We start from the raw sequence: 422,700 nt of genomic DNA, 5'->3' as shown, positions 1-422,700 counted from the left end.
GATATTTACAGGCCACCAAAAACCCTAGAACAGGACCTGGCTGTACAGAAAAGTCTGAGTTCTTTTGGAGGTCATTTACTAAATGAATCCAGAGCTACATTGTACAAGGTGCCCTAAAGCTGCTTAATGACACAAAAGGATCTAGAATTAATTATTAATAGGTACTGAGGGGAAAGGGAAGCCATTCAAACCCATCCTGTTTTAACAGAACAGGTACCACTCCAGCGCTCCAGTATCCTAGCTACCGGAGGAAGTGTCTCTGATAATGTGGAGGTCAGGCTCTACTTCATTATACAGAGAGCAGAACACCGAGTGAAATCCCACAGGGAAATATTTATTGAGAATTGTCTCTTCTACAGGATTGCTGCAGTCAAAACATAAATGGGTTCTCGAGCCAGTCAATATACAAGGAGTGACTCTTTTCTCAGCCACTTTCTTCTAGTACCTTCACTTTACATGTAAAGCGAGTATCTCAACAGCATATTTTTCTTAAATTCTGTTTCAGCCACCTTAAGCACATACCATGTGGAGTTCTTACAGGACCTTTGCTATATCCAGACAAGAAACTACAAGGGAGAAAATGCACAGCTTTCAATATTGCTAGGTAAAAGTGATAAATAAGCCAAAACAGCATCACACCCAGTGGCTACAAGAAAAGCCAGATTAATCCATTTTAAAACAGTATTTTCCAGCAATCAACCCTAGGGAACGCAACGAAACAGTGGTCAAGCACCTCTGGGGAGCACCACCTCAGTTTTCATGAAACATTCAGGTTACTGAAGTTTCACATAAGGTTACAGATTTTAGAGCATAGGTCCAGTAAAGTCTCAAATGTCCCTGTATCTTCCACATCACCATGCTCTTTTTATAAAAGTGAAAAATGGGGAAACATTTATGATTGAGATGGAGGTCACAATGCAGAACCAATAAAACACATCTGCTTTAATTTAACTGCAGTCTGCTAGCTTATAGTCTCCTTCAGCTTGACCTGTAACAAACCATGTAGACTGAAGGAGTAAGGGTTTCCTTCCTTCAATACCTGCACTTTTATCTGATTTTTTGAAAGAGCTATGCAACTTCAGCTCTCATTGAGATGAGCAGAACCTACAAATACCCAGTATTTGCTTCAAATGCAGCCAATCAATTCTCGAATGGACAACATAAGACTTCTTGTCCATCTGGAAGTCCCTGGCCAGACTGCATTCCTCTTCTATACACTCCTCTATGAGGAGCATACCAGAAGGAAAAAGAAGAGCTAATATGTTAAAAATCTGCCACTGGCCTCTAAGTGTGCACACAGGAGCTGGTCAAGATGTGCCCTTTCATGGTCAGAAGGAATGGTACAGTGCTTAAGGATACTTGGTAGATGCACACTCAATTTACAGAGTCCACCTAGCTCAGAAAAATACATCTTCCATGCTACTAGCTCCAAGACAAAATACTGCAATGCAGCAAATTTTTACAACATGCTCCCAGGGTATGCCAGAATGGAAATCCAGGAACAGGGCGCTCAGCTGGAGAGAAACACCGAACAATGCACTGCACAGATCACAACGCACTGCGTTAGATGGCAACATGAAAGAGTATCTTAATAGGACAGCATGTGGCTTCTTCAGCTAGAACTGCTGCATTCTGAGGAAGCAGCAGCAATGTTCTGGATGACCCCATTATGTCTTGTTTTCTTTTAATATGTCTCTTGATAAACCATCAAGGAAAACATTTTCAAGTCTAAAGAATGCAAGAGCCTGGCATTTGCACTGCAAGGAGGTTTCCTGTGGAAGACAGCTTGCTGAACAGGTACAGCAGTAAGAAGGAGTGTATCAGTGGCATTTGCATGTCATCAGTGGGGATTTATTGGGGCATAAGCTGCATTGCAACTGAAGAGTGAACTGATGTCATTTTAGTCTGCAGAGGGTGCTGAATACTCCACAGCAGCAACACGTGTAACTGCATTCACAACCATCTATTCTGAATTGCACCAAACCTGCCTTTCCAGGACTCCTGTCGGTTATGCTGCTGTATACTTGCATTGATTGCCTTTTACTGAGATGAGTGACCAAAACAAAGACAGGAAAGCTTGACAGCCTGTATCCCAGAGTGATCTGTACAGCCACAAGCAGCTCTTCTACCTTCCCTCCCCATGAAAGGCAAAGCTTCCTATGAGATATACAGCAGTCAGCATTTGAAAGGCAAAACTGCGATTATCCTGTCTGGGGAGCTCCTAAGCTGCTGCTGTTCACTAGCAGTAGAAATAGCCGTGCACTTGCTAGTCGTGCAGATGTGAGTTTGCCTTGGGAGGGAGAGGGAGGGAGCAGCCCTCCCTTTGGTGCTTCCTGGTGCAGCACGTGCTCCACATTGCGCGAGAAGAGCAACTGCAGCCATCCTCTCCATCCTCCAACATCCCAGCCACTACCCAACCCTAAAGACCATTTTTTTTTAACCTGCACCAAGGACTGCTATACAGCAAGAGAAAGGGGAATTTCTTTTGAAATGGCTGCAGTAAGAACCTATCACTTTTCACCCCAACACCCATATTGTTTCCCTCACTAATGCTTAGGCCCAACTAGTTACTGCTGTACTGCTGGTTAGCATTCAGCACCAAGTGCCAGCTGAAGTTGGTTGTATAGTTGACTGCTTAACCTCAGGTCTGAACATGGAAACCCCTCTTCTTTTAAAGTCCTACGACAGCTTTACATGACAAGGTAACAGAAAAACACTCATTTCTTGGCCTTTGACTAGGCAGCCAGGGACTCAATAGGTAAACCTACACTGTACACAACTTTAGCAAAAAATCGCGTATAAAAAAAACCTGAGACTAAGGTAAAAAGCACTGGCCGCCTCAGCAGCTCCACTGATGCCGAGGTACGGAATAGCCAGCTGTTTGGAACCAGCTCGGTGGCACATGCTGGGATCCCAGCACAACCACTGATGTTTTGGGGTAAGGAGCCGCACCCATTAGAATTTCACACCTCATTCATAAAATGTATTAACAGTTTCTATGACTGCATCTTGTGTACATTAAGAATGTGTTATTGGACTTCTGTTCCTGACAGAAAATCCTTATGCCTTACTTAGTTGACTGCCAGACTTCAAGTCTGTAGCGGACTGCTCTGAACAGAGCCTACAGCCTGTATGAGGAGCCCTTTGGATGCAGGTAATGACATTTTCCATGGGGACAGAGCAACTGCACAAAGAATGTGAGGATCAGTTTTTCAGGTATTATATTTAAGTGTACGATGAGCTGGGACTGCCTACATGTTCGTTTACACTCCAGTTCCTCACATCTCCGCTACCTAATATGCAGAAGAAGTCTTCACACAGGAGGTCTAAAAGCCTCATAGATCACGTAACAGCCTTTCTAGTAGCGTAGGCACTCTATTTCCACTACAGCTGCACCTTTGCAAGACAAGGACACCAAAAGCCAAACCATCACTGTTCTGATTGTTATGCTGTTACAGATGAAAAGGAAAATATAGAAGAGGATTTTATATCAAGAGAAGAGGGCTATTCTTATGGCTTTTTCTGAAGAGAAACCAATTCCAGGTACCAAAGCAAATTGTGGAAAATTGCAGAAGTGAAACTATCAGTAGAATCAACACCAGGGAAGAGAAGTGGCAACAGGAGAAAGCAACACTGCTCTTAAAGTGAGCAGCCTGTACTTGTTCAGGACTTGCTGTTTTAAGAGTTTTACAGTCCCTGCTCAAGACTGAGAAAGAAGTGGTTCAGCGTTCCAAAGAGAGAAACCCTCTTCTAAACTTAAAGCAACGAAAAAATCCTCTGATCAGTTACTCAGAGATCTAGTCCCTTCAGACAAAAAGAACAATTCCTAATGCGTTAGTAAGAGATGTTGGCACATCTGGAAGCTGTTTGATGCTGTCTATCCCTGTCACACTGACAGAAGCACTTGCTTGACAGCACCATATATGTCTAATGTTTTACATGAAGATTAAGGCTTCAGTGGGTCAATGAGTCATACTTGATTTTTCTTTTTTCCTTAAAGCTTATCCCCTGTTACATCAGCGAACAACTCCAGCCCCCCCCCCCCCCCCCCCAAATTAATCATTTGCTATGCCTAACTGTTATAGCTAGAGGCACCAGTTTGCCTTACTGGCAAAAACCAGAGCACGAGAGGTAAAACATACATGGCATTTGTAACATTTCTCTAAAGACTCCACTGCAAATTTGCAGCTAATCATTAAGACTTCCATACTGCCAGATATTGAGTGTGCTCTGGTCATAACCCTCTCCTTTTCTCACAAAGCCATTTATGACTGGGAGCTGCAGTCTCCTCATTTTGACAGCAATTCCATTTTGACCAATTCAGCTCATCTCAGACAGCAATATCACTCATAGCCAGAGAGGTACAAGTAGCCACCTGGAGAGGCAGAGATGAAGGTGAACCAGAGATTTACACTGCAGTAGGTTTGCCAGACAGAATTCCGGTGGAGATTCTGGCACTGTTTACACAGTGTCAGAAAGGAGTGTGCCTTTTGAAATACCTTGAAAATACTTCATAATGCAGATCAAAGTGCTCTGAGTCACAGCTTGAAATTCAATGTTTCAGGTAGCGTGGCAGACCCCTAAAAAGCAAGCATCAATCTTACACCCCTTCTGTATTTCTTGTCAGGTGGGTGTGAATCAAGAGCAACTCCATTAACAGTGGAGAATTTACACTAACACTTATTGCACTATGGGCTAGTGCTTTTAATGGAGAACAACTGCTTGCTTCCTATATAGCAACACATCTGAAAATCTGACGCATTCAAGTGGATACCTGCACAGATTAGACAAGACACCAACTTTCCCACTGATATGACGAGTGGCAAAAGTCATCTGATCCAATACCCCATTTAGTCTCTGCAGTTGTTTCTATGAATTTGTTTTTCAAGGTTTTGTCCAAGTCAAAAGGAGAGTTCATAAAAAAAGAAATACTTACATCTCTTGTTTTCCTGTCTTCTGTGACACTTTGTAATTCCCAGCATACATGTTACATAGCATGTGTGTATATATATGCATTATATAAAATATATACTTTACATACACGCTAAAGGTCTCTCTTCACATTAGTATAACACATTCTGAAGAATGCAATAGCAAACAATTTAGAATATCTAACTGATCCAGAAGGGGGTGGGGGGAGGAAAAAAAAATAAGCTACCCAAAATCCCTAGGAAAGCTTCACACTCCTTGCAGGTACCAAGAGATCCCACTTTCTTATGATCAGAGGAATAGTTAGATTTTTGCACTGCTTTGCTCCCCCTAGACATACCCCACTCTGCAGTTTCAGTGTTGGGAAGTGCTAGTTGCTCCCTTTCCACTGAGAGTAATATTAATAAATTAAAAGAGTTTCTCTGAAAGTGCTGCCTTAGTCCAGTCCATCATGCCGTGCTCTCCCACTCGCCCCGTGGCTCTGCTGAACCATTCACCACTTTCTTGACCTTCTTCATGCCTTCCATTACTCCAGAAGTCGTCACCCTAGAGAAGAAAGAAACACCATTTCAGAGAACAGAACTTCTACTATGACATCCATTTCCCCAGTATCCCAGGCTTGTGTTCCTGCACATGTCCATAACACTTCAAGTGTCTGTTTACCCAGACCTAGCAGTCTGGATGGTCTGTCTTTTCCATTGCTATGAGTTTCTCAGTGAGAACTACCACGAGGACTGGCTGATCCAGTTGCTGAGTTTCACCAAGACTGTTAATCCATTCAAGCGTTTACCAGATTCAGATCACAACGAACTACAGCATGCTTTTAAAAAAATGGCTCATGCTTATTGACCTGTATGCCCAGAGTAACCATGCCACACTGCTTTAACCTCCAGCTGCCTCCAGAAGTAATCACCCACAACCAATCCACAACACCTAAAAAAGCAAAAGTAGAAGGCTGCATAGGAGGATCAGGGCAAGAAGAAGCTATAGCATCAAAACAAATGTTTACAAGACATTTGTATCTCTATAGTGAATGCAGCTCCTTAGTTAAGGCCTCTTATCATAGTGGTGGAGATGGAGACCAAGATGGACTGCTAATAGACAAGGTCTAAACTGCGCTCAGCTTGGAAGTTTTTTCACATGAAGCCACAGCCTGCTTCAGTTTCCTACTCTAATGCTAGGGAAAGCATTAGCAGCACAGCATTAGAAAGTCTGCAACAGAATAAGCATTATCATTACTCATACTTGAGAGAAGAGAACAGGCAGGGCTGGTTAAACCGACACCAGCCAGCTTTTACTGAAGTTTGAGCAGCCTGCTTAAAAACAATTTTCCTATACAACTGAACACCCTTAGTTCTGTGCATTAAACATTTTCTTCTGCATTTGCTCTGCTTTTAATAGGTCTAGCTCATTACACAAATACACACACAGTGGACACTGTCCCAAATCAAATTTATTAGCTTAATGCACACTAAGTCCTGTTAATAGCAACACTACTCAATGAACAGCAAGATAACAGAATAGAGAGATCACCCCTTTTATACTAATCCAAGCCTAGATTTGTTATGGCAATCTGACCATTGAACTATAAAGCCTCATAATACTATTCAAACATTAGGCAGACTGATCTGTTTATCCAGCCAGAACAGCATCACTACTCTCAGAACTACCCTGGCTACCCAAAAAGCTCTTCAGCCCGGTATCGCTCTCTGTTGCTATATAAAACAGACTATCTGCATGTATAACCCATTTGTTTTCATTCTTTTGCACAATATAATTCTCTTTGCATACTAGTATTCTTTCATACAAATGTACTGCAGAGGTTATTTTGGATGCTGAAAGCCAGGTAAGAGTGCCAATAGCTCAATGCACTCACAAGGGATGCCTGGAAGCATAAAACTGTCTAGTTTGAAGATGCAGCCTCCAGTCTGTGTGTGCTTTCACCTGCTGTTTCCAATGTAAGATTACTTAATCACACTAGCTAGCAGCATCTTCCCAGCATCACTCAAGAAGAGAAATGATCTTCAGATATACTCTTCTGATAATGCCTTTAGTTCCACATCAGATATCAGCTTGTGTTCACCTACTGTAGAAATACCTCATCTAACGAAAAAACAAAACAAAACAAAAAAAAAACCCCACAACAAACAAGCCAGTATATCCAGTGACTCTCTAGTGCTGGCAGTATTGGGATGGCCAGTAGTTCAGACACAGAGTGGGTCCAGATGATCTAATGTTTAAGGTATGAGAGAAAGCAGTAGAAGAGTATAGATCAAGTAGTAACTTTATTCACTACCAAAATTAAAAGAGAAAAATAAGGAAGCAGGCTGCTTAAATGAGAAAGAAGGAAGTAGTAAACAGTAAACAGACTTGCCAGGAAGAAAACACATCAAGCTTTCTACGAGAGAAAACGTGGTAGATCTCATAAGTCTTCCCTGTTCACAGAGGTTTTCCCACTGTCACACATGACATTTTCCTAAGTAATCTAGGGAAGCATGGGCAAGATGAAAGTGTCATAAGTGGATGCATAACTAATTGGAAAAGCATATATTGAGGTGTGCTTAATGGTTTACTGTCAAAATGAAAGAACATTAAGCATTGTTCCAGAGAGGTCTGTTCTGGGTTCACTTCTGCTCAATATTTTCAGTAATTGCCCTGGTAATGGAATACAGAACTTGCTTATTAAATCTGCAGAAGATATTAAGAGCTACATATTTGAGAACTGGGCTAGAATGCAGAAAGATCCTGGCAAATTGGAGTAACAGTCTGAAAAAATACGGGACAATTCAGAAAGACAACTACAAAGTTTACTCCTCAGAAATAATTAACTTCTTAATTACAGAACAGAACAAAGGGCTAAGTATCAATTCTTGAGAGAAGATCTAAAGATTACAACAGACTACAAACCAAGAGTGAGCCACTACTGTACCAGTGAAACCACAGTCATACTGGGATACATTAACAGGTGTTTTGCATAACCCCAAAGTAGTCCTAACACTTGACTCATAGCTAGTAAGATCCCACCTGGCACGTGGTCTAGATTTTAGTACCGCACATTAGTACAACTACAAACCCATTACACATCCAGAAGAAAAGAGATCAGAGGTTACTGCAGCAGAAGGAATGATCTGCCCACAGCAGGACAGGATGAACAGCTATGTACTGAAACTGCAGTTAGTGCCCAGTAAAGTAAGGATAACAGCACTATCGAGCACTCTGCAATTCTAATTCTAGTCCTCTGAGCAGTTTCAGAACTTCAGTTCTGACCTGAAACACAGCAAGTAAACATTCCTCAGCTGCAGTTTGCTGACCAGCATTTCTAGCCCATAAATTAATGACAGCTAAAATACAATGAATCCTTCTCTGTAGAGAGACAAAATTAGTGAGAATTTTTGTTACTGTCAAAGGGGTAAAGAACCTGTCACAAATGAGGCAGAAAAGCAGTCCCTGAACACTCCATCATACAGTTGTACATGCTATGGAAATTCAGTGTTTTTGATTGTTTGCTATATACAAGGTATCAAGGAATTGCTAAATATCCAGAAGCATTTTCAGTCTTCCACAGTGGTGCCTCTTAACTGCCTTTTTTCCTCCTGTTTTATAATCCAACAGGAAACACTGGAAGGCAGAGAGCAGCCAACCTTCACGAGTTAAGTCTCTGATACTGCAAACTGGAGTGAAAACTGATCTGCTATTGAACAAAGAAGCTGATCTCAGCATGGGAAAGATGTTTTAGGTGAAGAAAATCACTTCCAACAGAGAACATCACGAATCAATCTGCCATGAAGCACGACCTGTGAGAAAGTACAGAAGAGCAACCAACCAGGACCTCGAGTCTCAGCACAGAATAGGCTGCCTCATAATGCAAAGAGAAACTCCAGATCCCAAGACATAAAGGAAACATAGGTCAGTGTCAACACATCAGTAACTATGTTGGGGCTGTTCTGAGTGTTAAGATAAACAAAAAGATTACAGTCTCCATGCGCTCAGTAAGACTTACTAAATCAAGAACAGAACCATTAATGGCTTTTCCTGTAATTCCTCCTCCAGTGCAGATATCCTCACCCTACAAGCATTTCTGAACATCATCTCAACCCAGACCGGCAGCAGAACACTTTGGTACCTGACATTTAAAGCAACACTTATTGAGCTAATGGAATAATTACTGCAGGAGTAAAAAAACCAAAACTGCTTCCTTTTCCCCTTTCCTCACTCACCCCACCTACTGTGCTGCTTATATTTTAGTGTTCAGGCCCCAGAAGTGACATTAGGGCTGGAAGCCTGGCAACCCTCTCTGCCAAGAGTGGCTGCACCTTCTCAGAGTACTTTAATCTAACAAAGTGTCAGTGATGTGCCCACATACTGACAGAACAGGCTCGAGAGGCCGCCCAGCACAGAATATACAGAAGGCCACTTTGTTGATGATGAACAGCTATTGACCCTACTTGAAAGAGAACAGACCGGTCCTTAGTTCAAGTTTAGTCATACTCTCCTCTCCACCAGGGCAATTTCTATAGAGTCTGGTATAACTGGGAAGAGGGACCTATAACAGCTGCAGATGCTTTCTCATAAGACGGAGGCTTGTTAGTGTAAAACAAACAAAAAAACACTTTGCAAACTTGTTACGAGTTACTTTCACTGATCTTAATTTATATTCTGAGAGTTGCATGAGTTGACAGAGAGAAGATTTGTACCTTATGTTGCCTTTGTCACAGACATCTAGTCTTTGGATTTTTCTTGAAATAGATTTCCACGCTGTCCTCACCAATATTCACATTTACTGCCAGACAGAACTTTGTATAGTTTGTACTCTGAAAACAGGCACGAACTAGAGAGCTGCACTTAAAACACCCTATTTTTGCTAGAAAATTTAAGCAAGCCTGAATAACAGGCTTGATGACCTCAGCTCTCCCTTCTACTGGCTCATAGAAGTGTTGAGTCTAAAGAAAATGAATGCTTCTGCAGCAAGTGTTTTAAAAAAATCTGATTTTAACAAAAACCCTCTGGGAGAGGAAAACAACCATAAAGCAAAGTGCTTTGCATTTCACCTGTAAAACACCAACTCCGAAATCAGACATAGCAGAATACCATGAAGTTTGAAATTTGCAAGCTTTTAATTTCTGCCATAGCCTCTGAAAGCAAGTAGGTATTTTATAGCATGAAAAACAAAACATACACTCAAACAATTGTTAGTCAGGATGCCATCAGGCACTTAGTCATTGCTCAAATAAGCCTTGATATTTTTCCCCCACAACAACAACATTTAATATTTATAAAAGCAAAAATAGGACCAGCAAGACCAAGTCAACAAGAAATTTAAAACACTAACTGCAACGCTTCACCTATCACAGAATGTGTATATGCCACGCTTTTCAAATATGTGTAAGCTTAACCTCCCTGATGCAGCTAGGGAAGGGAGAACAGGACTCTTCCACAAATTACCCCCTGCCAAGTGTCTAAATGGAGTAAAACTGATGGTGAATCAGATGAGAAGAATCCCAGCAAGGCTATGGGGAACAACCCACAAGGCACAACAACGGAAGCTCCCAAGGCAAAGCACAAAACGCCTTACTAGGAAAAAAGCTCACAAGGAATTCTGATCCTCAAGTTTCAAGAAAGGTCCTTTTGCTATGGCAAGATGTAAATCACTTAATTCATTACGCTTTCTCTGGGTTATTCCTAGCAGATTCTCTTAAATTTAGCAGCTTCTCCAGCATAGTGAATTCACCACATCTGAAAGTTGCCAGATTAACAGCCCTAAAAAACTACACAAGTAAGAATTCATTGAGTATACAATGCAAAGTTGAAATGCACTCTGCTAGGCAATCTCCTAAGGAGAAAAGCTCACTTTGTACAATCACAAATCCTGCTACATCTTCTAGTTCAGAGAGTGCCTTCCTTATGTGAATGTTTGTTTACCAGCACCCAAACTGAAACCAACTTCCTACATAAACCATCTAAACACCTTTAAGTGATAGCGAGTTTAAAGTCATTGCCTACTAGTTGAATTCAACTTGTGACAACAACAGATTAGTTTACGGACCCAAAACAAACAAATAAAAATCAAGCACTTGGAAAGAAGTTCTTTGTTTCTAAAGACACTTCTCAGAATTAAACTCCTCGCATAACACTTCAGGCTGGATTCTACCTCATAAACCTCCTTGTAGCAATTCCCCAATAAGCTCTATTTCCTGAGCGATAAGGTTAGCAAATAAACACATTCTGCTTTTTTTTTTTTTTTCAAATGAAAATTGGAATGTTGACTTGTCTTACCCAAAACTGGGTAAGAAAAGTGACTTGCCGGATTGGAAGCAAACTCTTAGGAAGAGATTTCTGAGCCTGTACATGAATTGCAATTATGCATGAAATACATAACTGCTAAAGAGATTAGGTTAGCTCTGTTCCTATTAAGGCAATCGAGTCTGTGATAATTAAAACTGTATTCAATACTTCCAGCATGCTGAACTTCTTATGGCAGCTTCCATTACAGAAAGTGAGTAGCATTTCTGAACCTAAGTCCTCAGAAAAAGAATCATTGAAAAGAAAAGGACGGGGGGGTGGGTAGAGTCCCACTTTATAACCTCTCCAGACTAACTCAGCTCTTACTGCTTGTGGTACCTTATTGCTTAGCAGCAAGGAGTGGAACAGTGAGTAGGATTAGTAAGAGTTTGTCTCCTCAGCTCAACATTCCTTAAGATAGTTTCTGCAAAGCTACAAGCTCAGCTTCAAGGGGGAAGGGACCTTACACTGCACTCCAGCTGTTCTGCAGGTGAACCAAGCAGTGCTTGGTGGCTGCAGAGAAACATACACCTGTACAAAAGTCGCATTATGCCAACAGGAACCCCCAAAAGCTCTTACCACTGATCACACAGAAAACACCAGCGAGAAGTGCAGCAACCCAGGCCAGCTCATCTCAGTCTTCTCATTGGAGATTAAACAACTCTACATCCACTGGAATTAGGGATTGCCCAGGAACTGTCTGAAGTTATTTCTCATTCTGGGTGACAGCTTGAGACAGTGGGCTAGCTTTTAAAACCCTCTTCAGCCAGCCTCAAACCCCTTCTCTACGTAAGCATCAAGAAACAATCAGATATAAAAAGGGGCAGAGTGCCTTACTGTGATTCTTGCAACATAAGGCAATTTCCCACAAAAACACAGCTGACACCACACTGCATGAGTCCTGCTGTTACCCCTGACAGTCAGAGCCTTAAGGGTAGCCAGCATGTATCATTAGCATGATGAACCAATAAGCAAGCACACAGCAGATCAAGAGTAGCATAAGGATGCCTATATTCACCCTCTGATCAAGTCCACAAGATTCCAGCAAAAACAATGGTGAAGTACTGACCTTCATGTGCTGCTCACATTTAAAAGGTCTGTTTTTAAAACAGAGCTCACTAGAACATTTATATTCCATAGACTGTTATGTTGTTTTGGGTGGTGTGGGTTTTTTTTTGTTTTGTGGGGTTCTTTTTGTTTTTTTTAAAAGCATGAGGACTTACTTTCAGGCATGCCAAACATACAGCACTAACGACAATTTGTAAGACTTGCTGATCATCAATGCCATAGATTAAACAGAGAAGCTGCTTAACTTGGCACTTCCATGGGCATCTTCTTGCCCTGCGAAACGCTTCATCAGCTTATTCCACACTACTGCAATACCCAGCTCAGGTTTTCCTATGCATATCACAAGCCTCTGGTTGCTTAACAGATGCCTCGATCTTTAAACATGATAGCAGATCTTAATCTTTTTGGAAGAAAGACTTCTTAGAGACATGAAGTAAGCTGTTTTTAAGCATTACTTTTCTCAAAGCAAGTGAAGAGGTAAAAAAAGTGTGTGCGCGGTAGGGTGCTCTTACACAGCTTCCATCTCCAAATCATCCTCATCATCTTGAGAGAGCTGTAGATAAGGGTTGTCTGATGCTGGACGGAACTTGTACCCGGTGAGGACAAAGAACACGAGTGTGGCCATTTCATCTAGCAACTGCAAGTAAAAACACAAAATTGAAGTTTATTCTTGTAATCCTTCACTGTCATAAAGCATTTCTCATTCATAAGGTTCAAGATTTAATGGCCAATAAGCCTGTACCATGGCAGAAAGGAACAAAGCAATTCCCATCCTGTTATCATTAATCCCAGGCTAAAGGCTGTCAAAGCCCTTTGTTCTTTCAGCTTTCCCTGTCGCTTCAAATACAGTTACAATTCTAGCCATCATTCCAGTGCTTTTAAATAACTACGGCAAGGCTTGGCTTTTAAGTGAGGAAAAAAATATATACATCCCTAAATTTTTTGGTACTTCCAACAGTTAATGTATTCCAAAGACTCCCTGCACAGTTACTTGGATTATACATTAAGAAACCAAGTATTTAAAAGTCACTAGGCAAAAAGGCCTGTAAATGGAAAAGCAAAAGCCTATTTCACTGGCTCCCTGGGGCCTCAGTTACACAGGGCAAACCTGACTAATTTTTTTCTCCTTTGTATGTTCTTGATTAATCTCCTTCAGACATTTTTAAATTGAAAGACTAAAAATCAATAATGCAATTACTTTCAGACATCTCATGTATAATCCAGCAGCCTTGCTGGACAAACATGAAACTAAAAATATATTCCTACCACCCTATGGGCATTAGTGCTAAAAATCAGGAGGAGCCAGGGCACAGCATTGCACTTTCAGAAGTTCTATTACAACACGTAGAAAAAATTATGGAAATTTTTTTGTGCAGTTACACTTAAAGATTAAAGAGGGATTAAAGTTCAAGGGTGGACGTATTTTTCTTTACTGGCAAATACCTGGTACAGCCATTTCCACTGGAATGGAACAGCAATCTTTATGAGAATTGCAATGATCCGTGTGAAGTAAATGTAACACACAATCTGTGGGAGGGAAAAGGACAAAGCATGAGCAAGATCAATAGCATCATCCTCGTAGAGCCTCTTTTTCTAGAGAAATAGCTCAAACAATTCCCAGACAACTCATTATGTGAGATTAGCCTTATTATACTTCTTGATAAACATGGAAGATCTAGACCAAGAGCTCTGCTGCTTGTTGAACATCCAAATGACTCAAGCTATTACTAATATTTAAAGTGCTTTCCTGCTCTGAGTTAAGTATTGGGATTTTATAGAACTCGAGAATCAGGATTGTAATTTATTACTCTAACCACTTAGATTCTGAAATGAGGCTGCTGGAAACCATTAAGGTGGCTATGCTCTCTTGGGAAGCATGCTCACAGCTCCCACTGACTTCATCAGAAGCTGCATGCCTGCATCTCAAGGCACCATTTGATCCCAAGTTTAATTTTTAGCAAGTTTCTAATATGTTATTCAAGCCCGTCAATTCAGGTGGCAGCTCAAGCTGTCTCCAGAGGAAATTAGTAAGCATTACAAATAGTTGAAACCAATTTAAGGACAGCCAGAAGGATGCAACCACCGGGTATAGAAGGGAAGTTACTTTGAGAATTGTAAGCCAGTTGACCAAGATACCACAGTACAGCACTACCACTGAACTAGTCACATCTCCACTCCATCCAGCAACTACAGCAGCTTCCAACAACTAATCCATCAAAATGCTTGAAAGGCTTGAGTGCTCTGTATACATATTATACAAATACACAACTTTCTTACTTACCATAACATAGTAATGCCTGAAAAGCTTCAGCTTGGCTAGGTTAATGGCAGCTGCTAAGAGAATACAAAAGTTCATTGAGAAATTTGTTAAAATGACACAGTTTCTTTTGATGCTTGTCTACAACGTAGACAAGTGGTCAGAATTAGAACTCAAGTAATCCCAAGTCAGAAGCTTTGTCCCACAAACTGCTGGATGCTCTGAGAAATGCCAGTCTGGCTTATTTTCACAGTGGACAATTCCTAGACTGGTGCGAATTCCCTCTTAAAAGGCAACTCAATGAGATCACCTTTATGCTAGGTTTTACATGCATACACTCTGCAATAGAGAACTTCTATCTAATGCTTATCTGGATATAGCCAACTACATACTGTTGCCTCACTCCTGCCACAAGCCCTGGCACTTCACTTTACCTCAGTCATTCAGAGCAACTAAAGATGCAGAACAGATCAGGAAGTACTCAACAGAAGACAGCAATTTTCTAGGAGGTAATCAGGGCTCAGAGAACTATTGTTCCTTGTTGAACAGCAGCAGAAGTATTCTAGCACCTAAGCTGCGTCCCCTATCATTCATGCCTCAGTCATAATTTACAAGTGAAATGGGAAAGCATACTAAACAGTTCTTATGGCAAATGCATGCATTTGAGTCAGACTATGTAAGCTAAGGCCCCAGGCTAACCTGCACTTATTGGACAGATTACATCAGCTCTTGAGGAACACAGCATATACTGATGGGAATGAACAGAGGTCAACAACAGATGGAACAGCTGTCAACTCTGGTTTGAGAGTCAGGTTTTATAGGTGCAGCAGGATTACAAATGTGGACCCCTGGTGTTTTTGTGACAACAGGAGAGGCAAGGAGTCCAAGATATGTTGACAACATACAGAGATGCAATATTTAGACCCAGTGAACACAAGTTGTCAGTCAGACAACCCTGGCACACAGTTACCGGTATTCCCTCCAAACCCTCCTTATGTTTTTATCATGTGTAGAAGTGCAACACATTGTGCTTAGGTTTACCTGCACTCCGTCAAAAAAAACACCCACTACAAAAAGCAGATCTGTAAAAGGCTCTGTATTTTCACATGCGATCTTCCAGGTTCCCAACAGTGCAAAACATAGTATTATGCATCAGGACAAGGAGGGCTAACAGCTACAAGATGCTTCATTTCCTGTGACAACAACATTGAAACTTTTCCTATGAAAAGGCAATGTCAAATGCACCACTTGCAAGAAAAATTGTGCTACAGATTCCCACCGCATAAGTTACAGCAAATAGAAATACCACGGTTATAAACTTACTTTGTGTTATCTAAAGATCAAGAGAGCAACTTCCCCAAACTTACAGCAGTTCCCATGGATCACAGAAGGTAAGCTACGGACACCATGAAGTAGATTAAACCCTCCTCCAGTGGACACAACATAACAGCACCTGACTAACACAAGACATAACTGACAGGTAGATAGAAGTAAATAGTTAAGAGTGGTTTTGATTTAGGAATGGGTAGAGGCTTCTACACTTTCTCATCAAATGGTTTGTTTAACCTCTGACAGAGTACATTGCACATCAGTAAGAGAAAGAAGCGCCAGAGCCCAAGAGGAAAAAAAAGACAGCCTTTTCTGTGAAAGAACCCCAAATGTGTGTGTGAGTGCACGCTTATGTCTGTAAATCTTACAGCACAAGCAATACGTCAGAGCAACATCGGGTCTTAATTCTGAGAGGGTACTACCTTTTCGACTGCTATATGAAACACTAAATATAGAATAGCGTCTGCTATGCAGTGCAGAGTTCTGGACTCCAGAAAACACTGCCCAAGCTTTAGTCTTGCGTTTGTGGAGTACCAGCAGTCAAGTTCAAAGAGCTCTTTACTGGGCAACAGATGCCAAGACCTGTTATTGCAAGAACAATAATCTAACCGAAACTTTAGTAGTTAAGCCAGCTCCAAGACATTGGTTTAGCTACTTCTCCCTCATTTTCCCACCTCCCAGAAGCTAGTTTCTCATACTTAAAAAGCAGAAACTTATGGATTTTCATGGGTCTAATCTATCAGACAACTCAATGTTGAAAGTTTTTCATAATGTAGTTGGAGAAAGACTAAAGCATGTAAATATGCAAGATGAATTCATTAGATCTTGAAGCAGAAAAAGCAATGTTGTCTTATTTAAAGAGCAACTACACACAATGTGATCACAAAGATCCTGTGAATTACCATATACACGATTGTACATAGAAGGATCTATTTTAAACTGAATGCATTCATTTTCTGAAGAACGACCACCAACTGGTGCAGTAACAGGCCATGAAGATTCCCAGGCTTTGTAGTTAAAGGAGCACCAACTCAACAGCTATGATTCAAACTGCCAGTCCACCAGTGCTTTACAGCCAACAACTAAGTGAACTGGAGAGTCATTTCTTTCTGATTCATGCAGTGCATAGGAGGAAACGATAGTGAAGCCAAAGATCTGGCTGCCAAATGAAGTGCCACAATGCCACCTCTCAGCTGACTGAGCACAGCTCAGAAATCTCACCTACTCATCAGGCTAATCAATACAGAAGAGTCATAGGTTGGCAAATCTGCACCTAGGTATCTCGAATGGCTCAGCGTGGAGGAGGAAGAGGGACAGAAAAACACCAAGTAGAAAGACTGAAGAGCCAATTCCAGAAGCTGGCTTACTCAGTTACCTCAGCTAGGTGCCCTCCTCTACCTGGCTCAGCTTCAGCAATACTTGACCCCACTGTCAGACATAAGCATCAGTACTAACATGCATCTACAAAATTCTGTTTCTCTAAACACCTCAAAGTTACAGCACACAGTTCTGGGGAGAGTCTAAAATCATCATTGCTTGGCATCAGCAGCTCATGACTTACCTTTTTACAGGCTGAACGTGCCCCAAACTGCAACGGTGGAGTCTTGTTATGTTGGACACTTTAAAACTTAGGCTCACCTAGCCTGGCAGTTCAGACAGCAATGCTCACAAGGGGAGAGGCTAGGCCAGCAGCTGTCATTTACAACTTGAATCACTTGCAGACTCAATCTGTAGAGCTGTGATAACACAGCAGCAATCACAGCATGTAGTAAAGGCTGGGTAAATTTGTTGTGCATATGATAACCCCTCTTCAAAGAATCAGCACTTAACTGTAGGGTAGAAAGAAGAGTAGAGACTCTCTACACCGAAGGTTTCACAAACAAATGCTTACTTGTGCTCCACCAGAGCACCTCCTGTGCTCACAGGGTAATTAAAAAGATAAAAAGCCATCTTCTGAGGAAGGTTCGATTCCTTGATTTGTAATAAAATTTATACCTTGTCTCTCTCAGTTGTTTTCTTCATCACCATTTACTTAAACAGCCTGTACTTGCAACAGCCTGACCTGCATTAATCAAAACATGGCATACCACAAAGTTTTGGGAGTCAGTTTTTTTCAGATTGTCGACTACGCCAATTTAAAATGCTGAGACAGCTTAGAAGATGGGTAAAAAGAAGGTCAGACCACCAACTACATTCCTGCCCAGCAGGAGACAGTAGTTTTTTGATGGATAAGTCTGACCTTTTTAGAATATATATGTAATAACAATAAGAGGACTGCAGCTGAGGGCCCAGAGCGCCCAAATCCAGCCAATACAGTATGTAAGGACAAACCATAATACATCTAGAGTGAACACCCTAAAATACAACTAAAATATTCCAGCAGTGCATTGCTTGCTATACTGACTGGTACATTTGAGATGCAAACCTTGCCATTACCAAATAATATATGGAAGTTTTCAAAAAAACCTTTAAGAATGAAGACACATGTAGATTTAGACCTCAAAAGGCAACTACAAGAGTAGCCCCAAAAAGCATAGCCTATAATCTCTACAACACTCTTAAAAGCATTCCTGTGCCATAAAGAAGAGGCCAAGCCAAGAGATAAAGCAACTCTCTTACTCTGTGCAAGTAGGTTCTCACACCTTCTCATGTGCAAGAGGATGCCAGACTGCTTAACCCTGAATCTTCTGAAACACATCAGCCATTTGGCACAGAAGTTCCCCATCACAGTCAAAAGAAATTCTTAACTGCAAAATTATCAATAGCAGTTGCTATGTCAACTCTGTATAGCTATCTGGGATACCTAGAAGCAACACACGGGAACATAATAGGCCTCCTTCATTTATCAATTTGCATCTTCCCAGTGCAATCTATTGAGGTCTAGATACTTAAATCACTAAGCTTTATCTCAAGGTCTGAGATGTCCATGTACTGCTGGGAGCACTTTTACCCCCGCACTACTTCCTCCTCCTCACTGCAGAGCTGCAGAGGTGTTTTAGCACCTGTCTCCACAGAGCCATCACCTCCAGCATCTGCTGAGCTCAGCTACACAGAGGGTGTTTCTGCACCACACAGGACTGGCCTCTTTGCTCACAGCGTTTTCATGGTGCAGAAGTGGGGAAGACACTGAATACAGAGAATGATTTTTCCTGACATGGGGGCAAATATGAAAACATTAATCATTTGCCCACTGCACAGTACACAGAGAATGTTGCCTGGGAGCTACCCGCTGCAATGTATTTCCCCTAATACTGCTGTCAACTGTGACACGCTGCAGTGCTTCAAGAGAATCACTAACTGTTTGTGAGCCAGCTACACCAAGTTTCACATCCTTCCTCATATACATAGAGATATGGGCAGAACAAGAACTGTGGTGGTACTTCCAGCTTTCTATTCCTCCCTGAAGCAATAGATGACATTATACATAAGAGGAGGTTACTTGACTTGAGAGGTACAGTGACCAGGAACCTGAGTTTCAAACAAAAAATAAGTTTACTAAACCATATTCCTTCTCCTCCTTTTCTCATGACACCTTTAGACCAGATTTAGCAATCTTCCAACCAAACACTTCTATCTCAGTTTGCAAGGCTGATTTTCTTAAATCTGTAAGCAAGACATTTGTAATGCAGATCTAGAAACAGACGGACAACACGTTCCTATCTGAAAGGAGATATAGTGACAGACCAGAAGTGCAGCTAGGTACTTGCTTAAGTCTGAAGGTGGCAAGTTGAAAAAAAAGAAAAACAAGAACCTCACGCCTTTTAAAATGGGACATTTACACCCATTGCTGTGCAGGACAAGAAGCCTGTATAGGTCAGAGATTTTACTTATGCTAAACATCACCTTCAAAGAAAAGGCAAACAATCAAGCAGACCAAACACATGCCTCCTCTTCACTAGCAATCCATAATACCTGTGCATGTAAGGTCTTCCTGGATAAGTTATGGCTTTAGGTCCATCCCTCTAGCTTTCCCACTTTAGAAAATCATCTAAAATCAAGTTTAAATGAACATTAGCTAGTGACTCCAGATCACTGATACCTTTAACAAGCCTTTTGAATAACCACACATAACCAGTTCAAGAGCCTACAGCAAGCACAGCTACAACAGAGATTAAAAGACTAGCAGCCAGGCCAGCCTATTACTTCATTTCTATTCTAGTCAGTCTGCACTCATGGCTGCACTTAACCCAGCGGGGTGCTGGCTAACAGACAGGTTGTGAAGTAGCTGAAAGAGAACAAGACAGATAGACAGTCAGGAAACACCACCAGGATACTGAGCTGTAAAGTCCTGGAGCTGATAGGTCTGAAGGACACAAGAAAGCCATTTTCCTTGGTCTTCCTCACCAGTGAGGAGGTCATCAGAAGATGCAGTGCCAGGAAAAACTGCTACTGAATTTATAGTATATAATTCCCCAGGACACCCTATAAGTTAATGAAGTCTGTGTGAGAGAAATAGAAAAGCAGCCTCTGAGGTAATAACAGACAATAAATCCTGGCAAGCAATAGGCACTCTGACCAGGACTGTGTGTGTAGATGCAAGATTCAGGCAGCTCTAATCACAGGGCAGGCAGTGCAGCAATTAAACTGCATGTGAAAGGATCCACCAGCTTTCACCACTTAAAGAGAAAACCACTGTCATTTGTGGGGGAAAGATAAATGCTGGCAAACTTAAGAGCTTCTGCTAGTTGTATTGTCCTTGTGAAAAGGTAAGACATTGAGCAGCACCTACTGCAGAATAGGACCTCCAAAAGAAGTCCGCAGAATTAAGAGCATATGGCTCCAGTCAAAACTATCCATTTATAAACCAGCATAAGTGATTTTACCTTATCACAGTGCAAACCAAATCATCTTCAGTTTTCTCAACCAGGCACACTAGTAGGGTGACACCATCAGGCAACTTTCTGCTTCTGTTATCACATTCTTGTTTGCTTACTCTTCATGGGCTCCTATCAGCAGCCTCTAAATACCTTAGGAACATTTTATCTGACAAGCTAACCCCATCTTTGTGGCTGTCCTGGCCACAATTTGATGCCAGTCTACACGCAGTTTTCCCTGGAACACTTATTTTCCTTAGCTATTCTTTTATTACTAGTGCAGCATAAGGTTGCTGCAAAGTCCCTCCCCTCAACACACAATTATTGAACTCGCAGGATCTCCACACTCAAGCAAGTGCACCATTATCCATGCAAAAACAGAGGACTAGGGAACAGTCCTAGAGACAAATATATATAAGTGACTAGCTATAGAGATATGCCCATTTCTTCTCAGACCACCTTTTTCTTTTACCACCGTTATACACTACAATACGTCCTTCAGCATGGAGGGCAGCAGCATGCTTGGGTTTACCCAGATCTGGATTCTGCCCGTCACAACAAACAGTGGACAGACAAAGCACCTTTAATGTTGAACATCCTTGACACTGGCAACCTTACTTTTCTCCTTCAGTCAGTATGCTTTGAAATTAAGCAGACTCCATAGCACCACCTTGTGATAAGAACTGTCAAGTGCAAGGCTATATAGTTACCTTAAGGTCGCAGAGATCCAGTGGTTTTCTGTGTTAGTTGTGTGCACTAGCCACTGAATTCTCAGCCCTGGGAAGAGGCACAGAACCCATTGCCACACAGCAGCTCTACCTTAGTTACATGAAGACTGACCCATTTGTATTGTAGTCGCACACGGTGGCTTTAACCAAGAATCAGGCCTTACGTATGTGGAATCCTCAGTTTGGAGGAAAGGGACCCTGCTTCAAAGAAGCTTCAAGTTTAAGCAGACACTGTGACAGTAAGTGTAAACATACTCCAGGATAGCAGAGGTGGACAAAGTAAAACAAATTAATCAGTGAAAGCCACTGGTTCACTATAAGCATGTTGATCAGAAAACTATCAGTAAGAACATTCATACTAGATTACCAAAAGTAACCTCTTTTACATAAGTAATACTTAACTTTTTTCCAGTCTTAAAGCTCAGAAATGTTGGGCTCATCTTTAACTATTGTTCAGTTTTACAGCTGGGAAAGAGACCTAATCTGTGGTCTGCACAGAGCTGAGCTCTGTACCCAACCTTACACTTCATCCAATACATCAGAGGGGTAACCTGCACTAAAATGAAAGTGTCTCACCAAAAGCCAAGAAATGGCTGGAATAAATATCTAGACCTAAGAGGCCATCTCCAGGAAGGAGAGACAAAAGTTAAAGGATAAGACTAGGTTTGAACAGACAGGATGAGCCAACAAAGGACCTTCTCCAGATAAAGCTTTCAAGAACAGTCAGCCATCAAATGACAGAATACTAAAAAGGCTGCTCGCTTGCAAAGAAGTCAGTGCTACACATCATGGATTGAACCTGCAGCCAACTGCAAACCAACAGCTGATGAACTATTTCATAAGTGAGAGGACGAAGCAGAAAAGCAGACACTACAGAAGCTGTATTTGGCTTGACTTTCCACCCATCGTGTCATTTTCACTGCTACATTAAACAACTCACTGGTACACAAGCAATCCCTTAAGCTGCTGTACAAACATACAAGCTGAGGAGCGTGTGCCAATTCATGTTTTGTTTCATAATAAGGCTTAATTCCCTCCTTCCTGGCAGGGACAGATTTCTGAAGAAATCTAAATAAGGTGGTCAGGTTTGACTAGTAAATAGCAATTCTGGAATTCATTTCTGGTTCTGCTTCTGAATGTTTGAGTCTGAGAACAGAAGCAAAGTTGTCAGATGATTTGCTCTAGGTGTCAAGTCTAGCTCAAGAGTATTGAGAGCTGTGCAAGTACCAGAGATTGTTTTCTATGTATGATTTACAACAGTCAAGACAATGCATGAAAAGGGTCATTTTCCAAGAACCACTCATACAAGCCCACTCAGGAAAATAAGCAATGTGACAATAATATAGCATAGATTTATAATTTTAGTTTACATATTTTAAATCAATATAATGTGTTTGAAATTTTGGCAACATTTCATATCATGTAGCATAAGACAGCACAGAAAGTTAGATTACTTGCCTTTTCCATCTGTTGCTGAAGCCTCCTGTAAGTGTCTTATTGACCTGAAAAACAAAAAAGGGGTAGATTAACTATAATTTTAGCACTCCCTTTTCACTGCAAGCCTCTAGAATTCTGACAGTTTTGTTAGCTTGTTGTGCTTGAGTTTTGTTCTTAATTAAATGTGTTTAGCACTGCATATATATCACCCCCATCTCGTCAAGTCAGGCAGTTAGTTCAAGTATCTGCAAGTGTGACTGAAAAAGCAGAGTGCTAAAGCCTACTTCAGCCTACAGAAAGCTCTGTGGGAGGGAGGGAGCAGAGTGAAAAACTGGGGCATTTTCCAGCATGATTTCTCCTAGTTCAAGTAAGCTGAGCTACTATTCAAAGTTCTGCCAAGCATTTGGCATCTTACTGCTCTTTTAAGCTCTTTTCATTTAAATAGTTGATTACAGCTTAGACAGCTACATAGGCAGCTTATGTAACAGAGGCAACCCTGCAGGAATGGATTTTTTAGGGCCAAGTCTTAGTCACCTTGCTCACATGAGTCATGCCACCAGCTGCAGCAAGATGATCCAGATGAAAAAGGGTCAGGATTTATGTCCTAGGCTCAACTGCCAGTTTATGCAGGTATCCTGACAATGCAGGAACACCGGTTGCACACTATAAACAGTTATAGGACAGTTTGCTCACATGCATTTGTCCTTCAGATACAGTTGCTTTCTGGAAGGCAAGTCTGCACCAGCTTATCACTAGACAGGACATACAGGGCATTACACAGTAAGAACTGTCACCATAACAGCACCTTTATCACAGGAAAGAAAAGGCTCTATATAATGAAAATTAGTATTCCTGTAGTTATTTATCATACCCAAATGTTCTCAGTCTCAGAAGAGCTGCAGTGTTTTCATGGGAATGAAGGAAGAGGCAAGTAGGTACTGTCACGCAAATGTCTTGGAAGACAGTTCACAACCTTGGCAGAAGGTCACTAAGGCTTTGTGTAGTTTGGTCTTCACACAGAGGACAAACGGGAAGGCCAGTTCAGCTGAACCTACACTACTGAGCCAAGCTGAAGCTCACTGCTATCTACTGAGCAATATATACATTTCTATATACATATACACACATACATAAACAGATATAACTATATACTAAATATAATACACCACAATGCAATATATGCAAATATGATATATAGTAAATGTGAATTTATAAAATACATATTGCTGTATTTTTATATATTTGTATGAGTGTATATATACACACACATAATGCAAATATATAAATACATATATATGCATTATGAAACAGTTCCATGCTAGAGTGATGACATGTTTACTAGATACACATTTATATTCCCTCTGCATTACAGAAAAAATGAGATACTGAAAGAAAAATAAGAATATCCTGGTTTTATGAACTACAGTAGCCAGAAGCTCCTTTATTGCCTCCTTTAAATCCAGCTGTTTATCTAATTAAGACTAAAAATGAATTTAGAAGATAAATGTTCTGACTAACTGGCAAGAACTAACAATAGCATTTATCAGAGTTATCTGTGTTTTTAGTGGAGTTTTATATAACCAACATTTTTGGTTGCTGAGTGGAAGGAAGGGGCAGGGAAGTGTTCCCTCTGGGATTATTTCTTCTAACAGTCAAGTAAACATGCAGCTACTCTGGTTGAAGGCAGCACTGGTCACAGACAGCACTACTGTTTTAGCACTTAGTAGCTAAGTTTCCAGATTCATTCAGCAAAGCAAAACCCCTGTTCTCAATGCAAGAGATTCAGCACTTCTGAAAAATTCCAATTTCCAAAAGCAGCTATAGTCTGTTTGCACTGCCTTGTCCACACTTTAAGGCACCCACTCTAACTTATCAATTCCATATCTGGTTTTTCGGTTCCGTTTCCACTTTCAAAGGTTTAGATTTTTTTCCCTATATTGCTCCACTGATAGTCCTCAACCTTAATTTGCCAGAAGCCTCTCAGCTAGAGAGGATAACCAAGTTCAGCATTTGTATGCTTTTAGCCTTTATTGCCCCCTTTAGCACCCTAACAGAATCAATAAGCACCACTGAGTGATGAAAAAGGATAGAAAAACAGGTTATTTCTCAGAAACCATCACACGGTTTCCTACCAGCCTTGATGAAACTTGCACCTAAGCACAAAGGTTTGATGCCCATTATTAGTTCTCTATATAGTTTTTGACTGAAGATGACAGCCTGCTCATTTCCAAATGAGCTGTCTTCCACAACTCAGGATTAAAAAAAAAGGGGTTAAGGCTAATACATTTTAAGAGATTAATGGAATACTTAACTCTACAAAGCACTGAGATTTTCTTTGTTTTGGCAGTTCCTTCGCCTCTAACTAGCAGCCAATACCTCTCAGTTCAGGAACAGCCCTAGCCATCAGGGCTCAGCAACCATGCATCACATACAGCGACTCACCATACCACTGGAAACAGAATGGCTCCACAACATAGCAAGTCTACCAGGAAAAGGATTTCTTTCCACAGTCCATATTCAGTTGTTCCCTCTTCTGTTGACTCTATGATAATGTATGCCACATTTGCCAGTACCTACAGGACAAGAGGTGTTCAATGGTTCCAGAAGCTTTCCAAGAAGAGACTAGATATGGGCTGCCAATTCAGCAAAAGCTGCCTCATACTTGCAAGAGCCCATTCAGTAACATCAGTAATAATTCTGCATCTCTATGTCAAAATTACATGTTCAGCAACATCTTCACAGGATTTACAGAAGAAATTGATTGGAATTTATTTCTGCTGACATTAAAAAAAGTATTCCTTTCTGTTGTATACTATGCTGAATCTACTGGAGCAGTAGAGATAAAAGGAACAAAACCTATTCATTAAAATACAGAAACAGGACTTTGCATATACACAGATAGTAAACAGACTAAGCACATTATTCTAAATTGAGCAAATAATTCAGTTCAGTCATTGACAGTGTTCTCTGTACTCCACACCCCAGTTCTATAAGGACCCCAAACACTAAGTATATACTTCTGTTTTTGCAGGTGGGGAAGAGACTCCATTGTGAAAGGCAGAAATTCTGTTCCATGTACAACAGCAAATACAAGTGCTGTCGTCCTATTTACTTCAGGTCCTGATCATTTGAACATCCTGGGAATATTTCCCTCAGACCCAACGAACCTGCAAGTCTGTCCTCCCCTTTCTTTAAGCCCACTGAGCAAGCATTACAGAAGTGACAACTTTCATCTAATGTCTCTGCTTAGTACCTTAGGACTATTTTGCAGCTCAAGTTTTGCCTCAGCATGAATATAACTACCTTACAGCTACTTGTTGATTTGCTGACACTATTTGATCACTATTATCACATACTCAATATGGGGAGAAGAGTAGGATAGTTATACAAGTAGCTTCTGGCCCTTTCACTGCTCCCCAAGAAATTCTAATTTAACTTATGCAGTAAAGGCTAACTGATAGGTTTAAGAAAGCAGTAATCACATGGTATATTGTTTCCGGTTCACTGCTTTTACAGTTTCCACAAGCTGTTCTCCTGTAAGATAGCAAGTATTGACACAAGTTGGTCCTCACCTGAAGCGGGATGACAATCATGAAAATTTTTTTGTCTTTATCTGAAAGGATGTGCTTGATGAAAGCCCAGCCTGTGCCAATGAGGGCAATAGTAATGAACAGAAGAGCACCCTTCAGTCTGAAAGAGAAGCAGATACCACAGTGAAAGACTTATTTTGTCATACTCCTTCCTCTGCCCAGGTCATCTAAAGCCACTAACCTAAACAACTGCACTGCAGTCCACAACTCTAAGGAGCGCCTATCCTACGACAGTGAAGCAGATGTACTCGCTTACAACTGTGTATCACAGCAATATTAGATTTCATTCACAACTGTCAATACATGCAATCTTTTCCTGGGGGAGTCATCCATTTACCACAATGAAAGGGAGAAAACACTGGCAGCTGCACCCTCTCACCATTCACACTATAAACAAATCAGATACTTGAATATTAGCATGAACAAAGAAAAGCAAAGCTTCTCCTTTTACTCCTCCACCCACATAAGTATCAATTGTCTGCAGCTGCCCTCTAAGTAGAGCTTTCCCCTCTACACCACAGGGCTGATTGTTGTCTTGTCACTCAGACCACAGTGCCAAAGAATCAGCAATTTCCCAGTTTTGGGGGGGGGGGGGGGGGAGGGGGAATAAATTCAGTTTCATTCTTTGAATCTATCAAAACACTATTTTGACATACTTACAGGTGAGTGATGTAATAGACAACAGCCCAGCCTTCAATAGGAAATCCCTGAGAAGAAATGTAGTGATAGTCGATCTGGAAGCAGAAAATAAGTGTTGCACCTTATAAAAGCTTTTTGTGAGCATCCTACCCATTACTATACCATTTCAAGTTTCAGTCTCCATCAGTACATATGAACTCAGCTCTGTTACATCTCAATACTTCCTCCCAACCTATTCTAATTTTGTTTAGCAGCAATGAAGTAGTTTCCATTTGTTTTATTTCCAAAGTGTTAGTGAATGTATCTTTTATACAATCTACACCCTTCCCACACAGCTCCCACACTAAACTATAGTTGATCACCTGCATTCAACTTTATTCATATCAACCTTATTCATTCATTTTTCAAACTCACTTGCATTAGGTGACTAGAGGCTTTCTAGTTTTACCTTCACTGGAAGCCAGATTCAAAAATATTAACTACCTCATGTTTGCAGCCATTATCCCAGCATGAACTTGATGGCAGAGATCATGGTTGGCATGAACATGGCAGGATTAAATGCTTGCCGTTTTATCATATGAGATCTTTCCAGTAGAAAGGCAGAGTCAATACAATTCAGTAGAGACTTTGGGTATTGAACATGTTAAAGCTCATAATGTCAGGTCTGTTTCAGTATGGCATATGTCATCTAAGGTAATGGCCTTGAATTTCAGAAGCAGACATTCATCAAGGTCTCTATTTACTAGTACTTACCATAAGCCACGTAGCTGCAGCAGCACCATAACTCAAGTCTTCAGGTCAGCCTCAGATGGCTGAAGCATTAGAGTTCATGGAACTCATTCAACCCTCACATATATGCTTGCTGCCACACCACTTCAGGCCATGCTTTCACTTGTATTTCAGAATGTGAATTTGTATCTGAGTTGGAATTTGCTGATGAAAACTGAATCATTTCCACCGAACACCTGCAGTTCAGTACCAAAGCTTCAATGGGAAAGATACTACACACACACACTCCTGCTATGATACAGATTTCTCTATAACAGCATGCCCTAAATTCCACTTTTCTACTTTCCAGTTGAGCAACTTGAGACAAGGAATATATACATACCGCATGGAACACTAAGGACAGAGATTTTGTGAAAGGAAGGGCTGCCATTAGCCAATGAATCTTAAACACATCATTTCTGGGAAGAAGAAAAAAAGTATCAACTAAGAGCCAGCAGGAAAATATCTTAATTTCACAAGGGTATTTCTTTATCATCTGCAAATGCCAAACAGTAACTCCCAGGCTGAGCTAACTATTGGAGGAAAGGGATTTTCTTTACTGAATGCTGCAGCCTGAATTTTTGCAACATTCTGAACATTTCAATGAGATGTTCTACAAGACTTAACACTTGCATTAGCTAAAAACAGCAATTCATAAGAATATCCTATACATTTAGATCATAACTGCTTTTAGAAAACTTACAGACATAATTCAAACAGGTAACATTTTTCCCAAATCACTATACCAGGCCACCAACCCAACTTCAGACTGCCATATAACCAGATCTCAAAGCAAACTCCAGACTAAGTCAGAAGTAAAGTTAAAATGGAATCCCAGGAGTTTCTGGCTTCTGATGCTATGTTTTTAAACTATTAAAAAAGCACAGTTTTCAGTTAGAAATTCCTACTGCTTTTAACTATAATCATTTTTTATGACTCCCCACTGCTATAAGCTACACTCCCCCATAGGAATTTGACTAAGTTTTCCTTGTTACTTTGTGCTACTTTCAAACAACGTTTTCCTCTTGTCATTGATTACAGGAGTTCCCTGTTCACTTTTCTTCACAATATATTCAAATATGTACACCACAATTTCTTTAACATTAGACTTGCTAACTTTGTAAAAATGGTCTGCAAAAATGATATTGATGGAAGTAATTGTTTAACTAGAAACTGTATGGATTAGACATACAAGATTGAAGCAGATTTGGAGTTTCAAGTAATTTAGTCTGACAGTGAATTGTACACAATAAAAGAAGGACAAAGAAATCTAATGAACTAGGTTCACACTTTTACTCATACAGAAGTAGTTTGTTTACCTGCGTTTACGAAGTATGTGGATCCACACAGTCCCAGACAGGAAAAAGAAGAGAGCCATAGAAATGTAAAGTTTTGGCAGTGGGATCTCGCCCGCTGACAGGTAGCTTTCAGGATTCTTTTCCGTAATTTCTATCTGAATATTAAAAATGTTACATGTACAGTTGAAAAAAATATTTTGCTAAAGCATTGAGTTAACAATTACAGTTCACAATCAAATTCACTCTTAAAGTTAACTTTCCTGAAGCTGTATCTTAGGAGACTCTTAAAAAAAGCAGTTTTTCATCCTGAAGAATCTCAAAACATTTTGCAAGTTACTCCTACAACAATAATTTCCTGGAAAAGCAGAAGAGGACAGAGGTTCCTTCTGGTACTTGAAGTATGGCACATAATTTAGAAAGCCAAAGTGATTTTTCCCAAATAACAGTTGGTCTGTATACTGAACTTCAGAATTTGCCCACATTTGATTCAGAAATATCTACGACCTTGCATAAACAAGCAGGTTTTTTTATCGCAGTCCTGATTTTTGATGTGGAGAGAACCTACATAGCTGCCAGTACTCACTCTCAGGTTTACTACAGTGGATTTCTTCACTTGTCAAAAGAAAGGAAGCACTCTGCTGCAAGCCTATTACCCTGTGACTCAAAAGACAGACGCTTTATCTAACATTTCATTTATGCCCCTAAACTGCTTGGTTATATGTGCTGAAACTTCATTAAAACAATCTATCAAGATCAACTTTCAGCAATGAAACAATTCTTTAGATAAAACCAAGCAGGCTAGTTATCCAGGTTCTCTTTTCTTTCCTCTTTCTTCAATGGGTCACAGCAACAAAACAGCAAACAAAACAAACTTAGCCTTTTCAATAGACAACCATGGGGAGCAGCTTTACAATAGTTTAGGCCGAAGTAAGCCAGGGCTGCAAAATTCTACTCCCTACACATTCCCTCACCTTTCCTTTGCACTAGCATCAGCACAACCATGTAACAAGCAGTTCAGGTGGCTGAAAGTTACCTTGGTCAATGAGAAATTCATTTCAGAATAGCTCACTACCCAGCAGCATGAATGCTGGTATGAGCACAGGGAAGTGAAAATGAAAGCTGTTCTAATATTCTGTGGCTTAAGATGGCATAGGACTAAACCCTTGGACTCCTCTCAAGCTGCTTCAAAAAAGATAGCATGCATGCTATAACACACAGCTTTTAAAAGGCTGCATTTAACACTGTACAAACGCATCTTAAATTAGACCAGAAAAATCAATGACAATGAATTCATGAAGACCAATAATTTAGAATGAAGCAGCAGGCTGAATATCAGCAATTATGTAAAGGAAAAAAAGTGTTTATTATAAGAGCAGCAAAACACAAGCAGCTGTTTAAGATCCAACCTCATTACAGCATGAAGTCACAACTGTGTAGACTGAAGCCGGCCTACATGTAGGCTTCAAATTTCCACACATTTTTCTAAAACTAGGATTTTAATTCTTCTTACTGTAGTTGCTTCCTTCAGAAATGCCACTACAGAGATTAAATGCACCGCTCAGTCGTTTCCCACTCCATATAGACTCATCTACAGTGTGTTCTGTATACAAGCTGGAATTGAAAACAAATGAGCTAATTATACTTTAGAAGTTATACTCACATCAAGACTAAATAGCTGTTGATCATTAGTCTGCCCATCACTGCCAACACATTTATGGAAATACAGGCTGTAGAGACCTTCTTGGTTATCAGCACTGATGTTGAAAAAAAACTGAAAATAAGGAACAGGAAAATCAGTATTTTATCATTCACAAGGGATTTACCTTGATAAGAAGCTATCTCCACTGGAGCATGAAGTCAGTCATTTTGTGTCAGCTGGTTCCTTTCAGCAACAATATTGTTATGAGGCTACCAGCAGGTATGCTGGTATATCTCAACATTTCAGACACAGGGCCATCACACCTAATTCTGATCGCGCAAGCTGATGATCCAAGACCTTTAGGCATCGGTGTTTTAATTACTTCACCACAGACAAAAGATAACAAGAAGTGTCCTATATTTAATGTGGTGAAGCATAAAATTTTTATCATAATACTTGCCCTAAAACATAAGCAGCTATTCTGCTCCTTCCCCAACTATACAAACATTCAGAGCCATGTGAACTCTCATGTGACACAAAACACATCCAAAATACGTTTGCTTTTTGTTAACCAAATATCCCAACTGAACCAGCATGCTGAAGTAAGGCATTAATCTGGTTACATACAGAAGAGAATCACCCTTTAAGTGAATCATCAGTTCAGGCTACAGCTATTTGTTGTTAGAATTCTGTATACACTAGTTGCACTACAGTAAACTTTAGTATGCTAAAGTCACAGATTATGATGTTTGGTGGGACTGCGCCATACAACAGGCGATCTAAAACAGCCCCTGCACTTTATAAGGAATGAGCTTTCTAGCATTTATCCTCACAAGAGTCCATCTGAAAAGCTTACTGAACTATCAAAGACACATCTGTAATAAGAAAGCAGGGATTACAGTAGGGAGCAGCAGACTTCTACTTTCCAGTAAGCACTACAGTGAGGGAACTGTCTGTACACGTTGAGACTAGACATTGACAGAAATCATACCTGAAATGAAAAAGTTCCTCTGTCATTGTGGACAGGATGTGCTTGTTCTACTATACTCTGGAAAAAGGAGAAGACAAACTTTTAGAATTTTAAGCAGGTAATACTATATTTGGCCACATCATCCAGACAACCAAAACTATCCTATATGTTTACAGTGGAGGTGAGAGCAAGGAGTGGCATGGCCACTTCCTGGCCATGATTACATCAGAATATTCCCCCAGGCTTTCTGAAAGAGAAAAGCAGATAGTTTCTCTTACCTGAGAGGATGTTGTACTTCGTTTGGACTTCTTATCTAGAGATAAAAGCATTCATGGCACATTTAGAGTGTTTGTGCTTAGACATTCTCACAGACTACTAGCTTTTGTACATTAGTAATACCTTCCCCAAGCCCTCCTACTCTTGTCTGCGTGGCAGTTTCCTAGATAATCATTAACAGCAGTTCTTCCCCAATCCCTCCTAACTCTCCCAGGACTCTTCCCTTAACTACATTTGAGGATTAATTCGGAATGAATGCTAGAATGGGCTTCCCTATTACTATACTTTCTACAAATCCTTATCCAAGAAATCTTTCCCTCCCGTTCAACCACAATACATACAACACAAAAACAACAATAAATATAGTATACCAGATGCAGGCTACCACTGTTTCAGTCTACAGCTACATGATTTTTAATGTTATTATTGAGAAATGTTAATCTGCACATTAATACATGGCCTGACAAACACATGGAAGCCCTTGGAAAGGATAAAAGTTAGCTCTTTACTAGGCAAGGCCCCAGTAATTAAAAAAAAAAAAAAAAAAAGAAAGGTGACCTGCTCAGTCAAGATCTGTTCTGAACTTGAAGAATTTAGGTTGATGGATAGACTTTGTTTGGGCAGCACATCAAATTCACAGCCTCACTTCAACAAACCCTATAAGAATCTTTCTAGACATAAGGTCATTCCATCCTACCAAGATGCAAAAGTTCAAGATTTAAGCTTTGCTTTTGGCTCTTGTATGTCAGCACACTCAACGTGAATGCTACGCTTCCTAATGCATGAAAAAGCAGATCAATGCTGCCAGATTTGCAAATCAATTATCTTCAGTGACAGCCAGCTTTAGCTCTTGTTAGAACAGCTGTACAAAATGAGGAAAGCATACTCTATTTTCCCTTATGTCAAAGCTTGCGAAAAAGACACAGCAAGACAGATGTAGCAGTCTGATCTGAAGTGGGGTTTGATACATTTCTGAACTCTTCGAGGAAGGGATAACATGAACTGTTTAGAGCTAACTCCATCAGAGCAAAGACTATCAAATTGTTTCCTCTGCTGGTCTGGAAGCCAAAGATACATGCCTCCACAAAAGGTTACTGGTATAGTTGCTCTTCCCTCCCCATGACTTCTAAGCAACAGACTGGATTTTGACTCTCTTCAGATAGGGAAGACCAGACTCAGAAATGTTGAATGAAAAGGACCTGTACAGGCCTCTAATCCAGCCTCCCACTCAAAGCAGGACTACTGTCAATACTAGATCAGGCTGGTCCCAGCTTTGTTTAGCCAAGTGTTTAAAACCTTCAAAGGTGGAGATTCTACAACTTCCATATGTGACCTGCTACAGTGCTGTAATAACCACCTAGGAATGAGTTTTTTCCTAACATCCTGAGTTGCCCAAAACTTAACAAGGTGGCAACAGCTACAAGTTGCAGCTTGGCACTACCAGAGAGGGCTTGGCTCCACTGCCCTTCTAACTCTCCTTTTGAGTAGTTGTAGGCCGCTATAAAATTTCCCCTTAGCCTTCTTTTCATCAGAAAAAAGACAACCAGCTATCTCAACGCCTCCTCATAGATCATACTGTAGGCCTCTGACCATCTTGTTAGGCCTTCACTGAATGAGCAGAACTGGATATACGCATGGCATTTCACTGAATATGAGAGACTAGCCCAAAAAGTAACTCTGTGCACAGGTATACACAAGACTGCATGTCAAACTGTAGCGTAAAGGGACCCTGGAATCTGACCACAGCACACTTGGATACACATCAACCAGAAATAGCAGTGAGAGAACATACATGTCAGGTTTAGCAGGCTTACCTCTGCTGGCTGGATTTTTTTCGGCCTCAGCAGAAGTTTTGCTAGAATCACTGCTTTGTTCGGAAGGTTTTGGAGTCTTGGTAATCAAGGCAGTAACATTTTCCTCAGACATGAATGAAATTTTAGGTAACAGGGCAGCAGCTTCTGCAGAGAATCGCACTTTCACACTAAATGAACAAAGTTTTTGAACAAAAAGAAAGCAAATCAACATTTCTAAAGAGGCTATCTGTCATAGTCCACAAATCATCAGTAAAGGAAAAACCAACTTCTTATCAAAAATACTATCTTAGAGGGGGAAAAAAAAGAAGCTGCTAGGGAAAAAAGTTTGAGCATTTCCACTCTTGAGTGCCATTAAGACAGATATCCTGCGAGATCTGTTAGATCAGTGTAAGAACTAAGAGGTCTCCAGGGGGTGATTTCAACTCTGGAATTAGGAGCTCAACTTTTTCCATTGCCCACACAGGAAAGTTAAATGTAAACAGTGCAAGTATTACCCTGCTTAGTCTTCAAAACAATACAACTGAGTGTCTTGACTTGCTCTTTTACCAACGAGAACAGGAAAAGCACCAGACCATGACTTACAGCAGCCTGGTATTCAACTGACCACTGTAGAAGTGACACTACACAATTATGTCAAACACGTGCAAAGCCAAAGAAAAATAAGTTTCTTCACCTTCGATAACTAGGGACATTGTTTTCACTCAAACATAATTAAAGTTGTTCTTGTAAGAGGAAACAATACAGCCTTCAAGGTACTTCCATAAAAGAAGTAACCCAAGACAACGAATCAAACGGCATGTTCACAATAAGAGCTGCAAACACAACCTGGGTCTTCAAGTTCATGTCTCCAGCAGTAATTGTTAGGGCATGACTCATGTCCTGTGTCCCCTTACCCCTCCAACATACAAGGATTCTTGAACCACTTTATATCCCAGATTTTCTTTCACTGTCATCTTTACCCTACTCTCACATAACCTATTAAGAATAAGACTACATGCACAGCAGCTTTCCAAGCTCCTAAAGAAGCCCCATGAATCTTAAACTTCAACTACAGAAATAACCTAAAAATACTGTACATTTACTCACACTTCATTTTTGAAGTCCAGAAGTAAGATTACAACTGAAACATCTTGCTCTGGTTTCTTTTTCAAGATACAGTAATCCACTTCTTCATCCTGGCAACATAATCAAAACATTTTTTGAGTGCCCTCCTGTTAATAAGAAATGAGACATGCTTGTTTCCTGGTAGAGGTTACTGTTCTTAGTCTAGCAAGCTGTAAAACTGAATCATCCTTAAAAAACTGCCCATTTACAGCCCTTTTTTACTTCCTACCATTCCTGGAGGAAGGCAGACTACAAGATGTCTCCAGTTTAGCAAAGAAAAGTCCATATGCCTTATTCTTACCAGGTAAGTGGAGAACCCATCATTCCTTGTTCGATCCAAACTGAACCCCACCTAAAAGAGAAATTAAGATGAATCTATCAAATTAAAACAGCTCAGGTCCTCCCAATACCAGAAGTCAAGCCATCATTGAAAGAGCTGAAGATACTGCTCTTGAAATAAATAAACTTATGTTTAAGGCAGAATCCAGGTATTTGTCTCATTACTTAATCAGACAGAGAACATTATTCCAATGCAAAAAAGTTGCTGCTTTGTCCATATCAACTAAGAATAAAAAAGTATATATATATTTTTGGCTCAAACCCAAACTAATCCAGAGCTCAGCTCAGACCAGTCCAGTCCAGGTCCCTCCTGGCACTGGTCCCTTGTTACTCTGTTATTTTATTTCTTTTCCTAATCTTTTTGCTTGAGGAAAATACTGAATACTTTTAGTAATAAAAGAGATAGAAATATGCATAGAAATAAGAACACAGATCTGTTTTTTTACCCTGTATTTCAATATCTCTATTAAAATTGCTAATATAATGTGCTATATACTCAATGTGAAAGTTCTCTGAAAATTCAGAGGACAGTCACTGTACTGGGAACCTGTTAAAATAATGGTTACAAATTGTATTGGAACATAACAGGACAAGAGTGTGATCAACCCATGTCAGAGGACTGTTTAGGCAACCTATGTTTAATACAGGTTATATATACACAGACTCCTCAGGCGACTTCAGTAGAGGATCTGATAAATTAAAGATTCTCCTTAAAATAGAACAGGTAGCACCCAAGGATAAATCTGACAATATACATATCTTAGCAAATGGCTAACAATGGGAAACAAAGCCAACGGCAGCACCAGTTAAGAGCTAACACCTCAAATAAGTCAAAGCAGCCACTGCAAAGGCAATTTTACAGGAAGCTTACTACAGCCTTCAGGCTTATGAATTAACTTACTGCTGAGCTACTCTTTTCATCAGAGCCCGCAGGTGGCTTCAGTGAAAGATTGCTGACATTGACTTTCATGAAACCATCCTTGAAGAAGCCAAAGGTATTCAGGTGCACTTTCTGCCTCACATCATCCTAAGAGAAAGAAAACAGTTTACAACAGTTACACAGACAGTCATCTGCAGCAGCAATTAAGGAGGAAGGGGGGAATAACACAGATAAGTGTTTTGAGTGAATACTTAAGTGTCAATCTGAGCCCCCCCAAGAGCAAGTTTCTTTAAAATACCATCAGACACATCCAACTACTTCACAGGAAGCAATCAACTCTTCCAATAAGTTGGACAAGAATTTTAAACAAACATGTCTTTGTTAATTACGTGGCTATACTCCTGACAGACATGAAAGGAAAAAGTCTGAAGGAAGTAAAACTTCTGGCACCACTGATTAAACAGAATATTGCTACAAAAAAAGAGGAAACTAGATGAATCCAGATAGCCACTCTGAACCCTAGCTACTGTCACTGTGACAGACTGAAGAGGAAATAGTTGACTACAATGCACTTACCTAACTGAGAGCTGGGTTTTGGCTAGGAGAGTAATAAATATCACAGTGTATTATCATCCCGTGAGATCTCATATTTTAGGCAGGGTCAATGCTTGGATTGTTAAGCACCTAACACACTGGAAAACTGTGCACAGTGTGGAAGAGAAATTCCTTATGTAGCCTGTTTCCTCCAAAGGATTTTGAGCAAGGCCTTTACTTACCACTTGAGCACACTCTTGTAAATAGGATAAATAAAGAATATGGTGTGTATATACAGGGACAAACAATCCCAAGGCACCTTCAGAGCTTCGGTTAGTTTGTCTGTAACATCAGAAATCCGGCTCCCTCACCTACTCCCCGTTTTAGCTGTGGTATAATTTCCCTCTTCTCAGATGAGAACGCTGTAGAAATCGATCCCTTTTCCTACCTTGCACAGCTGATAAATAATCAAGTACACTGAGCTTTTAGAAAAACAAACAAACAAAAAAACCCACCTGCCGCACAGGTCATGAGGGACCTCACATGAAAAGCACTGAAGGTTACACACAGAGCTGCCACATCAGATGAGGAAAGGTCATACACTTGTTACTTGGCATTTGTACAATCAATAACTAGGTACACAGTTGGGCCCTCAATTCTACAGGACCATTAATTGGAAGAAAAGGAGCAGAACAACAAAAATTAAAAAGCATGTTTAAAACCCAATTTAAAGCACTTTTATAAGTCACTAAAACTTGTTTCCTCCATTTCTCACGTGTTGTAGGTGAAAAAGACAGATTTCTTCCTCCACCAGAAAGAATACACTGAATATGAGCAGTGTAAAGTTTCTGTCAAGTATCATAGTTTTTCTAAAGGAAAAGATATTTGGATTGCAAAATACTCTAAGCAGAGAACTTCTAAGAGAGAACTGCTAAACACAATCAGACTATTCTGGACCAGGTACTGGAAGACTGAACTAATAATTCCAGAAGTTTAGTAAGTTGCACCTTCTCTTCCCTCATCCCCAGTATTAATTTTGATATCTCTCCATCGAATGTTCCCTACACATAAATATCAGACCTGAACAGTAAAACACTAATCCTGACACAACTCACCTGTAGTCTAGCTGTAATAAGAGATAGTCCTAATAGAATTAAGTTAACCTTGCAAATAACCAGATGGTTCCCTTAATGTTCAGAGGAGAAAAAAAAGTTAGTGACACGTGGCTCACAGCAGATGCTTTGTTTAACAGAGTATTATAGCTGCGCTCTCCTTGGGTTCTGGGTCATTTACATCCTCGAAACAAGAGTCCATCTGGTTCATTTAGCAGTGCTATCAATATAATTTCTCATTCAAACAGAGAATTAATACCAGCTCTTCAAATATTACAGCAGGTATATATTAATCACATCTGGACAAATAAGCATCTGCCTGGCTGATGGAGGCTGTGGGGATTTAGTGCTATCCAGCCATCTAGAGAGTTTTACACCTTGTAAACATAACCAGAGACAGCTGCTAACTCAAAGTACTTGCAAAAGCTATACAGTTCAATTCGAGTTCATTTACTCCACTGGTTCACTAATATGCTCCCCACCAAAAGATATTCAATACACCATGCACATGCTTTCCTCCCTGGTTTTATCTCAGCTTTAAGCTCTTAGAGTTTACAGATTTAGTTCACAAATCCTTCAGCTTTACATGATCCCACACACAGCCGCTAGTTGCGGACAAGCAACACCACACCCTCCACATATTGACAGCTTAAAGACATTGGCGTACTAATAATTTTGTCTCACTCTCACAAGAGGTTTAACAGGTTTGAAACATCTAGCTATCGTTTATAATCACTCAGCTTCTCACTTCAAAAGAATGTGATCTACATTTACAACGAAGGTGTGAACCAGTACAAGCAGAAATACTTAAGTGTCTGAGTTGTTAGCATATGCTGAATTTTAACTTATGTAGGATGCATTCAACAGTTAAGCCTGTCTCTGTAAGAACAAGTGATCTGGGACTCATCACTAACAGGTTACATTCAGACCCATACAGGAAGCAGTCAGCCATTTTCCATAAAAATCTTCCCTGATTCTTTCACTCCTTTAGGATGAAAAGCGATCCCACACTATCTGAATGAGATTAAAATAAAGTAGTATCTCAGATCCATAATCCAGGGTGGGCAGAGAAATCACCTTCTTTTTAGCCAAGACCAAGACATTTCAGCCAAGATCCAATTGCGATCGTGCTGTCAGTACTGTGAAAGCTTTAACTGATAACACTTATTACATGGAGTGAGTTTTCTGCATACTAGAAACAAGCCAGGATTTTATGATGTATTTGTGTAAGCCCTGTATAAATGATTTCAAAAGTCTTTCAAATTTGAGCAATTGAAGCCTGAGACCTACCAACATAAGAAGGCCAGAAGTATTTATGAGCAGAAACAAAACACAATACATAACTGAAAAATAACATCCTCCAAATAATAATTTAACATGAGATGGCAATCTTGGCAATGTCACAAAATAAGAGGTCTTACTTATCCCTCTTGGAAGCCAGTGAGTAACAAGATAACAGACTTCAATCAGAAGCTAACACCACAAACCGCTACACAGCTTTGTCAGCTGGATCGTTCCTCTTGATAGATCACTGGAAATCTGCAAGTTCAACTACTCACTAGCATTAAACTTAACCACTTGCCTGAGAAAGGCCTCATTTAGACCAACTTCCCCATTCTCTGAAGCAGTTTGTCCCTGCAATTATGCAAAACATAAGGCCCCAATATTGTATCATTCAGCTGTTAAGACATAACAAAGTCACTGCTTGGTTAAGCAACTCCTGCCCATGCAGGGCAAGGCACTGGTGTTACCAAGCAGTTCAATAACATAACAGTGAAACAGTTCACAGCACAGGAAAATCCAAAATGCTCAGCAAGCCTAAAGATCATAATCAGAATCAGCATACTCTCTATTTTGTTAAAAGAAACATTCCAAATGTCAGTTACTTCTGAAAACCTCTGAAATTACCGTGAGTCTTGTAAAATTTCAGGTTTTTTAGAGTCTTATTTATTTAAAGATACCAAATTCAATTAATGAAGCTGATAACACAGGCTAACCAGGGAAAGAGTCTCCCTCAATGACATGTTAGTCTAACAGCAAGATTCAACAATATCATTTTTCCCCCTTGGAGAAAATAAATCATTTTCCATGTTTATTAAAACATACAAGGAAGTTATTTTTTAGAACAGGAAGCCACCCAGATTTTGGCTTGCTTTTGACAAGAGAAAAAGTTTCACCTTAGCACGTTAGTTACAAAGACTCAAGAACAAGGCTTTTCTAACCAACTTAAACAATAACAGCTTGTTTGAAGAAGCCTAATATCAAACATTCACTCAAAGCCGAGGCCTTTAGCTTGGCACAGCGTCAAAGCGTAGTTACAAACAAGGAGCCAATAGCAAGAACACTGGAACGGAGATTTCCTTGTGAAAGGGTATGGTTGTTGGAGCCTGATGTTTACACAAATGCCATAAACCAGCAGATGAAGTAGAGACAGAGAGACTGCACCCAGACAATTAAGCTCGTGTTTATACAGGAGGTTGACAAAGGCATTAAGCACTTCTGCTTTCTTCAGTGTTTGTTAAGTCAGTGCTGTAATTCACACAAGATACTTGCAAAACTAAATCCATACCCTAATTCCACCAATTACAAAAATGGGCAGACTAGATTTAGCAATTAATTTAGGTAATTAAGAGATACCATGACAGGAACTAGAAGCCTTGTTCACTGCTGAGAACATTTGCTCAAGGCCAGTGGGAAAGGTGGTTTTTTTGGTTTTTTGTTTGTTTGTGTTTTTTAAATGGAAGAGAGAGGTATCGCCCCAGGAGAAATTCTTCCAGCACTCAACTGTTGGTTGCAAATTCCTCAAAACAATAATGTAACTAGCACAAGTCTCTTAATTTGTTGCTTCAGAGAAAAATTTTCTTTTGCTGAAGCAGAACAATGTTCATGCAGCTGCACATTAGGCAACTACATACTCTAGAAACTTCCCTAGAGATAAATCACAAGTGTTTTCTTGTTGGTCACTGTATTCCAGAGGCTGAAGAGGGGCTCCTGGAAAGTTTTTGCACTCTCCCTAAACTGCTAGAAAGACACATACAACTTAATTTCTGGTGTTTCTATTGACAAAATAGCTCGCATCAGTGACAACAAAAACCAAATTAACGCACCTTACGCTAAAGGTTGACAGAGTGCTTCATGAACTAGACAGAAATCCTTGAAAAGCATCACCCCAAAGGACTCAGTTTCTCCATCATATAACCAGGTGCAGTTTTTCATCAAAAGCACAACAGGCAGCAGCAGCCCAGACTTGCAGGTCTTTGCCAACATCTGCACCACTACACATCAAGCACGCCAAATAACCACTCTTCTTCAAACATAGATACAACACCACCACACTCAAGGTACAGCCAGAGGTCTATTAAATTTTAATAGAGAACTGTCAACATCAGTATCTTCCTCTGCCTCTAACGATCATTTGATTACCACAAAGAAAGTACTTCAGTAAAAGGAGTCATCGCGTCCTTCAGAGCTGCATGACCAGCATCAGGACAGAAAGATAACTGCAGGACGCAGAGTCAAAGCAAGCCCAAACCCACCCAGAAGCCTCCCCGCCCTCCCCAGCGAGCGCCGCACCCTCCTCGTCGCGCAGAGCTCGCCCTCTCATTAGCGCCAGGGCGGGAAGGAGCTGCGCCCTCCAACCGCTGCGTTTTTGAGGGCCCTCCGCACTTTTTCCTCAGGACTAAGAGACAAAAGGCCACAAAAGCGGGGGACAGGGGTAACGGGAGAAGCAGAACCGAACGGCGGGGCGGGCGGAGGGGCAGGGCTCAACGCGCAGCAGGGGGAGCCAGGCCCCAGAGGGAGGCGGCAGGTGAAGCCGGAGGGCCGGGCCCGGCCTCGCCACAACCGGCCCAGGGTGGGGGGAAGGCCCGCCCTACGGGGGGGGCCGAGGCGGCGGGGCCGGGGGCGGTGCAGGCCTTACTTTGAGGGTGAGGTGATGGACGCGGGCGGCGGCGCGGCCCGCCCAGAGCAGCGCCAGCCCCAGCACGGCCGCGGCCCGCCACAGCGGAACGCGGACGCCGCGGGCCGCCATGTTTATTCCAGCATCAGCATCCTCTTCCCGCCTCACTTCCGGGGTCAGGGGGTGGGGGCACGTGACCCAGGCGGGGGGCGGGGCCTGCCCTGTCACCGCCGGTTTGGACCTGTCACCGCCGGTTTGGGACTTGTCACGGCCGGTTTGGACCTGTCACCGCCGGTTCGGACCTGTCAGCGCTGATTCGGGGCCTCCCAGCCCGTTTCTCCCCTCCAGGGCCCCACCTGATGCTGGGCTCTGCTGCAGTGGGCTGCCCCCACAGTCTACTCTGGGGAGGCCCTGTCACCTCAGGGGGGGCCAGGGCCATGGTGGCCACTCTCCCCTTCCCCGCTCACACCCCCGGGGTGGCCCTCAGTGTCCCTGCTCACCCAGGCCCCCCAGCCTCCCTCCTCGCAAGGGGACACCCCTCTATAGACCCCCCCCAAGCCTCCACCAGGCTGCCCTTTGTGGAGGCTCCAGCGAGGCCCCGATCCCGTTGGAGGCACTCGCGGGGCTGGTCCGGTCCCAGCCGAGGGCCACAGCTCTGCCCTCTTTAGTCTTTTGCCAGGCAACTTCTGCTGTTTTGTAGGTAGGTCTGGGTTTGTCGCGTCTAGCTCAGCGGTGGATAGGCCGGCCCATTTGGGCTTCTTGCCGGGAGCTTTGGTGAGGGCGGATGCGTGAGAGTCAGGTAGTCCACGTAACTGAAGAAATCGCACCTTTCTGTTTAAAGCTGGCTTTGTAATACTAATTTTAAATACGATCACAAAAAAATGTCATAAAATGAAAGAGTTTTTTGCTTCCTTACTAGAATGGTTTTGAAACTATTGAATTGTTTGAAAACTATTTGCAACTGGTAACTATAGTCCCCTTTAAAATTAAAGGATAAACAAATTGAGCCTGCTTTCAGTAACTTCTTTGTTGCTCAAACTGAGGGTAACACAAGAAGCAAACGGGGCATGAACAGGGGCAATTAAAATTTTTTTAAGCTAAGACATTGCTAAACGATTTTTGAAATAATTTGCAATTTCTTCTTTATGGGAAGCTGCCAATGTAAATAAATGTAATTCTTCCTGTCCTGTAGGACATGTCAGCTCTTGAAACTCAGGGATTCTGATTTTCCCCTTTAGTGTACGGAGTCGCAACTGTGCAAGTTTCTCCGTATAGATCCTAGTGAACAGCTAGATTGGAATGGGTGAGTAGTAAAATGGAAGAGAGGGTGAATAGGTAGAGAAAAATCGATAGTCTTGACCTTTATAATAGAAAAATGCAAAATGTCACGTCTTTGTACAGAGATGTTCTCTCTTACAGTTTCGATTCCCCCTTTTCCTTTGATACATTTGATAAAGACAGAAATCTTGCCATCACCCCAAGAAACCTGGACTGATATCAGAAAATGTCTGGAAGCAACAAAAACGTAACGTGGGTTTTTCTAATAGGATTTTGTCACCAGGTAATAACTTCTAGCGGCCGCTAGATGTCCTTTCAGCATCAAGCCTTGCACTGAACTTATCTTCATTGCACAGATTGTATGAAGTCTATATAATTATGAACATCACATAATCCATTTTGAAAAGATGTCTCTGATCCAGATATTTTCTTGCAATTAATATTTTTCATGTTGTAATTAGCATAATTCCTGCGCACAGACCAGCCTGGGAGCCCCTGCAGGCTTATGACTCCTGTGGAATAGTTGCTTGCAAACACAGCAGCAGTGTAGGTTTTCATGCCTTGCTCCACTGCTAAGTTTCAGTCCCACTTTAATGGACTACTTTAGTGGTCAAATAGCCTGAGGCTTTCTCCTATAACTTGGGGGATTGGCTCAGTTGAAGAGCTTCTCTGGGTCTGAACATGCTTGCTAGTAATGATCAGGAGCTTTATGCCACAGACTAGAAACTGTCTGAAGACTGACAGCAAGGGTCAGCCAAGAGCCTAGCTCATCAGGCAAGGTCATGGGGATGAGACAGGTCCAAGGCTGAACTAAGAAGTCAGCCCACAGATCAGGGTCAGGCCTGCTGAAAGCAGCCAGGATCAGACACAGTCTAGTGATTACCAGGCAGCTCTGTAGCAATGAGGAAGGTCTAGCATCTTCTTAGGAAGTCAGTCTGTAGATCAGAGTCCAGATCAACAGGGTCTACAGCTACAACTGAGCCAGAGCATAGTGCTCTTATAGCATAGTACAAACAAGGACTTAGGGCTCAGGCCTGAGCTTAAATGGGGCTTCTGGGCCCATGAGCAGAGGGTGTGGGTGGAGGCTCCGGGTGAGGCTGGTCAGGGGCATTAAAGCCTATTAGCACCTTCAGGGCCCTGACAGGGCATATCAGGAGAGTGAAGGTTCCCTGCTGTGTATGTGAATGACCGGGGTGGTATCATAACAGCAGAAAGGAAGCAGCTGTAATGGTGATAACCTTAGGGAAAGGTGTGTTCTCTTCCTTTCCTAGTGCTGTTTCAGTCCCACGGTATGAGAGGTTACTAGTAAAGCCTGTGTTCCTTGTCTTGGACATGGATAATCTGGGCAGAATTCTAAAGTTAAAAGGGAAGCAGCTGTAAGGGTGATGACCCCAGGGGAAAGGTGTGTCCTCTTCCTCTGGTATCCTGGAAGTGGGAAATGCTTGTAGGGGTTTTGAAAGTTTGGATTTTTTTTGGCCTTGTATACTGAGTAAGCTAGCCCAGAGAAAAAGAGATTAGATTGAACTATTATTCAGAGATTTATCTTACTTTTGCTGGCTGCTAAATTATTTAGAAAGCATTCTATCTGGTTGTCATCATGTGGGGGAATCAACAAGATTGGATTGGAGTCTCCTAAACAAAATTCTGATCTTCTAGAAAGGGAATTGCTTCTATTTGGGTTTAGGGTCTACCCCTGGGACTGCTCTGAGTGGTAACCACAGAAGAGATAAGCAGAGAATTTATGGGAATAAGCACGCACCTAGGTAACAGATCCAAATGGTCCTGTGCTCATTGCAGTTGAGGGAAAACTCCTGCTACCTTCTGTTTTGCTCTGATTTGGAGTCTGAAAATTAAGTAACAGAGTGACAGATAATCTATTTCATAAGTGCCATTTTGAACTGCTCTTTTGGGGCTAGGACCTACTGAGACTTCCAGCTTTATATTTCAGCATAAAAGGCTCACAATGCTCCCATCATTGTTAATTATATTTGTAATTAGCAACTCACTAAGCAACAGGCCCTGCTGGTTTTGGCATTGTACAAATGAAAGTAATAATGTAGGTGGCAGTCACTGTCTTAGTTTCAGGCTAAGTAATAAAGACATAGTGAAAAGTCTCTTTCCAGAAATATTTGGATTTTATTTGGTTTGTGTCTTGAAAAATAGTAAGGCCTGACTACACAAATTTTAATAGCTTCCTTTTTTTTTTTTTTTTTTTTTTTTTTGATGGCTGATTCTAATGTGCCATCATCCTTGCATTTCTGGTCTTTATCTTTCTATAACTAGTTAAGTGTTTTTTATCTTCTTTCAGTGTGGACAGGTTTCGCTGCCCATGCTGGTGTAACAGGTTTGCCTTGTTCCCCTCCCAGCTCTTTGTACAAAAGGAAATTCCAGAGCAAATTTGCCTCAGATGATACTGTGTTTTGTCTCCATATCTTCTTTTATTCAAGTATTTATGGATTAAGTTCTCAAAATGTTCCAGTACCACCATGTTGTCTGGTTTTGCAATGAGTTCTGGATGGACCTAAGTCTAAGGACAGTGGGCTTTGGCATCGCTTCTCTGAGAGTCTGTGGAGGTATAAGGCCTTGGAAGATTGTGGTTGCGCTTAAGGCAGCATGGCAGGCTCGAATATTTAAACATGTTGGCAACAGCAGGCTGGAGTACCGCACAAAAATGGACTGAACAATGTGTCTTTAAATTGTTTTGAAGTCAGTCCTTAAAGGTAATAACTTTCAAGGATAAACAAAAGCCTCCTTTCAAAGGCAACTGTGTGAGGAGCAGCATTCTACTCTTATGTTCAAATCATTTGAACTAAGTAGGATAAAAATAAATGCAGTTCAGTAATTAACATAACATTTGCCTTCACTGTTGTTCAAAATGTTGGGGTCGCTTCCTAAGTCAAGTCTCTTCTCGTTCTTTCTCATGTAGGTTTATATCTAAGCGTTAGGGAGTGAAAGGAGAACTGCCTTAATCTAAAGTTTAAATCTAAGAGCTGACCAGCTGCTACAGCAGGGGCTGTCTTCTGACCTCACAAGGTTCCCAGCCCTCCATGAGTAGATAGTTTTGTTCCTCAGGTGAATAATTTTTTTTTCCTATTGTAAATCTTTCATGAACAGATGCAGCAATAAATATAAGATAGTAATCTAAAGCCCTTTTTACATTTCTGGTAGCCGAAAAGCAGGAATGTAAAATCAGATTAAGTGACGCAGCTCAAATAAATGCTGTTACAGAGGAAGACGAGCACAGAATAAATCTTACATCTCTGGCAAGGAAATGAACCATTTTCTGCAAGGCCCACATAATTGCTACAATATCCCACATCGATATAAAGACAGATAATTTGATTATTTTTCTGCGTGCTTGTTGACTGCATGGGTGACAAATGGTGGATTTAACATTCCTGGATTTGGGTTATTTTCTAGCTTGAAGGACTAATGAGATTCCTGCAGTCAGTTTTAAGGGTGCATTGGGTTTTTTTTCCCTCTCCACTTGGGCAGTTGCCTCCCTCTAAATGGTCAAAACATGAACATTTGCTTAAAAAAAATAGTAACAGTATTAAAAAACCGAACACAGTGTGAGAGAGCGGTAAGGGAAGGGGGAGGCCGGGCAGCGGGAGGGGCTGGCCGGGGGGAGCCGCCGCTCCTGGTGCGCGGCCCCGCCAGCCCCGGGCTGCGCGGCCCCGCCGCGCCTGCGCAGTGCGCGCCCTCCCCCCTCCCCGGCCCCGGGCCGCGCCTGCGCAGTGCGCGGGAGCTGTCAAGCGCCCCCCTCCACCCTGCCTCTCCGCGCGGCGCTGCTCGGGCCATTTTGCGGCGCGATGAGGCGGGAGCGGCGGTGAGCAGCGCCCGGCCCCGTCGCGCTGCGCCGCGCTCCGCACCGCCCCGCCCCGCGGGGGCCCGACTCGGCACTGCCTGCGCGGGGAGCGAAGGGGAAGGAAGCCCGGCCGCTCGCAGGGGAGAGCGAGAGGAAAAGAGCGAGACCCCGCCGCCCGCCGTCCCCTCAGCGCCGGCCCTCGGCGGCGCTGCGGGAGCCATGAGCTGGGGCACGGAGCTGTGGGTGAGTGGAGCGAGCGCGCGCGGGGGCCGCGCTGAGGGGGCGCAGCCGTTGCGGCCGTTGCCGCGGAGCGCCGCGCCCGCCCCGTGTCATAACGGTCCGCGCGGCGGGGCGGCGGCGGCGGCACCGCGGGAAGGCGCCCGCCGCCCCCGGGGCCGCTGCCCTGGCGGCGCGGCGCGGCGCGGCGAGGGGGGCTCTCGGCGGCGGCTGCCCTTCCCAGAAAGTTTTACGTGCGGCGGCTGCGGGGAGTCCTCCCCCGAGGTTTATTTATTTGCTTCGGTGAAATAAATACGGAGCCGCGCACGCACAAAGAGTTGCAATTCCAGACCGGAGAGAGGCTTTCGGGCAGCGGCTGTTGTGCGTGTGGCTTCGGCAGGAGGCTGGAGGAGAGGCTCCGAGGTGGATTTATGTACAAGGGGTCCAATTTCAGGAGAGGGAGCTGCAGGGAAGGAAAGCCATATGATAAAATTTCCTTTCACTGCTGTTTTTTTCCCCACGCTTCTTTTGTAGGAAGGACGTTTTTATTAGTTTTCTGTTGTGTGTAAATAAATACGTTTTCAAGGTGAAGAGGGTCTAAATGTGTAGGCTCCTTGGTCGTTTGTGAAGTGAACCTGGAAAATGGGAAGTAAAAATGTGTTTGGTTTACACTGAAACGTTACTGTAAAATACCTAACTATTTAAAGGGATGAGAAGTAGAACGATAGTAGTAATTTTTAAATGGTCCCTTGCTAATCTGAGAAAACCAGGGTAGGCAGGTAGAAGTCCTAAAAGGCAAAAGGGAAATACATATTCAATCACAAAGAGGACGTGATGCAGCCATGTTTGGCAGCATGATGGTGGAGCATGGAGCAAAACCTATTATTGAGGGCTTGTAATAACAGATTGGAAACTGCACGTGGCCAATAAATTAAGGGGGGGGGCTTAAAATTCTTCAGACAAATCTGTGATTTGGGGGAAAGAGGGAAACAAATAGTGTTTTGAATGGGGAAGTCAAAAACGAGTGATGGAGTGTCATCTGGATTGCAAGGTACTGCAGAATTTCAGTCCTATATTCAGGTATTTAGAACTGGTATTCAGTGTAATTTAAGATGTAAACATATCTAAGCTTTTAAGCTGTCTCAGTATAAAAATGGTTATTTTAGGTGTGCTAATTGCTTTCTTTCCTGGACATGTTACTGGCCTGTTCTGGCAAACAGTTAAGCAAGCATCCCATTTTGGTGTGACATTGTACTCATGTTATAGCTAGAGTTGGTGAGAACTGGAGAGTAAATTAGGGAGCAAATGCTGGATGTTCCAGAGAAAGAGAGATTATATATATTGTTAAAGTATTGCAGTGATGCTATGTTGATTCATCAGTATTTAAACACCTCTACACACCTCTATTGCATGGAAATCTTTATGGGAAAATCTGCTATTGCCTTCTTTTTCTGTGTCTTGGTTGCTTGGAAGGGGGGAGATTAAGTAATCTGAATGGAATTAAAGTAATGACTGTGAGTTTTATTAGACTTTTTAATAGAAAAATAAGTTCTGAATTCTCAAAAAGGACTTAATACTGAGATGATTTTGCACAAAAACAAATGGGCAGAGTAGTGCTTATAAATAGACATTTCTATTCTATGTAATCTGTGCAGGTGTCTCTGTAGTCATATATTTGTATTCTGTAACAGTTATGAGCTGCTTTTGTAACAGTTTCTTTTTTCAGAGGTTTGGTTGGTGAAATACTGCCTTTAGTGTCTTCAGCAGAACCAGAATGCCATTTTTCATGTCTTCAATGTACTTTGAAAAGTGTAGCAGGTTACCAGGGAAAAGGATTGAGCATCCAGATTGAGTGATTCTAGATGCAAAATTGGTAGGAGTTGCATTATTTTAAATTGGGCAGAGCTTCAAAAATGCATTAGTTTCCAGTGCCCTGGGTATCTAGGCCAAAACACTGATTTTTCTCTCCCTTCACAGGGAAAGAAACCACACAAACAAACTGTATTTAATATATGTCACTGCTGTTCATTAATGATAGTGTTCTTTAAACAAAATTAAGCTTATATTTACCTCAAAACTTCTTTAAGTAGTCAGGGTATGGACATTTAAAAGCAGGAATTGTAAAGGACAAATACTTATTTTACAGTGTTGCTGATAAATGATTTTATGCAAGCATTTGATGGATTGAAAGTGGAGGCAGTAACAAGTGGTTCCAGCTGTAGTTTAGAAACTTGAAATCTACTGGGCAGGTTAGCATTGCTTGTGCTGGTCTACCAGACTGGGTACATGCTTGTGGTTCACCCCTTTAAAGTTAACAAAGGAAATGTAAAATCGAGCTTGTTCTTTAAAGCATATAGAACATTAATGCACATGGATTTATGTAGAATTTCTGCTCATTCCTGCAAAAAAAAGCCGATCGCTGAAAGCCTCGCACTTCAGAAGAAATAAAATCTCTTCGGCACTATGTAAGCTATTCCAAAGTCGGATCTTCAGCCGTGTGCTATGATGTGAGCATATTCTGTTCCTCTGCTTTGCAAATCTCAAGTTCCTATTGAGATTTTACTAGAGTCACAACTTCCATTCTGAGTTTCATCTGACGATTAGCCCTGTGAGTGTAAATGGACCCAAACCACTAAATGTATTGGAGATACTTTTGCTGCATTTATGTCCCGTATCAGGTTAAATGCTCAGGATAATGAGATCATCTGGGGCCTCTAAGCAATCCAGTGTTACAGAGCAAAACCTGAAGGTCTCGTGTAACCATCTGTTTGCGAGGTTCCTGTATGTTATGTAAGTATGTAAGGGTTACACAGGGTAGCAGTGGCTGCTCTGTGTGCTGTGCTGTTGGTGCAGTCTGCCTAGCCCCTGCAAAAGTCTCTTTGCCTACTGTGCTTGAAACATGCTGGAGGGAGAAGTGGTGAATGAAGGACAAAGTAGTCATAGGACCCACCTGCTTTGTTTTTCACCCTGATTCAAGAGTAGCTGTCATCTGTAGGGGCTAACAGGTAGGATACTATCTTAGATACTTATTTCATATTTGATTCTTGAAATTGGTAATAATATGCTGCTTGAAATTGATAGTTTTCTAAATGCTTCTATTAATGTAAGTGATAGGTAAAGATTAGGTATACCAGTATACAGACCCCACTCATAACTTTGGTTAACTATCCTTTTGGGACAAGAGGCTATAGAAGCATCTCCTTGACCTTTTCCTCTATTGGATAATGAGGAAAAACATGGGTATAAGTATGACACATCCAACTGATGTGAATGGTCCTTCAGCTAGTAAAACATTAGTATGTTTTCATGGACTTCCTGCCAGTATCATTTAGTGTGGAATCAAGCCCTTGAATAGTAAGTGGGAGGAACTGCATAGCAAACTAAGCTGAAACTAACCTCAGCGCTTCAGTCCTTGTCTCTTGAATGGAAAAGGCTGTGGCTGTGTAGTTGGTATATTGAAGGGAATGAGCTTTCTTGGTGATGACTTTTGGTACTTTGTGTAGTTTGAGGGAGCTACATATACATTTGTGGTTAAGTGGTCCCTCTTTCTCTGTGGAAAAACCTCTCGCTCTCCAGGAAATCACTGTTGCACAGCGTTTACAAGTGCAGTCAGTAAGGAGATTAAATGTGGGGAGATTCATCTTTTTGTTATGAATGTTTCAGAGGTGCAGATGCTGTGGGTTTTTTGTTTGTTTTGTTTTTTTAACTCTGAAGAAGAGGTCAAGAGTTGGGGTGGGGGGAGAAACATGATTTAATCAAAATCTCCTCTGAGCTTTGTAAAAGGCTGGACGTCTGCTACCAGCTGTCCTTTCAGCCCGTTTAGAAGGTGAGTATTCTGTATTTGTAAAGGACTTAATCTGCCACCTTAAGCAAAGGGCACAGCTGGCTAGCTCTTCACATGACTGATATTTTGAAGGCTGTGCCTTGTGTTTGAAGAGTGTTCAGAGATGCTTTAGTATGAAAAATGCAATTTGTGGGTATGTTTATATTGTTATATGAAGTTCACTTCCACTTATAAATGTGAGTTGTTTCTAAACCATGAAAAGTTTAGAGGATATTTTCAGCGTTAGTAATTTCTTAATTCACAGCATTAAAACAAATGGGATTCTTGTAAGAGCGTGTTCTGTTCACTATGCACTCATTGTCAGACAATGAAACGTTGTTACAACTGAGAACTCCAAGGCCCACTTCCTATCTGTAACTGATATTGTTTCCTCTTTCAGTACTTAGGTCTGTATTTCATCAACAGAATTTGCCTTTAAGCAGCTGTAATCTTAAATTTCCTAAATTTGCTTGAATGTACTGTTGTTCTTTAATAATACTCAAAATGTATGGGTATTACATATAGTGATGACTCGCATTCTGAAACTGTCTGGAGTACATAGGTGGTTTTGACCTTAATGGTCTTACATAGTGTTGTTGCCTGGGCGCTGTAGACAAAAGTGATCTTCAAGGAAAGCTCTGTTCTTGTCAGCTTGTTCCCTATAAGAGGATCTACAGAGCTGGATCTAGGTTTGATGTATTGATTCTTTTCTTAAGCCAACATCTACTTTTATTGTGTGCACCACTGTAGTTCATTACATAAAATTAAAATTTTGTTTTGTTCTCTCCCCTGATCCGCACACTCATGTAGACACACATGCATGCAGTTTTTGTTTTGAGGTGTTACCTGTTGTGTTCCATGAGTGAAAGGAGAAGAAACTGATTTCTGATGGGATAAGGACACAGATTAGAAGTATTCAATCTTAACTCTGATTATGAGTGGTGAGAGGGTTTTCTTTATATAAGGTGATGGGCCTAATCTTGAAAAGATGATTGGATGAACTGTTTGCAACCTAGAAAATCCTTGTCTAAGTGGTGTCAAATGCTCTTCGAAAAAGTGAGTTTTAACACAAATTGACTCTAAATTGTTATGACCTACCTGGCATCATTCGGACAACTCTTAGAGGCAGGATTTTGCATCCCTGACTCCTTTCCCTCTGCATTTAGTAGAATCTTGTTTTCTATTTAGTACATGTTAAAATTTTTGTGTGTTTCAAAGGGATTGTAATTTCACCCACAAAAGTATACTCCTAGAATAAGGTACCTGAAAAACAAATACAGTGAGAGGTTGAAAAAAATTGAGGTCAGGATTAGATGCATCATATTTATAATTTTGGCTTTCTTGTTTACTCTAAGGCTCTTTGTAAAAGTCATATACATAGTGCCAGAGATGTGCACTTCAAACCTAAATAAATTTTTCATTACCTAAGTACTCTGCATAGTTATTTAGATAGTTTTGAGGTGGCAAAAACATATGACGCTAACATCTTGCTCTTATTCCGCAGTGGATCACGCACTGTTTTAAGTGGTCAACCTGTATATGACATTACTACTGAGTGATAGTGTATTATTTATAGAAATGATGAATCATTATACAGTATCTTAATTCTGCAGTGCACACCTTCATGTATTTGCCCAGCTCAGGGTGGTATTTCAGGCTGCAGCAGCAAGTATCTGTGTGTTTTAGAATTTATGCTAAGGAAAAGGACTATGACAGCATTAAAGCAGTTGACTTTTAGAAAAGACATGTCGTGTGGGAACTCCCCTGCTGCTCTCAGGAGTGGGAGCTGGGCTGTAAGAGAACCAGGTTATGTGTGTGAGTCCCCTGGATACACCCCCTTGGTAATTCCAGACACTGAGTAGAAAGATTCCCTTCTTGTTTCTAAAGGAGTTGCTGGGTCTTTAATGTATGAATGTCTGAGCAATTTCATTTACTGGTCTGCTTTGCTGTTAAGAAAGAGGATTTCTATAATACTGTCACTGGCCTATTCTTGTATTTTCTACCTATTCATTAAAGAACAGGGGATTTACGATCTTTCAGCATGAGTCAAGACTGCAGAATACTTTTTCCCTTTTCAGTCACAAACTCTTCCCATTTGTATTGTGGCTGCCCAAGATCCCCTGCTTTCGTGAACTGTGTGGGAAGGCAGTCAAACATGAGATGATGTTTTTTTGGACTCTTTGCAGCTCATTAGTGTTACTCATGTTGTGAAACATTCTTTTAAAACAGAATTTCAGAAGCCATACTCCATGTGAAGAGCAGCAGCCATTTCTGCACTGCAGCTTAACCACCTGCTTTACATTATTGTCTTTGTTGATTGCTAGAAAGGTAACCTGCTAAAGAATTTTTGGAAATTCACTTTCAACCTATTTGAAATAATGTTTGTCAGATTGGTTGTACATTATATCTAATCCAGCTATCAATCCAGCCCTCTGTTGAGACTTTTATTAGCATTCATATAAATATTTAAAAAATAACTTCCCCCTTCAAACATAGCCTTTTGCTTTTCAGATGAAATTTCTCCTACTTCCTCCTTCCTCCCTCAAACTCTGCTTTTCTATTTTGTACGTTAATTTTTGATTGATTAATGAGGTAGTTATATTGGCAAAAGTCAAGGAGCTGTTGTCTCTCAACATATTGCAATCATTGTTATTTTCAAACAATGGTTTTTGCTCTAAAGTGCAAAAAGTGAAATAGTACTATGTATGTTGTGCCTATATGCTATACAGGTATATGTAGTATATGACAGGATTAGTCTTTCTGTTTCTCAAGCAGGTATATCGGGGTGATTTGGATCCCTTTGGGATTTTGCATGAGTGCTTTTCTTCTGTGTTGTTTGGATAGTCTTATTAACCTGGTTGATATCTTCTTTTGATTAAGCTTATTAAGAATGATTTGTTGGCATTTTTCAAAGGTTTCTCTTTGGGTCCAGCAATGAAAAAATCTAGATGGGAGTTTAGATTATTTACAGTATGGAGTGGTGTAGTTAAAATGGTCATCCGGACAGTCTGTAATCTTGAGGATTATTACTATTGTTGCGGAAGGAACATGGTGGTGGTGGGGTTATATTAAATGTGTGCCATTTGGACATCTCTGCCTAGTATTTGTCAAGTGTTTCTGCTTTGTAACTAAAAGGAAAGTTTTAAAGCATAAGAATTTACATGATAGGAATGTAAAAGGGAGTTTTTTCCAGTGTTTCCATACTGTATTAAGATAAAGTTGAATTCTCCCCTTACTTAAGAGTGGTGCAGGCACGAGTGCTGCTAATAGCATTAAAGAATCTGAATGGGAAAGGTGGTTTGTAGTGTTTACACTTGCTCTTCTCTGAGCAACAGGTGCAGTTTCTCTGATATAAATTATTCATTTTATAATTTGAAAATTTTACTTGCATTGCACTGAGTCTGTGGATATACAGATAAGAGTGCTGTCTATATGACAGGTGAATGGTAGTCTTTTTCATGGAAATATTGAGAATACTGCTTTTTATTAACTGAACTCTTGGATATTTTGTTGCTCAGCTCCCATCAACTCTGAGAAATAGCTTATTGGGTGCCTTGGATGGTTTTCTCAGTCACAGCCTGTATTCTAGGCAGAGCTGGTAGTTCTATTCATTGTGAAGGTCATTTAACACTTTCTGTTGAAGTTTCTTATTTTCTATAGCTGAATATTTTTTTCCAAGCTGCTCAGGCTGCAGTTTTTCTTTTTGTGTGCACACCTCACATCTTTTGTATTTCAGTTAGTCAGGATTATTCAGCTGTTATTGTGTGCAAGACACTGTTCTTGATAGATGCTGATGCCTCTCTTCTTGGAAAGCTGTAGCGCTCCCAGTGACTGGAGCAAGCTTCTGAAATTTGGCAGGCAATGGCTCTTGAACAGGGATGCGCCTTTTGCCGTTCCTGAGAAAATCTGCCCAAATTAGGCAAACTTATAAGCTTTTGGAAAAATATCACTTTGCACATACTTGGTGGAGATGTTAGTGCTGACATCTTTGGAAGTTCCAGTGTGTGCGCTGAGGGCGTATCAGCCTTGGAAGTTTTTGTGTGGGACCAGGCTACGTAGTCACCCACGGATTAATTGAACATGCTTCAGTCCAGTCCTTGCAAGAGTGAAGCCAGACTTTCCATATAATTGCTGCTTGAGGCCAGGGTGGAGTCGGGCAACTCTTGTGCTGTCACAGATGACTTTACTGGCATCCAGCTATGTGGAGGAGGAAGCTGGTTAGAGCACATTGGTGCAGAAGTAGGATCAGGGCTATGTGAGGGAGGAGTGCTACAGGTCAAAGACTTGGGAGAAAGTGGGCTACGGGGAAGAAGAAGAGGGAGTCAAAAGCATGGCTGCACTGAGTCATGCTAAAGGTCCATCTAGCCGATTATGTTTCTATGACAGTGGCCAACAAGAGAAGAGTATAGGAACTGAGCAAACTACGAGTGGTTCTTCTCCTGCTATGTGTACCCAAAGGTGACAAACCGGAGAGGAGGTGCTGGGAGCAGATAGGAAACTAGCTGTTTCAGGAGTCTGAGCATGGTGGGAAAGGAGGAGTAGAGCTCAGACTAGAATCTAATTGCAGAGATGTGGAGCTGGTTGTCTAGAATCCATTCCTGATATTGGAGTGACGTGCCAAGAATGATCAGAGTGGGGAGTCATTTGAGGAGAGACAACTGGCATTAGCAAGGGGTATGGTCCTGATAGTGAACTCGGGGAAGGTGAGAGAACTGGGACTAACTGAGCAAAGGAAACTGTGGAAATGAGTTCAGGAAGAGAAAGGGAGTTTAGGCCAAAAAGTCAGGGAACCAGTAACGAGGAGACAGCGTAGCTGGAAGACTGTGGGGAGAGCGGGAATGGATTCTGGGCAGGGCAGAAGAGTTGGGTGAGACTGCGACTTGCTGGCAGACAGGATGAGCGGTAGCATTAGGGCATTAGGAGTGTCGAGTCAATACGATGGGATCGGGAGGCAGTGCAGTGGGTGCACAAAGGGAAGGAAGCATGGGGCAAAGGATGAAGATTAGATAAGAAACAGGAAAGAGACAAATAGTGAAGGGACCTAGTTGTCCTTTTGCATGCTTGGCTTTGTAGCCTTTCTATTTTTATGTAGCTCTCTCTCTCTCTGTAATATTTAAGTAGAGTTGATTTACTGGTTTGAGTATATGCACATTGATTTCTGTGGTTGCAATTTGCATCTTTACTCACCGTGGAAGAATATTTGACCAAATGCCAAAATGAGAACTTTATCCAGAAGCATGTGCACTGCTGTTTTACATCCACTCATTCTATGCACAAAGCTTTGAGGAATTGTCTAGCAAATAGATTTAAAATGCACTTAGATAGTATTTTTCAGTCTGCATTATATTTTCACATATGCAAAAAGCTGCTTTAACACATTTATCTTGTATTTATAGAAAGAAAATGATTGGCATGCAGCAGCAAGTGAAAGAAAGTGTGTGTTTGATGAAACAAAAGTTAAATGAGGAAGGGAAATATTTCATACCCCCATGAGGGCTGTTGATCTGTCACATTTGGGGCTTATAGGAGTGGCGTTTACATTAAAGAATGTGTAACTATGACTTTGCTGTAGTGAAAGGAAAACTGGCAGTGGATGAACCGAGAGCTGTGATACAGCACTGCATAAATGTCTTTTCACCTATCCTGCCTGTCTCTTGCAAGTATAACAGTCTGAGATACTCTTGCTCGTGTGTTGTTATGGGAAAGGCCTGAAGAGAAGGGTTAGAGGAAAGGGCTTTGTGTATGCTGGTCAACAACCTTTATTTCCTTACAGCTCTGTTTAAAAGGTGAGACACATTTGTGTTTCATGGAGAGTTGTTTCTGGCATATGTTCTTAACATACTGTTATAGCTGGGAAACTGTAGCAAAGCTTTACTTCAGTTTTTGGTGTGTGAAAAATTCTAAGCAAACACTTCAGTAATGCATTTATTGGTTGGTAATTTCGTTGCTGCTTTGCTCAAAGCTGCTGTCATCAGAAGGTCAAGAAGACCTAAGATCCTTTTGGAGAACAGTCTACTTGCAATGATCCAGCTGTTGGACACATAGAGAAGAGATTACTGTTCCATGCTTTACCTGAACACCAAAATCATAAATGGCCAAATGCACCAGCCTACCCTTTAGGTAATGAGAGTGCACATCACATGATATGTATGACTTGGTTCCTATTTAAATCAGTGCCCCAGGGATTTACAGCCTTATTTTTGGAAGGGGGGGGATAAGGTTAGAACCTAGCTATTTAAAGACAAAATAATGTTGCTGCGGCTGTGTGGCTGCATGAGGCTTGTGAGATGCAAAGTAGTAGCCCAGCAAACAATCCTGGAAGGGCAGAAGCTTGCATCTGTTCCTGGTACAGCACAGTAGGAATTATGAGCACCAACTATGACTCATCTGGATGACCCTGGGCTGTTTTCCTTTTCCCATTCTGGCTTTTGCTCTGATTTTTGTCTGCCTTATCCTAATACTTTTCAACAACTTTATACATAAGAGAACCTCTTTTCTAGAGGTTCAGTATAATTGGTATGAAACTGTTTTTGAAATAGGAAAGTCATACTGGTTGGAAGAGGACAACTTTCTGCAAGAGGCATGCTGTTGTGAAACATGCACCTAATTTAGGCGTTTTTGGAGAGTGGTTCTGAGTATTTGTTGATGATCTCTGAAGATACTTTGTCCTGAATAGAAAGCTCAGAGGTAGTGACAACATTTAACGTTTGTAGGAGTCTGTTGAATTGATCTGGCTAACAAGCCTTGTCTGCGCTGTGCTTTGCAACATAAAATATTTTATTTGGTTATTAGCAGTCTAGTTGAAATACTTTATGGTTAGGAACAATGTGACAAAGCAGTGCATTCTGTTCACACAAAGATCGGAGGACTTTTTGTGATATACTTTTTTTTTTAATGCATATGGACATAGAAATTTACATCGACTTGAATGTTAAATCTGGTGTTGGCTTGGTGTAAGGTATCTTTGTGGTTTGTTTGTGGGTTAACCTCTGGGAACAAAGCCTGGAATATTGACAGGGTAGTAAAAAGCTTGAGAAGAATCCATGCTTCTGGAAGAGTTGAGCAAGTTAAAAAATCAAAGTAGGGGAAATTCAGAATGTTATTTTAAAATTAGAATACAAGAATTAAGTGCTTTCCCTCCCCTCCCCCCCTTTGTTCATTGTAATGTGTTCTGTTTGGAAGTTGCTGGTCAGTGGAGCAACATGGATTTCCCTCTGGGGGCAAGTCATTCATCTAACCTTCTCAGCTGGGGGTGGGATTGATTCCTTAATCAGAATAGCAACAATCCATCCTGAAGCTTCCTCAAGGTATTAGGGTTAAATTAAACAGTCTGGGACTACTGTGTAAGCCCTAATGCACTTTGAGAGGCTTTCTCGGATAAGGAGAATTTTAAAAATAATCAGAAAATAAACCCAAAACAAAGAAAGAAGCCATAGGCACAAATCACCCTTACAGATGGAGACTAATACATCTTCTTTGTGTGTTGCAGTGCTTAATGCTCAGATTCTCTAAGGGAAGAAAAGAAGAAATGTATGAACTACATAGTTCTATTCATGGCATTGCATTAATAACTTGTTTTCCATCCTTTGTATGTGTGTTCCATTTCCAAAAATAGATGGGGACACAAATACTAGATTTGCAGAATTAAGCTTCTTGAAAAGCCTGGAAATACACTTTTTTTTTTTTTTTTTTTTTTTTTTTGAACAGTTGCTACTATAGAAGTCTAGGCTCCTATGCATGCTGTATTATGACTTAATTTTGCAAAATTTTAAGGTTGTGTCTGCTTGTGTGCGTTTGAAGTCTATAATTATGGATGAGTCTCACGAGGATAAAAATGTTATAGTTGCATTCAGCTTTTCTGGAAATCCTTTCATTAACTTCAGTGAGGAATGAAACAATATGGCTGAGTTGTATTCTATATATTAAGTGTTCATATGCAAGAACTAACTATAATATTCAAGTAACCTTATTGGATATGCGTACTGATCATTATGAATATCACTCATATACACAAGTACTCAAAAAAAGGGAGGGGTGTGACTATGTGCTGTTTCTTCTGTCTTGTTCTTTGGTCTTAGCCACTTTGCCTCATTCCACCTCATTCTGCACAAACCAGGTAAGCAGTATTTTTTCCATCTCACAGTATGTTGGGATTCTTTCCATAAAAGACCAAATATATCCAAAAGGCCTGAGGACTTTATGAAAGTTGAAATAGTTGAGGGTGACTCTTACTAATAGTGTCTGTAAAGACATACTTAATGTCCCTGCTGGAAATTGGCAGATGCTTCACCTTGAAGAGATACGTACATGCTTGTCTTCTGTTGACCTCTGGTTTTGGAGGTGCTCTGCTGAAGTATTCTAACATAACAAACTCCTTTGGCCCTATGGGTTCATGGCCCACCAGTTTATGGTGGGTGAAATTCCAGCCATATAGGGCTGGAACTCAGTTGAAACTTCATTTTAGGAAAAGATAGGTTTAAACTTTAGAGTTTGTGGAAAAATAGGCTCTTTCTTGGTTGAGGGCAACAGCAGTTTCAAGTCAACCTTTGGACCAGATGTATAGGTTTCCAAAGGCTATTTTAAGTGGCAGGTGCTGTCACTATGGCAATTTGAGAGCACTGAATGGACCTCATTGTCCTTGCTGTGGGAGGGTATGCTCTTGTCAAGTTATGAGAAATTCCCTTTCTTTCCCTTGCCCTCTGTATGCATAGGTAGACATGCATTTGTTTTCCTCTTTTTCCTCTCCCTTGTATCAATCTGGTTCAAGGGGCAAGCTCTCTTTCTCTGCTTGGCAAATAAAGCATCTGGTAGATTCAAGTCAATATCCTCTTTCATATTTTTTGGATGATTCAACTGTTCATTAAGCAAATGGTCTATCTCTGGGTTATAAAATAGTTGGGGAGTCATGGGACATTCAGGGAACTGTGCCCAGATGCTCCGGTTGCTGTACGAAGATCAGTAACTCTAATCCATGCAAGGCAAAGGTTGGACAGGAGGTTCCTGTTTATTCTTCTTCAGACAAGGGCTTTTTTTCCTGTGTTCAGAGTGCTCTCTAAACCAACAAAGTTGCAGCAAAATATAGTGGATGAAAGCTGAAGTAAGTGAAGCACAGATAAGAGGAAGAGTGAAAGGGGAAGAGGAGGAAGGCAGACTTTTTAATAGTGAATTGAAATGGATTACCAAGGAACTGATAGACTTTCTGTCACGGAACTGTGTATCAAGGCTGGATTCTCTAGGTCTGCTATAAACTCTGGAGATCTTTGGCCCTGTTGTGCCACAAGTCACATGGATTTGCTGTAGCTGTCACCCTTTGGCTATGGGCCTTTCCTTTCACAAAGCTTACAAAGATTGGAGTTGCCATTGGTCGGTGGTCCCGCAGAGGAGTTTAATATGCGGGTGACCGCTTTGAATGGCTGGTGATATTGCTAAATGCTTGTGATAGTGACTTGATTCATTCTGCCCATGATCGATGCTCTTATTTCTTGAAATGGCTTTCTAGGTAAGCATTTCTGAGATGAGTGTTCTGAAGACTCGCATTTTGTCTTGTATGTTTATGTCTTGGAACATTTGATTTTAAAATTGGTAAACCATGTGTTTTTCTTCAGCCTAAAAAGAAAAGCACAGTGGAATAGGAATAATAAACGTGGAAAGAAGCACTCAAAGACACAAAAAAATATATTTACCTTTTGGGATTTTACCTGTAGTGAATCTTAACTATTATTATTATTTGAAATAATTTTCATTTTAGAGAGAAGATAAAATTATGGTATTTGTATTTACTTTCCCACAACTGTCGCTTCTAATATGAAGCCCTTATGATAAGCACCAAAATAGCTTTGTTTCACAAAACATTTGCGCTTCTGTAGAATGATTCTCAGAATATTTCCCTTTACTATTGTATCTGTTATTTTAGAAATGGCTTGTATTTTGTACCGTGGTTCAGTTAAAGCACACTTATAAAAGGGGTCTGGAACTTGCTCTTTAGCCCTTATTCCTGTGAGTAATTTCAATTATTTGAGGGCAGATAAGAGGTAAAGGGCTGAGCTTTTTGTTTAGAGACTGTGCACTTATTTTGTCTGTTTGCATTGTGGGTCTTTGGCTGTGGGTTTTTGTTTTGTTTGTGTTTTTTGAGGTTAAGCATGATGAACTAAATTTCTAATTAATTTGGTAATGCTGACTCTGCTCTCTGAACATCTGTCACTGTTTGCATCAATATCTGCGCAAGGCAGGGCAATGTTCAGAACCTTCAGCCTGATTTCAAGCATGTTCTTCCAAAGCATTCGTGTGTGCTGTGTCCTCGCTAAGAAACTGTTCTCCTCCAGTTCTGTGTGTAGATGCCTTACATTTCAGTCTTGAACTCTGGGAGAACAGCTCTTCTTTTTCTGGAGTTCTGCAGCAGGACCAGTTGTTTGTTAATATCCCATCATCTTCCATTGTTGTCCCCCCTGCTTATGTTTTTTTTGCCTTCCATCAGCAGATTATTTATACTCAAAGGCATTGTTCTTTTTTGCATGTCTTTTGCATTACTCAAAAGGTTAACTCAAGTCATCGCGTACTCTAGAATTTGAAGGTTATGTTTCCAAAAATGCCAACAAAGTGTAGCACAATGACCTCTTGCAGGCTTGAGGCCCCAGTCAGGAAATGTCATGTTTGACTAAGGAAGCTTCCTAAAGATTGATTGAATATTGCAAATGCCATAGAAGTAGAAATAATTTCTTTGAATCTAAGGCTGCAGAGCGTTGGTAGGAGACTTGTTACTATTAACTTGCCTCAGTCTGCTGTTGGATCATTTTGGGGAGACTTATGCAGGAATTGCTGAGGTTTCTGTTTTATCATGTACTTGTAATGACGGTGAAATCCCTGTGAGCAAGAAACCACATGTATTTCTCCTCAGAAAACATCCAGTAGTTTTAATGATGGTTCTGCAGAAAAGCAATGATGAAAACAATTGCTTTAGGCTCCTCTGATACTTTCAGTTTTTATCTGTTGGGTTTAAACAGATAAATGTGTTTCATAGACAAAGATGTTTCTGTTGACATGGATTAAATGGAGATTTTTTAAGAGACTTCATGAGTTCATGTTATGGGGCTGTCTCATTGCAATCAGCTGTTTGAATTTAATGTTAATTTTCAGGAAATGTTATTTTAGCGAATACTTTTTTTTTTTTAAGACAAATTTTTCGCATGTCCCTCCTGGCAAGAGACTGTATTTAGAAAGTACTCAGAATACTTTTGGAAGTATAGCAATGTAAATAGGAATTGTCCTCAGCTTATATATGTGAAATAATAAAAGAACAACCCCCTGACTTACTCCTCTTAATGGTAAGTTTTATTGTGAAATACATATGAGGTCTGATTTCCTTCCTTCTTTTTCCACCTCTATTATGTTTCAAAGTAAAATTATTAGAACTCGCAGAGAAGCTGAATTTTCTGTTACTTCAGTTTTCAGATACATGATTGGAGGACAAAATTAAGACAGGAGTAAAATATCTTAAAGAGCTAAATTCACGTAGTGCTGCAGGTATTGTTGTGTGAGGGAGGTGGGTGGCACGCTGTATCAAGTGAACGCTAGAAATAAGTGAGTGCTTTTCAAAATTACTTTTAAGTTTATGCTTTATGTTTAACTTAAAAACAAGTGACAAGCAGTTATGTGCTCCTCCAACAACTAGTACATAAAGATGGAAACAAAAGTGGGAATGGAAGGCCTCAAGATTTTTTTTTGAAGTGAGAGTGTTGCAAATTGTCACTGTTGTTTTTCTGTTGCTGATTTGTGGTTTGGAGTATTTTAATGTAATGGAAAGACTAAAAAGGTGATTTTTTTTTTCTTTTTGTCCAGGTTTTGTTTGTTGAAGTTAACTATCATATTCAAAGTCAGATACCTCTTATGCAAGAGATGAGAACACTTTGCCTTTGATACCTTCTGCTATGATGCTAAATATTCTAATACAACCTTATTGCCATAGTAAATGAATTTGAAGTGCATTTAGCAAGACTTTTGAGCAGTGCCTCTCAGTGTAATTTACAGGATGTCAATGCTTGTAGCATTTAGACATCTGTTTTAATAACTGCATTGCTGAAACAGGCTTTATTTTACTGTTAAAATTGGGCTCTCCCTGCCATACATTCACGTGCAAACTTGTAGAAGTGTGTTTGCTTGTATTGCCTAGCTCAGTGGTGCTCAGCCTTTTGTCCCAGGTGGGTCACATGGACAAGGCATTTGAGTATGCTGTGTTCCCATCCCTTCCTTAACATGTCACTGGAATTGCATAGTGCTCATGACAACTACCAGCAGTTCTCTCTACTTCATGAATGCATTTCTGGTCAGGCAATGACATTGCATGTTGCAGATCTGGCCACTTCATAGGATGTGTACCCACCACATGGTCAGAAAGCAGGCATGCAAAGAGCTGAATGATGTGGTGGGACATGCATGCCACCACTGTGATAGTAAGTGATATGCATGTTTACTGTGTTCCTGTGGCAGGCACTTGTCTTCTGTTGAGTGTGCCTTTATTCGGATTGTGCAAGTGATGCACTTCTTGTCATGACAGAAGATAGCGATGGGACTTCCAACGTAATAGGGGTGTCATGGAGAAGCCATGGAGCAGATTTTTTGTTCTTGTTTGGATCCTGCCTGCAGGTCAGGCATTCTTGCTATAGCCTCCAGGACTCAACTTTTTCTTAGCTGTTAAATGTGCTTTGTGCAGGAGAACTTGCCGAAGGGTTGTGCTGTTCCAGGAGTCCCACTTCCTTTTGTTATGAACCTGGGAGCTGTTGTCATAGTAGCTGTGGCTGGAGATCCCATTTTTGTTGTGCTAGACAACTGAGCCCTATTTTACAGACTGTGTGATCTGAGTTAAAGACAAGCAAGACTGGAAGGATGCAACGCATTTCACACAGATACGGAACTGGTACACAGGTCTCAGACCTCTCATCCATCTCATAACTCTTCCAGTGTGGGGAAAAATAATACTATGCTCTTGCAAATACATTTGTTAAAAAGTTCTTGCTTGTTGTAACATCCTAAGCTTGTAAATAGTTGTTGTACTGAGTCAAAGTTACAATAAAACGGATACCCTCTGTTTTAATTTTTATCTTCCTAAAATGAAAATCAATATAGTATGCTGATAGATACCCCAAACAGCTTCTCTTTAGCAGAATGGCTGCATTACTTAATGTTATTAAAAGCATTTCAAAGAATTATTTATCCAATATATTAATTCATTCCCTTCAGATAAATAACTATTGGAAAAAATGAAATATAACATCAGTATGTAACGGCACCTGCCTAAAACCCTCCAGGTCTAGACTTTCAAAGTTGTGTGGGTGATATTCTCACATCCCAGATAGAGGATAGAATATGTTATTTTTGTTTGTTTTGTTTTTTTTCATTTAAGGAGTTAATTACATGCTCCTTAAAGGCATAATTGTGGGATACCCTACACGACCATGCTCAGAAATAATGGATTGTAGGAAACGGCTTCATTGCTTTTCATAGGCTGTTGCATTGTGAATACACTTTTGGACATTACCAGAAAGCCAGTTTGTTTCCTGTGCAGGTGAATGGGATGAGCTGAGCTCCACCTTTCAGTGCTCAGGCTCCTGTAGTTGAACCAAATGTGCACAGGTAATACTGAAAATGGGCTGTTGTTTTTCTGTCCTTCAGGAAAGGGTTAGTCCAAGTGACTGAAATCTTACTCTGCTCATGACACGTGTTTCCTGTTCTGCTTCTGGAACAGTGCAGCTACAAGGTGACCCAAATTTATGCTTCTCTTGCAAGGTGCCAGTCTACTCTTGAGCTATTTGCAGCATTTTTACAAGTGAACTGGCTGTATTCATCATTATTGCCATGTTATCAGCTGCTTGTTTTGAATAGCAGGCTTATGGAGAAGTGAATTTGTAACAGATTTGCACATAATTTGTGGGCACTGTTCGTTCCAAATAGACTTTTAGAGAACCCATTACTTTCTGGAAGTAAAGTGAACATTTGTTAGGTTTTCTCCCACAATACTGGTTGGGAAAGAGCAGCGCTGTGCTTGCCATCCTTTCTGATACATTATGGCTTGTTATTGCTATGTCAGGAAAACACAAATAGCACATTATAGTGTAGGCATTCCCTCTGTGTGTGTGTGTGTGTGGTTTTTTTTGTGTGTGTGTGATAGTCTTCTACTTGATCTTACTGGAACGTGAGAAGAGTGGAAGCCAGCATTGTGTAGCTGTGTAGTTTTATTCATGAAATTTCAGCGCATGTACTTTGTGCGCAGCAACAGGTACAAGTGGTGATGCTGTGGTGCTGACTCTTTCTATGGCATTGTCTTAGCGAAACACTTCACTAATAAGTATTTCTGTAGAACATGATGTGCTGTGATACTGACTGAAAACTTGATCAGCAGCTCTCCCATTCCTTTTATTATGAAGCTTTTATTAACATTGAACCGTAGTTCATGTTATTACTTTAATAACATCATGGTTTATGTGGTGGTCTTTGCTTTTGTTTGTCTTTAAGAGAGAATGCTTTTTTATCATTGTCCCCGTAATCAGTCCAAAGTACAGCAAGCTGCTTTATGCTTGAGAAACTGTAGCACCCTTTCAGAAAACGTCTGTGGCGCCTCGGATTTTTTCAGCCTGCTAACACATTCAGAACACAGGACAAGCGGCTTAAGATCTGAATGAGATTGTTCACCAAATGAGTTGGTGCAGCATATTAATTTGCTAGCACTTCTAAATGCCTTCAGTGTTACAAGAGTCTGCAATGTCACTAAAATACCAAGAGCTTTGTTAGTTCTAAACTCCTTAAAAGAGAGTTTTAAATTCTTGTCTGCCTGCTGTAGCCTTGCCAGCTTTATAAAGAATTTCAAGATCTGTGTTTGAAAAAATGTTGTGCATCCCATGCTTAGCAAAGTTAGTAAGAATCTTTTCCTGGGAGTTTTAGTGGCCTTGGAGTTTAACTATGCTCTAGATTTTATTGTGTAGCTTGTTATTATATGAGGCTCCTATTAATGCTTTTTACCTAAATGCCAATGGCATTACATTGCAATGGTATTACATTTATTGTGTGTTTTTAATATGTATTTAATCTCAGTGGACCGTCTAGGATTCATGTTGAAAACACAGTTCTCTTCATGGTTAGGTTGACTAATACAACATCATTTTAGTGAGACTGAATACAAACAATGTGATGTTTTAATATGCACTTTCCATTGCTCCATCTGGTATTTTAGATTTGTAAATTGGTATTTAAATGCCAGAGTGGATCTGATACGAAGCTAAATCATTTTTCCTCTTTGTGTATTAAACCAAAAGAATTTGAAAACAATACTCTATCTGGCAGCTCTTGGAGAGGAGGGATATGAACAGATTTTTCAAACTTCAGAAAGCTTTAAACTTTTTAGAAGGGTGGGGGTTTTTTTTTTTTTGGTCTTAAGATGGATGTTTTTATTGAGAGATTGAGCCCAGACATTTCAGTGAAAGCTGTCTAGATGGGTAAAGCATTATTTTATTATCCGTTATTATCTGTTGCATCAGAACGTCGGTCCAAGTTTTATGAACCAGTAGCAATGACAGTCTGTTCAAAATTAGGAAGTGAATGTAAAGCTGTTGCAGCTGTATATACATTGATGTTTAGGAATGGCACTTAAAAACAAACAAAAAACCAAAAAAACTTAGTGCTGTCCCTTATTTCGGTGATACTGGACTTAGGCCAATGTGCAGTACTAGGAGATGAGACGGGGGAAAGAAATGGTCAGACTGGTGAGACAGAAATATGTGGCTTTTACTATGAGCTCTGATAAGCACTGTCTTAAATTTTTTTTTTCTTTCATGTCTGTCTAAAAACTAGATTAATAATAAAAAAAGGCTGTTTACTGATGTCATTCCCACTGGTATTGTGAAGATGCACATTTATTCAAGCATTGCAGAGGCATCGAGTCTGTATCACAGTATCATTATTGTTGTTATACCATGTATTTATAAAATATTCACATGGTTTGTTTTGGAACCTGAGAACACAAGATTATTGCAGGAAATGCAACAATAGCAAGCAAACTGAATTATTTTGCTCAGCTAGACTTGCCTGTCTAGAATATGAGCAGAATATCCCTGCAGAGGGAAGCAGTCCTTATCTGAAGGCTGAAAGGATGTTGTATGGCTTGCTTAGGATGGTGAAACTTCTTTTATTCCCAGTCCTAAGGTTCCCAAGTCCTTCTGTACTGGTCACAAGAGAATTTCATTGTTGGTTTGCTCCCATAAAACTTCCTGGCTATTGTACTTTGAGAGGTTGGAGGTAATGCAGAGAGCCAAGCTAGGCAGCTTTTATAGTTAGTAGATGTCCTACTTACTTTCTACAAACTGTAGTTTTGTTTTATCTTTTCATTAACATACTGAACTGGAACTTTGTTTAGACTCAGTGTGGCCTTTCTAGAGGATCTCTGTGTGACAGTCAGCAAACCGCTCTCTCTCTCTCGCTGTGCTGTGGTTCCCCACTTCTGCTCAGTTTGTCTAACGAGTAGTCCCTACTCTCAAGTAGAGCAATGAGGTAGGGAATCCTTGCCTCAGAGTAGGGAACGTTTTTATTAGTAGGCAGCCCTTTCACACGAAGGGGGCCACTGTTTAGACCTGGAGTATCTTTGCTGCTGCTGTCACTTGCTTCAAATGGGTTGGTGGGCATTTCAGACTTACGGATGGTAGAGGTAATTGCATTGTAAAACTCTGTAGTTCTGTATCAACGTCATGTTTATAGTATGGAAACCATTTCTTTCTTCCTCCCATTTTACAAAGCTCAGTGACACATGATCTTTTTATTATGTTTGGATGGTTAGTGTAATGGAGTTTACCTTCTTTTTAGACGCTTATAACTTTCTCATGTCTCTTAGAGAATCTCAGCTAGTGTTGAATGAGTAGCTCAGATGGCTCAGTCGTAATCCACAGAACATCGTGGCTTGGCTGTATGAATGCTATTCTATTGACTCCATTGCAAACGTGAAATGTGCGTGGGAGAACTTTCTTTTGTATTCTACCATGTAGTTTAATTGTTTGTTTGGTAATTTGCCTCAGATTAAATTATTCGTTGTCACTGCTGAACAAATGCTTTGTGTACTTCTGGTGGGTCAGCATTTTGTACGGTATTTCCCCTTCTATATTCCACCTACTTTGACGCATTCATTTATTCTTGCTGGGATCTTATTATTGAGAGCTGAGAGGGGCTTCTGTTGAAGGGGAAGGAAAAAAAAGCTTTATGCAGTGGTTATTTGATTAAGGGAAATGCGATTACTCTCCTCAGATTTAAACTTTAACATGAGTTCACATTAGAATTAGTGGAAGTTGTGCCAAAGTACCTGAGGACAAACTGGATAGAAACAGAACAGAACTAAGCATCTAAGAATGAGTATATGGTCTCGTAATTACCACAAAAGAAAAGATGCTGGCACTGACGTTATCGGGGAGCCTTTATTTGACAGCAGTATATTCTTTGACACGCAGATGGATGTTTCCAGGCTCTGGCAAGAGATGTCAATGGTAAATCTGCAGATTAGTTTCTGTTTGACGATATTTTAGTTTGTTACTCACAAAGTAAGTAAAGACAAAAGGCCTTGCTGTAAGAAGTACTGCGGAGCTGTGCGAATCCAGCACAAGAAAGTTAGTCCCTTTTCTGAAGAATGTATCAGTTAAGCTGAGATGAGAAATGATAATACAGGTAACAGGAAAATACTTAACAAAATGTTAGCTGAATGTCTTGGTTGCCGTTTTTATAGCTGTAGAGAGGATTGAGTCATATTGAATTAAAAAAAAAGCTGTGTGGCAAGCCCCAGTAGGGGGATTTAAGAAATAGTCTTTCTTTAACTCTTTGCTTATTTTCTGCTTCTGGCCTGATTCCAAAATTCACCCTTTTTTTTCTTTTTCATTTTTTTCTTTTTTCCCCTATGCTGCTTGGCCTCCTATAGAGCAGATAAGTGGATAATACTGAGTTATGAAATGCTTTTTTGAATAGGCTTTGATAAGAAATTTTGAAGAGATCAACTTTGTGCGTAAAATTTAAGTTGGAATTATGCCTATGTTTGCAGACATTCAAAATGCTATGTACTTGGAATTCCTTTCTTGCAAAAAGGGACACTGTCTGTCTACTTATTGCATTAGATTTCCTGAATCATTCATGTGTCTGATTTAAAAAAAAAAAAAAAAAAAAAGGGGGGGGGGAGGGGGGGGAGAGGAGCCTGAGAAGTCTCCTGTTTGAGGAGCATCCTAGTTCTTGGATCGGAACAGAAGCACCAAATCTAATTTCTGGTTTATAAACAGAACGTAGTGGCAGACAGAAATACTTCAGGCATAGCAGTAATCTTACTTGGTCCTGAGTGTGAAGTGGCCCTTTAAAAATCCAGGACTGTATTTGTGATGTCATGGTATTTAAGATACTAAATTCTTTTTTGAACCCCATGTGCAAAGGAATACTTTATGAGCTGTTAGTTCCATTTTAATTTGGGGGCAGGGGGAAGCTTGAGAGATTTGCACTTTTGATTTGAACTTTAGGGAAGGGCTGTGGACACACATGATGAGGTGGGGGAATCTTACTTTTTTGATTCTAGGTATTGCCATTGCTCCAATTTAAACAGAAATAAAAATGCAGAAAGTGTTTAATGATCTAGGAGGCAGTCTTCTGCTAAGCAAAATCATAGCGTTAATTTTACAACGTTTTTATTTTCCAGCCTTGTGCGTAAACATTCTGTAAGGCCATCCTGCCACAGCGGAGGTTGGTAGTCTGTCCTCAGACCACTTGACAACCAAAGAAGGTGGCAAAGTTGAGTCAAAGGAGTAAGGGCTGCTCTCTCTTATTTAAAACACACAAGAAATAACTTCCCCCAAAACAAAGCACTTTGGTGCATTAGCAGCTATATAGGAAAAATAACTCAGCATGTGTGATTCTCTGACAGGTGATTTATTTAATGGAGATTATTGGAAAATATGAGGCATAGCTTGTTAGACCTTTAATTTCTTTTTAAATGTAGCCTGCATGCATTACAATTAAAGAGAGATCAAGGACTTTATTTTGTAAGGTTTAACATGATCACCGATTTTTTTTTAGATTTTTTTTTTATATATATATATATATATACACATACACACATATATATACACACACATATATATGACTGAAAATATGAAATCTATTTATATAGAAATAAAAATAAGTGTATGTAGTCCAAATATAACTCATCTAAAGACAGTGGATGGAATGGAGTTGAAATTCAGGCATTCTTAAACTCCAGCTCTATGCTTAGAGCAGCCTTCATATTTGAAAAGGTTTTATACCAGATTATTAACAAAATCATCTACTTTGACGATACATAGAACCATTTAGATATTATACATGATGTATCCAGTATGACACTGGTTCACCAAGAAGTTGGACAAAAAGCCAGTTTGCCCAGAATGTGTTACCACAAATGACTACATTTTGAAGTGTTATTCTTGTGGATAGTTATATTGCACTATTGTAACACAGTATGATGTTGTATAAGAGGCAGAATCGGTTTTTTGGTGTCTTCTAAATCAGTAGGCTTGTTTCTTTTTCCTATTCTACTTATTCGTGCAATAAGCAGGAATTCTGTACAGTTCATTCTTAATTAGTACACAGTTGCCCAAAGGGGAAACTGTGTGGGCAAGAGATCTTGTTGATCTTTGTTTTAACAGCTGGTATTATTAAGGGAGAGCTTCACAGGATGGAAAAAAAGAGGATGAAAATCAGTCAACGCTTAGTCCAAATACATAGCTAGGCACCAAAAGATTTACTGGGAGTTGGTTCGAAAATTGTATTTGTTCAGATTATTTCGGAACAGAAGAATGGCTGTGTATTAAATCAGGGAAGTGGGATGGTGCTGGGCAGCAGTGAAAAGTTGCAACACTGTCAACTGAAAAAATCTTAGTGGAACAACAACAACATATATTTAGCATTGTTACCATGCCGCAACTCCTGCGGGAGGCAGCTCGGATGTTGAGCTCTGTTTCTGTTCATGATTTATGCCATCCTGGCAGCAGTGTGATACACACCAGAATCTGCTCGTTTTCAAAGCTCTTGTTTATAACACGCAGAGCAGAACAGTGAATACCTCTAGGTCATTGCAGTTTTCAGTCTGCTGCTCTGGATACTGTCAGTAAAAACTGAATCTCTTCCCTGCTCCTATTCCCCCAGGATGAGCGGAGGAAGAGGCTAGCATTGTTTTTTGTTCTGTTTTATTTCTTTGTTTTTTAAATGAGCTTTGTGGGTGTCATTAATACTAATGAGAGAGATGCAGGGATCCTCCCCTTGGGGCCCAGTAGGTCTCACCAGTTATCAGCCTTTGCTTAGCTAATGACTATGAGGAAAATTATCTGGATTTTTAAGGTCTAGATTCTGCTTTCTGTTTATCCCCATGTCTATTAGGAATAAGTCCATTTAAGTCAGTGGAATTGTGCTAATATCAAAGGGAGAAGCCGCATCTGCGTGTTTGTCTTCAGTTTAAATAACTGAACATAGGTAGGAAAAGATCGAAATGCAGTTATTTAATCAGAATAGTTGGTATTTCTGACCTTACTTCTGGCATTAGTTGAGGTTTCCTTATTTTCATCATTAAGAGCTTTCTAATATCCTTCACTTCTGAGTTGTAGTTTGCACATTATAATGTACTTTAAAACAAAACCCCATCCCATTCTGGGATTTCTTGTGTGAATTTTATAAGCAGAATTGTATGCTTGAAAAGGAGTGTTCACTTCTGAATAGTCTGCTTCTGACACATGGTTCTCATTGCGGTGAAGTCATGCAGTGCCTCAAACCTCAAAACGTATAAACTTATTTCAGCAAAATGAATCGCTGCTGCAGCATAGGGATCTATGAAAAGTATCTTTTGGATATTGCAAACAATGTTTTGTAAGCCTTACCTTTTCTTTCAGGAAAATACAATGTTCCTTCTCAACGGTGTGACGTTTTGACATCTAAGATGTGCATTTCCTCATGTAAGAGATGTGTGCAACTTTCTTTGAAGCATCTACCACTGATACCAAGAGGTGACTTGTGTGATGTCTGTGACACCTCTGAACAACCTTTTCAGGAAATCATTGGTCTGAATGAAAATGAACCACCACCCATAAATCCATCTAGTGTAGCGCATTATACGTTCACCCACACGTGTCAGCCAGGGTGTGTAACCAGCATTGTTTTACATCAGAACCTTCTCTGTTACAAGAAGGCTGGGCTTCCCGCTAGTCTTGTGCATGCACAAGGACAGCCTGTTTGTCCAAAACTGTCTAGTATCCTTTGATTCAGTTGCTGTTTCTTTTAGTCACCTATTGCTCATCAGCTCTGTCCTGTTCCACTTCAGGTATTCACTTCCTCCTGCCTTCCCACTCGCCAGAATTAATCACTCCCCTGGGTTGTCTCACCTCTCATAGTGCCTACTGAAAGCCACGGCAGTAGCAGCGACCACATCCCCTCTCAGATGGCAGGTTTCGCACCTTCCTTCCTGGCTGCTGCGTTAGCATTGTTACTTGCCCAGTTGCTATGGAGGGACCACAAGTTCTGCTTCACCACATCCTTTGCAGGATATGTCAGGTTAAGGGGGAGGAGAAGGCTCAGTTTGATTCCAGGATGGCAGAGGGTTTGGGGTCTAATATGAGTTGGGCTATGGTGGGGAAGGCTGTGTTTGCTGTTGTGGTAAGAGCAGCCCCGGAGCATGGATGAAGCTGCTGCCGGCGTGCTGCACCTGCCCCTGCCTCGCACGGCTGCTGCAGTGGGACAGGTTCTGCCCGCACCCGCTGCCCAGCAGCAGGCGTGCGTGACTCAGGCGCCTGGCTGCTGCAGGAAGCGGTACAGCTCATGGTTTGAGCTTTCAAGCGAGAGCTAAACACCCCGTGTGTGTGCGCGTGAAAACCTGGCAGCTGATGACACTGGTTGTACTCACACAGGGAAGCTTCCGCCTGTGAACCAAGAGTGTCAGGTTTGCAAGGCTCCCATAATAGGTGCCAAAGGGGGTCACAAATGCCAATGATTGGGCTGTGCTCCCAGTGACCTGTCAGGCAGGCGGAGGTGTCCTGTTGCCGAACTGAGATACCCTGTGCTGTTTCTGTGGGAGTCGCTCTCCCTCTCTTCCCCCCTTTCAGAACGTGGTCTCTCTCATTTTGCAGTACTGTTTCTTGTCAGGAGCTCTGCAACCCGCCTCTGGGTTTTAGGGACTGTTTTGAATTGCCTTCTCTAACGAGGTTGTAAGCTGCACTAGCATAAAGACGAGCTCAGCATTTTCATTAGTGGGTGATGGATGTGTGTGGCTTTTCTGTAGGTGGGAGAACAACTGGCCTCGCTCAGCATGTCTGCAAATCTCGTTCTGGTCTCCTAAAGCTGCCCTCTGAGCTGTATGCTCCGGCTGCTTTTTTTTCCGGAGTACTTGTTGTTTGTCATGAGTGGAGTTTCTGTCAGGACAGGGTTAGGGTATGGCCAAAACCTGCGTGTGAGATAGCACTTCTGCTTAATTGGCAGGAGGGGTCACCCTTGAGTTTGTAGATGGTGGCTTTTTGGGTGGGGATGAGTGTATTTGGTCTCGAGCAATTAAGCAGGGTTGGTCTGTGTGCTGCACTTTGCCATGCAAAATAAGACTGGGGCAGCATTATTTTAAATCCAAATTAAAATTGACGTAAATATTAGAGAACTTGGTTTGCTTTACAGCTTCAGCAAAGTGCTAAAAAGAGAAGGACTTCAAGGTTGAAATGTAGCTCAAACTGCTTAATTCCTAATGTTTATTGGAATAAGTAGGACAACTAGAAGTGAGTTTATCTAGTGCAATAAAAGATAATTCGATGCTTCATTGTAGCTCTTGGAGTATCTGTGCATCTAAATTTTGTTGTATCCTGCTAGCACTAAAGTCCCAGACTTAACTGAGCCTGTGAAGAATTATCATCTTGATAATTCTTTCTTTTTTTTTTAATGTGAAGTTGTTAAACTACAGAATTTAAAAGAGAAAGAAAACTAGAATTTAAACACTGTAATGTGTTTTTGATTTTCACTTGAATTATTTTTTTTTCCTGGGGAAATGGGTGAGAGAGTTTAAAAGGGGGGGGGATTGAGGGAGGAAGGTATGAAACAGGTGAAAATTAATATTTAATTCCCCTATCCTAAACTATTTTTAGGAGGTTGGATAAACAAGTTCTTTTCAGAGGAAAGAGAATGAAATTCCCTACAGTGAGACAGTAGAATATCCTCAAATATGCTTAACCTTTAGTAAACACAGGTCTTTCATAGTATTGCTGCATTAAAAATGCAGAAGGATTATACTAAATATAAAGGCTTTGTTCTTTTGCTATTAGCATATGAATTTGCAGCATACTATCTTCCCTGCTTGTGTCTGTACTAACATGCTTAATTCCCTACTCCTGTGCTGCTACCTGTGAAAGCAGCAGCAAGAATGACAGTTTAGCCTGGTTACTGATATATTACCGTCTGCCACCTGCATCTGATCTGAGCAGGTTTGCACAGATGACATAACTATTAAAATTCCAGCAGTTCTGGCAGTGTCCCAGAACCTAACGTTTTGTTCACAGTAGAAACCAAATTGCAATTGCAGAACTTCTGGCCTAGCTGTATGGTGAAGTTTGGCTCCAAGTCGTTAGCCTTTCTGTTTGAGTGATGCTTACCAAACACAAAGAGCACAGCAGCGCATCAGCGAGCGCTGTCTCACTACAGAGAGCCTGAAACTATAACTGAAGCCCACCACCTTTGTTTTAGTGGATATTAATGCTGAAGCCTACTGGTGACAAATTAAGGTCCTATCCATCACAGGATTTGTAGGAGTCTTGAGTTGAACTATTTCACAATAGATGAAAGCATTCTTGAAAGAATAAGCAGTATCTTTCTGAGCTCGTCTTCAAAAACCAAATGAATTACATTCTCTCTTTTTCCTTATTGCTCAGTAATTGGTTGTACTTCATGTTATGTGGCTTAGAAGTAGGAAGAAAGCTTTCTTTTGATAGCTAACTTCTTCCCAAAATGCTTTGCTTCCTTCGCTGGGGAATGTGATTTCAGCAGAACAGTGGAGAAGTGAGAGAATTTGACAGTTTTAAGTAACGGCTACAATAAAATGAGTAAAAAACAAATAGGCATGGCTATTTCCATTCTGAATATTGCCAGTGTAGAGAGCTTGCAGTAGAGTTTTAGAAGGAATGCATGCATGTGAAGTTGTGTGGGCCGTGGTAAAAATACTGGGAGAGAATTAATGGAAATAGAATGGAAGTTAGAAACGCAGGCTGCTTTAGGGATGAAGCTTTCAAAGCCCTCCGGGTATTTGCATGTCCGGGTCCCACTCGAGGTGATGACTGAAGTTCTTTCTTCTTTTGAGCTTCATTTTTTAATACCCGCTTAAGAATGTGTTAAGCAGTGCACAAGTGCGAATGCACGGGGGGGTGGGGGGGTTGTTTTGTTTCCAAAGTGCTTGCAGTCAGAAGCTCTGGTTTTCCACCCACACATGGGTCAGTTTACGTATTTGGTCTCCCCCATGGTTTGGGGAAGGCAGGAAGTGTTTGCGCTGGCTTAGCAGAGCTGTCACAGGGAAGCCAGGGCGATCTGAGGAAGAGGAGTACGTTACAGCTCTGAGCAGTTTAGTTATGTGCACATCATGATTGTCAATCAAAAGTCTACTTCTCCTTTTAATAAGCTGTTGATAGCACAACGAGTGAGTCAGTGCAAAGACTTGGAAGCAGGAAGTGCTGAGGTTTGGCAGACTGGAGGACCAAATGATATAGACAATAACATGAAGGCTGTGGTGGGAGCTTGCTCTGATACAGGGCTCAGTTGTCAGTGCAGTATTAACTCAAGAGAGTTTCTGTGTGTAAGCCAGCCTCTGATTCAGAGGCAAGTAGAGAAAGACTTCAGTGTTTCTGTTTTAAAGAAAATAAGTGCGAGGTGACCTTCCCCCCCACCTCCGCCATCCCCACACACCTACCGTGGGGTCTGGTGGGAGTGTTCTCCCCAAACACTGCGTCATGCTTCCTGCCTTGTTTTCTTGCTCTTCTCAAAGAAACGTAAAAGCCTTGTGGAATTTGTTTTCTAATGCCATTCCTAACTGGAGGGATGAGGAGGCTGCACAGACAGAGGAGAATGTGTAGACTGAGATCCAAAGCTGAGACAGCAGTTCTTGAAGGTACCTGAGCCAGCTTCCAGCTGGTGCCTGACCCTGTGTGGCTGTAATGGCACGCTTTACCTGCTGAATGTGCATCCAGCCTTTGGCAAGGATGGGGCACTTTGTGCTGCTGTGATTAGACTGCTCCTGATTTCAGAGCAAGCTCCTTTGGAGCTAGGACAGATAAATCTTCAAGCTACACTTTCTTTTTTGTAAGGTAGATGCATCCCTAGCCATCAGCTTCTTACTGGTGTTCAGTGGGACATTGATACTTTATTGGTCTTTGTTTTTGAAAATCCTCAGTTTGAGTACCAAAAGCTTGTTGTACTCAGTGCTGCAAGTGCTTAGGTTAACCATGTTGCTAACTGATTTACCTGCTAGTGTTGCCCTCTTCATGATTTCTTTTCTGCTGGGATGAATAGCAATTAAGAAATTGTTTTGAGCTATGAAATGATTCTGGAGTTCAGTGAAAATTTAAATGAAACAGTACTGGAATATAGGGGTTTTGAAGAACTTCAGTCAGTTTTCTAGTAGACTGTTTTTAAGAAATTTTGGATGCACGGAACAGTCTGTTGGGCAAAAAGATGAAAGTGCCATTGTTTGGGCAACTAAAACTAGACCAAATTGCTACAGAAAAGCCAACTTGTTTGTTTAACTTTTCAGATTCTGAATGGTAACACGTGTCCACCATGAACTTTGCTGGAAATATTAAAGTCATTTAAAAAAATCTTTAAAATGTTGATTGCTTCAAGGTATTGTTGTGACCTGCTCTTCAAGTCTCTCTCTCGCGCGCGCGCTCGTGCTCTCTCTCTCTCTCTTTTTTTTTTTTTTTTTTTTAAACAAGCTCAGTTTCTGTATTTATTGTGTGTACCACAGACTCTGGGATTGCATGATTTTAAAGGTTATATTTTTCGATCAAAGTGTTCTGTACTCTTTTGTCCCATGCCTCGTTAGCTTTAATGTACAGCCTTTGCCTACCTTCAGCTCTGAAATTTGGGTGTGTAAGTGTTAGGGTCCTCTGGCTGCAGTGTCTTTCTCTTGGAATCCCATGCTCAGCAAGCAAAGGTGTTCCCGGTTTTACTGACCTTTTTTTATTTTTTTTTCCACAGTGCATCCATAAGAAACACAAAAAAGAGAACTGAAAACAGAGCACTGACCCCAATATAAAAACATCACTCTGGGGCGTTGGCTGTTTAGTGAAATGGCACTCTGGACAAAACTGTTCAATGCTCAGAAAGCGGCAGAAACTCCTATATTTAGCAAAAACTACAGGAAGGAGCTAAATTTCAACTCCACTTTGTGATAGTGGAGGTCAGTGCTTGCGTTTTATTTAGTTGAGGTTCTTCTGGTTACAGCTAAGTGCAGGACAAGTGTCTTTGTTCACTTTTATAAATAGAAAGTTAGCATCTTCTCATGGTTAGTCTGTCGGACAGCTGCACCACTGTGTATTCACCTCCACACTGCGCATCATGGAGTTTCCTTTCTCCAAACTTGACTTTGTCAGGCCGCTGAAGCAGCCTGGCAGACTGATCTATGGGATAACGGATCAAACTGAGTCAGCCACCTGGGGCCATTTTCAGGTTTTTTTCATATTCTGATCTAAATAATGCTCTGAAAATAGAGGCTGGGTGGTGGTGAAAGAGGTTTGTACTTTTAGAGATTTTTGTTTAACAAATAGAACCATAGATGAGCCATCATCAAGACTGCTTTTTAAGGGTAAACCTGCTCTATCTTTCTGTACAGTCAGCACAATTTTAATTCTTTCAAAGGGCAAAATCTCCTTGAAAGGCATTCAACCCTAATGGGGAAACTCTGACCTCTGTGCTTTGGATACGGTTACAGTAAGATGCTAAGTGACTTTCTTGCTGTTAGTATGGTGTATCTGATAAAGGTGGTGTAACTTGCTTAGAGGAATGAAGGGAGTTGATTTTCCCTGAGACTTTCCTTAACAAAATCGGGGTGGGTGGACGTGTGCATACATGTAAATGGGGGTAATTGGTTGCCTGGTGGGGTATTTATTTTATATGCATATGTTTATGTGAAATAATATAGATTGTGGAAGGGAAGGTTTTGGATTAGCTATGAGTCCTCTTTATCAGAAACCTTAAAAAAGGCCATCTGTGCACTGCTTTCTTGACGCCAGCACAATCTGAGAGATTTAGGGGTGGTATATTTGAAACTGAGAGCAAAAGGTGACTCTTTGTGCTGGAATTGTACTACGGACAGCACGTTGTGTTTCTTCATGACCTGAATCGTCTGGGAAGAGGAGGGATCTGTGATGTTACCGTGTCATCTTTGTATTCTCCCCAGCTGTGAAATTGTCTGAAATAAAGGTTTGTCTATATGCAAATACATACTGGCTTAGTGCACATCTTCCCTTTCTGCTGAATACATACATCCTCTTTTTGTCTGAAAGGTATTACTTTGGTTTAAGGGTGACTTATTTTGCTGGACGTCAGGATTTTATTCGGCGTACTTCAAATCTTTTCCAGTTGGCCTTAACTGTTTTTTTTTCTTAGTTCCTGGCGCATGGGTCTTAGCAGTTCTTTACTATTTCTGTAACTTTATGCTATTGCCCTTTTGCTGTACTCCCCCCAATGCCTCTTTAGTTGACTAAAGCAAACTTCATTTAAACTGAAGCCTAGTCTGGTTTTGCTGAAGCAAGCTTGCAGATGCACAAACCCTCTGTGTCCTATTCCTCTCACTCTGCCTGTTTAACTAGCTTCTTGGTAGAGTGCTGCAAATTTTCCTTCAGTGTGGTTCTGATTTCTTCCCACTGAAGTACAGCTAGAACAGTTTCATTAGCAAGTAGCAGCTTCTGTATGCGTGATTATTGTGTCATATGCTGGTAGGATCTCTCCTGATAGCAATCTAATGTACATTCGGAGACAGATCTGTTATAATGCACAAAGTGGTATTTGCTTAGAAGCAACAGATTCATGTACTAGGCTTTGTAGTAGTCTCTGTATTTCTGTTCTGTGAATTTAAGGAAGTGGGTTTATACTGGTTTGATGGTATTTGATGATAGCTCTACAAACTGAAAGTCACAGCACCAATTCTTTGGCCAGTGGAAAGAAGCATCGCTTCTGTCAGAAGCTGTAGTTACAGCAGCTAAGCATCTGCCCGAATCTATTGCTGTGTACAGATTTTGGAAGATGTTGTAAATCTAACCTTTGTACTGCAGATGTACAAAGCTATATTTAACTTTCCACGTGAAACAAGTATTCAGTATATCACAATTTAGCATGCATTTTGAATACTGTAGAAAAGTTAACTTTGGCAATGCTGTATGGTATAGATGAGTGTGGAATTTGAGTACTGTTGAAGTAACTAAATTGAAAAAAGTAAGATAATCTTAAGTTTGCTCTACAGATACTAATAAGCAGTTGGCTTGGATAATCAGGATTTTAGGGTTGCTTAATTTCTCTTGGCATTTGGAAATCCCAGACTGACTTGTGGAATGCTCTTGACTGAAGAAGATTTTAGTGAAAGCATGTGTGACTGTTTTTGAGGGCAGCAATATTTTGAAGAACAAAGTAGCATCTGTATATAAATGGAGATAGACAAGAAGACTTACTGTAAACATAGCTAACATCATTTTTTGTGATATCATTTGTTAGCATGTTTTCTATTTTAGAAACAAACATGAGGCTGTAGGGGAAAGTAAATTCTGTTCTGTGGAAAGATGTTTAGCTGTTCTAAATGGTATTCTAAGGCATGATGCTGACAAGTCTTAAGTGTAAATCTCTTTTTTTCAGCCTAAAATCAGAATTAAGTAGGAATAGACCTCAAATTCATGGAATTTATATTATCTCTTCAGAATAAAATAAAATGCTGGTGAGAGTTTCCATTTCTTATCCTCTGTTTAAGTATGTCTTTATATTAGAAATATTGCATTCCGTGGAATTGCCAGGATTTCTGAAATGAAATTGGTTCAGAAATGAGGAATGAAGAATGTTGCTGAATTGGTCTCATATTAAAAGATAGACTTCAGTTGATTAAAAAAAACTATGCTTCAAAAAGGTCTAACTGTAATAATGGAAAATATTAGTAGCGCGTTCTTTATGGTGATGTGCACTTTGGAAATTTTTTAAAGTTATCTCTAAGCTCAGTGAGACTAAACTATTTTTTTGATTCATTGCAGGACCAGTTTGACAACTTAGAAAAACACACGCAATGGGGTATTGATGTTCTGGAAAAATACATCAAGTTTGTAAAAGAAAGAACAGAGATTGAACTCAGCTATGCAAAACAGCTTAGGTAAGTTGAACTATATAGTTCATGACTTTGAGTTGTATCTGTTAAGTCTCTAAATCTATTCAGGCCCATCTGTAAGCTCACCATTTCTTTGATGGCAGTTCATTTGGTTTATAAAGATTGCTTCTAGCTGGAGAACAAATCATATGCTTTGTAAAAGAAACCTATTTAGGTGACTGAGTAGCATACTAGGGCTTATTCATGATTTACTCGTGGTTAATGGCTAAGGTTTTGAGTTTTTTTCCATTATAATTTTTTTCCATGAAATGGGGACTGCACAAAGGAGCCAGGGGGTTTAGGAATTCAGCAGAACATCTAACAGCAAATTATCATTAAAGTTTAGGGTTTGCATTCATGAGAGAGGTTCTTGTTGTATGGGTGCTGGAGAAACTGCAGGTCAAAAAGTCAGTCTCTGCCCTTGGAAACTTAATATAATTAGCCAGACTGGAGCATATGATTTGATTTTTTTGACAGCTGTGCAATCTTGCTACTGTTCTTGTGATGTATCTACTGAACAGAACAGAGATCCTGTGTATTTATCTCAAGTAGCTAAATGACTGGAAATTCCTGATAGGTATTTTCAGCTTTTCTGGTTGGACCATCAAGCTGGAGGTAAGAATACAAATAACGTGATCCAGATGCAGAAAATGAATGACCGCAGGTCAGATGTGGTGTAAATGGGGAAGGAGGCGGAGGGAAGAGGAGCTAAGAACACTTTCACAACGGGCAGCTCCTGCCCTGCTTTCCCAAGTAGGGTGGAAGAAATGGGGCCTGAGCAGGGGTTAGGAGAGGCTGCAATACGCAGTCGTGCTGCTGTGGAGAGAGGCCGTGGTGCAATACGGCTGGCAGTTGCTAGTTCCATGGTGATAAGGCAGAAGTGATGGAGGAGGGAATGGATGGTAACTGGGGAGCAGAGTGCAGGGCTAAAGCTTCCTAGCCCCTCCTGTACCTTTTTCCACTTGATTGTGATACACAGAACTTCTCACTTCTTCCCAGTATTTGCAGAGATCGAGACTTGATATTCTGGCTGATATCTATATATCTATACACAATGTCCATGGAGGGGGAAAAAACAATCGGACAATTTTTGATGCTTGTGTTAGAGTTGCTTTTGAGATGCACAATGACCTATTATTTACAAAGAGCTGGTATGTTGCTAAAACTCTTCTTTTATGTTTGTGTGCTTTCTCAGGGGAATGCCCCAAGGATTCCCCAGGGGTTTCTGCTATAGAGAAGCAGGAAATAGAAGATGAGTTGTATAGGAACAAATCACTCACATCCTATGGCAATGAGATCAAATTACAGAGGCAGAGTGAACTGAAATAGTTTGAGTGGATTGGGAAACTCCAGCAGAGTATCTGTGATTTGGTCTATCTAATGAGGAAACATATCTTAGACCCACTGAATTTATTGAGATGATGGATTTTAAGTGTGAAGAGTTAATTAAGGAAGAACAAAAAAATATTTAAGGAAAGTGGGAGACAGTCACCAGATACAGGAAGGTATCCTGAGACTCCGAACTGCTGAGTTCTGTTCCTTGTTCTGTACCAGACTTCCAAAACGAACTTGGTCAATTTGCTGCTTCTTATTGTGTTTTAATTCTCCATGCATAGTTGCATTTCTCCCCTCAACCTTTGGTATGATTTGAGGATGAATGCATTCATCCCTGAGGAGCCCTTTGATACAATGGCATTTGGAGCCATGTAAGAACTTAGAGATGTAAAAGAAAAAACAAAAATGTAGACCTGTCAAATATTGAGATAAAACAATCCTGGCCATTTTAAAAATAAATAAATAAAGGCATGTGCTTTTAATATATCTTCACCTGTCTGTGGCAAACCTTTCTTATTTATATCACATCTATTTAGTGTGAAAGGACTGCGGCATATCATAACATGTACACATACCACAAAAAGGGACAAGCTAGTACAAGATACTCTGGTGAATTTAACTCAAATTTTTATTTTTAGTGCAAGAAAAAGTGCTGAACTTTGGTTTCTTCTGTGAAATTCATGTTTTCTGTTTGGTGTCTGGGCTCCCTAGCTAGCTATTCTTCATACCTGACTACCAATATCCCAGCTTGCTCGTATATTGGAGCCTGACTGGCTTCTGTTTTAAAATGTTTCTTTCCTTTGTCTTTATAATTCTGCAGATATTTATGGAAGACTTTTGTTTGCATCTAAGTATTTTCAGGATACATCAGATATATTTGGTTATACAAGTGGAAAAAATTCCCAGTGTCACCTCTTCATGCAGTGTGCATGTACTATTCAAGTCCTGCTTGTACCATTTACAGTTAGTCCTGATTTGATAGCCCAGTTCAAATTTGTCATGATTGTTTTCTTACAAATGGTTTTATAATGGTCAACTCACTAAACTAGATTGGGAAGGAAGGGATGCAGAAACTATGATACAATGTTCATTTGTTTCTGCATTTTGTTTTGACCTTCAGTTGGACCTTGATGTGTTGGATGCTGTGTTTGGAGTGCTGAAGTGGTGTTGCATTGCCCTCCTCCCCTAATCACTTCTTACTTTATAGCATGCAAACTCTGAGTGTCAGCAGGCCAGCGTGTCAAAAGCCTGGCCTAATACGAGGCTGACTGATAGCCTTGACAAAGGAGTTTTAAAAAGCGCTTAAGATACCAGGATAATCCGAGAATCAAGAATCTCTGATTGATAATAAACTTTGAAAGAGAGAAAGGGAGAGATACAAAAGAAGTGGAAATGAGAGAGCAGAGGAAACAAGCTGGAAAGGCAGAAAAAATGATGCAGAGCAAAAGGCAAATAGAAATGTGAATCAGAAACAGACAGGTGCAGCGGCTAGCACAGAATCTTCTCAGAACTGCTCTTTTATTCCTTGTCTTTACTCTTATGCATTAGTTGCCTCTTTGTTAGCTTTTAGATTTGGAGGTGTCATGGCTTCATGAGCTTGCACCTGGGAAGTGCCAGTGTTCTGGTCCTGATACTGCATAGTTGAATGCCTGTCTTAAATATAGGAGAGTCTTATTGGCTCTTACTGGATTCAGTATCACTTCTGTGTTTGTGTGTGTGTATCCTGGTTAAAACCCTACTTTTTTTTTATTTTAGGTTAAAAATAAAAGTTGGGGAAAAAAATCTGAAGAACCCAAATACATGTGTTTTATATATACATTATAAAGTAGATAGAGAATCAAATATGTTTAATCCAGTTGCTAATTCTTGTCATATATTTTCTGAATGCTTTTTCTGTGAAAGCATACTGTTTGCTGGGGGGCTTTTTGCCTCAACCCAGAGACGTCTCTATACTTCAGAGGCTCACAAGACTAGAGTAGTTGTGCATGTCAGGATTAATTGGGCAGCACGTTATTGGCAATGCACGGAGATGTGCATTTTTGTGTGTGTGTGTGTGTGTGTGTGTGTGTGTGAAAATGTCTTATTAGTTTAGTCTTTTTGTGCTTTTTCTTTTCTCCTCCTTTCTTTCCTCTTTAGCAGGTACGTGCAGGCATTCCTATGGTGTATCAAGAAGGCCATGAAACTTAACTTGATCATTCAGAACAGTTTCCAGAATTATTGCCACACTGATGCTCTTTGGTTGAAACTGCTGCTTGTAGAACAAGAGAAGTTCGTCGTTTCAGAGCATCCTCTTTTCAGAGGATGGAATGGAAATGCTTATTTGGAGGCATTCTAGTAGGGATAAATGATAAGAAACACATACCTGTCTTTGCAAATTTGCCAGGATTTTGGCTAGAACTCTGCTTGGGCAGATGCTTCTTACTTCCCTTGCAAGAATAAAAGGAATAGGAAAGATGAGACTAGAGGCCCTGCTGTCTTCCTGTTAGCCCTAAAACCAATATGCAATAGGAAGTGACTTATATTTCTAAAAAAAAACAAAAAAACCAAAAAAACAGTTTATTTTCAAGTGGCCATGTTCTGGGAATCCTCTGAAGAGTTCTGTGTGGACAGATCAATGAAACTTCATAGCACTTCAGATCAATTCCACTGATTTCACTTGTATGTTTTTCTTAATGATTAAAACAGCCTTGTAAAGCTAAAATAAATGGTTTCCATTTCACAGCAGTGCAGCAGAGGGGCTAGTTGGCTGCAGGAAGGCAGAGAGTAGTAGGGCTGAGTTCAGAGTGTGGGAGATCCTGGTATCGCAGCACAGAAGAGGTCTGTGCTCATTTTGCCAGTTATTTCAGTGTCCCTCTTTCTCCCTTTCCTGTTTTCTTGCATGCTCGTAAGCACCATGCAGAATATTGTGAGCTTACTTACTAGCAGCCTGAAAGAGATTGCAATAGAATTATTCTGATTTCAGAGGTATTGTTCATAAACCCTGCCACAGATATATCAATAGTCTTGTCATCTATATGTCCAATATAATTTGTTTTATCATTACTGCATAGACACCACTGTTAATAAAGCGGCCTTGCTCTTGAATATATGTAGTGTGTATATATATTCAATATATATATTCAATATATATAATATATATATATAAAAGCCTTAATTTATGAACTGTTCAGCTTCAGAATCTGTTACTCTATTGCAGTTAGACTGAAGCACAGTGGGGCCTGGTGCTCTGGGTGCTACTACAACATAAATCAAAACCTAATCATACTGAAGAATCATACTTCTGACGAGGTATCTAGTCACTGCAAATAAAACTGAAACCCCACAGTATTTGAAAGTATGTGCATGCAAGGACTGTCCAGTTATTTTAAGGGAGATCTTAATTTTTATTTATATGTATATTTTTATTTTTAGGAACCTTTCAAAGAAATATCAGCCCAAAAAGAACTCCAAAGAAGAGGAAGAATACAGGTACGTTCATGATCTACTGCTAGGTGAGCATACCTTAATGGAGGAAGGGGGAAAGGCTGGGTCACCAACTAGGATTTGAGTTGTAAACCAAAGGCTCTGTAAATGATAATTAGTAAGGATGTAAAAGAAATCATACATGCAGAAGTGGGCTTGTAAGGTAGATATTAAGGAACAGATTTTCAAAGAAGTTTGGATTTGGTCTGTTAACCACTCAGTTTTCTTTAAATGTCAGGGTTGCTAGATGCATTGGGTTTTTTTAGGTACCTTTAAAAATTTCCAGCCAGACTAGATGATCCTGATTCTTTGAAGTGAATGACCAGACTCTAATTAGCTTCAGCAGAAACACTTGTTAATTCTAACATAAAACTTGAGCATTCTGTGTAAGTATTAAATTACTCAAATGGACCGACAGCACAGACTAGCAACTTGCTAGAGGAATAATGTTATGACACCTCAGGAGAAATTGCTGATTCCTGAAGAACGAGGTGAAGGGACATGGTTGCACTTCCAGAATCCTGGAATTGGTTGCCACATGACTTGCTGCCGTTGGGGGATATTGTATTGCCTCAGCTATCTGCCATTGACTTAAGTTTTCAGAGTGCATCTCCCTGGGGGAGATGGCTAATGTAGTGCTTGCAGATAGTGACAGCAGTGTCAAAGCACAGCTCCTTCACTGACTGATACTAGGGAAATGCATGCAGAGGGTGATGGATCACATGTCATAAAGAACGTACCTGCCCCTGATGAGCTGTCTTTAGAACAGGTTTTTAGAGGAGAAGCCTTCCGAAGGACAGTCCCTTAGCCAGAGTTGTAACCTTTTCCTTAGAGCACTCTGACTTTAAAGTTACTCAGCTTCAGTGTTTGGTAATGCATCAGCTTGGAAGAAGGTGCTGTAGAAGATTCCAACTCTGGAGCCTTATATTGCAGGAGGCTGCTCTGTATCTTTAGAGACTGGCAGCACACTTGAGCCCTTCACCCTAATATTTAAAATACTTCAAAAGAGTTTGGATTTGGATCCAACTGTGTGATTATATTAGCTTAGATTTTTAGGTCAGACCCCCCAGCTGCTGTGTACAGCTATTCTAGTGATTTGTATCAACTAAGATAAAAATTAGCTTTTTTTTTCTTTTTAATTTATTTTTAGTAACATTATTTGGAATCAGCTATTTATGTCATTGTTTCCTAAAACATTGCCACTTACACAAGGAAGCTTATACATTACAGGGATATGGGTCCAAATAAAGACCATTGTGAGAATGGTTATTTAGGAAGAATATCCTACCAGCACATACGCCTGGCATTTTGGTCTGCACCTGGTATTAGGAAAAAATCTCCCTTTAGGTATTTATGCTATAAATGGGTATTTTGAGTTCACTGCAGTCTTTTTTTGACACATCTGTCGTTGCTGGAAAAAGGATATTGGAGTTAAATGGTCCATGTGATGTAGCACAGCAGATCCTGTGTATCCTTTGCCCTTTTAAATATATTGTTCACCTTGTATTTTCCATAATGCCTCTAAATAATGGCTGGTGGTTTGTCATGTGACCTTTGGGTACCTTGGAACACTGTATACATTTAGATTGTCTAAAAATGATGCATTTTCAAGATTATTGTTCAATCTGTACTTCAGTGGCTTTTATCCCATATTTTTTGCAGCTGGAGATTTCTCTTGAGGCAGCATAACTTGACTATGAATGCGACTGCTTATATTGGATTATATTTTTGGTCTTGTCTCTTGGTTTCTTTTTTCTGTCTTGCTGTTCTCTGATGACTTCGTCCATCCCCACTCATACTGCTCTTTATTTGCTCTACATCTCTCTGCTTTTGCTTTGCTTTCTCTGCCTTAGGTGCTGCTAATGGTGCAAGCTGCTACCATCTAATATTAATGTTTTTTCTAATATATGCAAGAGCAGTGCTTCAGAGCTGCTCTCTTCCAACTGACCAGCACAACAAGCTGTCCTGGGGTATTTAAATGCAATTCTTTTGGGTCAGTGCTGTGTATGCCAGTAACATAATCTACTGTCTTTGAAATTGTGTGCACAGATGTTCATTTCTTCCTCTTAATCTCCAACACAACATTCCATGTATTATTATTTTATATGGAAAATAATCTTGCCATGGAAGATACTAAAATACATGGATTGACAATGAACACCCAGCTAACATATCGTATCTTTTTGAAAACTTGTATCACTAAATTGTAGCTAATCTAAATCCCAAGTAACACTTTAAAAAGTTTTCTTCTCTGTGCTATACTAGCCAAATGCTGTTTTGGGTTGTGAGAGGGTGTGGTGGTTGTTTTTTTTTTTTTGTTTTTTTTTTTTTAGATCAGGGCGTACTGACTGTGGGCTGAACTGCAGGTCTTGAAAGAGTGCAACTGGAAAATATTTGGTGAATAGAGTTTAGAATAGTGAAGTCCCAGAGCTGTGCTGATAAAACACCTGGCACTCTAAAACTGTGGTATTTTAGTAGCCAATATCAAACTGTGTCTGTATCAAGATTAATTTATCAGAGAACTGTCAGTGCATGAGGTAGGTTTCCTTCTAGGAGATTCCTTCAAGTCAATGTATGCTAATCCATGTTCAGTCTCATGCAGCAATACTAAATGCTTAAGAAGGATGCAACATCCCTTTGCAGTGTGCATGTCCTGCAAACAAAGAGATTAAAAGCAAAATGTGTTTTTGTCCTCTGCAGGTACACATCAACTAGAGCCTTCCTAGCTACTTTAAATGAAATGAATGACTATGCCGGACAGCATGAAGTCATTTCAGAGAACATGACCTCTCTCATCACTGGGGAGTTAACGCGCTATGTGCAGGAGCTGAAACAAGAGAGGAAATCGGTAATTGATTGTTTTCTATTACTGATAATTAATTCCTATTTAAGACAGATAATCAGTGATAGGGGAGTTCAATGTTATGCAGATTTAGTGTGCAGTTGATAAACGCAAGCTTTGCTAATGAACCGAGCATTGAGAAAATGGGTTACATGTTCTGGCCAAGTCACCAAACCATTTGAATCATATGTTATAAAATCAGACAGCGATGCCTTCGGAGAATGCCTGCTAAATAAGGACAGAGACCCATCTGTGCTCAAGGCTCTGTTAGCCAAAAGCTCGTTTAGGGAAGAGTCCGGTGTTACTGTGTAGAGCATGAAATAAACAGAAAAGCTCTATTTCTGAAATGTTTTGAAAGAATTATTAGGAACTTGAACCACATTTTTCTACTTTTCAGCCAGATGTGGTCAACAAAATTGTCAAAAAATATTTCTAATGAGAAATATGGGGTCCTTCTGCTTTTGCAGTGGCGAGGTATCTGTTTTTCAACCTGTTATCCTCCAAGACTGCTAGAATTCAGAGGTTTATGCTAGCATTCTATTTTAGGTAGCGGTTTATGAACTCATGTGCCTGGTATGGTATGTGTTCAAAGCTGGTTAACTTACATGTCACCAGCTCTGAAAGGCATATAGTTGAAACATGATCCTTCCCTGCCTTGAACCTTTTTATCCCTGGAATGAGTGGGCATAAAATAGACTTCAGATGTTACTGGCCCAAATACTCATAACTGGGATATAAATGACTAAGCAAAGTGCAACAAGGGAAGGGGGAGTCAGGCTGTTGTATTTCATTTCCAGACGGCAGCCAAACCGTTGGTCTGTTATGGTCTGGCATGATCCATTTCCATGTTGGAAAGTGCGAAGTTCTCTTGCTCAGTTCAGCAGAACTTATGGATTTAGGTGTAGTCCCACTAAATGTTAAACAAGTGTTAAAGTGGTGTGCAGGACCAGAGTCCTGAAAAAGTACCATCTTTTGCTAAGTATAGTGGTAGTAGGATAGCAAGTCTGTCAGCAGGAGAATTAATTTCATTTGCAGAGTGGCATGTAATCTTTTAGGGACACTATGTTTGGGCAGCAGCATGGAAGGCTGTTTTACATATAGCTCTGAGGAATATTTTCTCAACCATTTCCATGACCTTTTATTCAGCATGGACTCTGTAGCATTGCTGTCTGCCTGTTCTAATCTTATGGTAGGCACAATCATAAGGGTTTTGCTAATGATTGAAAAGAGAGGAAAGGACAGGGCAAAAGGAACAGGAAGAAAAGACTCTGGAAAGCCAAAAAAAGAAAAAAAAGGCATTCTAATGCAGCATTCTTCTGTCACTTGTAATGTTTTATTTGCAATTGTGAGGGTATATAAACCCATATCAGTTAAAGCCCATGAAGTGTTTGAAACATCTATTAGACATTTAGAGTAAAATGAAGAGGGACTTGGTATCTTTCTTGTAAAGAATGTGAGCAGTAACTACATCAGGGTTTTTTGTTGCTGTTTGTGGACTTTTGTAGTAAATATGGCTCATGTAAATATCTAATGGATAAATGACAAGCAAATTATTTTAATATCAGGTGAGTGAGACCCAATACAGAACAAGCTTCAAATAACATATGGACTCTGTGGATAGTAGCCAGTGACGAGGGAACAGAAGAAGAAGAAAAAAAGTGAACTTACCTGCTGTTCCTGATAACTTAGCCTTTAACAGAAGACAGTTGTCAGTCATGGTGGTTGGTTTTGTGGTGTAACTTGAATATAAACGACATATACTGTGAATCATTGTCTGATTCCCATGGATTTCTCATCTGTGAGCAAGTGGTGTTGAAAAGAAAACTACTTTTGCCTTCAGGCATTTTTTGTACATAGTCTCTCTCACTTCATACTGTAAAACACAGAATGCATCGATCGTGCTGAGATCTACAGGAGGGGAAGGTGGTTGTTGTGCAAATATCACAGAGGTTTGATGGTCTGGCAAAACCTCTCATGTTACAATACCAATTTTGCAGGCAGAGGGCTCCTGCTCACTGCTTGGTATGTAATCAGCTGTTACGCTAGAAGTTGCTATCAGCTATAAGAAAAAACAATCATACTTGGGACTCGGGCCACAGGTAGGAATGGGGAGACCCACATTGTTGTCCACAGACTCTTCTATCATCTGGATTAAGTCATTCAGGTGTCTTAATACCTTTAAAGTGATACAAACTTACAGTTGTTTCAGTATGACTGAGACAGATAGGGACTCTTGCTCTTTTTGTCATAATTCTCCACCTGGGAGATAGGAATGATATACAGAGGTGTCATAAATGTGTAAAAGGTGTACTTGGCATGATGGCAGAAAGTAGTCAGGCAAATCTTATCAGTTTTCAGAGGTTCTGTTTCCAACAGGAACTTCTTTGAGATTCAGCAGGGATCATGCATTTAATAGAGGGCATGGGAGATGAGGGTAGTGATCTTTAAACACGTGGACTTTGCATGACTGCATTACTCCATTTCCATGGCCATTTAGCTCTATTGATTAAAGTGGAATTACACCAGCAGATAGGAGTCACAAATAATCATACTTTCTTGTTTTCCCCCTTGACCAATACAAACCATAAGCCTGTAAGTAGGCAACACAGAACCTACTTACTAGTTTGTATCAAATCTTACATTGGTTCTATGCTGGGTAAAATTCATCTTGTATCCCGTTTTCAGGTACGTTGGGTTTGTCTGAGTACTGTGGGAGGTGTAATTGATGGCTGCCTGTATAACGTTTTCCATATATGATAGTTGCTAATGCTGATAATATGGGAGGAAGCAGCTAATCGAAATCTGGCAGGACAGTCTGGAGGTTGGACAAGTGGGACAGTTTGCAAATTCACAACAGTTTCGCACTGCTGTTGAAAAGACAGATATCTCCTTTTCTCTCTGGTGTGGTTTGGAGCTGGAGAGTTCTGGGTTGCCTTTATGCTATGACAGATCACATGCTTTGTTGCATGATGATGTTTTGATCATCAGAGGGCTGTAAGAAAAATCACTCAAAGACTATTTTTGTGAAACTTAAATATCTGTAGCAGCAAAGGTCAATCAGTGCTCCCAGTTTTATCATGTTGTGCATCCCTCTTCCATAGGATTGTCCACCTGGATATTTACACTGTTACACATGGTTTTTTGCCCTTGCAGGGACTCTGGAGCTATGCATACATCCTGCTTGTTTTTCATGTGCAGGGTATGAGCGTGTAGGAAGGAGAACTCCTTGCACTGTTTCACTTCTTCCCAGATGTCCAGTGAAGTGAAACTCATCATAATACAGGTGCCTCACTTTCACTTCTTGCATTCTCTTGGTTTTAGTGCGTCTGTGCCCTCATGTGAGTAATCCTCATCTTCAACCAGGATCTTGATAGCTGCCTCAATGACCTTTTGGTCCTGTGCTACATGTAAAGGTCATGTCCCATCTACCTTCCTCTTGAGGCTGTTGAGGCCAGGTATGCATGACTGAATTCCAGCTGACTGTGGCAAGACCTCCATCACCAAACACAAATAATGTTGTTGTGAAAGACTGTTTTGGAATGGAAAAAAAGGAAGTGTTTATTATCAAAGTTTTCCAAACATTTTTGGATAGGAAACTAATAGCAAGATCCAGGCCAGCTGAAAAGTACAATGTGAACTTTAATTTGTTAGCAGGGTTAAAGTTTAAAGCACTGGAATTAACATCATTTTTTCCCCATTTTTGAAGGCCTTGAACTATGAAGTCCTTTAAGTTGACTCCTGTTTGTTTATTGAAAGATGGATTCTCATCATGGAAACAAAATGTAGTTTTGTAGTTGTAGCTTACACTTTCTGTCAATTAAGCTGAACGTTGCACCGCACAGCAACAACCTGTTGGCAGAGATGAAATGGAAGTTATCTTATTCAGTATTTTATATACCCGATGCTGGTCTTAATACATGTGTGTGGGTGTACCCATATGTTAGCACTACATGAAAATATCTAAAAAGTGGAAGCTATCTAAAGAATTATCTAGTATTTCTTTGCCTGTTGCGGCATCAGCTCTACATCTTCTAGTTTTCTTATCACTGCAAGACTTGTACAGAATTGTCACAGATATCATCTTTATGGAGGGTGGAGGCATTTGGTTTTGATGGCATCTCATGGTTTTGGATCAGTGGAAAAGAAGCTTGTTGGCAAGATCTGGAAGGCAGTGTTTACTAGGAACTAGAAGAACTAGAGGCCAGTACTGTTTTCCTTTTTTCCAGTTCTTGCTGAAGGATTTAAAAACCAAAACATCATCTCTTCTTCCTATGCTAGCTTTTAGTATTCACACTGGATCACCCTTTGAGAAGCCCATGGATTTGATCTCTTGCAATACTTCAGCACAGCTGAGTGCACAGCTTTTAAGGACATGATTAGTCCCATAGAAAGGATTTGAGGGTGGGGGACACACTCTCCAAATAAACTGGCATACTTGTATTTGAGCTCACAGAATCCATTGCCAGCCCTTCTGGCCTGCTGCCCTGAAGCCAGATGGTTCAGCAGAACCTCTCAAAGAGCGGGCCAGCCTCGCGGACTCCTGCCAGTCTCCCTGTAGCTTTGCTCCTGCAGAGTTGTTCAGCTGTGCTGTAGAAAGGCAGTGTTGCGCTGCTGGAGAATAAGAGCACAATGCATAGTTAGAAGAAATTACTCAGTTCTGAGTTAAGATTTCCAGCAAGATTTCTGTATAAGGACTTAAGCTGTCATATGTAGCATGAAACAGCATGTTGTCATAAATATTGCTGCCACAAAGTCTCTTTTAGCTGTATGCTCGTTTTCTTTTACCGTTCCTGTTGGCCTATCTCCCAGTAGGCATGAGCAGCTAGTTCCGTTTGTCCTGTGCAACTGATCTAGTCTTTGTCTGAAGCCTGAGAAACTTTGGTCTTAGTGGTCTGTAACTGTGATTCCTTTGAAATGTGTCACTTCAGGAGGAGACAATTCTGGTCCAATTAACATCAATTTAGATTAGATACTCATACATTCTGTGTCAGGGTAGACCTAGCTGATGGTTGCATATTACAAAGAGTAATACTTGCTTTGAAGATGGCCCAGGAGAATGGGGTTATACCACAATATTAAGAATAAAAGTGTGCAAATATAGTCAAGTATTTCATGTCACTGTTCACAGGACTGTCTTGCTTATGCTACTGTTATAAACGAGAGAGATAAGACCTCGAGCATATTGCTATTCTTGGAAACAAAGATCTCTTCTCTAGAGGCAGTTTCCTGTCTTTGCAGGTCAGAAGAAAAACATTCAACAAGGCTTATTGCAAAATTTAAACAAACTGAGAAAATTAAGGAAAAATAGTAGTGTTCTCTAATTTCAGTCTCTGTATATGCTTTAATCACTGGTCATTATTTTAGGAATCACTTGTAACAACAGAGTTTAGATTGAAGGAGGAATTGCTACGTTAACAGTACTAAACTCCACCGACTATTGATATAAACTGAGACTGCCAGTTATAAGTCAAAGGCAAGTGGTCTTTCAGTGTGACCTAGTTTGAACGCAGAAAACGAGGAAAAAAAGAAAATGAAGAGGCTTTGTTCTATATCTCTTTTGAAAATTCATAAATAGAATGTAGTGAAATGAACCATGTGCTGTGCATATAAATTAACAAAGATTATTTTTTGTCTACTTCTAATATAAACAGACTGTAGATACACAAATCTTAAATTTAATCCATGGGGTCAGTTGCTATTTACTTCCCTAGGAAAAGCAAGGCTGCTTTGTTATAGCCTTTCATAAGTAAAATGTTTCATGTGGTCAGTTTTTGATATGGCATAAGCATCGCTGTTGTCTTGCTGGTGTTCTGTGTGACTCGGGCAATCCTTTCACTTAAAATTGGACAGCAGTTTCTCAGCAAAATCATAGGATTGTAATATCCTTCACAAGATACTTTTAGCTGCATCTTGCTTTTCTACTAATGCGCTCAAAAGGTCAGCAAGAAGCCAAGAGGCATCTTCTACCAAGCTTTTGTTGTCAGCTCTTGTGAATAGTGTGGGTATTTTGTATACCAAGGAAGTTTAGCAAAAATATCCCACTGCTCCTTATTGTAATAGTGTTGGCAGTGACAGGCACTGTATTGTAGGTAAGTCACTAGCTGCTCCCAGCATTTCGATCGCCATGGGTGAAATCTGAGCCCAGCAAAAGTCAATGAGAGTTTTGTCTTTGATTGCGCTGCAGCCAGGATTTCTCCACAGCTGTTACAAACCCAGTCAGTATGGCAATGAAAAGAGCACACCAATTCATATGATTTGATTTAGAAATAAAAAGGAATTAAGCATACAGTGTGCCTTTACATGGGTTCCCTGTTCCTTCTAAAACTCTTCCTCCTTTACTTCAAATCAGTACTGTAACTGAGTATTTCTTGGGCTAAGAGGTTTTTAAAAAATATTCTTTATATTCTGAAAAGTTGATTAATCCACAGTCTTTTCATATGAGCAACTTAGTGTGCTGAAAATCTCTCAAGTCTCCATAACTCTTGTGAGATCACCCAAAACTTAAGATTATTGGGCCCTACCCTGTGAGCTCAGTCATGGATGGAGACATCCAGTGAAAATGTGGCCAAATATGGATGGTTGAGAGCACCCTGCAGCATCTTAGTTATACTGTGTTTTAACGCACAGAAAAGGAGGACAGCAGTGGTGATGCAGCCAGTATGGTCTGGTTTTGGATAATGTTATGTTTTAAGCTATTTAGTAGGTCTAATGCTAGGATAAATTACTTTTCAGAGAAATCTTAAAGTTGGTTTGCTGATTGCTTATTATATTTAGATGCCCTAAGTATAGATTAAAAGGGGATTTGGAGAAACAGAGCAATGAACATTCATAATAATAAAACTTCAGCGTGTACAGAATTTACCTGCTTGTGGTTCTTCATGTGAGCTGAGGTTGTAGCACGGGCCTCATAGCATCTGAAAATTGTGCCCTTCGGGGGAAGTCAATGGTTTTAGAACACTTTCCTTGTTATGTGTTTGTTTTGTATTTTCTCCTGTTAAAGGACTCTGTTTTTCATAGTCTGTTTCACTGTTTGGGGTTTTTTTGTTGTTGTTTGTTTGTTTCTTTAAATCTGTAGCAGAGCTAAGAACATGAATTTTTGGCATTGCTTTGATTGGGGTGGGTACAGAAGAAAGGAGTCTGGAGGAAATCGTGGTCCATAAACCACCACCCCACTGTTGCAGATGTCTTTCTGGCATGTATGAAGTGTGATGCATTAATTTGGTGTCTTGCTTGTAATCTGAGCATTTTTAAATAGAAAGCCTGATTAGGGTGCAGTTTGAGCGTTCAGTTTGGAAAGAAAGGCAATATTCTTTATCAACTGCTCTAAGCACATCACTGTGACTGTGCTGCTGAAATGTGTATGGCTGATTAGGGACGGTAGTTTTCCATATGACTTACTAAATCGTTTGTCATGTTCCAATTTTCTGAATCACCAAGTGTAGATTAACCAATTAATGTTTTATTTGATTAGAAAAGAAATCTTTAAATTAGAACTTCTATTTTGAAACCTCATGAAGGGAAAATTGATCTTAAAGTTATTTTTGTTAAATACTGAAACAAAGAGCAGGAAGACTTTCGCTGCATCAGAAGATTTTTAAAGTCTGTTAAAGGAAGTGAGTTTGCAGAAGTTGAAGATAGTACAGGGTTTGAGGAAACTGGAGGCTTCCTGTATGACTTTAAGCAGATCACTTAATTTTACTGTCTTGATTCTCTTATCTATAAAATGGGGGTATTAAAGAAACATAGGTAGCTGGAAGGTACTAGCTACTATCACTTAGATGCTTTATTTAAAAATGAATTTTTGGAAGATAGAAATTGTTCTTTGAGGATAAAGGATTTGCAGAAATAGAAGTATGCTCAATACGTACTATGATTATTATCACATGTGGCTGGCTGTCTCGTAGTGAGGATGTATATGTGATAACAAAAATAATTTTGGGTTCTAAACATATTTAGAAAATAGTTGAACTAAAACCTGTATTTCAGTGAAATCCTAAAAACTTGATGCACCTGTATTCATCAGACTGTCACTCCACATCATAAGACATTTTCCTCAGTTTTACTCTTTGATAATCCTCAATAATGCCCATTTTACATCTTCTTGTTCCATTCCTGCAAAGGAGCTTCTCCAAAAAGTAGCAAAATCTGAAAAGAATGCAGGCTTACTGCTTCTTTCCCGTGTAATTTAAGCAGTTTGTAGAGGTTAGTTTGCAGAGAAGGTAAATTTGGAAATAGAATGAATGGCTTATGCAAGATTAAAACTACATCATTGATTAGCTTGAAATGGTTTGAAAATATGAACTCAAGCTAGTTCTGTTATCTGGTGTGCTTTTGACTTCAGGTTTATCATCCTGCCCAGGGAAGATAAATTTAACAGTTGTGTTCTGTTAAATTAACCTGGCATTGGGGGGGGGGGGGGGGGGGAAGTGTCTGCCTGTCCCCAAGGTTTATGGATCATTGACAGGGCTAGGTTTCAAGCAGGCCAGCTGTTCCCAAATCGAGTCGCTCCATACTCTCCAGTGAAGTCGGAGACAGAACAGGGAAGCACGCAAAGGATGATAAAGGCTGGAGGCAGGATGTGCAGTCTGAAGACAGCCAAGTAATTTTACTTGCAGCTTCACTGTTAAAAACTTCCACATATTCCATGCTCATTAGCAAAATGTTTAAAAATGCAGTGTTAAATTGCAGTTGTTCTTTGGGACTGTTTTCATTGCTGCTCTAGACTCTTTTCCTAAACTCTTAATTACAAAGGCAAGCCTGAAATTAGGAGTATTTCAAAGCCCTTTAGCAAGGAAGATGCAGTAGCTCAGTCACACACAGACTTTAAAGGAAATGAGAATTTACAAAAGGAACCAAATTCCACCTAGAGTTCCCCCCCTGCCAAAACAATTTTACAGTTACGTATTTTTTTATGTCACAGTGTGGTGAATGAGTTTTTGGAGGAGCCTAGGATGGTGGGGAGAGGGCTGGAGTGCACAAGTATCACCAGAGTTAATGGCAAAGGATGGCTCAGTAGCACTGCCAGCCTTTCAGCTGTGTTGCCTTTTATGGCCTGGCTGCTTCACATTCAGTGTTTCCAATAGGTAGGAGAATGGCAGGCAGATCTGAGTGCTCCACATACCCATAACTATAAGCATTACTGACATCGTGCCTTTCTTCTGTGCTTCAAGAATTTTTACTTGAAGATAAACACAATCCACAAAAGCTGTAGCGTGCCCCTACGTTCGGCAGTAGGTAAGCGTCCCTGCTTGCAGAGTTGGGACTACAGGCGGTAGTAGCCGGAGCGCTCAGAATGATATGCTGCTCTTCCGCTCATGCAGCTAAGCTGGAGGTTATCATGATTTTAAGGCAATAGAAGTCTGTGGGACATTGCATGAGATGGAATTATGGTTTTCAGCCTGTGAAAGTGTACTTCTCGTATGTGCTAGGGCTGGCTTGTCTGCTGGAGTCAGAAAGGCAGCTAGGAAATGTCAGTAGCATGTTTACTCAAGAATCCTGTCTCTCTGGCATAGGCAAATACCAGTTGCTTTAGCGGAAGATGCAGGGAACCCAGTAGCAGCCAACTGAAGTGCTTGCAGGCACTTCTAACCTTGGCAGTTTGTGGCAGGCTACTGTTCTGAAGTTAAAGCTTTTTTAAATATAACAAACTGATACCATGTTGCATAAAATATATATAATGGTTGATGATGCATGGGCCTGAGGATGTATTAATTTTGGTGAGTTGTAGTGGGACTATTGGGCCATATGAGACCTAAAGCTTTCAAGTTTACTCTGAAACTGTACTTGAATAAAACATCCTGCTGGCCAGTAAATAATATAGCGGAAAGGCCTCTGTCTCTCTCTTCCTATTAGTGGTTTTTCTGTATTATTTATTTTGAAAGATGTTTTGTAGGGACAGCAACCTGTTCTAGCAGTCAGTTGGGGACTACATTAGAATTCATGATCTCTGTTTACAGCTGTGTTATTGACTCTCTCAGTGATCTTGAACAAATCGCCTCTCTTCAGGAAAAGCGAGGCATATAGAAGATAGAGGGAATAATATCTAAAGCGTATTAGATTCTTAGACGAAGAGTATCATGTAAGGGCTAGAAGTGGTTATTTAAACTGACTGACTAAAAGATTCTGGCTGCAAAAGGCAACTGTGCAGTGCTCACATAAGAAGTTCCTATGTTTTAAAGAACATTATCATTTAATACGTAGCTGACATTTCAGAACTTCTGTAGCACCTTCATGCATGCATGTGCACGTGCATGCACACACCCAAACGTATGGGAGCGGAAGGTATCTAGGGGGATGCAAAGTATTAAACACCTCTCAAAAGCAACAAACAGCCAGCTTCACAAATGCAGCCAGTAACTAGAAAGAAGAGATTTTCGTGTTGAGACTGAATGAAAATCAGGGCAAACATCAGTTGCTAGAATATGTCAGTCACTGGCATCTTGGTAAATTCCATGTAGAGAGAAATTTTAATTCAGCCCTAGTGTTCAGTCAGTAACCAAAGAGATCCTCTTCAGATAGAAGTACTTAAGATTTCATAGTATAGGAAACCAATAATTACGAGTTACAGTGAACAATACAAGGTAGAATTGCTAAAGGGATTAATTAGACTTTGTCTAAATAACTGCTATAATTGATGCAAATATACATCTGCAGCCTGCTGAGACATTAGATAGTCATTGTACACCTGCTCAATTTTCCAGAGCTGCAGAACACAGCTGTCAGAATTTCTGTTTTTTCTCTAGAGCTCCTTGAACATAATTGGCTGTCTGTTCTTTTGTTGTTCAAAATGTTTTCTTTTTCTTTTCTTTTCTTTTTCTAAACAGCACTTCCATGATGGCCGAAAGGCACAACAGCATATTGAAACTTGCTGGAAACAACTTGAAGCAGTAAGTGGAAACTTCTGAGAAGTGAATTTAAGCCATTTTTATACTGTTTTCATAGACATGGTTCCAAACATGACATTTGAAAAAAGAGGGTGTATGAATAAAAGCTCTGAAAACTGAAGAAACATGATATTTAAAACCCTGCTGTCTTAAATACACTGGGAGGCACGAGAGAGTCTGATTTAATGGTACATTTGGCTTTCCACAGGATCTGTGTGTATCATGAGTAGCATTTCATTTGATATGACTTGAAAAGTGTGTTAAGCGTTCCTGGAAATGCAGAGTCCCTAAGATCCTGTTTAGATGTTCCGCCATAAGCTGAATAGCTTCCGACTACATGAATAACGAATAGGACCATCTCTTGATTGAGGTGCTGTTCCTCAAAAGTAAATTCATCAGATTTTGGACCTCAGCATTCATTGCATCAACATGTGAGAAATGTGGAGAAGAGGATAAGGAAAGGAGACAGTAGTAACTAAAAGTCCTACTCATATATGTGTGCATCTTAATAGCTTGCTTGTTGTGTATTCTAAAATTGAGAGAGTTAAATGTAGGAAAGGAGTGATTTGGTAGACTAGCGCAGAAGAGGTGTTTGTGTTAATAGGGAAAACATGGAAATACCAATGATGTTGCATGAAGATTGGAGCAGAAATGTATTTATGGCAGCTTTGTTTTTGCAGTTCTTTAATATGAAAATACATGCCAATGTCAACAAGCTAGTCCTAAAATCTTACAATAGTTAAAGCAGATCAGTTTAGAGGCAGGGTTGCCCTTTAGGCCGATTTTCAAATCGTGTTCCTTTCTCATAGCAAAGGCTTCTATTTTTCTTTTTCAGAGTAAAAGGCGGTTTGAACGCGATTGCAAAGAAGCTGATAGAGCGCAGCAGTATTTTGAGAAAATGGATGCTGACATCAATGTTACAAAAGCAGATGTTGAAAAGGTAAGCCAGAGTGAGGGGAGACTATTTGTAAACGTGGATGTGGTAGGATCAATTCCTCAATCCTGCTGGTAGTACGAACCCTCTGAGGCTTAATGCCTTGCTTAAGTCAATTCATAGGCAGATGAAAAAAGTGATATCTCTGCAGGGACCTGCATTTGCATAAAAATTGTAAACAGATACAGTCAGATTTCTTCAGTGTAATGGTATCTCAGTTTAACATAGCTGACATGGCTCCAAAAACATTTATGCAAAATCAGTTTTAACTAAAAGCCCAGATTCTGTGACAGATAAGCTTTTGAGGATTCCCTGAAGACAACAGGTGCTTGCAGTTACCCACACGTTGTGTGATTCGGGTAGAACCAGACTTCATGCGTCATTGAGCAACACTTCAGACATCCTGATGTCACTAGTTGCAGTGGAATATTGCCAGGATGGCTGTTCTGATGCTAGGTTTACAGCAGGACAGCTTTTCATGTTGTGGAGAATACTGGAATTCTTGTTTGTCACAGATGACACGTAGCTTTATTTTTATTTCACATTTGCTGTCTGGTTGCAGAGCTGTTTGTGGCTTTTGTACATTGACCCGCAATTCAGCAAAGCTTCTGAGCTGATACTTAACTTTTAAACATACATTTAAATGTTTAAATGCTGTTTAATGTTTTCTCTCTTTAGTTTGATTCAGGATTGGATGTGCAGAAGGATGCACAGTGTTTAAACATCTAAGTCCAGAGATGCCCCTGTACTTTAAGAAAGCAGTGGGGAGGGAGAAGGCATGTTTAAATTGCTTCCGTTCTTGGTGTTCCACATCTGCTCAGAAGATGCAATGTGGTATTTCTGATCAAGATTGTTGCAATGTATAGGGATAGTTTTGTCTTCCATGAAAGTTTGATTCATATAGGTAGAAAATAGTCGGGACATTTGAGCAGGTCAAAACATGGTATTATATGCACATTTTAATGTGTACCCTGAAATAGCATAGAATTTAGCGCCTGTGGAAAATCAGACCAGAAGCACTCTCTCCATTTTACTCTTTGCTGAAGTTAAATTCTTGTCTCCTCTTGTGTAAAGTTCAGACCGTAGCGTCAGAGGCACTACTATTTTATATGAAGATCTCTAGCATTGATATCTCTGAGTTTACAAGGGATTTCTTTAATTGGGGGGGGGGGGGGAGGGGAATAAGGAGGGGAGCTCAAGTTTAAATATACCAAACCTTTTGCTGCAGGGGCAGGAAGGGAAACTAAATTATACATAAGGAATGACTTATAGCCCAAAATTTCCTTTGTAACATGCAGTTTCTGCTCTTCAAAAAGTCCACTTCATTCCACACTCAGTTAATTCAATCCTGGTAAACTATCAGGTACAAATTTTCCTTAGATCTGTGCAATCTTAAAATGTTTCTAGTAGGCTGAGCATCATGGAAGTTGGGCAGCAGGTAGCATCAAGGATGCATATTAGAAGTAAGGACAGTAAATGAAAAACAAGCTCAGAAAATTTCCTCAGAAGTGTTATTGAGTATCAAAGAAAAGATTACCCCTGTCATCTTATCTTTTGCTTGGCTCTTCATTGTAAATTCAACATAAAGGTTTAATTCTGTATCACCTTCTGGGTTTGCCAGGGTACTTTACAGGTAAACATGTATACAGTGATGTTGAAAATGTAATGCCACATGCACTCTTTCTACCAGAGAAAGATCATCTCTGTTTTATCTCTATAAAGTGATTCTCTTAGTTCCACATCTGTTTCTAATGCTGGCTTTTTTTGCCCGGAGTGAAAGGCTACATAATGGTTATGTATCAGATAATGTTAGGTAAATTCCAGTAGGCAATCTTTGCCCTTACGCTTTTTTCCTGTAGAATAGAGCAGAGGGACTTCCCTTCTGAATTTCCTTAGCTTTGTGTTGTGTGTATTTGTAAATTATTTATTGCAAAATAGGCTTGATGGCATCTTGAAGGCCAAGAAAAAGAGTCTGCTAAGGCAGTGATACGTGTTGGCTAATCTCTGGAGAAGGCATTAGTCAACTTCCCAGTTATGCTGTCAGCTGGTGGGGTAGCTGGAGAAGGAAAAGGTTATCAAAACGAGTGGAATGTGAAATAATATTACTGAACAGAGAGAACAGTGTTTTCTAAGCGTATGTGTTAAACTGGGTTCATCCATGTCAGGCTGTGAATAATACCCTTTCTTTGCTTCCCCTTGCCCATGTGACTGGGACTGCTGTTACATAACTCCCAAGTGCAAAATAGGATATTGTTTAACCAAGCACTGCTGTTTGGGGCAGCTCTCGCCGACTTGCTCCAGGGAGGTGCAGAGACTGCTCAGCTTCAGATAAAGCAAGATGATGACTTTTTCTTTCTTCCTCCTGTTGCAGTGCCTCTGATTTCGCTTGCCCCTTATGGCTTGGTTGCTGCAGTCTTGCTCCCAAAAACCCTTCTGGCCAGGAAAGCAGACAATTTGACTGTTCAGAGCCAGTGCCATTCACTTGTTGGCTGAGCAAGGTGTTTTTCAAGCAATGTGATCAGCTGCCCTCATTTCTTGGGCGTGAGTTTGACACTTTGGCTACTTTAGCTTGTACCTGCAAATATGAGAAGACACTAGAGCTTTTTTTTCCATCACGCATTACAAAGTGATGGCATTAGAATTCTGCAGTGATCATAAGGACAGGTATCTGTCTATATAAAACTGCAGCTCCCTTATGTACCTAATACTTTGAGACAGGAAAACCATATGAGGCTCTGAACTGCTAGCACTGCTGTCTTTCAACCATAGTAGCCTTTGAGAAGTGCAGCAGAAAATTCTGTGATAGAGCCACCACTTACCAGCACTTAAAATGGCCTTGCCGAAGGGATAGCTCTTGGCATTACGGTTTGCTAGGATTAAGTAACCAGAACAGTGGTAGAGAAGCAAATTAAGAGTTACTTTCCTACTTGTTTCTTCAGGTTCCAGGACTGTTTAACAAAGGGATGGTGAAAGGCCTCAGGTTCGTGCTTAAAGGCAGGGCTGGATGGGCAGTACAGGTGTTCTGCACCAAGGTCCAAACTGCTTATGCAGGACCAGCTCAGGTTTGATGCATGCAGGGTATATGCCATCTCTGCCCCTTCTATGGCTATTGCGGGTTTGTTCATCTTTTCAGCCAGCCAGTTTGGTAGTTGATATAAAAGATAGCGGGGTATTTAGCTTTGCTTACTCCCATCTCCTTTTTTGGTGTTGGTTATACAGAGCAAAAGGCTGTGTTCAGATCTTGGTGATGGTCACAGTCTTTATGCAGAAATCAAAAAAGGGGAGTAGATTTAGGACCCTTGAGCTCCTCTTCCCGTGTTTGCACTGAGTCTTTAAATTACAAGCCGCTGACATCCGCAGCGAGGATGTGCAAGTGTGAACGCACAGTGCGGGTTGGCACAAACGTTTTGTCAGCTCAGTTTAGCAGAGAGAGTAGAAAACCGTGTTGCAAAAAGATGTATTGTGAAAGTACATAAACTAAGTAAACTGTGTAACATGTTGATGCTAGCAGTGGGAAAGCTTATAGGTATCACTGCAGGCTTTAGCTTCCTTTGGATGGGGGTGGGATGTATGCTTTTAAAGGAGTTCTGTTTCAAAAACCACAGTGGAGTTGCTTTAATTTTTTGACCATTTGGGGAAACAGTCTCTGTCACCAGTGTAGAGGCAGTGTACATATAAGGAAGCACTCTATTGTTTGTTCCTTCTCTTTAGAGCTGCAATCAGTAAAAAGCTGACATCTTTATGGGATAATGTGGTACCCCGTGGGTCCGTGCAGACTTCATGTAATAAAAAAAAATAACCTGTTTTTTCTAAAGGTTTATTTTCAAAGTACGTTTTACAGAATCTGCTCTTAAAGAGGAAGTGGTTGAGGCCGACCATGTGAGGGGATGAGTGCTTTTGCTGCTTTTGATTTGCATAGCAATTGAGGGGGAGGATGACACTTTGCAGGAGATATTCAGTATCGGGCAGGGTCTGCCCATTTGCTGATGAGTAGCACAGCCATGTGTCGGGGTCCTGGATAATAATTGTTTTGCCAGAAAATAACATTCACTTCAGCTTTGATCAGCATAAACTGGGCTGTGCGTGAGTTCCTAGCACCGCAATTCTGAAGTCAGGGCTAATCGTCTAGTTTTTGTTCCTGTTGTGTTAGGAGGATTCCACCTCAAGTGGTTTTGAGATTAATGTAAATGTTTTGTGGATTTAGGAGGTAGCAAAAGACCTGAAGTGCAAACTTGACCTTAACTCTCACCTAGTAAGAAGCTCCTGACTTTGCTATAAACTTGTGTGGTTTGTTTTATTTTTTTTTCCTGGAGTATCTTGTTTTGTTTTTGTTTTGTTTCAACTGGTTTGTATTCAGCAAGTCTCTGACCCGCACCCCAAAAGGTTGAGTTTGTTTTAAGATTTTATTCATATCCTGTGATGTGCTGACATCTCTTCTGGTGCTGTGGGATTTTCCTGTTCAATTTGCTTCCTTACGTTCTTATAGCTGCTTGAGCTTTTAGAAGTCAGCTGTCAGTTTGAAATCAAACTTGCTCCAAAATATGGAGTTATTGCACCATTCCTTTTTTTGAAAATGTTGCTGCTGCTTTCCTCTTTTCTTTTTCTCATACTATGTCATATCTGAAAGCAGAGGAAAAAACTTTATGGTTTTATTCCTGTGCTGCCTCTGAGACATTTAGGAGTTTATTAATAAGCACAAGTTAAGAGGTACTTGCTTTTTTTTTCTTTTCTTTTTTTCTTTTAATGGAGAAACTAAGGCAGATGGAAGTAATTTCAAGTTTATTGAAAACTGTAGGAATTTTCCCCTTTGCTCTCTGTGACTTTCAGATAAGGTTATGCCTGCCTTGTCCAAGACTTTGAGTCCCAGAGTGGTATAATATTTGCATAAAGCTGTAAAACCTCATGAAATAGTATCACTATGACATTAATTTTCTAGTTGGTAAATGTAAGTAGAAAAAGATACTGACGCTTGACATCTGAGGCATCATTCTCTTCTCTTTTCCTGACCCCACATTCCCTGGGTGCTCGTCATCAATTTTAATGCAACATAAAGAGTCTGCATCTCCCCCCTTGCCTATAGAAGACACGTCCACTTACGTAGCATTGGGCAGCCATGAGCTGAATCACTGGCACGGTCTTATTGAACGTAAGTGTAGAAATACTGTTCCTTAGTTTCTTGGAATAAGCTGATCTTCCTGCCTTTGCAAATGGAGTTATGCTGTCAAGTGTTACAAGTATTCTCCCAGCCTGTAGGTTGCTGCTGCCCTGCAGGACACAAATCTTTTCATTAAGAATTTACACATCCTTACAATGAAGGATACCCTGAGCTGTTTTTACACCAGAGAAATCTCTGATCTGTGCTTTAATGCTGTCCTTCATACACCATTTACAGTATATTTTGTCAGAATAGCAGACAGGTTGTGGTACAGCAAGGTGCATTGTGCATCGCTGAAACCTTTCAGGCAAACCATAGAGGAACATCTTCAGCTCAGAGCCAAATTATTGCAGTGTACGTCACTGAGGTTTTGATCAATTAAGACTGTCAGCAGTAAACTGCAGCATAGCCAGAGATTTCGGGTGCCTTCCTTCTGTGCATCAGAACTGCTTGATGGGCCTAATTTTTCAGGAGACAAGAGTTATCTGCCCTGTGATAATTGTCCCTCCTTCTCCAGCCCAACTCAGTGCGTACTGGCATATTGGATTTCGCAGAAAATGTACTGCTATGCGAAGATGGTGTTAGAAGCTGGAGAAGCTCCACAGTATTTTTGTCATTAATATGGTGAATATTCTTTCACCTATTACAGTGAATAATTCCAGAGGCTTTGCTTCTCCTTGCCTGCTGTGGTTTTATGAAAGTGCATTAGCAATGTCTCGGTGAGATCTGCAGGCTAGGTAAAGAAGGCTCAGTCCAGCACATAGTCCAAGAGAGCCTGGCCTCTGCGTTTCTTATTTGAGAGGTAGATGTTGCATGAGATTTTCCCCATGTTCTCTGCAGAGTGAGTTTTGCATGCATTGATTAGGCAGCTGCTTTTCTTTCACTGTGCGGATGGATCTGGCTAAACCCTTCTACGGCTCTGCTTGTGACGTGGGCCAAATTTCCCATCAATTCAAGTGCAGTCTTGTCTTGGTAACGTCATTTAAGGCCATTACATTTGCCCTAACATGATTTTTATGGGTTATGCAGCCATCTGATGATCTCCTTTTGGAACTGCTTCCTTCCTAATGGGCAGTGTAGTATGTGAATGCAGGGAGTCCCTCAGGACAGTCATTTGCATTTCTGGAATAGTAAGCCTTGTTCGCAGCTCTCCATTAGTGACACGCAGTGATGATACAGCAGCTGTTTTCCTTTAGACTTGTGACTAATGTATGAGTTTTGATTTCCAGTAAATAAAGAGTTAATGACTGTAGCAGGGGTAGCAGGATAATTTAATATTATGTATCCTGTGCAGATACTGTGTTTGGTGTTAAGTGATCAAGGAACGCAAGTATCAGTCAGCTTTAGTATAAGATAAGGGAAATCCATCCAAACTTGCATTTCATCTTAGCAGTGCTCTCCAGTAATGCCCTACATAGCAATTTGACTGAGAGTTTCGTAGAAACGCAGCCTTATTGGGAGGGGGATTACTCTGTGGAGCAGACATGTTAGGGAAGGAAAGGGAGTGCTTCTGAATTAAGGAGCAACTGTAGTTGAATCAAAAGTGTAATATAAGAAGCATTCTTAGGTAATGCAAAGCAAATTCGTTTATGCTTAGATGCTTGGAAAACTAGTTTGTAGTCATTCTTACTCTGTCAAAATATTAGAATAGTTTATTCTACCTATGTAAGAACTAAGTGGAAATGAAGCAAAGACATCAGGATTTACCTTATTTTCTGTACGCTGTTCAGTGTAACAGTGAATGTATTGTAGCTATAACATTAGGCTTTAAGGCTAGCAAATGCATATCACCAGCTGTCTTCAGCCCTGACTATGCATTGTGCATTGCCTATATTTGTAAAATCTTCCCCCGAGGAAGATGATTAGAACTGTGTCCAGTATTCCAAGTATGAACTAAGCGATCTGTTATGCAGTCTTGGAATAACTTCCATTATTTATATTCAATACTTAGGTTTATGCAGTACAAAAATTAATTTGCTTATGTTAGTACAACTAAACAGTTCTCGAGAAATCATTTAAACTTTATCAGCCTCTGTCCCAGATACTTCTCTTCTTGTCCATTCCTCCATTCTTACTTCCTCTATTCCACTTATCCTTCCCTCACTGTGCCAGCACCCCTTTCTTTAGCAATAACTCAGACTTTCATCAGCTATCCTGAAGGAAGTGGATTTTTCCAAACTGCAGGCTGGCTACTGCACGTAAGCAAGGATTTCCCTGTCGGCAGTTTGGTTACCAAGGCAATTTGCGTATTTAATCTTTGTGGCATTAGAACTGCTGTGCAAGAAGACAAACGTCTGATTTCAGGGCATAATTAATTCATTAGGGCCTTAAAACAGCATTTTTGAGTGGTGGTACTTTTCTGGTGTATGCCACTGTGGCCCTTGCTGCTGTTCGTATTTCTTATGTAATGGTGGTCCTCTTACATAACCTTTAGACTGCTGAACATTCTGCAAACAAAATTGACAAGATAAATTGGACATGATGGAAAAGAAATATCTATGCCCTTGCTTTATACATGGGAAATGAAGCACTCAGAAATTTGTGCAAGGGAGTCTGTGGCAGAACTGAGATCTAAAGCCAGGCATCCTAAGTCTGGGGCTGGCTCACTTAAAAGTTCAAGTTAACCGGCAGCTGTCAGACTCCGTTAACCAGCTAGCAACTGCGTTTGTAATCATGCCACAGAACTGGCTGGATGACTACAGGACTGACACAGTTAGGTGAGTCCTTGTTGCAAAATATTTATTTATTTATTTTAAATAGTGCAGATAGAACCAGAACAGCTTGAGCTGGGCTAGGGTCTTGCAGAGTGTCTTACTGTGCTGCTCTCCCAGCTCTATAAATTTGGTCTGCCTTTCTCATTAGAGCTTTAGTGATGTTTTATTACTCTAGTATTTCGCTTGTTAGTGTGCACTTCTATAATCTGTCAGAATTACGTGGAATGCTAGTGCAATAGATAACATTTCCTGAGGTTTGATCATGAAGGTTTTCCATTCCCTGTCAGCTGTTTGCTCATTTGTATATTATATTCAGCCAAGGAATTTCAGGAATACACAGACTGTCAGATTTTTTTTTCCATCCCTTCTAGTGTTGAAAGTAATGATCTTTAATTTTCCTCTCTCTCTTTTCTTTTTTTTTTCCTCGCCTGTTCTTTTGCATTCCCTCATTCTACCTCCTCGCTTTTCTCGCTTTCAGGAAAACGAATTGTGAATCCTTTTTTTTGCTTGCTAGCTCAGAGAGATCAGACTGATTATTGCAAAATAGTAAACAATGGAGCTTGATTTGGAGGCTATGTAAATCAGAGCCTGAAATCCTGGCCCTGTTTTGAAGTCCATGGCACAATTCCCACTATTCTTAATGCTGCCAGTGTTGCTGCTACCAGGAGGCGCCCCGCTGCCTTTGGTGATAATGCCTGCTCGTGGCAGAGAGCAGCGATGTGAGAGTGTCTGTGTAGGCAGGACCAGAGGCTGCGGCTGAAAAAATCTGGGAGCAATTGAAAGCATTCCTGAAATTGGTGAAGTGTTTCTGAGTCTGCCTTTATCATTAACTTATTTTGAAAGATGTGGGTGTTTTTTTTTTGGGGGGGGGGGTGGTGTTTTTTTGTGTTTACATTTTAGTCTGATCTTGGGTTTACCAAAGACGTGTCTATTCTGGCAGGCAGTGGCCTGGCAGTGATCTATCTCATGTGCTGTCCAAGTGTTGTTATTTTTTAAGAGGAGGGGGCAGGGAGAAGAGAAGAAAGCAAGCTTCACCAAAGTTTCGTCTGGAAACTGCCACTCTGGGTAAGAGTAACTGCTGAGAAGCTGAACTGTTCCACTCAGTGTGGGTCAGCTGAATAGTAGCCAAAGCTTTTTTTCTGCCCTTTTCAGTTATTCATATCACTCCCACCCCAACAGCCTTGAGGAGCTGCATTTTTTGTCTGTGTAAACCCAAAAGACAGTGTGTCTATTGACCCTGCTGCTGTTTCTGGAATGTGTTTTAGAAAATTGTTCTCAGCAAAAAAAAATCCTTCATTCTTTATCGTTACTGCAGGATGAAATGGCAGAAACTGTACCTCTCCTCCTGCCTCCCCAAATCTCTCCTATACTTCACCAGTTTTCTTTCACATAAACCTAACTTTGGGGGGAGAAAGTGTAAGCAAGTAACACAGTACAAGAATTTATTTTCTAATTCTGTGAAGCATCATGTTCTGCATGGCAATGTGCTAGCGTTTTCTCACTCCTCCAAGGTTGGCAATGCCAGTCATAAATGTGTGAATATCCTCTTTCTCTAATTTGTGAACTTTTCCTTTTATGAGCTCTGGTCAAAGGCAAAGTGACTAGTTTTGATTTCAGGTCAGTATATAAGGCTTTTATAGTACCGTATGTTTGCAAGGACTGTTGAGAACTTTTCTTATTAATAATTCTTCTATCACGTTCTCTCACATGCAGTGACTATCCCTGCAAAGTTGCATCGTGTTGCCAAACTGCCAAATTTTTCAAGCATTTGTTTTACAAGTGACAAGTAGGTTCAGACTAAATATGAAATTTGAAAGTGAACTGCCTTTATTATTCTTCTTCCCCCAAATCCCGTGAATGTATATGCTGTTTTCTGATTTTTCATGATGCAGAAAGGTAACCTTATCCTTTCCCCCTTTAAAAGGGGGAGCAGATGTTGCATTACAAGTACCTAGTTTTGACATCTCCCTTACAACTGAGAGAAATCTGGCGGTCTGCAAAAGATCTGGATTGTGCTTTCACATGTGGCGCTGGAAACCCAAGCGCTTGCTCAGCCATCCCTGCCCGCTTAAAAGGAGAGAGCATGTTGACTGAAAGCTGCATGACAGTATTGTCCTCCCGTATCTGAAGTCATGGTCTAGTTCTCTAGAACTATTCTGAAGCCTTGCCTCCAGAAAATACCATTCAGATCAAATATTTGAAGGTTAATCCCAAGAAGCCTGAAAAATACCCTCACTGGAGCCATCTGTGTGCAGTAAAGAGCAGTAAAGAAGACAAAATTGTATTTGGTGTTTATTTTCTGTGAAGCTCAACTATAAATTGTTCCTAAAATATTCTGTTCCCTCCATAAAGCACCTGTGACTCCGTGCAGCTCCAGGCCGCTGCATCCGTTACTCTCCATGTTGAAACTTAAGGTCGCCATCTCATTTTTATCATTCTGTGCTTCCAACAGAGCACAGGAGCCTAGCTATAAAATAAATTCTGTTACTCTAACATCATCACTTTTAGTATTAAGTGACACATTCAATGAAGTAATAAAAAAAAAATTCCAGGCTTTTTTTATATTTTTATTTTAAGATCAAACTATCTCACTGGAAAAACATTTAAGCTGTTTCAAGCTTGCCAAATGCATAAAATGGCCAGGAGAAACAAAACATCACTGGGGCTCTCATGCAAAAATTCTTGTTTTTTGGAACGTACCCAACTTTACTTACTCATCTGCTGTCGTCTTTTATTTGGGGCCAGTTGAGATAGTTTTGGAAACTGAGAGTCTTCTCCTGTATACATTTAGCTCCGAGTCACTTTGCTCATATCCAGCTAATGAGCTTGCTCTTGAGAATGAACTCTGATGGCTTAATGTTTGCAGGACCCGGCTCGAAATGCGCAATAATGGATTTCTTGTTTTTCTGTTTCAACAATAGAGTTGAGGGACAAATTCCTGAGTTGCACTATTAAAAAAAGACAGCTGGTATAAGTGGGCTTGGGCCTTCTATAGAAGTCAGCTCAAACAATGGGTTGCTCTTAGGTAGCCGAAGAGAATGGGCCTCACAAATGAATATTGATCTGTAGCAGCTGGGTCCTGAGGAAGGGGCTGGGAGACAACCGTACATTACTCTTACAGCTGTCAGACTTTCCATGGCTGACTTTGTTTTGCTGGTATATTTGTTTGTTGTACAAGGCTGTATTGTTTTCCACTCATATTCAATGTAGCTCATACGACTGTGTGGATGAGAAAATTTAATAAATTATGTAGCGCTCGGGCACAACAAAAATGATACAGCTTCTTGGAATTTCATTGCTGCAGGTAAATTTTCTGAGGTTTTGTATGTTCCCTTTACAAGAGTTAGTGGTCAGTTAAAAATTCCATTTGATGCTACTGTTTCATCTCCTCTTAGGCACCCTGTACCCAGAATTTTCTCACTGTACTTGAATTACTCTTTTTGTAAAAAGAATATGAAGGGGATCTACAAAGCTCCTACAGCTGACTGTGCTTGCGAAAGCAATAGCTGAATTGAGGTGAAAGAAGTTTAGGTGAGATGTGTGAGCTGGGCAAATGGGAGGGAAACCTACTTCTTTGAGGTTTGAAGTCTTCTGGCAGAATTTGCTACCTTCCAGTTATGGTTACTAAAATGTTCCATGATTTGGTATTTCAAGGATTTATTGTCAGGAAACTATTGTCTGCTTGGAACAGTTCAAATGATAACTCAATTCTGAACCATTTTTAATGGTAGCCCCCTCCTTAGAATATGTTAACATCGTTTGTTGAACTACTTTCCCTGAAACACCCAAGCATGCTTTAAATGGTTTTTAAAGCAGTCTTTCCTTCCCCTTTCTTAAAGGGATTATTCTGGAATTGAGGGAGTGATTGAAACATAGTGTTCAAGAAATATTGTCAGCACTGGTCCAGGGTTAGGTAGACAGTGGTAGCTGAGGAGACTTTATGGCTGCCTGAAAAACTAGTGCGAACAGGAGGGTTTAGATTTACAAGGCCAAATCCCAGGCCCACTTGAGTCAATGACAAAGCTCCCACCGACTTCCCTGGAGCAAGCGTTTGGTCCACAGCCCTGGAACAGGCTCTGCTGGGACAGGTGGGAGTGTGGAAGGTGGAGGAAGGGCCACACAAGTGCAAAATGAGCCTGGCCGGATGCAAACTCCAAGCAAGTGGGAGAGAGCGCTTCAGCAAGTGAACGTGGGGTGGGGAACGAAGGCATGTGAGTGCAGGAAGCTGTGCAGAAAAGAAAGAGAAGGAAGAGCTTCTGTCTGAAGGCCAACAGTAAAGGAGGAGAAGGCAGCTAAAATAAACAGATGGGATAGCAAAGAAGTAATATTGGGCAGTGAAACAGATGACAAGGCCTTAGGAAGAAGAATTGTAAAGAGAGAGATCTGAAAATATAAAAGGGTCACTCAGGGACAGGTTGTTCCAGGGAAAGAAGTGAGGTTAATTGCCCACTGCTCTGCTATGTTAAGCTGGGTAGCAAAGCAAATCTTCTGCGTGGGTAAAAGTAGGAAGGGAGTTATATCTTGGCTGCTACTCAGGCTCCCCTTTCCTTGTGCAGTTTGTGCCCGCCCTATTCAGGGAAGTATAGATACAGGAACTTTTGCAGAGAGCACTGTGGGAGCATGAATTCAAGTGTTCTGTCTTGGTGATGTGGTTTAAAAAAAAAAAAAAAAAAAAAAAAAAAAAAAAAAAAAAAAAAAAAGGAAATGAGACAAAAGCAACCTCCTTGTCCTTCTCCCCTCCCCTTTCCCCAAAAGATACTGCTAACCGACAGGCAAGTAGTTCATTAGAAAAAAAGTGGGTGCCATCCAATGAGGCATTAAGTGGAACAAGAAGAGAGTGTCCATAAACGTACAGAAAAAGTTTGTGCCCCTAAGCGGGCTGCTAGTGGTGTAATATTTTTTTAGTGTTTTACATGCAGTAGGAAGAGAGGTGGGTTCGTGGAATGCAAAATGGCTCATGGAAATAACACATTGTTACAAAAGCAAAGATCAGTCGCTCCACGCATAATGTGAGATGTGCTAGTTGGGGAAGTGGGCTGTTTTCTGTCACAGATCTAGCAGAAAGACTTACTCTTTGTTTAATACAGATGGCAAATGACAAGAGATGTTCATTCTGAGGGCACATCTAAGCAGTGAGAACTGTTACTTAGGCAAACTAGGAACACAAGTTTTCCATATGCCATGCTTTCACTGATTTAACTGAAAATTCTGAATTTTAAAGGCGGACATATATGCCAGTTTAACAGAGGGCAAAGCCATGCCACGTTTGACAGAAGAATGAGGACCGAAGTCCTGCAGCACACGCTGTATCCTTAAGCTTGAAGCAGATGAAATACATTACAGGAAATAGCAAAAATCAAAAATGGAAGTGTTCAGAGCCCCATATGCTAATGTTTCTGTACTGCTTGTTGGCAAGGATAGCAACACTAGGAGCAATGCAATGCAATTTATTTCCATATAATACAAATTCTAAATTTCTTTTGGCATTTCTTTAGGCAAGACAGCAAGCCCAACTGCGACATCAAATGGCAGAAGACAGCAAGGCAGAATATTCTTCCACTCTACAGAAGTTCAACAGTGAGCAGCATGATCATTACTACACACACATACCAAATATATTCCAGGTGAGGGCCTTTGGCACTAATCTAGAGTAGGCTGTATTCCTCTTGTGATAAGAGAGGGATATATTGCACATTGGTTCAGTTCTATGACCCTGTCTTTTACTGTGTCAGTTTTGTCTCTCTTAGCAAATTTTATTTGCAATTTACAAATCCAAGAGCTGGAGAGCTTGGTGTGATAAATTGTCTCCATCTCTTTACTGATCACTTGGTATCTAGTTTATGTATGACATGGGATTATCATGACAAATTACAGTAGTCTTTTTTGGAGTTGCTCACAGTCTTGTTCTATTAAACCCTTGTGTCTGTGCAGCTGAGGATGAGAGCATTATTTGCACTGTTGGGGAAGAAGTCAGCTGGGTATCCTTACATTTGTAAAGCCTCACAGTCCTTTCTAACCTTTTTTCAAACCAGACTTCACAGATGTTTAGATTTAAATCGCAATAACTCTGTGATAGTGAATGTCAGGGCTTAAGTAAGTTTGCTGATTATGTTTTAGGATGCTCAGGACAGACTGTAGAAAAAGAACAAAATAGCCATCAGACTTATACTGACTGAAGATCTGAGTTTGTGCTTGAACAAAGAAAGAGTAATGTAGTGGAACATAGGTCCTAAATGACTGTTCCATTGTAATGGGTCATAAGAACCAAGAAGTGGAAAATATAACCTCTCCAAGAGAGAAATTGTCACATGTTTATCATCTGATCAGAAATAACTGATATTTGCATAGCAAATAGACATTTTCTTATTCATAACTTCAACTTTTTAGTTAAATATGTGTCTAATTATTCACTTCACTATCTTTCAAACCAGAGTTTTGAGATAAATTATTCCTGGCATCACATACAGACTTCTTGCAATATTTTTGTATTTAATACTAAATCTGATGAGCACTCTGATTTGTAGGTAAGCATGCCTAGAAGTTCTGCAGAAGCATCCTTTTCACTACCAGTCCATGAGAAAGCTCCAGTATTTTAAGTGTTGAAATAATGGTTGCTTTTTAGAAAATTGTGTCTGTTGTTTCCTTTAATTGTAGCATTTTTTGTTTTTGTTGGCTTATGGGTCAGTCAAGGTTATGCAGATTTTTTTTTTTTTTAATTTGACAACTTTCCATCAGATTCCTTCAGGCTAACGTGAAACAGGCAGTTCTTGTTCATGCCCTTCTGTACCCTGTTATAATCTATCATAATAGTGTTATGCCACATCCACTTTCCCTGTGTTCTAAACCACAAGTCTGTGAAATAGATACTGGAGATCACAGCACTGAATCTAGTGACCGACAGGGAGTGTATGTTGAGGAGGTTTGGCGTAAATAATACATGATGTGTAGGACTACCTACAAAGCAAGAATTCTCTTCTTGGAGGGATGTCAAGTTTTTTGATTGTTTGGATTCTCTATTGGAATGAAAATGAGATCTTTCAGAACATGTCACAGAACATGAGAAAGCATTCAACTTTCCAGGAATTACATTGAAAGCCTTAGGAGCCATCCTTACAAAAGTCTACGGCTGGGTTTTTGGCAAATCAGCATTTTCTAACTTTGAAAGTTAATTGAAAAATTCCTAGTTACAGTAACACAGAGAATACTTTTAGAATAACATTTTGATGTTTGAGGGAACAACATAAATTGCTGCTTTCATGAGAGCAGCTGTCCTAGTTTAGCTGTTCTTAAAAATGTATTTAAATCATAAATTTAAAAGGAGCTGGTATATGCTGGGGAGAGAAATTGATTGAAACTGTGAAGTGACTTTTGATACTTGATCAAAATCAAATGTAATGTTCTAGAAAATACAAGAAATGGAAGAAAGAAGAATCGTGAGGATAGGTGAATCCATGAAAACTTTTGCAGAGGTCGACCGCCAAGTGATCCCCATCATTGGGAAGTGTCTGGATGAAATAACAAAGGCAGCAGAATCAATTGATCACAAGAATGTAAGTGTTGCATTGTTTGAATTGTTGATTGCCGTCTTTACTACTGATCGCTTTGTACGGAGACTTAAATCCTGGGTCCAGGCCACAGTGTGAGGGCTCTGTAATTGTAGAACTAAAACAAGGAGCAGGTTCTTGTCCCAAGTTGCTTTATGTCTCATGCAGTGTTAGGATATGCTCAGATTATTTCCCAAATCTAGTTAACATGCAGAAATGCATCTATTGCTATACTGTTTTTGTCTTTCAAAATATTTTGAGAAATATTCTCTCCTTTTGGTAGGATTACTACTTTTTGAGATACTTACATATTACTGAAAAATAGGCTTCTTTCTAGGATAAGGAAAATGGTGGACGTCATTCTAGATATCTAATCACCACCAATTCTTATACAGATGGGTTTTCTTTATAATGGTCAGACAATTAAATGTTGCAGAAACATCTTTATTTCAGCTCTTTATTATAAGGTAATAATGGAAGTACTTACAATGTTGGTTACATAAATAATTGAATACAAGTTTGGCAAAATTTGCTACTTCACTGTAAATTCTTTCTTTGAAGATTTGAGACTTACTGAACATTACTGTAGGAGTTTTCTTTTTTTAAAAAAAAAAAAAAAGACTTATTGGCTGATAAAGAGTTTCCTGATGTACAGTCAACACAAGGGCAAATATGTTTTCTATTCAGTTTTTCAAAATTATCTGCTCCCTTCGTAAATGAAGCCTCTGTATGCTCTTTCAGCCCTTCTCATGGATCACATTAGTGCTTCAAATACAAACAGCATGTGTCTTGCTGGCTGTTTGAATTTCCCATACATCTTTTTCACTGGAATTCTTTCTGTGCTATTCATTTCCCAGAGCCTGGAGACAGCAGTTAATCGGTGGCGTAAGCCTTAGGCTGAGGTTTTGAAATGAATCCACTACTTTCTGTTCAGCAGTTGCTCTTGCACAGAGCAGGGCACGGGAATGGGAAACCAAGGAATATGAAAGTAACTGTTTCTTTTGGGGATGGGAGAAGGGGGACATGAGACACTGAAATCCATGTTAGAACAACGTACCCCTTTGGGTACAATTCTTGGCGCTGCATGTTGAAAATCATGTTAGGGTGAGATTCATACCTAGGCCTACGCTCTACTCAAAACCTTTATGGAGGCCTTCAGAAACACCCAAGGTTTAAGCTACATTTTCGAATGAAGGTGGATTTTACATTCAAGTTGGTCCTTTTCCCTTCTTGCAGATATGTCAAATTGATGGTTTGTGTGCACAGGTAATATTAGGCCAAGATGGTTTTGAGCATCAGTAACGACTAAGGGATATAATGTAAACACCATGCTAACAAAAATGCATTTAACAGCTTGTCCTATCTGAACAATTAGGAGTTTAGCATATTCTGTCTGGAAAAGACTTACGACCACAAAGGGTTCTTTTTTCTTAAATATGATCAAGGATTTTTCATCTACTGGAACAGTGGTTGCTAGCCTATTTGTTTCCTGTAGAAGTAATATGCCTATTTCTGCCCTTTTGCAGATCCTGCTGCTTTGTAGGAGTGGCCATAGATGCACACTGTAGCACCTGCGATGCAGCAATTTATCACCTTCTCTATTTCCAGATCATATCCTACTTTATCCAGTGATGCAGCTTGTCCCATCTCACCTCTTAAAATTTTAAGAAGCAAGTTTTGGTACTCTCAGGCTAACAGGAGAGTTTCTCCTTCTGAAAGGATTCAAGTTGAAGGTTGTCTCCTTTACTCATCTTTTTCAAGCCTGGAAAAATTTGGATAGGAAAGTCTAACTAGATCTGAGCTGTAGTCCACTTTGAATATGAGGTCATATTCCAGGAAAGCTGAATGCAAGGACAGCTGGTGATAATATAGCTAGCACAACAGTGAGTAAAACCAAGAGCCTGCTGAGCAGGAAACACTTTGTGTGAAACTCTGGGCCCACACAGACGTGTGTTTCCCAGCTGGGCAATCTCCAGGATATGGTAATCGTAACAACACTACTACAGTATCACCAAACTTGAAATGTATGAGTTACCTTACAAACCATGAAACTAATATAAGGCAGCGATGCATTTGAAGTTCTTTCTTTGCTCTTGACTGGTGTTCTTTGTTTTTATTTTCGCTTTTTCTACCCAGAAAAATCACATTCAGAATTAATGAAGAAGGGGAATGGTAAATGAAAGCTCCGCTCCTTATGCGTTAACTCCAGTTCAGAATCCAGAGCTTTAGAGGGAATAACAAATACAGGAGATGTATTGGTCAGAAAGAAAATAATTACAGAGAAAGCTCTAGTTCTAGCACTTTACCACTTTACCTTGCGTTCGGAGCTATGAGTCAACTCTAGCTGGAGGGATGTAAAAACCTAAGTTCTGCAACGTTTCTCACTGCCAGTAAAACATTGCCAGCGGATGGTAAGGGATTACTGTTTAAAAACAAACAAACAAACAAAAACCAACAAAAACCAAAAGCAGTGCTTTGCGCTTCATCTGGGCATTTCTGAGCCTTTTGACATTCCGTTTCCAGCTTCATGTAGTTGAGCTTTGTACTGCATCCATGGACTTCAATGATTTATAGCATCGGAACTGTGTAGTACAATAGCAAGTAAGCATGAAGTTATATAGTTGCATTAAAGCTTTGGAAGTGCAGGCTGCTAACAACAGGCCTCTTTCCGACTGCCAACTCTGTGTTCCCTCCCTCTATTGGTGCTACCAAGAACTTGGAAATCACTTCTTTCCAGGGCCCCTATTTCACTGGATGTTGTTAGAACCAAAATGATAAATGGAATAGCTTAATATTTTGCAATATTTAAGCTACAAAGAGGATAAAGTCTTGCCTCATGCCCAACTTGCAAAACAGCCAAACTTTTAGGCTTAGCTACTCCATTTGCAACTGCTTAAATAGGATTGCTTTATGCCCTCTCTGAAGCATGTGGAACTCCCACTAATACCAGTGGAAGCTGTCAGAATTTAGCTGGGAGTACTGGTTAGCTCTGTGTTTCTAATACACCAATAAATATGCTGCTTTTCCATCTCCTCTTTCTAACAACTTGGGCAAAGCAGAGGTCATATTTCAAGGGTAAGCTGTAGTGACTGCTAAGTGAACCAATGCAGAATTTGCTTCTGAAAGCTCTAGCAGCAGATAGAACTAATTTGTTATGGACTTCAAAGTTCCCGTTATGACATTATCTCTTTCTGATAATGCATAACCAGTGCATGCTTGTTATTTTTAGGCCCATTGTAGTGGAAGGATGTTTTGACTAAATGGAAAGAACACCGTACAATTAAAAGAGGAAAAAAGAAAGGCTCTAAGCATAGGATAAAATACCAGTAGAGTATTTAATGTAACCTTGTATTTATTTATAATCTCTTTTCTCCTCCTTCTTGGCCTTGTTTTCATGATTATTATTAAAAATCTCTTCAAATGTTTAGAATTAAGGAAGTTTTAATGTCAAACTAGGATGAAATAATCGAAAGTGGTGCAATTCCCTTAGAAGTTGTTCATGAGTCTTACAGTGTACCTGATAAATTAAGCCTTGATATCCTCAATCTGCTTCACAATCCCCTGGGTGCTTTTACAAAACTTTTCCTGTGTCCGTTTTGCTTAATTGAGCCTGGCCTCTGGATATGTTTATAATCTCACTCAACTCTTCATGAGTGCTATTTTACCTACGGGCACAATCAATCTTTCAAAGCAGCGAGTTCACCCTTTTTCTCTGAACAGGATGGTAGTGGTCTTCTCTAGAGGCTCATGAGATACCTACGTGTTGTAGCACAATTTCTCTAATGATCTTCAAGTGAAAACTGTTAAAACAGTATAATCTTAAAAAGCTCCCCCCTCCCAGGAAGTCAAATAAGTTGTGTGTTAAAATTTTTTTTTCTGGGGCCATTAGATTTAAATGCATTTTCTGAGCTGAAGTCTGAGTCTGAACTATGTATAATTAATTGTGTTTGTAGATCTCATTAGGAAAAATTATATATTGCTCTTGTTTTCATTGATAATCTGCCAAAAAAAGAGCAAAACCACTGCATGTAGTGTATGGCTGACTTGCTTCTAGTGCTCCTAATAAAACCACAAAGGTAAGTGACTTTAATTACAGAACGGTTGGAGTTGGAAGGGACCTCTGGAGATTACCTGGTCCAACCCCGCTGCTCAAACAGGGTCAGCTAGAGCAGGTTGCCCAGGACTGAGCGCAGTTGGGTTTTGAGTATCTCCAAGGATGGAGACTCCACAGCCTCTCTGGGCAACCTGTTCCAATGTTCAGCACCTCACAGTGAAGAAGTGTTTTCTTGTGTTCGGATGGAATTGCCTGTGCTTCAGTTTGTGCCCGTTGTCTCTTGTCCAGTCACTGGGCACCACTGAGACGAGTCTGGCCTTATTCCTCTCTACATCCTCCCATCAGATATTTATAAACATTGATAAGATCCCCCTGAGCCTTCTCTTTTCAAGACTGAACACTCCCAGCTTTCTCAGCTGATCCTCATAGGAGAGATGTTCCAGTCCCTTGGTCATCATCGTGGCCCCTATGACAGTGTAGAGTTACTAAGCACTACCTGCACCAAGGGGACTGGCTACTTGTGTGATCTTGGATTGCTCCAATTGTGAGTTTGAGTTCACAAGATAAACTGCTGTCATTTACTATAGCTGAGTTCACAAGCACTGACTTCTTGACTTACGGCAATGTGAGTACTCAGGAGCGTCTTAGTACTGGAATATTTATTGGGGCTTTCCAGTAGCTTGCTTACAGCTGTTAGACATGCCGAACAATTCTACACCTCAAAGTTTTGTTATCAGTCTCTTAATTTATCTATTTAGTTACTGAAGTGTGATTTCTTTTCTAATAAAATAAAAATAATCTCTTAGTCACTTTCACTAGTAAACATCAAAAAGCCTTTAAAAGGTGATTATATAATAACATTGATATTTGTGTGGAAAACCAAAACAAAGGGAAACAAAATCACTATGTTGTTGTCAGATGACAACTCAGTGGAAGACTGGAATGAGGAGACCTGAGTTTACCTTTCTTCGGTATCATCTCCAGATAACTGTAATGACTCATCCTCTGATGATGGTTATGTACTTTTTACATGCTTAGAGTTTAGTCCTCTGGCACTTTAATTATTGGTATTTTAAGTAATAATTGGTCTCAGTGATACCTTTGCAAAATGGCCTAGGGTTTCAAACAGGAATAATGGACTATTTGAGAACAAAGCTCACCTGCTTCATTTTGATAGAAGATTTTATTTAGAGATGTATTATGAAACTGAAATTGCAGCCATATTCGCTCCCAATTGCAATATATTCTGACATAAGTTGGAGGCTTTGTTCTATTTGGGGGCGTTGTTTGTTGTTCTGTTTTAATTGCATTCATCACTGTAGGATCTGGGAGTATTAAGCTCTACACAGTGGAGTGGTTTGTTTCAGTAAGATGATACGCTCTGAATATTTTTTAAAGTACATCATGGTAGTGAAAACAGGTCCAAAAAAAGTGCCTTGAACTTGGAGCAGAAGGTGGAGAGTTTTGTCTTGATTCTGAGCTCTGGAAGGCTGTTCATTCCCCAGGGTGAGACTGCTCTCTGAAAAGGTTGTTTCCAGCACAAGTGAGCATTATCATCCTGGTGCTGTACTCTTATGCCACCAGTCTGGTGACAGCCTTCATTTAAAATGTTTACACTTATACTGGGTCTCTCCCATTTTAGGATTCACAGTTGGTAATAGAAGCCTTTAAATCAGGGTTCGAGCCTCCAGGAGATATTGACTTTGAGGACTTCACTCAGCCCATGAAGCGGACTGTCTCTGAATCCAGCCTTTCAAATTCCAGAGGGGATGGGAAATCTGAGCCGAAGTTTGGTGGCAAATCCAAGGGCAAGTTATGGCCATTCATCAAGAAAAATAAGGTACTGACTTGTAAACTTCAGCTTGGTGCTAGTATACTTATAGTCGATAACTTCTGCCTTGTTTAGTAATCCTGGCAATTGCAATTTTTTTTAAAGAGAATTTTAGTTTCAGAAAGTTAATAACTGTCTTAATATGGTGTTTTGTTGTAGTCTTTGATTACTTAAGGATTTTTTTATATACCTTAAAATTCTTTTTTCTGTACGATTTCTTTAATTATGTTGCCGTTTGTATATTTATTTACCTTTAGTTGTCATGTCTTTGCCATGGTCCATTTCTGTTCCTAACTTGGGGAAGGAATTTTATACCACTTACATAGTGCCGTGTGTGCTAACTAACATTGTTACTTTTGGGCAGCTTTAACGTGGCATTCCTGTCTCGACACTTCTAAAACTCTCCTTGGCTTTTCATTTGCATTGTCTTTTCAGTCTGTGCAGTGGGTTCAGCACTTGGGTGGCTGGGAACGAGGAATTGTTGTGATTCATTCTTATTTTAGCGTAACTAACTAAGCGTAACTAACTAAGCAGTTGACTTTTTCAAAAAGAAACGTATTAACTTGTGTGTCCATTTTTTTGACCATTTCATTGTCATATTTTACACCATAATGCATGGCAGCATTTACCTGGGGTTACCAGAATGTATCAGGATGACTGCACTAAATCTGTTCTCAGTAACACTGATGGAAGCCTAGAGTAGCTTCACTGTTTTAATCTCCCCCGTGTTGCTCTGACCCTTATCAAGCTGCTTGCACTAATCGGAGCGAGTACGAAAATCTACCTGATCAAAGTGGGTCATTCTGTTGGGCTTATATGAGAGAACTCATCTCTCTGGTGCTTACATCAGTGTAGCCAGAAGCAAACACCAGGGCTAACAACTCCTGAGCAAATTCATAGAATAATCTGAAGTTTGATGCACGTTACAGAGGTATGATTTGAAAGCAGGAAGGAATGTGGTTTGTTGTTTTCCAGATAATAGAAACGCTACTGGGCACTAAGGTACCTTCCTTATCTGATCCATTTAAATTCAGGTATTTGAAAGCTCTATCCATATGCATTATTCTGAGCCGTCCACAGAGCAAGGACAGGGCAATTTATGGGGATAGTGCTGCATGGAAAAGTCTGCATGAGCTTCCTGTCAAAATACTTCGTGTTACTCTTCTGTTGCATCATTTACTAAAAATTCCCATTTATCACGTTCTTCATTTAACACGACTCTTAAATACTGCTTTCCTCCCTCTTTTGAACCATGGCCTTTAATATTTAATTATTTGTTTAATTGTTTTTTTTCTGGATTTCAAATATTGTTTTTGATGCTTATTTTCGTTTTGTGTTTTATCTTTTTATTTTGGTTTTTATTCTGTCACTTCTCCATCTCTTATACGTAGCTTATGTCCCTTTTAACATCCCCCCATCAGCCCCCTCCTCCTCCCCCTGCCTCTGCCTCACCCTCTGCTGTTCCCAACGGCCCCCAGTCTCCCAAGCAGCAAAAGGAACCCCTCTCCCATCGCTTCAACGAGTTCATGACCTCCAAACCTAAAATCCACTGCTTCAGGAGCCTAAAGCGCGGGGTAAGTTCTCCTCTGGATACCTCTCTCTCTCTTTCTCTTTTCTTTCTTTCTTGCGCTTTTATTGCACGTTCTGTTATGTAAAAACTTGTTTTGTTTTGTGAATGAACCCATTGTGTTTTACCATAACATGCAGACAAATCCAAGGAATCCCAAAGAATAAAGTCATTTGTAGTCAAAAGCACCACGATGAAACCACAAAAAATACACTTCCTGATTGAAATTCCTTATTCTTTTTGAGGGGGAAGGTTGTCCAAAGTATGGATGGAGTAGCTCAACATTAAGTAATACTCATGTGAAAAATCACAAAGATAAATTAAGTCATTAATTTAGTAGCCCTGCATTTATCTGCAGCAGAGTTGGTTTGGGGGAGCGCCATTGAGAGGTTTATTACGGTCATGATGTTGCATGTTTCCTCCCTTACTGTGAGAAGCCTTCTTCTCTGCAGGGTGGATTCAGCTCAGTATCTGTGTCAAAAGGAGGAGAGTAAATTAGGAGGAGTTCTAGGAAATAATCCTTCTGACTTCAGTTGGGGCAGGTTCAGGCACTTCACTGAAAAGATCTGATGTCTCTTGCTGTAGCAGCGGGAACAGCACTTCCCTGTATTTTGTGGTTGAGGATGCTTCTGCGTAGAATTTCTGGCTGCGACTCAGCCGTACAGACAGTGCTCAAGGGCTGGAGTGTTTGCTTGTTCAGCAAGTCTGACTCCTAAGATAAAACAGGTGAGACATGAAACCTGAAATGATTTTAGCAGGCAATAAAGTAGCTTTAGCTTATAGGGTATGGATTTCCTTAAATTCAGTTCCCTAGTGTCACCAACTTGACTGTGTTGATTTAATGTTCTCTGCATCTTCTTAGATATATTGATTACAGTTGGCTCTGAACGTTTGGGGCTGATACTTCCCAAGGGCCTCAACTGCATCCTGGAGAGTGACGTTTTCAGTAAGATGAGAAGGTTTGACTTGATTCCAGACTAAGTGTATATGCACACACATCCTGATGTTTGCAGGGCTTAACTCCAAATTACCAGTTAGTCACACACCTATGGAAAAAGAAATACATAGCAGCAGCTAACGGACCGCGGAGAAGAGGACATGAGATAGCAGCTGTACAATCCTTATTTGAGTCAGCAGTCCTGATTCGCATGTTTTCGGTGGCTTCCTTTTGGGACTTGAGGCTCTGTTAGTGAGCGACATTAAGGTGTTCGTGTTGAAGTAAGTTAAATTAGACCACCATTAGTGGTCTTTGTATGTTGTAGCCGTTAAGTAACTAACAGCTGAGATGGAACTTTTCTTTCCTCAAAGAACAGTTTTTCTTCCAACAAGCTTGCACATAGCGCTGAGAAGTTGCTAGTGTAGTATGGCTTTGCCTCCTAGGTTAGGATCTGTAGAATTATTTTCTTTTATAAAAATTATACCAAGCAGACACAACCGTTCAATATTTAAAATATTTTTTAGAGCAGGCTGTAATGACAAGGAACTAACTACTTTAAAAAGCCCAAACTCTGCTCCAGGGACTGCACTGACATTTAGGCTCAGAGGCTGGAGTTACATAAAAGCAGAGATGATTTCACTAGGGAACTTCAGTGTTGGTTAGCTACAGAGAACTGAGAACAATGCTGTAAACAGTATTTCAATTGTATCATCTGGTTACAGAAAGTGTGTTAAGAAAATAAGCATTTTTCTTACATAAGAATTTCCAGTTCTTTCCTAGGGAATTGCCATTTAATGGGCATGTGATTCAGACTGGAATCCAAAGAATCGCATTTCTGGTGCTTTTTGATGGGGAAGCCGAAAGAGTCTAAGCTGTCATAAGGTGTAGTCCGTAAATATGCCTCCTTCCCCCCCGCTCAGTTGCACAGTTTGGCTCACAGCATCTTTTCAGTGGCTCTTAAGGAGGAAAGCAGTCTTTCAGTTCTGCTTCTTTAGCAGCAGATTTGGAGGATGTGCTACTTGTGGGTCTCTTGAAGGTGTTACGGTGGGTTGGCTTCTGCAAGGCTTCTTCATACTGAGTTGCAATGAGGCGCTTGGCAGAGGGAAGGCACTGCTGAAGGGGCGAGCCTGTACTGCCGTCTAATGCTCCAAGAGTGCCGCTCACTGAACAGAGTGCTTGAAACAGTGCTGAATGTTTTTAACTCAATCTAAAAATATTTATACTAGTTTATAGTTCTCTAGGCACTTCACAAGTGTGTATTTCAAATGTACAAATTCTTATTTAGTGAATATTTGGCTGTATAAGCAATTATGACTAATTGCTTTTAATATTGCCTGAAGATGGGCCATTCTATTATGTATTACTTATCGGAGAAGTCTAAGCAAGCCTTTTGTAAGGTTTTCTCACCTCCTCATATAAATTTGTTTACTAATACTGCATACCATATTGTTTTTAACTGGTTTGTGTGAAAGGTGAAATAATGAGAACGGTCTTCTATAGTTTTCTCTGGAATCCCCTCTAATTTCTGCTGACACATTCATTAAAATGCAAAAGGAAAGGCTCTTGCTAAATCTTCATTTAAACCTTTCCCTATGTTCTTTTTCTATTTCGTTTCCTTCCCCTGTTAGCCAGCAGGATGTTTGTATGTAAATAGTTTTCCTGCCTGAGTCATCCAGCAGAGTTGGAAGCCAGCGTTCAGATTATCACATCTTTTTCCAGAGGGGCAAATTCAGGCCATTTAGTTCATCTAGAAATGCAGAGTAGGAGAGGCTGCTAAGCTCTGGCAGCTTGCTCAGTCTGTTTTGAGAACTTGGAAAGTTCACGTTTCATAGGTCCTCGGTGGCCAGAGCTAATGGGGGAAACGCTGTGGTTTGTGTTATACAAAGGGTCAGACTGAAAGGTCATGAAAGTGCCTTATGGCCTTAAAAAAAACAAAATGATAAATTAAAAATTCTAACCAGGCCAAAAAAAGTTTAAGAAAAAAGAAAAGAAATCCTGCAGTTTGTCAGATGACAAATAAGTGGCAAGCATTAGTTTCAGCTGATATAGTCTGATATGGCCCCCTGCATATAAATTACAGCAAGGTAACACTGTTAATTCTGCTCTTACCGTATCAGTTTCATTTACAAGACTTCTAGTTCAAGTCCTCTCTATTCCACTTTCCCCTTGCAAAATCCAAAAGAATATGAATTTTGCACTTGAGGATGAGTTATAATGTTTCAAATACTGGATTGCGATTTTACCAAAGAAATTAGGCAGGAGGAAGTAGGGAGAAGCTCTCTAGCAGAGGAACATTTGATCTGTGCAGATTCACGTAAGTGTGAAGCAACTGTTGGAAAGGAAATGTGGGGAGCCAGCAGGACGGTACAGTGTAATGGATATTTGGCTCTGCACGCTGAAGAATTTCATTTGATCTGAATATTGTCTCTGCACCGCTGCTTTTGTTCAGAGACAAAAAATCCTGCTCCAGCCAGATACCTTGCTGCGAAAATGGCCAGAAGAGATTTTAAATATTATTGTAGATTATGCAATGGAATTGTCCAGAGGCAGATCCTTCCTAGCTTCACTGATGAACTGAGCTGTTAATGCCAGCTAAAGTCAGTGTAACAGTTTATTTCACTGCAAACTGGATCACACTCCTTTTCTGCAGTAGTTTCCAAGGGAGAAGTGCATGAAAAAGAACTACTTAATGTGAACAAGGCTATTAGATAACAAGACCTTAACAGGATAAAATCAACAGGAGCAGAACTGCACATTGTACTTGATCCTTGAAACATAAGCGAGTGAATAGATTCCCATACAATTCCTCCACAAAACCTTTGCGATCAAAACGTGCCTGGATAGGCAGTATGTTTTAGTAATTTCCATATGAAGTTTTGGTTTAGTGTGTTATGTTGTGTTTGGAAAGAGATTACTAAATTTAAAAAAGCAGAAAGATCACTGGTAGCTGTTAAAAATTAATTTTATAATTACTAATGATATGTCCTGTGCCCAGTCTGGTTTTAATTTTGCTTCCAAACCAAAAATCCCATGAATCTTATTTTTGTAGAAGGAAACAGATGCCTGAACAATTAATTTACAACAGATGCAAGGTTAAAGTAGAAGAGCCAATATGAATATCAATGGTCAATGCCAATATGAAATCCTAGTCAATTTAAAAAAAAAAAAAAAATTAAGGTGCTGACTCTTGTCAGTGTCTATGGTTTTCTAATCACATTTTCCTATTTTCTTCAAGTTTTCTTTTTTCTAGCCCCAGCAGCAGCAGAAATGTCCATTTATAGAGACTACTGCAGAACTGTTCTAGCACTTATCATACCTCAAAACTAGAAAAGGAGGTGAAGAAAGTGTTTGTTGCACATAATTTTTGGGAGTGCTGTTTCTAATAACTCTTCAGAAGGACAGTATAAAAAAGAAATAAATCAACTTATCTCTTTAGGGAAGTTAAAGCCAGAAGAGTACAAAAAATGAGGAACCGCTTACATAAGTCATAACTTCATTTGTGCTTGCTCTGCTTTTTCTAATTCCATTTAGATGACAAAGAAAACTCAGTACTCTGCTACTTGATATTAATTTTGTGTTCTTTTGTTTTATTGCTATAGTGGCAATAACATCAGCACCTTTTTTTTAAAGAGCCGTACTTCTACATGAAAAAATCCAGGGGTAGAACTTACTCCTTTGAATTACGTTGTGTGACTTTACGCAGACCTGCTTTGCCTCTCTCAACTCAGCCTGGGCTGCGATTAGGCAGAAAGAAGATGGGTTTGGGAGCTGGGACGCAGCTACTACTGTCATTAACCAGGTTCTAACCTCTGGGCCATTCTGTGGCACCCAGCGGAGGGATTTTTGTGGTTTCCTTTCTAGTGGAAATTGTTGACTTCATTACAATGTAAAACTTTATCTCCATTGCACCAGTTAATGTTTCTCTTACCATCTTGCCTTGCCTCTGTGACATGCCGTGTTCCCTCTTCCCTGGACGTGTAACTCTTGGTCTGCCTGAGTGACTCGTACTTTGTTCGTCTGTGATCGCGCAGCATCAGCAAACAAAAAACAACCTCTCTTATTCGCTCTGTTCCCTGGCCATGGGAATACTTGTTCTTTTAATATATATAAATATATCTATGCCAAGACCAGGGATTTCTGGAGGGTTGGGGTGGTTAAAGCCTTGGCTTATGCCAGCCTGGATGAAGATGTTTTCTGATCTGGTGTGTTTAAGCTAGCCTTTAAAAACATGGCATTTAGTTATTTTTCTTGTGAAAGTACTAACCTCCCTGAACGCTCACCTAGTTGCTAGCAAGTTTCCCCTTTGCACTTAAAGGCTTGTTAAACACCAAGCTATCTTTTGCTGTAGAAGCAGTAAACGCAGAGATACCTTGCTCGTCTCCACTGTAACGGATGTGTTTTCTCTTGCTGACTCGCCAGCAGACACAGTCTTTGTATTTTCACAAAGAACTCATGAAGAGGACTTTAGGGACCCCCACGTGTGCCATTGAGGCTAGGGAGTACGTTGTAAGTCTGTGTATGGTGTGATCAGCCCATACCGTTGCTGCACAGTCGCTAACCCCACTTACAACGCCCTCGGAGTGTGCTGTGGAAGCGTGCTTTGTAAAAGATGAAAGGAAAACTGCGAATTGGTGAGAGGCAAGTTGCAGCTCACTGCGTGATGTGCAGGAGAGATTTATCTGCTAGTCCCAGAAATGCTGAAATTGGCACGGTTAATGCTTGGACCTGGGAAATTCAGACTCCAGTGTGGAACCTGCTGAAAGTGCCCTTGGCTGTGTAGCAAGGGTAACAGTGCAGAAATCCTCAGTAACTGCTCTGTTCTGGTATGCTCTTTCTAAATTAATTGGAATCATAGGCTGACCCAACTTCTGCTTTTGCAGCAAAGTTGCTCTCTGTAAAAAGTACTGCAGGTGGGTTCCATGCATTTATTCTAAATTATTTGTGTGGGTTTTTTTTATGAATATGGTCTTGACCATCGTTAACCAAACCTCCTAATTTACGGCAGTGAATGACACATGGAGCATTTTGTGCCCTCATGGTAGAGCGCTGTGGTGCTTTCTGAAGATTCCCTGAACTTTCTGTAATGCTGATAGTTCATGGAATCAAGATTTATGACTTCTAAATCTAATATTTGGAGAAAGCAGAATATAGAGGAGATTGCTACAGGACCACTCGGAAAGAAATTTACCTCTTGTCCATGTGGAAGCCTCGGGGCTTATTTTCAATCCCGTCCTCAGTAAGTGAGGTTAGTGTCTGTGACTGTCCAATAACACATGGACTTGCTGGCTTTCATGCTCTCTCATGTGTTATTGAAGCTTGTGGCTCTTAGGCTCTACATTCCTTCCCTGCAAGACTAAGCTAGACTTGATTTAAATTGACAGCTTGAAAGAGATTTGCTCATTTTATAGAAATGGAATTACTTGATTGTTCGGGGGGAGGAGGGGGGAAATGCTGCTGTTCTCCCAGGAGCTGAGCAAGTTTCTAGCTGTGAAAACCCATCAGAATTGGCAAAAGTAGTTATTTAGTGAATGTTTAATGCAGATGTATTTTCAGTCTGCTTATATTTGTGTATAGAAATTGAATTACTGACATATAAAATTATCAATACACTTGAGAAACTGAAAACTGTGAATACAACTTATTTCAGCATTTCGTTGTTTTCAATCTATGATCTGCGCTATTTGTACTGGTTATAACAATCCCTGATGTACTATTTGGATGGAAATGCTATTAATAAGTTTTTTATTTTTATCATACCTAACATAAGAATTTGGCAATGCGGTGTCTGTAAACCCTTCGAAATTTGCTGAATTTACAGCAAAAGAATAGTCTCAATGCAGATGGTTCTTTGCAGTAGTGTAGTGGCTTTAGAGTGAGTAGTGTTTAGAAAGTAGCGCATGTAGCATACATCTGTGCCTTTTATAGAGTGCTTTTGTAGGTAAATATTTTTTCTGCACCGTGAGTGTTGTCTGTATAAACGTACAAGAATCTTACTTTGTGCTGGTCATGTCTCTGCTAAAGTTCACAGGAGTGCTAAAGCAACTTTGCAAATAAAGGCTGCCTAGACCAAATTCCTCCAGCAACATGTTTTAGCTCATTCTTTCCTCTTCTTGGATGATTATTCCTCTCTCAAAAATTGATTTTTTTGTTTGTTTGTTCAGTGGGCTCTTAGCTGAGAGAGATGATTTGTCTATTGCACTGTGGTTGTTACTGTATATTTATTTACTAATGGGCTGAACCTCAGAGGGAAGCTGAATTGCTGTATTGTCACAGAATGGATCACTTCAAATGGAATATTTCACTATTTATTTTATAGCCATATTTTTTCATTCGATGGTTGTCCTATATTATTGTATAAATTCTGCTGAGTAATGATAATGCTTATATTTGGAAATTTTCATACTACTAAAACCTATTATCAGACACCTTGATGGAGCTACCTTTATTTTAAATCTAATCCTACAGAACTGTGCTTTGGCTAAAAATAGAGCATCAGGAAGTGTGAGATCACCATATCTGGGAGCTGTTCATGTTAAAATTGCAGCAAAATCTTGAATGGAAAGATGTGCAGAAGTCTGACAACACAAATTATTGCCTACAGTGAGAGGTGTTTTCTAACTTTCATTTTTTGTTCGTCTGTAGCACAGAGCAAATCCAGTTATGCATTTACAAGTTCATTGCATAGGCTGAGCATTTCACAGTTATCCCCAAAGAGATGGCAACACAGCCGCAGCGCAGATTGCTGGAGGAGGAGGCAGGTTGCAGTTTTGATTCTCCCGTTAGAAACTGGTTTCATGTCTTGAACAGCAGTTAACTTAGGCTGCTTGGCACGCAACAGAAAGGCACTGTGATGCTGTTAGTCTCCCTGTCTCTTGGAAAACCTCCTGAATTGCAGCTGTCACAGTGGTTTGCAACACTGGAAGAGGGTTTAGGTAAGTTAGGTGGTCAGCTGCCCACGCGCATTTGTTCACCTGTCAGTTTGAGCACTGCTGAGGGCTGCATGTGTAAGGGATGTAGGACAGAGGCAAACCATGCTGGTGTGCAAGAATTTTTTTTTATTATTTTTATTATTTTTTAACATACGCCTCCCTTCTTACAGTGTCCTACTTTCCCAGAGTAGCTAGAAGATAGTGCTTTGGCTCTGTACCAGGAAATGTGGTAACCTGTAAAGAACTCGGTCATGTATATCATTTAAGGAGCAGCGTAGGATGCTGTCACAGAATCAGTTGGATATAAAGAGAAAAGAGGAGTGGTTTTCCTCCTTTGTCCTGACATTGTCTGACCGCATAGCAAAAGGAAGTTTGATTCAATGAGTATTTCCTTATGAACCCTTCAAGAACATGAAACATCCGAAGTAACTACCCAGAGAACATTGTACACAGTGCTCATGGACAGTTTGGGGACGTCGTCCTTTGGACATAGGCCTGAGAGCTAGGGTCTGTCTCCATGAAGTCACTGGAGATCCCATAGTGCCCTCTGCAGCAGGAGTCCAAGTGTAGTACCTTACCTCTTTGCTAAATTCTGGCTAGGTATTATTGCATCCTTATCCTAAGACCTTGCATAATGTGACTAATACTCGTGACTGCATTTCAGCACATTTTTGGTCTTGAGTGACTTGCATATATTTGCAAGTCCTGAGTTATTTTTTTTCCCTCCTGCATCAAAGATGTTACCTTAATAAGAGAAGCACTGTTATCATAGCAGCTGTAAATAAATCAACCCAGGCCACATATTTACCTGCAGTACCGAAGCACGTATGTAGAGGTTCAAGGCTTTTTCTTTTCTGCTTCCACCAAGGAAATGGCAGCTGATTGCTGATGTTGGCCCATCTTGTGAACTTTTGCACAGATCTGTTAGTGTTACCCATTTTGCGTTCCAGCAGCAAGGGGGATGTATGTCATTTTATTGTAACATCGGTCTGAAAAAGTTCCTCTTCTACTGATGCACTGTTGTTTTTTTCTCTTTTTTTTTTTCCTCCTGTATCTCTCCAATTTTTACATGAAGCTTTCTCTCAAGCTGGTAAGCACATTTACGGCATGCATGTCCTGTCTTTTAATCACGATTTTCTGTGTGTTTTAATGTGCACTGTGCCACATGTGACATGACACTGAAATTAATTGTTAAATTTGTTTCTTCTTTGTGTTTTGCTTTTTTTGATATTTACCAGATAACTCTGAATACACAGGTCTGGAGTCTAATAGAGGTGATCAGAATTCAATCTTTCTAATAAGCTGCTAAAACATTAACTCTAATATAGTTTAGTTTTTATTTTTATAATCTAGGGCTATGAAAATGTAGAAAAACAATATCAAGTAATTCCGCTACTGTATGAAGTATATATTAAAGCATTTAAAAACTAAAGGTCTCGTGTGTTTGTGGGACCATTTAGAGAGAGAAATGCAAGTCTTTTGTGTAACTGAAAATAGCTGCAAAGTTGTTTTCCATGTCCAGGTATTACTGGAAGTTGGCATCGTTATCGCCTACATTTTACAGCCCTATGTAGTCCTCCAAAATAACTAATAATTATATTAAAAGTTCTGTAAACCTTAACCAAGAAGGTTAACTCAGTCTGATTTGAATTTGCCAATGATGATGTATGTATGAATCCTAAATTCTATCTTGGATGCAGCTGGGAGGTATCTTGAGCTACGGTAAGAAAATACGCTACTGAGTTGGAAAGGGAAGGGGTGAACATATTTGGGGAAGCAAATTACGTGCTGAACTTTACACTCGAGGTACTGTGCTGCTTGAGTAGAGATATTCCACACGTTGATATGTTTGTGATAGCTCATCTGTGTTCCTTTGCCCTAACTGATTCCCATCACCAGAAGAATGTGACTATTGCTGACCCACTTCACGCAAGCATGCAAGAGGCGCAAGTGACTGATTGCCATTTCAAGAGCTTCAGAGAATCAGCAGTAGCTCAGTAATTGCATTAGCTTGAAAGTTATCTTTGTCCTTGTTAGTCAGTGCCTTTGGGGCCTCTCTCCCTGTTGTTTCTCTGCTGACACGTACGTTGATCCTGGGTACACAGTTCTGGACCTGTCCTGTTCATAGCAGCTTATTCTGAGACTACGTCTTGCCACTAAAGCTACCTAAGGTAGCTCTGATGCGGTGCTGTGGATGTTTCAGGCCCTGCTGTTGCACTGTGCAACACAGTGACTTGCTCAAGCTGCCTTAGCAATATTGCTGCTTAATGAAGGCCTGCGGTAGGCCTGAGGATTAAGGTTGTAGAAATCTCCAGCTTACTTGCAACTTGCTTTTCTGGCTGTTACCAAGCCACTGGCCCACTAGCCTAAAGTGTTTATACCAAGGATTTCCATTTGCTGTTTTCCTGGCCACAATGCTAGTGTGTTATGCGCTGAGTCAAGCCTTCACATGTAGGAATACATCCTCCCAAATAAATGGCTGACCTGGCCTTTCCCCCAAAATTTCACAAATCCAAAAGATGTGCAGAGAGCTGAGACCTGTGAGTGCCTCAGGAGGAAGAAATTGTCTTGCTGGTAACCTTTTATTGGCTCCTAGCTGCAAAAGAGCCAAAACTAGAGCTGATAAAGCACTCTCTCTCTTTATGTAGCTTCAGCCCAGAAGCTATTCCAGATGTGTCCAGTTTTTTCACATGGTCCTTCATTTTGTGACCGCAGTTTACAGTTTGCATCCTAAATCCCAGTACTTTCATGTGAGGATATCTAGTGAACAGTCTCTGCTGTTCCTAAGACAGCACATCAAAAATATCACAGATTCCCTCCTGCTGCCCTGTAGAGCGTTTTTAGGAAAATACAGGCAACCTTCACTACTCGAGAGGAAGTCCCTGGGGTGTTTTGCTTGAGAGCATGAACTGTACCCAGCATGTGCAAGAAGAGCTCCTTGACTCCTCCTTTTGGAGGAGGAACTGTAGCCTCTGTTATGACAGGAAATTATTGAGCATGGAATAAAACCTCAGTGAGATCACCTTTAGTCTCAGGCATGCCTTTCTATGCAATATTAATGCTTTGGTCTGAAGCATTGTGAAGAAAGATATAGAACTTAGTGCAGGCTTAGGCTTTTGAATGAACTGGAGTTGCAGAATCAAAACTGAGTTTGGAGAAAGCTTTTCCAAGTTTTGACTACATCTGTCATGTTCAGCAGAGATATAACTGGGGCAATACCCCTAGCATCTCTGTCTCCGTCGGTTAGAATCAGAAAAGAATGTGTTATATAGTCTTTCTTGTAACTACTTATTTGGATTCAGCTTTGTAGATAGAGAAATGTTTTACCTTAAAAAGATATGTGTGGTTTTAATGTGTATATTATCTGTAAAATATGTTTAATTTTTCTAATGCCTAACATGATATGGGAGTTAGTATCAAGCAGAATATTATCGTCCTTAAAGAATGAGTTAAAATAGAGCTTACCTGTACCATGTGCAGCTAGTAATACAGGCAGTAATTCAAAAGTGTTAGGACTTTGTGCCTAAAGTTTTAGAATGCGAGTGTGATTGATTTAGTTATTTCCCTCATTTTTCTTAAATTTGCATTCTTGTTATCTTATGAAATGGAATTAAGTGTACTACTATGCAAAAAAACAAGCCTTGGCTAGATGCACTTGCTGTCTTTTAATGCAAATCAATATGGCAGCAATTTCAATTTGCCCATTCTCCTGCCTTTTTGAAATTGCTAGGCTAGAGGAAGAGACGATGACCTGTCTGTAGTTACCCTCCATTCCCTTGACACCTGCATGCTTTATCTCTAAGCTGCATGTTCTGCGAATGCAGAAGAAAGTGCACTGTCTTGGGGGTGCGTTTGGTGGAGAGTTGGAGGAGTCTGATGGATAACTTTTTGTAGCAAAGTGTCCACTAAATCACACTCCTCCGAGAAAGATACTCAGCATTTTAGTAAGGTGAGCATTGCAGTTTTGATCACAAGTTTTCAGAAAGCTGCTGGGCCACTGAATTTGGTCACCTGGCTTTGTGTTTGTTCCCCTTCTTTCTCCCATATGCCAATATCCCCTCTTAGAAATGACACACAGAAGGAGCAGAAACCAAAACAAGAAAAATCTATACAAATTTGGGATTATATATGTGGATTTGATGTTTTTATGGTGAAGCTAATTACCCTTGAAATGTCTTCAGCATAACCCACCAAAACCATCCTTCTTGTTTTCTTGCCAGCCAAATATAGGTGGTACTTTGAAGAAAATAGTATAGATGTGTTGTATGTCTCCGTCTGCTATACAAGGCTGGAGCAATCAGGAAGAGGCAGGGTGGTTTGAAGACAGAAAGGGGGGTTTAGTTCGAGCAGAATCCCACAAGGGTAACCATTGTAGTCCTGAAAACTTTTCTTCAGTTATGATTTCAAATGGACTGATTCTGTGGCTTTGATAGCACTCCTGGTTTTATGCTAGTGTAAGGGAGAGGAGAGGCTGAGAGACGTTGGCATGGGGCATGGACCCTGGAAAGTGTGCAACATGCTTTTTTTAAATTGCAGAGGCCCAGAGGAAGCACTTCCATTACGCAAGTGTGTTCAGGAGAGTCGGACATTAAAGTAACTGTATTGGACCAACACCTACAACCGCTGTATTGGCGGAGCAGGCTGTGCTCTGACTATGCAGGGCGAGTCTGTGATTAATAGTGCACATGTGAAGCACGGCTGACACAGGAGTAAAAGCAGCAACTGCTTTTATGGCATTGTTGCCTGCAGCAGAGCTGGGAAAAGTATGAAAGACTGGTTCCTGATGTTAAATAAGGATAGAAATAGATCCTCAGCTTTGCCGTTGAGTTCTGGCATTCTTTAGTTAGTGGTCTCTCGTTATCCGTTTGTTGTGGAAGTGGGATGTGGTCCTGGGATTACTTCTAAAGCATCTAGTTTCCAAACCATTCTGGGACTGAGTGCTCTCAAGACAAACGATGACAATGCTTCAGACCATAGTGATTTTGCACATATTTTTCTGTGAGCTGTTTTCAAAATGTAGTTCTGACCAGTTCTTTCAGGCTCTAATTTTTCCTCTTTTTTTCCTCCATTCCACTCTGTGCAGGGAGCAGGGCCAGAAGATTTCAGCAATCTCCCACCTGAGCAAAGAAGAAAGAAACTTCAGCAAAAAGTTGATGAACTAAACAAAGACATTCAGAAGGAGATGGATCAAAGGTAAGCCAACCCCCTATGATGAAGAATGAAAAAGGTAGTCTTATTTAGGAGAACGGGAACAACTAAAATACAAGAAAGATCAAGTACAGACAAGGTTCTAGGTTTGTTTGAGGTATTGTTCTGAGGAGAGAAGATGCGGGGTACTATATGAGTAAAAACATCCAGTGTGCTCCGCAACTCCAGTTCTGATGTCAGTTATTTAATTTGGGCTGATGTAGGGGTCAGAGCTGGAGGAGGAGTTGGCTTTCTGCTTATTCCACTCTCCCCCCTGGGTATAATGCATATCCTGTCTTTGCAATTGTGGGATGAGAAGATCCTTGTATAAAGATGGCAATGATAGAACTGAAGCAACTGGAGATGGTTTTTCCTTCTTTCTGGAGCTGCTTTCTTGGACCTTTGAAGGACACTAGCCATTTAATCGCGAGTCAGACAAGGATCAGTGTAGATGCACTAGATAGGCTTCTTGATGTGAGCAGCTCCTGAGGTTTTTGAAGAAAGTACAGGATCTAAATACTCTCAGTCAAGGTGTAATCATAAACCTCTCAGCACTAAACAGATCGCTTATTAATGTGACAGGCAAAACTGGGTGTGGGTAGATCCCAGTGAGAGAGATTATTATGAGCATAACAGCATCATCAGAAGTGCTGACTGAACGGTACATGTCTTAGGGCTCTCTGATCTGTAGCACATGTTTCCTGGAAGCAGAAGAGATGATGAGTCCTATACTCTTGTGGATGTGTTTTTTGCGAGGCTTCATTTATCACTGTGATTGAGAACAAGGCCCTTTTAGCTACACACTTTTTATTGATTCTGGCAGCCTGTATTTGCTGCTTCCAGTGTTTGTTCACATTTTGGCTCCTGCAGTTACGTTAAAGATTCAGCATGTTGTGTTTGCAAGAGACGGAACTTTTCCTTCCTGAAGGATTTCAGCACTTAGCCACTCAGCCTCTCTCTGATACTAATCTGTCCCTGAACATTGCTGATATTTTGTGTTTGTACAGATGTGCCTAAATTTTCTGCTCGTTTGCTTTGCAAATACCTGCTTATTTTGGTCTGATAACCCAAATTTTCTTCTTCATATTTTACATCATGAATAAGAAAGGAAGACAGCACATAGATGTATTACTTTTGTTTACATGTGCCTCTTTTTACTGTGGTACCTTATATTTGTCTCTATACGGATTTTCCTTTATGCTCTTTATTGATTCTGAGGTAACCTACTGTTGAAATCTGGTACAAAATCAGAGCAGAATGAGGTTATTTTAAATAAACATAGCATATAATTGAGTAAGGAATTAGCATCAGCAGTTAAATATAGAGTTTAAAAAAATCATGACTCATATATTTGAAATATTGTCCCTTAGGGCTCCAACCGCAGAGCGGTCTCACTTCCTTGCCATCCACACTTTTTTCCCCAGTTTCTCTTCACACAAAGCAAAAGCAGGCACAGGACTGCAGTTGTCAAGAGTTTGGTGGGAAACTTTAAAGTATAAAGAGCATTAACTTGAGTCATGGGACTAGCACACACACACACACACCCCCCCCCAATGCCTAGAGAAAAGCTGAATGTTTCTGTCAGAAATACAGGAAATCAGCTCATAAGTCCACCCATTTCTAAGCTCCAAAATATTCATCATCATCGTGTTTTTTATTTTGTTTTTAAACTTAAGCCTCAAGCTGCCCCAGGTCAAAGGTAGCACATTGCTTCAGTGACAGCTCCACAGGCTTCCCTAACTGAGCTCCTGAAGGCATGTACTGTGTTAATGCTGGCCTTATGATACCGCATTCCTCATAGTAAGCCCTAAAATTAAAGTCTCTGAAATCCTAGGCATTTGGCATCTGAGTTGATATGAAACACAGCCCCCCAAAAACAGTCTAATAAAAATGCTGCATAACTTAACAGGATCACATTGTGCAGGGTCACATTATGTAGCTCAAGGTCCCTCTGTTGCTGCCCTGTGACAAATACAAACCATCTGGATTTAGCTTCATTTTAAGCAGTGGGAAATAAGTATCTTACAAATGATTTCCATTGCAAAAGATAAATAAAATGCAACAGGCAGGGCGAGAATTTCTAGTTAGTACTCAGTTTTTATTACTAATAGGTTCGCATCCAGTTGTTCGTCCCAGTTTCTACACTGGAATTCAGCATGGTGTGGAGAAGAATGATGCAACCATTTGTCTGTGCCCCAAAAACTGGGAAGATACTCATCTAGAAAGTTGAAGTTGTCATTCCTTGCAATGATTGCAAGATTTTCCCGCCACCTCCCCCCCACCCCAGGGTGAGCAAGTGGAAATCCTAGTACTAAATAAAATAGCATGTCAGGCTAAAAGTCAATAAATACCATGCTTTAAATTCCTTCTTTTGCCTCGCAAAAGGCCATTGTTAAGGAACTCGGTCAGTTTTCTGCTGAGATTCTTAAAGTGGGGCATTTAGAGCTTGAATCCTTTGGTCTAAATATGCTGCGGTTTGTACCAACACGGCACATCTCTGTGGCTTAACAATTCATTGGTAGGGCTCATTCTGCTGATCTCACTCACAGTGGAGAACCCCCAGCTGCTTGTGGAATAAAGAGCTCCTTTTAAGGAAGGGGTGAAGAAATTTGGCCTATGCACAGTGCGTCTCATATCACATTGTAGGTAAAGACTTCACTCTGTTTTTCATCTCGATGTATTATTCTCCTCTGGCAAGCAATTTTACCATTGCCATTTATAAATGGCTGGCTCTATACAGGACAGAAATCCCTGTCTGGATGTTGTTACCTTTGTGACAGGTAAGGCTTTAACCATAGACTAAGAAAAGGCAGTTTATTATCCTTTCACTTTCCCTCATTTAGAGAATGGGATTTGCCCCCAGCTGCATCAACATTTACATGTTTTATTTTTCATCTGTCTGTCAGAGATGCCTTAACAAAAATGAAAGATGTGTATATCAAGAACCCACAGATGGGAGATCCAGCGAGTGTGGACCACAGATTAGCAGAACTTGGACAGAACATTGAAAAGTTACGAATAGAAGTTCAGAAATTTGAGGTATGGGAAATACAGAAGAGCAAATGTACTTCTGTCATGCTGGTCTCAACAACTATGCCCTGCTTCAGCACGAAGTAGTGCAGCATATGCTTAATTGTAAATGGGTGCTTCAGTGCTTTTACAGGTAGAGGTATATGGAAGCATTTTCTTACTTTGTATGGGTGCAGCACATACTATATATGTGCTGTTTAAGCACTTGTATTAATTGAGATCTTTGAGCCTATTTGTGTAACATAGATATGCACCATCTCTTGTGATTGTCAGCCAACAACCCTGCTGTTTAATTTGCCACAGAAAGCAAATTATGCTAAGTAGAGGATGAGGAAAAAACAGTCTTCTCTGGACTGCCCAGAAGAACTTAGATGCTTATTTAATGAATAACATCACATTACAGCTGTCTGTGGAAAATATGATGAATGTTAATGAAAAGCACCATTTAAAGTCTATCAGCAATATAGCCATCAGATGAAATGTGTTTTAAGGAACAATCTGCCATTAACAGGAAGCTTCTTAGAGATGCAAAATCTCAGGAGCATAAGGAGTATTTGAAATAACTGAAGCAATTAGAAGTGTATACCATTATAATTACTCTAGAAGGATTATAAAGTTGAGGAAAGACTTCAGTAAGTTGCACTATGGACAGAAATGGATGTAGCCAATTAATTTTAGATGCTTCGTACAGTTGCTTGCTTTATTATCCATTGCTTGCTTATCCTTTTGAAAATGACTAGCTCTTTCTTTCCCCCCAGATTTAGGCCTCTTGCACTCAGCAGATTGCTGAGTTTCTGATGTTATTGAGACTACTATAAACTGCCACAGATCTTTTTATACTTTATTGTGACTAGAGCAGCAACATCAGAACAGCTGTAATTAACTGCTGCTCTTAAGTCACAGTGCTCTCAGCACCCCATGCTGAAAAAGAACCAAGTTTTTAGCAAGAGTGTGGGTTTTTTGCAAGACTGGTGTTTTTAATATGCACTTAGAATACAAAACGTATACCCTCTAACAGCTGCAATTCAAAATAAAATTTAAATGTTTACACTCTGTTTTTAGTTCCGCAGTGTGAATGTCAAATATAACACAGCAAAACAAAGGCAACATGTATCCCCTTGCAAGTCAAAACATCAGAGACATGAAACTGCTGCTTTCCCTTTGCAGGGCTGGCTGGCTGAGGTGGAGGGCAGGTTGCCCATGCGGACTGAACAGGCCCGACGACAGAGTGGACTGTATGAAGCCCAGAACTCTTCAGCAGTAAACAGCTGTGCACAGGACCGGGAGAGGTACAGTATCTGTATAGAGCTGTCCTGTTCAGACTGATGACCTGCTTTCCTTGGCTTGTTAATGACGTGTCTTCTATAAGGGAAACCGTAGCTCTGCAGCATTCAGAAGCTTATTCTGTGAGCAGACTAAAGGCAAGCACTCCATGAACTTAGTTTAGCATACTCATTTTAGTGTGTAGAAGGTACTAAGCTTAAGAGCTGCTTTTCTGAATATGATGACATGTGTAATAGCCCCCTGCACTCACTACTGTGAAGGTGAGAGAGGTGCTTTTACAGGTCTTAATGAGGAAAAACGTCTGGTCTCTCTCCTTGTGTTGTGAAAGCAGCTGCTGATAACAGCCCATTCTCAATGTGCTTTGGAATTGCAGAGCTGCTCTAGCAGTTGCTCACCTTGCCTTGAGCGTCTGGTAACCAAGTCATTGCCTTTGCTCCTGAGGCTGGTTGCTATAGTTGCTGTGTATTTTCCTCTCTTGAGCAGCCCGGATGGCAGTTACACAGAAGAGCAAAGTCAGGAGACTGAGATGAAAGTACCTGCAACAGATTTTGACGATGAATTTGATGATGAAGAACCTCTGCCCACTATAGGAACATGTAAAGCTCTATATACATTTGAAGGTATCATTCAACCTTTACTCTTACTTCATTTATTGTTCTGCTTAGTTCATCACAAGTACAACTAGGAAACACTCATTTAACCCCTGCAGTGTTTAAATAGACAAAGAAAGGGCAAGAGGCTCTGTTGCTATTCCATGTTGTAGAGGAGCACCAGGACAGTGATTTGTGCCACCTTATATGGGGACTCTGTGCAACAAGAGAATCACGAAACAGAGAATATAACTGCCTTCTGTTTTATGCATTTCATTCCCTCCATGTGTTTCATCCCATACTTACTGAAGGTACCCCTGAGAATTTTTTCACTGGGAGTGCTTGCTGGGGACAAGCTTCAAATCATGTCATCACCCAAGCACTTTGAGCTACTGTTACCAATGGGAAAATCTATTATGTTAGGTGTTTGAGTTCCACCGTGAGGAGGAGCTTTTATGTACAGATTATATAATTTAGGGGTATGGTACTCAACTGAAGATGAGTGAATAAATTCTCTTATTAATGCTACATGTGATAACTTGTAATTTTATCCTGCCTATGGTAAATAACCACTCTAGCCTTTGATCACTGCTTCCCAACAAAATAGTTGTAAAAGCTGGCAGTTGGTTACGAGGCATAGTTTGTGAAGAGAGGCTCAAGTTCATGACGTGTGAGTGCCTTCTTTCTCCTGATGGCATTGGTGTTTCTTAAGGCAGCTCTGATGTCACGATCGCATTTTTCTGGCTCTTTGAGCACATCATCTCCAGAGTCATGTGTTCTTGTTCATGCTACTAGTAACGTAACAAAAGTTGTGCCAGCAGGTTGGCAGTGTGTACTGTGAGCACCTACCCCTGCATTTGTGTTTCCCCTTTGAACCCCCCTAAACTGTGTATTACTGTGTCTTTCAGGTCAGAATGAAGGAACAATTTCTGTAGCAGAAGGAGAAATGCTCTATGTAATAGAGGAAGACAAAGGTGATGGGTGGACACGAATCCGAAGGAATGAAGATGAGGAGGGTTATGTCCCTACATCATATGTTGAAGTCTATTTGGACAAAAATGCCAAAGGTGCTATGACTTATATTTAATACTACTATTACTACTTTATTTGCTTTCAGAGATATCCAACCCTGTAACTGCTCTATGTTGCGGATAGAGCTTTTTAAAGGATTGCACAATGCCACAAAGTGCATTATTTTGTACACAGACTAATATGACTTGCTGTACTGCAAAACGTGCTTTTTATTGATCAGAGAAGAAAGGATAGTGTAAAATTAGAGGGGAAATGCAGCCTTTCCTAGAGAGTGCTTGTTCAACAGTAACTGCCATTGCACATCCACCTTAGTGCAGGAAACAAGGCCATTTTGAATATTTATGGGCTCTCTCTATATATAATCTAGGTGGTATCTTATAGCTACATCTCGGTCATATTCACAACTGTTTGTCCCAAACTGATTCAGTGGAAAGTTATATATGAAATACTTAGACTGCTGTTTTGTGTCGCAGTGTGATAGCTTTTCAGAGCCTAATGTACTCTGTGGAGACTTTGAATTGAAACTTGGTCATCATTTAGTTTGTTAGTGCATTTAGTAGGGGAAAAAGATCTTGCCAAAACCTGTCTACACAGTACTCTGTGATCCTTGATAAATCAGTGAAAAAATGACGTTAAGGAAGATTCCTTATTCTTTCCCTCCTTGACACATTTCAAAAAACGGTCTTTGGGATGTATTTGCCATTTCAGTTTAAAAACAGTTATTTCAGATGAACCACAAGTAATGGTTTTGTCTTCTGCTCATATACAATCAATGGAGACATTCTGAGCCTAGGCTCATGTATCTTCTGTTTCTCTTTGCTGCTTTTAACACCTCACAAATAAGGTGTGTTGTGTAAGCAAGTAGTGCACGTAGGGGAATCCTGGTTAGAATATATGCTAGCGTCATGAGCACCTGGTAATGTGATACACTGAGAAATCAAAAGATTTTAGTCCTTTTTGAAATCAGGATGTGTTTGAAGTTTGCTGTTAAATAGTTTATGGGTTTTTCAGTCATTTAATCCTTCAAGTTGTTGTCATCTTTCATAGATCCTAAAAATTCTTAGTGTGAAACAACCAGCCTCACCCAATTTAAAAGAAAGCTGAAGCATTCTCATTGGGGATTATGGACAATAGGAAGAGAGTAGTGAGTAGGCTTTCTCTGTGGACAATGCCATAACTTAATCAGCTTACTGTTTCTGGATTCAGTATTAAACAGTGCTGGTGCCATGTCTGTGGCAGATGAAAGCCTGGGGTCTTGTTTTATTTTGCCGTAATCCAATAGTCTTATATTTGTGTTGGCAAAGAGAGGGTCAGTTGAGATACAAAAGAGTGCAAAAAACTCCTCCATCTCGGGTCTGTTTTTATTAACCTTGGAAAGGCGGACGTGGGTTGTACATTTTGCATGCTTCATTCTCAGAACGAGGCAGAAAGCACAGAATGAGAGATCCCACTAGTCATCTCTGTGTTCTCTCCTATGGAGATTAAGTGCATTGTGTGTGACAGTAGTTGCAAGCAACATTATTGTTCTGCTGCAAAATTTGTTGGTCAGCATTGCAGGCTGCTTGAAACAGCTAAGCTAGTGTGCCATCTAAATCTACCTTAAGTAACAAGCGTGGCTTTCTTGGCCTCAGATAAGCAGCATGGTACACATCAGTGAAACGTTATCGCAAATCACCTGCTTATGAGCAGAACAGCAGATTGGATGGGAAATGAAGCAAAGCGTATCGCTGGGTGGGGTGAGAAATCCTGACACAGTGCTGTTAACTGGAACTAGCAAAACTTTATCTGTAACTCATCCTCATGGAGAGAGTACTGCAGGAGCATCACAACACCAGCCAGCAAATGATATTAGTACATTAATGGTATTATGTAAATTATAGGATTATGCTCAGTGACTGTAAACATGCAGGCTGCGCTGGGAGTGACTGCTGATACAGTTGCAGCCATTTCTGTACCAACTCTGGGGGATTTTTTCAATACTTTTAAGTTTTTTCTATTAATTTTGCTGGACTTTGGCAACAAAACCAAATGTGTGTGAGAGTATCTAATGTAAAGGGGCTATAATATTTAGTTTTTTGTTTTTAAACTCAAATCTCTTATTAAGAAGAAAAACTAGAAGAGGACTTCCCATAAGATGTCACAGTAGCAGTGTAAAGATTTGGGGAAAATGCTGCTGTGTTTAAAAGACAAATCTTGTTGCAAGTTGCAGATTTCTCATTTGATTTTAGTATATCAGTGGAAGTGTTTTTATTTAGCCTTGAATATTTAAAATCGAAACAGTGACTTTCTTGAAAATGAAACTAAGTGCTAAAGCATTTACAAGCTTTGCTAGTTCTTTCCTATTTTTGGAAATAAATTTGGGCAGCTAGTTATCTCTAAATGTTAGCTGCAATGAAATGCAAGGGCATTCACACCAACACTGAGTAAATTCATGGCTCTTCTAGCCAGCAGAATCAATATTGGCTCAGGTGTACTCGTGTGACTAAGTTGTGCCTGTGTTGCAAGCATGATGTAGCTTTGCTTGAGAAACGCGACTCTTAAACGCTTTGTGAAAGCCCCCCCTGGGAACCGCTGTGCTTTTTCAGTCAGCTAAGCCTGTGTTGTCAGGGGTTTACTGCTGCTGTACCTGAGACGGTTAGCAAAGGTAAGTCGTGTGCTGCAGTCACCCTGCTGATTGTAGTCTGCAGACCTAGCTTGGCTTGTGTAAATATTCCTGCAAATGCTTATGTAAGGGCTGTTTGCAAAGTTTACAGGGGTACCTCCAGTGAGGGGGTTTTAGGAAACCCTATCGCAAAAAGACCAGTAATGTCTATCTTGTTTTGCCTCTTTTTTTTTTTTTCCCCCAGATATGTACAAATCACTTCAGAAAATATATGAGTAGGTTTGCATAGGCCTGTTCACCTTTTATTCCGCTGGTTTGCTGCTGCAATTGTTTTAAGAGATCTGTTACAGAAGGTTTTCTTTAGAAGAGATGAATGCACGTGTCATATCTCCATCGTTGAAAGACTCTGTTAGGTACAGTTCACTCAGCTGATGCATGTATAGGTTCTCATCTTAAATTTAAATGTGCATCACTACCAGTGAAAATACTGGCCCAGTTGTATGAATTTAGTTATAAACAGCATTCTTGTCTTTCCTAATAAAAATGAGAGGCAACACAGTCAGTTCATTCTCTTTGTGACACATGCAGGAAACAACTATAAATGCTAGAAATGTAGAAGCTAAGAACTGGATTTCTTAGATACAAACTCTCATGTGTTTGGGCTTATGCCAACCTATAACTGCTAGATTATGAGGAACAAAATTTCCATGTGCACACATTGCCATAGCTTGTTGCAGGGCTTTTCTGCACCACTACCCTGCTCCCACCTGCTTGAGTATCTGATGCTCGTCTAATACTGGAACTCGCTGGACCTTCGGTTTGCTCAAGTCTGACTGTGCTGTGTTATTAGATACGGTACCTCATAATCTTCTTGGGAACAAAACTCTCTTTCAATAAGTGAAATTGTGAAATAAAGCGTGATACACAAAAGAACTTGCATAAAATAACCATCTTTATATAAACTCCCTGTTTTGCCCAACAAAAATGCCATGTTTGCTTCCACTAGAAGGACTGGCTGTTTGGGTGACCTGGCACAAATAGAGACTGTTTTGTGAAGTTCTATTTCCCGAAACAAATGTTGGAGCCGTGGGCTGCTTAGCATTGCAGCTCCTTCGCCGCTATGGGTCTGTTCCTCTCCACCCCGCGCAATTATATAAATAAATCCTTATAGATAGCTCTGTGAGTCTCAGTGTTGCAGCTCTGCTCTTTGTTTGCTGTAACCGTTACACAGAGCCTTGACTTAAATAAGTTAACCATGCTGATGCACTTTTTATCTAGGATATATCTGATTATTTAATGCTTGCCAAATGATTTAGGAGATAGTAATTATAAACTGGACTGTGGCTTTTTTTAAATCCCTTTTGTTAAATACTTGTCTTGTTTCTCCTAGTTTAAAAGAAATTGTATATAACATAACTTAAAAACTAAAGTTACTTGAATTTCAATTGTTTTTATTCTTTTTTTATATATATAAAAATGGTTTTATTGGCTGTTCTTCTACTTAACCTAACCATTTTGATAACTACTCAGTCCCTCTTATGTTGATAAGCTTTTTTGGTTACTCAACTGCCTGCATCTGGACTTATGTAGAAACTTCTGTTTTGTGCTAAAGTGTGTGAAATCTGGCCAATGTGGCTGTTCTTTTTCTATTATTATTTTTTAAAAATCATTATCTGTCAGGTCTCTCCTTATAGCTTGCTGTACCATGGTGTCGTCTTCTAATAAACATTTTATTTTCTCATTCCTGTGAGGTTTTTTAATGGGTATTCATTTAAGTTTAACTTTACTGATGCAAAGCAAGTGTCCTAGAGCTTCTTTTCACCTGGTTCCCCCACAGAGAACCACTCTTAAGTATAAATGCAATTCCTTTCTAGGAAAAATATTTTGCTGTGGCTCCATGAAAACTTTTTTTTATGTTACCATTTGGAGGATTTTTTTCTTTTGTTCTTGTTATGGGGTTATGTGGGTACAAAGGAGATCTGAAGGTTCTGCTGCTCTCCAAAATGTGAGGGGAGTTTGGATTCATATCTGATATTCCCTTTGCTACAGCAGTCTCTTTGGCCAAATCAAACTTCTGGATCCTAGCTTCATTTGGCCACGGAGAAAACTTAACCTGGGTCAAAAATCTGTGGCTACATGAATGTGACATACCATAAGTTTAGAGGCTAAGACTGCTTTCACTTACCTGTTTATTTCAGAACTTTCCTTAAGAATGAAGGGTCTTCACAGCCTCTTGCGTAATGGATAGCTACTGTGGATCCACCTGCAGAATTTCTTGTGTGTTAACTACTTATTATTCTTCAGTATCATTCATGCTCTTTGGCGCAGTCCCTTGGACACATACACTACTCCTTTGCAGGTTGAAAAGAAAAAAGCCACTTGTTTTGTCTACTGTTGCAATGTGGAAGTGCTGGCAGGGTCCTGCTCCTAGGTTTGTGTCCTTCTTGCAGGGAGGGCAGTGTTCGCAGTGATGCTCTTCTCCAATGCTGGAGGGAAGGGCTGAGGGAGAACGATTACTGTTTTGAGTGCTGGCAATTTAAGCCTGAGTTCAGGAGCTTTTCTTAATCCTTGGTAACCTGATAGATGCTCGGGTGCTGTATTTCCCTTTAACCTCCTGCAGGCAACTTACTCTTAAGGCATCCCTTTTTCCCAGGTCTCTTTCTAATCCAGTCTCTTTCTTTTTGTCTTTCTTATGTTTTAGATTCCTAAAGGTGTTTGTGCTGGTGCAAGAACCTCGGGGCGAGCTTGTCACAGAAGGAGAAACAAAATGGTCTGTTTACCCTGCAGGCAGTTAAAACATACCCATGGAAAACCAGACTCCCAGTCTTGTCTGGAGTTCCCACTTGAAAAATTCAGATCTAAATTCCATCCCAATATCATTCAGATGCTTGCTCTTTTTTATGGCATGCTACTTGTGGCTCAGATTAATGTGTCAGCCTTCCCCACTCTTCTGCCAGCTTGGCATGGCCTTTCTGTAAAACATAACCAACACTTTTCCCCAGCCAGTTCCTCCCAACACAGTCAAAGAACTGCTGGCTGCCTTTTGATGCAAAGGGTAACCAGAGAGTCCCAGGCATGTACCGGTCTATCTTCTATCCTCCCTTGTCCCTCAGTCCATCTGAATGCATGCACTGGTCCATCAGCTTTTCACGTGGTGCCTTTAGTGCTAATCTTGCAGGTAGTCTCATCAGATAGGTGGGGAGGGAGGTGCATACACGTGAAAAGCCACCCTTGGGAAAAGTGTTACAGCAGCTGGACTGGACTCTGAATTTGCGGATGTTAAATTTTATGCACATGCGTTATTCAATATTCTGCTTTCCCGAAGAGATCACTAATACTTGTCAGCCTTTATTTTTTTTAAATTTAGGCTGATGCTTATTCTGAGTATTAAATACCCATGACCTTGCTGTTTCCTGCAAGCCTTGAAGCTCATGTATGTATACTTGCTTTCCTGCTTGCTCTCTCTGCCCCTGCTTCTCTCTCTCTCTCCCTCTTTGTCCCTCCCTTCCTCTTTCTCTCACACACACACAGACACACACAGGCACACAGAGACACTAGCATTTTGGTTTGAAGCCCCATTTTGCTCGTCACAAAGACCTCCGTTTTGCTCTTGTTTCAGTCTGCATGCTCGCCCTGTTGCCTTGCCTGCGCCCACCTTCCTGAGGGCCACGTTATTTGGTGGCTCATTGTTCATAATCTCTTTGCAGATTTTTTTGTTAGTTTGTTTTTTAGCATTTCAGACCTGCCTTATCTTTTTGCATGATCTCTTGTGCGTTCTCATCAGTTAATGTTTGAATAACAGAATTTTTTTAGAAAAAGGAAAAAGAAAAAAGAACCTGCGCTCTGTTTCATTCTCCCACCTTGCCTCGGACTGGACCTCAACCCAGAAGCGAGACAGGAATTGTGACTTACTCATCAGCCATCCTGTTCTCACATGATTTTATTTGAAGCAGAAGTAGCATGATAAGTGATGCTGCACCTTATGTCATGCAGTGGAGAGAAAGCTATAATACCTCCAAATATCACATGATCTGGACCTAAACTGCCTAAAAAGGGGTTGATTATTTTTCTAAGCTTCCACGCTGTAAATGTATTGTTTTCCCTTTAGTCTTTGCCGTTGCTATTACAGTAATCCTTGTACCTGTTTGAGGCCTGTAAGAGTCAGTTGCCACTAATAGTTCCTGAGGGCCTAACTTTATTCATAGGTCAACAAATCATTTGGGGAAATTCACTTACTCTTAGGAAACTTCAGCATCTTTTGTAATATCCCCAGAATTAGGAAAATAATAATACGAAGCCACTATGGCCAGTCTCCCTAAAATGAAGCCTCTCAGGTTTAGTTTGCAGGCAGATGTATGTGTGTTGCTTTGCTGCCTGCTGTGTTTTTAGGCAGGGTCAGCATGTAAAAATGTGTCCAAGAACCATGTACTCTTCATGTTGGGGATTGCTTAGGTCTTCCTCACTCAGGATGAAGTTATTTTTGATTGAAGTTACATGTTGTGTTCATAACTTTGTCCCTTTCTCTCCATTCAAAATACCAATTTTTATTTTTGATAACAAGGGCCCTCATTCCTGCTGCTACAACTGTAGCTGTTATATTATGGTGCTTAATATCTGCAAGCATCAGTCGGCAAAAGTTTCGTTTCTATTTTTTTTTTCTTTTTTAATCTAATTGAAATGGCTCAGGAGCCTGCATTGTCAAGCAGATGATGCCAACACTGAGGCTGTTCAGCTACAGCGTTACCGGAGTCAGAAGGATCATAATCAATTGAATTACCATCCTTATCATTGCTGCTACTGTGTTTGCTTAACTGTTTAGATCCATGAGCCTCTGATAGCAGAATTGTTATCTACACTGTTGGCAACTGTAGCTTCGTACAAAAATTTGTGACATACCTGTGCAAAGGCTTTGTTGCACTGCAAAGCCAACACATGTCTATCAGGGGATCTAAATGGTTAAGCAGTTAACAGGTGTGCAAAAATCTTTTGAATATTTTTAGCTGCAGTATTTTTATTCTCTTGTGTCTGATGCACTGTTGAATCAGCAGCTGGAATAATTCATTTTCACCTATTATTGTGCCATCTATGTAAAAATTAGATAAAAGTTTGCTTTTATATATTTAATCTAGGTGGACAGTATATTATTGTCAGCCTCTGTGGAACATTTGAACAATTGCAATGTCTGTGTTGCTAAATAGTGCTTTAGAAAGAGCATTAGCTTTAGCCAAATGATTTTCTTCAAAAGAGTTTTATTAAAAGACCATGTATGGAGTTTTTATAAACTTGGTAACTAGTTCCCAAAAGCCTGGATCTTAAAACTTATTACAAGAAAAATTAGCAGCAGTCATATATTGTGGCCTATACATCTTTATTCTGCTGCCTTTATTCAGGGTAAAGAATGGGTAATTTTTGTAGAATTTACCTTTTACGAAATCTAAAGGACTAAATATGTGACTGGTTTATAAAAACTCTGCTTGAATTTACTAATCTCACCCAGAAGTGTGGACTGTACATTCTACGAAATCTCTTCCCCAGCAAAAGTCTCTAATGCCCTTTCTTAACATCTGTAAATAGAGAAGAAACATATTTACTGATACTGAAAGTTGTGTTTAATGCTGAGTATTTTTCAGACGTTCATTTAGTTTGATGCATATTGTTCTTTGTTTTTGTTTTCCTGCCTGAAGTGTCAAAAGACCTAAAAGAAGCCAAATTCTATTTTAACATGACGATGTCGAGCACTTTTTTATTTGTATATGTGTGTGTATGTGTGTTTGAGCACTGAACTTTAGATTTTGGTGGCATCTCAGTGTTGTGATTTCATTGCCAATGTACAAGGTTCTGGTGTTGCCCATTCATTTCTGGAGACAGAATTCAACCAAATAAAGTGCTTCCATTTGAAAGCGAATATTGACCTTGTAACAATGAAAGGAAAGTCATCCACATATTTAAATAAACATTTAATTCCAGAAATACAACTTCACTGGATCCTTTTGATCATCCAGAGAAGAAAAAAAGTGGTTTTGCTGTTTATTTCCCAATCAAAAAAGGCTTGTGCCTCTTGGCTGGGGCTGCTTCTCTGATTTGTTGAGGTATTATATCCATTGCTCTCCAGCAACCTTTTTGCCTTACCACAAATATTTCCAGTTGAGAATTTAGCTGTGGCTTATTGTTTTAGCCAGATACAAAATCTATAACCTGAAACTCCGCTTGGCTTCTCTCATATTCCTCAGCATTCTCCTTGAACTATGGAGTGGATTTTGGTTTCATGTCCAGCTGTAAAATTTTCAGCAAATAAGCAGAAAGAGCCAGTTCCAGTGCTGTGCTTGTGTATAGCTGCTGTTTTGTGAAGAATGATGAAAAATTCTTCCTCATACTTCCCCCCCCCCCCCCATTTCATACCTGATTTTTCGGGTAAGTGGGGTGTTAATTGGGTCTGCACTAAGAAAAATAGTGCCTTGAGTAACTATGTCCCACATACCTAGTTCCCAACAGGTCACTTTGAGATACTTGCAATTTTACGAAACTTTTACCTTTCCAGCTGGCACCGAACACAGAACAAAGTGTTTTCTGGAAGCTTTATCAAAAACAATGTAGTCATTTGAGAAGAAAGAAAAATGCATTGTTCTGGTTGTAGTTGTTGGTGTACTTGGGAAAGACAGGTGGCTCTTGGGTGTGGGGGGGTTTTTTGTTTGTTTGTTTTAAACTTCCCCACTTTAGGCCACAAGGACTGTAAGTTTGGGGAAAACAATTCCTCTTAAGACAGAGCAGTACCTTTTAATACCCATAGTGGGTGTGTTGGTTTAATCAGAAGGCTCAGCAGATTTTTTGATGCTACTTGTTTATACGTTAAATGTGTTGTGCCCATAGCAAGTAATGCATTCATGCATGTGTATGCATACACGTGTGCACACATGTATGAAATACAGTAGTATTTCCCTTCTCTGAATAATCTGTAAGTCTGGATAAGGTTATTTGCAATTTAGCTTTAATGTGCAGGGGGTGGTGAACAGTGGATGGAAGAGCTCCAAGGAAATCTTTTGCCAGGCTGCAGGTGCTAGGGGTACTGTGCACATGCTGTGCTGGAGCTGGCTGTCTTGAGCTGTGATTTATTTTCCTTTAGAGGAAGAGGGGGGGCCCAGATTGCACTCTAAATGCCTGAAGCTTGTCACAGCCCTAGAGAGGAGAATCTGAAATTAGTACTGAGGTGCTGCCCTGCTCCCTGAGCCTGTGCACATGCTTTTGAGCATTTGCACACCTGTATCCCCCTTCTCAGTCCAGGTTTGGGGAAAGGCAGATAATGAAATAGGGGAGGAATGTGCATTCCTACCCAGCACCTCGCTGGTGCAAAATGAACAAGATGGACGGAAACAGCTAAATGCAGCAGTCGGTGGGTTTCCACTGAGGGGACTGAAGCACGACAAGGGTATTGAGACAGCTCCTGTCTGCGTGTCTTACTGGCTGTGGGAGGTGTGGTGGGGGAAGGAGCCAGACAGCGCTCGAGGAAAGGGCTGTGCACGTACATAAGGCACGTGGTTCAGGGTTCGTGCAACTTGTGAACTTCCTTTGGCAACCTTAATTTTGCTTTGGTGTGTTTGTCCAGCATTAACAACACAAAATAACTGTGGCTGTGGCTGGACAAAATTTTCCTTCCTGTTTTTGGAAGAAAGAAACGGCTTACACCAAAGAGGAAGAGATCCTCAACTGGCAGATGGAGGGTTCCCTTAAAAGGTCCCTCAAATGCTGTGTCAGGAAAGCCATTGCTGTATAAAACAGCATGTCAGGGAAGTGCAGAGAAACTGGGCAGGTAGCTCAAGGAAGCACAACTTCACCACTCCATGGAGAGCAACACATCCTACTGCCTCTGCTTGGATGCAGGGCTGCAGTAGCGTGCTGGGTTTGTGGATGGTGCTGTCTGCTGCTGTATTGCACTGTGCTGCTCTGCCGATACACAAGCCTTGTAATTTAGCTCTATATTGACCTAAAATTGCTTCTCTGTCCTTAAGAGCATTAACCTAAAAATCTCTTCTTCCTCTCTCTAGCTGAGACAAAAAGTCTGACTAGCTTCTGGACAGCTGCTCCATCACCTGTTAGTCCAGTACATTGGAAATAGCCTCATCTAGGAGCCAAGAAGATTTGCAGTTGTGCAGCTCATAGTAGGTGGTACCTGAGTAATACCTGACTGTTTAATATGGACTAATGAGGCTTCATCTGAAGCAGCTATATATAGGTTTTTTTTCCTAAGGTCAGATTCTCATTTTTTTTTAACAGAACTTCAGTTGTTCTTTGCCAGCAGTAATTATCCCTGTCAGTTTGGGACAAATCAGTATTGTTTATGAAAGCAGTCTGCCAGAAAGAATGCTCAAGAGTACAGAGAAAATAAGGCTGAGACATACATGGTCCATGTCTGCATTTTTTGGAAACAATGAACAGCAGGAGGTGTCAGTCTGGCTCTAACTTTGATTTCTCTTAAACAGTATTAGCATTGCTAGCTTTAAATAGAAACAGAGCAATCAAATTAGTGATTGAAGGCTGGGAGCTGAAGCCAAGCTAAGCAATAACTAGGAAGAAAATAAAATGAGCTTTAAATACATGTCACTGAACATGTCGCAGACAGTATACAGAATGCTATTTATTTTGGTCATTCAGAAGGAGGATGGAGAGGTGCCACTGGCAGCTGTGGACTGCAGAGTAAGGCCGAGGCTGCATGGACAAGTGACCACGGATGGTAACTGTGGGGTAGGTTTACAATACGTTGCATTGCATCCCTGAAGGAAAAGCTATCTTGGCCTTCCATGGGTTGAGACATGACACACATGCATTGTAAGGTAAGAGCATAGGGGCAGGTACTGCAGAGTACTTGTCATTCTGTGCATCACAGCTTCAGTTATATCAAACTGATGCGTTCATGCGACCATAGTCTAGGCCTTGAGAATATTCAGCAGAAAAGTAGGACCTCCTGTAAACAGAACTTATGTATTGTAAACTTGCTAATACTCACAGAAGACTGGGGGGGAGGGAGAGCAAATAATACAAATAGAGTGAGGTTAGCTCAATCAGTCCAATGCATGAACAATTCTCTCATCTCCCTATTTTTGCAATCAGCAAGGGACCTGATAAAATAAGGAAAAAAGGAAGTGTTTATGCAAAAAGAACTGATCTATCTTAGCCATAAAATCTTGCTTGCAACAGCTCACACAGCTAGCTGTGTTCAGGATAGATGCTCAGAAATACCATAGCTATCTGCTATCAGAGTCAGAGAAAAGGAGCACTACAATCAGATTTCAAATCTAAAATGTAGTATGGATGCACAACAAAGCTTTGAGTGTCTAACAGGATAACAAAAAGTACAATTAGGGTTTTGCCAGTGTAATACTAAAGCTGTTTGTCTAGACACTATATAATCCAGTCCCTAGGGGAAGGGAGTTTGTTAATGTCTTCAGGAATGTTACAAACTGTTCTGCAGTTGCTGAGGTTACAGAGTTTGTTTTCTAGATGAAAGTTCTGAAGAATGACTTAAAGTTGGTAGAGTACAAGCTGTATGTTCTTATTAACTGAACTCCAGCCCTCTTTTCTGTAATATTTTGGTCTTCAGCTAATAAGGCAGTCTTACTCACCATTTGGGAGGAGAGAACCCTCCTTAACTTCTTCCGGCCCCTCAAATGTGAGCTGCCATTCATAACAGCTACCTGTTTCAGCTACTCTTGTTGTTCACACGGGCAAGAGTACAGTGGTTCCTGCAGCCTCAGGAGCAGCAGGGCCTACTGTCTGCATTGCGCCTATGAGCAAAGCTACTCTCGCATAAATGTTACTAAGGGAAGTAAACTCCTCCAACTACAAGCTACTCCATTTGCAAGTTATGTTCCTAGCAATGATGGTCATGAACAGCACATGCTTCCCAGACAACATAGGCTTCCTGAGACAGAAACTCAGCTGAAACTGTGTACCAGACCTGAGTAAATGAAACAAGATGAACAGGAAGTCTTTGTAAGACGCTGAAAGGAGCAGGTGCCCTTGTCTGGACAACTGCAGTATGATTTAGTGAAAAGCACTACTAAAGCTTGCTGCTGCTCAGAAGGATCTGTTTTGCAAGGCCACTCAGCAGCAGCAGGATGTTTGAATTTTTTTTCTTTTCATTAATGCCGTAAGTTACATGGAAGCTGTCAGACCCCTCTGGCCATGCAGACAGGCACCAGTCATGCAGTTTGTTGAATGCACATGTATTTATTGGGACACATTTCCAGCACAAAATATAACACTTAAGCACAGGAGTGTTATTACAATCTATACAGCGTCCTCTGAATGGCACAGACAACACAGACATGCAGCCATACAGGCTCTGCAGCAGAATCCAAGAAGGCTGCAGTAGCAAACAAAGACAGCTTAAAACAATGAGAAATCCCAACAGTGGCTCATTCTCTGACCTCCCCTCTGGCCTGGCTGGGTATGTACAAGCATCCAGTAAACAGGATAGTAAAATTAACATGCTGAACCATTTACAGAGACTTTTTTAAAGAAGAGTTTGCTGCAAACAGCAAACATTTGGTCTAAAAAAATCTGAAGGCCACATTTTTTATTTCAGAAACTTTTCTCCCACACCCTTTTCCACTTCCTATTTGAGAGTCAAAGAGCAGCTTTCCTCTCCCCCCTCCCTCCCTTTCTCTTCTATGGGAAGAGCACAATAAGTACATAGGAGGTCACAGCTCCATGCTGGAGTCTGGTACCAAGGCCAGACTGATGCTGAGGAATCATAAAGGTTCCAGCACCGTTATGAACATACAGTTTGGTTCTTCAGCCCAAGAGTTTGCTTAGACCCAATGGAGAAGCTACCTCTGCCTTACCAGCTTTGCCTTGCTCTCCTTCTATCAGCTCTCACTCGAGGGTTTGCAAAGTCACATGGAATTTATTATTGCCTTGCTGGCTTAAAGATTAAGCAGGGCTATTCAAAACTCTTGATGAGAAAAGTAGCATTTAGCCTTTTTCATCTTCATTCCTCTCTCCTCCACCTGTTAATCGGATGCTCCGTGGCTGCATTACTGGCAGTACATTGGGGAGCAAGTTATTTCTTTTCATTAAATGAGCCACTGTATACACAAACAAGATCGGTGTTGAGAAGCTAGAATGAGCTCAGCACATATGTGGGGGCTTGTTTGCAGAAAACAAGGCTAAGAGGCTGCTTCAACAGCCTGAGGCCTGCTCAGCTGGGCACCTTCCCCAGTGCTGAATTACTGCCCTGTCCAAAGGTGACCCATCTGACTAGGCTCTGTGCAAACAAATGCCTCAGAGGGTCCTCCTCATCCTTCACACACCCTTCTCATAAAAGGTGTGGAGACAGGTCTAGGCTTACACACAGGGTCCTTCTGAGAATGGGGTCTGGACAAGCAGCTGGGGGAATTTCATATGACCCAGAACAAGAGCCCTAAAGTCTGCATCAGAGCTGTCTTGTGTCCAGCTCTGATGAAGTCTGCCCCTCTAACAGCTTTGCCTTTAAGCTGTTCATGTACCACCCCTGGGAACTTAATACCTAGAAGGCTGCATCTGTATCTACAAAGCTGCCAGGAGTTTAGAGGAAACAGCACAGTGGGAAGCCGTTGTAAAGGAGAACTTGTCTTGCAGCTTTGTTCTCTGAAAATTTGCTGAACACATGGTATCAGATACAAGGAGGAAAGAATTCTGCAGGACTGTGAAGGTGTAGCTATGGCCAGTGGGGGGAGAAACAGCCTCTTTCAAGATTTCTTAGTTGCAACTGAAGTTGCAAGAATTAGATAAGGAGCAAAACTAGGAAGTTGTGTCAGCTGTGCACCACCAGCACAAAACTATCAGGAGACCTTGTGGCTTTAGTCAGCTTCAGATAAACAGGTTTCTCTAGTTGCAACATTGCACACTGGAAACATAAATAACATTTCATTATCTTTATACATTGGATTAAAAAAAAAAAAAAGTGCCAGAAGCAAAACCTGCAAAGGAGCAGAGAGATTCAATTCACTGGGGGCAGGCTGGGAGTGCTGACTTTGTGTAAGCAAACAAAAGGGAGAGGGGTCAAGTCAAAACATTTCCTAGTGAAGTTTGGCTGCAGCCTCCCCACCATGGCTTTATCCACTGGGGCTGCACAGATGAATTACAGAAAAATTGATTTCTCCCAGTCTTTTCCAGCACTGTCCCTATATCCAAAACCACATGAAAGGATGGTGGAGGAAACCTGCCTTCCCCAGAAGTGGTGGTGAGCACTGCACACACCTTTGAGTACCAGACAGAGGAAGAGGTTTAACTCCTCGGGATTCCCCAGCCTTTCAGCCCCACATGGACATATTCGTGCCATACCTTCCCTGCCCCATCCCGCACCGTTCACACAGCTCGGGTCTCCGCTTCAATCTTCTGCTCCCCATGTAGGTTCTCCAGTTCCTGGGCCTGGGCCACATTCTGTCTGATAGCAATTTCTGGGCCCCCTCCATATAGCGTGCTTAAATAAATCCATGTCTCCTCAGAAATCTGCCCATAATCAGCACCTGAAAAGGACAACAGCAGTAATCAGACATGCAGCCAGGGCCCCAGTGCAGGTGCTTGCTCTGTGCTGCTGCGACGCAGAAAGGCTGGTTTGTCGCAGCACAGAGGACATCCTCTCCAACCACCTCTCCCTGCTCAGGCCCATCACCAGGAAAAGCGAGGCACTGGAAGGCACGAGTGGTACCTGCAACTTGCACTGTCCAAGTCCAACCCAAACGCCCCCGACTCGGGTGGCAGCTCTGCGCCCTGCAGCTGTAGTGACAGTGGCCCTGGCCAGCCCTCTGCAGCGCCACCTGCTGCTGGCGGCCACTGAGGCTCCATCGCAGTTCAGCTGACTGCTCTGGTTCTGCTGCAGTCACATCTCCGCTCTCCGTAAGAGGAACTGAGCGGCCACAGCCCACGATACAAGGGCCTATCCGACCCTCTCTCCCATGCGCAGCACTGAACGAGCTCTGGCAGCCCAAGAGGCCTACAAAAATGCACTCAGACATATCAGCCCCAGGCAGTTTGGCTTCTGCTGCCAGAAGAGACTAAAAAAAAACCCAAAAAACAAAAACCCAAAACAAAAAAACAAACACACCTGGGAAGGACAGCTTAAAGTGGTCAAAGCACCAAGCAGGGAAAGTAGAGAACTTTGCTATGAAGGTTACAGCAAAGGAGGGAGGCAGAAATGGTTGTTCTGAGAGAGAACCAAGGTATAAACGCAATCTTTACCTGTTTAGCAGGAGAGGTCAGCATAACATAACCAGAGTTATTTCACAAGCTGAACCATAGCATATGCTGAAGTCAAGAGCAACACAAATATTGAAGGTCCATGGTGGGCAAAGGAGAAGATGGTGGAAAGGGCTTGGGGAACAGCAACAGCAACAGATGGGGGACTGCAGGTTTTACTATAGTGAGACACATCAGCAAGTGGGTCATGCAGGAGCTGCCAAATGGAGAGTTGAGATGGCTCACTCAGGGCAGTCAGCACAGAGGTTTGCAGAGAACTCCTCCTCTACAAAACCATCTTGCTGTGTTCCTGCTTCATGATGGACAGATGGATGTTTTAGCAACAAAACTTCAAAAGTCAGCAAACACAACAAGCCTCACCCTGCTTAACTTGCACGTGGCCACCTGCTTTTGTAAGTGCAATCTTGCTGTTGTCTATTGGTCCAGGAGGCTCTGTAAGAGGAGAACATGTCAGAAAATCATTCTGTTTTTCCACACTTTCCACCCATCTTCTGACCATTTGTCATAGAGGCAGCAGAGCCAGTGAAGACTGAGAAGAGGCTTTTGCTAGACTGTATAGTACTCCTATCAGAGGAATATTAAGTTCAGGGGGCTTTGTAAGTGGCTGATGCCAACGGGTGTGTGGGGAAGGCATCATTCATGAAGGAAAAAGCTCAACATTAATACCAACAGTATAAAGAATCAATACACTGCCATCAGGTATGGAGGGCTCTAGTTACAGAAAGTGGTATTAAACACAAAACCCTACAGTAAAGGAATTTCCAAACAGATAGGGAACTCTGACCTGCCAGAAAAGGCAGTAAGAACAGCAACAGTACTCAGGGGAATCTGTCTGGAGCAGTAAAGTCCAGACCCTCCAGGGCAAAGACATCCACTTCCATTACATGGGAACTGAAAAAACAAAAGGCTGACATTGTTACTGCTGATGTGGTCCCTTACTGTACTGTACATTTATGCTGTAAGAAGCTGCTCAGAAATGAGATCTGACACCCACGTGATGCACCCTGCCAAGGCTCCATTTCCACCAGATTCAGCTTATTTCCCAAGCTAGATCTCTTGTTATCTCTGCCTTGCCCTTAGGGATCTGCAGGCAGTCCAAGTGGCTGGTCACTGAATTCCACTCAGCATCAAATCATACCAATCAGGTACAATGCTCACTGAAGTGCACCCAGCAAGTAACATCCTTATTTCTATTCTGCCTCTCGCCATCGACAAGACTCCAGAGGTGTTGGGTTTCTTACCATTATCCTTCCCCTTGACAAAGGCTTCCCATTCACGGAACCACTGCATGCTAATACAGTAGATGACACTTGGAGACTCCTCTGCCTGGAAAGCCTTGTTCAGCTGGGAGAGCAGAGAAGAGAGAAAGGAGGGAAGGATTTAGTCACTGCTGAGATCAGGGGAGACCCTTCCGTTAACTGTAAGGCAGCCCTGCCATTCTTCAAACTATCCCCTGTAATCCCACTTCTTCTTCACATCCTGTTCCTGCTTACTAGAGCAGGCAAGAGACCAGGATGGTTTCAAACTTCATGACCCCATGCAGCTACACACAGCATTTTCATGTTCCAGCTGCCCCTCCCCATTCTGTTAGCACTGGGGAACCCCATGATCAATGTCCTGGCCATGCTGTAGACCGCATTCTGGAAGGCAGGGGCAAGAGTTTTCCACTAAATGTCTGTGGCAAGGTTTCCACCTCCATCCTTTGCCTTTACCTCCAGATCCTTCCCATACGAACCTTGATGAAGGTGTCGATTTCAATTCTCCTCCGTTTGGCAAGTGCTTCAATCTCCACTTGGCAAATCGAGCACACGTACAGATGGTTCACAGCAGGGCCACCCCCAAACCTGAGTCCAGGAAGAGAGGGAAGGGAATGGAGAACTGCAGCAGAATGGAAGTGTTTCCCAACCCTGAATCTTACAGAGATGGATTTTTATACTGCTCCAGGCACTGGTAAGGAGGGGTATCTGCAGCTGTTTTCTGAATGGATGAGACTGGCTTTACTCTACACAGCAAGGTCACAGCAATATTGCTCAGGAACAATGCACTGATACAGCTCATTTTGGTCTAAATTAGGAGGCTCTACCACATCCCACTTTTGCCTGTCCACGCCAAGTACCATGTACCTATAAGGTGCCATGGGAAGGCATCACGTCTTGGTCACTGCTGAGCTGGGAAAGATCCCAGGATGGCAGACTAGTCTAGTTAAACAGAACACAGTGGGAGGAGAAATGAAACAGACATCCTCACCTGTTGTAGAGGTATTCCCACACATTCTGGGGTAGAATCACCACCAAGTCATCAATGTAATGATATTTATTAGGAGGGATTCCTGTGAACGGAAGGCAAGAGAGTTAACCAGGAAACTGGTTATTGCTGGGTAAAGACACAAATAGCAAAAAGGCAGATCTTTCCCACTGAAAGCTTCCTGATTCTGGAATCTGCTTCCTCTATTGAAGGAAAACAGTCAGGAGTTCCTTAATTTTGGAGGTTTCTCAATTAGTGGCCTCCATTTCTAATGAAGTGCTTCATTTTCAAATAGAGATTTATAAACACATGAAGGCTTTCCAGCATGACAGATCAAGAAGCAGAACAGTAAAACATGTCTGATATCAGCTCTCTTCCGTAGCATGTGCTCCATTCTCCAAACAAACACTGAAGGCCAACCTTGCCGATAGGGTAACATAGATAAATGCTGCCTTATCTGCTTTCCACAGGTTTGTTTTTAAAAACAACTAGAGAAATGAAAATTGCTGTTTCCCAGCACTACACATCCCTCTGGGCCTCCAACCAGCAGGACAGTGGGGTAATTGTCTTATCTCTCCCTGACCAAGCTGGAGTTTCTGCCAGTTAGGTGGATCCTACCGCAGCATACATTGCATCGAGACTGCAGCTAGAGTGCTGGTGTTTTTCTTTTTTGGGTTTTTTTTTTCCTGCATTTGTTAATGTATCGGGCAGCAAAAGGGTGCAGCTGAAAGCTGCATGCTATTCCCAGGTCCAACAGCAGTGCCTTACCTCCATGAGAGCACAAAAAGGTGTGATTGGTAATAGGACCAGGCTCAGCAAAGGTGTTGAATTTATTGAGCCACTCTCGAGAGATGTAGAACTGGAGTAAACTGTGCTCCTTCATGCTGGCAAGGGACACAACTTTCTGACGTTCTCGCACAGCCTCTTCACTGCTTTTCCTTCAGTAGGGAAGAGAAGAGAAAATGAAGCAATCTCTGAAATTTTAGTTTTCCAAAGACATTTCCAGGTATTCTGCCACCAGCAAGGGACTGCTGCATCCGGGACACAGCTCACCTGTAGAACAGGACGTAGGCCTCTGCATTCTGTACCACAGTCTCATGGACTTCAGTGACATACTGGTCATCAAACTCGTACCACTGGCCGTTGATCACGTTCTGGCAGTAGGCTATGTAATGCCCACCTGTAACAGAGAAAATGCAACAGGGTGCAGGCAGAAGTCAGGCCTGGGATAGTGTCAGCAGCCCAGCAAGGATAAGCCATGAGCTGCTGGCAGAGAAAGAAGAAAAAGCGAGAGAGGCAGAATTCCCATTCAGGGGAGCTTTGCAGGAGTAGGGGAGCCTGGCACTGTCACCCCAATCGGCGTTCCTTGGAAAGGGCTTCTTTAATGAGCATGAACCCTGGGAAAGGGTTTGAGCCAGCCTAGCAGCAAGGCTGAAATAGCTGCAGGGGATCTGTCAAAAGCTGCTCAGCTTTAAAGGGCAGAGGCTGAGCAAGCCTGGGAATGGGAGAGTGGGCCTTACACTGCAGAGAGCCCTCTTCGTCCCAGAAGAGGTGCTGGCTAGGCCCAGAACACGCTTCTGCTCTTCTCACACTCATCTCTTTCCTAATCACCTCTGGCATATACTCCCAGGAAGGACTTACTGCCTGCTGTGCCATGATGGCAGATGACTGACAGGAGATCGTAGGTGGTGATCTGGGAGACACACTCCTTGGCTAGGAAAGGTCGCAGATCCAGCCCTTCCAAGGGGAAGGAGACATGACTGTTGATCTTGAAGGAATACATCACCTCATGCCGGAACCGTTTCAAGTGGATGCAAAGAATCTAGAAGAGCAGAGACAGAGAGCACCAAAGTGCAGCGTTGCTAATGGGTACTCTGATCCACCAGCATCTCTGTGTGTTCTCTGCTCTTTGCGAGGGTTCTTTGCCCTTTAGTCATGAATCCTGCTGGCTCATCAGCTTAGAAATCTCTTCTGGTCTACATAAAGGACTTTGCTACCAAAACAGACTGCTATTTCCATTCTACCTCTAGCGTCCTTACCTCCTCAGACAGCGGCAGCTGAGAGAGAACTAGGAAACAAGCTGCTTTTGCTCACCTCTGGTAGCCGGAGGACTTTGCAGTACTTCACTCCATTCCGCAGTCTGAGGGAGAAAGAGAAACAGCTGTGAGAAATCTCTAAAGGAAAGGGATGCCAACAGGCAAGGCCACTCTGGCAGAGTTCTTCATCCAGTCTTGCTCACTCTGAAATCCGAGACAAATCCTGAATTTCATGAGCAAGAAATTCAGGCTCTTTGCAGTATCAAATGAAGCACAGCATGAGCAGTTTGCCGTGCCTCTTCTTTCTAATACAATAGCCCCATCACTGCCAAGCCACATCTCCATTCATACCCCTCCTCTTCTTTCTTTTCCCACAGCCAGCACTTCTCCCAAGATCAGCCATATCTGAAGATCAAAACTCTAGCTTAAGGCGAGGCAGATTTTACATGCCAGTTAGCAGAAGAAATGTTCAGGCAGAAGACATAGCAAAATGTTTGACAGCTAGACAGAGAAATGACGTTGCGGAAATACAACACAATACAGATAATGCAAACTTACTTTTTACACCGTTCACAACTGTACATGTTGTCCCCTGCAGATGAAGAAAAGGGAGTCATTATGCAGTTACTCAAAGCACACAACTCCAATAACGATACACTTCCATCTAGTGTGGGGAAGCCAAGTTAAGTGGCCTTTTGGGGAAGCCAGGAGATCAAAACAAGCACTTTTCTCGATAAGCATAGGCATCAAGAGAATGCAATCAGCTAGCAGAAAAGTATACAATTGTCCATCGACACGAGTGTATACATCAAATGGCTGAAGTCCTTTAGAGCTTAAGAAATGGATGGAGAAAGTTAAGAACCTAAGGAGGTAAGGAACCACAGCACTCAAAAAAACACAGAAAAAAACAACAACAAACAACAGCCATGTCTGCTCCTGGCTGAGAACACTCACACTCAGATTCATAATGAAAAAGAAGTACCCTTGAGCAGATGGAAAAAACCTCATTTCTGCCCAGAGAAGGTGAACCACGAGGTTCTGCTACTGCCAAATCTGAGTGAAATACTGAGGCAGGCTTTCCAGGAGATTTAATCCATCTCCAGAATGCATGTGAAACATTCTTCTTCCATGATTTTTTCTTGTTTCTCACAATCAGTCACCACTGAAGCTAACTCACCCTTCAGTTCATCTGCTGCAAAAAAGGCAGCAAGACAATCCTCCAGCGTCACAACAGGACCCCAAAACCAGCTAGGGATACAGGACACCACGAATCTGCAAAGAGAGGGGATTGAGAAAAAGAATTGTACATAAACTAGCTGGACACTGGCTTACAAAATCCTAAATGGTTTAGTTTCCTTCAAGCTTGCAGGTCCTAAGTTGGCCCTCTAGCCTCATGACAGCCTCCCAGAGGTGCAGAGAAAGCAACTATTTCTCCTCAGCTGAGGTTCCTACTGGGATTGCTCAAACTGCAGAAGATTTGCGAAAATACACTGGTAATTCATCTGCTCTGGAGGGCAGATGTAAGTGAAGGATTATCAGCTGCACAAGAGGTCTCAAGGGGAATGACAGAACAAGAGGAACAACAGCAGCCGATTTATGTGAAAAAGCCAAAGCAAACCTGTGAGATACTGCCCTCATCCAAGGAATGGTTACAATTGACATTTCTGCTGTAAGCACCACTGGTTACAGATAGCTGCCTTCCAGCCATGGCAGGGCAAACCCCAGGAGAAAGCAGCCCTGCATAAGGAACACACCTCCGGATATACTCCATGATGAAAGCAATCCAGCCTTGCGAGGCATAGTTGTCACCACAGGCTCCTGTTTTAGCTGGCACGTTTTGGTAGATAGCAGAGTGCAGTTTGGCCAAGTCCTCCTTCCCTGGGATTGGAAGTGACAGGTCCTGGAATGTCTCCACTGTTGTAGAAACCTGGAAATATCCAAGAGGAAGAGGCCTGGGTTTCCTGTGCACATAATGGAGCTGGGACCTGATCTTCATCACCTTTTATCACTGCTTGGCCTTTGTCTAGGCTAGAAGCCTGAGCTGGCATTAAGAGCAGCCTATTCCGGTTAATTGTTTTTAACTGCCATCAGCAGGAAGACTTTTGACATGTTTTTTGCAGTGCACGAATCAGTTTTCTAATACAAATGTGACATTGCTAGGCCAACTCAGTAACACAGATAAGCAAAGAGGCCCCTACAGAGACAGACTATTTCTTGGCATGGTAGGTTTTTAACACCTCACCCACCACCCACCTTTTGTCATTTTAGCGAGTGTACTGCATCCCACAGTATTTGGAAATAGGAGTGCCATTTCCCAAGCAGAGATCTAAAACTACAAGATTGCACTCTTTGCTTGACGGCCACGAGGAGACTCACTCTGTCACAGGTGAGGCACTGCACCAGGCTGAGAATGGAGCCATCAAAGATGTCAGAAATCACACTGCGATAACGGAGCTCTTTCTTCTTTTTCCCAGAAGCCTGCATCTGGGCTGAAAGAGAGACAAGGAAGCCCCATCATCTAGGAGCTCTTTCCCAGTGTCCTGTCTCAGCAGTCATGCAGCCACACAAGAGCATAGGACAAGTGCTGCCCTGCATGTTCAGACATCACTTGCATGCCAACAAGATCGTGAAGCCCATTTTAAACTGACACGAGAAACCATGCTGCTTCAGATGGTACAAGGAAGGGGGAGGTAACCAACTGAACCAACACAAATAGAGCAGCTCTCAGCAGGCAGAAATTGTGTTTCTGGAAATCCCATCTCCATCCTCTTACTACATGTTTAGAAGCCTCATTCTGTCACAGAGTCCCCGCTTTTCTGAGGCCCTGCAACATTTTCTTCTAAGCTTTACACCTTACTTCCTCTCCCCCCTCACCTGCTTGCGTACTCTGCCCTTTCCTTTCTGGCATTTACCATGCGTACCCCAGGTGTCTTATGCTGGGGAAGACTCAGCCAAGAACTGGCTGAACACAGCTGTTTTGTTTAGTAACAAACCTTCTTCCTATGCACACAGAGTGCTTTTTATCAGGCCAGAACATCTGTGGCTGTGCTGACCTCAGCCAAGGGGCTAGTGCACAGTTTAAGAAATAATGGTATTATTGAACAGCTGTAGGGACAGTGGTATCAGCACGTGTCATTGTTTGCAGGCCGCGCAAGGATGGAGGATTTAGTTCTGCAATTTGCTTGGGATGGAGATACCAGTTTAACAGTAACAGAAGCCAGGCTCCATCCTGAAGCCTAACAATGCTGCCAGCACTGGATTGACATTTTTAGCCTTAATTCTATTATTGTGAGTCCAAAATGTCCAAGTGCCAGGAGACTCTCAGTAACATCATCTTACAGTCCCTAGACATGATATGAAGTACAAGTCTGGCAGACTCCACACTCCACAAAGGGACAGAGATTGTACTTGGGACTTCGTAGCTATTTTGTTAATAACAAAGCACGCGGACATAGACAAGGAAATCATTTTAGGCTCCTATATATGAGCACACCAGAACACCTGTTGTGCACACAGCTTGACTTCAGCTGCATGTTTACTGGATTCTTTGCGTAACACTATTTTAGAAAGCACTGATGTCCAGGCGAATCAGCTTTCCTTACAACTGTTAATCAAAAATCACGGTGGATTCTCTCTCTCTCCTGCAAATGAACACTTCCTCCTCCACATGCTCCCCTTTGCCTCCCAGCACATGCCAGACATCTTTGCACTACCTTTTTTGAGTACATAGGAAGGTCCAAGCCTGGCAGGACTGGAGCGAGGGGGACTGCTAGAGAGCTTGGAGTGCATCTCATGATGGACCGGACTGCAGGGGCGTGAGGAACAGCGCACGTAGGCATCATTGTCAGGCTCTGCTTGGGAAACAGGGAGGGGGGAAAAACACTGCTGAAAGTCTGTTACGCAAGCCCAGCCTATTGCAGCCAGTCTCAGCCCAGCTCCCAGCCCTGAGTTCTAGCACAAAGTCTTGCCCAGCACATACAGTTCAGTATCTATTATCTGTCCTACTTGCAGATTGGCAGATGACAGCCCCATCAGCACATGGGTAAGAATGGATACAGAGCTATACTGAACAGCTAATAATTATATATTAAAAAAAAAAAAACCACACATCATTTTTGTCACACTTGTGACTAATTAGGTTTTACAGCTTGCTCCTGTATCCTTAATCCACATAAACAGCACGGCTGTCTTCAGTGCCAGCTGGCACAGTAAGACTCTTATATAAAGAGGTGTTGAAAGATCGGATATGTTCAGTTGGAGGTGACTCCACACCTACATCTTAACTGCTGCTCTTTTCCCCAATGCAAAACGCACACAAACTGCATCTCCCTTTTCTCTGCACAAAGCCCACAGTCCAACGTTAACAAATATCTTCTTCCACTTCTCTTTCACAACCAGCATTTTCCCAGGCCAGCCTATCAGCTAAAGCAATGTACACATTTAAACCTTCTTCTTCAATTAGGAAAAGGCATTAATACAATGTCTGCAGGTTTGACCGAGGCAGCTCTTACTGCCTTCAGGTGTAGTCCTCATCCAGCCCCACTGCACTTTAGCCCAGCTAAACACCCTTCTGGCTCAGTTATGTTTTCTTACAGCAGCAGTTTTGCACAAAGGCGGAACTACTGCTAGGAATACTGAAAAGTCTTGGATGTAAAGTCTTTTTTGAAACCCATAGAAGGAGTCGTCACACTATGCATTGTTTGCCACTGCACTACAATGCTGTCCCACTGTAGGAAGACAACGTCTTCTCACAAACAACACAACCGGAAGACATTTATACCTGGCGTCCTACATGGGCTGGCAGGACAAGGAGCAGGGAGCATCTCAGGGGAGGCTCTACCATCAACTGCCATCATGGTAGTATCAACGTCTGCATCCTCATCCACCTGCTCCGAGTTGCTGCGCCGATGGCCACAGGAGAACTTTCTGTCTTTCATTCTCTCTTTCTCAGAGATACCTCTCCCTGCTTCATCCTGAATCAACAACTCCGTCTCTCCCAGGGAGCTGTTGCCCATGCCCCCAGTGGTCCGGCTTTGACCATCCCCTTCACCCCTGTCACTGCTTGAGTCACAGGAGAGGAACTCATCTTCCGAAGGACTGCGGTCACCCTCTCGCTTGTCGTCCTGGTCACTGGTATCCAAATCCCTTGTCTCAGCAACAATTGGTTCCTTTAGCTCTTCATGAAGTTGATCCATCAGGCAGCGCAGGAACTCTTGAGTGTCCTGAAAACCAGGAGCAATTCTGCATTAGTTAAGAGTCCATCCAGAAGTGGCAAAGGGGCAAAAGAACACAGAGACAGGTCCATTCACAGCCTCTTTCAATGCTGCCCACAGAAGTTAGCCACTTCTGTAACACAAGGAGACCCTTCTAAACCAGGGTACCCTGGAGATGTACCAACAAGCCTGTCTCCTTAGCAAGCACCTTTATCTCCTAATGATGAAAGGCCCAATTTTTTTCTTAACATCTTCAGCTAAAGAACACTGAAAAGCTAGAGAGCAGCTGCAGCATGCAAACCACGAGCTAATCTATCAGGGCATTACCACTGAGAAGAGGCAAGAGGACAGGAGAAACCTAATGAAGACAGCAGATTCTTATCCACAGAACAAATTTTCGTGAACACCGTCTTCTACTCATGATGATCCCTCTCTTAGAGGGGGCAGATTAAAATCTTTAATAATCAGGAATGGAACCAAAAACTAAAGACTAAACGGTGAGGGGTACAAGCTCCTAAATTTACAATACTTAGTAAAAGAGCTGATACAGTGGCAAAGGACCTGCTGGAAAGCCACCTGGTACTGTGACAACTCCAGGCAGTTAATTATGATGTTTCTGTTATTTTAGGGAAGCTTGGCTTTTAGCCTGCCCTGCCTTGCTTTTAACTTTATCTCTTTACAGCTGAGAGTTTTCCAATTCAAAGTACTTTGCATCAAAGATAAATACAGAAGTTCTTTCATTAATCATTATTTTTATCCACTGTTTTGACTTGCTATCAGCATCACGGCTTAGATGTGCTGTCTGCTGTCACTTCTTTTGTAAATTCCTAATCACAGTCTGATGTTTATGTTTTGTTCTAAAGAACAAACACTAGAGACTGCAGATAAAAAAAGCTTCAAAGAAAAAAGGATACTATCTTTAAGTAAGATTCATTTTGCTGTAATTCCCTAGGAAATGAATATAGAACACTCACATTTTTAACATTTTAGTACAGACTTATCCAGGTTTCCCAGCTCTCATAAATAAATAATACCTAACTCTGTATAGCACATGTCAATACATTTCAAAGCCCTTTATAAAGGAGGTCAGCATCATATTTTTATAGGTGAGAAAACAGACATAGAAAGATACACTGATTTGATACCAGCAAGCCAGAGGCAGGGCCTGGAAGGGAACCCAGGTCTCCTGAATCTCAAAGGGCTTTATCTGATCACTAACACTGACACAAAGCAGGGCATGACCCCGAGCACAATCTCCTGTTTCCAAACACAAGCACCACTGTTGCAGGAAGAAAAACCCCACCATCTTTGGAATAATGGAGTGGTTTTGTTGAGGCCCCACCTGCTGTGCATAGCCTCGGAACATGGGGTTGACAAGCTTAATTCCATGAGATAGACTGCTTGGAACAACATAACTCGGGCTGTTTAGATACAAAAAAAACAAAAACAAAAGTTAGTTTGTTTATCAGGCCTGAAGCCAGTTTGTGTAATATGCAACAGAACAGGGAGTGGTAACTACTTAAAGAGGGCAGAAGATAATTATGCACCTGCAAAGCCTAGGCATATATTTCTTTATTAGCTGGATGATACACGAATTAAGAGGTAGAAAACATCTCTCAGGCGTTTCAGTCTATCCTCCCAGAGAGAATCTTCCCTAGAGCACATTTCACTTAAAGCTCTGTCTGTACTTTGAATTGTCTCAGGTAATGGATTCTTTCCAGGGCAGGGTTTTGCAATCAGTTACTTGGTTGGATTTCACAGCAGCGTATGTGTCTCAAAATCTGGGTGGGCTGGCCAGGGACCAGTAAATGAGGTAAATGAAAAACAATATTAAAATGACATACTGCTTCAAAGTCTACAACCTGCTCCATAAAGACACAGTCTACTTTTGCTCTTTATCTTACTTGCCCCATATGAACGACTAACACAGAACATGCAATGCCATGTAGATAACCTGGTTTAATTTTTTTCAACTGATTACAGTTGCCTAGGCCAGCCAGATTTTCAGATTTCAACAGAGCCGCATTATCTTACGCCACCCTTTGAACTGGTCTAGAATTTGAACCAGTAGCAAACATCTCCCCAAAGGTCACATGCATTTTCCACTCTTATTTGTAATACGTCAGTGTCAGACGTGTACTTCTTTTTCCATCCAAATCCTGAATCCCTCTGCTAATCAAAAGCAGTGTCATTAAGTCCTGGTCAGTGCATGGAACATACCCAGAAATAGCCAAGAGTGTTCCCTTACCCCACCATTTTTTTCTTCCCTGTCAATAGAGAAGCCATATAAAACAAATCTCTTCCCTTCTAAAGCATTAACATTAAAAATGCATTCTTTCGATCATGGACATCAATACACCCACTCTATCACCAATAACAGGATATGGGATCTTCTAGAGATGGAAGAATCCTTGCATACCATCTATGTAGGGTTTGGAGTGACTGCCTTAGAAGATGCACTTATCACTGAAGCTCAAATTCCCTCTTTGCTGATGCCATATTCAGAACCAACAGAAGTATGGAACTTGCCCAGATTAGACAGGGATAACCACTCACCGTTTCTTATGCCAGACCTCAGACACCAACTTCTGATAACTTTTGCACAGTGCTGGTTTCTTATCAGTACGGACTAGTCCACCACACTCCAGAAAAAACTGTGTGAGAGGTGGGCTACAGGAAAAAAAAAAAAAAAAAAAAAGAGAGAGAGAAAAGAAGAAAATTCAGTGGCTAGAAATTTCTCCTCTGCTTCAATTTAAGGATTTATCAGAACTTAAATGCATGACTTTCTGAAAGCACGCTTAAAATATTTTTTAAAAAATTGGGGAAGTGATTCTAAATGCATATTTGATTCCTAACTTGTTCAAATCGAAAGGGCTGATCTGAATCTGTTCCCAGTGTACAGAAGAGATCCTAGAATTAGTTTCTCAACAGGATGTCTACAGAATATTTTAGGATATGGGCTGTTAGAATTATATCACTGGGGAAAATAAGAGATGTGGCATGCGTTCCCATGTGATAAATACATTTCTCTCACAATGGAACTATGAAGTTTTACTTCCAGTGCTTATCTAAACATGAGTCTCGTATGTAGCTGTTTGCTCAGTTTCCCACTCTAAAACTTTTATTGCCCTAAACAAACACCATACTTTTCATATTCCTTTTCTGCACCTAGCCTGGCTGATTTCTCTTTGCATGACCCATGAAGAAGATCTCAGATCAGAAGTGCCACTTCTGATGTTTAGTGAAGTCTAGTATAAAGACTCTACTGAAAGGCCCTAATGCCTACCAGTTAGAGAGAGCCTGAAGTGCTGCATTCATGTAGCAGGAGTTCCCAAGATTTTTCATTCCAGTAAGGCCTAAAGCACAAACAAGAGAGGCATGAAAGACTTTCCAGAACTGCTGCATTCTACAATCCTCCCCAAAGGAGAGGGAATTTGGCCCTTTCTAGGCAGGCTCTGCACTCTGTTCTTATTGAAACTAGGAACCTCTCAATGCAGGCCCTACAGATTGCAGAGCTACTCTCCCCAGCCTGTCATCAGCTGGGTGCAGAGTTACCTCTTGGTTTCAAATCATCATCCTCTGATTCAGATTCAGCTTCATCAGCCACTGCAATTGGAACAGCTTTCAAAGGGTGAGCAGGCAATGGAGAATCCTAGATTAAAGACACAGAAATAGAGCATCAGTGAGAGTCCTGCTCTAAAAGATGAGTTGTGAGAGATATTATCTGCATACACACATCTAGCCAGCCTTTAAAGAAAGCACACTGGGAAGAGAAGGACCAACTGCACCGTCTGCCCTTCTCACTAGTACAAGAAAGGAGTGGAAATAGTACCATTACTACAAGAGGCATCAGAAATATGCAGCAATGTCACTAGTACATGTGTTTCTAATCTGACAGCTAAAAAAATGTGATGGACCATGCAGTGAAAATAAAGAGGTGACAGCTGTTGTGGTTCCTCCCAGAAACAGACTGCCCCCTAGAAAGGGCTAGAAAAGATTAAAAAAAAAAAAAAAAAAAAAAAAAAGAACATGGATATTCAAGTAATTTGGAAGTCTTTTTGCTGTGAGATCCTATATAAGGCAAGCCTATTGATCCTCTGACTACAAGTAGACACTTTCAGTGAAAGAGCTCCTATCATAATGAAAGCCTGGACAATAGTGGAAACTTCTTGGCTAATTTTGCAACAAGTAAACAAAAACCTTGCCAAGCATTCAGGACCACTGAGCCACACTCCCCTGCCACGTCATCACGCATACCTACCGGTTCAGTGAATTTTACTGGCGGTGACTGCGTGTGCGTTGCCAGCCGCTGGTCCAAGAAAACCTCCTTTTCACAAGCGTAACACCAGACCCGGAAAGTGGTCAGATTCACAGTCAGGTTGTGCTTTTTGGCCTAAAAATTCAAAGGTGAAACATGATCTGTTGACAGCTAAACTCAAAGGGAAGCACCAAACTATCAGAATAGGACAGATTAGGATTAGGTAACAGGAAAAATCCAGCTCTGTCTGTCTCAAGATGGACAACAGAGAAATGCTCACCTGTGCATGAAGTGTGCTGTGGTCAGCAAAGGATTCCCCACAACCAACATAAGGACAACCAACCTAGTGAGAGAAAAGAACATAGGTACAACAGGCACACCAGCCTCCAAACATCCAGACATTCCCGTGTAAAATCGCATTGCTCCTTGGCACGCGATGAAATCCAGATCCTTTGATGAAAGGAGACTGGCAACTCTACAGTCATCTTGTTACCTTCTTCTTCCCTAGAAGACCTGAATTAAGCACCTTGGGTTTTTTTTCCTTCTTTTTTAAGAAGTATGCTTTGAAAAGGACTACAAGTGATATTTCCATGAATAATGAGTCTTTACAGTGTCATTAGCTAAAGTCTCTCTTGGTCTTCACATACTGAGGAATGCTCCCTGAAAGGCAGGCAGCACAAAACCTGTCAGACTCTTTGACAGCTCCAGGAAAATGTTTTGCAAAATGAGGTCCTTGGGATGGGGGGGGTGAGTCTAGTACAGGTAATATAGGTCCACTGCAGAATCTTCTACGTTAGATGTCACATGAACATCTTCAAGAAAGGAAAGGGCACTGCAACACAGAGACCTCCCCTGCTGCACTGTACTCTCTCTACTCCTGCTAAGAAAGGAAGGGAGTGGCAAGACCTGAGCAGAAAGGGATGGTGGAGGAAGGTGAACAGCAACAGAGCTACTGCCCATTCCATTCCCTTTGGAGAACAGATCACGAGTTCTGAAAAGTAGGAAGGATTGTCTACACCTATGTGGGAAGTGAAAAGGAGTCCAAAAAATTTAGCAACACACCATATTCCTGTGGTATAAAAAGTTTAGGAACCGCTGCTCTAGACCACACAGAACCTCATACAAGACTGATCTTTGCAAAACAGGGGAATCGCCATAATAATGAGTTGGGATGAACAGCAACAGCTGTTTGGGAAAGAGATAAAGACACTGGACAATCCACAGCTGCTGCTTACAGTGTTTATGGATAATAAAAAAAAAATCAAAGATATTTTCCTTCTTCTGCCTCACAGCAGCAGTTCCAGGAGTACTAGTGGACTGTATCAGTGACTGGGCAGAAAACTCACCTAAAATATATCTAACAAAAGCAACAAAATGACACTGACAAGAACTGCAACTTCTTTGGCTAAGGGAATCTGGTCTTTATATCACAAGCAAATATGGTAATTTTCAACAATAACAAGAGAGATTATAAATGTTATGATCATTAGTATCACACACGTGCTATCCTGAACTGCAACGTTACCCAACAAGCTGTACTGTCTATAACTTAGGCCCTTCTCAACTGTGCTGTTTATTATCCTTTTCAAGCTAATGATTCCTGTGAAACAACCTCTGGACACTATGCCCAGCATTTTTACTCTCACTTTTTAAGTGAATCACTTGGTAATGTTATTAAAAACCTCTCTATCATCCGTTTCAGAAGGCTGACAAATCCCCTGCTTCAGAGCGGTTGCAGTGTGCAGGAACATGGACATAGGAGATTTTCAATCCTTTACCAATTCTGCTTGCATGGGGTTCACAAGCAACCACGAAACATTTCTCTGCAGCCTCTGCTGACAGTCAGAGTGACAGGGATCAAGATAAAAACTGGCATATGTGAGTGAAGCTCTGCTATGGCCAAAAAAGGCACAGTTACACCAGACCTGAACCTGGCCTGTTTCAAACAAGATGGCATGCTGACTGTCTTCCAGGACAGCAACTCCGATTTTATTCAAGACAGCCCTTTGTCACTCCTTTCTGCCTCACTGCTCTGAGCAATGTCTTTGAGTTCTCACACCTGCAGCCTCCTGTCATAGCTGCCAGCAGAGGCAGGACCCAGCCAACCGTCAGTGCTGGGCGTTCTGTTCATTCCTACTCGGGCTACCAGAGGGAAATCACCTACGAGGAGAGAACTGTTACATCTTGGCATATTCTGACAGCATTAGTATTTAATCTAGGGAATGTTTTTCTCAGAATCCCATCAAAAACTGGTAGATATCTCTACTGTGAACCCCCCTTGGCTTCCAGATTTCTTTTTTTTTTTTTTTTTTTTTTTTTTTTAAAAAAAGTCCAACGCATTTCTATGATGTTGAGAAATTTTAAAAGAGAAGTCCCACCATATCATGCACACAAATAGCAAGTTATTTTTACCTGAAGACAAGCCCAGAGATTTGGTCCCACAGCTCCACAAGACTGGCAAGTTCCCTGCAATCATGATAAAAGAAGGTTTGTTTGTTTTTTGTTTGTTTGTTTTTAAGTAATCTAGTCCTTCAAGAGTGAGAAACTTCTCTACAAGACAGTTCTCCCCAACCTCCACCTCCGTGTTTTGTTTCTTAAAACCACACCTCCAATTAAATATACACTTTGCAGTGCGTTAGGTAAGTGACACATTTAAGCAAGATAAAATGACAGTGAGAAATACAGCAGATGGGATTGGCAAAGGCTACTTTATGGGACACATGCAAGGTATATCGCTACTGGAGGAAGACTTTCTATTTCTCACCTATGGAGACTGGCAGCATTCCCTTCCCAAAGCAAACATGCATAGCCATTCACAGAAGCTAAAAAGGAATGAAACAACAACTAGAACATCCTGTACCTTGGATTTGAGCAGCAGATCATCCCTAGTCACCTCTCCTATAGAATCCAGGTGAGGACAGATGTCTCTTGTATCCCCCATTCTCACCAAGGCACGCTTGGCAGCAGAAAGATTCTAGGACAAGGAAGGATAGTTCAGTTCAGTTACATGTCAGATTTGCTCCCACAGACTGCAAGAAGGTAAGACTGCTTCAAATATTAGTATATTAGAGATTAAGAAATCCATCTTTAAGATTCAAAGAGGTCAAAACAAATCTAAACTCGGACACAGTGAGGTCAGCTAGCACAGTTCTGACTCACTGTTGAGCGGTAGTATTATGATATCGTAGGTAAGTGAGCAAAGCATCGGCGGGGGGGAAGGAAACACATGAATAGCACTAGTAATTTCTAAAATGTGGGATGGGCGCTCAGAAATGCAGGAAGGTGCTAAATACACAGACATAACTTCAGGAGTACAGCTACCAACTCAGTTTCAGGTATGCTGTCAAGCCAAAGGGTTGGATTTGCTGCAAATGGTAAACTCACACCTCAAAATTAAAACAGCAGTACAGTGACACACTGTGCAGTCTCTTCTTAATCTCAGAATCACAGACTGTCTGGATCAAATAGCATCTTTGAATGAGGAAGAGTCCTAAAGCGATAAATAAAAACTCCCATTAGTTCATACACATTTTGCATAACTTCACTCGTCTTACATACCATGCATGCACCATACTCCATTAAGCTGAAAGTAGGCTGATAAACTAGACTTTCCCCTCTAGAAACTGGGTTTTATATCCTAGCTCAGCAGGTAGGATGTGAAAACAAATGCGGTGATCTGAACTTGCTTCCTGTTGTCAAACATTAACATGCAGCACAGAGATACAAATCTAATGAGCTTGTTTGCATGAAACTTGGATTAAAAAGTCAGAAACACCTGCAGTTCCAGACACAAGTACTTCGGCATATGGTGTCTAGGGACTCTGTATTACCTATACTATGCTGATCTGAAGACAACATTTAGTTCTTTATTATTTTTAGTGATTGATAAAGTAACATACGATTACTGTTTCAAATGAACTTGGACGAGAGAATCAGACTTAAAACATCTATAACACTGATAACTGATCTTCAATCTCTGGGGAATTTGCCAATAAATAGATAGATTTCTAATAATATGAGTCCCATAATTCTCATATCTGCATGCTTACGAGCACAATAAACACTTTCTTGGTGGTCCACGCATATATGAAAAATTGTTAACATGTCTCAGTAATGTGCAATAATAAAAGGAGACAAAAAGAGTTTATGCTTCATAAGCATAGTTAAGGGAAGCTCAGCTGTGGCAGTCAAAAAAAAAAAAAAAAGTGATATTAACAATACAGGCCAGGATCCAAAATATTACTATTGGCTGGAAACCAAGCAGATATAAAAAGCCTAAATCATTAAAGAAAAGAAGTTGAAAATTTCAGTGAACTGTAAGTTAACAACAACTCCAGCAGTGTGGTCACTGCTCTCTTTTATTTTCACATTTTGAAGACATTTGAAAGAATTTCCAGTGTTATGTGCTCTGAATCACTGACAGCAACAAAACAAACAAACAAGTCATTTCAGCAATAGTTATCATAGGAGCTGAAAAGCTTGCCTTGCACCTTGCCTTGGCAGAACACAGATCTCAAGGATAATTTTATAACAGTATTTTTCCAGCCCTCTTTGGAACTGAACAAACTAGAGTAGCGAAGCAAAACTGGAGGGGAGAGGCGTCATTGCAAGAACTAGAAAGGGCAACTGTGGTTGTAACGAGGAACTCGGTAATCTGTGAAGACATGCTTAAACTACTGAACAATTTCATGCAGCTTCACAGAGAAACCAAATCATGTCACGTAACATGTTGATTTAAAAGACAAGTGACAAAACCAGAGTATCTTTGACTAACACATAAAACTGGGACACTTTCAGGCTCTTGAGTCCCTTCATCAAAACTGCCCCCTTTTCCCAAATGCATCAGCTGGTCCAACTGAAGAAAAAAAGTAGTGCCATCTTTGCTATTTTGCCTTCCTTGATTTCTCATCCATTCCCTGGGGTCAGAGAAAGCCTAATGAACAGAATATTTTAAAATTAACTCCAGGCCCCTTAATCTTTACCAGCTTAAGCTAATGGGAACTGGTTTTGGAGCACAGTATGCTCAGTACAGTCTTGTGGATGTGGATGGTTTTACTGAATTCTATAGGACCAGTCATCTACTTAAAATTAAAAACATGCCTTAAAATTTTCCAGCACTGAATGCTGACCTTCCCACTTAGAGCTTCTCTTTTTGAATAAAACAGGAAAAAGGTCATTTTCACCTCTCAGCCCTGACTGAAAGAAGCAGAGAAGGTTCAGAAACAATTATCAAATCCCTACCTCCCGGAGACTCTGCCCGCAGAGCTTTAGCTGGAACGTACAGCTCTTAAGCTCCTGGTTTCTTGAGCAACAATTAATAATGAAAGCAGTGACAGAAAGCTTCACTTTGTTTGGCAGAACGTATTGCGCGCGATGAAAAAAGCAGTTACCTTAAAACAGGCACTCCTTCAGCCTGCCTTTCTGAAGGAGCTCTGGAAAAACAGACCAGGAACATGTCAGAACAATTCCACAGTAACTGCAACCTACTTTCAGTTGCTGAAATTGCTGCCAAAAACCAGTGTCTCTGCCCTATACGGTAACACATTTCTGGTTTTGTTTTTTTTCTTTGCTAAAAGCTGCGTGGTTTTGTTTTTTGCTTCCAGTCAGCTTTCAAGAATTTCTGATGCATGCACATTTACAAGGTACCGTGCATGGGCTAAATATTTGTATGAAAAAAAGAAAATCTTTGTACTGCTCATCCGCAAAACAATTAACGTACCTGCTCGCTCATATTGCATAACCTTCCAAGACAAATAACTATCTGCAGCTGTTACTAGCGACATCGTATATGTGAGATACCGAGGTAAGAAACATTTACTGAACTGGCCTAGGGACAACAAAGCATCGGAAAACAGGCATTTCTGATTTGCTCGACGTTTGCACCGCGTCGCGTTTGGAAACCCAGATGTTTTATTTAGAACGGACAAAGGAAACCACATTTTACTTTTGGAGGTCACAAAAAAAATGATGGTAGTAATAACAACACGGGGGGCAGCGCCCGGCCCTTCTCCGCGGCGCTGCTGCATCATCCCCGCCGCCGCCGCCGCCCCCTCCTCCGCGGGGCCCGGGGACGCGGGGCCGGGCGGGCCCCGCCGCCGCCCCCCGCCGCCCGCAGCCGCGGCCGCCACTCACCTGCGCGATGCGCCGCGCCCGGGGCTCCGCGGCGGCGCTGGGCCGCCCTTCGGGCCCGGCGGCGGCGGCGGCGGCGCCCCGAGCAGCGCGGGGAGGCGGCGGCGGCGGCGGCGCGCAGCGAGCCCGGGGGAGGGGCCGGGGGCCGGGCCGGGCGGCGGCTCCCCGCTCCGCACCGGCACCGCCGCCGCCCCCGGTGACGCTGCGAGGGGCCGCCCGAGGGGCGCCGGGGGTGGTTTGGGGCCTCCCGCCCGCCCATAGCGTTTGCCTCCCTTTAGCCCCAGGGGCGCAGCTGCGTTTCAGCCGGCGCGGTCCGAGGCGCGGGTGGCGTCGCCTTAAGCAGAGCGGCCCCGGGGCCCAGGCGGGGTCTCCCTGAAGGGAACCTGCCCCCCGTTCCCCTTCCTTCTCCCAGGCGGAGAAACACCCGCTTTGGGGACAGGATGGGTTTGGAAACCCCGAGCCGCTCGGGGTCCCGCTCCCGCGGCGGCGGCAGCCAGGCCGAGGGCAAAGCGCGGAGGGGAGCCGGGAGGGCGGCGGGGGGAGCGGCCGCCGCCGCGGAAAGCGCCGCAGCCCGCGCAGCCGAGGCCGGGGGGGGCCGAGCGACGCCTGGCCGCTCGGGCGGGAACTCACCTCTCGGGAAGCCCGTTAGCGGCGCGGGGGAGCTGCTGGGGGCGAATATCACAGTATACATGTGTGTGTGCGTAGACGTGTGTACATGTAGCTACATGGCAGAGGGGGAGGGCGCCGCTGCCCTCAGCGCCTCCGGGCAGGCGGAGGCCGCCGGCTTCGGCGCCGCCCTGTGACGCCATCGCGCGGCGCCCGGCGGGGGGGACGCGGGGATCGGGGGCAGCGCGGCGCCATGCCGGCCACGAAGTCCTTCCGCCGCCGCCGGGGGGGCTCCGAGGAGGAGGACGAGGAGGACGAGCAGGTGGCCGAGGAGGTCAGGTGGGTCGGGAACCCGCTGCGGCCGGGGGGGGGGCCGGGGGGACGCGGCGGGGGCCGGTAACATGGCGGCCGGGGCGCGCGGGCCTGCGGGGCGCCGCGGACGGGGGACGAACCCCTCCATGGCCCGCGCCCGGGCGCTGCCACCCGCGGGGCCCCCCCCGGCGGCGCCTCCAGCCAGCGCGGCTGCCTGGAGGGAGCTTGTGTCACGCCACCGTGTCGCGTCACGCCATCCTGTCACATCGTCACGTCGCATCGTTGCTCTATGCTGTCGCGTCGCATCATCGCGTCGCGATAGCTCGTCGCGTTACACCGTCCTATCACGTCGTCATGGCGCATCGTTGCCATGTGCTGTCGCGTCACATCATCGCATCGTCACCTCACGTAGCTGCGTCACGCTGTCGCGTCGCATCATCATGTTGCGCTATCATGTCATGTTACACTGTCGTATCGCATCGTCATGGCGCATTGTCACCATATGCTGTCGCATCACATCATCATGTCGTCGCCTCGCGTAGCCGTGTCATGCTGTCATGTCACACTGTCGCATCCCATCGTCGCACTGCGCTATCATATCGTGCCATTACATCATGCCATCATGTCATATTGTTGTGTCACGTCATCGCATCGCATCATCGCGCCATGTCACACCGCTGTGTCATGTCCCCTCACGGCACGTCGGAGCGGCACGCAGGCCCGCGGCACCGCCGTCCCCTGCGTCGCTGCCGGAGCCGGGCCCTTTCGCCGGGGCGCTGGCAGGGCCATGACTGAGACGTCGCGGCCACCCTCGCGACGCTCCCCCTGCCCCACGGGCGCGGAGGGGTGTCTGCATACGGAGGAGCCTTAGCCCCGCTCCAGGAGATGTGTCACAACTTTAATTTTTGTTTTCTAGCCTTTGCTTTGCTGCCAGCTGTTCCCTTCTGCCTCCTCCCTTCCTTTGAGAGGTTCCAGCCAAGAAAAAAGTTGCATTTTAGTTTGTCAACCCAATTAGTCCCAGCAACCTGAGAAGCCGTATTTTCAGGGAACGAGAGCCATCGAGAGCAGTATTCAGTCGCTGTTGACTAACACGGACTCTCCCGAGGCCTCTCTCTCTGCTTGGCACCAGCCCTCCTGCTGTCTGCACGCAATTTCTGCCCATTGCTTCTCTTGCGCTTCTGCCGTTCGGGAATTGGCACTCACTGATAGTCCTTTTTATTTTCAGAACTTTGCATTCCAAGCAAGATTTTTCTTGTTATTTTATCTCTGAAAAATATTTTATGATGCATATTTCATGGCAGATATTGAAAGTATGCATAACTAAGGGAGCTCTAAGTATCTGAAAAAAATAAGAATGCATGTAAGTCCATATAGAGAGTCTTGATACTTAATAATACAACTTTTTTCTGAGTCGCTGTTGTACTGATATATTTTGATGACCACTCAGTTTTTCTATAAAGCTTGAAAGCTTGAAAGCTGCTGCTAGTTTTGCTCTAAATCAGCTGCTTCATTAGTTCCTCCTTGCCCTGAGAAATGACTGTATTATTTTATTAGCTAATGTGAATTGTTGAAGGATTAAAAGTGTCCCACACTTATTTAATGAAATTCTTATTTAGTGACCTTCTTTATTTTACTCTGAGGAAAATACTGGCTGGAGATCTTAACAGACTAAATACAAGAACAGAAAACTTTGGCTCTTTCTTCCCATATTGGCTTCAGATTAAAGTCTTTCAGTGTTTGGATGCTTCTTTCTTCAGCTGAGGGAAGATATGCTGAAGGGACATATCCCAGTAGATGCCATGTGGTTTTTCTGATTGCTTAAATAAATGGAATTGCTTAAATAAAATCTGTCAGAAAGTATCTGTCGATCTAATCTGTAACCACAAAAGGGGACATTCATATGCAGACGTTTAGGGCAAAGTCTGTCTAGAAGTTCCTGTGTTAGTGCTGAAAATGTTGGTTCTTAATTAAACCCTAAGCATAAAGTCCTAAGCTGAATGTTTTTTTCTTCTTCAGGTTAAAACTTGAGGAAGCCAAAGAAGTTCAGAGCCTCAGAAAACGACCCAATGGGGTGAGGTAAGGGATATAGTACCAAGGAGGTGAACTTGTGTTTTGTCTGATAATGTAGTGTAACAGTAAACTTCTCTGTTATCATTTGCCTTCTTTCAGTAGAAATAGCTACATGTCCAGTAGTACCAAAAGTGTGTTCTAGGTAGAGGAGTTTCTATGTTAAAGCCTGAGGATGAAAAAGAAGGTATATTAGATACAGTCACAATGACAGTGTGCCAGTCTGGTCTATATCCCAACCATGAAGAAAAAGATTAAGGTTAGGATTTAACATGAATTGCCTTCTTATCAAATTACCACATTGCCTTGCTTGCACCCTCTAAGTTGTATCATGTCATCAGAGATTTGCTGTATTGGTCACTTCATTGTACTGTGCGTATAACAGAATGGTGAGTTTAAACTGAACTCTTCCACATCTCCTCCATCCTAAATTCCCTCTCCCCTCTCTCATCTAGTGGCATTGACTAGTGAGTTGAAATGTACACCAGCAATGAGCTCTATTCCTTATTCTGGTGACTCCCTGTAAGTCACTTAAAAATGTCCGCCTTAACTTCTTATCTCTCAGAAACAGTAATAGTTCCTCTATCCATAAAGAGGGATTAGGAAAACTGACAATTTGGTATTACTGAAGTGTTTGAGACTGTCTGATAGATTTAGAGAAGAGTCAAGAAACACAGTAGTGTTGGTTATATGTTTCCTTTTACTGAATTTTATTTACCTTCTGTATCTGGTTGACTAGTGCTGCAGCTCTGCTTGTGGGGGAGAAGTTACAAGAAGAAGCAACACTTGTGGTAAGTACTAGATTATTTTCATTACCTCAGTTTCACATAGTGATGTGAAAACATCAGTATGGTCCAGTGGATCACTGTGAGAGTCCAGTTGGGGATAGAAGTGATGTCACAACTTAAAACCTATAAGTTTTCTGTGTTTTTATCCAGACTAGCATAAAACTAGAGGAAAGCTTCAAGATTTCTCATTTCATGTTTTACAGGATGACCCATTTAAGATAAAATCTGGTGGGATGGTGGACATGAAGAAGCTGAAAGAACGGGGCAAGGACAAGTGGGTGTATATGAGCTCTGAAAATGTTTTTTGGACTAGTCACTAATCACAGCTACTAGTGAATTAACCAAATGATGTGTTGTTTCGAAGAATAATACAGCTTTACCAATTGCATTGTTATAATAATTATGTATTATATTGTGCAATTATGTTAATTATATATCGTTATTATATTATATTAATATAATGCAGCTTGGCTAGTTAACCTTATTGTAACATGTCAAATTAGTTTAAAAAACACCTGTAACTTTTCTCCATTTAGGATTAATGAAGAGGAAGACCTAAACTTGGGAACTTCCTTCTCAGCTGAAACCAACAGGCGGGATGAAGATGCTGACATGTAAGTTGTGCTGCATTGTGTCTGTGGTGTTGAATTCGAGGCTGAGTGTCCTCTCACAGGTTTGAGGATTTGGGGGTTTTTTTCTGTCCTGGATACTCAGAGTTCCCAAAACATCTTCCTCATTCCTCCAGAAACGTTTGCTGTTTCACCTTCTGGCTGCCAGACTGGAGAAGGCTGTTTCACGAACAAAGTTGGGAGGTGCCAACCAGCTAGCTAGTGTGGCCGCATTATATACCAGTGGCAGCCTTCCCTGCTGGTTGTGAAAGACCTTGGAGGATCCGATCATTTCTTGGACAGAATAGCAAATGTTTTACTTCTTGCAGTTTATATTAGCCAAGTCGTTTTGGAGAGATTATTCATTCCTCTCTCCTAGCTGCTGGGGTAGTGATGCAGCTGTGGTCAGCAGTGCTGGAACAAAATACAGAAAATGTAACTAAATACCACATGTCCCTTGTGTGCTGGTGTTCAGGATGAAGTACATTGAGACTGAGCTGAAGAAGAGGAAGGGGATTGTGGAGAATGAGGAACAGAAGGTGAAGCTTAAGAATGCCGAGGACTCTCTGTACGAGCTGCCAGAGAACATCCGCGTCTCCTCTGCCAAGAAGACTGAAGAGATGCTGTCCAACCAGATGCTGAGCGGCATTCCTGAAGTGGACCTGGGAATTGAGTATGTAGTTCACAGATCCATTAGTTATGGCCTGGATTGCCAGGAAGAGTCCTGTGACTAGAAATTGTTGATTGGCAGGGCAGTGGCACATCTGGATTCTACACCCTCAGCTCGGCCCAGTGATAGGACTGAGCCTTGTTCTCGATTAGCACAATATCTAGAACAGGGTGTTCCATGCAGTGACTAGGACTGCTCCAGTGCAGGACCGCAGCTGACTTACGGGAAGAAGCTCTTGATTTTTGTGATTGCAGTCTAGCAGCTTCTTGGAGGATCAGTTTATACCCTGCACTGAAAGAGGATATGATAAAGATTTGAGTTTCCCTTTTCCCGTTGAAACAAAGCACCTGTTTTTGTAGCACTGCCTCCTCTCTTAAAAAAAAAAAAAAAAAAAAAAAAAAAAAAAAAAAAAAAAACGCATCAAGTGCAATAGCAATGCTATTACTGTACCCAAATCTGTCCACTTAGAACAACTTCAATGCCTGCCTGCCACCCTTTGTAACTATGAATGAGTATTTTTTTCTTTGTTTTTCTTTTAGTGCAAAAATAAAAAACATCATCTCAACTGAAGAGGCCAAGGCCAAGCTGCTGGCAGAGCAACAGAACAAAAAGAAAGACAGTGAAACTTCCTTTGTTCCCACAAACATGGCTGTCAACTATGTCCAGCACAACAGATGTAAGTCTCACATAGCTCTCTTGACCCAGGTGTGACCTGCTCTTCTGCTGAAGAGAAGCAGTCAGTTGGGATGCAGTCGGATGCAGAAGAAATTAATTCATGTATCAGCACAAACAGCTGTCCGATTCCTTTTTCTGGGATGCTCATATAGACCCCATCTGGCTTGGCCTTTTTTTCCCATCCGTCAGCAAGAAAGAGAAGGATATATTACTTATGGCTTAACCTTCTGCTCTTGAACTCCCTTGACGATCTCTTGACTATGCCTCATAAATTTTAAGACTTTTTCTTTAAGTTATATCTTGAACATGTGCTGGAAATGCCTGCCTAGTCTGTGCTTATAAATGATGGTTTACAATGGAGAGAAGTCATTTTGTAGGTTGCCAAAGCAGACAGGTGGTCAAGCAAACATAGATCTTACTAGACAGGAGATGGGAATTAATTTCCTGGAGAGCCTCTCATGCCGCAGCCATCTGGAGAAAAGGCAGCCTTCTGCTGCGTCTAACCACACCTGCAGGGGTGATTTGGAGTCAGATTTGTGTGTTCCAAAGGAAATGAAGAGTCTTGCAACCACTTTTGATGAACTAGTGCTACTGAAGTTTGGTGGATCCCATCTTGCATGTATCGATTATTCACAGAAACTAATTACAAGAATGCTTGTTCTGAGGTTGTGTTGTTTCTGCTTAGTTGTAACAAATGCCATAGACGTATGTGCATTTGAATTACACTACTGAAAAACTGTAATATTCCATATCCGATGTCTTCCTTTTCTCAGTTTATCATGAGGAGCTAAATGCACCAGTGAGAAGGAATAAAGAAGAACCAAAGCCCCGTCCACTGAGAGTGGGGGATACAGAGAGGCCAGAGCCTGAGCGTAAGTTCCTAATCTGATATGTTTTTAAGTAGAGATACTGGAACTCTTCGGAGATCTTGCACAGAGTCGTGATGTAGCTCTTCTTGTCTTCTCTTAAACATGAGTGTGCTGAGATAGTGGGGAAGTGGAGCAGTCTATGTTTGAAGTCCCATGGGAGGGTCTGGCACTCAATATACACCTGCTAGGTCACACCTGAAGCCATCTGGATGGAAGATGTCTTTACAGATATCCAAGGCTGCAGTAGCACAAGGTCGGGATTGAAACATTGACAAATTTGATTGCTGAGGGTGTGATGAGAGAGCTGGAGTAGCTAGGGGTGCTGGGTTAAGGAGCATTAACTGCTAAGTGAATAACCAGATTTCACGTAACAAGCTGCTGTCGATTGTGTGGCTTTAGAGGAGTTCATAGGGGAGGTGGTAGCGCTAAGGAAACATCTCTTTTCTGTTACATATGTGAAAGGACAGGAAATAATATTTTCTTGTATTTCTTTTGAAGGGTCTCCTCCAAATCGCAAACGTCCACCCAATGAAAAAGCAACAGATGATTATCACTATGAGAAATTCAAGAAGATGAATAGGCGATACTGATGAGGAGCACGGTCTGAAGTCTTTGCAGGAGCTCTTATTTTCCATCAGCACAGGATCTTGTGTCAGTGACTCACGGAGGGGGTTGGAATCACTACCTTCACATGCTGGTGTTAACTACAAGGCTTTTCTTGTTGTGATCCTGTAGTGAATCAGTTTGCAGGTGATTGTGAGCTCTTCAGTCAGTAAAATCTTTTGTATAACTTATTTTCAGTTATAAAACTTCTTTTGTAAGAATGTGAGCTTTCTGCTGGGCATTTTTTAGTGGGAAATCAAGCTCGTTTACAGATTCTTACATGTTCTTAAAAATACAAAGAGAGCTTTTTAAAAGCAGCAATGCTGTTTGGCTTGTAAATATAAAGGGAAAGATTAAAGCCAGTTTGCTAGGATTAACCTTCTCAGAGACTTCCTGTTTGTTCCCAAGGGCTTTTGCTGTGCAGAGCGTGTAAGATAGTGCAGCAACGTGTTCAGTGCTGCTGCTCTTTGGCCCAGCTTCTGAGCGCAGACGGATGCTGGGAGAAATCTCAGCATTAGTTGTGCCTGGCCACAGCGTAGCTTGGGTCGTCTCATCTGTGTCAGGACTGACAGCAGATACTGAGCAATGGAGATTTTGTGTTTTTTATGGTGCACAGTGTTGTTCTGTGTCTTTTCCTCTCTGTAGATTTATTTCTATAGCAGTTCATTGCATTTTATTTTAGTAAAGAATAAGAAAGCTGGATCAGGTTGTAAATGTGTGAATGTGAGGAAAATCTCATTTTCAGCTGTCTTCGGATGAGGCCAGTGTGGCAGTAGGTAAAGAGGCCCGAGGCCCGTGCGAGCCGCGTGTTCCCAGAAAATGGGATGTGGGGTAACCTGAGGGCAAGATTTTGAACTTACAAATAATAAAAGTGTTTTTGAATTATCCTCAGTGGCAGTTTTGCTTTCAGGGAAGCGTGCGGATAGTTTCTTAGTGCTCGTGGTGGTGACGGCTGGGCTGCCCCCCAGGTGAAGGTGTCAGTGTGTGTTCATTGAGGAGTGAAAAGGCTTTGTGGGATAGACCCAATTTTTTCATTTAATCAAAAAAAGAAGGCAAAGCCCCAGGCTGGGTACATCCAGCACCTCTCTCCCTGCGGGTGCGTCCCCTGCGCAGGGTTCAGAGGGGATCGCCACATCCACTCGCAGCGCCTGCTGCCTTGCGAGGACAGCGCTGCCGACTGGTTCAGTGAGTTTAATGTTTGAATTTGAACAAACTGTTCAATCGGGTCAAGCCCATCGGCCTCAGCCAGCGGGCTGTGCTGCGCGGTATGCGCCAGGGTTGAGTCGCGTCATGTCGCGACTCGAAAGCGCGTCACGTGACGGCGGGGGGGGGGGGGGGAGGCGCCAACATGGCCGCCTGCCCTCAGCGCCGGCCCCACCTCTGCCCGGGCCCAAGATGGCGGCGGCGGAAGCGACGCGCGGCGGCGGAAGCGAGCGAGCGCGCGGCGGCGGCAGCGGCGGCAGCGGGGGCGGCGGGGTCCGGGCGGGGCCATGAGGCTGCGGCGGGGCGCGCTGGCGGCGGCGCTGGCGCTGCTGCTGCTGCTGGGGCCGGCGCGCGCCGTGGAGCCCATCAGCCTGGGGCTGGCGATCGCCGGCGCCGCCGCCTCGGCCCTCACCGGCTTCATCTCCTACCCGCGCCTCTACTGCTACTTCAGGGAGTGCTGCCTCCAGCGCCACGACCAGCGCGCCGCCGCCGGTGCGGGCCGAGGGGGGGACGGGGAGCTGGCTGAGGAGGCCGGGGCAGGCGGCGGCGGGGGCAGTTGGGGCCGTGTCGGGTCCCTGAGCGCAGCCGGGGAGCCCCCGGGGAGGGAGCAGCGCCCGGGAGCACCGGGCTGCCGAGGCTGCTCGGGGCGGGGAGGAGCAGCGGGCGCCGGGGGCTCCCCGCGGGATCCGCTGGGCGCGGGGTGCGGGTGCTCCAGCTTGGCCAGCCCTTTGATCCCTTCAGGGTGGCAGAGTTCGGGCTGGGGCTGGCGTTGGTACGGGGCCCTCCTTAAGGGAGACTGGAAACAGGTGGGACTAAAAACTTGTCTCTCTTCTTGTTTTTTTTTTTTTTTAATGGTGTCTTCTCTGTCCAGGTCTTCAGGAGAGCTTGGACAGAAAGCTCTTTGGGCAGCACCTAGTGAACAAGGTGATTGTAAAGGCTGTGAAGGGCTTCTTGAATAACACGAATCCCAAAAAGCCTCTCGCCCTGTCCTTGCACGGATGGACTGGAACAGGCAAGAACTTTGTCAGTAAGATAATTGCTGAAAGCATTTATAAAAAAGGCCTGAAGAGTAAATACGTCCATCAGTTTGTGGCTACGTTACATTTTCCGCATGCTGACAGCATCAGTCTGTACAAGGTAAGAATACATTGTGGAACTCGGAGCACAGTTCTGCAGCAGTAGTCGTTACAGTGATTTAGAAGTTAGGGCACAGTCAGCACTAGAAGCCTAGATGCTATTTTGCGCTGTAAAACGTAGCCTTGCCGGTTTTGCAATCCCCTAGATGGAACTGGATAAATCCTAACGTACACCAGGACTGATTTCCCATGAATGTGAAGGTGTTTTCTGCATATGTTTTGAGTCTGTCTTTAGAGAAGAATGATGTGGTTCATTTTCATTGCTGCATACTTTGTCTAGAGAGGTAGATCTAGAGATCTACCTAATGATAAGGGATATTCAGCAGGCTGCAGTGGATGGGTGATATGCTGATGGGCATTGCAAAAACAAATAATAATTTGTGACTCTGGATAACCAGCTGACAGCTGTCAAGTATGTCAGGTACCACGGATAGCTGAAGGGTGTCTGAGATGTGAGTGCACTTTTCTCCTTCATCACAGACTGGACAGATTATTTTTTCTATGTATCCATTTCCCAGCTGTGAAATGAAATTACGAAAGACTGTCCTCAGAAAGATATAGATAAAAATATTTGGAATTGTTCTGCCAGCCTGGTAGAAGTGTCAGTGCAGTACTGTAGGCATGCGGATATCATGTGGGGCAGCACATTTCAGACACGCATTTTCTGTGTTCTTGACTTCTTCCAATGTTGTTGGTAGCAGAGTTTGAGTAGCACTGTATTCCGTATTTGTCTTCAGTGTGTATATGTTGAAATGGGAATAGGATAGTCTAAAAACCTGCTTTCTGTATGGAGGAAATCTGTTTCCTCTCTTACAGCCTACTGTTGCCCTTTCCGCAACTGAGCTGTTTTCAGATAAAATGGATCCTTTTCTGCCTTTGTTATGAAGTGAATTCATTGCTTGGGGAACTTGCTGTCCGGGGCAGTAGGAGGAACCATCCCTTCTTATCTGCGGTGCAGCCCATATCGTCTTCCTGTGTTGCCTCAGTGTGGTTCAGGGATTGGTTAAACAGGCAATCTCAGAAAGTGATGAATCATTGTAAATGGCCAGAACAGTTACTACTCATTCATCTGCCAGACAGATCCCTCCCCCCCTTTTTTTCCTTACTATTTCATTATTGATCTTAAATGTAACACTTAAGCGAGAGAATCTTTAAATCATAACAAAGCATTGTCCTTCCTGAACAATGCTGTGTTTTAAAAAGGGCTTGCAATCACCTTCACTTAACTTCTGAATGATTAAAACTTAGGACTGAGAGTTTAATTCTGTTTGTACTTAGGCTAGTGACTTGCTCTATAAATGTAATTTCTCACTGGTGCTCTTCAGGTAGCAAATTTATATTATTTGTTGTTTTGACACCTAAATATGTTTAGACCGATGTGCTGCCAAAAGTAGTCAACCTGCTTGACAGGGCTTAGCTTTGTGCTGCTCTTCCTTGGTGGTACCTGTCCTTTGTCCTGGTATGCAGTCTTTCCTTTTTGCTATGTTTACAGGAATATCTTTTCCCTGAGGAGATTTCAAGCTTGCCCCATCCTGTTTCTTGGTATCTTGTATTTTGAATCATAACCGGCATGACATTTTGTTGTAGTGTTATTTATAGCTTTTAATACCTTTGGCTTCTTCACTAAAACGTGATTAAGATGGCATAATTGAAATAACTCTTCCAGTACAAAAGTCAATAAGCACAAGAACTATTTTCTGTCTTTTCAAATGAACTTTTTCAATAACTTTTATTTTTATGCCTCCCAGGACCAGTTGCAGTCATGGATTCGGGGAAATGTGAGCATCTGTCCCAGATCACTCTTCATATTTGATGAAATGGATAAAATGCATGCAGGACTCATTGATTCCATCAAACCATTTTTGGACTACTACGAGCTTCTTAATGGAGTATCTTACCGCAAAGCCATCTTCATATTCCTCAGGTAAGAAGTGGCCTCTCAGGTTTGCAGTTCTGCACGCTCAGTGCACTATAAAGCTGCCTCCAGCTACAATCTTTGTTTTTTCTTTACTTAGCAATGCAGGAGCTGAAAAAATAACAGAGGTGGCACTAGATTTCTGGAGAAAAGGAAGGACAAGAGAAGATATACAGCTCACAGATATGCAAAATGCACTGTCTGTGTCAGTCTTCAATAACAAGAACAGTGAGTAGATGTTTGGTTACTTTTGAGGTTGTAAATCTGTCTGGATTGACAGCTTCTCAGCCATTTCCAGTGTTGCACCAAGATATGTATCTCTGTTTATTGAGTGCTTCTTCCATGCTTTTGGGAGCCACCACATCTAGTATTAAGATTCTTGGAGGAGTTTGGGCTTCTGTAGAATGCTGGATGAAGTCTCTGGAGATGTCTGCCAGATCATCCCGCTAATATTAATATATAGCGGTGGATTTATCAGCTGTTGACGGTGTCCCTGTGAGCAGCAGTAGTGTAAAAAGTGTAAATCATATCTTTGTTCTTGAACAGTAGAGAGATTTATTTTCTGGGAGATAGGAGTATAAACAAAAGTGGTGCTACATTTAGTGTAAGGGCCTGTGTTTGTACAGCTGTGGTTTCTACTTGATGTGGGCTCCAGTTTTCAGCTAGTGAGAAGCCATGATGCAGGTTTGAGGCCTACAGACTGCTATCGAAATGAAACGGAGGTTAGGAACTGTGTGTGACTTGGCTACCGGCATGTTTGCTGGGTGACTCTGTTGGATTGCATATGTTGGGGGATGTCTACTCTGTGTATTTATTGACATTTTAATGCGTTGCAGGGAAAACAAGCAGAAAAAAGTCTAGACAGTAAGACTAGGTATTGCGCTAGCTGATAAATGTATGACCCATACAACATTTTATTATGGAGAAGATGGTTCCTTGCCTGCGACCCACTTAGATCACCTGTCTTGCTGAGGCTGGGAAGAGCCTTCAGGCAGCTTTTAGGAGCTGTTTATGGGGAACATTCTGACCCTGCTGTGGGGAGTGCAGTGCTTCCTGGGTTTTCTCGCATGGGATTTCTGGATGAAAAAGGATTTTAAGATAATTATGCTTTAATATTAGCAATAGAAGCAAACCTACTGTATTTTTTTTAAAAGGCTGAGTGCAAGTTCCAAAAAAGGAGCAAGGCAGGCTAGTCTGGGAAAGCTGATATGAGAGAGACAAAATCTGGGCTTCCGTAGGAGAAAGAAGTGAAGGTACAAGACCAGCAGCTGGGGAGCAATGTATTCATGGAACAGAGCTCCAAAAGATCGCATCTGCCAGTCTGTCCCAGGCTTTATGCACAAAGTACTGTGAGAATGGGCTTGTATTTGGGCTTTCTCGTCTGTCACAGGGCCCTAACTCACAAGCGAATTCTTACGATGGTTTGTAGCAGAGGGATATTGCTCCCTTTTAACCCATAGGTCTGTGTAACTAGAGCGGTACTAACAACCCTCCCTTCTCTTTCCCTTTTGTAGGTGGTTTTTGGCACAGCACCTTGATCGATAGAAATCTCATTGACTACTTTGTTCCCTTCCTGCCTCTGGAATACAAACATGTGAAAATGTGTGTCAGGGTTGAGATTGAATCACGTGGCTATGCTGTGGATGAAGACATTTTAACCAGAATAGCCGATGAGATGACCTACTTCCCCAGAGAAGAAAGAATTTATTCAGATAAAGGATGTAAAACTGTGTATGCCAAACTGGATTATTACTATGACTTCTAATGCTTTATTGCTGCAATCTGCAAAGAAGCAAATTAACTTAATCACAAAGTGGAATAACCAGGACATTTCATTTTTATGCACTTTTTTTTTTTAAAAGGGAACGTTATTTTTAACTGGTGTGTAAATAAGTGGCAGTGCATCTGCGTTTTTATTCTGTCAGTAGTCATGGCTCCCATGTGCTTTGGTCTTGTGCTGTCAAGGTAAGAAAAAACTGTTTCATGAAGGTGAGGGCTCTTTGTCTATCAGTGCCCAAGACTTGCCTCAGATTGTGTGTTGATTGTGAGAACTGTTTAGCAGACCATTGGCATGGATAGTAGGATGGAGATTATGACCTAATTTTAATTGGGTTTTGGTTCAGTGGGGGTGATCTCTAGACAATATTGAGAATCTTAATCAGAGTCACTATGTCTATGAAAGGCTTCACTGGGCTTGTGTGGGAATATTCTTGTAACCACATTAAGAGTAGGATGTATTTTCTCCTTGAACAGCTTTGCTCTGGTGAAGATGAAGGGAATTGTGTCATTAAAATGTCCACGGTCTTCTATCTAGCATTATGAAGTACCATTGTCTTTCTCAAAACTGTGCTATATATTGGCCTCCTTTGTGTAAAACAAGTTAAGAATACAAACTTCTCTTTGGTGTGAAAAGCATTCAAAAGGCAGGACTTTAATAACATTAAGTAGAAAGAGGAAGCAAGTCAAAGTCCTTGACTACCACTTTGAGTTGGGTTCTGCTTTGGTTGTTTTCTTATGGGTGAAATTGCCCTCAGTGTGCTCCGCTCGGAATGATTTTCTCGGGTAGGAAGGAAAAAAGTGTGCTGACTGCTGAGTTGGTTTCATGGAATGGGTGTAACTTAATGGGAGACGTGTGTGTGGTAAATCTTACACCAAGGAAATGGAAAAGAGGTTTCTTCTCTTCATCTAAATGTAAAACTAAAAGCTTAGCTTGCAGGGTTTTCCCTTTGTCCCTTTCTCACAATGCTAGGTGCCTTCGAGGCAGGCATGAAGACAGATCCCAAGGGCATTTGAAAAAAAAAAGGGGGGGAGGGAATGTGTCAGCTGAAGTTACTGCAAAGAGTCTGTCAGACTTGTTTCTAAATGTAAGCACTGCCGAGGCTTTTTTCATTCCAGTTTCTATTCAAAATAAACGTTTCTCACTAGAAGTGTGTTTCCTAACTACCTTCCTATGTTTATTTGCATTGTGTGATTTGATGTTAATTTTGCACAAACTTAGCATCTGCTGAGGAAGAGCTGGCTGAAATGTTGAGCTGTGCTTGAGCACAGATCTCTCCCTTTCTGGATGCAAAGGGAATAGATATGGGGAGGAGATGTGATTGTTACTGGGTGAAAGGGAGACAGGTGGCATCTGTAGTGGAAACTGTACTTCTCAAGCACTGGTGCTAACTACATTTGCATGCATTTTGCAGAGGAGGAAGACTTCAGCAGAATCTAGTTTTAGATGTACTCGTCTGAACAGTATCATAAAAATGAATTTGCCTTCTAGAGAGTAGAACATCCTGCTTGTTGTCTCTTCCTCCCACCGTGATACCACTGTCTAAATAGTAACTCTGAAAATACTGTAGTCTGAGATTTAAGCTGCACACGTTTCTAGTAGCAGCATCTTGAACTATTCTCTGCAGGAGAAAAGTGGGCCAGTAAGATGGGCAACTATCCAGTTCTGCTCTGAAGCTGTATAGTGTATTATACAGCTGTATACAGTATATTATACTGTATACAGCATATTAGCTGTATAGCTAATTAACTTATCAGTCCTAGTATTTGTCAGCAAAGGGGTGCTTTGAACTTGGTTATTTAGTGGTTTCTTTGACATAGTGATTATAGTGAATGACTTGCTATAACTGGGTAATGGAAAAATGCGGATGTGATAACAAACTTTTACTACCATCTCGTAACTTATCATCAAAAGACACAGGTCAACGAAGCAGTACTGTGGCTCTTCTAGCATTAAATACACGGTTAGTTCTGCTCTGCGTGCCACTGCAGTATCTATACTAGCAAGTATTATCCAGAGGATGTAGGAAGGATGGTCAAAGACTGAAGGCTGCCTCTCTGCTGCATCTCTTCTGTTCCTGAGAGCAGCAGACCTGGCTAGGGGCACTTCCAGCAGCTGGGTAAAAGGAATAGGTGTGCCTGAAATCACTCCAGCATTTGATCCTGCAGTTCTCTCTCCTCTTTAAACTGTATGGTTTCAAAACAGATCCCAGCTGTCTCTTCCTTGCTGTGACTGGATAACTTTGGCCATTACTGTTTAACATTTTGTTTGAAATGGGAGTGGACAGCTTCAGGGAAAATGTCAAACAAGGGAAAAGGTCTGAGCCCTAGGAAAACAGTTCATTGGCTGGGTGAGAGTAGCTGAGCTGTTGCTGAGACTGAATTTTGTTTGTTTTTGCCAAAGTCCACTACAAGCAACTGCTGCTTTAATTCAAACTTTTCTATAGGGTAGGTTCTCAGCTCTCTTGCTGTGCTCATAAATGATAAACTATAGATAAAATGCAAGCTGACCTGAACCCTTTGTAGTAAGTGCTGCTCCCTTGATAGAAAGAGGCCCTCTGCCTCTAAAGACTCATCTGTTTGACAGTAGCAGGCCAAGCACCTAAGTGGTTATGTGTGCAGAGTGGTGCAGACCCAGAGCTCAGCTTCTGGGGCAAAGTCCCAATGAATAAAACCACTTGTGGTTCTGATACCTACTCCTTAATGAATTTCTTTGTGCATTGTTAGAAACAGCACAACACGTGGTCTGTAACAACATGAACAACTAACTGCTCAGGGAGGTGTAAGCTGATGCCAAGAGCTGTAACCTTACTTGAATTAAGCTGCAATTTACACACTGGGTCTTTTTCAGTACTAGGGAGACTGCACATTCTCCAGCTAGTGGAGATATGATGAAAGCCTGTAGTCCCATCCCACCTTTCCCAGCTCAATGCAAGGCAAAGAACTGTCTTGAATACCAGCTTTCCCAACAGCACAGAAGAGAAATAGTTAAACAAGGTACCTGAGGCGTATTGGCCCAGCAGTGCCTGGCACTATGGCTAGTAACAATAAAGCAGAACACGCAGAGACATAGGTGCTTTTTTCCTATGTGCACATCTCCTGAACTGTATTTAACTACTGAAATTATCATGTTCTTGGATGACATGTCAGGTTTTAATCTGCTTATCGAGCTCTTCTTATGAAGAAATATTTAAGAATAAAGGAAGCTTAACAGAAAGCTGCAAGGTAGCCGGCTGGAAACGGCATAAAGTAGTACTTTTTGGCAGCTGATAACGACTCAAGCAAGAGAAGAAGAGTGACAAGATTTATTCCAACTGCAATACAGTACTACTATTCAGTGTTTTTAGATTGCAGAAGTATTTTGCATTCAGAGTAACTGAAACTAGTTGCAGCATTTACACCCATGAATAAGTCATTAATAGGCAAAACATTATATATCAAAAGCAACAGTCCAACATCCCAAGGTTAACAGCTAGTTAGCGTTTGGCTCTGGAGATTGCATCAGTGTGAACAGTTTGCCAACATCTGACAAACTCCACCTGAGGTTGTAAAAGAAAACTGACACTTTTAACTTAGAGGTTAACCTAAGTGTCAAGCTCTCAGCTGTAGTTTGTATTAACATTATAGTGTTGAGACCTATAAGTTCTGCATCACTTCTTAAAGCAAGCTGGAGTATAAGTGAGTTGATTCTGCAGCACAAAAATAGCCCACTCCCTCAAGTCAGTTTAAGTCATATTACTATCCTCTTGTGTAAGTGAGAGGCACTTCTATCTTGCACTAAGCTATTTGATCCACAAATGATGGATGATAAAAGAGTTAGAGCTTGCCACATCCTAAGTGGGTACCTTTCCAGGTGGGTGGAGGTTATTTTTTTCCTGGCTTCCTAAACTTTCAAATTCTAATTTCATCTTACCCCTTGGGCAAGCTGTGTTACTCACCTTGCCACACAGACCTCTAACTTTAAAAACTACTTTAAAAATACCTATCTAGTGAGGTATGGGAATGTTGCTCTGTGATCCAATTTCCCATACTCCCTTCTCTAGGAAGGGCTTTGTATTTCTATTGCTTACACTTCAGTTAAAAAAAAAAAAATACACTATTAAAAAAAAAAAAAAAAAGACCTCTGCCATGAAAGTGTCTTCCAGCAAGGTGAGAGCAGGATTACCCATTCCTGGTCTACTGGGTGCAGTTGGGAGGAACTGTTAAAGATCTGGTAGACTTCAGGCCCAGGAGCCTGCAGGCAGACTAACCTGGCAAGTTGTAACAGTCAAATCCCTCAAATAATTCCCTGTGCTCAGGGAGACTAACACCCTAGAGTTACCACACAAATGCACTTAGCCCCCTTAGTTAGAAAAATATAAAGAGAGAAAAGATCACAATTTCTTCTCCTCCAAAAGGAGCAGGGGGCAAACAATTACTTTCTCCCTTTTTCTGCTGTTTAGTAACAGACATCCCTGAGCTCATCGTGACTTTCCACATCACCAAAGGAGGAGACACGATGTGATGCGAGTCAGACATGTGCTGTAATTCTGCCCCTCTGTCCCTGAATAGCTGATTCCACCTGTATGAGCCACAATAGCATCCATCTGCTCTGAAGAGCAAGGAGTCTTCTAGCACGCCAGCTTCTTACTGGCCATGCATCAAGTATCACCCCCACAGACACTATTGTAGGCCTAAATACGCCACACCACCTTTGATTTCACTGGCCCATGAACTAGACCCTCCACATACAAGGAAGGGAGTATAGCTGCCTGGAAGAACTCCTTTGTTTTACTCCTTTGCTCTAGTCTAGACTTTTTGTGGAAGAAAAATGAAGTATTTAATAATCCCAGCACTTAGAAGAATAAAGCAGGAGAGGCTGTATCCAGCGTTATATATACTCTGCTTAGAAATTCTCAAGGGGGGGAGCAGGGGAGGCAATATTTGGATACCTGCCAGTTCCAAGATGAGCAAAGGGATTTCAAGTTTCAAAAAAATAAAAAAAATTTAAAAACCCACATGGCTCACTCTGGGATTTTCATCATACTCCTTGCAGTAGTAAAAAGCTTAAATGCAAGTATACAAATTGCAAAAATCTCTGAAAGTGCTCTGGAGAGGTGAAGGCTCATCAGCCCTCAGCCTTTGTATCTCCCATCACAGTGTCCCAATGAAAATTCAGCTTGGCCTGTACAGTCTTGCAGCCTTTATCGGAGTAGATTTTCTCCTCTTTCGGGAAGAAGGTCATCTCATCAATCACCACCTCAACAACGTTCTCATTGACAGCATGGCCACGGGATAGCATTTCAGCCCTGATGCACATCTTCACGTGCTTGTGCTCCAGGGGCAGGAAGGGGACAAAGTAGTCAATGAGGTTTCTGTCAATGAGGCTGCTGTGCCACAGGCCACCTGGAGGAATTGGGAGAAGGAAAAAGTGTGTGCATGTGTGTATATATGCATATATATATATATATATATATATGTATATAGGAAAGAGTTTCTCTAGAATCAGGCCCACATAAGGTAGGATCTGCAGGACACTGAATTCATAAAGCAGATCATGTCAACCGCTGCTCAAGGAAGCGAGGAGTGCCAGTCAGCTGCATGGAGCAGGGACTGTACCTTGCCCTTGTCACTGCTACCCTTTATACCCTTTCGTGTGCCTGCAGAGCCACTTCTGCACCAAGAACTTTCTCATGAGGCCATAGCACTGGAGCAAAGGGACTGAGGGGAATGGGCCAGGGCATCGTTGTAAAAGGTGGGGGACGCAGGAAGCAGAGCAAACTCAAAGCAGGTTGAGGTACAGATTGCAGAGATGAACCCTGCATTTAGGAAGTTAAGGAATTTCACATTTTCTGGGGAAACTGACTTACTATTCTTGTTATTGAAGACTCCTAGAGAAAGCACTGGCTCCAGGTCTTTCAGCTGAATCTCCTCCCTCTGCTTTCCATTCCTCCAGAAGTCAAGAGCCACTTTATTAATTAAATTTGCACCTGCATTGCTATTCATGAAAGAAAAAGTTACAACAGTGAATAGAGACAGACTGAGCAAGAGTTTCTTTTTAATTGGTTACATGTATCATTTATCTTCTCCAAGATGAAGAAATCACCAAAACAGAAACCCTTAACCCAAAGCTTATGGCAAGTCCCCAATTCTTATGAATTGCCATGCCATCAGTGCAACCATCCCAGAGAACTTCCCCAAAATCTGAACTCTCACATGATCTGCACTCTGGGCCAGTCTCACGAGCTCAGCACACCGCAGTTGTCCGCCATGCTGCGTCAGACTTGCTCCATCCACTATAGGCACAAGCCCTCCCGTTTAAGGGCTCGTAGTGCTCCCCTCTATGTTTATAGTCAGGGTCTTCGCTCTGGAGCGGTTCTGCTGTGCTTTGAATCATTGTCATCATATACACACAGATTTATTTCAGTACCTTGAAACAACTGGAAAAGGTGCTACAGACCTGAGGAAAATGAAGATAGCTTTCCTGTAAGACACCCCATTAACCTGCTCGTAATAATCTAAGAATGGCTTGATGGCATCAATGAGGCCCGGGTGCAATTTGTCCATCTCATCGAAAATAAAGACAGAGTGGGGACAGGCACTGACATTGCCCTGGATCCATTTCTGCAGTTGCTCCTGGAAAAAGAGGTCAAGAAACAGTGAAAAACGTTGCTTGTGGATTTACTGCAGGTTTGTATGTAACAGACCCTAAGGACTGCCTTTCAGAGGCTGGTGTCACACGCTCACTGGTTATATTCTTTTTTTCCCACCAAAGGAGGGACCCTTTCCCCTCTTTCCCCCAAAAGAGGGCCATAAACACTATGATCCCTTTAACGTGTAGCACTGAATTTACCCATGAATTCTCTTCCCACTCGCAGATGAGAGACTTTCTCAGTCTTTCTTCTCAGTGAATGGATAAAGCATGAAAACCAGAGGGAGACGTGAAGTCTTGGAGATGAGAAATGCTTTTTTCTTTTTTTAAATCGGTGTTTATTCCTACATACAAAACCCCAACCTACCAACTCATCAGACATTAAAACACAAAGACCAGGAGTCTGATTTCTGGGAATAAAGTCACTCAAAAATTGCTCGCATCAGTTACACGTCCCCATAGCTTCGTTTTAAAGCAGGGTTTCTTTCCTGCCAGCGAGCGCCACAGAAAGCGGCAGATGGCATCAGCGAGAAGGAAGCACTGGGAAAAGCCACTCTCGTTTCTGATTTCCTGGCATTTTGGGGCAGTGCTGTTTCACTTTCCGAACACCCAAGGAACCGGTTCAGCCTCCTCTGCCTCGGGAGCTTGGCACCAGCTCTGGCAACAGGTGGCCGAGCGTAAAGCCGGGGCGCTCCCAGCCTGGAGGCACTTGGTGACTTTCCGCAAGGCGGTCAGCAGTGCCCCCCCAAACCAGCGCTCCTGCACCCCCGGGGGGGCCCGTTACCTGGTAGAGCTTGACCTGGTGCTGGTGGGGGAAGTGCAGCGTGGCCAGGAAGAGGTGGACGAACTTGCTGCGCAGCCCGGCGGGGTGCAGGTGCTCGGCGATGATCTGGCTGAGGAGGTTCTTGCCGGTGCCGCCCCAGCCGTGCAGCGACAGCGCCAGCGGCTTCTTGGGGCTGCTGTTGCGGCTGAAGCCCGCCACCGCCTTCAGCACCACCTCCTTGGCCAGGTGCTGCCCGAAGAGCCGCGCGTCCAGCTGCGCCCTCAGCGCTGCGGGCAGAGCGCGAGCTCAGCGCGCCGCCGCCACCGCCGCCCGGCGCCCGTTAACGGCCACCGGCCGCCGCGCGCAGCGCCGCCCCTCCCCCCGCCGCCCCCCGCGCGGTACCGGTGGCGTTGAGGCGGTGCCCGTCGCCGGGGCAGCACTCCACGTAGCTGCAGTAGAAGCTGGGGTAGGAGAGGTAGCCGGTGAGCGCCGAGGCGGCGCCGATGGCGATGCCCACGCTGATGGGCTCCAGCGCCGCTAGCCCCGGCAGCAGCAGCCACAGCAGCGCCGGCGCCCGTGGCATGGCGGCTCCCGCGGCCCCGCCCTGCCGCCATTTTGGGGCGGGCGCCCCGCCCTGGCCCCGCCCCCGGGCACGCCCCGCGTGCCGCCGCCATCTTTGAGCGGGGCGGGGGGCGCCGGCGCCGGCCTCGCCCTCCGCTGATGACGTCGGCCGGCCGTGACGCCAAGGTGGGGGAATGACGTCAAGGGTCCGGCGTGACACTGTTATCGCGGCTGTCTGCCAGCGGTGCCTGGGGGAGCGAGGTGGTGAGGCACTGGGGAGGCCCACCGTGGGCAGGGGAGAAGAGACTGCCACGCCACAGTGCCCCCAGTCCCCTCGGAGGGAGCCGAGCCCCGTCCTTGGTGCGTTTGTGCAGGTGTTCAGGGTTCATCCCTCCCCTCCACCCCAGCAGGTCGTTCCTAGAGGACAACGGTGCTAACATGTTTCCTCATCCCGTGTCACAAGACTGTGAACCTTCTCGCTTTTTTTGACCAGCACACCAGGGAGTGACGCGGCAGCATACTGATCTGGAGCGTGCCATCGGGCACAGGGGACCGCTGCTGGTGACTGCATCAGACGGTGAGCAGACCACAGCGGGGCTGTGATTAGTGCTGAACTCTGCAACCTCCAGAAGAAATGCTACCCCAGAAAGAGCCTGCTGGATGCTTTCTTTTAAAATACCGTCCCTTGGAAATGTGGCTGTTCAAGGAGAGTCATTTCCCTGTGTGTGTGTCACAGCAGGTGGCTGTAACGGAAGGAGACTGTATAACAGTCAAGGTGAGCCAACACTGATGCCTAGCTATCGGGAGAAATGATGTTGAGATATGAAGGGTTTCTCTGCATCCTTTTGATTTACTGCTCAGAGGTAAAGGCACACAGTGTTCTCTGATGCAAACAGCTCAGGTGGTATGGGATAATTAGGTACGTCAAGGTGAAGCAGTGGTGCCTAGTAGAGAGAACACCAAACTAGGACCACTGCCTCTGACCAAGGCCTGTTGGATGTGTTGAGAAACTCAGTGTCCTCCTTTGTGCTTCAGTTTCCATACCTGTAAAGCAGGAACAGTGTTCCTGATCTCCTTAGTGATTTGTTTGAGATAGGTGGGTGAAAATCAGTATAAACCAAAGCAGATACAATTACTGAGAATGATTATTTATGAATAATCTTATTATTTAGGGCAGTGCTAGGACTTAAGGTACAAACAGTCTTGCAACAGAAGTGGGAGGTTGTACCCTTTAAAATACTTTTGTTTGGGAGTATTTCTGGGGCAAGAAGAGCAAATCTCATCACCCACATATGTTCCTCTTCTGCTTACTCTATACCATGACTGTCACATTGTCCTATGTATTTATTTAAGGGCTTTTGCATAAGACTGCCTCTGGTATGCAAGAGCCCAGATATCTTCAAGGAAGAATGTGTAGATTGGGCTTCAGGGAGGGGAAGGCAGTTATTGTTTCTTCCATCTGCTGTATTCTTGTAGCAAGAACACAAGGCATTTGGCTTTGTAATGTCTAGGTGCTCAGAGTCACTCTGGAGGCCACAGTCTTGCAGCCTTTGCTGGAGTAGAGTCTTTCTTCACTGGGGTAGTCAGTCATTGCCAAGGCAATCTCTGTCATGAGGTCTTCATCCTCGAGGTGGCCTTGCGAGCGGAGCTCCTCCCGGACACACTCTCTCACATGTTTATATTCAAGAGGTAGGAAAGGAATGAAATAGTCAATCAGGTTCTTCTGGATCAGTTGACTGCGGAAGAAACCACCTACGAGAGAGAATGGAGGGCTTTACTGTTGGGTGCTGTGGAGGCCGGTGTGTCTCTGTGCACTTCCGTGGTCACTTTACAGGAGACAGTGCACATCAGCAGTCTTGGGACCTGGGAGCCCAAAGATACTCACTGTTCAAGTTGCTGAAAATTTCCTCAGACATCAGAGACTGCAACTCCTTTAGAGGAATTTCTTCTCTTCTCTTCTGCCTTCTCCAGTGATCAAGAGCAATCTCTGTTATCTTATCTCCTCCGGCATTGCTGTGAGGAAAGAGATTCACTGGATCATTAGAGCTGTATCTTTGCCATCCTTATTGTCTGAGCAATGGTTTAAATTGTTCTGTTTGATTCTGCACTAGAATGGAGGTGGCACACTCATACAGACGGGTGTTGCTCAGAGATGGGAAGTCACAAGGACCACACTCTCTTCCAGATGAAAGCAGTGTCAGAGGGGTGAACAATCCTCCGGGACAGTGGTTTAAACTACTGAGTTTGACTTTTCAGCAGAGCAGGGGGATTGGTCATACTATCAGGTGTCACTTAAAGGCTCTTTAACAAGCTGTCACTCAGCTTGTTAATCATTGCCTTGCACTGAAATAGGTTGTGTTTGTGTTTGTAGGCCATGTGTTTGAGCACAACAGCAAGCCAAGAGGCACACCAGCCCGAAGCTCAGGGTTCGAACTCAGATCAGTCACGTGACATGGACATAGCTGGGATGACCTTCAGCAAACAGATTTTTCCAGGAATAATACATGGAGGAATTGTGCCTCCCTGATCTCTGTATGCAAGGAGCCTTCAATACGTGAGTCCTCCCCTCTCTGCATGTATGGAGCTGCCGAGCCTCCTTAGGTGAGTCCCACCCATCCTATAAAGACCTGACTGCCTAGTGCTGATGTTACAAAGCAAGATAAAACATATTTACTGACCGCTGGGGAAGCTGGTGTGTCCAGGACTTTTGGGTACCTGTCCATAACCCATTCACTTGAGGAGTGGGAATCTGTTCAGCCCTAGGACAACTCATTCTCCTTATGGTGTAGTGTAACTCAGATCTTCTGGCTGACACGATGGCTGGGCATGTTCATTGACAACATGCTGTAAAGACAGACAGCAAGGGACCCTGAGCTGCTCAGCCATGCTCGCAGCCAGCTGCAAACCTATTAGCAATTGCTTCTCCATTTGAGAACCCTGCTGATTCTGTGGAATTGTAATTCTTTTGTGGCCTTTGGATTTCCTTACTTCAGGAAGAGGAAGATTGCCTTGCCATAATAAACACCGTCAATCTCTTCACGGTAGCCAAGGAATGGCATGATAGAGTCTATCAGGCCATGTGGCATCTGATCCATTTCAGAGAAGATAAAAAGGGACCTTGGACAGGCACTGACATTCCCCCGGATCCAATTCTGCAGCCGCTCCTGTGAGAAGAGGCAAAATTATCTGGGATTTACATTCACAATTGCAGATAAATTGTTTCAAGAAAATAAGATAAAGTTGGAAATACCTTATACAGATGGACATGTGAAGCATGTGGGAAATGCAGTACTGTGCTGAAGTGGTGCACAAACCTCCTCCTTGGTATATGAAGCTGATAGAGGTTCTCTGCAATGATACTGCTGACAAATGATTTGCCCGTTCCTGTCCAGCCATGGAAGGACATCACCAGAGGCTTCTTGGGCCGTTTGGAATAAACATTTGTGCTCAGAGCTCTCAGAACTGTTTGGACAGCAAGATGCTGGCCAAAGACTTTCCGCTCCAAATCCATCTTCAAAACTAAAGGAATGAGGGGAGAAAAGAGTGAGTAAATGCCATATTATTCCTCCTCTTTTTTTGTTACTGCTGAATGACCAGCGGGGAGAACAAATATTCACTGCCTTCAGTCCATGTTGAGATTGTGAATCAGTAGAGCATCAGATTCACAAAAAGAGTCTTGATTTACTCTTGAAGGCCTTTTTGAGAACAAAGCAGTTTGCAGGAGTTAGGCAGGAATCCTGGTATTATTATAGCTACTGCCTCCTTGGGGTAGGATCGATTGTATTTGCAGAGACGTGTTCACTGCCTGTTGTAAATTGTCATTAACTGTTTTTGTGGCATCTGACATTCCTCGTATTTATAGAAAAGTGTGCTTCTGTTGCCACATTCTGTCCTCAGTATACAGAGTACTGCAACTGGTGTCTCAGTGGCTAGAATACTTCCAAGAAAACTGCCAGTTTGTAAGCAGCCAAATCCAGAGCTGGTGCTAAGTGACATATAAGTAGCTGAAGGTACACAGGTCTCCAGCAGTTGAGAGTTTGTTTTGAAATCTGCAGCCCAGCCCTGAAATGAAACATTATTTGTAGTTCCATGACAAAGGAAGGGGGCATTTCTAGATGGCAAAATCAGGAATTTATGGTTAAAAGATTGTATAACCTTTTATCAACCATTTACTAGTTCCCTGCAGGCAGGGAACTGCCCAACTTCCTCTTTCACTCAGGACTGTTTGATATTCACCCTGTTCATCCCAGGGAAAAGCAGCAGTATGTTTTGAATCTTAGAGCTACCACTAATTGCTGCTCTTCTGACATACATTACAAGCAACCACTGTTTGGGGTGTGGAATACCACTGGGGTGTCCATCTCATGAAGACGTGGGATTATTTCATTAGCTCTTAACCTTGAACTCCGCTCTAGAATTTTGCCTGCTTCTGCCAATACAAACCAAGACATCAGCAAGGAAAATGCTCCAGTGCTTCAGTGACGAATATGGTACATGATTACACGTAGGATAAGCTATTTCAGCCTTTGCCTTCTTGAGGTGCTGTGGGCAGTAACTCTTTTCTTTCCTACAAACACCCCAAAGAAGATTGACATTAAGAAGGAAGACCTCCCTTCCCAGGGAAGGACCACCAGACAGTCCCACTGATGACCTAGCTCACGATGCCCTTGCCACTGCCTTACCTGAGAAGTTTAGTGTGTCCTTCATATTGCAGCACTCCAGGAAACTGCACTTGAGCCAAGAGTAAGGGGAGAGGAGCTGCCAAGCAACAGCAGCCCCTCCCATGAAGATCGAGGTGCTTAGGGGGTCCAGAGCTAGCATCAAAGTGGGCATGAGAATAAGGAATCCGGCAGCATTCAGAAGCTTCATGGTGGGAATGGAACGCCCGCTTGGCTCAGCAGAAAAGGAAAGCAAAACAGAAAGATGCAGAATAACTTCCTGGAGTGTGTGGCTTTAGGCTGTTGAAGCAGATGGAAGCCAGTTCTCCTGTAAGCTGGGTATGTGACTGATTTAATGTCAAAAACAGAGTTATCACACTATTCCTCAAGAACAGAAATTGTCATGAACAGGGTGTTGCTGCCTCAGTAGAGAGTTTTATCAGAACGCTTCCCAGCTTTGAGGTGAACAGGACTGAAACCTCATAGCATCTTGAGCAAGGTACTAATTGGTCTGGTGATTAACCAAGAACATAGCAGTGTTTGTTCTGAGCTGAGTTCCCAGGGGGAACTGGACACCTAGCATCACAGAGCCCAAAGATTTCTGTAGAAGTGGCTGGAGCTCTGCATCTCACAGGGCTGAAGGATTCAAAAAGCTGCTGTTTAAAAACCAAGTTTTCCAAGCTGATATTTTGTTCTGATGACTTTATGGTATTCCTCCTGCCCCCAAAAATGCATTTGCAAAAGGGAAAGGACACTGAAATAGCCTTTGTTTTCTCAGTGATTTTTTTCCTCTTTTAAATAACTCTCCTTTTATTCTTAAAATCTCATTAGAAAGAACGCTGACTGCACTGTTTAGTATTCAAGACATGTTCAGGGTTTGATGTCTCCCTTGAAACAATCAGTGCCTCTGAAAGGACTTTCCGACTGCCCTGTGGTGCTCACTGCTGAGTACCCGGAAAGCCCTGTTGTTACCCACTTTGGACAGTTCTCTCTGTCAGCTGCCCTTGAGTCAGGCATGGTTTAGGGTCTTGGCCCCTTATTCCAAGGTAGTCTACCTAGATGACTAACCTGCAGTGGGGTGTCTTCAAAGCCCCCAGACTTTGGGGTGCCAAGGAGCTACATGGAGCCCCTCAGATGTGGGGCTTGCCAGGCTTTAGGCTGCAATCGCTCCCTTAGCATACACGGAGGCTGCATAGAGGCCAAAGGAAGGAATTGGCAATAGGTTTGTTATGCAGGTTTCCATTTTGCCTGAGCTCTCTCAGAACTCTATTGAAGTCAACTCAAATGTCGATGTTTTCACAAAAGTGGTTAATTTTGCTGAAAGAATGCTGGATTTTTTCCAGTCAACTCTGTTTTGTTGAGACACTGCATTTGTCTTTGCTGAACACTAGATGGGGTGTCAGCAAAAGGTTTTAGACCATAACTTACAGGGTAGAGCAACTTTCCCCAAAAAACAGAAAGTCCTGCCTGAGCAAAGTAAAAGAAAAAGGAGCACAGATCTGCAAAAAAACCAAACCGTTTGTGTTACAAAATGTGATTTTTTGGGATACCAGACGACCCAGCGCTTGTGGCTTTTCAGGCTTCATGGGGGACAAGAACTTCATGGGCAATTTCAGCAGGGGACCTGAGACCACCAGAGTCATCTTTTAGATGAAGATGGAGAGTTTGAACAAAGAAATGAGGCTATTTAGCTGTGACCTGTAGCTTCTCTTGGCTGCGCATCTGAATTAAGGGTGCAAGCAGGTTGCATCGCTCACCTCACAGACTTGAGCAGATGTTTCACCACCCGTCTGTTGAAATGGAGTTAGATCCTGTGAACTCTGAAATGGATTGTCAGCTCTGAATCTCTAGGGTAAAGTGTGCTTCTCTCTTGAAAAGGGTGAATTTGCTTCACAGTTTATGCTTCACCCCTTTCTCCTCAAACTGGGCTAGTGTGGATCCTCTTCTAACTGATGACATGAAGAGGGTGATGATATGTCTATAGTAAATTCTTCACTGTGGTTCTGTGCTGTGTCTTTCCATGAGATGCCACCAGCCTGGAAGGGATTGCATTTCCCAAAACACAGATATGAAATGCACAGCAGCATGTTAGAAACAACACAGAGAAAAAGAATTACCTCATCCATGCATAGAAAAAGGATAGGATGGGACTCATCTATAGATCTTCTCCTTTCCATATGGGAGGGAGGTAGCATTTATTTCCTATACAACAATAGGATATATGCTGCATAACAGGCACCAGCTGGGTATTTAAATAACCTTCAGCTGCAACATATAATGCTGTTATCTCATTATTCCTTACAAGTTAAATGGGTTCAAGCTGGGTCCAGACATGGATGAGATGTCTAATAGCAGTGGTGAGGTTGATACTGGTGGTAATTTCCTTGAACAGCTGTTTGGAAGCTCCAAGCGGAGCACAGACCCCTCAACACACAGTCCTCAGTTCAGTGTCTTGTCACCTGCTGTGTTGTGCTGGTAAGAGCATCAGTTCTGACCCGGACTCGCTGCCCTTTTGTGCCCTGGCCACAAAAATGGCATACGGTCATATATTCCCACTGCTGTGCCCCCCTGCCCCCCCGTTCAGCATGGGAGGAGGTGGCAGCTCAGCCTGCAGCGAGTCATCTTCAATCAGCTGCCACAGGCTGAAGTTACTGAAGATTCATAGCTGAGGGGAAAAAACTTCTAAAAGCATTCACTGTGCAAAAGTTGATTTGGGGTGTTGGTGGTTTGCAGTGTTGATCAGAAGTGGAAGTGCTGCGGTGGGAAGGTGATGGTACGGGGGAGGTAAGGATGGGGGTGAATTACAGGAAGAGGGAAGGCAGAGGATGTGGAATGGGCGTGTGGTGGTGTGAGGCGGAGGATGTGGGTGGTTTGCAGTAAGTAGGTAGGAGTGGTTGGGCTATTGTGATAGGGGAGGTGGTGGACATGGGGTGGGTGTGGTGCAAAAGGAGAGATCAGGAATGCAGAGGTAGGGCACTTAAGGCCAGGGATGTGGAGAGAAGAAAGTCCCAGATGGGAGCTTTACTTGGTCTTACTCTGATTTTGGTATGTTGAAATTTTCTGTCACCCACTCACAGATTGATTTGTTCATTGCTGGTTTAAAATCAGTGCTCTCAGGATTCGGGGCTCACAACTCCATGGCAGAGAGCCTAGAGAATTTGGGGTACATCTGGTTAGCGTGGCTCCCTGATCACGAGGCAGCATACTTAGCAGTTCTGTCCCTGAGCTGGAGATCCAAGACATCTACTGTCTCCAGCCATGGGGCAGCATGCTAGGAATCTGTGTTTCAGCTCTGCCTTGTGTCCATGGAGTGCAAAAGGTTTACAGGTAGAAATTGTAGGGTCACTGAACCAATATTTTTCCCAGAAAAAGTCTTCATTTTTGTGAGAGAATGCATAAGCTCCTCTATATTTCTAAGCACTTTATGAAAGAGGTTTGGTAATATGAGCGCCATGAGTAACAGGGATGAGATGCTGAACTGGCAAGAGCTTCTCACTGAAGGTTTCTAATTGGAGGAAAAGAAAAAGTGGAAAACTCGGTCTTTCCTATGTTCAGTTTAATTTTTACCCGAACACACCTCTGTCCATCACAGCTTCTCTCCCTGTCTTCAACTGTGTCTAGACACTCTCTAGTGTTTGGAGTTTTTCTGAGAGGACTGTGATTTATTTTTGACTTTTTGGAGGGTTTTTTTTTCCTCCTGTATGTGTGGCTTGGGTTTGTTTTCCTTTCCTGCTTTAATTTCAGCATCATCTTCCAAGCGTTCCTCATCTCTAAACACAGAGATGAGGCAGATACAGGAAAAGGCTGTCACTCTGACGTACATTGGGATCTTTTAAGGGGGGGAATTGTGGTGGGCTTTATCCAAACACAGAGCCTGGCTGCACTCTGAGGATAACACTAAGTGCTGTGGGAAGGCTCTGACTCACTGGAATGCGTCCGTTGACCTTTCTATAATGTGACAGTAGTAATAACACTGGACACCAAAATCTACGTTAATGTTGAACAAACATTGTCTAATTCTAGCAACACCCAGGGAGTCAAGAGACTGTCATCCTTCTGTCGCAGGTAGGGAAACTGAGGCTTGGAGAAGATGGAATTTCTTCTTACCATGGTATTTTATAGCAAAGGAATTAGCAACTCTTTTCTCTCTTTAAAACCCTTACTCAGGAACTTAAGCCGTGGTTTGCCTTGGGCAGGTTTAAAAATCTTTGTCTGCAGTCAGAATCACAGAGTCCCTTGTACCACTGTGCACGGCTGTGCTGTGGGAGGAGGAATCATCTGACAAGGAAAAGAGATGGTTGAACCCGGGATTTGGGTGAGGGGAAAAACATACACATATTCAAATAAATCTGCCTGGGTGAAATAATTCCTTTGATCATGTCTGATTATCTGTGCAACTTTGATGGCTTTCAGGGATGCTGTTTCTAGAAAATTGAATTGAGAAGTCCTTTCCTACAACAACCTTAAAGTCCCTTTGTCTGAGCTTGTAATGCAGTCGTAGACCAGAGTCTCATTGTGCTCTGTGCTGTACAAGCAGGATGAATAACTAACTAGTCCTAGAGACCTCATGCCTTTGGGTGCAGTGGTGACCTGGACCAGAGCTTCACCTGGTCTACACTGGTACAGCACCTGCCTACCCAGGACAGTGTACAGCAGCTGAAAGGTTTATCAGTGGTGATTTTGATGTTTGGCCACAGTGAATGCTGACAGTCTCTGCAAAGAGGGACAAATGTGATTTTTATTCAGGTAAGACGTGGTTTTCAGCAGGTGGAGCTATGCAGGTAGGGTTGATATAGAAATGAAAGGTGAGGGAGAGGAGGGGAGCCTCTCTTAAAGCCATGCTTAATCTGTGGCACCGGTGCAGGTGAGAGAAGCTGTTGGCTCACATTTCTTGCCTCCTGTGGGAACTTCCTTGAAAACTAAGATTTTTATAGATGAGTGCAAGGTGACAAGCTTACAGGTTACTTCCCTGCCCTTTGTAGGATGAGACCTGTTGCCGAAACCCGTTTGATCTTTCAGTCATACCCAGCTCAATCAAAAAATGAGATAGGAGGTGGATGGAGAAGGGCTCTCTCAGAACAAACATAAGGGGTTATTTAAGTGCCGCAGCAGGTGGACTGGCTCTGTTCCTCCTTACAGCACTGTGCTTTACCTATTGTCCTCCAGAGAAAGAACGCATGGAGGGAGGCAGTTCTCTGGCTTTGGAAAAAACAGGAAGTTTCTTTTCACCTGAACAGGAGAAGGCAGGACTGTTACGGTGAGAGGCTTTGAGGATACCGACTTTCTAAATCCATAGTTGGGTAATCTTAACAGGTGCCTATTTTTAGAATGGATTTTCATGCCATAGACGTGCTCCAAGGTCTTGGAGTTTTGGTGCCAGGAGTTAAGAGGTTCAGGTATAGCTTGGAGAAAGTTACTGATAAGAGTTTAAGTACCAGTGCTTTAAGGAGAACAGGAGTGGGAAATGGGCATGCATCTACAAGCAGCATGTGTTGTGAGAGAGAGACAGACGGACATGGTGGAAGTTGGAACCGCAAGCACGTGTGTGCATGTCTGTGTGTTAGCATGAATCCTTGTAGATTCGTGGGAATGTGTAGGCAGGAAGCAGGTGATGCTAGAAGGTCACCTGTGCCTTCCAGCCCTGTCTGCAAAGCTGAACTGGAGAAAGTGCCTACTGGAGCCTGTACCGGTACCTTTTGACATGGCCAGATTGCATTTTCTACAGCACCAGAGTTTAGGAGGCCTTTGCTGAACTCGGATTAGCTCAGATGGCTATTTTGTGTGCTGGCTTGGAGGTCTCCTGGTGCACAGCAAGGTGATGCCGCAGCTCAGGCTCTAATGGTGTTGCCCTGATCCAGGTGCGAGTAAACAATAGCCACCTTTGGACCATGCAAATCCATCCAGGTTGGTGGCTGAGGGAAGTACCCACTGGGCAGGAACTGAACAAAGCAAATCAGGGTGCGGGGCCCCCCGGGTATATTACCAGCCTGGCCTTTTCACCCCTCACTGCGCAGAGCTGGCTCTGCTGCGCAACCATAATTGCCTCTGGGTTCTGATTTCAAGATCTGCATCGTGCAAGATGAATAATGTACAAAGTGGAAGTCATAAAGCTAGTAGATGGGCTATCAGGTTGCACATGGATGCTGGGAGTTAGACTCTGTTTTGACTTGTAAGCTGAACACTCCTGGTGCAGACATCCTCTGTGTTATGGAAGTTAGGCCTGTCGGCCACCATAACAGGGCTCGACCCTAGGTTCCCGCAGAAAAGTTCAGAGTCAAATCAAAACAAATCAGATAATTTTAATCATGCGCGTGCTGTAATTACAGCTCGAGCTGGGTGCCTCTGAAGAGGGACCCTAACATAAACAAATCCTGGGTAATTATAGTCTTTTCGACTTACATTTCCCACCCCTCACGCGATAGTTAGACCAATAATAATTTTTTTGGTCTGGGGTCTCCTGCTCCTCATTGGGTCTCATCGTCATTCTGAGGCAAGCTGTTTTTCTCCTTATTCTTGTTTTTTGCAGTCTCTGATGATGGTTGTACCTCTGTTTTTGTTGGGTCTGGCGGTTGTCTCCCAAAGTCTTATTTTTCCCCATTGTTTTGGCGTCTTCCCTCTCGGAGTCGGTGACACAGGTGCGCAGACTGCGTGTGGCTCCCCTATCTTCCCAGCCTGAACGAGCTCTGAGGCACTATTTTTTATTAAACTAAGTAAAGATCCGTTACTTTTCCCACGCTCGGCCTAAGGCTTCAGCAAATCTAGCCACTCATGCTAAGCAAGTTTTATATAAGTTGTGCTAAGCAGCCATTTCTAGACAGTTTCAATTCACTATTCTTTAACAGTCTGTGGTTTAGTGATTAGATCTGGGGACTACATCTGGACTTCAGGGGTCCAGACAAATGCTGTCACCCAGCTCTGAGCAACACGGGGTAGGTCACACTTTCTGTGCTTTAGGGTCCTCACTGGTGAAATGGGGATGCGGTGAGACTTGGATTTCACCCCTCTCAATCTTGTCTTCGTTTTTTTTCATTCGTTTTTAAATTGAGCCCAGAATCTGAAACTGGAGACTGTTCCTGTTTGGCTTTGACTGGGCTCCAGTCTGGGGTTGGGATCTGCCTTATGGTTTTGTTCTCCAGGCTGGCTTTGAAGCAGCTGGAGTAGAATAGCTCTCACGTGAGCCTGTCTGATTTATGTGGCAATAGCTCTTATTGAGAGAACAAGAAATAATAGGTAAAGCCCATATTTACTTCTATCTTAAAAGTGGATTTCTGTTGCAAATAATAGCTTGGGGATGAAAATTGGGTGAAGGGGATGAAATCTAAATTTGATTAAATATGAAAACACTGTGCTTGACATGATAGGGCAGGATTGTTACAGGAAAAAGTGTTATAGGGCATGAGTAACACTGCCCTTACAAGCCACTTGCCACATCAGAGAGCCCATGACTAGTGTATTTCAGCCAACATACATAAAGTAGTGGTGTTATTAACCAGGCATCCCCATCCCATGCTTTGGGACCCTTAGGTGAAAGAGGATTTAAGTGTTCAGTAGTTTTTGAGTTGGACTAGAATCAGACGCTATGTCTGGCTTGAGATTTGCAAAAGTAAATGCCCTGCTCTTTCCCCCACCTCCTGTGGAAGAGCAGTAAATACAGGTCACTAAAATTAGTCTTGCATGGCAGCTATTCTGAGTGGCGTCTCTGTTATTCTTGCTCCTCTGGCTCCAACTCATGCCTGAATAAAGACCTCTGCCTGGTTTTAATCAGCTCTAGCAGTTGGCTTTGAGAAACAAGTAGATTCACCAGGAGAAAGTAAATATTTGCTGTTGTAACTGGTTTGTCCTCACAGGCCAAGCCTGACTGCCCTTGGAGGGTCGTGGAGGTTACAGAGCTGGGCTTTGCGCTTCTGAGCTGATCACAAGGCAAGAGAAGAGCACCAGGCGGCTTGCCAGCAAAGGCTGAAGGACAGCAATGCCTCCTCGGGCTCCTGGTTTGTTAGAAGCCTCTGAGGGGATCTGTAACCAGGGAACAACAGGCGCCAGGAGCCAGCAAACCTTGGCACCAGCAGTGAGATCTCCTGATCTGAGCTCTGTGCTGGGGTGAGAGAAAGGATGTGGTGGTTTCAGCCCTCTAGAGACTGCAGTGAGGAGGCTTCCCAGAAACGGCCCAAGGCCTGTCCATCCCTGTGGTTTGGAGGCCCTTGGCAGAGGACCGCTCGGGCGTCTCTCCTGTTTGTTGACTAGCCGTGGGGCGTGCAGCATGCGCCTTGTTGGCGGAGGTCTGGAATGTGACAACCGCGCAGCTTGGCGTCTCCTCCCTAAAGCTCCCCATCCTCCCCCAGGCTCAAGACCAAGCTTTCCAGCCCATCTCTGACCTGTGTGCTGTCTCTTCTGCCTCTGATGCTGGGGACAACTGTGAAGAAACCACCCAGGGTAACATCTCTTCGGACAAGGACTCCAATCCAGAGTGAAACCCTGAGACGACAAGCTATTGTGCAGCTGTTTCAGCTAAACAACGGAGGGCTTAAGCAGCCAGCTGGAAAAAAACCTGCTTTGTAGGGCCTGAGATGGTCCCACTGCATGTGGCCTTTTGGAGTTGACAGTCTCAGGCCCATTTTCCAAGGAGGGCAATATTCTCTACAGCCTGCCTGTGTTTATCATTACGGAAGTGTCACCCAGGGGTAAAACTCTGCCCTACCAAGGTTGGTCACCCCTTCACTGGGGATGTCACTTTGATTCCACACTAATCTTATGCAAAATGAATTCACTGAACTATTCCTGACTGCTCTCCCTTTTGCTGGTAGAAAAAGTGGCATCCTGGATTTTTCCAGGTTCTTGCTGGATTGGTTGGTTTGTTTTACTGCAAAAAAACTGAACTGAAGAATCCAGCAGCAAGTTTTAAAATCATCTATGTTTATGAGAGTTTGGGGAGGATCTTCTTGTAGGTTATGAGCATGAACTTGAGTGGCTGCAAACATACCCTTCAGTCAAAACCTACTTGAGCGCTGCAGTGCAAGGGAAAAACATCACACTGTACTGGAGCTCCTTTTTGGCTTCAGGGTGGTTCTGTAGACTGGACATTGAAGAGCTCTTAGAAACTGGCAGATGAATTGTCGTAGGAAGGCTGTCGGCACCAGCCCTGCTCCCATCCCTGCGTGGTGGGCAGTGCCCCATCAGGCACGCTGGGTGGCTTTCCCAGTCCCCTCGCTCCAGTTCCCAGGCTCTGCTGGCCACGTACAGGCTGTTCCTCCTGTGCACTGGGAGAGGCATGTCTGTGTGTGTTTCTGTGGAGGGACGAGGGCACGTTTATTGACAGCAGATCAATAAACAGTTGTTACTAGGTCTGAGTGTTGGGAAATGTGTCCCTCTGTTTTATGCAGGACCAGATGAATAGAGCGATGAGTTGTATTTAGTTATTTCACTCCTGCAGCGTCCAGCCGAAGTGCTCTGTGAGGACCTGTTAATTTATGCCTCGCATCCAAACAAATAGGTAAGTGTTATTCCCATAAGTTAGATACAGAGACAGATTCATCAGACACATTCATTCAATTATATAAGGATGCAGGGTCAGGAAGGGGCCTGAACGTGTTGGATTTTTTTTCCAGGAGATATGTTGCTTAACAGGGAGAAAAATGGACTGTGCTGTGAGTAGGAGATTGCGTGCAGGACTTTAGTTTCCAGCTATTGTTAAGATGTGTACTTGAGAGCTGGGAACCCTGTGGCTAACAGCGATTTGGAAAGACTTGAAAACGGGGAGATGGCAGTGCTCTAAAAAGACTAATGTCAGATCTGTGGTAATAGCATAACAAGAGAGAATACCATGTTGGAGGATACAGAAAGGCCCCGGAGGAAGAGAGGCGAGCTAGCCAGATCTATGGCCAGATGGCTGTAGAGTGAGTGTCCCAGGTCTGTCTTCTGTAAGAACATAGTTGGAATTCCTTCAGCTTGGGAGTAGCCCCTCTGGAGTACTAAATAACTCAGTGTGGAGTCATCCTAGACCCCTCAGTGAGGACTGGTTTGCCCGGGATGCATCAATGTTTTAAAGACAAACAAGCTATTAAGAGGCTGAAGGACAGTTGGAGAATAAGGGGTGAAATCAGTTGGGAGTCATGGTCTGGTCATCTGCTTGCTTCAGCGTTGGAGGGAAATGAGAAAGTATGACTGGAATAATCAAAAACATGGAAGAAATTGCCTTTGAAGAAATATGAAAGGGAATCAGACTGTGGTAAGGCTGAGTAAGAAGTGATTTCACAGCCATGTATCGAACAAGGAGTGGACTAAACCGAGTCAAGCAAGAACTGCTATTCTTCCTGAGCTGCTGTTTCTCTCTTCATGAAATGGGCAAGAGAGGAAGCAGATCCTGTAAGAAGATTATTATTATTATGTATTGTCATCTTAATTTATGTTTCATTGTGGAACTCATTGTCCCAGAAAGTAGTTTAATCTTAACTGTTTGGAAAGTGACTCGACACATATAATTATCAGGAGTTAGATCACCTATGACAGCAGCTTCTCAGGAAAGGGAATTAAACTTTGTGATTCAGAGCTTAAATTAATCTCTGACTTCTGAAGACTCGATGAACCAGGTTGTGTATGGGGCCAGGGAGCCTCGGTCCATCACTAATTACCGCAGGGGCTTGTACCACCTTGAAACCACAGTCAGCCTGCATCTGACATGGCTGGGCAGGCTCCCTGCTCCTCCTGAAGATCCTTTGCAACAGAGCTCAGAGGAGACAGGAATCAATGCTTCCTGCTCCCTTCCACCAGCGAATGCACACACAAGCCTTTCCTGAGGGTAGTGCTGTGTGGTGCTGTTTCCGACGCCGTTCTGTCCTGACTCTCATTGCGGGATGGCTCTAATCCTGCTAATGTGCCTGGAGCATCCCGTAGCCTCCTCTCTCTACCCCTGTGCTACAGCTGCCTTCCTACCCAGATGCTGCTTCTCCCCTGCTAATAGGGGAGCACTTCGTGTTCAGTTTTGCCTGAGTTGGCTGCGCTGTCAACAGAAACGTGTCGTGCTAGACAGATGCATTCTGTTGCTCTGTAAATATGTGTAATGAGAACATATCTCTTCACAGAGGATTGCACAGCGCAGTCATGGTTGCATAAACACAGGGCGAAGCAGATTTCTGAGCACACGTCATGGACACGCAGACATAGCCTGCAGGTCAGGAGACTGATCGAAGCATGGGGCTCAGGCAGGTTCCTAAGGAGTCTTGCTGATGGATTATTTGGATGGGGAAGAAATCTTTGAACAGCTAGTCCAAGCATCACTGCTTGTGGAGTAGCTTAGAGAGGCCTCCCTACTTCTTTGCTCCATCATTCAGGCCAAATTCTGGTGTTGACAGAATCAGGGGAATTGCTCTGGGAGGTAATATGGTCCTTCCCTTTCCTCGCTGTGGGTTTGGAAAATATGCACTGACTGTATTTAACTTCCAAATGCAATGCACACGGCACTGCACAGGGCATGTAATCCCTGCTCTGAGATCTTGATGTCCAGACATGAGCCTTTTAGCTTCATTCCCTTCTCTTTGTCTCCTGTTCCACTGTCTTGGGACATGACTCCAGCCTGGATCGTACTTTTTGGTCCCACCACTGTGAGCAAGAAGGCAGCTCAGAAGACAGAGCAATAAAAAAAACTTCCAGGCTATAGTACTGTAAATAATGAAGCTGAATTGCTCCCTGCTTTGCATGCTAACTAAGGTGAGGATGTATTTAGCATTGAATATGAGAGGGTGTTTATTATTAATGTCAGAGCCGCTACGTGGGCCGCCCTTTTTCTGGCTGCCCAGATGTGGTCAATGTAGTCAGTGCTGGTGAAGCAAGCGCAAAAGACACATTGGGTGTCTCTTAGCAAAGGGAGGAAAAAGGGAAAGTTTCAAAATGCATCTGGGTCATAACTGTGGGTTCACAAGTGACTTCATCCAAACTGTAGGAAACTTCAAACTACTGAGAAGCTCTGACTTCTCTCTGAGTCAAACCTCGTTAGTACAAGGGCCCTGTTTGCTGCTCTTGGTTAAAGGAGCAGCAGGGCCAGAGCGAGGATTGAAGGTGGTTGTGAGGCCCCAGGAGTTTGGGGTCTGCTAGTAAAGCTGCCCTTGAACAAAGCCTAGGGGAGTGCTAGACCTTAGTTTAGTGGGAGAACAGACCATCCAGCTAAGGTGATACAAAAACAGCCCCTTTATGAAGAGTAATCCAGCCAACCGGCTTTCCTCTTTGACAGGGTAACTGGGTGCATGGATGGGAGGAAAGAAAAGTGGAGGAGGAACAGGTACGATTTTAATTTTGGCTTAAGTGTTTCACGATGTCTGTCACGCAATTCGTAGTGAGCAATCTGGGAAAACACCGTAGATGAAAATCAATGAGCTGGGAGTGCAGATGTCCTTGGGTGGTTTGTGTTGGCTCACTGTCGAAGGAGGACTGCCCAGCTAGTGTCCCTTGTCTCCTGCTGGTACCTTGCTCTGAGAATGGAGAGCATTTAGCAGAGATCAGCTTGATAAGAGGTTTAGAAAACATGACCTATGAGGAAGGGTGGGAGGAATTGATCCTGTTTAGTCTAGGGGTGATTGAGGGGAGACATAGAGCTCAAGATTTTAAAAATAAGCTCTGTGTTTTGGAAACCTTTGTGGTGGGTGAAGCCCTACAGCAGGCCTTGAAGGAAGGCTGCCCTTAGAGTTGGTCTGTCCAGGATGGGGTCGCTGCTCTCAGTGAAGTGCAGCGAAACACTGACCTTTCCATTCCCTCTCGTGGTAGGTTTCCATGATGCTGAAAATGCCTTTCTATGGAGAAGGGGACTTACAATGATTTAAAATGGGCAAGCTCTGAAGCCTGCTGTTCTTCCTGGACTTCAGGGCAGGGTAAATGGCCCAGGAACTGGGAGGTACCGACCTGCCAAAAACAGTCCCTGTTCATAAGGAGGGTACTCCTTGCCACTTCTGAGGGCGAGCAGAAACCTGAGGATCAGCACAGCAGCAAATCACAGTCCTTGGTCAGGCGCTGAAGAAGAGAAAGGTTGTCTGGGTTTGTTTTCTCCTTTTCTCTCTGGAGCTGCTAATCTGCTCTTGAATGTCAGGTCTCCATAAGGCTGAGATCTGGGACTGCAGCTGCCTTCTCTTCCAGCCCTGTTAGCAAGCCAGTGGTCTTAATGCGATAAAACATTCCCCAATTCCCATTCCTTCATCGCACAGCATGTGGAGATGGGACCATGCAGTATCCTTTACCTTTGCTCTCCCTCCAGAGCATCAGACCAGGACATCTGTAATTACTTTGTAGGCTTCCAAAGGCTTGGTAAAGTTTAGAGAAGTGTTCCCTAATTTTGAAATTTTTGGCAGTAGGATTTGTTTCTCTTCCCTCCCAGCCTGGCTGGGAAACTCCCTGTTTTGGGGCAGTAGCATAAGTGAGTTTTGCTTGTTTACAGCTGATAGGATCCAGTTCTCAATGAAGAGAAACACATCACGAGTTGCTGCAGTGTGATTAAGTGAGAGAGATGCTGACTTCGCATGCCCCCCAAGCCCTCTCCTCTATGTCTCCCACCTTCGTTCCATGGCAGGAGCGGCAGCTGTGGCTCTGCTTAAAGCCAGCTTTTAAACTAGCTGGCTTGCTAGGAGAAGGCAGGGAAGAGGAGAAGCAAATTTCCTCTGCCCCTCTCCTCTAGCTGGGCTGCATCCCCGAACACACAAGTGCAGTGTAGCCAAGGAATTCTTTCCTCCAAGAGAAAGCCCATGGGTGCATCCATGTGAGGCTCAGAATAAGAAAAAATAATATGCCTCCCACATGCTCACAGCGTAATGGCCTCTCTTTCAGCAAGCGTCTCCTTGCCGGCCCACCAAAGAGGGACGTAGTGACTCCCCTGCCAGCTATGTGATTATGGCAATTTGTAAGTATGGTGCGGAGGGAAGGAGAGTAGTGCATCCTGGCTTGGCTGGGAGCAGGGCAGCAGCCTGGGGAGGCAGGAGGGACTAGTGGGTGGAGATGCAGGGAGGAGGCTGGAGGACGTGCCACTGCCTCCCTCACTTGGTCTTGGGCCTGGTTGGACCCAGGGCCAGCTGAGGAGTGGCAGCTTCCTCTGCTCCTGTTCTCTGCCTTAGACCTGGAGCCTCCACAGCCTTCCCCAGGTCTTCTCCTGCTCTGGGCACCATACACCTGGTCTTCCTGGGTACAAAGGACTAATCGGGAGAGACTAACCATATATGCCTCATTTCTGAGGCCGCTCAGGTAAATAGCTCCAGCCAGTAGAGTTGCAGGGAAAATGCTTTCAAATGCAACACAGACAAAATCTGAGTTTGCAGAGAGGCTGAACCAGCCTGTTTATTTCTGGAGATGCTGATGCTTTCGTTGTTGAGTCAGTTTGCAGGCTGTGGCCTCCTCCTGTCCTATGTGCTGCAAAGAGCCCAGGAGCCTAGGGCATGGGGATTTGCACATGGAGCAATGGGATTTCTTTCTCTCAGCAGAGGGGAAGATGGTGCATCATGGGTAGGGTTAAATGACCATCATGTTGGTGTGACCTTCTGTGCCGGCTAAAGATTGCATAGGTAGAGCACTTTTCTCTTTAATAAATAGCTGAACAACTCATGCCTTTACTTGAAAACATAGCTGCGTTTGATGAGCCAGAGCAGCGCCCGTGTTGCGCCAGGTTTCCGAGGGCTGGGCACAATACAGGGCAAGCGATCGCTGGGGCAGGGCATGTCTGCAGGCAGGTAACGAGGGCACCGGTGCTCACAGCGGCATCAGAATGAGCCAGGAATGCAGCTAAGCACTGCCTGAAGCCATGGGCTGAGCCACAGGCTTGGGGCAAGTAAAATCCCAGTTGCGTTCAGGAAAGGGCTTTGCATCTTCTCCACTAACAAGATGGAGCACATTGGAGAAGTGCCGCCCGCCTGCCTGTCTCCTCCAGGCTGGAACAGTCCCTCGGGCTCTTTACTGGCCAGGCTGCGAGATGTAATTGCTCGTTTGGGAAAACTTCTGGGAATCAGAGCTGTAATTGCCCAGGACATCTGCTGCCCTTTGAGATCAGGTTGGAGCCCAGGCCATGCCACCCTGGCCTACACATCCATACCGCATTGCCAAGGATTTATGGTGCAACCAGCCCTCTCATGTAGGTCCTGCTGCCGCTAGGAAATTCCCCTGCATAGCAATAGTGAAAAACAAAACTGCTCTGGCTGTTATAATACTTTAGTACAAGTCAGCTGGTTAAATAAATGACTTCCCATGTGGGAGTGGAGAGTGGTTTTTCTTTTTTTTCTTTTTAATTCCAGAATCCTTCCAAATATTCCTTTCAAAGCAGGATCATTATTAAGGGCTTCTATTTTTAAGTAGTTTTCTCAAGTATCTCCCAAGTATCTCTCCTTCTGCCTGCCAATGTTTAGTTCCTCTGTCAGCAAAACCCTTCATCTTCTCCCCAAAATTCCTGGGGTCATTCTAACCTGATGACTAAATCTTTAACCCTTTCAAAGCCTGACTGTGATTCTTATTAGTCACTTACACATAATTTAAAGACATACTGCTCTTAGGACCTAGTCTCATTCAAGTAATGGCTCTGTCCTAGCAGAATATGATCCTTGTAGGAGGATCAAATTGTTAACAGTAATGGCCTACTTCCACCTGAATTAATGGGATTGTTCAACATGTTCCTGGGAGCCAGCATTACCCTGCGTCAAGGAAGCCAGGAAGGTGAAGCTCTGTGGTGGAAATGTGTCTGACACCACACAAGGCGCCTAAGTTTGAGAAATCAAGTGGGATTTGGGATCCCAGGAGCGTTGCATCTGCCTTCTGCTCTGCGTCCCTATACACCTAGGTGCTGCGTCGATAGACACCAGCCCTCCCCTCTGGGGTTCAGCTCTGCATCACGGTGAAGGGGGCTGGAATACGTGAATATATGGAAGAAACAATTTCCTTCGCCCACTGCAGGTTTTTGTACGCGACGGAGCCCATACATCATACACAACACACGTGTCTGGGTCTGCCCCAAGGGCTTACGCCTAAACAAACTCTGTCGCTTGATCACTCCATTTGATTTAAATTTGTGCCAGTTGCTGGTGCAAATTGTCCAAGGATTCCTGTCAAAACTTGAATAACACTGAGGAGGACAAAGTCTGTGTGTTTCCGGCTAGCAGGAGAAGTCCTGGCCTGTCTGCAGGTGGTACCAAGCTTGCACATATTCCTGCTGCTCAGTGAGGCATGCGGGCTGCTTTGGGAGAAGACGACGGCAGAAGAAGGGAAAAAGGACTCTGTATTGAAGAGCCTCTCTGCTGGATCCTCAGCTGGTAAAAACTGGAGTGGCTCCATGGAGGGCATGATGTGTTGCTGAAGGGTCCAACTGCCTGCCCTGGCTCTAGGCTCCCAGGAGAACCAGATAAGGGGCTGCCTGAGAAAGTCTCACTCCCTGTTGCAGGGCTGCCCTGTCCCTCACATCATCAAGGCCCTTTCTGCTACGGGTTTGCTCCTTATAAACCACAGAGAGGGGAAATGGAAGCAAAAGGTGTTTGGGACGTGGCTTTGCCATGAACTGCTTCTGCTTGGCAATGGCAAAACAAGCATTTCTAGCGCACTGTTTAGCTCCAGGAAAATGTGAGTGGGACTTGGAGGTGGTCTGGTGGGGATGCAGGGCTGGGGTCCAGGGTGAATGCCCCATCCCCTACTGCAGTATTTGAATCCACGTGGCTGTGAAGCTGCTGCGTCTTCTGGTACCCCGTTCACACCCCTCCAGGGAAACAGCCCGTTGAAGGCGTTTGCTGCATGCTTGCTGAGCACCGCGTTGGGCTCTGCTGGGACTTGTTCTGCAGCCTCTCTGACTCCAGGGTGACCAGCTGTGAGTATCTCACCCTTGAAATTCAGCATTTTGGGTTTTCGGAGGCTCTCTGCACATTTGGAACCCTGTGGGGCTGAGCTGGTGCATCACGGTGACAGGAACAGCATCTTTGGGTTTGCAGCATTACCCCATGTGCGCTCTGCAGAGCAACCACAGCAAGGGGAATTCAGAGGCAAATGTAGAGACTTTGCAGATCTCTGTGCCTGGAGAAAGATTGTGTGCTTGAAGAGTTCTGGCTCTTAGCCCTGCCCTGCAGCGAAGGTTGTGGAGACTGGCAAGTTCACATGGAAGGAAGGAAGGAAGTCTGGGCTGGACGGGTACAGGAGAAGGCCTCCCTTGGCTGAGATGGCCAGAGCACGCAGCTCACATGTGAGGCTGGCCATGGCACGCAACAGTAAATGGCAGGAACAAAACCTCTTTCACAGTGCTGATCTCAGGAGAAAACGAGGCAGCCTCAAACTCACACCAGCACCCCAGACTAAAAGGCTCCCAAGCCTCCCCGGGCAGAGGGACTCCACCAGAGTCCTGTTCCTCGGGACAGACCTGTCCTTGTGCAACAGAGTCTGTAGCAACAGGACCTGAGTGCTGGTCCAGGGCTACATGTGGTGTTTCTGCTTGATTACTCTGGTCCCTCTTGGGATGGATGTGATTGATAATTTTTGCCCAATAGGCAGTTAAAAAAACTCTAAAGAACAAAACTGATCCTAGAAGAACCAACACTTCGATAGGTTGTTTTGCAAAGGACAAACCATCCTGCTCTGTAAGTTGTTTGGTTGAGAGATTTTGTGTGGTTTGAAACAACTTTTTTTTCCAAAGTGTCAGTTAATAAAAAAACTGCTCAAATCCTCAAAATGTTCATGTTCTATTCAACCTCTAAAATTTTTCATATGCTGGAAATAAGCCTCTTTCTTCTGTGTAAAGGAAACAAACCCTGAATCCAGCCCTTCAGTAGTAATAAACTTGAAGAGCTCATATCTGCTCCTGCACTGCGGGCTTGCAGGTTTGGTACTGCCAGCACTCAGGCGAGGACTGGGGAAGGAGGAGTTAAACCTTTGCATTCAAGGAGCAGCCTAGCTGCCAGCAGAGGCTTAGATCTTGCTGTTTCTTCACAAGTGTTCAAGAGCTGGAAGAAGTCAGCTGCAAATTCACATGCCACTTTCTAGACTGAGGATAAAGTCGTAGGGGATGCCACTGATTCGCCTCTTTCTTGGACGAAAGCAGCACAAACTGTATTTGGGGATGGGCAGGTTGGTTTTTATTTCTGCATGTGGGTTTGGGCTTTGCAGTTCGCTACCTGCCCGGCTGTGTTGGGAGGCAGGTCAGTGGGGGCCTCTCCTTCCGGACGGGAGATGCCCGGAGCAGCCTGGCAGAACGTATAGCCCAGGCGCGGGGGCAGCTGACAGTGGTGGTGCGGGGACGGCTCTGGCCCCTCTTCCTCGGCAGGTGGCTGTGGAGGGGAGGGCCGACCGCCTCTGCCGGAGCCGCTCAGCCGGCCGCCAGCGCTGGGCGGGACTGGGGAGCACTGGGAGGGCTGGCACAGAGGGGTGGGCTGCAGGAGCTGGGGACAGGAGCAGAGAAACCCAGGGCTGGATGCAGCATAGGTAGGTGCCTGCCTTCTTCCTAACTCTCCCTTCTTCCAATTGCTGCACAATTAATCAACTCATTAGCTGGGGGGCAAGCAGTGCCCGCACCGCTGATGGGCAACTGATGATGCTAATGATGCTCTTTGCAGCTCCGTCCTGCTGGGTGCAAACAGAAGGGGAGGTGGGGCACGGGGGTATCGTGGTGTGGGGGGGTTTAGGGAGGGCAGGAAGCTGACCTGTGGGTGGGCCGATGTTCTCTGGGCCACACGGTCGAGGGGGTTGTGTACCAGCTTGGGACATGGAGTCCCATGGAGTTGGTTGCAGTAGGCAGTGAGAAACGCAAGCAGTCTGCAGCACGGATCAGCGCGAGCATGCTGCTCTTGGTTCCTCGATTTGTTTTTCATTCACCGGGAGCTCTGCCACATCATCTGCTCCTGTCCAGCCTGAAGGGGAGTACTGGGGCCATGGGCTTTCCATGAGAAAATAGTCGTAGCTTCTGTTGTGTTTAAACATTGCCGTTCCTTCCCCCTCTCCCACAGAGCCCTCTCGTAGCTGAAGCAAGATCTCCACTGGCTGTAATTGCTACAGACGACAGAGCGTCTCCCCGTCTTCCCAAAAATGATGGAAAACAAAGTGTTTATGTCATTTCTGTTCTACAGCACAATCTTGATTTTAAAAATGTACGTTGTTGCCATCATTACGGGACAAGTAAGGCTCAGAAAGAAGGTAAGTTCCTCCAGTTTCCTTTTCCTCCCTCTCCTCTTCTGGCTTTTTCCATGGGTTTATGTTTGGCTTTTTTGCAAGTCCTTTCTGAATTTAATCCTGTAAAGGCTGACAAAGTTTACTGAAGCAGGTTGGGTTTTATTCGACTTAAGTTGAAAGCAAAACTTGTTTTATAGCTGCAGCAGATAAATATCTCGCTTTTCTTTGGCTCTTTTTGTTTGTTTCTACCATCTGTAGCTTGATGTTTATCGTTTCTGAATCCTAATCTAAATAATAATTTCAGATCTAAAATGCCATGCAGGTGAGCTGCTTCTGGAAAGAGACTCTGTTTACAGTTAATTTGCTGTGTCTGGAAGAAAAGGAGAAAAGTGAAAAAGGTTTAAGAACAAATCATTGAATTGTGAGAAAGAATTCCTGTAGCATAGCAGAAAGCTTTTGTGCTTTCAGAGGCTGAATCCGTGCATGAATGCTCCAGGAGAACACAGAGTTGTGAGAAATAAAAACAATAGCTGGAGGAAATAATTCTTGGGCACGGGGGGAAATACAGTGAGGGTTGGGAACTCTGGCTGCGGTCACTGTGCTGTGTTAATCAGACATTTTATCACCTGCAACCCAAACTGAACTCATAGCAAAACTCAGCTGTCTGCAAAAACCACTTAAAAGTATTTGAGAAGTTTCCAGCAGTATCAGTGGAGTGGGAGGGAGACATTTGTGCTCTCAGAGGTAATGCAAAGATGGATACTTTTGTGCTGTAGCATCATCACTGACTGATTTGGCTTTTCCCCTTGTGTTTCTGAATGATGCCTAGTCCTGGGACAGTCTGGGCTTGCAGCATGGTTAAAGAAAGTGCTAGGGTCTTTTCCAGGCTGCAAAGTCAACCTGTTGCGTGTAGCCAGGTCCCTGTGGAACAGCTTCTCAACATAGGTGGGGAGCTTGTATAAATAATTTTTATTTGTGAGTTTACTGGGTTTGGATCCGATTCCCCCAGGGCTTGTTTCCCTCTCTAGCTATTGCTGCAAAAAATCCAGCCAGGGAATTTTCTGTCTCATCTGGGCAAGCTAATCTGTCCCTTCTGATGATCTTTTGCATGTTGCATTCAGAATCTGCAAGCTCTGTGCTCTGTTCCAGAAGTGATCTCATGTGAAGGCTGGCAAAGTCTCCTTTAAGGGGGTTGTGCCGACAGAAGTGGACTGGGATCAGGCCTGCAAAGGAACTCCAGGCGCTCCCTTGAAGCCCCTGGTTTGGGATCTGCTCTGTGAGCAGAGAAGGGTTTTTCAGAAGATAAGGAAAACGCCTTGGGACATGCTGGGTCTAACCTCCAGGAACTTGCATTTTGCCTCTGACATATTAGTGCAATTGCACTTGTGTTTGTGAAGGATGGTGAGAAGCAGTGGCTGAAATGTCTCCTTAGGCAGGGATAAATTCCCAATGGTCTTAAAAAATGAGGGCAAAACTTCAGCCTGTAAAATTCCTGAAAACATTATAAGTTATCAGAAGAGGGAGTAGGATGTATTAGAGTGGAAACTCCCAGCTCTGGCTGCTGTTAGGGCCTCCTGCAATAAATATAATGGATGATACTATCCTGACATCTCATTAACATTTATGCAACATACAGATCGCTCATCAGCTCTGAATGCTGCAGCCAGCGAGGCCTGAGCTTAGAAACTGTATGTGCAAACCAGACGGGAACTAACGTAGATGGTTATTCCCCCAAGTATGTTGTGAATGGGCCAGCTGGACTGTGCTTCTGGTCTGGGAAAGGATCTGACCGTCTCATAAGGCACCAAAGCGATCTCTGTTGTGCCATCGGGTGTAGTGGAGGAGTTACGCCTGCAAGGGGTGCATTAACTCTGCTCTTCCCATCTGGATTAGTACTTCATGAATTATTTTTTAACTCTGCCGTTTTAAAGTTGCGTGTAAAAAATGCCCAAATCAAGCTCCTGTGCCCCGTGTTGGAAACATGTCGCCTCACAGCCCTCCTGTCTTGCAGGCATTCGCTAACCCAGAGGACGCGCTGCGCAACGGAGGCCTGCAGTACTACCGCGAGGACCCGGACGTGGAGCGATGCCGCAGGTGAGTGGCGGTGCTGGAATTCCTCCTGCGCTGTGATGCAGTGCCTCAGAGCTGCTGGCAAAGAAGCAGTGAGAAGCTGAAAGGCTCATTAGTTAAGTAATTACCTAGATGGGTTGAATGGGTGCAGCTCCAAGGCAGGACCCCATATACTGGGGCAGCTTAATGTTTAATGGGAGCATGGTGTGTGCTGAAGCAAAGAAACATGGAAGGATCCAGGTTTAGGGTCCAGTGGCCAACTCTGACATGGTTCAACCGTTCCTAGATACTGAGGCTCCCGCAGTCCCCTGGGAGCTTTGTCCCGTACCCACACCCCAGGGCTCCTTGTGCCCTGTTCTGACAGGACCCCAGATCTCCCCAATTTCTTGCACAGCTTGGACAGCACAACCAGGTCGTGACTGGGAACTGTGTGACTGGTCCCAGTGCTGTTTGGATACCTGGGAAGAGGCCGGACACAGTGGCAGTAACTTCTGCCTCGCTAATTAGGTGACTCCCTCTCTTCCCTTTCTTCAGTGGGGCTCACAGTTCCTCAGGGTTAAAACCCAGGGTGTTTGAGCCCTGGGCTTGCATTGCTGCCCCCACTCCCAAAAAAGGGGGGCCCCTGGTACTGGAGTAGGTCGCATGTGTGGGCAGGTTACGCACAGGAAATCAGGTGTGGAACAGTGCCCTGTTTGTACCAAGCCCTCAGCTGCCAGCCCTTGCTGTGGGTGGGCGACAACACTGCTCACATCTAGGTGCTTCCAAGATTTAGTTTAAAAACAGCAAGTACCACGTAATTCCTGGCCTTTTAGAGGGAGAAGGAAAGCAAATGAGCTGTCCTCTTGCTCGGAAAAATAAAATAATAATGTTGTTAATAATAATAACAGTCCACTTTTCACTAGTCAGAAGAGACAAACTCCCAAGCAAATAAATTCTTGGAGCTCCAGCAAAGTCCTGAGGAAGGCTGAGATTTGCCTTGGCTAGTCAAAGTACTCAGGGTGGGTCTTTGCCAACTTGTACACAATCCTGGTGAAGACAAATCAAAAGCCAGGTCTTTCTCCCAAAAAAGGGTGAAGTAGGCTTTTCCTTTCAGGCGTTAACAGGAAGGACGGGGGGCCACAACGTAGCTGTCGGGAGCTGCTGGGTCTGCGCAGGGTAGGAACAGAGCTGCGGATAGCGAGCAGGCAGCCGCGATGTTTCCCCCTCGCCTTTTAAGGAGGCCTCTGGCTACGTGTCGGCCCTGGAACGACAAGCTGCCTTTCCTTTCTTTCCTCCTCCCCTTTCTTCCATTTCTCCTTCCAGCCCTGTTGAACCTCTGCCGTGGCTCAGTCCTTAGGGGTTTGTGTTTGATCGTAGTGGAGTGAGCCGGGGGGTGGCTGATAGCTGCCATCTCCCAGTATAGCTGAAATCAGAAGAAAACCGTGTTCATGACCCTCATTTTGGGGGAGAAGACTGGGGTGCAGGGGGGTTTTGTGGCGTTACCTCAGGAGGCGACATGTTTCCTTGCCATGGTGCCTTTTGTGGGGGCGATGGGGGTCTGAAAGGCCTTGAGGTGACAGTTCTGGCTACCAACAGCCAGCGCGTCCGTCTCGTGCTCCAGCAGAGCTGGAGCTGGGAACAGCTAAAGTGAAATATTTACCCGCAGGTGCCCTGGCTCTGCTGACCCGGCGGTTAACCCGGGCTCTGGCGTGGGAAGGCAGGCAGTGAGGCCTCTGCGCAGGGGTTGCTGGAGCTCAGCGCACAGTTTGTTTCGTGCAACACAGTGATGGGAACCAGCTGCTGGGCCCGGAGCCTCCGCTCACGTCCTCAGGCATCGCTGAGTGCTCCCGGCACTGCTCTGCTCCTCTGGCCGGAGTCCAGTTGTGCTTGGGGGAAGAACCAGAGCGATGGGGACAGGGTCACCCAGAGCCCTCCAAAAACCTGGGCACTTGGTGTTGAAAGTTTCTGACTGAGACATCTTTGGCAAACCTTGGTCTGATGAAATTGGTGGTTCTGGCTGGGCTCTTGCCAGGGCAGATGTCTGGGCATCTCCTCCATGATGAAGTCAACTCCAGGGGGAGGAGTGGGGCTTAGGATATAATCCCCTCTCCTTTTTTTAAAGTCAATTTTCAGCCAGGTCTATTCCAGCCTGTATCTGCGCTAATGAGCTGTGACTGAGCATCATAAAACTCCACAGCCACTTTTCTTAGCTTGCACAGAAGAATAGCAAAGGCATCTTGGCCTGTAAGCAGTAAAAAGTATCTTTATTTCAGGGAAGAAATTGCTTAAAATTTTCCCTGGGCTTTGTGAACCCTTAAACATCCTGTGGCACAAGAGTCAGGAAGCAAAAGCGATTCTGATCAGGGCTTCACCTGCCCCTCTCAAACCTTCAGCGACAGTGAGAGAAAGACACAAAGCAAATCCTCATGAGTGGATGCCAGGGGCAGGTCTGTGCGGGGCAGTGCAGTGCCAGCTTCCCCGCAGCACGAGGGGACAGCTCGGGGCTGGCGGCAGCCAGGCAGGTTAGCTCAGGCCTTTCCAGGTGTGCCAGGGCAGCCGTGCCCGAAGGGGCTCCGAGAAGGCCGTAGCAAATGGACTTAGCTGCTGCTGCGTGAGATGGCTCCCTGCAGAAATCGACTCAAGCTGCTCCTTGCGTTCAGCTCCTGCCGGGCAGTGGTTTGGGGCTGGAGATGGTCTCTGCTGCAGCTTGGAGGAGGGTGAGTGACAGGGGTGACAAGGAACTGTTCGGATGCACCCAGATCCACCCCCGGCAGCCATGGCACAACGTTACAGACCTCCAGTCAAGCCAAGGGGACAGGGCTCCTTTCTGCAGGCTGGAAAGAACCTCCTGCACTGTAAGGAGACAAAAGAAGGAAAGACAAAGACACTGGGAGCATGAGGAAAGCCACACTGCTTTGGGGACCAGTTTTCACTGGGATGAAGTGGGTGATGGGCCCCCAGAGTCTCCTACCTCCCCATCCACACATATGACAGGCTGGGGACTGCTGTTGTAAAGAACCACTTTGAAGAAACACTATTGATTTTACCTTGGGAGAGGAAGGGACACAACCTGAGCAAACATCATGATCTACTCTTATTTTGGTAGCAGCGATGTGTACACATATACACTGCCAGGCAGTACCATCACTCTCAAATAGGCAGGTGTTCAACCAGAGCGCTGGCTTTGGCCCCACGTGCCCCAGGTCATTGCACAACCTGTTTCACAACTTTCACTCTCATGTCACTTTGGTGCGATTAAGTAATGCTAGCACTGCACATCGGCACAGAGGGGCCTTTGGGCCACTTCTTACCAATCTCCTTTGGATACACCTGCAAAGAGAGGCAAAACTCCTACCCTGGAAGTTTCTCCTTTGGAGAAGCTGCAGTCGGGAGGTCACCTTACCGTTGTGTAACACGTACACATCTGGGGCCATGTGCTGGCGGCTCGCGAGCCTTGAGCTTCTTGCAGCTTTGCAGGGTCTTTGTTTTGCTTTGTTTATTTAAAAACTCCAACCCTTGAGCTGTCATCCATTATGGCAAAGGCGTCTCAGACACGCAGGGCAGCTTACCGCAAGCTTTATGAGCACAGCATCCCCTCAGGAAAGACACTGGGTGTGAAATCTCACTGCTTGTGTGTGTAGAGGGAATCTAACTCCTTTGGCGAGTGTTTCCATCCCATCCAGTGGAGAGGGCTACCCACGCTCCTAGGGCTGGGCATTTTGGCTAGAAAGGATGGGGGACAGCAGGGAGGCCTGGTGGGAAAGAGCAAGCATGTCTCTCTTTTCAGGGCCCATCGCAACGACATGGAGAACATCTTTCCATTCCTCTTCCTCGGAGCCATCTACTCCTTGCTGGACCCCAGTCCCACAGTGGCCAGGATCCACTTCTTCGTCTTCTGCGTGGGGCGCATTGTCCACACCGTGGCCTACCTTCTGCGGCTCAAGGCGCCCACCCGCTCTGTGGCCTACAGCGTGGCCCAGCTGCCCTGCTTTTCCATGGCTCTGCAGATCCTCGTTGCGGCAATCCCATATTGGTAACGCTGAACAAAATTGGATGCCCAAACCTGAGTGGTGCTCTTTCAAGAGCAGGGGGCCCACTCGGCCTGCTCTCTGCTGCTGCTTCAGCACAAAGATTTCCCCAGCTGGTCCAGATGCTCTGCGTGTGCATGTCTGCGCATGCGTAGTAGTCTGCCAGCGAGGCAGCCTGCGCTACAGGGATACACCATGCAGTTCTTGATAAAATCCCGATGTCTGCATACTGCAGCTAGGCAGGAAAACCTACAGAGAGAAGGGGAAACTCTTCCTCTGGAGCTGGAAGGGGATGCTGGGGCAAGTTTCTCTCGGTCTTGCTAGGGATGGGAAGGGTGAAGGTACATGTATGGGTCTCTAGAGAAAGAGGTTTCATTGAAAGAAAGAAGGCTCACTGAGTAATTGGCCCAGCCTCATTTGAGGACTGGGAAGGGCAAGATGAGCCCTCTCCCCGTGGTCAGTAATACCCCATGGATCAGGATGGAGAAGCCACATTGGTCCCAACTGCTCTGCAAAACTCTTGGTGCAGGGGAGAGTCAACAAACACGATAGTAACAGAGGGAGGGTTATAAAACAAATCTACCTCCTCGTGCCTGGCTTTGGGGCCCTGTTTGACCTGCCTGGCAGTTTGGTTTTTAGGACAGCTTTGGTTTGCAGGGAAGTGGTGGGTGGGGGTGTGTGTGTTAGTTTTTCTATCCTTGTGAGAAGGCAAAAAGAGTCAGGGCAGGTGTCTGCCAGGAAGCGTAACATGGAAGTTTAAGTCTCAGCGGTGGTGTTGTAAAGCCATGGAAGCATTCATTGCTTCCGGTTCATCCTCTTGTCTCATGCCAAGAAACACAGCTTTGTTCCAGGAGGAGCTGGGGGAGTCTCACTGGAGGCAGGAGCCTGCCCATTACAGAAGCTGCCCAGAGGACGTGGCAGGGTTTCGGCAGGTCCCAGGAAGCAGCAGATATGGTGCTGTTTGCTGCAGCTAGAGCTGTGATCATCAGTGGTCTGCAAATGAACTGTACAAATGTATTTCTGCGTGCAGCCCTGCTCGCAGACTGCCAACAAGGGAAAGAGGCTGCTCTGACCTTTTGGTCTCAGTCTCGTTGTGGCAGGATGCAACTGTGTGATTTGCCTGAAGTAGCCAGCAGAAACGGCTTAGCCTATGGAGAGCTGTACCCACATACAAAGCTCAAGGGATCCTCCTGGGTAGATTGAGGTGCTCACACAAAACAGAGGTTTTGCAGCGTGCACACAAAGCTTACTCCCGAGAGCGATATGTGCATCCACATGCCTGTCGTGCTTGAAAATGCTTCTGGGCAGGCGAGAGATTTTTTTTCTTCTCCTGTTTGCAGCATTTCTCTGGCTGCAGAATGGCCTGTTGCTATTCAGGGAATGTGCCGTGACCGCTTTGGGGGTGTTTTCTTTCAGCTGCTTCCTGCTGTCCACTGCTGCCGAGCCGTGCGTGGCATGGATTAGTGGGTGTTTGCAGAAAGCTCTGGAAACAAGCAGAGTGGCTTTGAATGCTCTCCCAAAGCTGTACCCCCGCAGGAGGAGGAGGAGGATGCTCTGCGGTGCCGTGTGAAAGCAGCTGTGTTGGAGAACAGAGGTTGGGACCAGAATATTGCAGGATGACAAACCCTCATAAGTTCTTCTGCTGTGCAGCTGTCCTGAAGTGCTAAGAGCTGGTCCAGCAAACAGCAGCACGCAATGGAGCACCCCTTTGAAGGACAAGGCGGTAGGAAGCCTCTGTGGTTCAATGCCTCCTCCCTCCTCTGAGGGCAAGTCAGAAGGTCTTACTAAAATCACAGAGAAAAACCAGAACAAGCAGGAAATAGGTTCCCCTTCCACCTGTCCTAAGCACTAAAGCTCTTCCCTTAAGCGAGCTCTCCTCTGAGATGCTCTTATCAAGATTTCACTGTGCGCCCGTCTGCACAAACCAAGGGGTGAAACAGCAGCTCACACTGATGCTCTTGAACACTTGTCCAGCTTGGGTAGCAGCTTCTGTGCGACAACTCCTGATCGCAGGGTAGATGGGGCCTCAGACTAAACTTCTGGGTCAGGTTTGGAGCTGAGTGCTCTGCTGTCCTCCAGGGGAAGCAGGGTCCACCTTGCGTCAAAGGTAAGGAGTACTGCAGGCTCAGCAGTTTGCTTTTGGCCACTTCTCATTTACACTGTCTCAACTCAGCAGATGGCTGGATAATACCCTTTGTAACAAGCCTTTTTTGCCTCACATGGTGAACAAGGTCTCAAACCCCTGTATATTTCTCTGATGCTGCATATGCATCCTGGTGGCAGGAAGCAAATATTCCCAATAAAAACAAATTACTGTACTCTGATATATCCTTTCTTTGGGAGCAGCTGATGCAGCTGGGCAGCAGCTGGGGCCAGCCCCAGCCGTGGTGGGATGGCTCACCAGCTGCAAAGTGCTTAGCTAAAACCCACTGCAGAGCCTCGAGTGCCCCAGGACTCCCGAAAGAGTCAGCGCTTTCCTCTGGGCCCATCTGCCCTTCAGAGGAGCTCTTTTCCAGGTGTGCACAACCTTACAGGTGCACTGATCCTTTAAATTTAGCAGAGCTAGGAACTGAGACTTGCAAAGCAGCCATGGCTTGACTTTGCTTTCCAGAGTAGCAGGTTGTCACAAAGTTTGGAGTTCACCTGACTCTTTCCTGTCCCAGTTCCCTAAAAGCAGGCTGTCAGCATGAGATGTTTTTCTCTGAGGAAGTGTTCTTCCCACCTTGCCCATGCTCAGCCAGGCATTTCTTCCCTGCAGAGCCAAGATGGTGCTTGAATCCTGGAGGGCTGGAGAGGCTCAGGTAAGATGTGGTTGCTCTCCTTCCTGCGCTTGCAACTTGCAAAGGAGTCTCTCATATTTTTGAGGTCAGCAGCCCCCTCCTTTTCCTTGTAGAAACCTCTTTTTCCTGGTTTCCCCCTATTTTCTTAAAGCATTTGTGTTTGGGAGGTGCTGACCCATCTCTGTATGCATTAGCTGATTGAGATGGACAAAATGGCTCCACTTGGCAGATTTCTTTCCCTCAATGCTTTTTGCTTTCAAATAAGAAAGGAGGTGGCTTTGTGAAATGGACTCTCTCCAGTACACGTTGCTGTGTTTAGAGGTGAAGCTGGGATTGAGGTTTTGGGATGGAAAGAAAGAAGCTGGGCTACAGAAAACTCCAGCCCACAGAGGTGCCAGTTTTTTCAGCCTCCTTAAAACTCCCTGTTCAGTGCCTGGGGCTGAAGCCCTGCTCAGGGAAGCTGAGATTACATGCAAAGCTCTGCTTCCTTCTTTTATTATTAAAAAAATAAACCCTCCTGTACTGGCTGCAGGGAAAAGCTTGGGAATGTGAACTCTCCCGGCTCCAAAAAAACAAACAGAAAAAGCCCACAAGGCAAACTTCAGAGAGGCCCAACCATTGTGCTTATTTTGAAATGTTGTGGAGGTTTGTGGGAGGCAGGACAGAGCTCGACCCTTAATTAGGCTGCCTGATCAGCCCCAAGCGTTAGCAGGAGCTCTCCCAAGACAGAATCGTTGGAGTCGGCTGGCTTTCCCCATGGTACAGCTGCTGGTGGTGGTTGCATTGTGTGCAGGTGGAAGTCATGAGCTAAAAGCATCCCCTGGAAAGCTGAGGCTGGCTTGGCAGGGGTAGCCAGAAGACCTGATATCTAGGACTTGGTGAGAAGAGGAGAGATGGGTGACGGAGCTGGATATCTTTCTTCCTCCCCCAAGGAGATTGGGTTTATTCACAAGTGCATGCCAAGCTCTTCCCTGAAAAGAGCAGGATTCAAAGCAGCGAGGTGTTCCCTGCTTGCACCCCAAATCTCTTCCGGAGAGTGCCTTGGCCCAGCAGTGTTTCCATGCGCTGTGAGCAGGGCCATGCAGAGCAGCTGTTACTAGTCTGCCTTGTTCATCTGTTCTTGTGCATCTGCGTCTCAGTACACTCTATTTCCCGAATAATATAGAGCCTGGCGGAGCACCCAAATTCCTGCTCTGGCCTTTGGGCAGGGGGAGGATGTGCCTGGCATCTCTCGCAGCTCTCTCAGAGTAGGGATGGTGGTTGCATCTGCCGGTCTGCATGAGTCCTGGTGTGTGTGTTACATGTCCCAGCAACTGGTTTTCAAACTAAAATGGTAACACTGCAAAACCCACTGGAGACCACCGAGCTAGGAAGTTTGAGTGCGACGGACACTGCCTGTATGTGTCTTCCCTTCCACCCTCCCGAGCCGAAGGTCCCTGTAGTCACTGGCTCCCCACTGGCTTTTCCTCCTCCGAAACCCCTTCCCCTCCCGCTTGCTTCCAGCCAGTTCAGCACCAGGATTCTTCCTACACCTCTGTTTTGGGCTTACCCCTGCCTGTATGGCATATGGGGCTCCCCAGATCTATCCTGTTCATCCAGGCCTTTTCCCTTGTAGGACCTGGGACCAAGATCCCCTCTTGCGCATTTCCCATGGCACACCACACAGCCTTCTCTGCTCTCCAAGTATCTCCTATTTCCCCTAGCAAACATGAGGCTTTTCTACTTTGTACTGCAGGGTTTTGCCATGCAAATCCATTTATTCCTCTTCAGGAATCCGTGTGAAATGTAGGTAGAGTGAGGACCCACTCTTAGAGTATGGACATCCCAGAGGTTAGTCCCCTGGACAAAATAACAGTGTTTCCCTGCTTCTCTCCAGCCTTTACAAGGGTGAAGTTGGCACATGGAAAACTTTATCCACTGGGCTTTTCCCTACTTAGCTCTGGAGCCGGACTGTGAGATCTGCCGTGTTTGCAACGTGCCCCGCTGCCCTGGGGTGACGGAGGTGGCCTGGGGATGAAGCACCGCCAGCAGCTCCTCCAGGCTGTGGGCTCGCTCGTGGGCTCAAGCACGGGCTGTGCGCTGCCGTCCGTCCGTGTGTGCCCTCACGTCCCACGGCGCTCAGGTCAGCGCCAGTCTGCGGCTGAGCACGCAGCAGGGGTTTTCCTGGAAAAGGGAGGAGCCGGACAGAGGATCCCTGGCTCCTTGGGACGGGTGTGGAGCAGGAAGACATGATGGTCTGTGCGTCCTGGTGCTGGGGGGTCTCCAGGCGTTTGTGGCTGGTGGGATCAGGCCTGAGCTGGGGGGATCTCCCAAGCTTTGCTGGTTGGAAAGGGGGAATGAGGAAAGGTTTTTGGGGTTTTGGTTTTTTTCCCCCCTAACCCTGCTGCTACCTGCACTTCTCCCCTTCTTTGGGAGGAAAAATAGGTAAAACGGAGAGTGTGCCTGGGCCCTGCACCCTGAGTCCCCAGCGATGCCTGCATCCCCGTGAAGGCCTGCTAGAGGGACGCCAGCACCCCAAGTCCGCCAGACGCCCTGCAGACGTCCTGCTCCTCTGCGTGAGGCTGCAGCACCCTCGTGTGGCAGCGGGCCCGGCCAGGAGGGCCCAGTGCTCGGGGAGACCCATCACCCTCCTCCTGCCCACAGCCGGCCCCTTGCACGGTGCTGAGGTGTCCTTCCCCTGTGACGGCCCCATCACACCTGCATGGAATCGACCCATGGGTCGAGGAGGGTTTGGGGTGGAAAGGTAGATGCTGAGGTCTGATTCCTTGGGGAGCAGGCTGAGGAAGAGGCACAGGGCGCTCGTGTTTGCCTCTGCTCCCAGCAGCCTCCGAGGAGCAGGCAGACGCGCTGCTCTCCCGTATTCCTAGCCATGCTGCGTGTCTCCATGCAGTAATTCCTACTCGGCTTTTAACACCCACTACAAAGCGAACCTTGCCTCCTCCCTCCTTCCCAAACTATCGCGGAGCACTATACTGCTTCTTGGAGGCTTCTCTTCTGACAGGTTGCTCCCTTTTCGGGTTTGAAGCGGCTACAAGCAAAATACTAATTGCAGGGTGGAGACGCTCATAACAAATGGATCGTAGAGCTTGGGGTGACCGTCACATCCCCCAGGGCAGGAGGCACCCAGCTGCTGGTAGACAACATGTTCCCGTCATATGTGCATGTTTCCGTAGCATCTAAAAGTAGGTGGTGTCAGCAGATTCGGAGGGTCTACGGGCCTTTCCCTTGCCACCAGAGGGAGAAGGACTCAGCACAACAGTAGCGGGAAGGGAGGATGTTTTAACCGCTAGATGTCTGTATAATTCATTCTGGAGGGGAAAAACCGGGCTGGCATCCTTGTAGTTCCCTGCTAGCTGGAAAATGTGAGCTCTGTTTTGTCTCGCTGCCGTGGCAGCCGATGCTGATGACAATACGAAATTGTTTTCATTTAAAATATTGCAGGGGCAAATTTCAACTTTTCATCAGTCCAAAAGCCAAGTGCAGATATGGGGCTGTGGGGTGAGAAACAAAGAAAGGGGGTGCCAGAAAGTCCCTCCGTCAGCTGAAATTTGCCATTTGGGAGTCAGCTGTTTGAAAAGCAAATGTTGCAGGGAAGGAAACATAATTTGCAAACAATGTTCTTGCAGCCCTCCCCCCAGCCCCAAGCAGAGCCATGGTGTGTGAATGGAAACCAGCTCTCCTGCAGAGAGTTTTTGGTCAGTTCTGGTGGTGGATGAGCCCATGACAGACTGCTTTATAGGAGGAAAAAAATCCCTCTGTGCTGGAAAACCAGAGGAAGTAGCACAGCGCCTTTGAGCTCTTCTTCATTTGCAGCCTCCTCACTGCAAATCCCTCCCCTGTGGAGTGCAGACCCTGTTAGGTGAACTGCAGCTTGCTGTACCTGTCTGTCTCTCGGTTTGCAGAGCACTTAGAAGCAGTCTGTTGAGTGCCGGGAGCCTGCAGCCCATGGGCTGAAACCCACTGATCTAGCTGGAGCTGAAGTTGAAGCTTGGACAGTTCAGGCAGGAAATAAGGGACATATTTCTAGCAGTTCACGGTAATGAGTCACTGAAGCAATCTGCCCTGGGATCTGCAAACTCTTCACTTCCAAGGGACTTTTAACTCAGGGCTGGATGTCCTCCAGAGAGATGCTCTGCATTGGCCACATTCTGAGGACGTGAGGCTGCTGCTTGGGTGACATCCTCTGCCTGAGGTTAGGCACGAGGCCAGGCAAATGACCATCGTGATCTACATGTCATTTAGTAAAATAAGTAAATAAGTGGTTACAAAACATGAGCGACACGAAGCAGTTGGCAACAGTTAAGCTGCTGGTGCATGGGGACCGTGGCTCGTTGAGCCAACCAGGACGGCTTTGGGGGCCTTCCCTTCCCCACCTCAATTTTCTGGTCCTGCTTTCACAGTGCAGGACAGTGGCCTGTGATGAGGACTCTCAGGTGACTGCCAAAGACAGCAGCAGAAATGGGGCAGTAACTGGAGGCTTGGGGACTGCAGAGAGTCAGGAGCTGGTGAGAGGGAGGCAGCAGCAGCTTCTCGCCCAGGAGATCAGGTCTGTAAATCACATGTTAGGTACCCTGAGCCACACGTCATGGCTTTGAGCACCAGCACAGCTCCAAATGCTGTGCTGAGATCTTTCCCCTTTCCTTTGGCCTTGCAGTTGCCCGCTGCACCCAAGGCTGCCCGTCTGGCACTGGGAGGCCACAGAGAGCTTTGTGGCTGCAACGTGGAGATTTGTGCTCCTTTCAAGGCTTTTATAGTGTGCCAATGCCCTGGTTTTCCTCCCCTTGAACTGAAGAATGGGATGGAAAGATGTATGAAAGCGCATTGGGATGATGCCCAATGGAGTGACTAGTTCCCTCTCTCCCGAGTGCTAGATTGAAGTGGCTGTGCCAGAAATAGCACATGGGATGAAACATGATGTGTCTTGGTCGTCTCTAGGGGAGGTGGGAATGTGTCACTGTAAGGGTCCTTCTCCAACTGTGTGGTCCAACAGGGTCCACATGCCATAAAGGCCATCAGCAAGTGGCAATGTGGAGGCTGCTGTTGGGAGGCACTGGACCCCAGAAGCTCTCCAGGAGCAGAGCTCTCCTGGAAGTGTGGGAGAGGAGCTGCAGTTGTCCTGGATCTCTAGAGGGAATTTAGGATGGGTTGGGGAGGAGGAGGGTGACACAGGAGTCCTGTAAGCAATACCCAGAGGCTGGTTTGAGGGGGGTCTGCTGGCCACGTGGCCATTCAGCCTTGCAGTAGCAGCTGTGCTGGCACCCGCAGGGACAAAGCGCTACCGGGGGCTGCGTGGCTGGGATGTGGCTGAGGGGTGGAAGAGGGACGAAGCCAAATTCTCCCCGCAAATAGCTGGGAAGTGATGGAGGTGAGCTGGAGATGAGAAAATTCTTTTTAAAGTAGCTTTTGGGTTTGGTGCTGGGCTGGGCTGCTCTGGACAACAGGAACATTATCACATAGGGATGTGCTGGCTTGGGACCTCTTAGGCTCCCACCAGCAGTGAGGAGCAATGGAAAACTGAGGAAGGTATAAGAAACAAGGCAAATACAGGGTGTCCTTTCACTGCACAGACACTCCCTGCTTCTGGAAATCAGCAGGACAACAATTTTCGGCACACACAGTTGAATCTCTGCCATTTTTCACTGACACAGATCCACCCACCATTAACTTTCCAACCCTCTTTGAATCTACTTTATATCTTTGATCTCCACAACATCCTGGAGCAATGGATTTCGGCCTTTAGTGGTGCTGTGGGTTTCTACGGCTAATGTAAGGACACTTTCTGCCTAGTTTTCTCAACCTTTCCTCAAAATTCCTGCCACTCAATGCACTGTATGACAGCTGCTGAGCTCTGCAACGGCCTGATGGTCCCATTCCCCTGCAAGGAAACGGCAGCGGGGTCAGACAGTTTTTCCTCTGTGCACTTCTTCACACCTCTCGGCATTGCGGTTCCTCTGCTGCTTTATAGCTCAAGCACCAAGAGGTCCTGGAGCAATTTGCAGGCGGCGTTGGCTTTGGCTGCCCTGAACTATCTGGTGTCATCTTCACCTGGCCACCGCTTTCCTTCTGCGTTGGCCAAATGCCCTGTGCCCGCTCTGCGCTGCAGGCTTTGGCTCCCTGGGAAGCCCTCGCCAATCTAGAAGCTGATCGGTTATTCCTATCCTTCTGTTTCTTACCTTTTAACTAGTTCTTCTTGCAGAGTCTGACTTTCCTCCCTGTTTCCAGAGAGCTGGAGGATAAAACCTCCAAGGTGCCTGACTTTGGTCCCTCTTCACATACCAAGCCCAGGAGCTCGATGTCAGTCCGACTGCCTGGACGTGGCTGCAGTGACAGTGCAGGAGACCCAGCTCCTCGTTTCTCAGGTGCCTCCAGTTCCCACAGCAGGCTCAGGCCTCCACGCTGTCCGTTCACAGCTCCCCAGGCCTTGCCATAATTTTTTTAGCGGTCTCCGCCGTGAGTGCTCATTCCAGGAGGAAGAGACTCTTGCAACAGCCAGCCCGCCCTGATGTCTGTGAAGCCTCAGTCAGTGGCTGAAGATTTCCACCCCCATTTACGATGCTGGATTTGAGCTGGTAACGCAGCAGTAAAGGGCTCTGCAGCCTGCTCCAGGTCCATCCCATCTCGTCCTGTTCCCTTGCTGCTGGGACTTCACTGTATAAACTGGCCCCACAGCCTAAACCCCTCTGCTCCCAGAGACAGGGGGTGCTTAAATCCTGCTCTCGTCTTGGTGAATAGACAGTGGGGCTAAAGCCGTCTGGATGGGCCTGTGCACCGGAAAGGGGGATGCTCGGGGTGGGAATGGGGATGCTGGTCCCAGAGATGGCACGCAAAGCCAGGTGCATAGCAGCCCCCCGCGCGTGGGGCCCGTGTCAGCACAAGCTCCCTGGCCTTGTCGTGGGAGAGGCTGGGAGTCGCGTCAGGGTGAGCACGGTGCTTTCCCCCATCGCGGGAACTGGGTGGCCCGTGCAGCTGGCGTGCGGCAGGCTCCGAGCTCTGACGGTGCCTTCGCACAGGGGGATTGCAAAGGGGCAAAGCAGACTGAGCCCTCTTCCCTAACACCCCCTTCCCTCAAAAGCTTGTGCTCGTGACCCTGTAATGAAACCATACGGATCTGGCAAAGCCCTGCAATTAATGATTATGCGGGGGCCTTCGTCAGGCAGTTTTCTGCACCCCTCGAGGCAAATTTCTGTCCCCTCTGAACGTCAGCTCCGGGTCTCTGAGCCTGAAGAATGCCTGTAAATTCGGCCGCAGCAATGCGGTCCCTCTGCTCCGGTCCGGCTCGGCTGGCAGAGGCTCAGTGCAGATCCCGGCCAGGGAACAGCACCGGAGACGGGTCCTTGGGGCAGACCCTCGGGAGCAGGGACAGGAACCTCGAAGGAGCCGTATTTGCAAAGGCAGCCTGGAGCTCTCCCTCCTCTCCCCTCAAAGCCCTGCTAGAAGCCTTCCTCCAAAGCAAGGAATAGCAGTCATGGGGGGAAAGAAACCCTTGCCCGGACTCATCGCAGGCAGGAAGGTGGACAGCTTCACGGTTTTCATCTCCTTGCTAATCCTCGCCTGAGCAGTCGATCGCCCGTGCCGCTCGCGCTCGCCTGGGGCAGGTGGGGAGACCATCCCAGCCGCGGCCAGCAAGGGAAAGGCTGCAGCTGGCAAGGGAAAGGCCACGTCCCCGTCGCGTGCACAGACACATTTCTACTCAGTAAAATATTTATTCCTCCATTATTTCACAAGAGTTGTTTTTACAAAAAAACCTTACAAAAATTTCCAAAACATAGACATGCAAAAAAAAAAAAAAAAAAAAAATCCACCGTGGATCTTGTTACAAGTAATTGCAATGTACAAATGAAAAAGGAGAGGGAGCAAGCTTAGATTACAATAATCCCTCCATCCTGATATCCTTCCATGGGTGCAATTTGTGCCTCCTCTCCGTGAGGCTTTGACACTGACCGACAATCTGTGATAAGTTGCCAAGAGTATGGCAAAGGAGGGGCCCTAAGATTAGGCGTGAATGTTTTCAAATATATATATACATATAGATATTTAGTGAAGAAATATTTATTCCCTGCTTTTTTTTAGGTTTACAGAAATGGCATCTGCAAACTATTAAATGGGTTTATTTTCATTAATGCTCTCAAAGAGGCAACGACATTTATATCCCTGTGGTTTCATCTTGTATAACTGAAAAAAGAGCCTCGTGCTTTCCATGGGAATAGGAGCCCCGGCGTTCCCCTCCTCCTGCCCCAAGCGGCATTTCTCATGGAGAATGTTTTGATCTGCAGCGACTCCGGTTCTTCCCCAGCCTGGCGCATCTCGGCTGTTGCGAGGTCTCTGCGTCGCGGCTCTCTGGGGTCCTTCGTGCTCCCCTTCCCTCCCCGTTGCAGTCCGACTGGGTAAAGCCAGGAGTAACCAGCCCTGGAAACAGGGGTGAGGGGCACGGGGTGGGTATTTAAGGAGATTTTTTTTTCTACCTAGATCGGATGGGCGATGCCCGTTGCATCCCCTCTGGCCGCGGTGCTCGGAGAGGAGGCTCCGCTCCTGAGCGCGATGGGTTTGCACTCGGTGGAGCAGCAAAGCTGCCGTTGGGGGCTGCGTGTGACTGCATAGGCTTCACCCCACGGCGGAGGGGCTGCACGCTCCTCTCCCGCCTCTGCCCCGGCCCCTCGTGCTGGCGAGGTGGGAGCGGAGGTCGGGGCAGCGCGGGGCAGCACTGCTGGCAGCATCGCCCCAAGGGGCCGGGTCCCTCGGCCGCTGAAACGCACGGGTCTCTGCATCTCGGCTCGGTGAAATGGCCTCTGGTTGCGGGGTGAATTCCCTGCGCCGCGAGGGCGCCGTTTGGGTGAAGCAGAGGGTCCCGGTGTCATTGCAGCCGCCAGGTACCGCGATCAGCGGCAGCCAGAGCCCCAGTGTGGCGGGATGCTCTTGGGAGGGCTGGGGAGGACCCGGGCTCTCTCCTGGGCAGGCATACGGGTAGTCTGGGCCCTCCCAGCCTTGCGTCCTGGAGGGTGTTTATCTGCAGGAAGCAACTCAGCAGTTGCTGTATTGGCCCTCCAACTTACTGCTGCGTTCCCTGGGTCGTTCCAGCTTCCCTGGCTCATCCAAGGCCCTTGTAGGAAAGCAGGGCGGATGCCTTTTCCTTCCAGGCCACACTGGTTCGAGCCAGTAGTCTCCAAACGCTGATGCTGGGCTGGTGGCTCTTTGCAGTAAGTGAGGAAAGGCTGGTCTGGTTCCCAGCGGACTTCTTGTCCATACGGTGAAGCCTCCGTTGCTTTGGCACCCGATTGTCTTGCGCTGTTGCAGCCGCAGCAGAAGGACCAAGGATGGATGGAGGCTGAGGGCTCTTCTCTCTGCCACCAAGCCCTACGTGTGCGGGATGCAGGACTGGGTGGCGTAGATGGGGTGAGGTTGCCCATGTGGTGGGAAACTCTCTCTCGAGGGCTCTCGGTCCAGCTCTCTTTCCCTAGCATGGCTATTTTAAACCTTTCCCACCAGAGCAGGACGCCAAGGGCTCTCCCAGGCCCTGTGCTGGTCCCATGTGCCCACATCCCACCTTGCAGTCAAGAGCCCCTTCATTCAACTACGTGGTGGGGTGGGGCGAGAGGGAAACCTTTTCCTTTCTGCAAAAATAAAAAAAACCCTGTGGAGTCGCCAGCCCCAGACTCCTAAACACATCTGCGGAGCTGCCGAAGGGGAGGCTGTGCCTCCGGAAGACGAAGCCTGCTTTGCCGTTGGCACGAAGCGCTGGGAGCCGCCTACTCAGCTGAAACCAACAGCTTTTTCCAATTTTCTCTTTCCCTGGGACGGTTCAATGACCTGGGGCTCTGCAGAATCGCTGGCAAATTCATCGACTCAGAGCAACAGGGTCTGTTTGGAGCGCTATCGTGGAGCCCCCCCAGCTAGCAGGAGAGCTCACGGGCTTGGAGTGAGTCTTTCGAGATGCTCCAGCCGTCCCCACCTCTCTGGGAATGGGTAAAGCCCAACAGCATCAATCTGTGCTGACACGGGCAGCTCCTAAATGTAGCCAGTGCGGTGCGGGGGCACAGCCAAGGACGTACACTGCAGGGGTGCATCGCTGGCTCGCAGAAGTCTCTCTCCGGCATTGCAGCCTGGTGATGTACAGATAGGCAAACCCGCACGTCGGCTTTGGCCACACTATTGAGTAACGCGAGCCGGATTGCTGAACAGTCCCGGTGCAGCGACAGCCCAGAGGAAAGGGGGCTCTATACAACGGCCTCATGCAGTGTCGCGATCCTCCCACCACTGAACGCTGTCCCTGTGGGAGGAGAAGACCCAATAACTCCTTGGCTCTCTGGGCAGGATACCCAAATTGGTCAAAACCAATAGTCCAAGATCCTTCCATGTTTGGAAGCAAATTCTTGTTAACTTGGCAAGTCTGTTTATCCTCGAAGAGTGTGGGGGGTATGTGTGTGTATATATAGCCTTTATTATAAGGATGTGCGGAAAAGCAAGTTTCTAACCAAGTTTGCTCCATATGTGTCTATAATATGTGCCACTTTGGACTGGGACTGACTCTACCTTCAAAAGGGAAAAGGAGAGGAGAGGTGCTGAGACATTGGATGAGTGGCACTTGGATTGGGCGGGCGCTGGGTTCGTCCTGGACCGGCACAGGAGCTCCACACTGGTATCTTGGATGAGGGCACCAGGGGTGTTTTGCCCCAGTCAGTTCACAGTTGGCACCTGGTTCTGATGCAGGCTGAACTCTTTGGCTTTGAGGCGTAGGCTGGCAATGCTGTTGGCCATATTCACCCCTTGGGTGGGGGTCGCGGTCCCACTTGAGCTGTAGGATGGCACAGTGCTGCAAGGGGGAGAGAGGGGGGGAGGAATGAGATGCCGATGCTGCCCCTGGAGAAGCCCCAATGCCCAGGGCAGCTCTGGAGCCAAAGAGCACCATTGGCTTCACTCATTTTGGGTTGCTGGCAACCTGAGCTTTCTTGCCCTTTTCCCAGGCCGCATTGGCTGTTCTCTGTTAGTAGACATCTCCCACAAGAGCAGTCAAGGTTTTAGCATTCTTATGTCACTGACTGCATGTGGGAACCCCTCAAAAAATGTGGCAGGAGGCCCTGCCTCTAGATTTTGGATGAGATGGCTGGACACCCAAAGCTGGGAACCAAAGAAGGGACCTGTTCCACTCCTCCCGCACTGAGATGTGGGAAGGGTCAGCATGACCCTTCCAAGGGGCCAAGTGAATCCCTCAGGAGGACTGTGCCCCCGCTCTGAAATGCAGAGATGTAAGGAAAATCTGCAGTGGGAACCTCCGCAAAGCCTGTTCAGTGGTGGGCAGAGGACACACAGCTGGGGGACCAGCACTGAAACAGGTTCCAAAATCAAAGCCAGATGGGCTTCTTGGCTGACCCACGTTCATTCCTAGCTCCTCCATCTCCCTTTCAGCCCCATAAAGCTCCCTGCATCCTCACCAGCAACACAGGGCTGCGTTCCCGCAGGGAACTGTCTTTAGGCAGTTTGCCCCCAGGCCACCTGCCCTCCCTCCCATCTTCCCTGTGCGAGGCATAGCTCCCCGCGAAACCTGAACTTACCTGTATGGAGAGGTGCTGGTCCAGGAGAGATATTCTGGGGTCAGAGCGGTGGGCCGTGGGGCCATGGGCTGTTCAATGGCTGCCTCTTGGCTGTAGGATTTGAGGAGCGATGCTGATCTATTGGCCAACATTGCCCTCTCATTACGGCGAAACTTGGCCCTCCGGTTCTGAAACCAGACCTGGGAGGGGAGGGAACGTGGTTAGTGTAGCCGGACACAGAGTGCGACCATGTAGGTTGGTTTGTTGTGGCGCAGGAGCGAGCAGGGATGTCCCCGCATCCCTCCCACCGGCCCTGATTTTGCTCACACTGGTATGAGGGAGGGGACGGTCCCTGCTCTTGCGTGGAGACAAGGGGCAGAGGGTTTTGTCTTCTCCCACACAAACCTTTGCTCACCTGGACTCTCGCCTCGCTGAGGTTCACCCTTCTCGCCAGCTCCTCTCGCACGAAGGCATCGGGGTAGTGTGTCCTCTCAAAGACTCTCTCCAGAGCCTGGAGCTGGCTGCTGTTGAACGTGGTGCGGTTCCTCCTCTGTTTCTTCTTCCTCTTGGTCGCCCCACGGCTCGGGCTCAGACTCTCGCCTGGGGAAACCACAGAAGACGCAGCTTGTGAATCAGACCCATGCGCGAACCTGCCGCCCCTCTGACTCCCTGCTCCGTGCGTGCACTGCACGGCAGCCTGTGTCGCAGTCCTTGGGCTCAGCAAGGCCAGGATTGAGCCTTCCTTGAGAGGACTGCAATGGTTTGCTCAAATAACAGCAATACTACCCACCGGTATGTGTAATCTTGCGGGGAGCAGGGAGCAATGTGCATACGACCATATGGATTCTGGCTGTGAGAATCAAAACCTATTTCAGGATCTGCTGAAGTGTTAAGATCAAAATTTGCAAAAATCTAAGGGTTTTTGGTGTCTGATTAAAATCACCCTGGTGCCTGATTTTGAATACTGGTCTTCCTGGACTTGGCTGGGGCAGGGCAGCACTTGTCCTGAACTGCTGGAGTTGCTGCCCCCCATCATGGATACTTCTTCAGTGGAACATCTTGGCCTTGGCTCTTCCTAAGGGTTTAGGTCAAGCTTTCCACGGGTGGCAAAAGAAGTTGGAAACCAAAAGGCCTTTGAAATCTTGGTCTCAGCTTTCAAACTCCAGCAGCTTCTGAAATTCTGGCTGCAGCATGTCTATGCAAGGTGACACAGGACTGTAACTGGGCAGTTGCTCATGTCTTCTCTTCGTAGCTAGAAATAAATGCTACCACGTTTCTTGGAGTTCATCTTCTACAGTGTCTATTTCTGACGTTGTTGGCTCACGGAAATGTGAAGCTGAGGGTGTAGTTTGGTTTCTCAGTATTGATCTTGGGCTTTCAGCCAGTCTGAGATTAATCCCCTCTTTGTCACTAGTATTATCAGATTAGGTAAGTTTATGGAGTCTTCTTCTGAGATACCCAGTTAGTTGCCTGTAAAGCCTTCATGGGGAATACCTCTTGCTGGTTTTCTTCTGTATGGAGGTACTGCTTAATTATTCTTTCCCTTAATAAAGCATCTGGATCCAATCTGTACCTACTGGTGGGAAAGTATTTTTTGAATTTTTTGAAATGTTAATAGTTTTATGACATTGCTCTGATTCATAGCAGGGTTGTATTGGGGTTTTCTGCTCTGTATCAAAACTAGAGGCTCTGATGGCAGGAGTTATTGTTCCCTGAACATGCTGAAGCTATAAGCTATCTTGATACTTATTAAATAGATGTGCAGCATTTTCAGATGATACTTGAGCAAGTAACAAAATCTACTGGAAGGGATATTAACTCTCCTGCTTCAAGACACTAACTCTTGAGTTAGGAGGAAACTTCAGGTTCCAAGATCTTCAAGGCCAGAAAAACCTACTTGGGCCTTAATTCTGAATAACGGAAGCCATGAAAATGTTGCCAACAAGTTCTCCATCAAGTCCTTAAGGTCCATTCATGCTAGAGGGTATCACTGTCAAGGGCTGTCCCATCCTGCTATGAGCCTTGAGCAGCAGAGAGACCCAGATGCCTGCAGGCAAGTTATCTTGGGGACTAATCACCCTTCTGCCAAAAGCAGGATCCAAATTGGTACCTACTGCAGAGTTTCTTGCACCTTTCTCTGAAAAATGTGTTGCTGGCCAATGCCAATACCAGCGTCTCGGCGCCAAACACAAGCCGCTCCCGGGGATGTGGCGGCCGAAGTGGCAGAGAAGCAAGGGTTAAATTTATTTCCAGCATTGGCAGCAGACTCGTGGAAAGAGCAGATTGCTTCTCTGGCGCTGTGTTATAGCGAGGATCTGTGCCAGAGCCGGGGAGTGCTGGGTGCCTCGAACACCATGACCCATTAAGGGCCTAAGCGCCGGGCGGGGAGGAGGCGCTGGCCCACGCGGGGACCTGGCAGCCCGGCCTCGGTGCCGCCATCCGCCCCGTGCCCCGTCCATGGGCGCCCACCTGGGCGCTGCGTCATTTCAGCCATGGTGGGGCCAAGCTGCTGGGACCGCAGAGCAAGGAGAGCATCCCGGGACTGGAAGAGGTGGCTGGGAGGAAAAGCAGCTCTGTCTGGCTCCCACGGCCTCATTTCAGCTGCCGGAGCAGGGCAGAGCTCTTCCCAACCCTCCTCTTCGGTCTTCGTACCCGGGTGCTTTTGATCCTTCGTTGGCCATCGCTATCCCCCCGGGCTGGTAACGGCCGCTGCTGTTGCGGTTGGGACGTGGGCGCTCTTGGTGGGAGAAGGATGCCATGAACGGCGCCGGGTCTGAAGTACGTGTGGGTTTGAGGCTGCCCGTTCCCTGCAGACCACAGGCTGCCCTTTGCCGCGGTTCGTGCCTAAAGGCTCACAAATAAAATTCCGCGAATTCCCTCCAGCCCGGGTTTCTGCAGCTCCAAATGTTCTGCCAGTCTCTGCTTTCCAGTTGCCCCTTTTAGTTAAGCTCCTTTTTTGGTCCTGTTTTCCTTCAGCGAGCTAACGAGCTGCTGGATTAAAATACAAAAGTCAAGTCGTGGTTGTCCCTGAGCCTTCTGGGAAGCTGGGATCCAAACGGGAACCATCCACGCTGGGAAAGGCCCGCAAAATTTAATAGGGCGAGAGAGGTTTCCTGGAGGGTTTATGATCGTCCCGTAGGGCTTCATGGGGAAACTGCCGCACGGGGCTTGGTCCGGGACAGGCTATCACCAAGGGCACCTTTTGCCCCCCACCAAACTCATTTATAGGAATGATTTCAACAGAACCCTATTAAATATATAAATAAAATTTATAACCCCCATTTGGTTTCATCCCGATTTAAAATCTGGCTGTAGGACTTTTTCCATAAGCGATGGCTTCTCTCACCCACCCTAATTCGGCCGAAAGAAAGGAGGAGGCGAAAAGGTTTTCTTAAATTAACTCTCAGACCGGCTCCGTAGGACCTGGCCCCATCTCCGGCCGTATGAGATCTCCCCGAGCGGGCGAAGGCAGCGGTAAAGGGATGCGGAAGCCGACGGGGAAGGGGAGAGCCGACAGGCGTTGCGGGACCGGAGAAAGCCCGTCCTAATTGCCGGCGGCGTGCGCCTGACAGCTTTACAGCGTGCGAAGCCGAGCCGCTCGCTTCTACGAAAAGATACCTCAATACACGGAAATCGGCTTTGCAAAAATGAACGTTGCTCAGCGCTCTGGCGACGAAATGGGGAAGGGACCCAGCTCTGCGCCCGTGGGAGGCAATTGGGGAGAACCGCGGTCGTGGCAGCGTTTTGCCAGCGGAGGGATGGGAAAGCGTTTCCCCACCTGGATGGTTTTCCACGAATAAGGCTTCTTAATGGCCCAAAGTCAGAACTAGCTCGGCACCGTGTTTCTTCTGCCCCCGAAGGACCCACCTGGGGCGGCTGCAGAGAAAACCTGGCCCTGTGCGTTGGTCAGCTGTAATCCGGGGGGTTAATCTGCGGCACGGCTGGAGACTTTGGCTTGATTGTCCAACCTGGAGGTCAGAGGGGACTTCTGAAAAATTCCCCCCAGCCACCTTTTCCTTCAGCGTATTTATCTTCCACTGATTACAGCTTCCTCCGAAGGGAAGAAAAACGTAGGGGCGGGCGGGAGGGGGGAGAACATCGCTCAATACTGCAGGGTGACGCGGGGGGGTGACCGGGGGGAGCACCCAGGGCTGCCCCCACGTCTCGCGCACCGTCCCGCTGCTGCTGCCCGTCTGTCTGCGTCCCCTCGCCTGCAAACAGCAGCCGTCCCAGGGCTGCCGCGGTGGCCATCCTCCAAAAACACTTCGGCAATGTCTGCAGTGCCTCAAATCTGCCCTTCGTATAGGGACCACGCTCCGGGTTGGGCTGGAGATGACCCAGGCTGTGTTTAAGAAAAAGAAGCCTTAAATTTACCCAGTGCATTAGAAAAGATGCAAGTCTTTTTGCCCATGAGCTCTGGGGCACGGCAGGTGGCTTGGACATGGTCTGGCCCTGGGGTGCTGGAGGTGGCTTGGACACGGTCTGGTCTCCTCTGCAGCGGGTCGTGATGCCCAGCCTTGGGTGATGCCGCCTCTCCGGGGCTCACGGGCGGGCGAGGGCCATGCACCGAGTCCTGGGGGCTCGCGGCACCACATCAGGGCAGGAGCATGGATGCAACTGAGTCTGGGCTGCGCATTTGCAGGAAAACTGCCCTGTGCCGGGGGAAGCCGGGGGAGCGACTGGTCTTGCACCATTTGCAAAGGCAATGGCCCCAGCGCTGCTGGGTCAGAGCCGTGTTGACTTAGCTGAGCGTGAACCGAGCCCGCTTTTCCGGCTCTTGCCCTTTTTCTCCGTGCTTTGACTGCTCCTCTGTAGGAATCGCTCGCTGGCTGCGGCTCTTCGCCTTGCCAAGGGAGGCCCTCAGACTGGCAGGTCCCGGACGCCTCCCATGCCGTCAGCAGCCGAGTGCTGTAAATAGGTGATTTTCACTAGATTTCCACTGAGGCTCCAGATTTGACTTACGACCTCCATTAGCGAGCGATAAATGACCTCGGCGCAGCTGCGGTCCAGACCTAAGAGACGCACTGGTGTCATCTCTGATCGCAGCCACTTGCAAGGCTCGGCTCCCGGGAGGGCACCGTCACCATCTCCGAGACGCGGGTCTCCAGCCCGCATCCCGGGCAAGGCTGGTCCCGGCAGCGTGCCCATCGCCCGCGGTGCTCAGCATCCCCACGGGCATCCCGGCAGCTCCCACGGGGGCAAAGCCCTCTCCTCCCAGGGCCGGGCTCCGGCTGATGCTGCAAAATCCCCCTCCGCGTGCCGCCACGGCCCCCCCGGCCACAGGGATCACACATATCATCTCCCTTTTGCCACCACTACCCCGCGGACTCTGCAGCGAGGGAAGCGACTTCAGATCTGTCTTGCAAAAAGCCGAGGCTGCTTCCCTTCCAATGTGCTTCATTTTCCATCGCAGCCGGACCCAGAGCCCCGGTTTTCTGCCGTTAAATTATTTCACACGTTCCATTTATATGGGAGCAGTTTGCCAAAGACCTTTTAAGGTTCACATTTTTCACCCCCCTGCCCCCAGCCGAATGATCAACTCTTCTGCACGAGTTACTTCCCTTCTCCTCCCGTAACAGCGTTTTTTCTTCTTCTTCTTCTTCTTGGGTATAATTTAAGGGCTGAAATGGCCTGGAGGGAATTAGCTGTAAATTCTTCCTAAGACAAATAAATTCAGCCCTCTAAGTTTCTACGTTTTTTCAAACTGTTGAGAGACGTTTTGGGTTTGTTTTACTTGAAATAATGATCATGGCGTATCTGACCCTCAGGCTGCGGCCAGCTCTAACCAAATAAATAGCTTTTATTAATTAAGGCTTATCCTTAACAAATAAAACCCCAATTTGATCTCGGCCGGCTGAATTAGCAAAAATAAACAACTGGTTCTCCGGGCACTTGATGTGGATTTAACAAATTAACGCTGGGCCTTCATCAGGGAAGCCGCAGGGTGGCGGCGGCCTTTTACAGCCAAGAAATCCTTTGGAAAAACAATGTCTTGCGTTTCTCCCATGGCCTCGCTCGGTAAACATGTGGGCTCCCTCCGTCCCCCTCTGCTCCGGGGGGACGGGGAGCCGCGGCGCTGACGTCCCCGAGAGCTCCACGTGCAACCGTTTAACGCGGGCTCTAAATCATGCGCTCGGGGGAAGCGTTTCCCTTCGGATTAATCCGTGCTCCGGCACGGCTTTAGGGTTTGGGGTCCCCCCCGGCGGCGTTTCTCCCCCCGGCTCCGTTTCTTCCGCCGGGAAGCGTCCCGGCATCCCGCGCCGGTGGGACCCGTTTCGGGCCGGGCGACGCGCTCCCCCCCGAGCGAGCGGGGATGCTTCGCGGCCGTGCCCCCGCGCCGCTCCCCGGCGAGCAGAGCCCCGAAGGAGGCCGCGGAGGCAGGACGGAGGCTCGGGACGGGGCCTCGGCGCTGGCGGGAGAGGCCGGGGGGGTCCAAATGTGCTGAGTCCTAAGGAAACTTTCTCGGCTCGAGCGGCGCGCATGAAAAATTTAAGAGCGGGGCAAGTCTCAGCTACTGGAGAAACATTACAGCGAAATGTTTCCGAGGATGTTTCACCTCATTAATTGTGAAAAAACTGAAACGCTGACACGTTTTTACAGGCTGCCAGTTTTGCTGGGGGGAAAGTGTCTCTGTTAACCCGGAGCGGCAAAGCCGGTCCCGAGAGCGCGGCCAAGGCTGCCCCGGGGGTCGCAGCCTCCGTGGCCGTGGGGTCCCGCTCCAGGCCCCGACTCTGCACGGCGCCGAGGGAGCTTCTCGCGGTGCAGCCTCGCGAGCAGCACTGCCGGCGATGGGCAGCAGCCCGCACAGTCCCGATGCCCCCGTCCCACAAGCCGGGACAACCTGGAGAAGCGCGGGAGGGACGAGGGCTGGAGATGCCACGAGGGCTGGAGATGCCACGAGATCTGGAGATGCCACAAGGGCTGGAGACGCCGCGGATAATGCCCTGGGGCCGAAGGAGCCCCCGGCCGCTCCTGAGGTTTGCACGGGGATTAGGGCCTGATCCTGCCCTGCTTTTCCCCACAATCACCCTGTTATCCCCAGCAGGCCCCACGGAGCAGGAAAAGGCAGACGCCGTGCCGTGAATTAGCAGCGACGGGCAGAGCCCTCGGGCCGGGTCACCGCGCGGTTGTAAATCCGCAGGGCTCCGACGGCGTCTGTGGGGCCGCGGCCGTGTGCATTGGGTAAAGCCTGCAGCTTTCACGCGCCGAGCGCTCCCGCATCCCGCATCCCGCATCCCGCATCCCGCATCCCGCATCCCGCGGGGCCCCGGGCCGTGCCGAGCTCTGCCTTGGCTCCGCAGCGCGGCGGAGGGGGACGTGCGCGGCCGGGGGCGACGCGCATCCAGATGAGGCTGGGAACGGCGCTTTGGCACGGGCGGCTCCTGCGTCAGCGGAAGCGGTTAATGAATTAATTGCAGCCACGTTCCCCGCAGGAGGGGACGGAGCCGGGGGGAGGCTTTCGGGCCTCGGGAAGGGGACGGGGAGCATCTTTGGCCACGGAGCTCCAGCGCGAGCGGGCTGAGCAGCAAGAGTGATCCCCGCCCTGGGCTCTCCCGGGTGGTTGGAGGGCCAGGACAGCAGGAAGGCGCCCGCGAGTGGCAGGAGCAGTGTCACCCTCCTTGTCACCCGGCACTGGGAACAGCCGCGCCACGGGGCCCTTTGGGAGACGGGGTCCGGAGAGACCCGTCACGGGGCTCCTGGGACCCCCGGGGTCCTGGTGGTGGCCCCAGCTCGGGAACCCCAGGTGGGATCCAGCCCACGTAACCCCCCGCCATGGGTGGAAAAATGGGCTTTTCGGCCCTTTGCCAGCCCGGGGAATCGGGGACGCTGCTTGGGGACGGTCCCAAGTGCTGAATCCGTCCGCAGAGCCCGTCCTCCGCGAGCCCGGGTGCCCGGCCGGCCCCGTCCCGCAGCCTCGGCAGCGCTGCCATCATCCTCGCGCCACCACCGCCCGTAACAGCTCACGCGTTCGCCTGGCCGGGCACGCGGCACGTGCAATTAATTAACGCTAACGAGCTCCGGCACGGGGAGCAGCGCCCAGCTGCTCGCGCCAAGTCCCGCTGAACCCCCCCATCGCGTTCAGCGGCGGCTGGCCGAGGCGGCGGGCTGCCCCAGACCCCGACGGCGTCGACAGCCCGCTGCGGGTTTTGCAGGGGGTCTCGAAAAATAAAAAGCAACCGGCCCGCGGCGCATAGCAGGAGCGCGACGTGGAGGGCTGGCCCCCCGCCAGAGCCCCCTGGCACGGCAATCCCAGGTCTCCCCCCCCCCCAACGCAAAAAAAGGTGGTTTCTTGGAATTTAATAAGCAAAAGCCCAAAGCAAGCCAGCCCCAAATGGCATCTGGCTCTGAAACCCAACACCAGCCCTCCAGGTTAAAGCACAGGCCTAATTGCATTAGGGTCATTGCCAAGATGGGGGGGGGGGACGTGCTGAGCGCCAGGGCAGGCGCTGCAAACCCCCGCTGCCCCCCCAGCCGGGGCACAGCCGGGCCTTCGACCCGCGGCCGGCTCCTGCTCCCAAACCAGCTGCTCTTCTCCTTTTTGGGGGCCAAGCGGGGTTTTTCCGTGCCCGGCGGAGGTGGCAGCGAGCGGGCCGACCCCGGCGGGCATGTGGGCGCTCCGAGAGCCTCGCCGGCGACCGGGATTGTTGTCCTTCGGTCTGGTTTTCATTTGAGGTCAGTGGCCCCCTGCCAAATTTATTGTAAAACATTCATTTTAATAAGTGGCTCGTATCTTTTTTTCTTTTTTTTCACCCGGCCCGTTTAACCGTTGCCGCGGTAGGACGGTGCCTCGCGCCGGGGCGCAGGAAGGGACAGCAGCACCGTGCGCGGTGGCAGCTCCCCGGGGACCGTGGGCACCGCAGCACGTTTCCGCAGGGACGGTTTTGCTCCGAATTCCTCGTTTCGCTGCACGAGCCATGTTTGCACCGGGGTTTCTCACCCTCCCGGCCGGCGGTTTTAGGAGCTGGCGCTCAGCATCTTGCAGGATGAGGCCCCGCAGCCCCGACGACACAAGCCCGGCTATTGCAACGGCACCAGCTCGCAGCGGAAACCACGCCGGTTTTAACGTGCTGGCATGTGCGTTTGTGGGACGGCGACGGCCGGCACCTCCCGGCTGCTCTCCTGCGAATCCCGGGAGGACTTAAAACCTGATCAATAAACGCGTCATGTCCGAACAGCCACGCAAAGGGCTTTGCAGAGGGCCGGTGCTCGGTAGTTTAGTTTTGACATTTGCTTTACGTCGTATAAACCTCTAATGCTAATTGCAGCGCCTCAGTTTCTTCTAATTTAAAGGAAACCAGTTTGCTCCAAGCAGCTCAGTGAGTTGTCGCTGTTCGGGCGGTGGCGGGGGGTCTCTGGGGTTTTGGCGTGGGGTAGGGGATGCAGAGGCACAGCTCCGAAAGCATCTTGCAAAGAGAGCGGTCCCTGCGGCTTGCCTCGGCCCGGCTCAGGCCGCAGCGGGCAGCGGGAGGAGGCTCGGGGTGCTGCCGCGTTTGGGGACGGGCTGCCGGCGCAGAGGGGTGCCCCGGGCTGGGCCACAGCCTTCGGCTAGGCTCTACCCCGCGGCACCTGCCCAGTGCTGCGCGCAGTCCCCTGCGGTGCCGTGTGCCCCCCTGCAGCATCGCTGCGACCCCCCCGCTGCAATGACCTTCAATGCTCAGGGTGCAATGCAACCTCCCCATCCGACCCGCCGCAATGCCGTACGCAGCTCCGGAGCCGACGCAATTCCCTCCCGGCCCCGCGGCAATGCCCCGCACGGTGCCATCAATCCGGTGCCCTGCGTGACTCGGGGCGGGGGGGGCAACATGTCCCACCCCGGCGCGATGCCCTGCGGGATGCAGGGTGCAATGCAAGCCATCCGCTGCGGCGATGCCCCGCGCGGCTCGGGGGGCAACGCAACCCCCCGCCTGCCCCACGGCGATGCCCCGCGCGGCTCGGGGGGCAACGCAACCCCCCGCCACCAGCAGTGCCCCGCGCGGCTCGGGCCGTGCCCCGCTGCCCGGCCATGTGCGCTCCAGTCTGCTCGCGTGTGAAGGCTGCAGCCGCTCAGCTGCAGCGGCGGGGAAGGACGGCGCCTCCACACATCTGGTTCAGCGCGCGCGCCTGGCGCCGGGCTTAGCCGCAGTCTCCATCCAGAGACACACAGCCTTTAATAGCCTCATACAATTCCTCCTGATCTATCGCTGCAGCCGCAGCTGAAAAGCCGCTTTATTATACGCGCTCCAAGGGGGGGAGAGGGAGGGAATGGGGGGGGGGGGCAGGCTGGCGCTGCCGCTCTCCCGGGGATGGGGAGAGCCCGGCCCCGCGGCGAGCGGCCCCCCGGCGCCTCCGCGGCCTCGCTAAGCCTCCCGCCGAATTAACACCTCCGGCCCCCGGGGCCGCCGCGCGCCGCCGCCTGCTACGCCCCGGGATGGCGGCAGCCGCCCCCCCGCACATCCCACCGCCAGCGGGGGGGTTTGTTTGCAAAAACAACGTTTTCCCCCCCCTCCCTCTGCTGCCGGGACGGCACAGAAGCCCCCGCGAGCGCGGAGAGGGGGGTGTCGCGCCGGGGGACGGCTGCACAGCGTCACCTCCTGCCGCGCGGCCCTCGGGCGGGCGCCGGGCACGGTTCGAAGGTGAGGGTGGGGTTTGTTTTTCTTCTTTTTCTTTTTTAATTAATAGAAATTTGGGGGCATCCGGTGAAAAATGAGCTGGCTCTGCCAAGCTGCGCACACCGTCAAACGGGTGCCGGAAAACTGCTTTGCAAACCCAAGCCAGGGCTTTTCTTTCCTTTTTTTAAGCCAAAGCAGCCGCTTTCCTGCCTCCCCGGCCTCGGGGAAGGAACCGAGGCTCTGCCCTGCGCCCCGGATGCGCGACCGCCTTCTCCCTATTCCCACTTGCTTTTCCAGCTGGGAAAACACCCATCGGAGATGAAGGATGCTCGAGGGCTGCATCCGCAGCCGAGGGATGCCGGCCCGGCGCGGGTACCAGCCTGGCCCCTCGGTGCCCTCCGGCAGCGGGCTGAGCCCAGGGGCGAGCGCCCGTGCCCGGGGGGGGGGGAATCGCCCCCCGGAGCTCGGCCCCGCACCGCGGGAAGGGTTTCGGATGAGGCAGCCTCGCAGCCCTAAATCATTTCATCAGCCTCCCAGCTACGGACACACGCCCAGGCGCTCTTAAACTGCTGATTCGCGGAAATTCGCCCATCTTGGCTGCGCAGAGCCGAAATTTCATATTTTTCCTGTGAATCAGCCCCGTTCCCTGAAATAACAGCCCAAAAGGAGAGGGGAAATACTCTCGCACTGAGCTGTTCCCGCTCCACTAGACACAACAGCCCGGGGGGGACGGACAAGGTGTCCGGGTGCCCCCGCGTGCCGGGGGCTCAGCCGCGCCGCCGGGGACTGGGACCGCGTCCTTGCGCGGGGCCGCAGAGGCTCCCCGATGGCGCAGCGAAGCCCCGCGTCCCCATTGCACCCAGGTCCCCGGCGTCCCCGGGGCCAAAGCTGCAGCCGGAGGCCCCGTTTGCAGCGTTTCCCTGCTGGGAAGTGGGGTGGGAAGCAGCAGCATCCCGGCGCATGGCTCCCACCGAAAACCCAGCGCAGATCTGAGCCACGGGCCCCCTCGGTGCCCGCGTGGACCTGTGCCTGCCCCAGCTGGCTGAGCGCTTCTGCAGCCCGTCGGAGGCGATGGGAACCTGCCTGGCCCTGGCATAGCGGCACGCAGCCCCCATGCACCCAAAAATGAAGATATATATATATGTGTGTGTGTGTGTATATGTTTATACATATATATATATATATATATTTTAAAGGAGGTTTGGCATTTGCGGCTGAGGGGGCCGAGGCAACGGGCAGCAACGTGCCCCCGGGAGCAGGCTTGGCTCGGGCTGGCGGCGAGGGGGGCTGCAAGCCCGGGGGGTCCCGAATCGGGGCTGGGGGGAGCCTGGCTACGCGGCCCCGGCCGAGCACAACCAGTGGTGGGGAGGCGGGCTGGGGCGGGAGCTCGCCCCGCAGCGCAGCCGGGACGGGATTAATCGGTGCTTGCTCCATGCGCACTGACGGATGCTCCGCCGGGGACCTGCGAGCATCCATCATTAGACAAGCGCCAGGCTCGGGCATGAGCTGGAGGCGCAGTGGCTGCTCCGGGCCTGTGCCGCTGCTGCGGGTGCTGCCCCGGGTGCTGCTGCAGCAGGGACCCCATTGCTTATTTTTAGGGGGAAAAACCCCGAGACCCTCTGCTTGGATGCAGTGATGTGCATCAACCATTTCTGCACAGGGCTCGAAGCCTCGTCCCTCCCCGGGGCGCACGGCAGGTCCCGCGTTCAGCCGGGAAGCCTCCGGCAGCCCCCTCGGCACAGGGTACAGCCGATTTCCAGCACCGCTTTTGGGCTGGGAGCAGCCGGATGGAGCGTGTCCAGCTCCCGGGTGGAGCCTGATTTCACAGCCGAGGTTGCATCTGCTGCCCCCGGGCCTCCAGCCCCACCTGCCCCACGGCGCTGGCGGGGCAGCAGGATGCCGGGGCTACGGGCTTGGAGACGCGGTTATCCAGGGTGATCCCTCCGACGGCCGGATCGCTGCGCTTGCATTTACACACTGCTCCTCCCCGGCTCCCTTCACCCTTTTAATCTGCCCTCCTTTACGTAATTAAGACCAATTTGCTGTAACGTCATCTCGATCCCATCGGCGCCCTCCGAGGCGGCCTGTGCCCGAGCGGGACACGCAGCGGCTCCCGCTGAATTTGCGGCCAGCCCCAAAGCGCCCGGCGGAGCCGGCGCCCGCTCCCACCCCCGAGCAGCCCCAAAAGCAAGTTCGTTGTTTGAAAAGCCATCAGTCAAGGCCTGCTGGCCAAAATTACCCTCCTGCTTTATCATCTTGAGAACATTAAGGGCTGTTGTTAACAGATGTTTCGCGTTACACATTATTTGTTAGTCTAATGAAAGGAGGTGAACAAGCTTTCAAGACCTCAGAAGTTGCGCGGAAGGTCTGCGCGGGGCGGCTGCCGCGCGGCGCCGGGGAGGACGGAGGGGACGAGCCCGCGCCCCCCCCCCCCCTTGCGGCGCTTCCTCCGCCCGGCTCACGGGGTTTCGGCCCCGCGGCTTTCGGTACCCGCGTGTCCGTCCCCGGAGAGGATGCGCCCGCGGAGCCGGAGCCGCAGGGGTTCGTTTGCATTGCTGCTAAACGCCCTCGCCGGTGACCGGCGGGGCTCGAAACGTGCATCTGCTGCGAAAAAAAACGGTGGTGAAGAGGAAAATGAAAGAAAACGCCGAGGGCCTGTTTCACTTTAGGATGCCAATAAAAGATAACGTTACCAGTAAAAGTTCCTTCGCTGTCATCGCGCTGATGCTGAGAACGTCGCGGATGGGGAGCGAAAGGCTGGTGCTGGCAGCGGCAGGGCGCTCGCGCGGGGTTCCGCGTCTGCCCTGCTCGATTTGGGACGCTGCGTCCCGGGTCGGGCGAGGGCGGTGGGTTCGGGATCTCACGCACCCGCGCTTGCACGCGCGGAGCTTTCCTCGCCCCGTGTCCTCGTCCGTCTTCCCACCGGCTGCTTTTGGCTCCCGTTGCCCAGGTGGTTTCCTCTCCAGGTGGGATCGCTGGGAGAAACGCTTCCTCTCGCAGGATGGCTTCTCGGAGCATCCCGGGTGCCGGCTGGCTCTGTCCCCATCCCGTGTCCTCGCGGAAACAGGTGCCACCAGGAAACATCCCCCGTGGTCCAGCGGTGCCAGTGGCAGCAGGACCATGCAGGACCTCCAGCCTGGGAGGAATCAGCTTTTTGGGGTGAAAAAGGGGCTTGCAGGGATCAGTGAGCCCCCACGTCGCTCTCTCTGGACTCACATCGGCCCCGGGCCCCCGCTGAATGGCTTTGGGGCGCAGCAGGATGTGGGGAGAGGGTTTTCTCTGCTGCTTTCAAACAGCCCTGCGAGAGGGGCTGGTGCTGTGGCCGGGCAGGATTGCCCGGAGCTCCCTGCTCCTGCGCAGCACGCGGCCCCCCGCACGGCCCCAGCGCCGGGCGAAAACCTCTCCGCTGTCCCCAAAGCCGATGCGAGAAGCATGGACAAAAGCCAAGGGAAGGGGAAGGAGAATGGAAAATAACACCAAAAATACCAGATACCGTCCCAAAAAGCGGTGTGCGGCCTCACCCGCAGCATCTCCAGGTGGGCAAAGGGCAGGGTGAGGGGGCAGAGGGGGTTTCTCTGCCGAGAGGGGGGAATGTGCAGGGAATAAGACGTGAGGGCGAGAAAGCTGCTGGATGCCGCGTACAAGCAACGCGAGAGCCGCGGCAGGACCGTGGGGCGCTCCTCACCCGCGCCGGGGTCGGGCCCTCGGGGGCACTGGTGGCACCCCAGAGCGCGGCAGAAAACCAGCCTGGGGTCGACGCAGGAGCCGGGGCCGCCAAACACAGGTTCGGAGGATGCTTCCCCGGTCCCCTCGGGGTGGGGACCCCACTGCGGACAAGGCCCCAGGCCATGGGGCGAAGCGCTCACGCCGGGTCCGTGCCCCCGTCCCCGTCATCCTCCACCCCTCGGTCTCCATCACCGTCCCCCTCCCGCCGCTGCTCCCCGCGGCACCCGAGCGGGCGCCCGGCTCCTGGGGCCTCCCGGTGCCCCGGCTCCGCGGCTCCGTCTCGGGGGCGGCCCGAGTCCTCCTCGCCCCCCGCCCCCAGCGCCGGGCTGCGGAGCGGCCGGGGCCGCCGGAGCCGGGCGCGGGGCCGGGGCCGGGGCGGAGCGCGGAGCACCGGGGCCGGCGGAGCGGAGCGGAGCGGAGCGCGATGCGCGCATCCCGGCGCGGGTGGCGGCCGCGGGGCCACCCCGGGCAGGCGGATCGGTCCCGTTAAAGACGGATGGATGGGACCCGCTCCCGGCTCCCTGCGCCCCGCCTGGGCACCGCGACCGAACCGCGACCGAACCGCGATCGAACCGCGGCCGAACCGGCTCCTCCCGGCGCGGCTCTGTCCCGAGGGGGGCGCACGGACAGGGGGCCGGGTCTGTCCCCGCTGCCCCGCGTCTGTCCCGCCGGTCCCGGTCGGTCTGTGCCGGGAGAGGACCCGCTCGGTCGCGCTTCCCCCGGCCCCGCCGGCCGCCTCCGCTCCCGGGGCCCGGAAACCGCGGCGGGGAGCCCGGGGAGCCCGCGGCCGCCCCTCGCCCGGCGCCCCCGCTCCCGGCGGGGAGGCAGCCGTGCGGGGTCCCTGTCCCTCCCGGTGCAGGGTCCCTGTCCCCCCCCCCGGTGCGGGTCCCTCCGCCGCCGCCGTCGGGGCTGCCGAGGTGGCGGCGGCGCCGGTGCCTACGGGCACAACCGGAGCGCGCACCGACGGGGCGACCCCGACCCGGAGCCCGGCGGCGGGTCCGCGCCCCCTCCCTGGCCCATGGCCCCCGCCCGGCACCCAGAAGAGCCGGCGGCTCCGGCACCCTTGGGTGCAACGCGGGGGAGGGGGGGGGCGGCAAGGGCCCCCCGGTTGCTCCCTCGTCGCAGCGCTGCGGGCCGGGGTGCATCGGGGGCGCCCAACACTGCTCCCGGGCGGGTGGCACCGGGCAAACCCGCAGCTCGGCAACCGGGGGGGGGGGCCCCATCCCGCCCCAGCCCCTCCGCCACCGAGGCCCGGACGCCCCCAGCCCCGGCGCCGCCGCGGGGGATGCTCAGCCCCGCCGGGCGCTGCCCTTTGTCCGCTGTGCTCGGCGCTGCGCACAGGCCGCCGGCTCCGCAGCCGCGCAGGCCGGCCCGGGGCGGGGGGGAGCGGGGGGGCACCCAAAAGCGGGGTGCGGGGGGGGCCACCCCGCCGGGGGCTGCCTCGGGGCCGGCGGCACTCACCGTCCTGGGGCGCTGCCTCGCTGCCGCTGCTGCCTCCCGACGGCTCCGGCATGGCCTTGGCGCCGCCGGCGGGCGGGGGGCCGCCGGGGGGGGCCCCGTTCATGCCGGCCGCCACCTCCTCCAGGTCGAGGAGGTGGCTCACGCTGAAGTTTTTCCGGCTTTGGGGGTTTTCGGGCGGCTCCGGGCCGCGCACGGCGCTGGGGGCGAACGGCTTGTCCATGGCGAAGGCTGGCGCCGAGTCCATGGCTCCCCCCCCCCAGCCCGCAGCCCACCCCGAGGTGCCGGGCCGCTCCCCGGCCCCCTTCCCCACCTCCCCCCCCCCCAAATAATAATAATTAAAAAGGGGGGAAAAAAAAAAAGAAAAAAACTCTCGGCTGCCCTGCGAGCCGGGCTCCCTCCCCAGCCCCTGTTCCGCCTTGTGCTGACGTCTGGGGAAAAAAACCACGCTCCAGCCCAAACTTTCTTCCCTCGCTCTTTGCTCTGGAGCTGCTCAAACAAACGCCCCTGCTCGAGCCGAGCGGGGCGGCCCCTCGCCCCCCGGCCCGGCGACCTGCCCCCCGCCGGGGCCGAGCCGCGCACCCGCCCGGGGGGGCAGAGCGGGCGGAAAAGCCGCTTCTCTCCCTTTTCTTTCACCCCTTCCACATCCCCCCCCGGCCCGTTTAAGTGCTTCTATCAACAAGTGTAAGTGGCCGCGCCGCGGGCGGAGGGGCCGCTGCTCCCGGCCCGACGGCTGCAGGCGGCGGCGGGGCCCCCCCGGACCCCCCCCCCCGCGGCGGGGTCGCCTCCCCCGGGACGAGCCCGGCTCTCTCGCCCTAATGAGATAATTACGTCCTGCACCGCAGTTAAAAACTCCGAGGCTGCTTCCCTCGGGGTTACAAAGAAACCTCCCTAATGAAAACCAGCCACCGGGGGAGGAAAAAGGAGTTTTTCCTCTTTAAAAATTAAACATATATATATACATGGAGGAGGTGGTGGGAGGGGGGCAGAAACCGGCGGCTGGTCGCTGGTGCCCGGCTCGGGCCAGGCTCGGGGCGATGGGGCGGGGGCTCCCCGAGGCCCCAAGGCGCCGGTCCAGCCTCCCTCTGCCCCTCTATTCGGTCCCACTCCTGCACCTACTGGGCCAAATTTGGGGCCTTGGCTATGGGGAAACTGGAGTCAGCGGTAGGTTAGCCCCCCTCCTCGCCGTGTAAACCCGGGGGGGCGTCACGCCGCTTTCCCACCCCCGGACGGGCCCCTCCGGCGCGGTGCAAGGCGACGCTGCTCCCCGAGTTGATGCACCGGCGCACGTGGTTGAGCAAAGCTCGGCCCCGCAGCCGTGCCACCGTCCCTTGGGCCAGGCACGGCTTGACCCTCCATCCCACACCGCTTCCTCCGGTTCCCTCCCCGGTGCCCGCTGGCAACAGACTCTTCCCGTGGAATAACTGGGAGAACGGGAGCAACCCCGTCCCCAAGCTGCTTCATCCCACCAAACCGCCCCGCTGCGATGGACAAGTGGCCTTGGAGGCGCCTGGGTCTCCGTGGGGAGCTGCGCCCTCCGCTCGGCCCCCCGGCTTTCCCCCCCCGGCCCCCAGGTCTCCCCCGGGCCGGGGAACAAGTTGCCGCGAGCATTTTGCAGGGCGCCGCGGCCCGGCCTTCCTCCCCCAGCCTTGCTCGGCCGCGTTTATAACCCCCTTCCTCCTCCTCGCCCTTGGCCGGACCTTACTCTTGACCCGTCTGGCTTTTCCAGGGGAGACTTCTTTCGCTCCGCTCACGGCATTAAATAATTAAACGGAGGGAATAATCGTCGGCGAAACCCCCTTGGGTTCGCACTTCCTCGGCCCTGTGATTGCTGATATTTTTTCTGGGGTGAAATATGACCTTTTTTATGATCAAAGGGGATCGGAGTTCCAAAGGAAAGTCAAAAATAAAAAAAAAGGCCAAGCATTTTCTTTTTCCCGATCCTAGCGGTCTGGTAAAGTTTCTTTAGACATGCAAAGATTTACACACCTTTCTGCAGGGTGCCTTAAATTACCCTCCGACTCTTTACACATTTCCACGAGCAGAGCAAGAACAGTAAGTCATTGAGAAATTAACTGGCCTTTCAGTAATATCCCCCGTCGGCCTCTCAGAAGGAGAATGTCTAATGACTTTTTTGAAGTAGAGGTCAGGGTTTGCTTTTTTTAAATAAAACAATCTGTATTAATGCAATTTCCTTTTTAGCTGTAGGATTTGACTTTTTTTTTTTTCCTTTTCCCCAAGCATCATTTTTTTCGCTCCGCCAGCCACGCAAGGCATCCGACGCCAGACCCATTTGTTTGCAAACCCCTCGCCTGTCATTCCCAGCCCTCCTGCGCAAGGTCGTCTTTTTAGAAAAATGCGTTTTGAGCGATTCAAAGCGGACCGCGGAGCTGGCGCGGGGACGCCCGGCCACGCTTTGCACCACACGGTCGGCGGAAACCAAGCCGGAGACGTTCGCTTGGCCTAAAGCTGAGTGTGGTTGTGCCGGCCGGTTAGGCTCACGCGCGGGCTCAGCGCTGCTCTGGGCCGGAGGTGCGGTGTTTTATCAGTCCTTCGTGTTTTTTCTCGTAGAAAAATATAAAAAATTAAAACCACGGCTCTGGGTGATCTCCGTTTGTGTTTCCCGACGCGTCTTCGCTGCTGCGATCCCGGCACCGCGGCAGCTCCGTGGCTGCAGCCGGGCGCCGGTGCCCGGGCGATGCGGGGCCGGGCTGCGGGTGGGGGGGAGGCACCGCGTGCCCAGGCCTGGGGGGCTGCAGGCTGCAAGCGCAGGGGCAGCAGCCCGGCACGGCATCGCGCCGGGGCCGAGGAGGGCCGGGAGCCGAGGGCAGGGCTGCCGGGGACGGGCACCAGCCTGCGGGCCTGGCAGGGCGACGGGGTGCGGGTGGCTGCCGCGGGGCTGCCTGCAAGCGTTGCACACCCCCTGCAAGCTTTGCACGCTCCCTGCAAGTGTTGCACACCCCCTGTGAGCATTGCACACTCCCTGCAAGCGTTGTGCATCCCTGCACGGTTTGCACTCCCCCTGCAAGCTTTGCACGCTCCCTGCAAGCGTTGCACACTCCCTGCAAGCGTTGTGCACCCCCATAAGCATTGCCCTCCCCCCACAAGCATTGCACACTCCCTGCAAGCATTGCACTCCCCCTGCAAGCTTTGCACACTCCCTGCAAGCGTTGCACACCCCCTGCAAGCTTTGCACGCTCCCTGCAAGTGTTGCACACCCCCTGTGAGCATTGCACACTCCCTGCAAGCGTTGTGCATCCCTGCACGGTTTGCACTCCCCCTGCAAGCTTTGCACGCTCCCTGCAAGCGTTGCACACTCCCTGCAAGCGTTGTGCACCCCCATAAGCATTGCCCTCCCCCCACAAGCATTGCACACTCCCTGCAAGCATTGCACTCCCCCTGCAAGCTTTGCACACTCCCTGCAAGCGTTGCACACCCTCTGTAAACACTGTGCACCCCCACAAGCGTTGCAGACCCCTGCAAGCATTGCAGACCCCCGGTTGGACCGGAGGCAGCCTGGGCTTTGGGGGGGCTCAGTGCCAGGGAAGTTTTTCTTGGCCAGAGCCCCCGGTGCCCGGGCCGTCTCGCGGCTGGGCCGTAGCGGGAGGAGAGCGGTGCCCTTGCCACCCACAGCTGCAACCGTGTCCCGGGATGCTGGTCGCTGCCTCCTGCTGCCAGGGACACCGGGGCCGGGGCGAGTGGCACCGGAGCAGCCAGGGTCCCCGGGGCGCCGGGCCCGGCCGCCCCCCGCCCTCGCTTGCCTGGGAACGGCATTTCTTTATCCACGGAGCAATTCCCGTCTCTCCCGCCATCCCTCCCCATTTGCCCTGGGATCCTGCTTTCTTCCTCGGCCCCCCCGGCTCTCCCGGCTCCCCCCTGCCCCAACAGCTACTCGTGTTAATAGTCGGGGGGGTTGTAAAGCGCCCCGGCCAGGCCTCGCTGAGGGTTTTCCTCCCAGATTTCTTATTCCCTCTGTTTCTGCTTCTTTCTTTCGCTCTGTCTTTCTTTCTCCCTCTCTCTCTTTCTTTCCCTGCCAGGAATCCCGGTCCCAGATGAACCAATACTCCGCGGCTCTGCTATTTCCCTTTCCCCCCCCACCTCCTTCAACAGCGAGATGGGAAAAGAGTGAACTAAAAAAAAAAAAAGAAAGAAAGAAAGAGAGAAAAAAAATCAAAGCCGCACATATTGGATCCAGATGTGCTCACAGCCCTTTCCAGCAATTTAATTAAATTCCCCCAGACAGCCAGGAGGATTTCTTAATGATCAAATTTCCCTGGCTTTCCTCCTAAAATGCCCCTCTCCGCTCGCTCGCTGCCGCCCCGTCTCCCCGCTGCATCGCCAGCGCATTCCTCCCCCCCGCCGCCACGGGCACGGCGAGCGGGGCAGAGCCACCGCCACCGCCACCGCCACCGCCACCGCCGCCGGGCACCGAGCACGGGTGCTCCCGCACCGGGAGCCGCCGCCGCGCAGCCCCGACGCCACGGGAAGGGGCTCCCCGGCTCGGCCTCGCGGGCTGCCGGCGCAGGCGTCCCCGGTGCGGGAGGGGGTTTAGCCCCTCGGGTCCCCGCGGGCTCGACGCCTCCGGGGCGGGTTTTGATGGGTTTTTGGCACCGCTGCGGACCCCAAGGCCTCCTCTCCAGCCAGTGCGGCTGGTTGGGACGGGGATGGGGACGGGGGGGGGGCAAAGTCACCCAGTGCCTCTGCGCGGTGGGAAGCGCCGTGGCACGGAGCTGGCGAGGGAGCGAGGGAGCGAGGCTGGGAAGGAGCGATGGAAGGAGGGAGCGATGGAAGGAGGGAGCGATGGAACGAGGGAGCGATGGAACGAGGGAGCGAGGGAGCGAGGGAGTGAGGGAGCGATGGAACGATGGAACGAGGGAGCGATGGAGCGATGGAAGGAGGGAGCGAGGGAGCGAGGGAGAGATGGAACGAGGGAGCGAGGGAGCGAGGGAGCGAGGGAGCGAGGGAGCGATGGAACGAGGGAGCGAGGGTGCAGGACCTGGCACGGAGGTGTGGGCCAGCAGCACGTGGGGGCCCGCCATCATCTCCGGCCCTGGTTCCTGGCAGAGCGGAGTGGAGAGGGGGAAGGTGCGAGGGAAAGTGGTGGAGAGATGAGGAAGGGAAGGGGAAGGGAACGGGCAGGACACAGGGATGGGGACAGGGACAGGGATGGGGACAGGGAGGGTAAGAGATGGGGAAGTGGATGGGGAAGGGAAAGGACAAGGAGAGAAGAAGGAAATGGGGAAAAAAAGGCAAGGGAGAGAAGGAGAAGGGAAGGGAAAGGGAAGTGGTAGAGAAAGAGATGGGGAAGGGAAGGGATGGGGAAGGGAAAAGGGAAAGAGAAGAGATGGAGAAGGAGAGGTGGAGGGGGAAGAGATGGGGAAAAGGAAGGGGAAGGGATGGGGATGGGGAAGGAGAAGGGAGAGAAGTAGGAAAGGAAAGAAAAGAAAAAGGAGGGAAGGGAAGGGAAGGAGACGGAAGGGGAAGGTGTCATCCGGGGTCCTGCAGCCAGGGCAGTGCCAGCGCCCGGCTCGGCGGGACAGGGACGTGCTCAGAGGGACAGGGACGCGGCCCAGCCTCCGCGTGGGGCCAGGCCCGAGGGGAGGCAACTCGGCACCGTCCTGGCGAGGCGGCAGCAGCACCAGGCCCCAGGCAGCGGCCTGGCCCGCCCGCACGAATGGCCCTGAGGCAGCTTAAAGTGCGTTGCCGTGAGGTGCAGCGGCGCCGGGAGACGCACGGCGTCGGGGACAAGCGCCCTGGCACGCCCCGCCCGTGTGCGGCACGCGTGGGGGCCCGTGCGTGGGCACCGGTGGGCAGGCTGGGGCTTGTGCGGCGCGTGCGCGTGCACGTGTGTGTGTGTGCGTGTGCACACGTCTGGTGTGGGGGGGGCTGTGCCCCCCTGTGCCCCCCCCATGCACGCATCTCGTGCACGCATATCTGTGCACCCGCACGTGCACGCTGCAGCCCTGTGCACAGGCGCGCCTGCCCCTTGCGCGGGGGCGTGCACGGGCTGGGGGCGTGCACGCGCGCGCGTGCACCTTGCGAGCGCCCCGCCGCTCGCGCCGGCACGTGCGGGTACGCGCGCCCCCGGTGTGCGCACGCGCCGCGCGCGCTGGGGGGGGGGGGTAGGTGGGCGCGCACCTGCTGCGCGCGCTCCCGCCCCGCGCGCGCCCCCGCCGGCGCCGCTCGCTGCCGCCTGCTGCCCCCTGGCTGCCGCTCGGCGCCCCCTCCGAGCCACGCCCCCTCCTAGCCACGCCCCCCATCCGAGCCATGGCCCAAGCCACGCCTCCTCCCAGCCACGCCCCCTCCGAGTCACGCCCCAAGCCACGCCCCCTCCTAGCCACGCCCCCAGCCGGCACCGCTGGCTGCTTCCGCTTCCGGCGGGCGGCGGGGCCGGGGCAGGTGAGAGGCGGCGGGCGCTGGCGGGGCTGCGGCACCGGGGCGGGAGGTGTTGGACGGGACCGCGGCTCCGCTCGGCCGGGCCGCGCCGGGGAGGTAGCGGGGGGCACCGCGCGGCCGCCCTCCCTGCCCCGCGGCGGGGCCTTTTCCGCGGGAGGCGGCGCCGCGCAGGAGGTGCGATGAGTTGGGGCGGTCTCGGCTCCCCCCGGCTTGCCGCCATGGCGGGAGGCGGGGGCCCGCGGGCTTGCTCCCGTGGAGGTCCGGCGGCCTGCGGGCTTGTCCCCGTGGGGCCTGGGGACTCCGTGTGCTTGTCCCCATAGAGTGCGGGGGGGCCCAGGGGCTCCAGGCTTGCCCCCTTGGGCTCCCCGCCCCCCCCCGGGTGCTGGGGGCACTTAGGGGATACTGGGTTTGCCCGTGTGGGGGGCTGGGGGTTACGGGTCCCCTCAGCCTTGCCCCATGGGCTGTGGAGGGATTTGGGGGGGCCCTGGCTGGCCTGGATAGGGTGTGGGGGGGTTGAGGACTTGTCTCCTAAGTGGGCTGCTGCAGCTGAGCCCGGGGGCAGGCTGGGGGCAGCTGGGGGTGTGGGGCCGGTGCTGTGGGGGGGACCCGGCACACGGTGGCTCATGGCAGAGCCTTTGCCAACGTGCCGTGCCCCCACCTCGGGCTGCGCCTGGGCCGTTTCGGTCTGCAGCAGGCGCCTGGTGTTTTGTGGCCCTCCCTGCAGGAGGTGATTTGAGATGAAAACACCTTGTTGCCGGGTGGGAGGAGCTCCCCCGCTCTGGTTCTAGTTTCCTCCTAGAAACCTGTAAGAAGGGAGAGAGGCAGGCCATAGTTTTGTTTTTTTGTAAATGCAAAGACTGCAAGGAAAGCTTTTTTATTTTAAAAGGAGGGAAAGTCGTATGGAAGCCAGGTAGTGCCGGGGTTGGCCCGCCTGATTCCCCGGTGGGAGGAGACGCCTCTGCCATGCTGGAGGCCCCTGGCCGGCCGGTGCGCAGAGCAGAGCACGATGCCTTTCCTGCACGGCTTCCGCAGAATCATCTTCGAGTATCAGCCCCTGGTAGACGAGATCTTGGGGCTGCTGGCGATACCGGAGGCAGAGAGCCAGAGCACCCACGAGAGGTAACTCGGGCAGTGTTTGGGGGGCAGACACTCACTGGGTCGTTTAGTAGTCATAGCTGGAGCTCAGCGATGCAGCCGAGGCCGGATGCAGCTGGGATTGAACCCGGGTCCCTGTGGGCGGATTCTCCCGGGCACCCTGCTCTCTGCTGTTGATCTTTGGGAGCATGAGGCTGGAGCAGAGCAAACACAGGGGCCGCGCACACTCCCCAGGAACAGCCCTTTCTGCCTGAGCCACGGCAATAAAATCTGAACTGCAGTTCAGCAGCGGCCCTGACCCTGCTGTGTAACCCCACGGCCAACAGGTCAGAGACTGGGGCATGGCAAAACCTACCACCTCCTTGCAGTGTGGTGGAAGGGAGCAATACCTAGAGCTTACAAGACAAGGAGATACCAGGGCTTGTTCTTCCTGCCTGGTGCTGCTCTGACCCTTGTGACTATGTCTGAGAGGTGCACACCCGTTCGCTTGAGTAACCGGTTGTTTCTGTGTGTCTCAAGCCCTGCCTGTCTGGGCAGTGACAGGAGCCGGCTGGCTGCTGTGAGGCGAGTCTTGGAGAGGGAGACGCACTCCCCCTTTTATCAGGAAGGCGTGAGCTATGCCCTGCTGAAGGTCGCTGAGCTGGGGCTCGTCCCCGCAGCAGAAATCCTCCTGGAGTTCGGGGCCGACCTCAGTTTTGAAGGTAAGGCCAGCGGAAAGGGGGCTGCGCGTGGGTCCACTCCTGGGGCTGCCAGAAGGACCCAGCCCATGCGAGGCTGCCCTGAGCAGTGCTCATAGCTGGGACAGAAAGAGGGGTGGCTTCCAGCTGAGGCCTCAGATCCCTGCTCCTTGCTGGGAGTAGCATGGATGCGCCTTAAGGCAGCTGCTGCCCAAACCCAGCCTCAGGGAAGGGTTGGAAGATACTCCCTGTCCCAGCTGCTCTCCGGTGATGATCTGGGCTGCTGCTGTCTCTCTGACGTGCTTGCAGTCTCCCGTCGCTCTGTTTATTTTCTTGGCATCCTTTTCCTTGCTTAAGAGCTTGTGTTTGTTTTCTGTTAATGACAAAGAGGATGAGACTGCCAGGATGGGAGCCTCGGCGCCAGCTGACAAACCCTGCAGCAGCTACTGGGACAAGTGATGGGCTGTAGGGTTGGTGTTTATCACCGGGACAGTTGTTACTTGGTGGTCTCAGTGAAGTGACTGGGTGCAGACGAGACTTTGAGCAGTCAGCACTGGTGTAGCTGAAAGTCCTTCCCTGTGACTTTAGTCCCAGCAGGGGGATGGAGATGCTGCTCTGTGTCTGGTGGGGCAATGCAGGGCAACCTGTGAGCAGTGGCCACTGTCCTTCCCGACAGCCAAGGCAGAGGGGCTTCATGACATCGCCCGTGGAAGGGTGACGGCCATCGGCCAGTGGGGCAGGCGCAGGGGGCTGTGAGCTGCTTTCCTTGCGGGCTCTGCTGTGACAAGGTGACAGCATCTAGCAGTGAGTCTGTCTGCCCTGGTTTTGTTGCTGGGGCAGGGCTTAGGTGTTTTCCCGAGACATGGAGGAAGGTTTGCATCCTTGCCCTTGCCCCGTAGCCACGAGAGCAGGGCTAGAAGTACGCCTGTTCAGTCTCCTGACTGTGGCCAGGGGCTTGGGAGCCACTTCGTTGCACTGAGGGCTTTCAAGATGGGTGGAGCCATCTCAAAAGCAGGATCTGGGTTGTTTGTAACAGCCCTGCTTTCACAGCCATCTGTTTTCTCAGTGCCTCCCCTAGCTGCCCTGTTTACTGCCTTTTGAAGGATGTTAAAGCTGTTCTGGGGAAGGCACTTAGTTTTTTCTGACAATGTGTTTTTGTGTCCTCAGATCCAGTCACCTACTACACCGCTCTGCACATCGCGGTGCTCCGCAACCAGCCGGATATGGTGGAGCTCCTGGTGCACCACGCGGCTGACATCAACCGGAGGGACCGGGTATGGACTTCGCTGCCTGGGCATGTCAAATCAAGTCTGCTTGAGATTTTGCTGCAAGGCCCTGACCTGTGGGGACAGTCCCCCCTGCTCCCACCTCCAGGGCCTCACGGATGTCGCTTCCCCTTGGCATCCTCCCATAGCGCCGCGGTGACACGGCAGAGGTTTACGTAGCCTTTGGCTGAGCAAACCTGCCTCTGCCACAGAGCGATGGGTGGGAGGGGATTGGAGCAGACCAACACCTCCTCTGGACACACCAGGGAGACTTTCCATTTGTTTATTGGAGTGGTGAATTATGCTCTTGCATTGGCTGTGATGAAGCAGAGACTTACCAGAGGAGCTCACAAATCGTCTTTAATATTTATTAATCTTTTTCTCTCTCTCTCTCTCTGTGCAGATCCATGAGAGCAGTCCCCTTGATCTGGCCAGCGAGGAGCCTGAGCGGCTGCCCTGCCTCCAGCGTCTCCTTCAGCTGGGGGCCGACGTCAATGCAGCAGACAAAAACGGTCCGTGTTCCCCCTCCAGCTTCCCCAGCCCGGGTGCTCGGAGCAGGCAGCCTGTGTGGTGGGCTAGAGCAGGGCGCAGGGTCCAGGTCCCTCGCTGCTGCAAACGCTGTCTGGGCATAAACTGTTTTGGAAGTTGGGTGCAGGTTGTAAAAGCTGTGATGCTCTGTTTTCTCCTTGCGTCTTGGCTGTGTCTGGTGCAGGAGGAGGCTGAAACCCACCTCTTCCCAGGCTATTGGGAACAGCGTGTGCCCTGCACTGTGGGATGGGGCTTTGCCCCCATAGCCTTGTGGTGCCTGTGCCCACTCTGCCACAGCCTGTGTGGCCTCTGGTGCCACCACCAGCCCTGCAGCCCCATCCTTGGCCCATCTCCCCATCCTTGCAGCTGTATACCAGCACAGGGCCAGCGGGAGCCGGCCCGAAGGAGAAGGGCTGTTTCTCTCCCGTGTTTAACCATTTGGTTGGTGGGGCGGGTTGTGTTCCCTCCTGCTTTTTGGAGTGGGTGTTTCTCTTTAGCTGAAGCACTGTTTTCACTCAGCTGACTGATTGCTCCATCCCAGGAAAGACAGCGCTGTTGCATGCCTTGGCCAGCAGTGATGGTGTCCAGATCCACAACACTGAGAGCATCCGTCTCCTGCTGGAAGGAGGTGAGAGCAACCTTCTACCCTCTCAACCCATGACCCCTCCAGGCCTAGAGCCAGCTGATTCTTTGTACGGCACCTGGCACTGCCCTCCCGACTTCTTTGTTCCCGCTTGAGCAAGACTAAAGCCCAGTGGTGCCAGGGTTAGTGCTGTCCTGGCCTCCTTTGCTGTACCCTTTCCAAAGGATGCTCCAAGGACAACTCATTGCCTACAGTGTGGCTCCTTATGGTATTTCTGTGCCGCTGCGGTAGGCCGTGGGGAGGCTGCTCCTCCAGGCGAGACAGACACTGTTGTAGCTCTTGTGCTTTCCTGGGCCTCATCTCTGTTAGGAGAAGAGAGAGAGGAGGGTTCAGTGTCAGGTGGCAGAGACCAGTGACTTGGGAGGATGCTCTGTGGGGGCTGGTGCTCTGGTTTGAGATGCTTGTCCGCCAGGAAGAAGTGCTGTGGCTGTGCTCTTGCTTTCAGCTCTATGTTGGGTGTGGCTGTTGTGTGATGGGTGCACGAGGCATTCAAGTGCTGCATTTGGCACTCCTGATGGTAATGGGGGGATCTACAGCCCCCTCGGTGCCTCCCATGAATCTGTCCCTGCCTGCATTCGCAGTGTGTCCTCCTCTTTCTCCAAAATGCTGGCTATGTTCTCTGTCCAGGTGCAGATGTCAGGGCCACCACCAAAGATGGTGACACTGTCTTCACCTACATCATCTTCCTGCTGGGAGAGATGGTGTGCAGCAACACGGAGGAGGCGCAGGTGATCAATCGCTTCTGCTTTCGTGTCACCCAGCTGCTGCTGGCCCACGGCGCCGACCCCAGTGAGTGCCCAGCCCCTGAGTCCCTCACCCACCTCTGCTTCAAAAGCTTCAAACGCCACTTCCCACTGCTGCGTTTCCTGCTGGAGTCGGGCGCTGCGTACAACTGCTCCCTCCACGGCCCCTCGTGCTGGTCAGGCTTCCACATCGTCTTTGAGTGCCTCTGCTCTCACCTCAGTGTCTCTGAAGATGACAGCTTCTCCACAGACCTCATCCAGAAGGGTCAGATTCTGCTAGAGCTCATGATGGCTAGTTCACAAGCCATCCAGCTGCCCACCAACTTTGAGGTCAACACCAGCAGCTGCAGGTACCACGGGGAGAAGATCAGGACTCTCTTCTGCTCTTTGAAGCAGCTGGAGCATTCCCCCCAGGGGCTGAAACATCTCTGCCGGGTGTTTATCCGGCAGCGCCTTAAACCGTGGCCAGTGGATGTCAAAATCAAGGCCCTACCTCTTCCCGACAGGCTGAAGTGGTACCTCCTCATTGACCACACTGCTGTTGGGCATGAGGACCTCTGAGCCTGACCAGTGCCTCTCAGTCTCCCCACATCTGCAGTCGTGGTGCCTCTCCCAGGACAGCCACCAAACCCTTGCTCTGGACCAGCTTTCTCCGCAGCGAGAAGTGCTGCTGTCCCCCTGCCCACGGCTTGGCCTGCGCTGCCCCCAGTGTCCGACTCTGCTGCGTTTTGGGGATGTGCTTTCTCACGCACAAAGCTGCATGTCCTGTGGAGGCCTCGCTGCTCTGTGTGTGTCCGGGAGGCAGGCAGAGCCCTGCAGCTCCCAGGGGGTGAAGAGAGCCCCCGGGCATCAGGGGAGCTGGATGCCAGGGTAGAGGGCTGGATTTGGAGAAAAGGCCTGGTAGTCTCGCAGGCAGGACCAGCGGAGCAGTTGGGGATGGTGTGACTGGACAGGCAGCCTGTCCCTTCTCTTCCCAGCCCTGCCAGGTTTGGGATGGGTGAAGCAATGCCTTAGGTGGTGGTGGAGTCAGGAGGCACCTCGGGATGCTGAGAAAAGGGTTGTTCCCCATCCTGGAGGCTGAACAGCAGTGGGCAGAGATGCCCTGGGTCAGGCCTGGGGTAGTCTGTCCTGCAGGAGACACTGGCCTCCACGCCCTGTTTTTGTGCCTCCAGTCCTGTTGAAGGGAGTAGCCATGATGGAGGCATGTCCTGGGTGGATGTGGATGCCTTCCTCGCTCACCCTGGTGTCTGAAACCAGGAGCATGGAGGGGATGAAGGGAAGGGGGTTGGCAGTGGCAGCCTGGCTGCTCGACACCCCCTGAGTTTTTGCTGGGAGCTTCCCATTCTCCTGGCACAGAAGATGATCCACCAAGGACATCTCGGGTGATGGGCTTCAAAACAAACGGAGGAGCAGCTGTTACTTGGCTCTGTGGTACATTCCCTGTGCAAGGACGAGAAACGGGCTGCCAGCTCTGCTTAGTGCCTTGCGCCTCCCTGTTCTTTGGCCTATTGCGTGCTCCTCTGTTCCCCTGCTAACTCCTCCCAGGGCCCTGGTCTTCAATGCCTCCTTCCTGGGAACAAGAAATAGCCACAAAGTCCTTCCAACTTGCTGGGCTGCTACTGGAAGCTCCAGCCTCTGGAGCTGCACGTGGAGGTCCCATGTGCCAGCCCTGCCACAGCTGCCTGGCTCCCCTTCTAGGCATCTGGTTCCTTTTGAAGTGTCAAAGCCTGGCTGTAGAGCTGAGCCCCTTTTTTTTATTTTACTTTTTTTTTCTTTGCCATGGGGAACAGATGCAGAAGAGAATCAAGAGAGGAAAAAAATCTACTCTGAGCAGGTACAATTGTTAGCAAATAGGTCTGGGATCCATGGGTGAAGTTTGGCTGCAGAAGGTTGTTTCCCCACATTGCCCTCTGGGCAGCACTTATTTTTTTTTTTTTAACCTTCTCACACCCCATGGAGTTGGAGCTGTACATAGTGATGAATCGGTGTTTGGGGGGGGGGGGGGGGGGAAATAAGTGATCAAATACTCTCCTGGTGTCTGGAATGGAAAACGAGCAATTAAATGAGGCCTTTTATAATAGCAGCAAGGGGTTTGTTTCTTCTGTGGGAAAGGCTGGGTGGAGGAGAGCGCTCTGGGGCTGCCTGCTCCTCACCTGGCAGTCCTCTTGCAGATGTGGAGGAATTGGATGCAGCTATACATGAGCCCAGCTGGAGGGAAAGTTCGTAGTCGGGGTCTGCGCATGGGCTAGCCCACCTGACACGTGCAGTCGTGCCAGTGTTGTGTTAAGTTGGCACAAGTCAGACTTGGGCAAAATTATCTGGAGATGGCGAATGAGGAGACGGGAGTGTTCAAAGCCAGCGCCTGGCTCTCGAGATAACAGTGCTGGGTGTTGATGGGGAGCAGCTCCAGCGCCGCAGGATTCGAGCTGGCTGCCAGTGTGAGCCTGTGATAACGGCTGGAGGGTCCGAGGGCAGCTTGGAGCAGGGATTGGCAGCCGTGGCTCCTGCTCCAGGCAGTGGACGCAGTGGAACCTGCCCTGGCCCCAGTGATGTGGGGGTTTGCAGTGGCTTTGCAACGCAGCAGCCCAGCCTGCCCCTGCTGAGGGGCCTTAGCTGCTATGGACCCAACTGCCCCTGCAGGGTGGGTGGCCCCAAAATCTGCTCCTCGGGGCTGGGCCCAGGAGCTGGTTCCCCGTTAATGCCCAGAGCATGATGGCTTTCCTGCTGGGGCTGATCCAAGCATTTCAGCTGCCTGTTTGGAGGAAAGGCACGGCCTTGCCCAGGATAGTCCTGTTCCTGGAGCAGGATGCAGGGGACCTGGGCCCAGCTCTGTCTCCTATGTTGACGGCATATGTGGAAGACCTGCTCTTGGGCTCAAAGGAGAGGCCCAGGTAAAACCTGGTTTTACCTCCCCCATCCACCTTGAGGCAAATGGCAGGGATTTGTCCTTCTTGCCATACTCAAACTGTTGCTGACTTAAGCCCCCACCTGCCCGTGAGCAGCAGCAGACGGGCAGCAGTGAGTTCACGAGTGGGAAAGGATCAAACGTCCTCGCAAGGGAAGGAGAGTTCCAGCTGCTGCAGGGATGCTCCGAGCTCCTGTTCGCTAGCAGGGAGCCCTGACCGACCACAGCCAGCAACCCGCTGGTGCCCAGGGAGCACGGCTCTTGCAGGGGAGGCCCTCTTGCTCCTGGAGACATCAGGCACCCGCCTGCAGAGCCCCCGAGCGCGGCATCAAGCCAACACATTGCACCCGACAGAGCCCGCGTGCAGAAGTGCAATGGCAGGAAAATGTATTTGGCAAACATCTCTTTTCACAAACAGCAGCAACTTGGAAGACAAAGCCCCGTCCTTGCCACCAGCACCGCAAAGAATTGCAGAGTCACGACACCCTCGCTGCCGTCCGCCACCCGCGGTGAAGGCGCGGTCCTCGCCCCTCCCGGCCCCGGCAGGAACCGCCTGTGCTGGGCCCATGCTCTGAGCTGGCCCAGGAGAGACCTCCCCGCCACTGCCAGCCACCCTCATCTCATGGCAAAGGTGTAGACGTGGTAGATCTCGTCGGGGAAGTTCTCCTGGCGCTCCTCGGCCAGGAGGTGCAGCCCAGCCCGGCGGATGATCTTACGCACCACGTCCAGGTCTCGGCAGACGCTGCTGTCCACATCGTCCATGATCACCCCCTCCTGAGCCATGTTGTCCTTGATGACCACGATGCCGTTGGGCCGCAGGCCAGCACGGCACCTCTTCAGGAAGTCGGAGAGGTGGTTGTCGGTGAGGTGTCCTGCAGGGGCAGAGCAGGCGTTAGAGGGTGCTGAGTGAGCACGAGGTGACCGGGGGAAGGACCTCTATGGGGCAGGACCCCTGGGCAGCATGTTGTATACGGGGAGGCGAAGGGGAGGCTGCTGCTGGGATCCCTCCTGATTTAGGCAGCCAAACACGAGCTGTTTGTTGCTGGTGAAATCTTTAGCTTGGGGATGTCTAACTTGTGTCCCATGGGCTCTGTCCAGCTCCATCCCACCCACACCTTTGCTCTGGCCTCCAAGGGTTTTGGGGGAAAAAAGCCTAATATGCAATGCCCTCCTACTCGCCCTGTATGGGGCAGGGAGGGGGAATGCAGGTCCCGGACCCAGCCCAGTGGTGCTGCTGCCACGCTTGTCATTACAGCAGTCTTTGTGCTCTTCTCCCCCCCCAAACCCTCCCTGGTGGGCGAGGCACCAGCCCTTCGAGGGAAGCTGGACATCAGATGCACCAGTGAGGGCCCTGCAAGGTGAGTGACTCTCACCGATGACCCACTGGATCCAGATGACGTCGTAGGAGTTGGGTTCGGGGCTGAAGTCCTGGAGGCCACAGCAGAAATAGTTTCGCACCCGCCTGCCCTCCTCTCCCAGGTAGCTCCTGGCCTTGGTGAGGAAGTCCTCCGTCACATCCACCATGTCCACAGTCTTGAAGAGGGGCAGCAGCAGCCGCTTGGTGATTCGACCGATGCCTGCCCCGCAGTCCAGAGCGCGCGTTGTCCCTGTCCGGTTGGGACCATCCTGGAATGACAACCACGAGGGCCTGAATCACACCCCGTGAGATGCCCAGGGCATGTGATGGAGAAATGGGGTGACCATGTGGCCGGGGGCACGGTGGGCTGCAGCCCCACGGCCACTGCACAGCCACAGCAGGAAGGCATGGGCTCCTTGGGCTGCCTGGGTCTCAGCTGTTCCATGTCATTCATGACAAGACTCCTTTGCTGAAGCCCTGGCTGGCAGGGGGCCATTCCCTGATGGACAGGGATGGTGTTACCCGCTTGGAGCCAGGGGAACATATTGCACAGCAAAGCTCTCGCAGCATGTGGGAAATGGAGGATCCCACCTAAAGGGGAAGAGCCCAGCTCCAGGCTGGGAGGAGGACATGCCTTTGGAAGCATGACAGACCATGACCTTCAGCTCACGGACGAGCTGGAGCAGAGCCGTGCGACCTACCCGTAGAAATCTCTGCAAGAACTTCCTGGAGCTGTTGATGTCAATGCTGGAGATGTGGCCGTAGCCCCCCAGCATGCCGTCCACTGTGGCGGGCACATCCTTCCAGTACTTCTCTGCCTTGGAGTAAAACTCAAACTCGTTCTCCACCAGCTCGCTTGTCATGCTGGCCGAGGGACGCGCGCCCACACGGGACTTGCTGCTCCTTGGAGACAGGAGGGTAGGGGACAAACCGCAGGTCAGACAGGGAAGGGCCGCGCACATGATGCTCTGCGGCTCCGCCAGGCCCTGTGTGACCTGCCTGGGGCTGGACACGGATGGCAGCAAACACAGGAGCTCTGCGTGGACCTCCTGTCCGAACTGAGGGGAGTTCCTCACGAGCCCTGCAGCGGGGAAGGCATCATCCATGTCACCTGGACGGTGCCACTGTCCAGAGGGATCAGCTCTGTGAGTACCTGGGACTTCTGCCTACCTTCCCTTCCCTCCTCCCCAGGGGTATTTCAAACCCTAAAAACTTCTGAGTGAGAGCACAAAGGAACAAAGATCTCCCTCTCGAGACCTCCTGGAGACCAGCAAGCCCAGAACTCCCTCCCAGCAGAGATGCCTCAGCCAGATCAGCTATCTTGGACTCTTGCTCAGCAATATACCCAGTTTCTCTTTTTTTGGAGACTGCTCCACCATTTTACCCTATCCTGCCTCCTCTATCCCTGCCTTAAGAGCATTAACATTTTATAGATTACATGTTTATCTGTATCGACAGCCCTATCAGTCACCTCCAATTACATCTGGAGTTGCTAAAAGTTACTCTAAGCACCTACCTGAGGACTGTAAATCTCAGCCGTGACCATAAGTTAGATATTTGCAATATAATAAAGTCAAGGTATAATCAGCAATACAAGCTATAAATTCCCCCCAGACATCTCATAATTCAAACCACTGTGGATTTGATTAACTGCGCTGGGGATTAGAAACTAGATTTAAGGTGGCCAAAGGGTAAATTCAAGGACTTCAAACACCTTTACAAATAAAGAAATATATAGTGTTCGTGGCTTGAATTTACTGGCAAATATCCCATTAAACACAAAACCTTTTCTAAGCAGTTTCAGTGGCTTTCCATGGTTTTAAACAGCCCAGGGAAGGAGCGGAGGAGGAGCAGGGAAGACGGCGAAGTCTGCGAAGCTGGTTATGATGCCTCTCACCTTTAGCTCACCACTTCCAGTCCAGCTTGGCTCAGTGGTGCCCAGAGCAGGTCCGTTCTGCGATCTAGAGGAAGAAAACACAGGATCAAATCACCTTTAGTCCCGCAAGGGCCAACGAAGCGTGCCCATTACTGCAGCGGTCGCAGGCCCAGGGAGATGGAGGTGAGTGTCCCACCGCCCCGACCATGGAGGCTCCAAGCTGGGGTGGTCTGGGGACCGGGGCCGACCCTGCAGGGCCAATTCTGCCCCTCGGCTCTGCCGTGGGGCTGGCAGGTACCTGCATGGCCACGTCTAAACCTGCGGGCAGGGGGCTGGTGGGAGCCCCCGCACCGTGACACCCTGAGGCTGTCCTGCAAGCAGTGCTCCCTTCCAGGTTCTCTGGCCCCTTTTCACCTCCTGGCGCAGCGACCGGGACCGGGACATACTGCAGAGACACTGGGGACCTGGCAACTGCTGGCCACCCCCCCCCCAGGCCCCCACCTCGGGGCAGAGCTGGGCCTGCCGCAGCCGCGTCCCCTCGCAGCGGGCCGGCGGCAGCCCCACGGCCGTGCCGGATAAGCGCTATCGGGGGCCAGCAGGCAGGACGCGGCCCACTGCGGCCTTCCTCCGGGGGGGGCCAGGGGGTGACCCCAGCGCGGTGTCACTGGCAGCCGGGGGCTTCGCCTGCCTGCCGCAGCCCGGGGGGAGCACAGGCCCCTCTGCCCGGCCCCACACCCGGGGCCCTTTTGCGCGGGGGGGTCCCTAATGCCCCTGCCTGACGCAGGGGGGCTTCATGGGGCAAGGCCCAAACCGCAGCTGTTTCTCCCAGAACCCCCCGGCTTTGCCCGGGGGGGCCCCATGCGCCCAGGGCGCCACGTGCTGGGGCCGGAGCCCGATCCGCCCCCCCGGGCCATGCGGCCGGGCCCCCCGGCTCCCCTCACTGCATTACACCCCCCCCCCGCACCCTAATTTCCGACAATTCCCCGCCGCCCCCACTCGGCGCTGCCCAGGGGGTGCCCCCCCCCGGGGGGCCGCGGCCGTGGGGAGCGGGGGGGGGGCGGCCGTGGGGGGGGGGGCGCGGCCCGGGGGGCCCCGCGCCGGTTACCTCGGGTCGGGGCGGTTGGCAGCACTGTATCCACCTGGCGGTGACAGGCAGACGCGACGGCCAATCAGGCGGCGGCGCGGTGGGCGCCGCGTTCCATGGGTGCGACGCTCGCTGTGACGTCACGGTGAGGTCACTGCGGGGTGTGGGTTCCGCCCCTTTCGGTGCCCCGCGGGGGCTCCCCGGGCGGAGCGCGGCGCTGCGGGGTGCCGGGCGGACTGGGGCGTACTGGGGCAGACTGGGGGGCCACGCGGCCACCCCGGGGCCATCGCAGAGGGCAGGGAGGCCCCCAGCCAGGCCCACTGACGGGGGTGGGATTGTGCACTCTGAGTGTGCCTCCACTGGTGTCACGAGCGGCCCCGGTCTCTGCAGCCCGGGAGCCTGGTCCCAGCTGCGCCTTCCCTGCCCAGCGTCGCCCCGGCTGGAAACACCGTTTTACGAGCAAAACCCACCAAATATTAGAGATGTGAATCTGAAACTCTCTCTGTAGACGTCCTGGTGCCCGGCCCCGGCGTGCCGTCCCCGGTGCTGGCCGCGGCGGCAGGCCAGACTGCCCGGGCTCCCCGCTAACCCCTTTCGCCTCTTCCCAGGGTCTTGCCAACGGGCCGATTTCGTGAAAGAACCGGGCAGGGGGCCCTGGCAACCGCCCCCCAGGCCCACGCGCGCATGGCCACTTTTATCGATTGGGGTGCAGAATTAGCAAAGGCAGAGCGGCAGATACGATATGTCTGGGCCTTCGTCAGGGATTCGGCGTGGTGTCTTACTAAATTTTGCTGGAAAAAATTAATTCCCATTAATCCAAACACGAATACCATCCCACAGCCTAAAAATGGCCAGAAAGGCCTTAAAGAAAGGGTGATGCTGACGCTATTGTGTCGGGAGGGAGGGCTGATGGGTGTCTGCTGGTGCGCTGCCTAATTAATGTCTTTGCTGATGACCCGGAAGGGTAATAACGACCCTGAGAAAAGCGGTGAGCCGGGACGGGTGTAAGAGGGCCAGCGGCAACGCAGAGGGCCCCCAGGGAGGGACGCGGGAACCTGGTGCATCCCCCCGGGCCAAGGTCCTCGCAGCGAAACCCATGGGAAACTTGGGTCCTCGTGTCCCCATATGGGGAGTGGGCAGCCTGGGCCCCGTGGACCCCCCCAAAAAAGGCCCTAACCCCTTTTGCTGTGGGGGTAGGACCGCAAAGAGCCCACAGACGCACTGGGGATGGGCGGCCACATGGTGGGATAGACGGGCTTTGCTCCCCCCACCCAGTGCCGAGCATCCCCAGGGTCATGCAGGCACCGCGACCGTAGCAGAGGGTGCCCCAGGCATGGTGCTGCTGGGCCAGATCCTGCAGCATCCCTGCGGTGCAGCACCGGCCGCCCTGGCCATGAGGAGCACGGGGCCGGGCTGGGTACCAGCACCGCGTGTGCATGGCCAGGGGACGGTCGGGCAGCATGGCAGCGATGCGGCCGGCCTGCCCCCAGCCCCGGCCGGCTCCCTCCCGGCTTCCCTGCCTTCTCCGGGTGGAGGGGGGCCGCTTATGGGATTTGCGGGGAAGGAGGGCTGGGAGCGCTTCGGAGGCCAGGATGCAAACGCAAAATGAGCGTGAGAAGTTGCACATGCTTGTGGGGGGAGGTGTAAAAAGAAAAAAAAATACGAAAAAGGCAGGTATAAGGAAAGCGGGGGCGAGGGGCAGCTCGCTGGGGAGGGCAGGCTGCTCGCAGCGGGGCTGGGACACGGGGGCGGGTGAGCAGCAGGGCTGCTGGGGGGGGGTCCCGGGACTGCGGCAAAGGAGTTTGAAGGGCTGGAAGGGCTCGGGAGCAGGAAAAGGGGCCCGGAGCAGCCCCCGGCGGGGGCGGGACAGGGGGGGGGTCCCGAGCCGGTCCCGGCTCTGCCCCGTCCCGCCGCGGGGGGGCGCTGTTGTCCCGCCTTTGCGCCGCCGCCCCGAGCTCCGCTGCCGCCCGCCAGCGCCGGGAGCCGCGGCCGCCGCGCCCGCTGCCCGCACCCGGTACCGGCACCCGGTACCCGCCCGGCACTCAGTACCAGGTACCAGTACCTGGTACCCGCCCGGCACCCAGCACCCGGTACGGGCACCTGGTACCTGGCACCTGGTAGCCGGTGCTCACCCAGTACCGGCACCCACCCGGTATCCCCACACCCGGTACCCACCTGGCACCCGGTACCCGGTGCTCACCCGGTACCTGGCACCCTGCTTGCGCTGCCCGGCACGCACCCGGCCTCACACTCGCGCTGCTCAGCACCAGGCATCCAGCGTGCACCCACCCAGCCTGCACCACCCAGCACCCAGCCTGCACCACCCAGCACCCAGCCTGCACTCAGCCCGCATCCTTCCTGGCCCCCAGATCCTGCGCCCCCTCAGCACCCACGCTGCACCCATCCTGCACCCACCCTGCACCCCGGCCCACATGCAGCTGGTCCCGCGGGATCCCAGGTGCCTCCAGCAGCCACCAGGGCAATGGCCCCGGCCCCATCTCTTGGCAAGAGGCGAGTCAGCCCGTGCTCAGCGCGGCTGCTCCCAAACTGCAGCACCTTCGGGGAGCTGAGACCTGACACGCTCGTCACAGTTGGGCTACAAGCCTCGCTCACGCCATAGCAGGGGCGCTGGAGGTGCGGCCCCTTTCCAAAGCGCGCGGGCTGCAGCTGGGGCATTCCCTCAGTGGTGCTGGGCTTTGCTCCTGCCATGGGGCGACTCGGAAAACACGGTGGTGCTGGACTCCTGCCCCAGAGCGCGGCACAGGAGCGGCGGGGGCGATAGGGGAGGTGGAGGAGCCGGCTGGTCGCGCTCTGCGGGAGCAATTTCCATTTCTAACAGCTGGATGGGGCCGAGTCCCGGGGGAAACCCCCCCGCAAGAGCCCCAGCTCCAGGCATGCCCCCCCGCACCTTCGCAAGGGCAGCGCTGTGCGGACAGCAGCCGGAAAACGGCCTTTCCCAGCATTTTTCTGCCTCTACCTGCAGGATTTTCCAATCAAACCTGAGGAATCACAAAGCAGAGACTCTATGGCCTTGAGTACCCAAAATACAGATCTCTGGTGATGGCCCCTCAACTGAAGGCGGCTCCTCTGCCAGCGGCCGGGAAAAGCAGCTCGGCTGCAGATGTGGACTCTCTGGTGTCTAATACGGGGTTAGTCTCTCCCCTGACACCTTTCCCTCAGCAGGGCGCCGGCCCCGTCTCTTCCTTCGCCCAGACACTGATTTGCACAAAACCTGCATGAAACCGCCCAGCGCAGCCAGGCGGTACCGGGAGTTTTGGGGACCCCGGGCCGTACGACAGCGCCCGCACGCCCCGGGCAGGGCCCACAGCGGCCAGGGAGCCCGGCGACCTGGCACAGGGGCTCACAGCCCCAGGCCAAACGTGCTGCTGCTGCGTGGCGGCAGCCATGGAGATTTATGACTCCTCTGCCTCCCTCGCCTTCGGCTGCTATTCTGATTTCTGACTTTTACAATTTAAAAAAGGTTTTTTCCCCCTCTCCTTTTGATGCATTTCGTCATCTGCCAAGTTCAGGATGCAGCAAAAGCATCCGCAAGCGCAGAAAGCACGGTTTTCTTCCCATTTTGCTCTCCATAGCGCAAAGAAGTGAGGCTACACCTGGGGAGGGAACGGAGCACAGAGCAACTGCTCCAAGAGCTCAGCTGCTGCCGGGGTGGGATGGCGTGGGAGGAGGCACGTGATAAGAAGCTGGGGCCAAGCATAGACATGGCCCCGTGCGCACCAAAAAAGGCCCCAAACCAACAGCTTTCCACTTGTTGAAGCCACCAACAGCCATTGAGTCGTTCCAGTTGTCACCTGGGTTTTAAGCGGGCTGCGGCCGCTTGGCTGGAGAGCAGCCGCGTGGCACGTGAGTGGGGTCTGCACTTCACTCAGCAAACCACAACGGCTCCTGGTTTCCCTTCAAAGCGTTTCGTTTCATCCCCCCAGCAAATGCCGCCCCTTCAAACTCCCACCCGTCTGCATCGGGGCACGTCGGCTCCGGGGTGCAGAGCACGCGGGCGCCCCGGCGGCATGGGCACCATGCTGCCAGGGAAGGCAGCCGGGAGAGGCTGCTGCAGGAGGCCAGCAATCCTGTCCCCATCTCCCCACCCTCAGCCGGGCCATGGCTCGGCCGCTGGGGCCTCCCGAGCTAGTGGACACCTCAAAGGGAGGCAAGATAAAAGTGAATTTGCTGAAATTTGTCTCCTGGGTGGATCGTGACGCCTCCCCGCTGCAGCGATGGGCATCCGCTCCGGCGCGAGCCTTGGGTGCTGATGGGGAGGAAGGCTCTCCGTGACACCCTCCAGCAGCAGCTGCAGCGGTAGGTGCCGGGCAAGTGGGTGGCACTCGGCGATTCCCCGCGCCGCGAGGCAGCAAACGCCCCCGCGCCCCTTCCCCGCCGGTTTCCTCGCGCTCCTTCCTCGCGGTCGCCTCCTTTCGCGGTAATCACCACCGGCGCAATCTCGAATCAGGATTTTATTTTTCTTTTCCCCAGGTGCTTAATCACCCTTATTACCCTTTTCTGATTAATTAATTCTAATTAATTTCGCAGCAGCATTTTGGAGAGGAGGTGACCAGCGCCGCGCATGCTGCTCGGGTGCTCTGCAAGGCGAGTCCCGCGGCAGGCAGCCCTGCTCTGCCGCACCGGAGCCCGGTCCCGGGCCGCCCCTGGGTGCAGGCACTATAGTCCATGTGTACAATACAGTGGCCATGTGTGCCTAAATATATATATGGGAACCTGTATACACATTTCTACACCGTATACACTATATCTACATCGTACGTATACGTGCATCTCTTTACATACACTATATACGTGTGTATACACACATACAGATATATATATGTAGCTGTATATATACAGAAATATATATGCACCTGGTGTGCATGCTATAGGAGTGTGTGTGTGCATGAGTAGGCTGTAGCAATACCTACGTAGCGGAGTACCCGTACGCTGCATCCCAGCAGGGCAGCCGGCGCAGGGCCAGGGGAAGGCGTAGGGGAGGAAGAGGAAGGGGAGACGTGGAGGAAGCCGAACAGCAGGGAGCAAATGCAAGCTACCCCGCGTTACAAAGGCTCCCCTATTTGATTAATTGTACTTTCTGCTTGATAAATGTTACTCATGAGTATAAAATATGCAAAGCACTTAGCAAGTTCACACTGTTGAAAGAACTCAACTAACTAAATTAAAATTCCAGGATGGGAACCAAGCCGCTGCAGAGCAACTTTGCAACGCGCTGGCTGGGGAACCAACCCGCGCGGAAAGCCTGCGCCGGAGGCACGGTTCCTCGCCCAAGCGTGGTTCCCCTGCAAATAGTATCAGCACAAGTGCAGCGACGGGGAGCCGCGGAGCAGCGGCTCGGGCACAGCTTGGGCAGCCGGACCCAGCTGGACGCTGCCAGCCTTGCTGGTTTTCCACTGCGTGCCTCCCGGCATCGTGGTAATGCAATGGGAATAACGCAGCTGGGGGTGGCTATGGGCCTGCGGTGGGGCAGGAGCACTGGAGGGGGGGTCCCCAGCCACAGTGCCCCGCAGGGAGGATGCATGAGCACACTGGGGGATGCATGAGCACACTGGGGGATGCAGTGAGCACACTGGGAGGATGCATGAGCACACTGGGAGGATGCATGAGCACACTGGGGGATGCAGTGAGCACACTGGGGATGCACAGTGCACGCAGGGGATGCAGCGTGTGCACTGAGCGGTTTCCCTGGCTCCCAGCGAGCAGCGTGTGCGTCTGGGCGTCACCGGCGCGTTGCTGCTCCAGCACCGTCCCAGGTGAGCAGGGCTTGCTGGAGGAGGCTCACGAGCGGGGATGGCAGGCAGGTAGCGAGCTCCTTCAAGCTTGCATTTTAGAGGAGAAAAAAGGAGGAAAACCTGGCCTGGATCCGGCCTGACTGAACACCTGCCTCACTGGGAAGCTTTAAAAGCCTCGCGCAGGAGGTTTATGCATGCATCCCCCCCCCAAACAGCTGCCCGCAGACCCCCTCCAGGTCCCCAGCTGAGCGGGGAGGTGACACTGCCCTGCGGGGTCCCCAAGCCGCACTCAGCCCCGCTGGTGGTCCACAGCTTCCTGGAAACCTCCAGCTTGCACCTCTGTGCCCTTTCCAGTCCCTCACCCAGTGGCCCCACGGGGCAGAGCCCGTCGCGGCCCCGCTGGCGCCGGCCGAGGGGTTAAGCCGCCCCTGCGGCTCCAGCCCGCCTGCTGCAGCACAGCTGCCTGCCGCGTGACGCCGGGCTGTGCGCCGGTGCCAGCCGGGCCCTATAAATATCTCAGCCCGGCCCCACAGCTGAGCCCCGGTGCCACCCTCCATGGGGCCGCAGAGCCCGGCTGGGGTGGCAGTGGGAGCAGGCCCCCCCCCCCCCCCCGCCGGCCACCTTCGCCTCGTCCCCCCCAGGCCCCAAAGGATGCAACCCGCAGCCCTTGCCGCAGCCCCACGGGTGCCGGGGCCCCGCGTGCCATGGTTGACTGTCTGGACGCTCTTGCAGGTCTTTATGGTCAAAGCCACCGCTGGGCTGGTGGCAGTGACAGGCCAAGGCGCAGGGAGGCTCCCACCTGTGTGCCCGGGGGTCACCGCCGATCGGGGTGCTCACGCTTGCGGCACACTGTTTCCTTATGAACTTTTAAGTTTTTTTTTGTTTTAATATATTTTTTAATATGCACCTTAAAGCTACACCTCTGAGATTCTTGTTTTTGACCCAAACAGGCCTCCCCAGCCGCTTATCACTGCAGCTCCCATGCGCTTGGGCCATGCCACTGCAGTGCCGGCTGTTTTCAGCACAGCATCAACCTCTGCATCACACGAAAGGGCCAAAAACAACCCTCAAATCCTGCTTTTGCTCCCGGCCGTGCATGTCCCGGCGGCAGCAGTGGAGGTCACTCCCGGGCCTCTTCCTCTTGGCCCCGCTCTCATGCACCGAGCCGCAGCTCGCCGGCACCGGGAGCCCAGCGCGGCGGGGTCACCGCCAGCCATGGTCCAGTGTAGGGGACAGAGCAGGCAGAGTGACACGGCCAAGGAGACGGAGCAGCTCGGTGGCATGGGCTGCTGGAGCGGTGATCTGGCGCCTATGGACCAACCTGGCCGCCGCTGCGGGTAGCGACAGGTCCCAAACATTAGTTTCGAGTGAGCCAGTGCGTGTCAGCGAGGCGTTGGCATTTGCACCGTTATTAATTAATTAATACTGGTTAAACTGCAGCAAAACCCCCGTTGTGTTTCTCATTTCTCCTGCCGCCGCCTCCCAGCAGCACATCAGGCTGTGCCGGCTCCGCACCCGGCGCTTTCCCCCAACTGAGCCGGGGAGGAGGAGAAGGGCGGCAGCGAGCCCGGCGTCCCTCCCCGCACAGCTCTCCCCCTCCCTGGGGAAGGAGCCCCCGCGGGTCCCGGGGAGCCCAAACCGGCGTCGCCGCGGTTGCTGACGCCGGCAGCGGTGTAAGGGAGACGAAGGAGTTGGGACCCACCGTGCACGCGCTGGGGCTCGGGCCCCGGGGCAGCAGCCTGCTGGGTTTCGTTTCGTCCCTACGGACCTGACTCAACCCTCCGCTCCTCGAAGCCCCCCAGCTCGAAACGTGCCCCCCCGCCCACCCTCATCGCCTGCTTTCGGGGCGAGCATCCGCTGCCTCCGGGCACGTCAGACCCCCCCCCCCCCCCCCCCGGGATGAAACTTGGCCAGGGGTGAAGCAGCCCCCAGCACCCTCCAGCCAAGCGTGCAGACGGCCAGGCTCGGTTTTCCTCTCTCCCTAACAGTTTCAGCTCCTGGAGCCCTCGGCTAGGCGGAGAAAGCGGAGCCTCAGCACAGTCTGCTGCGTCTGTAGATAAAGCGCGTTGCATATAGCTCTATTGCACCTATATCTATAGCACATACAGATTATGTATATAGAAATATATCTCTATATCTATGCATGTATAGCAGCAGGGAGCAAGCGTGCGTGTGCGCCGTGAGGACGGGAGCCCCGAGCCCGGGGAGGACAGGGCAGCCTGGAAGAGCAACGCTGTTCCCAAAGCACAGTCCTGCGCCTGGCAGGTTTGATGATAGTAATAGTAAAATAACAACAGCAGTAATAGAGTTAATTAACTTTTGCTAAAGAAAACCAAAGCCCTCAGACTCATGCAGCTCTGGGAAAGCTGGGCTTAGCGGGTTGCATGACAAAACACCAAATCTTGCAAGATGTGGTGGTGCCTGGCTCAGGTGCTATTGCCACGGCTTCTTGGCTTTCAATTTTATCAAAAAGCCCAAATTTCCAGGCCACTGCGGAGCAAAGCCCGAGGACGCAGTGCCACCCTCGACCCCGTCGCGGGCCAATCATCGCTCCCGGGGGAGCCCGGCCCTGGGAGGCCGCGGCGAAGGGTCCCGCCGGCCCCGGCCGCGCTATGAGCCCGATTAAGGAGCCCCCAGCAAAGCCTCCGCTCGCTGCCCGGCCCGAGACGGGGATGGATTTTTCCCTGTCACTCCCGTTTGCTTAGCGCCGACTTCCCCAGCGCGACGCTCCGCCGGATGCCGCGGAAAGGCAGCCCCGACCCCCGACCCCTGCTCCTACCCTCCCTGCAACGATTTTTGCTATTTCCTTTCTTTTTTTTAAAGAAAGCGATCGCAAAACTGCAGCAGCCCCCCGTGGCCGGGGGGGGGGGGGTGAGGGGCCATCCTGGGACCCCGCAGTGCTGCACTCCAGGCGGGAGCGAATTTTAATGGTGCCAAGCTCTTGGGAGAGGGCCAAGGGCCAAATCCTGCACATACCCCGGGGAGGAAGGGAAAGGGGAGGGGGGAGCAGTGCCACGTAGTCAAAATTAAAATTAAAAATCAGGCACCTCCAAAGCTCCCCAGAAACAGCTGCTCCATCACCACAGCCCGGCCGCCTCGGCCCGAACCTAAAAGTACCCTGGAGCCCCGCCCCCATCCTGCTGCTTCCCTGGGGTGGATCAGACCTCCCAAAATTGCGAGGCTGGTTTAAACATGGAGAGATTAGAAAAATGAAATGTGAACGGCTTTTCTTTTTATTTTATTTTATTTTTTATTTTTACGAACTTCCTGGGTTTTGAGCTTTTGAGATCCGCATTTTCCCGCTGTGCTCTCCATCAGGGAGGGCCGGGAAAAGCCTCGTGGCCTGAGACGCCGGCAGCGTGCCGGCCGCGATCCCACGACTCCGGGAGCTGCTGCTGTAATGCCGAACCCCGCCGGCACCGCGGGAACGATGCCGGAGCCCGGGCGCTGCTGCGAGCACAGCCTGCATCCCGCATCCCGCAGGACCGAGCCCAGGTCCCAAGGCCGGACGGCGCCTTCGGGATGATGCTCCGGAGGAGCAGCCCCATCCCCGCCGCTGCCCACTCGCCCGAGCCGCGATTTCCTTTCTCTCTCGGGCTGCTTCTCTGCCTCCCTCCTCCCGCTCTCGCCGCTGCCAAGTCCGCAGGTTTCCCGCTGCGACCTTGAGCGCGAGGCTGGAGCCGCCGGGGGCTTTCTTAAAGGAGCCGTGTGGGCAGGGGGGGCAGGGAGACCCCCCCCCAGGCTGCACCCGAGCCCCGGGGGCTTGAGCCGGACAGGCTGCGCGTCCAGCCTGGCTCCGGCAGCCCAGGATGTATTAAGAGCTCCATCAGCGGGAGAGGACCGCGATCGATAAGTGCCTTCGAGGCGAGTAATAAAACTTTGCGATTATGCAGGCACCGCTCGGCGCGCGGCGGTCGAGGTGGTGGTGAATTCATAGGGATGCTCCGGGGGAGCCGCGAGCGGGGGGGGCTTAAATTAGGGAGGAAGGACCGGGGGCTGCGGCGCTGCGTGTAAGCGGGGGCTCCGCCAAGCGAAGGACCACGCTCGCCTCGACGCGCCGCGGTTGCAGAAGCAGAAGGGCTAAACGACGGCGAGGGAAGAAACTCCGCAAGTCCCGGCAGGGAGCCCTTCCGCAAGCGCCGAGCCCGGAGGAGGAGGAGGAGGGCCGGAGCGGGCGGGAGGCGGCAGGGAGGGAAGAAAGAGAGAAAAATGAGTTTTGCTGCTGCCCCAGCGGTGTGGCCATTGATCGGGTGCAGGTTAGCGCGGAGCGGTGCCGAGCGCCTCGCTCCCAGCCGCCGGCTCACAATTATTGGAAAAACCCCCGCGCCGCTGCTGCAGCGAAATTAGTTATTGATCTCTTGTCTGGGTGACGAGCGCGCGCCCGACTCGGGGCCGCTCGCCCCTCGGCCAGCCCCGCGGTGCCGCCTGCTCCGCGCGCCCGGTGCCGGGGGGTCCCGCGGCCTCCCCCCCCCGGAGGGGAGCTGCCAGGCCCAGCGGGGGGGATACCGCAGCGGGAAACCGGGCGATCGGAGGTGGGTTTTTTTGTCCGAAACGGGCTCTGCGCGTCCTGGCGCGGGGATGGCGGCTCCAGCCGCAGTGGCCCTGCACCACTGGCAGCCCCTTCCCATCGCCGGGCCCAGCCGCATCCCGGGAATGACAGGCTGCAGGATGCAGGCGGGCATCGCCCAGCTGGGGCGGGGGGATGTGTTTAGCCCCCCCCCAAGGGGAGCTCGAAGCGGGAGAGGAAGCCGAATTTCAAAGCCTTTCGCCCTCCGTGACCCCTTCGCAGCCCCCCCTCGCCCCCCTGGCCAGGCGGGGGTCCCACGGCTCCGGTTACAGCGCTGCCCCGGTGGGGTGCGACCCCCCCCCCACTTCCCGCAGGCCCCCACCGGGGAGGGAAGCAGGGAGAGGGGGGAGAGGAGCTGCAAAGCGGGAGCAGCCGCTTGGGAAGAAGTGCGTGGGGCTTGTGCGGTCCTCGCACGAGGATTCCCACCCAAAAGGCCGGAGGAGCTGGAGGAAAAGGTGAAAGGCATCCCAATTTTGGTAAAGTTGGCGGGAAGATGAAATCTCACCAGATCTTTATTATTTTCATTATTATTTTTTCCCCCATCTCTCTCAGTTTCTCGTGCCTCCTGCCTCCAGCTGGGCTAGAAATACCGCAAAACCAGCTGCTTCGCTGCAGCACGTCAGTGCGTCGAACCCAGGAAGAAACCAGGCATGAGAAATAAACGCAACCTCCACCGTCCCCCCCAGCACTGCATCCCACACCGTCGACAACGAGGGAGGCAACAGCTCCTTCCCCAAAGCGTGATGAGCGGGCCGAGTTTTGCACCGCTGCACCTGGGAGGAGGGATAAATCCTGCCCCCAAGGGTCCCAAGTCCTGCTCCACCCCGGTGCGGGCCTGGAGGAGGAGGAGGAGGAGGAGGAGGGGGAGGCAGGCACGGCACGGCACGGCGGGCGATGGCGGGCGCGCGGCAGGCCCGGCGAGGCGAGGCAACGCGAGCGGCAGCGCGGGGCGGTTGCCCAGGATGTGCGCGTCGCCGGCAGCCGCGCCGATGAACGGGCCGGGCCGCCTTCCAGCGCCGAGCCGGCTGCGCTCCTGGCAGCCGCTGCGGCCCCCCGGCTTCCTGCCGGAGGAGTGGCTTGCCGAAAGGTTACATTTGCACAATGTGCCGCTGGAAAAGCGGGGCCAGAGGTTGCAGGCGGGGGAGCCGGGCGCGCGGGCAGCACCGTCCCGCGCTGCCTGTGTAATGGAAAAAACCCTCCGGGGGACGCGCGGGGAAATATCACGTTACGCCGCCCCAGCGCGAGGCCGGGAGCGGTGGCACGGCGGGGGCGGCGGGCGGCACGGAGATGGGGACGGGGATGCACGGCCCCAAACCTCGCCGCTGCTCCGGAGCAGCCCGCACCGGGGGGAAAACCGGCTCTGCCCACCCCACCCCATCACCGCTCGCCGCAGGCCACCGAAATCCTCCCCAGCACCGTCTGGCTCCACGGCCGTGGGGTTGCACTTGCAGCGCTTGGGATCTCGTGTCCCCGCTGCCTTGGTGGGGAAAATTAAGGTTGTTTGGGGGAAATTTCCAAATCCAGCAAGGGAGAATTTCCTTCGATGGAGCCTTTGGGCTGGAACGATCATGCTCGGCGCAGCACAGCTGCATCCACGCACACGCTTCTCCCCCCCCCGCGTTTTCCCAGCCGCACTCCCCCATAAATCTGGGAATATCAGTTTGTGTCCAGGAGGTGCAGCCCCTCGTGGGACCGCTGCGCCCCGCGAGCTGCTCTCCATCCCCGTGGCATCCCCCGAAGAGCCCCAGTCCCCCAGGCCATCACCCACCTCGCACCAGGCCCCGGCGGCCGCGATGATGCGCCGGGCTGCAGCCGCAGCCGCGTCGACGTGTGAGGTCTCCCTTATCGGAGGTACCGCGACCTGCCAAATATCCCCGCTCCCTCCTTCGGGGCCACTTCCAGAGGACCCCACACACGTGGGGGCATCCAGCCCCTTCGCTCCTCCTCGCCCCCCCGGGGGTGACGGCTCCCGTTGCACCGCGAGCGGGACCCCAGGCCGCCGGCGGTGCTTTGCACGGCCACCTCCGGGGCCGCGGTGGTGCCAGCGACCGCTCGGGAGGTGCAGAGGTGCACAGGAGGCCCCAGGACCCTCCGCGGAGCGGAGGAGGAATCCTTCCCCGCCGGGCACCCTCGTGCCGTCCCTCCCAGCGCCACACAGCCTCCACCACCCGCACCTTGACGTCGACAAGATCCCGGCATTAAAAAAAATCACCTTTCTGACCCCAAACCACGGCGGGAGGGGTCGGGCCAGCGCAGGCAGCACCCACCAGCGCCCGGGGCGTCGGAGCCAGCTCGCTGCGCCGTGCGGGAGCTGACATTTTCCTTTCCGTCGCCTTCGTTTCCTTGGTTTCGAGGCTTTCCTTCCTCACTGAGCCCCTAACCACATCCTGGAGGATTCGCAGCGGCCGGGCGCTGCCGGGCTCGGAGGGGGCTCTGCCCGCGTGCGGCACCCCGCAGGGGCTGTTCCTCGGGGTTTTTGCCCCAAATTTTCAAACAATCTTGTGCCCCCCCCGGGCTGCTTTCCTGCTCCGGATCCAGCTGGGCAGCAAGCCCTGCCACGTGCCAGCCTGGCATCTCCAGCCCTGGTGCCCATCGCGCCCATTTTCGGGAGGAAAACGCTCATCCCTCGTCTTTCTTCACCCTTTTTATGGTGATGTCCTGGTTGAGCTGGGGAAAGCCCTGGCAGAAGGATACAACTCAGGGTCTACCAGCAGCTTCCCCAAGATACACCCGGGTTTGGAGAAAACGGGTGATATGTATGTGAATGCAAACCAAGGACCAGCTCAGCCCACCGGGATTTTATTCCTGCCGTTGGCCTAGGGATGACCGTCAACCAGTTGTCTCCCTTCCCTGGCTCTGGGGTTCCTCTCCCGCTTTGTCTCCCACGAGCAGCCTTTTTTTAAGCCCCGCTCTGGGGCAGGCTTGAGGCTTGCAAGCCACGGGCACCTGCCTTGTGTCGGAAAGGACCCAGGAGTCCTGGCTCGGCAGCCTGCTCGGTGCAGCCCTGCCGAGCCCCAGGGCCGGGCCGGCTCCGGGCGAACACGAGGTCCTGGCAGGGCGTCCGGGCGCTGGGAAAGAGCAGAGCGAGAGGGAGCCATCGCGGCCAGACGCAAATAAACACCCTGCATCTCCTTCTGCCACCACCAGCACCGCAGGGCAGCTGCAGAGAGCTGGCACCAAACCTCCCGAAAGCTGCGTGCGGAGGAGCCTTCCACCGAAACCGGCTCCTTGCCCGTCCTCAGCACCGGGCTCTCCCACCGAGCCGGGGCTGGGGCGATGCTCGCTCTGGCTCTCTAAGCCTCGGGGACCTTGAGGCGGAGGAGGAACCCTCCGAGGAGGAGGCTGCTGGGGTAACGCCGAGGCCTGATGGCAGCAGCCTTGCTCCAAAACGATCCGGGTGTTTGGGGGCAGGAGTCTGAGCGAAGCCTGCTGCTCCTACCCACAGAGGCCAAGCTCCGCAGAGGACCCCATCGAGACCCAGTCCTGCTAAAGACGCGTTACTGGCGGTGCAGCCACTGGGGACAGCAGGGGCGAATTTTTCACGTATCAAGCAACTCCGGTGCAGACCAGGTGTTTTGAAGAGCTCGGCTCCCAGAAAGCTTTGCCGTAACCCCCGTTGCCGGATCACGCGAATCCCGATCCCAAAGCACAGCCAAGACACCCAGCTCTTCGGGGAATAAGACCCGGCTGGAGCGCTCAAAAGCACCGATGCGCACAGCACGGTGGCTTTTGGGGACGAGCCTGTTGCACCGGGAGCTGCCGGGCCCTCGGCCTCATCCTGCATTCGCTGCCTGCCTTGAGGCAGAGCCTGTCTCAGGGACGAGGCTGTTCCCAGCCTTTTCCCAAGCAAGGTTTCCAAACGTAATAAAAATCAGCGGGTCCATGGCGCGCTCGCTCGTGGACAGCGGAGATCTGGCTGGTTGCACGATGTTGGCTTTCGTCCTCGTTTCCAGCTGCTAAATTGCATTATAGACAGTTAAAAATACATCGCATACTTTCCTAATGCGACTCTTCCGTGGTAAGCAAGCAGCACGGCCACCGCCGCGATGCCAGGCCACGGCGCGCCGGGCTGCGCGGCTGCGGGTGCCCCGGGCCACGCGGAAGCGGGGCTCCGCCGTGCCTTCCCGCAGCGTCACCGCTGTCGTGGCCGCGGGAGACCAGCCAAAGGAGCTCGCTGCCTCAGTTTCCCCAGCTGTAAAACCGGCTTTAGGGTCCTTCCTTTGCTGAGATTTGACTGGGATGGAAAACAAAGGACGTGGCAGAGCTTTATGGAAAAAGGGTCTTCCGCGCGGCATCAGGGGTTTACAGAAGTGCAGAATCAAGCCAGAAACGATCGTTACCAGCATTATTACGGAAGAGCCCAACTCCACGGGGCGCGATTGCGAGCGGTCACGCTGTGCCCCTGCAGCGACCCGCAGAGCCCGGCCGGGGCCCAGCTCACAGGCACGGGGCCGTTTCGGGGCGGCGGAGCTCAGCCCGCGGCAGCTCAGCCCTTGAGGCTCGCGGTGGGTGGGCGGCTGGAAAACCGTCTCCTCTTGGTTTGCGACGCAGCTAAGTCCCCGAGGATGCAAGGACGGGTCCCCTCGCGGCCAGGGGAAATCCTGGTCCCAGCAAGCACTCGAGCAGCGTTTAGGGGCTTGCGGCACGGGGGCTGCTCCCGAGCGGAGCCGCCAGCTCGCTCGAGGTGACGTGGCAGGGACTGCAAACCCACGGCGGGGACTGCAAACCCACGGATCAGTCACCTTCTCCCTAGCCAAGGGCTTGGGCGCGGAGGAGCCGCGACATCCCCGGAGCCCGCGGCCGCGCAGCCGCTTTGCCGGGGAGGCATCGCCGGAGTCGGCCCCAGTGCGACGGCGAGGGGCTGCCCGGGGCACCGCGACGCCAGCGCCCCGCGGTCAAGCACGCGGCACGGGGAGCGCGGAGGAGGTCCCCGGCGGACGGGAGCAGCACCCTCCTGCTGCCCGGGGTGCTGGCGGGACCGCGCCGGGGAGCCCCGTCCCCACGCCTCGAGCCAAGCTCGCGACTTCTTCCGACGACGAGCCCCGAGACAGACGCGGAGCAGCGCCCGCGTGCCCCGGTGAGGGGCTCGGCAGCCGGGGGGACGCGGCCGAGGAGCGCGGAGCCCAGCCGGGGAGAGGGCCGGGGCGAGGAAGGAGTTAACCCGCCAGCCCCCCTCGCCGTGCTTCTCTGCTAACTTTGGGAGGAAGGGAATAGCAGAAAGGTAAGAGTGGAGGAAGGAGAGAGAGGAGACAGATGAGAAAGGGAGAGAGAGAGGGAGAGCGAGGGGAAGAGGAACAGACGGCAGAGAGGGAGAGCGCGTGGGGGGGAAGATGCTGATGCTTCTCCTCTCTCTGCGAGAGACAGATAGAGGGGAGCAATAAAAAAAAAAAAAGCCAGAGACCAAGGGAACATGGGAGAGGGAGAAGGAAGGAGCCCGAGCGAGGGAGCATGTGTGAAAGTCACAGTGAGAGAAGGGGCCTCTTTGATTCCCGGTGCCTCATACCAGACAGTGTCTAGACTGCAGCAATTATTGTCAGCGCAGAACACCCAGGCATTGCCATTTCAGCTGAAAGGGAGCTTAACAAAGAGCGAGAACGAGGGGGGAAAAAAATACCCTGCCAGCAGAGAGCCGGTCTCCCTTGCAGCGCAAGGGGCTCTGCGGCGGGCCCCCCCGCCTCCCCTCGCCCCCCGCGAACGCCCGCGGCGGGGGCACGCGCCTTGCAGTGCCCTGCGGAGGAGGTTGCTGCAGAGCCAGGCGATGCCCGGCCCTGGGAAAGGGCTGCCCCCCCCCCAAAAAAAGGTCGGAGCCGGCCCAGCGGAGGGGATGCAAAACTCCCAGCGGTAACGCAGGGCACCTTCCTCCTGCTTCGGGACCCCAAGGCCCCCCGGTCCGGCAGGGAAAGCTCTTCAGCTCCGTCGGGGTTGAGGAAATGAATGGAGGTTGCTCCTGCAAAGCTGCGGCAAAAAGCATCCGCTCTCCCTGCCGCTCCCTTCCCTCCTCCGCGCTGCCTCGCTGCTGCTCCCGGGGGGGCTGCCAGGCCTCTGCCCTCCGCGGGGCTCTTCTGCCCGTGCAGGTCTGCGGCGGGGCCGGGAAAAGCTCACGCGCCCGTCGCTGCCGCCCGGGCGCTGCCGGCCCACGGGAGCAAAGCCGGCACCCAGCCGCCCCGCTGAAACCCCCGGCGGGTGCAGAACGGCTCGAGGGAGCGGCAGGGCCAAGCCGACCTCCTCCGCGGCCGGCCGGGCAGGGTGCGAAGGCGCCGGCGCCTCCGTGCATCCCCGCGGAGACCCCCGCGAGCCTGCTGGGAAAAGCAGCCCATCCCGAAAGTCGCAGGAGCACGGCTCAGGTTTAATTAGCACTGTTAATGATGAGACAGGAGGCAGGAGGGAATACCCAACGGCCGGACGTGTTTTCCTGCTCAGCGATCCCGGCGGGCGGTGGGGAGCCGGAGCGGGAGGCGGCACTGGGGGACGTTGCCCGGTGGCCTCGACGGGGGCACTGGGCCCTCAGCAAGCCCCACCTGGACCCTCAGAGCAGAGGCACCTTCTGCCGAACGGTTTTATTGCTAAAACCCCAAAACGGACCCGGCGCCCTGCCAGGACGGGATGCGGTTTGAGAGGTGCCAGATCCCTGTTGCAAACCAAAGCTGTCTCAGCTGAACCTTTTTTCATTGCCATCTATCTGTATTTGGGGAGAAAGACCTCTTCTTTGACCAGGCCTCATCATGTTTGGTAAATTGAGGACTTCTCCTTCGAGCACGTGGCACCGATGCTGTTGGGTGGATAACAGCAGTCTCAGGCACCGTCTGGCTGCTGTCGCAGACCAGAGGAGGCAACGGTGGACGTCCCATGAAGGGCTGTGACGGCAAAACACGCTGTGAGCCCCTTGCATGGTTTATTTTAACCAGCAATGGTCCTTTCGGCTGGAGACGATGCTGATCTCAGTGCAGGGCTCCCCAAGTGAGGAGGTGCAGGAGGAAAGCGCCGGCCCTCCCGTCTGCTCGCGTCCTCTCCCGCTACCGTCCCGTGGAGGGTGCCTCCCCTCCTGGCCCGCCTGGCACCAAGCTCCTCGCAAGCCATCGCGGCCTTCAGCAAACCGCCGCTGAGGATGACTCAGTGGCCCGGCCGCAGGCATCTCCTGCGGTCTGGAGACGGGGCCTCCAGCTCCCCGTTGCTCCCTGTCTAAGCCACGTACCCGGCTTGGCAGGGCTTTGCCCTGCGGCCCTGGAGCACAGGGATCCTCATTGTCAGAGACTCCGGAGCTGCTCAGAAGTGGAAACCCCCCCCCCCCCCCGGGGGGTCCCTTCGGCACTGCCAGCGCTGGAGCAGGCTTCTCCGTCCCCGGATGAATCACAGCCTGCTCTTCCCCGAACTATTGCACAACGCCATGCAAGCAGCTCTGGCACCCCTTCTGTTGGTCATGCAAGGACAAAACGATGAAGACAAGTGAGAGGAGATGAGGGAAGAGCACCGAAAGCCTTCAGAGCTTGTCACGGCCTGGGGGAGTCCACACGGACTCAGCAACTCGCAGGCCTCTCGGCCAGAGCGGGGAGCGCCGGCTCCCGGCCCGCCGTGCCCAGCCGCGGCAGCGCGGCCGGGTAAGTAGGTCAAGCCCAGGAGAGCAGCAGAAGAAAGCTCGGAGAAGGAGGATTTTTACCGAGGAAGACAAGATGTTTTATGAAAGGACCCAGGGCTTGTAAGGCTTCACGCTGATGTTCCAGCAGTGACAGGCCCTGAGTTTACAAGCAAGCGTGGGTGCTACAATAATATAAATACTCGGTGTGTAGGGGTGTTGGCAAGTTTTCACCTTGTGAGCGTGGCCAAAATGTGTTCGGCAGTCAAGGGGAGCTTTCTGCCAACCTCCGCTGACCCGGGCTGGGCCAAGAGCAACCAAGACCTGTAACGTGACCCGTCGGGGCTGCAAAGCCGCCAGCTCACGCCGCACCTCCGCGGGGCTCCCGGGTTTGGGCGAAGCATTGGTTCCCTGAAGATCTACCGGGCTTTGAAACTACCGATCCAGAGCTTTGTATCGCAGACCAAACACAACAAGGCAATGCGATGCAAACGCCACCGAGACGTCCCCGCGGCGCGGTGCCAGACTCGCGCCTAGTCCTGTTGAGGGATGAAAGGAGACCTTACCCTCTGCTCCGCGTGCTCTCCAGCAGCCCATAAATGGAGAACTTCCCTCCCTCCAGCAGCCTGGCTTGTCTTCCAGAGCAACCCGGGGAGCCTCCTTGCCCCATGGTGCCCCCCAAGCCGCCCATGGCGGGGGCGATGGAGCCACCAGCACCTGCCCCACGTCAGGGCCCCGAACCGCCCCGCGGTCCCTCTCCACGTCCCTGCGACGGCCCCGCGCGGGGGGACAGGAGGGGTCCGGGAAGCAGCCGGCTGGGGAGGGGGGGATGTGCCCCCCGGGCTGGGAGCAAACCCGGCCCCGTCCTGCGCCTCCCACCCGGGGCACGGCCGGGGGCTCCTCCGGCGGGGCCGGGACGGCAGCCTTGCCACGGCCACCGGTGCCTCCGCCGCCTCCGCAGAGCCGCGCATCGCTGCCAACCGCGTGTTTGCCTGTGCCTCCCCGCTCCCCACCCCCCCCCTTTTTTTTTTCCCTCTCCTTTTCCTTCCTTTCTTCTTCCTGGGTTAAAAATAATCAAGTTTCTGGGAAGCAGCAGCTCCTGCTGCGCCTGCCCTCGCCGGGGGGACGAGCCGGGCGCCGGGTTCGGCTCCAGCCCCTCCTCTGCACCCCCTCCTTCCCCCCCCCCCCACCGCTCGCACGCCGGCTCCGCTGCGGGGGGATTGAACCATCGCACGGCCCCGGCGGCAGAGCCGAGACCCCCCGGCCCCAAAGGCAAAACGGACTCGCTGAGAAAGCAGGTGCTCCCCCGGCCCCCCCTCCGCTCTCCTGCCTTGCCGCCGCGGCACCGGAGCGCCGGCCGGTTCAGCTTCGTGGGGGTGCAGCGGGAGACGGGAGCCTGAGCGGCACGGGAACCGGCACGGCCCCAGCACCGAGCCCTGACCGAGGTTCTCCCAGAAGGTCCATGGCAGAGGCGAGAGCTGACCCCCCCGAAGGCCCCGGCACGGCGGCGTGTTGCAGCACCTCCCTGCTCCCGGGAAAACGCTCCTTGAAATCTCCCGGCCGATGCACAAGCACTTGGAGGCTGGAAAACACATCCCCAGCCCCAAGCCTGGCCACGGGACACCGGCTCTGCTGCCGCGGCCGGGCTGCCCTAATGCCAGGGCACCAGCCATCCCGCGGGAGCGTGCTCCCTTTGCCGGCCCCGCTGCCGAGGGAGGGAAGGGCACAGGACACGGGGCAGGGCCCCAGGGAAGCCCCCCTGGGTGCTGGGATGCTCCGCAGAGCAGGCTCCAGCATACGCGTGGTGCATTGAGAAGGAGAAAGCTGGAGGAGGAAGATGTCTCCTCTCCCCAGCCTCCCTAAACGGCAGCTCTGCTGTGAAACGCGGCAGGCTGGCGCTCCGGGTTTGCTTTCGCAGCTCAGCCCGGGACTGCAGCGTCGAGCTGGGCTCCCGACGCGGCACCGCCGGCAACGACGGCTTCTGCAGCCCAAACCCTGCCGGCACCATCGTCCCCGCAGAGCCGTCGCCCCCCAGGCCGGGCGGCTGCGAGGAGCCTTGGGCGGTGGGGAGAGGTTTGGGGAGAAGGAGGGCTCAGGCACTGGCTAGGCTTTGCGCTCTTCTTCCCTGCCTCTGCCTCCGACCGGCTGTTTCAGCCCTGCAGGAAAGGAACAGAAGAAAGGACAGCATGAAGGAATAGACGGAGAGAAGAAAAGCAAGGTGCAATGATTTTTTTCCCCGCTAAAAAGGACACTGAAAGCAGCTATGCTTTGTTTTCCCACTGCTTCCCCTGGCTTTGGCTGGGTGTTCCCAAGGCACCGGCCCCTCCACACGGCTGCTGTCTCCCCCGCGGCTCCCACCCCCTTCCCCAGCCCCCTCCTCGTGCCGCCGTCCCCATCGATGGGGATCCAGCACACCCTGACCTTTCCGAGCTCCAACGGCACCAAGCAGTGTCCTTGCAAGAGCCCCCCGAGAAATGACCTGCTCCGGGGGAGACATCCACACCCAGGACCAGCCGCGGTGCCCAGCACGAGGGGTCAAGCGGATAAACCCTCAGCTCCACCAAAATGCATTAAAAACCATGGCAGGACCCCAGCGGGCAAGAATCCACGTAGTGTCGTTGGCTTTGTGGCTGTTCACCCATCAATCTTGGCATCGGCTCGCTCTTCGGGGCATGCGGAGGAATCGGAGACGTGCTGATGCCTCGAGCAAGGGGGACCCACTGTTCTCCCTCCCGTTTTACACCATTAGAAACATAAACTGAGGTCCTGGAGGCTCCCAACGCACCAAGGCTGCCCCGCACGGCTGCAGGGCACGGGGAGGGTTTGCAGAGGGGGGATGTCCCCCAGCGAGACGGGGGGACACGGTGGGAGGTGTAAACCACCTCTTCTTCTTAGGGCAATGGCTCACAGCAGCGTCACAGACCACCAGTGCTCAGCAAAGTGCTCCACTTTGTTGGGCAGGAGCCCCAAAGAATTGGCGTGAGATGCCCAACCTGCCCAGGAGGAGCACGAGCACAGCGAGGAAGGACTGAGGGACGGGAGCCGAGCTCCCCAAAGGCGCTCAGGAGCAGCCAGAGAGCTCCGCTCGCTTCCCAAGGACGCTGATGTTGCAGTCGAAATATTCCTTGCTCTTTCTCTGCTCCTTCCCCCTCGCTGCTCCCCGGCAACCTCCATGGCAGCAGAGCAATGTCCCACCAGACCCAGCACACCCGCGAGCTGGGCAGGAAGGACTGGTGCCAGCCTGCACCCGGAGCGTGCCCCCACGCCGGCCCCCACGCCGTACGGCACGGCACGGCACGCAGCATTCGTCTCCAAGGAGGGGCTGGGGCCTGCTCTAAAGAAAGGAGGAGAGTGGGGAGAGGGAAACGAGCAGCTCCGTATTACATCTTTCCAGAGGGTCTTGCATCCTAAGCTCAGGTTTTGTCTTCTGCCCTTCCCACCTCTCAGGGCACAATGTTCCCAACAGCAAAGGCGGCACGCGGGGGTTTTACGTTCATTAGCAGCAATCAACTCTGTGCTGGTTTAGCATCCGTCCAACCAAGGAGTTCAACTCAATTTCCAACCACTGACTGCACCCGGATTCACCAACCATCCCTCCACACGGGGAATTATTTTCCCCCCAAGAAGAGAAACAGAGCTACAAGGAGATGCATCCAGCAGTCGTTGCTCACACAACATGTCCAGTAGAGCTCAAAGCCAGCTCAGCTGCCTCCTTGCCATGGTCTGGGACAACAGGGAGACTCGCTGCCTCCTGCCCAAGGCCTGCAATGGTGAGACGCCCACCTGCCTTGGGGCAGAGCCCAGGACGCTCCGGCCTTCTGCAACCCCTTCTAGCCCTGTGCTCCACAAGTCTCCCATTCCCCTTCCTGCGTCCACCCCAATGACAAACAGTGTCCAGTCTTTCCCCACCCCAGATTGCCAAAGGACGTGGGTTGGGGCTTGCCTGGTTCATGGGCAAGGCTTTCCAGAGCCACTTGGATGGAGCAAACATCCACCACCACAGCGGCCTGTCCTGGACACGAGCAAGAGGATTCCACATGCCTGAGGGAAGACGCATGGTGGAGAAGACCCCATTATGCAGGTAGCTCTGACGCTGGCCCATGGACTTCCATTCATGGCTCAAATACATCTAGATTTTTTTTCTCTCTTTGAACTACTGATGGAGCTGCCCTCCGCCCCCATGCAAAGACCCCTGCAAAGATGGGGAGCAAAATCTCAAGGGCTCTAGGATGCTCCAGCTCTGCTTTTCCATCTCTCTGTGCAGGCAGGGATATCACGCTGCAGGTCAGTGAAGCACAAGGACACGCTCCCAGGGCAGAGAAAGCTCCAAAGCTTGGGAAGGAGAAATGAGAGTGCAGGACTGTAGTTCAGCCTGAGGACCAGGAGATCCTTCTAGTGACATATCTCTGGACCCAGGAGCAGACATCCACATTGCAGCAACCTCCTGAAACACCACAATTGATCCCCAGGCAATGCGATATCTCAAAGACAGGGGAAAAAATTCTTCTCCTCCTCCAATCTGCCTCCATTCCCCAGAACACATGGGCTGTCTTTTCATGGCCAACTCCAACCGTGGCATGGAGGCACCAGCTCTGGGGCTCTAAGGAGGACTTGGCACTGTGCTCCACTCACTCAGTCTCTGACATGCTTCCAAGAGCTGAGGGGGTTCATGTTTGTCTGTTTTTAGAGGAATAGTAAATTTACCAAAAATTGGGATTCAGAAAAGATGAATCATTCAGAAATTGAGGGTGAAGTTGAAAAATAGTTTGGAATGAAAAAAATATAGCATATTGGGGAGGGGAGAAGGTTTTGGAGATGTCAAACCATCTCCTTCCATCGCTCATATGATGAATTGTTTTGTTTGGGCATTTTCTATAAAAGCCTTTTTAATTCAAAACAAATCTTTTTTTTTTGCAGTTCAGAAAATGATCTCAATGTAAAAGAAGAGGTCTAAAAAAATCAGTTAAGCAACCTCCAAACTAAACAAAACAAAACATTTCAGGCCAAAGCAAACACTCTGGCTTGACCTAAAAAAAAATTTGTAGTGGTATGGGGCATTTTAGCTTTTTTTTTTTTTTTTTCATTTTGCCAGAACCTCTTGCCTAAATCCCTGCTTCAGATTGACCTGGTCCAATTTCCAGGTCCAAGATGTTCTCTTTGGGCACCAGCCAACGCTCTCCATTCATTTTCCCAGCAACGATGGCCCTCCATCAATGGACCGGATCCATCGGACTAACTATGATCTCCTCCAAGAGAGATGAACTCATTGGTTCTCCTTGCTCACAGACCTCTGAGCCTCCCCTGTTCCTCCTTCAGAGGACCCTCGCCTGACCTCGAAACCCTGGTTAATGGAGAAGACCTAAGCTGCTTCGTTCCTCCAGTGCTGGGACATCTCCAATAGTGCCACCACCAATTCGGCAATGGAGGAACCTCCTCTGGGGAAGGAAAAGGGAGTTTCTCCTCCCAAAACTCGCTTTCCATCTGGACACAGCCTCCTCCTTCCCACCACCCGGGGCCCCGATCTCTGCACCCTGCTACGTGGGCCAGGCGGTGGGCGTTAAAGCCCGAATGCCAAGCTACAATGTGAAAACGGAGGCTCACCTCCTTATCATCTCATGGCCAAGCGGGGGAAAGCGGGTCAGCACCCAGAAAAGGCAGGTTTCCACCACCGCGAGGGGAGGGTTGGGTGCAGGGGCGGGGGTTAGACAAAGAGATGCCGGGCGGCGTCTTGCAGCCCCCCGCTCCTCGCCGCAGAGTCGATCGGCGGCAGGGCCGTGCCCTCCGACCCACGGCAAAGAGGTGAAACCCCGGGAAAGTAGCAAACAAGTCGAGGCATAAACACGGCACAAACCCACGGCACTTCATTGTGGTTCGTTATCTCTGGTTAGACCGGAGACGGTGGAGCTGGCGTTGAGAAGAGCAGAAATATCAGCAATTAAAGATATGTCGTGTCAAAAAAACTCTAAACTGATTAAAGTTGAAGGCTCCGTTTTCTTCTTTTCATCAGAGAACGGAATCAAAACCTGCCTGGAAAGACGCGCTCCCCCCGTTCCCAGCGCTCCGAAGGCAGTGCCTGCATCCGTCCTGCTGTGTCCCTGCATTTTAATTACCACCTTATTAATATTCATGAGGCTAGGCACTCAAGGGGGATTGCAGTCTGTCATTCTCTCTCTCTTTCTCTCTCCCCCCACCTCTCCCTCTCTCTCTCGGCTGAATCTGTTTTTTTTCCCTTCCCAACAGTTGGCGTGCTGCAGATCCGTACGCGGCCGCGTGTGCACGCCGAACCGAAGGCGCTGCGCGTGCAAGGGGCCGCGGCGGGCAGGCTACGCGCGTCTCATCCGCGTGCCCACCACGGCCAGGTTTGCAGGGGCGGGCACGGGGGTGCCCCAACGGCGCGCGGCAGCCCAGAGACACAACTTACGAGCCGCGGGTGCCGCTCCGGTTTGGAGCGAGCATGTGTGCACGCATATGGGACTGCCGTGCATTTGGTGCGTGACGCCGGCACATAAGCGGAGACGCCCCATGTCGAAGAGGGGAGTTTGCACGCGCGCAAGCAGGCGTGCACGGAGCGCGCGCGCCCGGGCTGCAGGAGCAAGCTTGGGTACGTGCACACTCGGTCGCATCATTGCCAGCAACTGCAGTATTTCGGGGAGCTCAGGCACAGGGGCCAGCAGGCTGGCAGCTCTGCATGGCAAAGACAGTTGGACCAGGCGGACACCACCACCCTCAGCCCCTCTCCTCTCCGACACGCTCCACACCGAAGGACATGAGCCCCCACCTCGCCCGGAGACGAGCACCCCTGGGCCCCGGCTCTCCAAGCAGCCGGTGTCTGGCTGGAGTGGACCGGTGTGGCCGAGGGGCTGCTGTGCCCTTGGCGGAGCCATGGGGTGAAGTTGGATCTACTGGTCTTGGGTGCACCCAGCAAGCGGGTTGAACGTCCCAGCTCCACCCGGGGTGCTGCTGCATGGGCAAATCTGGTCTCACTTGTTCACTTCGAGCTGTGGGACGTGGACGGATCCCCCCATCACCCCACGTTGCTCGCAGCCACCAGGCGCAGAGCGGACCCATGCAACCACGGCACCACGCTCTGCAACCAAACTAAGGTCCCGACTTCCCCCAGCACCTTCCCCCTTAGCTCGCAACACCCAAAGCACCGGCAGGAGCCAAAAGAGATGTTGGGGCCGGATCCGGCAGCCCGGCGCGCTGCCTTGCCATCCCCGCCCTGGTGCCCCCCGCCCCAACCACCTGCGAGCAACCTGTCGAGAGACACTCCAACTCGGCGGCTCCCCGACGCCCCACTTGCTCAGCTCCGCAAATATTTGAATTAAGGTCCCCTGGGGAGTCGTAGTCACAGAGTAACTGATTTCTCCTCCTTCATTATATCCCTGTGTAATTTACCGAGGGACGGCGGCGTGTGCCTCCGCGAGAGCGAATTCCCAGCAGGACTCCCGCGCGCTCGCAAATCAGGCAAAGGCAAGGCATTAGAATATGAAAGGTGAGGCTGGCGCTGGGGAGAGGAACCTCGCCGAGACTCATCTCTCGCTCTCCCGGCTCCGGCAGCCCAGAATTAGGTTTTATTTCCACCCGCTGCCTTCGGCGGGTTGCGCTCCCGTGCGCGCGGCGAGGCGCCGGGCTGGCGGTGGCCCGCGGGGTGCCATCCCCGGCTCGGCGCGCGGGGAAGTGCCGTTGCACCTGCGCCCTTCTTGGCTAGAAGAAGCAGGAGAGGGTTGTCTCCCTCCTGGAGGTCCCCCAAGAGCCAGAGAGGCAAAGAGCCCAAAGGGACCTGATGCAGCAAAGGCCAGTGGGTTTCCAAGTGAAACGGTGTCGCCTGGCAAAGACCCCTGCCCTAAAAGCCAACTTCATTTCACCCAGACAAGGAGCCTGTGCCTCAGTTTCCACATCTGTAAAAGAGAATAATCGACCCTTCCACGTACCAGTTTGAGACACCCAACATTTTAGACGGTCTACAAAAGCCTACCCATATCATGGATCAGTCTGTGCTGCATCCCCGCCAAGGAGGAGCCGGAGGACAAGCTTCCCAGCGCGTTTCAGCAGAGAGGAAATAGATAAGAAATTAGGAAAAGAAAATCGAGAAAGAAATTAAATAGTCACCAAGGAAAGCAGAGGAAAGGGGGGAAAATCAAGGAATTTGGACTACGAACATGCAGCTTGGCTGCTTGGGGTTGATATTGGGTGAAACGCCCTGCGAGGAGGCTGGTCTTCAGCGGAGCCACCTCAGTCAGAGCCGAAGCCAGGGCTCTTTGCAGCCCTGCACCCATGGGTGGGGGACAGCAATCGCCCCGAGAGCAGGGGAAGCTCCCTGGGGCCGTTTGGAAATGGCAGCTGAGCAAGGGGCTCTCGCGGATCCGTGCCAAGCTGCCGCCCACAGCGCCCACGGGCTGGGTTGGAGCTGTCGCCCTCCAAACCACCCGGCTTCGGCCACCACCGGCGACGTGACATCGGAGCAAAGCACCGACCGGGCTCCGACGTTGCGAGCTCTGTGTTCCAGATCCGCTGCAAACAGCGGAGGGCAACATTTTGCTTCCTGGAAACACAGAGAAAGAAGTGTTTTTCCTGAGAGCTGCGGCTCACAGGCAACCTGGAATGGAGATTTCAGAAAACTGGGTGTTCACTCTTCCATCTCCACTGCGAAGACAAAGGCTTGGCAGACGGTGGTGGTGCTTCGCAGGGGTTTTAGCTGTGATTTTCTTTGGGAGCCGGGTATACAAACCCCTTCCTCTCATTTTCCCCTTTAGCAGTTCGAGCAAAGCGAGATCTGCCCGTCCCTAGGATGCCCCAACTTCCCAGAGCCCACGTACTGTCTCTTCACACAGGCTGACTTAGAGACCTGGGGCTGTTCAGCCTCCAACAAAGAGCTCCTTTCTCCCAAACATTCGCCAGTCATCGGAGTTAAAGAGGCTGTGCTGAAACCAAAGCAAACAAAGCCCCTGCAAAGCCAGCTCCGAATCCCCGTCCCCTCTCCAGCGCGCTCGATTCCCTGGGACGCTGTGGAGTGCTCCGGCCGCGGAGGCTGCGACGGAGGGCTGCGGCGCGTGGCACTGCCCGGCTCATGGCGGGGGGACGCGCCAGGGTGCTATTCCAGCCTCTGCCTGCTCCAACCCTGTGCGAGCTCACTGCTCGCGGTTGCACGCTTGCGTGGGACTCTGGACACGCTTCTCGCGGTGGGACAGAAGATGCTGGACCCAGTGGCGGGCAGCCCTCCGGGCGGGCACCGCGTGGTGCTGGCCCTCGTGGCACACGCCGGCATGCCCGTGCCTCGCAAACTGGGACCCCCCTCCTCGCCCGGTGCCCCCCAGCCCCCGCGGGGTATTTGCACCCTCTGCGTTCGGGGAGCCGGGTCCCACCACGGGGCGACGTTCCTTCTCCCCCCAGAGAGGAGCCAGGGGCCGGGGGGGCTCGAGCGCGGGGCCGCGGGCGCTCCGGGCGAGCAGCGTGCGATCACACGCTGCGCGCGGCCCGGGGACGGGGAGCGGGGGGGCGGGCGGCGCGAGATGAAACGGAGCAAAGTTCCCCGGGTTCGGACGCGGGGCTTGGAAAGGATTCGACGGCAGCTTGGAAGAGGAGGAGGAGAGGGCCGGGAGCGGCAGCGTTCAGCAGAAAGGAATGTCCTGATGGGACGGCAGCCTGAACGCCGGCCAGGACCCCCCCCTCCGAGGCTGTTTAAAAGCCCCGGACCTCTCCAAGCCCTTTAATTGGCGCTTTAAAAAACTTCCTTGTTCCTTGACGCGGCGAGGGTTGCGTTTCATGCCCAAAATGACTCAATTCCCCCTCTCCCCCCAATGCAAAAATCGCCTTTGAACCGTTTGCTGGAAGCCAGCTCTGCCCCCCCGCGAGCCCCGCTAGCCCCCAGCCCAGCAGCCTCCGGTGCCTGCTCTTGTTCTCCCCTAATAATCCCCATCCCAGCTGCCTCCCTCTCCCCTCGCCCTCCTCCTCCCTGCCTCTCTCGCTCCCTCTTTCTCTCTCCTCCCCCCTCCTCCCCCTTTCCATAACTCAAAAGCTTGTCAGGCTGGTTCCAGACTGCTGGCGCCAGGCTTCACTCCAGGAAAAAAATAAAGCAAAAGAGAAAGGCATGCAAGGCAAAACAGCCCCGCCACATGAACACACATCAAACCAGCCCTTTATCTCCCCGGAATGCTCTCCGCGCTGCAGAGCTCCCTACCCCGCGCCGGCACGCGCGCGCCGCGCTCGCCCACCGCCGTAGCCCTCGTGCAGCAGTGCCGGGCCGCGAGCGCGCGCGCCCCGGCGGAGCAAAGCGAGGGAGCAAATACAGCATCTATTATTTATCAGCCCATCAATTATTAAAAGCCTCGTCGCTGGGAAGGGGGGGAGAGGAGGCTGGTGCAGAGGTAGTTTTTACCCCGGCAATTCAGGCGATGGGCTCCTGCCCCGGCCCGGCTCCCCGCTGACACCCTGGGCAAGGGGGGATGCGGGAGGGGACACTGCCAATGGCATCCTTCACCCTTGTGTCCCACCCCCCCCCATCAGCGCTCGGCACGGGGTTGTTTCTTACCCCGGCCCTTCCTGCCTGCCCCAAAGCAGGGCCCCCCCCGCCAGCAAACCCCGTTATCCACCCGTGCCACGTCACCTGGAAGAGGCACAACACCACGGGTTGCCACCTCCAGCTACATCCCGAACAGGAGGAGGGGCCGATTCAGGGCTCTGGAGCCCCAAAACCTCATGTCATGGGTAGATCCAAGAGCTCATGGAGGCTGGAGGCCTCCCCCTGCGCTGCTCCTGAAGGTCCCTCTCGTGCAGGTCTCCGTGGGTGATGTCCCATGGCTCTCCACCACGTGCGTTTCAGGAGGAAACACACAGGGCCACTAAGGTTGGCCTCGCTTGCCCCAGAAGGTCAAAACCCACATCCCAAACCTGGGATCCAGCCCAGGCCATGGGAGAAAATGAGTCACGCTGGACTACACAACCTCTCCAGACGCCTTCCAGCCCTGCTTTCTCTCGGATTTGTGAGCGAACCCCAGGCCACCATCTTTGCAACGCTGTTGGCAAATGGTCCCTGCCACTGGCCGGGTGCCACCCTTCACTGCTGTGCCAGAGGACATCGCTTTGCCCATTGGCCATCGCTGCAAGCTGCTGGATGGCCACCTCATCCTTCCCTAGAGGTAGCCGCATTTCAGCAGCAGATCACACTGAAGTATCTACAGTGGGAACGTGTGATGAGGTGGGTGTGCTAAGAAGATTTTTTTGGCAGCCTTTGGGATGACTTTATTGCTCACAAGTTCGCGAGTCATGGCTGAGTAACACACTCATCGCATGTCTGAGGCGAAAAAAAAATCCCTTACCCCAGCACAAAATAAATTGCCTGGACAAAGCGTGTTTGTTTGCTTTGCTCCCCATCCTTGCTCCGGCTTTGCACAGTCGGGGGCTGCAAGGCTTCCACACGGGCTGCAGACAGCCGCTGCCTACGAGCGGCGATATTTCCACTGCTGTTTGGGAAGAGAGATTCGCAGCAGCTCCCACGAGCCGTGCACACAAGCACGAGGCCCAAGACGTCCCCGGCAAGCTCCCTCCCGAGCTGGTGGAAGGGGATACACGAGGCAGCGCAGCACCATCTGCTCTGACGGATAAACAATGGGAAACGATGTTAATCCGGGTGGCAGAATTAGGCCTACGGGACTGCAGAGTCCGGACTTTCACAGTGGAAGGTGCTACCGCAGCCTTTGAGATCCCCAAATATTTTGTTTTATTGACTCCACAAAATTTGCAGTCTCCAGCGCCAGAAACGACAGGCCGAGTACATATCCACAAGGGCCACGAGCTCTATCCCAGGATGCCACGTCCCCAGACAAGCAGCATGAACTCTCCAGAGCCGACCCAGCTGGGTCGGATAAGACCCTCTCAGATGCACCATGAGACATAAACTTCTGCGATGTGGCTGCGGATTTGGATGCTGCCATTTCTGGGTGCCAAGAGGGTGCAGAGAGCCCAGATTTCTGAGGACAGAAGCACCCGCACCTCTGGTGCCTTCCACTCCTATGAACCAGTAGCTGCTCTCAAAAAGCAACCGAAGCACTTCTAACCTGGGAGGAAACTACTGTCCTTTGCACTCATCCAGTCGCTGCAGTGGCAGATCAAATCTCTGTGACGACTCAGAGCACTCAAAAGGTATTAACTAACTAAGCCTGCGGATGCAAAGCAAGAGCATTCCTCGTTCCCAGGAAGGGAAACAAAGGCAAAGAGGGAACATGGGACTTCCCCAAGATCACTCAGAAAGTGTGCTGAAGAGCTGGGCACGGACCCCGGGACCTGCGGTTTCTCGTGTGCTGCTCCAGAGCCCTTATACCCACCCTGACCTACCGATGGGTCCATCCCAGCCTTCCTGCAGCCCTCATCTGTCCCCGTGGATGGACCCCGCAAAGCCCACACGATTTCTCCATGTCCCACCATCAGCCGCTGGAGAAGGCCAGGGCAGTCGCGGGCTTTCGGATAGCAATGACTTCATGAGCTCTCAGGACTCCTCTCCAGCCTGAAAGGAAGAGGGTCTTCTAGACTTTAACTGGGATGGAAAAGTCCTTCCCCTTGAATAAAGAAAGTTAAGAGCTGCTCTTTGCCACTTATTGGCCCAGTCCTTCCACTCCAAAAGCTTAGAATAAACCAGAATTAGTTCAAAAATGGGGGGACAACAGAAATTATTAACTCCTTTCCATTCTACGGGGTTGAAAAGGGATTCTTCTGTAAAATTTTTCAACTATGTTTTCCATCTCTTTTCAAAAAACACAGCATTTCAGAAAAACAGTGCTTATATTTGCTATTTCTTCTCCTGAAAAAGCACTTCTTAGGGACAAACACAGGGCAACTTAGAGAAGGAAAAAATTTCACTGAAGATTAAGGGGGAAAGCAGAGAGGCAGGAGAAAACCTTCATTTAGAAATGTCACAGGCGGTTTTGCGAAGAGGAGAAAAATTCCATTTTCTTGAGAATTTTTCAGAAAAAGTTTGCATGCCTTTGTTTTTAAAGGCTGGTTTTTCAGCTAAAAATAAAACTCTACATGCAAAAAAATGTCAGCTGTCCCTGGGCACAGCCGAGAGCACTTGGAGGGACGGCAGCTACCCGGGGAGGGCTGCCGCGTCTCAACAGGCAGCCGCGCGCGTCACGACGCTGCCGGCTCTCGCTGTGCGCCGGGGAAGGGTCGGAGGATGCAATCTGTCCCGCGCTTTCTTTAAACGAGCCCAGGGGTCCGGGAAGCCGGCTCCGCCGTGTCCTGAGATCGCCAGCAGCGGTGGCTGCTGTGCAGCGAGCCTGAGCTGACGGTTACCGGATCGGGGTGGCTCCCGGGCACGGGGCCGAGCAGAGCCAAGCTGCAGCCGGCGGCTGCTTGCGGGACGCGCGGGGCGGCACCGAGCCCTTCCACGAGGACGACGGCAAGAGCCGCAGCACCGAGGCAGTTGCAGCGGGGCCGCCCGCCGCGGCCCGTCCCAGCCGCATCCTTTTCCCATTTCCCTTTCATCTGGGCGGTCGGACTCCCCACCCGGCTCGCGCCCCGGTGAGGTCAGCTCCGGCTATTCTCTCCCCCATTTCCCTTCCTCCTGCCATGCACTTCCCTTCTCCCTTTGATATTTCACCTCTGCTGCGTCATTGCCCCGGTGCTGCTCGGACGCTCCAGCCCACACGGACGTGTTTTTCCTGCCTATTGTGGAAGCGCCGGGCCAGGTCGGACCCCTCGCAGGCAGGTACGGCCGCCCCGGCAGCAGCGCCCAGGCGGGCACGCTCTCCCCATGCAGCCCCGAGCCTTTGAGCTCTCGTCTGAGCCTGGGTAAAGACACCAGGAGAGCTGAAGAGCAGAAACAAAGCCGGGTCTCCCTGCACCGGAGCCCGGCTGGACCTGCGTGCCCGGCGCAGCGCGGGGCAGGACACGAGCAGAGCATCCCACCCCCCTCGGCTCCTCTCCGAGTGATTTTTTTACGTGGACGCAAGAAATAACCCCTACCTGACTTACACAGAGAATCGCTCAAATGAACTAGTATCAGCCAAAAGCTGAGCTTGCACCAGCAGCCTTGAGCAGCGCAAGACTAAGAGGAGGGGGAAACACTGTTAAAGATAACGAGCAGCTGGGAGGAAGCAAAGGCCATGTGAAACGCATTTCTGCAAGGACAGCAAATGGAGATGCCTAAATCCAGAAGTCCTTTCGCAGTGCTGTGCTTAACAAAGCCGGTCGGAGCCCGGACCTGGCCCACGTTAGGCAGAGGAGCTTTCCCCCTTCTTGGCCGCCCAACTTTCAACGTTTGCCCACAGCCCCAGGGCCAGGGCACATTCGGTTCTCAGCCGTGAGTAGGTATCGCCGTCCACGCAGAGGTTGCCACGCCAGACGATGGGGTGAGTTTTTAAGGGCGCTGAGTTACCAAGCCAGCCATCGAGAGACCTCGCTGAGTCACTGGCAAACTCCAAACGTCTCGTGTGGGGCAGGATCTCTCCTGGGCATTACCAGAGAGACATCCAAGCATCCATCCGCTAACACATTAAACAGAGATCTGCCAAAGCACTAGCAAAATCCCCAGTGGTCTTCAGGAGCGAGTTGCTTCCTGACGCTCCCAGTGAAGGAAGAGTTGAATTATATGCCAGCGAGAGCAGCTGGGCTTCTCCCCACGGTGAGTGACCACCACGCTAATACGTGATAGCAAAATGCTTCCCATTTGGGCGAACTGTCCTTTCCAATGACAAGCCACTTTGTTGAAAAAATTCCCCGTTGGCCTCTAGCACTCACTGCCTGCATTTTCCATGTGGCACAAGGCCAAAAATGTTAACAAAAGCAACGACTGAAACTGGAGCATGCATTAACTCCATGGTGGATTTCCCTTGACGTACTCCAGTGAAGAGCATCGTCGAATGCCAGCCACGGCGGGGTACGCGCCGAGAGCACCGTCGATACGAGCCCACGCAGCACGGCACGGTTTGCGCCGTGGGACTAATCCATCAGGGGCTCAGCAGCAACGGGGTCACTTCGAGTTCCCCAGATCTACGGCATCTCCAGGACGCAGCTCCAGCTCTTCGCCACCGACAACCAACGTCCACTGGAGACCTCGCGGACAAAGGCTACAGCAGAACAGTGTCAGCAAGATGAAATGCTGAGCACAGGGGCTGTTCCCTGTGGTTTTAGAGGGGAGGTGGAGGGAATCTCATGACATGAAAGCCTGGAAGAGGGGCCTGACCCCAGGTTATAGATTTTCTCCTGTTTCGATGGCAATCACTGACAAATGCTCACAAGCACATTTCTGTGGAGGAGCAAAAGCTTATTAAGAGAATAAAACCAAAGGAAAGGCTTCCCTCCTTTTCCCCCTGTGCTCTCTTGCCCATCTAACACTTTAAATCCAGGCTCAGCACAAATGGACGCCGTGCTCGCTAGCCAGACACGTCCACTGGCTGCTCCCAGAGCAAGGCACCAGCGGAGCAGGGCTTGTTGCAGCTCTTTTTGAGGAGGAAGCGGGGGCGGAGCAGGCCCCCAGCAGAACCAAAGGGACAACCCAGATCTCCAGAGTGCCTCTCAGCTGCGTCCCTGCGCCCCACACCCAGGAAGTCCTGCGCGTGCACTTGTCCATGAAGCCGTGGGACCAGAGTTCGGGGTCCAGCAGAGAGGTTTGGCCGGCCAAGGTCACATCCCACCCTGCTCTGGGGGTGCTCTGCAAACGAGATTTGCAAATGGTGCCATCCTGCTCCCTGGATGGTTCCCAGTCAAATGCAGTGTGGTGGTGGTACACTGGTACCAGTGAGACCTCAAGCAGTGCTTTGCCAAATGGCATTAAAGCTTCCCTCTGCCCTCAGACCGCATTCACCTCTGCTGCAGGAGCTGGTAACTCTGAGTCCCTCTGTGATGGACTAGGATGCCCCCAGCGCTTCCCTCCGCTGTCATTTCCAACCAATAAGCTGTCTATAATCCACACTGTCATAGACATGCTCCCGAATCATCACAGAGAGCACATCTCGCCTGAAGTCCCTATGGACATCATCTGTAGGGAGAAAAGCCTAAATGTCCTCTCCTACCCATGCCAGCCCTACTCACTTTGCAGAGCGCCCATACCACCAGGAACCCTGAGGGCTACCCACGCAGGGCAGGCCAGGGGACAGGCCAGGGGACAGGCCAGGGGACAGGTCAGGTAAAAGCAAAGAAATCCCTTTTCACACAACACTTACTGAAATGGCAGGACTCAAACGTTGCGGGACATTGCGAAGGTGCAAATTGTACCTGAAGGTTTCAGACAAGGTTGTGGAAGAGGAGGTCCAACATACAGGTACAACCTCAGGCTGCTGACGACATTTAACTGCTGATTGCCAACGACTAGGCAGGTAGATCAGTCTGTACATCTTTTCCTCTTAAGCTCTTCCTCCACTAATGGTACTAAGAAGTGTTGGCCAACATTTCCAAATCTCCTCCATTCCTCTTTCCGCTCACGTTACTCATTATAGGGTCACTGCACCTGTAACGTGGAGATCCTTCAGGAGTGAGAAAGGGGCTGACAGATGAGAGATGTAGAGAAAAATAGCGGCAATGCCTCGTGGCAGCCCCATAACCAACAGGAGAGTAGCCCAGTTCTGGATGGCGAGCAGTCTGCTGGGCCATTGCCAGAGGCAGCAAGAAGCAGGCACCATTTCTTGTTTTCAGGCTCAAACGTGGATTGTTAGAGTGAGTCACTGGGCTGTTTTGTCCCTCTCCTGGAGGCCTCACATTCATTCATTCTTTCTTTGTCATCTTTGATAACCTGAAATATTAGTCAGCTCGTCTGAAACTGCATGTTTTCACTCACCACCTCCAAAGGAAAATATGACTACAATAGGGAAGGTAAATAATAAACACAAACAGTATGGCCAGCTCAGAGCACTCAGATCTAAAGACTTCCAGGCCCTGGAAAAATCAGACCACAGCCTTTACAATAACGAGCTTTGCAAGAAAAGAGAAAGGAGACCAGTTGGCTTGTTTTTATTTCCCTGTTGGCTTTTGAGCCTTGAGGCCACTCTTACGTCACACTGCTAAGCCCTTCTCTGCAACCGTGAGGTCAGAAACCCTTAAAACAGCAAAAAACCCTGACAGTGCTCCGTAATCAAACGACTTCAAAAGCCAAGGCTCTAGGGGAAGAAGGAAAGGCTGTGAGCCGAGGTAAACCTCCAGAGCTAGCCAGACCGAGGGGAGCATCAGTGCTCCAGCAGGCAAGACACAGCACGCAGCACCCTCTCCATCCGTGGTGATGGAGAGCCGGCAAATCGGGGCCCAGGACTGCGGCCGTGAGCGCTGCCAAGCACCAGGGTGGGTCCCCGTTCCCCAGCCACGGTGCAGGGCTGTCTCTGTCTTTGAGATCAAGGAGAGACCCAGGACAGTGAAAAGACTTGTAGCACATCTCAGCCATTTCCCTCCTCTTCCAAAGGAAGCATGTTTACTGGAAGCCATTTTCTGCATAAATAGCTCTTTCCTGCTGTTCCCACAAACTCAGACTAAATCACGTCCTAGGGCCGAGGACACCAGCCTGCAGCTTCCGAGATGGAGGCACAGAGCTCAGCCTTGAGCAAGAAACCCAAGACACTCCTGAAATCCTGTCCAGAGCCCACCCTGCTTTCCCAGATGCTTCTGCTGAGGTTTTACATCCTCTCCCAGCAGTGCTCATGCCAGCTTCAAACTGCTACAACACTTCATTCTTCCTCAGCACTGTCCCTCTGGGGATCCTGAGGCACTCTGCAAGCGCGGGCCCGTCTCCCCTCCGCACCCACCCCAAACGGCACAGCCCCGAATCGCTGCTGGACACGCACGGAGCGAGGCGCAGCTCGCGCAGAGACCCACGCGGTGCACGCCAGCAGATACAGCGGTGTGCAGACCCCGAAGGACCGGCGGGCGAGGCCAAGGGCAGAAATGCAGACGGGCAGCAGACGGCAGGGCCCCCGCGCCCGGGCAGGCTGCTACCTGCTCACGAGCGATGGGAAGGGGTCCCCGCTCACCCCGGGCACGCGTGGAGAGGCCGCCCCAGCTCTCTTTGCCCTGAAGCACGAGGCCATCGAACAGCACGGCTTTGCCCTGCTCTCCTTGGAGAGGTCCCAGCTACTTAACAGCAGCCAGATCCATCAGCCCAGCAGCAGCCCAGCTCCTGCAGGACCCGATTCCCACGCGGGCTCCCCCGGAGCCCTGCCCTGCGCCCATCCGGAGACTCCTCATGGTCCCGGCAGATCCCCCTCCTCTGAAGGGCACATGCAGCACAGTTTTGGGGTCTCATGGGAAAGAAGTGGTGCTGCAGAGGGCTCGGGGAGGCGCTGAAGCCTGGTGGTGCAGCCCTCCCTTGTCCCCCTCCCTGGCACAAGACCAGGCCCAGCACAAGAGGGACTGTGCGACCTGGTTGTCCGAGACTTGAAGCTAACTCAAGCTGCTTGAGACCAGCCTGCACTACCCAGTGCACAGACAGAAATGGGGTCCCCTCTCTACCCTCCCCAGCTTTGCAGCCCAACATGGGGTCCCACCAGCCAGAAGGTAGCACCGCTGCGGCTGGCCTTGCTAGTCCCTTCCTGCGAGCTGGGCTCAAGGCTGGACCACAAAGGCCACCCCAGCCTGGCTGGGATGGGGGACTTCTCTGCAAGAAACCCCCTCAATATCCCCACGGATGTGCCCCATCCCTGCCGCCCCTGAAGGGCCATTGCCCGTCCTTCCTCCGGGGCCAGGCGGGTGCCGCTGGGGCAGAGCTTGGGGCGGGACGCAGCGGATTTGGAGACGTCCCCAGCCAAAGCCGCGGGGGAGCAAAGGCAGCTGGACCGCAGGCGTCTGGAAACGGCGGGAGGCAGCGAGCGTCCGGTCGCTCCTGCAGGACCGGGAGACCTTGGCCTCGCACGAAAGCCGTCGCGAGAGGCCCGGGAGCCCCGAACCCCCGCTCCGAGGGGCGCCGCGAGCCCCCCGCGCAGGGGGAGGACAACCCACCGCGGGCAGGCGCCGGCCGGGCCAGGGGCCGCCAAGCCGAGAGGAGCCGGCGGGGAGCCTCCGGGCCGCCTCGGCTCCACCAGCGAGCGGGAAGCCGGGAGGGGGAAGGAAGCCGGCGGCGGCTCTTTCGAAACGCCGGCAGCCGGGCCGGGGGCCGCGGTGCCCGGTGCAGCCCCGCGCGGTGCAGAGCGGTGCGGAGCAGAGCGGAGCGGGGGGCTGCGTGCTGCTCGCCGCCGCTTGGAAGCGGATACAAAGGCTGGGCTCGCCAGCCCGCGCTAATGGTCGACCTCTCCGTTGTCCTCGATGCATGCCTGTCCCAGTTACAGCAGCTGGTTGCTACAGCAACTGAGCTCTGACTAATCATTTGCGCAATGACCTTTTTTCCCCCCAGAGAGAGGGAGGGAGGGAGATGGAGGGAAGGAAGGGAGGGGAGGAGAGGCAAAGCGAGCCGAGGTTAGAAATAAAAGCAGCCAGGGAGAGCGCGGTTTGGGGGGATACAAGAATTGGGGTGGGGGGGATGCACACGGCGGGGGGGGGGACGAGGAAACCCAGCGCCGGAGATTTTCCAGGTGGCAGGTGATTGCGTCCACGTGGGAGGAACAGGCCCCCCCCATCTCTGCTCAATCAACCATTGATGAGAAAGGAGGGGGTCCCAGGCAGCTGCCACCAGGCCAAGGGGCTCACTGGGACCGTCCCCACGGGCACGGGGGGCGGGGGGAGCAAAACGCGCCCCAAGCCTCCTCCGTCCCACCCAGCGCCTTCCCCAGAGCGGCCGAAGCTGCACCCGGGCCGAGCGGAGCTAAACCCCCGCGTCAGCACTGCACCGGGGCAGCGCGGCCGGACTCTGCTGCAGCGCGAGACTGAGGCCGGGAGGAAATCTGACCCCACGCCCATCGACCTCGATGGCGTTACTGGGAGCGGTTCACTCCCGGCTCTGCTGACTGCAGCTGAATTAGACCAGGTCAAGTCTGGCTCCATCTCCAGAACAGAGTAAATAATGCAAAAGCCGCCTCCTGCGCCGATCCGAGGAGCACACGCGAGATCACCGCTTCCTGAGCTGGGAGGAGAAAACAGATTGAGAGGCTGCACGTGCTCTTCCTCCTCGGGCTGGTTGGCACTTTGTCAGGAAACAGAAGCTGGTAAAACCAAAAAAGCAGTGGCGAGCAGGTGCTCACCAAGGGGTGGATGGTTGTACCACCAGCCGTGAGTTTTCATGGCAAAAGGATTTGGGCTTTTACCCAATGGGATCAGAAAACTGCCACATCTGACCTCGACCAACCACAAAGAGCGAAGTCAGCCAACACAGGCAAAAATAGAGATCCCTGGTGACCAATAGCAGCAAACTAGAGAGATTCATAGAGGAATGGGTTGGCCATTTGGAAAAGGAAGAGAGCTTGAAGAAAACCAAATACTTTTGTGGACAGATATGCCACCAAAGAGAAAAAAGCCTGACAAATTCTGCTGCATTATGAAGAGAAGAGAAGAGAAGAGAAGAGAAGAGAAGAGAAGAGAAGAGAAGAGAAGAGAAGAGAAGAGAAGAGAAGAGAAGAGAAGAGAAGAGAAGAGAAGAGAAGAGAAGAGAAGAGAAGAGAAGAGAAGAGAAGAGAAGAGAAGAGAAGAGAAGAGAAGGGGTGGTATGAATCATGAGCAAAATATGAGAAGAATGAGCTATATCCTGAATGGTGCTGAATGTGCAACACTCCTTCCCACATGCAACTCCTTTCCTTAAAGCAGCTCAAACAAAGTCCTTGATCTAAACATGTCCAAAACTTTGGGACCTGGATCCAGAGCCAACCCTCCCCTTTCAGGTTACCATGCTTTTCTGTGCCCATCAGAAAAACGTGAAGGACTGGACATTACTAGCAGGCATTCATCAGCTAGCTTGCACAACTAGAAAATGTAAAGTGAGATGTGCTAAATCATCTGCTATTTAGTTAGGCACATAAAGGAAAGGCCAGGTTTGGAGGAACAGCCTGCACACAGTGTGCTCCCAACATATTTGCCTTATCAGCAGGACTTGGCACCTACAGAAATTCCTGCTGCAGCACCTGATCCCAAACTTGGAGGAATCAATAGGGCACCTTCCAGGAGGGTTTGTACCGAGCCCGCACTGGTGCCGACGCTCCGCGGTGCATTGCAGGCAGACACGGCTTGCTCTGCTTGAGCTTGAGCAGATCAAAGCCATGTCAAGCCCAAGGTAATAAGTGCTGCTGAACAGCGAGATACGTTAACTCAGGCTTGGCACCACACGGACACGGTCACGTGGCTTTCGGGTCAGAGCTGGCTCCGGGCCCGCGGCTTGGGGTGCGGACGGCCCGAGCTCGCGCCTGCCTCCCGTCCACCTTGTAGACATACCCGGGGCTGGAGCGAGACGAAAACGCAGCGTGCAGAAATAAGAGCCCTTTCCACCTCTTCTCCGTTAAATCATTCTGCAGCTTGCAGAGCTCTACCAAGGACAATTATTTCCAGCATGTGCCGTGCATGAATGCTGCAACTGAGACGGGGCTGGAGTTTCATCATAGCCCGGCTTTGTGTGTATAGCGAAGAAGGGGGGCGGAAAAAAAAAAGGAACTTGGAACTCAAGGCCCCCACGGCCTCACCCTGATCCCGAGGAGGCTCCGCTCTGCTCTTGCTCAACCCGACACTGAGAATGAGGAAGTGGAGGAGACAGGGCGGGGGAGGCGGAGGAACGGTCAAGCTGAAGACAAACAGCCTCCGAGCCGCGCTGCTCGGAAAGCTCCTCGAGCAAGAGGGCACGGGAGCAAAGAGCGGTCCGCGTCCACGCCGGGAGCCCGTGCTGGAGACGGGCTGCAGGGAAACCCGAGGGCGTCCAGGCTCACGGGGGAACTGCAGTCGTCACCCCAACGTTGGCTCTGGAGTCTGATAACCTGAGCCCAGATCTTAAAGGAGATCTCCCGCACCGAGGTCTGCAAAGCCCCAACGCGCTCGCTGCCCGGATCTGGCTTCCCCAACCCGAGGCCGGTGAGGGCAGAGCACAGCCCTCCCGCGCCCGCCCTGCCCGGGTGCCCCGCGGAGCAGAGCCGGCGTTGGCGGCAGAGCTGTGCTGAGCCAGCGCAGCCGGTCAGCCCTCCACCGCGCTCGCTCGCACGCAGCTCTTAGCACAGCCAGCAGCTCGCTAACTCGCCTCGGCGCTCTTAAATAGCAGGAGCCGGAGTACCACGGTCATTGCAAACAGGAGTTAGCATAAAAAATTAAAGCCCCAGCCGGGTGCGAGACGTTCCAGGCGGCTGCGCGTTTCTGCTGCCGGCCTTCTTCCCGCCCCGCCATCAGCACCTCGCCTTGCCGAGGAACCGTCCCATCTTACCTGCCCTCGTCCCTCACGCTGCCGGCCGGCCGTCGCCTTCCCCATCCCATCTTTCTGATCCACGCACACAGGCTGGTCTCTCCTCCTCCTCCTCTTGTCCTGGGGGAGGAAGAATTCAAGCTGAACTGAGCCGTGCAGCACAGATGGTGATAGCCCAATAGCCCCGCGTTGATGTTCCCCTGCTAACTTTCCATTCCGCCTCGGTAGGTCAATAAATAGGTACCCTGATTTAATGCCTCTTATAGCAAACAATGTCATAGCAAAGACTTAAGGGACTTGCCTGAGGCCAAGAAGGACAAAGAGTCAGACAGAGGAGTTGGTTGGACCCAGTTATTTAAATTTTTTTTTACAAAGATCAACTTTATGTGCATGCAGACCCCACTGTGGACTGCTTGGGATGGTCAGAGAACTGCAAGTGATGACTTCGAGCAGTCCCCACGGTGTAGCAGGCCACCCAGCCCCAGGCATGCTGCCATGGGGCAGCCAAATGTCTGACATTGCCACGGACCACGTGCTTGCCCTGGCAGGCGGTCACGGCATTGCCACCCTGCTCGCAACCATCCGATCACGCTCCCCCATTGCCGGCACGCTCCGAGAGCCCGGCTAAAGCAACACGCACGCAAGGGCGACCATTGGGTCTCCTTCTACATGACGCGTGCTCTTGTTTCAGCGTGGGTCGCGTTAGCCACGGGGAAGAACACAACCTCTGTGGAAAGCAACGGACACGTTAGGTGGGGGGGCTGCAGGAGTTTTGATCTGTTTGCAAGCCCACCTTGGATCCCCCAGCATAAGGGCATGCGCGTGGAAGGTCCCTAAAGGGGCTCAGGTTACCGTAACTCAGAGGAAGAGCAGAAGGGATGGCCCGTAAGGCAAACCCCACGTACAAGCAACAACACAGGCGACAGCAGGAACCAAGACACCAAGCCTTAGATAGCTGCTGCTGGTCAGCTCGATGGCACGAGTCCCAGCGGTTCAAGCTCATGGTTGTGCACGGGAACGGGGCCGGAGTAGCTTGTGGGGTGCCGTAACCCAGCCGACACGTGTCAGCACCAGCTGCCCCCACCCCAGGACCCTGCGGGAGCAGGGCTCTAGGCAGCAGGGAAACCAAGGTCCCCCGGGTCCCCCCCAGCTCAGGACAAGCAGGACAGGAAGGGCTGTCACCGGGGTCAATGAAACCTATCCCGAGGGAAAGGGTTTGCTGTTTACGGAGAAGTTTTGCTTCCCCCTCCCCCCCAAAAAGCCGCTCCCATCTCTAATACCACAAATCCCAAGGGTGGGAGGACTGGGCCGGCCCTTCAGGAGAAGCGGGCATTGGGACCAAACCCCCAAAGGGACATTCGGGAGAGCGCGAGCCTAGCAAAGCGCTGGGGGGAGGAAACCAGCAACCCAGGGTGGAAACCCAGAGCTTCCCTTCCGCGAGCCCATCCCAGCGTGGGAGCAGGGCTGAGGAGGCCGTGGCACATCTGCCCGGGCCAGACGGTGACAGCTTTTAGCCAGAAGCAGGATCCGACAGAGGAGATGTCGTGGAAACACGGGCCAGCACTGGGACCAAGAGCAAGTGGCAATTCCAGGAGGTTTACACCCGGGCTGCCTTCGATCCCGGCGGCATTTTGCACTGAGAGCATCCCTGGGAGAGAAGATGTGCTGCCAAAACCCAAGCGCTCTGGCTGCCCGGATTTCGAAGGGGAAGGCGGGGTGTTTGCATTGCCAACTTGGTCGGGCAACTGGAAAAACCCAGACCGGAGAAGCCAGCTCCCCCCACCCCATCACCACCCCCAAAACACATCCGGCTCCGGCGCAGGGAGATGCCGGACTGGCACACGGGAGGGGGATCGCTTTTCCGCACCGGGAGGAAGGGGACACCGGGACACGCAGCGGGGGCTCGGGAGCTGGCAGTGGGGCCGAGGGAAGAGCGGCCACGCGGGGAGGGGGCGCGGGTGCCGCTCGCACGTCGCTGGTCCGGAGCACAAACCGGGCTCGAGGGGCTCCCGCGCCTCCAAACTGCCCCGGCCTCCCCGGCGGGCGCAGCCGCCATCCGGCAGGACGCACGAGCGGCGAGCCCCGCTTAGCAACGGCAGAGCACGGCATTTAAATAAATAAATACAATCTGCTTGGGGAGGGGGGGAAGGAATAAAGCTCGTCCAGCTCCTCCTCCCCTCCCAGCAACCTGTGTGCTATGCAAATGTATGCAAATGAGACATCGAAGGGAAGGCGGGGGGAACGAAACTAGCTCTCTAAACCAGCGCGGTTTTAGATGGGGAAGCGTTGGAGGCAGCTTGCTGGAAAGTTCAGGCAGAAATAGCTCTGCCATAAGAGGGACTAGCAAGGATGACTTGAGGGTACGTGTCCCAAAACGCCTTTGGCAGGGGAATCGGCTCCTGCGACGCTGCGCCAGGACGCAGCAGCAGGGCAACGCAGCCCCACGCCTCCCTCTCGTCACCCCATTTCACTCACCCAGCTTGAAGCACCACCAAAATCGCCCCTTCCCTCCACCCAGGGTCGGAAACAAAGCAGAAAACTTGCATCGCTGCTGGTTGTGATTCCCGTGGTGCGCAGGGGAACGGCAAAACCCGCCGCAGCGCGTGCAGGCGGGAGCGCAGCGACTTTGTGGCCGCAGTGCTAGGCGCAGCCCAACGCGGTGGTCTCCGAGCCCGGCCGGACCGAGCTTTCCCTCTCCGGGGTGGGCGCTTTCCCCAGGGATTGCTTCAAGAGTGACATATTAATTACACGAAGAATGGGTTCATATGAATTCTAACTCATTTGTTCCAGGCAATTTATCCACCCAAATATCGCCTCGTTCGGTAACATTTTCTCAGAGGGTTTCTGCAGAGAAGCAGGTGAGAGCTGGAAAGTCTAAAGGCTTTGGGTGTAAACACCATTTGCCTGAGCAATGCTGCTCACGTTGATAGTCGATGCCTGAGCGTTTTTGTTCAAAAACAGGAGGGTTTTTTGTGTTAAACTCTCTCTGCTCGAGCAGACATGACTGCAGCAGTATCCCCTTTCCCTCCTCCTGAAAGGGCACGGGGGTTTTACAGAAACAGCTCAGATGCTCCGAGCTCGGTGGGAAGTTTCTAACGAGCTGCCACCATTGCGGATGGCCCCGGCGGCCCTGCTTGAGCCAGCGCGACTCCCGGCAGCCCGCGGTCAGCAAGGCGCTCGCTCCCGCTTCAGCCCTTTCGACACCCGCCCCGGAGCCCTGGGGAGCCGCGAGGGGACGATGAGGGTAAGCGTGGCATCGCCCACGTGCCGCAAGACTGGCCGGTGGACACGGGGCTCTGCTTCCAACCCCACCCTTGGCCACGTGCAGGAGGAGGGTATTTCCAAAGGGCACCGCAAAGGACCTGCTCCCCGTCCACGCGAGATGACCGTCCCCTACGACCGCATCTCCAGCGCTGCTGCTGCCATTCGCAACCGCCGCTTCCCCCAGAGAAAAATCACGGCACCCGCCGCTGAGACGCCTTTCAGCCCGGCGCTGCTCGGCCGTCGCCCGTTGGGTTGCAGCGACGGGGGGTTATCAGGCTACGTCCAGCCCCACACGTCACCCCCAAACCTTACGCTTGCAGCCGCTACCTGTGACCCCCTGGCAGACGCTGCTGCTTCCTGGACCACGTGCTCCGAACGGAGGTTCGTTGCCGATGCTGCCTGCTTGGCTGCAGCGTCTTGCAGTCTGGCACCAGTCTGCTGTTTTCGCTCGACAACGCAGATACCTCTATGCCAACCTCGCCGGTTATCCCCACGCCACAAACCCAGTGCTTGACTTAACCTGGTCCATAACATAGGGACAAGTTTCAGCAAATTTCTTTCTCCCTTGTATTTATTTGAGACTAGAACAAAGCATTTGTCCCTTCTCCATATTTTTCTGTCTTTTCATCCACCCTTTTTTACCATATTTCCCTGACGCCTCTTCAGGAGCTGCTCCAGGACCAGGGGTCTCGCAAGCACGGCATTCAGTGCACGTCCAGAACGGCGTCACACAAACCTTCGCACCACACAACAGCCCGTTCCAACAGGGTTTGGTGACTCTAACCTAAAAACACAGCTTTCCTCGGACCATCCCAAAGAGAAAGGTCCCACGATGCATGCTGTGAGGCGTCCTTGAGTCCCACATCCAAGGGGATTTCTGGGATGCAGGTTTTCTAGCCGCAGCCCAGGGAAGGGACAAACCCAGTAATTCCCACGCAAGCGAGATGTCAGTGCAGGGGGATGGCGAGCGGGCTGCCAGACTGGCCAAGAGCACTGTAAACAGATTAAACCCACCGCAGCCAGCCTAAAAGCCAGAGTTGTCCTCCCATCGCCAGGCTTTCTCCTCCAACCCTGCGCTGCTGTCCCCCGCCTCGGTGGCCTTGTCCATGCACGGACCTGGCATGGCTGGGCCACCGCCAACATCTCTGTCACCACACCAGGGCTGGAGAGACACCCAAGACACCAAAACAGGGCAAGGGAGGGGGTGACAAACGAGGGGGTCGACAAACGAGGGGGGCTTTCGGCTGCTTCCCTTGCAGCTCCGGGTGCCAAGCGCGGCGCTGGCACAAGAGGGGCCACGGAGGCCGTGCGAGGCAGCGAGGCCGGGAGCGGGCTGGTAAATGGGGACCAGCTGCTGCTCATTCGACCCCTTCCCGGGTCGGTCGCGTCTCCGCAAGACCCCTCCGGCTCCCGCTCCCGTCGGGGAGCTGCTCATTTCTGCTCCTACCCGCACGGCAACGCTCCCCCCGGGCTGCGCGGCACGGGGGAGACCTGCTGCAGCACACGCGGGCTCGGGGCGGCCTTCGCATCAAATCACCTCACCCTAAAAATAGCCCCCGGTCCTAAAAATATCCCTCTGGCCTCGCGGGCAGTTATATGCGAAGGGTGGTGTTGGAGGGTGGGAATTATCTCCCTTTCTCTTAGAGGCTAAAAGCAGCCCTGCAAACCCGTGGAAATAAATGGTGCAAACTAGCTGGGATTTCACGTTCTGTGATTAAGGACTGAGGCAGTTTTTCCCCTCCCCGGGCTGATAGAGCACGCAGCGGATGAGGACAGCTTTTTGCGTGCTGCCAGCAGCTGTGATATGCGCCTCTGCCGTCACCAAGCCGAGAGATTATTCTCTGGATCTCCCAGGCTGTTTATCAGGAACACTCGCTGCTGCAGCCGCTAAACCAGCTTAAATAGCAAAATTAAAAAAAAAAAAATCACTTCGCTAACCTCGAAAGGAGAGAGATGCAGGAAGGGGAGGTAGAAGCACCTGGGAGGCAAGTCAGGTGCTTAACAGAAGAGCCACGTTCCCAGCTCGGGGCGCACGGCGAAGCGGCCTCGCTGCACCCGCCTGCAAGCGGGCAGCTGCCAGCCTCGGGCGGGCGCGTGGCTGGGAAGCCCAGCGGGAATATCGAGCAGGACAAAGTCAGCCGAGCCTACGCCGGCCCTTCTCCCCGCCATCACGGGACAGTGCAAGCAGCGGCAGTGATTTCATGCCGCGTTTGGGGCATCCCGGGTGCTGCACCCCAAGGCAGAGCCGTAGAGCAATCCCCCTCCTCGCCGCGCTGGGACGGGGCAGGGAGCAGCACACATCAGGGCTAAGCCACCAGCGCAGTCCCCGATCCAGACTCACGGGAAGCACAGCCACGAGGTCTCATTTCCTTGGGCATGCCGAGCCTTTGAAGATCACACAGCAGCTAAGCACAAGGCAGGCTTTCAAGCAGCCAGCGCTGTGTAGCAGTGGGCCTGGGACTCCCCGGGGAGCAGCAGCTGTAGGTCCGGGCTGCTGGGTCAGATTCTGCCTCCGAGCTGCACGAGGGTGGAGGAGGAGCAGCTCTTTCGGCATCACGGAGAGCAGGAACGCACTCTCCCATGGGACGTTAATTAGTGCGTGGATCTGAGCTTGGAGCACGACCTGCCCGCCCCGAGCTGATGGGGTGCTCGCTGGTCTCGGGAAGACGTGGGTCATCCCAGCACGTGCCCCTGCTCCGCTTCCCCTCTCAACTTCTCCCGCTCTGCTGGAGATGGTCACGTCTCTTGGTGTCATGGGCATGACACCCATGAGAGCCCTGTTTGGATGGACCAATCCCTGCCCTGGTTTGGAGGCAGAGCTGGATCCTCCAAACATCCCACAGATCCCCCTGAAAGAGCGCAGGGCTAGCGAGACCCTTCCCGGGGTTTTCCAGCAGGCAGGGAACACACCAGCCACTTGCGTGAAAGGTTAAGACCACTTTCCAATTAGAGAGGCAGGAGCCACCGCAATAAAGCTCTTCTGAGGGGATATTAATCAGGGCATCTTCCTCTCACGGAAATGCAAATCAGCAGAATGGAAACCTGAGTGATTAGAGCCATCAGCAAACAATGCAGGGCCTTCGATCGGAGCTCCCCGCCCGGCGATTTACCAGCACACGAGGGTGGAGGAAAGCTGCCTTCCCCCAGGCACCGGGGACCCAGGCCCGGGTGCACACGCCAAGCCCCTGTCACCAACCTTATTCGAGTCTGGCAGTTTTATGTTCTCCCCTAGAAGGACAGGGAAACCACGGGATCCAGCGGGAATGTTTAGCATCAAATTTTCAGGTCAACGTTGCAAACGCCGAGGCAGTGCTACCAGTTGGAGAAAGCCAGCCCCAAGCCTTCCCGCTGGCTGCAGCCTTTCTGGTCTCTCCTCTTGCCTCCTCCCAGGAGGAGGGGAGCGGGACGAGCTGCCCCACGGCCACCTCCCACATTGTCCCATCGCATTCCCCAGCGCTGCTCCCTGCCCTCGCGCGTGGGATGGGCTCGTCGGCGGGACGTTGCGTGGACCGAGGGGCAGCGGCCACCGAGGGGAGGCTGGAGGGACCCAAGCAGAGTGCAGGGACACGGGTTGGGGACTTGGCAGAAGAGATGGTGAGGAGGGGAGCAAGGAGGGCAGCGGTGGTGAAGCAGAATGGAAGGAAGGGTAGAAGGAGAGATGAGGGAGAGCAAGCGGAAGAGGAGAGCCGAGAGCGAGCGGGGTTGCAGGAGATGTGCAAGGAAGGATGGGAGAAGACAGCGCGAGGGAAGGAGGCAGGATGGAGCAGCCAGCGGTAGCTTGTTCCTGGGTTTTCTCTGGCACTACAGTCTCCAAGGCCCCCTCGGGAGCCGGCGGGTGTGTGCTCTCCCGCGTGCCGTCCCGGGGAGGGTAGGCCATGATGCCGAGGCAGGGGGCAAAGGCGAAAGCAAGGCAAAAAGGGGCCGAAGCACGGGTCGAGGCGCGGGGCCAGGCAGAGCACCTCCCTTCCCCGGCGCGGGGAAGCGCCAAGTCCGGAGACGGCCCTTCTCCTCGCGGCAGGAGGCATTAGATCCAGCTGAGCTGCTTCAACGCAGCATGCATGTAAATCAGCCGGACAGGCAGAGAGGAGAAAAACAAGGGGGATGAGATAAGAGGATAGAGAGAGAGGCAAGGGGAGGAGGAAGAGGAAAGAGAAAAGGGGAGGGAAGGAGAGGAGCAGGTGTGGAGAGAAAGAGAAGCAACGAGAGGGCAAAGGGAGAAACGGAGAGGGAGGAGGAAGAGGGCTGGGAAAGCAGGAGAGCAGCGGGAGGGCAGGGAGATGGGCTGGGGTAGGTTTCTGCACCGCACGGTCCTCCCCAGCGCATGCTGGGCACAGGCAGCCGTGCGTAGGGACTCCCGTCATCCCTGCGCGGGGTGCATGGTGTGCACAGCCAGGCCGTGACACAGCCCAGGCTGGGGCAGCTGCGGGTGTCAAAACCCCGTTCCTGCACCCACACCTGCAAATTCCCAGGGCACCCACAGCTCCGAGTCACTGCGTCCAGGTGCACCAGCCCTGCGGCCAACGGAGCTGAGCTTCCCTCGTTACGCGATGCTGCAGGTAATTACTGATGCCCCGCTAATGCCAAATTCCCCATGCCTTTTCCTATGGATTCTGCCCTCCCCATTAACCCAAATCCACAGTGCCAGGCTCGCAGACCCACAGTTTTCTTTCCCTTAGTGCTCATCCCTGCACTGCTGGCTTGTGTCTGGGCAATAGTGGGACATGCTCGGGTCCCCTGCAGAGGCCAGGCTGGGTCCTGCCTGTGCTGGGGGCAGTCGCCTGCCACCTCCCACAGCAGCAAGCTCAGCACGGATGCCAGGGATGCTATTTTGTCAGAGGACCCATCTTTCTGACTGGACTTAAAGCCCTGGTCTTAAAGCTTTTGGGATCAATGAGCATTATGAAGCGACTTTTTGGCCATGAGGGGGATTTTGGCACCCAGTCTGACAACCACACAGGTAGCCAGAGTCTGTGATCCTAAAACCCCCCCACCTGGAAATGTGATTCTCTTGTATCACCTGTCCTGAAACCTGATGTGCATTTAGTATGGAAGACATGCTGGATACCACCTTGGACATGACTGCATTTTGGGGATGAAATGACATAGACACATCCCTCATCTAAATCAGGAATATCTTGCAAAACACAATAAATAATTCCTAATAAATATTGATTTGGCATGGTCCCTTTCAACCAGGCAACTCATAGGCAAAATGGTATTACTCTAAAACCCCATGCAGACAATCAGCAGCTCCATGAGAACTTCTCACAACGGGGCAGGACACAAGGATCTCCTGACATCAATGTGCACTAAGCAACCAATGCTGATGCAAATGCCACATACTGTAATCATGACATCACCTTTAATTACATAACTAATGAGAATGTGACCACATGCAGAGTCCTAACATCACCAGCAGCGCTGGAAAAAGGTACAGAGTAGGATGATCAAAAAATGAAACCATGGGAAGAAGACTTCAGCCAGGAAAACAAGTAGCTAAAGAGGCATATTTGTGGCCTTGAGAAGTTGAGCCAAGATTGATTGTTCACTGCGTCTCCCAATAAAAGAATTAGGAGATATCCAATAACATTAAGAGGAAGCAGGTTCAAAAGAAACAAGAGGAGATGGTTCTTCACATGGTATATGGTTAAGCAGTGGAAGTCCTTGCTGCAGGGCCCTGGGGATGATTAAAGTTTACATGTTTACAAAAATCAACTAGACAAATTCATGGGAAATCCATTGAGGGCTGTTAAAGACAAAACACCACGCTGGCTCGGGGAGTCCCTGAGCTGCTGCTGGCGCCAGGCTGGGAGGAGGGCAAGGAAGGCGTCACGACACGGTTGCCCCAGGGCCACTGCTGGCCGTCGCTGGGATGGTGCAGGGGCTGGCCGGCCCTTCACTGCCGCCCCACACGGCAACTCCAGTCTTTACGTGCGTGTGGGCACAGGCTGGATCCAAAGCCCGCTAAGGCTGCAGATGTCCTCTCTCAGCCAGGGTGCCGACATCGACCCCATGCAATCCTGAAATCCCAGCAGCCCAGTGTACTGGCAGCCCAACTCCAGAAGGTACTAAACCCCCCAGGTTGCAAAGGCCATAAGAGCAGGACTACTCCTTGCTAACTGAAAATTCACCCATTAATGTTACCATTTTAACGCAATATGGAGTCACCCTTAGCATCATTCAGTCCAGCCCCGGGTTACCCCAACGTCACTCTGCCAAATGCCGTGTCCCGGGGCCCCACCAAGCACCAGGCCAGACACACAGGTCTGTCCCTCAGAAGAGCGGCCGCACGCTCCCCCGAGCGCAGCACCCCTTACGCACGCGAAGGCAGACGCGCAGAGTCCCTGCACGTAGCAATACCAATTAAACCAAACTACAGCGCAGAGGGGCCTGGCAGAGCTGCATTTATCAGCCTGCCTGGAAGGGGCTCGAGCAAGCTGTCCCCCTGGCTGACGGATTAGACAGCAGACAATTAGGTTTCAGACACACACACACAAGCACACGCAAGCACACGCGCGCACACAAATCCTTTTCTCCATCCATCTGCAAGGCCAAGGCGGCTGAGCGCAGCTGTGCGGCTGTCCGGTGCTTCTGAAGCTGCGTGCAGCTGAATAAGAAAGAGCCCCCACGCCTCGGCTTTCAGCGGCCGCTCGCAAAATGAGCGAGAGGTCCCCAAAGAGATGACACAATTGCAATGGAAATGATTAACCCTTGGCTGGCTGGTTTCTCTTCCTCCTTCCCGCTCCATGCCGCGCAACCCGCGGCAGCCAGGCTGGTGGCACACTCCCGCTCTTTGGGTTTCAAGGACGAAGCCGGACCAACGTAGGACTCAGCTAACTGAGCCGTCACGGGCAACGAGCAGCCTCATGCATCTCTGCTCCAATGTAACCTGGGCTCTTTTGGAGCCTGGATCGTTTTAGACACATCCCTTCACTGCTATCAGATTCGGGAAGGTGTCTCGCTCTCCACACCACTTCTGCAGATGTCCCACCGATAGCATCCCCTCTCGGCATTACAGCCAGCGAGGTGCTTGTCGACACCAGAAACTACAATTGCCACCTTCAAATCCTAGACAAAATAAAAGCCAATGTTACTCCCCGGATTGTCCCTTTTGAGAGCTATTCAGAACAATAATTCCATACTGGAAAAATTAATTGAAACATTAAATGGACAAGATAGAAATGGAACAACTGGGACAGCTTCTAAAAGGCAAAGCATGCATGCTCGCTCTGGGAGAAGATTTCTGATGGAATCAACAAAACAATGGATAAAGGAAAATCAGCAGATATAATTTATTGGGATTGTCCTAAAGCCTTTCATAAAATCCCACATGAGACACTCTTAAGCAAACCAAGCGTTATTGGGTGAGATGTAAAATATTGTCAGGGAGCAGGAAGCAGCTAAGTGATAGAAAACAGCGAGTGGGAGTAAGTGGTTAATACCCCTACCTGGAAAGAGGTTAGAAAAAAGAAGGTGTCCTAAGGACAGCCACCAGATCTGGCATTTTGAGCCCATTTGCTGAGCATCCAGACCAACGAGGTGGCAGGACCAGGTCGCAGGAGGCGGCTGAGGTTCACGAGGGGCTCCAGAGAGTCCCCGTCTGAGGGGTGAGAAGGCAACGCAACAGCAGGGCAATGGCAGCACGACAGGGCGCAGGGGGACGTGGACAGGCAGGCACGAGCCCTCGCGCCCCGCGGCGAAGGGCAGGGGTGCGCAGCCTTGCTCCAAGCCCCACTACTGCCGGCACTGGCAGGAGGAAGAAGCTGCTGGGGCACTTCTCCCACCGCAGCCCATCGCCCACACGTACCCTGCGCGCAGACCCTCCAGGGAGGGCTGGGACTGGCCAAGGGCTCCCAGCGGTGGATCTCCCCCGCTTTGGCAGTTGCACAGCCTCACCCCCCAGGAGAGTCAGCAGAGAGACTCGCATGAATCACCCAGCCCAGTTTAGGCATCTACCTCCGGATGGATGAATCATGCCCCGGCCGTTTCACTCCACCAGCCGTACTGGAAGTCTGGATGTGCAGCTCTGAGTGGAGAGCTGCAGGTAGGGGAGGTGGATTCCCACCCCCAAAGTCCCCAGGAGGGTGACACTTTAGGAATACCAAGGCCTTCACAAAACAGCCCCAAAGTCGATCACTCCTTCCTCGCTTCCTACAGTCAGACAGTCTGTCCCAAAACAGCCCATCCTCCCATCCAGGCAGGGTACCGGGGCCATAAGCAATCCTCCTTCCCTCCCTCCACCACTCGCAGATACTTGAGTGAAGATAAGCTGAACATGACACCAAGAAGGACCATGTCAGCCCCTGGCCTTGCTCCTCACAGTCGCAAGCCTTGATCTCCCCGTGTCCTTTCAAGACGTCTTTCAACTGTCCATCCAGAAAGGAGAAAGCTCAAACACAAAAGCTCACATCTCAACATCCTGCACTGGGTGCGTGATAACCTGGGGAGGGAGGATCCTCCTGAAACACCATCCTCAGCAGCACAAAAAGCATTTTAAAAACAATACACAGTGTTTTAATTTTTCTTTTAATTAGTTTATAAAGACAGGGAAATCAGATCAGAACAGCCCATCTTAGATGCATGGTACCCATCCCACAAAGGCTTTTTCATACATGTTTCATACATTTTTCATACATTTGTGCCTTCCACCAGGCAGAAACACAGCCAGCTCGAGGAACGCACAAGCCCAGGTAGAAATGACCACAGAAGTAATTCAGCCCATCCCTGAAATCCATACAAGCAATTCCTTGAGGTATATTTTCACTAAATATACCAAGAGATATAAGCCATAGTGTTACAAGATGCATCATCTGCTGAGGTAAGAAGAAACTCCCCAGATGTGCTGGGGAATGTCCAAGGGTTTGTCAAGGAAGTTCCCTGCTCTCCTTGAACCTTGACGTTCAGCAGCAGTACGATACCAGTGGAGATGAGAATGGACCTGGTCTGCCAGCGCATATCGTAGAGGAATTTAGGATCGCCTGGGGGTTGCCGCGTCTGATGCCTGCAAGGCTTCCTTGCCTGCCCCATGGGGCTGCCCCACTGCCTCGTCCCTCCCTTTGCCAGAAAGCAGCTCCTCAGTTCTCACCCTAAATTATTCCTGGGCAGTTTATAGCCATTTGGTCTCATCTGTGTGAAATGGCTCCCCTTCCACCCTAGTGCTCTATGTCCCGTGGTCCAATTGCTTTGCAAAGCCAAGCCTCAAGACTCTCAGGAGACAGGGCATCCACCACTGCTCTGCAGGGACTTTCCCATCATCACCCACTCGCTCCTTAGGACTTACCAAGAACCTGTATGTTTTCCCACTCTAGCACTGAGCATGGCATCAGGGAGAATTTTCTGATAACTATGCTAAATTTTCCTCTCTTTATTTCATCTCATTACCCATGGCTATATCCCTTAGACCACTCTAAATAATTACTCAACCGGGCATTTATGACCTTCAGATATTTGTCCAGCCCTGGTTTAAGCGAACTTTTAGCCAAGCTATGCTTAATATTTAGACCACACAGAAACGTTCATTTTCAAAACGGTAGAGTGGGACAGAAATAAGTGACTTCCCAAGCAGGGGGGGAGCACAGAGAGCACCTGCAGACGGGTGGCTTTGTGTCCTCAGCTCCTGCTACTCTTTCCTCTCTGAAGAGAAAAAAAAAAAAAAAAAAAAAAAAAAAAACCTTCCTCTGGAGATATCCTCCCCCTCCAAGCAACGTGTCTCCAAGAGCAGAGAAAGAACGGAGGAAGCAGAAATGGCCGGAGAGCAGGAATGCAGCCAAAATCAGAGCGCTCACTGCAGCAGCAGCTCGAGCAGTCGGCGGCAGCGTGCCCGAGCCATCACAGAGACGCTGCAATCCCCCGCCAGCACCGCGCTGCTTGGGGCGCCGGCCACGGACAGACCGAGGGACGAGGACAGAGACAGGACAGTCATGGGGCACGGCTAATGCATCAGGTCTGCTCTCTACGCGGCACCTTTCCGCCCAGCGCCGAGCGCGACACGCGAGCTCGCCACCCCGACTCATCTCTCAATCTCGGGCAGCTTTCTGCTTCCTCAGCGTTATGCAGTTTTCACACTAAAAACCCCAATTGCTTGGCAATCCCCCCACTCATGCCTCCCCCCTCCTCATCCCCGCAGGCCTCCAGGAGAAGGTGACCCACTGTGGTGCCCAAATCCCCCCAGGGAGGTGACCCCTTTTAGAGAGATTGCTCTGGGCCGCGGGGCGGCAAGGGCAGCTCTGGGGCTAGGGCAAGGGAACGAAGCCATCGCTGCTGTCGGGCGATGCACAAGGAGCCGGACGGCCACGTGGCCTCGCCTCTGTGCTTCCAGCTGCATCTAAAGATATCGCGGCACCTCCTTCACAAGCAAGAGCTGGGCTGTCTGAAAAAGCTGCTGGAAATTACAGGGAAGGGAGCAAGCGCCCCAGAAGCTTGTAAGAGGAGCCAGCCCCCAAAATAACTGTGCGAGAGCCCAGAAGGCCTGACTGCTCTCCTCCGTGCCAGGAGGGTCATCATCACTGGTGCACGGGTAGGTGCGCGGTGGCAAGCTGTGCGGGGATGCACCGCGTGGCACTCGCTCTCTAGGGAAACGCTAGCCGCAGCCTGGGCACACGTGCAAATCTCCACCTCTGCCCACGCGAGGTGGCACCTTTATATACGAAGTGCACGCCTGCACATGCATGCCCGTTCCTTGCGCAGTGCGTGCATCACACCCACGCGATCCCCCAGCCATGCCCGTCCCCACGACGTACAAGCACACACACAGCTTCCCCCCACAGCAGAGCCGTGTGTCACACACATGCGCACGAGGTGCACGTCCACCTTTCCACTCCGGCGACCGAGGCAGAGCAGGACAGTCTGGGCTCTTATTATGCCTGGTGGGTGCAAATGGAAACGAGCAAAAATTAGGTCCTTATTATCAGCTGCCCCAGGAGGCTCTAGACGACAGCCTTCATCCCAACACCCAGCCACGAGTGTTGGGTGTCTGGCAGCGGGTGAACTCCACCAGGGTCAGGCGGGCGATTACAGCCCACGGAGCGGTCGATCGACTCAGCCTGCTGCGAGGTGATGGTCAGGGCCACAGCGAGGGATGGCAAGGCTGGCAACAATAATGGAGATTTACTGCTCTGAGCCCTATTAACTGGGCCATCTGGATACCAAGCGTCAGCGCGAGTTATTAGAGACCACAGGCTGATGTTGTAAACGGGCACAAAGGCAGGGAGAAGCTGGAAACACTGTAATAGTTGCTTCCAGCTCAGGAAGAAGGTAAGAGAAAACCTCCTGGAGCAAAATCCCCACAAGTGGTAGGAGAAAGGGAAACGCATGTGCACGCACTGCACAAACGCTTGCAAAGACTTGTGCCAACAAACGCTCGTGTACATGGAGCTACCAAGACACAAGCACATCTGCACTAGCTCAGGCAGCCTGGTACGCACTCATACAAATACACCCAGGCACAGCACTGGCGTTTGCTGCCCAGGCGACAAAGGAAAAGAGGGGAGAGGGAAATGGAGAAGGAAAAGAAAGTGGCCAGAGCTCCACATCTGCAGCGCTGCCAGCTCCAGGCTTTCACATGTCCTTATCGAACTCGACACGAAGTTACGAGGGTGGTCTGAAAACAATGAGGCGTCTGAAGCATGCCGTTTGGGGTGGTTATAACGTGCCTTCTGCTTTTTGATCTTTTAAGAGGTCACGTTTTCCCTTATTCCTTTCTCTGCAGCCATGAGAGCTAGAAAGACTACCTTCACTTTTGTAAGCCAGGACCTTCACATGACCACCAGCCTCCCTGACCTGGGCCTTTAAGGGAAATGTTCGCTATTGATAAAGCGATGGAAATTGGTGGGTGATGCTGCTTGGTGAGGAAACGCCCCTGGGACTTTGCACAAGGACATACTCTTCTTCCTTCTTGCGTCCAGCGCAGACCTCTGCCAGGCCAACATTACCAGCCAGGTCTCACTTCCTTTGCGACGAGCTTTGCCACAACGGTTACTCCCAATTTATACCCTGCAAGAGGCCCAAGTTTGACTCATGGAGGGGAAATGACTCACTGTGGTTACAAAGCATCACTTTGCCAAAAAGGAAAACAGCCCAGTGCATGAAACAAAACCTCCTTCCTCCCTTAAAACCGGGCATCACCTTCCAGGAGATGACAGATGAACCAGCCGGCCCCACTCACAGGAGCGAGGTAACAAAACCCGTGTTGCACCAGCCACGCTGGAAGCTTCTCAACTCAGACAGAGTCGACAGGCCCCATCATGCAGTGAGCGGTCCAAGGCTCCCGGCACAGCCAACTCGCCCGTCTCGCTCCGACACACAAGGCTCCCCGACCAGGAGAAAGCGCTAACTCGGGCTGCGGAGGTCCGTGGGTGGCTCCGAGCCTTGCGGGAAGGGCAGGAGGCAGGGCCTTGCCGGCCACCCCCTTCTCCCCCACCTTGCAAGATCTCCGTTACCACCCGTTTGGCGGTGAAGGGGACACCCAGCGTCAATCAGCTTTTTGGAGAAGACGTAGAAGAGAGTTTCCACCAAACCCACCGTAGCCCCAGAGCTTTTCCAGGCCCCGGCATCTCCACGTACTATCTCCTGTCCTTAAACATCCCCGGGACCCTAGCCTGGATCTGTCCCAGCCCTCCAAGGGCCACCTGCCCCCAAGCCGTCCGCCCCCAGGGAGCCGACCGGGCCGCGTCCAGCCCCGCGGAGCAGCCCTCGCTCGCTCCACCAGCGCCACCACCCCCAAGCCAAAGGCCCGAATCGCGCTCAAAGAGCAGCGATGGCCGGGTGGGGGAGGGAGAAAAAACAAAACAAAACAAAACAAAACAGGAGGGAAAATGTCGGGGCGGGCAGCAGACGGGCGGGCGCGGGGCGGCCTGGCCGGGGTCCGCACGGCAGCGGGCGCCGGGGGCGGCGGGGGCCGCGCGCGCCGCAGGCCTCAGCCCAGCGCCAGGCTATTTTGTGCCGTTTCCTGCGCCTCGCCGCCGCGTCGCCATGGCAACGCCGCTCGCTCAAGGAGGTTCGCGGCCCGGCTCCGCGCTCGCTGCGCTTTTCCTCCCTCCCTCCCTCCCCTCCTCCTCCTCTCGCCCCGATTTTCTGCTCTTTCTCTCCCCGCGCTCGCTCGCAGTTCGCACCCCCTTTTCCCGGCCCCAGGGGAGGCTCCCGGCCTCCTGCGGGGCCGAGCAGAGGTTTAGGGGGCCGCTCATGCAGAACCGAGGCCACCGGCGCCCGCTGTCTGCCTCGGAGCGGGTGCTGCCGGCGACGGGCAGCGTTTGCCAGCTGGGTCCCCTCAGCCATGACCAGAAAAGGGGGAGACCTGGGGGAGTCTGCCGCCCCTGGGACCTGCTCCCTGGGCAACTGGGCTTGGCTCTGCCAGGAGCGAGCTGCTCTCCCAGGGCGGTGGCGGTGCCTCCATCTCCACCTCCCAGGGACGGGGCTCCACGGTGAGGCCGGGGGCAAAGCCAGCGCTGGGCTGGTCTCCGAAGAGCTCCTCCGTCCTTCGAGAAACTCCCCGCGCTGCCCGGGGTCGCCCTGGCTCGGGGCACCGGAGGTGCTTCGGGGACAGGAGACGCGGGACAGGCTGGGAAGGGGGACAGCCGGGATGGGACTGTCCTGGGACTCATCTCTGCTGGGTTGAGAACCACTTCCCAAGACATAAAAGGCCATTTCAGAGAGGACCGCGAGCAGCTGTTTTCCATATCCAGCAGGGGAAAGACAAGTAGATTCAGGTTAGGTATTAGGAGATGGTCCTAGGTAAAGAGTGCAGAAACACAGGGGCAGATGTGGACAGTGACGGACTCTCTCCGAAGCAGGCAAGTTGGACAAATGCTTGTCCAGACTTAACTCATCCTCTGAGCAGAGTACGTCAGTCTCCAGAGGTCCTTTCCAGCCTTATTTTCTAGGACCAACAACTAAAGAACGCTAAATTTCTGATGAAGAAAGTAGCTGAGCCAGAACCATGGGTGACTCAGTGTTTAATATCCTCAGTTCAACAGAGAGGGAGAGAGATGCAGGGAGACCAAAATGGTGATGGAGGCAGCAGAGAAGCTGGAAGGAGAGGAAGAAGTGAGAAAGACCTTCCTGCCTCTGGCTCCAACAGCACGTCCAGGCATGACGGCAGAGCCAGCCACAGGGAAGAGGAGGCGTGTGAGAGCATCCTCCAGGGTTAGATACCTTCTTCCCACTTAATATCACGACTTTCCTTTTGCCCTAAGAAAGCCCCAGCTTTAAACATCAAGGATAAGTCTCTGGCCCCCTGAAAGTCAGCAGCCCAATTTGGAGGAGACCAGGTTTGCCTCCATAGTATCATCTTGTCTTTCTCACCCAGTGTCCTGCCAAGCCTGGGGCTCACGCGTCCCTGCAGCCTGCCCAGCACCAGGCACCATTAACTCATCCCGCCCGCCCAGCTCTCTGCCAGGGCGGAGGAGCCCCTCTGGTTTCTCTTGCATTGTTTTTTTGTGCCTTCCAAAGAGCTGTGGTTGGAAATCAGAGGCTGGGTTAATCTGACCTTGTCATACATATCAGATGTGCAGCAGAAACAGCCCTCCAGTAAACGTTACCACGACATTTGGGGATTTTTTTTTTCTTTCTTTTTTATAGCAGACATCTGCAGTGGGAGAAGAGGGATGGAGGAGAAAGGAATCAAAAGGAACAGGAATTCTTCCAACAGTCAAATCCCACCAACTCGAAGCTCCCCACCCCCAAGTCCCAACTTGCTCAAGGTCAGACTGAAACCGCAACGGAGAGGAGCAACCTAAAGGAGCGCAGGGCTGAGGACTGCTCAGCCCGGCCCTCTGGCATACACCTATTCCCCACCGGCATCTGCTCCAGGCTCAAGGTTTCCTTATGTGCAGAATCGCCCTGACTTATCTTACGGTGCAATCCTGCAACTGCTGCAGACGCTTGCTCTGGATGCCAAGCTTCTTTCAGTGTGGTTTAAGTCAATTAGGAGCAGGTTGAAGCTGAAGTGAATTAAAGCATTCGACCCAAAATACGAGTGCCTGCCTGGAGGAAAGGGGAGGGGAAGGCAGCTCTGCACCACTTTTAGCTAATCCAGTGCAATTCAACCAATATAAATCTGAAAACAGACAAGGCAGCATCCTTTTTCCCTCCTCCTCTCTGTTCTCACTTTCCCCCCCTTCTTTCCCTCATCCTTCCCCCGTCCCCTCCCTGAAGACTTTCTCCTGCTGTTCATCTCTCTTCCCTGCTTTCTCAGCCCCTCTTTCCTTGCCCACATGAGCAAGGGGGCTGGGAGGCAGTCGGAGATCAAACTCCCGGTAGCGCAAAGGCGTTGGATCTGCAGCAAGCTCCAGACAGCTCTGGAGCAAGGGCGGAAAGGAGCAGGATTGGGAAGAGCTGGCTGTTTCCAGGTGTGAGCGGAGGAACCGCTTGCAGCACAGAAAGCTCAAGCACCTGAGATGGCAGGAGAGAGCGTTTCCTCTGCAGCGCTTGCTGCCAGATCAGGCCCACGTCCAGCCAAGCTCTGCTCATATCCAGCCCTCTCCCTGGACCCAGGCCAGGGCAGGGAGACCTGGCGTGCCCAAGCAGCCCTTCTGGTGGCACACGTAGGGTTTAAGCAAGCACTAAGAGGGAGACATTGTATAGCAGCAGGCATCCTGAGCGGCTGGAGCACCACCGCTCGCGAGATGCTCACCTGCTTCTGGACTCTGCTGTCGCCTGCCATAGGGGAACATCGCACAGCTTTCTATGGCCCAGTTTTTAAAAGGTGTTGAGCAATCTAAGGGCTTTTATTAATGCAGGAAGATACATTAACATGGATGCCACAAGGTATTTTCAAGGTTTAAAAGCATCTAAAATACCACCTCCTATTCCTCAAAATAAATAAATAAATAAAAATTAAAAGCCCTTAAACTCTCAGATTGAAACCTGGAAATAAAAACAGCAACACCTCATTTCTCCCAGACCTCATCTAGCTATTCAGATGTCAGCCCCCCTGGAACAAGGATTGCTGCTCACCAGGCACCCGCAGAGCGGGCTCCTGCTCGGCCCCACGCTGACACCCTCCACCCGACGGCAGAGCGCTCGGCGCTCCTGCGCGCACCGGGAGCCCAGGAGGCAGCTCCAGCTGCCATTTAGCAGCTCCCTTCGGAGAGGGGGAAGAGTACAGAGAGGATTAAGCAGCTCTGTGCCTGGGCTCTTGGACCATATGGAGTTTCTTTGATGATTCAGAATAGCTGCGTTCCTCCCCTGGAGCTGCGAGTAGGCTTTGCCCCAGGAAAACAGGGGGGAGAGGAGGAAGAGAGCAACCCTGTCCCACGGCGCTGGGGCTGTTTGTATGCGACACTCACACCTCTGGCCAGCTCCCTGCAGTAACAGGGCTCCCAAGCCCTGCGCGAAGGTGCCTGCCCTGCTCTGGCTGCTGCCAGCCCTGAGGAAATGGGACTCGCACGTCACACAAACAACCTACGCTAGGAAAACACCATCATATCAGAACTCAATACATCCCGCTGCAAGCCGCAAGCTGAGCTACAAAATCCTCGTCCCTGGGTGCTCTCTGCAAAGGAGCAAAAGCACCACGTCTTTCCAGAGATCTGTGCTCCAGGAGGACTCTGAAGTTAGTCCCCATGGTACATGGCATTGGCTGCTGCCAGCAGAAAAAGGAGGAATTGCTGGGGAAGGACAGAACAGACACGATGCCGGCACAGTTATTTGGAAAAGCTGCCCAAGACATGGGCTTTCCAGACAAACTTGGGGATGCCACTCACTCCTCATCAACGCAGATGAAACGGGAGGGCCTGGGAGACATCTTGTGCTCCCTCTTTGGGTTTATACCCAGATAACTAGACCACAAGACTCCGTGTCTGCAGCCCATGGTGCCCACGGCATCCTCCGATCTGCAGCTGCAGCCTTTTAGTCTCTGTCAGCACCAACCACAGCAGCGCGAACCAAGACTCGGAAGCTGCCCCCCTCTGAACCTGCTGCACTCGTAAATGATGCGACTCCAGAAAGGAACGCAGCGTGGACCCTCTCCCCATGGAGTGCATCCCTCCCCTCTCCACCTCCCCTCCAGCCCCTTCGGCGCTGAGCACACCCCTCTGCTCGCAGAAAGGCTGCCTGCACACGTCCAACGGAGACGCGCTCCCGCCGGCATCGCCCGGAGGGGAGGGCTGGGAGCCGCCCGCAAATCGCCGTAGCTACGGAAGAAGAGGGTGCGTTCCCCCAGGCTGCTGCACAAATCCGGGGTCAAAATCAGCCTTGGGAGCAAGCACACACCCCACCTCCACCCCCACCAGCTGACTTCAGGGTACCACCTGCAAAGACCGTGATACTGATGGAAACGGCACAACGCCAAGCAGAGAGCTGTTGTCTGCGGGGATTCACAGCACGACAAGCACCCAGTCATCCCCTCGTGGGCTCCCTGCTCCAGCGGGTTCAGGAGACACTGGGATTGATACAGCCATCCTGAGACTCGGGCGCAAGGCTTGAGGAAGCTCCAGCAGACCCCGTGGCCATCCCTGCTTGCTAATTAGACTATATTCCACACTCGCACAGAAAGCATCCTTCAGCTGCTACTTCCCTCCTGTCCTGGGAGCAATGACAAGAATTTAATAGATTTTGAGGAAACACGACAAAGATATACAGTAACTATCTACCTCTGCTGAGTGGTTTTAAAAAAAAAAATACAAAGCAGGGAATGACTGAAATACAAAAAGACAACGAGGAGTGACCTGAAACTGAGATGTGCTCCGGGTTAAAGGGGAAGGCTGGACACGTGGGACAGGAAGCCAGATTCAGTTCCTGGCTCTGACACCAACTTCCTCTGTGACCTTGGACAAGTTCCAGGGGCACCAGATTTTCAGGCACTTTCTGTTCCAGCGTGGGCCCAGGCTGACCCACGCAGAGCCTGGCCTGGCAGGCAGGAGGGGGAGGCTGCTGGAAAGTCTCAGCCTAGGTCGGTGCCTCAATCCCTCACCCTGCTGAAATGGCATCAGCTAATGCTGCCTTTCTACCATCCCATCTCTAGCTGATTTGGCAGAGGCACTTGGGGAGGAAGGAGATGTCTTGCATTTGTACCACTCCCTGGAAGCTGGAAGAAAGTCACTCTCCTCCAGAACAGCTTGGCGGGTTCCAGGAAAAGTAGCGATGAAGGCAATTCTCCTTAGAAACCAAACAAAAGCTTTGGGTGTTTGTGCAGAGCCAGATAGGACAGCAGATTCACGAGTCCCATGCCACTGGGGGAGGTCAGACACGTCACTTAGGCATGGTTAAAAAAACAACAAACCTTCTAGGTTAAAACCCAGCGAGGCTTGAGAGGGATCTGGAGGGAGCTTTGATTTCTGACTGATGCTCCGGGGTGGCCCCTCTGCCCGCAGGGCTGCCCGGAGCCTGAAACTGCCCTGGAAGGGGCAGCATTCGTGCTCCAAAATGCCGGGGCAGATGCAAGGAGTGCGGGAAAAGCAGCAGCAGTAGCACCCCTGGGTCCCCGTGCTGCCCGCCGAGCTCTGATGGGTGCACGCTGAACCAGGCTGCCCTGTCCTCTGTTTTACTGCCCCGGCAGTCGCACAGCCATCAATCAGCGCAGCTTTTCGGAGAACCTTTGGGGCAGAGCAGCAGGGCGAGCCAGCCCCTGATCCTGCCGCATCAGCTCGGACACCCACGGCCCCGACAGCAGCAATGAGGAGGAATGGAAAAATACAGAAAGGCCCTCAATAAAGCCTCCTCGTAAAAGGGCTCACGCCACATTTTGGACCCCGTTTTCCACCTTTGGTCCCCTGTCTTGACAGCTGCACAGAGTATCCACAGGGAGAGAGCAGACCCGAGCTGCAAACTTTAAAAAAAAAGAAAAAAGAGAGCGGGAGAGAGAGAGTGTCTGACTACAGCCCTAAGGGCTGTCACAACAGATAAAACCTCAGCCAGGCTTCGCAGTTTGAGCTCCTGCACGCTAATGCACAGCAGAGCTAAAAATACCAACGTGTGGAAAAGCAGAGGCTGCTGTTGCTGTGCTCAGAGCCGATCGCGGGCTCCAGCTTCGCGGCAAGGCCCGGCGAGCCAGATGTGTGGCTGCAGAGGGGACCGCAACGCCGGGCACCGGCGCTGGAGAGGTCTCCCCCAAAAAACCCAGCAGCGAGGCTCGCTCTGCCCGCGCCGGGCGGCCGTGCCCATCAGAGACCCAACTCGCGGGAAGGGCTGGGTTTGTGCTGATGTGAAATAAAATATCTGGGCCAGGCGCTTTCGCTCTGCGGGCAAGGCAGGCTGGCAGCGCAGGAAGGAGCCGCGGAGCGTGGGGAGAGGGGCCGACGAGCTGAGAAAGGGCAGGATAAAGCAAAGGGAGCCCTCGGCGTTTCTGGCTTGGTTTGAGGCACTGAAGCATGAGACCATTTCCCAGCGGTGGGCCGGGTGCCCCCTCTCCTCCCGCACGCGGGAGCTGGCCCTCAGCTATGCCGCGAGCCTGAGGTGAGGAGGGACGGTGCAAGGAGGGACGGTGCAAGGAGGCTTTTTGAGACCACAAAGAGGCAGGACGGACCCAGGGCCCGATTCCTAGGACTGCAAAACCTGTGCCCCCACGATAATCCCTTTTGCAAGACGGGAATGAACTCATGCCCCCATTGCGGTGCGACCCCCTGGTTTACCCAGCAGCCTTCTCTGCAGCCATCGTTACCCTATCTGAGGCCCGGGAACGGGAACATACTTAACCATGCACTTAAATTCAAGCACACACTTAAAGTCTATTTTCTTCAATGGAACTGAAGCACATGCTTGAGGGTTAGCACATGATTATCTGCTTTCAGCAAAGGTCAGTCTTCTGAACCGGCACCTCCGGGGTGCACGCTCAGGGCCTCATCCTCCCAAACCCGGAGAGGTCACTCGGGTGTCCGGAAGCCGTTACATCCCCCCTCCCTTCCCCTTACCGCAAATTTAGACAAAACCCACTGCTCTTGGGGATGATCATCCTTCAAGACACTGAATAACAGCAGGCATCAAGCAATCATCGCTTTGTGTGGTAGGTTTGCATTGTCCCCAGCAGACACTGAGAAGAGCAACAGCCTGTCCAAAGCCACCAGCTCTGCACAGACAACCGAGAAGCACATCCGCAGCCTGGAGGTCGACTGGTCTCCATGCAAACACACAGCTTACAGGATGTTGGTCTAGTTTTGGAAACCATTGCAATGATGGAGGCTCGGGTGGTCTCCTTCCACTCGGAGACAGGACGACAGACTACTTTTCATGTGCTAGGCATACTCCCACCCTGTCCCACAAGTGCTATGGACACAACTGGCTCAGGGTCACTTGGCCCCGAGACCCAAAGCCTGAACTCTACCGTAAGACACCAAAGACAGAGCCTCTGGTGCTCATCTCCTGGCTAACACAGCCCACGCTGCCATCCTGCGCCTCACAGGGCTCAAATCCTGGCATGAACATCAAAGTCACAGCCCAGGGTCATCCTCTCCACCAACACCTCCAGTTCAGTCCTGTGTTACACCTTCCGCACTGGCACCGACCCGCTTGCACAGAGCGCAGCAGCCCGGTTACCCCATGCTTCACCCAGTTTCTTTTCTACTCACAATAACATCCAAGCACTGCTGCAAAGTCTCTGTGGATCTGTTTCAAGGTGCATTATCAGCACATTTGGCATTTGAATCATGCTTAAGACATGCTCTCCTGCAAAAGGCCGATTTATCTTGCAAGCAAACCCCCGGCCTCAGAGGCTGCACTTTCCAGCAGGCAGCAGTGGTGCCAACGCAGCCTTTGGGCAGAGCCGAGTCCTGCTAAGCCTAACATGCAGCATCAGCATCGCTGATGCCTTATGCCCTGACGATCCTTTGGAGAAAAGGGGGGAGGAGGGGTTAAAATTGCAAGGAAAAACATTCCCAGATTCAGTGAATTTTGCAGAGTAGAAGAGCAAAACGCAATCATCCAGGGGCACCCCCTCACCATGGTCCGACGGGGAGAAACCCTCCCCTGGGCGTCAGGCAGAGAGGAGGGCCGGCGAAACACAGCCCGTGGCCCTAAAGGGATTAACACCCCTGCTATTGCCCCGCGGTTACCCCCCCGGGTAGGGCCGCAGAAGGGGGATCTCCGCGGGAAGAGCTGCCGGATTGACAGCCTGGCCCCAGCCCAGCCGGGCGGCACCACCTCCACGAGTTTCTCTGAGCCCAAACTGGTTATTTTCACCGTACCAGAGCAATCCATTATACCAGGTCGGTTCCTGAATAACAACTATTATTCTGATTAATTAATGTTTCCACAGTACATTGAGGAAATTAAAAAGGGGGGGGGGGAAATCAAGGTGCCTCATAAACCCAGAGGACAGTCATGACACCATGCAGGAAAAGAAAGAGGATTTTATAGTAAATACATCATCAGTATTTATAGATTAGCCCAAGAGGATCCCCCCACAAAAACTGCAAATTGACCCAGCTACATATTAACCAGCCTCACTTGCACATGACTGAGTGGGAAAACTCCTCCTTTGACCCATGCAGACGCAGCACTATCCAGCCAAACCGAGCATCAGTCACCCCTTTATAATTTGTTCTACAGCAGGACAAACTCCCAAAGCATCAAAACCCAGTTTGTTTGTTTGTTTTTAAATCAAATAGACAGTTGCCAGCCAGTCAGCCCAGCCCCACACTTTCAGCATTTCAAGGATTTTCCCAGCCTTTTTCCTTTGCGGTGCACAAGCATATTCATATTACATCTCCGCTACATACATATCTTACACATCACCACCCGATTATAACCCAGAGTTGGCAAATATCACAACATTATCACAAGGTGTTGTGAAACCTATTGACTTCCATAAAGCCTCAGCTCCCAGAGTCACGAGAACATGGAGGAAATCTCAGCTTTCATTAACAACAAAAAATCCCAGCCCCCATGGTTAGAGGAAAAACGTTCAAAACATGAGTTGAGGTGCTCCTAGACACTCAGAAACTAGAAAGCAAATAGAAGTCAAGATTTTATCACACAAATTTTACACCAAATTTTCAGTCTGGGGGCAGTGACTAGCATTACAATCACTTCTTATTTGCTTACATTTGAGGAGGCGAAGAGGATCATTCCCAACAGGTCAGCATTCATCACCAGGACCATTTTTCCCCATGGAGTCAGGATTACAGGAGCTCCAGCTCTTTCAAAAATCTGGATGTCCACTGAGAAGTCTAAGCAGCAGCTCATGCCATCTGAGAACCTGCTGCGTGGCAGCTCCCCTTGCCCAGGGAGATGAGACGCCCAAGGGGCCCTCCCCACGGCAACTGTGAACAACCAAGCAGGACCCCCACTGCGATACTTTCCACACTTCCCAAGATGCAGCCCTGATTCCCCACCTCTTTGACTCAGAAGACCATTGCTAGCCCTCAGCATCTCCACTGGATCACCATGTAGCTTCAGCATCAAGCTGTTAATTGAAAACCCTCTAGAGGCAATAGTGCATCAGCTGCGGTCACTTAAGAAGGTCTCACGCACCATCAGCACTCTGTAGGAACCACTTTGCAAAAGGGATGGCTCAACACCTTGTTAATAGGATATGGAAATTTCCACCTCAAGATCTCAAAGCTGCCCAGGCCAGTGCCTGAAAGCACTTCCCCACTTCTGGGAGGTTGATGCTCCAAGTGATCCTGTGTTAACCCTTTATTAGGCTGTTTTCCTTCCTTACCTGCCCACTTCTAAATGGATTGTAAGATATGTGAAACCAGGAGCATCTTAGGTACTTATTCAGCACCCAAATCCGGTGGGCTCCGCCCTGCCTGCAGCCTCAAAGTGCTGCTCTAGCAACTGTAACTGATAACAAGACTAGTTTCCCATGAATATGTTATCAGACTCATCACCATCAACCTGTCCTTGTTGGTCTTCCCAATAGAGGGTTCAAGAAACAAAAGGGCTACCAGGAGTCCAGAGAGCACTTCAGACTTTCATACCTAACAATGTTGCCTCCATCAGGGTCAGCTCCACAAACTGGCGTAGGGAGACTGCCCCACAGCACTCCCTTTCCTGGGCTTCGGGGTAAGCCAGGAGGAGATGGACACCAAACACCCTGGCCAGGTTTCTGAGAGCATACACACTTGCAGGCCATCAGTGGGTTAATGAGGACCTGGCAAATAGCCTTCCAGGGAGGTCTGATCTGTATTGCATGTAGCTATGGACCTCTCCCCATCCACCCTCAGCACCTCCATTTAGGGAGACTTCAAGACCTGGGATTGGAGCAGCTCCTTGGGCCGTGTTTGCAGAGGAGAATCAGATAGTACATTCCCCAGGCTCTTTTTTTGCCAGAGCCAAACTCACACCAAAATATTCCCCTATGGAGAAGGGACCTGCGAAGTTTGTCTGCCCGGGTGTGAGATACCCAATAGTGATTCTAGCAAGGGCCATAAGGCGGGAAGGACAAATGGTCCCAGGAAAACCCATCAGCAGGGGACACCCAGGGCCATCAAGCTGAGCAAACGGAGCAACGGGAGCTGGCTCCGCAGCAGCTACCCAGGCTGGGCTGGCTCCACAGCTGGCGTAACTCAGCACGCATCGGCTCCCACCTTCTCCTGGCGTAAATCCGAGTCACTCACAGGCATCTGTACACCGCTGTAACTCCCTCCCTCTCAAAGCCTGGTGGCAAGAGCAGCTATACGGCACGGAAAATTTAAAAGAAGCTAAAATCTTCAGATGTAAGATGTGCAAACTGGCGTGTCTCCGCCAGCATCTCCTCTGCCTCGCGCTCAGCCGCCTTGGTGGCCGGTGCAGCCCGGGAGAGGCCCAGGGCCCCGGCGTGCTGCGTGGCAGCGCCCGGCGCTCTCCCTCGAGCCACAGCCGCTCGACACCAACCCCTCTTACTGTCCACTAAGAAAACTCAGGGCTCGTTCTCCATCTTGCAGCAGCCCAACCTCGTCCGCGCCGGGGGACCGACGTAGCCCTCTCTGTCTCTGCACCCCATCTCCAGCCTCACACCTGAGCCCTGGAAACCCGGAGCTGCTGCAGAGAGATGCGTGCGGCTGCCAGGGCAAAACACAGGGCGTTGGGAAACTCGAAAACCCCCAAACTTGCCTCGGTCCAAACTCCTAACGTTGCTCCTGCACGCAGGACCAGGGAGGCGCGCTGCCCCAGCGCCTGGCCGCCCGCCCCTTGCACACTGCTGTCACGAATTTAGCAGGCCTCTCCGCCAGCACCGGCCTCTTGAAATTCTGCACGCTAATAAAATCGTAACTAATTTACATCCAAGATGGGGAGTGAGTGGCAGCTGTTGCTATAGCAACCCTCTCCCGAGCCCTGGCTCCCGGCTGCCGCGCAGCTCCGAGATGGAGAGATTCGAAGCCGGCTCCCCCGGTTTGGGCTGGCCCCGGCCCTGACGGCAGGGGACACCCGGAGCGCCCGACCAGCCCCGCGCGGTGCCCACCAGTCTCCCAGCACCGGTGAAACCCAGCACCACTGCCCCAAGGTCCCACTGCAGCGGGGAGACGGGGTGCGCTGGTGGTGGCCATGAGCCAGCCCGGGGTGTCCTGGCCTCTTCTGGGCTCTGCTTTTCACACCCTCTGTCCCTAAAGGTCTTCCCTGTCCCAAGAGCATTTAATCACCAGCTCCTGGAGTCAGGGGGCTACGCAAGAACCCCTGCTCTCATGTAGAAAAATAAATAAATAAAAAGGACAACAAAGCCAAATTGCTCACTGAGCCACACGGCTTTGGGGAAATGCTGGAAAACCTGAGCCCTAATCTCAGCAACAGAAGGAAAACTTGCAATTTGTTCAACATTTAATGCGGTTAATTTTTTTCTTAGGTTGGACTGATGATTATTCAGTGCCTATAGAGGGTTTTAACAGTTCAGATTGATAACAGCACCTTCCCCAAGACCTTCCTTGGCTTCGATCAGACTGGGTCCTGGTTTATAGAAGGAGCTCAGCTCCTAGCACGAAACCTGGAGCGGTCGCCAGGGCTCCACTGTTCCCCGACAGCACACAGAGACATCACATCTCCATGGTGAAGCATTCAGCTATGAGCTGCTTTAGCAGAAAAGCAATCAGAGGACATCGTTGCCACCAGCCAGCCAGCATGAGGAAGAAAAGAAAGCAAACCCCCCGTTTTGGTAAAGCAAACAGTGGACACACTCGGCCTGACTGCATCACCTCCAGCCTTCACGCCGGAGCTGGGTAGCTGTGCCGTCAAGGACGCTGCACCCTGACCTGTGCAGACGGCGCCTGGATGCAGATCTGCTCGCGGCAGTGCATGGGAGACTCAGTGAATAAATGTATCTCATCCCTGGGGCCAGATCCTGCTCTCAGTTTCAGCTGGGTAAAGCTGGAGGGATTCAGTTCTTGAATTCGTACAGCTGTTCAGCTGGTGTAAGGGAGGGGGCAAGTGTAGGCATCTTGGATACATGCGGGGGGGAATGCACTTCCTCCCCCATGGACCTACTCCTCGGGGCTTCCCAGGACCAGGATCTGGTCCAAAGCACACGTACTCCTGGACTGACCATATTTTCCCTTGGCCAAGACATCAAGGGGATATGAAGGTTGCTCTGCAGGGACATTTCCCTCGTCTCATACTTAGGTGCCACGCCACGTGAGCACCACAAGTCCAGGATCCCGGCTGTGAGGGCTCCTGGCCCCATCACCTTGTCCCCAGTGAAAGACATCCTTGGCATGCTTCGGGATCTATTTATTCCGCGCTCCAGACCTCAGCTGCCTGCTCCGTCACACAGGGAAAAACTGACTCAGACCTTCCCAAGATAAGGAGACCACATCTGCAGCCCAGCTCCCCAGGAATGCAATCAAAATAGCGACCGACCGGGAGGCAAGGCGAGGGAAGGAGGGGGGCAGAATTTTTCACTGCTGACTCCGACCCCCTGATGGACTGTTGCTATGGAAAGACTGCGGCGAGCAGACCCAGCTGGGGTCCTGCTGAAGGATTTTCCCTGCTTGGCCTGCGGCTAGGATGGGGGGAAGGCGGGGAGCGCGGGGAAACACTGTGGAAGAGCCTGCATCCGGCTGCGACAGGGCTCCCCCGTTACCAGGTGTGGAGCTCACCTCCCTCTTGGCTGGAGCATCCCGAGACATTTTTGCAATCCAGCACCAGGCTCAGCTGCTGCTCAGCAGCGTTTGAAGCCTGGCGCAGGAGCAGGGCTAATAAACCCAGTTACTTATTAATGACAGAGGGACCAGGGCAGGGACAGAGAGCCGGTAACCTAAACGCTGGCCTGTCTTCTTCCGAGATTGTAAGGTCTCTGGGACAAGGCACACTGCCTAGGACAGGGCGCAGCCGCCTGCACCCCGGCGATGCCCTCGCGGTACCCTGTGAGCCCGCGCCAGGGAGCTGCCAGCCGCCGGGTCACCCTGGCACTGACAGCCCCGGCATGGCCAGCCGGAGGTGGACACCCTCGGTGTCAGCACGTCCAGCTCCTCTCGCCTCCACCCTGCTTTCAAATCCTCCATTTCTGCAGGAAGAAATAGGACAGCGATTTCTCTCTTGTGGGGAGAAACAATACAGAAGCAGAACAAGTCGCCTTCCAGGCTGCATGAGCAGGCTGACATTTGGGGGAAAAATCTGTACAACTTTTACTGTTAGAAAAACATTCAGTGACAGCACCGGGTTAAGCTCTGCACAGCAGAAAACCACTCAGCTCCCACGGCACATCTTTTCCGTGCAAGCTGCAGCCCAAGGGATCATTCGAGGGTGGGATTCGTCCTGCGAGGACCACCAGGGACATGCGTGGGGCTGCTCTGCCCCTCCCAAGTCCTCCCTGCTCCCTGCCCACCCTGTGCACCTACAGCCCCGTGACGTATCTCCTGCTAGGCAGCCTCTTAAACGGTGGAGCTGAGCGTTGGCACGAACGTTTATGGGGACCCCGCGTTCGTGGCTACCTGCCCGGGACCGGACCTGACACCGGTGCCGCCCAGCACAGGCGAAACGCTCGAGCAGGAACGTACCCCGGGGCAGCCCCCCATCACAAGGCTGGAGGCAGAAGGAAAACATGCTTGTTGATTGGGTTTGGTGCAGTCGTGAGCAATAGCTATGATACGGGGATCACACCAGGGAGAGCTTCCTCCCAGCCCACCAGGGCCACCTCTACTGTGTCCACTGGCCGTGGTTGCAGGTTGCACTGACTTGGATGCTGCATGACCATTTCTTGCCTCTGGTGCGTTGAGATATGATGGAAAAGGCCAGAGCTCGGCGCTACCTACTTATACCAGAGCTTGGAATCGGTTACTGCAAAATCTGCTGCCAGCAGCAAGCACCCAAAGGAGTCGTCACCCCTCCTGCTATCTCGCGGGGAGCTGGCAGGAGGGGATGGACAGCTGCTTTTCCATAATCATTTCTCCACCGCTGACGACATTCTGGAGCTAATTTTCAGAAGACACCTTGGGAAGAAGAATGCATTTACAACAGCCAAAGCAACAGGAAGAGCATCTCCTTCCAGAGACCAAAGATGCAAAGCAAAATAAAATGTTGCTTTTTGTTAACCCTTGCTTATACCTAAGCAAGCAAAAGTTGCTGGTCAAATCCTGCCCTTGTTCACAGTGCTGTAGCTTTGCTGACTGTCTCAGCAAGAGGAAGGGAAAGCAACCGCCTCTTCAGAGACATTTCTGATCCAAAATCTTCCCTTAAGGAGAGATCCTGCCCCAGGCTGAAGCCAACATAGGTTTCACTGCTGATTTCACTGGGAACAGTCAGACCAAGGTGGAAGGAGAGAAAAGGATCGTAAGGAAACCACGGGCTGTCTGGGCTTCCCCTGGCAACGCAAGGGCAGGAGTGACCCAGGTTTGCCCAAGGCACTGTGCAAGGTCCCCTGGGTGCAGATCCCCACCCTGGTTTAGGGACGGCTCCAAAAAGCGCCCCAGGCGCCGGGGGCAGCGGGGAGCTCGAGAAGGTGAGAGGGACGGAGGAGGGGGAACACCACCTGCTTATCGATCTGGCGATATGAAAAGGGTTTTTCTTCTGGTTCCCGAGCTGGAGATGGGAACCTATTGGATAAAAACCTCAGCTCTCCCGCTGCCCTGCTTTCAGCCACTCCAGGCTGCTGTTTAATTAGATGAGCATTAGCAGAAAGGCAGCTGGGCAGCCGGGGAGGGGCCTGGTTCTCTGTGCCCCGTCTGTCCATCCTCGGAGGCCGTGCTCACCGCCGCAGCAGCCTTCGGTCCCCTCCCAGCCCCCCGAACGCCCGCGCGGCTGCCCGAAGGCGCTGGGAGCCAGCGAGCAGTGCAAGCGGGTGATGTGTGGAGCCGTGCCAGCTCGGGGACGGGCACAGAGCGGTCGCTCCGGTCCCCGCCGCAGCCCCCAGCCCCTCGCCCAAACCGTCGGCAGCTCCGCAAGCCGCCTTTGCCCAGGCTGCCTGGGTTAAAGGCAGCCCCGAGAGGCCGAGCGGGGACCCCTCCGTGCTGCCTGAGCCATTTGTTGCTCTCATTACTATTAACCCCTTCCACCCAAACCGTCAGCAGCCACACGTGAAGCCCGGCCACAGGACAGGGCTGGTTTCGCGCTGATATTATTTTGGAGCTGTTCCTCTTGCACCAGCTTTAGGTTGCTTCAGTACCAGCCTGGCCCTGACCAGCCGTGCGGGGTGCCAAGAAGGCTTAAGTGTGGAGCCGACATTTTTCCTGCCTGCCTCCTATCTGGGAGAAATTGCAACAAAGTCACGACGGATTTGCAGCTATTTTCACACTCCTTTTCCCAGATTAACACATGGATCCACTTTCTGCTCAGCCCTCCTAGAGCACATTGTTTTGTCTCTGTCGCAACCTTCCACTCCGGCATCCCAGAGCTTTCCAGCGCCCCACTGATGGGCATGGGATATGAACAGGAACAGAGGCGCTCGCTTTAATTAGCGTGCACTTCCTAATTGGGCTGCAAGCTCCCCAGCAAGTGAGCTAGTGTTTTATCTTCCTTTTACGAACCTGGGAGCGAGGAGGCAGAAGGAAGGCTGAGGGACATAAGACTGAGGTTGGTCAGCAAGAAGGTGGCAGAGCAATGGGGAGACCCCACGAGTCCCCTGCCCGTCCCCTGCGCTGACCCCAGCAGTGACATTACCTAGCAAAAGCTCGCCAACGCACAGAATATTTGCACAGAATAAAGGAAAAATCCCAGATTCCCCACTTGCATAAATCAGCCTCTCTCCCTTCCTATCAATGGAGCGACACAGATTCAAGGAAACTGGGTTAGATCCGTATCTGTGTTGGGACGCAACACTCGCAGGTTAAACAAAGTTCCCCTGGCTGTCAGACTGACGCCAAATCACACCGAGCAGAGGATCCTGCTGAGATGGGGCTTTTTGTCGAGGTTTTACCAGGGACGCGGGGTAAGCTATCATTACACGTTGTAAAATAAACTTTCCAACAAAACCAGGATGCAGCTGTTTCAGCCGCTTTCAGCATAAGGCGTTATCTGCGAAACAGATAACTCGGCTCAGCCTCACCTACCGCTCCACAACCAGCTCCTCCGTGGCAGCGTCAGCGCTCGGCTGGCTGCTCTCAGCACATCCGTAATGCATCCGTGCCGGAGCAAACTTCTGCCCGCTGGTTGCAAGGGGGGAAGCCAGAGGCAAGGGCCCTTCCAGTCCCCTTCCCCTGCAGCGCTCCAGCCCGGCTGGTCCCGGCCGGCTGCGGTGGGAGCAGGATGGCACGGCCCCGCTTTCCCTCCCTGCCGCTGCTTCTCTGTCCCGACCTCACCAGTCACCCCCAGACCCTCGGCAGGGTGAGGGGCTGCAAGCCCCGGTGGAGGCGGCTGGGTGAAGGGATGAGGGAGCAGAGCCCTGACTCCCATTTTGCCCTCGGTCTCCCCGTTTCGCTGCCGGCCCCTGGGAAGGGATGCTTTCACCCTGCCTCTGCCCGGGGAGCCGCGTTAGCCGGGACAGGCCTGAGCCGCCACGGGGAGCGCCAGGCCCTGGTCTGGGACCTCATGGGGTCTGAGGACACTAGCAGCAGCCCCGCTCCCCGCGGCCACGCTGTGCCTGCAGAGCCCCCCCCAGCCGCGCGCGCAAGCACCGCAAAGCCCAGGCACCCGGAGCGGCCTGGGGCGCTGCCCGCACCTCCGTGCAAACGACCCACACGGATCCAGGCAGCCGCCCGCCCGCACGGAGAGCGCCGCAGGCACCAACGTCACCCTCCGGCTCGCAGCATGACTCACAACGGTTGCCATGAAGAAGTCAACATTTGCGAGCAGCTACCCTGCGGAGCAATGAGGAGCTCCCTCAGCTATTTCCTCCGCGGGCTCTCTGGGGGAGCGGAGCCAGCCGCGCGCCCCCGGGGCCGCTAATGCCGGCCGCTAGCAGCACGGCGTGCACGTGCCGCCCGCCCCGGCCGGCACGCCCTCCGAAGGAGATGTTCAAAGGCGAGAAGGGAGCCGGCACCCAACTTCCATTGCATTTCCTTTCCTTTTAGCTCCTTTACACTTGCAGCTTCAAAGCTCCGCGCGCCGCGGCAGCTCCGTGCCGAGCAATCAATGCCGGCGGGGAAGCAGCGCCTGCCCGGCCTGCACGAACGCCCGCTGACCCCGCCGGGAGCGGAGGCCCAGGACGAGCAAACCCCAGCGCGCGCCCAGGCCGTCCCCACGCGCTGCCGCGGAGGGGCTGGGGGCGGCTGCTGCCACAGCGCTGGGCGAAGCCCCGCGCCGGGGAGCGAGGGGGTAATTACGAGCCGGGGAGCAGCTGATTCCAGCCCTCGCTGACCCCAGCCTGGAGAGCTCTCCCGATCGATCACAAAGATGCTCTTTCATTTTCCTCCGGCGTTTCGCTGACGGATGGAAAAATCGATGCCCTGCAGAGGAGTCTGGAGGGGAGGCGGAGAAAGGGGGAGAGCGTGAGAGCAGGGGAAGGAGGGAGGGCGAAGGACGGCAGAGCGGGGGGACGGGGCGAGAGGAGCGAGCTCCCAGACAGGGGTGGGAACACGGGGGGGCTCGAGGTGTCCGTAGCCGCCTCCTGCCCCTGCTCCACAGCTGAGTTTGGGATCTTTCCCCTGCCCGGAGAACCATGCGCACAGCAAGGCCTCCCTCAGCCGCCAGACCTGCTGCCAGGGCACCGCCTGCTCCATGCCGGGGCCCTCGGCCGGGCTGGTGCCCCCCCGCTGCGCGCAGCTTCGGCAGAGCCGACGGACGCCCCAAATCTGCGCCGGGGGCCGAACCCATCTCCCCCCAACAGGCATGCTGCCGGTTTCCATGGAAACGCCTCCCTGTTTCCCGTACGGAGGCAACCCCGAAACCCTCAGCCAGGTCCACAAGGATTTTGGGTGTGAGCTCCGTGTTGGCTTGCTTTCCACTCGGATTGCTCTGCTGAAACACCCCAGCTCCGACCCCCTATACACCTGCGGGCCCAGCACCGCCTCGGGTCCCATCCTGCCCGCGCCCCGCGGCAGGGCTCCCCGGGCCGGGCCGAACCAGCGGGCACCGGCACCTGGGTCCTGACGGATGCCGCGATCCCGGCACCGTGCTAAAAGGAGACTCTGCCCCGAGGGATTTCATCGGAAAGATGAAGCCGAGACCCGCACAGCTCGTGTAGCTTCAGGCTCTGGGCTCCAGGGCCTCGCTGGGAGCCGCCGGCACTCAGGCCCGGCGCGCGGGCCTGGAGCAAGGGAAAAGGCGCCCGGGCCTCTCCCGGGCCGGGGCAGGCCGGCTCTGCTCCGCCGGGCGCACACCAAGCGGCAGTGGACTCAAAGCGTTGGGGTTTTCCAGCGTTTTCTTCCCCACGTCCTATTAATAATTAACGTCGCAGCAACGAGAGTGGCTTTTCAGAGCCTCGGCCGCCGCGGGCTGCGGCACAGGCCTTCTTCCAGGAGCAAAGGTTTCTCCGTTACCGCTGGAAACGGGCAACACTGGGTCTCGGCCGGAGGCGCCGGAGAGGCCGTTGGGGCCCGTGCGCTCCCGCCCGGCCGCGGCGGCTCCGTAATGGCTCGGGAACGCGGCCGCGCCGCCAATCCCCGCGCTGTTACCACAGAAACAACCTTTACCCCTCGGAGGCTTCAAAGGGGGCTTTTGTGTGTGTGTGTGTGTGTGTGTGTGTGTGTGTGTGTGTGTGTGTGTTTCTGCGTTGCTTTTCCCCCCTCCCCAGGCCGGGGCGCGTGTGCCGGCCAGGTCGCTCTCCTTCCCAGGAAATGCCGGGCACCGGGCGCGGATCGCGTGCGGCCGGATGGGGCAGAGGCACCGCGAGCACGCGGGGCGGCTGCAAGGCTGCCGGGCGCTTCGGAAAGGGAAACAGGCAGCCGAGGAGCGGCAGAGAAAGGCAGCCGTGGTGCTTGCTAATCAGAATACGTATTTATATGGGGAGAGCTTAAAAACCCTATTTTGCATCGTTGCAATAAATTATTCATCTGCCTGTTTCTCCCCGCCCGCCTCGGCTGCTGGGAGCCGTGAAGGGGGCCGAGGCGGGGGCCGGCGCGTCCCCCGCGGGGCGTGGAGGGGTTGGGGAGGGAAGGAGGGACACGGCCAGGTCGTAAACGGTGACCGGAGCGCCCCGAGCCCGGCGCCGGCCAGGGAACGGCCACGAGGAGGTCGGGGGAGGCGGGCGCTGGGAGCGCGTGGCCGCAGGTGCCCGGGGGCCTCCGGACCAGCCACGTCAGGAATGACGCTGCTGCTTTCGCCCCGTGCGCCGGTTTTGGAAGGAGCCCTCTGACTGCCGCGCGCTCAGGTTTTGTTTCAGCAAAGGCAGCAGTTTCCATCAGGCTGGTGGATGCCCTGCAACGTCCTTCTCGGGCGGTGGGGACACGCGGCTCTGGCAAGGCACCAGGCTGCCCTGTCCGAGCAGGAGCTCTCTCTCCACGTCCCCTGCTCCACCAGCATCTCCTCGCACCCGCTGCGCACAGGCACCCGAGTGAAGGCAGCCAGACGGGTCCTATCCCTCCTGCTACGCCCGCCGAGAAGGCACAGGTCCTGACGCTCACGCATTCCCACGCGGGGCCGAGCAGGCTGCCGAGCACCCCACTGCCTGCTGACGCACCGCTTCCAGGAGCCGCGCTCACCTTCGTGTTCCCCTTACACACGCGCGTGCACACGAGCACACACAACACCCCGCTGCAAAGCTCGCAGCAGGTTGCCAGCAGGGACCTTGAGCAGCGCCTATCAAAGCAGCTCCACGCTCAGAGGCTGTCGTGACCCTTCTAGGGGTAGCAAAATTTATGTACTCTGGTCACTCTTGCACATCCCAGTGCACTGATTGCAGCCGCCATCATCTCCCCCAACGTACAAGGTCTGAAAAGAGCCACCACGCATGAAGCAGAGGGCTGTGGAGCAGAGGTTTGCCATGGTTATTTCCAGGCTTGCTGCAATTGCGCTTGCCAGAATTGCTGCAACAGAGATGAAAAGCAAGAAGAGAAAAAGAGCTGAGCCTGGCAGAGCAAGCCACAAGCGAGCCTAGCTGAAGGCTTCCAGCACATGGAACGGGAGGCAAGAGGGCTGCAGAGGATGAAAAATGCTCATCCGGATCACCCTGCTGCCCTCGACTCCCCTTCAGCCGTCCCTGACGGAGGCTCGTCCGACCTGCCTCTCCAGCGACTCCCAGCCTCCCAGACAGCCTCCTCTGGTGCTTCAACCGCGAGATATCTGAACATCAAACCTAAATCTTCCTTGCGCTATGGTTCAAGCCCATAATTCCTTGTCCTACCCACAGTAGGACACAGAGAATAGTTTATTCCTATCCTGCTTGCAGCAACCACTGACATATTTTTGAAGGCTGTTATCACATTTCACCTTCAGTCTTAGACCTTTTCATGAAAGATGAAACGGAAATAGAGGTTTGCAATGGGGAGGAAGGTCAGAATAACATAGAGGGTTTCTGGATCACATGGGGAAACCAGGAAACCCAGGAAAAGGCAGGGAGCGAAGGAACGGATAACAAGCAGCACATAACACTGCAAAGACCTTAAGTGGCAATGGACAAGTTCAGGATACAAGGAGAGATGCTGGAGACAGACCAACGGAGAGGAAAAGTAATGAAAAGAGGGTTGTAGTGACATGGTTCAGAGCACAGAGACAAAATGGGTCCCGGCTTCCTATTCAACATGATATGGCAATGCCAGAAAGCAGTTGCAGCTTATCTACAAGCGGAGGAGAGGCGCTACCTGGCCTTGGTTTTGCTATGACTGTTACTCCTGGCAGGTAACATGCCCCCTCGGTTGTAGGTGCCGTCCAGCCGCACTGGTGAGGTGCACCAGAGGACCACGGAGATGCCACCAGCACCAGTGTGCTCATCCTTCCTCTACGTGGCTGCACGTGTCAGAAGCACCTCCAAGAAAGGGATCGTCTAATCTGATAGCGGAGAGGGTAGAGGATAACACCGTGGGCACGGATATCGGGAAGAGAAAACAAAGGCGAAACTGCAGCAGGCATCTGCTACAGACCCCCAGGACTCGAGGAGAGAGAGAAAGAACAAAAAGATTCCTGAACCGACTATCAAAGCGCGCGCAAACACAGGATACTTGTACTCAGGGGGCACTTTAACCACCCAGACATCTGTTGGGCGACAAACACATCAAAACCTAGTCAAAATGGTTTCTTAGTTATGTAGAGGACAATTTACAGATGAAGGAAGTAGAAAGGCTCCATGAATCTACTCGCCAATAAAAAGAGACTGTTAAAAAAAGCAGCTGTAACGGGGGAAGTTTGGAGGCAGTGATCACAAGCTACACAGATTCATCAGAGCAAGGACACAGCAACGCAGGATATTTACTTCCCAGCAAACGCAGTGCACGGGGGACTAAGGGACATACCGCAGCCGAGAGCACCAGCCGTAGCCGCTCACGGCACCTCTGCGCCTTGCCCAGGTGCCCAGGCCCCAGCTGCATCCGGGACGCGGCAGTCGATAAGGGGCAGAATGAGCCTCCCGAATCGGATGGAAAGGAAAGAGAAACAGAAGGAACAGTCCTTTGCATCAGAGACGAGGTGGGTGACGGTGAGTTTTACAGACCGGAGCCACAGCGCAGGGTCTGCGCCCTGCCGGGCTGTGCCACCGCTTTGGCTCCTGCCTTTCCCACTGCAGACGCGGGGGCATAGCCACAACATCGCGTGGAAAGCAGTTTCACAACATCCAGAGCTACCAAGATGCAAAAACACTATTGCAAAACTTGGAGAAGCAAAAGTAAACACATCTGACAAGTTTGTACTGCAAGAGAGGGGTTTCCCCCTGCGCACAGCGGCTGCAAGCACCACTTTGGCTTCTAGGGAGGAAAGAAAGCAGCATGTTGGGGGGGCTGGCTATAAATTCTTGGAGGAGGTTGGAAAAGCTCTGACTTCAGCCATATTATCAGCGCTCCACGCAGAGCCCCAGTGTTCAACGCAGCAGCAGGCTGTCCACAGCCACCGCACGGCTGGCGCAGGGAGCAGGACGACGGCACGCGGCCTCCAGCTCTCCCGCGCCGCAGCCTGCGTCCCCACGCACGTGCCTGGCCATCCACAGGAGCGCGGTGAATGAAGGCCCAAACTAGCCAGGTTTTCAAGGTACCTTATGCTTAAAGATGAAAATAGAAAATGCCACCAGGTGCCTAAAAGATGCCGGCAAATCTGACCCTTCGGCATTAAGGGGACTGAAATTTCATGGAACGTCGGTGCAAGTGAAGCGGCTGGGATGCACTCGCTGAACCTCAGTTTCCTCCCCAGGATCCTCTGGGCAATGAAGGGAAAACATCCCCCCCCCGCTTCCCACGCCAAAAGCCAGGACCTCCTCAGGCTTCACGGTCACCTCCAAGCAGATGCAGAAACTGGAGACTTCAGCTTTGAACAATGCAACTTAGAAAAACGCCATCACTTGGGGACAGGAAAAGCTACCCTTCTTTTGGACACGTTTCCAAAGGTGGTTCCCACATTTTGGCTTCAGCTGGAGCACACAATTTCCCATTTTACTTATGCAAACAGAGCTCTGGATATGTGAGTGTCCAAGTTTCACAGGTGCCAATTTTGAAGTGCTTTGGAAAAATACAGCTATTAAAAACGGAAGGAAAAGAAAATAGCAACAGCCAAACACTGCCCCTTTTCAGGGAACAACTCTGGACACCTTGTCCATTATTTACTGAAAAAAAGCCAACATTGCTTTCCAGGACTGAAACCCTGATTTCAGTTACAACACAAAGGCTGAATATTTCCACTATCACAAGATTATTGCCGGTGCCGGGATTTTTCCCTAACCTCCAGCTAAAATCCTCTGAGCTGACGCTCTGAAAATGGAACGGCATACGAAATATGCTCTCTGACTCTCAGGGTGGGAGCCCCCCCCCTTCCTCCAATAAACAATTTTGCATATATTTAAACCTCTCTCCTCTGGTTTCCCAACTCCTCCCGCCTCCACCCTCCCCAGCAAAGAAATTACAAAAATCCGTCATTTCTCTCTTTTTCCCTTGCACCTCCATCTATCAGCGTTTCAAAGGCAGTCTCCTCAAATGCGGAGCGAAGCAGGAGATGGGCAGCAGTAATGGGAATGTGCTCCTGACTGTGCAAACCCACACAGAGAGTGAGGACAGGAGAGACTGCATTTGCATACATATTAAACAAGAGCAGTAAAAAATGCAGACGTGCAAACCATTTGGACATGGCTCGCCTCGGCGATGCGCCCTGCAAGGGAATCAATCTTCTGCCTTCTTAAAGGGAAAAACCTGTTACGGAGCGAAAAGCAAAGCCAGAAAGACGTCCGCTTGCAAACACGGTCAAGGTTTCGAGACAATCCAAACTTCTGCCTTCGCTCGCAAAGACCTGCTGTGCAAAGGTTGTCACGTAGGAGGGCGAGACCCTGCCTGGAGTTTCCATCTCCAGCTGTTGTCCCTGCCCTGGCAAGCCAGACTGGACCTTTGGTCCTCCTCCAAACATTGCGGGTGCCAAGGGAAGGAGAGTTTGCAGGACCCAGCTACCCCACCCCGAGCCTACAGCACAACTCCCTGCTTGACTTGAAGCAAGATCTTCCCACCTCTGCATGCCCCGGCCAAGCCCTCAGGCGAGGACAGCAGACCTCCCTGAAACAACCTCAGCCGGGCTGAGGATCTGCAGGAAATCCATGCAGGAAATAAGTTACATCTGGATGTGCTGAAGAAACCCATCCTCTGCATCCCATCTCGGTACCGTCATACATTGAAAAAGAGAGTGCCGAGTGCCATGGCCTTGAGTATGACCTTGGTTACAGCAAGCTCTAGAAAGCAAGGCACTGAGCCTGGACACACTGACCGGCTCCTGGAAACAGCTTTGATCCAAAGTCACTGGGAATCTCTCTGCTGGCCTGATGGAGCTTTGCATCTGCCCTGCCACACACCAAGTGACTGTACTGTACAGGTCACGACACAGCACTGCACACGCACGCGCCAATCCCGGAGGTTTTGTTGATCTTTTCACAAGCAGCTCCCAAGCCCACGATGAGCTGGAAGGACCCAGCCCAGCTTCACCTCCGCTCATTCCAATGTCCTGGTTAAGGAGGTACCCAAGGCAGGACATCACAACCAAGTAACTGCAATAGGGCTTATGGAGTAGATCATTCCCAGGTGCCTGCGAGGGTGTGGATCTAATGAGGCAAATCATGCAGGCAAACCTACTGATTTCAAAGTCTTCAGGTTCAGATGCATAAAAAGTGCAAAATCAGTAACTTTTATATTGCCACTCAAGGAACCACAAAGATAAAAGCAATATGCTGGGAGTGAAGATGCCATGAATATTTCTCATCTGCGCTTATAAGGGATATTTGAGACCAACGGCTTGATTCTGCATTAGCCTTGTTCAAATGAGATAATTTACATTCGGTGCCGGCTAAAAACAGGCTGTCAACATATTTACTTATGTTAGGTTTCACTTCCCAACCACGGCAATAAAAAAATACTAGGTGCACATGGAGAGCGAAGGTGAGCAGAGGCTACGCACTGTAGGAGCAGGTGGGAATGGCGAGGGTGGAGTCCAGTTCAGACACTTTGGCACACTCCAAGCCGGCAAAGGTGTGAAGCTCCTGCTGGGAGGGAGAACAGGACTCAGCAGCAACTGCTGTTTTGCATCACTTCCTCCCAGCAATGTTCCTCTGGAAAGCCAGGAGCTTGCCAGACTCTGCTGTCCATCCCCGAAGGTCCCCAGGGTACAGACAGATGAGTAGAAATACCTTCCGCTCAAGCACCATGTCTTGCTCCTACAGGCACCACCTCCTCTGACCCAACCGCACCTCCGAGCCAGGTTTGGGCCCCTCCATTCCTGTGGGAAACGCTGTCTGGAGCCTCACTTCTCCTCCCCTTCCCAGCTACCCTCTGCTGTGGCCAGATCTAATCTAGCTGCCTGCTTATAGGTAGCTGACTCACACCCACCTGCCTCTGCACCTATAGCCCAAAGGACCTGAAAGGTGAAAACCCTGCCAGCACCTGCCCGGCGCTCAGCACACCTTCCCCACTGCCACCCAGAAATACTGCTGCCTCGGCCACCAAGGCAACGATAGTGCAGCAGCTTTTAACGGTCTTCTGCTTCCCTTCCAACCTCCAGCCCCTCCAAACAAGGTGGTCTCTGAGCAAAACAGCAAACAAAACACGCTTCTCAGTAGCGCTTGCCAGGGTGGATTCTCTGGTGCCTCATAAGGGTTGAGTTCACATGTGGTAATGGTGCTTTAGAGTCTTTCCTCTTTACCCACCCACCCATTTTCACAAGACTTGCGGGAGCGATCCGAGAGCCTCCCCTTCAGCCAAACATAATCCAAACTCGTCGCTGGGTGAAAAATGGGGGGAGGCGGGAACAAACGGAGAGAGAGAAAGACACGTACGCACACATGCACGGACTGGATCACAGGGGCCCTACTCCCTTAAAAAAAAAAAAGAAAAAAGAACAAGAAAGAACACAGTGGCCATGTGCAGAAGCGGAGCTCTCTGCTCGTACGCTGCACAGTCCCGTCCCCTCCTCCTCGTCTGCTGGGGATTTACAGACACTGATGGGCTGCGGAGGGTTTCTCCAGCCACACATGAGTGTTTATACAGCACCCTGCACAAGAGTGACTCCTTCCCAACAGCAAGTGACAACATATAAATATTTAGCGCTGCTAATTACACTTTGACTCAACTTTTGCAATAACAATGCTCCCATGAAAGGGCAGCGAGGAGGATCTCAAAGAGGGAACCCGGGGGTTTCCACCCAGAAACACAACCCCAGCCTCGTCAGAGAAACAGGAAGGCAAAAGAAAGCGGAGCTCAACAAAAAAAGCAAAGCAACTTATTCAAAAGTTGTCATTTGGCAAGTGTAAATATATTAGCGATTATGTTGATATTAGGCTCATATCAAAGGAGGTTAATTTGATAATTGTCCATGCAGAGAAGGAAAAGAAACCAATCAAGACTATCGCCACTGGCATCTGAAAAGCCTCTCTTGGTTAAATCAATTTCCTTTTAAAACTTAATTTAAATTAATAAGAAAACTATGGTGTAGCCATAATCCGAAAACAAAACCCCCCACATTTATTCCCTTTTTGACTGATCTTATTTTGGCACCAGTCGGACAGCCTAGAGCACTCAAAGGCCAACGACTTTATTTGTCAGTTTGGGGTAGATTAAGGGACAGTAGAAAAATGGAAATTCTTTTGCTGAGAAACATGTCCATTAACTTCCCCGGCGATGCAGCAGGTCACATCCCGTAGCGGTGGGTGCCAGCAGAAGAGCCAGCAAGGCCTGCCAGGTCCTCCTGCAGGACCCATGTCCCAGCAGTAGTCACAGATGTCAAACTCACCCCGCAAATAGCCCCAAATAACATTTTTAGAGAGGCTCCGTTATCTGAGACTACAAAATTAGCACCATACAACATCCTCGGTCTGCAAGACGGTCCCTGCCAACATCAGTGGCAGCGTTGCACGAAGATCAAAGGCAAAACGCAGTCCTTGCGCAACAACAAACATTTTGGGTGGTGGAAGAGCGCACGGGGAGCGCGGCGAAGCCGGCAGCAATCCACTCCCCGGTCGGAGGAACCTCAAAAAGCTCCAGAGTGAAAGCTTATTCCTGCCATTTGCCTAAATTAGGCAACCTGTAAACACAGTTCTTCAGGAATAGCCAAAAGTAATTTATGTGAAAATTTAGCAATGAAAGTGTTGCCCTTCTGCCAAGGAGTTAACAGCCCTGAGAGCAGATCAGAGGGCTCACGTGTGCCGCCGGGTTTCTCCCAGTGACACCGTGTTCCCGTCTGGGACGAGTTTCTTTGTTCGCTTTCCCCAGTAACATAAGAGATACAAATTTTTGTTGCAGGGATAACTCCAGGCGACCTGCAGCTACCTTCGAGGCTCCTCGCTGTGTTTCAGCTTGAACACTGCTGCTGTTGCTGCAGTTTTCCAGCTCCCGGCTGCGTCGGCAGTGACCCCTCTCCCTGCCCGGGGAAGCAGGAGCCCTGGCAAAACACGGCTTCCCGCACGCCGGGGACCTGCCGGCTGCTTTAACCCCACGGGGGCAGCCGCAGCCCTTCGCCACCCTCCGATCCCCAGCCCCGGCGCTGCAAAGGCAAAGCCACCTCGGGTGGTGACGAAACCTCGGGCCAGCGCAAGGACGTGCCCAGAGACGTCCCCCCGCGCAAGAGCGTCTCGGGCAGGTGAAGCGCTGGAGCCCGGCGAAGGCCGGGGAAGCAGGCGCCGAAGCTGGGCGCCTCAGCCCCTCTCCCACGGCGGGTTTTGCCCTCTCGGCAGGTCGCTGGAGCTCAGCCCCATCGCTCGGCGCTGGAGCGAGGGGCCGGGAGGCCGTGCCGGGAAGGCAGCGTGCTCTCGCAGGCTCCCCAGCGAGGCTGGGCGCTGGCGGGCCTCCTCCCCCGGCCGGCTCCGCATTGCACGCATTCCTGCGAGCCTCAGGGCCCGGCGGCCCCGGAAGGGGAACGCTGCAGCCCGCGGCGGCTCCCAGGCGGGGGGCGAGGAAGCCTTAACCCCTTCCCCGCTTCGGCACAGCGCGCCCCTGCTCCCCGAGAGGCTGAGGGCGGTGGGAGAGGGCAACCCGCCCAAAGGCCAAGCATCCCGACTCCGCATCCCCCCTTCCCCTAAGTAATCCTCCTAAATAATCCCTGGGAACGCGGCCCTCCCCTTCCCCGGGCCTGGCAGGGAGGCAGGGAACCATCCTCCCCCCGACCAAAAGCCGTCCCGCGGGGCTGCCCCCGGCCCCTCTCCCAGCCCCGTTTCTCTGACGCTCCCCAAAGGCAGCCGGGCTCTGCCGTCCCGCGCGAGGCCTCGCGCCAGCTCCGCAGCCGGCGTGTCCGTCCCCGAGAGCCGGCGGTGCGGGGCCGGGAGCAGGGACCCGCACACCTCTCCTCCTCCAAAGAGCAGCAACCGGGTGTCCCCCGACCCCGGGTGAACGACCTAAAAACACCCCGGGCAGGGCCGTGCCACCCGCTTGGAAATCGGCTTGGTCCGAGCAGCGTCCAGCTACGGTTGCAACAGGTTTTTGGTCCCGAAAAAACACATTTATGGATCAAGCATGGAAGAAAACACTTTTTTTTTTCTCCTTCTTTTTGGTTAAGTGGAAAAATTGGACAAAGTCCTTCGCAGATGGAAGAGGAGGGCGCAGGGCACCGGGTGCAAGCCGGCCCCGGGGCCGCGGCACCCTCCCGGCCGCGATCGCCTCGCCGACACCGAGACACGGTTCTGCTTGGTTTCCTCCCGGGTTAGTGCAGCCGGAGCAGGCCCGACAGGACTGACCGCATAACACAGCGCGAGGGGAAGGCGGATTTGCCGTTTAAAAAGAAACACACGCATGAAAGCTTCAGTTCCAAAGTTGCCTCCAAATTTAGGTCTTCTAAAATTAAGATTTTGTATTTTTATAAAACAGAATTAGACCTCTCATAATAAATTAATAATCAAAGGCCCAGAGAAATGTTTCCGTAAACTATTTTTTAATTCCGAAGGAAACCATTTGTTCAAAAGAAGCGCGTGTTCCCCCGCAGAGCCGGCGCTCCAGTAATTGCAGCGTGGTGGTAGAAAACGGGGCTGTAGAGCACAAATAACTTTCGACTACTCTAAACAACCCCGAAGCCGAGCAATCTATTTCAACGTCCAAACGGAGATAGCCCAGTGACAGGGCCCATAGAAAATGCTAAGGTGCATAGTTAAAAGGGGAGGGGAGAAACGAAAACAAACAGTAAAAATAGTACAAATTCCTTCAGATACTATTTGCAACAAAAGACGAAAGCTGGGATTTTCATCTTCTTTCCACCATCTCTACCATGGTGAAGCTCAGAGACCAGAGACACGAGGGTTTCAGCACACCAGGCACCCTTCGTGCGAGGGACCCACGGCTATAAAACAAACACTGAATTACTGGAGCATAGTGTTCCTTCTAAAAAAAAAAAATCAAAGAAAAATAAAGGCACCCTCTCCCCAGCTGGTATCAGCCAGCACAAGCCCATGAAGAACAGGGGAAGGAAAGGCCAAACCCTGATCTCTCAAGTCTTTTGTACTTCAGCCTCACTTGTATACACCAATATCACATTACAAATGTGTAAGTCGCTGCATTAATGGCAAGCTGCCACCGGCATAAATATATTCATATCTGGACAAAAGATCTGTCCGCAAGTCAGGACCTTCATTAAAAATGAGTTTGCAAGCACTTCCCCTCATTCTTTTGGTTCATTTCTACAAAAACAAAATGTATCGTTGTGTCAGAGCTGCAAGGACGCCCAGCACAAGACTGGACCAAGGGCTTGGTGCTCCAGCCCCGGCGAGCTGCACGCTCACAGCGCTCCCGGCTTTCCCAGGCTTGCCTAGGCACGGATTTGGGGCTGAGGCGTTAGATCCTGTTAGCTAGCCTGATCCAACAACCAGTACATCTAGACTGCGGCGGCAGTCAGGCGATGGGCAGAGCACAGCGCGGGGACACAAAGCCCCGGGGAGAAGCTGGGGACGCGCTGCGTGGGACGGCGCAGGCTGGGCTGCACCACGCCGTGGGGGTGGTGGGAGCTCGGAGGAGCAGGCTTAGAAAGCGAGTAGCCACAGCCATGAAGAATAAAACCATCAGAGCTATTTACACGCAAAGATGCAGATAGGGCGTCTTGCTCAGGAGGTTTCTGACATTGTTGGAGACGACCTTCCCTTCGAGACTGCCCATCAGCACATTTCTTACATGCACTCCCTCACTGTCTCCCTGCTCTTGCGGGCAAAGAGCTAGTTAAACCCGGTCTTAACCAACATGGCCAGTCCTTCATGCTCTGCTACCAAGACCAGATCAAGCTAATTTAAAACTAGTTCAGGTAGATATGGGCACACCACACTGCACACTGTATTGCTGAGATCGAGTTTACAGCATGGCATTTTAAAGCCAACCGAAATGTGCCTCAAACCACCACGCCACGAAGGGCAGCGGTTCAGCAGCTGCGCCCCAGGCGGTCCAGGCAGGCATGCATGAACGGCCGTGGAGACAGCGGGGTGGCAGCTTCTCCACTGTCCCTCCGCACCCTGGGGCGCTCTCTGGTAGTTGTGCTCCAGGGACAATTCCCCCTGGACTTCACAAGCAGTCCACAAAAGTAGGAACCCGGGAAGGAGGTGACAAAGTAGTGGTAGAGCCTGTGGGAACAAGCAGCCTGTTAGGACAGACAGACAAGTGGCAGTGACAAACCACTCCTTGTGCACGCCAGGCAAAGCCACGCTAGAGAACGTGGTGGCTATTCTTGCTGCAGGCTCCTCTCTTTCCACGAGCTATTTCAGAGTCCCTTCTCCTCTTCCAAAATATCTGACCATGTTAAATTCTGCCTTGTGCTGCTGTAAAGAAGGGAAGGGCTCTGGCTTTCTGCTTACTGATGAGGACCCAGCATCCAAAAAAAGAGCAAGGATCCAAGGCAGACAGAATTTGCAGGGAGAGGCCATAGTTTTTATCAGGCCAACTGACAGAGCCAGAAAAACAACAGACTGAATTTGGGGCACAACTGGCTTTCTTCAACAACTGTCTATGCTGCATGCAGGAGATGCCTGCAGTCAACTCAGGGTGCAGCCTAGGAAAAAACTGGAACACCCTGTCTTAAAAACACTGCTGGCTGAAGGGCTGGAAAAAATAATGAGTTCAAACAGGAAGGCATCTAAGAGGGGGATTTCCAAAAAGGTGGAGAAGAAACCATCAAAGCAAGATTTCCAAAGTGCTCATTGCGTGGGGTGCTCTCTGGGCAGGAAAAGTTTTCCAGGATCTGGCTCCAGGACAGCTTCAAGACTACAATACCGTGAATGTGTGAAGCTGCATCAGTCCCCACAGGGGTGGATTTGGGAGAAAGGAGCTCCAAGTCCCATTTCTAGTAGAGGTCCAGCTAGGCAGGTACTTTAGCTGGAGTTGGGAACAAAACATGGTGGCAGATCTGAGCCTAATGTTTCTTTTATGCCACTCTCTCATTGTAAAGAAGCCACGAAGCAGAACATCCTTTAAGTGGATGCACATCTACTTTAACTCTTTTTCAGCAACCGGATAGGCATGAAAGGGACTCTGGGCCAGGAAGAGTCAAATCTCACGTGTCTATTGCTTTTGACCCAAAACAGCCCTTCTGGCCTGCTTTTGTGCCCCTGATCACCACAACTCGTTCCTCCACCTCGCAACAGCCAGGCAGAAGGACTCTGCCTTCATTTGGCAGAGAGAGACCTGGCCCAATACATTTCCCATCCTAGGTCCTGGTCTTGCAATGGCTTTTGGAGAAGCATGGCTTCCTCACCCCAATACCGTCATCTGCTAGAAGCAGATAGAAATTAAAAGACAAAAAGCAGGGCAGCTGGGAAGAGGGGAAGCAAGCCAACAAAAAGGGGAGGCTGTTTATACATAAGCAAGACAAACCTGTGAGTTTCATATGACTTTGACCTATCAAGCCACAAAAATAGCCCCAGCTGGGATCATAAGAGGAGCCAGGTCTTGTCCGAGAAGGCCGTCAAACCCAAGGTAATTTCAAGTTCATTAAGGATTAGGGCCAGAGCGGCAGAGAAATCAGCGGCGTTTCCAGGAGCGCACAGAGGCCGTGCTCCAGCAGCACAGCGATGAGGACCGCCAGGTCCAGACTTTGGGCATTACCCCAGGTCATTGCTGGAGCTCACAGGCACCGTCCACATCAGATTCACCCCATGCACCAGGCTCTGCGGAGTCTCTGGCAGCACTTCCTTGGAGGTCAGGCGCCGGACATTTAATGTCCAGCCAGAGGGATGAAGGTCCCTTCATTCGCTGAGAGGGCATGCAGAAGAGGATGGTTGTTCCCTAATGACAATCACAATGCAGTGGTCTCACCCAGAAGACTGTTCCCTCTCACAACTAAGGTACATCCTAGGCTGTCACTGAATTCACAGGTCTCACAGTCTCTAACACACTTGTCCTCTAACTGCCCAATGAAGCAAGCCAGCACTTATCTGTGTTTCACAGATGGGTCACTGGAGGCACAGAGAGACAAAGACTCAGCTTCTCATTGCCTAAACTTCACTCAAAGCACCAGGCTTGGGGACTACTTGGCATTCAGGGACTTGAACTTGATCCCAAGGTCACCCAGAGCAAAGAATCAACCCAAAATCCCAGAATCCCAAGAGCCAGGCCCCTAGCTGCCCTTGCCCCATCCAGCCAGCTGAGGTTGCTCTCCTAGGTTTCATCCCAGCTTTCACACTCTGGACCATCTCAGAGGAGCAGCTTGTGCTGCTCACAGAACAAAATTCAGCCTTTGATGCCATTGGCACTTCCTCCATTAGTTGCTTTGAAGATTAGGGACAGAGCCTTAAATTGGTTCCAGCAGCTGATGGGAAGCCAATGGAGCAGCTTGAATTCCTGTTGGCCTAGCCCTTCAGGGAGGTGAGTGGTCATGCTCTGCACCAGCTGGCCCCACTGCACAGTTTCTACTTTCAGCTTCTGCTACAGGTCACAGAAATCCTGGCAGGCTGAGTCAAGCGATAGGATCAAAATAGTGGACAAACTCCCCCCATCCCAGCTAGAGGAGAAAAGGAGCACTTTTGGAAACAGGCATTGCCTGGTCATCACAGCTAGAGAAGAAGCCAGCAAAATCCTCCTGCTCCAAACCACCCCCACGGATCAAGGCAGCATGCTGACAACAGAAGGAAGGGTGTCACCATTGGCTTCCAAGCCTCTCATTTTCCAGCCTGCTTCCCTTCCATCTTCAGCTTGACTTGGCTGTTCATACTCACATCTCCCAGGACTCCTCAGTGTAGTAGCAGCTCTACTAGTTGTGCCAGGTGGGAGAGAGAAACACAAGCCCATGGCATCTCCCTCACCCCTCTTGGTGGCAAGGTCCCCTCTGCTCCCAGCACCACGCATCCCTAGACTCCTGGGGCCCTACACAGACGATGGGCAGCAGCAAGAGAGCAAGGTCTCCTGTGGGCAAGAAGGTAGCGTGAACGCTGGGAGCATCAGGAGCCTTGGTGAGAGCCCAGGGTAGCAGCACACAGGCATGTTTTTAGTTCAGCTTCTGCTTCTCCTGCAGCCACTGCTGTATGTGCGATTTTCACTGGAGCAGCTTTGCACCCACTGTGTCAGGCACCGCACACCCACAAACACGCACACCCGCAGGGACCCCCTTTGCTCTCAGCGGTACCATCTCAGTATTGAACACAGCACCAAGCTACGCGCATACAGCTTGAGCTGTAGCTGCTCGCAAAACATCCCCGCCCTACCCTGGCCCTCCCAGCTGGGAGCAACAAATCAGCACAGCTGGATTCCACCTGCACCCACCACCCCACCCCGCAGCACCCACCAGGGCAGCTCCTTTTGCCCAAATTCCTTCAACCACTTCAGAGACTGCAGAGTCAAAGGATGCCAAGAATGGAGGGACATGGACCACAAAAAGCCACAGCTCCTCTCCCCAGCCAAGTTCAACCCCCCCCAAACGACGGAGGAGATCCACACATGACAAACTTGCTTCCAAAGCATCTCCCTCCACCGGGAGCCAGGGTGCAGGGGCAGAAAGACACTTCATGCCGTTAAGTGACATGCACCAAAGTAACATGTGGCACAGTCACAGCCACTCCATTAATTTAAGTTAATTTCCTGCAGTTCTGTCTTAGTTTTCCAGCAGATTCAGGACTTAAAGGTTAAAGCGTAACCTTGTCTCAGTAGCTTGCTATTCGCTCCATGCAAATGTCTACCTACAGCCTGGTAATTACATGCATTTCCAAAGAGCCAATCCGCCGTCAGCCTGACAGATACTGATCTTCCCGTTTTATTTTTAGCTCTGTGCTTCCCCCTCTAGATGCAAAAAAAAATTCTGTTTGTTCCATCTTTGCTGCAGCCTCTTTTCTCGCCGGCGCTCCAGCGAGCTCCTGTCTCGGGCAGGCTGGAGCAGGGAGCAGCGCTGGGCGCAGACTGCAAAGCCGGGCTCCCGGCGCAGTCCTCCGCGGCTCCCCACGCGAGGCGGAAGCGGGTGGCCACCGCGGGAACGTGTCACCTCTAGCAGAGGGGGGTGTTTAAATGGGGACCTCAAGGGGGAAAGGAGAGGCTACGCACCCCCTCCGCGCACGCGTGCGCGTGCGGTGCAGGGGAACTGGCGGCTTTCTCTTCAGGACGTCTCCAGCACGCTCACGTTCAGCCGTTCTCTGCAGAGGGAAAAGGGGCCAAATCGGGTAGAACTCAGCCACATGCTACAGGCTCTGCAAGTGCAGGATTTGTCCCCTCGCAGGGCTCGGCGGCTTCCCCGGTTGGCCTCTTCCCTCGGAAGAGGAGGCAATGCTGGGAGAGAGGGCGACGAGGGCCACGTGAGGCTTCCAGCCCCTCAAACGGGCACACGTGAGACTGAGCATCTGTGGTGTCCGCCGAGGCCACCCCGCAGCCCTCCACGCCAGGCGAGGAGCCCGGCTCGGCCACCCCGCTCCCTCCCCGTGCTGGCTGCACGCCTCCGGCGCAGCTCTCCCGAGGCGGGAGCAGCGAAAGCAGCGGGAAACGGGCAGAGGAGCTCGCAGGAGAGGGGTAAAGCGCAGAAACCTGATGGAGGAGAGACGAGTCACTGGAAATTTGTATCCTCCAGAAGTTTAGCGCAATCTGGCAGCCCCCTACCAAAGATAAGCCTGAAAGGCTGGCTATAAATCATGCGGCTTGGAAGAAATAAGGATCAGGTTCTTCTTATTTGCCTTTCCTTTTGGAAGGCGTCTTGGAGCGGGGATGGGTTGGGCTTTAAGGGTGAGGTCTGCATGCCTCTCTCTCTCTCAAATGCATTTTTTTACATTTAAACCAGAACAGATTCACACGAACTTTAGTCACACGATGGGAAAAGACGACAGGCGCTGAGCCTCACGAGTGACGTGCTAAGGAAGGGCTGGCTGCCGGCGGGACCGCGCGGCCGGCCAAGCTCCCCGTGGGGCGACGCTGGCTGCAGGGCATGGGACCGGCACCGGGGCCATCGCTGGCCGTGTCCCCGGAGCAGGGGACGGGGAGGCAGGCGAGGGCAGAGAAGGGGGTCGGCGGTGGGAGTTAAAAGTGTTTGCACAGCGCGGAGAGAGGAAAGCTGGGTGCAGGGAAGCCGCATAATAAAAGGCATGAGAGCAAGCTGAAGAGGGAGGGAAAAGGCGACCGAGGAGCCAGGAGAGGACGAAGCCGAAGGAAGGTTTGAGGGAGCTGGTTGAAGGGTCTCTCCAGCGCTACGGACACCTCTGCAGCAGGACCTGCCGACCCCTGCACCGGCAGCCCCAGCCCCTACCCCGTGGGAAGCCGCAATCGTTTCTCATACCTGCAAATAAAGAATTGCCTTTCTCGTTATACTTCCAGGGATCCTCCCCCTTACACCACCACCTCCCAAAAAAAAACAAACAAAAAAAACCAAAAAAAACAAGAAATTATCCCTAAAAGGTTTTCCATTCCCAAGGGATCTCTTTCTCCTTCCCGAAATTTTGTACCAAACAAACGAACACCCAACGCTCAGAGAAGCACATCCAGCAGCCTTCAAACATTTTCAACAAGTGGCTTTAGGCAGTTAACGGGAGCAATGTTTCTGCCGAGATCTGGGCTCCCCTGTCCCAGTTTTCCCCTCCCACAGCTTGCAATTTAAAGGCCGATGTAACGCAGAAGCAGGGAAGCAGAAGCCACCCCAGTAACTTCAGTGGGCACATGAAGACAGCACAGAGAGAGCGGGGAAGAGAGCAATTACCCCCATTACAGAGCCAAGAGAGCCGAGGAACAGAGCTTTAGCTATTTACTTAACAGCCCACAAGCTACGAATCAAACTCAGATCCCAAATCCCCATCTTTCTGCACAAAACAAACCAAACAAGCAAAACCCAAACAACCTTCCTCCCATTTCAGAGGAGCTAGGGAACTCCAGGAGAGCTTGTCCTGGGCAGGTAGGACAGCAGGACCAGGCCCTGAGCCTTGCTGAGCCGCGCAGCTATGCCGCTCTCGCACGTCACCCTCCTCTGCCTCTCCAGACCCCGCGCAGAGCCCAGCACAGATGCACATAGGGGCTGAGCCCAAAAAAACAAGTCCACTGATGCCAACAGGTTTAGCCAAAGGGATTTGGGGCAAGCAATGAGAAAATGCCGGTGTAAACCCACCCCTTCACTACATTCCTGCAAAACATCTTTAAACCTCAGCTTTACGTAATGGTGTTTTAAACAATTCCAGCCTGGCACTGCCAGCTCTTTATTTGAAAGCCTCTTTACTGCTGCTGGTTCAGTTGTGTTTTTACCCGCTATTCAGGTTCATTCATTCTCCTTTGTTCAATTCAACCACATGGTTTCTACCTTGGTTTGAAATTTTACAGGCTGGGTACCCCCAAGCCTCTTTCCTTGCATTTGCAACCTTCTACAAAGAACAGCGAGAGCCTCTGATGTTCTTCGTTAACTAAAGCCTGCGCCCAGGACTTTGGCTGTACACTCTCACCACAGACACCCACGCAAAGGAGGCTGCAGAAGCCAGGGCCTTCGCATTTTTAACCTCTCCTCCTGATCTTATCCCTCAGGCTCTATGTCGTTATGGTGCTTTTCTCCAACTCCCTTCCCAACAGGTCTTCACATGAATGTCACTACAGCCCCCAGGCTTGGGCGCTAGCAAACAGCATGATGAGCACGAGCAAGAGGGAAAGAAACAGGGCGCTGTCTCCAGTGTTGTCTGACATGTGGCCTCAGCATGTGTTGGTCCAAAAATATCAAAGAATAGAACTTGCACTTATGCAAGACATACACAACAGAAGGTTTTAGCCCTTCTGTGATGACCATCGTTGGCGTCAGAGAAGTCGAGGAACTGGGCCTTCCCCGAAGCCACCTTGACCGGTGCTTACACTGTACTCCCTAGTCTGTGATGCCATTTTTCCAAAGTCCTTCAGCTTTTCAGCTGTTTTGCAAGAAGCTCTTTCCTTCTGGATCTCTGTCACAGGAGGTATCCACTACCGTTTTCCAGATCACATGGTTATTTCGGCCTCCTTAGATCTAACCTTCCCAGCTCTTCTCCGCATTTCTTTCCTCCCTGGCATTTGCAGCTTCTCCATCTTTCTGCTTCCAATGAACACATTCACATGACCAGGGAGAGGGCTGTAAACAGAGACTTGGACTCTGCTGAGCAAAGTCCTTCCATGATGGAGGACGTGGCCTGCTAAATGAAACGGGGCCTGCAATCAGCGTCTTGGACAAGTGCTGGATGCCTCCCTGTCACTCAGGCTATGCCTGTTCATCCAGATCTTTCATTTACCGAATCTCACTGTGATGTTTCTACCCACGTCTGCTTACATTTCCAGCGAGATGCCAGGAGACACTGTACAAATTGCTTGGGTAAAACTGGCTATAGAGCGTTACGACCATCAGGCTCCCCGGGCTACCCATACCAACCAAGAAGCCATCACGCTTGCTGTGACTTGCTCTTTCCAGCCAGCCCCGCTAACTGCTCTTGGCCCTGTCACCTCCTAGGGCACCGATCCAGACACCGCAGAAGCAATGTTTTAACTTGAGGTGCTAGGACCCGTTTAAATACCAGTTCCCTCCCCAGTGCCAGCCCCACTCCTTTGCTAGAGACTCGCATTGTGTGACCAGATAGAAATGCCACATCAGACTACTTTTCTCCATCAAAGACTCGTGCCACGCTCCGTTTGCCGCCTTCCCCTGGGCCTTCGGATCCCGGCTCCCGTTTCGCAGCTCCCCAAAACACGCACCTCCAGCCCAGGCGCGACATGAGCCATCTCCCCGACCCGCTGACAAGCCTTCCCGGAGCCAGAGACGTGGAGGCAACGGGAATCTTTCCACTGACTGCAGCAGCCTCTGGCTTCGCTCCAATATTCCACTTGGCCTGTCTATTCCCTTACGGGTTGCTTTTCTATTTTGGAGCCCATGATTGTATCTGACAAGGTCTCCTAATTGTCTCCACTGATTTTACTAGAGACCAATTTTAAAAGCAGCTCAGTAACTTAGTCACTTCAATATCATTGCTGAATTCAGTTCCCTCATTTATTAATGGGCCTACGTTTGCTCTTTTTCCCCTGATATGTTTGCAAAATCCCTTTTTATATCTCCTAACCCCTTTGGCTAACATTAACAAGCAAAAACTCAGTAATATTTGATATTATATGTGTATAAATAAAAGCAGGAAAAGATCTTATTCACTCCTGTTATAGCTACTAAAGTAGGCCTAGGGCTCTGGAATAGCAGCTTTACTGCATATGTTAGATATCTCCATTACTTTATTAATGCACAGAGCATTGGAATTTTATTGGACCGTTTGGATTATTTACCTTATAAAGTAACATGGGCATCGCAAAACACGGGAAGGGGGTATCCAGTACCTCCTGCTCGAGTCTGCACCTCCGCAAGAGGAGTGTACATCCAAAAAACAGTAAAAAACAGAACAAAACCCATGTGCAAAACGATCTTACTTTCCTTTATGAGAGGTGGGGAGGAAGGGGGAAGGAGAGGAGAAGAGCAGTTATCTTGGCAGCGATGCGACTGCAAATTTTTGCCCACAAGGAACTGGTGCGGGCAACGTGCAAACAGCAATCCGGGTCTGCTTCCCGACCAGCACAACGGTCGCCAAGGGTGAACCACCGCTCACGGGGCCAGAAGAGGGTCTGGGCTCCCACTTCCTCGCGACCCAAACCCAGAGGTATTGGGGGGCGGGGGGCAGTTTCGCAGGGGTGATTCCCCATTTCAGTATTATCATTGACTTTTCAAACATGCTTGAAAATATGCATTAAACTGTCAGCAAAACTGTAATCATCAGAACCAGTTAGCAAAGCCAGCAAAAAACAACACTTCCAAAAATCCAAGGAGGACTTTAAAAGGAATTAAAATGAGCTGCACCAGGCAAGTCAGCCCTGATGAAAGAGGTCAGATTCCTAACTCTGCAGGCTGGACTTTTATTTATCTTCCTTTAAATCACTGCCTCAGAGACCCCACAACCTGGGCACCCAGAGACCTGCTCCGCTTCCCTCCGGAGATGGGAAGGCCTGTGAAACACAGAAGATCTCTAGGAAGAGCTGCTCAAGGGACCAGTCCCCAAACCTCGGCTCGAGAGCTCCCTCGGGCCCCTCAGGCCTGGGTGCAAAGCGGGTCCCAAGGGAGCAAGGTAAAACCAGCGTAGTGGAGCGCATTTTGGAGCTCTGGGACATCTGTTTTGGATGCACCAGGCAGACGTTCACAGCATTTGCCCTTCTGATTTAAAGCCAAGGAAAAGAGAAAAAAGACAGAGCTATATGCAGGAGAACAGAGCAGCACTCGAGCTCCGCGGGAGTCGCCAAGCCGGCTCCTGGCCTGCGCGGACAACGCTGGGCCCGCGGCCCGAGCGGCTGCCGCCCTTCGCCTCCCACGAGCCGTCGCGATGGCAATCCGTCACCCGATTTATCTTCTTCCTTCCCCTCCTTCCTCCGAGGATGCCACCCTCCCACGCGCTGCTGCCACCGGAGCAGGGCGGCGAGAGAGGGAAAGCCGAGGGGAAGCCAATGCCCGGCACGCGGGACCCGGTTTCCCCCTCGTTTCCCATCCGCAGTCAGACGGAGCTGGGGGAGAAGGGTCAAGTCCTGCCGGGGTGAAGCCCCCCGCGCCACGGGAATGGGCGGTTTGGGGCAAATGCTGCAGCCCGGCCAGGAGGGCTGGGCAGCCGCCGTCGAAGCGCCGGGCTCGGAGCTGCTCCATGAACATGGCAAGAGGCGGCTCTGCACCCGCAGCGCTCGCTGCCTTGACCCCCGTCTCCCCTGGCAAGGCTGAGGTGACGGGTGGCAACGCCGGACCTGGCTTCACCTCTGCAAACACCTCCCTCCCACCATTTCAGGGCGCAGGATGCCGTTTCGGGGCGCAGGACGGCGGCAGCCCAGCTCTCTCCCTTCCTGGCCATCACCAGCCTGCACATGACCCTCAGCCACGCTCCTCTCTTTAAATGCAAAAACATCTCCCCCCACCCACCCGTTTGCAAACCCACCAGCCCGCGCCGGGGCTGCGATCCTCCCCTTTGCTCGGGCTGCGGTTTCGGGCAGCAGAGCACCTGCAGCCCCGGCACGGCGCACGGCAGGCAGCCGCCGCGAGCGAGGGCGGCAGAGCAGCTCCCCTTGCAAAGTCTGTCCTGTGCTGTCTAATAACACAAGGTGTCATTGTATACCCAAATCAGTGCCTGGAGCTTTATTTATAACAACTGAAACACAAAACCCAGCAGGCCAGAAACGGCAACGGGAGCGCGCGCGCGGCAAGAGCAGGGAAGCAGCCGGGCTACAGCTCCCTATTTAGCAGGATTTGCCCTGAGATTTTAATGCTGGATTGAGGTTGGGGGGAAACGTGGGGGGCCACGGGAGGAGGAAAGAGAGATGAAAGGGAGGGAAGCGCGAGCAGGCAGCGCGCCGATGGCTCCGTGGCTGCCGCAGGGCGACGACACCATCTCCACGGCAGAGCCCCGCGTGGATCCGCGGGGGTGCTTTGCTCTCAGCCCCCTCCAGCCAGCAAAGGGAGGAAAGCAGAAGCTCCAGTTCCCCTGAGACTAGCTGTTTTTTACAGCTACACTTTCTAAAGGGCCATTCGGGGCTTTTTAGCCATCTTCTCATCCCAGGAGGAGCGTTGCAGCTCCACAGTTGGCTCCGGCGGACTCCCTCTTGCACGGGAATAGGCTTTGCAAAAGCTCTGCAAACTTGGCAGGAGCGACCCCAAAAAGACCCGCTCCGCTGCGACGCAGCACTGAGGGCCGGCCCGACCCGCTCCTGTGCCAGGCGGAGCGTCCCGGACTCCGGCTGAGCTCGGTGGGAGCGGAGGCGGCTCGGCACCGAGAGGTCCCAGCCCTGCACTTACAGCACGGGGAGATGTGCTCTCGCTGGGGGGGTCCAGATGTTATCAGCCCTGCTGCCACCCCCGGCAGCTTGTTCATGGGCTCCCTTGCGCCGGAGGCTCCGGCTGCCGGCGCGGCATCGGTGGAGCTGCTCCCGCCCGTGGCTCCCGGGCAAAGGCTGGCAGCTTTGCCGAAACTCCCTTTTCCCCAGCAGCCGAAAGGAAGCTGCTGCCAGACTTTGTACCGAAGCGGCCGAGGTGGGAGCATTCATGCCCCGTTCTTCTGACTCACTGTGGAGGTGGGAGGCAGCGGCGGGGAGGGACATAATAAACAGCTGGAGGGGGAAAAGGGGGAGGTAACGTCTTAGGGAGTTGCAACTAGGGATGCTGCTGGTGTTAACCTCCCCTGCAGACAGATATTTAAATCTCCAGGTGCAAAAGCCACTGAAAGTTCAGGCTGAGTCAGAGCTCCAACATTTGACCCATTAACAGGCAACAGAAAGGGCCCATTAAGAGACAAAGCTGCATCCCCTCCTACGGAGGGTCTCTCTTGCCCTGAAAGCCCCTTTGGTCGAGCTCTGCCTCTGCTCAAGGCAGCGGGAGCCAGGCTGTGCTCCTTACGGACAGAGCAGAGCCGAACGACAAAAGTGAGCTCACGATCAGCAGGGAAAAAGGCTCCCATCAACCTTGAATGGGACTTTAAAATCTCCCTTTCCTCCCACTCTGTCCCAGTATCGGTCTCATGTTTTCTGACTCTTCATTTGGAAGGGGAAGACGAAACACCACCAAAGCCACAACGCGCGTGGGGAAGCAGTTTCCCGTTCCTCCGCTCGCCAGCCCACCGACAGCACCTAGCCCACCGCCGTCCCGCCTGCACGAGCCACCTCCGCTCGGCCCCACGGAGCCCACCCGCAGGAGCCGTCTGCAAAACCCTGCCCAGGAAAGGCGAGACTAACATCTGTGCAACGAGCGTGCCAGGACTCAGGCGTTCCCAGCGCAGTTAAACGACCGTGCCTCCAAATCTGCCTGCGCATTTAGCCGCATATGGAGCTACAAAACAAACGCTCGCCCTGTCTCAGACCCCGGCTTCATCCCCAGCACTCTCAGTCCCTGCAAATGAGGTGCACGCCGCGGAGCCGGGCCCAAGCCCCGTCCCTTAAAGCTTTGGGAGCGTGACAGCAGGAGGAACAGCAAGACCCGGGCCCCATGGAGACCTGTGGGCGTAAGGAAGCAAAATGTCTACAAAGGCCCAGAAAGTACAGGGTTTCACCCATCTAAGAAGCTGCAGCCACTCAGGAAATAAAACCACTGCCGTCTCCAAGCAGAGGAAATAGGGAAGGAAGATACTGGAGTTCCCCGTCTCTTCCACCGCACATGGCTCTTTGCAAGGGCAGAGCCAGTGGGGAACAACGGGAGAAGACGCAGGGTGACTCCAGCCACGTCCCTGGCCTCCGGGATCTGCGTATCGCAGCACAGGGCAAACGGCTCCTGCTCACCCAGACGTGACCCGGAGGCCAGCCCCAAACCTGGCCTCAGAATGACGTCCCCTCGAAGGCTGCATGACGACCTGCTTCCCCCCCCCCCCAGCAAAACTCGTTCAGTCGTTCTCAGAGGTGGACTTCCATCTGCAAAGACAGTTTCATCAAGATGAGAAGGAGAGCGTTCATGGGGAACAGCAGGACTTTTCCTGGGAAGGTCGGTGTCCCAGAGGATGGAGTTCGTCAAAGCTGCACATGGGCAGGCAGATAGCCTTCAGGGCAAACCGCACATCAGTCCCAAATCGAGAGTCAAGGGGTTGAAATTTGGGTTCCCTCAGCCCACACGAGTGCTAGATACACTGTCACTGGTTATTCCAGGATGAGGCTTGGAAAGCCTGGCCTCCATTTGGAAGGAGAGGAAATTTCTGACTGTTTCTTTCAGGAGGTTTTGTCCTATACAGTAGGAGGGCAGGATTTTTTCTTCTTTTAAGATTTTTCTGGAGAGAAAGACATCTCTGCTTGCTTTCCCTGAGCTCCCCATTCCAGTCTCAGATCCCACTAGGATAAATCACAAGACAAAGCCGCACCTTTCCCGAGCAGCAAACAAGTTTTTTCTCCATTTTCCCTTCCTGAGGAGACTGGGCTGTTTCCCTCTCAGGAAAGCGGGCGGTAAAAAGGCAGATCCCCATCTTTCCTCACAGAGCAGAAGCCACTCGCTCACTGCAAAGCGTCACCCTGGGAGTCCCCAACATCAGCGCGAGCGCGCAGGGTCAGGATCCACCTCCGTGCACAGCTGTTTCCCAGGCTGTGGTTTCACACACTACCTGCATCTGCTAGAAGACACTGTGCGATCCAGAGGGCGTTTCCTCCCCAGGACAATTAGGTCGTGTTAGAACCACGACCTCAAGGAATGGGATTAATTACAGCGATGTTGAGCATGACTTTGTCCACAGGGACAAGTCATATTTGACATCCCCGCCAGCTGGTCACAGGGCTGGAGGATGAGCTAAACCTGAACGGTCCCTCCCTGTGCCGGTTTATTGGCAAAAGTTGTCCGGCACGTTCAGGTTTTGGGGGAGAACAGCCTGCATGAAAGCCTCAGCCAGCAAGACCTGACTCCAGAGCATCCCGCCGGATAAGAGCTGTGCCGCAGTGTCACGCTGACATGGGCAGTTAGAAGCAATGGCCAGGGAGAAAGCCAGGTACTTCCATCAAGCAACGACCAAGTTCTGTGGAGCATCCAAGCCGGGCATGACTTGAACTGTTGTTTCAACACAGAGGTCAAGGGGAGTCCTTAGAGAAAGGCAAGAGGACTCGCACACGAAAGACCATGTTCCTCAGCCTGATCTACATGTTTTAGCTAGCATGCAAAAACCTCATATTATTTCTCACCTACCGATGGGTCCCAGCCATGGGGGCACTTACCCAGCGTCACAGACAGCCCTACGGGCTGCAACAAGAGGTTTCCCCTCCCCAAAGGGCCAACCCCCTTCACAGCCAGCCTGCCTGCACAGCCCTCTCCCAGGGCTACCCACCGCCTCCCTCGGTGCGAGGCTCTGCCTCAAAAAGTCTAAAAGAGTTACAACCCCCCCAAGCCAATCTTTGAGGCCAAAAAGGGTTTTGAAGAGAAGGGGAAGGGTGAGGGTAGGGAAAGAATCTGAAGTTGCATCACTTGGAAATACCCAAGTGCTTTGGAGATGTACGTACATGTTCAGCTTCCTACTTTTCTCCAGGAAACTACTTGGGAACAGCAAAATCACCCCAAAAGAAGCCCAATGACATCTGCCTGCAGTGAGTAGAAACATCCTTGAATTTAACCCAAACTAGCTTACGTGCAAAATATTCCTTTCCTTGGAGCTAAGGAGCTTGGGGGGTTGGACCTCCAGGCAGATGAGTGGGGTAAGAGAGGTTTGAAATATAAATCAGTCAAGTGTTTTTGCCCTTTGGCTGGTCTCAAATCCCATCCAGAGACGTTCTCGATGGTATTTCAAACATATCTAGGAACACGAACTAAAACTGGGTTTCGTTTTCTTCAACAGAAGTGACCATGACGCCTTCATGACAAGGAAAATAAATCGGAGGGGGGAAAAGTCTTATTTGCAATAAAAGTTTTGTTCTTTCGGAAAACCAGGCCACTTTCCAAGCAGCTTTCATGTAGACAGAACAACTGCAACCGGCTCCGGGAGAGGTTGCTCCTGCTGCCACCCGCACAGGCGCACTGAAATCCAGGGAAAGCGTGGGGATAGCATTTCAGGTCGCCTGATCCTGCACACGAAACGTGAGGTGCCTCTGGGGAGGCCGGTTTCGACATCAAGTCAGGCCACGTCTCTTACGGGGAGCAGTCTGGGTCTGGCCCAGCTGATGAGACATGAGCCACGGGCCAGGACCGGCTCCGGCACTTCTCGCCCGGGCGCAGGGGAGCAAAAGGATCTGCTCTGCTAACGCTCCCCCCGTGACGGGCCTGGTCTCCGGGGGCTCCGCTCTGCACGGTGTAAGCGGGGAGGGGAAACATGAAAACTACGGTCCTGATGCTCCATTTCCAAGGGCCACCTCGAGCCACCGACCCAGACTGGGAGCGGCCCAGCGTTACGTCTGCAGCAGGCTCCTCGCTAAAGCCGTTGCCTCTCCCCGAAGCATCCCCGAGCCCCTGCTCCCACGCATGCCCTGGCGAGCTGCCCGAGCCTCCGCCGCACGCCTTCCTCGCGGGTGCACGCGACGGCGAGCGCGGCGGGGAGGCCAGGTGGCTCGGGTGTGCGTGCCAGGCAGCTCCCGCCTCACCTGCAGCGACTTGTCGAGGGGGAGCCGCATCTGCCCTTGCTTGTCTCCTTTAATCTGCCTGGGGAGAAGGGAGAAAAGGGAACGGGAACGGTAAACACGGCTCAGGCAGCTGCAAGTCCCAGCAACCGCTGGGCTGAGCAGGTGATTCAGAGCGCTGGGGGCCTCCAGACGCCCGTCCTTCGCCTCCCGCCGACAGCTCCAGCGGGACGGCCGGTGATGACGGGGGCCCGGGAACCGCCGGGCTGGAGGGACCCAGGAGTGCCATCCCGGATCTGTCTGCCACCGTGCAAGGTGCTGCACGAACCCTGCGATCCCACCCAAAGGACACGCGACCCAAGAGGAGCGAGCGGGGCAGAGCGTCGGATCATGCCCACTGCACTGAAGTGTTCAGCACGGCGACAGACCACTGCGGCACCCCTCAGGCACCTCCGCGGCGAAGCCCCTGCAGAAACACAGCTAGACTATTGCAGCGGCTCCCGGGGCATCCTCAGCGTTACTGTTCTGCAGGGCCACGCTACCCTCCACCAGCCTCTCTGCCCCATGGCCTGGCTTTGCCACCAACCTGTCCCAGCGCCAACCGTTTCCCCAGACAGAAAAGGGTGACTGTCATCAGCCTGATGGAGACTGTCACTTCTGCCTTTGCATCCATCAGCCTTTGCATGACCCAAAGCAAATCACCGTGAATGATCACGGTGCCCTCAAAGGTGGCCGAGACCTTTCGGTCCACGGCCGGATGACGTTTCACGCCAACTCGGCACAGGCGTGGGTCCTTGCACAGCGCTGTCACAGACGTGACACAATTTGATCATCACCACCAAACCCTCAGCGAGGACGTGGGAACACCCAGCGCAGACTAAGCCCTGACAAGTCCAGCCCGGGATTTGTACAGGCTCCCACGCGTGGTGGACAGGCTCAGGACCACGGGCGCTTGGTCCTCGTCCAGCCGCAGAGACGGATGCTGCAATGCCTGCTGGGGGCAGGGAGCCTTTCCCACCGCAACCAGGCTGCTGAAGGAGAAGCCCAGACTTTCCTGAGACCTGCTAAGGAGCCCAGCTAACCAGGCGGGGATTTTGCATGGGCGAATCGGGTCCCAGCCCAGCGAGAAGCCCCGGCGTGGGGCAGGAACGCGAGCGGCGACGGGAGAGCGTGGGCCGGGCGAGAGGACAGGGCGGACGGGCAGGGCAGGCGAACGATCTGATCAAAACTAGGCCACGGCTTCAGAGAAGTCACGCAACGTCTCCCGAGGTGCCGCCACCGCCGCTGCCTCTCCTCCCCGTACCGAGGGCGAGCAGCCGGCCCGGCCCCGCGGGGCGCGGAGCAGGAGCCAGTCCGACTGGCTCTCCCTCGCCTAGGAGCCTTCCCGCCCGGAAAGCGCGGGGAGCCCTGTGCTCCCAGGTGCCTCCCAAGCAGGTCAGGACGAAGGCCCTTCGTCTCCCAAGCTTTTGGCCTCATTATTTTCATTCCTGTCCCCACACCCTGCCCATGACAGCAGGGATAAAGATGCCTGTTGCAGCAGACGTGTTCCTGCGGCGCTTCCCGGTCTGCCAGGAGCTCAGAGGCGACAAAGCAGCCGCGCCGGAAAGGGCTTCCCAAGTCCTGCACCCCGTATCGAAAGGTTGAATTTGATTTCACAAGCACCGTTCATATTTGGGGGAGGGCAGCAGAGGGGATGGGGCAGCAGAGGGTCCCTGACTGCAAACGCTGGACCCAGTCGGCTGCACCCCGTGCACGGCTGCGCCGGGCAGGGAGCTCAGCCCCGGCGTCCTCCCGTGGGACACGGGCAGGGACACAGCAGCGAGGCCAGCGACGGGTGCAAAACTCTCCCAGCAATGCCCAGTCGATTCCCTGCATGGGGCAAGGCTAAACACACCTCAAACTTTTGGCCTAGCCACCTGGAAGGGAATATATGTGAACGGGGAAGAAAGGTGCATGTGTGTAGGGAGGGAAACACCCGGATGAACCACCCCAGAGGAAGGCAGCAAGGCGAGGGCAGGCATGGTCAGGCCCCATCAGTTAAAACTTCCCTGGGTTCAGGTTTCTTGAACTGACAGTGAGAGATGCTACAACAAACGTCACCTCCGTGCGAGCATCAGAACCGCAATTTCCTCATCGTCCACCCCCCCACACGCACTTTTTAGTCTTTTCTGAAGCCTGTTCAGGGGACAACCTGTTGGGGGCAACCCCGGCACCCAGCACACGCTGGGTTTTTCTCCTTGCGCTCCCTCTCTCCTGCTCTCCTCCGTTCTTTGTCTTGCGCTCTGTCGCTCTCGCACACACACACACATCCACACCGACTCCCTGTCAAGTTCCTGGCTGATCCAGAGGGAGACGTCGGTCCTGCCAGCTCCAGCATCCAACTGCTCTTCCCGGGCCCGGGAGCTGCCGTAACCATGGAAACCGGAGGCAACGCGCAGGCTCAGCGCGCTGCGGGGGACGCGGGGACGATGCTCCGGCGCACGCGCAGGTGGGGACCCGCCGGGGCACCACCAAACCACCACCCCACGTGGCCTCGGATGGGGACGGCCACGAAGCGGAGGGGACGCCGATCGAGGCTTTCCGCCCCCAAATCCCGCCAGCCCGCGGGGCGGCTCGCGGCCGGGCCAGGCAGCGCTTCGCTTCCGCACTGGCTAGCGGGCAGCTCAGCTGCGGGCGCGATTCGCGGGGAGCTCGGCGAGGCAGTCGGCAGGATGCCGCCGCAAAGCTCTCTCGTGCTCTGCCCTGCGTTTTATCCGCAGCCAGGATGGGCACCCGCCGGCGTGAGAAGTAATCAGTCCTTAATCCTTCGATTCTCTTTGCAACGTGCACGTAAACAGGCCAAATCCCACCCGGCTGCGCTGGGGAGCGTCCTCGCGTTGTCACCGGCAGCAACCCACACGCCTCCGAGGGCGAGATTCGGACCGGCACAGTCAGTTAATGAGCCGATCCAGGCACTGAATTAATTTTGCGCAGCTCCCAACGCAGGCCTTACCCCCGCTTTCGGCAGCGCGGCTCCGCGCGGGCTCCAGCCCAGCCCAGCTCTTCGGCACCTTGCGTCGAGCCCGCGGACGCGTGCACGGATGGCACCGCGCGAGGGGCCCGGCTCTCCGTCACCGGGCACAGCAGATGCTCTGCGTCTGCAGGAGCCAGACAGCATCCGTCTCGGTGCCAGGAGAACGGCTCGGCGGGCGGTTGGAGAGGGAGGAAGGGGGAGAGGCGATCTGCAGACACCCCCGCTCACCGCACCGGCTGGGAAGTGGCTCTGGAAGCCGGGCCGGAGGCTTGGATCAGCAACTGGGACGGCGCACGGAGACAGGCGAACACCCACCGCGGGGACGGCCGGGCGGCCTCGCCAGCCGGGGCCCCCAAAGCGAGCAGCCCTCGAAGCCCAACGTGCCGCAGTTAACGCATCCCTCTGGCCTTTCCCCCACCGTGGACAAGGCTGCGCCGGCAGCCGTGGGCATCCTGCACCCCTGCCCGCTCGCGGGGCTCCGAGTTTGCCGGGAAGCGTAAGGAGGGCGTCGGGGGGGGGTGGGGGGAATAAAAATACCAGCCCTTCCTTTCTTTAAAAAAACCCAAAACAAATAAAAATAAGTTCACTCAGCTGCCAGCCCCTTCCCTCGTTTCCTGCCCCCTCAACTCGGGGCCGTAAACACCGCAGAGAAAACCCCGCGTGCAAACAAGCCGCGGCCTCCGGACAAAGAGGCGCAGCCTCCGGACGGCCACCGCGCTCCTATTTTTGGCTGCAGCCCGGCCGGGGTGGAACAAGCGCGCTTCAGCTGTCCTGCCGCCGCGGCCCGCCGCCGGCCGAGCCTCGCCCGGCTCCGGCCCTCAATGGCCCCATTGTTCGGGGCCGGGAGCTCAGCTGCGCCGGCCCGGCCGGCTCCCCGGCATCCGGCAGCGTACGGGGCCCGCGGCGGGACGCCGGCCCCCCGACCGGGCTCTGCTCCCCGCCGCGGCGGGGCGAGATGCGTGTTGTGCTCCGATTCCCTCAACGGGGTGTGGGGGGTATTTTGGGGTTTGGGTTTCTTGGAGGGGGAGCCCGGTGAAAGGAGACACTTCGCAGTCTCTCACCACCGGAAAATCTCTCGGCTTCCCCGGCCGCGGCTTGTTCCCCCGCGCCGAACTCGGAGCCGCGGTAATCGCACCGCGCAGACGGCCCCCGGCATCGCTGGACCGCGCGCCTTGCAGACAGCCCGGGACGGATCCGAGCACGCGCCGGCGTCAAGGCGGCCGCACTTCAGCGGGTCGCAGATCTGCAGGAGACGGGGCACCGCGGAGGCGCTCGAGGAAGGGCCAGCCTTCCCGAGGCTCGGCACGCCGCCAGCTCCGCTCGCCCGAAAATCGGAGCCCTCGAGCGAAAGCGCCGAGCGGCTCTGGCACCCTCCGCCCAGCCAGCAACTCCCAGGGCTCTGCCTGACACGCACGCACCTCCACTGGGAGCCGAAATTTTCCAAAAGGAAGGTCAGTGTCGACATTTCTTTTTCAACTCCCAGGAGTTTCCTCCTGAAAGATACAGGTTAAGGGCTGCAAAAAATCCCTTTGCAGTGCAGCCTGAGGGCAGCGTCCTCAGCAAGCTCCAAATGCCACCCGAGGAAAAAGGGTAAAGAAATAGGTCCAAACAGCAGCCCAAGCCTCTTCCAAGCCATCGTTCTTTCCAGGCCAGAAGAGGTAAAAACGCCTTGGGAACAGCAGTGGGACGTCCCTCCGAACACCACCGCGATGTGCCGGCGGGTCCGAGGGACCGCGTCCTCTGCTCCCGTCGCAAGCAGTTGCGGCAGAATCCCACCACGGCCGCTCGTGCCGCTTTAGCCACCGCGGCCGGGCGATTCTCCGCCAACCCCAGCACAACCCAGCAGCGCCCAGGGAGAATTAGGGTTGCCCACATCGAAAACAAGCCCGTATCAAACCCGCGGAGCCGGGCCCAGGCAGCCGTATCACCACGTGCTGGCTGAACCGGCGGCTGATGCCTATCGATACAAGACGTGCCTTCTTTCTGCACAGCTCATTTCTCGCTCCTGGAAGAGAATAGCTTTCCTGGCAGTAGCGGTATCCCACGCGCAGGAACAGCTTGCTGTCTGTACTCGAAGCAGTGAAGTAGCAAAGTAGCCCAGTGCAGACAAGCCCTGCTTTACTTATGGCTTTAAACACCGTTTCCAGCGTAAGTAACGGTTGCGCTGGTGCAAGGCTGGGCAGACCAGAGCAGGCATCAGTCCTCTGGGCTTTTTGGGTTGTCTCTCAAACACATGCATACAACTGCCCATGGGGGCAGGGAGGCCCAGACTGTGCTGATTTATTGGAGGACATACGACTGTAAACGCACTCCCCCTCCTAGTAACTCTGCCGCTCTTCAAACGCAGCATCGGCAGCTCTGCTATGCACACGGATTCTCTCCTACTCCTCAATCCCAAATGGACGCAGCCAAGCATTCCCCAGACCAGCTACCTCCAACACTTGGGTCCCCAAAACAAGCAAAAGGGGCAAGCACGTAATTCTTCCTCGCAGCATGTCCCCCGTCCACCCTCAGGAGAGAAGATGACCCATTATCGCAGCATAACGAAGGCTGCATAGTCCTCTCCCTCCCACCACATTCTTCTTGCAACCTAAGACAAAAATCTTTTCATTCCCTTAATGTTTGTTCCACTCTTTGGAAGAGTCTCCAGTGATCGACTAAAGGAAAAAGCCAAGCACAACTCTAACTGGACCATCTCCTTCATAGACTTTCCTTGTACGATTTCTCCTGCACAGGCCCAGTACCTCCCTGTGCCACATATGCCCATCAGTATCTGTCATGGAGATCCCTTAGCAACTGGTTCCTTCCCTTGTATTGACCTCTTTTATCTTCTTAGGCTGCCAGTCACCCGCCTCTCGACTCACAGCGAAGGACCTAGCAAAACAGCCACATGCAGATCAAGATCTCGGAGAGCCCCCAATGCGCCTTGCAAACTCAAGAGATGCTTTTGCGCAGCAGGTTTCGTGGGCTGGCCTCCCCCAAGCCCTTCTGGAGACGCTACAGGAACAGAGCACGATCCTGCCAAAACCTCCTGGTTGTGCCTGCCTCTGAAAACCACAGCTCAGGGCGCGCGGGCCGTCCCAAAGGGCTTTGTTCACTGCTGCCGAATCCGAGTATTCAGGAAACAGAGCTTCTAGCAGCAGCGCAGCGCTGGATGATACTACGTGTGTGTCGTCTTCAAGCGATTTGCCCTGGTAGTCTGGAACCAACGTCACATCCAGCAGCCAGTCGGACGCAGGGAGAACCCCGTGCCAGATCTCTGGGCTGATAGCGCCAGAAGATGATTCACCAAAGAAGTATTCCACCCAGGGTCTCCCTGTCCAGAGGGAATACCCGGTGATCTGATCTCTCAGACACTATATTTTATTCAGCATTTAACACTGGCAAAACACTTGATAGGACCCACAGGAATTTCTGCATCTGCTAATCCACTGCCTCTTCTCTCTGGTCCTCTCCAAGTTTTCATTGTTGCCTTGGATTTGACTTCGGCCTGCTTCTTTTAAGGTATGAGGCTGATATGATCACACTGTGTCTCCCCAGAACTTATAAACCTACTGACCCATTTCCAGCCAAGTTTATCGGGGCAGGTGGAGACCTCAGAGATAACGTTCCTGCGGTCACAGACATTACGGGAGAGGCTGGAGTGCAAACTCTCTGCTCAGACATCGCAGTATACACACAGAGCAACACACTGACTTTCCCCAATCACAAGGGAACAAAAAAGAACAGGCTGCAAAACTGGAGATCGTGGTTTAATACCCTACTGCTAGACAAAGCCAAAGGAACCAGGCTTTGCAAGCGCCAACCCTGGCAAAGCAGCACATTCAAAGCTGTTCATCTACAAGGTCAGAAGTGAGATGAGACCTGACGTGTCATCCCACCCACCTCAAACCTGCCAGTCCGTGCAGTTAGTCCCCCGAAGCACTGGGCTTCGGGCATGGGCTGCAGGAGCTGCTCCGGAGCCGGCCGCACTGCACCAGCCGCAGCTCTCCCAGCGCAGCCCCCGCAGCACCACGGCAATCACACCGCAGGTGCGCACCCCCCCACAGCCTGCCTCCCCCAAACCTCTGCTCACCACCACACACTCCCAGCCACTGCCAAATGGAAAAAGAGCAAGAACTACAGTGCAAGCAAGCTGCAAGGAAAGAGCAGGAGAGATGAAGGACACTGAAAACATCCCAGGTTTCTGCAAAAGAGGGGCAAAATTCCCAAAGGATATTAGGACAGGAATTGCATCCCATGCTACAGAACAGGTTTCCTGCCAACACAGCCAGATTCAAGACCAGCAAGCTTATGCGTATTGACAACCACCCCCAAAACAGGCATCCTGGAGATGTAACATCCCTGAGGAACATCAGCACGTCCTTCCCTTTATAGCATGCTTCTTGCTGTGCCCAATCTCCCCACTGCTTTAGAAGACAGCAGAAATGATTTCAGGTATCAACTTGATATACCAAGGGCTGAAAAGAAAAAAATCCTTCTTTGTAGGAAGCCTGTAGAAGCCCTGAAGCATGGGATTAACGATGCAAGATCACCCCAGCAAATTCTTCTCCCTCCTTACTTCATCCAGCCACTAGCCTGCATGTTAGCCTATATAGGCAGCCCCTGTAATCAGCCCTCTCTCAGGAAAAAGATGGGGAAGGGGCACAGGCTCACCCTGAGTCTCCTGGCCTGCAGGGATGGTACCTGGCCCACGCCCCATCCCAGACACCAGAACAACTTGCCACCAGTCTGTAACTGGACATCCTGCTTCATTAGGGACGAGCCGTCTGCTCGCAGGCTCACGCAGGCTTGCCCAGCTGGCTGCCCAATTTACTCTGCCTGCCCCAACTCAGGGATATGAATCTATGTCAGACAATCTGAAGTTATTATCTGATTAGCCTATGTGATATGGCAGTGCCTGATTCAATACCCATTGAAATCAAAGGCCCCTTGATCTCATCAGGCACTAAATCAAGGCCTGGTTCTCTCCAGCCGAGCACAACCATCCCGTCTTCACCAGTTACTCTAGCAGCCTAGGCCACCACTACATAATTAGAGGGCATAATGCTGGGTTTAACCCAATGCACCAACATGTCTTTTCTTATCAACTGTGAATTTCCTCTTGCTTTGGACTTCCAGTCCAGAGGGAGTTAATAAGTGCTATTGAAAGCTTCTGTAACCACTAGCATCTAAGGATCTCAAAGCACTACAGAGACACCAGTGAGTTATGTTAGCAACTCTCCTAGGAGAGTTTGAGCCAGGTTTAATAGAAGGCAGAAACAGAAGCACTGGGAGATTAAATTGGGTCTATCCCAAAATGTCCCTGGGTCCAATTATCATCTTGCTTTCACTGCAGACGCAAGTCAGAAGTAACTACACCGAGTCAGAGCTGGAAAGAGAGAGCAGAAATCTGGCCCGTTGCATACAAGCTGCAATTTGAGATGCTATTTATTTTTCTTTTGCTCATTCAGGAGCAGAGCTGCCAGTGTTAGCAGACACGTCAATTCTTGGCTCCATGGGATCCAGGCTGAAAGACAACATCGGTGAAGGGAAGAGCAAACCGGAAACCACTCCGCATTGGATAAACAAGTCAAGGATCGTTTTGGAGGACCTAACATTTCTACCTGGCATATTCTGGAGTGAAAGGGGACGTGGAGACCACAGCCTGTCCGACCCCTGGTGACACGGTCCTCAGTTTGGTCCTTTGCAAAATGCATTTGAGGCAGTGGGAAGACACCCTCCAGGACCCGGCCAAACGTTACCAGGCCTTGATGTGCGCCTGATCCCGAGAAGCCCGTAGGGTCGTAATGGGGGGTTTAAAGCAAGACCCAGAGCTCCCCTCCAACAACATCCCCTTGTCCTTCTCTCCTGGGCTGTCCCTTGAGCAGGGGCTGGGAGGCAGCACAGGGAGGGAGCGCTCCCTGCCACGGGCACAGGAGTTTCACCACTTACTGCCCCACAAACAGGAGCCAAGAATATAGAAACTGTTGCACGAGCAGGAAGGAGAGCCACAGGGCTGGCAGGGGTATGGTCTCCCTCCCTAGAGCAGTCGCTTCCCACCCCACTCTGCTGAGAGCTGGAAAATCCCCTTGCAAAAAAAAAAAAAAAAAATTAAATTAAATTAAATGAAACCCCACGGTTGGGGGGGGGGGGGGAGGGAGAAAAATCCGGCATTAAACAAACGCAGCACGTTTGGCCGAGTCCTGCTGGACGGCAGCGCGGCTGAGCAGCAGGAACAGCAAACAGTGGCGTTCACAGCAACAGCGCCGGGAGCCGTGGGGCGGGCGCTTTATAGGCCAAAAAGTGGCTTTATAAAAACGGATCTTTAAATATTTGCTCCGACGCATCTTCTGAGTCACATCTGCTTTGGCAGTTAAACGCTCGCAGTCCTCGCGCCTGGCCCCTGCAGCCACCCGAGGAGAGCGGGCTCCGGCACGGGAGCGAGCCCCTGCCCCGGGAACGGCCCAGGCTCCCACGGGCAGCGCGGGCTGGCAACGCCGAAGCCCTTCGGCCTCAGGGACCCCACGTAAGGGACAACCAGTTTCAGCTCTCGGCTGCACGGTGGGATTTGCGGCTCCAGGAGATAAAGTCCCCGTGCGAAAGATGGAGGGCTGAGGCTAGGCACGCCGCCGCGGAGCAGAGACTGAACCCCAGATCTCCAAACACAACATGGACGTGTCCACTACAAAGCCACCCCTTCCTCCCCAGCCCGTAGAAGAAACGAATACGAAAACCGCAGTTATTCCCTTCCCACCTCTCCAAGAGGAACGGTATCTGCCGTTAGCTAGATTCACCAAATCTGCTCATTTCAGCGATCCTGTTCAGTAATGACGGAAACATCAGTGTCTGAACAAGCTGCTCCAGAATTAAGGCTCCCTGCAGAACTGGAGGACGTCTAGTTTAACAAGCAGCATCGCTGTGACTCACAAGAGCCACCACAGCCGTCTGCCTCGGGGTCGGCAGCCAGGACACAGCTACGGCCGCTCACGGCCCTGGGGAAGGTGCGTGCCGGGTCCCAAAGCACGGCAGGGAAGAGCAGGTCCTGCACGGCAAGTTTGGCACGACCAAACTAAAACCAGCACGGCAAGAAGGAACACGAGAAGAACAAATTCATCCCAGTGCCAAACGATGCCAAGAGGAGCCCAGACTTCCCAAAGTCCTGCTAAAACCAGCTGTTCTTTGGAGCAGGTCTCACCAGCTGCAGACAAGGCAGGAGGAGCCCTCGGCTTCGCTGGGCAGGAGAATTTCAGCCTGAGCACCCAGAAGATGCACGAGGGGAGCTTCCCCCCGCCTCCCTCCGGTCCTCCCCCTGAACGGGGCTGTCGCCTGCCTCGCACGTGGCAGGTTAGCGCAGGGGCCGGGCTGCGAAGCCCAGAGCAGCTGTGACTCACTGCCGCTCCGCGCGGCATCGCGCTCCCTGGAAACGTCAAGCAGCATCTCGGCTCTCCCTCCTGCCCCTCGGCTCTGCCGCAGCCCGGCAGCAGCGCGGAGGGGTTCCCTTTGCTCTCTTTCCCTCCTAGATAAGGAGATGGTGGCAGGAGGTGGAAGAAACATGGGTGAAGATCCTCTCCTTGCTTGAAAGCTCCTCAAGAGGAAGACAACTTTCAGAAAGGTTTGCAAGCACACAGTGCCTTTCCATGGACCACAGGCGCAGCCGGCACCACGAGCCGCTCAGCACGGGCAGCAGCCCCGGGCCTGGAAAGGGCGCGTCACCGTGGGAGGGAAGCACACAGCACGGCAGCAGGGCTCGTGCATCAGACATCGCCGCTGATGCGTTAGCAAAGGCTTTTTGCCGGGCTTCACACCCCTGACCTCCACCCGTGTCCGTGCTCGGGGCCTCTGCTCCTCCCCAGCACACAGACTCCCCCAGCCCTTTCGCAAACGCAGCAGTCGCCGGCACCAGACAGTCCCAGGACATCCCTGCTTGCTCCCGAGTAGGATTTGGGGGTGACCGGAGACCCTCTCTCCCCACAGCCCCCTCAGCTCCTGCTGGGATTTGCCTGTGTCCAGAGCTTGGGAATTTGCCTGCACCAGGCTGGGAAGAGGCACCTGGCCAAGCCCTCGCGGAGAGCAGTGGGGCAGCGCAGCCAGGCAGGTTACAGCCTCCTCCCAGGAGCAGCTCGGCACCACGCGGGGAGCAAAGGAGCCTAATTCAGGTGCAACTTGTCGGCGGAAAACAGCTCGAGCCTGCCCTGGCTTCCCGTGACCAAGCCCTTGCGCGAGCCCGAGTTCCAGCGTTTCTGCAACTCCTTCGCTCCAGGAGAAGAAAACAGCTGCAGCAAGCTGGATTCCCGACCGCGCTGCTGCAGGGCCTCCGTTTCCCAACCACCGCCTTTCTCCGGCCGAGAAACGCCGGCTGGCCCTCCCCGCGCAGCTCCCAGCCTCGCTGCGTGCGGCTCACCCGCACGGAGCTCCCTTCCCTCCCCGGCCCCCCTGCTGCCTCCCCAGCCCCCTGGGCCAAACACACTCATTTGCCTATGAAGAGCCTGAAGGTGCATCTGCAGCCCAGGGGAGCAGGATCAGGCTGCTTCATTTCCTGCTCTTCACCTCCTCCAGCTCTTCACCCAAGCACAAGAGCCTTCTCCTGCGCGCCCCGCGCTGCCTCAGCAGCCTCCGTCTCCCCGGCTCCGAGAAAAGCATCTCCTCTCCCTCCCTTTGCACTTGATCTGCTGAGCAGCTTGGGAGCAGCCTGCATGAAAGGTACTGACAAAATAAAGTTGGATTGTACTGCATTATTGAAAAAGTGACCTCCAGTGGTCAATAAAGCCTTTGCCCACCGTTTCCAGGCAGTGGTGCCTGTTGTCAGGCTTCGTCTCGGTTCAGCAGGACGCCGGTTCGTCTCTCCCAGTCCCGGCTCCCACGGGTGACTCGTTATCACTCAGAGGCTGCACTTTGGTAACGAGGAGCTCAAAGCACTTTAATGCACGGATGCAATCATGAATGCAAACAGGCTGCAGGCAAGAGAGCAACGCAGCAGCAGTCTGTTCCCCCCATCTCCATCCTCACAGCTACTGGCGCTAGGCAAAAGCACTAGATCTGATAAAAGAAGTTGGCAGAAGGCACAGTCCTAGGAGGAGGCGTTTTTAGGGTTTACTGCAAACCTTAAGCCACCCTGCATGGGGAAAGGGAGGGGGAATTCAAGGGACACCATTCCCCGTGTCTCAGCAGCACCGAGCTCAGCGTCTGGCCTGGGAGAGGGCTGAGCTACCCAGCACAGGTAGCACGCCCGTCGCCCTCGAAGACGCCCTGGTACAGGAACACACGTCCCCTCCGCTGCGCTGCCACGTTCCCACTCCTTTCACATTTGCTTTCCATGAACAATTGCACAATCAGCTTCTTCCTCCCTCCCCCTAACCCCAGCTGCAGAAAGCAGATCTGTCCTAGACGTGTAAGAAACCACCGGAGGGGGTAGACCCTGGCGTGGGGGGAGCAGCCTCCGTGCCGGAGCCCAAAGCGCAACTGCTTCGGGGCAGAGCGGAGCTGGTTTCCCTTCGAGTCACGCGTGGGCGCCCAGCGACACGCACGCACACGCAGCCGCCGCGCTCCTCGGAGGAGCACGCGTGGGAGACGGCGACGGCCTGCTTGCAAGATCAGCAGTTCCCGCACACGCGGCAGCCCGGAGGCTTGCTGGCGAGCTCGGGTGCTCCCGCGCTTGCGGCTCCATCCCCTCTTCCTTCCCCCTCTCCTTTCACGGCCTCGGCAAGATGAACGGCCTCACCTTGCCGTCCCCCTCGCGCTGGGCACGAGGCCAGCTGGGAACTTTGGGTGAGGCTTTTTTCCCCTCTTGGGTTTAGTTTCAGGTAGGATCCCAGCTGCAATAAGCTGAACCTCCTCAGGACATTAGGAGAGGACAGAGAAGGACCAGCCTTCCCCAGAGAAGCAGAGGGTGGGCCCTAAAGCAGCTCAGCTTTCAAGGATCCCCCTTCCTCTATACGTCTCAGTGCCATCAAAGCAAGGGACACCTCAGTCCCTCCCGCTTTGACCATGAGAGCAGCAGCTGCCCTCCCCTCCAGGTCCTTCACCATCTCAGGATCGTACTGTTCAGGGACAACGTCCTCCCACCTTGTCCACGATCTGGCAAGTGCCCCAACGCCTACACAGGCCAGGCCAGGCTGGGGAGAGCTCCCCAGGCCTTGGCAGACACTTGTGACCAGAGCTGGAGCCTTTGCAGTGTCACCTCTGCTTCCCAACAGGGAAATCTGTACAGGGCAGACAACAAGCTTCGCAGACACATTGCGGAGGGGGTCACCAGGCAGCGGGGTCTGGGAAATGTGGGCAGTGAGAAGTACGGGGAGAAGGGGCTAAATAAGCAGCTTCTTCCCCAGGGGGGCTGGTTTAGGCAGCATGAAAGATTAATGGTCTCAGGGATGCAAGGGGAGGTGGAGGAGAAGAATCTTCTCCCATGGATGCAGGTGCACATGCCTCAAAACTCGTAAGCATGGTCAGGACCAGGGCTGTGGCCGTGGGCAGAATCTAGCACAAAGGGCAAGGAGATAACCAACAAAATGATGCGCTCCTAAATTTCGTGACTGTCGTGCGTCATCTCCCACCTTTACCCCCACACCCTACACCCAGAGCTGTGCAAGGCTAATTTCCAAGAACGGCTGTCTTGGAAGAGACCCCTTCCATTTCAACCCATCTGCCAAGCGCAGGCAGCCTTCCCCAAATCAGCTCCCCTCTTGTGCGACGTGCCAGCGGCACGGACCGGGCTCCTCTCCACCGAAAGTAATGCACCCGTGGCACAGAGACAGCAGTTGCCTACGTACCACCTGCAAAGCTGCCTCCCGTCGCATGGAAACGTGCAGAGCGCTGGTATTTAACAGCAGGATCCCAGCAGGTTTATTGCACCCCGTCGGCGGAACAGCCGCATCCCTCCCCCTGTTATTCCGTGGCTCATAGCCCTGGGATCGAGAGCGAGGACAAAGCTCTCCGGTCCCCTCTGGTAGGCAGCCCCGCAGCTCTCTCCTTCAGGTGGGCACTCACACAGCCCTCGCAGGCAGCGACTGGTAAGCAGCATCCTTCCCAAGAGGGTAGGAGCAAGGAGCTCCGGCTGAAACAGGGGTTTCGGTGCTGCTCTCTAGAACTCGGCATCCGGCACGGCTGCGACGCCAAGGGCGGGACGTCTTCTGAGGCCAGAGGTTGCTCTGTTTTGCAGCCTGAAGGGTTGCAAGTTCTCGAAAGAGAAGTGGTCCGTGACATTCCCAGGGGAAAAGTCACGAGCCAGCTGAGTGCAGGCCAAAGCTCTGCCTGCAGCTGCAACAAGATGGCAGGGCCTTGTGATGGCCAGCAAGCAGGGAAGACGAAGGGACCAGAGCTTTTGGGGTGATGCTAGAGCAGTGTTCCAGCTACCCCCAGACTACACAGCACCTCTCTACAACGGACGGGTAGTTCACTTCACCGAGTGCAGACCACCTAGATGCAAAGCTCTGCACAGTCCTGACACCACTGCGATGGACGATGGCCCTTTGTCCTCCTGACAAGAAAGAGACATCAGCAGCTCTTTTCAACTCCAGGAGCTGCCCGCGACACCCCACAGAGCTAACTTTATAGAGCTGACACAGAAAGGCGGCTGTCTTGAGCTGCTGCAAGTTCCTGTTGGGGCATCTCAGGCCAGGTAGTCACCTGGTCACAGATTCCCCTCCTCCTGCACGAGCTGCCAGCATTCAGCACCTTCTCCCGGTAGCTATTGAGCCCTTCTGGACCTCAGACACCTTATACAGGCTGGAGAGAGCTATATAGACCTGCCTGGTGGCCACTGGCAGCCTCGTTCTTGGAGAGGCAGGACCATGAGACAAGTGTTTATAACCTCAGCCCCAGTCCTTAGGTCTCTCTGGAGTCGAGCAGGCAGAGCACCTTCCACTGAACCCTCCTGCCCTCTCCTTTCTAGATCCCAAAGGAGGTGCAGGTTACGCGTGGTCAGAGCAGGCTCTGGCAATGGCCCCCTTCCCCTCCCTCCCCACAGGACGGGGTAAAGGATGGTCTTGGGGACTGGAATTTCACTCTTTGCATGTTCTCACGGCAAAGGGAGGACAAGCAGGACCAAGCACTGCTTTGCACGGCTGCTGCCGTAGCTGGCCTTGCCCCAGGCTCTGGCAGGGCCTGGGCAGATCCTCCCTGGCTGGCAGGCCATGTCTGGCTGCCTTCAGCCACACAAAATGACCATTTCTCTTCAGAAAGATGAGGCATGCTGTACTTTAGGTGTGAGTCAAGTCAGGGGTTTGGGATGCCAAAGGCAGCTGGCTTCAAATCCTTGAAGTTTTGACTTCAAACCTGCAGTCTAACGCCAAGGCCCATGGCTGGATGGATCACGAGGGACCATCACAGGGTGGGATCCCGGGGCTGTCTTTCCAGGTCTCGTTTGGAGCTGCACCAGCATTTCCACTGGCACACAGGGATCACGTCCAACACTCATGTCCACCGCTCCATCCCTGGCGGATCAGGTCTACCAGGTGAACCTGGGCACAAGTTACTGCTCAGCAGCTTCACAAGCTTTAAATAGTAATAATAACGAAAAGTCGCAGCCTGCCACCTCAGATCAAGCTCCGTTTTGGATCTCCAAGCCCCAGCCAGGAGTGCTAAACCAGACAGGCAGGACCAGAAAACGTTCCCATCCTACCTCTGCAAAGAAGAGCCTCGGCTCCACGCCCTTGCAGTCTGCCCCTGGGGTATCCGTCTGGCAGGCGGAGCGAGGCTTTGTTGTTTAAGACAGCCTAATCCTCCAAACCTTGAATCAGTGGAGCCAGATCCTGCCTCTCTGATTCGCACGAGGTAGCCCCCCTACCCCGTGCAGGATTAGCCCCCCCAGCTTCTGCGGAGCTGCCCACGGCGCAAGGCATTGCTCGGGGACGTAGGAGGATGCTGAAGCCGGGCCCCAAGACGTCAGGCTGCCGGCGCGGGAGCGAGGGGCGATGCCGAGCGCACGTGCGGAGCGGGAGTGACACCCCCAGCCGCGACCAGGAGACCAGCTCCCATCAGGGTCGGGGAGCTGGGAGAAACTGGGCTCCGGGCCCTTCCTGGGGGACGTGGCTGGGCAGGGCGAACGACCGCGTGGGGCGAAACAGGGGACGCGATACCAGCCCGTCACTTGCCAAGCAACCAAGCGCGAGCCGCGGTAGCTGCTCCCCTTTTCCGCTTCCCTCCTGCCTCTGCAAACCCCTCTCAACTTTGCCTTGCAAGCGAGGCTCAACCCCAAAACAGGCTGCAGCCAGCGGCAGGGCTGTACCTGCACGTGGGGGTGAGTCAGAGCCGGCCAGGCAGATAGACACGCACAAAACCCTCCCCCATGGCCCCTTTTAACTTCTGCCTCCTTGACACATCCCCACCAGCAGTTTAGAGAGGCTTTTTTTTTTTCCCCCCTCCCTTTTTTTCTTTTCTGGCCTTTTTTGTCTTCAGTCCTCCGAGTGGGTGGGGAAAATCCCGGGTGTCAAACTTCAAAAGGGAAACCCGAGTTCGCATCCCGTTCACGCCGACCTGGCAGCCTCACCGCGGGCTTCTGCGAGCACCCGCACCCAGGGCCCGCGGCCCCGCGCGGCCGGAGAGCCCCGAGCCGGCCGGGAGGCTCCCGCGGGACCCGCCGAGCCGAGCGGCTGTCGAGACCTGCATTTGCAGAGGATGCAAAAACACCCGCTGCCTCCCCTCCCTGCGGCCGGTTTCGGTTGGGGACCTCGGTTTCTCCGTCCATCCGTCCACCCGCAGCTCGGCGCTCGGAGTTTTTCGGCTGAGCCAGAGACAGGAGGAGAGTCTGGATGTGAAGCACAGTGGATGGAGGGCAGTGGGGTTTGGGCCCCCAGGCAAAGAGGCCAGGCGGTCCCCAATACGTGCAACGGGGCCAGCGTGCGCCAAAACCCACGCAGAGGCCAGGGCACTGCCCTCGGTGCCGCACCGTCCCCACTGCCCGTTCGGGGGGCTTGTGGGACTGGGATTCAGCCCGCCATCAACAAGCCCTAAGCCAAAAGCAGAGCTCCTGGAAAGCAGCTTAGTGAGGAGAGAAAACCCATCATCTCCCTTCCCTGCTCAGCAGCACATGGCTGTTAGCAGCTTTGTGCACAACGTAGCCCTGCCACCAGCCCCAGGGGCCATCTCGGTGGCACTGCACATGCCTAGGATGCTTCACAGCAAGGATTTTGCTTTATGCATTCGTGTTTGACCCTTGGCTCAGCTAATATCTGCCAGAGACTGTGCCCAGCCGGGCAGAGAGCAGAGACCGGACTCTTCCTCACCAAGCCAAACAAAAAGCATGGCGCAGACCTGCACAGAGGCGCAAGACGTGCTCCATGTTGTACAACCAAAAACCAGACTGTGCCATAGCCTGAGGAGGTGGCCTCTCCTCCACAAGAGCTTCATTGGGGAGCAACAGCTGGACAAAGCCGTCCACACCAAGCCCCTCGGCCCCAGCAAAGGCTGGATGCTCTCTGCACACAACACAGCCGACACGGGGACAACAGAGCTGCCAGCCTCAGCCTCTCATCGTTCCCACCTACAACAGCCCCATCCCACACAAGTCGCCCTCTTTGCATCTTTTCTGCCTTTTCGGATTAGGAGAACTGGGCACTTTGGACCTGGTGCTTTCATAACAAGCCTCGTTTCTCTCCCCAGTTCCCTGCCACAAAGAAAACCAGGCACACAGACAGGAGGAGGTCTGGCATCTATTTGATTCTCTATCCTCCTCCTGAATTGTGAGTTTAAACCTGCTCACAGTTACTTCAGTTCTGGTTTGAGTGGCATGTGAGACCCTCATGCTTTGCGGGAGACCAGCTCCCCGCGCAGAAGAGCTGGCAGGAGCCAGTGCTGCAGATTAAGGGCAAGGACGGTCCGGGGAGGAAGGTCTAGAAACCCCCCGCCGGGAGGAAAACGGGCAGACTGGAGGAGGAGAGCAGGGGCCTGTGAACATGCAACAGGAGCCCCATGTCTAGACGGGTAACGGATCCAGTCTCTGCCTGGAGTGAAGAGAAACGCCACGGTTACGCACACGGCACTTGCTGGAAGGGGACGAGCAGGAGCGAGGGCATCAGCCATGGCAGCTCTGACGCCCAAGTCAACCCACGCGATCCCTCGCAGCCCGCCTCGGCCAGCCACCGCCTTGCACGTTGCTCCCAGCCCCAGATCCCACGCTTTCTCCTGCAAGTTGAGCGTGTAACGCCCAGAACCGGGCAAGCGCGAGTGGCCCCGACAGCAGCACGCGCAGAGACCCGAGCAGACGAGGGAGGTTAACGCGAGCCCTGAGCTTGCGAGGGGGTTTGAATCCAGCAAAATCAGAGGGAAGTGGACAAATTCAGGCGGCGCAGAGGTGCTTCCCTCGCCTCGCGCTCAGCTGTCCCTCGACCGCCACAGTCCTCCCAGATGTTAGTCCTGCTCTCCCCTTTGCAAGCAGTGTCCAGAGAAGGAGCAGGCGAGCACCGCGAGGGAGGCACCTCGCTCGGGGACACGGGGCCGCGGCAGAGCCCTGCTCTCCGGCAGCTCTGCTCCAGCAAGGCGCTTGCATCCGCCGCACCCCACCAGCGAGAAACGAGCAGGCAGGCTTTCCCACGCGTCCCGCGGGGACCAGGCAGGATATGATAAACATTCAACCCACGCCTAACCCAGAGGAAACCCTGGTTTTTGCCCTTCTGTCCCCTGCAGTAAGTGGGGACCCCACAGCACCCCAAGGTGCGGACGGAGGGATGCCTTCGACAGCACCCTACAGCGATGGAACAAGCCGCTGCTGCAGGACTGCCAGGACAAACCTTGATTTTAAGGAACAGTTCAAAGAGGGATGTCCTCGCACCGAGGTAGCCAAATAGCACCTACATGTCCTACCATGAGCCCTTGTTGAGGAGGGGCAGGGCAGAAGGTCCCTGGCATCTCCCCAGGGCTGAAGATGCCACCAGCAAGCACTTCAGCCCACCCTGTGCCCCTTCCCTGGGGGTGTCTGCTGCCGGACCTGGGCAGGAGGCCAGGAGCGGAGGGAAGGGGGCTGCCGTTCCCCCAGCCCGCGAGCCAAGGGCAAAGCACGTGAGTAGGCGCTGGCTTGGATTTCCAAGCCCTGCAGCGGCACAGCTGCTCCTGCCTGTCCCTCTCCCCGCAAAGCGTCCCAGAGATTGGGTTTCCAGGGCTGCTACATCCAGGTGAGCCTCCTTGGCCCTGGCCAAAGTGCCCCTCTCCGCAGGCACGCCGTGGAGACGCCAGGCCAGCCCTCCAGCGGGTGAACGCGGCAGCAGCCCCAGCAGCCTCGGGCCAACACGTTAGCGGAGGACGCCGGGGCGTCTCGCCTCCCGCGAGCACAGGAGATGTGAGCGCTGCGCTGGGCAGGGACTCACCCCGGCAGAAACTAGATCTGGGCCGCTCCAGAACCAAAAATAACCTGCCAGCTGCCCGGGAAGAGACGAGAGCCAAGCGCGCACAGATCACGGACGTGTCAGGAGGGGAGTCATCTGCACCCATCTTCAAGGATAACGAGGGGAGTATGTTTTTGGTGCAATCCAAGGGATAGCAGCAGAGCAGCAGCACAAAACAGCCTCAGATCGTGGGCAGCAAAGCAGCAGACGGCAAATACCCCCCGGGCCCTGTCCTCCATCTGGGGAAGGGCTGCCGTGCCTCGGAGCTGCAGAGAGCCTGCTGCAGCTGCACCAAGGAGCAGAGGCCCCCGCGCCATCCCTCCTCTCCTCTCCTCTCCCCGCGAGGCAGCAGCAAGCACAGCTGGGAGCCCGGAGAAGGAGCACACTCGCGCTCCGGAGGAGGATGTTCTCCCACCCCACCACCGCTCCACATCTGCCGTCCCTGGGCCAGATTCTGGCACCTCCTGGAGAGCGGGGCTCCAGCGGCGATGCTCAGCCTCGGCCGCAGACAGCCGCGGACAAACGCGGCGGAGGCTCCTACGCCCTGCACGGCCCAGGGCTGCGCTCGAGATCTGAGTGCACCAAAGTGGCCTGAGCCTGCCCTGACGGCGGCTGAGTTGGGGGTTACAAATGAAGCAGCTCCAGGTTTCCTTCGGGGAGCTGGAGCAGAGAGGTTACAGGGCAGGAAATCCTGGGTACCAGTCGTGAAGCGGAGGCAGGATGGCTTCTGCAAACAGTTCTCCTTAATAAACAGGAGTCCAAATCCACCATCCTTCCTCTCCCAGAGCAGAGCTGCTGGGGCCTCAGAGCAGCCTGCGGCAGCAGAGCCGGGCAGGATCAGCAGTCACCCCGAAACACCCTCCCCGCCTGAACCGAGGTGACTGGTGCTCAGAGCAGCTGGAGGAGAAGCAGGAATAAAGATCCAGATGTGCAAAGCAAATAAACCAAATAAGGAGGCAGCCAGGGTCTGGTCACATCTCCTGCCAGCATCCTGCCAGAGGTCTCGGTGCAGTCACAGCTCACCTTCTCAAAGAGCAGCGAAATCCCCGACCCTCAGGGCTTTCAGAGGAGGTGAGGACAGAGCTCTTCTTCCTCTGGGTTAGCTGCGACGTGCTCCCAGGGCACAGCATGGGGGCAATGGGGGCAGAGCATCCAGAGGCGCCTTTGGGGTGACTGCACCACTAACCCCCTCACAGACCCCACCAACGACAGCCCTTTGAGCAGACGCAAGGTTGTCTCAGCCTGCACACGTCCCACCAACGAAGCCTCAGAGAACGGCACGCTCGTGCATCCAAAGCCTTGGCTGTCAGCGCTGGAAGAGACCCCGTACAGTCCCTTCCCGAGAATTTCTGGTGCTCCGTCACTCAAGGACACTTTTCCTGGGATATGTTCCCAGGCCACTGGCAAGGCCACAGTCCCATCTTGGTATTTACTTCTCCATATCAGAAAATATGATTCTCCAGTTTCCACAGTTACATGCTGATCGCTACCAGGACAGAGCTGTAGGGTTAAACTGAGGTCCTGAAGCAGCAGGTGAAGCTTCTGCATCAACCAGCCCGTTTCTTTACTGATCTTCCCTGGATCTTACATTTTACCTGCTTCTTCCTGCCAGCGAGGCAACCGCAGCCTGCCTGCCTGCTTCAGGGCCTGTCATCTCCGAGCAGGTCAGCGCCTGCCCTCAAATCCAGGCGAGGAACGGAAAGACCTGGCACGAGCCATCCCTCGGGGTCCCTCGCGGAGCCCCTGCTCGGTCAGACGAGGCGGCACTGCCGTCCCGCAGGCACCGGGGAGGCACCGGCCTTGCTCATCCCCAAACACCGTTAGGGCAGCCTGAGGGAGGGCGTTTGCAGGACGCACCCGTGGAAACGCTCTATAAAAAGGGGCCAAGCCCTCGGCGGGTACGAGCCGACCTCAGCGCGGAGCCGCGGTGGAGCTGATCCCACGGGCAGGGCAGGAGCACTTCCACCGGACTCGGGAGGGGAGCTGCCACGAGCAAGGCGAGGGCGCAGCGTTGCGGGATGCCGGCGCTCCCGTTCGCCCGCTGCCTCCCGGGACGCAGGGTTGCGCGCGGGGATCGGGACTGGTCCCGCTTCCCTGGAGCCAGCCTCCCCGGGCAGGAGGGGACAAGCAGGGAGCTCAGCACTCCCAGAGCCACCATCCTCCTCCCCGCTCCGGCGGCGGGAGGAGACAGCAGCACCCAGCAAGTCTCGGCCTCCCAGCACCCTCGCAGCGCAGCCCGTGCCAGGACACGATCCTCCACTTCCCGCCCCCCTCGGCATCGCTACGCACGCAGGGAAGGAGCAGCTCTGCTTCCCGGCCCCGGGGCAATGGCAGCCTGGGAAGGAGGGAGCAGATCCCTCCTGACTTCCCAGCCTCCAGGCAGGGGCAGAGCCTCCCTCCTGCCTCCTTGGCTCCTGGTGCTGCAAAAGCCGAGGAAGAAAATGCCGCATGGTGCCCTCACTCCTGCACTGGTCACGGAGCTGTGGCTTCCCGGGGCGGCTCCATCCAGGGTTTTCCTGCCCTCTTGCTGGCAGGGATGAAGCTGCTTCTCCACCCAACATACCCCGGCTCTGCTCGCTGTATTTTAGCAGGAAAACCACAATGCAGGTTTGGACCAGTGTCTAGTTCCCATCCATGAAGTCTTCTGGGTTTTAGAGCCTGTCAGCACTCGCTCTGCCCAACTAACCTTACCGGCATGGGGAAAACCCTTAACTCTGCCCTCCAACGCGTTACCCTGGGATGCCGGCATCTTCAGGAGGGCACAGCCTCAAGGCACCCACCTAGCATTAGGGCCCTGCTGTCCCACGTGAGGGTCAAACCCTAAGCATCTGAAGGACTGACCGGTAGCTCAGCTGCAAAAAGAAAGCAGAAGCTCCATGTTGGTGCTCAGCACTGTCTAACTACCTTCTATTTCATTTCACTAGTTCCCCGATTCCAAGCAAGCCGCCAATACCTTGGGAAACCCAAGCTAGAGAGACTTCGGATTTATTTTTGAGAGCTTAACATCCATTAGGCCCTTAAAAAAACGTATGCCCTTAAGCATCTCCACAGTGGCTGCTGAACACCCATTAAAAAAATTTCATCCATTGCTTAAGCCTGACAAGTCTCACCTCCGAGAGACACCCGCAAAGACCTCGCGGTACTCTCGCCTTGAGCCCTGGGCTCCTAAGACCTGACCGTAGCGCAAACAGCCCTGAGAAAGAGGTTGTCCCCCCACGAAAGCAAGGCACCAGAGGTGAGGTTATATCCCGGAGCAACCACAATGTGCCGACTTTGCCGCAGACAACTGTGGCAGGACAGCTTGATGTGTCGGTTGGAAACGCAATTAACTCCGATGCGCTAAGGGATAAGGGAAGAACCAAGGTTCCTATGGATGCAGTTGCTCGGCTCTTAATTCCTCTAGCAACGCTAGCCTAGCGATGCTCGCCAGGTTTCATTTCTGGCCGGAGGCTTGCCGTTTCCAGAGCGGGAGAAGTCCCCCCAGCCTCAGGAAGGCCCGCGCGCGTGGGAAAGTCAGGCCAGCGCGCAGAGCAGCACGGCGCCAGGAGCTGCCTGCAAACAGCTTTACCCCCAGCGCTCCCAACCCGCAGCTCCCGCCACGGCCGCCGCCGGCTGCGTTTTGCCCTCGCGGGCTTTTGCCGGAGCGGGAAGGGTCCGGGCTCCGGCGGGGAGCAGGACGCACGTGCCGGAGAGCAGGGCTGTGTCAGAAGCGATCGGCGCGGGGAGGCGGAGGGGAGCGCAGCGCAGCAGCCCCGGCACGGCCCTCCTCCGCGGCACCCGCTGCAGCCCAACCATCATAACACGTTAGGCAGCCGCGAGGCGGCTGGTACAAGGCTCCCGAAGAGCAGAGAAGGGATGAGACGCAAAACGAAACAAGCAGCTAAGCTAGACAGGCCTGCAGGGACGCTTCCTTGTGCCCCCCCAACCCTGGACAGCTTCATCAGGGTCCCCATGCAGCCCACGAGCCCCCCCAGACTCTGCATCAAGGGTCCTTCCACTGCCCTCAGCGGGCCTGGGAGGCCACAGCCCCCCGGCTCATCCTCTCCAGCCACCCAAGTCCCAGGGCAGCTGGGTCCCGGCACCCACAGATCCTGGCTTCGATGCAGCCTCTGCAGGGCTTCAGGCCACGGTGTCATCCGCGCAGCAGCAGGTTTCTGCACCCCAACGAACAGCTCCTCTGCCCTGGGTGGTAACTTCACCCACCTAACCCTGACTCGCAGCAAGACAAGCCGCTCTGCTTACTGCCGGCCGGGCAGCGGCAGGCTCCGGGCTGGGCACCAGGCTGGAAACAGCACGGATGAGAGGCTGAATTCCCAGCAAGGGCCAGTTTGAGCCCAGTTCCAGACAGGAACAGACGTGCCCGATACTCCCTCCAACACCTGCACCCAGGAGGAAGAGAGGATTGAACGCAGCCCCTAGACAGGCAAGCAGCCAAGCCCCTGGGCTGCGAGGAGGCTGAGCGGCACCCAACGACCCAAAAAAGACTCAGCCGAAAGCACAGGGCTCACCCCTGCCACCCCAACCCTTCCCTTCAGGTCCCCGGGAGCCCAGGGGCGAGCAGCAGCGTGTGACCGCGGGCAGCAGAGGCAGGTCTGGAGCATCTGCCCCGAGCATCACCCTGCGCCAGCTGGCTCAGCGGGCGCTCGCTCCCCGCAGCGCCAGAGCCCTCCCCGCCAGTTGCGTTTCGGTGGTTATTCCTGCTTTTCCAGTCAGCGACGTTCCCGTGCCGCGCTCCGGCGGCCCCTCTCCAGCTCGTTTGCCTGGCAGAGGGATTTTACCCCCCTTCGCTGAGGCCCGGAGGGGCGCCGAGACGAGGGCGGCAAGGAAAGGGCAGCGCGATCCTGAGCCGTCGGACAAAGCGCCCCTCGGACCCCCCCGGCATCACGCTCCCCGCGCAGGGTTGCTCGCCCAGCTGCACCCCGGCACAGCCTGCTCCCGCTGGCAGCCCCAGCTCCCCCCCCCGCGCCATCGGCGAGCCCCTGGCAACACGAGCGCTTGCCCCGCGCCCAAGCCAGCCCCGGCTGCTCCATCGCAGGCAGGAGCTGCCAAGGGCTGGATGCTTAGCTGTCATCTCCCTCCAGGTTTGCACAAGCTGGCTAGAGGTAGCTGCTGGCAAGGCGCCAGGCAAATCTCGGTTGCTTTGATGTGGGTGTCTAGCTGGGCCCACGCCAGGGCCAGGCCAGGGTGTTCGGCTGCAGGCACCGTGTGCCAGACTGCATTATGCCGGGGGAAGAAATCTCCAGGTCACGGCCGTGCCACCGTGGCAGGAGAAATCTGCATCACTGCCCACGCCGTCGCTGCTGTGCTTCGCGCGAGAGCTCCTTAGCTGCAGGGCTCGCGAGCCAGCGCTTCCCAGAAGCTAGGACGTCTCCCTGGCGCTGGTTTGCCTGGGCCTGGAGAGGGCCGGCTCGCTCGTCCCCCGCCTCGCAGCAGCACCGGGCTCTGGGGGACGGAGCCCCGGGAGGAGGATGCTCGGGAGGGGATGCAGGACCCGCGCGGCCCCGCGGCTCTCCGGCCCCCAGGCCCGCCGATGCCCAGGCGCCGAAGGAGTTACGGAGCGCCGGCGAGCTCGTTAATAACAAAGGCCATGCTAGCGATTTTTATCTTTAAAAAGCCCACGGCCCAGGTTGCGCGGCTCCGCTAGGGAGCTCGCTCGGGCACAGCCACTGCTCCTTTAAGGTATTTAACAACAAAGTGGGTGAACACGCTGGCTCCTCCCCGAGACTGTACATTCCCTCCGGGTCCCCCCGCCCCAGCCACGAGTGACAGCGGGGACCCCCGCGCCGGGGCCGGACTACCAGTCCCGGCATGCCCCGAGCCCCCGCGGGGGTCTGCCTCCCTGCCGGGGCTTGTAGTCCTCGAGCGACCGTCCTGCTCCCGCGGGCATCGCCAGGCGCACGCCGCCTCCCCGGCGAAACGGCCGCTGCTCTGGGAAGGCTGCGATTTCCATCACGGGCAGGCAGCGATTAACCGTTTCGGAGCCCCGTCTCGGCTGGCAGCACTAATTGCACACGCGCCGGGTCGCGCGGAGGAAGGGGACCCCCACCACGGCTGGGGCCGGGCGTCCAAGGGGCCCCTCGCGCCGTCGCTGCTGGGTCCTGGCATTGAGATCCCACCTGAGCTCCGGCTCTAACGTGGCCTTTGCTCCAGCCAGCCTCCCATCTCCCAGCCGCGAGGAACGGGGAAGGACCTGCTCTTTCGGTCACTGTCAGCGCCAAGCACCGCAGCCTGGCACGGGGGAAAGCGCCCCGCTGGAGACGGGCAATTCCTATCGCCGGAGTCACCCAAGGCCCCTCGGAGCCAGCCGCCGCCCGCGCCGTGAGACGGGCCCTGCCCTGCACAGAGGAGCATCTAAAAACCACAAGGCAGCATAGGCGGGAGGGGAAACCGAGGCAGAGAGACACTATCAGCCCTAGATCCCAGGCCCTCCGGTCACCGTACAACAGCCCGCTCCCGTTCTCCTCGAAGAGCCCGCTGCTCCCATCACCGGCAGGAGCCCGGCTGCAAGTGCCACTCGGTCCCCAACAAGTCCCCTCCTGCTGCTGCTGGGAAGCTGCGAAAGGGACCTGCAGGTATCATCCCTCTTCCACGACAGACTTCCCAGGTGGGATAAGGACTGTGCTCAGCTATAACATGGGTTCAGACCAAACACAAGGATCAACCTTCAGCTAAGCAACATTAAAGACGTTAGAGTATTTGACCAGGCAATTAAATGAGGTCGTTATCAGACACTACAGCCCAGTGAAGAGCCCTGGTTGCCTGGGGCATCCCATCCCTCCGCGGAAGCAACGCTCAGGGGCTGCAGCAGCGAGTCCTCGAAGCAGCTCCCGGGAGCTCAGAGCACGTGGCCATCCATCACCGACTGGGCGCAGCACCCAGCACGGACTGGCTTTCTCCAAGGAGATGGCGGTCACAGCCACGGCCTCCAACAAAACCCGCTCCGAGACCCTGCTGCCAAATGCGGCAAGTGACTTGGGGGCTTTTCCTGGCTTCTCCCAGGGACAACCCACCTGAGTGCCGCAACGCCAGCACGGGGAGGGATCCCGGCTGCTCAGTCCGCAGCCAGACCATGGAGACAGAAGCACATTCCCAAGGTGGGGATGGAGCTCAAAGCCAGTCTGTAGCCTGACGGCAGCCTGTCCATACCATCCAAGGGATTTTTATTACTGTCCCTAACGCAAGAGCCACCACAGCTCAAAGCCACCGCCCCCTCCCCGTGGTGACCCCACAAGCCAGCAGATGAGGGATCTCTGCCGACCACCCTGCAGCCCTGAGGCTCTGGCTTCTCCATGTGAGAGCTAGCTCTGAGCACGGCCAGGTTCCAGGGAAACTGGGGAAACTGAACTTCACCCTAGAAGCCAGCTCAATTCTTCCCCTTTCTGGAGAAGGGCCCCTCTGTGGTTCTGGTGGCTTTCTGGGGCAGCTGGAGAGGAGAAGGACGCAAAAGCCCGTTGATACCGCTCTGCTACCTGATTTACAGGTACCGTTTACATGGGTAAGCAGATGTGTTAAAGGGAGCTGAATGCCAAACACCCTCCGTACGGAGCCGGATGGTTCCTCTCAACTTCTTCCATTTGCCAGCACTTTCTTGCAGGGCCTCCCCAAACCAAAGGGCTGGTAGTCCCATAGCTGCAATTTCATTCTTCCCTCTCGCACCCCACAGAAATGTCACAACAGGAGGTTAGCACAGAGAAAGCACTGCATGCCTGAGGGACAAAGCCCCACCGCACAGGCACAGTCCCCAAAGGACACAAACAACAGCTGGTAGGAATTTGCCTTTCTCTGACAGCGCTTCAGATCGCATGCAAGTCACTTTGGAGCACAGCGGAGGCTGCGGGTACTTCGACCTCTGCAACGGCAGCAGAAACTCTTAGGGAAGACGCGGGGATGCTGCCGACGCAAGGCCCCCTGCAAGCCCCCCCCGGGGAGCTGCTTCGCCCAGGGTAGCGGCGGAGCTCCCGGCATCCCCCTGCCCCAGCAAGGGCGAGCACCGTCCCCTTCGGGGAGCTGCGACGAGCTCCGGGGGACAGCAGGGTCCTGGGGAGCAGCCGGTCCAGGGTGCAAAACACCAGCTCCCTGGAGGTGGGAGGACACCAGCTTCATCCCCCCTTCCCAGAAAGGCAGCTCTAAACATGCAGCCCCCGACCGTCCTGCCAGGTTCCTCTAGCAAGGAACAGATCTGCTAACGCAGACGGGCTCGTGGCCACAGCCGGTGGCAAAAGGGGGCACGGGCTGAAAAACAGCAGCGCAGGCAGAGGCCCCCTTCTCCGCTGGGTCACATCACCAATTCGGCCAGCGTCTGCCCGCTCACAGTGGGACAAGAGACCAGCCATGAGATCGTGGTAGCCACCACCTCCTCAGTCCACCCCCCAGGATTAGTCGAAGGAGAGAGGCAAGAGTGATGCAATTCCCCGCCACGGAGACCTCCCGGCACTTTGGTAGGAGCGTCGGGAAGCCCCGGGGGTGCTTGCAGGCACCGGGAGCCTCACAGGTACAGCCCCCACCTCGGGACACAGCGATGGGTGGCTTCAGCGCGACAGAAATCAAGGAAACGAGCCAGTGAAGTTAGGTCGGTACGGACAAGCTCAAAGCCCTGAACGCTTCATCACACGACGCCACTGGTGCTTGGGGGGCATTACACAGCTCCCCAGTTAACAGCAAGAATAAAATGGGTGATTTTTTGATCTCTCTTCCTCCCTCTTTTCTCCAGGGTTTGCTATGAACTGTCTGACCGTGGACAAAGCTGACTCGCGGACAGAGCTGGAGCTGCAAGAAAGAGCTAACGGCGAAGCGGGGCGACGGCCTTGCCCGCGGCAGGCTCCAGCGACGCGGACGGATGTGCCGCGGCCCGCGGAGCCGACGGGACAAGGCGGCGGCGGGCAGCCCCACTCCCAGAGCCCAGCCTGCAGCCTTGTTCTGGCTTGTTTCCCCACTAGCTTGGGTGCCTGGCTTGTAATGAGGGAGCCTGAAAAGCAGGCTCCTTCCCAGACGCGCCTGGCACCCGCGGCTCAAGCTCGCAGACGCGTCTCCAGAGTCGAGTCCCAGGTGCACCCAAAAAACTCGTGTTTCGACTAATTCTCAAATGCCTCCGCTTCCTCGTCTGGAAAAGCTGCGCAAGGCCAGGCGGAGGACTCGGAGGCTCAAGGGGAAATTGCTGTTTAGCAGCTCGTCTAATTGCTCTGGAATTGCAATATCGAGCAGTAAATTCACTGTGTTCGCTGCTCTGGGTGGCAAAGCGCACGGGGCAGCGCCCGGTTTCTGCCCGCCGCAGCGCCGCGTTTCAGCGGGAAGGAAAGGAGGGGGTTAAGGAAGGAGAGCATTGCCAGTTGGAAGTGCTACCTAAAAAGGGTTTCTCCTGCTAGCTGAAGCAAAATGGTTTCTCTTGCCAGCTTGTTTACTCTGCAGCTGAGCGCAGCGTGCCGCCAGGTTTGCTGCCGGAGCCGCCGCCGGATCGACGAGGCCGGACCCTGGCACCGGCAAACCAGCGGGGCTGAGCCTGCTGCAAAACATCTGCGCCGTCCGCAGCCCGGGGCCAGCCCCACCGCTCCGGCACCAGGAGCCGGCGGCATTTGCACGGAGGAAGGTGCAGCTCCTCCAGGAGCCAGGCAGCAAATCCCGGCCCCACCGCCGGGCCCATCCGCCTTTCCTTCGGGGGAGCGATGGTACCCGCCGTTTAACGGCCAGTCAAAAGCTGCAGTTACATTTAACCAAGATGGTTTCAGACTATCTGGTATCAGCCAGATTCCTGTCTCCGGGAGACTGGGGACTTCACAGGCCAAAGCGGAGCACAGGCCGTCCCAGCCGCAGGATTGAAGCCGCCGCGTCTGCAAACCAAACGCTCGCGCCGGGAGGAGCAGCAGCCCGCGGCCCCGCCGCCAGCTAGAGGATCAGGCCCGCGTTGTGTAGACATTGTATTAATTACCCAGAGTGTAAATCAGATTAGGGTTTTAATTCCATCTCTGTCTCCTACTGTGCTCTTGGGTTTGCGGTGCCATGAAGCTTCTCCGGCAGCCACAGCAGAGGGCACTTCTCTGGCAGCCCGAGACGGCGGCACCTTCTCCCGAGTTGGGATCGCCCCACGGTGCCCAAACGGCCCCGAGGACATGCCACCCCCCGCGAGGCCCCCAGCACCCGCGCTGGCCCCCGCACCCCGATTAACCCAGTGCTGCTGCAGTGGCCGGCTCCGCACGCTGCAAGCCCGAGCGGGAGCTCAGGGACGCGGCTCGAGGTGGATGATGCACGCCGAGGCGGTGTTTTGTGGCCGGCAACGTCCGCGCGGCTCCACGCCACCCCGAGGTATCTCTGCAGCCCAGCGCCGGGTGTCACCTCCCCGGGGTGCCACCTCCAACCGCAGCACAACCACCGCCCTGGGAAGAGCGACCCGCAGCCAGGAAGAGCTGCAAGGGCGGGAGATGGGGAGGAGGGGAAGGAGGCGGTGGTATCCCCCATCTCAGGTGCTGCCCGTACCCACAGCCGCCCTATGGACAGGACTGCCATTATTTTCCATTTTACGGATGAGGAAACCAGGTCAAGAGGATCCCCCAAGAGCCTGGGAAGGCACAGCGGTTTGCATGGCTGAGGACGGGCTATGAAGCTGCTCCACAAGCAAAGGAGGACCTAGGCCAGCCTGGCTCCTGGGGGGCAACGAGCCGCCCCGGCCCAGCTGGCACCCCCAGGGCCCTCCCGCAGGGAGAAGACCCTCCATAGCACCAGGCTCGCTCTGGTTTCCTTGGGTGAAAGCCCTCACAGCAGGGGCGGTGGAGGACGCGGAGGGGCTGAGCCAGCAGAGCTCTGCCGGGCCGGGGAGCAGGCACAGGAAGGAAGCAGAGCTCGCACCGGCAGCAATCCCACGGGAACGTCGCCCACATCCCACACCCCTGCGCTGGGCATAGCAAACGGGGCAGGTGCAGGGGCCATTTCACCCCACCGCATCCTGCGCAAAGCCCAGCTCCTGGCGAGGGGAGGCCCCAGCCCTCTGAGGTTGGCGAGCCCGGGGACAGTGCCGCTGACCACCGGGGCTCCCGGCCGCACCGGCAAGGAGCGAGGGCTCCGTCTGCTCCCCGCCGGCCTCGTAGCCGGCTGCAGGCACCAGGCTGGCTGTAGTCACCGCTGAGGCATGCGCTCCAACACGAGCGTTTCCTCCAAAGCACGCACGTTCTCCGCTGGCCGCTCTACCCGACGCGGGTGCCTTCCCGCAGCCGAAATAACACTCCTTTCTCTTCTACCTCCCGCTTTTTATTGCGATCTCAGCGGCAGCAGCTTTGCAGCCCCCCCATGCAAGAAAGGCGCTCGCTCTCTCCGGGAGGCTGCAGACCAGCAGCGCCCAGGCCCGCAGGGTGTAAATCCAACGTCCCCCCCGCCAGCACGGTGCTGCCGCAGCTCTTACCTGCCCGCCGAGAGCTGCTCCTGCGCCGGCATCGCCGCTCCTCGGGTGCACGGCGGCATCCCTCGATGCACAGGGCCCTCAACACCCCGTCCCCCGAGGCTCAGGGTCCCCCTAACCCTGTGCATCCCGCAAGGGCCTGGCCAGAGCCCCCTCCCGCAGCAGGGCACCCCGCTGCGCCGCAGGTTCGAGGCTGCTGGGAGCCCGTTGTTGGCGACAGCCGGTGCACAGCCCTGCTCCCACGTTGGGGAGGAAACAGGTGGGGCTGGAGCCCGTTATTAGCTATCAGTGATGCAGGGCCCTGCTCCCGCGTGGGGGGAGCAGGTGGGGTGGGAGCTCGTTATTAGCAGCAGCTGATGCACAGCCCTGCTCCCGCGTCGGGGGAACCTCTGCAGACCGGGGGGCGCAGCCGGGCGCAGGTGAGGCTGGAGGAGAAGGGGGGAACCTGCCTGGGGGGGCACAGGGGGACTGGGGAGGGGGGACCTGCCTGGGGGGCACCGGAGGGGAGCTGCTGCCGAGCTGGGGGGCTCCCAGCACCACCTCCAGCCCCCTGTGCAGCGGGGCAGGGACACCCCCGGCAGAGCAGGGCCCACATCCAACTGCAGCACCCACGGGGGGGCTCCCAGGGGTTATTGGGGTGCCCCAGGCCCGATGCCCCTGGGGGGGCGGTTGGGGGTGCCCCCGGTCGCGGGGGGGGGCAGTTGGGGGGCAGAGGCATACTACAGTCATGGTGCTACTGGGGGGGTGACCCCAAAGAGCGGTAGCGGTGTTGGGGTGACACGGTCCGGGGGGGATCCGTGGGGCGGGGGGAGCCGTTGCCCCCGGGGGAGGTGGCAGGGAGAGGCGGGCTGCACGGAGCCGCCTCCCGCTCACCTGGGCGAGGGGGAGCGGCGCCAGAAGGGAGGATCCCCCCGCCGCCGCCGCCCACCATCCGCCACCCCCCCACACCTTTGCAACCGGGCCCCCATTGCACGGCCCGCGGGGCCTTGCAAAACCCGCTCCTTCCCCTCGCACCGCCCGCCGCCACCGCCGCCCTCCCGCGAAGCGACCGCCGCCGCCGCGCGCCTGGCGGCGTTTGAACGGCACAAAGGACCCGCCTTCCCGCTATTGGCCGCCGCGCCCGCCCGTCACGCCGCCCGCCGCCGCCCCGTTGGCCGCCCGCGCCGGGGGGGCGGGGCGGGGCCGGCGCGGCGCTATAAAAGGCGGGGGCTGGGCGGGCGGGCGCTCAGTGCCGCTGCACGCCAGGTACCGGCCGCCGGGAGGGGAGGGGGGGGGAGTGGGAGGGGCGGTGCAGGAGGGGGCGGGCGCGCGCGGGGGGCGGTGCGCGCGCGCGGGGCGGGCGGAGGGGGCGGCGCGCGGGCGGGCGGGAGCGCGCGGCGCTGGTGGCGGTGGCTGCACGCGCCGTGCCTGCACCGAGCGCAGCGGCAGCAGCGACGAGCAGCAGCAGCAGCCGCCGCCGCCGGGGCGCACGGCGATGCCCGCGCTGCTCCGCGCGCCGACCGCCCCCTGAAGACACCCCTCTATTTTCTCCCCCTCCAGCAACCTCGAGCTCTTCCCCCCCCTCCCCCTTCCCCCCCTCTTTTTCCCCCTCCCCTGCCTCTTTTATCCCCCTTCCCGCAACCCTCTCCGCCCTCCCCGGCTGGCGTGTGGATGCGGCCCGGGGTGTCTGGCTGCGCGGGTGGCGAGAGCAGATGCTGAGGGGCCGGAGGAGGATGGAGTGCACCCTCGATGCGCAGAGTTTGATCAGTATTTCCCTGCGGAAGATCCACAGCTCCCGCACGCAGCGAGGCGGCATCAAGCTCCACAAGAACCTGCTCGTCTCCTATGTGCTCCGCAACGCCCGGCAGCTCTACCTGAGCGAGCGCTACGCCGAGCTCTACCGCCGCCAGCAGCACTACCCCGACGGCGCCGCGCTGCTCGCCGGGCCCGCCGCCTGCCCGCCGCCCGCCGCCGCCCCGCCGGAGCTGCTGCCGCTGCCCGCCGACGCGCCGGACCGCGAGGCGCGGAGCTGCGCGGCCGCGCGGGGCGGCGCGGAGCTGCTGGAGGGGCCCGTGTGCGCGGCGCCCCCGGAGCTGCAGCGAGCGCCCTGCAGGGACTCGTCGCCCGCCTTCTACCGGGGCGCCGGGCCCGGCGGCGGCGGCGCGGCCCCGGGGCTGCTCTACGCCGCCGGCTGCGACTTCGCGGGCGGCGGGGCGCCGCACTGTAGCAGCCGCACCACCGTGCTGGACTTGGACACGCACGTCGTGACCACGGTGGAGAACGGGTACCTGCACCAGGACTGCTGCTCGCAGTGCCCCTGCTGCTGCCAGCCCGCCCCGGCGCCCGCCTCCCCGCCGCCCGCGCCCGGCGCCAAGCGCAAGTATTACCCGGGGCAGGAGGAAGAGGAGGGGGTGGAGGAAGGGGAGCCGGGGGGAGGCGGGGTGGCGGGCGGCCCCCCCTTCGCCCCGTGCACCAAGCGCGCCCGCTTCGAGGAGTACAGCGCCGAGCACCCGCAGGACTCTTCCAACATCTCCAACTTGATCTCCATCTTCGGCTCCGGTTTCACGGGGCTGGTGAGCCGGCAGCAGGCGGACTCGGAGCAGCCCCTCAACGGGCAGCTGTGCAGCAAGCAGGCGCTGGCGAGCCTCGGAGCCTGGACTCGGGCCATCGTCGCGTTTTAGAGAGGGGCGCGGAGGAGCGGGCGCGATGCGGGGCTCCGGGGGGCACCCCGAGACAAAGGCGGGGGGGGCTGGGGCGGCGGGGGGGGGGGGCGGCGGGGCGGCGGGAGGGCAGAGCCACGCTAGTGTTTTATAAATTGTACAATAAAGAAAAAAAAATCTAAGATCTTGGGACTTTATTTTTGCAGAGATGAGAAAGAAAAAAAAACACGCGAAAGGAAAAAAAAAAAAAAAAAAAGCACCCCCCCCCACCACCCCCCCAGGCACCTATTTAAATAATCCTCTTTGTGTCCGCCCGGGGGTCGCTTTGCTGCGGGGCTCCCGGGGCCGGAGCCGCCACGTGAGAGCCGGGCCCGGCCCGGCGGCAGCAGCCCGGGACACCCAGGGCCCGCCCGGCCCCCTCCGCCTCCAGGGGCTTTTTTCCCCCCTTCCCGGAGCTGCTGAAGCGGGATCCCTCCGTGCCCCCCTTCCCCAGCTCGGCTCCGGTTCTGGGGGTGCGGGCAGCGCGCAGCCCTTCCCGGCTGCCTTTTGTGCGTTTCTTTAGGGAAACCAACAAAAAAACCCAGGCGCAAAGGAAAACGGAGCAACTTTGCTCCGCGGAGAAACGTGCGCGATGTGACTTCGCCTCCCCGCCGCTTGTGCCGGGTGACACCGCGGGGGCAAAGCCGCCCCCCCCCCCCCCCCAGGGGCAGCGGCCGGGCCGGCGGCAGCGGCGGGCAGGGGGGAGCCGCCCGCACCCGCCGCAGGTACCCGCGTCCCCGCTCGCCTCCCGGAGCCTCACTCCGTCCTCCTCTCCCCCCCCCCCTTTTTTTTTTTAAGTTCAACTGTTCTGGTTTCAGCCTTCCAAAATCATAAAACCAGCATTGTCCGCTCTTGTGAAGAGATCTGTCTCCCTTAGAGCCTTTTCTTTTTTTTTTTTAATTAAGGAAAAACCTTTTGTTGTAAAAAGGTGGGTTTTCTGGTCCCCCCCCCTTGTTTTTTTTTGCAGCCTGCCCACTCCCAACTTCACGGTATCAGCACTATGTGTAACTGAGGATGCTTTGCCAAACGGTCTGTTGGGTTTTCTTTTTCCTTTTTTTTCCCTTTGTTTGTAAGCCTGTATTTTTGTGCATATGAATTGTATATCACCGGGTAAAACTGTTCAGATTTGTTTAAATTTATAACCTTAATAAAAAGTCGATTATAAAGTTGGCGTGCCCTCGCTTTTCTTGTCATTGCAGCCAGCAGAAGCCCCTCGGCCGAGCCGCCGCTTTCTCTCCGCGCCGAGGATTTGCAGAGCCGGGATGACCCCGCTCCCCCCTCCCCAGCCCGGGCCCGACCCCCCCCCCCGCACAACGCCTTTGTCCGCGCCCCCGGGGTCCGGCCGGCCCGTTTCCCCGCTCCCGGAGGCCCGAGGTCCCGGCGGGCGGCGGCGAACAAAAGGCTCCAGCTGCGCTCGGAGGTGCCGGGCCGCGCTCCCAGGTGGGACGGGACGGGACGGCCCCGGCCCCGGCCCCCGCCCCCGCCCGCTCCCCCGGGACGCCGCGCCCGGCCCGGCCGCTACCTGCGCGCTCGCCCCGCGGCCCCCGATGCGCTCGGGAAGTTTTTTTTTTTCCCTTTTTTTTTTTTTTTTTTTTTTAAAGTTCGAGTTTGTTATCACTGCTCTGTGCCACTTGGTGGTGCGTGTTGGGTTTTTTTTTTTTTTTGTCTTTTTTTTTTCCTTCCTCCTCCTTTAAACCAAATGAATGAATGCAATGAAGGCTCCTGACCCACCTACAGGCTGAGCCCAGAACGGGAGAAATTTTTTTCTTTTTTCTTTTTCTTTTTTTTTTTTAAATCCCGTGCAAAAAAGCTCGCAGTTTTTCAGCGCTCGGCGCTAACCCGACAGCTGGTGCTGCTCCTCTCCGCACCCCCCCAGCATCTCCAGCTCCCTCCGCCTAGACCGACACGCAAACAAACAAACAAACAAACAAAAGCCTCCCCGGCCCTCCCGTGCGCGCATCACCGGGGAAACGCAACCTTCCCCTCTCCCAGGCAGAAGCGGCCAAAAAAAAAAAATGATTGATTTGGGGGGGGGGGGGGCGCGCGTTATAGCGGGGCGGCAGCACCACCGCGCGCCTCGCAACACGCCCGCTACAGCCCGCCGCGCTCTTGCGAGCCGGGCGCGCGGGGACGCGCTGCCTCCTCCGCAGTGCTGCACCGCCCTGGCCGGGCTGCGAGCCGGGCCGAGCCGAGCTGAGCCGAGCCGAACCGGGCCGGGCCGAACCGGGCTGCACCGAGCCGGGCCGGGCTGCACCCCGCGCCCGCCGCCGCGCCGCTGCCCACGGCGCCCCCTAGCGCCCGCCGCGGGGACCGCAGCGCCGGGGCGCGGGGACCGCAGCGCCGGGGCGCGGGGCGCTGCGGGGCGGCCCCGGTCCTGGGAGCACCGCTGCCTCCCCCCGGCTGGGGCTGGCTGAGGGCGGGGCACAGCCTGCACTGCGAGGTGCCCTTCGCCCTGTGGGGTGACACCTCCTTTGGGGGGCCACCACCGCCTCCCCCCGAAACCACGTCCCTACCGCGCTGCCCTGCTGCGGCGGGGGTCCGTGAACAGCGCCTGGCGCCGCCGGCCCCTCACCGGACCCCCACACAAGCGGGCCAGGCCCCCGGCAGGCCAGCTCCCACCAGCACTGGGGGCAGCCGGGCCTCAGCTCGGGGGAATAAAAGACCAAAATAACAACAAAAAAAAAAAACTACAAAAATCATGCCCCGGCCCCCGGGAGGAGCTGGCCTCCCTGGCACCCGCCGCTCTCCCGCGGGAGGCCTCCGGCCCCCCCTCTCCAAACAGAGGGTCCACCCCCCCCGGACCCCGCCGGCACGTCCCCCTGGCCTCCCGGGTCTCCGGCAGCAGGATGCACAGAGCCGGGGGCTCCCGCGCGCAGCAGGCTGGGAAACCGCCGCTGCACGCGGTCGTGGATCTCCCGCCCCCTCGACGGCCATCGCGCCCTGCTCTGCGCTCAGCCCCACTGCAGCTCGGGGCGGCCGCGCGGCCTCCCTCCGGGTGCCGGGGGGGGGAAAAAGGGGCATTTTGCAGAGCGCCCTTTCCCGGCGGCTCACCCCCATGCGCCCTCCGGCCCAGCAGCACCCGCGGGCCCTGCAGCACGGTCGCGTGGGCCCCAGGACCGCTCGGGCCCGTCACCGCACCCAGCACTCGCTTTAATCCGGTTGCAGGCGTGCGCTCAGCAGGGTCCGCGGGCTGCTCGGACACCGCGGGTCCGCCGGACCTCGGTTTCTGGGGAGAAGGGGACCATCCCCCGGAGAGCCCCCGTCCTGCATCCCAGCACCCCTCGCTCCAGATCCAGCCTTCTCCCGGGGGCACCAGCCCTGCCTGCAGCTCAGGGCCAAAGTTTCCTGCGGAGAGCCGCGGGATCCGACGTCGGCAGAGGCACCTCTGCAGCGAAAGCAAGCGCGCGGCAAGGGTGCACGATGGGGACACGAGTACCGATCCCCGGCACTGAGCGACGCGGGAAGATCCCGCAGCTCCGCGGAGCCGCAGAGCCTCGGCCGCTCTCGGCGGCGCGGTTATTTATTTATTTTCGCCCTCCCGTACGTGACATTTCTCTTTTTAAGACGGCAGCGGCAGCAGCCCCGTCGCACAGTCTCGCTCCCGCGAGCGAGCGGAGCCTGGAAAGCGGCGTCTCATCTGCATATTCATGCGCACCTGATAAATTAATCATGATGCCGGGAGCGCTCGGCCTGGAAGGAGGCGACGGGGGCGGCTGCGCCCCCAGCCCCAGCCCCCTCCCCGGCTCGCGGGCGCTCCCCTCGCCCGCGCGTCCTGTCCCGTCCCGTCCCGTCCCTCGGGCAGCTCGCCTGAGCCCCGCGGGCCGGCAGAGGGGCCGGCAGCGAGACGCCCCGGCCCCAGCGCCCGCCTGATTGCGGCAGCTTCGAGTTTGGCTGGAGCAAAACCGCAGCGCCGGCAAGAGGAGGGGAGCCGAGGGGGCAGCGGCTGCCGGAGCGGGGAACGCCGCTGCCCGTCCTTGGGAAACGCGGAGCGACAAACAGCGCCCGGACCCAGCCGCGGCCTCCCCGTCCCCGCGTGAAACGCCCACCGCCGGTGCGGTCGAGTCCGGGCGGCCTCCTCCGCGTCCCTTTGGTCTCGGGGACGGCCACGCTGTGCCCAGCGGAGAGGTCACCTCGGGGCCGGCCGGCCGTGCTGCCGCGCAACGTTGCGGGAAACCCCTCTGGAGCAGGGGGGCCGCCCCGGGTCCTCCTGAGCCCCACGCGCCGTCGCTCCGGCTGGGAGAGCGGCGCTTGCCGGTTCCCGCACAGGGTCTCTCCGCGGACCCCGAGCCAGGTCGCTCCCCTCCCGCCTCCCCAGGCCGCGTGTGAGCGAACAAAAAAACGTGTTTTGGGATCCGCACGTGCCGGCAGACGCGTGAACCGCTCCCGCGCGGAGGCACCAGCACGAGAGCTGCGGGGACACGGCGGCCCGGTCAAGAGGCCGCTCGGGTTAGCGGGGCGTTTAGTGTGTTAGGTTTGGTCCTGGGATGGGCAATTAGCGTCGGGGCGGTAATTACTCACATTTGGCCTTTCTATATCCTGCTCATAGGCTGATGATTAATGCTGCTCCCTGAGCTAAGCCCGCGCTAACGGCGCTGTGGAAGCCAACGGGAGGCTGCGGCGCGGCAAAAGCTGTTTTCTGTTATATCTAATGGCACAAAGAGTTCGGCAGAAGCGGGGTAAAAGGCCTTCGGCCCCCCCAGAAACGGGCGCGAACCCCAGAGCGGCCACCTCAGGGGCGCGCCGACCCCGCCGAGGACGCGGGAGGAGCACTGACCTCCCCGGGGCCGCGAGCCGCCTCCGCCGGATGCTTCGGGGGTTCGACGGTGCCACGTGGAGGTGGGCGGCACGGCCGAAGCGGAGGCGCGTGGTGGGGAAGGGACGTGCCCAGTTGCACGTCAAGCTATCAGCAGCGGCCAGACCCCCCCCCAGCTGCATTTGCACCACCAGAGCTGAAGTAGGGGGTCTCCAAGCTGGACCTCCCACCCCCGTCTGCCAGGAAACCCAGAAGCCCGACTGCTCGTGTCCCCATCGCCGGGGCTGACGCAGCACGACCCGACCCGGGAGCGGGCTTACCTGCCCTCCGCGGCCGCGGGGGGCTCTCCCAGCCCCACTGCGAGGAGGCCACGCTGGCGTCGGGGTCCCGGCTTGCAGAGACCCTTCGGGGTGAGTGTTTCTTCAGCTGCTCATCGGGGCAAAAGGCATTTCCGTTTGACCCAGTCTTTAGGTTTTCTGTGCTGAGAAAGCAGGAAGGGCACAAGCTTTGCCCAGGACCTTGCCAGACGCCGAATTGCCATTTTTTGTTCACCAGCAAAAGCACGCCGAGGTCAGCACGGCCAGAAGGAGCCAGCAAAGCCCCAGCAGCAGGACAGAGGTTGTCCAAGGCATGGGGGAAGCTGGGGGAGATGTTATCCCCAGGCTGCCTCGTAGCAAAGGGCTTGGACCAGCCCCTCAGGGCAAGAGCCCTCCCAGGGGAAAGCGGTGATTGCTGATTCCCAGCGCCTGCTCCAGCCCCATGATCCACCAGCTGGGCCAAGCGAGCTGCCCCACACCTGTGGGCATCAACTCTGCATTAACCGCAGTAACTCTGCGTTAACTCTGCACGTGCTGCTGGAGCCCCACCACGGGCTGCCGGGAGGAAGGGGACAGGATTTCCGCACCAGCCAACCCAGGTGCTGCCGTGAAACGTCCCCACTCCTCCGTACCCACCTCTGGCTGCTTTTACGGGACACAGGGTGTCCCTTCCCGGTCGCCAGCATGCCCACCCCGGCCAGGAGGCCCGAGGATGGCAAGGGAGGAGCGTGGCGAGGGGAGAGCTCTTCCTCCCGGCTCCGAGCGGTGCCGAACTCGCGCGGGCTCATATGTATGCAGGCAGTGTGGGAGCGCGGCGCCGGCACCGTGCCCCCTGCTCCCAGCTTTCTGATGTAGGAAACGCGGACAGTGGCTGCGGAGAGAACAGAGAGGCACTTTTGAAGTCCATCCCGACCGACTCCGCTTTTAATCGTCCCTAACCGGGGTAAAGCGAAAGTCGCATCCTTTAAGGACAGGGGTGGAAAGCTAATGGCCACTTCGTGCCCGTCTCGGGCTCGGCCCCGCGGGTTTCGGGGCCGGGCAGGCCTGCTCCTTGGTCCACGAATATTTCCACAGTTTCTCATTTTGGGGGACTGGTTTTTTTAAGCTACCTGCAAAGCATTGCTTTTTTTCCCCCCTTTTCCTCTCCAAAATGAAGCTTTTGCATTGAAATGTGTGAATAGCTGCTTTTTTCCCTCTTTTTCCCCAGGTTTTACAACATGAAAGTGGATGTTGATGTGAACAGAATTTTGAAATTGGAAACGGGGAAGGTTCTGCTTTGAAAGACGACCGTTCGCTCGCAAAATTGCCTACGTTCAAGCTCCCAACGCCCCTCCCTGCTGAAACCCTGCACGGTTTTCCCCCTCTTCCCAAAGCCCTACCCAGCGCCCTGTGACGCTCCGGCTTTTGTTTTTCCCGTGCTCCCTAGTGAGCCTGAACAAAACAAGCACCAGCTCGTGTGCTTCCCCCATGCCCACTTCTCCTCCTCTCCGCCGCCGCCGGAGCCGCGCAGCCCCCCGCCGCCCCGCGACCCTGCGCGGAGCTGCCGCCGCTACCCGCACGCCGCGGGAGCCCGCTCCTCCTCCCAAAGCCCCGCTCGCGCGCGGGGCAGCCGGGCGCAGCGCTCGGGGTAGCCGGGGTGGGAGCGCGCCGGTAAGAGACCCAGGCCGTGTCAGATGCCCGGCTCAGGAGCAGCTTTGCAGAAGCCTGTTTTTACGTTTCTTTTGATTCTGGAGAGCAAAAGCCCCAAACACGTGTTATGGGACGGCCTCCCCTGCAGGAGCCCTGCGCCCACCTAAGGGACGGGAAAGCGGCACTTTGCAGGCGGCTTCCAGCAGGACCTGGGTCAGGATGCAGGAAGACCTCGTGCAGGGACCTGGCACGCTCCCTGCTCCCCCAAAAGCCTGGTGGGCTCGCCAGGCTGGGGACCCACCACCCACATCGGCTTCACAGCTGGCTCCTCTCTTAGATGTTGTCCTCCCCAGAGAGGCCACACTTGTGTTCTCCGCAGCACCATAAATAGCCCAGCTCCTCCACTCCATCCCCAACCAGAAGGCAAGAACGTGGTTGAAAAGACCAAAAGACACCCCAAATTACACTCAGCTGTTCACTGGGCTCGTCCCTGCTGCTCGGTGACAAGAAGCGATGAGGGGGAGGGCTCAGCCTTCGGTTTGTCCCCCCAGAGCGACAGATGGATTAACTCAGCCTAATGCTGTTTAAGGAGCATTTACATGGAGAGCTTCTTCAGCCAGGCCCACCGTTGTCTGATGGTTTTGGCAATGCCTCTGGCTTATACCTTGGCTCAGGATCTGTAGACTCTGGAAAATCCCCAGGTTTTGGAGCACTTGCATGAAAATAAGCAGCTCTGTGGTCATCCGGGCTCTTCTTGGTCGGCCCGTGGACCGCTGAGCCTGCGTGCGCTGGTCCGGCGTGAGAAACCGTGGTGCCAGCCGAGTGGGATCAGCGGCTCCCACAGCAGCACTTCCAACGGGATGCCGTCGCAACGGGCTCGCTGCTGTTTTATGTGCCACACTGTCCTCCAGCACTGGTGGGAGGCAATCGGAGCATCCTGGAGATGCGCGATGGGGACAGCCGGGACGGCGGCACAGCCAAAGGCTGACAGCTCCGGCGAGAGCAGCCCGTGGAAATGCTGCATGAGGGAGGGAGCCTTTTCCCCCAACCCAGAGCTCAGATTTGTCCATTTTTGGTATTTGTAGAGTGCAGTAAAACACCTCATGCCTACGTTTACAAAGCAGGACAGTGCCTTTATTCTTGGTCTACAAGTGGGAAATGGAGGCAGCCTTCTTCATGAAAGCTACAGCAGGGGTCTGCAATAAGGGTAGCAAATTGAACCCACATCATCTGAATCTGTCCAAAACCCTGGGCAGCTCTCTCACGTACGTGTAATTTACGGTTGAGACCATCCCCCAGGACTCATCTCCCTTCTTCCACCTTTAATTATAAAAAATAGTAAGTTTGAGGTATTTTTGAGGAGGTGGGGGAGCCCCTGTGCTGACAAAGTGCAATACTTGATGACTTTAACCCCAAATTCTCTGTGACACTGATACCCTGGCAATTATAAAATACTTCCAAGCTCGCTCCATAAACCCCTTTGCTGTTGCTATTAGTATGCATTAACATTTTATTGGTGTTACAGGATGAAACATCCAGTCTTGCAGCTCCAGTGGGCTTGGGGATTGCCAGCATCCTGCAATATGTATCCGTGCAGAGGAAATTAAAATGTGGATGGATCAGCAAGATACAGTCAAATCCTCTACAGTAATTTGGAGAAGACTAAACTCTGCTGCTAGTGGAGCATATTCCAAGCTATCTAATAGAGAGCTGATGATCTCTGTAACAGCCTTTTTGTAACTTTTATTCTTGCCTACAAGGGAATTTTTTCAAAGGGGAGATGTAATACCTAAACTAATATTTTTAAATGTATATGCTCTGAACACAAAAAAAGGAAGACGTTTCACAGAACATTCACTTTCAGAGATCAGCTAGTACCCAATAAAAGAACATACAAAATATCTAGCTGGAATTTCTCTATAACCACCACACCAGCCAATTTTATATAGTTAGTCGCCATTATATGACATATTGACTCTTAGAAACATTGGAACAGTTTGCCCCTTTAGCAATAGCGTATCATCTATTTCCTTTAGCAGTATTACCATTTCTAGCTGAAACCAAAATGTTGTTCCTACATTAAGGCTATGAAAGCGCAGTGCTGGCGAACCTCATTAATTCTGCGTACACGAAGCAGCCTAAAGCTATACAACCATTCCCCAAGTTGGGCTTCAACACTGTAGACCTCACAGTCTCCAAAAAGACAGTTTCCACACACAAAATTGGGAGAAATTCATGTAAAAATAGATAGTTTGGGTATCTTGACTTCTGCCATACAGTCTGCTTCAGTTTATTTCTCCCAGGTGTCTTAGAAATATAAGAACAGATAAGGAACTGCTTCTCTGCTTTCTCGCCTTCCTCCATTTATGGACTCAGCAAATCCTTGAGCACATCGTTAATCCATTTTTATAAAAGGAAGTGAGCGTTTGCCCAGCAGGACTTAAAAACGCATTTAAGTGCCCCGCTGAATCAGGGCCCCACACTGCAGTTCCCGCGGGAAACCTGTCACATTTCCACAGGTTTGCACGTTGAGAATCTCAAATTGTAATGAGGGATTTTGATGTTATTTATTATCCATGTTACAGTTGCAACTGGGAACATGGGGAGTGACTTGTTCCAATTTTAGCAACAACCGTATTTACATGCTGCGTACAGCCAGCCGATGTGGACATTCCCAAGCCCAGTCTTTTTATAGCAACCCAAAGCACCTACTCCACCCCCTCAAAAGCCTTTCCTAACCTCGGAGCCTGCTCTCAGCATTGTGCTCTTCGCCATGAGAATAGCTCCAAGCTGAAGATGCCTGCCATGTTCCAGCCTAAATCCTACCCGATTTGGATGCAGCCCTTTTTCAATTTAGCTAATCCTAGTTGGGCACAATTTTTACAAGATCAGTAAAAGAGCAAGACAAGACTGTTCCCAGGACACTCAAGGAGTTTGTCCTGGTGTCAATGGGAAGATTGCTGAGCATTCATCTACCAAAGGGGAAGCTGCATCTGTCACATTAAAGGTCTGCGATCTCTCCTCTTTGCTATTAGAGCACAAAATGAGCTCTGAAAGCCCTGCCAAATTCTGCATCTTGGCCCGGACAGTTCTTTGTTAAGGCAGCGATGGGACCACCCCCCACGTGCTTCTCAGTTGTGGAAGATTCACATCGACGTGTTCACAGTGGGAGAGTTTGGCTTCGGTTAAGCGAGCAGTTATCCTTACTGCCAAGTCCATCGTCTCTCACCCTGCCCATTTCTGCCTCTCTCCTGCGCCGTTTCCTCTCTGAAGGCAGCAAGTCAATGTAGTTGGAGAGACACGGTGCCATCTCTGCTGTCGCCGTCACGGCTCCTTCCAAGTTCTGTGTGCCCTTCCCATGGCTGGTGAGCCCCATCCTCTTCCAAGCTTTTTACCACTTCCAGTGACTTCTAAATTTCCAGAGCAGATCAGACCCAGTTTTTGGGTGCTCTGAAGCAGCCAGCTTCTGCCATCCCCAGTGCTATTGTGTGGTTCAATACCAAGTTCCTTGGGGTATGAAGTATGTCTTTATCCTGAAAACTGCCAACTAGGATCTCACTACTCGACAAATCCTGGTCCTGCAGTGGGGATGTCTTTGTTTATTTAATAGCAGGAACCCAGCGCTACGTAATGGAATCCAGCCACACACCAGGGACAAGTTAATACAGCAACAATGGCAAGAAACGCTTCTGGTTTTTTATTCTTTTACTACTATCACTATACAAGGCTGCTTCTCTTAACTCTTACTTCATTTATTACTTGCTGTCATGAACGATCATTTACAAAGAAGGGCTGCGAGGACAGAGACAGAGGAAGGCTGAAGGTGATTTGTGAAACGCACCCTGCGCAAAGGGAACGCGTGGCAGCTGTAGACGGACCCTCTCATGAACTAGGCAAAGCGTTTTCAACCTCAGAGAGTCCAGTTCTGAAAACTGGCTGGGAAGATGGTGAGAAACCCAGACTGGGAGGGAAGATGGTGAGAAACCCAGACTACGCTGGGTCTGCTTCCCCTTCACTAGTGTGTCACACTTGCCAAGGGACACCTTCAAGACAAATTTGAGTACCTTCAAGGAAAACATCTGGCATCCAAGATGACATTTACTGCTCACCATCCAGCCCTCCAGCCTGCTTCCACTTTTAGCAACACACACTCACAGTTGGCCTGCGTGGAAGGAAAGGATGT

The 422,700-nt window shown here is 50.2% G+C and overlaps 12 protein-coding genes and 2 long non-coding RNA genes across 44 annotated transcripts; 7 read left to right on the top strand and 7 right to left on the bottom strand.

The window, feature by feature from the left end:
* Positions 1-4,941: 4,941 nt before the first annotated feature.
* Positions 4,942-41,894, bottom strand: GPR107 (G protein-coupled receptor 107). Of its 2 annotated transcripts, none has more exons than XM_026101768.2 (18): positions 41,724-41,894; positions 36,180-36,305; positions 35,241-35,291; positions 34,922-35,010; positions 33,836-34,002; positions 32,024-32,058; positions 31,767-31,823; positions 30,797-30,907; positions 29,158-29,291; positions 28,182-28,257; positions 27,092-27,165; positions 26,414-26,531; positions 25,284-25,414; positions 22,863-22,906; positions 14,558-14,610; positions 13,720-13,803; positions 12,789-12,913; positions 4,942-5,475 (listed from the first exon to the last, which is right to left on the bottom strand). In XM_026101768.2, exons 1-18 carry the CDS (start codon positions 41,832-41,834, stop codon positions 5,379-5,381), a joined length of 1,683 nt encoding a protein of 560 aa, XP_025957553.2. In that variant the 5' UTR covers positions 41,835-41,894; the 3' UTR covers positions 4,942-5,378. The 2 variants fall into 2 exon arrangements, with proteins under 2 accessions (XP_025957553.2, XP_025957554.2); XM_026101769.2 differs by having other exon boundaries at positions 14,558-14,607.
* A 4,813-nt stretch (positions 41,895-46,707) lies between these two features.
* On the top strand, positions 46,708-150,027 carry FNBP1 (formin binding protein 1). 15 transcript variants are annotated; one of them, XM_026101832.2, is made up of 18 exons: positions 46,708-47,031; positions 80,101-80,216; positions 84,957-85,013; positions 87,708-87,855; positions 98,673-98,735; positions 99,568-99,672; positions 113,031-113,159; positions 114,939-115,085; positions 120,776-120,973; positions 122,356-122,538; positions 131,473-131,487; positions 131,636-131,671; positions 135,481-135,590; positions 138,491-138,623; positions 139,782-139,903; positions 140,379-140,518; positions 141,397-141,555; positions 146,824-150,027. In XM_026101832.2, exons 1-18 carry the CDS (start codon positions 47,008-47,010, stop codon positions 146,829-146,831), a joined length of 1,893 nt encoding a protein of 630 aa, XP_025957617.1. In that variant the 5' UTR covers positions 46,708-47,007; the 3' UTR covers positions 146,832-150,027. The 15 variants fall into 15 exon arrangements, with proteins under 15 accessions (XP_025957617.1, XP_064379832.1, XP_025957615.1 ...); XM_064523762.1 differs by lacking the exon at positions 146,824-150,027 and having other exon boundaries at positions 122,386-122,538; positions 141,397-145,863; XM_026101830.2 differs by lacking the exon at positions 146,824-150,027 and having other exon boundaries at positions 140,382-140,518; positions 141,397-145,863.
* Positions 150,028-154,323: 4,296 nt separating this feature from the next.
* Positions 154,324-178,030, bottom strand: USP20 (ubiquitin specific peptidase 20). 7 transcript variants are annotated; one of them, XM_064523758.1, is made up of 26 exons: positions 177,866-178,028; positions 176,497-176,538; positions 174,493-174,596; positions 173,967-174,080; positions 173,519-173,572; positions 171,387-171,449; positions 171,110-171,241; positions 170,404-170,500; positions 170,135-170,204; positions 169,405-169,518; positions 168,191-168,269; positions 166,416-166,857; positions 165,349-165,486; positions 164,012-164,124; positions 163,390-163,562; positions 162,813-162,907; positions 162,194-162,227; positions 161,694-161,739; positions 161,241-161,421; positions 160,653-160,779; positions 160,368-160,537; positions 159,603-159,684; positions 159,091-159,199; positions 158,597-158,699; positions 157,716-157,787; positions 154,324-156,625 (listed from the first exon to the last, which is right to left on the bottom strand). In XM_064523758.1, exons 4-26 carry the CDS (start codon positions 174,045-174,047, stop codon positions 156,465-156,467), a joined length of 2,736 nt encoding a protein of 911 aa, XP_064379828.1. In that variant the 5' UTR covers positions 174,048-174,080; positions 174,493-174,596; positions 176,497-176,538; positions 177,866-178,028; the 3' UTR covers positions 154,324-156,464. The 7 variants fall into 7 exon arrangements, with proteins under 7 accessions (XP_064379828.1, XP_064379827.1, XP_064379826.1 ...); XM_064523757.1 differs by lacking the exon at positions 177,866-178,028 and adding an exon at positions 177,239-177,342; XM_064523756.1 differs by lacking the exon at positions 176,497-176,538 and having other exon boundaries at positions 177,866-178,030.
* Positions 178,025-185,320, top strand: C20H9orf78 (chromosome 20 C9orf78 homolog). Its single transcript, XM_064523761.1, has 9 exons — positions 178,025-178,180; positions 180,170-180,229; positions 180,960-181,011; positions 181,212-181,282; positions 181,545-181,622; positions 182,092-182,289; positions 182,826-182,962; positions 183,735-183,833; positions 184,329-185,320. Exons 1-9 carry the CDS (start codon positions 178,095-178,097, stop codon positions 184,418-184,420), a joined length of 873 nt encoding a protein of 290 aa, XP_064379831.1. The 5' UTR covers positions 178,025-178,094; the 3' UTR covers positions 184,421-185,320.
* A 568-nt stretch (positions 185,321-185,888) lies between these two features.
* LOC112984178 (torsin-1A-like) lies at positions 185,889-191,614 on the top strand. The gene is made up of 5 exons (XM_026101824.2): positions 185,889-186,128; positions 186,508-186,773; positions 188,521-188,696; positions 188,788-188,915; positions 190,202-191,614. Exons 1-5 carry the CDS (start codon positions 185,924-185,926, stop codon positions 190,450-190,452), a joined length of 1,026 nt encoding a protein of 341 aa, XP_025957609.1. The 5' UTR covers positions 185,889-185,923; the 3' UTR covers positions 190,453-191,614.
* Positions 191,615-193,754: 2,140 nt separating this feature from the next.
* TOR1B (torsin family 1 member B) lies at positions 193,755-198,477 on the bottom strand. Its single transcript, XM_026101818.2, has 5 exons — positions 198,260-198,477; positions 197,879-198,144; positions 196,903-197,078; positions 196,313-196,440; positions 193,755-195,848 (listed from the first exon to the last, which is right to left on the bottom strand). Exons 1-5 carry the CDS (start codon positions 198,438-198,440, stop codon positions 195,571-195,573), a joined length of 1,029 nt encoding a protein of 342 aa, XP_025957603.1. The 5' UTR covers positions 198,441-198,477; the 3' UTR covers positions 193,755-195,570.
* Positions 198,478-198,614: 137 nt separating this feature from the next.
* Positions 198,615-230,560, top strand: PTGES (prostaglandin E synthase). Of its 6 annotated transcripts, XM_064523753.1 has the most exons (5): positions 201,855-201,961; positions 210,924-212,563; positions 222,003-222,189; positions 224,177-224,259; positions 228,002-230,560. In XM_064523753.1, the coding sequence occupies exons 3-5, from the start codon at positions 222,082-222,084 to the stop codon at positions 228,249-228,251; spliced, it is 441 nt and encodes a 146-aa protein (XP_064379823.1). In that variant the 5' UTR covers positions 201,855-201,961; positions 210,924-212,563; positions 222,003-222,081; the 3' UTR covers positions 228,252-230,560. The 6 variants fall into 6 exon arrangements, with proteins under 6 accessions (XP_025957606.2, XP_025957605.2, XP_064379823.1 ...); XM_026101821.2 differs by lacking the exons at positions 201,855-201,961; positions 210,924-212,563 and adding an exon at positions 198,615-199,193; XM_026101820.2 differs by lacking the exon at positions 210,924-212,563 and having other exon boundaries at positions 201,825-201,961.
* Positions 199,597-203,327, bottom strand: LOC112984176 (torsin-1A-like). The gene is made up of 5 exons (XM_026101819.2): positions 203,101-203,327; positions 201,669-201,937; positions 201,407-201,582; positions 200,304-200,431; positions 199,597-200,170 (listed from the first exon to the last, which is right to left on the bottom strand). Exons 1-5 carry the CDS (start codon positions 203,285-203,287, stop codon positions 199,926-199,928), a joined length of 1,005 nt encoding a protein of 334 aa, XP_025957604.2. The 5' UTR covers positions 203,288-203,327; the 3' UTR covers positions 199,597-199,925.
* Positions 230,561-238,719: 8,159 nt separating the features above from the next.
* Positions 238,720-259,245, bottom strand: PRRX2 (paired related homeobox 2). 3 transcript variants are annotated; one of them, XM_026101827.2, is made up of 4 exons: positions 258,324-259,196; positions 242,963-243,147; positions 242,569-242,747; positions 238,720-241,829 (listed from the first exon to the last, which is right to left on the bottom strand). In XM_026101827.2, exons 1-4 carry the CDS (start codon positions 258,565-258,567, stop codon positions 241,694-241,696), a joined length of 744 nt encoding a protein of 247 aa, XP_025957612.1. In that variant the 5' UTR covers positions 258,568-259,196; the 3' UTR covers positions 238,720-241,693. The 3 variants fall into 3 exon arrangements, with proteins under 3 accessions (XP_025957612.1, XP_064379822.1, XP_064379821.1); XM_064523752.1 differs by lacking the exons at positions 238,720-241,829; positions 242,569-242,747 and adding an exon at positions 255,830-256,272 and having other exon boundaries at positions 242,993-243,147; positions 258,324-259,240; XM_064523751.1 differs by lacking the exons at positions 238,720-241,829; positions 242,569-242,747; positions 242,963-243,147 and adding exons at positions 254,139-255,740; positions 255,830-256,272 and having other exon boundaries at positions 258,324-259,245.
* Positions 259,246-264,637: 5,392 nt separating this feature from the next.
* On the top strand, positions 264,638-271,750 carry ASB6 (ankyrin repeat and SOCS box containing 6). Of its 3 annotated transcripts, none has more exons than XM_026101770.2 (7): positions 264,638-264,719; positions 265,603-265,835; positions 266,331-266,512; positions 267,656-267,762; positions 268,157-268,265; positions 268,823-268,909; positions 269,552-271,750. In XM_026101770.2, exons 2-7 carry the CDS (start codon positions 265,723-265,725, stop codon positions 270,226-270,228), a joined length of 1,275 nt encoding a protein of 424 aa, XP_025957555.1. In that variant the 5' UTR covers positions 264,638-264,719; positions 265,603-265,722; the 3' UTR covers positions 270,229-271,750. The 3 variants fall into 3 exon arrangements, with proteins under 3 accessions (XP_025957555.1, XP_064379819.1, XP_025957556.1); XM_064523749.1 differs by having other exon boundaries at positions 264,674-264,739; XM_026101771.2 differs by lacking the exon at positions 264,638-264,719 and adding an exon at positions 264,766-264,890.
* A 1,192-nt stretch (positions 271,751-272,942) lies between these two features.
* On the bottom strand, positions 272,943-277,048 carry NTMT1 (N-terminal Xaa-Pro-Lys N-methyltransferase 1). The gene is made up of 5 exons (XM_064523750.1): positions 276,911-277,048; positions 275,827-275,890; positions 274,631-274,832; positions 273,946-274,198; positions 272,943-273,444 (listed from the first exon to the last, which is right to left on the bottom strand). The coding sequence occupies exons 3-5, from the start codon at positions 274,790-274,792 to the stop codon at positions 273,188-273,190; spliced, it is 672 nt and encodes a 223-aa protein (XP_064379820.1). The 5' UTR covers positions 274,793-274,832; positions 275,827-275,890; positions 276,911-277,048; the 3' UTR covers positions 272,943-273,187.
* An 18,758-nt stretch (positions 277,049-295,806) lies between these two features.
* Positions 295,807-409,593, bottom strand: LOC135330379 (uncharacterized). The gene is made up of 3 exons (XR_010392377.1): positions 409,144-409,593; positions 317,020-317,118; positions 295,807-296,935 (listed from the first exon to the last, which is right to left on the bottom strand). It is a non-coding gene; the product is annotated as an uncharacterized LOC135330379 (long non-coding RNA).
* On the top strand, positions 377,323-377,825 carry LOC135330378 (uncharacterized). The gene is made up of 2 exons (XR_010392376.1): positions 377,323-377,486; positions 377,735-377,825. It is a non-coding gene; the product is annotated as an uncharacterized LOC135330378 (long non-coding RNA).
* An 879-nt stretch (positions 409,594-410,472) lies between the features above and the next one.
* On the top strand, positions 410,473-412,984 carry IER5L (immediate early response 5 like). Its single transcript, XM_064523748.1, has one exon. It carries the CDS (start codon positions 410,832-410,834, stop codon positions 411,798-411,800), a length of 969 nt encoding a protein of 322 aa, XP_064379818.1. The 5' UTR covers positions 410,473-410,831; the 3' UTR covers positions 411,801-412,984.
* Positions 412,985-422,700: the final 9,716 nt, after the last annotated feature.

Source organism: Dromaius novaehollandiae, chromosome 20 (assembly GCF_036370855.1).
Source record: "Dromaius novaehollandiae isolate bDroNov1 chromosome 20, bDroNov1.hap1, whole genome shotgun sequence".
In the NCBI taxonomy this organism is placed as follows: Eukaryota; Metazoa; Chordata; class Aves; order Casuariiformes; family Dromaiidae; genus Dromaius; species Dromaius novaehollandiae.
This window is presented reverse-complemented; position numbering and strand designations above follow the sequence as displayed.

What these genes read in the sequence shown, in the direction of transcription:
- PTGES (XM_026101821.2), top strand. Translation starts at nt 222,082, where the DNA reads ATGATGGAAAACAAAGTGTTTATGTCATTTCTGTTCTACAGCACAATC. An exon ending in AAGTAAGGCTCAGAAAGAAG is followed by an intron (nt 222,190 to 224,176) that starts GTAAGTTCCTCC and finishes CCTGTCTTGCAG; the next exon opens with GCATTCGCTAACCCAGAGGA. An exon ending in GACGTGGAGCGATGCCGCAG is followed by an intron (nt 224,260 to 228,001) that starts GTGAGTGGCGGT and finishes CTCTCTTTTCAG; the next exon opens with GGCCCATCGCAACGACATGG.
- TOR1B (XM_026101818.2), bottom strand. Translation starts at nt 198,440, where the DNA reads ATGCCACGGGCGCCGGCGCTGCTGTGGCTGCTGCTGCCGGGGCTAGCG. An exon ending in GCACCGCCTCAACGCCACCG is followed by an intron (nt 198,145 to 198,259) that starts GTACCGCGCGGG and finishes CTCTGCCCGCAG; the next exon opens with CGCTGAGGGCGCAGCTGGAC. An exon ending in ACCAGGTCAAGCTCTACCAG is followed by an intron (nt 197,079 to 197,878) that starts GTAACGGGCCCC and finishes CTCTTTTTCCAG; the next exon opens with GAGCAACTGCAGAAATGGAT.
- NTMT1 (XM_064523750.1), bottom strand. Translation starts at nt 274,792, where the DNA reads ATGACAAGCGAGCTGGTGGAGAACGAGTTTGAGTTTTACTCCAAGGCA. An exon ending in TCTTGCAGAGATTTCTACGG is followed by an intron (nt 274,199 to 274,630) that starts GTAGGTCGCACG and finishes TTGTCATTCCAG; the next exon opens with GATGGTCCCAACCGGACAGG. An exon ending in CTGGATCCAGTGGGTCATCG is followed by an intron (nt 273,445 to 273,945) that starts GTGAGAGTCACT and finishes CTGCCCCTGCAG; the next exon opens with GACACCTCACCGACAACCAC.
- FNBP1 (XM_026101829.2), top strand. Translation starts at nt 47,008, where the DNA reads ATGAGCTGGGGCACGGAGCTGTGG. An exon ending in GCTGGGGCACGGAGCTGTGG is followed by an intron (nt 47,032 to 80,100) that starts GTGAGTGGAGCG and finishes GATTCATTGCAG; the next exon opens with GACCAGTTTGACAACTTAGA. An exon ending in TGAAACAAGAGAGGAAATCG is followed by an intron (nt 87,856 to 98,672) that starts GTAATTGATTGT and finishes TTTTCTAAACAG; the next exon opens with CACTTCCATGATGGCCGAAA.
- C20H9orf78 (XM_064523761.1), top strand. Translation starts at nt 178,095, where the DNA reads ATGCCGGCCACGAAGTCCTTCCGCCGCCGCCGGGGGGGCTCCGAGGAG. An exon ending in CGGGATGAAGATGCTGACAT is followed by an intron (nt 181,623 to 182,091) that starts GTAAGTTGTGCT and finishes GCTGGTGTTCAG; the next exon opens with GATGAAGTACATTGAGACTG. An exon ending in CTATGTCCAGCACAACAGAT is followed by an intron (nt 182,963 to 183,734) that starts GTAAGTCTCACA and finishes TCCTTTTCTCAG; the next exon opens with TTTATCATGAGGAGCTAAAT.
- ASB6 (XM_026101770.2), top strand. Translation starts at nt 265,723, where the DNA reads ATGCCTTTCCTGCACGGCTTCCGCAGAATCATCTTCGAGTATCAGCCC. An exon ending in AGCCAGAGCACCCACGAGAG is followed by an intron (nt 265,836 to 266,330) that starts GTAACTCGGGCA and finishes GTGTGTCTCAAG; the next exon opens with CCCTGCCTGTCTGGGCAGTG. An exon ending in GGCCGACCTCAGTTTTGAAG is followed by an intron (nt 266,513 to 267,655) that starts GTAAGGCCAGCG and finishes TTGTGTCCTCAG; the next exon opens with ATCCAGTCACCTACTACACC.
- GPR107 (XM_026101768.2), bottom strand. Translation starts at nt 41,834, where the DNA reads ATGGCGGCCCGCGGCGTCCGCGTTCCGCTGTGGCGGGCCGCGGCCGTG. An exon ending in TCCATCACCTCACCCTCAAA is followed by an intron (nt 36,306 to 41,723) that starts GTAAGGCCTGCA and finishes TCTTTCTCTTAG; the next exon opens with GATGATGTGAGGCAGAAAGT. An exon ending in GATTTGGAGATGGAAGCTGT is followed by an intron (nt 5,476 to 12,788) that starts GTAAGAGCACCC and finishes TTTCTTCTCTAG; the next exon opens with GGTGACGACTTCTGGAGTAA.
- IER5L (XM_064523748.1), top strand. Translation starts at nt 410,832, where the DNA reads ATGCTGAGGGGCCGGAGGAGGATGGAGTGCACCCTCGATGCGCAGAGT.
- PRRX2 (XM_064523751.1), bottom strand. Translation starts at nt 258,567, where the DNA reads ATGGACTCGGCGCCAGCCTTCGCCATGGACAAGCCGTTCGCCCCCAGC. An exon ending in CGAGGCAGCGCCCCAGGACG is followed by an intron (nt 256,273 to 258,323) that starts GTGAGTGCCGCC and finishes GATTCCTCCCAG; the next exon opens with GCTGGAGGTCCTGCATGGTC. An exon ending in CAGCGAAGGAACTTTTACTG is followed by an intron (nt 255,741 to 255,829) that starts GTAACGTTATCT and finishes TTTTTTTCGCAG; the next exon opens with CAGATGCACGTTTCGAGCCC.
- USP20 (XM_064523755.1), bottom strand. Translation starts at nt 177,494, where the DNA reads ATGGGCGGGCGGGAGGCCCCAAACCACCCCCGGCGCCCCTCGGGCGGC. An exon ending in TGATGATTTGAAACCAAGAG is followed by an intron (nt 170,205 to 170,403) that starts GTAACTCTGCAC and finishes TTTGTGCTTTAG; the next exon opens with GCCTTACTGGAATGAAAAAT. An exon ending in CTTCAGGCTCTCTCTAACTG is followed by an intron (nt 169,519 to 170,134) that starts GTAGGCATTAGG and finishes TTTTTCCTGTAG; the next exon opens with CCCACCTCTCACACAGTTTT.
- LOC112984178 (XM_026101824.2), top strand. Translation starts at nt 185,924, where the DNA reads ATGAGGCTGCGGCGGGGCGCGCTGGCGGCGGCGCTGGCGCTGCTGCTG. An exon ending in CGACCAGCGCGCCGCCGCCG is followed by an intron (nt 186,129 to 186,507) that starts GTGCGGGCCGAG and finishes TTCTCTGTCCAG; the next exon opens with GTCTTCAGGAGAGCTTGGAC. An exon ending in ACAGCATCAGTCTGTACAAG is followed by an intron (nt 186,774 to 188,520) that starts GTAAGAATACAT and finishes TATGCCTCCCAG; the next exon opens with GACCAGTTGCAGTCATGGAT.
- LOC112984176 (XM_026101819.2), bottom strand. Translation starts at nt 203,287, where the DNA reads ATGAAGCTTCTGAATGCTGCCGGATTCCTTATTCTCATGCCCACTTTG. An exon ending in CACATGTCCATCTGTATAAG is followed by an intron (nt 201,583 to 201,668) that starts GTATTTCCAACT and finishes CTCTTCTCACAG; the next exon opens with GAGCGGCTGCAGAATTGGAT. An exon ending in GCAATCTTCCTCTTCCTGAA is followed by an intron (nt 200,432 to 201,406) that starts GTAAGGAAATCC and finishes CTTTCCTCACAG; the next exon opens with CAATGCCGGAGGAGATAAGA.